General features: G+C 43.0%; 9 protein-coding genes and 2 long non-coding RNA genes across 29 annotated transcripts in view; 5 read left to right on the top strand and 6 right to left on the bottom strand.

Moving 5' to 3' along the window:
* LOC115106348 (protocadherin-15-like) overlaps window positions 1-106,479 on the top strand; it is a 193,059-nt gene extending 86,580 nt beyond the window's left edge. The window contains exons 21-39 of the mRNA XM_065008380.1: window positions 4,974-5,282; window positions 6,435-6,659; window positions 27,380-27,496; window positions 30,970-31,110; window positions 31,217-31,329; window positions 63,120-63,229; window positions 68,838-68,978; window positions 71,239-71,366; window positions 78,077-78,295; window positions 79,081-79,169; window positions 80,672-80,848; window positions 81,655-81,873; window positions 84,057-84,167; window positions 91,028-91,049; window positions 91,486-91,524; window positions 97,443-97,516; window positions 100,637-100,769; window positions 100,925-101,149; window positions 105,160-106,479. Coding sequence (XP_064864452.1) covers window positions 4,974-5,282; window positions 6,435-6,659; window positions 27,380-27,496; window positions 30,970-31,110; window positions 31,217-31,329; window positions 63,120-63,229; window positions 68,838-68,978; window positions 71,239-71,366; window positions 78,077-78,295; window positions 79,081-79,169; window positions 80,672-80,848; window positions 81,655-81,873; window positions 84,057-84,167; window positions 91,028-91,049; window positions 91,486-91,524; window positions 97,443-97,516; window positions 100,637-100,769; window positions 100,925-101,149; window positions 105,160-105,729 — 3,162 coding nt within the window. The 3' untranslated portion in view covers window positions 105,730-106,479. The remainder of the gene's footprint in view (window positions 1-4,973; window positions 5,283-6,434; window positions 6,660-27,379; window positions 27,497-30,969; window positions 31,111-31,216; window positions 31,330-63,119; window positions 63,230-68,837; window positions 68,979-71,238; window positions 71,367-78,076; window positions 78,296-79,080; window positions 79,170-80,671; window positions 80,849-81,654; window positions 81,874-84,056; window positions 84,168-91,027; window positions 91,050-91,485; window positions 91,525-97,442; window positions 97,517-100,636; window positions 100,770-100,924; window positions 101,150-105,159) is intronic.
* Window positions 106,480-150,772: 44,293 nt separating this feature from the next.
* Window positions 150,773-153,691, bottom strand: LOC115106154 (dickkopf-related protein 1-like). The gene is made up of 4 exons (XM_029628712.2): window positions 153,316-153,691; window positions 152,952-153,093; window positions 152,602-152,733; window positions 150,773-152,492 (listed from the first exon to the last, which is right to left on the bottom strand). The coding sequence occupies exons 1-4, from the start codon at window positions 153,523-153,525 to the stop codon at window positions 152,239-152,241; spliced, it is 738 nt and encodes a 245-aa protein (XP_029484572.1). The 5' UTR covers window positions 153,526-153,691; the 3' UTR covers window positions 150,773-152,238.
* A 2,042-nt stretch (window positions 153,692-155,733) lies between these two features.
* LOC115106350 (cGMP-dependent protein kinase 1-like) lies at window positions 155,734-379,580 on the bottom strand. 4 transcript variants are annotated; one of them, XM_029628986.2, is made up of 17 exons: window positions 378,863-379,580; window positions 355,213-355,379; window positions 313,065-313,178; window positions 262,212-262,317; window positions 254,322-254,385; window positions 237,556-237,633; window positions 237,156-237,250; window positions 201,857-201,922; window positions 173,590-173,664; window positions 161,247-161,343; window positions 159,326-159,465; window positions 158,491-158,580; window positions 158,240-158,381; window positions 157,942-158,105; window positions 157,600-157,785; window positions 157,451-157,517; window positions 155,734-157,341 (listed from the first exon to the last, which is right to left on the bottom strand). In XM_029628986.2, exons 1-17 carry the CDS (start codon window positions 379,126-379,128, stop codon window positions 157,243-157,245), a joined length of 2,016 nt encoding a protein of 671 aa, XP_029484846.1. In that variant the 5' UTR covers window positions 379,129-379,580; the 3' UTR covers window positions 155,734-157,242. The 4 variants fall into 4 exon arrangements, with proteins under 4 accessions (XP_029484846.1, XP_029484845.1, XP_029484843.1 ...); XM_029628985.2 differs by having other exon boundaries at window positions 161,229-161,343; XM_029628983.2 differs by lacking the exon at window positions 378,863-379,580 and adding an exon at window positions 371,548-372,035 and having other exon boundaries at window positions 161,229-161,343.
* A 14,040-nt stretch (window positions 379,581-393,620) lies between these two features.
* LOC115106351 (APOBEC1 complementation factor-like) lies at window positions 393,621-404,796 on the top strand. 4 transcript variants are annotated; one of them, XM_029628988.2, is made up of 12 exons: window positions 393,621-393,709; window positions 396,664-396,807; window positions 397,361-397,495; window positions 397,585-397,715; window positions 397,928-398,166; window positions 398,379-398,543; window positions 398,661-398,758; window positions 399,113-399,392; window positions 400,523-400,734; window positions 401,002-401,138; window positions 401,852-401,988; window positions 402,260-404,796. In XM_029628988.2, exons 2-12 carry the CDS (start codon window positions 396,709-396,711, stop codon window positions 402,409-402,411), a joined length of 1,785 nt encoding a protein of 594 aa, XP_029484848.1. In that variant the 5' UTR covers window positions 393,621-393,709; window positions 396,664-396,708; the 3' UTR covers window positions 402,412-404,796. The 4 variants fall into 4 exon arrangements, with proteins under 4 accessions (XP_029484848.1, XP_029484850.1, XP_064863977.1 ...); XM_029628990.2 differs by having other exon boundaries at window positions 400,547-400,734; XM_029628989.2 differs by lacking the exon at window positions 393,621-393,709 and adding an exon at window positions 393,733-393,916.
* Window positions 394,977-398,065, bottom strand: LOC135563941 (uncharacterized). Its single transcript, XR_010460661.1, has 2 exons — window positions 397,339-398,065; window positions 394,977-395,914 (listed from the first exon to the last, which is right to left on the bottom strand). It is a non-coding gene; the product is annotated as an uncharacterized LOC135563941 (long non-coding RNA).
* Window positions 404,255-407,782, bottom strand: LOC135563940 (uncharacterized). Of its 2 annotated transcripts, XR_010460660.1 has the most exons (5): window positions 407,164-407,782; window positions 406,890-406,917; window positions 406,669-406,766; window positions 406,438-406,582; window positions 404,255-405,626 (listed from the first exon to the last, which is right to left on the bottom strand). It is a non-coding gene; the product is annotated as an uncharacterized LOC135563940 (long non-coding RNA). The 2 variants fall into 2 exon arrangements; XR_010460659.1 differs by having other exon boundaries at window positions 406,669-406,917.
* Window positions 407,783-422,160: 14,378 nt separating this feature from the next.
* LOC115106352 (phosphatidylcholine:ceramide cholinephosphotransferase 1-like) lies at window positions 422,161-462,102 on the bottom strand. 5 transcript variants are annotated; one of them, XM_029628994.2, is made up of 6 exons: window positions 461,981-462,102; window positions 426,200-427,037; window positions 425,919-426,036; window positions 424,135-424,288; window positions 423,784-423,950; window positions 422,161-423,644 (listed from the first exon to the last, which is right to left on the bottom strand). In XM_029628994.2, exons 2-6 carry the CDS (start codon window positions 426,808-426,810, stop codon window positions 423,465-423,467), a joined length of 1,230 nt encoding a protein of 409 aa, XP_029484854.1. In that variant the 5' UTR covers window positions 426,811-427,037; window positions 461,981-462,102; the 3' UTR covers window positions 422,161-423,464. The 5 variants fall into 5 exon arrangements, with proteins under 5 accessions (XP_029484854.1, XP_029484853.1, XP_029484855.1 ...); XM_029628993.2 differs by lacking the exon at window positions 461,981-462,102 and adding an exon at window positions 461,181-461,409; XM_029628995.2 differs by lacking the exon at window positions 461,981-462,102 and adding an exon at window positions 457,212-457,290.
* A 776-nt stretch (window positions 462,103-462,878) lies between these two features.
* Window positions 462,879-471,025, top strand: LOC115106353 (multiple inositol polyphosphate phosphatase 1). Of its 3 annotated transcripts, XM_029628997.2 has the most exons (6): window positions 462,879-462,972; window positions 463,310-463,366; window positions 464,478-464,672; window positions 464,798-464,895; window positions 465,007-465,137; window positions 467,889-471,025. In XM_029628997.2, exons 2-6 carry the CDS (start codon window positions 463,336-463,338, stop codon window positions 468,250-468,252), a joined length of 819 nt encoding a protein of 272 aa, XP_029484857.1. In that variant the 5' UTR covers window positions 462,879-462,972; window positions 463,310-463,335; the 3' UTR covers window positions 468,253-471,025. The 3 variants fall into 3 exon arrangements, with proteins under 3 accessions (XP_029484857.1, XP_064863980.1, XP_064863981.1); XM_065007908.1 differs by lacking the exons at window positions 462,879-462,972; window positions 463,310-463,366 and adding an exon at window positions 463,476-464,285 and having other exon boundaries at window positions 464,475-464,672; XM_065007909.1 differs by lacking the exons at window positions 462,879-462,972; window positions 463,310-463,366 and having other exon boundaries at window positions 464,345-464,672.
* Window positions 471,026-471,107: 82 nt separating this feature from the next.
* Window positions 471,108-482,155, top strand: papss2b (3'-phosphoadenosine 5'-phosphosulfate synthase 2b). 2 transcript variants are annotated; one of them, XM_029628998.2, is made up of 12 exons: window positions 471,108-471,325; window positions 473,011-473,125; window positions 473,230-473,465; window positions 473,724-473,862; window positions 474,902-475,020; window positions 475,168-475,281; window positions 475,404-475,515; window positions 475,752-475,957; window positions 476,067-476,202; window positions 476,360-476,628; window positions 481,125-481,354; window positions 481,506-482,155. In XM_029628998.2, the coding sequence occupies exons 1-12, from the start codon at window positions 471,299-471,301 to the stop codon at window positions 481,645-481,647; spliced, it is 1,845 nt and encodes a 614-aa protein (XP_029484858.1). In that variant the 5' UTR covers window positions 471,108-471,298; the 3' UTR covers window positions 481,648-482,155. The 2 variants fall into 2 exon arrangements, with proteins under 2 accessions (XP_029484858.1, XP_064863979.1); XM_065007907.1 differs by lacking the exon at window positions 471,108-471,325 and having other exon boundaries at window positions 472,660-473,125.
* LOC115106355 (outer mitochondrial transmembrane helix translocase-like) lies at window positions 482,153-491,493 on the bottom strand. Of its 2 annotated transcripts, none has more exons than XM_029629001.2 (10): window positions 491,399-491,493; window positions 490,495-490,677; window positions 490,257-490,355; window positions 487,846-487,966; window positions 487,507-487,707; window positions 487,268-487,374; window positions 486,940-487,029; window positions 483,781-483,831; window positions 483,565-483,701; window positions 482,153-483,389 (listed from the first exon to the last, which is right to left on the bottom strand). In XM_029629001.2, the coding sequence occupies exons 2-10, from the start codon at window positions 490,666-490,668 to the stop codon at window positions 483,272-483,274; spliced, it is 1,098 nt and encodes a 365-aa protein (XP_029484861.1). In that variant the 5' UTR covers window positions 490,669-490,677; window positions 491,399-491,493; the 3' UTR covers window positions 482,153-483,271. The 2 variants fall into 2 exon arrangements, with proteins under 2 accessions (XP_029484861.1, XP_029484862.1); XM_029629002.2 differs by lacking the exon at window positions 491,399-491,493 and adding an exon at window positions 491,081-491,193.
* Window positions 491,494-492,679: 1,186 nt separating this feature from the next.
* LOC115106356 (phosphatidylinositol 3,4,5-trisphosphate 3-phosphatase and dual-specificity protein phosphatase PTEN-like) lies at window positions 492,680-509,632 on the top strand. Of its 4 annotated transcripts, none has more exons than XM_029629003.2 (10): window positions 492,682-493,441; window positions 495,923-496,007; window positions 497,311-497,355; window positions 498,119-498,162; window positions 498,285-498,523; window positions 499,099-499,240; window positions 504,169-504,237; window positions 504,650-504,816; window positions 504,981-505,241; window positions 505,606-509,632. In XM_029629003.2, exons 1-10 carry the CDS (start codon window positions 493,363-493,365, stop codon window positions 505,789-505,791), a joined length of 1,317 nt encoding a protein of 438 aa, XP_029484863.1. In that variant the 5' UTR covers window positions 492,682-493,362; the 3' UTR covers window positions 505,792-509,632. The 4 variants fall into 4 exon arrangements, with proteins under 4 accessions (XP_029484865.1, XP_029484863.1, XP_029484866.1 ...); XM_029629004.2 differs by having other exon boundaries at window positions 492,687-493,441; window positions 504,981-505,232; XM_029629005.2 differs by lacking the exon at window positions 504,169-504,237 and having other exon boundaries at window positions 492,680-493,441.
* Window positions 509,633-547,223: the final 37,591 nt, after the last annotated feature.

Raw genomic sequence — 547,223 nt, forward strand, 5'->3', positions numbered from 1 at the left:
CTAACTCTCCCGCCAAACTGAAATATTTGATCAAATAAGCTCTCAGATATGATCAATTACTGCAATAACATCTCGGAATGTGCAATTGATCGGCAAGTCGCTCGTACTGGCTCAGCATATGATAAGACAAGTGGGATTTGTGTAGCTACAGAGGCTACAGTATGCACATCGAAATGAGCAAGCCTTTATGGAACACTAAGCACTCAACCATCTGCCCTTCCTCAATCTGCCAACGCATGGATGTTACAGTTTTTTTATGATTGCTTAGGCACTATCTTATAACTATATAACTATAGGCTATTTTTGCAAAGCTCTACACACCGACCACAAAACCTTACACCAAACCAGCAAAACATTATACACCTCTTGCAAAAGCAAACAATTCTTGTAAAAACTCTTCAAACTCTTTAAAAAATGTTTACTGTCTACAGTACACACAAACCATCATTTAAATGAGCACACTAAGCACCAACTACCTGCTGATGGTACAAATTAAAAACTTTTGGCTTTTGCTTTTTCTGTTTGCAGGGCATAGCAGTTTGAAATAAAGTTTTGTCATACATGTATTAAACACACATACACACAGGTATCCAAATGTTTTCTCAATATGTTCTAACACTCCTCAAACAACAAAAGCGCAGTAGAAGAAAACTAAAACATTTATTTTAGAACAAAAAGAACATAAACAAATGTGGCTCCATCTCACCTTCTTTGTGGGTCTGGTCATAAGACTTCATCCACATCACATGTTGTCTTCAGCTGGGCAGCATGGAAAGTATCGTCTGGAGTGCCGTATTCAGTCCTGGCATGACCCCTGATCCATCTCTCCACAAGCCTCCTCTATTGCCTGCAGAAGGGGTATGTGTTGGTGGGGCTGGTGATCATACACCTTCCAACCACATGCAGAGAAGAATTCTCCAATAGGATTCAAGAACGGAGAGTATGGGGGAGATTGAGTACGATGAAAGTGGGTGACCTGTGAACCAATTGCGGACACAGCAGCCCGGTGGAAACTAACATTGTCCCAGATGATAACGTACCTGGGTTGTTCTGGCCCCTGGTCATTAGGGATTAGTCTGTTGTTGAGGGTGTCCAGAAATATGATCATGTGTGCAGTATTGTATGGGCCTAGAATTGCATGATGGTGAAGGATGCTGTTTTGACTAATAGCCGCACACATTGTTATGTTGCCACCACGTTGTCCCGGGACGTTGATGAAGGCACGGTGTTCGATGATATTTCAGCCGCGGCCCCTTGTTTTTGCAACGATGAAACCTGTCTCGTCCACATATATTAGCTCATGATGCACTGCATCTGCTTCTAGCTCCATGACTCTCTGAAAGAGTCAAGACAAGACAATGTAGCACAGTAGGAAAAGACAGGGATCAGTCAATATGATGTAGCACCATACACTTCCAGATCCAGTACCAATGATAGGACAGTATAGCTTACCTGCACATATTCATATCTCACTTGATTTACACGGTCTGAGATTCTTTCGGAAGGGACTCTGTAGACGTTGTAGACGTTTCAGTAGACGAGACAGTGCAGAGAGACTCACTCTGTTGACGTTTTGGAATATGGTGTTATCTCATTATGTGGTCCTGCAGTTCTCGGAGTCTGATGCAGTTATTTGCAATTACCATATTTACAATGTGGGTCTCCTGCTCTGGGGTGAACAGTCAACCTCCTCTACCAGATAGTTTTATTTGCACTTCTGTAAAAGCATTTGAATGGTTTTAGTGATAGATCCTTCTCATTATGAAAGTACAGTACATATTACTGTACCAGTAAGACTACAGCCCTTACAGTTACTTACTGGTTCTCATTTTGAAATATCCAGGTGAAACCTACAACAGTTTAGCGGCTCAGATTTGATTGAACCCGTTGCCCAGCCTCCCTCATGCTCATCCCATGATTGACAACATGGTCAACCACAGTCGCTCTGATTTCATCAGTTATTGTGTTCCTGACTACCCTTCCTCTTCCCCATCCTCTCCTTCCCCACGTCCTTCTCCTCCTCTTCCTCCTCCTCTTCCTCCTATAGTTCTCACCCCTCTTACTCTCTGTCCAATATAGGCCTCCATTGTTGTCCCAACCAAATGTTTACCTGTGGACTATTTATAGTGCTCAAGCACTGATATGTGAACTCATTATATAAAAGTGTTTTCACATTTGTCAATGTGGAAAGGCAATTGGCGAAATAGTGTAGCATTGTAGAGACCAATGTTTCCAGTTTTTCTAGAAGTGTGTTATTACATTGCAAACTGGGTGTAAAGCAGTGAGTTGTGTTTACAGTTTTGCAAAAAGTGTGTTATAAAATTACACACTGAGTGTAAAGGAGAGAACGTGCATTCAGTTTGGCACACTTGGTAAATGCATTGGCTACAAGTGTAAATGGTTTCATCAAGAATCACTGTTAGTGTTTAAGCATTCAGAAAAAACTGTAGTACCGACGGTGGGCAACCTTGTGTGGGGTGGTATTATTTATAAACTGGGTGGTTCGAGCCCTGAATGCTGATTGGCTGACAGCCGTGGTATATCAGACCGTATACCACAGGTATGACAAAACATGTGTTTTTACTGCTCTAATTACGATGGTAACCAGTTCATAATAGCAATAAGGCACCTCGGGGGTTTGTGGTATAATGTTGATCGAAGTGATCCAAGGTACTGTCTGCAAGACAAATGAGTTTGAATATGTGTCAGCGACGGGATGAAAATTGTTGCCTGATTGGAATTGATGTCTAAGACTTGTCTAGTTTGCTTCTATTATCTTGTTGATAGCACTATCAGCCCATCTCCAATGTTTTACTTGGCACATTCTGCCTGCTACTGAGCGGCATTTTGCTCTGTTTATCAAGCCAGCAAGACCCATTACTGCATTCACTTTACGAGAGAGAGCAGGCAGCAAGACAAGTGAAGCAGAAATCACTGTTCTCTCTCTGGCTCGGCGTGCAGTCTCTTCCTCACTAGATAATGACACTATTCCCAAATTGTGGTATTTACCGGTTGGGTCTGGGGTGATGCACGGTGTTAGACATATCTATGCTTCTCTTCCATACAGGTTTTAATGAACTTTTAATTGATTTTCTGAGAAAATGTATGCTTTCAATACCAGGCCCTGGTTCCTTTAGAAGGTAATAAAAAGGTATTGAATTAATTCCATCACTGACTGGATACTGTATCTATCGTCATGCTTTTGGCCTGGCTGTTGTGCTTTCAGACTACAGTCGAGCCAACATGTTCTTTGTTATTTTTCATGGTAGGATGTTGCACACCAGACATTAACAGCAGGAACATCATTTGGGTATTTTATTCTACTTTTTGCACCCCATTGCAAGGCAATTTTCGTTTTTATGCGTATGAAAATTTAAATCCAATCCTGTCTCATTATCTCTGGTCGGAAAGAAACCTTTTCCAAAGTAAATTATCACTCATCTTTTAGTAGAATAAGTTTCATTTTCAAGATCGTGTATCTTTTCATCTATCAATGACTTCTAGCTCCCAATCCCGAGGTGAGATGTTATGTCTTGATCCTCCTTTATTCAATGGGATCATGGCGTCTCATTCCTACAAAGACCTCCCAGTACAGATGTAGGATCTTCATTTCATCACCCTGTTGCAGGAGAATGTTCCTGTACATTGGTGGTTTAAAAGGCTTCTGAGATATGTAATTTCTTCTTTGCATGAGCTATATGTTCCGTTACCTCATTAGTGGTTTGGAAAACTTCCTCCACTGTTCTCAACCTCGATCAAATCCTGAAGAGAAATGGAGGGATTAATGCGGAGTACAATACAAGGCTTACAGTATACAGACAGCGCTGCTTAACTTGCACACTTCATTTGCATTACAGAGGACACAGTTTGGAGAGTGTGTTAAACTGTAACACTGTACCTGTTTAAGGCTGTCAGCTTGGGGCCTGTGTACTGCTCTCTCCCTGCTGTTGAAACAGGTGTCTCGTCGTGTGTGTGTTCCTCCCTATTGGTTTATGCATGATGCTTACCATATGGATGGTCTAACTCCCCCTGTGTCTCCCTCATCATCCATCCCTCCATCTATCTATCCATCCATCCATCCCTCCATCCATCCCTCCATCTATCTATCCATCCATCCATCCTTCCATATTTCCATCCATCCCTCCATCTATCTATCCATCCCTCCATCTATCCATCCTTCCATATTTCCATCCCTCCATCTATCCATCCATCCATCCATCATCTATCCGTCTATCTACCCATCCATCCATCCATCCATCTACTGATCTATTCATCAATCCCTCCATTTATCCATCCATCCCTTCATTTATCTATCTATCCATCCATCCATCCATCCCTCCATCTATCTATCCATCCATCCATCCCTCCATCTATCCATCCTTCCATATTTCCATCCCTCCATCTATCCATCCCTCCATCTATCTTTCCATCCCTCCATCCATCCATCCCTCCATCTATCCATCCTTCCATATTTCCATCCCTCCATCTATCCATCCCTCCATCTATCTATCCACCCCTCCATCCATCCATCCCTCCATCTATCCATCCTTCCATATTTCCATCCCTCCATCTATCTATCCATCCATCCATCCATCCATCCATCCATCCATCCATCCATCCATCCATCCATCCATCCATCCATCCATCTATCCATCCTTCCATATTTCCATCCCTCCATCTATCTATCCATCCCTCCATCTATCTATCCATCCCTCCATCCATCCATCCATCATCTATCCGTCTATCTACCCATCCATCCATCCATCTACTCATCTATCCATCAATCCCTCCATTTATCCATACATCCCTCCATTTATCCATCTATCTATCCATCCCTCCATCAATCCCTCCATCCCTCCATCAATCCCTCCATTTATCCATCCATCCCTCCATTTATCCATCCATCTATCCATCCCTCCATTTATCCATCTATCCATTCCTCCATCTATCCATCCATCCATCTATCCATCCAGGCCACAGATCCAGACACGGGGGTTAATGGCCAGGTGTGCTACCGACTGGTCAATCACGCCGACCTCTTCAGGATCAACTCCAACGGCACCATCTCCACCGCAGTGCCTCTGGACCGAGAGGTCAGGGGTCAGTATGACCTCATTGTGGAGGCGGAGGACGGAGCGGTGGAGGACCCCAGGAGGACCACGCTGACTCTGTCGGTGACTGTGCTGAATGTGGATGATAACAGTCCAGTGTTCTCACAACCATCCTATACGGTCAATCTGCCGGAGAATAGTCCTAAGAACACAGTCATCCTGCAGTTTACCGTGAGTTTTCGTGTGTGTGTGTGTGTGTGTGTGTGTGTGCGTGTCCAAGAGTGCACAGCATGCTCCATACACACTCAGCAGCAGGGGTATATACTACTTCAAACACTCCACAGTCCAAATGCATCCTCTTGTACATCAAAGCACACAAAGCCAGGAGGTACATGGTTAGCCTAGAGCATATTGACAGAGGATATCAAAACCTCAGACATGGCCTCGCTATTCAGTCACATGCTGCCAGGAAAGGGCAAACAGGAGCTTCAGATTCCCGCACAGCGGTCGCTGCCTTTTGTTACATCAAATTACACCAAGTATCTATACCAACCAACCAACCATACAAACAAACAAACAAACAGAACATGACTCTCTGAGTGGAATAGAAACCGAAAAAGACAAACCACCCAATTTTTCCCCCATTATTTTTCAAGATCCTGTTTCTATTTGTGTTTAACAAGAACCTTTCCTTTTAGAATTGTGATTCTAAAGTTGAGCCTGGACTAACTAGGTTATTTGTTGTTGGCCAGCCCAGAGAATATTTTTTTATGAGACCAGTCATGTCTCCCTTTGTTGGGCTAATCATGGAACATTTCAGGTCGGGTTGGTTGATTGACAGTTGCCATGACAATGACTGTCTGGTCCAAGTACACTGATCCCTCTGCAGTGACAAACCTATCAACACCTTCCGTCGCTCCCCACGCCACACCGAACCTGCTGATACGCTGATATTTTGGGCAAATTAGTGGGGCCACTGATGACTGAGCTAGCACGGTAGGGGGTTTATCTGTGTATAGGCCCAAAGATATTCTCCCCCAATACACACTCCATGTTAACACACTCACCTCCACCTGAAAATACTCCACAGACAGGTATGAATCCATTAATAGTGGCCTCCCTCCTGACAATGGATTTGAGTAGTTATTACTGCAGATCACTGTGATTTGTCTGACGAGTTGCCATTCTGTAGAAACTAGAATTGCTTGTCGCCTGAATAAGGGACTCAGGTTGAAATAAAGGTTGCAAAATGCTGTATAATTCGTATCATTTTCTGGCTGTTGAGACCGACTAATAGGGGACACTTAACCATTACCGACAGTATTCCTTCCTCCTCCACCTCCACCTCCTCCTTCATACCTCCTTCTCCTCCACCTCCTCCAGGCCAAAGATGCTGACCTGGATTCCAACATCACCTTCCGTATCCGGACGCAGGAGGCCAGACAACTTTTTGCCGTCAACCCAGTGACTGGAGAGCTCTCTGTGCTGCAGACGCTAGACTTTGAGACCCTGGCAGCCTCGGACCATACCTACACCTTCGTGGTGGAAGCTCTGGACAATGAAGAGAGCATGCCCCCAGGCCTGGCCACTGTCACTGTAAAGATAATGGTAAGGAAACAACCTTCCCTCTGCCTACCTCCATAACAGAGGCCCATCAGTTAAGCCACTAGCCATCAGTTAAGCCATCATTCAAAGGAGAAAATGCAGAGGTGTGGCAGCAGACATTTTTTGTTGTTGTTCATAGATACATGCACAGCAAATTCTCCAGTGTTAAAATAATTATAATTGTTCACAAACATAGATATGAAAACAAACAATGAAGGGGACGTGTATGAGTTTCAGGCCCCTCAATTAGGGTAAACATAGGCCCTCAAAATAAGGCCTTAAGAAATACATATGGTATTGTGTAATAAAATAAATATATACTGTACAGTTGAAGTCGGAAGTTTACATACACTTGGAGTCATTAAAACTCGTTTTTCATCCACTCCACAAATTTCTATAGTTTTGGCAAGTCGGTTAGGACATTTACTTTGTGCATGACACAAGTAATTTTTCCAACAATTGTTTACAGACAGATTATTTCACTTATAATTCACTATATCACAATTCCAGTGGGTCAGAAGTTTACATACACTAAGTTGACTGTGCCTTTAAACAGCTTGGAAAATTCCAGAAAATTATGTCATGGCTTTAGAAGCTTCTGATAGGCTAATTGACATCATTTGAGTAAATTGGAGGTGTACCTGTGGATGTATTTCAAGGCCTACCTTCAAACTCAGTGCCTCTTTGCTTGATATCATGGGAAAATCAAAAGAAATCAGCCAAGACCTCAGAAATAAATTGTAGACCTCCACAAGTCTGGTTTTTATTTTATTTTACCTTTATTTTACTAGGCAAGTCAGTTAAGAACAAATTCTTATTTTCAATGACGGCCTAGGAACAGTGGGTTAACTGCCTGTTCATTCTTGGGAGCAATTTCCAAACGCCTGAAGGTACTACGTTCATCTGTACAAACAACAGTACACAAGTATAAACACCATGGGACCACGCAGCTGTCATACCACTCAGGAAGGAGACGCGTTCTGTCTCCTAGAGATGAACATAGTTTGGTGTGAAAAGTGCATATCAATCCCAGAACAACAGCAAAGGACCTTGTGACGATGCTGGAGGAAACAGGTACAAAAGTATCTATATCCACAGTAAAACAAATCCTATATCGACATAACCTGAAAGGCCACTCAGCAAGGAAGAAGCCACTGCTCCAAAACCACCATAAAAAAGCCAGACTACAGTTTGCAACTGCACATGGGGACAAAGATCGTACTTTTTGGAGAAATATCCTCTGGTGTGATGAAACAAAAATAGAACTGTTTGACCTCCCGGGTGGCGCAGTGGTCTAAGGCACTGCATCGCACACACACTTACGCATCGCTAGATGTGCCACCAGAGACTCTGGTTTCGAGCCCAGGCTCTGTCGCAGCCGGCCGCGACCGGGAGGTCCATGGGGCGACACACTAGCATCGTCCGGGTTAGGGAGGGTTTGGCCGGTAGGGATATCCTTGTCTCATAGCGAATCCTGTGGCGGGCTGGAGGCAGTGCACACTGACCAGGTCGCTAGGGGCACGGTGTTTCCTCCGACACTTTGGTTCGGCTGGCTTCTGGATTGGATTTGCTGTGTTAATGAAGCTGTGCGGCTTGGTTGGGTTGTGTTTCGGAGGACGCGTTACTCTCAACCTTCGTCTCTCCCGAGCCCGTACGGGAGTTGTAGAGATGAGACAAGATAGTAATTACTAAAAGCAATTGGATACTATGAAATTGGGGCAAAAAAAGGGGGTAAAATTTTTAAAAACAATTTTTTAAAACTGTTTGGCCATAATGACCATCGTTATGTTTGGAGGAAAAAGGGGGAGGCTTGCAAGCCGAAGAACACCATCCCAACCGTGAGTGGCAGCATCGTGTTGTGGGGGTGCTTTGCTGCAGGAGGGACTGGTGCATTTCACAAAATAGATGGCAGCATGAGGAAGGAACATTATGTGGATATATTGAAGCAAGACATCAGTCAGGAAGTTAAATATTGGTTGCAAATGGGTCTTCCAAATGGACATTGACCCCAGGCATACTTCCTAAGTTGTGGCAAAATAGCTTAAGGACAACAAAGCCCTGACCTCAATCCTATAGAACATTTGTGGGCAGAACTGAAAAAGCATGTGCGAGCAAGGAGGCCTACAAACCTGACTCAGTTACACCACCACTGTCAGGAGGAATGGGCCAAAATTCACCCTACTTATTGTGGGAATCTTGTGGAAGGCTACCCGAAACGTTTGACCCAAGTTAAACAATTCAAAGGCAATGCTACCAAATACTAATTGAGTGTATGTAAACTTCTGACCCACTGGGAATGTGATGAAAGAAATAAAAGCTGAAATAAATCATTATCTCTACTATTATTATGCCATTTCACATTCTTAAAATAAAGTGGTGATCCTAACTGACCTAAGACATTTTTACTAGAATGAAATGTCAGGAATTGTGAAAAACTGAGTTTAAATGTATTTGGCTAAGGTGTATGTAAACTTCCGACTTCAACTGCATATTGCTAACATATTCGCTTAGGATCTCCATAGGACCGAAAATGGATGAAAGCAACAACCATGTCTCTGTCACCAACAAATAAAGTCATGGGTGCTAACTCTACAATTTACTCAAAAGGCAAGGCACTCTGGGAAATATTTGAATAGGGCTTTATACTTTACACAGCAGTGGTGGAAGAAGTCCCCAATTGTCATTCTTGAGTAAACATATAGATACCTTAATAGAACGATACTGATGTAAAAGTGAAGGTCACCCAGTAAAATAGTACTTGAAAGTCCAAAAGTATTTGGTTTAAGTATCAAAGTAAATGTAATTGCTAAAATATACTTAAGTATCAAAAGTAGAAGTAAAAGTATACATTTTCAAATTCCTTATATTAAGCAAAGCAGACAGCACAATTTTCTTGTTTAAAAAATGTATGGATAGCCAGGGGCACACTCCAACACTCAGACATTATTTACAAAAGATGCATTTGTGTTTAGTGAGTCTGCCAGACCATAGGCAGTAGGGATGACCAGGGATGTTCTCTTGATTAGTGTGTGAATTATACCATTTTCAGTCCTGCTAAGCATTCAAAATGTAACAAGTTCTTTTGAGTGTTAATGTATGGAGTAAAAAGCACAGTATTTTCTTTGGAATGTAGTGACGTAAAAGTACCACAAAAACTACTTAAGTAGTACTTTAAGGTATTTTTACTTAAGTATTTTCCACCACTGCTAAGCAGTGTGTTAATATAACACTGTCCCGTTTTCTATATGAATCCACAGACTTCACCATGTTGATTTGCCATGTGACTCTTTCTCTCTGTCTCGCTCTCTCGCTCTCTCACTCTCCCATCTTTCTCTCTGGTCTGAAACCACTAGCCACCCTCATCACCACGGAGCTAAAGAGAGATAAATGATCCTCCAGCTACCTCTCATTTCTCCTGGCCTGACAAAAGACAAGCTGACAGATTGATACTGTAGTACAGTGCTGTGGTATTTGATGTCTTGATGGTCATTAGGTTTTTGAGGGCTCTATTTTGTCAGTGGCCATCAGATTTATTATGTTTCAGAAGATTAACCACCAGACACTTGCTGAATGGAGATTAGCCTGCCGTTGGCCTCGGAATGACGCTCAGTAGTACAGTAGTACAGTATTATAATGGTACAGTAGAACAGTAGTACAGTATTATAGTAGAACGGTACAACAGTAGTACAGTAGAACAGTATTATAGTAGTACAGTAGAACAGTAGTACAGTAGAACAGTGTTATAATGGTACAGTAGAACAGTAGTACAGTAGTACAGTATTATAATGGTACAGTAGTACAGTAGTACAGTATTATAGTAGAACAGTAGAACAGTAGTACAGTATTATAGTAGAACAGTAGTACAGTAGAACAGTAGTACAGTATTATAGTAGAACGGTACAACAGTAGTACAGTAGTACAGTATTATAGTAGAACAGTAGTACAGTAGAACAGTATTATAATGGTACAGTAGAACAGTAGTACAGTATTATAGTAGAACGGTACAACAGTAGTACAGTAGTACAGTATTATAGTAGAACAGTAGTACAGTAGAACAGTATTATAGTAGTACAGTAGAACAGTAGTACAGTAGAACAGTGTTATAGTAGTACAGTAGAATAGTATTATAGTAGTACAGTAGAACAGTAGTACAGTAGAACAGTATTATAGTAGAACAGTAGTACATTAGAACAGTATTATAGTAGTACAGTAGAGCAGTAGAACAGTATTATAGTAGTACAGTAGAACAATAGAACAGTATTATAGTAGAACAGTATTATAGTAGTACAGTAGAACATTAGAACAGTATTATAGTAGAACAGTATTATAGTAGTACAGTAGAACATTAGAACAGTATTATAGTAGAACAGTATTATAGTAGTACAGTAGAGCAGTAGAACATTAGAACAGTATTATAGTAGTACAGTAGACCATTATTATGGTAGTACAGTACTACAGTATTATAGTAGTACAGTAGAACAGTATTATAGTAGTACAGTAGAGCAGTAGAACATTAGAACAGCATTATAGTAGTACAGTATACCATTATTATGGTAGTACAGTACTACAGTAGTATAGTAGTACAGTATAGCAGTGATACAGTAGTACAGTAGAACAGTATTATAGTAGTACAGTAGAACAGCATTATAGTGGTACAGTAGAACAGTAGACCATTATTATGGTAGTACAGTAGTACAGTAGTATAGTAGTACAGTAGACCATTATTATGGTAGTATAGTAGTACAGTAGAACAGTATTATAGTAGTACAGAAGAGCAGTAGAACATTAGAACAGTATTATAGTAGTACAGAAGAGCAGTAGAACATTAGAACAGTATTATAGTAGTACAGTATACCATTATTATGGTAGTACAGTACCACAGTAGTATAGTAGTACAGTAGAGCAGTAATACAGTAGTACAGTAGAACAGTAGTATAGTAGTACAGTAGAACAGTATTATAGTAGTACTGTATAACAGCATTATAGTAGTACAGTAGAACAGTAGTACAGTATTATAGTAGTACAGTAGACCAGTATTATGGTAGTACAGTAGTACAGTAGTATAGTAGTACAGTAGAGCAGTAGAACAGTATTATAGTAGTACAGTAGAACATTAGAGCAGCATTGTATTAGAACAGTAAACCAGTAGTACAGTAGTACAGTTCCTCATGTCCCACATCTTCTAATGCGACTAATGATGTCACCATTGTCCTTGATTCTATAAGCAATATTGTGCTGCTATTTTTATTGACTTGGCCAAAGCTTTTGATACAGTAGACCATTCCATTATTGTGGGTCGGCTTAGGAGTATTGGTGTCACTGAGTGGTCTTTGGGCTGGTTTGCTAACTATCTCTCTCAAAGAGTGCAGTGTATAAAGTCAGAAAATCTGCTCTCAGCCACTGCCTGTCACCAAGGGAGTACCCCAAGGCTCGATCCTAGGTCCCACGCTCTTCTCAATTTACATCAACAACATAGCTCAGGCAGTAGGAAGCTCTCATCTATTGATATGTAGATGATACAGTCTCAGCTGGCCCCTCCCCGGATTTTGTGTTAAATGCTCTACAACAAAGCTTTCTTAGTGTCCAACAAGCTTTCTCTGCCCTTAACCTTGTTCTGAACACCTCCCAAACAAGGTCATGTGGTTTGGTAAGAAGAATGCCCCTCTTCCCACCGGTGTGATTACTACCTCTGAGGGTTTAGAGCTTGAGGTAGTCACCTCATACAAGTACTTGGGAGTATGGCTGGGCGGTGCACTGTCCTTCTCTCAGCACATATTAAAGATGCAGGCTAAAGTTAAATCTAGACTTGGTTTCCTCTATTGCAATCGCTCCTCTTTCACCCAAGCTGCCAAACTAACCCTGATTCAGATTACCTTCCTACCCATGCTAGAGTACGGAAACATAATTTATAGATCGGCAGGTAAGGGTGCTCTCGAGTGGCTAGATGTTCTTTACCATTCAGCCATCAGATTTGCCACCAAAGCTCCTTATAGGACACATCAATGCACTCTATACTCCTCTGTAAACTGGTCATCTCTGTATACACATCACAAGACCCACTGGTTGATGCTTATTTATAAAACCCTCATAGGCCTCACTCCCCCCTATCTGAGATATCTACTGGAGCCCTCATCCTCCACATACAACACGCATTCTGCCAGTCACATTGTGTTAAAGGTCCCCAAAGCACACACATCCCTGGGTCCCTCCTCTTTTCAGTTCGCTGCAACTAGCGACTGGAACGAGCTGCAACAAACACTCAAACTGGACAGTTTTATCCCAATCTCTTCTTTCAAAGACTCAATCATGGACACTTACTGACAGTTGTGGCTGCTTTGTGTGATGTATTGTTGTCTCTACCTAATTGCCCTTTGTGTTGTTGTCCTTGCCCAATAATGTTTGTACCATGTTTTGTGCTGCTACCATGTTGTGTTGCTACCGTGCTGTGTTCACATGTGTTTCTGCCTTGCTATGTTGTTGTTTTAGGTCTCTCTTTATGTTCTGTTGTGTAGTCTCTATTGTTGTGTGTGTTTTGTCCTATATTTATATTGTGTTTATTTTTGATCCCAGCCCCGTCCCCGCAGGAGGCCTTTTGGTAGGACGTCATTGTAAATAACAATGTGTTCTTCTTTGACTTGTAGAGTTAAATAAAGGTAAAATAAAATGAATAAATAAACAGTAGAACAGTATTATAGTAGAACAGTTGTACATTAGAACAGTATTATAGTAGCACAGTAGTACAATAGAACAGTATTATAGTAGCACAGTAGTACAATAGAACAGTAGTATAGTAGCACAGTAGTACAATAGAACAGTAGTATAGTAGCACAGTAGTACAATAGAACAGTATTATAGTAGCACAGTAGTACAATAGAACAGTATTATAGTAGCATAGTAGTACAATAGAACAGTAGAGCTGTTTTACAGTAGTGTAGTAGTACAGTAGACCAGTATTACAGTAGAACAGTATTATAGTACTCCAGTAGAACAGTGAACTGCAGAACAGTAGCACAGTGGAACAGTAGTACATCAGTAGCACATCAGAACAGTACTACAGTAGTACAGCTGTACATAGTCTATCGGTAAATAGCCCACCCAATTTTATCTACTATCTGTTTATATTTATTTACTTTTCTGCTTTTTTGCACACCAATATCTCTACCTGTACATGACCATCTGATCATTTATCACTCCAGTGTTAATCTGCAAAATTGTAATTATTCGCCTACCTCCTCATGCCTTTTGCACACAATGTATATAGACTCTCTTTTTTTCTACTGTGTTATTGACTTGTTAATTGTTTACTTCATGTGTATCTCTGTGTTGTTGTCTGTTCACACTGCTATGCTTTATCTTGGCCAGGTCGCAGTTGCAAATGAGAACTTGTTCTCAACTAGCCTACCTGGTTAAATAAAGGTGAAATAAAAATAAAATAAAATTTATTGTAATACAGTAGAGCAGTTTTGTTGTGGAACAGTATTATAGTAGTACAGTAATATAGTAGTATAGTAGAACAGTATTATAGTGGTACAGTAGAACAGTATCATAGTAGTACTTTAGAACAGTAGAATAGTACTACAGTAGTACGATAGTACTGTAGTACATTATTATAATAGAACAGTAGTACAGTCGTACAGTATTACAGTATTGCAGTAGTACAGTAGAACAGTATTATAGTAGTACAGTAGAACAGTACTACAGTATTATAGTAGAACAGTATAACAATATTATAGTAGTACAGTAGTACAGGATTATAGTAGTACAGTAGAACAGTATTATTGTAGTACAGTAGAACAGTATTGTAGTAGAACAGTAGAGACATATTATCGTAGTACAGTAGTACAGTATTATAGTAGTACAGTAGAACAGTATTATAGTACAGTTGAACAGTACTACAGTAGTATAGTAGTACAGTATTATAGTAGTACAGTAGAACAGTATTGTAGTAGAACAGTAGAAAAGTATTGTAGTAGTATAGTAGTACAGTTGAACATTATTATAGTAGTACATTTGAACAGTAGAACAGTATTACAGTAGAACAGTATTATTGTAGTACAGTAGAACAGTATTGTAGTAGAACAGTAGAGACATATTATCGTAGTACAGTAGTACAGTATTATAGTAGTACAGTAGAACAGTATTATAGTACAGTTGAACAGTACTACAGTAGTATAGTAGTACAGTATTATAGTAGTACAGTAGAACAGTATTGTAGTAGAACAGTAGAAAAGTATTGTAGTAGTATAGTAGTACAGTTGAACATTATTATAGTAGTACATTTGAACAGTAGAACAGTATTACAGTAGAACAGTATTATAATGGTACAGTATTATGGTAGAACAGTATAACAGTTTTATAGTAGTACATTAGAACAATAGAACAGTATTATAGTAGAACATTATTAAAGTAGTTCAGTGGAACAGTAGAACATTAGAACAGTATTATCGTAGTACAGTAGAACTGTAGTACAGTAGTACAATAGTATAGTAGTACAGTGTTATAGTAGAACAGTATTAAAGTAGTACAGTAGAACAGTATCATGGTAGAACAGTAGTACAGTAGAAGAGTACAGTAGTACAGTAGAACACTATTATGGTAGAACAGTATTATAGTAGTACAGTAGAACAGTATTATGGTAGAACAGTATTATAGTAGTACAGTAGAACAGTAGTACATTGAAACAGTAGAATATTACTTCAGTAGTATAGTAGTACAGTTTTATAGTAGAACATTAGTACAGTAGTGCAATATCATAATAAAACAATATAATAATAGAAAAGTATTACAGTAGTACTGTAGATACGTAGAACAGTAATATAGTGGTACAGTAAAACAGTATTATGGTAGTACAGTAGAACAGTATTATAGTAGTACATTTGAACACTATTATAGTAGAACAGTAGAATATTATTGCAGTAGTACAGTAGAACATTGAACAGTATTATAGTAGAACAGTAGAACAGTAGAACAGTATCATAGTAGTACAGTAGTACAGTATTATGGTAGAACAGTACTACAGTATTATAGTAGAACAGTAGAACAGTATCATAGTAGAACAGTAGTATATTATTATGGTAGAACAGTACTACAGTATTATAGTAGAACAGTAGAACAGTATTGTAGTAGGACAGTAGAACATTGAACAGTATTATGGTAGTACAGTAGGACAGTAGAACAGTAGTACAGTATTATAGTGGTAGAGTAGAACATTGTTATAGTAGTACAGTAGAACAGTATTATAGTAGTACAGTAGAACAGTATTATAGTAGTACAGTAGAACAGTAGTACAGTATTATAGTAGTACAGTAGAACAGTATTATAGTAGTACAGTAGAACAGTAGTACAGTATTATGGTGAACAGTACTACAGTATTATAGTAGAACAGTATTATAGTAGAACAGTAGTACAGTAGTACAGTAGAACAGTATTATAGTAGTACAGTAGAACAGTAGTACAGTATTATGGTAGAACAGTACTACAGTATTATAGTAGAACAGTATTATAGTAGTACAGTAGGACAGTAGAACAGTAGTACAGTATTATAGTGGTACAGTAGAACATTATTATAGTAGTACAGTAGAACAGTAGTACAGTAGAACAGTATTATAGTAGTACAGTAGTACAGTAGAACAGTATTATAGTAGTACAGTAGAACAGTAGTACAGTATTATGGTAGAACAGTACTACAGTATTATAGTAGAACAGTAGTACAGTAGTACAGTAGAACAGTATTATAGTAGTACAGTAGAACAGCGGAACAGTATTATAGTAGTACAGTTGAATAGTAGTACATTGGAACAGTAGATCAGTATTATAGTAGCACAGTAGAACAGTAGAACATTATTATAGTAGTACAGTAGAACAGTAGTACAGTAGAACAGTAGTACAGTAGAACAGTATTACAGTAGTACAGTAGTACAGTAGATCAGTATTATAGTAATACAGTAGTACAATATTACAGTAGAAGAGTATTATAGTAGTACAGTAGAACAGTAGTACAGTAGAACAATAGTACAGTAGAACAGTATTATAGTAGAACAGTAGAACAGTATTTTATTAGAAGAGTAGAACATTATTACAGTAGTTCAGTAGAACATTAGAACAGTATTAGTTGTACAGTATTGTGGTAGAACAGTATTATCGTAGAACAGTAGAACAATATTACAGTAGTATATCAGTACAGTAGAACTGTATGATTGTAGTACAGTATAATAGTTGTACAGTAGTACAGTATTATAGTATTATAGTAGTACAGTAGAACAGTAGTACCGTAGAACAGTACTAGACAGTATTATTGTAGAACAGTACTAGATAGTACAGTATTATAGTAGAACAGTAGACCAGTAGTATGGTAGTACAGTAGAACAGTGTTTTAGTAGTGCAGTAGTACAGTAGAAATGTAGTACAGTAGAACATTAGAACATTCGTACAGTATAACAGTGGAACAGTAGTACAGTGGAACAGTATTTTAGTATTATCATAGTACAGTAGAACAGTATTATTGTAGAACAGTACTAAGTAGTACAGTATTATAGTAGAACAGTTGACCAGTATTATGGTAGTACAGTAGTATAGTATTACAGTATTATATTATAACAGTAGAACAGTAGTACAGCAGAACAGTATTATAGTAGTACATTGGAACAGTTGAGCAGTAGTATATTAGCACAGTAGAATAGTAGAACAGTATTGTAGTAGTACAGTAGAACATGATCATAGTTAAACAGTAGTACAGTATAACAGTATTATTGTAGTATAGTAGTACAGTAGTATAATAGAACATTAGTACAGTAACAGTATTATGGTAGAACAGTAGAAGATTATTATAGTAGTACAGTATAACAATTATGGTAGAACAGTATTATTGTAGAACAGTACTACAGTAGTACAGTATTATAGTAGAACACTATTATAATAGTACAGTAGTATAGTATAATAGTATTACATTAGAACAGTTGAATAGTAGTACATTAGAACAGTAGAACAGTTTTATACTAGAACAGTATTATAGTAGTACAGTAGTACAATATTACAGTAGAGTATTATGGTAGTACAGTAGAACAATATTATAGTAGAACAGTATTATATTAGAAGATTAGGACATTATTACAGTAGTTCAGTAGAACATTAGAACAGTATTATAGTTGTACAGTAGTACAGTAGAACAGTCCTACAGTAGTACAGTATTATTGTAGAACAGTATTACAGTAGAACAGTATTATGGTAGAACCATATTATAGTAGAACAGTATTACAGTACAGTATTGTAGTAGTACAGTAGAACAGGATCATAGTTGAACAGTAATACAGTAGTACAGTAGTATAGTAGTATAGTAGAACAGTATAGTAGAACAGTTGAGCAGTAGTATATTAGTACAGTAGAACAGTATTGTAGTAGTACAGTAGAACAGGATCATAGTTGTACAGTAGAACAGTATTATAGTAGTACAGTAGTATAGTAGTACAGTAGAACAGTTTAACAGTATTATAGTACAACAGTAGAACAGTATTATAGTAGTACAGTAGAACAGTATTTTAGTAGTGCAGTATTACATTATAACATTAGTACAGTAGAACAGTATTATAGTAGTACAGTAGAACAGTATTATAGTAGTACTGTGGTACAGTAGAACGGTAGAACAGTAGAAAAGTAGCCACTAAAATAGATCAGGATGGTGATGTGGTATTACACTGCACTTAAACAAGACTGTAGTACTCAGCCGGTGTCCTTGAGTAGAATTATTTCGATCTAGCTGCTACATAGATATGTTACTCATGAAAAAAGGATACAGTTAAAGAGGGACACTGGAGGACGACACCTTTGAAGCTGTGTTAGGGTTTAGCATTCTCTCTCCCTCATTCCTAACGCCTCACTCCCTCACTCGTCACCAATACGATGACCTGTGTGTTTTACCAGCCAAACAACATGGGAAAAGGAATGAAAAGTACAAATGAGGTGTATCCATCCTCCTTCCTGTATCTAAAGGGCAGGGAAACAGATAGTGTACCTTTCCGTCTGACGATGCTAATCGATGATTATTTGCTGTTGAGACAGAACAGTGCGGCGCGGGTAGGATGGTAATGTAACGTGATGCCTGGTCCGTGGAGACTAGAGGGAGAGCGGAGTGATTAAGCTGTGAGATCGCTTCTATGGGTTGTATAGACTTGATGAGGAAACCATCCATAGAAACACAATAACACAGTTGAGATTCTTTGCCGCAGCATTTTCCACTCTGCCAGAGCAAAACTCACTCAGAGAACCGCTAGGTTTTATTAACAAGCCGAGGTACTGTACCAAGGATGTTTTTGTATAAATTCTGTGAGCACGAGGAGGCCAGGGAAGGATGTGTAATTTGGATACATGAACTAGCCTGGCCTCATCTTGGACTTTGTGAGGCGACATACTCTATTGAATGCAGCTCTGTTTTAATGATGAATAGTTGAGCAGCCACTGGACAGATTCTAGATGTTTTCTGTTCTGATCCAAGCTATCCAAGTAGCAGCACTCATTATAGGGCCTCTTCAGTCGTCAGACACAGTGTCTTCGGAAAGTAAGACTTATTTAGTACTGATGTCCTCTACCAGTGACTATGGGTTTGGCATAGCTCCACCTAAAGCTGTTGCTTTTGTGGTTCACACACACGGTCTAATGATCTCTCCCAAGCCTGAAGTTAAACCAGTCCCTCCGCTGTACGCCCCGCTGTGTCAGCCATAATGAAGTCTCATGGTCTGCTATTGAGTGTACAGCTGCCTCAGAAAGTATTCACACCCCTTGACTTTTTCCACATTTTGTTGTGTTACAGCCTGAATTTAAAGTTGCCTAAATTGAGATTTTGTGTCACTAATCTACACACAATACCCCATAATGTTAAAGTGGAATTTTGTTTGTTGAACATTTTGGAAATGAATAAACATTTTAATGCTGAAATGTCTTGAGTCAATAAGTATTCAACCCCTTTGTTATGGGAAGCCTAAATATGTTCAGGAGTAAAAATGTGCTTAACAAATCGCATAAGTTGCTTGGACTCATTCTGTGTTCAATAAAAACACAATTTTTGAATGACTACACCATCTCTGTACCCCACACATACATGTATCTGTAAGGTCACTCAATCAAGAAGTGGATTTGAAGCACAGACTCAGCCACAAAGACCAGGGAGGTTTTTCAATGCCTCGCAAATAAGGGCACCGATTGGTAGATGTGTGAAAAAAAAAAAAAAGCAGACCATGACTATCCCTTTGAGCATGGAGAAGTTATTAATTATACTTTGGAAGGTGTATTGATACACCCAGTCACTACAAAGATACAGGTTTCCTTCCTAACTCAGTTGCTGGAGAGGGGGGAAACTGCTTAGGGATTTCACCATCATGCCAATGGTGATTTTAAAACAGTTACAGAGTTTATTGGTTGTGATATAAGAAAACTTAAGATGGATCAACAACATTGTGGTTACTCTACAATACTAACCTAAATGACAGAGTGAAAAGAAGGAAGGCTGTACAGAATACAAATATTCTAAAACATTCATCCTGTTTGCAACAAGGCACTTAAGTAATAGTGGTAATAACTTTTTGTCCTGAATACAAAGTGTAATGTTTGGGGCAAATCCAACACAACACATCACTGAGTACCACTCTTCATATTTTCAAGCATGGTGGTGGCTGCATCATGTTATGGGTATGCTTGTCATCTGCAAGGACTAGGGAGCTTATTATGATAAAAAATAAAGCAATAAGCACAAGCAAAATCCTAGAGGAAAACCTGGTTCAGTCTGCTTTCCAACAGATACTGGGAGACTAATTCACCTTTCAGTAGGACAATAACCTAAAACACAAGGCCAAATCTACACTGGCAAGACCAAATCTTCACTGAAATTGCTTACCAAGATGACATTGAATGTTCTTGAGTGGCCTAGTTACAGTTTTGACTTTAATCTGCTTGAAAATGTCTCTCTAGCAATGATCAACAATTAACTTGACAGAGCTTGAAACATGTTTTCTAATAATAATGGGCAAATATTATACAATCCAGGTGTTCAAAGCTCTTAGAGACTTATCGCCTCCAAATGTGTTTCTACAAAATATTGACTCGGGTGTTAATAATTACGTAAATGAGATATTTCTGTATGACATTTTGGTTTAGTACTCTGCCTAAGTGCTAATGGGAGACTCTCTCGGCCAGGCTGACAGTTGTGAAGGCCGCCGAACGATGAGCAGGGGGAAATGGTTTGCCATGTCCAGCAGCAGTGACAGTGATGGTGCTAGCTACTTCACTAACTCACAAAAATATTGGAATCAATCCAACACTCTGAAGATGCAGCATGTTAATGGAGGGTATCTGTTTACAAACTCATGTATACACAGACATGCTTCTCATGCTGAGCATCTAACTGTGAGGGGTATCTCTCTTATTGTAGTAGTTCTCATTTTGACAACTGGAAGCATCCACATGTGAGGGGTATCTTTATTATTGTTATTATAGCATAGTAGTAGTAGTAGGAGCGGTATGAGCAGTAGCAATAGTACTAGTAGCAGTAGTAGTAGCAGCAGTATGAGTAGTAGTAGTAGTAATGGTAACATGGCCTATCTCAAGGCCATCAGACTATTAAATAGCGGCTACGACCGGTTAAACACAACCCTGCACCTTAGAGGCTGCTGCCCTCTGTTCAGAGACCTGGAACACTATTCAGCGGTTACTCAACCCTGCACCTTAGAGGCTGCTGCCCTCTGTTCAGAGACCTGGAACACTATTCAGCGGTTACTCAACCCTGCACCTTAGAGGCTGCTGCCTCTGTTCAGAGACCTGGAACACTATTCAGCGGTTACTCAAACCCGCACCTTAGAGGCTGCTGCCCTCTGTTCAGAGACCTGGAACACTATTCAGCGGTTACTCAAACCCGCACCTTAGAGGCTGCTGCCCTCTGTTCAGAGACCTGGAACACTATTCAGCGGTTACTCAACCCTGCACCTTAGAGGCTGCTGCCTCTGTTCAGAGACCTGGAACACCATTCACTTTAATAATGTTTACATTCAGTTTTACTAATTTCAAATGTATATACTGTATTCCACTGTATTTTAGTCAATGCCACTCTGACATGGCTCGTCCTAATATTTATATATTTCTTAATTCCATTCTTTTACTTTTAGATGTGTATGTATTGTTAGATAATACTGCACTGTTGGAGCTAGGAACACAAGCATTTAGTTAGATACTACTGCACTGTTGGAGCTAGGAACACAAGCATTTAGTTAGATATTACTGCACTGTTGGAGCTAGGAACACAAGCATTTAGTTAGATACTACTGCACTGTTGGAGCTAGGAACACAAGCATTTAGTTAGATACTACTGCACTGTTGGAGCTAGGAACACAAGCATTTAGTTAGATACTACTGCACTGTTGGAGCTAGGAACACAAGCATTTAGTTAGATACTACTGCACTGTTGGAGCTAGGAACACAAGCATTTAGTTAGATACTACTGTACTGTTGGAGCTAGGAACACAAGCATTTAGTTAGATACTACTGCACTGTTGGAGCTAGGAACACAAGCATTTAGTTAGATACTACTGCACTGTTGGAGCTAGGAACACAAGCATTTAGTTAGATACTACTGCACTGTTGGAGCTAGGAACACAAGCATTTAGTTAGATACTACTGCACTGTTGGAGCTAGGAACACAAGCATTTAGTTAGATACTACTGCACTGTTGGAGCTAGGAACACAAGCATTTAGTTAGATACTACTGCACTGTTGGAGCTAGGAACACAAGCATTTAGCTAGATATTACTGCACTGTTGGAGCTAGGAACACAAGCATTTAGTTAGATACTACTGCACTGTTGGAGCTAGGAACACAAGCATTTAGTTAGATACTACTGCACTGTTGGAGCTAGGAACACAAGCATTTAGTTAGATAATACTGCACTGTTGGAGCTAGGAACACAAGCATTTAGTTAGATACTACTGCACTGTTGGAGCTAGGAACACAAGCATTTAGTTAGATACTACTGCACTGTTGGAGCTAGGAACACAAGCATTTAGTTAGATACTACTGCACTGTTGGAGCTAGGAACACAAGCATTTAGTTAGATACTACTGCACTGTTGGAGCTAGGAACACAAGCATTTAGTTAGATAATACTGCACTGTTGGAGCTAGGAACACAAGCATTTAGTTAGATACTACTGCACTGTTGGAGCTAGGAACACAAGCATTTAGTTAGATAATACTGCACTGTTGGAGCTAGGAACACAAGCATTTAGTTAGATACTACTGCACTGTTGGAGCTAGGAACACAAGCATTTAGTTAGATATTACTGCACTGTTGGAGCTAGGAACACAAGCATTTAGTTAGATACTACTGCACCGTTGGAGGTAGGAACACAAGCATTTAGTTAGATACTACTGCACTGTTGGAGCTAGGAACACAAGCATTTAGTTAGATATTACTGCACTGTTGGAGCTAGGAACACAAGCATTTAGTTAGATACTACTGCACTGTTGGAGCTAGGAACACAAGCATTTAGTTAGATATTACTGCACTGTTGGAGCTAGGAACACAAGCATTTCGCTACATTCCAAATAACATCTGGTAAATATGTTTGTGACCAGTAAATTTGATTTTAGCAGTAGTAGTACTTGTAGTAATAGTAGTCGTACTAGTAGCAGTATTATCAGTAGTAGCAGAAGCAGTTGTATCAGTGTTAGTAATAGTAGTAATATTAATGATAGTAATAGTAGCAATAGTAGTACTTATAGCAGTATTAGTAGCATTATCAGTAGTAGTAGTTGTAGCAATAGTATTTGGAGTAGTATCAGTAGTAGTAGCAATAGGAGTAGTAGTCGTAGTAGTAGTGGTAGTAGTAGCAGTAGTAGTCGTAGCAGTAGATTTTAGTAGTAGTAGCAGCAGCAGTAGCAGTAGTTGGTAGTAATAGCAGTAGTTTTAGTAGTACTAGTAGTAGTTGTAGTAGAAGTAGTCGTAGCAGTAGTAGCAGCAGTAGCAGTAGTTTGGAGTAGCAGTAGTATAAGTTGTATCGGTATTAGTAGCATTAGCAGTAGAAGTAGTTGGGGTGGCAGCAGTAGTAGTAGTTGCTGTAGTTGCAATAGTAGTAGTAGTAATAGCAGCAGTAGTTTATAGTAGTAGTTGTAGTGGTAGTAGTAGTAGCAGTAGTTTTTAGTAGCAGTAGTAGAGGTTGTGTCAGTATTAGTAGCAGTAGTAGTAGTTGTAGTAGCAGCAGTATTAATTGTAGTAGCAGCAGTAACAGTAGTTTGTAGTAGTAGTTATAGTGGTAGTAGCAGTGGCAGTAGTTTTTAGTAGCAGTAGTAGAAGTTGTGTCAGTATTAGTAGCATTAGCAGTAGTAGTAGCAGTAGCTGTAGTAGCAGTAGCAGTAGTTTGTAGTAATAGTTGTGGTAGTAGCAATAGTCATAGCAGTAGTAGAAGTAGCAGTAATATCAGTGTTAGTATTATTAGTAGTAGCAGTAGCAATAGTAGCAGTAGGAGTAGTGGTAGGAGTAGTAGTTGTTGGTATTAGTTGCAGTAGTTTGTAGCACTAGTCTGTAGTAGTAGCAGTAGTTTGTAGTAGTAGCAGTAGTTTGTAGTAGTAGCAGTAGTTTTAGTAGTAGTAGTAGCAGTAGTTTGTAGTAGTAGCAGTAGTTTGTAGTTGTAGTAGTAGCAGTAGTTTGTAGTAGTAGCAGTAGTTTTTAGTAGTAGTAGTAGCAGTAGTTTGTAGTAGTAGCAGTAGTTTGTAGTAGCAGTAGTAGTAGCAGTAGTTTGTAGTTGTAGTAGTAGCAGTAGTTTGTAGTAGTAGCAGTAGTAGTAGCAGTAGTTTTTAGTAGTAGTAGTAGCAGTAGTTTGTAGTAGTAGCAGTCGTTTTTAGTAGTAGTAGTAGCAGTAGTTTGTAGTAGTAGCAGTAGTTTGTAGTAGCAGTAGTAGTAGCAGTAGTTTGTAGTTGTAGTAGTAGCAGTAGTTTGTAGTAGCAGTAGTAGTAGCAGTAGTTTGTAGTTGTAGTAGTAGCAGTAGTTTGTAGTAGCAGTAGTAGTAGCACTAGTTTGTAGTTGTAGTAGTAGCAGTAGTTTGTAGTTGTAGTAGTAGCAGTAGTTTGTAGTTGTAGCAGTAGTTTGTAGTAGCAGTAGTAGTAGCAGTAGTTTGTAGTTGTAGTAGTAGCAGTAGTTTGTAGTTGTAGTAGTAGCAGTAGTTTGTAGTAGTAGCAGTAGTTTGTAGTAGCAGTAGTAGTAGCAGTAGTTTGTAGTTGTAGCAGTAGTTTGTAGTTGTAGCAGTAGTTTGTAGTAGTAGCAGTAGTTTGTAGTAGCAGTAGTAGTAGCAGTAGTTTGTAGTTGTAGTAGTAGCAGTAGTTTGTAGTAGCAGTAGTAGTAGCAGTAGTTTGTAGTTGTAGCAGTAGCAGTAGTTTGTAGTAGCAGTAGTAGTTTGTAGTAGTAGCAGTAGTAGTAGCAGTAGTTTGTAGTTGTAGTAGTAGCAGTAGTTTGTAGTAGCAGTAGTAGTAGCAGTAGTTTGTAGTAGTAGCAGTAGTTTGTAGTAGTAGTAGTAGCAGTAGTTTGTAGTTGTAGTTTGTAGTTGCAGTAGTTTGTAGTTGTAGTAGTAGCAGTAGTTTGTAGTTGTAGTAGTAGCAGTAGTTTGTAGTTGTAGTAGTAGTAGCAGTAGTTTGTAGTAACAGTAGTAGTAGCAGTAGTTTGTAGTTGTAGTAGTAGCAGTAGTTTGTAGTAGTAGCAGTAGTTTGTAGTAGCAGTAGTAGTAGCAGTAGTTTGTAGTTGTAGTAGTAGCAGTAGTTTGTAGTTGTAGTAGTAGCAGTAGTTTGTAGTAGTAGCAGTAGTTTGTAGTAGCAGTAGTAGTAGCAGTAGTTTGTAGTTGTAGTAGTAGCAGTAGTTTGTAGTAGCAGTAGTAGTAGCAGTAGTTTGTAGTAGCAGTAGTAGTAGCAGTAGTTTGTAGTTGTAGTAGCAGTAGTAGTAGCAGTAGTTTGTAGTTGTAGCAGTAGTTTGTAGTAGCAGTAGTAGTTTGTAGTAGTAGCAGTAGTAGTAGCAGTAGTTTGTAGTTGTAGCAGTAGTTTGTAGTAGCAGTAGTTTGTAGCAGTAGTTTGTAGTAGTAGCAGTAGTAGTAGCAGTAGTTTGTAGTTGTAGTAGTAGAAGTAGCAGTAATATCAGTGTTAGTAGCATTATTAGTAGTAGCAGTAGCAATAGTAGCAGTAGGAGTAGTATCAGTATTAGTAGCATTAGCGGTGGTAGTAGCAGTAGTAGCAGTAGCAGTAGTGGTAGGAGTAGTAGTTGTTGGTATTAGTTGCAGTAGTTTGTAGCACTAGTCTGTAGTAGTAGCAGTAGTTTTTAGTAGTAGCAGTAGTTTGTAGCAGTAGTTTTTAGTAGTAGCAGTAGTTTGTAGTAGTAGCAGTAGTAGTAGCAGTAGTTTGTAGTTGTAGTAGTAGCAGTAGTTTGTAGTAGTAGCAGTAGTAGTAGCAGTAGTTTGTAGTTGTAGCAGTAGTTTGTAGTAGTAGCAGTAGTTTTTAGTAGTAGTAGTAGCAGTAGTTTGTAGTAGTAGCAGTAGTTTGTAGTAGCAGTAGTAGTAGCAGTAGTTTGTAGTTGTAGTAGTAGCAGTAGTTTGTAGTAGTAGCAGTAGTAGTAGCAGTAGTTTTTAGTAGTAGTAGTAGCAGTAGTTTGTAGTAGTAGCAGTAGTTTTTAGTAGTAGTAGTAGCAGTAGTTTGTAGTAGTAGCAGTAGTTTGTAGTAGCAGTAGTAGTAGCAGTAGTTTGTAGTTGTAGTAGTAGCAGTAGTTTGTAGTAGTAGTAGTAGCAGTAGTTTGTAGTTGTAGTTTGTAGTAGCAGTAGTAGTAGCAGTAGTTTGTAGTTGTAGTAGTAGCAGTAGTTTGTAGTAGCAGTAGTAGTAGCAGTAGTTTGTAGTTGTAGCAGTAGTTTGTAGTTGTAGCAGTAGTTTGTAGTTGTAGCAGTAGTTTGTAGTTGTAGCAGTAGTTTGTAGTAGCAGTAGTAGTAGCAGTACTTTGTAGTTGTAGCAGTAGTTTGTAGTTGTAGTAGTAGCAGTAGTTTGTAGTAGTAGCAGTAGTTTGTAGTAGCAGTAGTAGTAGCAGTAGTTTGTAGTTGTAGTAGTAGCAGTAGTTTGTAGTTGTAGTAGTAGCAGTAGTTTGTAGTAGTAGCAGTAGTTTGTAGTAGCAGTAGTAGTAGCAGTAGTTTGTAGTTGTAGTAGTAGCAGTAGTTTGTAGTAGCAGTAGTAGTAGCAGTAGTTTGTAGTTGTAGCAGTAGTTTGTAGTAGCATTAGTAGTTTGTAGTAGTAGCAGTAGTAGTAGTAGCAGTAGTTTGTAGTTGTAGTAGTAGCAGTAGTTTGTAGTAGTAGCAGTAGTAGTAGCAGTAGTTTGTAGTTGTAGTAGTAGCAGTAGTTTGTAGTAGTAGCAGTAGTAGTAGCAGTAGTTTGTAGTTGTAGCAGTAGTTTGTAGTTGTAGTAGTAGTAGCAGTAGTTTGTAGTTGTAGTAGTAGCAGTAGTTTGTAGTAGCAGCGGTAGTAGTAGTAATAGAGGCAGTAGTAGAAGCAGTAGCAGAAATAGCAGTAGTTTGCAGTAGTAGTTGTAGTAGTAGTATTAGCAGTACTAGTAGCAGATATAGCAGTAGTTTGTAGTAGTCGTTGCAGTAGTAGGTTTTTACAGTCAAAAGAGCTGTTGATTCAGACACTTATCTCACTAATTGCATGGTTGTGTTTCTCTTGTTCTTCTCCAGGATATGAATGACTACTCTCCAGTGTTCAGCCAGATGGTGTACAGGGGCATGGTAGCTCCCAACGCAGTCAAGGGGACCGTGGTCGCCACGGTACAGGCAGAGGACCTAGACCCTCCTGTGAGTAGACAACAATGTGACGGCTCTGTGCTCTGTGCTTGATTGTAACTTTACAACATGGCTGCCAGGTTTCTGCTCCCATGGCGATGCCGGTGAGACAGTGATTGACTCAGCTCTGTCCAAGCCAGCGATTTAGAGGAGAAAAGGTTACTGTGCCCGTTCATTGTAGTTGTGTTTGCATGACGTGTTTCTAATTAATAAGCATGGTCCACAGAGGATGGTGTCCTATTGTTGGAATGGTTATTGATTTAGATACACTACATGCCCAAAAGTATGTGGACACCCCTTCAAATTAGTGGATTTAGCTATTTCAGCTACACCTGTTGCTGACAGGTTTATAAAATCTAGCACACAGCCATGGAATCTCTATAGACAAAAATTGGCAGTAGAATGGTCCGTACTGAAGAGCTCAATGACTTTCAACGTGGCACTATCATAGGATGCTACCTTTCGAAAAAGTCAATCGTCAAATTTCTGCCCTGCTACATCTGCCCCGGTCAACTGTAATGTCTAGGAGCAACAACGGCTCAGCCGCGAAGTGGTAGGCCACACAAGCTCACAGAATGGGACCGTCAAGTGCTGAATCGCATAGCGCGTACAAATTGTCTGTCCTGGGTTGCAACACTCACTACCGAGTTCCAAACTGCCTCTGGAAGCAACGTCAGCACAAGGACTGCTCATCTGGAGCTTCATGAAATGGGTTTCCATGGCCGAGCAGCCGCACGCACACAAGCCTAAGATAACCATGCGCAATCCCAAGCGTCAGCTGGAGTGGTGTAAAGCTCGCCGCCATTGGACTCTGGAGAAGTGTAAACACATTCTCTGGACTGCTGAATCACGCTTCACCATCTGGCAGTCCAACAGACAAATCTGGGTTGGCAGATGCCAGAAGAATGCTACCTGCCTGAATGCATAGTACCAACTGTAAAGTTTGGTGAAAGAGGATCAGGCTCCTTAGTTCCTGTGAAGGGAAATCTTAACGCTACAGCATACAATGACATTCTAGACAATTCTGCCCTTCCAACTTTGTGGCAACAGTTTGGGGAAGGCCTTTTCCTGTTTCAGTATGACAATGCCCCCATGCACAAAGCGAGGTTCATAAAGAAATGGTTTTTCAAGATCGGTGTGGAAGAACTTGACTGGGATGCACAGAGCCCTGACCTGAACCCCATCGAACACCATTGGGATGAATTGGAATGCCTACTGCGATCCAGGCCTAATTGCCCAACATCATCAGTGCCTGACCTCACTATTGTTCTTATGTCTGAATGGAAGCAAGTCCCCCTCTCAGAAATGTTCCAACATCTAGTGGAAAGCCTTTCAAGAAGAGCACATTTTGGGCTTTCATTTATTCATAATGTCTTGTGTTGGTGGATTTGTTCATTCATACATGAGTTATAGATGGTTATTCATGACAGAGGTTGATATCACTACATGTTCTTACATCTTATAGCCATGGGTGGACCTTCAGGCAGAAAGCAATCTGCCTTCTGCATGTCGTATAGGAGCATATTCCTCATGCTTACTGTGTTTCATTGGCCCGTGGCCTGAAAAAAATAATACCAGTGTTACCAAGCCGACGTCTCAAGGCGTGGAGAATTATCCATGCCTCGGCAACAAGCTCCTGAATATACAATGGTATTAAACGCTTGATTTCACAAATTCACCCGTCACATTGGTAGATGACTTACGATCTCTCAGAACAAATAACGCACAGAGCAATTCAGTTTTTCATGAATGATAACAGTCAAATGATATGCAGTGGAAATAGTCTAAGGCATTTCTCAAACGCATAGATAATATTCCATATGTAGCTAGTGCATAGTGGTACAGTAGGACAGAGCTTACTGTATAGAGACAGTTTCCTCTTTAACTTACCTGTCCTGTTACAGGTCAAGTTATTCCAAAGAATTGTGTTATTGGTCACAGCAGTCGGTAGTAGAGGAGGGAAGAAAACAGGACAGAAAAACAAAAGAGAGCAGAGGAAAGGAAGAGTAGAGAGCCCCATCGGAGGTCCAGGCTTGCCCCGCTGGAGACCACTTCTGCCTGGCAGGCTTGGCAGGCTGAGCTGAGCCCCTGTGATATCTCTCTGCATGGGTGGGAGGCCCTGGCTGGGCTGGGACTGGTGCTGCCAGCGCCCCACTCCGCATCACTTCTCTCTCTCTTCTTGTATGTAAAGCAGTTCTGAGATGACAGGAAAGGCAGGTTCTCAAGCTGAGCTGCGAGATGAATCACTGAAAGAGATGGGGAGGGAGATGGAGACGCCACAGAGCCTTCCTGGCACCTAGCCTGACGAGAGCCTCAAAGCAGGCCAGCCCCCCAGTCTCACACACAGGTCACTCCTGGTCATGAATTCAGGCGAAGAGACAGAGCAGAGAACCTCCCTCCCTCTTGTTTCACTCTCTCTTTCGGCTACTTCCCATCCTCTCCCCTCTCTCGCTCTTTCTCTACCACTCTCTGCCTCTCTCGCTCTCTTTCTTTCTTTCTCTCCATCCAAGTTTGTTGACAGATAAGCTGTGGAGGGTGGGAGTCTGAGAATGCTGGTCTACAATGCAGATTTTATGTGACGATGTCACTGTTCCCTCCACTGTCCTCGGCATCTCAGAGACAATGGTCTGCCTTTTAATATGAGCTTTTGTAGCATAATCTATCCTATGTCCAAGTTGGTCCTCAAAGAGATGATACTTTTTGAAACTCAAGTAAAAGCTGGATGAGACTCAAGTCTCTTTGGTTCTGTTCTGTTGTTTTATCGAACATCTCACAAGTGAATTCAGTGTGCTGTGCAAGCTGTTCAATGTTTTCTCCCAACTGTTCAGTATTCATGCAGGGAGGGAATGTTTGGTGTCACAATAGAGAAGATCAGTTGTTAATGAGAGAAAGGTAATCACACTCTGTTGGGCTTCTGATATCAGGAGTTCAATTACTCCTCTCATTTCCCATCTTGTCTAACACTGTTTTATATGCGATACGCAATTAACACGATCCTATGAACAAGCTACACAATCAGCATTCATTATACTGGTATTATTTAATACCCCACCCCAGAGTGAACCCCTCCCCCTTTAATCAATCTGATAAGCAGAGTAGTTGCTTTGTCACTAAATGTTATGATCACACACTGTCAAAGTGTAGCTTTCTCTCGATTCAAACAAAGGAAGACACTGCAAGCCTGCTCATGACTGGCTATTGACTGGGAAGACTAATCTCCTTGTTCTTTGCTGCCAGCCAAGCTACTGGGCACAAGCAGGGTCTTAGCATCTCAAGAAGCTATTTTATCATGGAAAATCAACTAGGATAAAAAAAAAAATTGAGAGAGAGAGATATGTTTTCTCCCCCTGGAGGCTCTCATTCCCCCTCACTTCACCGCCCAAAATGATCTAGACACCCAACCGAGTTCCTGCCTTAGAGCTTTGGGTAGATAGTCTTGTCATTGCAGATAAATGAACAGGAGGTGTGTGTTTTCCTGTTCACAGGGCACCCCTGCCAGCCGTGTGCGTTACAGACTGGACCTGAATGAGGAACCTTACAGTGGCAGCATCTTTGACGTGGATGAAGTCACAGGCAGCGTCATCACACGAGTCAACCTCAATGAAGAGCCCAATCTAGTGTTTAGCGTGAGTACATACCCATTTACAATTACTGATTTGAGGGGGGGCTTTTGAGTGACACCCCATGTTCCACTTCATCTATTCATCAAATTGATTTTATTTCCCTCTTCAGCTGGTTATTGTTGCCTATGACGACGGGGAGCCAATGAAAGTCAACAAGACCCTGGTGGTTATCACTGTCCTGCAACCCTCCATCATACCAGTTTTCACCCAGGAGGAATACAGGTACTCTACATGGACAGGACTGTCATGTAGACTATTATTTGATCAATGTGGAGCCGTGGACACTGGTGGAAATGACAAATGATGTAGCCTATGACAGTGCTCTGTGCTTTTATGAGGTCATATGGTCAGAGCACAGGCTTTCCTGTTTTATGAGGTCATATGGTCAGAGCACAGGTTTTCCTCTTTTATGAGGTCATATGGTCAGAGCACAGGCTTTCCTCTTTTACGAGGTCATATGGTCAGAGCACAGGTTTTCCTCTTTTATGAGGTCATATGGTCAGAGCACAGGTTTTCCTCTTTTATGAGGTCATATGGTCAGAGCACAGGCTTTCCTCTTTTATGAGGTCATATGGTCAGAGCACAGGCTTTCCTCTTTTATGAGGTCATATGGTCTTTTATGAGGTCATATGGCTTTCCTCTTTTATGAGGTCATATGGTCAGAGCACAGGCTTTCCTCTTTTATGAGGTCATATGGTCAGATGGCACAGGCTTTCCTCTTTTATGAGGTCATATGGTCAGAGCACAGGCTTTCCTCTTTTATGAGGTCATATGGTCAGAGCACAGGCTTTCCTCTTTTATGAGGTCATATGGTCAGAGCACAGGCTTTCCTCTTTTATGAGGTCATATGGTCAGAGCACAGGCTTTCCTCTTTTATGAGGTCATATGGTCAGAGCACAGGCTTTCCTCTTTTATGAGGTCATATGGTCAGAGCACAGGTTTTCCTCTTTTATGAGGTCATATGGTCAGAGCACAGGCTTTCCTCTTTTATGAGGTCATATGGTCAGAGCACAGGCTTTCCTCTTTTATGAGGTCATATGGTCAGAGCACAGGCTTTCCTCTTTTATGAGGTCATATGGTCAGAGCACAGGCTTTCCTCTTTTATGAGGTCATATGGTCAGAGCACAGGCAGGTCATAGTCAGAGCACAGGCTTTCCTCTTTTATGAGGTCATATGGTCAGAGCACAGGCTTTCCTCTTTTATGAGGTCATATGGTCAGAGCACAGGCTTTCCTCTTTTATGAGGTCATATGGTCAGAGCACAGGCTTTCCTCTTTTATGAGGTCATATGGTCAGAGCACAGGCTTTCCTCTTTTATGAGGTCATATGGTCAGAGCACAGGCTTTCCTCTTTTGAGGTCATATGGTCAGAGCACAGGCTTTCCTCTTTTATGAGGTCATATGGTCAGAGCACAGGCTTTCCTCTTTTATGAGGTCATATGGTCAGAGCACAGGCTTTCCTCTTTTATGAGGTCATATGGTCAGAGCACAGGTCTTTTATGGTCAGAGCACAGGCTTTCCTCTTTTATGAGGTCATATGGTCAGAGCACAGGCTTTCCTCTTTTATGAGGTTATGGTGCACAGGTCATATGGTCAGAGCACAGGCTTTCCTCTTTTATGAGGTCATATGGTCAGAGCACAGGCTTTCCTCTTTTATGAGGTCATATGGTCAGAGCACAGGCTTTCCTCTTTTATGAGGTCATATGGTCAGAGCACAGGCTTTCCTCTTTTATGAGGTCATATGGTCAGAGCATAGCTTTTCCTCTTTTATGAGGTCATATGGTCAGAGCACTGTATAGACTGTATAGATTTCCAGCTTTTTTAGTTACAATGTACAGTAAATTTGAAAAAATGCTGAAAAAACAATGTTAAATACTCTTCGTTAATGCCTCTTTTTGGAGATGTTAAGGTATTTAAGAGAATGCTAAACTGTTGATGTATTTTCTGAAGGGGTTAGAGGCGATATGGAAAATGTCAGTTAAGCTTTCATTGCTAGTGTTTAATGAATATTCATTATAGCTCACAGCTAGAGTGTGTAGCGCAGCAAATGTACTGTACCACTACACACTTTTGTTTCCTCAAAGGGTAAAGTGCACTTGCTCTGCATGAAATATAGCACTTTTATTGAATTAAGTATTGTACATATATGACATAAGGGGCTAATTAATTCAGCTCCCCTGGCATTGACTCGAGATGGATCAGCATGCTGGAGCTTTGGCTTACTAAATTGCTATTATTGATTTCCATAAAGAAAAGAAAAAGATCATGAGTGCATTGCATGCTAAAAACAAGTGGTTCTATATAGTGGCAAATAAGGGTTATTTTGGCTTGTAACCACAGTGGGCCCCTTTTTGGTGCTAGCCCACTTTGAGGTTTTATGAATAACCAAACTCATAAGGTTCTAAATGGTTCTATTAACAGTGGTCACCAACCAGTCGATTTCTGCAGGAAAGCCAATGATAAAGGCTTGTGTTTTTTGTGTGTGTTGCACTGTTGGTGGTAGGTGCAGTTGATTCAAAAGCTCTGCGTACTCGGCAAAGTGTTCCCATTTTTTAAATTTTTTAAATAAATACAAATCGACCCTTTTTTCTCCCCAATTTCGAGGTATCCAATTGGTAGTAGTTACAGTCTTGTCTCATCGCTGCAACTCCCGTACTTACTCGGGAGAGGCGAAGGTCGAGAGCCTTGCGTCCTCCGAAACACAACCCAACCAAGCCGCACTGCTTCTTGACACAATGCCCATCCAACCCGGAAGCCAGCCGCACCAATGTGTCGGAGGAAACACCGTACACCTGGCGACCGTGTCAGCGTGCACTGCGCCCGGGCCACCACAGGAGTCGCTAGTGCACAATGAGACAAGGATATCCCTGCCGGCCAAACCCTCCCTAACCCGGACGACGCTGGGCCAATTGTGCGCCGCCCCATGTGCCTGTATCGATAGCCCTGCATTTGTATTATTAATAGTGTTGTGTCTATTTTAATATCGAGGAATATTTCACAATCTCTGATCATAGGAACAACATGAATTGGTGCAAGAGGCAGGTGCGGTGCGACTCGAGTTCCGCCATCAGGTGGAGACAGTGTCCCCTCAGTCTCAAGGGAGGAAAGGAAGGAGAGAGCAGGGACCATGAGGCGGACCCTCTGCTGCTCTCTCCCTCCCTCCGCTGAGACTAATGCCGTGCTCAAAACAACTGGGAACTCAGAAATCTCTGACTTCTGACTTCAGTGCGTTCAAGACAACTGGGAACTCGAAAAAAACGAGTTCCCATTTGCTTTGAACAGTCATCAAACTGTTCAAAGTCGGTCATCAGACTCGGAAACTCTTTCTAGAGCTCCGACTTTCCGACCTGAAGATCACTGACGTCATGATTTCCCAGTTGTCTTCAAAGCACAATGACCAAAAATAAAAAAGCGAATTATTTGCAAATCATTTCAATTTATGCTCAGCTGTGCCTTGCAAGTGCTACACCAACTGATCTATTTTGTTATCAAAGCTCAAGATTTGAAATATAACATGGTCTGAGAAGAGCAATATAGGCATGTCAGGCATATAGCCAATATGCTGTGGAAATGTATTATTAGGCCTGCCTACTGCACAAACCTCATCCACACAAAACTGTTTTTATTAGCTTCATGTTAAGTCATGTTAAAAAATACATCTGAGCGGTAGATCTCGGATTGCTTTTTGAATGTGAAAGGGATCTTGACTCAGAAAAGGTTAGTGACCACTTTTCTATAAAGAACCATTAAAAAAAGGTTAGATGTAGCACCAAAAAATAATTCCGTTACGGTCACAACCCTTTCAGGGGCTATATAGAACCTTTATAGAGAATGGTTCTGTAAAGAACATTTCTCAATCTCAAAGGTTCTTTGTGGAACCATACAGGTTTTTATTTGAGTTTAATAGCGTTATTATATTATTACAATTCCACAGGTTTTATTAGCAAGTTGAATCAGTTGTGTTGGCTCTGGAATGGCTGGGGTCCCTGAGTAGAGAACTGGGAACTACTAAGGCCATACATGAGTCTGCCACGAGACACCATCATTGGTCATATTCATATATAATATGTAATGACATAACACAACACACTAGATAAACTGGAATGACACTCTCACCCTCGGTTGCACAAAAAGAGCTGTGAGCAAAACACACCCCAAAATATTCTAATGAGCCACCTCCCCTACATTTGAATTACCACTAACAGAGAACCATCACCCTTACCAAAGAACCTTGAGGGGCCCTCATTTTTGTGTGTGTGCGAAAGCCATTTGTGCAACAATGATTTTTCACCCCCACCACATCGAATCATTTTCAATACCGAATATCAAGTGTATTTGATACCCATGAAGTCCATGTAAAGTTCTCAACATCCCGACATGCTTTATATATACAGTATGTTGTGTGCACACTCCCAAACCATGTAGGTCTCTTAACTTAGTCCAGTTCCCTGTTGCCAGGGGAGTAGAGCTGTGTTGTAATCTGGTGGGAGGGATGTGTGTGTAAACCAGCTCTTTAACAAGCCTCCCTTATCTGTTGATTGATCAAGGCTACAGAGCCAGAAACATGGCCAATGAAAAGCCTTGGATGAGGGATTAAATGGATGCCTTGTCCTACACAGCGGTAGAAGGTCACCGGTGATATAGGCTCTTTGGCAGGCGGGGGAATAACGGTGGCTCTTGGTAACAGGCCACCACGCAGGCAGCACTGCCTGGGTCAGATGTTAATTAGAGCCTGTGGAGACATTAGCCAGGTGTTTGGTCTCTCTCCACAGCCAGGTCTCCACAATCTGCTCCCCTAGTCTCTTTCTCTCCATCCATCCCTATATCCCTCCCGCCTTCTACTCCCTTATATAAATCCATTATTGCATGGAACTCCCTTCCATCTTATATTACTCAAATGAACAGCAAAGCTGGTTTCAAAAAACAGAGAAAGCAACACCTCACGGCACAACGCCTCTCCCATATTTCACCTAGATAGTTTGTGTGTATGTATTGTGTGTATGTATTGATAAACTCAACAAAAAAATAAACGTCCTCTCACTGTCAATTGCGTTTATTTTCAGCAAACTTAACATGTGTAAATATTTGTATGAACATAAGATTCAACAACTAAGACATAAACTGAACAAGTTCCACAGACAAGTGACTAACAGAAATGTAATAATGTTCCCCTGAACAAAGAGAGGGTCAAAATCAAAAGTAACAGTCCGTATCTGGTGTGGTCACCAGCTGCATTAAGTACTGCAGTGCATCTCCTTCTCATGGACTGCACCAGATTTGCCCGTTCTTGCTGTGAGATGTTACCCCACTCTTCCACCAAGGCACCTGCAAGTTCCCGGACATTTCTGTGGGGAATGGCCCTAGCCCTCACCCTCCGATCCAACAGGTCCCAGCTCAATGGGATTGAGATCCGGGCTCTTCGCTGGCCTTGGCAGAACACTTGCAGGAAATCATGCACAGAACGAGCAGTATGGCTGGTGGCATTGTCATGCTGGAGGGTCGTGTCAGGATGAGCCTGCAGGAAGGGTACCACATGAGGGAGGAGGATGTCTTCCCTGTAACGCACAGCGTTGAGATTGCCTGCAATGACAACAAGCTCAGTCCGATGATGCTGTGACACACCGCCCCAGACCACGGCGGACCCTCCACCTCCAAATCGATCCCGCTCCAGAGTACAGGCCTCGGTGTAACGCTCATTCCTTCGACGATAAACGCGAATCCGACCATCACCTTTGGTGAGACAAAAACACGACTCGTCAGTGAAGAGCACTTTTTGCAGTGACAGTGGGTTTGTGCAAATTGTCGACGTTGTTGCCGGTGATGTCTTCGTGAGGACCTGCCTTACAACAGGCCTACAAGCCCTCAATCCAGCCCCTCTCAGTCTTTTACGGACAGTCTTGCTTCCTTGTGTAACTCGGGCAGTTGTTGTTTCCATCCTGTACCTGTCCCGCAGGTGTGATGTTCGGATGTACCAATCCTGTGCAGGTGTTGTTACACGTGGTCTGCCACTGCGAGGACGATCAGCTGTCCGTTCTGTCTCCCTGTAGCGCTGTCTTAGCCGTCTCTCAGTACGAACATTGCAATTTATTTCCCTGGCCACATGTGCAGTCCTTATGCCTCCTTGCAGCATGCCTAAGGCATGTTCACGCAGATGAGCAGAGTCCCTGGGCATCTTTCTTTTGGTGTTTTTCAGAGTCAATAGAAAGTGTCCTAAGTTTTCATAAATGTGACCTTAATTGCCTACCGTCTGTGCCCTGTTAGTGTCTTATAAACCGTCCCACAGGTGCACGTTCATTAATTGTTTATGGATCATTGAACAAGCATGGGAAACAGTGTTTAAACCCTTAACAATGACGATCTGTGAAGTTATTTGGATTTTTACGAATTATCTTTGAAAGACAGGGTCCTGAAAAAGGTCCGTTTCTTCTATTGCTGAGTTTATCAGGACTATGTGGGCTGTTTTTTACATTTTTTAATTGATGTAGTTCTGTCCTTGAGCTGTTCTTGTCTAGTCATGTTCTGTATTATGTTATGTTTCATGTTTTGTGTGGACCCCAGGAAGAGTAGCTGCTGCTTTCACAACAGCTAATGGGGATCTTAATAAACGCCACATACTAGTCAACTTACAGTCCACAGAATAATGCCCCCCCCCTCCCTACTCCATCTGTGGGCCTCTCAGGAACTAATGACCCATTTAACTCAGGTCCTTGTGCTATGCCAATCAATCAGTGTACATCAATAATTCATTGTTCTGTTACACTGTCCATTTCAACCAATCTATGTATTGCAGACATTTTGATGTAATATTCAGCATTTTATCAACTGTTCAGCTATGAACGCGGCATATAATGTAGCCTAATGTATAATGACGTCACAATGTACGAGTGTGGAATCCTTGAGCTGGGGTGAAAGGTTATTGGATCACCTGATTGGATAATAGAAACGTTTGTCTTGTATCTGAAGCGCCGTCTTTAAACTTCTAAGACAAGAACATTTGGAATCTGAGGAGATTTTAATAAAGTGTATGAGGTGGGTTGATTCTGAACATCAATGACCATGAATTTGCATAGGGCTGATGAAGAGCTTGATATAATAGAGGACATTTATTTCGTGTGCTTAAAGTGACGTGAGGTTGGCTGGCTGGCAGAAGCGCTGTCTGGCAAGTGACACCAGTGGATTCCCCCTCCGAGTGGAACTAACTGGGAAGATGCCCACCAAAACCTGCCGCCTGTGTGTTTTCCTTCCGCGCCGCTTATCTCATAAAAACACTTAATGAAGCTGCAGTGATTTTCACTAAATCAACCACCAGCGTAACCACATCTGAGTTTGTCATTTTGACGATCACAGCAACCACTGTCTCGTTTTCTGCTTACCTCCGTGGATGTGAGAATTCACTTTTTTGATCTGCCCCTCCTGAGTAAGACTAGTGCATGAAAAATCATGAGGCAAACGCAGCATCCAAGGCAAGATGGGCTTTTACACCATGTCTGTGAAGTAAGCAGCCCTGTGCCCTGCAAGCAATTGAAAGCGGAAAAACCCTGCGTTCGATTGTTTATTCGTTATTACACAGTACACACACAAGGCTATTGCATAGAAACAACATGTCAGCCATTTGATTACTTTTACACCGTGTACCTTTGAGGATAAATGCCTGTTGAAGAAGAGAAGTCTAACAATAGAAATGAGAACAAGAACAGCTGCAGATTTGCATGCCAGTACCTGTCAATCATGGTCATCGGATTACCTGTGGAGGTAGACGATTAAAAGATCCTAATAGGATGACTTAACGAACGTGAACATTGTGCCACAGCCTGCCTGCTAAGCAGTGGTCATGCTATGTCAAGGCAATCGCCGTGCTCTGTCCCTGGCATACAGGTTAGTGGAGCAGGACGGGGAAAAGGAAGTGTAACTAGGTACTAGATGTGCTGTGATATTCATGACATGAGTCACAGTTAAATAGTGGGGAAGCTCCATCTTCTCCATGACCCTCATTGGATTGGAGCAGAGAGGGGAGACAAGAGGGGAGCAAGAGGGGAGACAGAGTGCTGCCTGCCTAGCTGTGTGTGTCCCAGGCAGGCATGGATGGAAGGATGGGTTGTACCGGCCTAACCCCCTGGAGCGCATCACAGCCGTGTGATTAGTCTCTCTGTGGAAAAATAATGGGCAAGGCCAGATTAATGAGCCCACCACACACACACATAGAACACACACACACATAGAACACGCACACACGTGGACACACACATGGAACACACACACACATGGAACACACACACACACGTGGACACACTGTAAAATATGTCCTATTGTTTTTACAATAATTACTGGCAGCACAGAAGCCATTGCAATAAAATCACAGCAATTGCTAACAGTGAATAGTAATTATATATTACAGCATACCAATTAATATTTGTAATTCACTTGCACTTCTAGAGGCTTAAAAAAGGCTTCTAAACTGGCAGTGACTACAGGGCAAAAGGACATGGCTAAAAACTCAACCATTAAAGAGTTGAGACTTGCTGCCACTCTGATTTGTCCATGATATACATTCAGTTGTTATGGAACTACTGCCACATTTCAGTTAAATGAGTACAGCACTCACTAACAGCAGCAACAAATATAGCCTCTTACAACACACGCCTCAAAATATGTTCATGAGCCAGAAAAAGAAAAACATGTACCCACTAGTGTTCAAATGCTTTTTGGCACACCAAAAAATACAGTATGCTACTGTATTCTGTGTGGTGGAACCGAATTACAGTAAATTACTGGCAGCACAGTAGCTAGTAAATTACTGTAGATTTAGAGGTAAATGTTTTTAGTTTTCAAAAATATGGTATGGTACTGTATTCTGTTGGGTACAGCATTTACACTAACAGGTGAAACAAATAAAGCCTCTTAAGAGGCTCGCCTCAAAATATGATAAATGAGCCAGAGATTATTTAGCCACCCACAACATTTTCCCACAATGCACCATAATTCAAATTATGCTGCTGTAAAAAATACAGCAAAACAGGTAATACAGTACCTTACTGTAAAAAAGGTGTCAAATAATTTTACAGCAGAGTGCCCTTAATGCTTTGCTCTTTACAGTATCTAACTGTAAATGTTTATCTGTAAATTTACAGTGGCACGCACCACTTTGAAGTCACTCCTGGAGTATTTTGAGTTTGTTGATACTCTGTTTGGCATTGCTGCATTTAACTGGATGAAAAGTGTAACACCCTTGAATATGAGTGTTTAGAGTCGTAGAGAGGCGTGGCCTCGCAGCCACCAGCCTATTTTATGATAAGGAGTGTCTATGCTACAGACGGGGTTGTGCAACGTTACACTGCTGTGGTGCGTTGTTTAAATGTCATCTGTCATGGGTGTGTGCATTCCTAATGGTCAGGTCCAATTAACAAGCTGGCAGAGTCCTGCTGTTTAGTCCACCCTATTCTCCTCCTCCTCCTCCTGCACCCACCCGCCCTCTCTTTCCACCCACCCTCTCTTTCCACCCACCCACCCTCTCTCCAACCTCCTTCCCTACTGCATCTCTCCTCCACCCTCTCTCTCTTATGATTAGGGAAGTGGACTCCCTGCAATATTAGCATGCAGCTGTCTGCAGTCCCCACGCATCGCTACCAGCATGGAGGTCAGGCAAACAAACACAATATTAGCAAAACATAGCTTATTAACATGTCCTAATGCTAGCAGCTGAGTTAGCCACCGTGCACTGTCAAACAGATGTGGTGTGATGGGCGACGGCCTTGTTAATTAACGTAATTACGTTTGTTGAAAGCGAGATGAGATGACACTTAACGGAATGTATAGGTGTACTTGCCTCTTCAGGGCCACCAGTTGTTTCATATTGAATGTGACTGCCATCTGGTACATGTTCGTTGTTTGCTAAATAGTCCGATGTTTTTTAAATAATAATCCTACACCCGTCTGTCCTCCATACTCAAGTTCCTTTTCTTTTGACTGAATGTTTTTATGACTTTTATGAAGTTTATTATGATGTGACTCAGCTATTCAACTGTTTGCATCCTCTAACAAACACATGACTCACAGAAGCTCTAAATTATTAACAATGATATAAATGCGCAGTCGTAAAATGTGCCCGAAAAAAAATAACCCCAGCTATTTACGACCAAGGTTACCATCGCTACTGCATCACGGAGTGCTATAGGCAAAATTGTGTGTTGATCGCACTGAAATAAATTGTTGTTTTATTTATAGCTGGTGTTAGCAGCCTGGTATCGTAGAGGCAATGACACTGAAACAAACATGAATATCTCGCAACAATAGACATCACGATTAACATGGTGATTTGATACACGTCATTAAGAAGTCACCTGTGTGCATTGCAAACATTGATGGCATATCAGTGGGATTATTGGATCATTACTGGGCTCATGTGTGTGAGTGTGAGCGCACATGTGCAGGTGTCTGTCTGTCTGTGTGCGTGTGTATGTGTGCGTGCGAGTTTCCTGTGTCTCTAGTTGGATAGATGGATTAACAGTTTTGCCGTATCGCCTAAAAAAATCATTGTTGTTCTCAATAGAACCCCATTACTTTTATCCCACAATGTCTTAATTAAACAGCCCTCATCTGCTCTCTTACAACAAGGGCCCATCGTTTAAATATTGATTGTGCTTTTAAATTATTTATCACGTATCGGTTTATCTTATTTTAAAACTCTCCTGAGCATGGTTGGAAAATGTGAGGCTGCGCTATGGGTAAATCATGCAAATGTATTTTGGATGACACAGCCTCTGGGTTTAATGTGTTAGCTACCAGTCTTGACATTAAGGGTTAGACAGCTAGCAAGCATCAAAGGAGAATGTGTAGAAACAATAAAGGTGTTATTTTATGTTTTATGACTAAATAGTCGATTTAAGGGCAACTTTAAAGGATACTTAAAGGTTTCCTTGATGCTCTTCTCTTTTGCTTCCCGTTTTCTCATTAGCCATTTTGACTCACATACTCATTGTATTATTGTGTATCCCAAGTGTTGAACAGAAAGCTGCTCAAATAGTTAGCTACTGAAGTGCTCATGCTAGATTTGTAGCTCACTCTAATATAAGGTGCATTCAGGACACCGTTCAGACCCCTTCCGTTTTTCCACATTGTGTTACGTTACAGCCTTGTTCTGAAATTAATTCAATCATTTTTTTTGTGTGTGTGTGGGGGGGGGGGGGGTCTCATCAATCTACACAATAACTAACAATAACAAAGCGAAAACAGGGTTTTATAAATAAAAAAAATAGAACTCAGGTGCATCTTGTTTCCATTGATCATCCTTGAGATGTTTTTACAACTTGATTGGAGTCCATCTGTGGTAAATTTAACTGATTGAACATGATTTCGAAAGGCACACACCTGTCTATATCAGGTCCCACAGTTGACAGTGCAAAACCCAAGCCATCATTTTGATGGAATTGTCCATAGAGCTCCGAGATAGGATTGTGTCGAGTCACAGGCTTGGGGAAGGGTACCAAAATATTTCTGCAGCATTGAAGGTCCCCAAGAACACAGTGGCCTACATCATTCTTAAATGGAAGAAGTTTGGAACCACCAATGCTGGCCGCCCAACCAAACTGAGAAATCGGGGGAGAATGGCCTTGGTCAAGGAGGTGACAAAGGTCCAGAGTTCCTCTGTAGAGATAGTAGAACGTTCCAGAAGGACAACCATCTCTGCAGCACTCCACCAATCAGGCCTTTATGGTAGAAGGGCCAGACGGAAAACAATCCTCAGTAAAGGCACATAAAAGCTTGCTTGAAGTTTGCAAAAAAGGCACTTAAAGGACTCTCAGACCATGAGAAACAATATTCTCTGGTCTGATGAAACCAAGATTGAACTCTTTGGCCTGAATGCCAAGCGTCACGTCTGGAGGAAACCTGGCATCATCCCTACGGTGAAGTATGGTGATGGCAGCATCATGGTGTGGGGATGTTTTTCAGCGGCAGGGACTGGGAGACTAGTCAGGATCGAGGAAAATATAAACGGAGCAAAGTACAGAGAGATCCTTGATGTAAACCTGCTTGAGAGCGTTCAGGACCTCAGACTGGGGCGAAGGTTCACCTTCTAACAGGACAACGACCCTAAGCACACAGCCAAGACAATGCATGAGTGACTTCGGCCAAGTCTCTGAATGTCCTTGAGTGGCCCAGCCAGAGCCTGAACTTGAACCAGAACTAACATCTCCGACCTGAATATAGCTGTGCAGCAACGCTCCCCGTCCAACCTGATAGCGCTTGAGAGGATCTGCAGAGAAGAATGGGAGAAACTCCCCAAATAAAGAAACTCCCCAAGCTGGTAGCATCATACCCAAAAAGAGTTGAGGCTGTAATCACTGCCAAAGGTGCTTCAACAAAGTACTGTGTAGCTGGATGAGAAAAATAAAACAATTTAATACATTTTAGAATAAGGCTGTAACGTTAAAATAAAAGTGGAAAATGTCAAGGGGTCTGAATACTTCCCGACGGCAGTGTATCTACTGCTGTACCTATCATTCTTAGTATATATATTGTAAATTCCCCCGGTGTAGATATGTATAGATTGCATTTTGATACATCTACAGTGCTATTTTGGGTTGTTAATTGAATTCGTCCCACCATTGTTGACTTCTTCCCTTTTTTTGTTGTATTTTTTCTTTACATTTTAGCCGTTTGACATTTGACTGCATTGTTAGGAGCTAGTAACGTCAGTATTTCACTGCTATAACACCTGCTGAACTGTGTACGCAACCAGTACACTTTGATTTGATTCATTGTCACAACAGGTTTTTAGTTTGCAACATTACACACACATACACCCATGATCCATTATGCTTCCTATTGATGTTTTCCATCTGGACGGGAAGGTATCACTTTGTTTTCAACGGCTTAAGATAAGTTCACAGGTCTGAGAGTTGACCTTTACCTCTTGTTTGCAAAAGGACAGCCTCCGTATGCCAACTGGTTTCTAACTGCACCGATCCTAATCTTTTTGAAAAGGTCAGTGTCTAATACTCAAGCTAGCAAAACAGTTGCTCCCCCAAAACATCTTAAGGCTCTTTGTCGATTAGGCCCAGTCTGAAAAAAAAAGCCAAATAGCCAACATGGATGCTTTTTAAATTTCACTTGGCGTCGTTGAGAGTTCAAAACTTTCGGAGTTAGCTTTTCCCGTTGTGTGCAGTGAAAGAAGCCATAGTGTCTAGTGGCCGAGTCAGCTGTTTTCTGGGAGGATTGATGCTGTGTATAATCCATATCAGACCGCATGCTTTCCTTAGATCGCACACGGTCTGCTAGAGGGCTCAGCATGGGTAACATGAGCATTTGTCTCTCACGCCAACGCAGAAGAGAAGCAGGTTTCATGACCTTACACAAACACATAACTCGGATCGAAGTCAATTTGTTTCCCTGCCAGTTATAGTAAGTACAACGCTGTATAGTGTTGATTTAAAACAGGACTGTGCCAATTTATTTTGTATTCAAGTGGATTATTATGGTTATCCTTAATAACAAGTGGATTATTGTGGTTATCCTTAATAGCAAGTGGATTATTATGGTTATCCTTAATAACAAGTGGATTATTGTGGTTATCCTTAATAGCAAGTGGATTATTATGGTTATCCTTAATAGCAAGTGGATTATTGTGGTTATCCTTAATAACAAGTGGATTATTATGGTTATCCTTAATAGCAAGTGGATTATTGTGGTTATCCTTAATAACAAGTGGATTATTATGGTTATCCTTAATAGCAAGTGGATTATTGTGGTTATCCTTAATAGCAAGTGGATTATTATGGTTATCCTTAATAACAAGTGGATTATTATGGTTATCCTTAATAGCAAGTGGATTATTGTGGTTATCCTTAATAGCAAGTGGATTATTATGGTTATCCTTAAAAACAAGTGGATTATTATGGTTATCCTTAATAGCAAGTGGATTATTATGGTTATCCTTAATAACAAGTGGATTATTGTGGTTATCCTTAATAGCAAGTGGATTATTGTGGTTATCCTTAATAGCAAGTGGATTATTATGGTTATCCTTAAAAACAAGTGACATGCTTTAGTCAAGACCTGGATTAAATGTGGCTCTTATCATTAATTTAATATTTTCTGTGGGTTTTGGCAATTTTTCATATCAGTGTTGCAGACTGCTTCCCTCCCTGGCGTTATCTTCCAATTACACTTCAGAAGATGAAAGGATGTGATATAATACGAAGATCAAGTGAAGAGATGTGAATTGGATTTCATCGTGAAGTTGAATTGTCATCTAAAAAAATAAATAATAATTTTTGTTGCATTTTTAGAAGAGTCAGTCCCAGTGACATCATGTATGAACCAAAACTAGCCTATTTTTTTTTGTTTTTTTGTGATGCAGATTTTTACTTCACTATTACACATTTCCTAGACTGACTACCAACACAGGGGGAAAAGGAAAAAAGACAAACATTCCATTACTATTCGTCAAGAAAGATATATACTGTAAATGATACTGTGAGGCTTAGCTATGTTTCCTACAGTTATTACGAGGTGCTGTAGCCTGCACTCCATGCTCCAGATTCTACGTACACCACGGCGATACAGAGAGACATTGCTCGGTGGACATCACTCATCTCTCACACTTAACCGTCTGTCTATGTGGAGCGGCCATTACAGCCGTGTCAGAGCCAGGGGAATGGATGAGCGTCCTCTGTGTTATCCCTGCAAACAGCAGCGCTCGCCACTCACTTGGCAGCGAGGAGGGTCTGATTGTGAAATGTCAGGGGGGATTACTGGGGTAGAATGAGCTACTGAGAGCCCGCTTGGGGTTTGTGTTATGCATGGTCTTGCATGGTGTGTGTGTGTCGTCTAAGTGCAACTCGTTTCGCACACTGCCACCCTAGGAATCCAATTTCCTCATAACGGGAGGAGAAAAGGCATTACAGCTCAACTCTCTGTAATATCCTCCTTCCTTCAGAGAGAGGCTGGGGCTGTGGGGATGATAACCTCCTCTCTTCAGAGCGAGGCTGGGGCTGTGGGGAGGATATCCTCCATCCTTCAGAGAGAGGCTGGGGCTGTGGGGATGATAACCTCCTCTCTTCAGAGAGAGGCTGGGGCTGTGGGGATGATAACCTCCTCTCTTCAGAGCGAGGCTGGGGCTGTGGGGAGGATATCCTCCTTCCTTCAGAGAGAGGCTGGGGCTGTGGGGAGGATATCCTCCTTCCTTCAGAGAGAGGCTGGGGCTGTGGGGATGATAACCTCCTCTCTTCAGAGCGAGGCTGGGGCTGTGGGGAGGATATCCTCCTTCCTTCAGAGAGAGGCTGGGGCTGTTGGGATGATAACCTCCTCTCTTCAGAGAGAGGCTGGGGCTGTGGGGATGATAACCTCCTCTCTTCAGAGAGAGGCTGGGGCTGTGGGGATGATAACCTCCTCTCTTCAGAGAGAGGCTGGGGCTGTGGGGAGGATATCCTCCTTCCTTCAGAGAGAGGCTGGGGCTGTGGGGAGGATATCCTCCTTCCTTCAGAGAGAGGCTGGGGCTGTGGGGAGGATATCCTCCATCCTTCAGAGAGAGGCTGGGGCTGTGGGGAGGATATCCTCCTTCCTTCAGAGAGAGGCTGGGGCTGTGGGGAGGATATCCTCCATCCTTCAGAGAGAGGCTGGGGCTGTGGGGATGATAACCTCCTCTCTTCAGAGAGAGGCTGGTGCTGTGGGGATGATAACCTCCTCTCTTCAGAGCGAGGCTGGGGCTGTGGGGAGGATATCCTCCTTCCTTCAGAGAGGCTGGGGCTGTGGGGAGGATATCCTCCTTCCTTCAGAGAGAGGCTGGGGCTGTGGGGATGATAACCTCCTCTCTTCAGAGCGAGGCTGGGGCTGTGGGGAGGATATCCTCCTTCCTTCAGAAAGAGGCTGGGGCTGTGGGGATGATAACCTCCTCTCTTCAGAGAGAGGCTGGGGCTGTGGGGATGTTATCCTTCCTTCAGAGAGAGGCTGGGGCTGTGGGGATGATAACCTCCTCTCTTCAGAGAGAGGCTGGGGCTGTGGGGAGGATATCCTCCTTCCTTCAGAGAGGCTGGGGCTGTGGGGATGATAACCTCCTCTCTTCAGAGAGAGGCTGGGGCTGTGGGGATGTTATCCTTCCTTCAGAGAGAGGCTGGGGCTGTGGGATGATAACCTCCTCTCTTCAGAGAGAGGCTGGGGCTGTGGGGATGATATCCTCCCTTCAGAGAGAGGCTGGCTGTGGGGATGTTATCCTTGCTGTGGGGATGATATCCTTCCTTCAGAGAGAGGCTGGGGCTGTGGGGAGGATATCCTCCTTCCTTCAGAGAGAGGCTGGGGCTGTGGGGATGATAACCTCCTCTCTTCAGAGCGAGGCTGGGGCTGTGGGGAGGATATCCTCCTTCCTTCAGAGAGAGGCTGGGGCTGTTGGGATGATAACCTCCTCTCTTCAGAGAGAGGCTGGGGCTGTGGGGATGATAACCTCCTCTCTTCAGAGAGAGGCTGGGGCTGTGGGGATGTTATCCTTCCTTCAGAGAGAGGCTGGGGCTGTGGGGATGATAACCTCCTCTCTTCAGAGAGAGGCTGGGGCTGTGGGGAGGATATCCTCCTTCCTTCAGAGAGAGGCTGGGGCTGTGGGGAGGATATCCTCCATCCTTCAGAGAGAGGCTGGGGCTGTGGGGATGATAACCTCCTCTCTTCAGAGAGAGGCTGGTGCTGTGGGGATGATAACCTCCTCTCTTCAGAGCGAGGCTGGGGCTGTGGGGAGGATATCCTCCATCCTTCAGAGAGAGGCTGGGGCTGTGGGGATGATAACCTCCTCTCTTCAGAGAGAGGCTGGGGCTGTGGGGATGATAACCTCCTCTCTTCAGAGTGAGGCTGGGGCTGTGGGGAGGATATCCTCCTTCCTTCAGAGAGAGGCTGGGGCTGTGGGGAGGATATCCTCCTTCCTTCAGAGAGAGGCTGGGGCTGTGGGGAGGATATCCTCCTTCCTTCAGAGAGAGGCTGGGGCTGTGGGGATGATAACCTCCTCTCTTCAGAGCGAGGCTGGGGCTGTGGGGAGGATATCCTCCTTCCTTCAGAGAGAGGCTGGGGCTGTTGGGATGATAACCTCCTCTCTTCAGAGAGAGGCTGGGGCTGTGGGGATGATAACCTCCTCTCTTCAGAGAGAGGCTGGGGCTGTGGGGATGTTATCCTTCCTTCAGAGAGAGGCTGGGGCTGTGGGGATGATAACCTCCTCTCTTCAGAGAGAGGCTGGGGCTGTGGGAAGGATATCCTCCTTCCTTCAGAGAGAGGCTGGGGCTGTGGGGAGGATATCCTCCATCCTTCAGAGAGAGGCTGGGGCTGTGGGGAGGATATCCTCCTTCCTTCAGAGAGAGGCTGGGGCTGTGGGGATGTTATCCTTCCTTCAGAGAGAGGCTGGGGCTGTGGGGATGATAACCTCCTCTCTTCAGAGAGAGGCTGGGGCTGTGGGGAGGATATCCTCCTTCCTTCAGAGAGAGGCTGGGGCTGTGGGGATGATAACCTCCTCTCTTCAGAGAGAGGCTGGGGCTGTGGGGATGTTATCCTTCCTTCAGAGAGAGGCTGGGGCTGTGGGGATGATAACCTCCTCTCTTCAGAGAGAGGCTGGGGCTGTGGGGAGGATATCCTCCTTCCTTCAGAGAGAGGCTGGGGCTGTGGGGATGATAACCTCCTCTCTTCAGAGAGAGGCTGGGGCTGTGGGGATGATATCCTCCCTTCAGAGAGAGGCTGGTGCTGTGGGGATGATATCCTTCCTTCAGAGAGAGGCTGGGGCTGTGGGGATGATAACCTCCTCTCTTCAGAGCGAGGCTGGGGCTGTGGGGAGGATATCCTCCTTCCTTCAGAGAGAGGCTGGGGCTGTGGGGATGATATCCTCCCTTCAGAGAGGCTGGGGCTGTGGGGATGATATCCTCCCTTCAGAGAGAGGCTGGGGCTGTGGGGATGATATCCTCCCCTTCAGAGAGAGGCTGGGGCTGTGGGGATGTTATCCTTCCTTCAGAGAGAGGCTGGGGCTGTGGGGATGATAACCTCCTCTCTTCAGAGAGAGGCTGGGGCTGTGGGGAGGATATCCTCCTTCCTTCAGAGAGAGGCTGGGGCTGTGGGGATGATATCCTCCCTTCAGAGAGAGGCTGGGGCTGTGGGGATGATATCCTCCCTTCAGAGAGAGGCTGGGGCTGTGGGGATGTTATCCTTCCTTCAGAGAGAGGCTGGGGCTGTGGGGATGATAACCTCCTCTCTTCAGAGAGAGGCTGGGGCTGTGGGGAGGATATCCTCCTTCCTTCAGAGAGAGGCTGGGGCTGTGGGGAGGATATCCTCCATCCTTCAGAGAGAGGCTGGGGCTGTGGGGAGGATATCCTCCTTCCTTCAGAGAGAGGCTGGTGCTGTGGGGAGGATATCCTCCATCCTTCAGAGAGAGGCTGGGGCTGTGGGGATGATAACCTCCTCTCTTCAGAGAGAGGCTGGTGCTGTGGGGATGATAACCTCCTCTCTTCAGAGCGAGGCTGGGGCTGTGGGGAGGATATCCTCCTTCCTTCAGAGAGAGGCTGGGGCTGTGGGGAGGATATCCTCCTTACTTCAGAGAGAGGCTGGGGCTGTGGGGATGATAACCTCCTCTCTTCAGAGCGAGGCTGGGGCTGTGGGGAGGATATCCTCCTTCCTTCAGAAAGAGGCTGGGGCTGTGGGGATGATAACCTCCTCTCTTCAGAGAGAGGCTGGGGCTGTGGGGATGTTATCCTTCCTTCAGAGAGAGGCTGGGGCTGTGGGGATGATAACCTCCTCTCTTCAGAGAGAGGCTGGGGCTGTGGGGAGGATATCCTCCTTCCTTCGGAGAGAGGCTGGGGCTGTGGGGATGATAACCTCCTCTCTTCAGAGAGAGGCTGGGGCTGTGGGGATGTTATCCTTCCTTCAGAGAGAGGCTGGGGCTGTGGGGATGATAACCTCCTCTCTTCAGAGAGAGGCTGGGGCTGTGGGGAGGATATCCTCCTTCCTTCAGAGAGAGGCTGGGGCTGTGGGGATGATAACCTCCTCTCTTCAGAGAGAGGCTGGGGCTGTGGGGATGATATCCTCCCTTCAGAGAGAGGCTGGTGCTGTGGGGATGATATCCTTCCTTCAGAGAGAGGCTGGGGCTGTGGGGAGGATATCCTCCTTCCTTCAGAGAGAGGCTGGGGCTGTGGGGATGATAACCTCCTCTCTTCAGAGCGAGGCTGGGGCTGTGGGGAGGATATCCTCCTTCCTTCAGAGAGAGGCTGGGGCTGTTAGGATGATAACCTCCTCTCTTCAGAGAGAGGCTGGGGCTGTGGGGATGATAACCTCCTCTCTTCAGAGAGAGGCTGGGGCTGTGGGGATGTTATCCTTCCTTCAGAGAGAGGCTGGGGCTGTGGGGATGATAACCTCCTCTCTTCAGAGAGAGGCTGGGGCTGTGGGGAGGATATCCTCCTTCCTTCAGAGAGAGGCTGGGGCTGTGGGGAGGATATCCTCCATCCTTCAGAGAGAGGCTGGGGCTGTGGGGATGATAACCTCCTCTCTTCAGAGAGAGGCTGGGGCTGTGGGGATGTTATCCTTCCTTCAGAGAGAGGCTGGGGCTGTGGGGATGTTAACCTCCTCTCTTCAGAGAGAGGCTGGGGCTGTGGGGAGGATATCCTCCTTCCTTCAGAGAGAGGCTGGGGCTGTGGGGAGGATATCCTCCATCCTTCAGAGAGAGGCTGGGGCTGTGGGGATGATAACCTCCTCTCTTCAGAGAGAGGCTGGTGCTGTGGGGATGATAACCTCCTCTCTTCAGAGCGAGGCTGGGGCTGTGGGGAGGATATCCTCCTTCCTTCAGAGAGAGGCTGGGGCTGTGGGGAGGATATCCTCCTTCCTTCAGAGAGAGGCTGGGGCTGTGGGGATTATAACCTCCTCTCTTCAGAGCGAGGCTGGGGCTGTGGGGAGGATATCCTCCATCCTTCAGAGAGAGGCTGGGGCTGTGGGGATGATAACCTCCTCTCTTCAGAGAGAGGCTGGGGCTGTGGGGATGATAACCTCCTCTCTTCAGAGTGAGGCTGGGGCTGTGGGGAGGATATCCTCCTTCCTTCAGAGAGAGGCTGGGGCTGTGGGGAGGATATCCTCCTTCCTTCAGAGAGAGGCTGGGGCTGTGGGGAGGATATCCTCCTTCCTTCAGAGAGAGGCTGGGGCTGTGGGGATGATAACCTCCTCTCTTCAGAGCGAGGCTGGGGCTGTGGGGAGGATATCCTCCTTTCTTCAGAGAGAGGCTGGGGCTGTTGGGATGATAACCTCCTCTCTTCAGAGAGAGGCTGGGGCTGTGGGGATGATAACCTCCTCTCTTCAGAGAGAGGCTGGGGCTGTGGGGATGTTATCCTTCCTTCAGAGAGAGGCTGGGGCTGTGGGGAGGATATCCTCCATCCTTCAGAGAGAGGCTGGGGCTGTGGGGAGGATATCCTCCTTCCTTCAGAGAGAGGCTGGGGCTGTGGGGAGGATATCCTCCATCCTTCAGAGAGAGGCTGGGGCTGTGGGGATGATAACCTCCTCTCTTCAGAGAGAGGCTGGTGCTGTGGGGATGATAACCTCCTCTCTTCAGAGCGAGGCTGGGGCTGTGGGGAGGATATCCTCCTTCCTTCAGAGAGAGGCTGGGGCTGTGGGGAGGATATCCTCCTTCCTTCAGAGAGAGGCTGGGGCTGTGGGGATGATAACCTCCTCTCTTCAGAGCGAGGCTGGGGCTGTGGGGAGGATATCCTCCTTCCTTCAGAAAGAGGCTGGGGCTGTGGGGATGATAACCTCCTCTCTTCAGAGAGAGGCTGGGGCTGTGGGGATGTTATCCTTCCTTCAGAGAGAGGCTGGGGCTGTGGGGATGATAACCTCCTCTCTTCAGAGAGAGGCTGGGGCTGTGGGGAGGATATCCTCCTTCCTTCAGAGAGAGGCTGGGGCTGTGGGGATGATAACCTCCTCTCTTCAGAGAGGCTGGGGCTGTGGGGATGTTATCCTTCCTTCAGAGAGAGGCTGGGGCTGTGGGGATGATAACCTCCTCTCTTCAGAGAGAGGCTGGGGCTGTGGGGAGGATATCCTCCTTCCTTCAGAGAGAGGCTGGGGCTGTGGGGATGATAACCTCCTCTCTTCAGAGAGAGGCTGGGGCTGTGGGGATGATATCCTCCCTTCAGAGAGAGGCTGGTGCTGTGGGGATGATATCCTTCCTTCAGAGAGGCTGGGGCTGTGGGGAGGATATCCTCCTTCCTTCAGAGAGATGGGGCTGTGGGGATGATAACCTCCTCTCTTCAGAGCGAGGCTGGGGCTGTGGGAGGATATCCTCCTTCCTTCAGAGAGAGGCTGGGGCTGTTGGGATGATAACCTCCTCTCTTCAGAGAGGCTGGGGCTGTGGGGATGATAACCTCCTCTCTTCAGAGAGAGGCTGGGGCTGTGGGGATGTTATCCTTCCTTCAGAGAGAGGCTGGGGCTGTGGGGATGATAACCTCCTCTCTTCAGAGAGAGGCTGGGGCTGTGGGGAGGATATCCTCCTTCCTTCAGAGAGAGGCTGGGGCTGTGGGGAGGATATCCTCCATCCTTCAGAGAGAGGCTGGGGCTGTGGGGAGGATATCCTCCATCCTTCAGAGAGAGGCTGGGGCTGTGGGGATGATAACCTCCTCTCTTCAGAGAGACGCTGGTGCTGTGGGGATGATAACCTCCTCTCTTCAGAGCGAGGCTGGGGCTGTGGGGAGGATATCCTCCTTCCTTCAGAGAGAGGCTGGGGCTGTGGGGAGGATATCCTCCTTCCTTCAGAGAGAGGCTGGGGCTGTGGGGATGATAACCTCCTCTCTTCAGAGCGAGGCTGGGGCTGTGGGGAGGATATCCTCCATCCTTCAGAGAGAGGCTGGGGCTGTGGGGATGATAACCTCCTCTCTTCAGAGAGAGGCTGGGGCTGTGGGGAGGATATCCTCCTTCCTTCAGAGAGAGGCTGGGGCTGTGGGGAGGATATCCTCCTTCCTTCAGAGAGAGGCTGGGGCTGTGGGGAGGATATCCTCCTTCCTTCAGAGAGAGGCTGGGGCTGTGGGGATGATAACCTCCTCTCTTCAGAGCGAGGCTGGGGCTGTGGGGAGGATATCCTCTTTCCTTCAGAGAGAGGCTGGGGCTGTTGGGATGATAACCTCCTCTCTTCAGAGAGAGGCTGGGGCTGTGGGGAGGATATCCTCCATCCTTCAGAGAGAGGCTGGGGCTGTGGGGATGATAACCTCCTCTCTTCAGAGAGAGGCTGGGGCTGTGGGGATGATAACCTCCTCTCTTCAGAGTGAGGCTGGGGCTGTGGGGAGGATATCCTCCTTCCTTCAGAGAGAGGCTGGGGCTGTGGGGAGGATATCCTCCTTCCTTCAGAGAGAGGCTGGGGCTGTGGGGAGGATATCCTCCTTCCTTCAGAGAGAGGCTGGGGCTGTGGGGATGATAACCTCCTCTCTTCAGAGCGAGGCTGGGGCTGTGGGGAGGATATCCTCTTTCCTTCAGAGAGAGGCTGGGGCTGTTGGGATGATAACCTCCTCTCTTCAGAGAGAGGCTGGGGCTGTGGGGATGATAACCTCCTCTCTTCAGAGAGAGGCTGGGGCTGTGGGGATGTTATCCTTCCTTCAGAGAGAGGCTGGGGCTGTGGGGATGATAACCTCCTCTCTTCAGAGAGAGGCTGGGGCTGTGGGAAGGATATCCTCCTTCCTTCAGAGAGAGGCTGGGGCTGTGGGGAGGATATCCTCCATCCTTCAGAGAGAGGCTGGGGCTGTGGGGAGGATATCCTCCTTCCTTCAGAGAGAGGCTGGGGCTGTGGGGAGGATATCCTCCATCCTTCAGAGAGAGGCTGGGGCTGTGGGGATGATAACCTCCTCTCTTCAGAGAGAGGCTGGTGCTGTGGGGATGATAACCTCCTCTCTTCAGAGCGAGGCTGGGGCTGTGGGGAGGATATCCTCCTTCCTTCAGAGAGAGGCTGGGGCTGTGGGGAGGATATCCTCCTTCCTTCAGAGAGGCTGGGGCTGTGGGGATGATAACCTCCTCTCTTCAGAGCGAGGCTGGGGCTGTGGGGAGGATATCCTCCTTCCTTCAGAAAGAGGCTGGGGCTGTGGGGATGATAACCTCCTCTCTTCAGAGAGAGGCTGGGGCTGTGGGGATGTTATCCTTCCTTCAGAGAGAGGCTGGGGCTGTGGGGATGATAACCTCCTCTCTTCAGAGAGAGGCTGGGGCTGTGGGGAGGATATCCTCCTTCCTTCAGAGAGAGGCTGGGGCTGTGGGGATGATAACCTCCTCTCTTCAGAGAGAGGCTGGGGCTGTGGGGATGTTATCCTTCCTTCAGAGAGAGGCTGGGGCTGTGGGGATGATAACCTCCTCTCTTCAGAGAGAGGCTGGGGCTGTGGGGAGGATATCCTCCTTCCTTCAGAGAGAGGCTGGGGCTGTGGGGATGATAACCTCCTCTCTTCAGAGAGAGGCTGGGGCTGTGGGGATGATATCCTCCCTTCAGAGAGAGGCTGGTGCTGTGGGGATGATATCCTTCCTTCAGAGAGAGGCTGGGGCTGTGGGGATGATAACCTCCTCTCTTCAGAGCGAGGCTGGGGCTGTGGGGAGGATATCCTCCTTCCTTCAGAGAGAGGCTGGGGCTGTGGGGAGGATATCCTCCCTTCAGAGAGAGGCTGGGGCTGTGGGGAGGATATCCTCCCTTCAGAGAGAGGCTGGGGCTGTGGGGATGATATCCTTCTTTCAGAGAGAGGCTGGTGCTGTGGGGATGTGGTAGGTGGAACGCTCCCTCCATGCGTGCTGGAGGGTGTGCGTGTGTGTGTGTGTGTGTGTGTGCGGAGGGTAGAGTTGTGTGTATGTGTGTCATGGGGAGGGTTGGTGTTTGTGACATGCACACCGTGTCATGAAATATGTGGTAGACAGCTCACATGTTATCGTGGAGACCTTGAGGGAGGGAGGCAGACACGGGAAGGTGTGAGGAAGGGGACAGGTGGGGACTAGAGATGAGGCAGTATAACTGTGAACCTACCGTCAGCTACCAAAGTTAAGAACAACAACCCATCCTCCTCAGAATTACAATCTCAGCTCCTGACTATAGAAAGGTATTGGGTAGCATGCAGGTCAAAGCAATATCATTCAGCCCAGCCGTATTACCATGCCACAGGTGTAGGTGTTCCTCTGACGCATTGGTACTGTTGGCATGTAGCTCATGGCTAGCAAACAGACCAGAGGAACAGAACATACTTGTTTATGAAGTACTAGATGGCCTAATTGTCACTCTGCCATTGATGACATTCGCAACCTTGACGACAGTATTCAGATTTAAAGAATAGTAATCTCATTTACCAATAAAGAATGACATAAATATAGTGACAAACTGTCCTTGTTTTAACTACTATCTAGTAACAAAGCCATATGTTGTTTGGGTCACCAGGCGCTAGGAATGCATAGCATTTTTTTCATTTCCATATTCTAATGCCATTTTTGATTTTGCTTGTGAAAAGATTACACGTTGATGCAAGTCAAACAAATGATGTATGTGTCATTAGTTCACACCAGTCCCTCTGTAAGACTCTCTATGTCCCATTTGACTAAATCTCCCAACCGTTTCATATCTAACACACTGCAGGCTCATAGACAACATTATTTCTCATTCTCTGACCGTCTGGGGGAGTGCTTCCCTGCATCCCAGCTGTTTCATATTTTACTGATCACCTTATGACTGCGGAATCTGCCACACAGTTGCTTTCAAATCAAATGAAATAAAATCACATTTTATTGGTCGCATACACATATTTAGCAGATGTTATTGTGGTTGTAGCGAAATGCTTGTGTTCCTTGCTAAGAAATATATAAATATTAAGACAACCAATGTTGGAGTCCGGAGTATAAAAATATATACACTGTATATATTCATATGTATATATGATGGGATGTATAGACATTATGGACAGTATGTGGATAGAATATGTAGTACATCTGTAGAATACATAGAATAGAATAGTATATAGTTGAATAGGATGGCCTTGACTAGAATACAGTATGTAAATATTATTAAAGTGACCAGTGGTTCCATGTCTATGTACATAGGGCACCTCTAAGGTGCAGGGTTGAGTGACTGTGACTAAGTTCAGGGCAGGGTACTGGGCGGTAGCCAGCTAGTGGTGACTGTTTAACAGTCTGATGTCCTTGAGGTAGAAGCTGTTTTTCTGTCTCTCAGTCCCAGCTTTGATGCACCAGTACTGACCTCGCCTTCTGGATGAAAGCGGGGTGAACAGGCCGTGGCATGGTTGGCTAAGGTCCTTTATGATACTTCTGGCCTTCCTGTGCTGTACGTGTCCTGGAGGGCAGGCAGTTTGCCCCGGTGATGCGTTGGGCTGACCGCACCACCCTCTGGGGAGTTGACGTACCAGGTGGTGATACAGCCCAGCAGAATGATCTTGATGGTGCATCTGTAAAAGTTTGTGAGGGTTTTAGGTGTTAAGACAAATTTATTCAGCCTCCTGAGGTTGAAGAGGCGCCGTTGCGCCTTCTTCGCCACACTTTGGTGAAGAAATGGTGGACTATTTCATATTGTCAGTGATTTGTACACTGAGGAACTTGAAGCTTTTCACCTTCTCCACTGCGGTCCTGTCACTGTGGATGGGGGCGTGCTCCCTCTGCTGTCTTCTGATGTCCACGATCAGCTCCTTCGTTGTGTTGACGCTTTGTTGATGTTTTGTTGACTTTGAGAGAGAGGTTATTTCCCTGGCACCACTCCGCCATGGCTCGTCATTGTTGGTAATCAGGCCTATTACTGTTGTGTCGTCTACAATCTTGATGGTTGAGTTGGAGGCGTGCATGGCCACGCAGTCATGGGTGAACAGGGAGTACAGGAGGGGGCTGAGCACGCACCCTTATGGGGCATCCACATGCTGTTTGTGATTTGATTCACATCAACTGAGCTTTTATGAAATTATGATAAACTTACCTGGTTAATTGCCCATGTTTTTGAGGTGAACCAAATGTAATCGGAGACCAAATGAATCGAGTGTATTTAATTAAATGAGGTTTCACTGTGCCAAATAGGAGTTAATCAAGCTATCTGGCACGGCGACTAATGTCTCTCTGCCAGTGTTCCCGTTAATGGTGTAATTTCACCATATCGCACAGAAATGATTTGTATCCAAACAAGGTTGTTCCACAGTCAGTCATATCCTGGGTTAAGAGGACACATCTCTGTGTTAAAATAAGTGGGTAGTTTGTCTGCTTTTCTTCTGTCTATTCTAACTCCTCCGTCTATTCTATCTCCTTAGTTGTCACGCCCTGACTGTAGAGAGCTTTTTATGTCTCCATTTTGGTTTGGTCAGGGTGTGATTTGGGTGGGCATGGCCGGGTATGGTTCTCAATCAGGGACAGCTGTCTATCGTTTTCTCTGATTGGGAACCATACTTAGGTAGATTTTCCCACATGGGTTTTGTGGGTAGTTATTATCTGTTTAGTGTTTGCACCTTACGGGACTGTTTCGGTTTAATTTATTCTCTTTAATAAACAAACATGAACACTTACCACGCTGCGCTTTGGTCCGACTACTCTCATCCGACGACGAAAGCAGTTACAGAACTACTCACCACAAACGGACCAAGCAGCGTGGTAACAGGGAGCAGAGGGTTCAGGACTCCTGGACATGGGAGGAGATATTGGACTGACAGGGACCGTGGAGACAGGTTGGGGAATATCGCCGCCCGCAAGAAGAACTGGAGGCAGCTAAAGCTGAGAGGCGTCGATATGAGGCAAGGCAGCGCAGCAGGCACGAGAGGCAGCCCCCCCATCAATTGGGGGGGGGGACACGGGGAGATTGGCGGAGTCAGGTGAGAGTCCTGAGCCAACTCCCCGTGCTTACCGGAAGCAGCGTAGTACTGGTCAGGAACTGCGTTATGCGGTGAAGCGCACGGAGTCTCCAGTGTACGCTCATAGCCCGGAGCGCTACATGCCAGCCCCCTGCAAGTGCCATGCGAGAGTGGGCATCCAGCCAGGGTGAATTGTGCCAGCTCAGCGCGTTTTGTCTCCAGTGCGCCGTTTCGGCCCAGGGTATCCTGCGCCGGCTCTGCGTACTGTGTCTCCGGGGCGCTGGGAGGGTTCAGTTCGCTCTACGCCTGTGCTCTGCCCGTGCCGGGTGAAAGTGCGCATTGAGCCTAAGAGAGAGGTGCGAGTGTTAAGCACCAGATCTCCAGTGCTCCCCCACAGCCCGGTTCGACCTGTGCCTGCACTCTGGAGGGGCCGGGCTAAAGTGGGCATTCAGCCTGGAGGAGTGGTGCCAAGGCTGCGCAACAGAGCTCCAGTGCTCCCCACAGCCCGGTTCATCCGGTGCCTCCTCCAACCACCAGGCTGTCTCTGCGTCTCCTCCCTCCAGAGTCACCCTTCAGTCAGGAGCCTCTAGTGTCGCCCTTCAGTCCGGAGCGTCCAGAGGCGCCCTTCAGTCCGGAGCGTCCAGAGGCGCCCTTCAGTCCGGAGCGTCCAGAGGCGCCCTTCAGTCCGGAGCGTCCAGAGGCGCCCTTCAGTCCGGAGCGTCCAGAGGCGCTCTTCAGTCCAGAGGCGCCCTTCAGTCCAGAGCGTCCAGAGGTGCCCTTCAGTCCAGAGGCGCCCTTCAGTCCGGAGCGTCCAGAGGTGCCCTTCAGTCCAGAGGCGTCCTCCAGTCCGGGGCTCTTTACGTGGGTCCTCAGTCCGGGCTCGGTGGCGAGGGTTCCCCCTCTAGAGGCGCCACCTAAGTGGGCCGAGCCAGAGGTGGAGCGAGGTCTACGTCCCTCACCATAGCCGCCACCGCGGAGAAATGCCCACCCAGACTCTCCCCTACAGGTTCAGGTTTTGCGGCCGGAGTCCGCACCTTTGGGGGTGTACTGTCACGCCCTGACCGTAGAGAGCTTTTTATGCCTCTATTTTAGTTTGGTCAGGGTGTGATTTGGGTGGGCAATCTATGTCCTTTTTCTATGTTTTGTATTTCTTTGTTTTGGCAGGGTATGGTTCTCAATCAGGGACAGCTGTCTATTATTGTCTCTTATTGGGACCCATACTTAGGTCGATTTTTCCCACATGGGTTTTGTGGGTAGTTAGTTTAGTGTTTGCACCTTATGGGACTGTTTCGGTTTCATTTATTCTCTGGTTATTTTGTATTAGTGTTCAGTTCAATAAACAAACATGAACACTTACCACACTGCGCTTTGGTCTGACTACTCTTCCTCCTCCGACGACGAAAGCCGTTATATCAGTCTATTCTAACTCCTCAGTCTATTCTAACTCCTCAGTCTATTCTAACTCCTCTGTCTATTCTAACTCCCCAGTCTATTCTAACTCCCCAGTCTATTCTAACTCCTCTGTCTATTCTAACTCCCCAGTCTATTATTCTAACTCCCCAGTCTATTCTAACTCCTCAGTCTATTCTTCTAACTCCCCAGTCTATTCTTCTAACTCCCCAGTCTATTCTAACTCCCCAGTCTATTCTAACTCCCCAGTCTATACTTCTAACTCCCCAGTCTATTCTTCTAACTCCACAGTCTATTCTTCTAACTCCCCAGTCTATTCTTCTAACTCCCCAGTCTATTCTAACTCCACCAGTCTATTCTTCTAACTCCCCAGTCTATTCTTCTAACTCCCCAGTCTATTCTTCTAACTCCCCAGTCTATTCTTCTAACTCCCCAGTCTATTCTTCTAACTCCCCAGTCTATTCTTCTAACTCCCCAGTCTATTCTAACTCCCCAGTCTATTCTTCTAACTCCCCAGTCTATTCTTCTAACTCCCCAGTCTATTCTTCTAACTCCCCAGTCTATTCTTCTAACTCCCCAGTCTATTCTTCTAACTCCCCAGTCTATTCTTCTAACTCCTCCGTCTATTCTTCTAACTCCTCCGTCTATTCTTCTAACTCCTCCGTCTATTCTTCTAACTCCTCAATCTATTCTTCTAACTCCTCAATCTATTCTTCTAACTCCTCCGTCTATTCTTCTAACTCCTCAATCTATTCTTCTAACTCCTCCGTCTATTCTTCTAACTCCTCCGTCTATTCTTCTAACTCCTCCGTCTATTCTTCTAACTCCTCCGTCTATTCTTCTAACTCCTCCGTCTATTCTTCTAACTCCTCCGTCTATTCTTCTAACTCCTCCGTCTATTCTTCTAACTCCCCAGTCTATTCTAACTCCCCAGTCTATTCTAACTCCCCAGTCTATTCTAACTCCCCAGTCTATTCTAACTCCCCAGTCTATTCTAACTCCTCCATCTATTCTAACTCCCCAGTCTATTCTAACTCCCCAGTCTATTCCAACTCCCCATTCTATTCTAACTCCCCAGTCTATTCTTCTAACTCCTCCGTCTATTCGAACTCCCCAGTCTATACTAACTCCCCAGTCTATACTAACTCCCCACTAACTCCCCAGTCTATACTAACTCCCCAGTCTATACTAACTCCCCAGTCTATACTAACTCCCCAGTCTATACTAACTCCCCAGTCTATTCTAACTCCCCAGTCTATACTAACTCCCCAGTCTATTCTAACTCCCCAGTCTATTCTAACTCCCCAGTCTATTCTAACTCCCCAGTCTATTCTAACTCCCCAGTCTATTCTAACTCCCCCGTCTATTCTAACTCCCCAGTCTATTCTAACTCCCCAGTCTATTCTAACTCCCCAGTCTATTCTAACTCCCCAGTCTATTCTAACTCCTCCGTCTATTCTAACTCCCCAGTCTATTCTAACTCCCCAGTCTATTCTAACTCCCCAGTCTATTCTTCTAACTCCTCCGTCTATTCGAACTCCCCAGTCTATACTAACTCCCCAGTCTATACTAACTCCCCACTAACTCCCCAGTCTATACTAACTCCCCAGTCTATACTAACTCCCCAGTCTATACTAACTCCCCAGTCTATACTAACTCCCCAGTCTATTCTAACTCCCCAGTCTATACTAACTCCCCAGTCTATACTAACTCCCCAGTCTATTCTAACTCCCCAGTCTATTCTAACTCCCCAGTCTATTCTAACTCCCCAGTCTATTCTAACTCCCCAGTCTATTCTAACTCCCCCGTCTATTCTAACTCCCCAGTCTATTCTAACTCCCCAGTCTATTCTAACTCCCCAGTCTATTCTAACTCCCCAGTCTATTCTAACTCCCCAGTCTATTCTAACTCCTCCGTCTATTCTAACTCCCCAGTCTATTCTAACTCCCCAGTCTATTCTAACTCCCCAGTCTATTCTAACTCCTCAGTCTATTCTTCTAACTCCCCCGTCTATTCTAACTCCCCCGTCTATTCTAACTCCCCCGTCTATTCTAACTCCCCAGTCTATTCTAACTCCACCAGTCTATTCTTCTAACTCCCCAGTCTATTCTTCTAACTCCCCAGTCTATTCTTCTAACTCCCCAGTCTATTCTTCTAACTCCCCAGTCTATTCTTCTAACTCCCCAGTCTATTCTTCTAACTCCCCAGTCTATTCTTCTAACTCCCCAGTCTATTCTTCTAACTCCCCAGTCTATTCTTCTAACTCCCCAGTCTATTCTTCTAACTCCCCAGTCTATTATTCTAACTCCCCAGTCTATTCTTCTAACTCCCCAGTCTATTATTCTAACTCCCCAGTCTATTCTTCTAACTCCCCAGTCTATTCTTCTAACTCCCCAGTCTATTCTTCTAACTCCCCAGTCTATTCTTCTAACTCCCCAGTCTATTCTTCTAACTCCCCAGTCTATTCTTCTAACTCCCCAGTCTATTCTTCTAACTCCCCAGTCTATTCTTCTAACTCCCCAGTCTATTCTTCTAACTCCCCAGTTTATTCTTCTAACTCCCCAGTCTATTCTAACTCCCCAGTCTATTCTTCTAACTCCCCAGTCTATTCTTCTAACTCCCCAGTCTATTCTTCTAACTCCCCAGTCTATTCTTCTAACTCCCCAGTCTATTCTTCTAACTCCCCAGTCTATTCTTCTAACTCTATTCTTCTAACTCCCCAGTCTATTCTTCTAACTCCCCAGTCTATTCTTCTAACTCCCCAGTCTATTCTAACTCCCCAGTCTATTCTTCTAACTCTATTCTTCTAACTCCCCAGTCTATTCTTCTAACTCCCCAGTCTATTCTAACTCTATTCTTCTAACTCCCCAGTCTATTCTTCTAACTCCCCAGTCTATTCTTCTAACTCCCCAGTCTATTCTTCTAACTCCCCAGTCTATTCTAACTCCCCAGTCTATTCTTCTAACTCCCCAGTCTATTCTTCTAACTCCCCAGTCTATTCTAACTCCTCAGTCTATTCTTCTAACTCCCCAGTCTATTCTAACTCCCCAGTCTATTCTAACTCCCCAGTCTATTCTTCTTATTTTCTGTTCCAACTACAGTACATCAAATTAAATATTATTGGTTGCATTACTCACTTACACATATATCAGATAGCGCTTTAAGTCTGAGAAAAGCATAATAAAACTCTGTTCCTCAAGGACCACAGTCCTGCTGTTGATTACTCCCCTCTCTCTCTCTCTCTCTGTTGATTCTAATGGTTTTGAATTAGCCAAAAAGTTCACACATCTGTTTTCCCAAGATGAAGCGAGTTGCTGATGAAATGGCAAAATATGAAAACACAGTGTTTGTGGCCCTCAAGGACCTCAAGAGATTGTGCACCCTTTCCCTCTGTGGTATTAGTATGATCAGCACCGTGGTATTGGAATGTGGATTATACTGCAGTCTATATAGAGCTGGGAGAGATCATTAGCTAGCATGTGGCTTGGGAGAATGTGGTAAAAAATATATATATATATTGGTGCACCAGTCAGTAGGTCTCCATTAGTGTGTGTGTGTGTATGTCTCATCTATGTGTCGTGTGTGTGTCTCATCGGTGTGTCTCATCTACTCTGTGTGTGTGTCGTGTGTGTCTCATCTGTGTATCTCATCTATGTGTCATGTGTGTGTCTCATCGTTGTGTCTCATCTATGTGTTGTGTGTGTGTGTCTCATCGATGTGTCTCATATGTGTCTCTCATCTATGTGTCATGTGTGTCTCATCGGTGTGTCTCATCTATGTGTTGTGTGTGTGTGTCATCGATGTGTCTCATATACTGTGTGTGTGTTTTCTTCCAGATTTCCCCCTGTGAGTGAGAAGGCTAAGGTGGGGAAGCTGGTCGGTGTCATATTGGCTGCAGCTGTCAATCAAACGATCGTCTATTCCATAGCGGAGGGCAACGAGGGAGGTGAGTAGTAACAGACTAACCTACACTGTGCCTTTGACCTAGTTCCAGAGGTCATGTTGTAATTCTATACAGTGATAGTCCCAGTCTTTTATTCGGACACACTATAAACAACATGAAGTAGTAAGGACCCTCAGAGGTCACTCACAGAGCCATACATACAGCTCTATATGGCTCTATATACCTCTATACAGCTCTATACGCCTCTTTACACCTCTATATGCAGTCTACATAGAGCTGGGAGAGATCATTAGCTAGCATGTGGCTTGGGAGAATGTATATACCTCTTTACACCTCTATACGCCTCTATACGGCTCTATACGGCTCTATATACATCTATACGGCTCTATATACCTCTATACGGCTCTATATACCTCTATACGGCTCTATATATGGCTCTATATACCTCTATATATTTTTTTTACCTTTATTTAACTTAACAAATTCTTATTTTCAATGACGGCCTAGGAACAGTGGGTTAACTGCCTGTTCAGGGGCAGAACGACAGATTTGTACCTTGTCAGCTCGGGGGTTTGAACTTGCAACCTTCCGGTTACTAGTCCAACGCTCTAACCACTAGGCTACCCTGCCGCCCCATATACATCTATATGGCTCTATATTTAAGTCATTTAGCAGACGCTCTTATCCAGAGCGACTTACAAATTGGTGCTTTCACCTTATGACATCCAGTGGAACAGCCACTTTACAATAGTGCATCTAGGTCTTTTAAGGGGGGGAGAAGGATTACTTTATCCTATCCTAGGTATTCCTTAAAGAGGTGGGGTTTCAGGTGTCTCCGGAAGGTGGTGATTGACTCCGCTGTCCTGGCGTCGTGAGGGAGTTTGTTCCACCATTGGGGGGCCAGAGCAGCGAACAGTTTTGACTGGGCTGAGCGGGAACTGTACTTCCTCAGTGGTAGGGAGGCGAGCAGGCCAGAGGTGGATGAACGCAGTGCCCTTGTTTGGGTGTAGGGCCTGATCAGAGCCTGGAGGTAGTGAGGTGCCGTTCCCCTCACAGCTCCGTAGGCAAGCACCATGGTCTTGTAGCGGATGCGAGCTTCAACTGGAAGCCAGTGGAGAGAGCGGAGGAGCGGGGTGACGTGAGAGAACTTGGGAAGGTTGAACACCAGACGGGCTGCGGCGTTCTGGATGAGTTGTAGGGGTTTAATGGCACAGGCAGGGAGCCCAGCCAACAGCGAGTTGCAGTAATCCAGACGGGAGATGACAAGTGCCTGGATTAGGACCTGCGCCGCTTCCTGTGTGAGGCAGGGTCGTACTCTGCGGATGTTGTAGAGCATGAACCTACAGGAACGGGCCACCGCCTTGATGTTATTTGAGAACGACAGGGTGTTGTCCAGGATCACGCCAAGGTTCTTAGCGCTCTGGGACGAGGACACAATGGAGTTGTCAACCGTGATGGCGAGATCATGGAACGGGCAGTCCTTCCCGGGAGGAAGAGCAGCTCCGTCTTGCCGAGGTTCAGCTTGAGGTGATGATCCGTCATCCACACTGATATGTCTGCCAGACATGCAGAGATGCGATTCGCCACCTGGTCGTCAGAAGGGGAAAGGAGAAGATTAATTGTGTGTCGTCTGCATAGCAATGATAGGAGAGACCATGTGAGGTTATGACAGAGCCAAGTGACTTGGTGTATAGCGAGAATAGGAGAGGGCCTAGAACAGAGCCCTGGGGACACCAGTGGTGAGAGCGCGTGGTGAGGAGACGGATTCTCGCCACGCCACCTGGTAGGAGCGACCTGTCAGGTAGGACGCAATCCAAGCGTGGGCCGCGCCGGAGATGCCCAACTCGGAGAGGGTGGAGAGGAGGATCTGATGGTTCACAGTATCGAAGGCAGCCGATAGGTCTAGAAGGATGAGAGCAGAGGAGAGAGAGTTAGCTTTAGCAGTGCGGAGCGCCTCCGTGATACAGAGAAGAGCAGTCTCAGTTGAATGACTAGTCTTGAAACCTGACTGATTTGGATCAAGAAGGTCATTCTGAGAGAGATAGCGGGAGAGCTGGCCAAGGACGGCACGTTCAAGAGTTTTGGAGAGAAAAGAAAGAAGGGATACTGGTCTGTAGTTGTTGACATCGGAGGGATCGAGTGTAGGTTTTTTCAGAAGGGGTGCAACTCTCGCTCTCTTGAAGACGGGAGGGACGTAGCCAGCGGTCAGGGATGAGTTGATGAGCGAGGTGAGGTAAGGGAGAAGGTCACCGGAGATGGTCTGGAGAAGAGAGGAGGGGATAGGGTCAAGCGGGCAGGTTGTTGGGCGGCCGGCTGTCACAAGACGTGAGATGTCATCTGGAGAGAGAGGGAGAAAGAGGTCAGAGCACAGGGTAGGGCAGTGTGAGCAGAACCAGCGGTGTCGTTTGACTTAGCAAACGAGGATCGGATGTCGTCGACCTTCTTTTCAAAATGGTTGACGAAGTCATCTGCAGAGAGGGAGGAGGGGGGGGGGAGGAGGATTCAAGAGGGAGGAGAAGGTGGCAAAGAGCTTCCTAGGGTTAGAGGCAGATGCTTGGAATTTAGAGTGGTAGAAAGTGGCTTTAGCAGCAGAGACAGAGGAGGAAAATGTAGAGAGGAGGGAGTGAAAGGATGCCAGGTCTGCAGGGAGGCGAGTTTTCCTCCATTTCCGCTCGGCTGCCCGGAGCCCTGTTCTGTGAGCTCGCAATGAGTCGTTGAGCCACGGAGCGGGAGGGGAGGACCGAGCCGGCCTGGAGGATAGGGGACATAGAGAGTCAAAGGATGCAGAAAGGGAGGAGAGGAGGGTTGAGGAGGCAGAATCAGGAGATAGGTTGGAGAAGGTTTGAGCAGAGGGAAGAGATGATAGGATGGAAGAGGAGAGAGTAGCGGGGAGAGAGAGCGAAGGTTGGGACGGCGCGATACCATCCGAGTAGGGGCAGTGTGGGAAGTGTTGGATGAGAGCGAGAGGGAAAAGGATACAAGGTAGTGGTCGGAGACTTGGAGGGGAGTTGCAGTGAGGTTAGTGGAGGAACAGCATCTAGTAAAGATGAGGTCGAGCGTATTGCCTGCCTTGTGAGTAGGGGGAAGGTGAGAGGGTGAGGTCAAAAGAGGAGAGGAGTGGAAAAGGAGGCAGAGAGGAATGAGTCAAAGGTAGACGTGGGGAGGTTAAAGTCGCCCAGAACTGTGAGAGGTGAGCCGTCCTCAGGAAAGGAGCTTATCAAGGCATCAAGCTCATTGATGAACTCTCCGAGGAACCTGGAGGGCGATAAATGATAAGGATGTTAAGCTTGAAAGGGCTGGTAACTGTGACAGCATGGAATTCAAAGGAGGCGATAGACAGATGGGTAAGGGGAGAAAGAGAGAATGACCACTTGGGAGAGATGAGGATCCCGGTGCCACCACCCCGCTGACCAGAAGCTCTCGGGGTGTGCGAGAGCACGTGGGCGGACGAAGAGAGAGCAGTAGGAGTAGCGGTGTTGTCTGTGGTGATCCATGTTTCCGTCAGAGCCAAGAAGTCGAGGGACTGGAGGGAGACATAGGCTGAGATGAACTCTGCCTTGTTGGCCGCAGATCGGCAGTTCCAGAGGCTACCGGAGACCTGGAACTCCACGTGGGTCGTGCGCGCTGGGACCACCAGATTAGGGTGGCTGCGGCCATGCGGTGTGGAGCGTTTGTATGGTCTGTGCAGAGAGGAGAGAACAGGGATAGACAGACACATAGTTGACAGGCTAGAGAAGAGGCTACGCTAATGCAGAGGAGATTGGAATGACAAGTGGACTACACGTCTCGAATGTTCAGAAAGTTAAGCTTACGTAGCAAGAATCTAATTGACTAAAATGATTAAAATGATAGAGTACTGCTGGGGTAGGCTAGCTGCGTTGTTGACACTACCCTAATCAAGTCGTACCGTTGAGTGTGAAGTTTCTACAATGCTGCTTATCGGGAGCTAGCTGGCTAGCTAGCAGTGTTGGTTACGTTACGTTGCGTAGGAGAACGACAATAGCTGGCTAGCTAACCTAGAAAATCGCTCGAGACTACACAATTATCTTTGAAACAAAGACGGCTATGTAGCTAGCTATGTAGCTAGCTACGATCAAACAAATCACACCGTTGGGACTGTAATGAAATGAAGTGAAAAAGTGATACTACCTGTGGAGCGACGCGGAATGCGACCGGAATGCGAAAGTTCTATTCAGTAGACGTTGGCTGGCTATTGGCTAGCTAGGAGTGTCTCCTACGTTAAGGACGACAAAATAGCTGGCTAGCTAACCTCGGTGAATTAAGATAATCACTCTAAGACTACACACTCTAAACTACACAATTATCTTGGATACGAAGACAGCAAAGACAACTATGTAGCTATCTAATACTACACTAATCAAGTCGTTCGGTTGAGTGTGATAGTTACTACAGTGCTACGGTAGCCGGTGAACGTATGCTAGCTGCTAGGCAGATAGGAGGGCGACGAAATACAATAATAACGCAATTATCACTCTAAGACTCCACACTCTAAGCTACACAATTATCTTGGATACGAAGACAGCAAAGACAACTATGTAGCTAGCTAAGTAGCTAGCTAACACTACACTAATCAAGACGTTCAGTTGAGTGTGATAGTACTACAGTGCTACGGTAGACGGTGAACGTGTTGGACAGATAGGAGACGACGAAATACGATAATTACGCAATTATCTTTGATACAACGACGACTATGTAGCTAGCTAAGAGGAAATTGCTAAGATTAGACAAATCAGACCGTTGTACTATAATGAAATGTAATGAAAAAGTTATACAACCTGCAGACCGAAGCGCGGATGCGACCAGATCGAGGGCTGAGAGTACAGTCTATGACTGGGGTGGCTCGAGTCGACAATTTAGGCTCTATGCGCCTCTATATACCTCTATACGCCTCTATATACCGCTATACACCTCTATATACATCTATATTGCTCTATACGCCTCTCTACGGCTCTAAGCAGTTCTATATGGCTATATACGGCTCTGTACAGCTCTATATACCTCTATATGGCTCTAGTCAGTCATCTGCCCACAGAGAGGCAGCACCCAAAGTGTGTGTGTGTATGTGTGCATGCCCCCGGTCATGACAGACTTACTGCCATGTAAAAGCACCCTGAGGGATGATTAGACCCGTCCATCCTCCCATCGTCCCTCACTGTGATTAAAACCTGGGCTCATGCCTCTCAGAGTGTGAAAAGATGAAATTGCATCCCCATACTGAGCCTCGCATTCAACTACATCTGAAGCATTTAGTCATTTGGAAACAAAGGGAATTGGCTTCACTTTTAACTCTCATTAGATTCAATGAAGAAGCACCAGGAAGATTCATTGTTGTTAAATTCAAGGTTCATGGCGTACTGGGAGGACTTAATTGTACGTCTGAAAATAAAGGGGAGCGAGATGAGTTCTAGCTATGCTCTTCGGTGCATTCCTGCTGTGCATGTGCATCAATTATGCCTTACACAAAATCAATGAGTGACTAAGTGATTCTCCAGTCTAGTGTCATTTCTTTCTGGTGTCGTGCCTCAACACGTGATGCCACACACAGTGGGATTTGGGGAGGTGAATAGACTTGTCATTCTACCCAGGGACGGATACAGTATTAAATGACTATGTTTTCATCGTCTTCTAGGTGTGTTCAGGCTCAACAACGACACCGGGGTGATCTCAACGGCCAAGCCCCTGGACTATGAGGCCAACGGCAGCTACAGCCTCAGAGTGGAGGCTGACTCCATGGGGTTGGCCGAGTCCAACCTCCGAGCGCCCTCCAAGAGTACGCCTGCCTATCATGCTTTTCAAAAAAAAATGCTTTTTACAACCTTAATTTGAGAAAGAGTAATTGAAATTCAAATGTTTGTTTCTGCTGTCTCTCTGTTTCTCTCACTTGTAACATAAATGTTTGTCTGGCATTTGCCTGTAAATTATTTCCCATCTTAGCTTTTTCCAAAATACTTAAAAGCACGCCTCATCCTTTCACGATATTTAGTTTAATCAAATTCATGCTGAGTTGCTGCGGAGGATGAGACATTTTGATTTAACAGTTACTGTTAAATGTGACAGATTTAAAAAATAATAAAATAAAATAAAAAACATTCCTTTCTGGACAATCTCATCATGTCTCCGCAATATGCAGAAGCAATCACTCAAATCAATTTGATTACAAGCGCGCTGTCATCCACTTATATCTAAATGCCAACTTCGTGGATTCTAGAATAAAAGGCTTGTAGAGATTTGGTCACTGCTGTATGTTCTTCCCAGATGAGAATTAGATTCAGCATGTTTTTCTCTATTCAACTAGATTGACTAATATACTGTACCCAGGCCACTCACTGTGTGTCATTCAAGCTGAGAGGGGGCTGAGAGGGCTGAGAGGGGCCTGAGAGGGGCCTGAGAGGGGGCTGCAGAAAACATGACGAAGACACCCACTAGCAATAGATTAAGTCCTCGTTCCATTGAAGCAGGCCTGGCAGCTATATTTGAGATGTGGTGGAAGTTTCATCATGGGGGGGTTGGGGGGGCTATTGATGTTGTTTGATTCATTCCGCTGGAGGAGGTAGCATGGTAAATGGCTGCAGAGAGTGGATGGGTACTCCCCACTGTGTTTGGCTATGGAGGTGACATCATCACTGTAATAGGAGACCCTTGGTTGAATTGATTCGAGCCACAGCACTGATTATGCAGGGGGGAGGGGGACAAGCATGCAAAAAGGTTTTTTTATTTTTTAAAGTAGGCCATTACCTACTTAAGAATAATACATATTTTAGACCTTGCCAATGCATTTGCAGTCATATTATTATTATTACATTGTAAAATATGTGATTTGTGTGTCCATGAAAACTGTTTCACCCCATATGCACGAAATGTTAAGTAGATACACTGCGTTTCTGAGATCTCTACACAAAAAAAACTGTCCGACAGCTAGATCCAGGATTCTTACAGGGTTCAAATTCAATGTCTAATTTAACTGATTAATGCTTAATATATGATAGAACAACAACTTACACTGCCATTAATGCAAGGCCCGAAAATGACATTTTATGTCACATGATTTTGGACAAACCCATCAAGACACCAACCATGAGAACAGTGGAGGCTGCTGAACAGAGCACATGGGAATGACATCAAACACCTGGAAACCATGTGATGTATTCCATTCCACTGATTCCGCTCCAGTTATTATCCTCACTGCTATCCTAGTTTATAGAAATACCCAGGTGTGTGTTGCAATGCAGCAAGCAGTAAGTACTCTCCTGCTGTTGCTCGTTTAGTGTTGTCATCCGCTGTAACTTTGGAAATTCTGGCAGGGATAAACGAGAAAGGTGCTGACTCTACTGTCGTCCTAGTCAGTCCCCCTGGTCTGTCCCCATGGTCTGTACTCCTGGTCTGTCCCCATGGTCTGTACTCCTGGCTTGTCGCCCTGGTCTGTCCCCATGCTCTGTACTCCTGGTCTGTCCCCCTGGCCTGTCCCCATGGTCTGTACTCCTGGCCTGTCGCCCTGGCCTGTCGCCCTGGTCTGTCCCCTGGCCTGTCCCCATGGTCTGTCCCCTGGCCTGTCCCCATGGTCTGTACTCCTAGTCTGTCCCCATGGTCTGTACTCCTAGTCTGTCCCCCTGGTCTGTCCCCATGGTCTGTACTCCTGGCCTGTCGCTCTGGTCTGTCTTCCTGGTCTGTCCCAGAGCATTTTGTCAGATGATGAGTTGAGCAGGGTCTGTGTTTTGTTTACCTCTGAATCAGAAGACTGACTATACCGGCACACTTTACAGTGACAAAACAAGGGTTATGACACACATGTTATTTGGTGGGTCCCTCTGTGTATTTGTAGCCCTTCAGGAGTGACATTTTACTATGAGAAATGACAAACCGCAATGCAGTGCTGTAGTATTTTAGTCAAACATCTAAATCATTGTATTGACAGGGAAATGGATATGATGCACATTTGACTGTTTCGAGTTCTCATTTTCTATTCAATCCAAATGATATTCAGATTAGCCTTTGGGGTTATTTTTTATAATTTTTTTCTTTCTCCTCTGCAGCTAACACAGCGAGGGTGTTCATAGATGTTCTGGATGAGAATGATCACTCTCCTGTCTTTACCAAACCCTTGTACCTGGGAGGAGTGGCCGAGGACGCCAAGACATTCACTTCCGTACTACAAGTCCAGGTACCCCAAGCTCCTTTCTAACACAAAGTGGACAACTTCTAAATAGTGCGATTGGTGTCGAAAGAGGACAATTCATTATTTTTTTTAAATGTACATTTTCTATCAAACTGCGATCACTCCTCCTCACGATTGCAACCAGCCAAAATGTGTCCGGTTAAACGATTATCTGTGTTTGCATTTGAAATGGTGATAATGCATGACCAGCTGGAGGATCAACCATCTCTTTCAGACACCTCTGACAATACTTAGAATGCCCAGGCCGTAGAGACTCTCATATAAAATCTCTGACAATACTTAGAATGCCCAGGCCGTAGAGACTCTCATATAAAATCTCTGACAATACTTAGAATGCCCAGGCCGTAGAGGCTCTCATATAAAATCTCTGACAATACTTAGAATGCCCAGGCCGTAGAGGCTCTCATATAAAATCTCTGACAATACTTAGAATGCCCAGGCCGTAGAGACTCTCACATAAAATCTCTGACAATACTTAGAATGCCCAGGCCGTAGAGGCTCTCATATAAAATCTCTGACAATACTTAGAAATAGAGGCTCTCATATAAAATCTCTGACAATACTTAGAATGAGGCTCTCATATAAAATCTCTGACAATACTTAGAATGCCCAGGCCGTAGAGACTCTCACATAAAATCTCTGACAATACTTAGAATGCCCAGGCCGTAGAGACTCTCATATAAAATCTCTGACAATACTTAGAATGCCCAGGCCGTAGAGACTCTCACATAAAATCTCTGACAATACTTAGAATGCCCAGGCCGTAGAGACTCTCACATAAAATCTCTGACAATACTTAGAATGTCCAGGCCGTAGAGACTCTCACATAAAATCTCTGACAATACTTAGAATGTCCAGGCCGTAGAGGCTCTCATATAAAATCTCTGACAATACTTAGAATGCCCAGGCCGTAGAGGCTCTCACATAAAATCTCTGACAATACTTAGAATGCCCAGGCCGTAGAGACTCTCACATAAAATCTCGGACAATACTTAGAATGCCCAGGCCGTAGAGACTCTCATATAAAATCTCTGACAATACTTAGAATGCCCAGGCCGTAGAGACTCTCACATAAAATCTCTGACAATACTTAGAATGCCCAGGCCGTAGAGACTCTCACATAAAATCTCTGACAATACTTAGAATGTCCAGGCCGTAGAGACTCTCACATAAAATCTCTGACAATACTTAGAATGTCCAGGCCGTAGAGGCTCTCATATAAAATCTCTGACAATACTTAGAATGCCCAGGCCGTAGAGGCTCTCACATAAAATCTCTGACAATACTTAGAATGCCCAGGCCGTAGAGACTCTCACATAAAATCTCGGACAATACTTAGAATGCCCAGGCCATAGAGGCTCTCATATAAAATCTCTGACAATACTTAGAATGCCCAGGCCGTAGAGGCTCTCACATAAAATCTCTGACAATACTTAGAATGCCCAGGCCGTAGAGGCTCTCACATAAAATCTCTGACAATAATTAGAATGCCCAGGCCGTAGAGGCTCTCACATAAAATCTCTGACAATACTTAGAATGCCCAGGCCGTAGAGGCTCTCACATAAAATCTCTGACAATACTTAGAATGCCCAGGCCGTAGAGACTCTCACATAAAATCTCTGACAATACTTAGAATGCCCAGGCTGTAGAGGCTCTCACATAAAATCTCCACACATCTGTCAATAGCATGCTGCAAAGTCCTGTGTGAAAGGGAATTATCCCCTGTGTGCACCAGGGCGTGTTGTTGTTAGTTTTTCGCACCATTGTTGCTAAAGCCACTGTGACACCTGTTGGGCGTGTGCTCAGACTGAGACTGAGACTGAGTGTGTGTGTGTGTGTGTGTGTGTGTGTGTGTGTGTGTGTGTGTGTGTGTGTGTGTGTGTGTGTGTGTGTGTGTGTGTGTGTGTGTGTGTGTGTGTGTGTGTGTGTGTGTGTGTGTCATTTGCATCGTTGTTTCAGAATGATGAGCCGTAGCAAGACTACTTTTTATTCAGATATGCATGCTGTTTTCTCTGGTGTTTGTCTGATGTTTGTGTCTCCCTGCCGGTCTTTCTCCCTGTTTGTCTATATGCCTGTCTCCCTGCCTGTTTCCCTGCTGGTCTTTCTCCCTGCCTGTCTTTCTGCCTGTCGGTCTGTCTCCCTGCTGGTCTGTCTCATGGTCTGTCTACCTGCCTGTATCCTTGTATGTCTCCCTGCCGGCCTGTCTCCCTGCCGGCCTGTCTACCTGTCTGTCTACCTGCCTGTCTTCCTGTCACCCTGTCTGTGTATTTGTCTGTCTCCCTGCCTGCCTACCTTCATCTTTCCATCTGTCTGCGTCTGAGTATGCACCTACCATGTCTGTGTGCAGGTGAAGTGGGCATCATTTGAAATTTGAGTAATTTAGCAGACGCTCTTATCTAGAGCCACTTACAGTTAGTGCATTCATCTTAACATAGCTAGGTGGGACAACCACATATCACAGGTATAGTAAGTACACTTTTCCTCAATAAAGTAGCTATCGAGGGGGGGGTGTCAAGTGCAAGTGTTGGTTCAGGAGTGAGGAGGGGGGTTGTTGCTCCATTCGACTGTTGTTGCTCCATTCGACTGTTGTTGCTCCCTTCGACTGTTGTTGCTCCCTTCGACTGTTTTTGCTCCCTTTGACTGTTGTTGCTCCATTCGACTGTTGTTTCTCCCTTCGACTGTTGTGGCTCCAATCGACTGTTGTTGCTCCACTTGACTGTTGTTGCTCCCTTCGACTGTTTTTGCTCCCTTCGACTGTTTTTGCTCCATTCGACTGTTGTCGCTCCATTCGACTGTTGTCACTCCATTTGACTGTTGTCGCTCCCTTCGACTGTTGTTGCGCTATTCGACTGTTGTTGCCCTATTCGACTGTTTTTGCTCCATTTGACTGTTGTTGCTCCCTTCGACTGTTGTTGCGCTATTCGACTGTTGTTGCGCTATTCGACTGATGTTGCGCTATTCGACTGTTGTTGCTCCCTTTGACTGTTTTTGCTCCATTTGACTGTTGTTGCTCCCTTCGACTGTTGTTGCTCCCTTCGACTGTTGTTGCTCCCTTCGACTGTTGTTGCTCCCTTCGACTGTTGTTGCTCCCTTCGACTGTTGTTGCTCCATTCGACTGTTGTTGCTCCCTTCGACTGTTGTTGCTCCCTTCGACTGTTGTTGCGCTATTCGACTGATGTTGCGCTATTCGACTGTTGTTGCTCCCTTTGACTGTTTTTGCTCCATTTGACTGTTGTTGCTCCCTTCGACTGTTGTTGCTCCCTTCGACTGTTGTTACTCCCTTCGACTGTTGTTGCTCCCTTCGACTGTTGTTGCTCCCTTCGACTGTTGTTGCTCCCTTCGACTGTTGTTGCTCCATTCGACTGTTGTTGCTCCACTCGACTGTTGTTGCGCCATTCGACTGTTGTTGCGCCATTCGACTGTTGTTTCTCCACTCGACTGTTGTTGCTCCATTCGACTGTTGTCGCTCCATTCGACTGTTGTCGCTCCCTTCGACTGTTGTTGCTCCCTTCGACTGTTGTTGCGCTATTCGACTGTTGTTGTGCTATTCGACTGTTGTTGCTCTCTTTGACTGTTTTTGCTCCATTTGACTGTTGTTGCTCCCTTCGACTGTTTTCGCGCTATTCGACTGTTGTTGCTCCCTTCGACTGTTTTTGCGCTATTCGACTGTTGTTGCGCTATTCGACTGTTGTTTCTCCACTCGACTGTTGTTGCTCCATTCGACTGTTTTTGCTCCATTTGACTGTTGTTGCTCCCTTCGACTGTTTTTGCGCTATTCGACTGTTGTTTCTCCACTCGACTGTTGTTGCTCCATTCGACTGTTTTTGCTCCATTTGACTGTTGTTGCTCCCTTCGACTGTTGTTGCGCTATTCGACTGTTGTTGCTCCCTTTGACTGTTGTTGCTCCCTTTGACTGTTGTTGCTCCACTCGACTGTTGTTGCTCCACTCGACTGTTGTTGCTCCACTCGATTGTTGTTGCGCCATTCGACTGTTGTTGCTCCCTTTGACTGTTTTTGCTCCATTTGACTGTTGTTGCTCCCTTCGACTGTTGTTGCTCCCTTTGACTGTTGTTACTCCCTTCAACTGTTGTTGCTCCCTTCGACTGTTGTTGCTCCCTTCGACTGTTGTTGCTCCATTCGACTGTTGTTGCTCCCTTCGACTGTTGTTGCTCCCTTCGACTGTTGTTGCTCCATTCGACTGTTGTTTCTCCCTTCGACTGTTGTCGCTCCATTCGACTGTTGTCGCTCCATTCGACTGCTGTCGCTCCATTTGACTGTTGTTGCTCCCTTCGACTGTTGTTGCTCCCTTCGACTGTTGTTGCTCCATTCGACTGTTGTTGCTCCCTTCGACTGTTGTTGCTCCCTTCGACTGTTGTTGCTCCCTTCGACTGTTGTTGCTCCATTCGACTGTTGTTTCTCCCTTCGACTGTTGTCGCTCCATTCGACTGTTGTCGCTCCATTCGACTGTTGTTTCTCCATTTGACTGTTGTCGCTCCCTTCGACTGTTGTCGCTCCATTCGACTGTTGTTGCTCCATTTGACTGTTTTTGCTCCATTTGACTGTTGTTGCTCCACTCGACTGTTGTTGCTCCACTCGACTGTTGTTGCGCCATTCGACTGTTGTTGCGCCATTCGACTGTTGTTTCTCCACTCGACTGTTGTTGCTCCATTTGACTGTTGTCACTCCATTTGACTGTTGTCGCTCCCTTCGACTGTTGTTGCGCTATTCGACTGTTGTTGTGCTATTCGACTGTTGTTGCTCCCTTTGACTGTTTTTGCGCTATTTGACTGTTGTTGCGCTATTCGACTGTTGTTTCTCCACTCGACTGTTGTTGCTCCATTCGACTGTTTTTGCTCCATTCGACTGTTTTTGCTCCATTTGACTGTTGTTGCTCCCTTCGACTCTTTTTGCGCTATTCGACTGTTGTTTCTCCACTCGACTGTTGTTGCTCCATTCGACTGTTTTTGCTCCATTTGACTGTTGTTGCTCCCTTCGACTGTTGTTGCGCTATTCGACTGTTGTTGCGCTATTCGACTGTTGTTGCTCCCTTTGACTGTTGTTGCTCCCTTTGACTGTTGTTGCTCCACTCGACTGTTGTTGCTCTACTCGACTGTTGTTGCTCTCTTCGACTGTTGTTGCTCCCTTCGACTGTTGTTACTCCACTCGACTGTTGTTGCGCCATTCGACTGTTGTTGCGCCATTCGACTGTTGTTTCTCCACTCGACTGTTGTTGATCCACTCGACTGTTGTTGCTCTCTTCGACTCTTGTTGCTCCCTTCGGCTGTTGTTGCTCCCTTCGGCTGTTGTTGCTCCACTCGACTGTTGTTGCTCCACTCGACTGTTGTGGCTCCAATCGACTGTTGTGGCTCCAATCGACTGTTGCTCCCTTCGACTGTTGTTGCTGGCTAGTGTAGAACACAGTCAGGCTAGTGTAGAACACAGTCATGAACGGGTTTGTCAGGAGCCTCAAAAGAGATCCTTTAGACCAGGAAGTAATGGAATTACTGGGTCAAAGAGCTCCTGAACTGACATACTGTACCCACTGGTTCCAACTCCTAATGGTAACATTCAACCTCCCAGGTGTTTCACACACAGTCAGGGTCAGTATCTTCGTCTTTAGTATTCATACCTATTCCCTGTTGCTTTACTAATAGGACATTCATAGCAGATCTGAATATGGATCTCTGTAAAAGCTGCTAGGCATCCCCAAGATTAGACTAATCTACTTTTAAATCCTTCTTTAAATAGTTTTGTGAGAAAGAGGGAATTTAAACCCTGATGGAGTGGTGGCCAAACCTGAAGAAAGGGTAGAATGGAGGGAGGGAGGGACAGAAGTGATGTTTGCTACTCTGTCACACAGGAGAGTTGCCACTGCAGAAATAAATAATAACTTGTCTTCTGAGTGACACACGTTGTCTGTGATTGATCTCATAATTAGTATATTTGAACACAAAACAAGTCACTCTTGACGGAATGTGTTTGTGTTCCTGTACAGATAGGAAAACAAAGAGGAATCTCTGCAAAGAACAAATCCAATTTCGCAGCAAATCAGCCTCAAATCAGAACCACAGTTTCTAACAAGTCAGGGTTGCTTTCATAACACAGTCAAATGGTGTCCTCTCTCTCTGCTTGCTTGGTGCAGTCTTTGTGCCACATTTTCACACTGCATTCATACACTGGTATCTTTTTTCCTGGTCTGGTCTCACCATTAACTAACCCAGGGGGTGGATTATTTTATCAGTGAACCTTTACCTATACAGTATACGGTATAGTATAGTGTGAGATACAAATGAGTTGCAGAATATTGAAAATATCTCATTAGTGTGAATGACTCCAGCTGGGCAGGGCACAGCGCTGTCTCTGCTCCTTAACACTCAGTCTCAGTCGTAAAAAACAAAAGAGGTCTAATAAATCAACTTCACTGCAGAGCAACAAGGCAACCGGTGAAGTCAGCTGTGTCCCTGTTAAAGAGAGAGTGGCTCGCGGCTCGAAGACTCCACCTACAGCAAGAATGGAGAACTACAACCACTTCAAAACAATAAAACAAATATGTGCCCTTTGTATTTTCAAGGGATGAGCTGATTGGGATCTTGATGTTGAATTGTTGTTGTGGTTGTTGACGCTGCTGTGTTTGAACCTCTTGAATGCTTTTGTGTGTGTCTGTGTCTGTGTCTGCGTCTGTGTGTGTGTCTCAGGCCCTGGACAAGGACACAGGGAATTACAGCTCCATGCAGTACAGGCTCGTTATCCCTCCCACCACCAACGGCAAGGACGGCTTTGTCATCGAGCCCTACACCGGTGTCATCAAGACTGCCATTATGTACAGGAACATGCGCCGGTCTTACTTCAAGTTCGAAGTGGTCGCCACTGACAATTACGGCCAGGGGGGACTGAGCAACAAGGCAGAGGTGGTGGTGAGTGTGTCCTGTTCCCGTAGAATGAAATGGAGATTCCCATTCTAGTAACTGTAGTTCTATGTGCTGTGCGTTTCCCTCCGTGAAAAGCCATTGGTCTGGTCTCTGAGTCTTTTGTTCAATGCTAAGTTCAAGTTCAATCAGTCCTGCCTAGTTTTCCATACATTCTAGCTTATGGACCTTTAAGTATGTCAATATCCACAATACTTCCACTCCCCAGGTTTACACTGGCGGTACATACCCCTCCTCTCCTCCCAAAATACACATTCAAAGCTTCCCATAGGAATTGCATTTGTAAAAAGACACAGTAGTGATACTCCAGCTAATCAATGATCTGTGTCTGGTGGCATCCTTGTGGTAGATAGTATAGGCTAGCTATCCCTGAGAGAGTAGATGAATGTGTGTTCTTTCCGTGCTGGCTGCTTCCCAGTTTGTTGCAAATTGAACTGTCCCAGGGCATATGGGGACCATTGATTATACATTACAGCCTTGTGCTGCCTATTCCTCCCTTTGCCCTTAATGAAATAAGGGGCTGGCTGGGTCAGAGCCTTGCCTGAACGAGAGGAGCCACGCTGGGGCTAAATTAATCTCATTCCAACGGGAAGCTTCATTTCATGGGGACTGTATAAAGGGACCTTCCTGCCAAACTACAGGGCGAGTTCCTGTTGTGGTTTAGCCTGCTGTCTAAAATGAAAGCTCATTTTGTAGAAGTTAGGGAGGGGAGGGGAATAGATACTGGTTTTGTGTCTGCCGCATTGATCATCTGATTGAACCCTGTTTCCCAGGTATCCGTGGTGAATCTGCTGGATATGCAGGTGGTGGTGTCCAACGTTGCTCCTACAGTGGTGGAACAGAACAAGGACAAGCTCCTCGGGTAACGTAGAAGATATCTAATCTATTGTAATTCACTTAAGAAGGATATTGCGTCCGTCTTTTAACATTCGAGTCGCGACTATGCTCATAGTCTCCTAAACTTCATATGCAAGTGACTCATTTTAGCAACACTTGCATTTGGCCCTTTCCCAGGCGTGCAGGTGTTTGAGGGGGCTGCATGATTCAGAGTTGATTTGATCGTCGCCTTCTACCGAGATGAAAAGGTGTCCCACTGTGTGACGGCTGCTCAAATTAAAGTGTCAGGCAACGCGAGCCTTCCTTCAGTTTCCATTCGAGGCTCTCCCTACCTGCCTCCTCAGGTCTATCGGAGCTCTGTCATACACTTCAGACAGCCACTCCCCAATGGTTCCCTTCTTGTCTTGAGCTTACTTCTTAGCCATTGGCATTGTTATCATCAGTAGGAGTGTAACTTCTCTCTGAATCTAAATTGCAAAAGAGGAAAAGTGCCAGTGGCTCTATAGCTGTCTCCTGTTCCTCTGAGGTGGGGGCGTGTGTGTGCGTGTGTGTGTGTGTGTGAATTCCGGCATATGTGTGTGACCTTGCGTGTATTAGCTGTGCTGCTACTATACACCTGTCCGTCACCCAACGTATCCTCCTACTGACAATCAACCAGTATCAGTCCTCCTGATGGACTTCCTCTGACTGGGTGTCATCCTAAGTTGTCTCCACCTTCTCTCCCAGGGCTACGGCCCCAGCTGTGGAGCCACCTAGTTCATCAGTGTTTTCCCACTCCCAAGGGGAGAGACATCCATCTGGTCTCAGTGCTGTCATGCCGTCCTCTTTGGCGTTTCCCAGGTAATTGGCTCAACACCTACTGTGTCTTTCCTCCGAGCTCAGAGGGCTGCAGAGGCCCATCGCCAGATAAGGGTTGTGTCTGAAAGGGAACACTATTTCTACTTTTGACCAGAACCCTATTCGGGTATAGGGCGTGGTGCACTTTATTGTGAACAGGGTACCATTTCAGATGCACACAAGGATATTTTCTTTGAACTGATACTATTGTAGACACTTCGATTTTGGAGACGGAGCACCATGTTTGGCTTTGCATTGCAATCCAAAACCAGTCTTGATACACACTGTTGAGCGTGAAAAACCCAGCAGCGTTGCCGTTCTTGACACACTTAACCGGTGCGCCCGGAACCTACTACCATACCCCATTCAAAGGCACTTAAATCTTTTGTCTTGTCTATTCACCCTCTGAATGGCACACATACACAGTCCATGTCTCAATTGTCTCGAGAATTAGAAATCCTCCTTTAACCCGTCTCCTCCCCTTCATCTACACTGATTGAAGTAGATTTACTAAGTGACACCAATAAGGGATCACAGCTTTCACCTGGATTCACCTGGCCATTCTATGTCATGGAAAGAGCATAACGTTTTGCACCCAGTGTAAATCACCATTGAACATTTCCCCCTAGATCCTGCTATCACCTCGTTTCTCTACAAATCCACTGATGCTTGCTTCCTCTTCCTCTGCAGGGTCCTGGAGCGCTATGTGCAGGACCAGATTCCAGGGGCCAAAGTGGTGGTGGAGTCCATAGGACCGCGGCGGTTTGGCGACGGCTTCGAGCAAGAGGACTACTCCAAGTCCGACCTGATGGTGTATGCTGTTGACCCTCTGACCAACAGGGCCATTTCACGCCAAGAGCTGTTCAAGTGAGAAGAAAGTCACTACGGTGGCCCTGAGGGACAAAACAGTGTATAACTAAAGTGATTGCCCCTTAGGGCCACCCTCTGTCGTATCTAGATACGCCATCCCTGTGGAGCAGGTTTTTACCCAGTGACAGACAGAGGGGGGATGTCACCACTCACCAGAGTTGTTTTGTTCCCTGTCACCCTGCAGTCAGGCCCTCATTAGAGAGCCAAACGCATGCCCTCGTACGACAGCAGCCCCGGTTCTGCCATTCAACTGGCTGACAACCGGCTGAGCCACCGCTCTGTACTGCTCCCTACATACTCTGCACAGCAGGCTCAGTGGTCATCTAACCGCCCTCTGCCTCTTTCAGCTCCACAGAGTGACAAATGGACCTAGTGAACAATGGCAACGTAATTGTGAAGCAGTGTGTACCCACACCTGTCATTTATGCTTCCGGCCATTACAGGGAGTAGAGTGTTGCACTGTTTGCTCTTAGATGTAACTGATGGATATATCATAATGATTTTCTCATGCACATAATTGGTATATGACTGGAGACATTTGTTTTTTCCTGAACACTTAACTATAACTAAGGCCTGGTCAGGTGATCAGGGAAAAACTCCAGGCCCTCTGACTGATGGTGATGATGATGATGGTGGTGATGATGATGATGATGATGATTATAATGATGATGGTGGTGATGATGATGGTGATGATAATGATGGTGGTGGTAATGATAATGATGTAATAGTGATGATGATGATGATGATGATGACCATGTGTGTGTGTAACTATACTGCATGTAATCTGTCTGTTTCCATCCAAGGTTTCTGGACGGGAAGCTGCTGGACATCAACAAGGAGTTCCAGCCGTACCTGGGCCGAGGAGGGAGGATCCTGGAGATACGCTCCCCTGACGTGGTGACCAGCGTGAAGAAGGCCATGCAGACCGTGGGCTACACAGAGGGGGCGCTGCTCGCCCTCGCCGTCATCATCATCCTCTGCTGCATCCCCGCCATCCTCATCGTCATCATCACCTACAGGCAGTGTGTAGAAAAAACAGTTCAAAGTTCAAATGCTGTATTGGAAGTACATTTTGGGTCAAATGGGAATTGGTCTTGGGGAATGTGAGTATGAATAGGCCACAAGGCACAAGTACTGGTGCAGACAGACACAAGTGTGTAGACAGGCACAGAGGTGCAGACAGACACAGAGGTGCAGACAGACACATTTACATTTACATTTAAGTCATTTAGCAGACGCTCTTATCCAGAGCGACTTACAAATTGGACACAGAGGTGCCAGACAGACACAGAGGTGCCAGACAGACACAGAGGTGCCAGACAGACACAGAGGTGCCAGACAGACACAGAGGTGCCAGACAGACACAGAGGTGCAGACAGACACAGAGGTGCCAGACAGACACAGAGGTGCCAGACAGACACAGAGGTGCCAGACAGACACAGAGGTGCCAGACAGACACAGAGGTGCCAGACAGACACAGAGGTGCAGACAGACACAGAGGTGCCAGACAGACACAGAGGTGCCAGACAGACACAGAGGTGCCAGACAGACACAGAGGTGCCAGACAGACACAGAGGTGCCAGACAGACACAGGGGTGCCAGACAGACACAGAGGTGTAGACAGGCACAGAGGTGCAGACAGCACATTACCTGCTTTCCAGCCCTCAGAAGCTGTCCCTAATGCCCATCGTTTTAGGAGGAAGCAAGCTTTCTCTCCGCAATTCACCATGGAAACGCCTTTGAGAGCCGGCATAATCGTCTATTTATACAGCGTGAAAGCACATTAATTAATGTCAGAGCAGATAAACACTGCAGACTGATTGTTGCGGTTTGGGGGAGATTTTCTCCCTCTGCTCTGAGCCTGCGAACCAAACCGAGCAGCAAATGGCTAGACTGATAGCCATCGCGATTTCAGGGCTAGACTGATAGCCATCGCGATTTCAGGGCTAGAGTGATAGCCATCGCGATTTCAGGGCTAGAGTGACAGCCATCGCGATTTCAGGGCTAGACTGACAGCCATCACGATTTCAGAGCTAGACTGACAGCCGTCACGATTTCAGGGCTAGACTGACAGCCGTCACGATTTCAGAGCTAGACTGACAGCCGTCACGATTTCAGGGCTAGACTGACAGCCGTCACGATTTCGGGGCTAGACTGACAGCCGTCACGATTTCAGGGCTAGACTGACAGCCGTCACGATTTCAGGGCTAGACTGACAGCCGTGACGATTTCAGGGCTAGACTGACAGCCGTCACGATTTCAGGGCTAGACTGACAGCCGTCACGATTTCAGGGCTAGACTGACAGCCGTCACGATTTCAGGGCTAGACTGACAGCCGTCACGATTTCAGGGCTAGACTGACAGCCGTCACGATTTCAGGGCTAGACATGAAACAGATGAGAAAATAATTGTGTGTCATCTTCATCAGTGACTCAGCTTCAGGAAAGTGGCTTAATCTACAGAGAATTCTTTCAATCTCTCTCTTTTTGTATTAAAATACAATGATTGTAAGAAGCATTGTGTCTGTAATTTGCCCCTCGCTATTACCAACATCCTTCTCTTTCTTTCTCCTTTTTCTTCCATTGTCAACAGATTCAAAGAGTGAGTATTAAAATCATCAAATCCAATTTTATTGGTCGCATATACATATTTAGCAGATGTTATCGCGGGTGTAGCTAAATGCTAATGTTCCTAGCTGCAACAGTGCAGTAATATCTAACAATACACACAAATCCCAAATATAGAAATATTAGAAGGAGCAACCTCCCACACACCCCCGCTGTGCACGCCACGTGTTTCCATGGGCACAAACACTGTTCACTCCCCTCTGGTTGGCAGAGAGAAAATGTTGCAGGTTTAAAGCTTATTTTTGTGCAATTCTACCCATTTGTCCATGTCTAATGTGTATTCATGTGATATTTGAGTGGCTCGAACATGTTTTCAAAGCCAATGATTGGGATCAGGGAAGTCAACGAAATCTAAAACAAATGAAGAGTGCATAACCTGTTTTTATACACTGCAGTCGGAGACAATAAATAAGAAATGTGCCGGCAACAATTGGTTTCTTTGAGTATATTGGGGTGCCACTGTGTGCCAAGATATTTATTTATGTGTGCATTTATAATGTAGCAGTGTCCTCTTCGAATTTGCTGACGCTGTAATTTATCGTAACTTGGTTGAATTTCTCTCCATGGTACTACTAAAGGAGACAGGCGGAGTGTGCTAAAACTGCCCGGATACAAATGACCCTCCCTACTGGCAAATCAGTGGTTGCTGCCACCAACAACCTGTATGAAGAGCTGGGGGACAACACCATGTAAGTTTTAGAATATATCCTATCTTATCCCATTATGTGGGTCCTTGCAAAATCTCTGTTTAATTTAGAATTGGAGCAATTTTCCTGGGCGTGATTGGGTTCCTTGGTCAAACATATGCTACTGTAGACATTGTTTTAAGTTTATCTGTGGAGGTTAAATCATGCTGTGCTTCAGTGTAGTTCTTCACTGGGGAAACTGAACAAAGCTGTTATCACCATTCCATGGATCAGCAGTTTCCTGCCTTCTAGATATGCACGCTTCCATAAACTTAATAGAATTTCATATGCAAGGAAAATACCATCTGGAATATGATTCTTATTTTATTCTTTACTGTTCAAGATGGAGTACGATTGACTTCAAAACAGACTGGCCAGCTCTCTGAAAACAAGGGGGAAATTCATGTCAATTGAAGATAATTGAAATACTTATTCAAGTGCCGTGGCGAAACACAATTTATTTTATCGATAAGGTTGTTGAGTGGCTCAGTCATTGAGCAGTACAGCGTGTGGCTTCATGTGCTGCTGCAAAGCCATAAGATATGTCCTGATCACATAGAGAACAGACCTAGGCTTACATTAGAATGAACTGGTCAACCGCTCTGCTGATCAAGGAGCCCTTAGTGCTCACTTGTAGCTTCCTCCTTCTCTGATCAAAAACAATGCAATGGTAAAGCGAATCGTTTTTTCAATTGTCAGCCATCAACCAGGCGGTGGACATTCAGAGAATGAAATCTGCCATTACCGGCAGTCAAGTGTGTAGCATTTCTGTGATTCGCCCTGCTTTTCCTGCTATACTCATCTGTCTATCTTATTGCCTCATTTCTCTTCCTTGGCCTCCAGAGTGAAGTGAGTACTTGTGTTGTAGCGCTAGGTTGTAACTGTTGCTCATTAGAGTTTTCCTTTAGTCTCTGCTTCTTGTCTGTTGTTGTTTATTATTCAAGTAGCAGGCCCTTAAATTGTATGTAGATCAGTGGAGGCTGGTGGGAAGAGCTATAGGAGGGCTGGCTCATTGTAATGGCTGGAATGGAATAAATGGAATTGTATCAGACACATCACACATATAGAAACCACACATTTGACTCCCTTCCATTGATTCCATTCCGGCCATTACAATGAGCCCATTCAGTCTGGCAGTTGCGGTCTTATTTCGCCTTGCAACGTTTTAGGAGAGGAGATAGGTCGCTAAGCTTATTTGGTGGTAGTAAGGTGTAAATGGTCAACTTGTTCTTTGGAAGTTATCTCTCTCATCACAGTTTTCCTCCTTCTATCGTTTCAAGTCTTTTTCTCCTCTGCCGTCTCCATAAAAGCACACAAGCTTTCCAGTGCCAATGGGATCCTCCTCAACAACATGTCCAAGTCCGAGAGTAACATCACGTTATTCTCAGACGAGAACCCCTTAACCACCAAGAACCCCCTGTTTGACGAAGGCACGGGCACTCTCAGCAGCCCAGAGATCCTGGGGCAGCAACAGAGGACGATGGAACTCCTGGGGACCTCAGAGAGGGCCCCTTCCTGAATTTCAACTGTGGGGGCTCGGGCCACTCCTGGACCCTACCCTCCAGGCTCCACAGGCAGGAGATGTGTGATGCTCTGAGGAGACAGGTGGTGATGGACCCGGTGCAGTGGGAGCTGGACCTGCTGAAGACTGAGCTGAAGGACAGTAAGTACATGCTAGACGGCCTGGACTGGGGAAACCTGGACGGCCTGGACTGGGGAAACCTGGGGCGCAGCACCTACATGGAGCCCAAGCCCATGTCTGTGAAGGAGCAGACCAGGCAGTTTGAGCAGCATGCCAAGAGGGAGATGAAGAAGAGGCAGAGCCGTGAGTCCCAGGGGTCTCTCTATGCTGACTTCCTGATGGGGTTGGAGAGGCCTGGCACGGATGCACTGGGCTGCATCCTGGGTAGAGGACTGCCATCTGGGACAAGAAAGAGAGGGCCCACCCTGCGTCATTAATACCCAGAGCAATGGTAGTCCACCCCCCAGCCACAAGCCCACTCTTCCCATCCTGCGCAGCCTCAGCTTCTCCAGCTACAACTCAGCCTCCACCGAACCCTACGAGGTCATCCCTGAACCCCCAGACGTGCCCCCTTCTCCTCCCCCACCCAGCTTCCCTCCACCTCCCCCCTCCATGCCTCCTCCCAATTCCCCCTCCACCCTTAACTACGGCAAAAACCTTTTCCCTGCCTCTCCCTCCTCCCATGTCCCCTCCCCTCAATCGTCCATCTGCGTTTGTGCTCCCCCTCACCCGCTGTGACCACCCTGAGACCTGTGTCCCTGCACCCTCCCCATCGACCCCGAGCTCCCCATGAAGGAGCTGAAGGGGATCCTGAAGAACGTACAGAACATCGCCGACATCGAGAAATCTGTTTCCAACATGTGCAATCAAATAGACAAGAAAAACGATGCTTCAAGGAGCGTCCTGAAGCCACAAGGGTCTGTTGATTCTGTGGACTCCTTCTACGATGAACTAGACATTGCAGAGACTGTAGTCCCCACCACAGCAGAGGTGGAGGCTGATGCTCCGTTTGGAGAACAGTACAAACAGGTACACGTCCAGCCAAACATCAAAATGAACTCCTTAGTGGAAGAGCTGGAGAAACGCTTCCCCTCTCAGTCCACTGCAATGTGACTCTCTCCTTCTATTTCTGTTCAGTGACTGTTTCTTCTTTTCCTTCTTCATTTTGTGTTCTTTTGCAATTCCATTCTTCATTCATTCTTGTGTTTTCATTTTTTGTCATTTATTGTTGTCATGTATTTTTTTCAAGGGAGTTGTTTTCATTCTGAAATGTTGATTGATATTTATTTATATATGAATGCATGGCTAGTCTTGTTCCGTGTCATAACTTAGCCTGTAATTGTAAGGTTTTATGGTCACCTAAAGATGAAGATAATCTAGAGAATTTTACCTATCCATTTCATTAAAAGAAAAAACATATTCATTTCTCTCAAGTAATTTCAACCAAGTTCAATTGTAAAACCGCATAAGAAATTTCAGAGGACCTGAGCCCTAGCTATGCCTCAGGACTACCTGGCCTGATGACTCCTTGCTGTCCCCAGTCCACCTGCTGCTGCTCCAGTTTCAACTGTTCTGCCTGCGGCTATGGAACCCTGACCGGTTCACAGGACATGTTACCTTGTCCCGGACCTGCTGTTTTCGAATCTCTCTCTCTACCGCACCTGCGGTCTCGACCTCTGAATGCTCGGCTATGAAAAGCCAACTGACATTTACTCCTGAGGTGCTGACCTGTTGCACCCACTACAACCACTGTGATTATTATTATTTGACCCTGCTGGTCATCTATGAATGTTTGCTGGTCATCTATGAACGAAGGCCAGCATTCCTGGAAATGCCTCATCGCTGTTGACGTTGAGACTGATGTTTTGCGGGTACTATTTAATGAAGCTACCAGTTGAGGCATCTGTTTCTCAAACTAGACACTCTAATGTACTTGTCCTCTTGTTCCGTTGTGCACCGGGGCCTCCCACTCCTCTTTCTATTAGAGCCAGTTAGGGCCAGTTTGCGCTGTTCTGTGAAGGGACTAGTACACAGCGTTGTATGAGATCTTCACTTTCTTGGCAATTTCTCGCATGGAATAGCCTTAATTTCTCAAAACAAGAATAGACTGTCGAGTTTCGGAAGAAAGTTCTTTGTTTCTGGCCATTTTGAGCCTGTAATCGAGCATACAAATGCTGACGCTCCAGATACTCAACTAGTCTAAAGAAGGCCAGTTTAATTGCTTCTTTAATCAGAACAGTTTTCAGCTGTGCTAACATTATTGCAAAAGGGTTTTCTAATGATCAATTAGCCTTTTAAAATTATAAACTTGGATTTGCTAACACAACGTGCCATTGGAATACAGGAGTTATGGTTGCTGATAATGGGCCTCTGTACGCCTATGTAGATATTCCATAAAAAATCTGCCATTTCCAGCTACAATAGTCATTTACGACATTAACAATGTCTATACTGTATTTCCGATCAATTTTATGTTATTTTAATGGACCAAAAATGTGCTTTTCTTTCAAAAACCAGGACATTTCTAAGTGACCCCAAACCTTTGAACGGTAGTGTATGTTTGGTGGAAACATACCACTCGTGGGAAAATGCGCATAGTTTCTTTATGCGGATTCTAGAGTAGCGCACAGTATTGTGCTAACAAGTGTATACTTAAAGAGCGATCTCATTTTAAGGAATATGTAATGAAGGAATTCAACTTGCAAACTTTACAGATGTATTACACAGTCACATACTGTATGTATTCGGAGAGTATTCAGAGCCCTTAACATTTTCCACATTTTGTTATGTTACATTATTCTAAAATGTATATATATTTTTTTTTATCAATCTCCAAACAAAACGCCATAATGACAAAGACAATCAACCAGTATCAGGTTGATAGAAAGTTTTGCAAAAATACATTTAAAAATTTAATTTCACCTTTACATAAGCATTCAGACCCTTTACTCAGTACTTTGTTGAAGCACATTTGGCAGCGATTACAGCCTCGAGTCTTCTTGGGTATGACACTAAAAGCTTGGCAAATATGTATTTGGGGAGTTTCTCTGCAGAGTTTCTTTGGATGGGGAACATCGCTGCAAAGCTATTTTCAGGTCTCCCCAGAGATGTTTGATCCGGTTCAAGTCCGGGCTCCGGCAGGGCCACTCAAGGACATTCAGAGACTTATCCCTAAGCCACTCCTGAGTGGTCTTGGCTGTGTGCTTAGCATTGTTGTCCTGTTGGAAGGTGAACCTTCGCCCCACACTGAGGTCCTGAGCGCTCTGGAGCAGGTTTTCATCAAGGATCTCTCTGTACTTTGCTCCTTTCATTTTTCCCTCGATCCTGGCTAGTCTTCCAGTCCCTGCCGCTGAATAACATCCCCACCATCATGTTTCACCGTAGGGATGGTTTCAGGTTTCCTCCAGACGTGACGCTTGGCATTCAGGCCAAAGAGTTCAATCAGACCAGAGTATCTTGGTCTGTGTGTGTGTGTGTGTGTGTGTGTGTGTGTGTGTGTGTGTGTGTGTGTGTGTGTGTGTGTGTGTGTGTGTGTGTGTGTGTGTGTGTGTGTGTGTGTGTGTGTTCGTGTGTGTGAGAGTCAAATCTAAAAAGAACATGAAGAAAATGTACAACAATGACAAATGGTTTGATGAAGAATGCAAAAACCTAAGAAAGATTTTGAGAAACCTGTCCAACCAAAAACATAGAGACCCAGAAAACCTGAGGTTATGCCTTCACTATGGTGAATCCCTAAAACAATACAGAAATACATTACGGAAAAAGAAGGAACAGCACGTCAAAAATCAGTTCAATGTAATTGAAGAATCCATAGACAGAACAAAGAATTATCTATCCAAAACAGAGATGTATGGGTAAACCACTTCTCCACTTTTTGGCTCTATAACAAAGAACAAACAGCAAAAACATGTACATGATCAAATACAAATGTTTAGAATCCACTATTGAAGACTTCAACAACCCACTGGATTATCCAATTACCTTGAATGAACTACAGGACAAAATAAAAACCCTCCAACCCAAAAAGGCCTGTGGTGTTGGTATCCTCAATGAAATGGTAAAATATACAGACAACAAATTCCAACTGGCTATACTTAAACTCTTTGACATTTGACTTCAGATTCTAGTTGGTTGAGGCCTGGTGCTGCAGACTGTTCTAGTGCCCTCGCCAATGTGATGATATTTATGTTGAAGAGGGCCCTGTGGAAAGAATTTGGTTTTGTCAGTTTAAACTGTACACTTGTTGTTTGTGTTCATAGATTTTATAATGTCGTATGTTTTTCCCCCAACACCACTTTCCATCAATTTGTATAGCAGACCCTCATGCCAAATTGAGTCGAAAGCTTTTTTTAAATCAACGAAGCATGACAAAGACTTTGCCTTTGATTTGGTTTCTTTGTTTGTTTGTTTGTCAATTCGGGTCTGCAAGGTGAATACGTGGTCTGTCTTACGGTAATTTGGTAAAAAGCCAATTTGACATTTGCTCAGTACATTGTTTTCATTGAGGAAATGTATGAGTCTGCTATTAATGATAATGCAGAGGATTTTCCCAAGGTTGCTGTTGACACCTATCCCACGGTAGTTATTGGGGTCAAATCTGTCTCCACTTTTGTTTATTGTGGTGATTAGTCCTTGGTTCCAAATATTGGGGAATATGCCAGAGCTGAGGATGATGTTAAAGAGTTTAAGTATAGCCAATTGGAATGTGTGGTCTGTATATTTGATCATTTCATTGAGGATACCATCAACACCACAGGCCTTTTTGGGTTGGAAGGTTTGTATTTTGACCTGTAGTTCGTTCAATGCAATTGGAGAATCCAGTGGGTTCTGGTAGTTTTTAATAGTTGATTCTAGGATTTGTCTTTGATCATGTACATTTTTGCTGTTTGTTCTTTGTTATAGAGCCAAAAAGATTGGAGATGTGGTTTATCCATACATCTCCATTTTGGATAGATAACTCTTTGTTTTGTTGTTTGTTTTAGAGTTTTCCAATTTTCACAGAAGTGGTTAGATTCTATGGATTATTACATTTCCCTCTGTCCCCCTCTCTTTCCCTCTCTCTCTCTCTCTTAGTGAGGGGTAGGGGTAGAATATATTTAAGAGCCCTGAATAATTCATATTATTGCCTTCCAAAAGGAGGCAATTCTTTACAATTCTCATGTACTTGAAACTGAAAAATTAGCAAAGGGAGACCACTCTCTGCTTTTGATTTAAGCAGCCAATTACTGCTACAGTAAGTAATACAAGCTCAAGCAATCTTTATCTTGACAATCTTTATTTTTGACAATCTTTATCTTGACAATCTGGTTTACTGATTTCCACAATGTTTCTTCCTCTACAGGCGCGGGTATGGACATCATGAGGTACGTTGGCGTTTCCATTCCTCTGAAATTGGCGTTGCTGCTTTTGAATGGGGAACCTACTTGTCAGTTTATTTAACATTGTTATCTGTAGACACAGCGTTGATAGAAGGACCAAAACTAAATATGGAAATGAACTTCCAATGCACCGCCCACCTTATATTTGGCACAGATATTGGAGAGGTTTGGCTGATGGCGGAAGCTGTCATCCCTTCGTATTAAATGCCTTGGGTTTTGGTTATGAAATTCTCTTATTATACTTCATTGACACAGGCTGTTTCTTCTATCTATTTCCCATGAAACTCCCCCTGACCTCGCTTGCTACCCCTTCCCCATCCATATTTGCATTGATCCACTATCTGTTTAATGAAACCTACCTCTTATCTATTTCCCCTTTGACTGTCTTTTCCTCCTCAACTGTCCACTCTCTCTCCGGCAGCAACATCAGTTGCTCAGGCCCTCTCTTCTGAGACCGGAGGTACAGAATACTCTCTATCTATCTCTCTCAATTCAATTCAGTTCAATTCAAAGGCTTTATTGGCATGGGAAACATATGTTAACATTTCAAAAGCAAGTGAAATAGATAATACACAAAAGTTAAATGAACAATTAAAAAATAAGGGCCTCCCGGGTGGTGCAGTGGTTAAGGGTGCAACGCCAGCTGTGCCACCAGAGACTCTGGGTTCGCGCCCAGGCTCTGTCGTAACCGGCCGCGACCGGGAGGTCCGTGGGGCGACGCACAATCGGCCTAGCGTCGTCCGGGTTAGGGAGGGCTTGGCCGGTAGGGAAATCCTTGTCTCAACGCGAACCAGCGACTACTGTGGCGGGCCAGGCGCAGAACCTTCGTTTCTCCCGAGCGATGAGACAAGATAGTAGCTACTAAATACAGTTGGATACCACAAAATTGGGGGGAAAAAGGGGTAAAATTCAACAAATATAAATAAAAAAATAAAAAAATTACAGTAAAACATTACACTCACAGAATTTCCGAATTTCAAATGTCTTATTATGTCTATATACAGTGTTATAGCAATGTGCAAATAGTTCAAGTACAAAAGGGAAAATAAATAAACATAAATATGGATTGTATTTACAATGGTATTTGTTCTTCACTGGTTGCCCTTTTCTTGTAGCAACAGGTCACAAATCTTGCTGCTGTGATGGCACACTGTGGAATTTCACCCAGTGGATATAAGAGTTTATCAAAATGTGGTTTGTGTTCAAATTCTTTGTGGATCTGTGTAATCTGAGGGAAATATGTGTCTCTAATATGGTCATACTTTTGGCAGGAGTTTAGGAAGTGCAGCTCCATTTTGTGGGTAGTGTGCACATAGCTTGTCTTCTCTTGAGAGCCAGGTCTGCCTACGGCGACCTTTCTCATTAGCAAGGCTATGGTCACTGAGTCTGTACATAGACAAAGATTTCCTTAATTTTGGGTCAGTCACAGTGGTCAGGTATTCTGCCACTGAATACTCTATGTTTAGGGCTGAATAGCATTCTAGTTTGCGCTGTTCTTTTTGTAAATTCTTTCCAATATGTCAAGTAGTTATCTTTTAGTTTTCTCATGATTTGGTTGGGTCTAATTGTGTTGCTGTCCTGGGGCTCTGTGGGGTCTGTTTGTGTTTGTGAACAGAGCCCCAGGATAAACTTGCTTAAGGGGCTCTTCTCCAGGTTAATCTCTCTGTAGGTGATGGCTTTGTTATGGAAGGTTTGGGAATCGCTTCCTTTTAGGTGGCTGTAGAATTTTACAGCTCTTTTCTGGATTAAAAACGCGTGCTATCATTAGCAGGTATCTGCTCTGCATGCATTATTTGGTGTTTTACGTTGTACACAGAGGATATTTTTGCAGAATTCTGCATGCCGAGTCTCAATTGGTGTTTGTCCCATTTTGTGAACACTTGGTTGGTGAGCGGACCCCAGACCTCTCAACCATAAAGGGCAATGGGTTCTATAACTGATTCAAGTCTTTTTACCCAGTTACCTGTGGCGCTGATGTTTAGGCCAAGGTACAGTATGTATAGTTTTTTTGTGTGCTCAAGGGTAACGGTGTCTGGATGGAATTTGTACTCTTGGTCCTGGCAACTGGACCCTTTTTGAAACACCATTATTCATGTCTTACTGAGTTTTACTGTCAGGGCCAAGGTCTGACAGAATCTGGGCAGAAGTTCTAGGTGCTGCTCTACGCACTCCTTGGTTGGGGAGAGAAGTCACCAGATCATTAACAAACAGTAGACATTTTACTTCCGATTCTAGTAGGGTGAGGCCGGGTGCTGAAAACTGTGCTAGTGCCCTCACCAATTTGTTGATATATATGTTGAAGAGGGTGGGGGCTTAAGCTGCATCCCTGTCTCACCCCCCGGCCCTGTGGAAAGAAAGGTGACTCACCAACTGGATTCTGGAATTTCTGTTTTTTTACATCGGATAAAAGTAAAGACTCTACAAAATGGTATATCATACACTGCATTTGAGGAAACAATGGGAAAGTAATTCTGTTTCGAAAGTTGATCAACTTGTAAACTCACTTTTGAGAAAACCATCTTTCAGTGTTTTGGTACTACTATTGGAGAGCCCTTCTTTGTCTACACCCATTCAGCATTGTTCACATCCTATTAAGCCGGTTGATCCGAGCGTTCTGTACTAACTTGCCAGCTACTTCCAGACTTCTTAGAGAGAGAGAGAGAGAGAGAGAGAACAGCTCACTGAACATTTTTCACCCTAGCAGAGCTGGTTATGTTATCCAGCGCATTGGTGTCCAGATACCAACTGTGCTGTCAGACTGTCCGTTCGTAAATTCAGAGTGTTTCACGTTCAGAGCATACACTGGGCGCTCTGGTCAATAAGTAGGGTTGTTCCGAAAGCTCTGACCTCACAATAACAGTCAAGCACCCAAGCTAACTGGCTAACATTGGCTAGCTACTTCCAGACATATAATAAGAGAACACCCCACCCCACCATTTTACTCCCCCTAGCAGACCTGGTTAGGCAGTTTTCATGTTATCCAAAGCGTTTTTGATTGTAACTGTGCTGCTGGCAACAATTGGATTATGCTTTGTTGCCGACGTTTACTGACACCAGACATATTCAACGGGTGTTGAGCGTTAAAAAATGTATCAGTTATTCTGCGCTCTGGCACACTAAGATGAGAGTCTTTTCTTAAGAAATGTGGCTAGATAGCTAGCTAGGTAAACAATTAATCTAACGCATGACGTAACATTAGTTAGCGAGCCAGCCAGCTAACGTTAGCTAGCTAGATAACAGTACACTAACTTGAAATGAAAATACTTTGTCAAAATTAGAGTAGAGTCTTTTGTTAAGACATGTAGCTAGCTAGCTAGCAAAACAATGGACAATAATCACAACTCATTATGTTACTACCCTGCATGAATCTGCAAGTAGGTAACCAACCAGGTTCTATGGCTATAACTAGCCAAGCAAATGTATCTGAGATACGAAGAATAAGATCATACACAACGGTAGCTAGCGACCCAGCCAGCTAACGTTAGCTAGCTAACAGTACACTTGAAATTAAACCACTTTCTGCTTAAATTTTACCTTGTAAGCAGGAATCGGGAGGATAGAATTATGGTCAGATTTGCCAAACGGAGGGTGAGGGAGAACTTTGCACCAGTCTCAACGTCAACAGTGAAGAGGCGACTCTGGGATGCTGGCCTTCTAGGCAGAGTTCCTCTGTCCAGTGTCTGTCTTCTTTTGCCCATCTTCATCTTTTATTTTTATTGTCCAGTCTGAGATATGGCTTTTTCTTTGCAACTCTGCTTAGAAGGCCAGTACACTCTAATGTGCTTGTCCTCTTGTTCCGTTGTGCACCGGGGCCTCCCACTCCTCTTCTATTCTGGTTAGAGACAGTTTGCGCTGTTCTGTTAAGGGACTAGTACACAGCGTTGTACGAGATCTTCAGTTTCTTGGCAATTTCTCCCATGGAATTTTCTCAGAACAAGAATATACTGACAAGTTTCATAAGAAAGTTATTTGTTTCTGGCCTTTTTGAGCCTGTAACCGAACCCACAAATACTAACGCTCCAGATACTCAACGAGTCTAAAGTTGTTTTATTGCTTCTTTAATCAGGACAACAGTTTTCATCTATGCTAACATAATTGCAAAAGGGTTTTCTAATGATCAAATCAGCCTTTCAAAATGATAAACTTGGATTAGCTAACTAGAGGTTGACCGATGAATCGGTATGGCCGATTAATTAGGGCCGATTTCAAGTTTTCATAACAATCAGTCATTTGCATTTTTGTGTTTGCCAGCAGCTCTTAGCAATGCTTGAATCACAGTGCTGTTTATGACTTCAAGCCTATCAACTCCTGAGATTAGGCTGGCAATACTAAAGTGCCTATAAAACATGCAATAGTCAAATGTATATGAAATACAAATGGTATAGAGAGAAATAGTCAATGTCTCATAATTCCTATAATAACTACAACCTTAAACTTCTTAACTGGGAATATTGAAGAACTGGGAATATTGAACCACCAGCTTTCATATGTTCTGAGCAAGGAACTGAAACATTAGCTTTTTTACATGGCACATATTGGACTTTTACTTTCTTCTCCAATTGAGCATATTTCATTATTTATTTGAGACTAAATTGATTTAATTTCTGTATTATATTATTTATTTAGTATTGTTTTAATTGTCATTATTACAAATATATATATATATATATATAAATAGTCTGATTAATCAGTATCGGCTTTTTGTGGTCCTCCAATAATCGGTATCAGTATCGGCATTGAAAAATCATAATTGGTCGACCTCTATAGCTAACACAACGTGTCATTGGAACACAGGAGTGATGGTTGCTGATAATGGGCCTCTGTAGATATTCCATTAAAAATCAGCAGTTTCCAGCTACAATAGTCATTTACAACATTAACAATGTCTACATTGTATTTCTGATCAATTTGATGTTATTTTAATGGATAATTTCCTTTTCTTTCAAAAACAAGGACATTTACAAGTGACTATTACAGTGAAACATTTTGTCCAGGAAATTGTCTAGAAGGGATTGAATTTGTTGTTGCCTAAACTTTTTGGGGGAGATTTCCAAAATACTTTCCTTCCATCTATAGCATTTCTTAATATTATTCTGTTCTTTTGACTTTGATGGCTCCTGATTTAGCATAGCTCTGTTCAAATAGAGTGTGATTTTTCTGTGATCTGATAGGGGTATCAGTGGACTGACTGTGAACGCTCTGAGAGACTCTGGGTTCAGGTCAATGATAAAGTAGTCTACAGTACAACTGCCAAGAGATGAGCTATAGGTGTACATACCAAAGAAGTCCCCTCGAACCCTACCAGTGACTATGTACATACCCAGCATCCAACAGAAGTTGTTGCAGGAGTTGCTGCAGGAGTTGTTACCCATTTCTGTTGGTTATGTTGCCGTAGTTGTTTCTAGGGGTGAATATGGGGGAGGGAATGCTGTCACCTCCAGGTAGATGTTTGTCCCCCTGTGTGCTGAGGGTGTCAGGTTCTTGTCCAGTTCTGGCATTTAGGTAGCCACAGACTAGTACATGTCCCTGGGCCTGGAAATTGTTGATCTCCCCTCTAGGATGGAGAAGACGTCATCGTTAAAGTATGGCGATTCTATTGGTGTGATACAGTAGGTAGCACCAATGAGGACATTTTTCTCTGTTGATATCATATCCTTATTAATTTCTAGCTAGATGTAAAATTGTCCTGTTTTGGCTAATTCAATAGAGTGGGTTAGGTCTGCTCTATACCAAATTAGCATACCCCCTGAGTCTCTTCCCTGTTTCACACCTGGTAGTTTGGTGGATGGGACTACCAGTTCTCTGTAACCTAGAGGGCAGCCAGTGGGTCCATCTCCTTTATACCATGGTTCTTGTAGAATGACAATGTCTGTATTTCCAATGTCTTTCATGAAGTCTGGGTTCCTGCTCTTTAGGCCAAAGGCAGATGATCTCAGGCCTTTTATATTCCAGAATGAGATAGTAAACCCTTTTATTTCCATAGTGTCTAGTGTTGTTTTTGTGTGGTTTAGACTGTCTGTCTGTCTGTCTGTCTGTCTGTCTGTCTGTCTGTCTGTCTGTCTGTCTGTCTGTCTGTCTGTCTGTCTGTCACTCTGTCTGTCTGTCTGTCTGTCTGTCTGTCTGTCTGTCTGTCTGTCTGTCTGTCTGTCTGTCTGTCTGTCTGTCTGTCTGTCTGTCTGTCTGTCTGTCACTCTGTCTGTCACTCTGTCTGTCTCTCTGTCTGTCTCTCTGTCTCTTCTCTGTCTCTTCTCTGTCTCTCTCTCTTTGCTATCCAAAGTAGTGAAGAATCCTCCTTTAATAAAGCCTGTTTGATGGTCTTCTCTTGTTTTCCTTCAAATTCATTGTCTTTAACTAATACCTCTACTTTACCCACAACAGGAGCTCTCTATTGAGTCTGGTATCGATCCTGGCCAGGACTATTACACCCAGGATTATTATAATTGTGACCATGGGTAAGGGAATGTGGGTGTGTGTGTGCATGTTTTCTTGCATGCATGGCTGTGCACGGTGTGTCTCTGCACAGTGTGTGTTTGTGTGTGTTTTTGTTCCTGAGGCCTCACTGATCCTGTGAGTGCCGACAGTTCACCTCACACCAGGGAAACTCAGTCGGTCTGCAGAGTCCAGAAACTCATTTAGAGTTAAATACCCGTCCATAACAAACAGCTCTCGACACAACAGGCCTCCAGACTGAAAAATCGGAAGTAGTTTCCGAACAGCCTTGAAGTGAAGCATTCAGGTCAGAATACATAATGATAGCTTCAGACGAAATAATTCAAATTGTCATTTGTTGCCACCTGTGATGAATTCCATAATTTTCATTTTAAGACACTAGAGACCCCATTTAGGTCTCCTGGCACAATGATAGCCAGGCTAATCACTCACTTAGCACGTTACATTGAGCATCGTCCACATGTTATCTCACAACAGGAGAACAACAAGGAGTGTTGATGCAGTTGGAATGTTGTGGAATTAAGCTCTTACGATGTAGCCCCTCCAGCACCCAAGTGAGAGGATGATAGTTATAGAGCACGTGTGTCAAACTCATTCTACGGATGGCCGAGTGTCTGCAGGTTTTCACTCTTCCCCTGTACTTGATTGATGAATTAAGGTTACTAATTAGCAAGGAACTCCCCACACCTGGTTTTCTAGAGCTTAATTGAAAGGAAAAAACTAAAACTTGCAGACACTAGGCCCTCCATGGAATGAGTTTGACACCCCGGATGTAGACGGAACGATTTGGATTTAAATATGTTGTAGCAGCAGATACATTTACCTCTCACTGTCTCTGCGTGTCTCTCTCTCCTCTCTCTTTCTTCTCTCTCCTCTCTCTCTCTCTCTCTCTTCAATCTCTCTCTCTCCTCTCTTTCTTCTCTCTCCTCTCTCTCCTCACTCTCCTCAATCTCTCTCCTCTCTCTCCTCAATCTCTCTCCTCTCTCTCCTCAATCTCTCTCCTCTCTCTCCTCACTCTCTCTCTCCTCTTTCCCCTCTCTCTCCTTTCTCTCCTCACTGTCTCCTCTCTCCTCACTCCCTCTCTCTCCTCAGTCTCTCTCCTCACTCTCTCTCCTCTCTCTCCTCACTCTCTCTCTCCTCTTTCCCCTCTCTCTCCTTTCTCTCCTCACTGTCTCCTCTCTCCTCACTCCCTCTCTCTTCTCTCTCTCCTGTCGCTCTTCACTCTCTCTCTCCTGTCTCTCCTCTCTCTCCTCACTCTCTCTCTCCTCTTTCCCCTCTCTCTCCTTTCTCTCCTCACTGTCTCCTCTCTCCTCACTCCCTCTCTCTTCTCTCTCTCCTGTCGCTCTTCACTCTCTCTCCTGTCTCTCCTCTCTCTCCTCACTCTCTCTCTCCTCTTTCCCCTCTCTCTCCTTTCTCTCCTCACTGTCTCCTCACTCCCTCTCTCTTCTCTCTCTCCTGTCGCTCTTCACTCTCTCTCCTGTCTCTCCTCTCTCTCCTCACGCGCTCTCTCTATACGCAGCTTTTCACCTTTTAATGACAACGTCCAGCCTCTGACTTCAGCCACACCGCTGTGATATTTTTCTCTCTGCTATGTAGCGGGTCTCTCAAAATGCTAATGTTTCGCTTCACACCGACCACTATGAATAAAATTTGAGTTTGGCTCATGTTTGGGTTGAGATGTGGGGAATAGTCTTCTGGCTGGAGGCTTGAGCCTTTTAACCATTTGGCCTCTACTGACACCGTGTACTGTACACTCTTGGAATTAGTGGTGACTCGAGGAAACCTTGGAGATCCTCAAGAAACCATTGCTAGTCAATGGTTCATATTTTCATCTTCGTTTACTTGAGTGGTTCTTGAAGGAACCTTTATTGGTTCAATGTAGCAACGTGTTCCTGGAGGAATCCTGGAGCAAAGGCTTGGCTTATTAGGGGCGTGGCTTGCGGATCAGTATTTTTTTGTGCCACCCATTAAAGTAAATGGCATTCTTGTTCATCTGTTGTATTGTCTTCCAATGTTAAGGTTGAACGCTGACAGTTTGTAGCTTCAGTTCCCCAAGAGCTTATGTGAATCCTGAAGTTGGAGTAGTTAACACTTTATTACAGTATGTCAGCAATGTTCATATTATACTAGAATATGTAATAAGCATAGATATTCATGGAACATTTCAATTGTAGTGTACAAACTTAACGTGATGAACAGTAATGACATTTACGCTAACGGGGGACCAAAAATAACTATCATAAAGCCACACCTCCAATAAGCCACACCTCCAATCTGATAGGCTGCTACCTATAAAAAAAGGTTTTAAAAAATGGAACCCTTCCAATCACAGAAGTGGTCCTGTTTGAACCTTTACACAGAGGTTCCTCAAATACCTTTTTCAACTGGAAAGGTTCCGCCTGTGTGGCCACCAAAAAGGTTCTTCCAGGCTCCTTTACTTCTTAAGAGTATAAGTTAAAGGTCACCACACCCTGTGTCCAGACAGTCACAGTCAGCCCTGTTAAGCTGATGGTCTGTTTCTCCCTAGGAGCACTCAGTCTTTAACCTGGGTTCATAGGGAAGTGACTTCTACGCTCTGTAGTGAGTGGGCCCTGGATCTTATTCTATCCCTTTCTGCCCCCCTCTGGCACGAAAGACAGGCTGAACAAAGACAGAGAAGAAAAAAAGGAATAGCCTGTCTTGGGGTAATGACGGTAACATACCCAAAGGAGCCTCCTTTACTGCCCTCCTCTCACTCTTTCTGTTATCCAGGAGCCACTGGAGACCCGGGCCCAATCACATGTTCTGTTTCACACTCGCTTCTGAAAAACGAATGGCAGAATTATACTGATAAATGTGTATGGACAGAGGTTGAATAAATTATGTTATGGCTGCGAGTGTGTGTGTGCGCGTGCATGCGTGCATGTGTGTGTGCGTGCTGTGTGTGTGTGTGTGTGTGTGTGTGTGTGCTGTCTGTCTGTCTGTCTGTCTGTCTGTCTGTCTGTCTGTCTGTGTATGTGTGTCTGTCTGTGTATGTGTGTCTGTCTGTCTATGTGTGTCTGTCTGTGTATGTGTGTCTGTCTGTCTGTCTGTGTATGTGTGTCAGTCAGTACAGTGTGTAACTGAACCGTGTCTCCCTACAGGTATGAGCTGCCTCAGTATGGCAGTCGCAGGAAGTTGATATCTCCGACAGGCTTGTATGATGAGTACGGAGAGGTGATTGTGGAAGACGATGGGAGCTACTACTATTGCAGTCCACAGGAGTCGGATGGAGAGGTAGCAGATTTGTATGATTCAAAATGATGCACCTTTGAATTTAATAAAAAGTATGTCCCTGGAGGAACCCCTGCTTGGTTCAGTAATGGGTCAGTAATGGTTAATGGTCAACAGTGGATTTAACGGTAGCTTGGGCTGATGTGACTGTAACATAGGTGGCCATGCGTGGTGGGAGGAGGCCATCTAGGTGGGGCAGAGGACCACCCCGAAGCCCCCTCAGTGGCCCCCCCAACAGGTACTTGGAGATCTGCAGTCCCCCCGTCCCAGGCCAGTGCAGGAACCACCACCAGCACTGCTGCTACTGCAGACTCCCTTGGCCCCACCACTCCTCTACGGCTGCTCAGAAACTAAAGACAGTCATGAAACTCTGCAATTTCCTGGTGAGCCCCCCTCACTCCACCCTCTGTGTAACAAAGCCAGGATATTCCCCTTGAATTTCTTCTCCAATGATCGGAGGAGATGGTGGGGACTTCCCTGAACTAATTAAGGCCTAGTGCTCCGACAGCATGCTGAGGATGAGCAGCGATAGATGGTCATAGATGGTAGCTACTTCCAGGCCTGGGACGAGGCCAAGCCCTCGGTGAAACAGTGGTTGGTGAAGGTGCCAAGACGTACAGTTGAAGTTGGAAGTTTAAATACACCATAGCCAAATACATTTAAACTCCGTTTTTCACAATTCCTGACATTTAATCCTAGTACAAATTTCCTGTCTTAGGTCAGTTAGGATCACCACTTCATTTTAAGAATGTAAAATGTCAGAATAAGAGTAGAGAGAATTATTTATTTCAGCTTTTATTTCTTTCATCACATTCCCAGTGGGTCAGACGTTTACATACACTCAATTATTATTTGGTAGCATTGCCTTTAAATTGTTTAAGTTGAGTCAAACGTTTCGGGTAGCCTTCCACAAGCTTCCCACAATAGGTTGGGTGAATTTTGGTCCATTCCTTCTGACAGAGCTGGTGTAACGAAGTCAGGTTTTGTAGGCCTCCTTGCTCGCACATGCTTTTTCACTTCTGCCCACAAATGTTCTATAGGATTGAGGTCAGGGCTTTGTGATGGCCACTCCAATACCTTGACTTTGTTGTCCTTAAGCCATTTTGCCACAACTTTGGAAGTATGCATTGTCCATTTGGAAGACTCATTTGCGACCAAGCTTTAACTTCCTGACTGATGTCTTGAGATGTTGCTTCAATATATCCACATAATTTTCCTCCTTCATGATGCCATCTATTTTGTGAAGTGCACCAGTCCCTCCTGCAGCAAAGCACCCCCACAACATGATGCTGCCACCCCCGTGCTTCACGGTTGTGATGGTGTTCTTCAGCTTGCAAGCCTCCCCCTTTTTCCTCCAAACATGACGATGGTCATTCTGGCCAAACAGTTCTATTTTTGTTTCATCAGACCAGAGGACATTTCTCCAAAAAGTACGATCTTTGTCCCCATGTGCAGTTGCATACCGTAGTCTGGATTTTTTATGGCGGTTTGGGAGCAGTGGCTTCTTCCTGGCTGAGTGGCCTTTCAGGTTATGTCGATATGGGACTCGTTTTACTGTGGATATAGATACTTCAGTACCTGTTTCCTCCAGCATCTTCACAAGGTCCTTTGCTGTTGTTCTGGGATTGATTTTCCCTTTTCGCACCTAAGTGCGTTCATCTCTAGGAGACAGAACGTGTCTCCTTCCTGAACAGTATGACGGCTGCGTAGTCCCATGGTGTTTATACTTGCGTACTATTGTTTATACAGATGAACGCGGTACCTTCAAGCGTTTGGAAATTGCTCCTAAGGATGAACCAGACTTGTAGAGATCTACAATTTTTTCTGGGGTCTTTTGATTTTCCCATGATTTCAAGCAAAGAGGCACTGAGTTTGAAGGTAGGCCTTGAACTACATCCACAGGTAAACCTCCAATTGACTCAAATGATGTCAATTAGCCTATCAGAAGCTTCTAAAGCCATGACATACGTTTCTGGATGTAACGGTTTTCTGTATGTGAAGGAGAGTCAGACCAAAATGCGGCGTGGCTATTGCGATCCATGTTTAATGAAACAAAGTAAACACGAATCAAATACAAAAACAATAAACGTAACACGAAAACCGAAACAGCCTAATACTGGTGCAAAGTAACACCGAGACAGTAACAAGGACAATCACCCACAAAACCCAACACCAAACAGGCTACCTAAATATGGTTCCCAATCAGAGACAATGACGAACACCTGCCTCTGATTGAGAACCATATCAGGCCAAACATAGAACTAGACAAACTAGACATGTAACATAGAATGCCCACTCAGCTCACACCCTGACCAACCAAAACATAGAAACATACAAAGCAGACTATGGTCAGGGTGTGACACTGGAATTGTCCAAGCTGTTTAAAGGCACAGTCAACTTAGTGTATGTAAACTTTTGTGGAATTGTGATACAGTGAATTATAAGTGAAATAATCTGTCTGTGAACAATTGTTGGAAAAATGACTTGTGTCATGCACAAAGTAGATGTCCTAACCGACTTGCCAAAACTATAGTTTGTTAACAAGAAATTGTGGAGTGGTTGAAAAACTAGTTTTAATGACTCCAACCTAAGTGTATGTAAACTTCCGACTTCAACTGTATAAACATATCAAGCAGGCTCTTCAAGAGAGGAGGATATATTCAGTATGAGCTCTGTAGCTGAGCAGAGAATGTATGGTTCCAGGTCCCAATGCTCCAGTGACTCTGAGAGGGAATAGAGGTGGCAGGCCTCCCTGGCGGTGGACAGTCGTGAACAGGACTGCAGCAGCTCTGAGGCAGGGTCCCAGGGGATGCCTTCTCAAACAGAAGGAGTATGAGCAGCACTGCTTCATCCTCCACAACGGATTGCAGGGGTTACTCTGGAGGAGACTTGGGAGGAGAGGAGGCCCAGGAAAGGGCTGTGGATTCAGACCCAGATCAGGGGGAGAGCCAGGGAGATTCTGAGGAGGAGAAGAGGAGGTCAAAGTCAGATGGGGATTCTGAGGAGTAGTCTGAGAGAGGAGGAGTCCCAGACAGAGAGAGAGGCTGGGGATTCTGAGGAGAAAGTCCGATAAAGGTCAGGATCAGAGACTGAGGAACACAAGAGGAGTGTGACGTCTGCAGAGGCGGACACAGAGCCAGGGACACGGTCACAGACCCGTGTCCAGCAGAGGAGAGCAAGGAAGAGGAGGAGTCCTCGGGGGAGGAGGAAGAGGAGGCTGAGAGCGGAGAGTCGTCCGAGGAGTGAAGGGTCATCATCCAAGAAGTCCAGTGGGAGCCTTACAATGGTCTCAACAGGAAAGAGACGAGGCTCGACAGAGGTCAGCCTCAGATGACCCTTTCCCCCTACCCCTGAGGATGATGAGGAGGGAGCCACGACGGCGAGACCGTCCAGCGGTAGTTATGGAAACAGCTTGGAGCATAGCACAGAGGAAGAAGAGGAAGATGAAGCCATAACATCTTGATTCAATTGAATTCCGATCCCATTAAGTAAGATCTCCGAATGCCTTGATTGCGTTTGCAATTATTTGTGTGGAATGTATTATTGTAATAGAAGCCATTTTAGCCAATTACAGAGTCCAAACCGCATGGCCTCTCTTCCGCTCTTCTCTTTTTAGCTGCTGCCTTTTCATTCATGAATAGTGGAAGCAATGTCCTTTTGATGTGATAATCCCATTCCTTCTTCTAAAGCTCTTAGTAAATGGCTAATGATTGCTTCTCATCTGTCTGTGTGAAGAAGCACAAAAGATGGTGGTTAATTCACCTCAGAAGATGTAGTCATTTCCTCCAACAGCTCCTTCTTCAGCGTGACAATGTGCACTCAGTGTCTTTAATAAGGTCTTGATGTTAAGCTTCATGTCTCTCATACACGGAGTGTACAAAACATTAAGAACACCTGCTCTTTCAATGATATAGACTGACCAGGTGAATCCAGGTGAAAGCAATGATCCCTTATTGATGTCACTTGTTAAATCCACTTAAAATCTTTGTAGATGAAGGGGAGGTGACAGGTTAAAGAAGGATTTTAAAGCCTTGAGGCAATTGAGACATGGAATGTGTATGTGCCATTCAGAGGGTGAATGGGAAAGACAAAAGATTTCAGTGCCATTAAACGTGGGTGTGGTAGTAGGTGCCAGGCCTACCGGTTTGTGTCAAGAACTGCAATGCTGCTGGGTTTTTCATGCTCAACAGTTTCCCGTGTGTATCAAGAATGGTCCACCACCCAAAGGACATCCAGCCAACTTGACACAACTGTGGGAAGCATTGGAGTCAACATGGGCCAGCATCCCTGTGGAACGCTTTCAATACCTTGTAGAGTCCGGGGGGAGGGGGGGAGGTGTTCCTAATGTTTTGTACACTCACTGTATTTCTGTCTGCTTGTTGTTGTTGTTCAGTACGGGAGGAAGAAGCGGATCAAGCTGGTGGTGGACAGGGAGTATGAGACCAGTTCCACGGGGGAGGACAGTGCTCCGGAGCCCCAAAGGAACCGGCTGTCCAATCTGACCAACCACAGCCACGTCAACGGCAGCGTGTACCTGGCACAGAACGGCTCGGTCATACGCACCCGCCGGGCCGCCCACTCAAACAACATAAAGGTCAACTCCCCAGTGCGCCTGGGCAAGCACTTTAAGAAACTAGACAAACTGGCGGTGACTCACGAGGAGAGACTGCCGCTCAACAGCCCCGTGGCGACCACGTCCTCGGCCGACAAGAACCTAAACACCCAGCCCTCCAGCGGCTCCCTGGCCTCCAGCACCACGGGAGCCGAGAGCATTGCGTCCAAGTCCAACATCGCCAAGGCCAGGAACGAGAGAACGTGGGACGCGGAAGAGCAGGAGTCAACAGTGGACAATGAGGACGTGAGAGAACCTTTAGAATCTCAGAGCGATCGCACGTATTCCGATGAGGAGGAGCTATGGATGGGGCCCTGGAACAATCTGCACATACCAATGACAAAACTGTGACTTTTGTATTTTCACTTGTGACAAAATGAACTTTTTAGTATTGTCCCCAATGACTTAATTCATGGCATAAATCTCAATTGAATTGCGCTTTATTTCAGCATTATATTTGCATTTATTTATCAGTAACCCACTGGTTTCTTGTTAAGTGTTGCAAACGAAAGCAACATCGCAATTAATTGGCTTCATCTTAAAAATGGTCTTCTCTCTATTAAGCTACTGTACATTCATCCAAAAGTTTCTGCAACCAGTAAGCTATTAGTTTTCCTTTAAATACAGAATACTAACCATTTTGAGTTTACTTAGGATAAAACATGCTCTTTTCCCAATATTGTCACTTGTAGAATGTTCTTTCCTAAGAGGAGTTTATGAAAATGTCTCGGCGACACAGAGGTGTCTTGATCAGGGATGCACTTGCTGTCCACGTAGGCCTTTTCCTGTGCCCCAATCATAAAAGTCACTCAGACCCGAATACAGTGTTATTTTTGTCATTTTTATACAGATTGCTACATTTTTGAGGGATATTTGAAATACTATCCTGTTTGCTGCATACTGCATATTTGCCATGTCTTGAAATAACAATTCTGGTTGTGGTCTGGTTTTGAATCAATATTCGTAATGGCCGTGTGATGTTTATAAGCACATGAAAAACCAATGCAGTAATCTTTGTTCAAGTGCTGCCTTCACAAATATATCAAATATGTCTTCAACCTAATGATGGAAACAGAAATAAACATTTCTCATCAAACTGTTGCTACTTCTATTCATCTAGTCCTTTTTCCCTCTCCGAAATGGTTAAAAATCCCTTTCTTTGCAGAGAGAAGTATGCCAAATCCAAAAACCCCAGTCTATGCTATGCCCAGGTCAAATTGACATTAGAGTCAGTTCAATTTCCATGTGTTTGCTTCTGCTCTGAGAATCAGCATTATGATATTGATGAACTTCAGGAGACGGTGTTCATTTTTAATGGATCTAGAAGGACATCCATTTGATTGATTTAACTAAGTTGCCTGATTTATAGTGATTCCAGTGTACACACAGTACAGTCATCTGGGCTTATTAACCAGAGGATGGAGTTAGCCCAGTTATTTCTGAATACAGAGGGTGATTGCATGTACGAAGATTACATCTTCAGAGGAAAGGAGGATAATTATAAGAGCTGAGAAGTAGTGTGCTCTGACCCTGGAATCATATCGACATGTCCACAGACTCAAAGCTTATCTACTTGTCAACTTCTAATTTCTTCAAGTCTGCCCAAGGCTCACACTCCTTGTCACAGATCAATAATGCCAACATTTCGAAACATGTTATACAATTTATTTGATTTTGTACCATTGATTCATTTAAAGATAAGTGTAATCATTAGCTAATAGCGCCACAGAAATATCCAGTCACAGTATTGGTTGAAAGTGGCAAACGTGTGAAATGTGTAGTCTGAATGTACAGCCGCTTTAACTCAATAGTGTGAGATCAGTATCACAGCTCTTTGCTACCGCAGGTGGCTGATGCTCATGAAGCACTTCTCCCGCAAGGCAAAGCTTTCTGGGAGACGGAGTTCTTTAAAAAGAGGGAGAGAAAATAGAGCTGAAAAACCCCCCCAAAACAATCAAAGTCTCCAACAGCTCTTTGCTCTGGCACCACAAGCACTTCTCTCTTTCTCTGGCTCGTTGTCAAAGGAGTTTCCTTTCACAACCAGAGAGGCTTTCAGAGCCACTCCATTTAAACCGATCATAATTCTCCTGGGCCTGAGAAATGCCTATATAGGGGAGAATCACCATAGCTTAGTGGTAAGTATTCTGTTAACACTTGTTTGTTCAATACAAGTCACTTTTTACTTTAGGCTTATTATGTAATATTTATGCAAATGTTTCATAAACTCAATCTATTATGATTTCCTTAAAATATTGTGTTGACACCTAACATGAAACGTCAAACCTCTTATTTGAATGTAAAACCATTGGACAGTTTACACTGTTTAAACTATTTCAGGCTTTGTAAAAGAAACAGATGTGCCACTAGATGGCATCTGACACCATATATTGTATCTGTAGTGTGGAGAGCCCGGAGAGAGAAAGAACTGATGTGTGGTCTTGATTGCTGTAGTAACTACTGTTCACCAGTAGATGGAGGTGATGAAGTTTACATTACATCAACCCCTGGTATCAAATTCAATTGTTTTGATTACAGGCAGTTAAAGTAACTGTCCAGTGTTTCCAGATTTCTATGAAATAAGACCTATAATTAATTACGATATGAGCTAAATATCTTTCCTTACAAAAAACGGTAAATAAGTATGTTAAAAACAGCTTTTCTGTGTTGGAATGGATTGGGCATACCCCAACAATAGAATGGTGTGGGCATACCCCAACAACAGAATGGTGTGGGCATACCCCAACAACAGAATGGTGTGGGCATACCCCAACAACAGAATGGTGTGTGTGTACCCCAACAACAGAATGGTGTGGGTGTACCCCAACAACAGAATGGTGTGGGCATACCCCAACAACAGAATGGTGTGTGCGTACCCCAACAACAAAATGGTGTGTGCGTACCCCAACAACAGAATGGTGTGGGTGTAACCCAACAACAGAATGGTGTAGGTGTAACCCAACAACAGAATGGGGTGGGCATACCCCAACAACAGAATGGTGTGTACCCCAACAACAGAATGGTGTGGATGTACCCCAACAACAGAATGGTGTGGATGTACCCCAACAACAGAATGGTGTGGATGTACCCCAACAACAGAATGGTGTGGATGTACCCCAACAACAGAATGGTGTGGACGTACCCCAACAACAGAATGGTGTGGGCGTACCCCAACAACAGAATGGTGTGGACGTACCCCAACAACAGAATGGTGTGGGCGTACCCCAACAACAGAATGGTGTGGGTGTACCCCAACAACAGAATGGTGTGGGCGTACCCCAACAACAGAATGGTGTGGATGTACCCCAACAACAAAATGGTGTGGGTGTAACCCAACAACAGAATGGTGTGGGCGTACCCCAACAACAGAATGGTGTGGATGTACCCCAACAACAGAATGGTGTGGATGTACCCCAACAACAGAATGGTGTGGATGTACCCCAACAACAGAATGGTGTGGATGTACCCCAACAACAGAATGGTGTGGGCGTACCCCAACAACAGAATGGTGTGGATGTACCCCAACAACAGAATGGTGTGGATGTACCCCAACAACAGAATGGTGTGGGCGTACCCCAACAACAGAATGGCGTGGGTGTATACCAGCCATAAAACATATTAACGCATATAGACCGCTGATCGGCCAGCTCAGTAAATGAGCCAACATGACATCATGTTTCATGAGAAAATAGCAAGCTTTTTTGAAACGGTCTGTTTGAGGTAGGGTTTCTGGAAAAAAATTCTCAAATGTATGCTTAGGCCACAAATAATATAGATTATTTTATTATTGGAGTCAACAACATTATTTGCGTATGAGTTAACAGAATATGAACTTTCAAATGTGAGATTTTCACTAGACAGTTACTTTAACATGTTTAATTAAGTGCCAATTATATCAATTGTTTTTAATTGCACAAGGTGTATAATGATAGTCACTTGGCCTGCAAAACAAACTCTTCACTTCTGCACAGAGATGACTACGGGTAGACCCTTGTTTATGACCCATTTAACTACACAGGCAGAGCACCGTACTGTTCCACCCTTAATAATATATTCTAAACATGTCCAGAGCAACTCTAAGTGGACTTTTCACCAGCAGGCAGCGTCACACCGACAAAGCACTCTAAAGTCAGTGGTTTATCTCCACATTAAGTGGTCATGTTAGTAAACAAGTGAATTACACTGCTCTTGAACACCCGCCAAGAGAGAGAGAGAGAGATAATAACTTACGAGGAGAGGCACTCTAATTAACAATCAAATAATTACGACAAGATTACCTGTACCTTGTGACCGGGCTGTGATGACATTATCCCCTTTGATCTGCACACGATGGATTCCCATTGAAATATATCAAACAAACCCCCAAAATACATAATTAAGTTAATAATTACAATCCGGCAGGTTTGTTATTATGCCGCAGCAGCCGAGCATCATGGTCCCTTTACATTCTATAGAACCTGAAGCTAATACAGCCCAATGCGGAGTAAACACAAAACCCATGCAAGTAAGTGTGTGTGCACACACACGGCACACATATACCACGCAACAGTATCATCAGAGATGTTGACTGCAGGTGGGTAATAACTCTGTGGTCATATTTGTACAGCGTTTAGAGATGGACCACATCTAACAGAACACAGCCCAGGATATTTTTTTTCCCTTAAAGAAACTGAAGTTGACTTTGTCCATTGGACAGTCACTGACTTTCTGACATTGTTTATATATTTTTCAAATTTTATACCAATTTCTGTCACACTGTATAATGGCAGGACTGGGTGAAATGTGAAACCCGTAATACAGCCGTTTTCCTGAACCATGTATAGATTTTTGAAGTATTTCTGGTTTTCTAAACTATATGTTGTAGATTCTGGGTGCTTTATAATTGATGTAGTGTGCATGCAGTCGAAGGTAGCATTTTGAGAGATGTTCTTGATCTCCCTTCACACACAAACATACACAGAGTAAATAATGTTGATGGCATCCCACCCAAGCGTTTTATTATTTCTCAAAACGCAGGGCCTATAGAAAAATAGAAGCTTGGCACAGTCGGGCCCAGTTAATGAGGGGGTGCTTTATACATGTCTCCTGCTCAGACATTAGAAGACATACATTTGCCACCATGGCACCAGAACCAGCTGTAAGAAAACATGAATTGGGTTGCAGGCAGCATGTCATCGTCTCCAGAAGGGGAGTACCTGTATGGTCATGTTGTGGAGATATTCTCCTCAAAATTACACTCATTGGGTCAAATAATGTCATCTTTAAACAAAGTAAGTATTGTTTTATACATATTGTTTTCCACAGGTGAAAATCTTGTAGACTTCCAGACTTCACCACACCCAACAGAGAACAGGAAGTAACAGTCACAGCTACTACAAAATGGGGATCTGTGAGATCTTCAAGCATCTTCCATGGTTAAATGACGAAAATAATGTTGGAGGCAATCATGTCACACATTTTACTTTGGATCATAATTGTATTGTTCTAGGCATGCATGAGGCATCATAATATATAAATCAATCCATTAACAAATCAATCAATCATTGTGAATAAATGATGATATACCATGGACTCACAGCAATGGGCTGCTTCAGGCTCAGTACTTCCTCTGATACTTTAGCTGTAGCCAGCAGAGCATTTGGCCAGCCATCCAACAGGCTCCAAATGTGGAATGGAGACCCAGCGGGGAATCTTGTTAAAACCAAATTAGACGAGACAATCAAAAAATTCCATGGTCTGAGTCTTACTGGTGGACCCGGCACTAAAGACAGATTTTTAAATTAGAATTTGACCGTCTGTTCTCATTATAACAGCTGTTATGGCTTGATGTGATGCGAGTCCGACCACAGCGTCTGGCATCCTCGATCCACCCAACTCACTGCACACTCAGGGAAACTAAAGATAACTCCCCTGTGCTCGTAGAGACACCGTGGGTGTTGATTTGCCCAAGTGTTTTAGATAAGCAGGATTTCTTTTAGTATCTTTGAGTAGCAATGCCAATAACTTCAACTGACTCCCTGAATAGGAGCCATCATTCTATTGTTTTCATTTGGTTGAACCCATTTACGTTTGGCTCCAGCTGCTGAGTCGTTCTTCATCTAGAAGAGTGTGAGAATGCATTTGACAACAATCCAACAAGCAGAAGACTTGTAACTGCTAAATATATCGAGGTAGAAGCCTTAAGGACATCGACCTCAATGACTATTCTATTCACAGTGTTGGATTATCGTCCACCTATTGTTCAGTTGTAGATGAATGTGTTTGAACCCAGTTCCCATTGTTGATAGGCCTACTAGACGATTCAAGCTTGGACCCTGTTATTTAACAGCCTAGCCAGGCATTAGGTTGAGGTTGAGGTTGCTATGGTATCACAAACACAGGATTTGTTTTAGGTCTTTTCTTCAAGTCTTCCCTTTAGTATTTCTACCCAACATCAAACAACACTATGGAACTATAATGACACGTTAGCGTTTTGTATTTTGTCAACTTGTCTAATTTGATGCAATTAAACCCCTGCCTTGAATGACACAATCCCAGTATTGTTATCTTACCAAACACTGCTTGTAAATGGATCTGTATGTTCCCTCCAACCAGGCCTGAACAGAGGTATGCACACACTTCATACTGCTGGTAAATGGATCTGTATGTTCCCTCCAACCAGGCCTGAACGGACATATGCACACACCTCATACTGCTAGTAAATGGATCTGTATGTTCCCTCCAACCAGGCCTGAACAGAGGTATGCACACACCTCATACTGCTGGTAAATGGATCTGTATGTTCCCTCCAACCAGGCCTGAAAGGAGGTATGCACACACCTCATACTGCTGGTAAATGGATCTGTATGTTCCCTCCAACCAGGCCTGAAAGGAGGTATGCACACACCTCATACTGCTGGTAAATGGATCTGTATGTTCCCTCCAACCAGGCCTGAATGGAGGTATGCACACACCTCATACTGCTGGTAAATGGATCTGTATGTTCCCTCCAACCATTTTTACATTTACATTTAAGTCATTTAGCAGACGCTCTTATCCAGAGCGACTTACAAATTGGTGCATTCACCTTATGACATCCAGTGGAACAGTAGTGCATCTAAATCTTTTAAGGGGGGGGTGAGAGGGATTACTTTATCCTATCCTAGGTATTCCTTAAAGAGGTGGGGTTTCAGGTGTCTCCGGAAGGTGGTGATTGACTCCGCTGTCCTGGCGTCGTGAGGGAGTTTGTTCCACCATTGGGGGGACAGAGCAGCGAACAGTTTTGACTGGGCTGAGCGGGAACTGTACTTCCTCAGTGGTAGGGAGGCGAGCAGGCCAGAGGTGGATGAACGCAGTGCCCTTGTTTGGGTGTAGGGCCTGATCAGAGCCTGGAGGTACTGAGGTGCCGTTCCCCTCACAGCTCCGTAGGCAAGCACCATGGTCTTGTAGCGGATGCGAGCTTCAACTGGAAGCCAGTGGAGAGAGCGGAGGAGCGGGGTGACGTGAGAGAACTTGGGAAGGTTGAACACCAGACGGGCTGCGGCGTTCTGGATGAGTTGTAGGGGTTTAATGGCACAGGCAGGGAGCCCAGCCAACAGCGAGTTGCAGTAATCCAGACGGGAGATGACAAGTGCCTGGATTAGGACCTGCGCCGCTTCCTGTGTGAGGCAGGGTCGTACTCTGCGGATGTTGTAGAGCATGAACCTACAGGAACGGGCCACCGCCACAGGCCTGAACGGACATATGCACACACCTCATACTGCTAGTAAATGGATCTGTATGTTCCCTCCAACCAGGCCTGAATGGAGGTATGCACACACTTCATACTGCTGGTAAATGGATCTGTATGTTCCCTCCAACCAGGCCTGAATGGAGGTATGCACACACCTCATACTGCTAGTAAATGGATCTGTATGTTCGCTCCAACCAGGCCTGAACAGAGGTATGCACACACCTCATACTGCTGGTAAATGGAACTGTATGTTCCCTCCAACCAGGCCTGAACAGAGGTATGCACACACCTCATACTGCTGGTAAATGGAACTGTATGTTCCCTCCAACCAGGCCTGAACAGAGGTATGCACACTCCTCATACTGCTGGTAAATGGATCTGTATGTTCCCTCCAACCAGGCCTGAACAGAGGTATGCACACACCTCATACTGCTGGTAAATGGATCTGTATGTTCCCTCCAACCAGGCCTGAACAGAGGTATGCACACACCTCATACTGCTGGTAAATGGAACTGTATGTTCCCTCCAACCAGGCCTGAACGGAGGTATGCACACACCTCAAACTGCTGGTAAATGGAACTGTATGTTCCCTCCAACCAGGCCTGAATGTAGGTATGCACACACCTCATACTGCTAGTAAATGGATCTGTATGTTCCCTCCAACCAGGCCTGAACGGAGGTATGCACACACCTCATACTGCTGGTAAATTATGTGTCCCCTATGCACAGTAAGCACAGCTGTATTTGGTGTGCAGCCTCATCATCCCAGAGTCATTCAGTCTGTCACCGCTACGCTACTTACACTAAGAAATAGGACCTTGGTATGAAAACAAGTAGCAGTCTAATGGTATGAAAACAAGTAGCAGTCTAATGGTATGAAAGACAAGTAGCAATCTAATGGTATGAAAGACAAGTAACAGACTAATGGTATGAAAACAAGTAGGGGTCTAATGGTATGAAAGACAAGTAACAGTCTAATGGTATGAAAACAAGTCACAGTCTAATGGTATGAAAGACAAGTAACAGTCTAATGGTATGAAAACAAGTCACAGTCTAATGGTATGAAAGACAAGTAACAGTCTAATGGTATGAAAGACAAGTAACAGTCTAATGGTATGAAAACAAGTAACAGTCTAATGGTATGAAAACAAGTCACAGTCTAATGGTATGAAAACAAGTCACAGTCTAATGGTAGGAAAACAAGTAACAGTCTAATGGTATGAAAACAAGTAACATTGTAATGGTATGAAAACAAGTAGGGGTCTAATGGTATGAAAACAAGTAACATTGTAATGGTAGGAAAACAAGTAGGGGTCTAATGGCATGAAAGACAAGTAGTAAATTGAATGGTATGAAAGACAAGTAATAGTCTAATGGTATGAAAACAAGAAACAATCTAATGGTATGAAAACAAGTAGCAGTCTAATGGTATGAAAGACAAGAAACAGTATAATGTTATGAAGACAGAAGTATAGTGGTATGAAAAACAAGTAGAAGTCTAATGTTATGAAGACAAGTAGCAGTCAAATGGTATGAAAGACAAGTAGCAGATTAATAGTTTGAAAACAACAATCAGTCTAGTGTCTAGCAGTCTAGTGTTTATGCAATGAAATCATGATGATCTGGTTGATGGTATAGAGATCTTGTGTTATTAATGTGATTCCTTCAGAATTATACACTCATTTACAGTGGGGCAAAAAGTATTTAGTCAGCCACCAATTGTGCAAGTTCTCCCACTTAAAAAGATGAGAGAGCCCTGTAATTTTCATCATAGGTACACTTCAACTACGACAGACAAAATGAGAAGAAAAAAAATCCAGAAAATCACATTGTAAGATTTTTTAATTGATTTGCTAATTATGGTGGAAAATAAGTATTTGGTCACCTACAAACAAGATTTCTGGCTCTCACAGACCTGTAACTTCTTCTTTAAGAGGCTCCTCTGTCCTCCACTCGTTACCTGTATTAATGGCACCTGTTTGAACTTGTTATCAGTATAAAATATACCTGTCCACAACCTCAAACAGTCACACTCCAAACTCCACTATGGCTAAGACAAAAGAGCTGTCAAAGGACACCAGAAACCAAATTGTTGTAACGGCTTTCTTCTGTCGAAGGAGAGGAGGACCAAAATGCAGCGTTGTTAGAGTTCATGGTTTTTAATAAGAGAAACTAAACATGAACAGAAATACAAAACAATAAACGTGGCAAAACCCGAAACAGTCCTATCTGGTGCAGAGGACAGGAAACAACCACCCACAAAACCCAACACAAAACAAGCTACCTAAATATGGTTCCCAATCAGAGACAATGACTAACACCTGCCTCTGATTGAGAACCATATCAGGCCATACATAGAAACGGACAAACTAGACACACAACATAGAATGCCCACCCAGCTCACGTCCTGACCAACACTAAAACAAGGAAAACACAAAAGAACTATGGTCAGAATGTGACAATTGTAGACCTGCACCAGGTTGGGAAGACTGAATCTGCAATAGGCAAGCAGCTTGGTTTGAAGAAATCAACTGTGGGAGCAATTATTAGGAAATGGAAGACATACAAGACCACTGATAATCTCCCTCGAGCTGGGGCTCCACACAAGATCTCATCCCGTGGGGTCAAAATGATCACAAGAACGGTGAGCAAAAATCCCATAACCACATAGGGGGACCTGATGAATGACCTGCAGAGAGCTGGGACCAAAGTAACAAAGCCTACCATCAGTCACACACTACGCCACCAGGGACTCAAATCCTGCAGTGCCAGACGTGTCCCCCTGCTTAAGCCAGTACATGTCCAGGCTCGTCTGAAGTTTGCTAGAGAGCATTTGGATGATCAAGAAGAAGATTGGGAGAATGTCACATGGTCAGATGAAACCAAAATATAACTTTTTGGTAAAAACTCAACTTGTCGTGTTTGGAGGACAAAGAATGATGATGAATGAGATGCATCCAAAGAACACCATACCTACTGTGAAGCATGGGGGTGGAAACATCATGCTTTGGGGCTGTTTTTCTGCAAAGGGACCAGGACGACTGATCCGTGTAAAGGAAAGAATGAATGGGGCCATGTATCGCTAGATTTTGAATGAAAACCTCCTTCCATCAGCAAGGGCATTGAAGATGAAACATGGAGGAATACATGGAAGAATGGGCCAAAATACCAGCAACAGTGTGTGAAAACCTTGTGAAGACTTACAGAAAACGTTTGACCTCTGTCATTGCCAACAAAGGGTATATAACAAAGTATCGAGATAAACTTTTGTTATTGACCAAATACTTATTTTCCACCATAATTTGCAAATAAATTAATAAAAAATCCTACAATGTGATTTTCTCTTTTCTTTTCCTATGATGAAAATTACAGGCCTCTCTCATCTTTTTAAGTGGGAGAACTTGCACAATTGGTGGCTGACTAAATACTGTACTTTTTTTGCCCCACTGTAAATGATGCATGAATAGAAGTGAGGAGGATGCACATACAAACCAGCCATGGAATGTTGTTTTCATTCCCTCACATATCAATGATGTCTTGTGTGGTAAGGGAATAGTGTGAGATGTATCACGTCTACCCACGTGACTATAATAGCTTTTGTCCAGGTTCAAATGGCTGCAGACATTCTGTAGACATAGTAATTTACACTATTGATTGGATGACCCCATGTATTTCACCAACCCTGTGGTTTATACAGAATGAATGCCAGGCAACCCCTAGGAAGAAAAAAAACATGTATTTCACCAACCCTGTGGTTTATACAGAATGAATGCCAGGCAACACCTAGGAAGAAAAAAAAACATGTATTTCACCAACCCTGTGGTTTATACAGAATGAATGCCAGGCAACACCTAGGAAGAAAAAAAACATGTATTTCACCAACCCTGTGGTTTATACAGAATGAATGCCAGGCAACACCTAGGAAGAAAAAAAACATGTATTTCACCAACCCTGTGGTTTATACAGAATGAATGCCAGGCAACACCTAGGAAGAAAAAAAACATGTATTTCACCAACCCTGTGGTTTATACAGAATGAATGCCAGGCAACACCTAGGAAGAAAAAAAACATGTATTTCACCAACCCTGTGGTTTATACAGAATGAATGCCAGGCAACCCCTAGGAAGAAAAAAAAAAACATGTATTTCACCAACCCTGTGGTTTATACAGAATGAATGCCAGGCAACACCTAGGAAGAAAAAAACATGTATTTCACCAACCCTGTGGTTTATACAGAATGAATGCCAGGCAACACCTAGGAAGAAAAAAAACATGTATTTCACCAACCCTGTGGTTTATACAGAATGAATGCCAGGCAACCCCTAGGAAGAAAAAAAAACATTTTTTTTTATTTATTTCACCTTTATTTAACCAGGTAGGCTAGTTGAGAACAAGTTCTCATTTGCAACTGCGACCTGGCCAAGATAAAGCATAGCAGTGTGAACAGACAACACAGAGTTACACATGGAGTAACAAGTCAATAACACAGTAGAAAAAAAATGGGCAGTCTATATATATGTGCAAAAGGCATGAGGAGGTAGGCGAATAATACAATTTTGCAGATTAACACTGGGGTGATAAATGATCAGATGGTCATGTACAGGTAGAGATATTGGTGTGCAAAAGAGCAGAAAAGTAAATAAATAAATAAAAAAATAAAAAAAACAGTATAAAAACAGTATGGGAATGAGGTAGGTGAAAATGGGTGGGCTATTTACCAATAGACTATGTACAGCTGCAGCGATCGGTTAGCTGCTCGGATAGCTGATGTTTGAAGTTGGTGAGGGAGATAAAAGTCTCCAACTTCAGCGATTTTTGCAGTTCGTTCCAGTCATAGGCAGCAGAGTACTGGAACGAAAGGCGGCCAAATGAGGTGTTGGCTTTAGGGATGATCAGTGAGATACACCTGCTGGAGCGTGTGCTACGGATGGGTGTTGCCATCGTGACCAGTGAACTGAGATAAGGCGGAGCTTTACCTAGCATGGACTTGTAGATGACCTGGAGCCAGTGGGTCTGGCGACGAATATGTAGCGAGGGCCAGCCGACTAGAGCATACAAGTCGCAGTGGTGGGTGGTATAAGGTGCTTTGGTGACAAAACGGATGGCACTATGATAGACTGCATCCAGTTTGCTGAGTAGAGTGTTGGAAGCCATTTTGTAGATGACATCGCGAAATCGAGGATCGGTAGGATAGTCAGTTTTACTAGGGTAAGCTTGGCGGCGTGAGTGAAGGAGGCTTTGTTGCGGAATAGAAAGCCGACTCTTGATTTGATTTTCGATTGGAGATGTTTGATGTGAGTCTGGAAGGAGAGTTTGCAGTCTAGCCAGACACCTAGGTACTTATAGATGTCCACATATTCAAGGTCGGAACCATCCAGGGTGGTGATGCTAGTCGGGCATGCGGGTGCAGGCAGCGATCGGTTGAAAAGCATGCATTTGGTTTTACTCGCGTTTAAGAGCAGTTGGAGGCCACGGAAGGAGTGCTGTATGGCATTGAAGCTCGTTTGGAGGTTAGATAGCACAGTGTCCAATGACGGGCCGAAAGTATATAGAATGGTGTCGTCTGCGTAGAGGTGGATCAGGGAATCACCCGCAGCAAGAGCAACATCATTGATATATACAGAGAAAAGAGTCGGCCCGAGAATTGAACCCTGTGGCACCCCCATAGAGACTGCCAGAGGACCGGACAGCATGCCCTCCGATTTGACATACTGAACTCTGTCTGCAAAGTAATTGGTGAACCAGGCAAGGCAGTCATCCGAGAAACCGAGGCTATTGAGTCTGCCGATCAGAATATGGTGATTGACAGAGTCGAAAGCCTTGGCGAGGTCGATGAAGACGGCTGCACAGTACTGTCTTTTATTGATGGCGGTTATGATATCGTTTAGTACCTTGAGCGTGGCTGAGGTGCACCCGTGACCGGCTCGGAAACCAGATTGCACAGCGGAGAAGGTACGGTGGGATTCGAGATGGTCAGTGACCTGTTTTGTTGACTTGGCTTTCGAAGAACTTAGATAGGCAGGGCAGGATGGATATAGGTCTATAGCAGTTTGGGTCCAGGGTGTCTCCCCCTTTGAAGAGGGGGATGACTGCGGCAGCTTTCCAATCCTTGGGGATCTCAGACGATATGAAAGAGAGGTTGAACAGGCTGGTAATAGGGGTTGCGACAATGGCGGCAGATAGTTTCAGAAATAGAGGGTCCAGATTGTCAAGCCCAGCTGATTTGTATGGGTCTAGGTTTTGCAGCTCTTTCAGAACATCTGCTATCTGGATTTGGGTAAAGGAGAACCTGGAGAGGCTTGGGCGAGGAGCTGCGGGGGGCGGAGCTGTTGGCCGAGGTTGAGTAGCCAGGCGGAAGGCATGGCCAGCCGTTGAGAAGTGCTTATTGAAGCTTTCGATAATCGTGGATTTATCGGTGGAGACCGTGTTACCTAGCCTCAGTGCAGTGGGCAGCTGGGAGGAGGTGCTCTTGTTCTCCATGGACTTCACAGTGTCCCAGAACTTTTTGGAGTTGGAGCTACAGGATGCAAACTTCTGCCTGAAGAAGCTGGCCTTAGCTTTTCTGACTGACTGCGTGTATTGGTTCCTGACTTCCCTGAACAGTTGCATATCACGGGGGCTATTCGATGCTATTGCAGTCCGCCACAGGATGTTTTTGTGCTGGTCGAGGGCAGTCAGGTCTAGAGTGAACCAAGGGCTGTATCTGTTCTTGGTTCTGCATTTTTTGAACGGAGCATGCTTATCTAAAATGGTGAGGAAGTTACTTTTAAAGAATGACCAGGCATCCTCAACTGACGGGATGAGGTCAATGTCCTTCCAGGATACCCGGGCCAGGTCGATTAGAAAGGCCTGCTCACAGGAGTGTTTTAGGGAGCGTTTGACAGTGATGAGGGGTGGTCGTTTGACTGCGGCTCCGTGGCGGATACAGGCAATGAGGCAGTGATCGCTGAGATCCTGGTTGAAGACAGCGGAGGTGTATTTGGAGGGCCAGTTGGTCAGGATGACGTCTATGAGGGTGCCCTTGTTTACAGAGTTAGGGTTGTACCTGGTGGGTTCCTTGATGATTTGAGTGAGATTGAGGGCATCTAGCTTACATTGTAGGACTGCCGGGGTGTTAAGCATATCCCAGTTTAGGTCACCTAACAGAACAAACTCTGAAGCTAGATGGGGGCGATCAATTCACAAATGGTGTCCAGGGCACAGCTGGGAGCTGAGGGTGGCCGGTAGCAGGCGGCAACAGTGAGAGACTTATTTCTGGAGAGGGTAATTTTCAAAATTAGTAGTTCGAACTGTTTGGGTATGGACCTGGAAAGTATGACATTACTTTGCAGGCTATCTCTGCAGTAGACTGCAACTCCGCCCCCTTTGGTAGTTCTATCTTGACGGAAGATGTTATAGTTGGGTATGGAAATCTCTGAATTTTTGGTGGCCTTCCTGAGCCAGGATTCAGACACGGCAAGGACATCAGGGTTAGCAGAGTGTGCTAAAGCAGTGAGTAAAACAAACTTAGGGAGGAGGCTTCTGATGTTGACATGCATAAAACCAAGGCTTTTTCGATCACAGAAGTCAACAAATGAGGGTACCTGGGGACATGCAGGGCCTGGATTTACCTCCACATCACCCGCAGAACAGAGAAGGAGTAGTATGAGGGTGCGGCTAAAGGCTATCAAAACTGGTCGCCTAGAGCGTTGGGGGCAGAGGATAAGAGGAGCAGGTTTCTGGGCATGGTAGAATATATTCAGGGCATAATGCGCAGACAGGGGTATGGTGGGGTGCGGGTACAGCGGAGGTAAGCCCAGGCACTGGGTGATGATGAGACAGGTTGTATCTCTGGACATGCTGGTTGTAATGGGTGAGGTCACCGCATGTGTGGGAGGTGGGACAAAGGAGGTAACAGGGGTATGCAGAGTGGGTCTAGGGGCTCCATTGTGAACTAAAACAATTATAACTAACCTGAACAACAGTATACAAGGCATATTGACATCTGAGAGAGACATACAGCGTGATGGAGGCATACAGTAATCACAGGTGTTGAGTTTGGAAAGCTAGCTAAAAACAGTAGGCGAGGCTAATCCGCTAGCACAACAAACAGCAGGTAAAATGGCGTTGACTAGGCAACGGGCCGACAGGTAAGACAAACAAGCAGAAAGGAGTACCGTGATTAATGGACAGTCCAGCGTGCATCAGCTATGTAGCCAAGAGATCAGTGTCCAGGGGGCAGCGGTGGATGGGCAGGGGGGCTGGGCTGGCGAGTGTTATCCAGGTTTTTAAAAACTAACAATGACTAACTAGCTTGTAGCTAGTTAGCTGGTTAGCGTATTTCTGGAGGTTCTTGAGTGTGTCATAAAAATAAAAATAAGAGTAAAAGTAATAGCGATTCCGTATCACATTGGGTGAGGCAGGTTTCCGGAAGGTATAAACAAATTAAAAATCAAAAAGAGATAGAAAGTAAATGGGGTCAGAGAGTGATTGGGACGCGGTGGTTCAGACGGTTAGCAGGCCTGTGCTAACAAGCTAACAGTTCGTAGGCCCGAGCTAGACAAGGTAGCAGTTAGCGGACCGGAGCTTGACAAGCTAGCCGTTAGCAGGCCGAATTAGCAAGCAGGGAGATAGCGAGGGCTAGAGAGTTAACCTTTGGGGGACGCCAGGCGATGGGGTGAGTCTGTTTATTCCTCTTCATGCGGTGAGCTGAGATACAGCGATTCAGAAAGCTCAGGGCCTTGGCCAGCAGATGGATCTTTGGCAATGTCGCAGCGGAAAAGCCTGTTGAAACCCCTCGGACGAATTATGTCAGGCTAGGGACCAGTCGTGATGGATCGGCGGGGCTCCGTGTCGGCAATAGAGGGTCAGTAGAGGGTCCAGGCCAATTGGCAAATTAGGTATTTTTGGACCTCTTCGGCTAGTCGGGAGATGGGCTTAGCTCGAGGCTAGCTCCAGGCTAACTGGTGCTTGCTCTGGGACAGAGACGTTAGCCAGGAGTAGCCACTAGGAAGAAAAAAACGGATTGCAGCCAAGATATTTACGATGATCCGGTATAAAGGTTCAGAGCCTGTGGTAGGAATCCGGAGATGTGGTAGAGAAAAAGCAGTCTGATATGCTTTGGGTAGATGTCGCGCTGGTGTCCTAGTTAGCGTTGAAGACCGCTAGCAGTGGCTAGCTAGTAGCTAGTTAGCGGCTAGCTTCTGATGAGGGTTCCGATTCTAAAGTATAGAAAAAGCAGATCCGTACCACATTGGGTGATGCGGGTTGCAGGAGAGTATATTCAGCCAGTAGTTGGAAAGTGAGATTAAAATATGTACGAAATATATACAGAGGAAAAACTATATTTACACTATACAGGACGGGACAAGACAAAACACACGTCCGACTGCTACGCCATCTTGGATCATCTGAATTTCACCAACCCTGTGTACATGATCACATGTATTTCACCAACCCTGTGGTTTATACAGAATGAATGCCAGGCAACACCTAGGAAGAAAAAAAACATGTATTTCACCAACCCTGTGGTTTATACAGAATGAATGCCAGGCAACACCTAGGAAGAAAAAAAACATGTATTTCACCAACCCTGTGGTTTATACAGAATGAATGCCAGGCAACACCTAGGAAGAAAAAAAACATGTATTTCACCAACCCTGTGGTTTATACAGAATGAATGCCAGGCAACACCTAGGAAGAAAAAAACATGTATTTCACCAACCCTGTGGTTTATACAGAATGAATGCCAGGCAACCCCTAGGAAGAAAAAAACATGTATTTCACCACCAACCCTGTGGTTTATACAGAATGAATGCCAGGCAACACCTAGGAAGAAAAAAACATGTATTTCACCAACCCTGTGGTTTATACAGAATGAATGCCAGGCAACACCTAGGAAGAAAAAAACATGTATTTCACCAACCCTGTGGTTTATACAGAATGAATGCCAGGCAACACCTAGGAAGAAAAAAAACATGTATTTCACCAACCCTGTGGTTTATACAGAATGAATGCCAGGCAACACCTAGGAAGAAAAAAAACATGTATTTCACCAACCCTGTGGTTTATACAGAATGAATGCCAGGCAACACCTAGGAAGAAAAAAAACATGTATTTCACCAACCCTGTGGTTTATACAGAATGAATGCCAGGCAACACCTAGGAAGAAAAAACATGTATTTCACCAACCCTGTGGTTTATACTAGGAAGAATGAATGCCAGGCAACACCTAGGAAGAAAAAAACATGTATTTCACCAACCCTGTGGTTTATACAGAATGAATGCCAGGCAACACCTAGGAAGAAAAAAAACATGTATTTCACCAACCCTGTGGTTTATACAGAATGAATGCCAGGCAACACCTAGGAAGAAAAAAAACATGTATTTCAAACCCTGTGGTTTAACAGAATGAATGCCAGGCAACACCTAGGAAGAAAAAAAAACATGTATTTCACCAACCCCTGAATGGTTTATTTCACAGTTTATACAGAATGAATGCCAGGCAACACCTAGGAAGAAAAAACATGTATTTCACCAACCCTGTGGTTTATACAGAATGAATGCCAGGCAACACCTAGGAAGAAAAAAACATGTATTTCACCAACCCTGTGGTTTATACAGAATGAATGCCAGGCAACACCTAGGAAGAAAAAAACAATTTCACCAACCCTGTGGTTTATACAGAATGAATGCCAGGCAACACCTAGGAAGAAAAAAAACATGTATTTCACCAACCCTGTGGTTTATACAGAATGAATGCCAGGCAACACCTAGGAAGAAAAAAAACATGTATTTCACCAACCCTGTGGTTTATACAGAATGAATGCCAGGCAACACCTAGGAAGAAAAAAAAAAAAACTAGAAGAAAAAACCCTGTGGTTTATACAGAATGAATGCCAGGCAACACCTAGGAAGAAAAAAACATGTATTTCACCAACCCTGTGGTTTATAGGAACAGAATGAATGCCAGGCAACACCTAGGAAGAAAAAAACATTTCCCAACCCTGTGGTTTATACAGAATGAATGCCAGGCAAAACATGTATTTCACCAACCCTGTGGTTTATACAGAATGAATGCCAGGCAACACCTAGGAAGAAAAAAACATGTATTTCACCAACCCTGTGGTTTATACAGAATGAATGCCAGGCAACACCTAGGAAGAAAAAAACATGTATTTCACCAACCCTGCAACACCTAGGAAGAAAAAAAACATGTTTATGCCAGGCAACACCTAGGAAGAAAAAAACAGAATGAATGCCAGGCAACACCTAGGAAGAAAAAAAAAAAACATGTTTATACAGAATGAATCAGAATGAATGCCAGGCAACACCTAGGAAGAAAAAAACATGTATTTCACCAACCCTGTGGTTTATACAGAATGAATGCCTAGGAAGAAAAAAAAACAACAACCTGTGGTTTATACAGAATGAATGCCAGGCAACACCTAGGAAGAAAAAACATGTATTTCACCAACCCTGTGGTTTTACAGAATGAATGCCAGAATGAAAAAAACATGTATTTCACCAAGGCAGAATGAATGCCAGGCAACACCTAGGAAGAAAAAAACATGTATTTCACCAACCCTGTGGTTTATACAGAATGAATGCCAGGCAACACCTAGGAAGAAAAAAACATGTATTTCACCAACCCTGTGGTTTATACAGAATGAATGCCAGGCAACACCTAGGAAGAAAAAAACATGTATTTCACCAACCCTGTGGTTTATACAGAATGAATGCAACACCAGGAAAAAACAACAACCCTGTGGTTTATACAGAATGAATGCCAGGCAACAAGAAGAAAAAAACATGTATTTCACCAACCCTGTGGTTTATACAGAATGAATGCAACACCTAGAAGAAAAAAACATGTATTTCACCAACCCTGTGGTTTATACAGAATGAATAGGAAAAAAACATGTATTTCACCAACCCTGTGGTTTATACAGAATGAATGCCAGGCAACACCTAGGAAGAAAAAAACATGTATTTCACCAACCCTGTGGTTTATACAGAATGAATGCCAGGCAACACCTAGGAAGAAAAAAACATGTATTTCACCAACCCTGTGGTTTATTGAATGCCAGGCAACACCTAGGAAGAAAAAAACATGTATTTCACCAACGTGGTTTATACAGAATGAATGCCAGGCAACACCTAGGAAGAAAAAAAAACATGTATTTCACCAACCCTGTGGTTTATACAGAATGAATGCCAGGCAACACCTAGGAAGAAAAAAAACATGTATTTCACCAACCCTGTGGTTTATACAGAATGAATGCCAGGCAACACCTAGGAAGAAAAAAAAACATGTATTTCACCAACCCTGTGGTTTATACAGAATGAATGCCAGGCAACACCTAGGAAGAAAAAAAACATGTATTTCACAAACCCTGTGGTTTATACAGAATGAATGCCAGGCAACACCTAGGAAGAAAAAAAACATGTATTTCACCAACCCTGTGGTTTATACAGAATGAATGCCAGGCAACACCTAGGAAGAAAAAAAACATGTATTTCACATGATCTCGTGTGATGACGTGATTTCATGTGAAGCAACGTGACAACGTGTGATAACGTAAAACTTACACGTGACAACATTTTGAACACGTGAAAGCCGAGATGTCAAATGTAATTTAGAATTCTTTACGGTATTGATGGTATAAATTGAGTTCATGTCAATTATGCCTTTTAAATAATGGAACACTAGTCACTTTAATAATGTTTACATACTGCTTGACTAATTTTGTATGTATATACTGTATTCTATTCTACTGCATTTTAGTCAATGCCACTCCAACATTACTCGTCCGGATATTTATATATTTCTTAATTCCATTCTTTTACTTTTAGACTTGTGTAATGTTGTGAATTGTTAGATACTACTGCACTGTTGGAGCCAGGAACACAAGCATTTCGCTAAACCTGCAATAGCATCAGCTAAATAAGTGTATGTGACCAATACAATTTGATTTTCCCCTGCAGGTTTTGTCTAGTTCACGGTTTGTTCCAGGGACATCCCAACAACATTTTTAGGACATTCTCAGAACATGGTGTAATCGTCCCCTGGAGGAAAATAAACATTAACTTCCTGTGAACCAGCTGCCCATGAAGATTTTGGATGAGGCACAGTAACTTCTTAACAGGGCCACTCTTAATTACCACACGTTCTTACAAAGATGGCAGAACTGACCATGTCAAAGATATGCTCAACCTTTATCAACATAGATTATCTGCACATGTACCCTAAAAAGTAATGACCAGCAGTGTTGTGTTCAAGACCACCTAAAGCAAGACCGATTCAAGACCAAGACAGGAGCAAATCGAGTCCGAGTCAAGACCGAGACCAGAAAAAGTCCAATTCAAGACCATGATTGTAATTTTGTCAAATCACCACAATAATAAGAGTTAAAAAATGTCCAGTATTTCTGTGTTCATATTTTTAAACAACATATCGATTCTTTAGACATTCAGAATAGTGAAAAAATGCATGCTGAGGGAAAATAGAGCCACTAACCCAAACAAGGTGAGGAACAATGGGCCTTCTATGCCTTCAGAGAAGGGCTAAGGATTTATAAAATAATTATATTATTATTTTCAATGACATCCTTATTTAATCTCTTCAGGTTGTGTTAGAAAGGAAAGGGTTAACATTGAGCAGGAAAAAAGATTCAATCATGATTTTTATTTGCTGTTCTCTGAGTAGATAAATCTATCTATCTAGGTCAGTCAATTGGCTAGGCCATCAGATGCTATAGTAGATAAGAGCTTCTGCCATTCAACTGTATTAGGGCAACATTTTGGACCGCCTTCTTGAAGGCCAACTGGTCACTGTAGTAGTTTCCCAACGGTCTAGGTAGCTAGCTTTTGTTGTTGGCTAGTTTGCCGCAGGTGTTATCAATGAGGATGATGTCGCTAATTTATTAGCTTCTCCCTTTTCAAGAATTGCTTTCAACGAGAAGTTAAATTTCAAATGATCATCATCTGGTAAGTGGAACTGTGTTTCTGTATTGCAGCACGCTTGCTGTTGTTGCCATCTCTTTGAAAATAACTTGCGTGTGAAACATTGTTGCATTTAAAATGGAACTGACAGCATTTTAGAAACATGACATCTTGTTCAAATCTCTTCATATGCACCCCCAGGAAGAATATGACACTTAGATGTGGTCATTTTAATGTTTTCATAAATTCTTAGAATGTTTGGGAAAGATGTATACAAAGGCCTTTGTGAAATATCTACAGCAATATAGAGAGGGAAAGCGACAGAGCGTTTGGACAATTAATAGACACTGCAGTAAATAAAACAGAATAAAAACATCTGTCTTGTCCCGGACCGGAGTCTACACAGACCGATGCGCTATAGCCAATCAGAGCTACAGTAGGCCTTTACAAACAAGCCATTTGCCCCATGGGCCTGCCATCATTCACTTTGAACTGGACTGTGTGTTTACAGGCAGTTGTAACAGCACTACTTTCATTAGAATATATTCACCAAAAGCCACAAAATACATGGATTTCTGCAAATATGTCAACACCACGGGAGTCCTCTTACATTTGTGAACTTTACAGTCCTATTTTGAGGGAGCGCGCGATTGGCATGCTGACTGGAGGAATGTCCACCAGAGCTGTTGCCTCCAAAGTCGTTTTAGATCATTTGGCAGGACATCCAACCGGCAGACCACGTGTTACCACGCCAGCCACGCAGATGTCTGAGTATCTGTCTGTAATAAAGCCCTTTTGTGGGGAAAAACTAATTCTGATTGGCTGGGCCTTGCTCCCCAGTGGGTGGGCCTAGGCCCATGGCTGCGCCACTGCCAAGTCATCTGAAATCCATAGATTAGGGCCTAATGAATTCATTTCAATTGACTGATTTCCTTATGAACTGTAAATCAGTAAAATCGTTGAAATTGTTGCAAGTTGCATTTATATGTTTGTTATATACACTGCTCAAAAAAATAGAGGGAACACTAAAATAACACATCCTAGATCTGAATGAATGAAATATTCTTATTAAATACTTTTTCTTTACATAGTTGAATGTGCTGACAACAAAATCACACAAAAATGATCAATGGAAATCAAATTTATCAACCCATGGAGGTCTGGATTTGGAATCACACTCAAAATTAAAGTGGAAAACGACACTACAGGCTGATCCAACTTTAATGTAATGTCCTTTAAACAAGTCAAAATTAGGCTCAATAGTGTGTGTGGACTCAACGTGCTTGTATGACCTCCCTACAACGCCTGGGCATGCCCCTGATGAGGTGGCGGATGGTCTCCTGAGGGATCTCCTCTCAGACCTGGACTAAAGCATGAGACATGATGTCCCAGATGTGCTCAATTGGATTCAGGTCTGGGGAACGGGCGGGCCAGTCCATAGCATCAATGCCTTCCTCTTGCAGGAACTGCTGACACACTCCAGCCACATGAGGTCTAGCATTGTCTTGCATTAGGAGGAATCCAGGGCCAACCGCACCAGCATATGGTCTCACAAGGGGTCTGAGGATCTCATCTCGGTACCTAATGGCAGTCAGGCTACCTCTGGCGAGCACATGGAGGGCTGTGTGGCTCCCCCCAAAGAAATGCCACCACACACCATGACTGACCCACCGCCAAACCGGTCATGCTGGAGGATGTTGCAGGCAGCAGAACGTTCTCCACGGCTTCTCCAGACTCTGTCACGTCTGTCACGTGCTCAGTGTGAACCTGCTTTCATCTGTGAAGAGCACAGGGCGCCAGTGGCGAATTTGCCAATCTTGGTGTTCTCTGGCAAATGCCAAACATCCTGCACGGTGTTGGGCTGTAAGCACAACCCCCACCTGTGGACGTCGGGACCTCATACCACCCTCAAGGAGTCTGTTTCTGACCGTTTGATCAGACACATGCACATTTGTGGCCTGCTGGAGGTCATTTTGCAGGGCTCTGGCAGTGCTCCTCCTGCTCCTCCTTGCACAAAGGCAGAGGTAGCGGTCCTGCTGCTGGGTTGTTGCCCTCCTACGGCCTCCTCCACGTCTCCTGATGTACTGGCCTGTCTCCTGGTAGTGCCTCCATGCTCTGAACACTACGCTGACAGACACAGCAAACCTTCTTGCCACAGCTCGCATTGATGTGCCATCCTGGATGAGCTGCACTACCTGAGCCACTTGTGTGGGTTGTAGACTCCGTCTCATGCTACCACTAGAGTGAAAGCACCGCCAGCATTCAAAAGTGACCAAAACATCAGCCAGGAAGCAGAGGAACTGAGAAGTGGTCTGTGGTCACCACCTGCAGAACCACTCCTTTATTGGGGGTGTCTTGCTAATTGCCTATAATTTCCACCTGTTGTCTATTCCATTTGCACAACAGCATGTGAAATTTATTGTCAATCAGTGTTGCTTCCTAAGTGGACAGTTTGATTTCACAGAAGTGTGATTGACTTGGAGTTACATTGTGTTGTTTAAGTGTTCCCTTTATTTTTTTGAGCAGTGTATATATACCAGTTGTATTCGGCACACGTTTATTTGATGTTTTTGCTGGTAAGAGTCAGCCGTGTGACTTCAGAGGAATCTCTTCTTGCCATTTGTGTTGATGACTGTACCACTTGTTAATTCCACTCTGATTCCAAGATACTGAACCATGAATGAGTGCCAATATTCCCTCTATTTCCCATGCATCAATCTGAATTGACTCAAACACCTTCAGAGTCGGTGTAGACTTTTAGATATAAGTGGGCCTCTTTCAGAGCCGGTGTCACAGAAAAGTCAAGAAAATCATCAAGGACCTCAGCCACCCGAGCCACAGCCTGTTCACCTCGCTACCATCTAGATGGAGGAGACAGTACAGATGCATCAAAGCTGGGACCGAGAGACTTCAGCTTCTATCTCCAGGCCATCAGACTGTTAAATAGTCACCACTAGCCGGCCTCCGCATAGTACCCTGCCTTGAACTTAGTCACTGTTAGTACAGTAGTCGGCTACCGCACGGTACTCTACCCTGCTCCTTAGAGACTGCTGCCCTATGCACATAGCCATTGAGCACTAGTCACTAATGTTGACATACAATTTTACTCACTTTATATGTACAGTGCCTTCAAATGGTAGTCATACTCCTTCCGTTCTTGGTCACCTCCCTGACCAAGGTCCTTCAATACATTTGCAAACATTTCTAAAAACATGTTTTCTCTTTGTCATTATGGGGTATTGTGTGTAGATTTGTGAAAAATATATTTCATCCATTTTGACTTCAGGCTGTAACACAACAAAAAAGTCAACGGGTATGAATAATGTATTCTAGTCAAGGCTCATCCTATATAACTACTGCTGTACACGCCTTTCCTAATCATATACTGTCTATACAGTACACACCATCATATGCGTACACATAGTGGCCAGTTTATTAGGTTCACCCCGTTCACGGAAATGGTTCACTCCTATAGACATGAGTCACGTGGCCATGGCTTGCTGTATAAAGCAAGCTAACAGGCATTGAGGCATTCAATTACTATTCAATTGAACATTAGAATGGGCAAAACAAGTGACCTAAGCGACTTTAAGCGTGGTATGATCGTCAGTGTCCGGCACACCGGTTCCAGTATCTCAGAAACAGCCGGGCTCATGGGCTTTTTAACCAAGACAGTGTCTAAGGTTTACCCAGAATATTGCCACAAACAAACATCCAATCACCTGCAGTCCTGTGGGTGAAAATAGCTCATTGATGAGAGGTCGAAGGAGAATGGCAAGAATCGTACAAGCTAACTGGCAAATAATGGCGCTGTACAATAGTGGTGTGCAGAGTGGCCTCTCGGAATGCACAACTTGTCGGTTCTTGTCACAGATGGGCTATTGCAGCAGACGACCACACCGGGTTCCACTCCTATCAGCTAAAAACAAGAAGAAGCGGCTCCAATGGGCATGCACCAAGACTGGACAATTGAGGAGTGGAAAAACATTGCCTGGTCCGACTAGTCCCACTTCCTGTTGCGTCATGCTGATGGCAGAGTCAGGATTTGGCGTAAGCAGTATGAGTCCAAGGCCCCGTCCTGCCTGGTGTCAACCGTACAAGATGGTGGCGGTGGCGTAATGTTTTCCTGGCACACGTTTGGTCCCTTGATACCAAATGAGCAACGTTTACATGACCGAAAGAATTCAAGCAGTTCAGTATGCAACCGGGTCTGACCTGGTACTATATGATAAATATGATTTATTTCAGCTTTTATTTCTTTCATCACATTCCAAGTGGGTCAGAAGTTTACATACACTCAATTAGTATTTGGTAGCATTGGACTTAAATTGTTTAACTTGGGTCAAATGTTTTGGGTAGCCTTCCACAAGCTTCCCACAATAGGTTGGGTGAATTTTGGCCCATTCCTCCTGACAGAGCTGGTGTAACTGAGTCAGGTTTGTACGCCTCCTTGCTCGCACACACTTTTTCAGTTCTGTCCACACATTTTCTATGGGATTGAGGTCAGGGCATTGTGATGGCCACTCCAGTACCTTGACTTTGTTGTCCTTAAGCCATTTTGTCACAACTTTGGAAGTATGCTTGGGGTCATTGTCCATTTGGATGACCCATTTGCGACCAAGCTGTAACTTCCTGACTGATGTCTTGAGATGTTGCTTCAATATATCCACATAATTTTCCTGCCTCATGCTGCCATCTATTTTGTGAAGTGCACCAGTCCCTTCTGCAGCAAAGCACCCCCACAACATGATGCTGCCACTCACGTGCTTCACGGTTGGGATGGTGTTCTTCGGCTTGCAAGCCTCCCCCTTTTCCTCCAAACATAACGATGGTCATTCTGGCCAAACAGTTCTATTTTTGTTTCATCAGACCAGAGGACATTTCTCCAAAAAGTACAATCTTTGTCCCCATGTGCAGTTGCAAACCATAGTCCGGCTTTTTTATGGCGGTTTTGGAGCAGTGGCTTCTTCCTTGCAGAGCGGCCTTTCAGGTTATGTCAATATAGGACTCGTTTTACTGTGGATATAGATACTTTTGCACGTGTTTCCTCCAGCATCTTCACAAGGTCCTTTGCTGTTGTTCTGGGATTGATTTACACTCTCGCACCAAAGTACGTTCATCTCTAGGAGACAGAACGTGTCTCCTTCCTGAGCGGTATGATGGCTGCGTAGCACCATGGTGTTTATACTTGCGTGCTATTGTTTGTACAGATGAACGTGGTACCTTCAGGCATTTGGAAATTGCTCCCAAGGATGAACCAGACTTGTGGAGGACCACAAATTTTTTTCCTGAGGTCTTGGCTGATTTCTTTTGATTTTCCCATGATGTCAAGCAAAGTTTGAAGGTAGGCCTTGAAATACATCCACAGGTAAACCTCCAATTGACTCAAATGATGTCAATTAGCCTATCAGAAGCTTTTAAAGCCATGACGTCATTTTCCCAGCTGTTTAAAGGCACAGTCAACTTAGTGTATGTAAACTTCTGACCCACTGGAATTGTGACACAGGGAGATATAAGTGAAGTAATCTGTCTGAAAACAATTGTTGGAAAAATTGCTTGTGTCATGCACAAAGTAGATGTCCTAACTGACTTACCAAGTGGTTGAAAAACTAGTTTTAATTACTCAAACATAAGTGTATGTAAACTTCCGACTTCAACTGCAGGCATTTAGCTCCACCTGTGATAACATCTGCAAAATATTTATATGCGACCAATAACATTTGATTTGATTTAGATGCAATATACTGTACACAATATAAGCCTACTATATATGGCCCTGGTCAGTTTCACTCCTATACTACAGTATTACAGTACTCCACCCTCTGGTCAGCGCTCCCTCTGGCCAGCGCTCCCTCTGGCCAGCTCCACTGTCTGGGCTCAGACACAGGTCGGCATTGCGACAGCAGGAGATTGGCAGACCTTAGCGGTAGTGTCTTTCATGTGTGTATAGTGGCTCTGCATGCTCTCTCTCTCTGTTTGTCTGCCTCTCTCCCTCTCCTTCTTTCTCTTTCTCTCTGTTTGCCTCTCTTTCTGTCTCTTTCTCTCTCTTTCTCTTTCATCTTTTTCCCTCTCACTGTTTGTCTGTCTCTCTCTTTCTCCCTCTCTCTGTATCTGTTTGTCTATTTCTCTCTCTGTTTCATATCTTTCCCTCTCTCTGTTTGTCTGTCCGTCTGCCCCCCCCCCCCCCCATCTACCAGTCCACTGCAGCTCAATGCAGTGCGGGCGGTTTGACAGGCCAAGCTGGGCCAGGCTGGGTCCGGGCGGCTGGGGCTGTTCCCAGGGCTGCAGACAGACTGCAGAGGTGAGGGTGTCTGTGAGATCAAACAGGTGGCTCTGACAGTGGTGAGAAGCCAGGAAAATTGGGAGAGAGCTGAGCAGATCTATTACTGGAGAGAGGCAAGACAGCGTGTATAGTGTCTGCTGCCTGCCTGCCTCCCTCCCTGCCTCCCTGCCTCCCTGCCCGCTTGCCTGCTGCAACAACAACAAAAAGAAAAGGAAGACTGCCTTTTAACTCCACTGACTGAGGCCAGGATAAGTAACCTTGTTTTGGTGTGTTGGCTCGGGCTTGGTGCTATATAGAACCTTTATTAATGGTTCTTTGTAGAACCTTAGGAAAATGTTCTTTATACCACCATGACGATTCCATTCAGAACCTTATGAGCATGGTTCTTTATAAAACCTTCAAATAAGGGTTCTATATAGCACCAAAAAGGAATGCACTGTGGTTACAAGCCAAATAACCCTTATTGGGCACTATATAGAGCCTTTTTGTGGTGTGTAGGCCTTGACTACTGAGAGGAGACCTCAACTACTGAGAGGAGTCCTTAAACCAGGGGAAATAAGAATACACAATTGAGGGTCCTGGTTGGCTCCACTGATGAAACAGTAATTTAACCTATTCTTTGATGTTTTCTTCATTCATTACCTTGGCCATAGTTGAACTGACTGACTGAAGTATCTGAGGCCATATTTTTGTGTTGTTGTCTAATTAACTGTAATTGCTTATTTTGTACCCGGGCTTGTATGCACTGCATCGCCTTGTAATAAGATAAATTGTATGGATGGTCTGAGGACTAGTGACGCCAGGGAGAAGACACTCCCGCTGTCACTCCCAACCATAGAGTGTACATCTGTCGGCAGGAGCCTTGTTATTACACCCTCAGCTCATTACTGGGGGACCCACTCCCTTTGAGGAAGATGAAGTCATTTTACAGGAAGGAATTTGGTCTCCACGCTGTCAGGCTGAAATATTTCAGAATTGTTTTGTTGACATGTTTGCTATGTAGACTACAGTTTGCTTTGAGGTTCTTGGTCCTGGTAATAATAAGGTTTCTTCGTACAGTTATACGTTTAAACACAGTCTTGACATATATGTTTGATAAAGATTCGATTTAAAGTTAATATTCATAACTGACCATATCCTGAGTGACACACTGTGTATCACACTGATGGTAAAGTTTTAGTTGACGTCATGGTTTAACACATTTCGTTCTCCAGTGACTTACCTCAGAGCTTACCATTCCATCACCATGAAATATTTCAACCTTTAACCATCCAACATATTCTCCTGGAATTCCTTGAATGGCCCTCTGTCAGACACCTCAGTGGGTTGTGGTGGATGGCAAGGAGCCTCTGACGCAGGGCCAAAGACAGATCTCTCTGGGAGAGGAGAGTAAATTACAGGCCACTGCAGGCCCTAATGAGGCCCGGGGAGACTGGGTGACCCCCAGCCAGGCTTAAGGTGTATCGCTAGTACTCCATCTTCTGCCAGGGCCGTGCAACACAGCGCCGCTCTGCTGGGTAATTCATCATACAGCTGATCTGGAGTCAGCCACTCTAATGACAGGCCTCCCCTCCAGCGCTGTTAGCATCTTCTCTCTCCACGCTGCCTGGTGCCAGTAGGTCTACACCTCTGAACACTGGCTCCGGATCAGGTTTCAGCCCAATGGGAGACACATACTGACACTGCTACTGTAACCTGAGACTGGTAGTCCACCACAGACTGATCAATATGGGACACTACTAAGGGACCTATAAAGGCATTGTGCTTGGGATGCAGTAGGGAGTCCGTACATAATAACTGAAAATGTATTGGTCAGAAGAGGGTTATACCATATGAAAGATGAAGTATTGGCTGCCATGGTACTCTATTCTATATATAATGCACTACTTTTGACCAAAGCCCTCTGGCCCTTAGTCAGGATAACACATAAACTAACATACCATTCTGATTCGGTCACGCTATTTCAGTCCAACTGACAGTTACTTATAACCTCTCAGATGTATTATGAGAAAAGTTACTTTCCATGTAATATTTCAAGTTGCACATACACCAATCATTTTGTCCAAAAAAGTGGCCTAAATTGTATATGTATTAGTGAAGCCCTAATCCTCTTGTCCAGAGCCATGTCATTATCTAGCAATGAATCTCCATCTTGTCTCCTCAAACACTTGAGGATGTCTGCTCTGCTTCCAACATTCCTGGAGTGGCTACTGCAGTAAAGAGTCATCGAATTACTCCACAAAGGTGGCTGTATTTCAGTATGGCTGGATTGTCGAAGATAACACACACTTTAGATTTCCATGGAACTTGGACGGTCATTTCACCACTGTCAAACTGACAGGATCTCTTGAATATGGATGACTTAACCTAAATATGAATACAAATGTTTACTTTACATAAAACAAATGTTACTCTATAAAGGCCTATGGGTCCGACTCAATTAAAGTGTCCTGTCAAGTCCCTAGACGGACCAGGGTTTGGGGCCAGTCTGAGCCGCCTTAGAGAGGATTAAAAGAAAGCCTCACCTTGTTGTATTTCCCCTCTCCAGTCCTCCTCAGGATTCCTCTTGTATTCATCAGAAGAGGGCTTGAGAAACCCTGGCTTTACAGGCAGCCAAGAGTGGAGCCAGCAGGCCTAGTCTGCTGAGGTCACATCCACACTAAGCTTCATGACATTTCATTAGTTGTCCCATCCACACATCCTAATCCCCATTTATCAGAGAGGTTCTCCGGAGCTGAGCGGAGAACCCTGCAAATTAGCAAGAGGCACCAACGAGGAAGTGCACTGGCAGACTGGAGGTCCAGCCTGGTCTCATAGACTAGACGTAACATAGTAAATGTAAATCCAGGACACTCAAATTAGTATGATCTGTTAAGTTTGGTACGGTTACTTAAGAGATGAAAACGAAAGTAGGTTGGTTGGTCGGTGTGGAAGAGTAGGCATATAACTCAAACGTGTTTGAATCTCATCACTGACAACTTTAGCATTTTAGCTAATTAGAAACTTTGCAACTACTTCCTACTTTTTAGCTACTTTGAAACTACTTAACATGTTAGCTAACCCTTCCCCTAACCTTAACCCTTTAACCAAACTCACAACCCAACCTTAACCCTTAACCCCTAGCCTAGCTAACGTTAGCCTCCTAGCTAAGGTTAGCGTTAGTGTTGACGACAACATATTGTAATTCATAACATATCATACGAATTGTCATTTGTAACATATCATGCAAAATGGATGATAGATGTCCACAAATGAATACATACCAATACGAAAGATAACATATCATATTAATGAGAGAGTCCCAGATTTACATTTACTATCCTGGATTTCCATCTACCCCTGAGTTCAGGTTGGGAGGTCAGGAGACTAGAGTATGGATTCTTTCCTCTAAGCTCCTGTCTTTGTCCTCTGATAGGGTAACATGTGATATCAATTATCATTACCATTGTAGGGTTTTTTGTCGGGAGCCCTGTTTTAGATCCTTACATTATCATCCTCTTGCTGTGTCTTTTAAGTATCACAGATTGCCTCCTCGGCCATCAGACGTGCAGTCATTGTTATCTTTCAAAGGAAGAGCTTTTCTCCTCTGAGTGAATCCAGTTGTCTCTCGCAGCAGTATTACTGCTAGTGTAGACTAGGAGGTTCATTGAAGGTTTAAAGGCATCAGTGACTTCCTCTTCGCAATCCTTTAAAAGGCCATTGAAGACCAATTTTTACCCCTTTTTTTTCCTGAAAGTATTTTTTTTGCCTCGTCCTACATATCAAGCTGCTCCAAACATGGTTATATGACTGGTCATGAACAATTTGTTAAGATGAACTTTCTTCCTCAAATTCTGCTTTTGCACTTTGGTTTCAGAACAAGAGTGCATTTTGTTTTATTTTGTACCAATTTGAAAATAATTGGCATTTTATTAGCATGGAAAAAAAAGTTTGTCATCGGCTGCATGTGAGTCAGCATTTGTTGTACGCAAATATGTGAACAGAAGTTCATACACTGGGGGAATGGGGGGGTGTTGTAATGTTGTAATGAAGGAATAGTCTGGAGACCTTGGTCAACAGGGTCCAGTGCCCAGTTGAAAACCTCATTTAGATGTCAGGTTTAATAAACAAACAGAAATGTTCGCACTAAATGAATGTCAGAATGTACGTTTACACAGGTGGATGTTTGATGAAAACTGACAACCAGCCATTTTTACATGAGTGTTTTCAGCTTAGGGGTAACAAAGAACAGCCTTCATCTCTGCTGCTGAGGACACTGTGCCAATTCAAATCAATCCACCTTTATTTAAACAGGTACGTTAAAAGACACACACACACACACACACACAAACACTGACAGACTGCCAGTGGATGCCATAGTGACCACAAGCTGCTGAGTAAGTGTGCAAATATCATTGGTTGGGTGGCTGGGGTGGCTTTGTGGTCTGTGGATGGTGTGTTCTCCCTGTGGCTGGTGTGATCCTCCCCTCTTCTAGTCCTCCCAAGAGTCTCTGAAACCTCTCTATGGCCCTCTTATTGCCACTTAAGCACTATTCTTTTATTACCCAGAGGCTTGTATACTGGACGGATGATGAAGTGATGATGGGGGATGGCTCAAACCAGAGGGAATGTGTCTAGAGTTTCCTTGGCACGCCGCGCATGGAAAGTTGAGGTGATTTGTTTGAGAAACCTCTTCATCAATCACGTTTATAATGACCCATTGCAATCCAAGTGTGAAGACGTGGTGAAAAAAACTCAAGGTGTTTATGTCATGTGTTTAACTCTAGGTGACTTCAAAGCTTTTTTGCTTCTATAATGTGAATCCCTTTTAAGCCAAGTGGCTCATTGCTGGAGTCTGGGCTACTGATGTGCCTGGAATTACATTGTCAGTCAGCCATGGAAACAGGTACGGCTCAGAAGGTATTGTATAGAAAGGCGCTCCACTCCAGGCATTGGTTTAGTCACTGTGCTATACAGGATGGTAGAGAATACTTTGCGAAGTGGTACATCTTTTGACCATCTGGATCACGGAATGCTAACAGTAGTCAGTATATCAGTTGGCGAACGATGTCCCACACTTATCGCTCTCTCTGGATAAAATAGCAAACAAAATGCTGATGTTTGTGGTCTTCAACTCAGAATAATCGCTGTAGATAGCTTTGGCATTTGTAATTGTCTGTCTTTGGACTGTAACTTCTCAGAAATGTCTATGTAAAAGAAATGGCCCAATTACTAACTTGGCTCTGCACTGTTGTTCACAATGGACATTTTCTGGTGTTTCTTGTCTTCATCCCTCTGTAAGTAAGAAACCTCTTAGTAAACATGTTTGTTTGAATGGGGAAGCACATGGGCCAGGGATGGCGATTAGGAGCCGTCTCAGACTCCAAAGGCGGTTGTTTTTACCTGATAGGTAAATGCTCTGTGTTATTAAGAGGGCTTCCTTCACCTGCACGCAGGCTCCACTCAACATGTCAACACCGCACAGCCCGGCTAGCCATTCCTGTCAAGTTAATCAGTAGGGTCTACTCTACTTTCCAAGGGTTGTCATTGACACGGTCTAGCGCTGCACCTCTTACCATAGAGGCTGGGGGGACAAAACAACACACAAAACATTCTTCCACACATTCTTTTACTGAACACATTATTTGGTTTCTGCCCTCTCTGTGAAAATATGTGTATGTGTGCCCTATCAAAATAAAATAACGTATGGTTGTGTGCTATGCGTGGTTTTCAACAAAATCGCTCTCATGCTTTTGGTGAACTTTCTGAGCTGTGGCAAACCACACAACTAAGGCTAAGCTCCCACAAGCGGAGCTGAAACCAAGGTATTGGCAGGAGAGCATATTTGTAATTGCGCAAAGAAAAAAGACTGTCACTTAGCGTCACAGCAGTTAGGCTTTTTTTGCGTATATCATCAGTGACAGTAAGGGTTGCTGGCTCATGACATTCTTCCTTCAGAGATGTATTTCTATATGGCCTTTGCAATGTAATGAGTCTTGTATGAGGAGACCACAGGCACAGTTTGTCCGGTTTTTATGCGCAGGAAGAACATACATCATACTCGGCAGTTGTGTGTCTGCGGTAGTAATGTCACTATTTATCCCTATTAAGGTGTCATCTTTATGCAACTTCAATGAATTAAGACAGTCAGCTCCAGGATACATGGTTATTTGATTATTTACTCAAGGCTTCTGTCTTTATATCCAGCTCCACCATATAGTGGTCAAATGTAGCTCAGTTGGTAGAGCATTTGTCGGTGCTTACAAGGTCACGATATTGGGTTTGATTCCCGGGACCACCCACAGATAGAAGTGTCTGCTATATGGAATATTATTGCATATTAGAGCCTCTGACTGCATTTGTGACCGAGGTTACTTCTTCGTAATACTGACAAGTTCACGTCTGTCTGACAAGTGTTTCCATATGAAGAGTTGAAACAGCACATTCCTGTGAGAATGAAAGCCACTTCTTTAATCTCTGAGACTTAATCAATACACGATCCCAAAATAAATCCTGCAGTGGTGTGCCAGAGATGGATAGGCAGATCGCACCAGAATCGGTCAAATACACAGTAGTCTCTGGTCAAGTTGTCCTGTTTTTTTTCCTAGAAAATCATTTATATATTTGGAACTTTGGCCAGAATTCGAAATCATTGTTATTTTACAGTTGATACAGTAAAAGTGTCTATATTATTACATTTTAAATGTCTTTATTATTTTGGAACTGTTGTGAGTGTAATGATTCCTGTTCATTTTTTACATTTGATTTAACTAGGCAAGTCAGTTAAGAACAAATTCTTATTTGCAATGACAGCCTACCCCGGGCCAATTGTGCACCGCCCTATAGGGCTCCCAAACATAGCCAGATGTGAACCAGGGACCTCTTGCACTAAGATGCAGTGCCTTAGACTGCTGCTCCACTCGGGAGCCCTTTGCTCTAGTAATGTAAACATATGTTTCCCATGCCAATAAAGCCCCTTGAATTGAGAGAGAGAGAGAGAGAGAGAGAGAGAGAGAGAGAGAGAGAGAGAGAGAGAGAGAGAGAGAGAGAGAGAGAGAGAGAGAGAGAGAGAGAGAGAGAGAGAGAGAGAACGAGAACTGCAGAGTAATATGTTTTCAGGATAAGTGTGTGTGGGTCGATGCATCTTAATTATGGCCTTGGTGTCAGGCAGATATCCCAAGGAGATGTGAAGCTGCAGCTGAGAGTGTTTTCACAGCCCACAGAACCACCGTGTTGAATCAGCAGCACCCTCTTGGCCTGCGCCCTGCAGCTAGTTTGATGTCAAAGAGGGATTTGCTGAACCTTTTCTGATGAAGGCAACAGCCACATAGGGCCAAAGATGATCATTAACTTTCCAAGGAGAACACAGTAGAATGCCCATACTGCTGGGGTGTTTGGAAACGTTGGCAAACAATGAATTTTCACCACTAAACATCTCCTGTAAATCTTACTGGCAGTAATTGACCAGCAAGTTACTGTAAGTTTACAGTGCAGCTACTGTAATCCATTTGACAGTAATCCAGTAGTCTCTGGTCAACCTAAAAAAATCATTTATATATTTGGAACTTTGTCCAGAATTCGAAATCATTGTTATTTTGCAGTTGATAAAGAAAAATAGGCTATATTACAAAAATATCAGAGAGAGAGTGAGAGAGGGGACTCCCCCAGAAGAAGTTGTCTCCACCATTTCAATTTAATTTCCTAGAGATGAAATGCACGTTTAGGTTCCACCTATGAAGAATGACGAAGGCTACTTATACATATTGGGTGTGGGAATTTCCACGTAGAGATGATTAATATTAACACATAGGGCACTGATGTCAGTGTAGCTAGCTAGCTATCTTGATAACCTTATCTAGTTAGCTAATGTTATCTGTTGTTGCAGTGTTTCTTTTACTACACCATGTTTAAAAGATAAGCCAGCTGGCTCTATGGCTGGTTCTGGAGCTGGATTTCTCCTAAACATTGATTTAGGGAAAACTTCGCCACAGATGGAAACCACATTCTTTGCCATCTATTGCTATATCCAAAGTTTTGGCATTTTCCATAAATTGTGGCCGCAAATCTGTCATAGAAATAGTTAGCAAGAATAATGTGTAACTTGGGTAATATGGATAACCATTGAAAGATGGCTGATATGCGTTTCTCTACTTTGTAATGGACACGGTGCAACCTTTGGTGTGCTGCTGGCAGGATTTCTGACTTCAAGCCTTAAATCGTGGGGCAACATCATGGGTAAGCTCTGGCCGTAGTCTTTCAACAACAAAAAACTGTGGATTTCTACTCCTGTGGGTGTTTAGAACTTGTAGTATATTTGAGGTTTCAAAAGGCTTCTTGAGTTTGTAATTTCACCTTTGAAATGTCAGACTTCATTTTCTCTTACAAAAAATGTATCAACCCCTCCAAAAATGTCCATGAAATATAATCACATAATAATTCACATTTCCTGTTCCTGCAGGATTATTTTCCTGCTGTAGCAAACTGTCTCAAATGAAGATCCTACATCTGTATCTGATGAAAAGGGAGGATCAAAACATTACAAGGCGGAACAATCAACGTGTTGGTGAGGACACTGTGAAAGGAAAGATCTTTCAACTTAATTAATGGAGGCAATGAAACCTCATTTTACTTCTGGGCGGCAGGTAGCCTAGTGGTCACAAGCATTGGGACAGTAACCAAAAGGTTCCTGATTTGAATCCCTGAGCCGATTAGGTGAAAAATACATCGATGTGCCCTTGAGCAAGGCACTTAACCATAGTTTCTCTGGATAAGTGTGTCTACTAAAACAGTTTGATCTATAATGGTTTACTTATTCACATCTGTAGTATTCTTATTCTAGTTTGACAGAGAATTAGAGGCAATCATTGATGAAAACATTGGACTATTTAGATTTCTGATGTAATTCAAATGCTAAACCTTGAGGTTGTGACTGTTTTTACAGCAGGCCCTGTGCTTTCTGTGTTAATAGTATCTTATCATTAGAGTTGCTGTGTGAAAGTGAGTATTTTCTCACAGCTTACCAGACTGTAAAACTGGGGGTTAATTGATATTGCCTTTGGGTGAAAGGGTCACTTCAAAACATATCCTTTTTGGCAGTTTCAAGTTCTCAGAGATTTGTTTTCTCTTTTAGAGGAAACGGGTAAGTATCCTCAGGTAACGGTGAATGATTTTGCCCCAAGTCTTTTCACATGAATAGGCACCTTGAACATAACCACACTACCTTAGCTGTTGGGGCAGAGACACTCTTTGAAGTCTTGTAATGTGCACCAACCCCTCCCTCTGCTTTATTTATGGTATTTGTTTCAAGCACAGATGAGAAGGAACCCCCGTTTTTTTTAGTTCATTCATATTTTGAGAGACAATGATTGTAAAAGAAAAAAACATTTATATTTGTTAAAAGGGTAAAGAAATGGCTGAACTGAGCTGGGCGGAGGAAGTATAGAGCTGTTCTCTCAGCTCTTCCAGTCCTTTCTTCCGTTCCCCATCTTGTTCGTCTTTGTCACTAGACACCAAAGTGCTAAATGTTGTTTGTCTTCAGATAGTGGCGGACCTGGGAAGGCCCTCCTTTTTGAAGTGTGTCATCAAACTTTAAAGGCTACCTACTGTTCCTGTTGGCAGACGAAGATAATCTCAGAGCATCTGCTTTAGTTCTACCCATTGACACATATTGTATTCCCCGTTTGAAACACCTTGTGCAAATGAGCCGACACAAGAGATAGTCATGTGGAAGTACTGTGCCTCTATTAGATCCAACATTGTATCACCCAACGGCTCACACCACCGGACAACAGCCACTGACAACAGAAAACCCAACACATTTACACCTCTGCGAGATCAAAGATTTCCCCTCTTTTCTTGTGAATGTGATCACTTAAGCAAATGAGATTGCGTGTAGCCCTCTCTTAGTCTAGTCATTCTTTTGTGTAAAACAAATGGGGGCATTATGTATTTCACGGTGGAAGAGGTGGTATCAAAGGTCAGCGGCCCCAATCCTATTAAGCCCTTTAAACTGTACAAGGCACAATGGAGACAATTGAAAACACACAGTAAATAGGCTTCGGCCGCTTTGGCGGCTTCCCTCTATAGAGCCATGAGGAGAAATAGATGTGACACAATTGGCCTTAATATTGAACATCAGAAGATTGAGTGATCCGGAGGAATGGCATTGTCCCTTTCATTCTCGGGGCAGGAGATAGAGAAAGGGCTTTTGTACCAAAGTATTTGCTTAACCTCCAGAACTATTTTGAGACATGGGGCTACAGTATGCAATGTTATCTCACTTCAACTCCCTTTGACCTTCATGGGTTCAAACCAAGGGAAATACTGTCTGAGGGCCTCTTGCAATGCAATGTTGACAGAATTGGCCATCTTCACTCAAAGACATGCTAACAAATTATTCAATTAGCTTGAAATGAATTTATGACTTGAAGTGAGTTATTTATGGCCCATTACACATTGGCTGAATTAATGTGAGAGTCTTACAGAGAGAAATGGCTGAATTTGTGTTTCTTTCCACTTTCTAAGAAGCATCAGATTTATATACTCCGAAGATGTGCAGTGTGGTCACTTGGAAAGGGCCCTTAAAATTGTCTTGATTAAGATACATTCACTTTTTCAGTGTCAAATACACAGGGAATCATATTTCACTCATATTTTGTTTGTTAGTGTGAGTCAGCAGAGCGATTTACGTGATACATGTTGTATACATGTGATTCATGTGGAATGCAAAACAAAATGCTCTTAACAGAGTTGCAAGAATTAAAGACTTTTCAAAGAGAAATGAGACCAACATTTCTTCCCAAAGAAAATCTGGGCCAATCTGAAATGCAGCCCAAGGGGATTTATTTATCTTGTTTCATTTTGTCTGGCACTAAAGCTAGACATAACGTTGTGTTGTTTTTTACTGTGTGCTCGGGAACTGAAAGAATCTATCTAGAATGGTATGTCGGGGTGTCCAGAAGGCCCAGTCTGAAGCATAGCCTGTCTGAATCAGATCTTTCTGCAGCTGTAGAGGCCTGGAACACTCAATTATAGTCTTTGAAATAGGCCTATAACAGAAAATAATGAAATCTAATGCTAGCCTAATCAGTGTTTCCCAAACTTGGTCCTCATTTAGATTTTTTCCCTGAGTACAACCCTGCTGATTCAAATAATCAACCAATCATAAAGCTTTGATCATTTGAATCAGATGTGTAGTGTTAGGGCAAAAAACAAAACAGAGTTTGGGAAACGTGATTGGTGAAATTTAGTGTACGATTATGCCAGGTTGTGTGGTTCTTTGCAACCAGCAAGCATACAGAGGTAGGGCTAAAGTAGTTGGAGGTATGCAAGTTGTTAGGCTTCATAATGACCTGTTTTGTATAAAATTATTTACAAAATGTGTCAGAACCCTTTGGTGACACCGACTTTGGCAGTTTGTTACATTATAAATCTTTTTTTTTTTATGGTGCTTGTAAAAAAAGCCTGCGGACATATTCTTGTTGTTTCTGGACATGAGGAATATGCAAATGATGTTGGAGTCTTGTTGATGTTGTTGAAAAAGGTTGGCAGTCGAAGAGGACCGTGGACTCTTTTTCTAACTTTTTACTCAGTCAAACAAATAATGCTATATATAAAAATATGGTTTGTTTAGACTCTAGGTTGCATTAATATTTGCCATTGTAGGTAAAGTTGAGATCACATTTCTAGTAGTTGACTTGAGGCTACACCAAACCATGTTTTTAAACCACATTAGATTGAGACACTGCAATTTGTTGAATCTCTAATTTGCCACGACATTTACCTGAGGGCTTCATCTGGACACAACTTTAAGGTGGTTGTGTGTTTGCTTGGATAGCAGACTACCGCTAGTTGAAATTGACAGGATATGTCTGTACATATGAATTTCCACCAGACATTAAATCATTATAGCGAAAGTACTTTCCATTCTTTAATTAATTTAATATAATCTGTTTCAGTGACACAAGCGCCACATGAAGTCCTGCTGTCATGTTAAATCAACATGTGTCTGAGACAAGCAGAGATTCACCATATCAAAGGACTATCTCTGTGACTGAGTGGCAGAAGTAACCTGTGGTTAATGCTAGGATAATATTTTGGAACATACAGTATCACAGTCCTGTGTTTGTATGAATCATCAGCGCTTTCAAGCCAGCAAAACACAGTGTCGCGTTTTAGCTTGAAGAGTCTGAATCAAAGCATCTATTTACCTTCTCTGGGTTATGAGGCTGTAGTTTAGGTTAGGTTAGCTATGGTTTCTACCCCAGCACACAGACACACGCACACACACAGCTGGTTACAGTCCTGTGCAGCAGGCTGACCTTGTTTTCCCTTTCCCCAGACCACTTTACTGTAACTCAGAGGCTGCATTTAGGACAGGGGGCCAGTCACGTATTTCCTCATCACTTTCCTCTCTCTCTCTCTTTCTCTATCTCTCTCTACCAGATCTCTCTCTCCAGTATGTTACTATAGGGTATTCAGCAGGACAGTTATTGCCTTTTCATGTCCACCTTATTCTTTTTTGTGTGTTGGAACACCAGGGCTGCCTAGTAACCTTATGACAGTCATTTCCTCGGCACAGAGAGATTCCACCTGCCTGATGCAGATGTAGCCTGGAGACATCATCCTGCAGGAAAACCTTTTGGATGAAGGGATTTATTCAATCCGCATGGTGGGAAGTTCAGCGTTACAGCGTGATTGAGAAATTTATAGGCAATTTTCAAGTCTTAGCGGAGACCGCATTCACGGTAAACGCTGCATGATGTTCCATCAGAAATCCCCTTTACATTTCTATGTAACTCTTCAGGGATCCAGATTGAATAGAGCCTGAAGCTCTATTGGAATACATTGGAAAGGATTGGAAGGAGGGAGTAGAAGCAGACAGAGTGTATTGATACAGACAGCATACTGAGTATCCTTGTCATTAAGGATGTGGCCAGCTTCATAGAGCCAGATGACAAATCCATCGCATATTTGTGGTTGGCTATATCAATGTCTGTCTGGCAGAGAAGCAGAAATCCAACAAGGATGCAACATGTTATGCTTCTGGCAGAGATAAAGACCTTTGGTTGGATAATACAGAGGTAAATGTGAATATAGTCTGTCTATAATATACTAAACAAAAATATAAACGCAACATGTAAAGTGCTCGCCCCATGTTTCAGGAGCTGAAATAAAAGATCCCAGAAAGTCTCCACATGCACAAAAAGCTTATTTCTCTCAAATGTTGTGCACAAATGTGTTTGCATCCCTGTTAGTGAACATTTCTACTTTGTCAAGATAATCCATCCACCTGACATGTGTGGCATATCAAGAAGCTGATTAAACAGCATGATCATTACACAGGTGCACATTGTGCAGTGTAATGCCACAAATGTCAGAAGTTTTGAGGGAGCATGCAATTGGCATGCTGACTGCAGGAATGTCCACCATAGCTGTTGCCAGAGAATGGAATGTTCATATCTCTACCATAATCCGCCTCCAACGTCGTTTTAGACAACATGGCAGTAACTGGCCTCACAACAGCAGACCATGTGTAACCACACCAGCCCAGGACCTCCACATCTGGCTTCTTCACCTGAGGGATCATCTGAAATCAGCCGCCTGGACAGCTGATGAAACCGAGGATTATTTCTGTCTGTAATTAAAGCCCTTTTGTGGAGAAAAACTCATTCCAATTGGCTGGGCCTGGCTCTCCAGTGGGTTGGCCTATGCCCTCCCAGGCTTTCCCATGGCTGCGCCCCTATCCAGTCATGTGAAATCCATAGATTAATGCCTAATGAATGTATTTCAATTGATTCATTTCCTTATATGAATTGTAACTCAGTAAAAAAAAATGAAATTGTTGCATGTTGCATTTATATTTTTGTTCAGTATACGGTACATCTGCAGGTCCCAGGCAATGTGGTAAACCGTCTTGTGAGCAATGTCTTGGTAATGAACACAATCATTACTCCATATAAATTGCAATAGATACTGATGCTTAAGGTAATGCCTTCAGCTAGCTTTTACTTGAAGATGTACATTTACATGTTAGTCATTAAGCAGACGTTCTTATCCAGAGCAATTTACAGGAGCAATTATGGTTAAGTGCCTTGCTCAAGGGCACATAAACAGATTTTTCACCTAAATCCTTTATGTCTCTGACGGTCTGACCTGTAAGTCTTTGGGTAAACCTGCGACGTTAAAGGTGTTTGACTGTTCCTTTCTGTTTGTGTACTGACCCACCAGACAAGCGCCTGCTCTTTAGAAGTTCGCTTCTCTGTGAGCTCCTATGTGTGATGCCTGACATCATTACTGTTGGAATTTCACGTCTGTAATATTCAAACAAGGCAGTCAGGCTGCTAGTAAAAAGTACAGCCGCTAGTACTGGGTCATCTATCTTAGTGCTAAGAAACAGCTTTTGCTGTGTCACTGACCCCCCCCCAAAAAAAAACAATTAAAATTGTTATGAACTTATTGTACACTCTTAGAAAAAAAGGTGCTATCTAAAACCTAACATGGTTATTCGGCTGTCCCCATAGGAGTACGCTTTGAAGAACCTTTTTGGTTCCAGGTAGAACCCTTTTGGGTTCCATGTAAAACCATTCCTGCAGAGCATTCTACAAGGAACCAAAAAGGGTTCTGCCTGGATCCAAAAATGTTTTTCCTATGGGAACAGCTGAAACTCCCTTTTGAACCCCTTTTTTTCTAATAGTGTACAGTATATGTGTCAAAATCATGCTTTTTTAAAAATCATACTTATCAACTTCTTACATGATGCTTACATTGTGAAGTCACACAACCAAAATCTGGTTCGAGCAAAACCAAAGACTTGTAGAAGTGGCAACTCCCGGAAGTCACCACAGTTCATTTGCATCTTCTTAAGACATGTCAGGGCACATTTATTGGTAGATCCGATTCGGTCATATCAAGGAGAGTCAAGAGGAGGTTGTTGTGCCACTCCTTGTCCAATAAGGTTATAGCCTCCAGATCTGCACTGTAGTGTTCACAGGAAGGATAACATAATTATTGTCACCCACACTAATGGGCAGTGGGGAGGCGGAAGGGCAGGTTTAATTACTAATCACCTGTATCCTGTTTTCCCATCAAACCAGCATCGTTAGTCCTTTGATGCCGACATCAGAGGGCCATAGATAGCAGTGCATCCACAGGTTGTGGGCAACAATCTCCCTTCCTCGCCTCACCAGTTATTATCTTCATCGTTTAAATGAAAGAGATCCACGGTGACGTCCCTATTCATGCAGTCGGTTATACTACATCCACTTATATTTACTTACAATTCTTGGAAAATAACAGCCCACCAACATCCTCATTCAGATATGAATATACAGTATTAGAGTAAACTCTGACCCTAATATCTATTTTACAGCTGCTTTGGGTGCAACCAACTGGAGTAATTATAGACTGCGGGGCTCACTTAAAGAGATGTGGGATCCAGTTCAACATTAAAAACATTAGAAGAAGACCAAAGGTTTCATCAGGAAGAAGGGTTATCGGTTAGCAGGTGGACTCTGCTGATGGTTATCGTTAAGTTTCGTAGATGTTTAAAGATCTGTATTACAGTTGCCTGTGTGTGCGATCACAGATCCAAAATCAGTTTTGTGATTTAACATTATGACGATCTTCTGATTGGTTCTCTTTTTTATTTTTCTCAAATTAATTTTAAAGCCTACATTTACATTTTTAGCAGAATCAAATTGCTTAAATATATGAATAAAATAATGACACAAAAATGTAGAGCTCTATTCAATCTTTAAAGCTGAAGTGTGACTGATTCCACGCGATAGAAATGTGAAGGTCATTTCTGCTTAAGCCGACACGTGGCGTTCACCGTGAACACAGTCTCCGCTAAAGTGGGAACGTTGCCTTTACATTTCAAACCTGCTGTAAAGCTGAACTTCCGCGATGCGGATTGAACAGAGCCCTTAATGAAGAAAAAACACACAGTACACAGTATATAGGACAAATAGTCTTGACCTCTACATCCAGATCAACAAAACACGCAGGTTCGAACGTGTGTGTTTATTAGCACATACTTGACCAAACACAATGCCCATTTCACATGAATGTGTTTGAGTTTTTCTAACTCTGTTTGTTTGCAAGTCTCTAGTTACACAACTACTCACAACTTCAAAGATGAGGGGGCTTTGAGGTACTCTGTAAAACATTCACACTGCCCTGTTCAGTAGAGGTGAATTGCTGTTTTATTGTATCGGACAGCAAAGAGGGGATCCGTTATTTTACACCGAATGTTGGCTGATTATTAATGAATGAGTACCAGGCAGCAACCTGTACTTAATTAAAAGAGTACCCTTTCCCTTCAAGGGTGTAGATAAAAAAAAAGTATGATCCTTGCTTTGGAGTTTTAAAGGTCCACCCCGCCGCCGACAGAAAGCTGGGGGAAGCACATGTATGGGTAGAGGACAACTGAAAACTGTATATCCCATGCTTTGAAATGCCTACCCCCCCCTCCCCTGCTTTGTCTCGCTTGACAGCTTGACGTAAAGACGAACTCAACAGTTTCTCGTTAAGCCGGGGGAACGCAAAGGAAGTTGAACGCTACGTCCAGAAAGAAAAAGTACTTTAAAGTGATGGATGTTTGTGCACTGGGGATGTATTGGGGATACAGAAGTGTGTCCGTTTGATACATTGCTTCCCTTTCGAATTACATTCATTTGTTGTAGAAGCAGATGAATTCAATTCATTTGTTTTTGTACCCACGGTACGCTAGTGATCTCAAATCCAATCAAACTTTATTTGTCACATGAGCCGAATACAACAAGTGTAGACTTTACTGTGAAATGCTTACTTACAAGCCCTTGAGCACGATCTGGGACAAGCATGACAACACTATCGCCACGCAGCATTCATACCTCCCTGCAAGTTCAGAGTTCAACATCGGAGTTCCACTTTGTTATCTGAGTAAACTGGGAGTTACCATCATGCCTCTATATCATCGCTGTCTGATGAAAACTGATCTCTAAATATGAACTTTTCAGGAAATTGAAAAAAAGGACAATTTTCTTCCCCATTAACGAACAGACAATTATGAAACTTCAGAAGCTATGCTGAATACATTTTGCTGGTCCTAGAGTCATGAAATGCTCAGAGTACATTGAGGAGAGTTTTCAATCAATTTAAAAAAAGATATATATAAAAAAGTATGGCATAATGGACTTACAAGGTTTTTCATCATTTAATGATGATATTTTAGTTAGATCCTATGGTTCTTCTGCTCAGGATTAACAGGTCAGAGGGAGTGTGGTGAGCCACTAGCTCCCCTATAAGTCACCGTAAAACAGCCATATGGATGGCAGCAGTAACAGAGGGAAAGGTCCTACCTACACTGTGCATCACATTCAATCAGCAGTAGATGTTTCAGGTTAGGATTGCTGCAATAGAGGGTAGTAATCACAGTGATTCTTATAGCCTAATAGGTTATTACCATAATAGGTGGAGTTTTGAAATCAAATCAAACTTTATTTGTCACATGCGCTGAATACAACAAGTGTAGACTTTACAGTGAAATGCTTACTTACAAGCCCTTAACCAACAGTGCAGTTCAAGAAGAAAATAGTTACCAAGTAGACTAAAATAAAAAGTAATAATAAAAAGTAACACATTATGAATAACAATAACGAGGCTATATACAGGGGGTACCGGTACCGAGTCAGTGTGGAGGCTATATACAGGGGGTACCGGTACCGAGTCAGTGTGGAGGCTATATACAGGGGTACCGGTACCGAGTCAGTGTGGAGGCTATATACAGGGGGTACCGGTACCGAGTCAGTGTGGAGGCTATATACAGGGGGTACCGGTACCGAGTCAGTGTGGAGGCTATATACAGGGGGTACCGGTACTGAGTCAGTGTGGAGGCTATATACAGGGGGTACCGGTACCGAGTCAGTGTGGAGGCTATATACAGGGGGTACCGGTACCGAGTCAGTGTGCGGGGGTACAGGCTAGTTGAGGTAATCTGTACATGTAGGTGGGGGTGAAGTGACTATGCGTAGGTAGCAAACAAACAGCGAGTAGCAGCAGTGTACAAAAGGGAGGGGGGGTCAATGTAAAATTTGATTAGTTGTTCAGCAGACTTATGGCTTGGGGGTAGAAGCTGTTAAGGAGCCTTTTGGTCCTAGACTTGGCGCTCCGGTACCGGTGTCGTGCGGTAGCAGAGAAAACAAGTCTATAACTTGGGTGACTGGAGTCTCTGACAATTTTATGGTCTTTCTCCAACACCACCTATTGTATAGGTCCTGGATGGCAGGAAGCTTGGCACCAGTGATGTACTGGGCCGTTCGCACTACCCTCTGTAGCGCCTTACGGTCAGATGCCGAGCAGTTGCCACACCAGGCGGTGATGCAACCGGTCAGGATGTTTTAGAACTGAAGCAGAGTACATCAATAGTTATAACGGTTGTATACCTTCTAATAAATAGGTCATGTTTGGAATTGGTCGGACTAAGCCAATATGGACTCCTTTGACAGCATCAATTCATTTCCCCTTTCCCTTGGTAGTTCTCTAAACAAGTGAATTATTACATGCAGTAATGTGCAAATTATTTCGTAAGACGTTTAAATATCGTCACACTCTTTATTTCAAATAAAAAATATAGACATTTATATCAGAATCTATATAAACTCGTATAAATCAGAGTTGATACATGTAAATAGAGCACCTTCTTCGAATAGTTGTGACTACAAATAATTAAGTGCCATCATCTATCTATATGTTATGTACAATACAGTAATTTACTGTAAAAATCCTATCTCAAGTTCCATAGAGAAACAATCACAACTACTCTTGTCATTTTTGAAGAACAAAATCTGAAAAACCACACAAAAACAGTCCCAATAGAAAACTCCTTCCTCTCCACTTCGCTTGTCGGAAATCACACCCGTCCTTTAGTTTTTGAATTTACGAAAAGCTATGGAAATCCGTGGATTGCTGCTGACAGTTCGTTGATTCAATGTCTTTGGCAAGTGTGCAGACTTCGAGATGCCTTGCTGTTGTGCTCCCCTCTCTGTGTTCTGCAGGACAAGCCGCCTCCACAGTCACACCGTTGAAATATCTCCAAACCGTGTGTGCCTTTCCTTTGGTGTTTGGTGCAGACCTGACCTTCTTGCACCACTGGCTTGCAGATCTTGGACCAGAAATGGCGCGCACAGCAAAGTCCCTCTGTGCAATCCGAAGACCTCAGGCAGTTCTCACCTTCCAGACCTGAACAAATAAGTTTAATGAGTATATTGTAGGCTTTGTTTATTCCAAGACATAGATCGCCCTGAGTCCATTTTCAATAGTACATTTCATAGCTGATTCGTTTACATACCTTTTGGGATTTGTGAAAGATCTTGTGTGGGCAACTTGGAGTGCAGTTCCACTGTAGAGTTCTCCTCGTGTGTATTGAAGATTGGCATTTCGATGTGCTGAACGATCTCAGGATTGCTGGGCAAACACAGGCCTAGGAAGAAAACAAGAAGATCAAACATGAGATGATGTGCTTGAAATTACACTAGCTCCTTCAAAAAAGTGTGTAGAATTACTCAAATTCAACTACACTTCTCTTCAAAAGATCAAAGCAGTGAGGAATGGCATTAGACAACATATTCTAAATGCACGATAAAACATATTAGATTGTGTAATTTAACATGAACGTGTTGGGACTTGTCGGCAAATCACCATTACTGCACTGGTTGCCAGGGCAGCACACAGCGTCCCGGATACAGCGCTTCCTGCGCTTCTTGCATGGGAGACAGGCACCTCGGGACTCCAAGCAGAAACCATGGTCACCGCACTCCTCATCGGCAGAGCAACTCAAAGACTGAAAGAAGAAAGTCAGATGATTCATTTTATGAATTCAACTTTTTAGAATACTTGCCAATTTAAATAGTATGCTATGTATATTGCTGATGGTAAACTGCTCAATGTAACTATGAGGGAAACTACGGTCCATTTTAAAACCTCAAAATTAAACACAATGGATAGTCTACTTTGATCAATATAAAATTGCCCAGTCTTATGATTTATGGGATGCTGAGTTTACCTGTACGGTATCAATTGCCAGGTTTTGGGTCCCGATGTCAAATGTAAATTCGTCAGGGCTTGCGCTGACCGGGTGACTCGGACCCGCCACTCCAGGTATGTTCTTGATGGCATTTGAGTTGAGAAACACTGATCCAGCGCATGCAGAATGAAAGTATCCGACCATCATGTAAAAGGCAGCGGAAAAAACGAATGGCAGGATAATTGTCATTGTAGAAATGGTTATTTTGTGGCGAAATGGTTCCAATTTCAATAAGCAATAGTAGCCTATATAGACCGAGGGCAGGTAGGAGCGCACTAGTAAAGCGGAGTAGGGCTACCTCTGTAATCCGATGATTCCGATGATGTGCGATTTATACATGTGGAGTTGTTTGCATTCCCGCCCCCAGCTATGTGTAACAAAGGAGTGGATGACATTTCAAAGGGTTCGAGCTCATGACGCATCCCACAGCAAGTAAGGCTACCCACCCATTGGCCGGGAATCCTAATCCCAAAACGTCTCGCAATGTTTGTGTCCAATTATCAATGACTCTTCGCGAGATGACATCAAACAGACACCGACACATTCTTTTCTTGGACACGTTACCAGCATTTGAAGCGAGATAATATACATAGGCATATCACCAAGACGCAGCTACAATGTATAAACGATGGAATAGGATAGGCCTACATTTTACTCATCATTTTTGGCAGTTTATCAACATTTATTGAGAAATGTGCAGCCTCTTTTATCCCACAAAGGTGCCACTTGTACTTCTAGTCAAATATTTCGATAGGATGAAAATACTAACGGGGTGTATGGTACATCGTTTTTCGTTGTAAACCTAGACTACTGTTTATAAATCAGTTAGAACTTTATAACTATAGTTGCTTTCGTTGACCACAGACGACGCATTGGGTGATTATTCAAGACATATCCTCCCCATTATGAACAGCATTTGATCGGTAATTGTAAGGAGAGAACTTTGAAATGCACTTGATTAAACAAGGCGGCGAGGATCAAAGAGAAATATGCAAATCTCAGAGTGAAAAGTTTACCGAATAAATTACCATTCAGGCTAACTGCTTAAAAAATATGAGTTGATGATTAGCACCCCGCGATAAGGAATTCACATCGGTCTCTCTGAACCTTAATCTGTAGCCTGTAAAACAATTAGACACACAAGTATTCCCTTCCCCTCAGATAAAGATAAAGCCTAACCTCTAAAGCACCTCTTGTGTTGATGTAATGTAGTCTGTTGTGCCAATTCCAACAATACTGAGAAAGTAGAGGCATAGGCCTGCTAACCAATAGGTCTGTGACAGCTATTTGACAATCAAACGTTTAAATTAATAATTATTTGAATAATTCTAGAGAGAATTCTAACTGTTGCTTAATATCAGGTTATGAAAGACAGTCTGTCTGGTTGGAAAAACATGTCGGGTCTTAAATCAGGAATAGTGGTTTAAGAAAACGGTATATAAAAAAAAGGTTAGCCTATAAAATAGAAATACAAACCCAAAACATCTCATTTGAGAAGTTTAAAAAGTGGAAAATGAATAAAATCTTTAGAAGACTATAGGGAATTGCATCATGACTGAATAAAATACAAAAAAGAACATTTATATTTTAAAGTGATTAAAATATTTTCCAAATTTGAACCATAGCCTAAATAACTGAACCAGCTCCTTGAGAGAAGTATGCAGGAACAAAATATGATTTAACAGTTTCAAAGTGCACGTCTGCCAAATACTTTGGGAAAGCCTTCCTAATAAAGGGCTTTGATGTTGTTGACAGAGGTTAGTTAGGCTATACACTTCATTAAACGTGAATTGGCCGCCTTCATCCCAATTCTTTGGTCTGTAGGCTTTGTTTTAATTGTACATCCAAAGCCTACAGTGGTGTAAAATGAAGCTTGTGTAAAGGCCCCTTTGATGAGGACAGATCAAACAGCCCTGAACCCCCATGCCTTAATCAGACTACAGCAGACATGGCGTTTTTACAAACAGTCCGTTTGCTCGGCTTTTAGCGGGTTTTACCAGACATTGTACTCAGCCAATTCATTTGGTTGGATGCCAGGTAATCCTGTTTGGAAATGCCTGGTTGCGGCTAATCCATTCATCCTACAATAGACCCGCCCTAAAGTGTTAAATAAACATACAATCAGTTTATGTTGGATTGAAATAATAAAGCGCCAGACAATTCACTTCCTAGTTTAGCAAGATAATAAGGCTATCTATCGCCCGGAGGGTCAGGTGTTCAGAAAGCTCCCTCCCGTGGTGAGAAAGAGTGACCATCAGACGAAGTAATAACAGTTTACTTATCATGTAATTCGCTCAAATGCGCTGCCTTGTAGTTACAGGCCCAGTACAAAAGACCAGTAAAGATCAGGGAGAAGCCAGAGAACAGCTTCACCAAATAAAAAAAGCAGCATTCATATTGATTGAAAGTAACATTTTATTGTAAGAAAAAAGGCATACAAATAGCTGGACTATAAAAAAGCAACGAGCCAAATAACGACGACAGTTTAAGTTGTCTGACCTTGTCATGCAGCATTAAAACAAATATTGAAGATATATTTTGGATGCCATCGAGTTAAGGCACTTTCAATAATGCCAAAAAGCCATGTAATGATGCTCAGTACTGGGGTGAGCGACTTCATAGTCATTCAGTGGATGATGGCGATAACATGAAAAGATAATTCAAGTTTGAGGAAATATGTCACGATATTTCACTTGACAAAACATTCAAACACAAATATTCAAATTAAATAATGATTTTCATAAGTATATCCTACTCATATACATATCACAAAAATATCAGCACTACATATTTATGTACAGAAATATTTACTTCTGGTCCTACAATAAATAATATTCATAGTGTTTTGAAAGTCAGTATAAACATTTGAAATTATGATAATGTATTTGGGGCCTGTAGAAGGGCAGTCATCTTGTCATGTATTTAGAAATGATCATATTGTAAAGGTCCATGTTGATGGGAAATTAATCGTGTGAATTGTAGAATAATCTCTATATGACAGACTGACTGTATTTTGCCATGTATCAAAGTCCACTTGCTATCGCCCAAAATTCCCAGTGTTTGACATCACCTCCTGTGTCCCTGTTTTTATAAGCCTGTTTTTGTATCGGTACCAATTTGCCCTCTAGTGGCAAACAATGTTCTTGGCTGTTTCTCCACTCGATGGCTCGATCATCACTTTACTTAATAAATAACTAAATGGTAATACACTGAAAGTCAAATATGTCCTTGCAACTCAATTTGGCAAAATAGTTTTATCAATCAAACAACTTTGCTATAAACAGTGTAATTACACGTGTTCAATTGTGTGTATGCTTGTGTGCGTTTTCGAATGGAATACAGTACGCATTATATACAATATATAACCTTTATGTGCTGTCATCGTAAGTGTAATATGTTACAAAGGAACTTGTAAAAAATAACATTTTGATTATTGATGACAAGCGCTTAGAAGAGTGTCAACTCCCCTGTTGGAATCGTGGTCCTGAAGACGCTACAACAGACAGCTGGTATCTCCCTCTCAGTCCCACTCGACTCCGTATCACAAGTAATCACTGAAAACACTGGTAAGTGCTAACAGCCACAACATAAACCTAAATATACAAATATGTGACAACAAAAAAAACTCTCCATGAGGCGATCCATGGTTGATGGTGATGTTGGGAGACTGAAGGGGACTTCTGTCAGCTAGACCATTAGTCCCAATGTCATCTCAGAGGAGAGTGGAGCAACATCGGCGAAGGCATCTCGGTGACCCAGAGCGGTAGGACTGCCCCCTTCACTGTCACTGTCGGTTCACAGCATCATCAACTGTCTGTCTGTCTGTCTATCTGTGCTCTGCAGCCAAACCCTTGAAGGGCTTCCCCAGGAAAGGGGGAGTGGCCAGAGAGGCTACTACACATGGATTTAAAAATCTGTGTCCCAGCCAGACATGTCATCTGGAGGAGGGTCATCGTTGTCCTCTGGGAAACTGTCAAAGTTGCTTGTGTCAGTTGATGACGAGACCTGATGGAGAAGAGGAGGAGGGGCTGGATTAATGGCATGTCACGCTATAATATTGAAAATTAAGCCTACACTGGCCTGCTATTTTAAAATTATGCATATTTTCACTTACATCAGGGATGATTGGAGGAGTCAGGGTTCCTTTCCTCAACCCCTCCCAGTTAAAGCCTTCAAACCATCTGAGATTCAAACAGAAAAAAAACTAAGCTGTTGTTTTTTTGGTCTGCAGTGCAATCATGGCCATTAGCTTACTTGACTTACTTGTGCTTTTGGATATCTTTGACTCCATTTTTTAAGTTTCCAAGTCTTTCCGAAGGATTGTCCCTGCATAGTTTCTTTATCAAATTGGCAGCATTTTTGGTGATCTTCTTTGGAAATTCAATCATGTCGATTCCTCTCAGGATAATATTATATGTCTTCATTGGATCTGGCCCTGAAAATGGCGGGCTGAAAAAGAAACAGGAGCATTAATTTAAAAACAAATAGGTGGTCACAGGTATGGGAGACAGTGCAGGCATTCCTTCTGATCCCAGGCACTTATTCTATAGAAGATATACAATAAGATAACCTATGGACAGCCATATCCACAATCGTCCTCCTTACCTTCCAGTCAGGAGTTCGTACATGAGGATCCCCAACGACCAGTAGTCAGCGGAGATGTCATGCCCCTTGTTCAGGATGATCTCAGGTGCCACGTACTCCGGGGTCCCGCAGAAAGTCCATGTCTTCTTCCCAAACCCAATCTTCTTGGCAAAGCCAAAGTCCACCTACGAAAAGACAGAAGAGCCAATGACATCCATTGAATGGACACCCTTTCCAGCAGGTCCTTTGGGTCTTGAGCCATATTCTTATACTGCAGGTGTGGAGGTGTCTTCAGGACTTTGTGGCTCTGTCCACTCACCAGCTTGGCATAGCCTCTGTGATCCAGGATGAGGTTCTCGGGTTTGAGATCTCTGTAGATGATCCCTTTGGAATGCAGGTAAGCGAAGGCCTCCACCACACAGGCTGTGTAGAACCGTGTGGTCGAGTCTTCAAATGAACCTCTGCAATGATGAAAACAGTATTCATACATATTAAAGTGATGGCGCCAGAGGAAAGCAAGGCGACATGGTGTCATTTGAAAGTGAGTTGGTTGAGTTTTATTTCCCATACCTGTCCCTAAGTATGGTCCAGAGCTCTCCCCCAAGGCAAGCCTCCATCAACATGTAGAGATATTTGGCATCTTTGAATGTCCTATATAGCCTGAAACACAAAGAATATGTAAAAAAAAAAGAAGTGTAAACTGTAAATTACATCCTTTTCTTGAGGATAATGAACAATGGTGTAAAGTACTAAGTAACATACTTTAAAGTACTTCTTAAGTATTGGGGGGGTATCTGTATTTTACTATTTATATTTTTGGCAACTTGTACTTCACTGCATGTACTTTTTATTACATACATTTTCCCTGACACTCAAAAGTACTCATTACATTTTGAATGCTTAGCAGGACAGGAAAATGGTCCAATTCACACACTTATCAAGAGAACATCCCTGCTCATCTCTACTGCCTCTGATCTGGCAGACTTACTAAACACAAATGCTTTGTTTGTAAATTTTGTCTGAGGGTGGAGTGTGCCCAACAAAAAAAAACATCTAAAATTGGGTCATCTGGTTTGCTTAATATCAGGAATTTGAAACTATTTATACTTTTACTTTCGATACTTAAGCACATTTTAACAATTCCATTTACTTTTGACAATTAAGTATATTTAAAACCAAATATTTTTATACTTTTACTCAAGTAGTATTTTACAGGGTGACTTTCACTTTTACTTTAATAATTTTCTATTAAGGTATCTTTACTTTTACTCAAGTATAACAATTGAGTACTTTTCCCACCACTGATAATGAAGCAGTCTATGGGTAAAGATACCAGGAGAGATACCTGGCTGAGATTACGCAACCTCTCTACATCTAGCTAGTATCTGACTTAATCTATAGTGACCTGACAATGAAGTCCGAGTGGGCCTCCTGCATGATCTGCTTCTCGGAGCGGATGTGCTCCTGTTGCCGCGTGTCCACGATGTGCCTCTTCTTCAGGATCTTCATCGCAAACGTTTTGATCGCGTCACTTTTGAGCTGCACCTGTAGAAGGACACAGAAGATGCAAGGTAATTGAGCATCTCAAGGTCAACGACCACTAAAAGCAAATTGAACAACATCTGCGTTGTAAACAAGTACTGGCTGTGAAGAGCAAGTCTTAGTTCAGCCATTTTAACACTTGTTCTATAGGGGCCCAGTAATAGCAGATGCGTCATGGGTCTATTCGTGACGCCTGACGACTTGGAAATAGTTTAACCGGGAACAGACATTCTTCACATTGCGTATCTCAGGGAGCACCTACATGTCCGGAATCATTCAATACCCGGGCTGTCATTCAATCCCAGGGCTGTCATTCAATCCCAGGGCAGTGAACACGATGCCTGGGGGCAGGAGAAAGGCCACTTGATTTTACTGAGGTTGCCGCATTGCCTAAAATAGGGCAGGGGATTCCTCTTTAGGAAAAGCTGGGCTTTTCCTTTGCCTTAACTCTCTGAGACCCCGCTGGTCCACATTGTGCCATGCTAGCGCTCACCTGATCTCTCCCTCTCAACTTTTCTCTGTCTGTTTACATGCTTTCATGTGTATGGTTTAAAATCAGATTTTATTACTGTGGCTGTGGCAGCTGTTTAAGTTTATTAAAATTTTTACTGACAAAATGATGATTGTGCATTTCATTCAAACTATATTAATATTCATTCAAAATATAAATTGTGTGTATTTTTTGTGTGTAATTATAAACTGGGTGGTTTGAGCCCTGATTGCTGATTGTCTGACAGCCATGGTATATTGGCCATATACCACACCTCCTCGGGGCTTATTGCTTAATTATAAGCCAATCAATGTTACAACTAGACATAATTGATGTCTTGGTCCACATTTGGTGTTAGTAAACATCACAAATATATTATGCCCATACTACATATTCAAGCAGGCTGAAGTTGGAATGTTTTTGAGAACTCATTTGCTATGTGACACTGTGGGTCATGCAGGTTGGCATTTATTGGGATGATTCTTGTTCTGAAGGCAGAGCTGAGCGATTTCCACTAATGTGCAAGCTGCAAAGTCAAAATTGTCTGAATCGTAAAAATGCATAAAAATACAATTTGCTTTTTGGTCTTAATTTAAGGTTAGAGTTATGCATAAGGTTAACCCTGTAGTTAAGGTTAAGGTTAGAGTTGGGTTTAAAATCAGAATTTATGACTTTGTGGCTGTGCCAGCTAGTGACTACCCTGCAGAGCTGCCTCCAGTACATGAGTCATCCCAATAAATGCCATCCTGCATGGGTCACAAGGCAGGGCTCCATTACCTCTTCTGCCCTTATAGTGGAAAGTTACTTTGAATAGACATTCTGGACCTGAGCTGGCTGAGACTGCTCCATTATAGAACAAGAAGAACCACTGGTCCTTCCTATGCTATCTGATGTCACTCAATTACATTCAAACTTCCCTCTTTATTCCCTGCCAATGGTTTAAAATGAAATAGGACATGTGTCTCAGGCACGGTCTGGAAATGTAGAGCTCCACAAATCAGGCCTTCGATAGATTCAACAAGGTGTCTGCACCGAATGACGTTCCCTTGAAATTAAATCATTGGCAGTAATCGTGTTTACCCTTCAGAACATCCTAGCAGTTTTACCATCGTGGAAAAAGTAACATTATCATCGATGAGCAACCGTGTCTATTCAGTCTACCCAGTTGACACTGTAGGACAAGACATTGGAAGTGTAACAGCGTACAAAGAGAGAAAGGGAGGGAGAGAGAGAGAGAGAGACAGAGAGAGAGAGAGACATTATAGACAATACATACTTTATTTAAACATCCTACCAGCTCCACGCGTCCGAAACCTCCGACCCCCAACGTGTCAATGATGTTGAAGTCCACCAGCTTCAGGTTACAGAAGAAGGCGTTCTCCGCTTCGTATCTGAATTTTTTGAAGTGGAAAAAGGGAAACTTCTTAGAAGTCTGGATGGAGTAGGAGGTGATTGGGAATGACAGTGGCGGGGATGGAGCCGGGAGACTGTTCTTGCGCTCCCTCTCTTTCCGCACTGGGAAAGGTATCATCAACTCACGCATCTTGTCCTCACTTTGGTCTGACCAAGTAAAGTACTGAAAAACAATGAATTGGACCCCTCTGACAAAAGTCAACGATATGGTCAATAGAAAGAAATGATCTGCCTTGCAGGACAAAGATGTTATGTTGCTTCACGAACACGTTCTACACAGCATCTGTATGAGTTCTTTCTCGAAAGTGGAGTTAAGGTGCCATTTCCAGTTCACATTTCGAGGGTTCGAATATAGCTTTATCTGTATGTGGAAGATTGGTGTATTGGCCAGGTCTTCAGATTCTGTCTGCATGTATCTCAGTCTGTCTAGGCTTCCTCAGTCATCTGGGTGTTGATTTCAGAGTCCAACAATTACAACCTTCAAGGTAGACATCCGTACTTTGAAGTAACAACCAGGAGTATTGCAAACAAAACAAAGGAAATAGACAGACATAGACTTCTGGTAGAGGTATCCCTCTAAAAGTTCAATCCAAGAAAGTTGAATCCAACACTGAAAAAACGTGTGCTCTGCAGACGGGCAATGAACGTTACAGTACACCTTCTTAGACCACAAGGTAAGAAGAGACTAAAGCCTTGAAACCAGACTGCAGGACAGCGAGCGACTAAGGTGTGTGTCCATGCCAAAACAAAAAGCCAAATGTTCTCAGCTCCATGTACCAGTGACTACTAATACTGCCTGGCTGATCCCACTGGTATTTTTAGCACGTGGACATTGCTTGAGGTTTACCCAGTTACCAAGGCTCTCACACCTTTCCCTGCTGCCAAACTGAGCCTCCATCATCTGCACGGCCTTACACTTCACTAATAAACTTCAGCTGCTGATCACATCTCCATAGAAAACCACTATGGACAGGATTTGGTCCCTCACTGATCTGATGTGGAGAGAGTCATTTTCCTGATTTCCCGATTAGTTTGAACCAACTTGGTTGTTAATGACAATCATGTAGGACGGTCTTCAATTCAGCTAATTGGTGAATGAGTGATTAATCAATTATTCACTCCTTCACTCTTAGTAAAAAAAGGTGCTATCTAGAACCTAAAATGGTTCTTTGGCTGTCCACATAGGAGTTCCCTTTGAATAACCCTATTTGGTTCCAGGTAGAACCCTTTTGGTTTGGGTTCCATGTAGAACCCTTTCCACAGAGGGAACATGGAACCCAAAAGGGTTCTACCTGGAACTCCTATGGGGATAGCCGAATAACCCTTTGGGAATCCTTTTTCCTAATCGTGTATAATAATCTTCTGTGGTTGTATGGAAAATCTACCAGATATACATGCCTGGAAGAAGGCCTGAACATATCCTGTGAACAGGGGCTATCAGGTTGTTTCCCTGCAGTGAACAGACATCTGAGCTCCTGAGTGATCCCCAGGATCTGTTGGGAATGTGACTAAGTGTCGGCTTCAATTGTCCCATTTTATGCTGGGAATTATCTCCCATCTTCAATGTGAGTTTGAAGTGATCAAAACAGGGATTACCCATGTCATTTTAGTAGTATAACCTCAACACACACCCACTGTATCACATGATGCTGGTGGTAAGTGAGTCCCAAGAGACAGGGGAAGAGTGGAGTGGTTACTGGCTACTAGCCACTTCTGTGACAAGCTTCTAGGAAAGTGATGACATCTTCGCACTCCCTGGCAGTGTGTAGAACCTGACACCAGCCAATAAGAGAGGAACATGATGGGGGGCCTGGGAGGGGGCTGCATCGAGGGATGAATCACACCATCCACACACCAACACATCAACCTGGGTTGGCCCTCAGTCTTCACACAACAAGTGCCACTTAGCTTTTTATGAGCTATTGGAATCAGAAATGGAAAAAGTCTTGCATCTCAACACGGGTTGGGTGCCTTGCCAGATGTAAGCCGTTACTGAGGCCAATGTCAACCAAACGCACATGGGCTGACCGCTCATTGGAATGGTGACCCACTACTGAAACACTACTCTTTATGCCGAACAATAGGTTCAGGGCTTATAGGTCGACTCTCAACTGAGGCTGTGTAGACGGTATAAAGGCCTTACCGAAGGCCACCCAATAATTTCAAACTTTTACAGGACCAAATATCTAGTCAATGTCTAATTAAATGCTCAACTCATGCAAATTGTATTTTTATAGTTCTAATAGAATGTGTCGTATTTCAAATCTGTGTGAATCCTAGGGTTTTTCTTTTCTGTTTATATAGTAACGTCCCCCCCCCCCCCCCCCCAAATGTGGCCACCTGACTTGTTGTGGAGTCCATTCCGCCACTCAACTCTCTCGAGGCCTTAACTGGTAAAAGGTTACGGGTGGGGTGTCACATGATGTAATTGGTGGGCTGCTGACAGAAGCTATGCTGAGTGATGTCTTCGGTGGACAGGACTGAGAGGGGCCTCAGCGGTGTGGTGATTCTCCACAACCTAGTCAGTCAGTCACATTCTTCTGTCCCAGGGTAGCCCATGACTTTGATAAAGCTGTGATGAGGTTTAGGTGAACAGTGATCTTCTCTTAAATCAAGACGGTGAACGTAGACACAAGATTGAATTCTAGACTCTCAAACCGTATGGATATTTTTTCACTGCCCTTATGGGGCACTTGAAGCCTACTGACCTAAGACGACCCTTTACACAATGCCATATAGACTACAATCCTTTCCGGGTGCTAGAAAAGACATGTCTTCAAACCACAACATTTCATCATATGGATACTAAAGCCACACAATGTCCTGTTATGAGACATGAATACTTGTTTTTTATTTTTATTTTTAAATCCTTCCTATCCAATTCAATTTATCTAGGCTACTGCCCCCTTGCCCCTCAAAATACCTGACCTGCTGCTGAAAAGTGTGATCACAACACAACAGTCGCATTCCTCCATTCTGACATGTTCACTACACTATTGCTGCCGTGGCAGCTGTCAAAATATACGCTAAGTCCGAACCTGTGGCCGGATGAGGCCGCTCACCTCAGGGGTCAATGCACAACTAAGACCGACCCATAGGGGTTTGACCCCCACATGGTTCACAATAAAGCAACCACATGGGCAGAGACGACAAAAAAAAACATCCTTATTGAAACCAGCTGCCAGGTGTGAATGTACAATGCAGCATTTTGACCCGATTACGCCCCCTTGATCTGCGGACCTGACAACTCAAGCCTGGGTCAGTTCAACACAGTGTTATCCTTGTCACATTGTGTTTCGTTCATTCAGGCTACCTTGTATCTTGTATTGTAAGTAATGCACGTGTTGATCAATCGTGCAGCCTTTGATGTTGTTGACTTTTGATGATCTCAAACTATTTGACTCCCACCATGTACTCGTAATTGTAGCTTGAATTGAATTTAGCTACTGCCCTATTTTCTATTAAACTTCTATTGAACTGTTGGTTGAATACACTAGTACAGCTGCTATACAGCTCCATATTTGTGCAGCTGTGTTGTGATCGTGTAGCCGTAAATGTCATGGCCTTGTATTTGGGATGTTCCTGGTTCCTGACTCCATTCTCAGAGCCAAGCACTAGGTCTAACAATCAAACAGAAATGCTCTACTACAGTGCTGAGCTGCCACCGATCTCAGCTTTTTTCCCTGCAATGGCATATGGCACCTGGTGATCTACCCTAAGCTTAACCTTTACCCTAACCCTAACCTTAACCCTTACCTAACCCTAACGCTACACTCTTAGGGAAAAAAGGTGCTATCTAAAGTGGAAAATGGTTAAGGTAAGGGTTAAGGTTACACTCTGAGGAAAAAAGGTGCTATCTAAAGTGGAAAATGGTTAAGGTAAGGGTTAAGGTTACACTCTGAGGAAAAAAGGTGCTATCTAAAGTGGAAAATGGTTAAGGTAAGGGTTAAGGTTACACTCTGAGGAAATAAGGGTTCCAAAAAAGGGTTCTTTGGCCGGCCCCATAGGAGAACCCTTTAAGGAATCCTTTTTGGTTCCAGATAGAACTCTTTTGGTTCTAGGTAGAGCCCTTTTGGGTTCCATGTAGAACACTTTCCACAGAGGGGCACAGCCCATGGGCACAGCTGAAAAACCCTTTTTCCTAAGACTGAAGCTTTAACCCTTACCTTAACTATTTTAAAACTTTAAATAGGGTTGGGACGTACCAAGGATCCCAGACAGCAAGGATCGTGATCTATGGGAGGGATCGCCTCACATAACTCATGTCCACAAAAACAGGGGTTACATTCAAGTCTGAGTTACCCATAATATCTCATGTCAGGATTTTACCACATGACTCCACTGCACTGGCACTATTCAAAGAGACATTGCCTAGGCTGGGACTAAAGGCCAAATACAAAAATAAACTCCTCTTTCATAAGTGTCTTTCAAGATTCTTTCAAGATTTCAAGATTGTATGTCAGTAGTCAACAGGTAACATGCTCTCTTGATTTACCAATAGCATTACAGATAATGTCAATGACTTGATCAAGAATTTGAAATGTGACTTTATGAAGAAAAAATCAAATCAACGTTTATTCGTCATGTGCACCGAATACAACAGGTGAAACAGTGAAATGCTTACTTACAGTCCCTAACCAACAGTGCAATTTTTAAGTACCTCTCTCTTAAATAATGTGATTATGAAATAAGTTCAGCGCTTCTGGCCGGGCTTCCCTGTTGCCACATATAGAAGCTGTTTATACCCCTACCACTGAATCGCCTCAGAAAACCATAAACATTAAGAGACAGTAGAAAACACCTCTACAACAAAACGGGGAGACTGAATTGAGTTCAAGAGCTCTCTATCACACACGTGAAAACCGCAAGGTCAGAAAACCGCAAGGTCAGCGCTTCTGGCCGGGATTCCCTGTTGCCACATATAGAAGCTGTTTATACCCCTACTACTGAATCGCCTCAGAAAACCAAGACGTATTTAGAACACAGGTGGCTGGTGACACCTTAATCTGGGAGGACGGGCTAATAGTAATGCTGCAACGAATTAAATAGAATGGTATCAAACACATCAAACACATGGTTTCCATGTGTTTGATACCATTCCATTCACTCCATTGCAGAAATGATTATAAGCCTGTCCTCCCCTCACCAGCCTCCAGTACTTTAGAGGAACCGAGTTGAAACAGCTGTCCCAGAGCACTCCCACTCTCGAATGTTTACAAATATAGAACCTATTCCACCTGGGGAGGCAGAAAAAGGAGAGCCCGGGGAGGGTACAGCCAGGGAACATAGGGAACCTTAGGGACACAGAGGAGGGAGGTAGGGGGGCAGAGTATACCAGCCTGAACCCTGCAAGATTTTCCATACCCCCCCCCCCCCCCCCCCCTGCCACTGTGTGGTGTCACCTTTGGCGTGAGAGACCCTTATGGTGGTGGACGCAACCTGCCCTCTGCATAGAGCAGGCCCTTCTGGCTAAGGGTCGAGAGAGAGAGAGAGAGAGAGAGAGAGAGAGAGAGAGAGAGAGAGAGAGAGAGAGAGAGAGAGAGAGAGAGAGAGAGAGAGAAAGCCAGGTACACAGAGCCAGTAGAAGGCTTGGGACCCTGATCAACGGGCTGATTGATGGGAGAAAGCCAGGGACACAGAGCCAGCCGAAGGCTTGGGACCCTGATCAATGGGCTGATTGATGGGAGAAAGCCATGGACACAGAGCCAGCAGAAGGCTTGGGACCCTGATCAACGGGTTGATTGATGGGAAAAAGCCAGGGACACAGAGCAAGCAGAAGGCTTGGGACCCTGATCAACAGACTGATTGATGGGAGAAAGCCAGGGACACAGAGCCAGCAGAAGGCTTGGGACCCTGATCAACAGACTGATTGATGGGAGAAAGCCAGGGACACAGAGCCAGAAGAAGGCTTGGTACCCTGATCAACAGACTGATTGATGGGACTGCTGGAATTGTAGTAGCAGCCGCCTGTATTACTATACAATTCTACTGTAGTTGTCGATGTTACCAAGAAAACGTAACACAACATTTTTTTATTTTATTTTTTTATTTCACCTTTATTTAACCAGGTAGGCAAGTTGAGAACAGGTTCTCATTTACAACTGCGACCTGGCCAAGATAAAGCAAAGCAGTTCGACACATATAACAACACAGAGTTACACATGGAATAAACAAAACATAGTCAATAATACAGTAGAAAAATAAGTCTATATACAATGTGAGCAAATGAGGTGAGATAAGGGAGGTAAAGTTAATAAATAGGCCATGGTGGCGAATTAAATACAATATAGCAATTAAAACACTGGAATGGAAGATTTGACAGTAGATGAGTGTGCAAAGTAGAAATACTGGGGTGCAAAGGAGCAAAATAAATAAATAAATACAGTAGGGGATGGGGTAGTTGTTTGGGCTATTTATAGATGGGCTATGTACAGGTGCAGTGATCTGTGAGCTGCTCTGACAGCTGGTGCTTAAAGCTAGTGAGAGAGATAAGTGTTTCCAGTTTCAGAGATGTTTGTAGTTCGCTCCAGTCATTGGCAGTAGAGAACTGGAAGGAGAGGCGGCCAAATTGGCTTTGGGGGTGACAAGTGAGATATACCTGCTGGAACGCGTGCCACGAGTGGGTGCAGCTATGGTGACCAGCGAGCAGAGATAAGGCGGGACTTTACCTAGCAGGGTCTTTTAGATGACCTGGAGCCAGTGGGTTTGGCGGCGAGTATGAAGCGAGGGCCAGCCAACGAGAGAGTACAGGTCGCAGTGGTGGGTAGTATATAGGGCTTTGGTGACACTGTGATGGCACTGTGATAGACTGCATCCAATTTGTTGAGTAGGGTGTTGGAGGCTATTTTGTAAATGACATCGCCGAAGTCGAGGATCGGTAGGATGGTCAGTTTTACGAGGGTATGTTTGACAGCATGAGTGAAGGATGATTTGTTGCGAAATAGGAAGCCTTTAACTTTGGAGTGGAGAGGTTTTATACGAGTCTGGAAGGAGAGTTTACAGTCTAACCAGACACCTAGGTATTTGTAGTTGTCCACATATTCTAAGTCAGAACCGTCCAGAGTGTTGATGCTGGATGGGCGGGCAGGTGCAGGCAGTGATCGGTTCAAGAGCATGCATTTAGTTTTACTTGTATTTAAGAGCAGTTGGAGGCTACGGAAGGAGAGTGGTATGGCATTGAAGCTCGTCTGGAGGGTTGTTAATTAACACAATGTCCAAAGAAGGGCCAGAAGTATACAAAATGGTGTCGTCTGCATAGAGGTGAATCAGAGACTCACCAGCAGCAAGAGCGACATCATTAATATATACAGAGAAGAGAGTCGGCCCAAGAATTTAACCCTGTGGCACCCCCATAGAGACTGCCAGAGGACCGGACAACAGGCCCTCAGATTTAGAACACTGAACTCTGTTGGAGAAGTAGTTGGTGAACCAGGCGAGGCAATCATTTGAGAAACCAAGGCTGTTGAGTCTGCCGATGAGGATGTGGTGATTGACAGAGTCGAAAGCCTTGGCCAGGTCAATGAATACAGCTGCACAGTATTGTTTCTTATCGATGGCGGTTAAGATATCGTTTAGAACCTTGAGCGTGGCTGAGGTACACCCATGACCAGCTCTGAAACCAGATTCATAGCGGAGAAGGTACTGTGGGATTCAAAATGGTCGGTGATATGTGTGTTGACTTGGCTTTCGAAAACCTTAGAAAGGCAGGGTAGGATAGATATAGGTCTGTAGCAGTTTGGGTCAAGAGTGTGTCCCCCTTTGAAGAGGGGGATGACCGCAGCTGCTTTCCAATCTTTGGGAATCTCAGACGACACGAAAGAGAGGTTGAACAGGCTAGTAATAGGGGTTGCAACAATTTCGGCAGATCATTTTAGAAAGAAAGGGTCCAGATTGTCTAGCCCGGCTGATTTGTGGGATTTGTGAGTAGGAGAAATGGGGAATTATTAAGAATTAAGAATTGGGCTAATTCAACATGGGAAATACTAGCTAGCACCACTGCAAATTGGATATATTTGTGGAAATAAATCATAACTTTATTTCCAAAAAGAGTGACAATTATATCTTTCCTTTCCTGTTTGTATTTCCTTTCAGATAATGCTTATTTTTCACGTGTAGATCAGAAAACCTAAAATAGAGTTTGTTTTCCCAGAAACACCACAAAGCCCATTTTAACAACTAGGCCTACAGGTATCTTACTAACTAATGCATGTTATTAGACACCATGGACACAAATGGAGTCTGGTCTGTTTACTTAGTCATTGCAGACACCTTATTGCGGGAGCTGTATATTTAATTGACCCAACCGCATACTCAAATGATGTGTTCTCTATACTCCATCCCATGACTGATGAAGTTATGAGAGTCATGTCTGTCTCTATAGAGCTCGCCAGCTTGTAGTCCTAAAAATCAGGAAATGACTTACCTCTGGTTCGTTCATCCATTCCTATAGGGGAAAATTAATGGGGAACGAATGGGGTTTTGGGATAAATGCTGAAAATAAGGTCTGTGGTAAACAAAGGCTTATGAGATCTGATACGTTATATGTTCTATAAGATAATACCAGTGGCCTTTATGTGGCCTTTATGTGTTTTATGTACATGATTACATACAGTGCATTCGGAAAGTATTAAAACCCCTTGACTTTTCCCACATTTTGTTACGTTACAGCCTTATTCTAAAATGGATTTACTCATCAATCTACACACAACACTCAATAATGACAAAGCGCAAACAGGTTTTTAGACATTTTTTCAAAATTATTTTAAACAAAAACCAGAAATACCTTATTTACATAAGTATTCAGACCCTTTGCTATGAGACTCGAAATTAATCTCAGGTGCATCCTGTTTCCATTGATCATCCTTGAGAGTCCACCTGTGGTAAATTCAATTGATTGGACATAATTTGGAAAGGCACAAGCCTGTCTATATAAGGTCCCACAGTAGATAGTGCATGTCAGAGCAAAATCCAAGCCATGAGGTCGAAGGAATTGTCCGTAGAGCTCCAAGACAGGGTTGTGTCAAGGCACAGATCTGGGGAAGGGTACCAAAACATTTCTGCAGCATTGAAGGCTCCCAAGAACACAGTGGCATCCATCATTCTTAAATGAAAGACATTTGGAACCACCAAGTCTCTTTATAGAGCTGGCTGCTGGCCAAATTGAGCAATTGGGGGAGAAGGGTCTTTGTCAAGGAGGTGAACAAGAACCCAATGGTCACTGACAGAGCTCCAGAGTTCCTGTGTGGAGATGGGATAACATTCCAGAAGGACAACCATCTTTGCAGCATTCCACCAATCAGGCCTTTATAGTAGAATGGCCAGGTGGAAGTCACTCCTCAGTAAAAGGCACATGACAGCCCGCTTGGAGTTTGCCAACAGGCACCTAAAGACTCTCAGACCATGAGAAACAAGATTCCCTGTTCTGATGAAGCCAAGATTAAACTATTTTTGGCCTGAATGCCAAGCGTCAAATTCTGGAGGAAACCTGGCTCCATCCCCATGGTGAAGCATGGTAGTGGAAACATCATGCTGTGGGGGTGTTATTCAACGGCAGGGACTGGGAGACTAATCAGGATCGAGGCAAAGATGAACGGAGCAAAGTACAGAGAGATCCTTGATGAAAACCTGCTCCAGAGCGCTCAGAGCCTCAGACTGGGGCAAAGGTTCACCTTCCAACAGGACAATGACCCTAAGCACACAGCCAAGACAACGCAGGAGTGGCTTCGGGACAAGTCTCTGAATGTCCTTGAGTGGCCTAGCCAGAGCCTGGACTTGAACCCGATCGAACATCTGTGCAGCAACGCTCCCCATTCAACCTGACAGAGCTTGAGAGGATCTGCAGAGAAGAGTCTGAGAAACCCAAATACAGGTGTCCCAAGCTTGTCGCGTCATACCCAAGAAGACTCGAGGCTGTAATTGCTACCAAAGGTGCTTGAACAAAGTACTGAGTAAAGGGTCTGAATACTTATGTAAATGTAATTTTTTTTTAAATCAATTAGCAAAAATGTTTAAATGTTTATTTGTTATTATGGGGTATTGTGTGTAGAGTGATAAGGGGAGAAACACAATTTAATACATTTTAGAATAAGGCTGTAACATAACAAAATGTGGAAAAATTAAAGAGGGTCTGAATACTTTCCAAAGGCACTGTATAAATGCTTAAAAAATCACCAGAATTAATGTAATCTGATGAAGATTATCTCATAGAACAAAACCTATAAGACCTATAAGACCTAAACCTGTGTTTACCACAGACCTTATTTACGGTGTTCATCCAACCCCCCCAAAAAAACATGCATTTCCTCATAGGCTTTGGCACAACACTTACGATAGCATGACAACAACAGTTGTTAGAGATGATGGAGGACCCACAAAAGTATTTTGAGGGGTGAGCACACAGGTCTACGGCCTGTTTCATTACCAATAATAATATATCTCAATGTAGGACTTGGCCATTTGTGACTGTGAACAGCTGGCTCTGACGTCAATTAATCAGCTCCTGTACTAAGGATCACTGACCACTAGAGGGGGTACTTGCATCATTTTCAAATGATATAAAGCAGTATTGAAAGAGCTTCACAATGCAAATTCATTGTACCCATCATAGTGAGTCATGTCTCTATGTTATGCAGAAGAAGGCGTGGGAATAATACACTAGGGATTGTAGTACACCAACATAAAAGACAGCCAAATGAAATGCTATCTGAGACACACACACCAGGCCCCCTGACAATGGAGGACACTGCTGCATATATGGCTAGTGACAGATGGGCTCCTCATGGCTCTAGGGACAGATGTCCTCTTCATGGCTCTAGGCTAGGGACAGATGTCCTCTTCATGGCTCTTGGCTAGGGACAGGTGGGCTCTTCATGGCTCTAGGGACAGATGTCCTCTTCATGGCTCTAGGCTAGGGACAGATGTCCTCCTCATGCCTCTAGGGACAGATGTCCTCCTCATGCCTCTAGGGAAAAATGTCCTCCTCATGGCTCTAGGGACAGATGTCCTCCTCATGACTCTAGGGACAGATGGACTTCCTCATGACTCTAGGGACAGATGGCCTTTCCTCATGGCTCTAGGGACAGATGTCCTCTTCATGGCTCTAGGCTAGGGACAGATGTCCTCCTCATGCCTCTAGGGAAAGATGTCCTCCTCATGGCTCTAGGGAAAGATGTCCTCCTCATGCCTCTAGGGACAGATGTCCTCCTCATGGCTCTAGGGAAAGATGTCCTCCTCATGCCTCTAGGGACAGATGTCCTCCTCATGACTCTAGGGACAGATGGACTTCCTCATGACTCTAGGGACAGATGTCCTTTCCGCTGTACGTTTGTGAGTGAGCCCCCTCATACAGACAGTTATTACCCACGTCAATGACAAACATGGGATTTAATTGCACGCCATTTAACATAGGAGTTGTTCAATACCTATCTGCTTTGAGTTGATGAAAACAATGGTTAATATTATCTCAAAGAACATGCAGTTTGTTGCTTGACATATTTCAGCAGCAAAAACAGGAGAGCGGAGTGTTTCCAAACTCTGTTATGAGAACAATATGTGCCCGTGACACAAATCAGTTTTCAAGAGCAGCATGTATCGTTAGCCTGCGTACTAACCAACTACAATATGTTCTAAGTTCAGCGAAATACAAAACCCAATGTGTCTTCTCTAATTAAAATGACAAGCTGAAGACAAGACCACTATCAAATGAATCACTATTATTGGTTGGATGCCTCATATTCCTCATTTTCCCACCAATCAGGAAATCAAGAAAGCATTCTAAACTCCAGAGCTCAACAATTGTAGCAGGGACTGGGGTAGGATTCACATGTAACTAAAGCCGTTGGGCTGGATGAAGTTTTTCTTTATGGAAAGCCGGTGCAGCAGAGATAATTATATCCAGGAAGAGGTCAGAGGAACGGCAAGACAGATGAAACGAGACTAATTAACTCCAAGCATCGACTACAACCTCATCTGGTTTTGCAATGGCTAGGGGAGTTTAGTGTTAATGAGGTGTGTGTTTGGGGCTGAAGGGTATTGTTGTAATGAGGTGTGCTTGAGGGGTGTTAGTTACATGTATATATGTATACAGTATCTAGTGTATATGTATGTGTGGGTGTATAAGGAAACGGGAATATGTTTGACGCTAATGATGCCCTGTATGTAGACGATGCACAATTTTGGACATCGGATGCATGTAGGGAACTGTATGTGAAGAGTGAGATACTTACTTGGCTTTGGCCCCTACATCCTCATAGCCTTTGTTTGAGACATCCTCGAGGCCCCCGATCAAGTGCTTAAATGAACTGAAAGTGAAGACAGAGTCACATTAATCATTGACTACCTAAAACACATAGGTTACAATAACTTGTGGTTGTATCTCAACGATCTCTCCTAAAACACCTAGGATACAATAACTTATGGTTGTATCTCAATGATCTCTCCTAAAACACCTAGGTTACAATAACTTATGGTTGTATCTCAATGATCTCTCCTAAAACACCTAGGTTACAATAACTTATGGTTGTATCTCAATGATCTCTCCTAAAACACCTAGGTTACAATAACTTATGGTTGTATCTCAAAGATCTCTCCTAAAACACCTAGGTTACAGTAACTTATGGTTGTATCTCAATGATCTCTCCTAAAACACCTAGGTTACAATAACTTATGGTTGTATCTCAAAGATCTCTCCTAAAACACCTAGGTTACAATAACTTATGGTTGTATCTCAAAGATCTCTCCTAAAACACCTAGGTTACAGTAACTTATGGTTGTATCTCAATGATCTCTCCTAAAACACCTAGGTTACAATAACTTATGGTTGTATCCCAATGATCTCTCCGAAAACACCTAGGTTACAATAACTTATGGTTGTATCTCAACGATCTCTCCTAAAACACATAGGTTACAATAACGTATGGTTGTATCTCAATGATCTCTCCTAAAACACCTAGGTTACAATAACTTATGGTTGTATCTCAATGATCTCTCCAAAAACACCCAGGTTACATTAACTTATGGTTGTATCCCAATGATCTCTCCTAAAACACAAATGACGGAAAACAGCCCATGCCTACGCCAATCCAATGCTTTTACATTTGTGGGGAGCAGTCAACGAGTGCACACTTCAGGAGGAAGGAGAGATTATTGGGACGTAGCCATGCTGCTATTGTTACAAATGTTCACTGAGTTCAGCATTATTAATACATGAGACACAGGAGGGCAGCAAATCACCACTAATCTGTCACAAAAATCTATCTCGGAAAAAGCTTTGAGCAGAGTGAGACAATTTGATGAATTTGAGACAATGTTTGAATAACAGCAAACATAATCCCCTGTTCATTTTGTGCTGGTTGAGCCACAGCATTGTAATTGAGCAAAGCAGAAGCGTGATATCTCCCATTTTGGTTCCAAATGAATCACACTAAGTAGGTTTTCTGTACCATGTTAAAAATAGGTTAAAAGATGGCTTCCGCTACTAGGACAAAACTGTCTTTGAATAGTACTTCACCCTCCCCAAACACCTTCAGTGTTAACGTGACATCCATCTCAGAGTACTCACTCTATAGAATAGATTGTTATTATTATGAATCTATACATAGTCTATTCATGCTTTAGAGGTTTGAATCATTCTGATGAAATCTCTCACAATAGTGCGACGCATGGGAGGAGAGCAGACATGCTTGTCTCAGTTTGACGGAGGAAATGCTTTAGAACAATCAAAAGATCTGATTGTCCAAAAGTAATATAGTAGTTTGAATGAAAGGTTTATATCGGTTCTTTTGGAAGGCAACAATATAATGTCTGCCGGCCCAACCTTTGAACATTCAAAAGGCAATCTTCAGTTTTCTGTCACAGACGAGATATGATAGATGTTAGCTGTTCCGAAGGGTATATATACTTATCAAGGATACTGTCAAGGTAAACAAGGATGACAGGATGTCTGAAATGTAATTTATTTACCTGACAAGGCATGGTAAATCATAGTGTTTTTTTTTATTTTTAAAGATGCGATCTTCCATGGTTTCCCTGAGTTAGTATTTAAACCCTACACTTAATTACACTTTATCAGGGAGTTGGCAACTGTTAAAATGTCATAATATAATACATTTAAAGATTAAAGAAATAATAAATGACTGACAGCTAAACCTTGAAATCCTATCTGAGGCCTCCTCTTATCTCAGAGTAGTAGACAAATATCTGGATAGAAAAAAATAACCAGATTATGATGACTAATCATTATTTCCCTTAAAATGTGTAATCTTTCCCTTTTAGGGTGAGCAGGTTTTTATCATTAAGTGTCCTTCTGTGCTGTTTTTATCCATCTGTTTCCGAAGCGCCTGAAACCATCCAAGGGGTGAAGAGGGGTCTGATTACCACACAGCATTTCAGTGAGAGGTGGCAGGTTGGAAGAACAGACATTTAAATGTGACACATCTGAGCCCTATATGAGGAGTGATGAATCTGGGGCTTTTCCCTCCCAGCAGGCAACAGTGCTGAAAAGCATTTGTCTGGGCCATTTGGGTGCTGAGATGAGGTGAGGCGGACTAGTATTCCAAAACAGAATACTCACTCTCCCATGTGCCCCCCATTTCCTGTCCACTGCCCTCCCTTTCTACCACACAACTCATTACCTTCCCTTCCAGCTCCTACCAGTAATTCAACATTATATTGATGGTGAAATATCGACTCATTGCTGGTAAATGTTTCACCAGAGCATGACTTGGCATCCCTTGACTCTCCTAATAGTCATTCATGTGAACCCATGGTTATGAGGCCATGGCTATAATCACCACAGATATAGATAGACAGTTATGTCTGAAGTTTATGAGTCTGCTCTCGCAAGTGTTAGATTCAAGTGTCAGACCGTTAAGAATTTTGACAAGGATCTTTAAAAAAAATAGTTTTGAGAAATAGTAATCACACAATCAACATTACTTAAGGTAAGTGTGAGAGAATATCTGATCTCGGATGAGGTTAGGCTAGAACTGTCACATCTCCCTGACAGTTATGAACTCATTATGTGAAATTTATGTCTAGACTGTAGGAGTTTATTATCATTTCCTGACTTGGCCGCTGCAAAAAGATTCCGATATCATCCAGGAATAATGACCCATGATAGGCAATAAAGGGTATTTGAAGTGAGAACTGCTTTGCTCTAAATATAGACCCACATGCTGACCCATTTAAAGTTGTATTCTTAGTGTGCCTCTTCTATAAAAGCCCGTATACAAGCTGTCCACTCCCACTGGATAAGGTCGAGTTGCCATATAAATGAGATTGATATTAGTGATGCACAAGACTTCAGAAGTTCATATTACCCAGAGCAGGGCTGCCCAAACTCGGCTCAACTCAGCTTATCATTGCTATATCTTCCTGACCACACTGTTCGTCTCCCTGTCCGAGCGTATGTTTGGTACCAAATCTACACCAAAATGGCACTCTATTCCCTATATAGTGCACTACCCCATGGACCCTGGTCAAAAGTAATGCACTATATAGGGATTTATTTTATTAGGATCCCCATTAGCCGACGCCAATGGCGATAGCAAGTCTAACTGGGGTCCGAAACATAACGAAGAAGACGTTACAGACAAAATACTTTACAACTGACATACATTTAAAAACCTGAACATGTAGTGTGTGCATCTATCAGTTACACACATACTGTACATTCCAGTACACCATCACAACAAGAAGGTCACATGGGGGAGAGGCGTTGTGCCGTGAAGTGTTGCACTATTTGTTTATTGAACCATGTTTGCAGTTCCCTAGTGCTATATGAGGTGGAAGGTGTTCCATGCAATCATGGCTAGGACTGTGGCGGTCATGGCTTTTTTTCAGCCGGTGATTGTCAAGCAAATAACTGCCGGTCTCACGGTAATTGACTGTTAATTCACATGAACACATTTAGCATCTCTTGGCTTCCACACATCGATGCAGACCTTTGGAACATCTACATTTTAAAAAGTTGAATAAATCCATGTAATATAGTCTACATCATCACAATAAAGCCATGATTTATTTTATACAGGTCTAAAGAAACATGTAGTCTATTTCAGAAGAACAAAATATTATACTCTGAGTTGTCCTTCATAGGCCCTGATCTGGCTATGCAATATGGCAGGCAAGATTTAGCAGACAAGATTTAACAAACACGATTCGCTTAGAATTCCATGGCATTATTTGATATTATTTTATAGTTTGAATAATACAATTGACCATAGCTGAATAAAATAGAAAGGATATTTTCTCCAAACGGTTTGAGAGATTGCACACATCCGGCTATTCTGTGTTGAGCGGTTAACAAAGAAACAGGTATCGTATCCTTTCTAGGGCAGGCATTCCGCTAGCGGAACCCCTCGACAACATTCAGCTGAAAAGGCAGCACGCAAAATTCCAAAATATTTTTTAGAAATATGTAACTTTCACACATTAACAACTCCAATACAGCAAATGAAAGATAAACTTCTTGTTAATCTACCTATCGTGTCTGATTTCAAAAATTAATTACAGCGAAAGCACAACATATGATTATGTCAGATCATCGCCAAGTCAAAAAAACACAGCCATTTTTCCATCCAAAGATAGGAGTCACATAAAGCAGAAATATAGATCAAATTAATCACTAACCTTTGATGATCTTGATCAGATGACACTCATAGGACATCCTGTTACACAATACATGTATGTTTTGTTCGATAATGTGCATATTTATATCCAAAAATCTCAGTTTACATTGGTGCGTTACGTGCAGTAATGTTTTGATTCCAAAACATCAGATGATTTTGCAGAAATACTCATAATAAACATTGATAAAAGATACAATTGTTATTCACAGAATTAAAGATAGACTTCTCCTTAATGCAACTGCTGTGTCAGATTTCAAAAATACTTTACGGAAAAAGCATAATCTGAGAACGGGGCTCAGAGCCCAAACCAGCCAGAGAAATATCTGCCATTTTGGAGTCAACAGAAGTTAGAAATAACACGATAAATATTCACTTACCTTTGATGACCTTCATCAGAAGGCACTCCCAGGAATCCCAGTTCGACAATAAATGACTGATTTTTTACATAAAGTTCCATAAAGTTCATCATTTATGTCCAAATATCTACTTATTGTTAGTGTGTTCAGCCCAGTAATCCATCTTCATGAGGCGCAAGCACTTCGTCCAGACAAAAACTCGAAAGGTTCCGTTACAGGTCGTAGAAACAAGTCAAACGATGTATGGAATCAATCTTTAGGATGTTTTTAACATAAAACATCAATAAGCTTCCAACCGGAGAATTCCTATGTCTAAAGAAAAGCACTGGAACGAGAGGTAATTCTGTCGGGAGCGCGCGTCACGAGCGTGAGTCACTGCCAGACCACTGACTCAAACAGGTCTCATGAGCCCCTCCTTTATAGTAGAATCCTCATTCAAGTTTCTAAAGACGGTTGACATCTAGTGGAAGCTGTAGGAAGTGCAACTTTATCCATATCCAACTGTGTATTCGGCTTTGAAAAACTACAAACCTCAGATTTCCCACTTCCTGGTTGGATTTTTCTCAGGTTTTCGCCTGCCATATGAGTTTTGTTATACTCACAGACATCATTCAAACAGTTTTAGAAACTTCAGAGTGTTTTCTATCCAATACCAATAATAATATGCATATATTAGCATCTGGAACAGAGTAGGAGGCAGTTCACTCTGGGCACGCTATTCATCCAAAAGTGAAAATGCTGCCCCCTATCCCAAAAGAGTTTTAATTAAGCTTAAGTTATTTATGTAACTTTAGTTCTGATACAATGGTTGCGCTAAATGTTTTGATTTTTAATACATTCTAAGGCTGTATGATACGACTAATGATGATCTGAAAAAAGTTGCATGAAAGGCAAGCTCTGCTTAGTTTGTTTTTGTGCAGGCTGTACACACTTCATCAGTCTCTCATTCACAAATTGACAAGCACTTGATAATGCCTTGAATTTCCCAGCTGCATCCCGTGAGTGTGGCCGTAATGCCCCCTAAAAGAATCCATGCCTTTAGCGGACAATGGCTGCAATAATTATAATCCCCTTTTCACGGCTGCGTGCTGAAGCATCTCTTACTCACATGGCTCTCCATCAGGTGATCAGGTCTTTTCTCACAGGCTACAAGTGAAGACAGACACATCAGGGACGCAACTGCGCGAGTCTGTATCCAATTCCGAGGCGCATATTGAAGATATTGGAATAAATGTCCACATTTACTTTTCGTTAGCCAACAAGATGAGCAGGCCTAACGAACAGCAAAAGCACTAGCCTATGTCAATTTACTATCCCCCATAGTACAAAGGTTGACCTATTCTATTCTGTGCAATAAATAAATATTACAAACATAGCCTGGGACAGTTATGGGATGCGATAGATCCCAAATGAATACAACCACAAGCATTAAAAAAATCTGTTTTAAGCAATGAGGCTGACGTAACAAATGAGAATGTTTAAATTAAAATGTTAATAAACTATTAGGTTATTTCTTCACATTATAAACGCAGCAATGCGCACACGGTTAGTAGGCTATAAGCGTGAATGTTCCATTAGCAGGAAAACACCTTTATCAAAAGTGACCGCAAATGCGATTATACATGTAATGCTTTTATTATAAAGGTGCATTTTTATGGTGATAATGTACTTGAAACTCACATGCTGCTTATGTATGCCAGTTAGGCTCTACACCTGTTGTAAAGTGGATTAATGTGCTTCATTTTAAAAAGTTATTTGGCCACTTTAGTTGAGATACAGACCTTATCAAAACATGTAGGTCTATGGGCAAGGCTACATGAGGTGTGCGACTCTGATTTGAAAAAAGTAGTAAAAAAAGCATGCACTATTTCTTGCCTTAATAAGCTGGGCATCATAGGATAATATTGTCACCCATCACACTATTCTTGATTTAATCTAGTCTTTACTTAATATTAAATAATATATGTGTGAAATTCATTTTTATTTAGAACCATTATCATGCACCTGTCTAAAAAACCAGGACCATTATCATGCACCTGTCTAAAAAACCAGGACCATTATCATGCACCTGTCTAAAAAACCAGGACCATTATCATGCACCTGTCTAAAAAACCAGGACCATTATCATGCACCTGTCTAAAAAAACAGGACCATTATCATGCATCTGTCTAAAAACAGGGGCAGCAGAAAGAAATACATGTAATCTTTGCACCTAAATTGCAAATGGAGGATGCTTTTCCCATGGTTCATTTTCATGCCAGCCAGGTAGGCTATACTCCTGTTGTAAAGAAAAGCAATGTTCTTAATATTATGAAAGGTTAGGAAAAAATATAGTAGGCCTAGAATATAGAAAGCTGAGGGGACCTCCTATTTTTAGAAGAGGCCATCAACCCGTTTCTCACGCAATTGCATAGCCTATAGGAATGTTGTGGAACATGAGCTCATGGGCTCTCATGAAGTGTTTGATTACATTTTTGATTACATTTGCATTGACAAGAGAGTGTGGAATTTGGAATTTGACTGCTGTCATGACCTGTGACCGCCGGTGTGGCGGTAATACGGTCAAGGTAGCAGCCCTTGCAGCCCTAATCATGGCTCTGTATAATACTGTACATTTGCAATCTTCTGGTTGCTAGTCCACCGCTCTAACTACTAGGCTACCCTGCCTTGAAGGTTTACAATCTAAGGTTAAACTAAGTAATTGAGTCTCCTCAACTTATCCAACAGCCACACCATTAATTACCAGATTCAGCTGAGGTCTAGAACTTAGGGAGATTTGTACCAAATACATTGCTCTTAGTTGTAGAGAGTACAGGACCAGTTTATTATTGGTCACCCATTATAAAACTGACTGCAACTATTTGTTTAGGGTTGCAGTGATTTCACTAGCTGTGGTTGCTGACACTTATTGGGTGTTGAATCATCAGTATACATGGACACAGGCTTGGTAAAAAAAAAAAAGGTGACAGGTCATTGGTAAAAATAGAAAAGAGTAGAGGGCCAAGAGAGCTGCCCTGCAGTACACCACACTTCACATGTTTAACATTAGAGAATCTTCCATTAAATAAAACCCTCTGTGTTCTATTGGATAGATTGCCATATCATGGATTCAGAGCTGAGGTTGAAAAGCTACAAGACAATTTTTTCAACAACAGGTTATGGTCAATAAAATCAAAGGCAGCACTAAAATCTAACACTACAGGTACCGCAATCTTGTTATTATCAATTTCTTTTAACCAATCATCAGTAATGTGTGCCAGTTGACTGCCCTTCTCTATAAGCATGCTGAAAGGCTGTTGTTAATTTGTGTACAGAGAAATAGCATTGTATTTGGTCAAACACAATTTCTTCCAACAGTTTGCTAAGATCTGGCAGCAAGCTGATAGGTCAGCTGTTAGAACCAGTAAAGGCCTGAAGAAAAAAAAATCCTCTATACTCATATTAAAGACATGACATATAGGAGAGGGTTTTTAGACTCAGAGTCTACCCTCCTCACTAGCTTTCCATGTAAGTTGTCAACGCCAGGAGGTTTGTCATTATTGATTGATAACAATACTTGTCCACCTCTTCCAAACTCATTTTACAAAATTCAAACTTACAATGCTTTTCTTTCATTATTTTTCATGGTTTTATGCATGAATACGATGGCTCACTGTTCGATGCTGGCATGTCCTGCCTAAGTTTGCCCACCAATCATTAAAATAATTGGCAACATGAAATAGTTAAGTGAAGAATAAGCCATCTGATTGGATGAAATACGGAGTGGAATTGGTCTTTCTGCCCATCATTTCATATGAAGTACTATTTCCATCGTTCTGCCCATCATTTCATATGAAGTACTATTTCCATCGTTCTGTCCATCATTTCATATGAAGTACTATTTCCATCGTTCTGTCCATCATTTCATATGAAGTACTATTTCCATCGTTCTGCCCATCATTTCATATGAAGTACTATTTCCATCGTTCTGTCCATCATTGATCTTGGCTTCATAATACAGTTCCTTCTTTTTTTTGGAATAGGGTGTTATTTCAGACACGCTCCAGGAATCCCACCACACCACAGCGATCACATCATTATGTGCACGACAACGGCATGACGACAGAGGGAGCACAGTGTGGCAGCCAAAACAAGCCCTCTCTAATGGCCTTGGCCATAAAGCTTTCACCTGTCCAACGTGATAAAATGAATGGTGGCTTTCCTGCAGAGAGAAAGGTGAATGGTCCACTCTTTTCTCCAGTGTTTGTCTGCTGTTCTGGGATTGCCTTCTTTTAGCCTTGCTTCTGGCTATGAGCTACACAGACCGAGACAGAGACACACAGAGACCCAGACCACACACAGCGAGTGCTGCTGGGTCTGTGAGGAGGTACAGGCTCAGGCTACCATGCTGTGCACAGCACTCCATCCCCAGTCCCACTGTTTTACAAAGCTGGGTGTCATTCAAAACAGGAACCTTTTCAGTGTCCTTTATATGATGTTTTAATTGTATAGGTGAAGCCACCTTTTCAATGTGGTGAAGGTATTTGTTCTGATTAGGAATAACTGGCATAGTATTGATCAGTGATTAATTATCTGTAACCAATGATATGGATCAATAATCTTCCTAAAAGATACTGATCCTATAGTCACGCTACTGTTAACCATTAATCAGTATGATGAGGTAATGCTCTGCAATACATTGTTTATTTCATGGCAGTAAAGGGTTAATCAACAACCCGCGCACAGGCTACTACTCTACAGGCTACTACTCTACAGGCTACTACCCTACAGGCTACTACTCTACAGGCTACTACTCTACAGGCTACTACTCTACAGGCTACTACCCTACAGGCTACTACTCTACAGGCTACTACTCTACAGGCTACTACTCTACAGGCTCCTACGCTACAGGCTACTACTTTACTGTCTACTACTCTACAGGCTACTACTCTACAGGCTACTACTCTACAGGCTACTACTCTACAGGCTACTACTCTACAGGCTACTACTCTACAGGCTACTACTCTACTGTCTACTACCCTACAGGCTACTACTCTACAGGCTACTACCCTACAGGCTACTACTCTACAGGCTACTACCCTACAGGCTACTACTCTACTGTCTACTACTCTACAGGCTACTACTCTACTGTCTACTACTCTACAGGCTACTACTCTACAGGCTACTACTCTACAGGCTACTACTCTACTGTCTACTACTCTACTGTCTACTACTCTACAGGCTACTACTCTACAGGCTACTACTCTACAGGCTACTACTCTACAGGCTACTACCCTACAGGCTACTACTCTACAGGCTACTACTCTACAGGCTACTACTCTACAGGCTACTACTCTACAGGCTCCTACGCTACAGGCTACTACTCTACTGTCTACTACTCTACAGGCTACTACTCTACAGGCTACTACTCTACAGGCTACTACTCTACTGTCTACTACCCTACAGGCTACTACTCTACAGGCTACTACCCTACAGGCTACTACTCTACAGGCTACTACCCTACAGGCTACTACTCTACTGTCTACTACTCTACAGGCTACTACTCTACTGTCTACTACTCTACAGGCTACTACTCTACAGGCTACTACTCTACAGGCTACTACTCTACTGTCTACTACTCTACTGTCTACTACTCTACAGGCTACTACTCTACAGGCTACTACTCTACAGGCTACTACTCTACAGGCTCCTACGCTACAGGCTACTACTCTCCTGTCTACTACTCTACAGGCTACTACTCTACAGGCTACTACTCTACAGGCTACTACTCTACAGGCTACTACCCTACAGGCTACTACTCTACAGGCTACTACTCTACAGGCTACTACTCTACTGTCTACTACCCTACGGGCTCCAACTCTACAGGCTACTACTCTACAGGCTACTACTCTACAGGCTCCTACTCTACAGGCTCCTACTCTACAGGCTACTACTCTACAGGCTACTACTCTACAGGCTACTACTCTACAGGCTACTACTCTACTGTCTACTACCCTACGGGCTCCAACTCTACAGGCTACTACTCTACAGGCTACTACTCTACAGGCTCCTACTCTACAGGCTACTACTCTACAGGCTACTACCCTACAGGCTACTACTCTACAGGCTACTACTCTACAGTCTACTACTCTACAGGCTACTACTCTACAGGCTACTACTCTACAGGCTACTACTCTACAGTCTACTACTCTACAGGCTACTACTCTACAGTCTACTACTCTACAGGCTACTACTCTACAGGCTACTACTCTACAGTCTACTACCCTACAGGCTACTACTCTACAGGCTACTACTCTACAGGCTACTACTCTACAGGCTACTACTCTACAGGCTGCTACTCTACAGTCTACTACCCTACAGGCTACTACTCTACAGGCTACTACTCTACAGGCTACTACTCTACAGTCTACTACCCTACAGGCTACTACTCTACAGGCTACTACTCTACAGGCTACTACTCTACTGTCTACTACTCTACAGGCTACTACTCTACAGGCTACTACTCTACAGGCTACTACTCTACAGGCTACTACCCTACGGACTCCAACTCTACAGGCTACTACTCTACAGGCTACTACTCTACAGGCTACTACTCTACAGGCTACTACTCTACAGGCTACTACTCTACTGTCTACTACTCTACAGGCTACTACTCTACGGGCTACTACCCTACGGGCTACTACTCTACAGCCTACTACTCTACAGGCTACTACTCTACAGTCTACTACCCTACAGGCTACTACTCTACAGGCTACTACTCTACAGGCTACTACTCTACAGTCTACTACCCTACAGGCTACTACTCTACAGGCTACTACTCTACAGGCTACTACTCTACAGGCTACTACTCTACTGTCTACTACTCTACAGGCTACTACTTTACAGGCTACTACTCTACTGTCTACTACCCTACTGTCTACTACCCTACTGTCTACTACTCTACAGGCTACTACTCTACAGGCTCCTACTCTACTGTCTACTACTCTACAGGCTACTACTCTACTGTCTACTATCCTACTGTCTACTACTCTACAGGCTACTACTCTACAGGCTACTACTCTACTGTCTACTACTCTACAGGCTACTACTCTACAGGCTACTACTCTACAGGCTACTACTCTACTGTCTACTACTCTACAGGCTACTACTCTACTGTCTACTACTCTACTGTCTACTACCCTACGGGCTCCAACTCTACAGGCTACTACTCTACTGTCTACTACCCTACGGGCTCCAACTCTACAGGCTACTACTCTACAGTCTACTACCCTACGGGCTCCTACTCTACAGGCTACTACTCTACTGTCTACTACCCTACGGGCTCCAACTCTACAGGCTACTACTCTACTGTCTACTACTCTACAGGCTACTACTCTACAGGCTACTACTCTACAGGCTACTACTCTACTGTCTACTACCCTACAGGCTCCAACTCTACAGGCTACTACTCTACTGTCTACTACCCTACGGGCTCCAACTCTACAGGCTACTACTCTACTGTCTACTACCCTACGGGCTCCAACTCTACAGGCTACTACTCTACTGTCTACTACTCTACAGGCTACTACTCTACAGGCTACTACTCTATAGGCTACTACTCTACTGTCTACTACCCTACGGGCTCCAACTCTACAGGCTACTACTCTACTGTCTACTACTCTACAGGCTACTACTCTACAGGCTACTACTCTACAGGCTACTACTCTACAGGCTACTACTCTACTGTCTACTACTCTACAGGCTACTACTCTACAGGCTACTACTCTACAGGCTACTACTCTACTGGCTACTACTCTACAGGCTACTACTCTACTGTCTACTACCCTACTGGCTACTACTCTACAGGCTACTACTCTACTGTCTACTACCCTACTGGCTACTACTCTACAGGCTACTACTCTACTGTCTACTACCCTACTGTCTACTACCCTACGGGCTCCAACTCTACAGGCTCCAACTCTACAGGCTACTACTCTACTGTCTACTACTCTACAGGCTACTACTCTACAGGCTACTACTCTACAGGCTACTACTCTACTGGCTACTACTCTACAGGCTACTACTCTACTGTCTACTACCCTACTGGCTACTACTCTACAGGCTACTACTCTACTGTCTACTACCCTACTGGCTACTACTCTACAGGCTACTACTCTACTGTCTACTACCCTACTGGCTACTACTCTACAGGCTACTACTCTACTGTCTACTACCCTACTGGCTACTACTCTACAGGCTACTACTCTACTGTCTACTACCCTACTGTCTACTACCCTACGGGCTCCAAATCTACAGGCTCCAACTCTACAGGCTACTACTCTACAGTCTACTACCCTACGGACTCCAACTCTATCTACAGGCTACTACTCTACTGTCTACCACCCTACGGGCTCCAACTCTACAGGCTCCTACTCTACAGGCTACTACTCTACAGTCTACTACCCTACGGACTCCAACTCTATCTACAGGCTACTACTCTACAGTCTACTACCCTACGGGCTCCAACTCTATCTACAGGCTACTATACAGTCTACTACCCTACGGGCTCCAACTCTATCTACAGGCTCCTACTCTACAGGCTCCTACTCTACAGGCTACTATCCTACAGGCTACACGTCTACAGGCTATTACCCTACAGTCTACTAGTCTTTGGGCTACTACTACTACCATTTAGGCTACTACTACTACCCTACAGGCTACTACCCTACAGGCTACTACCCTACAGGCTACTACTCTACAGGCTGCTACTCTACAGGCTACTACCCTACAGGCTACTACTCTACAGGCTGCTACCCTACAGGCTACTACCCTACAGGCTACTACTCTACAGGCTGCTACTCTACAGGCTACTACCCTACAGGCTACTACTCTACAGGCTGCTACCCTACAGGCTACTACCCTACAGGCTACTACTCTACAGGCTCCTACCCAACAGGCTACTACCCTACAGGCTACTACTCTACAGGCTGCTACCCTACAGGCTACTACTCTACAGACTACTACCCTACAGGCTACTACTCTACAGGCTCCTACCCAACAGGCTACTACCCTAAAGGCTACTACTCTACAGGCTGCTACCCTACAGGCTACTACTACTACCCTACAGAAAAACCCTATCGTAAGATCCAAGATGGCAGCATGTCAAGTTGTTTGTCTGTGACTAGTAGATTTTAACCGACTAATAACCTATTAATTTATGGTGGAGCAAATCCATAATTTCCTTGCTGTGTAGTACAAACTATTTTGTTTTTCTGGTGTAAAGATCGTGGGTCTCCCTCAACTCATATTTTTTCCGCTATTTGCACCTCTTTACTTGAAGTTTACCAAAGTAACCCTCTCTCTGGATGGCCTGGGTTCTAGAGGCAGCTCAACAATCCCCAACACGTTCTCTCGATCGACCCCCACACCCAATCTACTCACACGTGCATACACTCATACATTCACACAGTCCTGCTCTCCCCTTACCTTTCCTTGGCCTCTATTTCTTACATCTCTCAGAGAAAATGTCAATTTTCATGGTATTGCTTTGTTCACTGACTTTACTGAACTCTGGAGAAAATGAACATTGTCGCTGTGGCTGTGTGAGTACATCGGACAATGTGCTCTCCCATCTATTAGACATTTTGTCTGCGGTAACTCGCTCTTTTCCACACAGTCCACTTGTCCAAGTGCCGATGCATTTGTGATTTTATTTATCCTTTATTTAACTAGGCAAGTCAGTTACGAACAAATTCTTATTTACAATGACGGCCTACCGGGGAACAGGTGGGTTAACTGCCTTGTTCAGGGGCAGAATGACGGAATTTTACCTTGTCAGATCAGGGATTCGATCCACTAGGCTATCTGCCGCCCCAGATCTATGATGATGTGTACAGTACGAACTAGTGTCACTAACAAAGTCTAATGGTTTCAAATGACTGTTTTGTATTGTCTGGAAACTCACTTGTAGAATTTGCTTGCAGTAGGTCTCTTAAAAAAGAGAATCTGTGCAAAGGTTATTAAACAGAGGTACCTACTTATTCTTCTTTTGTTGATATTTTTTATTTGTTATTTAACCTTTAATTTAATGTTGATATCATGGTAAAGTGCAACCTAAAACCCTGGCCCTGATGTGCAATGTCTCCAACCCCCCTCTGATTTTAAATCTAGATCTGGCTTTAGTAAGTAGCCTGTTGTCAAAAATTGATGGGGTTAGGACTTGGGCTAAATACACTGATGCTGATGTAATTGTGTTTTCTGAAACCTGACTCAGCAAGTCTGTTCTTGATAAGAATATTTCTATAAATGGTTACAATGTGTATTGCACTGATCGAGTTAAGAAAGGTGGAGGTGTGGCTATGTATGTAAAGACTACATTCCTTGTAAGTGTGGCAAAGTCTGTAACTATTTGTAAACAGTTGAAATTTTTTGCTTTGAATCTTGAGGTTTCAAAGGGTCTCTCTATAACTGTGATTGGCTGTTATAGACCCCCCTCTGCTCTCTATAACTGTGATTGGCTGTTATAGACCCCCCCTCTGCTCTCTATAACTGTGATTGGCTGTTATAGACCCCCCTCTGCTCTCTATAACTGTGATTGGCTGTTATAGACCCCCTCTGCTCTCTATAACTGTGATTGGCTGTTATAGACCCCCTCTGCTCTCTATAACTGTGATTGGCTGTTATAGACCCCCCTCTGCTCTCTATAACTGTGATTGGCTGTTATAGACCCCCCCTCTGCTCTCTATAACTGTGATTGGCTGTTATAGACCCCCCTCTGCTCTCTATAACTGTGATTGGCTGTTATAGACCCCCTCTGCTCTCTATAACTGTGATTGGCTGTTATAGACCCCCTCTGCTCTCTATAACTGTGATTGGCTGTTATAGACCCCCTCTGCTCTCTATAACTGTGATTGGCTGTTATAGACCCCCTCTGCTCTCTATAACTGTGATTGGCTGTTACAGACCCCCTCTGCTCTCTATAACTGTGATTGGCTGTTACAGACCCCCTCTGCTCTCTATAACTGTGATTGGCTGTTATAGACCCCCTCTGCTCTCTATAACTGTGGTTGGCTGTTATAGACCCCCTCTGCTCTCTATAACTGTGATTGGCTGTTATAGACCCCCTCTGCTCTCTATAACTGTGATTGGCTGTTATAGACCCCCTCTGCTCTCTATAACTGTGATTGGCTGTTATAGACCCCCTCTGCTCTCTATAACTGTGATTGGCTGTTACAGACCCCCTCTGCTCTCTATAACTGTGATTGGCTGTTATAGACCCCCTCTGCTCTCTCAGATTGGCTGTTATAACTGTGATTGGCTGTTACAGACCCCCTCTGCTCTCTATAACTGTGATTGGCTGTTATAGACCCCCTCTGCTCTCTATAACTGTGATTGGCTGTTATAGACCCCCTCTGCTCTCTATAACTGTGATTGGCTGTTACAGACCCCCTCTGCTCTCTATAACTGTGATTGGCTGTTATAGACCCCCTCTGCTCTCTATAACTGTGATTGGCTGTTATAGACCCCCTCTGCTCTCTATAACTGTGATTGGCTTGTATAGACCCCCTCTGCTCTCTATAACTGTGATTGGCTGTTATAGACCCCCTCTGCTCTCTATAACTGTGATTGGCTGTTATAGACCCCCCTCTGCTCTCTATAACTGTGATTGGCTGTTACAGACCCCCCTCTGCTCTCTATAACTGTGATTGGCTGTTATAGACCCCCCTCTGCTCTCGGTGATGCATTTTCTTCTCTGATGCACCTTATGTCTAAACTTCTTTACAGTGAAATGATCTTGATTGGTGAACTCAACTGGTGTTGGTTGAAGCCGAAGTCTGATGATTTTAAAATGTTTTGTAACTCTATGAATCTTACCCAGTTGATTAACTCACCCTCTCGCCCAAATCTTAAATGTCCAGAGAAATCTACCCTGATTGAATTTATATTGACAAATGTATCACATAAATATTCTGGTGTTTTTTGTAATGATTTAAGTGACCATTGCGCTGTTGTTGCTGTTAGAAATACTAAGGTTCCTAAGACAAACCCACGCTTTATTCATAGGAGGAGTTTTAAGAGTTTTAATGAGCAGGCTTTCTTTCATGATTTGTTTTATTTTGACTGGAGCAGATTGAGTTTATTCCCGATGTGGAAACTGCCTGGAAATTCTTTCATTATGTTTTTTTTCCAAACAGTAAACAAACATGCCCCTTTCCACAGGTTCAGAGTTAAAGGGAGAGATAATCCATGGTTTTCGTCTGAGCTGTTTTGTATTATTCACAAACGTTGTCTAGCCTGGGCTAAAGCAAGGAAATTATGTTTTGATGCTGATTGGCTTATTTTTTAGGCAGTTCCAAAAACAAGTGTTAATCTTTTCTCAGGAAGGCCAAGTCTGAATATTTTATGTCTGTTACCACTGATAACCTGAATGACCATAGAACGTTTTGGAAGGCTATTAAGTCTATGTCTGGTAACAGTAATGTTAATGAATTTACCGTCATGTGTATTGAAGGACTCTGTTGCTGTATATGACAAAACTGAAATGCTGAATTGTTTCAATGAGCACTTTGTATCATCTGGTAGAATGTTTGAGTCAGTGTTCTCTGTCTCTGTACAGCTCTGTGTGGATGAACCAGTGAGAGCTGGTCAAACATGTAGCTTTTTGTCATTCTCAGTGCAAGAGGTACATAAAGCCCTGAAATCCTTAGATCAGAGAAAGCCTGCAGGTCCTGATCTTCTTGATCCCTGCTTTTTAAAACTGGCAGCTGATTCCACAGCTGAACCACTTACATCTCTGTTCAATCTAATCCTGGAATGTAATGAAATTCCAAAGATCTGGAAATCAGCATTTGTCCTACCACTTTTAAAAGGGCACTTTGAAAAGGGGAGATCCAACTCTTTTAAATAATTATAGGCCAATCTCAAAGCTGTCACCCCTGGCAAAAATACTTGAAACCCTTGAAAAAAGTTTTATATAGTAACTATTTTTTCAATGTACCAATCGGACTTCAGGTAGAAGCATAGCACAATTACAGCAGCCATGAAGGTTTTAACTGATATCACTGAATCCCTTGACAAAAAAACAGCACTGTGTCTCACTTTTTATTGATCTCTCTAAGGCTTTTGATACATTTGATCATGCTATACTGAGGCAGAGATTGTCGAGCGTAGGTCTTTCAGGGCATACAGTTGCATGGTTTGCTAACTATCTGTCTGATAGAACTCAATGCACTCAATTTTATGGGCTCGTGTCTGTTAAATTGTCAGTCTGTAATGGTGTGCCCCAGGGCTCTGTACTTGGTCCCATCTTATTCACTATTTATATGAATAATTTAGACAAAAATGTGCAAAATGTACAACGTCACTTTCATGTTGATGATACGGTTTTTTATTGTTGTGTCTCGTCTCTCACAAAAGCTTTCCAGAACTTGCAAACGGCTTTTTATACTGTTCAACATACCTTGTGTCAATGGAAGCTTAACCTCAATACTGACTAAACTAAAATAATGGTGTTTTCTAAAGCAAGAAATAGACCTCTGAACCTTTCACCTATTACTACCCGTCAGGGCAATGAGATTGACACTGTAATCTCATATAAATATCTTGGAATTTTAATTGATGACAACCTCTCTTTTAAATTGCATATTCAACAATTTACAAAAAAATTGAAGCTGAAATTGGGATTTTATTTTAGGAATAAGGCCTGTTTTTCTTTTGATGCCAGAAGGAGGCTAGTAATCAGCTACATTTATGCCTTTACTAGACTATGGGGATATTTTATATATGAATGCTTCAGCTCAGTGTTTGATATTAATTGACACCCTTTACCATGGAGCATTGAGATGTATTTTAAACTGCAAAACCCTTAAGCATCACTGCACTTTATATACCTGGGTTGTCTGGTAAATAAAGTGCACTTGTAGGCTCAGTCACTGGGATTCTTCTATTTACAATGCCATTTTGTGTTTACTACCATTTTTGGGGGCATTTTTATTGTTCAGAAATGTGGTGGGTACTCTCTTCATTTGCAGGACTTTATCGTGCTAACTGTTCCAAATGTCCGGACTGAATTTGACGAAAGGGCTTTGTTGTACTCTGCGCCATCGGCTTGGAACGCCTTACAAAATAATTTTAAACTGGAAGAACTTGTCCCGATTGGTGTTTTTAAATCATTGATGAAGGATTTTAAGGCTGATTCCCTGACCTGTCAATGTTTTTAATTTGCTGTTTAAGGATTTTGTTATACTCTTGTGAATTCTCTGTTTTTGTATTAGATTGCCTGTAGTTTTTAATCTTGTCTGTCTATAATTGTGTAATGACTTGGTGCAGACTATCTTGACCAGGAAGCTTGAGAAAAACAGATTTCAAATCTCAATGAGCCCTTCCTGGTTAAATGAGGGGAAATAAAATAAAAATTCAGGCCACTACCCTACAGGCTACTACTACTACGCTACAGATACAACTACTACCCTACAGGATCCTAATCCACAGGCTACTACTCTACAGGCTACTACTACTACTCTACAGGCTACTACTCTGCTAGCTTCAACTAACCTGCAGGCTACTACTCTACAGGCTACTACTCCACAGGCTACTACCCTACAGGCTACTACTACTACTACCCTACAGGCTACTACACTACAGGCTTCTACTACTACGCTACAGGCTACTAATACTACTCTACAGGCTACTACCCTACAGGAAACAGCTCTACAGACTACAACTCTACAGGTCACTACTACTACCATACAGGCTACAACTTTACAGGCTACTACCCTACAGTCTAATATTACTACTCTACAGGCTACCACTACTACCCCAAAGGCTACAACTCTACAAGATAATACAACTACTCTACATGCTACTACTCTAATGGCTACTACTCAACAGAATACTACTACTACTCTACAGGCTACTAACACTACTCCACAGGCTACTAACCTACAGGCTACAACTCTACAGGCCACTACTACGACCATAAAGGATACAACTCTACAGGCTACTACCCTGACAGGCTACAACTCTACAGACTACTACTCTACAGGCTACAACTCTACAGACTACTACTCTACAGGTCATTACTACGTCCATAAAGGACTCTACAGGCTACTACCCTGACAGGCTACAGGCTACTACCCTGACAGGCTACAACTCTACAGACTACTACTCTACAGGCCACTACTACGACCATAAAGGATACAACTCTACAGGCTACTACTCTACAGGTCACTACTACGACCATAAAGGATACAACTCTACAGGCTACTACCCTGACAGGCTAATATTACTACCCGACAGACTACTACACCACAGTCTGCTATTACTAGTCTACAAGCTACTACTACTACTACTCTACAGGCTACTACTCTACAGACTACTACTCTACAGGATAATACTACTACCCGACAGACTACTACCCCACAGTTTACTATTACTACTCTACAGGCTACTACTACTACTCTACAGGCTACTACTCTACAGGATAATACTCAACAGGCTAATACTCTACAGAATACAACTACTACTCTACTACTCCATAAGCTACTACTCCACAGGCTACTACCCTACAGGCTACCACTCTACAGGCTACTACTCTACAGACTACTACTCTACAGGCCACTACTACGACCATAAATGATACAACTCTACAGGCTACTACCCTGACAGGCTACAACTCTACAGACTACTACTCTACAGGCTACAACTCTACAGACTACTACTCTACAGGTCATTACTACGTCCATAAAGGATACAACTCTACAGGCTACTACCCTGACAGGCTACAACTCTACAGACTACTACTCTACAGGCCACTACTACGACCATAAAGGATACAACTCTACAGGCTACTACTCTACAGGTCACTACTACGACCATAAAGGATACAACTCTACAGGCTACTACCCTGACAGGCTAATATTACTACCCGACAGACTACTACACCACAGTCTGCTATTACTAGTCTACAAGCTACTACTACTACTACTCTACAGGCTACTACTCTACAGACTACTACTCTACAGGATAATACTACTACCCGACAGACTACTACCCCACAGTTTACTATTACTACTCTACAGGCTACTACTACTACTCTACAGGCTACTACTCTACAGGATAATACTCAACAGGCTAATACTCTACAGAATACAACTACTACTCTACTACTCCATAAGCTACTACTCCACAGGCTACTACCCTACAGGCTACCACTCTACAGGCTACTACTCTACAGACTACTACTCTACAGGCCACTACTACGACCATAAATGATACAACTCTACAGGCTACTACCCTACAGGCTACCACTCTACAGGCTACTACCCTACAGGCTACAACTCTACAGACTACTACTCTACAGGCTACAACTCTACAGACTACAACTCTACAGGTCACTACTACGACCATAAAGGATACAACTCTACAGGCTACAACTCTATAGACTACAACTCTACAGGTCACTACTACGACCATAAAGGATACAACACTACAGACTACTACCCTGACAGGCTAATATTCCTACACCACAGTCTGCTATTACTAGTCTACAAGCTACTACTACTACTACTCTACAGGCTACTACTCTACAGGCTACTACTACTAATCTACAGGCTACTACTCTACAGTCTACTACTACTACTCTACAGGCTGCTACTCTACATGCTACTACTACAACTCTACAGGCAACTACTTTACAGGCTACTACTCTACAGGCTACTACTACTACTACACTACAGGCCACTACTCTACAGGCTACTACTCTACAGGCTACCACTACTACTCTACCGGCTACTACTCTACAAGCTACTACTACCACTCTACAGGCAACTATTTTACAGGCTACTACTCTACAGGCTACTACTACTACACTACAGGCCACTACTCTACAGGCTACTACTCTACAGGCTACCACTACTACTCTACCGGCTACTACTCTATAAGGTACTACTACTACTACTCTACAGGCTATTACAACTACTCTACAGGTTACTACTCCACAGGCTACTACTCTACAGGCTACTAATAATACCTTACAGGCCAATACTCTACAGGCTACTACTACTACACTACAGGCCACTATTCTACAGGCTACTACTCTACAGGCTACCACTACTACTCTACCGGCTACTACTCTATAAGGTACTACTACTACTCTACAGGCTATTACAACTACTCTACTGGCAACTACTCTACAGGCTACTACTACAACTCTACAGGCGACTACTCTAAAGGCTACTACTACTATTCTACAGGATACTACCACTACTACTTTACAAGCTACTACTACTACCCTACAGGCTACTACTCTACAGGCTACTACTACTACTCTACAGGCTACAACTCTACAGGCTACTTCTCCACCGGATACTACTACTACTCTACAGGCTACAACTCTACAGGATACTACTCCACCGGATACTACTACCACTCTATAGGCTACTAATCTACAGGCTACTACTACTACTTTACAGGCTACTACTACTACTCTACAGGCAACAACTCTACAGGCTACTTCTCCACAGGATACTACTACCACTCTACAGGCTACTACTCTACAGGCTACTACTACTACTCTACAGGCTACTACTCTACAGAATGACTAGAACCCCAAAATTTGATCATATTACTCCAGTGCTAGCCTACCCACACTGGCTTCCTGTTAAGTCAAGGGCTGATTTCAAGGTTTTACTGCTAACCTACAAAGCATTACATGGGCTTGCTCCTACCTATCTTTCCGATTTGGTCCTGCCGTACATACCTACATGTACGCTACGGTCACAAGACGCAGGCTTCCTAATTGTCCCTAAAATTTCTAAGCAAACAGCTGAAGGCAGGGCTTTCTCCTATAGAGCTACATTTTTATGGAATGGTCTGCCTACCCATGTGAGAGACGCAGACTAGGTCTCAACCTTTAAGTCTTTACTGAAGACTCATCTCTTCAGTGGGTCATATGATTGAGTGTAGTCTGGCCCAGGAGTGTGAAGGTGAAAGGCTCTGGAGCAACGAAACGCCCTTGCTGTCTCTGCCTGGCCAGTTCCTCTCTCTCCACTGGGATTCTTTGCCTCTAACCCTTTTACAGGGGCTGAGTCACTGGCTTACTGGTGCTCTTTCATGCCATCCCTAGGAGGGGTGAGTCACTTGAGTGGGTTGAGTCACTGACGTGATCTTCCAGTCTGGGTTGGCGTCCCCCCTTGGGTTGTGCCGTGGCGGAGATCTTTGTGGGCTATACTCGGCCTTGTCTCAGGATGGTAAGTTAGTGGTTGAAGATATCCCTCTAGTGGTGTGGGGGCTGTGCTTTTACAAAGTGGGTGGGATTATATCCTTCCTGTTAGGCCCTGTCCGGGGGTATCATCGGATGGGGCCACAGTGTCTCTTGACCCCCCCCGTGTCAGCCTCCAGTATTTATGCTGCAGTAGATTATGTGTCGGGGGGCTAGGGTCAGTTTGTTATATATATATATATATATATATATATATACTTAATACTTAAATACAAGTAAAACTAAATGCATGCTCTTCAACCGATCGCTACCTGCACCTACCCGCCTGTCCAACATCACTACTCTGGACGGCTCTGACTTAGAATACGTGGACAACTACAAATACTTAGGTGTCTGGTTAGACTGTAAACTCTCCTTCCAGACCCATATCAAACATCTCCAATCCAAAGTTAAATCTAGAATTGGCTTCCTATTTCGCAAAAAAGCATCCTTCACTCATGCTGCCAAACATACCCTTGTAAAATTGACCATCCTACCAATCCTCGACTTTGGCGATGTCATTTACAAAATAGCCTCCAATACCCTACTCAACAAATTGGATGCAGTCTATCACAGTGCAATCCGTTTTGTCACCAAAGCCCCATATACTACCCACCATTGCGACCTGTACGCTCTCGTTGGCTGGCCCTCGCTTCATACTCGTCGCCAAACCCACTGGCTCCATGTCATCTACAAGACCCTGCTAGGTAAAGTCCCCCTTATCTCAGCTCGCTGGTCACCATAGCATCTCCCACCTGTAGCACACGCTCCAGCAGGTATATCTCTCTAGTCACCCCAAAACCAATTCTTTCTTTGGCCGCCTCTCCTTCCAGTTCTCTGCTGCCAATGACTGGAACGAACTACAAAAATCTCTTAAATTGGAAACACTTATCTCCCTCACTAGCTTTAAGCACCAACTGTCAGAGCATCTTACAGATTACTGCACCTGTACATAGCCCACCTATAATTTAGCCCAAACAACTACCTCTTTCCCAACTGTATTTAATTTATTTATTTATTTTGCTCCTTTGCACCCCATTATTTTTATTTCTACTTTGCACATTCTTCCATTGCAAAACTACCATTCCAGTGTTTTACTTGCTATATTGTATTTACTTTGCCACCATGGCCTTTTTTGCCTTTACCTCCCTTCTCACCTAATTTGCTCACATTGTATATAGACTTGTTTATTTTACTGTATTATTGACTGTATGTTTGTTTTACTCCATGTGTAACTCTGTGTCGTTGTATGTGTCGAACTGCTTTGCTTTATCTTGGCCAGGTCGCAATTGTAAATGAGAACTTGTTCTCAACTTGCCTACCTGGTTAAATAAAGGTGAAATAAAAATAAAAAATAAATAAATAAAAAATATCTGGAGTACTTCTCCTGCTTTATCTGGTGTCCTGTGTGAATTTAAGTATGCTCTCTCTAATTCTCTCTTTCTTTCTCTCTTTCTTTCTCTCTCTTGGAGGACCCAAGCCCTAGGACCACGCCTTAGGACTACCTGGCATGATGACTCCTTGCTGTCCCCAGTCCACCTGGCCTTGCTACTGCTCCAGTTTCAACTGTTCTGCCTGAGGCTATGGAACTCTGACCTGTTCACCGGACGTGCTACCTGTCCCAGACCTGCTGTTTTCAACTCTCTAGAGATAGCAGGAGCGGTAGAGATACTCTTAATGATCTGCTATGAAAAGCCAACTGACATTTACTCCTGAGGTGCTGACTTGCTGCACCCTCGACAACTACTGTGATTATTATTATTTGAACATGCTGGACATTTATGAACATTTGAACATCTTGGCCATGTTCTGTTATAATCTCCACCCGGCACAGCCAGAAGAGGACTGGCCACCCCTCATAGCCTGGCTCCTCTCTAGGTTTCTTCCAAGGTTTTGTCCTTTCTAGGGAGTTTTTCCTAGCCACGGTGCTTCTACACCTGCATTGCTTGTTGTTTGGGGTTTCAGGCTGGGTTTCTGTACAGCACTTTGAGACATCAGCTGATGTAAGAGGGGCTATATAAATACATGTGATCTGATGATACTATTCTACAGGCTACTACTACTATTCTACAGGCTACTACTACTATTCTACAGGCTACTACTACTATTCTACAGGCTACTACTACTATTCTACAGGCTACTACTACTATTCTACAGGCTACTACTACTATTCTACAGGCTACTACTACTATTCTACAGGCTACTACTACTATTCTACAGGCTACTACTACTACTCTACAGGCTAATACTCAAAAGGCTACTACTCTACAGGCCACTACTACACTACAGGCCACTACTCTACAGGCTACTACTACTACCCTACAGGCTACAACTCTACATGCTACTACTACTGTTCTATGGGCTACTACTACTACTCTACAAGCTACTACTCTACAGGCTTCTATCACTATTCTACAGACTACTACTACTACTACTCTACAGGCTCCTACTACTACTTTACAGGCTACTACTCTACAGGATACTACTCTACAGGCTACTACTACTCTACAGGCTGCTACTACTCTAAAGGCTACTACTCCACAGGCTAGTACTCTACAGGCTACTAATAAAACCTTACAGGCCACTCCTCTACAGGCAACTACTCTACAGGCTACTACTCTAAAGCCTACTGCTCTATAGGCTACTACTACAACTCTATAGGCTACTACTCTACAAGCTACTACTACTACTCTATAGGCTACTTCTCTAAAGGCTACTTCTCTACAGGCTACTACTATCCTACAGGCCACTACTCCACAGGCCACTACCACTAATCTACAGGCTACAACTCTACAGGCTACTATTCTACAGGCTACTACTCTACAGGCCGCTACTCTACAGGCTACTACTACTACTCTACAGGCTACTATTCTACAGGCTACTACTACAACCCTACAGGCCACTACTCTATACGCTACTACCCTACAGGCTACTATTCTACAGGCTACCACTATACAGGCTACCGCTGCTACTTTACAGGATACTATTCTACAGGCTACTACAACTACTCTACAGGCTACTACTCTACAGGCTACTACTACTATTTCACAGGCTACTACCATACAGGCTACTACTACTATTCTACAGGCTACTACTCTACCCTACAGGCTACAACTCTACAGTCAATTACTACTCTACAGGCTTCTACCACTATTCTATAGGCTACTACTACTACTACTCTACAAGCTACTACTACTACTCTACAGGTTAATTATACTACTCTACAGGCTACTACTACTATTTCACAGGCTACTACCATACAGGCTACTACTACTATTCTACAGGCTACTACTCTACCCTACAGGCTACAACTCTACAGTCAATTACTACCCTACAGGCTACTACGCTACAGGCTACTACGTTACATGCTACTGCTCTACAGGCTACTACTACTACTCTACAGGCTACTACTGCTACTATACAGGCTACAACTCTACAGGCTACTACTCCACCGGATACTACTACCAATCTACAGGCTACTACTACTCTACAGGCTACTACTCTACAGGCTACCACTACTACCCAACAGGCCACTACTCTACAGGCTACTACACTACAGGGTAATACTGCCACTCTACAGGCTACTACGCTACATGCTACTACTCTAAAGGCTACTACTACTACTCTACAGGTTAATTATACTATTCTACAGGCTACTACTACTACTCTACAAGCTACTACTACTACCCTACAGACTACTACTCTACAGGCTACTATTACTACCCTACAGGCTACTACTCTACAGGCTACTACTCTACAGGCTACTACCCTACAGGCTACTACTCTAAAGACTAATACTACTACTCTACAGGCTACTACTACTCTACAGGCTACTACTACTACACTACAGGCTACTGCTCTATTTAGATATTCAATACTGCACTGTTGGGAATGGATGCAAAGCTTTCAGTAATTTACCAAAGTTACCAGAATCTTCAGTGATTAACAGAAAATCTATGCCAATCTGTTTATATCTCTAGTAATTTATACTTGAATAACTTTTTTTTTTAAATCGTATTGTCCATATTGTACATTAGTTTCTAGAGAAAATAGCCTTATTAACTTCTTCGAGATAGGGGGCGCTCTTTTAATTTTTGGATAAAAAACGTTCCCGTTTTAAACAAGATATTTTTTCATGAAAAGATGCTCGACTATGCATGTAATTGACAGCTTTGGAAAGAAAAAACTCTGACGTTTCCAAAACTGCAAAGATATTATCTGTGAGTGCCCCAGAACTAATGCTACAGGCGAAACCAAGATGAAATTTCATACAGGAAATGGTCCAGATTTTGAATGCCCTGTGTTCCAATGTCTCCTTATATGGCTGTGAATGCGCCAGGAATGAGCCTGCACTTTCTGTCGTTTCCCCAAGGTGTCTGCAGCATTGTGACCTATTTGTAGGCATATCATTGGAAGATTGACCATAAGAGACTACATTTACCAGGTGTCCGCCCGGTGTCCTCCGTCGAAATTATTGCGTAATCTCCAGCTCCATGCGCGTTCCATTTTCTTCAGAGGAGAAAGTCAACTGCCACGAATGATTTATCATCGATAGATATGTGAAAAACACCTTGAGGATTGATTCTAAACAACGTTTGCCATGTTTCTGTCGATATTATGGAGTTAATTTGGAAAAAAGTTTGCGTTGTAATGACTTAATTTTCGGGTTTTTTCTTCCCCAAACGTGATGAACAAAACGGAGCGATTTGTCCTCCACAAATAATATTTTTGGAAAAACTGAACATTTGCTATCTAACTGAGAGTCTCCTTATTGAAAACATCTGAAGTTCTTCAAAGGTAAATGATTTTATTTGAATGCTTTTCTTGTTTTTGTGAAAATGTTTGCATGCTGAATGCTAGGCTTAATGCTATGCTAGCTATCAATACTCTTACACAAATGCTTGTTTAGCTATGGTTCAAAAGCCTATTTTGAAAATCTGAGATGACAGTGTTGTTAACAAAAGGCTAAGCTTGAGAGCTAATATATTTATTTAATTTCATTTGCGATTTTCATGAATAGTTAACGTTGCGTTATGGTAATGAGCTTGAGGCTATAAATAAGATCCCGGATACGGGATTGCTCGTCGCAACAGGTTAATGAAAAAGATAATCTAAGATACCAAAATGCTGGTAGTTTATTGGTAATCTTTACTTGTAAAGTTTCCAGTAACAAACCTCCCTTTACGACCCTACTGTTGGGAAGGGCATGTAAGTAAAGCGTTTCACTTTACTTGTGTGAGTGTAACAAATAAATCTTGAAACTACTTACTCTCTGTCAATGACCAGGCAGGTGACAGCTTCAGCAGCGATCACATTAGCCGTCCTGATGTCCTCGCTGTGGGGACACAAAGTGACAACACATCAGTCTAAGGTATACCCACGTTCCTCACTCTTGGACATAAGTCACTGTTCATTCAAAAAGTAATATTCATGTTAAATTCTAGTTAGATTTAGCCTTAAGGGAATAATGTTTTCGAAAAATGTGAATACGGATTTGCAAACATAGCATTCAACACATCCTATAAATTGTAATGATCGTAATCTCTACAGTTATCTATGCTGTCATTGGAATCCCCTTCACCGTAACCTGAAGAAGTCTTCCCCCAATCACTTTAATCTGTGTCAGTGGTATCTATAATGACCTGCGATCCACCTGTGAAAACATCCACACACTCTCTTAAACGCGCACGCACGCACGCACGCACGCACGCACGCACGCACACACGCACACACACGCACACACGCACGCACGCACACACACACACGCACGCACGCACACACACACACACACACACACACACTCCAGTCTGGCACTAGCTCAACTGATATTAGTCTGAGGGACAGAGAGGGTCTTCTCCTAAATGATGCTTGTGAAAGGTCACATCCAGCAGCTGTGCAGCATGATAATTACAGTGAGGTGAAAGGGTTAATAACACACTGTCCATCAACACAGAGGGGATGGTACTTTAGAGCTACAACACATTGCTGAAAGAGGCTATCTATTGTAGGTTTTCCTGAGCCTAGAGTACCAGTAAATTGTTATCCCTAAAGAGCATCAACTGCAAGATATCAGTAAGAGACAACTATACCATGAGACCACTTCCGAAGACTATTAGACTAAGTTCTTATTGGTGGATGCATGTAACTGCATGTAGTGTATATCGCATCACTGAATGGGGGATGCCCAGATGATCTCATAACGAACCAAAAATAACACCTTGCTAGTAATACCATACAACATTAATTGACATGAATTCAATAGGGTTACTTATACCATGGCATTGTTGAATACTTGCTTGTGATTGGCTTGAGTGGCATTCTAGAACATGCATTATGAACTCATTTCTAATGGCAAATGAACACATTTCTAGCAGCAAATCTGTTAAATTATAGACATGGAAGAAACATTCCTCCATGTGTCATAGGATACCCAGACACCCCCATCTGATACCCCATCGTCCATGCAATCAGCTGGCTGCCCTGAGCTGTCCAGTCCAAACTGTCTCCATGGACCATACCAGTGAGACCAGGTGTATTCTTCTAGGGGATTTGACAGAACTATCTGGTGACAGAGGGGAAAAGGAAGAGGGAGAGAGGGAAGAATGAGAGGGGAATATCCAGCCCAGTGTAACAAATGAGCCCTCTAATAGACAGACCAGGGAGAACAGCTGTGATTTCCCCCACTGCTCATGGACGAGGCAACAATTCCCTGGACTTCCCAAGAACATGCTGGGATTCAAAAGGCTCAGGCTGAGGTGGCCATTTCACACAGAATACATCACAGTTGTTGCTAGCCGACCACCCACCTAGCCTTACACATTCATTTCAATGCTTCAGTACACAGCTGATATGTGTAAGGCGCTACCTCCCAACGAGGGAGCAGGATGCCATTCTTCAAGCCAATTAGCACGTATCATGGCAGGGAGATGGAAACATCTACAGTACACTATAGACCACAGCTGCTATATCCCCAGATACCTCCCAGTGAAATGAGAGGAGAGCTTTCTAGAGATAGGATGCCACATATCATGGCAGGGAGAGAGAAACATATCCCACATCGAACATTTTATAACTACTATGAGCTTCGAGGGAGGGTACTAGACAGGGAAATATATGTTTTTATTTAACATCGGCAAGTCAGTTAAGAACAAATTCTTATTTACAATGACGGCCTACACCGGGCAAACCCGGACGACGCTGGGCCAATTGCCCTATGGGACTCCTGATCATGGCCGGTTGTGATACAGCCTGGAATTGAACAAGGGTGTCTGTCGGAAGCCTCTAGCACTGAGATGCATTGCCTTAGAGAGAGAGACAGAGAGACAGAGACAGAGAGAGACAGAGAGAGAGAGAGAAACATAGACAGAGGCAGTGAAAGTGGGCATTGATGCCGGCTAGATTGAGCCCGGCACAGCCATGCTCCAGAGATCAATTTGAGCCTTAGTAGACCGAGCCTTCACCGACGCCAATCAACAACCAGTGAGAGAGCAGCCCGGAGGAAAGGTTATGGTTGTCAATCTCACCGGAAATGTCTGCACAGAACAAAGACTAGGGGGAAATATAAATGCCATAGGCATTTAAGGCCTCAGTTTATCACAACCCAGCCAAGAAATTCCACAGATTAGGAGAGATGCCAGGAAAAACAAAGGCTTTGTAAAGTAGCTTTAGAGCTGGTCAGACTGCTCATGCCAACTGCCAAACTAGCTCCGGCGAAATTAGACATTCACTCTGCTGACCAGTCTGCTCTCTTTGGCTCAGTAGCTGGAAGGCTCTGGCGATGAATTGAGCACTGATTGGTGCTAAAGATTCTTGGGCAAAGTCCAGGCAGGTACTGTATGTGTGGCTGAGAAGGAAAAAGAAAGATGTGTGTGTTTGTGTGCGTCCTGTGTGTTTTGAGAGAGAGAGAGAGAGAGAGAGAGAGAGAGAGGAGTCCTGACATCTCCCGTATAGCCAATAATTAGCCTTAATGTGAGGGACATGGTGTGTTGTTTAAAGCAGATGTGAAAGTCCACTTAGCATACAACCTCCTCCACATCAAAGCCTGTAATCCACTTAAAACCATTTAACCACAAGGACTATAGTGCTGTCCTGTCTGTAGTCAACTCCTCACGACTCACTCCCCTCCTCCCCCAAGGCTGATCTAGCATGCACATATCGCTAAAGATCAATGTCAGCGTCTTGGGTAAACAGCACGGCCCCTTTCTCAAGCACTGATTGATTTGCTAAACACAGTAATAATGGAGAAGACTGTGTGCTAATTAAGACAAAGGAGAGATCAAAGGGAGAGAGGCCGATTTGGAGATATAGCGTCTTTCAAAGTCTAACTAATACACCACCCTAGCTCATTATGTCCTAGCTGTTCAGGGCTGTGACTGCTACTCTGGTGAACATCGAAGCAGCGTAGAACAAGATATCCTTGTCTTTGTTTGTTGTGGGAAAAAAAACAAGAATTGTAATGCCTATTAACTAACGAGAGGAAACCCCAGTGAGATACAATACATTTATTGCGTTTTCCAATTATATGGACAAAATTTCAATGGTGTATTCAGTCTAGCAACAAAACACATACAGTTGAAGTCGGAAGATTACATACACTTATGTTGGAGTCATTAAAACTAGTTTTTCAACCACTCCACAAATTTCTTGTTAATTAACAAACTATAGTTTTGGCAAGTCGGTTAGGACATCTACTTTGTGCATGACAAGTAATTTTTCCAACAATTGTTAACAGACAGATTATTTCACTTAAATTCACTGTATCACAATTCCAGTGGGGCAGAAGTTTACATGCACTAAGTTGACTGTCCCTTTAAACAGCTTGGAAAATTCCAGAAACCTATGTCATGGCTTTAGAAGCTTCTGACAGGCTAATTGACATCATTTGAGTCAATTGGAGGTGTACCTGTGGATGTACTTCAAGGCCTACCTTCAAACTCAGTGCCTCTTTGCTTGACATCATGAGAAAATCAAAGAAATCAGCCAAGACTTCAGAAAATACAATGTAGACCTCCACAAGTCTGGTTCATGCTTGGGAGCAATTTCCAAACGCCTGAAGGTACCACGTTCATCTGTACAAACAATAGTACGCAAGTATAAACACCATGGGACCACGCAGCCGCCATACCGTTCAGGAAGGAGACGCGTTCTGTCTCCTATAGATGAACGTACTTTGGTGAGAAAAGTGCAAATGAATCCCAGAACAACAGCAAAGGACCTTGTGAGGATGCTGGAGGAAACAGGTACAAAAGTATCTATATCCACAGTAAAACAAGTCCTATATCGACATAACCTGAAAGGCCGCTCAGCAAGGATAAAGCCACGGCTCCAAAACCACCATAAAAAAGCCAGACTACGGTTTGCAACTGCACATGGGGATAAAGATCGTACTTTTTGAAGAAATGTCCTCTGGTCTGATGAAACAAAAATAGATGTAACAATCGTCGCCATGAGAAGGAGAAGAGGACCAAAGCGCAGCGTGGTACGTATTCATAATCATTTTAATAAAGATGAATACTGAACAAAAACAACAAACCGACAAACGAACAGTTCTGTAAGGTGCAACAAAAACACTAAACAGAAAATAACTACCCACAACCCATAGTGGGAAAACAGGCTGCCTAAGTATGGTTCTCAATCAGAGACAACGATTGACAGCTGCCTCTGATTGGGAACCATACCAGGCCAAACATCGAAATACAACAACATAGATCAAAACATAGAATGCCCACCCCAACTCACGCCCTGACCAAACTAAAATAGAGACATAAAAAAGGAACTAAGGTCAGGACGTGACAATAGAACTGTTTGGCCATAATGACCATCGTTATGTTTGGAGGAAAAACGGCTTGCAAGCCGAAGAACATCATCCCAACCTTGAAGCACGGGGGTGGCAGCATCATGTTTTGGGAGTGCTTTGTTGTAGGAGGGACTGGTGCACTTCACAAAAATAGATGGCTTCATGAGGAAGGAAAATTATGTGGATATATTGAAGCAACATCTCAAGACATCAGTCAGGAAGTTAAAGCTTGGTTGCAAATGGGTCTTCTAAATGGACAATGACCCCAAGCATACTTCCAAAGTTGTGGCAAAATGGCTTACGGACAACAAAGTTAAGGTATTGGAGTGGCCATCATAAATCCCTGACCTCAATCTTATAGAAAATGTGTATGCAGAACAGAAAAAGCTGAACCAGCTCTGTCAGGAGGAATGGGCCAAAATTCACCCAACTTATTGTGGGAAGCTTGTGGAAGGCTACACGAATCGTTTGACCCAAGTTAAACAATTTAAAGGCAATGCTACCAAATACTAATTGAGTGTATGTAGACTTCTGACCCACTACGAATGTGATGAAAGAAATAAAAGCTGAAATAAATCATTCTCTCTACTATTATTCTGACATTTTACATTCTTAAAATGAAGTGTTGATCCTAACTGACCTAAGACAGGGAATTTTTACTCGGATTGAATGTCAGGAATTGTGAAAAACGGAGTTTAAATATACATGGCTAAGGTGTATGTAAACTTCCGACTTCAACTGTACAATCTATAAAAACAAATTCTGTTCTCATTCTTATGCCTTAATGTGATTCATAATTGTATTATCTACATTATTCAGTATAACCATATTCAACTGTCTGTTTACACCTTCAGGTTTCAGATTGAATTACTATACTTGATCTGTTCAAGCTTTCATGTACTATTCTTTCTGAAGAACAACAGAAGCTATATAAAACGTTTAAGTTGCAGCTCTTTGAAAATGTCTACGTTGGTCAGTCCAAAATGGCTGTTTAATTCTGTTATGGAAATAATTGTATTTCCTAATTATCAAGTCATTTCTGGTTTCTATGCATTTAGTTTTCAATGTGGGCCAATTTATTGGTGAATTCTGAAAAGCTATTCAAGGATTGTTCCATAGGGGTGTTTTTAGAGAGTGATATTGGTCCTTGTAGGATCCGTTTCACTTTCTTCCATGTCATAATGTTAACTATGAAGTTGTTATAGTGTTCTTAACTATGGAGTTGTTATAGTGTTCTTAACTATGAAGTTGTTAGAGTGTTCTTAACTATGAATTTGTTATAGTGTTCTTAACTATGAAGTTGTTATAGTGCTCTTAACTATGAAGTTGTTTTAGTGTTCTTAACTATGAAGTTGTTATAGTGTTCTTAACTATGAAGTTGTTATAGTGTTCTTAACTATGAAGTTGTTATAGTGTTCTTAACTATGAAGTTGTTATAGTGTTCTTAACTATGAAGTTGTTATAGTGTTCTTAACTATGAAGTTGTTATAGTGTTCTTAACTATGAAGTTGTTATTGTGTTCTTAACTATGAAGTTGTTATTGTGTTCTTAACTATGAAGTTGTTATAGTGTTCTTAACTATGAAGTTGTTATTGTGTTCTTAACTATGAAGTTGTTATAGTGTTCTTAACTATGAAGTTGTTATAGGGTTCTTAACTATGAAGTTGTTATAGTGTTCTTAACTATGAAGTTGTTATAGTGTTCTTAACTATGAAGTTGTTATAGTGTTCTTAACTATGAAGTTGTTATAGTGTTCTTAACTATGAAGTTGTTATAGTGTTCTTAACTATGAAGTTGTTATTGTGTTCTTAACTATTAAGTTGTTATAGTGTTCTTAACTATGAAGTTGTTATAGTGTTCTTAACTATGAAGTTGTTATAGTGTTCTTAACTATGAAGTTGTTATAGGGTTCTTAACTATGAAGTTGTTATTGTTATAGTGTTCTTAACTATGAAGTTGTTATAGTGTTCTTAACTATGAAGTTGTTATAGTGTTCTTAACTATGAAGTTGTTATAGTGTTCTTAACTATGAAGTTGTTATTGTGTTCTTAACTATGAAGTTGTTATAGTGTTCTTAACTATGAAGTTGTTATTGTGTTCTTAACTATGAAGTTGTTATAGTGTTCTTAACTATGAAGTTGTTATTGTGTTCTTAACTATGAAGTTGTTATAGTGTTCTTAACTATGAAGTTGTTATAGGGTTCTTAACTATGAAGTTGTTATAGTGTTCTTAACTATGAGGTTGTTATTGTGTTCTTAACTATGAAGTTGTTATAGTGTTCTTAACTATGAAGTTGTTATAGGGTTCTTAACTATGAAGTTGTTATAGTGTTCTTAACTTTGAAGTTGATATATTGTTCTTAACTATGAAGTTGTTATAGTGTTCTTAACTATGAAGTTGTTATAGTGTTCTTAACTATGAAGTTGTTATAGTGTTCTTAACTATGAAGTTGTTATAGTGTTCTTAACTATAGTTGTTATATGAAGTTGTTATAGTGTTCTTAACTATGAAGTTGTTATAGTGTTCTTAACTATGAAGTTGTTATAGTGTTCTTAACTATGAAGTTGTTATAGTGTTCTTAACTATGAAGTTGTTATAGTGTTCTTAACTATGAAGTTGTTATAGTGTTCTTAACTATGAAGTTGTTATAGTGTTCTTAACTATGAAGTTGTTATAGTGTTCTTAACTATGAAGTTGTTATAGTGTTCTTAACTATGAAGTTGTTATAGTGTTCTTAACTATGAAGTTGTTATTGTGTTCTTAACTATGAAGTTGTTATAGTGTTCTTAACTATGAAGTTGTTATAGTGTTCTTAACTATGAAGTTGGTATAGTGTTCTTAACTATGAAGTTGTTATTGTGTTCTTAACTATGAAGTTGTTATAGTGTTCTTAACTATGAAGTTGTTATAGTGTTCTTAACTATGAAGTTGTTATAGTGTTCTTAACTATGAAGTTGTTATAGTGTTCTTGTTATAGTGTTCTTAACTATGAAGTTGTTATAGTGTTCTTAACTATGAAGTTGTTATAGTGTTCTTAACTATGAAGTTGTTATAGTGTTCTTAACTATGAGGTTGTTATTGTGTTCTTAACTATGAAGTTGTTATAGTGTTCTTAACTATGAAGTTGTTATAGGGTTCTTAACTATGAAGTTGTTATAGTGTTCTTAACTTTGAAGTTGATATATTGTTCTTAACTATGAAGTTGTTATAGTGTTCTTAACTATGAAGTTGTTATAGTGTTCTTAACTATGAAGTTGTTATAGTGTTCTTAACTATGAAGTTGTTATAGTGTTCTTAACTATGAAGTTGTTATAGTGTTCTTAACTATGAAGTTGTTATAGTGTTCTTAACTATGAAGTTGTTATAGTGTTCTTAACTATGAAGTTGTTATAGTGTTCTTAACTATGAAGTTGTTATAGTGTTCTTAACTATGAAGTTGTTATAGTGTTCTTATGAAGTTGTTATAGTGTTCTTAACTATGAAGTTGTTATAGTGTTCTTAACTATGAAGTTGTTATAGTGTTCTTAACTATGAAGTTGTTATAGTGTTCTTAACTATGAAGTTGTTATTGTGTTCTTAACTATGAAGTTGTTATAGTGTTCTTAACTATGAAGTTGTTATAGTGTTCTTAACTATGAAGTTGGTATAGTGTTCTTAACTATGAAGTTGTTATTGTGTTCTTAACTATGAAGTTGTTATAGTGTTCTTAACTATGAAGTTGTTATAGTGTTCTTAACTATGAAGTTGTTATAGTGTTCTTAACTATGAAGTTGTTATAGTGTTCTTAACTATGAAGTTGTTATAGTGTTCTTGTTATAGTGTTCTTAACTATGAAGTTGTTATAGTGTTCTTAACTATGAAGTTGTTATAGTGTTCTTAACTATGAAGTTGTTATAGTGTTCTTAACTATGAAGTTGTTATAGTGTTCTTAACTATGAAGTTGTTATAGTGTTCTTGTTATAGTGTTCTTAACTATGAAGTTGTTATAGTGTTCTTAACTATGAAGTTGTTATAGTGTTCTTAACTATGAAGTTGTTATAGTGTTCTTAACTATGAAGTTGTTATAGTGTTCTTAACTATGAAGTTGTTATAGTGTTCTTAACTATGAAGTTGTTATAGTGTTCTTAACTATGAAGTTGTTATAGTGTTCTTAACTATGAAGTTGTTATAGTGTTCTTAACTATGAAGTTGTTATAGTGTTCTTAACTATGAAGTTGTTATAGTGTTCTTAACTATGAAGTTGTTATAGGGTTCTTAACCACCACTGAAGCCACCATAGCCACCTGAGGGCTGACATAGCTCGAGGGAACACCAGGAGGCACTGTCTCATTCAATCACAGTTTGACACTGGATATAATAATCCCTCCTGATACTTTCACCTCTCTCCTCTCTCTCGTCTCCTCGCTTCTAATCCGAGCTGGGAGCAGGTCACTGTGCCACAAAACCACTGTGCCTATCTCTCACTGCCTCCAGTCAGCCAATCAAAACAGCCTGTAGACTCCTAACGGACTACTGAATGATATAATGCGTGGTTAAGGACTACTTCTCGGCTTTATGTCAAAAACAAATTACCATTCTAAGCACTCGCTTTCAGGAAAATAGTTTAATGTCAAATGAGGTGACAAGAAATGATTTGGTTTGAATATGTTTACTTCCCCTTTGTACTTATTATACATGAAATATCTGAATGCATATTCTGCTGCAGCATTAAAACATCCTGTTCAAAAGTGATCAGGTTAACACCTCATGTCAGAATCTGAGCCTTCTCTTGCCCCGGAGATGATTAAAAGCCGAGACGTGAGCTTTTCTAAATCTCACCGTTCACTTTCTACTGGCCTGAGGAGAACGATTCACCTTCCGTGATGCCTGTGAGAGCTTCCAGTCCATTTCCTCTCTAATAAAGACAGCTTAACCTGCCTTAACCCTGACTACTTCCTTTGTTAACACTTCTCTCCCCACTGGTCGTCACGACTCCTGGAATCAATAAAGCTCCTTCAGAGGTCGTGGCCTCCTGTAAACCCATCATATAGTTGAATCCCTCCTTTATAATGGTCCTCACGCCACACTGACTCAAAGACTGTCTGTCTGACTGTGTGAAAGAGGGAGCCCCAGGTCTTCATTCATTGACTTTACCAGTCAGTGTGATAGCTGCTCCTTTCTACACCTCAGGACCAATGACCTGAATAACATTGTTCCACAGCTATACCAGGACAGAGAAGAATGGCTGAACTTCAGGTAGATATCATGTCAAGGGAAGAGCTTTTGTTAGGTTAACACTGTGACATGAAACCATTAAAAACAAAGAGTATTAATGTAATTGGAGCCGATTTGCAGAAAACCTTTTTTCTGTCACATTCACTTTTATCATTCATCTGTACTGTACTGCACATAAAGTAGGCTTGCATGTATAACTTTACATTGTAATGCAGTACTTCATCATACACCCCAACTGATCGACAGATTGTACTGTTCCACAATACTACCTCTCTTCCACTATACAACCTCTCTTCCACGATACTACCTATCTTCCACGATACTACCTCTCTTCCACTATACAACCTCTCTTCCACTATACAACCTCTCTTCCACGATACTACCTCTCTTCCACTATACTACCTCTCTTCCACAATACTACCTCTCTTCCACTATACAACCTCTCTTCCACTATACAACCTATCTTCCACGATACTACCTCTCTTCCACTATACAATCTCTCTTCCACGATACTACCTCTCTTCCACTATACAACCTCTCTTCCACGATACTACCTCTCTTCCACGATACTACCTCTCTTCCACTATACAACCTCTCTTCCACTATACTACCTCTCTTCCACGATACAACCTCTCTTCCACTATACAACCTCTCTTCCACGATACTACCTCTCTTCCACTATACAACCTCTCTTCCACTATACTACCTCTCTTCCACTATACAACCTCTTCCACGACACTACCTCTCTTCCACAATACTACGACTCTCTTCGACTATACAACCTCTCTTCCATGACACTACCTCTCTTCCACGATACTACCTCTCTTCCACGATACTACCTCTCTTCCACTATACAACCTCTCTTCCATGACACTACCTCTCTTCCACGATACTACCTCTCTTCCATGACACTACCTCTCTTCCACTATAACCTCTCTTCCACAATACAACCTCTCTTCCACGATACTACCTCTCTTCCACTATACTACCTCTCTTCCACGACAGAATCTATCTTCCACGATACTACCTCTCTTCCACTATACAATCTCTCTTCCACGATACTACCTCTCTTCCACTATACAACCTCTCTTCCACGATACTACCTCTCTTCCACTATACAACCTCTCTTCCACGATACTACCTCTCTTCCACTATACAACCTCTCTTCCACGACACTACCTCTCTTCCACAATACTACCTCTCTTCCACTATACAACCTCTCTTCCACGATACTACCTCTCTTCCACTATACAACCTATCTTCCACGATACTACCTCTCTTCCACAATACAACCTCTCTTCCACAATACTACCTCTCTTCCACAATACTACCTCTCTTCCACAATACTACCTCTCTTCCACGACAGAACCTATCTTCCACGATACTATCTCTCTTCCACTATACTACCTCTCTTCCACAATACTACCTCTCTTCCACAATACTACCTCTCTTCCACAATACTACCTCTCTTCCACGACAGAACCTCTCTTCCACGACATAACCTCTCTTCCACGACATAACCTCTCTTCGACTATACAACCTCTCTTCCATGACACTACCTCTCTTCCACGATACTACCTCTCTTCCACGATACTACCTCTCTTCCACTATACAACCTCTCTTCCATGACACTACCTCTCTTCCACGATACTACCTCTCTTCCATGACATAACCTCTCTTCCACGACATAACCTCTCTTCCACGACAGAACCTCTCTTCCACGACAGAACCTCTCTTCCACGACAGAACCTCTCTTCCACGACATAACCTCTCTTCCACGACAGAACCTCTTCTTTCACAACATAACCTCTCTTCCACGACAGAACCTCTCTTCCACAATACTACCTCTCTTCCACTATACAACCTCTCTTCCACTATACAACCTATCTTCCACGATACTACCTCTCTTCCACTATACAACCTCTCTTCCACAATACTACCTCTCTTCCACTATACAACCTCTCTTCCACGATACTACCTATCTTCCACGATACTACCTCTCTTCCACTATACAACTCTCTTCCACAATACTACCTCTCTTCCACTATACAACCTCTCTTCCACTATACAACCTATCTTCCACGATACTAACTCTCTTCCACTATACAACCTCTCTTCCACGATACTACCTCTCTTCCACTATACAACCTATCTTCCACGATACTAACTCTCTTCCACTATACAATCTCTCTTCCACGATACTACCTCTCTTCCACTATACAACCTCTCTTCCACGATACTACCTCTCTTCCACTATACAACCTCTCTTCCACAATACTACCTCTCTTCCACTATACAACCTCTCTTCCACGACACTACCTCTCTTCCACAATACTACCTCTCTTCCACTATACAACCTCTCTTCCATGACACTACCTCTCTTCCACGATACTACCTCTCTTCCACGATACTACCTCTCTTCCACTATACAACCTCTCTTCCATGACACTACCTCTCTTCCACGATACTACCTCTCTTCCACTATACAACCTGTCTTCCACAATACAATCTCTCTTCCACGATACTACCTCTCTTCCACTATACAACCTGTCTTCCACAATACAACCTCTCTTCCACGACACTACCTCTCTTCCACAATACTAACTCTCTTCGACTATACAACCTCTCTTCCATGACACTACCTCTCTTCCACGATACTACCTCTCTTCCACGATACTACCTCTCTTCCACTATACAACCTCTCTTCCATGACACTACCTCTCTTCCACGATACTACCTCTCTTCCATGACACTACCTCTCTTCCACTATACAACCTCTCTTCCACAATACAACCTCTCTTCCACGATACTACCTCTCTTCCACTATACTACCTCTCTTCCACGACAGAATCTATCTTCCACGATACTACCTCTCTTCCACTATACAACCTCTCTTCCACAATACTACCTCTCTTCCACAATACAACCTCTCTTCCACAATACTACCTCTCTTCCACTATACTACCTCTCTTCCACAATACTACCTCTCTTCCACTATACTACCTCTCTTCCACAACACTTTCTCTCTTCCACTATACAACCTATCTTCCACAATACAACCTCTCTTCCACAATACTACCTCTCTTCCACTATACTACCTCTCTTCCACAATACTACCTCTCTTCCACAATACAACCTCTCTTCCACAATACTATCTCTCTTCCATACAGAACCTCTCTTCCACAATACTACCTCTCTTCCACAATACTACCTCTCTTCCACAATACTACCTCTCCACGACAGAACCTCTCTTCCACGATACTACTCTCTCTTCCACTATACAACCTCTCTTCCACAATACTACCTCTCTTCCACGATACTACCTCTCTTCCACTATACTACCTCTTCCACAACACTACCTCTCTTCCACTATACAACCTCTCTTCCATACACTCTCCTCTCTTCCACTATACAACCTCTCTTCCACAACAGAATCCATACTTCTCAATACTACCTCTCTTCCACAATACTACCTCTTCCACAATACTACCTCTCTTCCACAATACTACCTCTCTTCCACTATACTACCTCTCTTCCACAATACTACCTCTCTTCCACAATACTACCTCTCTTCCACAATACTATCTCTCTTCCATGACAGAACCTCTCTTCCACGATACAACCTCTCTTCCACGATACTACCTCTCTTCCACGATACAACCTCTCTTCCACGACAGAACCTCTCTTCCACGATACTACCTCTCTTCCACGACAGATACTACCTCTCTTCCACGACATAACTTCCACGACAGAACCTCTCTTCCACGACAGAACCTCTCTTCCACGACCTCTCTTCCACTAGAACCTCTCTTCCACGATAGAACCTCTCTTCCACCCTTCCATGACATAACCTCTCTTCCACGACAGAACCTCTCTTCCACAAGAACCTCTTAACTACCTCTCTTCCACTATACAACCTCTCTTCCATGATACTACCTCTCTTCCACGATAGAACCTCTCTTCCACGATACTACCTCTCTTCCACTATACAACCTCTCTTCCATACACAACCTCTCTTCCACGATACTACCTCTCTTCCATGACAGAACTCTCTTCCACAATACTACCTCTCTTCCACTATACAACCTCTCTTCCACTATACTACCTCTCTTCCACGATACTACCTCTCTTCCACGACCTCTCTTCCAGAATACTACTCTCTTCCACGATACTACCTCTCTTCCACTATACTACCTCTCTTCCACTAAACTTCTCTCTTCCACAATACTACCTCTCTTCCACTATACTACCTCTCTTCCACAATACTACCTCTCTTCCACAATACTACCTCTCTTCCACAATACTACCTCTCTTCCACAATACTACCTCTCTTCCACTATACTACCTCTCTTCCACAATACTACCTCTCTTCCACAATACTACCTCTCTTCCACTATACTACCTCTCTTCCACAACAGAACCTCTCTTCCACTATACAACCTCTCTTCCACAATACAACCTCTCTTCCACAATACTACCTCTCTTCCACTATACAACCTCTCTTCCATCTACCTCTCTTCCACGATACTACCTCTCTTCCACAATACTATCTCTCTTCCATGACATACCTCTCTTCCACTATACAACCTCTCTTCCATGACACTACCTCTCTTCCACGATACTACCTCTCTTCCACTATACTCTCTCCTCTCTTCCACGATACTAACCTCTCTTCCACGAATACTACCTCTCTTCCACGAATAACTCTCTTCTCTTCTTCCACATAACCTCTCTTCCACAAGACTACCTCTCTTCCACAATACTACCTCTCTTCCACACAGAATCTCTTCCATGACAGAACCTCTCTTCCACGACAACTCTCTTCCACGACACTACCTCTCTTCCACGAGACTACCTCTCTTCCACGACAGAACTCTCTCTTCCACGACATAACCTCTCTTCCACGACAGAACCTCTCTTCCACGACATAACCTCTCTTCCACTACAGAACCTCTCTTCCACTATACAACCTCTCTTCCACGATACTACCTCTCTTCCACTATACAACCTCTCTTCCACGATACTACCTCTCTTCCACTATACAACCTCTCTTCCACGATACTACCTCTCTTCCACTATACAACCTCTCTTCCAGAACTCTCTTCCACAATACTACCTCTCTTCCACTATACAACCTCTCTTCCATGACACAACCTCTCTTCCACGATACTACTCTCTTCCACGATACTACCTCTCTTCCACTATACAACCTCTCTTCCATGACACCGACAGAACAATACAACCTCTCTTCCACAATACTTCCACGATACTACTCTCTCTTCCACATACAATCTCTCTTCCACCTCTCTTCCACTATACTACCTCTCTTCCACAATACTACCTCTCTTCCACTATACAACCTCTCTTCCACAATACACCTCTCTTCCACTATACAACCTCTCTTCCACTATACAACCTCTCTTCCACAATACTACCTCTCTTCCACAATACTACTCTCTTCCACAATACTACCTCTCTTCCACAATACAACCTCTCTTCCACGATACTACCTCTCTTCCACAATACAACCTCTCTTCCACAATACTACCTCTCTTCCACAATACTACCTCTCTTCCACAATACTACCTCTCTTCCACGACAGAACCTATCTTCCACGATACTATCTCTCTTCCACTATACTACCTCTCTTCCACAATACTACCTCTCTTCCACAATACTACCTCTCTTCCACAATACTACCTCTCTTCCACGACAGAACCTCTCTTCCACGACATAACCTCTCTTCCACGACATAACCTCTCTTCGACTATACAACCTCTCTTCCATGACACTACCTCTCTTCCACGATACTACCTCTCTTCCACGATACTACCTCTCTTCCACTATACAACCTCTCTTCCATGACACTACCTCTCTTCCACGATACTACCTCTCTTCCACTATACTACCCTCTTCCACGACAGAATCTATCTTCCACGATACTACCTCTTCCACTATACTACCTCTCTTCCACAATACTACCTATCTTCCACGATACTATCTCTCTTCCACTATACTACCTCTCTTCCACAATACTACCTCTCTTCCACAATACTACCTCTCTTCCACAATACTACCTCTCTTCCACGACAGAACTCTCTTCCACGACATAACCTCTCTTCCATAACCTCTCTTCGACTATACAACCTCTCTTCCATGACACTACCTCTCTTCCACGATACTACCTCTCTTCCACGATACTACCTCTCTTCCACTATACTACCTCTCTTCCACGACAGAATCTATCTTCCACGATACTACCTCTCTTCCACTATACTACCTCTCTTCCACAATACTACCTCTCTCTTCCACAATACTACCTCTCTTCCACAATACTACTCTCTTCCACTATACTACCTCTCTTCCACAATACTACCTCTCTTCCACAATACTACTCTCTTCCACCATCTCTCTTCCATGACAGAACCTCTCTTCCACGATACAACCTCTCTTCCACTATACACTACCTCTCTTCCACGATACTACCTCTCTTCCACGACAGAACCTCTCTTCACGATATAACCTCTCTTCCACGACAGAACCTCTCTTCCACGACATAACCTCTCTTCCACGACAGAACCTCTCTTCCACGACAGAACCTCTCTTCCACGATACTACCTCTCTTCCACTATACAACCTCTCTTCCACGATACTACCTCTCTTCCACTATACAACCTCTCTTCCACGATACTACCTCTCTTCCACTATACAACCTCTCTTCCACGACACTACCTCTCTTCCACAATACTACCTCTCTTCCACTATACAACCTCTCTTCCATGACACTACCTCTCTTCCACGATACTACCTCTCTTCCACGATACTACCTCTCTTCCACTATACAACCTCTCTTCCATGACACTACCTCTCTTCCACGATACTACCTCTCTTCCACTATACAACCTGTCTTCCACAATACAATCTCTCTTCCACGATACTACCTCTCTTCCACTATACAACCTCTCTTCCACAATACTACCTCTCTTCCACAAAACTACTTCTCTTCCACAATACTACCTCTCTTCCACTATACAACCTCTCTTCCACAATACAACCTCTCTTCCACGATACTACCTCTCTTCCACTATACAACCTCTCTTCCACAATACTACCTCTCTTCCACAATACTACTTCTCTTCCACAATACTACCTCTCTTCCACTATACAACCTATCTTCCACGATACTACCTCTCTTCCACAATACAACCTCTCTTCCACAATACTACCTCTCTTCCACAATACTACCTCTCTTCCACAATACTACCTCTCTTCCACGACAGAACCTATCTTCCACGATACTATCTCTCTTCCACTATACTACCTCTCTTCCACAATACTACCTCTCTTCCACAATACTACCTCTCTTCCACAATACTACTCTCTTCCACAGACAGAACCTCTCTTCCACGACATAACCTCTCTTCCAGGACATAACCTCTCTTCGACTATACAACCTCTCTTCCATGACACTACCTCTTCCACGATACTACCTCTCTTCCACGATACTACCTCTCTTCCACTATACAACCTCTCTTCCATGACACTACCTCTCTTCCACGATACTACCTCTCTTCCATGACACTACCTCTCTTCCACTATACAACCTCTCTTCCATGACACTACCTCTCTTCCACGATACTACCTCTCTTCCACTATACTACCTCTCTTCCACGACAGAATCTATCTTCCACGATACTACCTCTCTTCCACTATACTACCTCTCTTCCACAATACTACCTCTCTTCCACAATACTACCTCTCTTCCACAATACTACCTCTCTTCCACTATACTACCTCTCTTCCACAATACTACCTCTCTTCCACAATACTACCTCTCTTCCACAATACTATCTCTCTTCCATGACAGAACCTCTCTTCCACGATACAACCTCTCTTCCACGACACTACCTCTCTTCCACGATACTACCTCTCTTCCACAGAACCTCTCTTCCACGATACCTCTCTTCCACGACAGAACCTCTCTTCCACGACATAACCTCTCTTCCACGACATAACCTCTCTTCCACGACAGAACTCTTCCACGACAGAACCTCTCTTCCACGACAGAACCTCTCTTCCACGACATAACTCTCTTCCACGACAGAACCTCTTCTTTCACAACATAACCTCTCTTCCACGACAGAACCTCTCTTCCACAATACTACCTCTCTTCCACTATACAACCTCTCTTCCACTATACAACCTATCTTCCACGATACTACCTCTCTTCCACTATACAACCTCTCTTCCACAATACTACCTCTCTTCCACTATACAACTCTCTTCCACGATACTACCTATCTTCCACGATACTACCTCTCTTCCACTATACAACTCTCTTCCACAATACTACCTCTCTTCCACTATACAACCTCTCTTCCACTATACAACCTATCTTCCACGATACTAACTCTCTTCCACTATACAACCTCTCTTCCACGATACTACCTCTCTTCCACTATACAACCTCTCTTCCACGATACTACCTCTCTTCCACTATACAACCTATCTTCCACGATACTAACTCTCTTCCACTATACAATCTCTTCCACGATACTACCTCTCTTCCACTATACAACCTCTCTTCCACGATACTACCTCTCTTCCACTATACAACCTCTCTTCCACAATACTACCTCTCTTCCACTATACAACCTCTCTTCCACGACACTACCTCTCTTCCACAATACTACCTCTCTTCCACTATACAACCTCTCTTCCATGACACTACCTCTCTTCCACGATAACCTCTCTTCCACGATACTACCTCTCTTCCACTATACAACCTCTCTTCCATGACACTACTCTCTTCCACGACACTACCTCTCTTCCACTATACAACCTGTCTTCCACAATACAATCTCTCTTCCACGACAGAACCTCTTCTTTCACAACATAACCTCTCTTCCACTACAGAACCTCTCTTCCACAATACTACCTCTCTTCCACTATACAACCTCTCTTCCACTATACAACCTATCTTCCACGATACTACCTCTCTTCCACTATACAACCTCTCTTCCACAATACTACCTCTCTTCCACTATACAACCTCTCTTCCACGATACTACCTATCTTCCACGATACTACCTCTCTTCCACTATACAACTCTCTTCCACAATACTACCTCTCTTCCACTATACAACTCTCTTCCACTATACAACCTATCTTCCACGATACTAACTCTCTTCCACTATACAACCTCTCTTCCACGATACTACCTCTCTTCCACTATACAACCTCTCTTCCACGATACTACCTCTCTTCCACTATACAACCTATCTTCCACGATACTAACTCTCTTCCACTATACAATCTCTCTTCCACGATACTACCTCTCTTCCACTATACAACCTCTCTTCCACGATACTACCTCTCTTCCACTATACAACCTCTCTTCCACAATACTACCTCTCTTCCACTATACAACCTCTCTTCCACGACACTACCTCTCTTCCACAATACTACCTCTCTTCCACTATACAACCTCTCTTCCATGACACTACCTCTCTTCCACGATACTACCTCTCTTCCACGATACTACTCTCTTCCACTATACAACCTCTCTTCCATGACACTACCTCTCTTCCACGATACTACCTCTCTTCCACTATACAACCTGTCTTCCACAATACAATCTCTCTTCCACGATACTACCTCTCTTCCACTATACAACCTGTCTTCCACAATACAACCTCTCTTCCATTTACACTACCTCTCTTCCACAATACTAACTCTCTTCGACTATACAACCTCTCTTCCATGACACTACCTCTCTTCCACGATACTACCTCTCTTCCACGATACTACCTCTCTTCCACTATACAACCTCTCTTCCATGACACTACCTCTCTTCCACGATACTACCTCTCTTCCATGACACTACCTCTCTTCCACTATACAACCTCTCTTCCACAATACAACCTCTCTTCCACGATACTACCTCTCTTCCACTATACTACCTCTCTTCCACGACATAATCTATCTTCCACGATACTACCTCTCTTCCACTATACTACCTCTCTTCCACAATACTACCTCTCTTCCACAATACTACCTCTCTTCCACAATACTACCTCTCTTCCACTATACTACCTCTCTTCCACAATACTACCTCTCTTCCACTATACTACCTCTCTTCCACAACACTTTCTCTCTTCCACTATACAACCTATCTTCCACAATACAACCTCTCTTCCACAATACTACCTCTCTTCCACTATACTACCTCTCTTCCACAATACTACCTCTCTTCCACAATACTATCTCTCTTCCATGACAGAACCTCTCTTCCACGATACAACCTCTCTTCCACGACACTACCTCTCTTCCACGATACTACCTCTCTTCCACGACAGAACCTCTCTTCCACGACATAACCTCTCTTCCACGACATAACCTCTCTTCGACTATACAACCTCTCTTCCATGACACTACCTCTCTTCCACGATACTACCTCTCTTCCACGATACTACCTCTCTTCCACTATACAACCTCTCTTCCATGACACTACCTCTCTTCCACGATACTACCTCTCTTCCATGACACTACCTCTCTTCCACTATACAACCTCTCTTCCATGACACTACCTCTCTTCCACGATACTACCTCTCTTCCACTATACTACCTCTCTTCCACGACAGAATCTATCTTCCACGATACTACCTCTCTTCCACTATACTACCTCTCTTCCACAATACTACCTCTCTTCCACAATACAATCTCTCTTCCACGATACTACCTCTCTTCCACTATACAACCTCTCTTCCACAATACTACCTCTCTTCCACAATACTACTTCTCTTCCACAATACTACCTCTCTTCCACTATACAACCTCTCTTCCACAATACAACCTCTCTTCCACGATACTACCTCTCTTCCACTATACAACCTCTCTTCCACAATACTACCTCTCTTCCACAATACTACTTCTCTTCCACAATACTACCTCTCTTCCACTATACAACCTATCTTCCACGATACTACCTCTTCCACAATACAACCTCTCTTCCACAATACTACCTCTCTTCCACAATACTACCTCTTCCACAATACTACCTCTCTTCCACGACAGAACCTATCTTCCACGATACTATCTCTCTTCCACTATACTACCTCTCTTCCACAATACTACCTCTCTTCCACAATACTACCTCTCTTCCACAATACTACCTCTCTTCCACGACAGAACCTCTCTTCCACGACATAACCTCTCTTCCACGACATAACCTCTCTTCGACTATACAACCTCTCTTCCATGACACTACTCTCTTCCACGATACTACCTCTCTTCCACGATACTACCTCTCTTCCACTATACAACCTCTCTTCCATGACACTACCTCTCTTCCACGATACTACCTCTCTTCCATGACACTACCTCTCTTCCACTATACAACCTCTCTTTCACTACCTCTCTTCCACGATACTACCTCTCTTCCACTATACTACCTCTCTTCCACGACAGAATCTATCTTCCACGATACTACCTCTCTTCCACTATACTATCTCTCTTCCACAATACTACCTCTCTTCCACAATACTACCTCTCTTCCACAATACTACCTCTCTTCCACTATACTACCTCTCTTCCACAATACTACCTCTCTTCCACAATACTACCTCTCTTCCACAATACTATCTCTCTTCCATGACAGAACCTCTCTTCCACGATACAACCTCTCTTCCACCACTACCTCTCTTCCACACTACCTCTCTTCCACGACAGAACCTCTCTTCCACGATATAACCTCTCTTCCACGACAGAACCTCTCTTCCACGACATAACCTCTCTTCCACGACATAACCTCTCTTCCACGACAGAACCTCTTCCACCAGAACCTCTCTTCCACGACAGAACCTCTCTTCCACGACATAACTTCTCTTCCACGACAGAACCTCTTCTTTCACAACATAACCTCTCTTCCACGACAGAACCTCTCTTCCACAATACTACCTCTCTTCCACTATACAACCTCTCTTCCACTATACAACCTATCTTCCACGATACTACCTCTCTTCCACTATACAACCTCTCTTCCACAATACTACCTCTCTTCCACTATACAACCTCTCTTCCACGATACTACCTATCTTCCACGATACTACCTCTCTTCCACTATACAACTCTCTTCCACAATACTACCTCTCTTCCACTATACAACCTCTCTTCCACTATACAACCTATCTTCCACGATACTAACTCTCTTCCACTATACAACCTCTCTTCCACGATACTACCTCTCTTCCACTATACAACCTCTCTTCCACGATACTACCTCTCTTCCACTATACAATACAACCTCTCTTCCACGATACTACCTCTCTTCCACTATACTACCTCTCTTCCACGACAGAATCTATCTTCCACGATACTACCTCTCTTCCACTATACAATCTCTTCCACGATACTACCTCTCTTCCACTATACAACCTCTCTTCCACGATACTACCTCTCTTCCACTATACAACCTCTCTTCCACGATACTACCTCTCTTCCACTATACAACCTCTCTTCCACGACACCTCTCTTCCACAATACTACCTCTCTTCCACTATACAACCTCTCTTCCATGACACTAACTCTCTTCCACTATACAACCATCTTCCACGATACTACTCTCTCTTCCACTATACAACCTCTCTTCCACGACACTACCTCTCTTCCACAATACTACCTCTCTTCCACTATACAACCTCTCTTCCACGATACTACCTCTTCCACTATACAACCTATCTTCCACGATACTACCTCTCTTCCACAATACAACCTCTCTTCCACAATACTACCTCTCTTCCACAATACTACCTCTCTTCCACAATACTACCTCTCTTCCACGACAGAACCTATCTTCCACTACTATCTCTCTTCCACTATACTACCTCTCTTCCACAATACTACTCTCTTCCACAATACTACCTCTCTTCCACAATACTACCTCTCTTCCACGACAGAACCTCTCTTCCACGACATAACCTCTCTTCCACGACATAACCTCTCTTCGACTATACAACCTCTCTTCCATGACACTACCTCTCTTCCACGATACTACCTCTCTTCCACGATACTACCTCTCTTCCACTATACAACCTCTCTTCCACGACATAACCTCTCTTCCACGACAGAACCTCTTCTTTCACAACATAACCTCTCTTCCACGACAGAACCTCTCTTCCACGATACTACCTCTCTTCCACTATACAACCTCTCTTCCACAATACTACCTCTCTTCCACTATACAACCTCTCTTCCACGATACTACCTATCTTCCACGATACTACCTCTCTTCCACTATACAACTCTCTTCCACAATACTACCTCTCTTCCACTATACAACCTCTCTTCCACAATACTACCTCTCTTCCACTATACAACCTCTCTTCCACGACACTACCTCTCTTCCACAATACTACCTCTCTTCCACTATACAACCTCTCTTCCATGACACTACCTCTCTTCCACGATACTACCTCTCTTCCACGATACTACCTCTCTTCCACTATACAACCTCTCTTCCATGACACTACCTCTCTTCCACGATACTACCTCTCTTCCACTATACAACCTGTCTTCCACAATACAATCTCTCTTCCACGATACTACCTCTCTTCCACTATACAACCTGTCTTCCACAATACAACCTCTCTTCCACGACACTACTCTCTTCCACAATACTAACTCTCTTCGACTATACAACCTCTCTTCCATGACACTACCTCTCTTCCACGATACTACCTCTCTTCCACGATACTACCTCTCTTCCACTATACAACCTCTCTTCCATGACACTACCTCTCTTCCACGATACTACCTCTCTTCCATGACACTACCTCTCTTCCACTATACAACCTCTCTTCCACAATACAACCTCTCTTCCACGATACTACCTCTCTTCCACTATACTACCCTCTTCCACAATACTACCTCTCTTCCACAATACTACTCTCTTCCACGACAGAACCTATCTTCACGATACTATCTCTCTTCCACTATACTACCTCTCTTCCACAATACTACCTCTTCCACAATACTACCTCTCTTCCACAATACTACCTCTCTTCCACGACAGAACCTCTCTTCCACGACATAACCTCTCTTCCACGACATAACCTCTCTTCGACTATACAACCTCTCTTCCATGACACTATCTCTCTTCCACTATACTACCTCTTCCACAATACTACCTCTCTTCCACAATACTACCTCTCTTCCACAATACTACCTCTCTTCCACGACAGAACCTCTCTTCCACGACATAACCTCTCTTCCACGACATAACCTCTCTTCGACTATACAACCTCTCTTCCATGACACTACCTCTCTTCCACGATACTACCTCTCTTCCACGATACTACCTCTCTTCCACTATACAACCTCTCTTCCATGACACTACCTCTCTTCCACGATACTACCTCTCTTCCATGACACTACCTCTCTTCCACTATACAACCTCTCTTCCATGACACTACCTCTCTTCCACGATACTACCTCTCTTCCACTATACTACCTCTCTTCCACGACAGAATCTATCTTCCACGATACTACCTCTCTTCCACTATACTACCTCTCTTCCACAATACTACCTCTCTTCCACAATACTACCTCTCTTCCACAATACTACCTCTCTTCCACTATACTACCTCTCTTCCACAATACTACCTCTCTTCCACAATACTACCTCTCTTCCACAATACTATCTCTTCCATGACAGAACCTCTCTTCCACGATACAACCTCTCTTCCACGACACTACCTCTCTTCCACGATACTACCTCTCTTCCACGACAGAACCTCTCTTCCACGATATAACCTCTCTTCCACGACAGAACCTCTCTTCCACGACATAACCTCTCTTCCACGACATAACCTCTCTTCCACGACAGAACCTCTCTTCCACGACAGAACCTCTCTTCCACGACAGAACCTCTCTTCCACGACAGAACCTCTCTTCCACGACATAACCTCTCTTCCACGACAGAACCTCTTCTTTCACAACATAACCTCTCTTCCACGACAGAACCTCTCTTCCACAATACTACCTCTCTTCCACTATACAACCTCTCTTCCACTATACAACCTATCTTCCACGATACTACCTCTCTTCCACTATACAACCTCTCTTCCACAATACTACCTCTCTTCCACTATACAACCTCTCTTCCACGATACTACCTATCTTCCACGATACTACCTCTCTTCCACTATACAACTCTCTTCCACAATACTACCTCTCTTCCACTATACAACCTCTCTTCCACTATACAACCTATCTTCCACGATACTAACTCTCTCTTCCACTATACAACCTCTCTTCACATACTACCTCTCTTCCACTATACAACCTCTCTTCCACGATACTACCTCTCTTCCACTATACAACCTATCTTCCACGATACTAACTCTCTTCCACTATACAATCTCTCTTCCACGATACTACCTCTCTTCCACTATACAACCTCTCTTCCACGATACTACCTCTCTTCCACTATACAACCTCTCTTCCACAATACTACCTCTCTTCCACTATACAACCTCTCTTCCACGACACTACCTCTCTTCCACAATACTACCTCTCTTCCACTATACAACCTCTCTTCCATGACACTACCTCTCTTCCACGATACTACCTCTCTTCCACGATACTACCTCTCTTCCACTATACAACCTCTCTTCCATGACACTACCTCTCTTCCACGATACTACCTCTCTTCCACTATACAACCTGTCTTCCACAATACAATCTCTCTTCCACGATACTACCTCTCTTCCACTATACAACCTGTCTTCCACAATACAACTCTCTTCACTACCTCTCTTCCACAATACTAACTCTCTTGACTATACAACCTCTCTTCCATGACACTACTCTCTTCCACGATACTACCTCTCTTCCACGATACTACCTCTCTTCCACTATACAACCTCTCTTCCATGACACTACCTCTCTTCACGATACTACCTCTCTTCCATGACACTACCTCTCTTCCACTATACAACCTCTCTTCCACAATACAACCTCTCTTCCACGATACTACCTCTCTTCCACTATACTACCTCTCTTCCACGACAGAATCTATCTTCCACAACTACCTCTCTTCCACTATACTACCTCTCTTCCACAATACTACCTCTCTTCCACAATACTACCTCTCTTCCACAATACTACCTCTCTTCCACTATACTACCTCTCTTCAACAATACTACCTCTCTTCCACTATACTACCTCTCTTCCACAACACTTTCTCTCTTCCACTATACAACCTATCTTCCACAATACAACCTCTCTTCCACAATACTACCTCTCTTCCACTATACTACCTCTCTTCCACAATACTACCTCTCTTCCACAATACTACCTCTCTTTACTATCTCTCTTCCATGACAGAACCTCTCTTCCACGATACAACCTCTCTTGACACTACCTCTCTTCCACGATACTACCTCTCTTCCACGACAGAACCTCTCTTCCACGACATAACCTCTCTTCCACGACATAACCTCTCTTCGACTATACAACCTCTCTTCCATGACACTACCTCTCTTCCACGATACTACCTCTCTTCCACGATACTACCTCTCTTCCATGACACTACCTCTCTTCCACTATACAACCTCTCTTCCATGACACTACCTCTCTTCCACGATACTACCTCTCTTCCACTATACTACCTCTCTTCCACGACAGAATCTATCTTCCACGATACTACCTCTCTTCCACTATACTACCTCTCTTCCACAATACTACCTCTCTTCCACAATACTACCTCTCTTCCACTATACTACCTCTCTTCCACAATACTACCTCTCTTCCACAATACTACCTCTCTTCCACAATACTATCTCTCTTCCATGACAGAACTCTCTTCCACGATACAACCTCTCTTCCACGACACTACCTCTCTTCCACGATACCTCTCTTCCACGACATGAACCTCTCTTCCACGATATAACCTCTCTTCCACGACAGAATCTCTCTTCCACGACATAACCTCTCTTCCACGAGCATAACCTCTCTTGGAACCTCTCTTCCGATAGAACCTCTCTTGACATAACCTCTCTTCCACGACAGAACCTCTTCTTTCACAACATAACCTCTATTCCACGACAGAACCTCTCTTCCAGAGAACCTCTCTTCCACGACAGAACCTCTCTTGATACTACCTCTCTTCCACTATACAACCTCTCTTCCACTATACAACCTATCTTCCACGATACTACCTCTCTTCCACTATACAACCTCTCTTCCACAATACTACCTCTCTTCACTATACAACCTCTCTTCACGATACTACCTCTCTTCCACGACAGAATCTATCTTCCACGATACTACCTCTCTTCCACTATACTACCTCTCTTCCACAATAACCTCTCTTCCACAATACTACCTCTCTTCCACAATACTACCTCTCTTCCACTATACTACCTCTCTTCCACAATACTACCTCTCTTCCACTATACTACCTCTCTTCCACAACACTTTCTCTTCCACTATACAACCTATCTTCCACAATACAACCTCTCTTCCACAATACTACCTCTCTTCCACTATACTACCTCTCTCTTCCACAATACTACCTCTCTTCCACAATACTACCTCTCTTCCACAATACTATCTCTCTTCCATGACAGAACCTCTCTTCCACGATACAACCTCTCTTCCACGACACTGATCTTCCACGATACTACCTCTCTTCCACGACAGAACCTCTCTTCCACGACATAACCTTTCTTCCACGACATAACCTCTCTTCACTATACAACCTCTCTTCCATGACACTACCTCTCTTCCACGATACTACCTCTCTTCCACGATACTACCTCTCTTCCATGACACTACCTCTCTTCCACTATACAACCTCTTCCATGACACTACCTCTCTTCCACGATACTACCTCTCTTCCACTATACTACCTCTCTTCCACGACAGAATCTATCTTCACGATACTACCTCTCTTCCACTATACTACCTCTCTTCCACAATACTACCTCTCTTCCACAATACTACTCTCTTCCACAATACTACCTCTCTTCCACAATACTACTCTCTTCCACAATACTACCTCTCTTCCACAATACTATCTCTCTTCCATGACAGAACCTCTCTTCCACGATACAACCTCTCTTCCGACACTTGCTCTCTTCCACGTACTACCTCTCTTCCACGACAGAACCTCTCTTCCACGATATAACCTCTCTTCCACGACAGAACCTCTCTTCCACGACATAACCTCTCTTCCACGACATAACCTCTCTTCCACGACAGAACCTCTCTTCACGACAGAACCTCTCTTCCACGATACTACCTCTCTTCCACTATACAACCTCTCTTCCACGATACTACCTCTCTTCCACTATAACCTCTCTTCCACGATACTACCTCTCTTCCACTATACAACCTCTCTTCCACGACACTACCTCTCTTCCACAATACTACCTCTCTTCACTATACAACCTCTCTTCCATGACACTACCTCTCTTCCACGATACTACCTCTCTTCCACGATACTACCTCTCTTCCACCTACAACCTCTCTTCCATGACACTACCTCTCTTCCACGATACTACCTCTCTTCACTATACAACCTGTCTTCCACAATACAATCTCTCTTCCACGATACTACCTCTCTTCCACTATACAACCTCTCTTCCACAATACTACCTCTCTTCCACAATACTACTTCTCTTCCACAATACTACCTCTCTTCCACTATACAACCTCTCTTCCACTATACACCTCTCTTCCACGATACTACCTCTCTTCCACTATGGGTCTTCCACAATACTACCTCTCTTCCACAATACTACTTCTCTTCCACAATACTACTCTCTTCCACTATACAACCTATCTTCCACGATACTACCTCTCTTCCACAATACAACCTCTCTTCCACAATACTACCTCTCTTCCACAATACTACCTCTCTTCCACAATACTACCTCTCTTCCACGACAGAACCTATCTTCCACGATACTATCTCTCTTCCACTATACTACCTCTCTTCCACAATACTACCTCTCTTCCACAATACTACCTCTCTTCCACAATACTACCTCTCTTCCACGACAGAACCTCTCTTCCACGTCATAACCTCTCTTCCACGACATAACCTCTCTTGACTATACAACCTCTCTTCCATGACACTACCTCTCTTCCAGATACTACCTCTCTTCCACGATACTACCTCTCTTCCACTATACAACCTCTCTTCCATGACACTACCTCTCTTCCACGATACTACCTCTCTTCCATGACACTACCTCTCTTCCACTATACAACCTCTCTTCCATGACACTACCTCTCTTCCACGATACTACCTCTCTTCCACTATACTACCTCTCTTCCACGACAGAATCTATCTTCCACGATACTACCTCTCTTCCACTATACTACCTCTCTTCCACAATACTACCTCTCTTCCACAATACTACTCTCTTCCACAATACTACCTCTCTTCCACTATACTACCTCTCTTCCACAATACTACCTCTCTTCCACAATACTACCTCTCTTCCACAATACTATCTCTCTTCCATGACAGAACCTCTCTTCCACGATACAACCTCTCTTCCACGACACTACCTCTCTTCCACGACTACCTCTCTTCCACGACAGAACCTCTCTTCCACGATATAACCTCTCTTCCACGACAGAACCTCTCTTCCACGACATAACCTCTCTTCCACGACATAACCTCTCTTCCACGACAGAACCTCTCTTCCACGACAGCACCTCTCTTCCACGACAGAACCTCTCTTCCACGACATAACTTCTCTTCCACGACAGAACCTCTTCTTTCACAACATAACCTCTCTTCCCGACAGAACCTCTCTTCCACAATACCTCTCTTCCACTGATACAACCTCTCTTCCACTATACAACCTATCTTCCACGATACTACCTCTCTTCCACTATACAACCTCTCTTCCACAATACTACCTCTCTTCCACTATACAACCTCTCTTCCACGATACTACCTATCTTCCACGATACTACCTCTCTTCCACTATACAACTCTCTCTTCCACAATACTACCTCTCTTCCACTATACAACCTCTCTTCCACTATACAACCTATCTTCCACGATACTAACTCTCTTCCACTATACAACCTCTCTTCCACGATACTACCTCTCTTCCACTATACAACCTCTCTTCCACGATACTACCTCTCTTCCACTATACAACCTATCTTCCACGATACTAACTCTCTTCCACTATACAATCTCTCTTCCACGATACTACCTCTCTTCCACTATACAACCTCTCTTCCACGATACTACCTCTCTTCCACTATACAACCTCTCTTCCACAATACTACCTCTCTTCCACTATACAACCTCTCTTCCACGACACTACCTCTCTTCCACAATACTACCTCTCTTCCACTATACAACCTCTCTTCCATGACACTACCTCTCTTCCACGATACTACCTCTCTTCCACGATACTACCTCTCTTCCACTATACAACCTCTCTTCCATGACACTACCTCTCTTCACGATACTACCTCTCTTCCACTATACAACCTGTCTTCCACAATACAATCTCTCTTCCACGATACTACCTCTCTTCCACTATACAACCTGTCTTCCACAATACAACCTCTCTTCCACGACACTACCTCTCTTCCACAATACTAACTCTCTTCGACTATACAACCTCTCTTCCATGACACTACCTCTCTTCCACGATACTACCTCTCGACGATACTACCTCTCTTCCACTATACAACCTCTCTTCCATGACACTACCTCTCTTCCACGATACTACCTCTCTTCCATGACACTACCTCAGTCTTCCACTATACAACCTCTCTTCCACAATACAACCTCTCTTCCACGATACTACCTCTCTTCCACTATACTTTCTTCCACGACATAATCTATCTTCCACGATACTACCTCTCTTCCACTATACTAGCTCTCTTCCACAATACTACCTCTCTTCCACAATACTACCTCTCTCTTCCACAATACTACCTCTCTTCCACTAGAGCTACCTCTCTTCCACAATACTACCTCTCTTCCACTATACTACCTCTCTTCTGGACACTTTCTCTCTTCCACTATACAACCTATCTTCCACAATACAACCTCTCTTCCACAATACTACCTCTCTTCCACTATACTACCTCTCTTCCACAATACTACCTCTCTTCCACAATACTACCTCTCTTCCACAATACTACCTCTCTTCCACGACAGAACCTCTCTTCCACGACATAACCTCTCTTCCAGGACATAACCTCTCTTCGACTATACAACCTCTCTTCCATGACACTACCTCTCTTCCTGGATACTACCTCTCTTCCAGGATACTACCTCTCTTCCACTATACAACCTCTCTTCCATGACACTACCTCTCTTCCACGATACTACCTCTCTTCCATGACACTACCTCTCTTCCACTATACAACCTCTCTTCCATGACACTACCTCTCTTCCACGATACTACCTCTCTTCCACTATACTACCTCTCTTCCAGACAGAATCTATCTTCCACGATACTACCTCTCTTCCACTATACTACCTCTCTTCCACAATACTACCTCTCTTCCACAATACTACCTCTCTTCCACAATACTACCTCTCTTCCACTATACTACCTCTCTTCCACAATACTACCTCTCTTCCACAATACTACCTCTCTTCCACAATACTATCTCTCTTCCATGACAGAACCTCTCTTCCACGATACAACTCTCTTCCACGACACTACCTCTCTTCCACGACCTGGTACTACGACCTCTCTTCCACGACAGAACCTCTCTTCCACGATATAACCTCTCTTCCACGACAGAACCTCTCTTCCACGACATAACCTCTCTTCACGACATAACCTCTCTTCCACGACAGAACCTCTCTTCCACGACAGAACCTCTCTTCCACGACAGAACCTCTCTTCCACGACATAACTCTCTTCCACGACAGAACCTCTTCTTTCACAACATAACCTCTCTTCCACGACAGAACCTCTCTTCCACAATACTACCTCTCTTCCACTATACAACCTCTCTTCCACTATACAACCTATCTTCCACGATACTACCTCTCTTCCACTATACAACCTCTCTTCCACAATACTACTCTCTTCCACTATACAACCTCTCTTCCACGATACTACCTATCTTCACGATACTACCTCTCTTCCACTATACAACTCTCTTCCACAATACTACCTCTCTTCCACTATACAACCTCTCTTCCACTATACAACCTATCTTCCACGATACTAACTCTCTTCCACTATACAACTCTCTTCCACGATACTACCTCTCTTCCACTATACAACCTCTCTTCCACGATACTACCTCTCTTCCACTATACAACCTATCTTCCACGATACTAACTCTCTTCCACTATACAATCTCTCTTCCACGATACTACCTCTCTTCCACTATACAACCTCTCTTCCACGATACTACCTCTCTTCCACTATACAACCTCTCTTCCACAATACTACCTCTCTTCCACTATACAACCTCTCTTCCACGACACTACCTCTCTTCCACAATACTACCTCTCTTCCACTATACAACCTCTCTTCCATGACACTACCTCTCTTCCACGATACTACCTCTCTTCCACGATACTACCTCTCTTCCACTATACAACCTCTCTTCCATGACACTACCTCTCTTCCACGATACTACCTCTCTTCCACTATACAACCTGTCTTCCACAATACAATCTCTCTTCCACGATACTACCTCTCTTCCACTATACAACCTGTCTTCCACAATACAACCTCTCTTCCACGACACTACCTCTCTTCCACAATACTAACTCTCTTACTATACAACCTCTCTTCCATGACACTACCTCTCTTCCACGATACTAGAGGATACTACCTCTCTTCCACTATACAACCTCTCTTCCATGACACTACCTCTCTTCCACGATACTACCTCTCTTCCATGACACTACCTCTCTTCCACTATACAACCTCTCTTCCACAATACAACCTCTCTTCCACGATACTACCTCTCTTCCACTATACTACCTCTCTTCCACGACATAATCTATCTTCCACGATACTACCTCTCTTCCACTATACTACCTCTCTTCCACAATACTACCTCTCTTCCACAATACTACCTCTCTTCCACAATACTACCTCTCTTCCACTATACTACCTCTCTTCCACAATACTACCTCTCTTCCACTATACTACCTCTCTTCCACAACACTTTCTCTCTTCCACTATACAACCTATCTTCCACAATACAACCTCTCTTCCACAATACTACCTCTCTTCCACTATACTACCTCTCTTCCACAATACTACCTCTCTTCCACAATACTACCTCTCTTCCACAATACTATCTCTCTTCCATGACAGAACCTCTCTTCCACGATACAACCTCTCTTCCACGACACTACCTCTCTTCCACGATACTACCTCTCTTCCACGACAGAACCTCTCTTCCACGACATAACCTCTCTTCCACGACATAACCTCTCTTCGACTATACAACCTCTCTTCCATGACACTACCTCTCTTCCACGATACTACCTCTCTTCCACGATACTACCTCTCTTCCACTATACAACCTCTCTTCCATGACACTACCTCTCTTCCACGATACTACCTCTCTTCCATGACACTACCTCTCTTCCACTATACAACCTCTCTTCCATGACACTACCTCTCTTCCACGATACTACCTCTCTTCCACTATACTACCTCTCTTCCACTATACACTACCTCTCTTCCACAATACTACCTCTCTTCCACAATACTACCTCTCTTCCACTATACTACCTCTCTTCCACAATACTACCTCTCTTCCACAATACTACCTCTCTTCCACAATACTATCTCTCTTCCATGACAGAACCTCTCTTCCACGATACAACCTCTCTTCCACGACACTACCTCTCTTCCACGATACTACCTCTCTTCCACGACAGAACCTCTCTTCCACGATATAACCTCTCTTCCACGACAGAACCTCTCTTCCACGACATAACCTCTCTTCCACGACATAACCTCTCTTCCACGACAGAACCTCTCTTCCACGACAGAACCTCTCTTCCACGACAGAACCTCTCTTCCACGACATAACCTCTCTTCCACGACAGAACCTCTTCTTTCACAACATAACCTCTCTTCCACGACAGAACCTCTCTTCCACGACAGAACCTCTCTTCCACGACAGAACCTCTCTTCCACAATACTACCTCTCTTCCACTATACAACCTCTCTTCCACTATACAACCTATCTTCCACGATACTACCTCTCTTCCACTATACAACCTCTCTTCCACAATACTACCTCTCTTCCACTATACAACCTCTCTTCCACGATACTACCTATCTTCCACGATACTACCTCTCTTCCACTATACAACTCTCTTCCACAATACTACCTCTCTTCCACTATACAACCTCTCTTCCACTATACAACCTATCTTCCACGATACTAACTCTCTTCCACTATACAACCTCTCTTCCACGATACTACCTCTCTTCCACTATACAACCTCTCTTCCACGATACTACCTCTCTTCCACTATACAACCTATCTTCCACGATACTAACTCTCTTCCACTATACAATCTCTCTTCCACGATACTACCTCTCTTCCACAATACTACCTCTCTTCCACAACACTATCTCTCTTCCACTATACAACCTATCTTCCACAATACAACCTCTCTTCCACAATACTACCTCTCTTCCACAATACTACCTCTCTTCCACAATACTACCTCTCTTCCACAATACTACCTCTCTTCCATGACAGAACCTCTCTTCCACGACACTACCTCTCTTCCACGATACTACCTCTCTTCCACGACAGAACCTCTCTTCCACGACATAACCTCTCTTCTACTACATAAGCTCTCTTCCACGACAGAACCTCTCTTCCACGACATAACCTCTCTTCCACGACAGAACCTCTCTTCCACGACATAACCTCTCTTCCACGACATAACCTCTCTTCCACGACAGAACCTCTCTTCCACGACATAACCTCTCTTCCACGACAGAACCTCTCTTCCACGACAGAACCAACATAACCTCTCTTCCACGACATAACCTCTCTTCCACGACAGAACCTCTCTTCCACGACAGAACCTCTCTTCCACAATACCACCTCTCTTCCACGATACAATCTTCTTGCGCAATAGTGCCTCTTTTCTACCAGGTCAACAACATACAGCAGCGGGAGGAATTGGAATCTGTGAACATCTGAACTTTAGGATGACTTTGCCTTAAGTGGTATGCAGTGATGAGAGGGATCTGAGAGAGGCTGCTGACTGTTCTGACACGGTGGGGCTCTTCAGACACACACTGAGGTGGCCTAAAGAGAGCACCTTTCCATCAGAGAAATACACCTGTTCACTCTCCCTCCATCACCCTATCTTTACCTCTCTATTTTCCTCTCAGTCCTGGTGAAGTGATATTGGTGTGTCATACTAATCATGTTACATATTCCACCAACTTTCATACTCTTGTACTGGAGGAGATTAGAAAGAAGTCGTTTCCCCTTCAGTATTGCAAATCTTCATATTATGGACCTTTCCACAGACAAGACTAACCAACTTACCCCTGCAGGGCTTTCTCCCCAAACCAGTCTCCTTTGCCCAGGCCTCGCAGGTACACAGGCATGTCATTGGAAGAATCCTCCCTGGTGACGTTCACCTGTAAGGAAAGGGATCAGCAGTCATTCATTGCTCTAATATTGGAGCCTCCTTCCGACCCCCCCACCACCACCACCCCCGTGGCAGGGGGAAGGACGCTAGACCAGTAAGCCTGTTATAAAATGACGCTATAACAGCAAGGAGTTCCATCACAAATTGATGATATACCCTCAGGAGGATGAGGTTACGACTTTCTGACATTGAGCTAACCTCTACCGTAATCACCGTAGTAGACAGGCCTTGGCTAGCCCCACTGACGCCGTGCACCATTAATACGTGCACCTCTATTATCAAACGGTTGGTCACCTTTCCCTTGCTGATGATGAAGAAGGTGTCCCCTCTGGCTCCCTGTCTGATGATGTACTCCCCGTCCCCGTAGTGCGTCTGAAGAGAGAGGAAGAGAAGTGTCACTCAGCACTGTCATGAACGGTCCGAAGAGACCTGACAAGAGTCCTTAGCGTCAGGCACGCAACCACCATGTTGAATCTACACCAGTCCTCCGACGTAGAACGGCCTTTAGGAAAATAGGACCACTGTGTGCACAGACCATGTACTGTCAGATATCAGTTGCGATGTTGAAAATGATACATTATATTTTTCCTGAGTGAAACATCCTGCATTTAGTCAGAGTGTGACCATCACTCAGTGAGGGAAGAGAGTGAGAGAGTAGGGGGGTGTGAGCGGGATGGGAGGGGGGACAGAGAAATAGGGCTGCTGCTTCATGTCCATCCTTGGCAGCAGGGATCAATATGTGAAGTGTTTCCAATAATTACCGCAATAATGATCCCCTTTTTTACTAATAATGTAGAACTTTGTTCTAAAGCTGTATCGGTACCCATTGGGCGCAGTGATCGCAATATGTTGGTTATATCCAGGAAAGCCAAAGTTCCAAAAGCTGGGCCTAAAATAGTGTATAAGCGATCCTACAAAAGATTTAGCTGTGACTCTTATGTGGATGATGTAAAAAATATTTGTTGGTCTGATGTGATTAATAAGTAGCATCCAGATGTTGCATTTGCTACATTTATGAAATTGCTTCTTCCAATTATTGACAGACTGTTAAGAAACTGACTGTTGGAACTGTTAAGGCTCCATGGATTGATGAGGAATTGAACAACTGTATGGTTGAAGGAGATGGGGTAAAAGGAGTGGCTAATAAGTCTGGCTGCACATCTTACTGCAAATTGAGAAATGATGTGACTAAACTCAACAAAAAGAAGAAACCTTAAAAAAAAATGTTTTTAACCTTTATTTAACTAGGCAAGTCAGTTAAGAACACATTTTTATTAACAATGACGGCCTACCCTGGCCAAACCCTAACCCAGATGATGCTGGGCCAATTGTTTGCCGCCCTATGGGAATCAAACCAGGGTCTGTAGTGAGATGCAGTACCCAATTTGCTAACTACCATCAGGTCCTAATGGCCTGCTACTCATGGCTCTATTGTCCCTCTGACCATCAATGTCAATGAAATCGAAAATCACATCAAAATCACAGTAGTTCTAAAACTCGCCTCACTGTGATGCTCAATCTGAAGAAAGAAGTTCAACAGCAGGTTGAAACAGTGTAAAACATGGATGTTGTGGATATTGTTTCAAAGCCTAACATGCTGACCACACCACTCGCGTTGCAAAATAAATGTACATATACATGTTATTCAATCATGGCATCCACACTGCTCACGCAGCCAACGAGAGTCTGCGTTGCCAAGCTCCAAAATAGAAGTCAGTTCTATTTGTGACAAGGAACGCGGTTATGCCCACGTGGCTGACTGAAATATGAACTGAGGTCGGTCGGTCGGTCGGTCAGTTGGGTTAATACACCTTATTATGAAAGTTAGATGCCAATCGCCATATAAAGTCCAAAGACGATAAAGCCTAGAAGAAGGAGAGATGACTAGAAACGATTCGGTTAACAGTTTTATGTGAGGATTTATTGTCGGAGTAGAGGACCTTGTGCATTTCAGGTAAAATAACAATTCAACATTTATATATCAGGACAAATTAGCTAGCAACAGCAAGCTAGCTAAATAAGACAAATTAGCTAGCAACTGCAAGCTAGCGAGCTAAATTGCCATAACTGTTTAATGCTTTTCGACCTGTCCCCAAATTAATATAATTGGTTCAGAGTTTGTGTTGATATTTCAACCTGGGGGCATGATCGTGTTTGGTGTGGCGGGACAAAATCAATTTGCGCATGGTGGCGCACGCGGACATACGCGTGAGTCCGGTTTGGGCATGGTGTTACACAATGAAATGGACAGTGCTTTCTAACATGCTGAGCACACTGCTCGTGTCCGGTGAGCGAGCGTTGCTAAAAAATGTACACATACAAGTTATTAAATTATTGCACCCACACTGCTCGCACGCGCCAACGAGCGTCTGCGTTGCCAAGTGTTAAAATAGAAGTCAGTTCTATTTGTGACGCTGAACGCTGAACATGGTGCAAGTCCTGCCTCTCCCATCTCCTCATTGGTTTATAGAAGCATATACGTGCCATCTCCTCATTGGTTGTACCCATGTGGATGATTTAAAGATGAACTGAGGTCGGTCGGTTGGTTGTGGTAATACACCTTATTATGAAAGTTACATGTCAATAGCCATATAAAGTCCAAAGAAGAAAAAGCCTGGGAGGAGAGATGACTGGAAACGATTCGGTTAACAGTTTTATGTGTGGACTACTTGTCGGAGTAGAGGACCTTGTGCATTTCAGGTAAAATAACATCTCAACGTTTATATCCCAGGACAAATTCAGCTCGCAACAGCAAGCTAGATAACTAAATGCACAGGGCGGGGTTCAGACCCAGGGTCGAGCTTAATGGTGAGCTTGGATGGTACAATGGTGTTGAAGGCTGAGCTTTAGTCCATGAACAGCATTCTTACATAGGTATTCCTCTTGTCCAGATGGGATAGGGCAGTGTGCATTGCGACGGCGATTGCATTGTCTGTGGCTCTATTGGGGCGGTATGCAAATTGAAGTGGGTCTAGGGTGTCAGGTAAGGAAGAGGTGATATGATCCTTAACTAGCCTCTCAAAGCACTTCATGATGACAGAAGTGAGTGCTATGGGGCGATAGTAATTTAGTTCAGTTACCTTTGCTTTCTTTGGTACAGGAACAATAGTGGACATCTTGAAGCAAGTGGGGACAGCAGACTGGGATAGTGAGAGAATGAATATGTCCGTAAACACTCCAGCCAGCTGGTCTGTGCATGCTCTGAGGATGCGGCTAGGGATGCCGTCTGGTCCGACGGCCTTGCGAGGATTAACATGCTTAAATGTCTTACGTCGGCCACATAGAAGAAGACCCCACAGTCCTTGGTAGCGGGCCTCGTCGGTGGCACTGTGTTATCCTAAAAACTGGTGAAGAAGGTGTTTAGCTTATCCGGAAGCAAGACGTCGGTGTCCGCGACGTGACTGGTTTTCCCTTTGTAATCCGTGATTGTCTGTAGACCCTTCAACATACGTCTCGTGTCTGACCCGTTGATTTGCGACTCCACTTTGTCTCTGTACTGACATTGTGCCTGTTTGATTGACTTACGGAGGGAATAACTACAGTGTTTGTTTTCGTCCATATTCACGGTGTCCTTGCCATGGTTAAATGCAGTGGTTTGAGGGCCTCCCGGGTGGTGCAGTGGTTAAGGGCGCTGTACTGCAGCGCCAGCTGTGCCACCAGAGACTCTGGGTTCGCGCCCAGGCTCTGTCGTAAACCGGCCGTGACCGGGAGGTCCGTGGGGCGACGCACAATTGGCCTAGCGTTGTCCGGGTTAGGGAGGGCTTGGCCGGTAGGGATATCCTTGTCTCATCGCACACCAGCGACTCCTGTGGCGGGCCAGGCGCAGTGCACATTAACCAATGTTGCCAGGTGCACTGTGTTTCCTCCGACACATTGGTGCGGCTGGTTGGATGCGCGCTGTGTTAAGAAGCAGCGAGGCTTGGTTGGGTTGTGTATCGGAGGACGCATGACTTTCAACCTTCGTCTCTCCCGTCACGGGAGTTGTAGCAATGAGGAAAGTTTTTTTTTTTTAAAGCACTTTCAGTTGTGCCAAGTAGCGTCGAGGCTGTGATTACTGTCAAAGGTGCTTCAACAATGTACTGAGTAAAGGGTCTGAATCCTAAACACGTAAATGTGTTATTTCTGTTTTTTATCTGTAATATAGTTCCAAAAATAAAATAAAAAACAGTTTGTCATTATGTGTAGAAAAAACTATTTAGTCCATTTTAGAATAAGGCTGTAATGTAACAAAATGTGGAAAAAGTCAAGGGGTAACAAAACAAAAAGAACTCAGAGGGTTTTCTTAAATGGAAGCTTCTCTAATGTCATATATGTAAAGTGTGGTGTACCGCAGGGCAGTTCTCTAGGCCCTCTACTCTTTTCTATTTTTACCAATGACCTACCACTGGCATTAAACAAAGCATGTGTGTCCATGTATGCTGATGACTCAACCATATACGCATCAGCAACCACAGCTAATGAATTCACTGAAACGCTTAACAAAGAGTTGCAGTCTGTTTTGGAATGGGTAGCTAATAATAAACTGGTCCTGAACATATCTAAAACTAAGCGCATTGTATTTGGTACAAATCATTCCCTAAGTTCTAGACCTGAGCTGAATCTGGTAATGGTGTGGCTGTTGACCAAGTTGAGAAGACTAAATTACTTGGTGCTACCTTAGATTGTAAACTGTCATGGTCAAAACATATAGATTCAATGGTTGTAAAGATGGGGAGCAGTCTGTCCATATTAAAGAGGTTTGCATAGTCAACTTACACACAGCACTAACACGCACACTTCCCCCACCAGACATGCCACCAGGGGTCTTTTCACAGTCCCCAGGTCCAGAACAAACTCTAGGAAACAGTATTATACAGAGCCATGAGTTCACGGAACTCCCTTCCATCTTATATACAGTATTATACAGAGCCATGAGTTCATGGAACTCCCTTCCATCTTATATACAGTATTATACAGAGCTATGAGTGCATGGAACTCCCTTCCATCTTATATACAGTATTATACAGAGCCATGAGTTCATGGAACTCCCTTCCGTCTTATATACAGTATTATACAGAGACATGAGTTCATGGAACTCCCTTCCATCTTATATACAGTATTATACAGAGACATGAGTTCATGGAACTCCCTTCCATCTTATATACAGTATTATACAGAGCCATGAGTTCATGGAACTCCCTTCCATCTTATATACAGTATTATACAGAGCCATGAGTTCATGGAACTCCCTTCCATCTTATATACAGTATTATACAGAGCCATGAGTTCATGGAACTCCCTTCCATCTTATATACAGTATTATACAGAGCCATGAGTTCATGGAACTCCCTTCCATCTTATATACAGTATTATACAGAGCCATGAGTTCATGGAACTCCCTTCCATCTTATATACAGTATTATACAGAGCCATGAGTTCATGGAACTCCCTTCCATCTTATATACAGTATTATACAGAGCCATGAGTTCATGGAACTCCCTTCCATCTTATATACAGTATTATACAGAGCCATGAGTTCATGGAACTCCCTTCCATCTTATATACAGTATTATACAGAGCCATGAGTTCATGGAACTCCCTTCCATCTTATATACAGTATTATACAGAGCTATGAGTGCATGGAACTCCCTTCCATCTTATATAGTGCAAATGAACACCAACCTGGTCTCAATAAACAAATAAAATAACACCTCACAGCACAACGCCTCTCCCTCATGTGACCTTCTTGTTGTTTGTGTGTACTGACACGTATGTGTAACTGATAGATGCACACGCACTACATGTTAATGTTTTTAAATGTATGGAAATTGTAAAGTCTTTTGTCTGTAATGTATTTTTCATTTTGTGTCAGACCCCAGTAAGACTAGATGTCGCTAATGGCGATCTTAATAAATCAAATCATATCCCTCCCTCCAACTGCTCAGATGTGGTCAGAGAGAAAGAGGGCGAGCGATTTTGACATCTGGTGCTGGGGAATGAGTAAATAAACTTGAAGCCTTTTAATTTCATGTTGTGCTAATTTAATAATAATATAATATTACTATATTACATATTCTACATGTCATTTATGTTGTCATTCATTCTCCCCTGACCGCTACCCCCTATTGTGTAGCAGTGAGCTGTTCTAAAGGACCAATCAGGGGCGACCCTCACAGGATCCCATCCTGCCACTTCACTGAGCAGCAGCAGCCCAGGTTCAGGTCCGTCAGGTTTCAGTGTTCCAGCCACAACGTATCAAATTACCTGCTTTTATTCCCCACTGTTTGGTTTTCAGAGTGGCAGGAAGGCAACCGAACCTCTGTGCAGGCGGCACTACATTAACATTAGCTCCACCAAACTTGGACTTTGGTGGAGGGAGTAATGAAACACAATAGGGATGTTTTTTAAATTAAAAAGTACTAAAGTACATTAGCCATGATAAATAGGTCTGATGTAAAAGTAGATGTATATAATACGTCACAGATCAATAGTACCAGGTTTTTATTGAATGATGGCAGCTGACAGCTTTTGACTTTCATGTCAAAGTTGGGTACATCAAGAAGACAGAGATCAACATGAGCTGGAAGCCTGGCCCCCAGATTCACTTAAAATAGACAGCAGAACCATTTCAATAAAGATGGAGCGAAGCAGAGGGTCATGAATCGGAAATGAGATTCCATGGTATAATGGGCAGGCTTATCAAGGGGAAATTACGGCCTGTACTGTACTGTATGTAGCATCGCTATGCATCAAATCATAAATAAATAAATGGTATTCAAAGAGTAAATCCTATTTCTAATAATCTATAATCAACGATGATTGACAGGTTGCGGGAAAAAATCTTTTTTCATTCCTCTCACTCTCTCAGCCTGAGACTATCGATTGGTAATAGCTGCTTAATTCTCCTCCTTCTTCTTCCATATTTGAGGACACAGCAGCTGAGGATCGCAGAACACGACGGGGAGTCGAGACAAGTCGTCCCACACATTAACGCAACCCTCACACATCAGCTGGAAAACAGTGAACTCTTGACATGCTCTGCTCCGTATGGGCCAGAACAGACAGTGTGGGAACGGGGAACGTCTGGAATTAAAAATAAACCTCTACTCCCAACCCAACCGCTGCCTGCCTAGTCACACATCCATAGTAGGATCTTGTAGGTTTGATACCACCATGATTAATACCGGCAATGCTTACATTCTTTATTCTTTACCAGGACTGTATGTTCCTCCTGCTCTGGAATGACTGTAAGTGACACTAAAAAAACACAGCTCACCAATTGACTTTTAGAGAGTAAAGAGTGTTTATGCGAGTCAGTATTTATTTACCTGACAGGCTGGTCAGGGAGGAACAGTCATCATCAGTAACTAAGTTGAGCTATCTTTCAACAGCTCTTTCAAAGTTTCTTCCTGTGCTTTAGTTTATTTTTAGGCCTGGGAGAAAATGTCACTGTTATTCATTGAAGCTGCATGGGGAAAAAAAATCCATTAAGATGGAGAAGAAAGAAAGAAATGGCAAAATTTAAAGGGAAAATTTTGGGCTGACACAGACTTCGTTTTTTCTTTCTCCCAAATTGAAACATACCACCTGTGTCATGAGCGGTTTCTGCCAAGGAATGGGCATTTACAATGAGTAGAAGACAGATATGTGTCCCTATAAACTACACAGCATGAATACTGCATATAACTGCATAACATCATAACACCTTTTTAATCTCACTTTAAAGATGAATTGAGCATTGATGAAAGTTGTCAGACAATTCTTAAGTTCATTTATGAAAGGTGGCTAGAACTTCAAACAGTAATCGTGGAGTTGTAATGGGTATTTCTCACGATGTATTTGGCAAATCAGTAAAGGAAAGGAAAGGCATGGTTGAAGTACGATGATGAAAAGGTGCCCCCACAGACGCAGAAAATTCTGCTACACAACACTGAATTACTTCTTTACTTCGTGGCATTAATTATCTACCACTTTGTTTTACACTAATCAGTTCCTTTCTTACATGGGGCACCCCTATCTCCTTTGGTTTCCATGTGGAAAGAGAACCCAAGACCTACTCTTCTGTTCTGTTATACAGAGACTGTTAGCTGATATGGGTGGTGAGTTTGGTACCCTGCCCAGCAGTGCTTGACTTGGGAAGGAGCACACTGGAGTAGAGTACCAGCACCTCAGAATGTTTTACTGCTTAAGCTCCTGGACCTGTAATTGTCACGGTTCATGAATCCACTGCCTCCTTTTCCTTTTCTCTCTCTCTCTCTCTCTCTCTCTCCCGTGTTTGTGTGGGCGTGGTTCCCAATCTCGGCCTGATTGTCTGCGCCAGCTGGAATCACTTATCTTCCCTTTATATGTTCTGTAACCAGTGTTTCTTGTTGTCAGATCGTTGTTACTTCCCTGAGGTTGTGTCGTGTGTCCGTGCTCATCTCTCGCCGCCCTTGTGTGGATTATCTGCTGTGCTCCTTCCTACCCATCCGGACACTCTCCCCTGGGTTTCTCAGCACGCTCTCATAGGAGGATGCGCCCTAGTCCCTGGGTCGGATTCCGTCTGAGTACAGTCTGTCTGTCCTGTTGCTGCTGTAACCTGTATTCATTAAACCATCGTTGCTTGCATCTTGCATCCGCCTCTGTATTGTTACAGAACGATCTGACCAGACCATGGATGCAGCGAGTTCAACGAGTCTGACCGAATTCATTTCCCGTAGTATCACGAGAATGGATCAACAAGAGGAGAACATCTCCAGCACAGGTCGGGAAGTACAAGCCATTGCAACGCAGGTATCCCAGCTGACCCAACAATTACAACATCTGAGGGGTCTCGCTGCGCCACCTACACCGGCAGTTCAACCCGCCCCGCCAGAGCCGGATTCCCAGCTAGAGCCACGGCTACCGACACCAGAGGGTTATTCAGGTGATCCTGACTATTGCAGAGCTTTTCTTACGAGATGTTCCATGCATTTCTCGTTGCAGCCACGGACCTTCAACCGTGAACAGTCTAAGGTAGCATTCGTACTCACACTGCTATCAGGCAAAGCGGCTCTTTGGGGAACGGCGGTGTGGGCGAACCAGGACCCATGCTGCACCTCTTTCCAGACACTCTCCGAGGAGATGAGAAGGGTCTTCGATCGGGCCGTGGCGGGTAGGGAGGCGGCCAGACTACTCGCTGACCTTCGCCAAGGAGACCGTTCAGTATCGGAATACTCCATCCAATTCCGCACTCTGGCCGCAGAGTGTCAGTGGAACGAGGAGGCGCAGTGGGACATGTTCCTGCATGGGCTGGAGGACCGGATCCAGAAGGAGATTTATGTTCTGGACCTTCCCAGGAGTTTAAATGGACTAGTGGAACTAGCCTTGAGGGTCGACGCTCGTCTGAGTCGTGTTGGCCGCCGAGCATGCCCTAACAGACCGTATAACGACTCGGAGGGCTGGCATGCCAGCGGCGGGAACACGGCCAGTTCAGCCTCCGCTCACGAACCCATGCAGCTGGGGAGAGCTCGCCTCTCCCGGGAAGAGAGGGAGAGGCGGAGATCCCAAGGACTCTGTCTCTACTGTGGTAGAGCGGGCCACTTTATCCACTCCTGCCCGGTAAAAGATTAGGCCCGGTAGTAAGCATGAGGCTACTATCGGGTGGTGTCACCACAGAGAAGACCTCATCATCTACTCTCCTCCCGGTAAGACTAAGATGGGCCAACCACACGCACGACACCCAAGCCTTACTGGACTCAGGAGCAGAGGGTAATTTCATGGACTTCAAGTTCGCTCACAAACTCCAGATTCCTATCACATCACTCACGCACAAGATATCCGTCAACGCTCTCAATGGTCAAGAACTACCCAACATTTCTCACACCACTGAACCTATCACACTCATCACTTCTGGCAATCACACTGAGACACTATCATTTCTACTCATGGACTCACCCCTTGCACCATTAGTTCTCGGCCACCCTTGGCTCACCCAACACAACCCCAGAGTTGACTGGGGTCATAATTCTATATCCATGTGGAGTAACAAATGTCTTGAGTCCTGTTTAGTGTCTGCTTGTTCGTCTGTGTCTGATTCTGTGTTTCTAGAGGAGGCGGTGGATTTGTCTAACGTGCCCGTTGAATACCTCGACCTGAAGGAGGTGTTCAGTAAGTCCCGTGCTGCTTCTCTTCCTCCGCATCGTCCCTATGACTGTGCAATAGAATTATTGCCAGGTGAGTCTCCGCCTAAAGGCAAGTTATATTCTCTCTGTTCCTGAGAGGGAGGCTATGGAGAGATACATCTCTGGTTCTCTGGCATCTGGATTCATTCGTCCTTCCTCTTCTCCAGCGGGGCGGGGTTCTTCTTTGTGGAGAAGAAGGACGGATCTCTGCGTCCTTGCATTGATTACCGTGGGTTGAATAACATCACAGTGAAAATACCTATCCCTTACCGTTGATGTCCTCAGCCTTTGAAAGGTTACAGGGAGCATCCGTGTTCACTAAGTTGGATTTACGTAATGCATATCATTTGGTTCGCATAAGGGGGGACGAATGGAAGACCGCGTTTAACACCCCAGAGGGCACTTAGAATATTTGGTCATGCCTTTTGGGCTATCCAACTCCCAGCGGTTTTCCAGGCACTCGTAAATGACGTGCTGAGAGATATGATTGATCAGTTCATATATGTTTACCTGGATGACATACTGATTTTTTCTTCTCTCCAGGAACACGTTCAGCACGTCAGACGAGTGCTTCAGAGGTTGTTGGAGAATGGACTTTTGTCAAGGCGGAGAAATGCATTTTCATGCACAATCCGTTCCATTCCTAGGTTACATCGTCTCGACTGAAGGTATTCGCATGGATCCTGACAAGGTTAAGGCTGTGGTGGATTGGCCAAGCCCAGATTCCCGTAAGGCCCTACAGAGGTTTCTGGGATTCGCCAATTTCTACCGGCGTTTCGTTCGCAACTTTAGCCAGATAGTCGCTCCTCTTACCGCCTTAACCTCCCCAGAGTGACGTTCAGGTGGTCCGATACAGCCGAGGCTGCATTCGTCAAACTCAAGAGCCGCTTTGTTTCGGCTCCCATCCTCATAGCTCCCGATCCCTTGCGTCAGTTCGTGGTGGAGGTGGACGCTTCAGAGGTGGGGGTAGGTGCGGTACTTTCCCAACGTTCCTCTTCTGACGACAAGATGCACCCTTGCGCGTTCCTTTCCCATCGGTTATCACCTGCGGAACGCAACTACGACATTGGCAACAGAGAGTTGTTGGCAGTGAAGTTAGCACTGGAGGAGTGGCGCCATTGGTTAGAGGGTTCGGGGTACCTTTTATAGTTTGGACCGATCACAAAAATTTGGAATATATCAGAACCGCCAAGCGACTCAACTCCAGGCAGGCGCGGTGGGCACTCTTTTTCGGACGTTTTGACTTCTCTCTCTCGTATCGCCCGGGTTCAAGAATGTCAAACCCGATTCCCTTTCTCGCATTTTTGACCATTCGAACGCCCATCCACTCCCGAGTGCATCCTACCCGGGACCCTAGTGGTCTCCACACTCACATGGGAGGTTGAATCGAGGTCAAAACGGCCTTAGAAGGGGTAACGCCTCCGCCCGGTTGCCCGCCTAATCGGTTGTTTGTGCCGGAGGGGTGTCGGTCCGATGTTATTCGGTGGGGGCATTGCTCCAACGTAGCGTGTCATCCAGGAGTCAGTCGCACTAGCTTTTTGGTTAAGCAACGCTTTTGGTGGCCACTGATGGCTCGTGACATTCACAGTTTTGTCTTGGCTTGCTCGGTTTGTGCCACTGGGAAGACTTCTAATCGACCCCCAGATGGGTTACTCCAACCGCTGTCGGTCCCTTCGAGACCCTGGTCCCACATCGCGCTAGATTTTGTTACCGACATCCCGCCCTCCCAGGGCAAGACGGTTGTTTTGACCGTGGTGGACCGGTTCTCGAAGGCGGCTCATTTTATTCCCTTGCCTAAATTACCATCTGCCAAGGAGACAGCGGTAACTGTCGTGGATCACGTCTTTCGCTTACATGGTCTGCCGATGGACGTAGTTTCTGACAGGGGGCCCCAATTTGTGTCCAAGTTTTGGCAAGAGTTTTGTAGGTTACTGGGAGCGAGTGTCAGCCTGTCTTCAGGGTTTCATCCCCAGAGCAACGGTCAAGCGGAGAGGGCCAACCAAGATTTGGAGAGAGTGTTGCGATGTTTGGTTTCTAAGAATCCCTCTTCCTGGAGTCAACAACTCTCTATGGTTGAGTACGCTCACAATTCGTTGCCAGTGGCAGCCACGGGTCTCTCTCCGTTTGAGTGTAGTTTAGGTTACCAGCCACCTATCTTTCCCAGTACGGAGTCCGAGGTGTCTGTTCCCTCCGCTCACGCTTTCATCCAGAGGTGCCGTCACGCATGGAGCAGAGCCCGTGAGACTCTTCTCCGGGTGGGCGCGCACCAAGACTAAGGCCGATCGCCACCGGTCGAAGCCTCCGGTATACGTCGTTGGCCAAAGAGTGTGGCTTTCTACTAAGAACATTCCACTCCGATCCGTTTCGAACAAGCTTGCCCCCAAATTTATCGGCCCGTTCAAAGTCACCAGGATCATTAGTCCGGTGGCGGTCCGGCTCCAGCTTCCTCCGGCGTATAGGAGAATTCATCCTAACTTTCATGTGTCTAAAATAAAACCTGTGTTTCAGGCACGCATTAACCCACCGGTCCCGGTTCCCCCGCCGCCACGACTTGTTGATGGGGAACCCACCTTTTCTGTCAATCGTATTTTGGACTCTAGAAGGAGGGGACGCGGATTCCAGTACCTGGTGGACTGGGAGGGTTACGGCCCGGAGGAGAGAAGTTGGGTACCTGCTAGGGACATTCTGGATCACTCCCTTATCGATGATTTCAATCGACAGGTAAATTCGCCTGGAAACGCCAAGAGGCGTTCCTAGGGGGGGGGGGTATTGTCACGGTTCATGAATCCACTGCTTCCTTTTCTCTCTCTCTCTCTCTCTCTCTCTCCCGTGTTTGTGTGGGCGTGGTTCCCAATCTCGGCCTGATTGTCTGCGCCAGCTGGAATCACTTATCTTCCCTTTATATGTTCTGTAACCAGTGTTTCTTGTTGTCAGATCGTTGTTACTTCCCTGAGGTTGTGTCCGTGCTCATCTCTCGCCGCCCTTGTGTGGATTATCTGCTGTGCTCCTTCCTACCCATCCGGACACTCTCCCCTGGGTTTCTCAGCACGCTCTCATAGGAGGATGCGCCCTAGTCCCTGGGTCGGATTCCGTCTGAGTACAGTCTGTCTGTCCTGTTGCTGCTGTAACCTGTATTCATTAAACCATCGTTGCTTGCATCTTGCATCCGCCTCTGTATTGTTACAGTAATAGGACGTACACTGTATTCAGAAAGTATTCAGACCAATTGACTATTTCCACATTTTGTAGCCTTATTCTAAAATGGATCATCTCATCAATCTACACACAATACCCCACAATGACAAAACAAAAACTGTTTTTTTATGTTTGCAAATGTAAAAAAAAAACATATATATATATATATATATTTTTAAAAAAATAATATATACATAAGTATTCAGACCCTTTACTCAGTACTTTTGTTGAAGCACCTTTGGCAGCAATTACAGCATCGAGTCTTCTTGGGTATGATGGTACAAGCTTTTCACACCTGTATCTGTGGAGTTTCTCCCATTCTTCTCTGCAGATCCTCTCAAGCTCTGTCAGGTTGGATGGGGAGTGTCACTGCACAGCTATTTTCACATCTCTCCAGAGATGTTTGATCGGGTTCAAGTTCGGGCTCTGGCTGGTTTGTTACTATGGGATATTGTGCGTAGATTAATGAGGAATTGTTTTTATTTAACCCATTTTAGAATAAGGCTGTAACGTAACAAGATGTGGAAAAAGTCAAGGGGTCTGAATACTTACCGAATGCACTGTACATAAACTCAAAAGTACGGTGGAGCTCCTGTATCTAAATATAAACACCACCGACAACCAAAATGAGTACCGGCACCTATTTCAGTCCAAGTCAAACACTGATGCCCAGTCATCCGTTGCCATAGAAACCACGCCGCAGGGTTCTGTCAAAGTTTTTTTTTATTGTGTCTGTCACCACACTATGCTGTTATTTTACACTGACTAAAGCGTGAAGACAAAGTAAGAAACAAACTGATGCCATTTGAAAAAAAATCTATATGTGAGCATATACTGGCCAGAAACCACACCGTAATAATAATTATAATGCTACATGGGACTTATATATCGCTTTTCAAGTCACTTTACAATTGTAGAAACGAAACAAACAGATGAAAACAAGACTACAACAGGAAGAAACACAACATGAAACAAAGAAACGGGGAGGGACTTAAGAAGGTAAAAGAGTGGGATGTTCTAGTGTATGAATCAGCAAGCAGGTGTGTGTGGGTGTGTGAGAGAGAGAGAGAGAGTGTGGGAGAGAGGGGTGTGTGTGTGTGTGTGGGGGGGGGGGTCCAGAACTTTGGAGGAATACCATGAGACTCCAGTGTTTTAAAGTAGATTCTCCTGTAATCATGGAGGAAAGCCTGAGTGTTCTACCTATAGATATCTCACAGGAGTCCTTATCCCACACTGCAAGGCTGTAGGAGATTGTTCCATAATCCAGCCACTTGAGAAGCCTCCATGGCACGTCCTTCGAGGAAAACATTACTACTTGAATGCATAAGTATTAGTCGTATGCACCGACTACACACACACAGTCCTTTGTATGCAAACATCTTCACTGCTTTTGACCTGATATGATGACTGACAGTAGTAATGAGATAAATCTCTCTGAGGTTTAAAGGAAATGCCATGTGTCACAGATGTTGTTGTAAAGTTGGGTTTTGCTGAGCTTCCTAATGTTCTCGTCCGTGACCTGCACTACTGGGTTTCCTCATTCAAATCATGTTAGTGCAGTAGTTGTTTATTATTTTAGGGTACACTGAAGCTAAACACTACTGTAGTTAGTCAGAGGCAAAAAAACACAGAAAATCACTGCACAGTTACAAATGGTAAGAAATGGACTAATGGCTATTTGTGAGAAAAGGGGTGACATTTGGGTGAGGAGATTGTCTGTGTTGTGTCGTTCCATGGTGAGGCTGCATAAAGTCTGATCGATTCCAGCGTCCTCTGGCGATGTATACAGGTAGGTACACACATAATCACACACACGCACGACTGCACGCACACACACACACGAATGCACGCACACACACACGCACGAATGCACGCACACACACGCACGACTGCACGCACACACACACACGAATGCACGCACACACACGCACGACTGCACACACACACACGCACGACTGCACGCACACACACACGAATGCACGCACACACACACGCACGACTGCACGCACACACAACACACGAGAACAACATGCAAAGACACATCGGCAGTGATCTCACCTACACCACACTGAATGGCAGCATATTTATCGTCAGCCCCCTTTGGAGCACCCTTCAACTGTTTGAACATTCTGTGTTTTCCCTCATGTTTTATTTCAGTCATTCAGCGAACAGATCCAGACTGATAGTGTCTTGGTAGTCAGTGGGGCATTCTGGGTCTGAACATAGAAATAAAACACGAGTTCTAGTTTTATTCATCTGAAACTATACGGCACTGTGGATTGGATTTGGTGTGATGAGACCAAATACTGTTTCATCAGATGAATCATAACTAAGACGTATGTTTTCCCTTTGCATGTTATTCTATTATTACTCTGTAAGGGGTTAAAGAAGTCAGGTTGACTCAGAAGCAGCAGTTGGAGCCAATGAAAACTGAGGCCAACGCATTAAAAAACAAAACATGGTTTGATATATAGGCTGGTTGAGGAATAAGGATGTGTGTTCTTAAAAATGGAGCTAATCCTCTATTGATCCAATAGATTAAAATAACCATGAAATAATGTATTTGATTCCTTTGTGATTTTTTTGTGGTCATACTTAACTTGACCACGAAGGAGAAAGTCTGCCGCAAATGATATTGTTCTCGTTTTAATGACCAAATGTTCTTTGGAAACCAGTTATACTGGAGGTCAAGTCATCTAGTTAACTTGGAACAGCAGAGAGATTCTTGCTGGAAATAAACAAGCATAAAGATTTAGAAGGTGAAGGACTGTAGAGACTTGATGTAATATGTCCGCGTTTCTCAAGTGATCCTAAGGACCCCCGTACCACCGTTTTGGGAAACATCTGCATGCCAATGAATAGTAAGATGATTAGTCAATCTGCTCTGAGGATGTGAATCCACCTGGAATTGCTCCCTCTCACTAATGAACCACAAAGCAGACACTGTTTATTGTAATATTCTGATCAGGGCCAGAATGGTTTTCCTGACCATGTGGCGAGACTAGGAATACTTCTGGGCGCTGGTTATAGTCTAGTTTACAGTTATTCTCGGTCATGTCATGTGGTCATGAAAATCTCTCGAGTCTTGCCTCGGAGGCAGAACTGAGAGATTTCCGCTAGATCGGCCAACTGCAAAGTCCAAATTGGCTATAAAATGTATGGACTTAATTTAAGGTTAGGGTTAGGCATTAGGGTTAGCAATGTGGTTAAGGTTAAGGTTATGGTTAGGTTTAAAATCAGATTGTATGACTTTGTGACTGTGCCAGATAGTGACCACTCTGCAGAGCTGCCTTCAGAACAAGATGCATGACGAAAAAAAACGCCAATTCTGAGACTGTATTGCAGGCAGAGTTAGCTCAGACGTTGTCGCAGTGAGTTTTACCTCAGGTTGTGTCTGGTGAGTTATTGACTACAGATAAGAACTCAAATCAATTAAAATGGCTCTGTCAGACCAGGACAGGAGACCTGAAATGCACTTCCACTACTATGAAGAATGCAATGACTACAAATTGCAGCTTAGTTACATTTCCAGAGAAACCTATTTTAAAATGTGAATACCCACAGTATAATAATCATTACGATTTATCAAGGCAATCAACTCTTCATCATGTAATGATATGGTTCATAATTTAGGGAAATGTAAAAGTCAATGAAACAGACGTAAACTCATCAGCACCCATTGCCACAACCCTTTTAAATCGAGGTAACTTCGCTAAGTTCCACCAGGACACGTAGGAAACTCACCTCTTCCATCACGTCAGCAAGCTTGCTTAGTATTTCTTCTGAAAGGCCTTGGAATGTTGGAACACTGTTGGGGAGAGGTAGAGAGTGAGAGTTAGCTGTTTTGGAGCCTTCAGACACCAAGGCGAAGCCAACAGTTCATGCTGTTCCTGGCTGGTTGACAGTACTAGGTACTGCGGAGCTTCATAACTTGCAAAGCATCGCCCACCACAGCGATAAACACTGTTTATTCACATAAATCACACATCGTCAATATTCTCTCTGTTTTCTGTCGTTCTGCTATCTATCTCAGTAAGTAAGCCAAAATACACAATGCACTAGCAGAGCAGGTATGCAGCATTTATGTCAAAGACAGCAAGTTGCATGACAGAGTGGAGTCTGTATGACTGATTACAGGGAGGGAGAAAAAAAACGACCAGGGAAAACCACATAATGTACGTACATAGACAAGGCTGTGGCAGCACCCTTATGGAAAAACCACATCCCATTTCACGTGATCACATATGATCTTGTGTGATCACATGTGATCACGTAACAACATATACAGCAACATGTGAAGCAACATGTGCTAACATAAAACTCCACATATGATTACACGTGAGAGCACATGTGAGAACATGATCTCATGGGAAATTAACGTGAAATAAAAATGACAACATGGGGATGCAGCATTTGAACACGTGATAACATGAAATTACATTTGAGCACATGTGAAAGCCGAGTTATAAAATGTTCTTTAGAATACTTTACTTTAAAAAGCAACTATTTACATTAATTCAATTTAAACAGTCGTGGTCCCCTTCAGGTTTTGTCTACTTCCCAGTTGGTTCCAGGGATATTTTTAGTTGTTCTCAGAATGTTTAGCTTTGGTGAAAACACAGTAAATGTACAACTAACTACTGTATTTCTACAGCTAAACAAAGGTGTTAATGGACAACATGCTGAATACTTTGGATTCAACCTCAATTGGGATTTGAACTCATAACCTCTTAATTTCTAGCAACCTGAAGTTCTTGCCAAACCACCAGGTCTATGGACATCGTGGAGATTGGCTATATATTTATTGTCAAGAACACATTTCTGCACTTTGCCTAAAGTTGCAGTAAAAATCAGGTAAATATATACAACAACTTGAAGGTGTTATTTCTATAAAATGACAGTTACGGTAAAATCTTGTATAGTAAATAACATTTTGATGGGATTGAACTAATAACCCCTGGCTCACTACCAACCTGTAATGTCCTGTTACAGTGCAGCTACACCACCAGATCCGTGAGTGGAAAAGAGATATGGCCACAGACTTATTGGCAAGAGCGGATCTGCACTTTGGTCAAAGCTGCCCAGAATCAAGTAAATAACTGTACAATTGTCACCACCAATGTAACAACGTAAAACTAGCAGTGCCCAAAGACACTTGATTTAAAGTATACAATAATTATTTGGGGTTAGAATTTGCAACCACTTGGTTAGGAGAGCATCAATGTTGCTGCAGCACATCCAGGTTCAAACTAATTGCTTGGAACTATATGGAAAATGTCTGGGATATTTTATTTCAGCTCATGAAACATGGGACCAACACTTTACATGTTGCCTTTATATTTTTGTAGCACACTCTTAAAAAATAAAGAGTATGGTTGGGGTACAGTGTTGTTCCCTGGGGTACAAAATTGTCAAAGGTACACTAAACAGCTACACATATAAACTCACATGGTTCAGTTCAGTACCTGTAGATATAGGAGATTTTTCTACACAATATTTTAAATATAAGGTACGATCATCACTGCATTTTAAAATATACAGTGCCTTTAGAAAGTATTCAAACCCCTTGACTTTTTGCACTTTGTTCCATTTCAGCCTTATTCTAGAATGTATTAAATCGTTTTTTTCCTCATCAATCTTCTCACAATACGCGATAATAACAAAGCAAAAACAGGTTTTCAGAAATGTTTGCCAATTACTGTGAAATGCACTAAAACCCACTTGCAACCAGTTGATAGACAGTTATTGGCAGTTAAACATTAACTTCTTGTGAACCAGCTCCCATTAAGCTTTTGGAATATGCACAAAAACCTCTAAACAGTGCAGCTCTTGCGTGTCACAACTGCTTACTAAAATTGCAAAACTGACAGTGTCAAAATAGATGCTCAACCTTCTTTAACATAACCATAAAAGCACTTAAACGTGTTCAACATTTCCAATGACAGTTTTAGACCATGCCCCAAAATATGCTAATGAGTCCCCGCCAGCACATTTTTAAAATTTATTTTATTTTATTTCACCTTTATTTAACCAGGTAGGCAAGTTGAGAACAAGTTCTCATTTACAATTGCGACCTGGCCAAGATAAAGCAAAGCAGTTGGACAGATACAACGACACAGAGTTACACATGGAGTAAAACAAACATACAGTCAATAATACAGTATAAACAAGTCTATATACAATGTGAGCAAATGAGGTGAGAAGGGAGGTAAAGGCAAAAAAAGGCCATGGTGGCAAAGTAAATACAATATAGCAAGTAAAACACTGGAATGGTAGTTTTGCAATGGAAGAATGTGCAAAGTAGAAATAAAAATAATGGGGTGCAAAGGAGCAAAATAAATAAATAAATTAAATACAGTTTGGAAAGAGGTAGTTGTTTGGGCTAAATTATAGGTGGGCTATGTACAGGTGCAGTAATCTGTGAGCTGCTCTGACAGCTGGTGCTTAAAGCTAGTGAGGGAGATAAGTGTTTCCAGTTTCAGAGATTTTTGTAGTTCGTTCCAGTCATTGGCAGCAGAGAACTGGAAGGAGAGGCGGCCAAAGAAAGAATTGGTTTTGGGGTGACTAGAGAGATATACCTGCTGGAGCATGTGCTACAGGTGGGAGATGCTATGGTGACCAGCGAGCTGAGATAAGGGGGGACTTTACCCAGCAGGGTCTTGTAGATGACATGGAGCCAGTGGGTTTGGCGACGAGTATGAAGCGAGGGCCAGCCAACGAGAGCGTACAGGTTGCAATGGTGGGTAGTATATGGGGCTTTGGTGACAAAACGGATTGCACTGTGATAGACTGCATCCAATTTGTTGAGTAGGGTATTGGAGGCTGTTTTGTAAATTGCCTCCACCTACATTTCAAAGTGCAGTAATGATACCTAATCCTGCATTCGTAACCAAGTGGGGAGTGGGATTTTACCACATACGCCTGGGAAAAATCCACTTGAACGGCCCTCCAGCTGGTAATTAATAGTGGGGAATGCATCTATCATCCCTGAGCTCCGACTTCTCCCATATGCTGACCTCTGACACCACCTATTAAGGAAATTACCTCGATAACAGCATTTTCGGCAGTTAAATGTAATAACAAAACATTATTTATGAAAAGCAATCTATTAATGTGGTTTTTGAACTCCGCCCTGTGTTTATGGTTGACGCAGCTTGTTGGCCATTAGCCAATTGGCGTTTCTCAACGAGTTCAAAGTACATGCAGTAAACGCAAGTGGTATTTACGACTTCACAACTGCTACATTTCCACCTCCCACATGGTTACGAACGCAGCATTATATGTATATTGGGTAGAAAAATGTACCATTATAATAGATTATGGGCACATGTACCCTAAAAGGTATTGATGTGAGTTCCTATGTGTAACTCTGAAGGTTCCTTACCTGTACCTTTGACCTTTTTGTACACCAGGAAACAAAACTGTCCAACAGTGTGCACTATTTTGCACATAACAAAAGAGTGCCATCTGCACTGCTATTTTAGTTATCAGTTATTCTGACTATTCTAAATCCCAGATAAGGACATGTTGAATAATAATTACTGCATAAATAAACCACAATGTAAGCATATAGGTCAAAGTGTGTCAAATATGTGAGTTGAAGAAAAAATAAGTTGAAGACTCATTTTTGTTTGCAGGGCATTACCTGTGAAATCTCATGTGAAAAATTGAATCCACATGTAAAAGCTTATAATTTCACATGTGCAAAACGTGTAATTCAACATTCAAAAGGCACTCGCACATCTGAGCTATCTTTTTTGCAGGTGCATCGTAACATGTACAAAACGTGGATATTAACCAATTATTGTCTGTCTTAAACCCCCTCTCTAACATCAGCATCATCTGAAGTGGGAAAGTGTGTGCAGTAGTCAGTATTAAACCAGTATTAAACCAGTATTAAACCAGTAGTAAGTCAGTATTAAACCAGTAGTAAGTCAGTATTAAACCACTAGTAAACAATAGTAAGTCTACTGACTTAGTAAACATGTAGTAAGTCAGTATTAAACCAGTAGTAAACAGTAGGAAGTCAGTAATAAACCAGTAGTAAACCAGTAGTAAGTCAGTATTAAACCACTAGTAAACAGTAGTAAGTCAGTAATAAACCAGTAGTAAACAGTAGTAAGTCAGTAATAAACCAGTAGTAAACCAGTAGTAAGTCAGTATTAAACCAGTAGTAAGTCAGTATTAAACCAGTATTAAACCAGTAGTAAACCAGTAGTACGTCAGTATTAAACCAGTAGTACGTATTAAACCAGTAGTAAACCAGTAGTAAGTCAGTATTAAACCAGTAGTAAGTAAGTATTAAACCAGTAGTAAACCAGTAGTAAGTCAGTATTAAACCAGTATTAAACCAGTAGTAAACCAGTAGTAAGTTATTATTAAACTAGTAGTAAACCAGTAGTAAACCAGTAGTAAGTCAGTAGTAAACCAGTAGTAAACCAGTAGTAAGTCAGTAGTAAACCAGTAGTAAACCAGTAGTAAGTCAGTAGTAAACCTGTAGTAAGTCAGTAATAAACCAGTAGTAAACAGTAGTAAGTCAGTAATAAACCAGTCGTAAACCAGTAGTAAACCAGTAGTAAGTCAGTAATAAACCAGTAGTAAACAGTAGTAAGGCAGTAATAAACCAGTCGTAAACAAGTAGTAAGGCAGTATTAAAACCAGTAGTAAGTCAGTAATATACCAGTAGTAAACAGCAGTAAATCAGGATTAAACCAGTAGTAAACCAGTAGTAAGTCAGTAATAAACCAGTAGTAAACCAGTAGTAAGTCAGTATTAAACCAGTAGTAAACCAGTAGTAAGTCAGTAGTAAACCTGTAGTAAGTCAGTAATAAACCAGTAGTAAACAGTAGTCAGTATTAAACCAGTAGTAAACCAGTAGAAAGTCAGTAATAAACCAGTAGTAAACCAGTAGTAAGTCAGTATTAAACCAGTAGTAAACAGTAGTAAACAGTATTAAGTCAGTAAGAAACCAGCAGTAAACCAATAGTAAGTCAGTATTAAACCAGTAGTAAACAGTAGTAAGTCAGTAATAAACCAGTAGTAAACCAGTAGTAAGTCAGTATTAAGTCAGTAATAAACCAGTAGTAAACAGTAGTAAGGCAGTAATAAACCAGTCGTAAACAAGTAGTAAGGCAGTATTAAAACCAGTAGTAAGTCAGTAATATACCAGTAGTAAACAGCAGTAAATCAGGATTAAACCAGTAGTAAACCAGTAGTAAGTCAGTAATAAACCAGTAGTAAACCAGTAGTAAGTCAGTATTAAACCAGTAGTAAACCAGTAGTAAGTCAGTAGTAAACCTGTAGTAAGTCAGTAAGAAACCAGCAGTAAACCAATAGTAAGTCAGTATTAAACCAGTAGTAAACAGTAGTAAGTCAGTAATAAACCAGTAGTAAACCAGTAGTAAGTCAGTATTAAGTCAGTATTATAAACCAGTATTAAACCAGTAGTAAGCCAGTATTAAACCAGTAGTACGTCAGTATTAAGTCAGTATTATAAACCAGTATTAAACCAGTAGTAAGCCAGTATTAAACCAGTAGTAAGTCAATAGTAAGTCATTATTAAACCAGTATTAAACCAGTAGTAAAATAGTAGTAAACCAGTATTAAACCAGTAGTAAGCCAGTAGTAAGTTAATAGTATGCCAGTAGCAAGTCAGTAGTAAGCCAGTAGTAAGCCAGTAGCAAGCCATGGCTCAGGGTTTGAATTTAAGGTTGGGCCTTAGAGCAGCTGCCAATCATACTAAGCGTTTCAGGAAGGAGATGTTTACATACCTCTGGCATGCTCTCTCCTCAGTGAGAGAGGCTTCATTCACACACACATTCACGGAAACGCACACACACGAACATGCAGGAACACACACACACACACAAAATCTGGCAGTTTGACAACATCCAAGTCTCTTTGCTACTATGGAACCACTGTAGCTTGTTACCAGGGGAACAACTCCTTCAGAAATATAATTGATGTGTTTGATATTTGACATTCTGTATTGAAGATAAGAACTGTCAGAAGCTACTTCTCAAATATTATGACATAAAAGCCATGAACACTTGAGCAAGGCACTAAACCCTAAGTGCTCTTGTTAGTCGCTCTGGTTAAAAGCGTCTGCTAAATTACTCAAATGTAAACGTGCACCAGCTGGCTGTAGCTGCCAATGCATGGGGAGAAAGGCATCTTACGCTAACACTAAAAGCTGACTTCATCCAAATCAATTTCATCATTTCCTGCATGTGACATCATCGGGTCCTTGCAATAAAGGGCAACAGCAGGGCCTCCGGGAGGAGAGGTGCTGTCAATGCAACATTCTCCTCGGTCTTCCTCGATGATCTATATCAGTAGTGGAGACTGGAGGAAAGTCCAGTTCCAACCACTTACACAGTCAATTGAGAAATCACAGAAGGCATGCTAAAGGCTCTGTGTATGCAGATCAGTACTGTACTTGAGGACGTGTGTTGAATGAGTATTTGTGGTCAAACAGATGTTGTGGACTTTCCATCTGAATCACTACAGTTGATCACGGGGTGGGAAATCTTCAATCGGGGGATGACGATGTCCTTTGTTGTTGTTGCGGCATCCTAAGGGTTTACCTGCTCAGAACGGGGGAATTTAATCATGATCCAACCTTCTCTGGAGGAGGCTACTGTATTTCAACATTACCTTCTAGTCAGAGTACACACAAATGGCTCTTATAAGTGTAAATCTATATGGTCTGGCTCATATAAGTGTAAATCTATTGGTCTGGCTCTTATAAGAGTAAATATATTGGTCTGGCTCATATAAGTGTAATTCTATTGGTCTGGCTCATATAAGAGTAAATATATTGGTCTGGCTCATATACGTGTAAATATATTGGTCTGGCTCATATAATAGTACATCTATTGGCCTGGCTCATATAAGTGTAAATATATTGGTCTGGCTCATATAATAGTACATCTATTGGCCTGGCTCATATACGTGTAAATCTATTGGCCTGGCTCATATAAGTGTAAATCTATTGGTCTGGCTCATATAAGTGTAAATCTATTGGTCTGGCTCATATAAGTGTAAATCTATTGGTCTGGCTGATATAAGTGTAAATCTATTGGTCTGGCTCATATAAGAGTAAATCTATTGGTCTGGCTCATATAAGAGTAAATATATTGGTCTGGCTCATATAAGTGTAAATCTATTGGTCTGGGACGTCAAACGTTTGTTGGCTTTAGAGCAGAAAACCCACTAGTGAACCTACAGTATTATACTGTATATTAAACACATAAAACAGGTTTTAAGATAGAAATCATCAGGTCTGAAGCTGAAAAAAGAAAAGCTGGATTACACTCAGCTGTGTAAACAGAAAGAGGGCATAGTGTGATGATGATCAATAAACTGGTGCTTTAATATCACCAAGTGGTAATACATTAATTTAGTGTAAAATACCTGAAGAGTCCAATCACCTGGTCCTCATTTGAACATGCATCCAGCAAGTGTCTTTGTTGACATCAGGGACAGGAAAAGGGAAGAGGGGGAAGGTGATTCTGTGACTGTCAGAGACTGTCACTCAAACCACAGCCCTCGCTCGAATGGCATCTTAAGGGAGGTGGAGGACAGAGAGAGAGAGAGAGAAAGAGGGAGAGATAGAGAGAGAGAGGAGCCCACCTCTTTAGAAACTCCATGTATTCGGCATGTTTGATGAGGCCTGTCCTCATCATAATGGTCTGGAAACACTGGCGGTCGATGGCCCATAACTTCACATTAGTGAGGGCTGAGGAAGAGACAACAAAATATACATTAGACCGAGAAAATAACGACTTTTAGATCACAGGATGTAACAGTCTTATATAATGACAGAATATCAAGAAACGGACAATATAACATTTAATCAATAACATTTTGAAATGTAAATCTAATTAAAACCCTGTGCTGTACACTCATACACTCTTAGAAATAAGGGGGAATCTAAAAGAGTTATTTGGCTGACCCCATGTACTGTAGAAGCCTTTCCACAGAGGATTCTACCTGGAACCCAAAAGGGTTATTCTACGGGGACAGCCCAAGAACCCTTTTGGAACCCTTTTTCTAAGAGTGTATCATTGTATCACCGAAACTGCTATGCAGATCATCAGTCATACAGTATCCATGGCAACTTCTGTGGTTAAATCCAAGTCAAGTCATTTGGAACCGGATCAATAATCCTTCATACCACCATCACCGATGTCTACACAGGATTACCATTCATACCACAACCACCAATGTCTACCCATGATTACCATTCATACCACCACCACTGATGTCTACCCATGATTACCATTCATACCACCACCACCAATGTCTACCCATGATTACCATTCATACCACCACCACTGATGTCTACCCATGATTACCATTCATACCACCACCACCAATGTCTACCCATGATTACCATTCATACCACTACCACTGATGTCTACCCATGATTACCACCACCACTGATGTCTACCCATGATTACCATTCATACCTCCACCACTGCTGTCTACCCATGATTACCATTCATACCACCACCACTGATGTCTACCCATGATTACCATTCATACCACTACCACTGATGTCTACCCATGATTACCATTCATACCACCACCACCACTGATGTCTACCCATGATTACCATTCATACCACCACCACCAATGTCTACCCATGATTACCATTCATACCACTACCACTGATGTCTACCCATGATTACCACCACCACTGATGTCTACCCATGATTACCATTCATACCACCACCACTGATGTCTACCCATGATTACCATTCATACCACCACCACCAATGTCTACCCATGATTACCATTCATACCACCACCACTGATGTCTACCATGATTACCATTCATACCACCACCACCAATGTCTACCCATGATTACCATTCATACCACTACCACTGATGTCTACCCATGATTACCACCACCACTGATGTCTACCCATGATTACCATTCATACCTCCACCACTGCTGTCTACCCATGATTACCATTCATACCACCACCACTGATGTCTACCCATGATTACCATTCATACCACTACCACCAATGTCTACCCATGATTACCATTCATACCACTACCACTGATGTCTACCCATGATTACCATTCATACCACTACCACTGATGTCTACCCATGATTACCATTCATACCACCACCACCACTGATGTCTACCCATGATTACCATTCATACCACCACCACCAATGTCTACCCATGATTACCATTCATACCACTACCACTGATGTCTACCCATGATTACCACCACCACTGATGTCTACCCATGATTACCATTCATACCACCACCACTGATGTCTACCCATGATTACCATTCATACCACCACCACCAATGTCTACCCATGATTACCATTCATACCACCACCACTGATGTCTACCCATGATTACCATTCATACCACCACCACCAATGTCTACCCATGATTACCATTCATACCACCACCACTGATGTCTACCCATGATTACCATTCATACCACCACCACCAATGTCTACCCATGATTACAATTCATACCACTACCACTGATGTCTACCCATGATTACCACCACCACTGATGTCTACCCATGATTACCATTCATACCTCCACCACTGCTGTCTACCCATGATTACCATTCATACCACCACCACTGATGTCTACCCATGATTACCATTCATACCACTACCACCAATGTCTACCCATGATTACCATTCATACCACTACCACTGATGTCTACCCATGATTACCATTCATACCACTACCACTGATGTCTACCCATGATTACCACCACCACCGATGTCTACCCATGATTACCATTCATACCACCACCACTGATGTCTACCCATGATTACCATTCATACCACCACCACTGATGTTTACCCATGATTACCATTCATACCACCACCACCACTGATGTCTACCCATGATTACCATTCATACCACCACCACCACTGATGTCTACCCATGATTACCACCACTGATGTCTACCCATGATTACCATTCATACCACCACCACCAATGTCTACCTATGATTACCATTCATACCACCACCACTGATGTCTACCCATGATTACCATTCATACCACCACCACTGATGTCTACCCATGATTACCACCACCACTGATGTCTACCTATGATTACCATTCATACCACCACCACTGATGTCTACCCATGATTACCATTCATACCACCACCACCACTGATGTCTACCTATGATTACCACCACTGATGTTTACCCATGATTACCATTCATACCACCACCACCAATGTCTACCCATGATTACCATTCATACCACCACCACCAATGTCTACCCATGATTACCATTCATACCACCACCACCAATGTCTACCCATGATTACCACCACTGATGTCTACCCATGATTACCATTCATACCACCACCACCACTGATGTCTACCCATGATTACCACCACTGATGTCTACCCATGATTACCATTCATACCACCACCACTGATGTCTACCCATGATTACCATTCATACCACCACCACCAATGTCTACCTCTGATTACCATTCATACCACCACCACCAATGTCTACCCATGATTACCATTCATACCACCACCACCAATGTCTACCTATGATTACCATTCCCCTGTACGTTTTCCATGGCAGAGCATCAGTCAGCAAGTTTGAAAAAATATACTTTTCTTAAAGGGTATACTCTCAAATCATCATCATTATTTAACACAGCGAGTGCAAAGAGAGATACTAAACTCCTACACACCCACAATGACTGCTGTTTTGGATCTTGTCAGTGAACCGGGAATTTTTACTAGGATTAAATGTCAGGAATTGTGAAAAACTGAGTTTAAATGTATTTGGCTAAGGTGTATGTACACTTCTGACTTCAACTGTATATCTGAGAATCTAATATAAGCCAAATTATACGTAAAATATATCACCACCCATAATAAGACTATACAAGCATCCTATTAAAACGTCTGACTCCATAAAGACGATTTAGCAATATCCAAGAGATTATTTTTGAGTTACAGGATTTATCTCGTTATTAATGATTAGATCAAAAAAAGGCATGAAAGGCATCACATTTGATTCCACTAGGGTTGGAATTCTTCAGTACTGGCAATATATTGGCACGCATGAGAAACAAATCCAAGATGATGTTAATTCTGGAGCTCGCTGTGTTTTTAATTGCACATAGTAAACCAACGATGAACATGCTCGATACCAACTGTAAAGTCCCAGACGAGATCAGAGCACAAAATAGAGCAGTTGCAGTCAGAACTTCAAGCAAAAAAAAAGAGCACGGTCTGACTAGGTCACGTATACATGACACACAGAGACATTTGTTGGAGCAGAGCCCAAATAGGCCCCAAAGTGACATATCTGACTCGGATACAGATAGCAGGATGGACACACAGTCCACGTTGCTCTCTATTGTACGAGTGGGCCAAGCTACTAAAATAGCCTCAGTTGCAGCTATTGGGACGTGCACAGAGGCTAATCTCAAACAACCCACAAAGCATTGTTGTGATTTCTGTAAAAATGCAGCCTGCCTGCCCACAGAGCAGAAGGACCTATTCTGTTAGATGTTGTCACTGTTGTCACCGAAGAGTTCATACGATGCAGAAATGTTGGGATTTAAAGAGGGGTCGACCACTTCCATTCTATTTACAGCATAGGGTATATTTGGAGCTTTCTCCTAAAATGTTGGATGTTAATTATTTTGACGATGATGTGTTAATCATTTCATCCTTTGTAACTCAATATATTCCTACGTATATATATACTATATTCCTTTGTCATCATTGCTTTGCACAAAAAGGGCTTGACAGGCAAGGAAATTGCTGCCAGTAAGATTGCACCTAAATCAACCATTTATCTGATCATCATGAACTTCCAGGAGAGCAGTTCAATTGTTATGAAGAAGGCTTCAGGGCGCCCAAGAAAGTCCAGCAAGCGCCAGGACCGTCTCCTAAATTTGATTCAGCTGCGGGATCGGGGCACCACCAGTACAGAGCTTGCTCAGGAATGGCAGCAGGCAGGTGTGAGTGCATCTGCACGCACAGTGAGGCGAAGAATTTTGGAGGATGCCCTGGTGTCAAGAAGGGCAGCAAAGAAGCCACTTCTCTCCAGGAAAAACATCAGGGACAGACTGATCTTCTGCAAACATTTCTCTGATGAATCCCCTTTCCGATTGTTTGCGGTATCCGGAAAAAAGCTTGTCTGGAGAAGACAAGGTGAGCACTACAATCAGTCCTGTGTCATGCCAACAGTAAAGCATCCTGAGACCATTCATGTGTGGGGTTGCTTCTCAGCCAAGGGAGTGGGCTCACTCACAATTTTGCCTAAGAATACAGCCATGAATAAAGAATGGTAACAACACATCCTCCGAGAGCAACTTCTCCCAACCATCCAGGAACAGTTTGGTGACGAACAATGCCTTTTCCAGCATGATGGAACACCTTGCCATAAGGCAAAAGTGATAACTAAGTGGATCGGGGGAACAAAACAACAATACTTTGGGTCCATGGCCAGGAAACTCCCCAGACCTTAATCCCATTGAGAACGTGTGGTCTTTCCTATAGAGGTGGGTGGACAAACAAAAACCCACAAATTCTGACTAACTCCAAGCATTGATTATGCAAGAATGGGCTTCCATCAGTCAGGATGTGGCCCAGAATTTAATTTGTCACCAGAAGTTAATTTGGATTGCAAAGGTCTTGAAAAAGAAGGGTCAACACTGCAAATATTGACTCTTTGCATCAACTTCATGTAATTGTCAATAAAAGCCTTTGACACTTATGAAATGCTTGTAATTATACTTCAGTGTTCCATAGTAACGTCTGACAAAAAATATCTAAAGACACTGAAGCAACACACTTTGTGTGTATGTATGTATTTGTATGTATAGATCTGCTACGAAAAGTGATTGCCTTGTTTCTCACAAAATGGCCGTAGAACCTTCATCATTGGTATGCTAATATTTGGTGCTGTAAACAAAGATGCTACATGTCATTTTCAAATTGCTTGTGAACCAGTTGCTTGAATTGTTTAACTTAAATTCATGAATTGTTCTTGATTATTTCATAATTCTGGCTATTTTGTTATTTTCTAGGCAAATCAATGTTCTCTCAAAGGGATGAGAGTTTGTGAGAGTTTTATTTCAAATATACTGTTTTTATGATGCAGTGATCTCTGATCATCTTTTATATTCATCGGACTGATTTGATAAAACCACATATGAAGTTGCTATTTACAAATCCAATTAGATGAACAGACTATTTTATGTTAATTGAAATATGAATTGATCTGTGTTGTCTTGGTTTACCTTCAGTACTGTGTTTTTCTCGCACAAGAAGAATGGAGCATTCCTTTCTAGCAGGGAAGGTAGGGAAGGTGTGCCTAAGGACATTTGCCTGTCTAAAGAATGACAATGCTACCCGCAGAAAAGACACTCCTGAAATGATGCTGCTAGGACCATGACCTGCCGGACTGGCGATTGTCTACAGTGACTAAAGTGCTGTCCGTCTGGTTTGGAACACTTCTGTCTGATCCCGAATCAGATGTGTTCAGGGAAGGATTATGTAGTGTGGCCCAGCCCCCGAAGTGACTCTTATCAACTGTAAGCAAAGTTTCCTCTGTGTTGTCATAGGAACGCTGCATTATCTCTCCAACCCCCTCTTATCTGGGAAGCAGAGGTTCAGTTGTCTTGACATCTTGTTGGTCTGATATCTGATTGGAGGTTAACTTCACAGGAATACTATTGGTCAACTCAGATTTTTTTAATCCAAATAACTCAGATGTTATAAAAAGGGTCTCAGATTCATTGTCTCTTTCTCTTTGTTCCTAACCAACAGTGGTGAAATTCTCTTTCTCCCTCTACTCCAGGGACTGTCAGGCTATGATTTCTCTTTCTTTCTCCCTCTTTGATCATGACTAGAATAATGTATTTTAACGAAACGTATTGTCTTGTAACTTAAGCTTCATTACTTGTATAATGTTATCATTCATTTTACAATGATATTAAATATCTGCCTTTGATGTAGACAATTCTTATTCCTTTATTGACTTTCCAATTCCTGTAACTCAGCTATAGTCTCTTGGATATTGCTAAATCATCTTTATCAAATCAAACTTTATTTGTCACATGCGCCGAATACAACAAGTGTAGACCTTACCGTGAAATGCTAACTTACAAGCTCTTAACCAACAGTGCAGTTCAAGAAGACTAAAGAAAATATTTACCAAATAAGCTAAAGTAAAAAATGATAAAAAGTAACACAATAACATGACAATAACGAAGCTATATACAAGGGGTACCGGTACCGAGTCAGTGTGCGGAGGTGCAGGTTAGAGGTAATTTGTACATGTAGGTAGGGGTGAAGTGACTATGCATAGACAATTAACAGCGAGTAGCAGCAGTGTACAAAACAAATGGGGGTCAATGTAATAGTCCGGTGGCCATTTGATTAGTTGTTCAGCAGTCTTATGGCTTGGGGATAGAAGCTGTTAAGGATCCTTTTGGTCCTAGACTTGGCGCTCCGGCACCGCTTGCCATGTGGTAGCAGAGAAAACAGTCTATGACTTGGGTGACTGGAGTCTCTGACAATATTATGGGCTTTTCCTATGACACCCATGTGAAGACACTTGCCAGTTGGTATGGCCTTTAGCTCGATGCGGATGTTGACTGTAATCCATGGCTTCTGGTTGGGATATGTACATACGGTCACTGTGGGGACGATGTCGTCGATGCACTTATGGATGAAGCCGATGACTGATGTGGTAAACTCCTCAATGCCATTGGATGAATCTCGGAACATATTCCAGTCTGTGCTAGCAAAGAAGTCCTGTAGCGTAGCATCCGCATCATCTGACCACTTCCGTATTGAGCGAGTCACTGGTACTTCCTGCTTTAGTTTTGGCTTGTAAGCAGGAATCAGGAGGATAGAATTATGGTCAGAGGGCGGGGGAGAGCTTTGTATGCATCTCTGTGTGTGGACAAAAGGTGGTCTAGTGCTTTTTTTCCTCTGGCTGCACATGTGACATGCTGGTAAAAATGTGGTAAATCTGATTTAAATTTGCCTGCATTAAAGTCCCCGGCCACTAGAAGCGCCGCTTCTGGATGAGCATTTTCTTGTTTGCTTATGGCCTTATAGAGTTGGTTGAGTGCGGTCTTAGTGCCAGCATTGGTCTGTGATGGTAAATAGACGGCTACGAATAATATAGATGAGAAGTCTCTTGGTAGATAGTGTGGTGTACAGCTTATCATAAGGTACTCTACCTCAGGTGAGTCAGATAAACATGTCAATAGGTTAATTAGTCTTTGTATGGGTCGCATGTGAGGTGTCTAGAATAGTCATATACACTACCATTCAAAAGTTTGGGGTCACTTATAAATGTCCTTGTTTTTTAAAGAAAATCTAAAAATGTTATCCATTAAAATAATATCAAATTGATCAGAAATGTTGTAAATGACTATTGTAGCTGGAAATGGCTGATTTTTATGGAATATCTACGCACAGAGGCCCATTATCAGCAACCATCACTCCTGTGTTCCAATGGCACGTTGTGTTAATTAATCCAAGTTTATCATTTTAAAAGGCTAATTACCCTTTTGCAATTATGTTAGCACAGCTGAAAACTGTTGTCCTAATTAAAGAGGCCATAAAACTGGCCTTCTTTAGACCAGTTGAGTATCTGGAGCATCAGCATTTGTGGGTTCGATTACAGGCTCAAAATGGCCAGAAACAAAGAACTTTCTCTGAAACTCGTCAGTCTATTCTTGTTCTGAGAAATTAAGGCTAACAGACACCTCACAAGTCCTGGCAGCTTCATTAAATAGTACCCGCAAAACACCAGTCTCAACGTCAAAAGAGGTGACTCGGGATGCTGGCCTTCTAGACAGAGTTGCAAAGAAAAAGCCATAAGCATTCAGACCCTTTGCTCAGCACTTTGTTGAAGCACCTTTTGCAGCGATTACAGCCTTGAGTCTTCTTGGGTATGATGCTACAACACCTGTATTTGGAGAGTTTCTCCCATTTTTCACTGCAGATCCTCTCAAGCTCTGTCAGGTTGGTTGAGGAGCGTTGCTGCACACCTATTTTCAGGTCTCTCCAGAGATGTTTGATCGGGTTCAAGTCCGGGCTCTGGCTCGGCCACTCAAGGCCATTCAGAGACTTGTCCCAATGCCACTCCTGTGTTGTCTTGGCTGTGTGCTTAGGGTGTTGTCCTGTTGTAAGGTGAACCTTTGCCTCAGTCGGAGGTCCTGAGCGCTCTGGAGCAGGTTTTCATCAAGGATCACTCTGTACTTGCCTCCGTTCATCTTTCCCTAGATCCTGACTAGTCCCCCAGTCCCTGCCACTTAAAAGGATCCCCACAGCATGATGCTGCCACCACCATGCTTTACCACAGGGATGGTGCCAGGTTTCCTCCAGACGTGACACTTGGCATTCAGGCCAAAGAGTTCAATCTTGGTTTCAGGACTCTCAGCCTTCTTGTTTCTCATGGTCTGAGAGTCTTTTAAGTGCCTTTTGGCAAACTCCAAGTGGGCTGTCATGTGCATTTTACTGATGAGTGGCTTCTGTCTGACCACTCTACCATAAAGGCCTGATTGGTGGAGTGCTGCAGAGATGGTTGTCCTTCTGGAAGGTTCTCCCATCTCCACAGAGGAACTCTGGTGGTCTGTCAGAATGACCATTGGGCTCTTGGTCACCTCCCTGACCAAGGACCTTCTCCCCCGATTTCTCAGTTTGGCCCGGGCGGCCAGCACTAGGAAGAGTCTTAGTAGTTCCAAACTTCTTCCATTTAAGGATGATATAGGCCACTGTGTTCTTGGGTACCTTCAATCCTGCAGAAATGTTTTGGTACCGTTCCCCAGATCTGTGCCTCGACACAATCCTGTCTCGGAGCTGTACGGACAATTAATTCGACCTCAGGGCTTGGTTTTTGCTCTGACATACCCTTTAAAATCTGGGACCTTATATAGGCAGGTGTGTGCCTTTCCAAATCATGTCCAATCAATTGAATTTACCACAGGTGGACTCCAATCAAATTCTTGAAACATCTCAAGGATGATACATGGAAACAGGATGCACCTGAGCTCCATTTCGAGTCTCATAGCAAATGTTCTGAATACCCATGTAAATAAGCTATTTCTGTTTTTATTTTATTAAATGATCAAACATGTCTAAAAACTTGTTTTTGCTTTGTCATTATAGGGTGTTGTAGATTGATGAGGATTTTTTTAAAAGAAGGTTGAGAGCCATGCATCCTCCAAAACACGGCCCTGCCAAGTCGCACAGCTTCTTGACACTCTGCTCGCTTAATCCGGAATCCAGTCACACCAATGTGTCGGAGGAAACACCATACAACTGGCGACCGAAGTCAGTGTGCATGGGCCCTGCCCGGAATCACTAGAGCGCAATGGGACAAGGACATCCCTGCAGGCAAACCTTCCCCTAACCCAGACAACGCTGGGCCAATTGTGTGCCGCCTCGTGGGTCTCGCGGCCAGCTGTGACACAGCCTGGGATTGAACCCGGGTCTGTAGCGACGCCTCTAACACTGTGCTGAAGTGCCTTTGTCCGCTGCGCCACTCGGGAGCCCAAGCCAGCTATTTTTTATGAACTTTGCTAGCTAATGGCAACATTGCCATTTCTCTAAAATACATTTGACGACGCATTATGATGACAAAGTTGTTTCCTACTAATAATTTGCCTACTTCTCATCGTATTTCCAGGCCGTTCAGAATGACTGGGCATCAGTCGAAGCCAGCAAATTGTCACAAGTTACCACGCGGTTCACTCTTATCTGTAATTTCACTTAAGTTTTCAGCCATTAAAGAGCTGTGGAGTTCTGAGGTGCACAAACCAACCCTGACAGAGCCAATTAATAAATTGTCCAATCAGCATGCACCAAATAGCACAAAAACCCAGCTAAATAATTCAAAATATCAGGATGTTATTGAAATACACCTTAAATAGACACACGATCAGCCTCCAGTGCAAAGTGAAAACTGGACCCTGTTGTTAGAGTGGTGTTTAATCTTCAGGGAAGATCAATGACTTACTCTGTCAACACCTATTTCACTCCATCCTTCCCCTCCTCCTATTCTCTCTTTCTCCTATTATCTCACTCTCTCTACAAGGTCTCTGTCAGGGATTGACCCACATCCTCACCTTTCATTCCTCTGCTCTGCTTCATCCAGCTCCTCTGCCACAAACGAGACGAGGTCACAGTTAAATCTAAAAGCTGCTTTTCAATTATAGTGTCGTCCTTGAGTCAGCCCTCACTACAATTTGTAAAAGATGAAAGAATAGGAAATCCTGCTATTAAAGGAGCAGATGAAAAAAAAGATTGGAACCAATGTGTAACAAAAGATTTGGTCATGTGGAATATTACAATGATTATGGAAAATGATTTGCTAATGGATGATAATCACTATGGGCCATAGGGTCTTATTCAAAACATTTGTTTGAATTCTCTCGAAACTATAAAATGATAGTGTTGTTTGACTTGTATTCATGTTGGGAAGTCACTCACTTGAGAAAAGGTGATAATAAATTGATAGTCCCTTTTCCAGTCCTAGCTGCCTCCCAGACACTATTCCCCTTACGGGGAAACCACATGAATTTCTCTTGATCTTATGTGAAGTTAATGTGATAACATGTGTCAACATGTAAAAGCAACATGTGATAACATGAAACATATGGTTTCACACCTGAACAACTGACCTGACATTTTTTCACAAGTGAAACTGCAAATTTCACATGCTTTTAGGTAAGGGCGGTAATTCAATGGTATGGGGATTTTAAGTTAAGTGGTACGCTGTTCAGATAAAACATATTTCATCAGTGACAATATGCCTACATTTTACATTATCACTTAACAATGACTTTTCAATATAACCTCACCTGGGATTTAAACTCGCAACCTTGGAGTACGCTGATCTTTATACTATGCCACAAAGTCTGTAGTATTCTCAGAAGTCCTCTACACATTCATTACCTATAATATATCTCTGCACTAAACACAAGAGTGCCATCTGCACTGCTATTTTAATTATCAGTTAATTGGACTATTCTCTCATGGATTTAATTATCAGTCAATGGAGTGGTTTTTGTATCGTCTAATGTTGGTAGGGCACATTATTGTGTTTTAATGTTACTCCCGAATCACTATGATAAATATAATAATTTTTCTTGAGTGTTTTAACAAAGCTGAAATTGGAGGAATACAGGTGAAATCAGTCATTTACTACAGTGCCTTGTGAAAGTATTCACCCCCTTGGCATTTTTCCTATTTTGTTGCCTTACAACCTGGAATTAAAACAGATTTTTGGGGCGTTTGTATCCTTTGATTTACACAACATGCCTACCACTTTGAAGATGCAAAATATTTTTTATTGTGAAACAAGCAAGAAATAAGACCAAAAAAAACAGACAACTTGAGCGTGCATAACTATTCACCCCCCCAAAGTCAATACTTTGTAGAGCCACCTTTTGCAGAAATTACAGCTGCAAGTCTCTTGGGGTATGTCTCTATAAGCTTGGCACATTGAGCCACTGGGATTTTTGCCCATTCTTCAAGACAAAACTGCTCCAGCTCCTTCAAGTTGGATGGGTTCCGCTGGTGTACAGCAATCTTTAAGTCATACCATAGATTCTCAATTGGATTGAGGTCTGGGCTTTGACTAGGCCATTCCAAGACATTTAAATGTTTCCCCTTAAACCACTCAAGTGTTGCTTTAGCAGTATGCTTAGGGACATTGTCCTGATGGAAGGTGGACCTCCGTCCCAGTCTCAAATCTCTGGAAGACTGAGACAGTGTCACGTTCTGACCTTAGTTTCTTTTTTATGTCTTTGTGTTAGGTTGGTCAGGGCATAAGTTGGGGTGGGTTGTCTATGTTCTTTTTCTATGTTATATTATCTCCGTGTTTGGCCTAGTATGGTTCTCAATCAGAGGCAGGTGTCGTTCGTTGTCTCTGATCAAGAATCATACTTAGGCAGCCTTTTCCCACCTGTGTTTTGTGGGTGATTATTTTCTGTTTAGTGTTTTCTGCACCTTACAAGACTGTTTTTTTTTCACATCATTATTTTGTATTTCAGTGTTCAGTAAATAAAACATCATGAACACGTACCACTTGGCAGGTTTGTTGTGGTGCCATACTCTTTCCATTTTTTAGTAATGGACTTAATGGTGCTCCATGGGATGTTCAAAGTTTCTGATATTTTTTATAACCCAACCCTGATCTGTACTTCTCCACAACTTTGTCCCTGACCTGTTTGGAGAGCTCCTTGGTCTTCATGGTGCCGCTTGCTTGGTGGTGTTGCAGACTCTGTGGCCTTTCAGAACAGGTATATATATACTGAGAACATGTGACATTTAGACTGCACACAGGTGGACTTTATTTAACTAATTATGTGACTGCTGAAGGTAATTGGTTGCACCAGATCTTATTTAGGGGCTTCATAGCAAAGGGGGTGAATACATATGCACGTACCACTTTTCAGTTTTTTATTTGTTGAAACAAGTAATTTTTTTCATTTCACTTCACCAATTTGGACTATTATGTGTAGGTGCATTACATGAAATCCAAATAAAAATAAATTCAAATGACTTTTTGCTGATTGGAAATCAAAAGTAATTAGATTGGATCGTATGGGATTTCGATAAGATCATTTTGTCACCCCAATCAGAACCCTATTTTTTTCTTAATTTAACCCATTAAATGATATGGTAATGGCTGGAGTGGAATAGGTGGGATGGTATCAAATACATCAACCAAATGGTTTCCGTGTTTTTGGTGACATTCCATTCATGTCACGCCCTGACCTTAGTTATCTTTGTTTTCTTTATTATTTTGGTTAGGTCAGGGTGTGACTAGGGTGGGTATGTTAGTTTTTGTATTGTCTAGGGTTTTTTGTATATCTCTGGTTTTTTGTAAGTCTAGGTATTTGTATGTCTATGGTGGCCTGAATTGGCTCCCAATCAGAGGCAGCTGTTTATCGTTGTCTCTGATTGGGGACCATATTTAGATAGCCATATTCCCTTGGGTATTTTGTGGGTTCTTGTCTATGTGTAGTTGCCCGTTAGCACTCGTGATTAGCGTCACGGTTTGTTCGGTTGTTTGTTATTTTGTTTCAGTGTTCATTTGTTTAATATATTAAGAATGTACGCCTACCACTCTGCGCCTTTGTCGCCTCCTTACGACGGAAGTGACAGAAAAACCCACCATGAAAGGATCGAGCAGCGTGGCCAGGATGAGCAGACTTCATGGACATGGGAAGAGATTCTGGATGGAGCAGGACCCTGGACGCAGGCGGGGGAGTATCGCCGTCCTAAGGAGGAGATGGAGGCAGCGAAAGCGGAACAGTGATACTACGAGGAGAAGTACCGAGGGGACAAGACTCTGCCATGGAAGCAGGTGGAAACAGCGCAGGAGGAATGGCGATGATACGAGGGGACACGGCTAGCACGGAAGCCTGAGAAGACCAATTTGGGGGCACACAAGGAGATTGGCTGAGTCAGGTTCTATTCCATTTTTAAAAGTGTAATCCTAAAGGATTTTTTGAGTAGGTTGGTTTCACATAATTTCATGTGGAACATTTTATTATATGTTACATTTTACATGTGCAAAATTAGGAAATTTCACATGAAATCATATTGTTTTGCTGTAAGGGTCTCTTCTCTCTACCCAGCTATTGGAGAAGGGGCCTTCATTCTGAGTTTTTTTTATTATTAAACTAAGAAATATGTTCCTCGGCAAACAGCATGTAATTGTCTTCACCTGGTTTGTTTGTTTGGAAGTTGGCAGCTTATTATCCGCACTACAAAACCGGGCCCCTTACAAACAAAACAAACTCAAGTGAATAATGCAAGCACACAATGTAGCTTTAGTGCCCTCATTTTGAATACAGAAATGAGGCAAAATAAAAACAAAATGATTGTTGAATATAATACCACTCTTCCAGGACATTTACGCCAAAGATGGGAATTCCAAAGACATTTGGAACAAAGAAGAAAGAAAACATTTCAAATGAGGCACACAAGCAGCAGTAGCAAGCAAAATTGGTATCTCGGCAGGACTGTCTGCATGATAGGAGCCAAAAACCATCCAAGGCTGGCGGTCCACCTCACTGCAGTAGCACCAGCCAACCCAATTACAGCTCAGGGTTCAACTCTATTCTCTGGCTGAGTACAGAGACATCAGCTTTTTAACCACTCATAGGTTCTGCCAGGATGTCCAATCATTCTCCTGCCACCACTGTCAGGCCTGGGATAGGGAGCTAGGGAGATCTACTACAGCGGCTCGAGCATTGTCCCCTGAACCCTCCCGACTTGGCGTTTGAACTGTGTCTTTGCCCCATGATGTCAAATAGGAAGGAGGGAGAAGAGGGAGCAGAGAAGGGTCAATGACTCCCGCCTGGACGTCATGGGCTGCTCTTAGAACACTAGGAGAACTCTCAGAAGAACTCTCAGAACAGCATCTGCTCCATGGGGGAATGTTTGGAAACTCTCACAGTTTTCCATGCAGTCTTGTCCTGGGAAGACTGTTTCTGAGTGGGGGTGCTCTTTTCAAACAGTAGTTAAGGGAATGGATGTGGTGATGGGGCTGCAGGGCCTTCCAAATAGCCCCAGAGGAGGGTAGGCTAGTCCCTCTGGCTGGTCCACTACATACAGAGGGACCAGAAACACTCTATTATTGCCTAGCCGTTAGCTACAATGAAGTTGTATTCTTGGGAATAGTTAAATGGTTGAAAAACTACAATAGCCTATGCATGCTCATCAAATTGAATGACAAACATCAACATTGCATAACACAATCCAACAATCTAACCAGCGGTAATTAATATTCAGCCAATTCCTCAAGGAGAGAATGATGATTGACATTGACTCATGTTAGTGTAAATAAAATAAGCCTTGTGTACATTTTCCTGTTATACTGTCAAATCCCCATACGTCTCAACATTCTCCCAGATGACGGGTGATGACGATGATGATTATGCGAGAGCAGGGTGGGTGTGTCCCTGTTTTCAGAGAGAGGAAGGTTTTCAATCTGGAGGTAAATACAACCGTCTCATAAGAGTTACAATGGCACTTCCTACTGTGATAAACACACTCTCTACCACAATAAAGCTGTTGGCTCAGAGCCAGCATGGAGCAGATGTTCGCACATCTATCATCCTCTGTGCTGATCCAGGGTCATGAATATTCAACAGGTGGTGATCATAAAGGCTGAAGTAAACTTGTAGATTTTTTTTGCATCCCGAAAAAAGAAAAAATGACAGCAACCCCCAATCAGTCATCTTTTGGTGTTGCTGATTGCTGATATTTTGTTTTTTTGTAAGGCTAGAAAACTACAGTGTTGGTATTTTTTGGAAGGCTAGAGAACTACAATGTTGACCTTTTTTTGGAAGGCTAGAGAACTACAATGTTGACCTTTTTTTGGAAGGCTAGAGAACTACAATGTTGACCTTTTTTTGGAAGGCTAGAGAACTACAATGTTGACCTTTTTTTGGAAGGCTAGAGAACTACAATGTTGACCTTTTTTTGGAAGGCTAGAGAACTACAACGTTTACCCAGATAAGCACCACATACCCATAGAAACCAGTAGTAGTGCCAGCATACCTACTGTACATACTTCATTAACTTACATACCTCAACCAGTATAGCTCATTATGGATCGTCTCCATACTCCTCCCCTATGACGTGTACCTCATACTTGCAGAGAGCAGTAGATAACACTAAATCATTCAACTGCCTTAACATTAGAGCTCCTCATTTCACCTGTTCTCAAACCATCCCTCTATCGATTCTTCCTCTGGTGATGTTATTCTTGGCTGAATGGAGCGGATTACTGTAGGACCCCTGGCAGCCAGTTATCTTACCCTTAATCCTTATGAAATAGGATGTCAATTCAACCTTCAGCATTTCACTACCTGGATTTTTCTATTAGCAGTTTCTATTAGGTGACCAATGTTTATGAAAACAATTAGCTCACGCCCCTCGTGTGTAACAATCAAAGCAGTCTGAATGAAATGGGACTCAACAATCAAAAGCTGTGAGGATGAACGAGACGTGGCGCATACGATACACGAAGGTCCAGAACACACCTTCTACCCCTATGCTGTAGAGCAACACGTGACATTGTCTTAGGACTGGGATATGTATCCGCCAGTCAGAGAGGAACGTCAAAGTGAGAGTCACAGCGGCAACTCTCCGCTGACATCTGGAACAGTTGGTTTACTGTCACTCAGGGACCACGGGCACAACAACCTGGGATGTCTCTGGTAGATAGGGGCACTCTACTGTCTCATCCTCACAGTGGTCTCAAAGTTAATTGTCAAAGCTTAAACGGACGGATGGATGAACAGACACACACAGAAAGACAGACACACAGATATTGAAATGCTTGGAGAAGCTTGTGATGGGTTCACCTTATGAAACCTCAATAGGAAAAATGTACCTTAATAGATGAAGGTATGATTGCTTTGGAAAGGGAACCCGACCAATCATGACTGTACATTGACACTAAAACGTACTGTGGCAAAAGGTAGAGGGCTTCACATAAACCTCACATTAGCACATTAGCAAAGCACATTAGCAAAGCGCAGATGTCGAAAAGAAGCTTCCATTTAGTCTTGCAATCATATCAGATCAATATCTCCTTTTCACAGAGCTGCAGAATATTAGAACATGTCAAAGTGGCTTTTTCATTCCCTTCACCTTCTAATGGATGCTATTTTTCAATTAAAAAGAGAAAACCAGACCAACTTCCTCAGCACAGATTAAAGCTATCACTTGAGAGCAGGTGGTGCAGAACAGAGAGACAGAGGGAGAGAGAGACAGAGGGAGAGAGAATTGAGGGAGAGAGAATTGAGGGAGAGAGAGACAGAGGGAGAGAGAGACAGAGAGAGAGAGAGAGAGACTCAGTTCCATTAGATGAACTGGGGATTCAATTCAGAGGGAATTATTCTTCCCCAACAACAGATGGTGCTTCTGTGGGTGACGTGCTCCTCGTCTCTGAACACAAGTAAACAGGTGAGACAGACTTGGAAGAAGACTTCTTACACAAAACACATTTTCTTCAAAAACTAAAACATGAAAATAATTTATAAGGAAAAACCCCAACATAGAATTGCAGAGTATAGACCTACGAACTGTCTGGATTGCCTGACATACTATATCTATGGAAGTCCTGTATGATAGAACATATAGTGCATTCGGAAAGTATTCAGACCACTTGACATTTTGTTACGTTACTGCCTTATTCTGAAATGGATAAAATAGTTTTTTTTGCCCATCAATCTACACACAATACCCCATAACAACAAAACAAAACATGTTTTTAGATTTTTTTTTCAAATATATAAAAAACCTGAAATATAACATTTACATAAGTATTCAGACCCTTTGTTAGGTACTTTGTTGAAGCACCTTTGGCAGCGATTACAGCCTTGAGTCTTCTTGGGTGTGACGCTACAAGCTTGGCACACCTGTATTTGGTGAGTTTCTCCCATTCTTCTCTGCAGATCCTCTCAAGCTCTGTCAGGTTGGATGGGAAGCGTCGCTGCACAGCTATTTTCAGGTATCTTCAGAGATGCTCGATCGGGTTCAAGTCCGGGCTCTAGCTGGACCACTCAAGGACATTCAGAGACTTGTCCTGAAGCCACTCCTGCATTGTCTTGGCTGTGTGTTTAGGGTCGTTGTCCTGTTGGAAGATGAAACTTTGCCACAGCTGCTGAAAAATATCCTCACAGCATGATGCTGCCACCACCATGCTTCACTGTAAGGATGGTGCCAGGTTTCCTCCAGACGTGATGCTTGGCAATCTCACCAAAGAGTTCAATTTTGGTTTCATCAGACCAGAGAATCTTGTTTCTCATGGTCAGAGAGTCCTTTAGGTGCCTTTTGGCAAACTCCAAGCGGGCTGTCATGTGCCTTTACTGAGGAGTGGCTTCCGTCTGGCCGCTCTACCATAAATGCCTGATTGGTGGAGCGCTGCAGAGATGGTTGTCCTTCTGGAAGGTTCTCTCATTTCCACAGACGAACTCTGGAGCTTTGTCAGAGTGACCATCGGGTTCTTGGTCACCTCCCTGACCAAGGCCTTTCTCTCCCGATTGCTCAGTTTAGCCTGGGGTGGCCATCTCTAGGAAGAGTCTTAGTGGTTCTAAACTACTTCAATTTAAGAATGATGGAGGCCACTGTTTTGGGGGGCCTTAAACGCTGCTTAAATGTTTTTGTACCCTTCGCCAGGCCTGTGCCTCGACACAATCCTGTCTCAGTACTCTATGGACAATTCCTTGACCCTAACGACTTGGTTTTTGCTCGAACATGCACTGTCAAATGTGGGACCTTTATTTCGACAGGTGTGTGCCTTTCCAAATCATGTCCAATCAATTGAATTTACATCTCAAGTGTGATCAATGGAAACAAGACGCACCTGAGCTCAATTTCGAGTCCCATAGCAAAGTTTCTGATTACTTACGTAAATAAGGTATTTCTGTTTTTTATTTTTAATAAATGTGAGAAAAAAAATGTATAAAAACCATTTTTTCGCTTTGTTATTATGGGGTATTCTGTGTAGATTGATGAGCAAAAATAATAATTTAATCAATTTTAGAATAAGGCTCTAATGTAACAAAATGTGGGATGCACTGTATAAGGCTACTGTATTGTAACTGAAGGAAATAGAGGTTCGTAAAGGACTCTGTAAAGGATTCTGTAAAGGACTCTGTAAAGGACGCTGTAAAGGACTATGTAAATGATTCTGTAAAGGACTCTGTAAAGGATTCTGTAAAGGACTCTGTAAAGGACTCTGTAAAGGACTCTGTAAAGGACTCTGTAAAGGATTCTGTAAAGGACTCTGTAAAGGACTCTGTAAAGGACTCTGTAACGGATTCTGTAAAGGACTCTGTAAAGGACTCTGTAAAGGACTCTGTAAAGGATTCTGTAAAGGATTCTGTAAAGGACGCTGTAAAGGACTCTGTAAAGGACTCTGTAAAGGATTCTGTAAAGGACTCTGTAAAGGACTCTGTAAAGGACTCTGTAAAGGATTCTGTAAAGGACTCTGTAAAGGACTCTGTAAAGGACTCTGTAACGGATTCTGTAAAGGACTCTGTAAAGGACTCTGTAAAGGACTCTGTAAAGGATTCTGTAAAGGACGCTGTAAAGGACTCTGTAAAGGACTCTGTAAAGGACTCTGTAAAGGATTCTGTAAAGGACTCTGTAAAGGATTCTGTAAAGGACTCTGTAAATGATTCTGTAAAGGACTCTGTAAAGGATTCTGTAAAGGACTCTGTAAAGGATTCTGTAAAGGATTCTGTAAAGGATTTTGTAAAGGACTGTAAAGGATTTTGTAAAGGACTCTGTAAAGGATTCTGTAAAGGACTCTGTAAAGGACTCTGTAAAGGATTCTGTAAAGGACTCTGTAAAGGACTCTGTAAAGGACTCTGTAAAGGATTCTGTAAAGGATTCTGTAAAGGACGCTGTAAAGGACTCTGTAAAGGACTCTGTAAAGGACTCTGTAAAGGATTCTGTAAAGGATTCTGTAAAGGACTCTGTAAAGGACTCTGTAAAGGACTCTGTAAAGGACTCTGTAAAGGATTCTGTAAAGGACTCTGTAAAGGACTCTGTAAAGGACTCTGTAAAGGATTCTGTAAAGGACTCTGTAAAGGATTCTGTAAAGGACTCTGTAAATGATTCTGTAAAGGACTCTGTAAAGGATTCTGTAAAGGATTCTGTAAAGGATTTTGTAAAGGACTGTAAAGGATTTTGTAAAGGACTCTGTAAAGGATTCTGTAAAGGATTTTGTAAAGGACTCTGTAAAGGATTTTGTAAAGGACTCTGTAAAGGATTCTGTAAAGGATTCTGTAAAGGACTCTGTAAAGGACTCTGTAAAGGACTTTATAAATGTGTTAAATGACGAGGTGTGAATGGGAAGGAGTGTGTACACACTCGTTTTTAAGGACAACAAAGGCCCTCTCTCCTGTGCTGAACATTACACATTTCCTTGCTTTGGAAGAATATACTGAAAAGCTTTGGGAAAATGTGTTATGACAAGTGTGAGAATAAGATGCTCTTTCATCAAATGGTCACTGGTCAGGGTGGACGTCTCTTGAAAAGGTCAGTGATGACTAGGTGAAGCTAAGGTACTTATATGAAAGAAACATGCAAACGGCTGAGTACTAAGCGACAAAATTTCCTTACATAACAGGACTGGCTTTTTAACAAATTCCTTACCTTCCCCCAGGCCTGTATTCCTTTCTTCTATAAGCAAAGTCAAAGACATTCTCTTAATTACTAAAAAGACATCTAATTTGCATAGGCCAACCACATACCACCGACAAATCTCTTTGGCAGCAACATCAGTCGCTTGCCTTGGCTAGACAAGAGTTCATGCTTCTATGCCAGGGGTCTGTAGTGTTAATTATACTGTGGTGTGCAGCAATATAGCATTGGTTAATTAGCTCAGATCATTACTCAAGAGGTGAGGTGACTGACTTTATTAATAATCCAACTAGCATACTGTGAATATACTTTACAGCACATTTTTCAACCCTGTCACATACTTCATACTTTTTCCAACCTATTCTCTCAGTTTGTCTATCTTGCACTCTGTCTTTCTTCTTAATGAGTTCTGTTCCTAACACAGGTGTGAGTGAGTGCACGCACTCGCACTCGCACACACACACACACACACACACACACACACACACACACACACACACAATCTGATAGACAACACGACTACATCAACTAAACCCAAGTCGAGACCAGATTTGCGACTCCAACCCAAATTAGGGACTGTCAGTCTTCTCAGACAGAGGCATCGGCTCGGCAGGTTTAAATACTTCCCCTGTGAATCCCCTACTTATTTTCAGGCAGGAACTCTTACTGAATTGTGAAGGCACCAAGTGATGAGTGCTGCCTTACAGCTCTGCTCTGACTGTGAGAAAACTCATCTCACTGAGGTTATTCTAATCAAGACGAGGATCCAGGTGAGAAAAAATAAATCATCCATAGAATAAGGTTTTTAATAAGGGAGAAATGACTCACCGGAGATTATAGTTCCACAGGAGATAACACACATCCCGGGATTTTTTATTAAAAGTGACAGGCCAATGAAAATAAATATTCAAATAATTTCCGATATTTCGAAGTAAAAAATTAAAATCCCTTATGGAAAAACCACATGATTTACAAATGTTTTGCTCTTGTGAGATCATCTGAAACCATGTGTTTTTAGAACACTTCACAGTCAGTGATATTTCACATGAAGTTTTACAGTATGCTAGATACACAGTGCTTTTAACATACAGCTTTTTAAATGTACATATTTGACACACATTACTATATTGTGTTTGATTAATTATACAGTTATTACTATTCAACATGTTCTTAACTGGTATTTGAACTCACAACCTTTTGGACAATGAAATCAATGAGAATAGTCAGTATAACTGATAACTAAAACAGCAGTACAGGTGGCCCTCTGCTAAGTGCAGAGATGTATTACAGGTAATGAATGTTTAGGGGAATGATACAGACTTTGTGGTTCAGCATATCTCAAATATTTTAGCTTAACAGATATAACACACGGAATTACACATTTGAAAATGTGATCCCATGTGAAGTGTTCCAAAAACACTTGTTTTTCACGTGTGAAATGTCACTTGTGAAGTATTCCCAAAACAGGTATTCACAGGAAATCACATGCGTTTTTTGGAACACTTCACATGACATCACATGATTTTACATGTGAAATGTCACGTTTCAGGTGTGAAATCGTGATTTTCCACATGTGAATCATGAAGTTCATCATGTGATAACATGAAACTACAGTGTTAACCATTGTTACATTTTACAGCACATTTCTACAGTAATAGGACATTGTATTTATGTTTTGCTATGTATTTACTGTCATTCTCAATGCACATGGGTATTTTTTGACATATCCTGCAAATTAACTTGGCTTGACTCACTTGGTCAGTACCTTTTAGGGTATACGTGCAGATTATCTGATAAATGTAACATTTTTCAACCCAGTATATGAAATATAAACCTGTATTCGTAACCTTGTGGGAGGTGGAAATTTAGCAGTTATGAAGTCATAAATACCAGTTGGAGGCATTCACTTGCTTTGAAATTTGTGGGAAACGCTGATTGGCTAAAGGCCAACAAGATGCGTCAACCACAAACTAAAAGTACAGCTATCATGCTTGTCAACAAATTATAGAGTTCAAAACCCATGTTACCAGATTGCTTTTCATAAATAGTGTTTTGTTGTTACATTTAACAGCTGAAAATGCTGTTATTGAAATTTAATTTCCTTAGTAGGCTACATCAGAGGTCAGCATGGGGCGGCAGTGGTTGGAGCATTGGACTAGTAACCGAAAGGTTGCAAGTTCAAATCCCAGAGCTGACAAGGTACAAAATCTGTCGTTCTGCCCCTGAACAGGCAGTTAACCCACTGTTCCTAGGCCGTCACTGAAAATAAGAATTTGTTCTTAACTGACTTGCCTAGTAAAATAAAGGTAAAATAAAATAAATAAAAATGTGGGAGGCGTCAGAGCTCAGATATGATAGACAAGTATCCCAATCGTAATTGCCAGTTGGAGGGGCTTTCAAGTGCATTCTTCCCAGTCATATGTGGTAAATTCCCACTTCCCACTTGGTTACAAACGCTACATTAGGTATAATCATTACTGCACTTTGAAATGTACACTGAACAAATATATAAACACCAACATGCAACAATTTCATTGAATTTACTGAGTTAGAGTTCATAATAGGAATTCAGTCAATTAAAATAAATTCATTAGGCCAGTATCTATGGATTTCACATATCTTGGAATACAGATATGCCTCTGTTGGTCACAGATACCTTAAAAAAAAGTAGGGACGTGGATCAGAAAACCAGTCAGTATCTGGTGTGACCGCCATTTGCCTCATGCAGCACGACACATCTCCTTCACATAGAGTTGATTAGGCTGTTGACTGTGGCCTGTGGAATGTTGTCCCACTCCTCTTCAATGGCTGTGAAAAGTCACTGGACAGTGGCGGGAACTGGAACACGCTGTCATACACGTCGATCCAGATTATCTCAAACATGCTCAATGGGTGACATGTCTGGTGAGTATGCAGGCCATGGAAGAACTGAGATATTGTGAGGACAGATGCTTGGAAACGAGAAGTAAGTACAGGGAGTGAACAATTAATAAACACAGACAGTAGACAGCACTCGAGCGCCAGATAGGGGGAGCGGGAGCAGGCGTTACAGATATTTTAAGCTTCCAGGAGTTGTGTACAGATCCGTGCGACATGCCGAACTGCTGTGAGGTCAAGACCCTGGTGAGGACGACGAGCATGTAGATGATCTTTCCTGAGACGGTTTCTGACAGTTTGTGCAGAAATTCTTTGGTTGTGCAAACCCAGTTTCATCAGTTGTCCGGGTGGCTGGTCTCAGTTGGAGTTCCTGGGATGGCGCTTTTACACGAGGTCTGTGGTCGTGAGGCCGGTTGGACGCACTGCCTAATTTTCTAAAATGACATTGGAGGCGGCTTATGGTAGAGAAATTAACATTCAATTCTCTGGAATTTGACATTCCTGCAGTCAGCATGCCAACTGACTGTAGGGTGTCAGCAAATATAATTTAGAGTTTACCCTATTTATCTATGGCAAAGACACATATGTTTCCCCTTTAATCTGTGTCTAGCTAGGTCTTCATCTGTGTCTGGTGTTAGCTAGTTACTGTCTAGCTTGTTCTTCATCTGTGTCTGGTGTTAGCTAGTTACTGGCTAGCTTGTTCTTCATCTGTGTCTGGTGTTAGCTAGTTACTGTCTAGCTAGGTCTTCATCTGTGTCTGGTGTTAGCTAGTTACTGGCTAGCTAGGTCTTCAGCCAGCATGGAACAAAACGCTGACATAGTTGTCCAGTCATAACATCCCTCAGTGCTGCTGTGAACTAGAGATGCTAAGTTTGATACCGGAGTTCCGAGGCATGCTTCAAACTGGCTAAACCGTTTACTTTAAAGCCGTGTGCCAGTGCCTGCATTACTTTGTCAGAAGCATGTGATCAATGACGTCCAACACTTTGTTTCATCGAATAGCCACCTGATTGTTTTTTTATAGACTAAAAAACGGTGCAACAGCGTGTGGTACGTCATCTATAATGTTTTGTCTGCTTTAAATTCCTTTGAAAAGCAGGTGTCCCTAGTGTGCACTGTGTTGATCGAAGCCTTGAGTAATGAAGTTATTTTCAACACAATTTGCTGGAAAGCCTCAATGCTTCAGGAAGATTTGTTTCCCCATCCCTACTATGAAGCACATCACAAGAAACATGCCGTAAGGGTGATGTATAAAATAATATATATCATTGATGCAATTTCAATTAGCTTGAGATGATTTTACTGCCACACTGTTCACTGCATCCAAGTTGGTTGACACAGGTGTTTCATAGAGCTGTCAGTCAAGACGAGCTCATGAATTTAAGCTCATCCTTGAGATGATTCTACCAATTGATTGAGAGAAGGGCCTGGTCAGGTCTGGCCACTCATGGTAGAGTGAAGCCAATCCTCAGTGAAAGGCACAAGACAGCCCACTTGAGGTTTGCCAAAAGTCACCTAAAGGCCTCTCAGACCATGAGAAACAAGATTCTCTGGTATGATGAAAACAAGATTGAACTCTTTGGTGTGAAAGCCAAGCATCACATTTGGAGGAAACTTGGCGCCATCCCTACGGTGAAGCATGGTGGTGGCAGCATCCTGCTTTGGAGGTTTTTCAGCAGCAGGGACTGGGAGACCAGTCAGGATTGAGGGAAAGATGACCAGAGCAAAGTACAGATATAACCTTGATGAAAACCTACTCCAGAGCACTCAGAACCTCAGACTGGGGTGAAGGTTCCTCTTCCAACAGGACAACGACCCTAAGCATACAGCCAAGACAACGCAGGAGTGGATTGGGGACAAGTCTCTGAATGTCCTTGAGTGGCCCAGCCAGAGCCTGGATGAAGATCTTTGGAGAAACCTGAAAATAGCTTTGCGTCATACCCAAGAAGACTCTAGGCTGCAATTGCTGCCGAAGGTGCTTCAACAAAGTAATGCGTAAATGGTCTGAATACTTATGTAAATGTGATATTTATTTTATTTATGTTTTCTAAGTATGCAAAGAAATCTCAAAACCTGTTTTTGCTTTGTCACTATGGGGTATTGTGCGTAGATTGATGAATAGAATAAGGCTGTAACGTAACAAAATGTGGAAAAGGTAAAGGGGTCTGAATACTTTCTGAATGCACTGTATATCTCATAATTTGCAACAATTTGTTACCCTAAAAGTTAGTCATCTTGCCTCTGATAAGGTGCTGACATAAACGTTCCTCAGAGTACAGACCATTCTGCCAGAAGGACTGAAGCCATAATAATAATAATTGATGAGCATTCAGTGTATCAAAGCACTCCGTTACCAGGTAACCCCTTCAAAAAGCAAAGGGAAATTAAAGCTATAAACCCTCTTCTCTTCATGTTAAAGAGACATTTCTATCTGATCTCATCACTCACTACTCCACAACCACATCATTATGACAAAACATAAGCCTTTAACCATTACAAACAATAACCTGGCTTTACATGAACGCTTGAGAGGGTTCCTCTCCAGAGTGGTAAGGGATAATAACACGCATCCACACATCCATCCGTATATCCTACCATCACCATGCAAAACACGTCACAGCTTTCCCCCTCAACCGACACAAGCATCCAAGGTGTCAAGAGACATAGCATAATGATCCTTGCCTTTCCTTGGCATAGCACCTGTTGCCTGGAGAGTCAGCCTGAATAACCAACAACCACTGTTTATTTATTAGCTGGGAATGGTGCCTGTTCTTATCTGTGGTTAAAAGGAACCTGAGGGAGTCTTTGACTGTGTGTACTGTGTGTGTAATGCAGGGAGCTGGTATTGTTAGTCCCTTAGCCTGCGGCTAAGGGGCCATCTCAGCGGTGGTGTGTGTGGCTTTATGTGTGTGTGACTTTGTGTGTAATGCAGGAGCTGTGACTGCGTTACTCCCAAGCCCGTGGGTAAAGGACCGCCTCAGCGGAGGTGTGTGTGCTGAAAGTCAGCGTGAGCTCCATCTTCTGCTTGTCTACCTCAACCCTTTCATCCCAACCGAACACACCAAGTGTGCTGTGGAGCCTTCCACAGTGTCACCATGGCAACTAATTGAAATAAGAGTTTTTATTTTTTTAGTTTAACCACTCTTTAGTCTCTTGTTACTGGAGAGGAAAAGAGGAGGATCTATTCACGAATGTTTGATTCTGGTAAAGAGCTCTTTAACGGATAAATACAGGCATGTGGCTAAAAAGGACTAGTGTTGCGAGGAAAGAAGAAAAATACAATGAGATACAAAGACTCGAGGGAAATCATCAGCGAATGTATGAGCCTTCAGGGTGTACTAGCTAATGTACGAACTTTAAGCATTCACAGTGATGTGGTACACTGTATGATGCTAAAGCCAGTTAGCCAGATGGATACATGAACAGTAGCATTTCTAAGAAAACATTCAACCTTCTTACACCGGGAGAGAAAGTAAGCTAACCGAAGTGGGGGAGAGTAGAACACATAAGCCCATATGTCACCTCTGACCTTCCATGCAGGCAGTAGCACAGTATGTTCTGAAGAGGTCCATTGCGTGAGCTAAACCAGGCATGTGTCATTCAACCACAGATAAACTCAGCAAAAAAAGAAACGGCCCCTTTTCAGGATCCTGTCTTTCAAAGATAATTTGGAAAAATCCAAATAGCTTCACAGATCTACATTGTAAAGGGTTTAAACCCTGTTTCCCATGTTTGTTCAATGAACCATAAACAATTCATGAACATGCACCTGTGGAACGGTCGTTAAGACACTAACAGCTTACAGACGGTAGGCAATTAAGGTCACAGTTATGAAAACTTAGGACAGTAAAGAGGCCTTTCTACTGACTCTGAAAAACACCAAAAGAAAGATGTCCAGGGTCCCTGCTCATCTGCAGGAACATGCCTTAGGCATGCTGCAAGGAGGCATGAGGACTGCAGATGTGGCCAGGGGAATAAATTGCGATGTCTGTACTGTGAGATGCCTAAGACAGCGCCACTGGGAGACAAAACGGACAGCTGATCATCCTCGCAGTGGCAGACCACGTGTAACAACACCTGCACAGGATCAGTACATCCGAACATCACACCTGCGGGACAGGTACAGGATGGCAACAACAACTGCCCGAGTTACACAAGGAAGCACAATCCCTCCATCAGTGCTCAGACTGTCCGTAAAAGACTGAGAGGGGCTGGACTGAGGGCTTGTAGGCCTGTTGTAAGGCAGGTCCTCACCAGACATTACCGGCAACAACGTCGCCTATGGGCACAAACCCACCATCGCAGGACCAGACAGGACTGGCAAAAAGTGCTCTTCACTGACGAGTCACGGTTTTGTCTCACCAGGGGTGATGGTCGGATTCGCGTTTATCGTCGAAGGAATGAGCGTTACACCAAGGCCTGTACTCTGGATTGGGATCGATTTGGAGGTGGAGGGTCCTTCATGGTCTGGGGCGATGTGTCACAGCATCATCAGACTGAGCTTGTTGTCATTGCAGGCAATCTCAATGTTGTGCATTACATGGAATACATCGTCCTCCCTCATCTGGTACCCTTCCTGCAGGCTCATCCTGACACGACCCTCCGGCATGACAATGCCACCAGCCATACTGCTCATTCTGTGCGCGATTTCCTGCAAGACAGGAATGTCCGTTTTCTGCCATGGCCAGCGAAGAGCCCGGATCGCAATCCCATTGAGCACGTCTGGGACCTGTTGGATCGGAGGGTGAGGGATAGGGCCATTCCCCCGAAATGTCCGGGAACTTGCAAGTGCCTTGGTGGAAGAGTGGGGTAACATCTCACAGCAAGAACTGGCAAATCTGGTGCAGTCCATGAGGAGGAGATGCACTGCAGTACAATTCAGCTGGTGGCCACACCACATACTGACTGTTACTTTTGATTTTGACCCCCTCCCCTTTGTTCAGGGACACATTATTCAATTTCTGTTAGTCACATGTCTGTGGAACCTGTTCAGTTTATGTCTCAGTTATTGAATCTTGTTATGGTCATACAAATATGTGCACGTTAAGTTTGCTGAAAATAAACGCAGTTGACAGTGAGAGGACGTTTGTGCTCTAATTACACACCAGTGTCCGTTCAACTGTCTTCAGCCGTGTGAAAAATGATCCATAAAGGTTCTATAAAGAACCATAAAAAAAGGATTCTATATAGTCCCCAAAAGGGTTGTAACCATAGCGGAACCCTTTTTTTTGTGCTGTATAGAGCCTTTTTTAATGGTTCTTTATAGAACCTTAGGAAAGTGTTCTCTATAGCACCATACGGGTTCCATTTAGGACCTAATGAGCATGGTTCTTTATAGAACCTTCAAAAAAAGGTTCCAGATAGCACCAAAAAGTGTTCCGTTCTCTAACAGAAGCGTGCCTGACTAAACCCTGAAAACAAATGGTTCTAATATTCCATAGGTTTTATTATTGTGTTTAGTAACACATTGAATCAGGTGTGCTAGCTCTAGAACAGCTGGGGGTCCCTGAGGAGACAACTGACAACTTTACCAAATCAAAAGCAAGTTTCAATTGGGACAAGAGCTTACATGAGTGAATCTTACACAATATACTGATGCTGGCCATAGTCAAATTTGACATTTAATGGCATAACACAACCTATTAGATACACTGTAATGACACTCTCACTCATGGTTGCACAAAAGAGCTGTGAGCAAACCCAGTCCCAAAATATTCTAATGAGCCGCCGCCCCTACATTTTAATTATCAGTCAAAGAGCAAACAACCCTTTTTTGAACTGCAAAGAACCATTGGAGAGCTAAATGGGTTATTTGGATCAGTATGGTTCTATATAGAACCATCACCCTTCCCAAAGAACCATTGAAAAACGTATTTTATGTGTACAGGTACACCTGTAATGAGCATTCGCTCTGCGCTAGCGGCTGTCTCTGCAGAGAGTTACACAAACACCATTACTGTGTTTTTCTAAGATACATTCAAATATGAATTAAACAATGAATTACTGTCAAAGGTAGACAGCTGCATTATCATTTAGTTTGTTGACTGTGTTTTCCAATTAATCAACTCAAGGATGAATGCACACTGTCGGCACTGGCTTTTGCTCAGCTTCCTGCTTTATCATTCAGTGGTTAAGGTAATAGAGGTAGTACTTCAAAATGATTGAAGCAATGTAATGGGGAGTAACAATTTTGATGTCTATAGTGTGTTCTTTCTTGGATAAATCTATAGCTGCAGTTTGTGAGCTGAAAAGGATTTAGAATGATAGTAACTCACGAAAAGATCACCGTCCTTCACGGTAACAGACAGTTGTCATCGATGTCTTGGGAAATATGGCACAAATCCGATACAGCTTCAAAGAAGAATACAAAGTTTGATTGTATGTGACTGAAAAGAGCTGCTATCGGAGTAAGGGCTTTCTGTTCTTTCAAAGCTGGACTGACCAGAGCCTGGAACAAGTTGCCTTGAAGGTCCAGAAAGAAGAATCTCTCTACTCTCCTCTAATGTATCAGCCAGCTGTTACTATACATTTATTTAGTCTTTCATGGGATTTTTGTCATGTGCCTCTTAAGTGCACACGGTAATGTATTTCACAGTATCAGGACACTTATGGATATTGGCAGCCAGTTCACAAAGTTTTTCACCAGGTGACAAGTCAGGGACATGGCAGCAGATTTGAGGTTTTTCACCAGGCGACAAGTCAGGGACATGGCAGCAGATTTGAGGTTTTTCACCAGGCGACAAGTCAGGGACATGGCAGCAGATTTGAGGTTTTTCACCAGCGACAAGTCAGGGACATGGCAGCAGATTTGAGGTTTTTCACCAGGTGACAAGTCAGGGACATGGCAGCCAGTTCACAAAGTTTTTCACCAGGTGACAAGTCAGGGACATGGCAGCAGATTTGAGGTTTTTCACCAGGCGACAAGTCAGGGACATGGCAGCAGATTTGAGGTTTTCACCAGCGACAAGTCAGGGACATGGCAGCAGATTTGAGGTTTTCACCAGCGACAAGTCAGGGACATGGCAGCAGATTTGAGGTTTTCACCAGTCTACAAGTCAGTGACATGGCAGCAGATTTGAGGTTTTCAGCAGGCGACAAGTCAGGGACATGGCAGCAGATTTGAGGTTTTCACGAGGCGACAAGTCAGGGACATGGCAGCAGATTTGAGGTTTTTCACCAGTCTACAAGTCAGTGACATGGCAGCAGATTTGAGGTTTTTCACCAGGTGACAAGTCAGGGACATGGCAGCAGATTTGAGATTTTCACGAGGCGACAAGTCAGGGACATGGCAGCAGATTTGAGGTTTTTCACCAGTCTACAAGTCAGTGACATGGCAGCAGATTTGAGGTTTTCACCAGGGGACAAGTCAGGGACATGGCAGCAGATTTGAGGTTTTCACCAGGGGACAAGTCAGGGACATGGCAGCAGATTTGAGGTTTTCACCAGGCGACAAGTCAGTGACATGGCAGCAGATTTGTGGTTTTTCACGAGGCGACAAGTCAGTGACATGGCAGCAGATTTGAGGTTTTTCACCAGGTGACAAGTCAGGGACATGGCAGCAGATTTGAGATTTTCACGAGGCGACAAGTCAGGGACATGGCAGCAGATTTGAGGTTTTTCACCAGTCTACAAGTCAGTGACATGGCAGCAGATTTGAGGTTTTCACCAGGGGACAAGTCAGGGACATGGCAGCAGATTTGAGGTTTTCACCAGGCGACAAGTCAGTGACATGGCAGCAGATTTGTGGTTTTTCACCAGTCTACAAGTCAGTGACATGGCAGCAGATTTGAGGTTTTCACCAGGGGACAAGTCAGGGACATGGCAGCAGATTTGAGGTTTTCACCAGGCGACAAGTCAGTGACATGGCAGCAGATTTGAGGTTTTCACCAGGCGACAAGTCAGGGACATGGCAGCAGATTTGAGGTTTTCACCAGGGGACAAGTCAGGGACATGGCAGCAGATTTGAGGTTTTCACCAGCGACAAGTCAGGGACATGGCAGCAGATTTGAGGTTTTTCACCAGCGACAAGTCAGGGACATGGCAGCAGATTTGAGGTTTTCACCAGGCGACAAGTCAGTGACATGGCAGCAGATTTGAAGTTTTCACCAGGCGACAAGTCAGGGACATGGCAGCAGATTTGAGGTTTTCAGCAGGCGACAAGTCAGGGACATGGCAGCAGATTTGAGGTTTTCACGAGGCGACAAGTCAGGGACATGGCAGCAGATTTGAGGTTTTTCACCAGTCTACAAGTCAGTGACATGGCAGCAGATTTGAGGTTTTCACCAGGGACAAGTCAGGGACATGGCAGCAGATTTGAGGTTTTCACCAGGCGACAAGTCAGTGACATGGCAGCAGATTTGAGGTTTTCACCAGGCGACAAGTCAGGGACATGGCAGCAGATTTGAGGTTTTCACCAGGGGACAAGTCAGGGACATGGCAGCAGATTTGAGGTTTTTCACCAGGCGACAAGTCAGGGACATGGCAGCAGATTTGAGGTTTTTCACCAGGCGACAAGTCAGTGACATGGCAGCAGATTTGAGGTTTTCACCAGGTGACAAGTCAGTGACATGGCAGCAGATTTGAGGTTTTTCACCAGGCGACAAGTCAGTGACATGGCAGCAGATTTGAGGTTTTCACGAGGCGACAAGTCAGGGACATGGCAGCAGATTTGAGGTTTTTCACCAGTCTACAAGTCAGTGACATGGCAGCAGATTTGAGGTTTTTCACCAGGTGACAAGTCAGGGACATGGCAGCAGATTTGAGATTTTCACGAGGCGACAAGTCAGGGACATGGCAGCAGATTTGAGGTTTTTCACCAGTCTACAAGTCAGTGACATGGCAGCAGATTTGAGGTTTTCACCAGGGGACAAGTCAGGGACATGGCAGCAGATTTGAGGTTTTCACCAGGGGACAAGTCAGGGACATGGCAGCAGATTTGAGGTTTTCACCAGGCGACAAGTCAGTGACATGGCAGCAGATTTGTGGTTTTTCACGAGGCGACAAGTCAGTGACATGGCAGCAGATTTGAGGTTTTTCACCAGGTGACAAGTCAGGGACATGGCAGCAGATTTGAGATTTTCACGAGGCGACAAGTCAGGGACATGGCAGCAGATTTGAGGTTTTTCACCAGTCTACAAGTCAGTGACATGGCAGCAGATTTGAGGTTTTCACCAGGGGACAAGTCAGGGACATGGCAGCAGATTTGAGGTTTTCACCAGGCGACAAGTCAGTGACATGGCAGCAGATTTGTGGTTTTTCACCAGTCTACAAGTCAGTGACATGGCAGCAGATTTGAGGTTTTCACCAGGGGACAAGTCAGGGACATGGCAGCAGATTTGAGGTTTTCACCAGGCGACAAGTCAGTGACATGGCAGCAGATTTGAGGTTTTCACCAGGCGACAAGTCAGGGACATGGCAGCAGATTTGAGGTTTTCACCAGGGGACAAGTCAGGGACATGGCAGCAGATTTGAGGTTTTCACCAGCGACAAGTCAGGGACATGGCAGCAGATTTGAGGTTTTTCACCAGCGACAAGTCAGGGACATGGCAGCAGATTTGAGGTTTTCACCAGGCGACAAGTCAGTGACATGGCAGCAGATTTGAAGTTTTCACCAGGCGACAAGTCAGGGACATGGCAGCAGATTTGAGGTTTTCAGCAGGCGACAAGTCAGGGACATGGCAGCAGATTTGAGGTTTTCACGAGGCGACAAGTCAGGGACATGGCAGCAGATTTGAGGTTTTCACCAGTCTACAAGTCAGTGACATGGCAGCAGATTTGAGGTTTTCACCAGGGGACAAGTCAGGGACATGGCAGCAGATTTGAGGTTTTCACCAGGCGACAAGTCAGTGACATGGCAGCAGATTTGAGGTTTTCACCAGGCGACAAGTCAGGGACATGGCAGCAGATTTGAGGTTTTCACCAGGGGACAAGTCAGGGACATGGCAGCAGATTTGAGGTTTTTCACCAGGCGACAAGTCAGGGACATGGCAGCAGATTTGAGGTTTTTCACCAGGCGACAAGTCAGTGACATGGCAGCAGATTTGAGGTTTTCACCAGGTGACAAGTCAGTGACATGGCAGCAGATTTGAGGTTTTTCACCAGGCGACAAGTCAGTGACATGGCAGCAGATTTGAGGTTTTCACGAGGCGACAAGTCAGGGACATGGCAGCAGATTTGAGGTTTTTCACCAGTCTACAAGTCAGTGACATGGCAGCAGATTTGAGGTTTTTCACCAGGTGACAAGTCAGGGACATGGCAGCAGATTTGAGATTTTCACGAGGCGACAAGTCAGGGACATGGCAGCAGATTTGAGGTTTTTCACCAGTCTACAAGTCAGTGACATGGCAGCAGATTTGAGGTTTTCACCAGGGGACAAGTCAGGGACATGGCAGCAGATTTGAGGTTTTCACCAGGGACAAGTCAGGGACATGGCAGCAGATTTGAGGTTTTCACCAGGCGACAAGTCAGTGACATGGCAGCAGATTTGTGGTTTTTCACGAGGCGACAAGTCAGTGACATGGCAGCAGATTTGAGGTTTTTCACCAGGTGACAAGTCAGGGACATGGCAGCAGATTTGAGATTTTCACGAGGCGACAAGTCAGGGACATGGCAGCAGATTTGAGGTTTTTCACCAGTCTACAAGTCAGTGACATGGCAGCAGATTTGAGGTTTTCACCAGGGACAAGTCAGGGACATGGCAGCAGATTTGAGGTTTTCACCAGGCGACAAGTCAGTGACATGGCAGCAGATTTGTGGTTTTTCACCAGTCTACAAGTCAGTGACATGGCAGCAGATTTGAGGTTTTCACCAGGGGACAAGTCAGGGACATGGCAGCAGATTTGAGGTTTTCACCAGGCGACAAGTCAGTGACATGGCAGCAGATTTGAGGTTTTCACCAGGCGACAAGTCAGGGACATGGCAGCAGATTTGAGGTTTTCACCAGGGGACAAGTCAGGGACATGGCAGCAGATTTGAGGTTTTCACCAGCGACAAGTCAGGGACATGGCAGCAGATTTGAGGTTTTTCACCAGCGACAAGTCAGGGACATGGCAGCAGATTTGAGGTTTTCACCAGGCGACAAGTCAGTGACATGGCAGCAGATTTGAAGTTTTCACCAGGCGACAAGTCAGGGACATGGCAGCAGATTTGAGGTTTTCAGCAGGCGACAAGTCAGGGACATGGCAGCAGATTTGAGGTTTTCACGAGGCGACAAGTCAGGGACATGGCAGCAGATTTGAGGTTTTTCACCAGTCTACAAGTCAGTGACATGGCAGCAGATTTGAGGTTTTCACCAGGGGACAAGTCAGGGACATGGCAGCAGATTTGAGGTTTTCACCAGGCGACAAGTCAGTGACATGGCAGCAGATTTGAGGTTTTCACCAGGCGACAAGTCAGGGACATGGCAGCAGATTTGAGGTTTTCACCAGGGGACAAGTCAGGGACATGGCAGCAGATTTGAGGTTTTTCACCAGGCGACAAGTCAGGGACATGGCAGCAGATTTGAGGTTTTTCACCAGGCGACAAGTCAGTGACATGGCAGCAGATTTGAGGTTTTCACCAGGTGACAAGTCAGTGACATGGCAGCAGATTTGAGGTTTTTCACCAGGCGACAAGTCAGTGACATGGCAGCAGATTTGAGGTTTTTCACCAGGTGACAAGTCAGTGACATGGCAGCAGATTTGAGGTTTTTCACCAGGTGACAAGTCAGTGACATGGCAGCAGATTTGAGGTTTTCACCAGGTGACAAGTCAGTGACATGGCAGCAGATTTGAGGTTTTTCGTCAGTCCATTATCTTCTGCTGTGTAATTGAAGTCACATGGGCTGGTGAGGGGAGGTTGGCTCATAATAATGCCTGGAATAGAGTGAATGGAATGGCTAACAGATGGAAACCATTCCATTCATTTGATATATGTTTGATACAATTCCTCTCACTCTCTCTCTCTCTGTGTGTCTGCTATTTATTTTCACACATAAACTCATGAACAATATTAAGAGGGGCTGTCTGTTTTTAGGAGGGTGTTGTATTTGTAATTTTTTACCCTTATTTTATGAATGAATGAGCCAAATGGATGAATGAGCCGAATGGAAACGGTAGATGATTAGGTGGCCAGTTTTGGAATTTAGCCAGGACACTGGGGTTAACACCCCTACTCTTACGACAAGTGCCATGGGATCTTTAGTGACCACAGAGAGTCAGGACACCCATTTAACATCCCATCCAAAATGCGGTGCTTTACACAGGGCAATGTCCCCAGTTACTGCCCTGGGGATTTTTTTTAGACAAGAGGAAAGAGTGCCTCCTAATGCCCCTGGCATTTTCATTCAGGTGTTATGTTGGCTGAATAGCTTGTTGCTATAGAGACGTCTCCACCCTGACTATTTTTACTTAGTCCCGGGAGAAAATGCGTTTCACCCACTCGTATGCCACTAATGCCTGCAAAGAGCAGGCACAACCAATCATATTGCTTCATTTGAACTCTCGTAAGGGTCCTGCCTGTAACTCAAGGTAAATGGTTGCTTCAGGGAAATATGGTAAACAAATCATCTGATGCTTCGTATTTTTTGAAGGCGTTGACCTTTCGGCATTGAAGGTTGATGGAGTCTCTATCTGCGTTCGTGATGTTGCCATGGTTTAGATGTACTTCAGTGGATTGTTTTGCTTTGCAGAATGCCTGTGGACATAGTGGGCTTAGTATTGGCTTTCTGCTGTCTTGTGGGACTCTGGCATAAAGTCTACTGTTTTATTGTATCATTGGTAAACAGTCGCCTAGGGCGTGAAACTTGCTCAAGATGTTCCCCGTGCATTACCAAACTTTTAGGGAAAGACTTGGCAACAGCAAGGCCAAACTATTCCATGCACGACTCTGTAAGTCGAAAATATTTTATCATGTGACAAGATTGGTCTCGAATGTAAAATGGTATTATGCAAATAGTCATGAAACTGATATTCATGCCTCATGTTTTGTCTCTGCATTGCAAGGTTGCAGTGAATATGCCACATTGTTTAATGGGACTGTACTTCACCTGGTAGATGTGTCTCTGGGAACAGTCACAGTGACAGTGGCTTCCTAATGGTCAGCAGCGTGAGCTGTGGTCACTGACTAGTGTTGTGTAACTCAACTGACGTGGAGTAACGGTAAGGATGTTTTACTGTCATCGCCACGCTCCTTTTCAGAGTCAATGGACTGATTGAAGTCTCGACTGAACATAAGTAATCATTGTATACAAGAGTCTGAAATCACTTGTTGGCATGCTGTTTATCTTTCTTTTGATTGTCAAGGGCCATTTGACCAATGAGACACTCACATTGTTGGTTGCATAGCTATTTCCGTCACACAATGTTTCCGCATTCCGTCTCCTGTAAAGTAAAACCCTAGCCATCGTATCAAGATAGTTATTGATTTAAAACCTACAAACCATTCACGTCAAGACCAAGTTCATCTAAATGTATTGTCATTTTTAGCCTGTTTCAAATTCAAGGAATCAATAAGGAATCAATAATCACTTTCCAATTGTCAAACATATTAAGAGAGAAAACACTAAACAGTTGTATGTGGTTACAGCTTAGCTAAACTGAAAATAATCTGATTGAATCTGAAGACGCTGATTGGCTGTGTATGTTCCCTAATGAACACAATGAATGGTCACAGGTAAAAGGGGCCGGTGTGGCTTTTGGCTAAATTGAATGAGATTTACAGCACCACTCAGTCACTACGCTCCACAGTGGAGAGACCGACACTCTAACAGCTGGAGTCTGTCAATAAAAGAATGAGATCCTGTAGCTGATTAAGATGTGCTGCTTCTGGGGAAGGAAGAAGAAGGGAAATATCAATACAAGTCTTTTGACGCTTCACCATGCTGGAGCCACTGCTGTGTTAAATGTAAATACACGTCCGTCCGTCCGTCCGTCCGTCCGTCCGTCCGTCCGTCCGTCCGTCCGTCCGTCTGTCTGTCTGTCTCTCTCTCATATTATGTCTATATACAATGTTGTAATGATGTGCAAATAGTTGAAGTACAATAGGTTGTATTTACAATGGTTGTGGTTCTTCACTGGTTGACCTTTTCTTGTAGCAACAGGTCACAAATGTTGCTGCTGTGATTGAACGCTGTGGTAATTTACCCAATAGATATGGGAGTTAATCAAAATTAGGTTTGTTTTCAAATTCTTTGTGGGTCTGTGTGGTCTGAGGGAAATATGTGTCTCTAATATGGTCATACGTTTGGCAGGAGGTTAGGAAGCAGCTCAGTTTCCACTTAATTTTGTGGACAGTGTGCACATAGCCTGTCTTCTCTTGAGAGCCAGGTCGGCCTTCGGCTGCCTTTCTCAATAGCAAGGCTATGCTCACTAAGTCTGTACATAGTCATGATTTGGTTGTGTCTAATTGTGTTGCTGTCCTGGGCCTCTCTGTTTGTGTTTGTGAACAGAGCCCCAGGATCAGCTTGCTTAGGGAGCTCTTCTCCAGGTTCATCTCTCTGTAGGTGATGGCTTTGCTATGGAAGGTTTGGGAATCGTTTCCTTTTAGGTGGTTGTCAAATTTAACGGCTCTTTTCTGGATTTTGATCATTAGCGGGTATCGGCCTAATTCTGCTCTGTATGCATTATTTGGTGTTTTACGTTGTACACTGAGAATATTTTAGCAGAATTCTGCATGCCGAGTCTCAATTTGGTGTTTGTCCCATTTTGTGAATTCTTGGTTGGTGAGTGGACCCCAGACATTACAAAATCAAATCAAATCAAATGTATTTGTCACATACACATGGTTAGCAGATGTTAATGCGAGTGTAGCGAAATGCTTGTGCTTCTAGTTCCGACAATGCAGTAATAACCAACGAGTAATCTAACTAACAACTCCAAAACTACTACCTTATACACACAAGTGTAAAGGGATAAAGAATATGTACATAAAGATATATGAATGAGTGATGGTACAGAGCGGCATAGGCAAGATGCAGTAGATGGTATCGAGTACAGTATATACATATGAGATGAGTAATGTAGGGTATGTAAACAAAGTGGCATAGTTTAAGCAGTTGCCGTACCAGTTGCCCGACAGGATGCGCTCGATTGTGCATCTGTAGAAGTTTGTGAGTGCTTTTGGTGACAAGCCAAATTTCTTCAGCTTCCTGAGGTTGAAGAGGCGCTGCTGCGCCTTCTTCACGATGCTGTCTGTGTGGGTGGACCAATTCAGTTTGTCTGTGATGTGTACGCCGAGGAACTTAAAACTTACTACCCTCTCCACTACTGTCCCATCGATGTGGATAGGGGGGTGTTCCCTCTGCTGTTTCCTGAAGTCCATAATCAAAATAGTTTTATTGACGTTGAGTGTGAGGTTATTTTCCTGACACCACACTCCGAGGGCCCTCACCTCCTCCCTGTAGGCCGTCTCGTCGTTGTTGGTAATCAAGCCTACCACTGTAGTGTCGTCTGCAAACTTGATGATTGAGTTGGAGGTGTGCGTGGCCATGCAGTCATGGGTGAACAGGGAGTACAGGAGAGGGCTCAGAATGCACCCTTGTGGGGCCCCAGTGTTGAGGATCAGCGGGGTGGAGATGTTGCTACCTACCCTCACCACCTGGGGGCGGCCCGTCAGGAAGTCCAGTACCCAGTTGTACAGGGCGGGGTCGAGACCCAGGGTCTCGAGCTTGATGACGAGTTTGGAGGGTACTATGGTGTTAAATGCTGAGCTGTAGTCGATGAACAGCATTCTCACATAGGTATTCCTCTTGTCCAGATGGGTTAGGGCAGTGTGCAGTGTGGTTGCGATTGCATCGTCAGTGGACCTATTTGGGCGGTAAGCAAATTGGAGTGGGTCTAGGGTTTCAGGTAGGGTGGAGGTGATATGGTCCTTGACTAGTCTCTCAAAGCACTTCATGATGACGGAAGTGAGTGCTACGGGGCGGTAGTCGTTTAGCTCAGTTACCTTAGCTTTCTTGGGGACAGGAACAATGGTGGCCCTCTTGAAGCATGTGGGAACAGCAGACAGGGCAATGTGTTCTATATCTGATTCAAGTATTTTTTTGCCAGATCCTAACTGGTATGTCAAATTTTATGTTCCCTTTGATGGCATAGAAGACCCTTCTTTCCTTGTCTCTTTGCAATAAAATGCTAATTAATTACTTAAAAATCATACAATGTGATTTTCTGGATTTTTGTTTTAGATTCCGTCTCTCACAGTTGAACTGTACCTATGATAAAATATGATAAATATGATAAAATTACAGACCTCTACATTGCTTTGTGAATAGGAAAACCTGCAAAATCGGTAGTGTATCAAATACTTGTTCTCCCCACTGTATGTATGTACAGTATATATATGTGTATATATATACATATATGTGTATGTATATATGTGTATATATATAAATATACACAAATATACATATACACACTCCAGCCATTACTATGAGCCCATCTTACCCAATTAAGGTGCTGACATAAGGCTGTTCTGGGAAGGGGGAAAGGGGGTGCAAGTCAATATTAGGAAGGTGTTCCTAATGTTTTGTAAACTCTGTGTATTTTACCTTTATTTTACTAGGCAAGTCAGTTAAGAACAAATTCTTTTTTTCAATGACGGCCAAGGAACAGTGGGTTAACTGCCTGTTCAGGGGCAGAACGTATACTGTGTCTCTGTTTCTCGCTCTTTCTCCTCCCTCTCTCCCTTTCCCTCTCTTCCTTCTCTCCTTCCCTCCTGTCAAACTAGACACACAAACCAGAACTCCACGTCACCTCCTTAACCTGCCAGGCCCATATGAAATCAGACTGTGGGAGAATCTCAATTGCATACTCCTCACGTCCTCTCTTCTCGCCTCTTTTCAAAGACCAATGGAGGAGAACGTCGGCGGGGAGGGACCTCTGACTTTTTAATCCAATGGGTTTTGAAAAGGAGAGAGGACATGAGGAGTATACACATTAGATCTTCCCAGTGTTATATGGAGGATAAAAGATGGTCTCCTTTACCCTTCCCAAGCTTCATCTCCATTAATCATTTCCCTGGAAGACCTTAACCAGTACGACAGACAAATAGCGCTTTACCATGGTCCTCATTCTAAAGGAAAACATTGGCCTGATACATTCTTGGCTAGTTGGTCTGGATGGAGCTACCAGCTACCCATCTCTCAGTACCTCCATTCAGGAGGAATGTCCTGTCTCCAAGGTTACAGGTACACTGAACAAAATGTTCCATAGGCACAAAAAATATTACTTATCTCAGATTTTGTGCACAAATTTGTTTACATCCCTGTTAGTGAGCATTTCTCCTTTGACAAGATAATCCATCCACTTGACAGGTTTGGGACATCAAGAAGCTGATTAAACAGCATGATCATTACATAGGTTCACCTTATGCTGGGGACAATAAAAGGCCTCTGTAAAATGTGCAGTTTTGTTACACAACACAATTCCACAGATGTATCAGGTTTTGAGGTAGCGTGCAATTGCCATGCTGACTGTAGGAATGTCCACCAAACCTGTTGCCGGAGAATTTAATGTTCATTTCTCTAACTTTAGACAGTAAAACAATGTTGTTTTAGAGAATTTGGCAGTACGTCGAACCGGCCTCACAACCACAGACCACATGTAACCACGCCATCCCAGTACCTCCACATCCTGCTTCAGCCACCCAGACAGCTGATGAAACTGTGGGTTTGCTGTGGGAAGCTCATCTGCATGCTCGTTGTCCTCACTGGGGTCTTGACTTGACTGCAGTTCGATGTCGTAACCGACTTCAGTGGGCAAATGCTCACCTTCGATGGCTCACCTTCTGGAGAAGTGTGCTCCTCACAAATAAATCCCGGTTTCAACTGTACTGAGTAGATGGCAGACAGTGTGTATGGCCAGTGGTTTGTTGATGTCAACGTAGTGAACAGATTGTTCCATGGTGGCGGTGGGGTTATGGTATGGGCAGTCATAAGCTACAGACAACGAACACAATTGCATTTTATTGATGGCAAAGTGAATTCTCAGTGATACCCGACAAGATCCTGAGGCCCATTGTTGTGCCATTCATCCGCCGCCATCACCTCATGTTTCAGCATGATAATGCCTGGACCCATGTCGTAAGGATCTGCACACAATTCCTGGAAGCTGAAAATGTCCCAATTTTTGGCCTGCATACTCACCAGACATGTCACCAATTTAGCATATTTGGGATGCTCTGGATCGACGTGTACGACAGCTTGTTCCAGTTCCTGCCAATATCCAGCAATTTTGCACAGCCATTGAAGAGGGACAACATTTTCCTGGTCACAGTCAACAGCCTGATCAACTCTATGCGAAGGAGATGTGTTGTGCTGCATGAATCAAATGGTGGTCACACCAGATACTGACTGGTTTTCTGATCCACGCCCCAACCTTTTTTTTAAGGTACCGGTGACCAACAGATGCATATCTGTATTCCCATTCATGTGGAATCCATAGACTCGGGCCTAATTAATTTATTTCAATTGACTCATTTCCTTATATGAACTGTAACTCAGTAAAATCTTTGAAATTGTTGCATTTGTATTTTTGTTTAGTGTAGATAAGTTTATATACTACTGCCTGTCTTGGGTTGACTGCAGCTCAGGTTCCCTCTGTCCATGTAATGTTATGAAATGTTATCTTAAGGGCAATTGATCCTTGATCAGCACTCCTACTCTGAAATGATTTATGAATATGGGCCCAGGCACTTTTTGAAATAATAGGGTCCGGAATGTCTTTTTTTTGTGATTTTGTGAACATGATCTGCCCGCTTCAAAGGGAGTGTCAGGTGGTGTCTACATTTGTCACGGCTCATACAAATAAAGGAATTCAACAGCAAATATATGTACACCTGGAGCTCCATCTTAACGAGTGAAACACACAACGCCATCTGCAAGATTGAGTCATAAGATACAGCCATCTGTTTTTCCTTGACGATTTTATATACACAAACAACATAATGGCCATATGCTGCCAGGCCCCATTAAAAGGAGATGAATGTCTTACTTCCAAAGTAATACACTGAAGCCTTATAACTAATAAAACGGCTATATAATCTAAAATTGGAACACTCCGTAACACTTTTTGCTGAAAAGCTCCCTGTCCCCAAAAGTGACATTTCTCATTGAAGAGCTTTGAAAGCTTTTTTGTCTCTTGCTGAGTAATATCTGCAGAACCTAGCTGTAATAACCTGCCTGGTCTGCATGAACGAACAAAACAGATTGCACTTAATACTGTCACCCCCTTACAAATACTCCATCTATTTAACAGACCATTGCCATTTCCCTGACTAAACATATACTGGGTTGTCACATCACACATCAAACCCGCTGTTCCCCCAAACAACACCTGAGTGATGACGTCCTCTGCATTTATGCAGAATACAAAAATGTAACAGTATTTGAAAAAATAACGAACCTAAAGAGGGATGGACTGTGTGTGGAATGTCACCCACTGGAGTTAACTACTGGACTGTGATGCAAATGAGGCAAATGAAGTGGGATTTGGCATAAGGTTGGTAGGGGGAGAGTGGGGTAAATTGAGTTACTTTTTACATTCAGATTCACTCCGTCAAGGGAAAAATTGTAGTCTAACAAAGATATCTACATATATTTCAGGATGTGGTGTAACCCTGGAAATAATTAGGATTCATGTCAACATTACAGTTTTGAAAAAACAGTTTGTCCAAAAAAAGTGGTCTATTGACACGAATGACCCTGGGTATGGGATAAGTTGATTCAAGGGACAGGGTAGGTTAAGCCACCTACACATTTCTGTACTGAATGAAACATTGCCAATACCTTTTTAAAACCAAGCCTATCTTTATTTAACATAGTCCAGGCCCTGTTGTTATGTAATATCCCAGAGATAATGCCTTGCATTACGCCTGGGAAGAAAACACGTCAATTTGCTCAGCTTGCCATTGGCTCAACCATCGACCCCCACGGCAAGCATTTTGACTGGATTAGCGCACACAGCTACAATTATGTACTTTCAGGCTAAGTTTAGGAACTAATATTGAAGCTTACTGTAAGGGTTTAGTAGTAGTAGGAAGGATCGGAGGACCAATGCGCAGCGTGGTAATTGTTCTTTATATTTATTTATAAATCAGAACACTAAATAAATAAAACAACAAAGAGAACGAAATCAAACCGAAACAGTCCTGTACGGTGCATACATAAAACACAGAACAGAAAATAATCACCCACGAAACACAATAGAAAACAGGCTCCCTAAATATGGTTCTCAATCAGGGACAACGATTGACAGCTGCCTCTGATTGAGAACCATACCAGGCCAAATACAAAAATAGCAAATCATAGAAAAATTAACATAGACAACCCACCCAACTCACGCCTTGACCATACTAAAACAAAGACATAACAAAAGAACTAAGGTCAGAACGTGACACTTAGAGACCCAAACTGATATATCAAACAATCATAAAATTATATAATTTGGTTGAGATACAAGCATCATGAAACTTCTAACACAATAAATTAATTTGAAAATCTTTATTTTATTTTTTTACCTAACTTGCTTACCACTTTTTCCATGTGGTTTCTTCCTTCACAGACCCCATGAAATGATGACCATACATTTTCTGTATGGTTTCCTAGAAACAAGGGCGGCTCAACTTACCCCACTCTCCCCTGATACCCTTTGTAAAACCCAAGACTCAAGAGATATTCCTTGGATAGGAAATGGTCCCAGCATTCCTCAGACACAACCAACCAATGGAAGCTGACTATGCTGTATAGCCCTATTGCTCTATTGGAAATACAATGCTTTTCTGTGGTATGTGTTGTTTTACTGCCAGGGGCAATTTAATTACATACTGATGAAGTCAAACAAATCAAACTGCCAGTAGTTGGAGACAGGAATGATTGTAAGTGTGGAAATGTCACTCTTTGGATGTAATGTGTTTTTATTGTGCTTCCAGATGTCGTCTTTCCAGTGGCTGCTGGCTGCCTCATTCATTATAATGTAACCTATGTATGTGAAGGAATGTCTATTCATTCAGTGATGAATACAAACAAGTTAAACAAATGAACTCATAAGTACTGTATCACACGGTGGAGAGAGATCTCCATGATAGTATGATAGCAGGTAGGCATACAGAGAAACAGCAAGTCCCTTCATCCCACAAGCAGGGTGTAACCTACTTCCTGTAATGCTTGTCCAAAATAATTGATAGGGATTCGTATAGGTAACCCAGAAATATACGCCATTTCTAAGATCTTTGCCATGCACCAAATTTTTGGACGGAATAGCAGCGACTGCAAGTATAAGTCAATGAATATTTCCTTTTGTCAGTGGATAGGACAGTTCATTGTGACACCCATATCCCATTACTTATCAATGTGTTATTTCCTTTGCACAGTAGTTTTCAAAAGTGTTGAGGATTACAATAGCCACTATTCAGTTCCATGATACATTACTGATATTGATGTAGTAAAAACACAGCTGGAAAGTTCATTGTGTGAAATATCATGACCTTACCTTCAGGCCTGTTTTTCTCTACTGTGCTGTGGCAAAATTGTACCCTATTCCCTATATAGTTCTCTTTTTTTGGACCAGGACCTATATGGCTCTGGTCAACAGTAGTGCACTACGTATGTAGGGAATATGGTGCTATTTGGGACTCTACCCTGGTCAAAAGTAATGCACTATGTAGGGAATATGGTGCAATTTTGGGCTAACTGGAGCCCTGTTTCTAAGGTACAAGTAGAGCCACCATCAGAGGGTGGAACTAAGGGCAGTTGTACTGAACTGATTCTGTTCTATAAATGTGTTAATCTTCTGCATCTAGACATTTACAACCTAGAAACATGTTGTGGATGGAAATGAGACTGAAGGAAGAGAAAAAAAACGTATTTATTTTGTCCCAACAGAGAAAACAATATATGTGCCAAACTATTTCAGAGTTCAGCGGTTTGAAGTGAGTACACCGGGATGGTGCCAACACAATGAACCTTTATCTGTAGACTGATCTTCTCAGAGGTCACAAACTGAGACATTGTGAATTAGACTGATTGATTAGAATTATGTGTCACTTAGTGGTCGAACACCTACATTCTACAAACTGATGGACTGTCTGAAATCCATTCATGTGTGTGTTTGTGTGTGCATGGTGTGTGTGTCCACAGTTTTGTTTTTCCCTCTTTAATGTCACAGTCAAACTTCACTTAGCAAAATTACATTATTAAGATTCAGAGCAACACTTTCCCCCATGTCTGGTAAATATTTTGGAGACATCCCTCAAACCTGTTCTGACCTCTAGCTGCTTGAATGCATAATGATCATCAAGTCACATTATCTGCCTGATTACTTTGATTCCCCCTTTTTTTAGATTAATAAAATACTGTTATGATGCAGAATGGAAATGTAGAGGTGCTCCACAGTAGAGAATTAAGAAAAGACTAATCGATGTCTGAATCATCTGAAAACATTTAGATTGTGCCATAACAATAGAATACATAAACACAACAGACTATGGTTCAGACATAACAATAGAATACATAAACACAACAGACTATGGTTCAGACATAACAATAGAATACATAAACACAACAGACTATGGTTCAGACATAACAATAGAATACATAAACACAACAGACTATGGTTCAGACATAACAATTAAGTTAGAGGTCAACACTTCACTGGTGAATTTTATATGTCCAACAAACAGTACCACATTCGCTTCTGCTATCGCTGCCACCCACCCAGTCGATGGCCCCCCAGCTGGCGACCACCTGAGGTCATGACCTGATGGTCAGGGTAAAGGCTTTTTAGTGTCCAGTGAAATATAAACTTTAATTAATAAAATATTAAAAGCTGAAATGTCTTCAGTCAATAAGTATTCAAACCCTTTGTTACGGCAAGACTTAAGTTCAGGAGTAAACATTTTCTTAAGTCACAAGATGCATGGACTCCGTGTGTGCAATAGTGTTTAACATAATTTTTGAATGACTACCTCATCTCTACCCAACACGTACAATTATCGGTAAAGTCCCTCAGTTGAGCAGTGAATTTCAACCACAAAGAACAGGGAGGTTTACTAATGCCCCAAATGTCACCTATTGGTAGATGGGTAAAAGACATTGAATATCCCATTGAGCATGATGAAGTAATTAATTGCTTTGGATGGCGTATCAATACACCCAGTCACTACAAAGAAACAGGTGTCCTTCCTAACTCAGTTGCCGGAGAGGAAGGAAACCGCTCAGAGATTTCACCAAGAGGCCAATGGTGACTTTAAAACAGTTAGAGTTTAATGGCTGTGGTAGGAGAAAACTGTGGATGGATCAACAACTTTGTAGTTACTCCACAATTCTAACCTAAACGACAGAGTGAAAAGAACGAAGCCTATACAGAATAAAAGTATTCAAGAACATGCATACTGTCTGTAACAAGGCACTAAAGTAACACTGCAAAAAATGTGGCAAAGCAATTCACTTTTTGTCCTGAATACAATGTGTAATGTTTGGGGCAAATCCAATACATTACATAGTACCACTCTTTATATTTTCAAGCTTAGTGGTGGCTGCATCCTGTTATGGGTATGCTTGCTGGTGAGTTTATCAGGAAAAAAGAAACATAGCGTAGCTAAGCACAGCAAAATCCCATGGGAAAACCTGGTTCAGTCTGCCTTCCACCAGACACTGTGAGATGAATTGTCCTTTCAGCAGGACAGTGAATGTTCCTGAGTGGCCAAGTTACAGTTTTGACTTAAATCTGCTTGAAAATCTATGGCAAGACTCGAAAATGGTGGTCTAGCAATGATCATCAACCAATTTGACAGAGCTTGAAGAATTCCGAAAAGAATAATGGGCATATATTGCACAATCCAGGTGTGGAAAACTCTTAGAGACTTACCCAGAAAAAAAAACTCACAGCTGTAATCGCTGCCAAAAGGTGATTCTAACATGTATTGGCTCAGGGAGTTGAATACTTATGTAATGTTAGTTTAATTTTTCATATTTTATTTTACAAATGTTAGAATTTTTCTTCCATTTTGACATTATAGAATACTTTGTGTAGATCGGTGACAAAAAAATGACAATGAAATCCATTTTAATCCGACTCTGTAACACAACAACATGGGGGTGTGAATACTTTCTTAAGGCACTGTAATTTATAAATGTAGGAATTACTAAGCATTACTAAGAAAATGTATAGCTAACGTATTTAGGGCACCTATCCAATGTCAGATTTGTAAATGTGTATTCTTAAAAGGGTTTTGTACTTGTATAATGACTTTGTATGTTACAGGTGTTTCTCAGCAGTTTCTCATTCGTCACAATGTTTGTTAACAAAATTGCTATGGACGAGCTACAGGGTTATGCAGGATTTTTCATTCAAGCCCAGTGCTACCACACCTGATTATACTACTTAGCTGTTCACCAAGACCTCAGCTGTTCATCAAGACCTCAGCTGTTCATCAAGACATCAGCTGTTCATCAAGACCTCAGCTGTTCACCAAGACCTCAGCTGTTCACCAAGACCTCAGCTGTTCACCAAGACATCAGCTGTTCATCAAGACATCAGCTGTTCATCAAGACCTCAGCTGTTCATCAAGACCTCAGCTGTTCACCAAGACCTCAGCTGTTCACCAAGACATCAGCTGTTCATCAAGACATCAGCTGTTCATCAAGACATCAGCTGTTCATCAAGACATCAGCTGTTCATCAAGACCTTGAATAGTAGAATCAGATGCAGTTGAACTGGACTTGAACAAGAAAGCCTGCATAACCCTGTAGCTCTCAATTGTGGCCATCCCTGAATTTACATTTAATGTAGTACTAAGCCATTCTACAGTAAACTTTAAAGTACATTTTCATGTAAATAGTTGTTGATTATTTGTGTATTTTTCAGGAGCTTTCTCAATTGTCTTGTTAAAAGAGATCAGGGAAGTTTAGTCTAGTTTTGTCCAGTTGTCCATATTGACTTAAATGGGTTTCTGTTTTTTTGCTTCCCTCTAGAAAATCAGCTGTTAATATTAAATAAATACTAATAACTACATTATTTATTTTTCCATTTGTCGTTATTGTGTACTTTTTATTGCTTTGTTTCACTGTATTATAATTAAGCAATAAGGCCAGAGAGAGTGTGGTATCTGGCCAATATACCAAAACTAAGGGCTGTTCTTGGGCACGACGCAACGCGGAGTGCCTGGATACAGCCCTTAGCCATGGTATATTGGCCATATATCACAAACTCCACGAGGTGCCTTATTGCTATTGTAAACTTGTTACCAACACAATTAGAGCTGTTAAAATAAATGTTTTGTCGTACCCGTGGTATACGCTCTGATACACCACGGCTGTCAGCCAATCAGCATTCAGGGCTCAAACCACCCAGTTTACAATGTTGTATAATCACCTTCCGGTGTAAAAACAATGTAAATTAAAAACATAAAACTAAGTGAGAAGTAGGCATTAGTCTGAAGCTGAAAAAGAAAGAAAATTCACTTAAGCACCACAATGTGTACACCACCCACATTCTACCAAGGTTTTCCAGGACACAGCTTTGACCTACTACAGTAACTATGTTGGTCTATTGTACTTCCAACAATGTTTGCTTAGAATTCAAAATGTAGTTTTTTGTTATTAATATTGTTAAAATTTCATATGTTTTATTATTGTGTTTACTAATAAGTATGTTACCTTTGATACCGGAGCTCCAGGGCATGTGTCGAAATCGCTAAGCAGTTTACTTTGAAGCAGTGTGCCGATGCCTGTATCACTTTATCGAGAGGCACGTGATCAATGACGTCCAAAGCTTTATTTTGTCGAACAACCACCTGATTGGTTTGGTAGAAGACAAAAAGTCTACTCTGCGCACGTGCCACAGCGTGTGGGACGTCATCTATAATAATTTGGCCGTTCTAAATTATTTTGACCAGCAGGTGCCAATAGTGTACACTGTGTTGATCTAAGCCTCCATTGATGAAGCTATTTTCAACACAACTGGCTGGAATGCCTCAATGCTTCAGGAAACGTTGTTTCCCTATCACTACTAACAAGTTGAATCTGGAACTGTTGGAGATCCCTGAGGGGGGAATTGAGAACTAATGACTTAGACAACAATTGACACAAGGTCATTTTATTTAGCTTTTCCAAGGCCATACATGATTCTTTCACAAAACACTGTCATAGGACACAGTCATACATAACTTTTAATGGCATAACACAACAGATTAGATAAACTTGAATGACACTCTCACTCACGGTTGCACAAGAAAAATGTGCGCAAACCCCGCGCCTATAAATATTCAAACACCCTGCCGCCCCTACATTTTAATTGTCCCTCAACGAGGAAACAACACTTTTTTTACTGCAAAAAAAACCCATTGAAGGGCTTAAAGGGTTCTTTGGGTCAGTATGGTTCCTCATAGAACCATAACCATTCCCAAAGAACCCTTGAGGAACCCTACATTTTGGGGATGTAGACTGACTCATTAACCTATTAACACAATAAAATCATATTTACTCTCGAAAGCACGAACAATGTATGAAAACATTGAAATAATAATTCTAGAATAATAATCTGTGTGACGATTGTGTGTGTCCGTGCATGTGGGTGGGTTGTGTGGTTACACAGACCTAAATTGATATGTGGGAGTGTTTGAGTGGGTGTATTTGCTATGCTCTAAGACTTCCCTGAAAACTATATTGGGATATATGAAAACAATTTAAATGGATGCTGTGCATGAAATAGCCAAATCAGATATTTATTCAGCAACAGCTGCTACTCTTACCATTATATTAAGGAACTATATGGCCATGATAAGATAATGCTTTCGGTTATGTTTACATACCAATCTGACTGTACATATATATGTCAAAAGACATTTTGTTAAAAGCAATTGCCCAACAGGAATTCCAGGTACCCATTCATTATTCAATGATTCATCACAGGGAAATGGTTGAAAGAGTATTTCCTCAGGATATAGATGTTATTCTGTGTGTGTGAGCTCAAGTTCTCTCTCTTTGTACTTGACAAAAGCAGGAAAGTAACCATCGAAAGCACAGGAAATTATTCAGAGGCTGTCATCAGTATCTGGGAGGGAGACTTAAACAAATTGTCTACCGTGTTTACCTGGAATGACTTTATAAAAGAGGGAATTATCTGTCTGATTCCATGTTGGGTGAATATAATTCAAATGGACTCAAACAAAGCTCAGAGAATGATCATTTGTTCTTTACACGTTATCCACCTCAGCTCATCTCACTGCTGTTGAAAGGCCAGTCATTCTGATTTACTAAGCTTGGATAAGGATAAGTATTTTAGTATTTTATTATCTTCTGAAAATAACAGGTGCAAATGCTTAGTAAATCAGGTTGAGGGAGTATATGGCTGATTGTGGACAGTTAGGCCCAAGCTTATAATTAAACTCAACTGTGGTGTTCAGTGCATGGGCAACCCACTGCCTCACTTATACTGGTCAAACTTACTCTTGACGGTGGCCGTCCTGGTGCAGTTGTAAAGGATGGCCAGCTCTCCAAACACCTTCCCAGGTCCCATGGTGCACAGCTTCATGCTCTCCTTGGTCACCTCCACCTTCCCATCTGCAAGGGAAAAAACGATAGAGCAGAGCACACTCTTTCATTTCCCGCGCTGATATACGGCCCGTGAAAGTGAGCATGACAGGCTGTAAATGTGACCGTGCTGCTCAGCACCGCTGTAGCCCAGATTGGGGAGTCGTGGCTAATGCATTAGAATAAAAGTCTAAATTCATTACTTAACAGGCACATGAGCACCGGGTGTAGAGATGACAGTAGAATGGTATGCAGACTACAATAATGGGTTCAGAGGAGAAATAGAACACCAGCTGAAAGGAAACACGAGGGAAAGGTATTAGCAAAAACAGACATTCGTTTTAGATCATTACGAAGCAAATCCATGTGGGGATTGAAAGCATTGCTGGAATGTGAGGGACTAAATGTCGCTGAATGTCCAGCAGACATCGGCAGGCTCCAAAATCCCCATCTCTGTAGTCTGATTCTGGCAAACTGGTGATTCACCAAGCAGCAACAGGTCCCAGTTTACAGACTGGCACCAGATGAAAGGACTGGCATTCTCTAATCAGAACAGGCTGGCCATTCTCCTGGGCTGGGTTTCCCGACAGTGATTGAACTCAAACCTACGAGCGTTTTAACGACACATTGTTCTAGCTGCTTAAAAGGTGTAACATGCGTTTACCAAAACACCACGTAGAGAGAATGTTCACTAAGTGTGTTGTTGGAGCATTCTGTCGTTACTGAGAGGATGGCAAGAAGGCAGTCCAGCTTTCGGATCAGCTTTACCTATTTACATCCTTACATTAACTACACAATACTGACAAATGATCAGCTGCTAGAGAGATTATTATCACTTATGGCTGCAAATACTGAGGCGGCTTAGCCTATAAATCACAGTTGGCACATCAATGCTCACATGTTGTACACATTGTGTTATCCTACAATTGGCTAAATAACTTAATTGATTTAACATGAAAGTGATTTCTATATGTTTTATATTTCTTATAATGCAGTCATCTCGGCAAAAAAAAATATGTTGTTGCTTTGCTTGTTTGTAACATTGCAAACTTTGTATTTGTATTCAACTACGATGTTATTGGCGGTCACAGATAAACGTTTTGATTCTGTATTGAGGGCCAAAAGTCATCTTACGACGCACTTAGCTGTTCTACGAGGGGTCTAAGACAGTCGTTACGAGTGCTTTCAAGTGTAACGTTAGTAACCATGGTTTTGGGAAACACCTCGGAGATTTAATGATGCTCATTCGATGGTTCTAACAATGAACTTCATCTTAAGATGCTTCTGGGAAACCGAGCCCTGGTCCGTTCCCTGAGCAGCAGGGAGGATTAGATGTAAACCTCTGCCATCCCTCCAGCAGGACAATCAAGACTTAGATGCCTTAAGATAAATATTTCCTTACCTCTTCCCTCTCTGTCTCTAGTTTTTACACCATCTTCTTCATTTTTCTTTTTATGTGAATTTCATAATCAGGGCTGCGTTGTGTTCCCTGAACATCATATGTTTGCCAAATAACTGGAGCATTTCCTCCCAAAAACACCTCTGGCCAGGGCAGAGATTAAAAGACAAAACTATGTTGATCTGGTTTTGACGGTACCTGCGGTGTGGTTCACCGATTACAGCTTTGTGGAATTCATCCAAATGGTGACAGCACCAACAGCCTCTCTTCCATCTAAGGCTTCTGGAGGGGGAATTCTTCGCCAGCACTGTTGGCAGCACCTTTATCAGCTGGAAAATTAAATATGGACACATATCTCCTCCCTTCAAACTGTTCCGTAAATTCATCCTAAAAAACAAAATGTGAAAATGGACCGAAGGAATATGCTGTGGTTTTAAATCAAATCAAATTGTACAACAAGTGTAGACTTTACCGTTGATGGGTTCTGACTTATAAACTTGAAATATCCTTAATCAAGTCACCAAGGAAGAGAGGGGAATGCAGACCATTTACATTCTGTCAGAACATGTTCTTGTTAGACATCAGGTATCCTATGGAAAGGAGAAGGGCCACAGTCTGGTACAAGTCAACAGGACAGCCACGAGTTGGGGAGGAGTAAGGCCGAGGTCAGGTCAGATGAAGTGAGAAAGAACAGACTTCACCAAAGTCCTGTCGAGCAACAGAGATGTATCAGCTGTTCAGATGTTTAAGGAGGAGACTCAGCATAGGAGGAAGGTTTAAATACCAGTGCTTGTGTGAATATGTCTTTGTCTGTTCAGCTGTCTGACCCATTGGGTGAATAAATCTGGTTTGAGCTTTTCCTAGTTGTCCGTTAGTTTTTACTCTGTTTATTTAGAATCTAACACAGTGAAATGCTTACTTACGAGCCCTTTCCCAAAAATGCAGTTAATAAGTAAGAAAATTAACAAATAGATAATAAGAAAATAGTAACACAATAAAATAACAATAACAAGGATATATACAGACTATACATACACATACATATATACAAGGAGTACCGGTACCACAAGGAGTACCGGTACCGAGTCTGTGTACTGGGGTACGAGGTAGTTGGGGTGATTGAGGTAATATGTACATGTAGGTTTGGTTAGGTGATGTATTGAAGTACTATGTACATGTAGGTAGAGGGTGAAAAGCAGAACTTCCAGGTAGCCGTTTAATGAACTGTTCAGCAGTCTTACGGCTTTGGGGTGGAAGCTGTTCAGAAGCCTTTTGGTCCCAGACTACTCGCTCCGGTACCGCTTGTCTTGCGGTAGCAGAGAGAACAGACTGGTACTTGGGTGGCTGGAGTCTGTGACTATTTTAGGGCCTTCCTCTGACACAGCCTGGTATAGAGGTCCTGGATTGCAGGGAACTCCGCCCCAGAGATGTACTTGGCGCCAGTTACCATACCGAGTGATGAAAGCTGTAAAAAATAATAGTCTTCACACACAGAGCGAGTTATTTCGCTGTGTCCTCCCTCCTTCCTTCCTAACACATTTATCCCTCCCTCCTTCCTTCCCAACGCGTCTATTAGATATCCATCATCGCCTGACAGCTTTATCTGTGATGGAGTGACAGCAAAATAAGGGAGAAAAGGGAGGGAGAACACGGAGGACAATAGGATACAGCGTTTATCTCAGAGTCACGTTATCTCAGAGTCACGTTATCTCAGAGTCACGTCCATGGAGCATGGTACCAGGGCATCATGATGCTCTGTATCAGTCATCATTGTATTTCCTGGCTGAAAAGCATGCAATTATTTTACATCTCAGGGGAGGCTGTTTAATTGTTTAATATCCTGAAAGGCCCTGGCATTCATAAAATAAGAACAGACACAATCTGCCTCTACTAGATAATATCCAGACGGACCAGATTGGTCTTTTAATCAAACTGGTCTTCTGTCACTAAATCCTCCTAATAATACACCCTGATGAATTAATCACTGCTACACTAGAGGGGACAACTGGCATAATAACCTCATAGGTATAGAAAGACGTATTTACAATGGGTTCAATAGGTGTTAGTTGTACAGTATTTCTTTAAAAGGAGCTTGTTGAGATCTGTCTCCCTTATGGAAAAAACACATGATAACATGTGAAGCAATGTGAAGCAACATGTGATAACATTAAACTACACGTGAGCATGTGAGAACATGATCTCCAATTAAATTAATGTTCCTGTTCCTAGGCCGTCATTGGAAATAAGAATTTGTTCTTAACTGACTTGCCTAGTTAAATAAAGGTAAAATAAAATGAAAAATAAATAAATAAAATGTGAAATAAATGTGACAACATGGGGAAGCGAAATTTCAACATGTGATAACGTGACCACGTGAGCCCAGTTGCTAAATTTGAATACCATTTTCAATATTTTACTTTGGAAGGCATAATTGGCATTAACTCAATTTAAACAGTCATGGTCCCCTGCAGGTTTAGTCTACTTCCGGGTTGGTTCCAGGGATGTCCACAAGGATGTTTTTAGGATGTGGTCCCCTGGAGGTATTTGTCTAGTTGTGGTGAAAATACTATACATCTACTACTAGTTACTGTATTTTCATAACTAAAGTAAGGTGTTAATGGACAGTATGCTGATTACTCCAGACTCACTTGGGATTTGAACTCATAACCTCTTGGGTCCCAGATACCTAAAGTTCCTGCTGCACCACCAGGTTTGTGGACACAACGGAGATTGGTGAGAATACATTCTGCCCTTTGCCTAATGCTGCAGTAAAAATTAAATAAACATTAACAAACAACCTGAAGGTATTATTTTTTAAATAAAATGACAGTATGCTGCTGCATTCAGATTTCAATTACTGTAAAATCTTGTACTGTGACGACAAGTACTGGCAAGAACGCATTTCTGCACTTTGCTAAAACCAAAATCAAGAAAATAATTGTCCAATTATCACCACCAACATCAAACTAGCAGTACTCAAGTACACTTGACGTAAAGTGCACATGAACTCTTTGGGGATTTGAACTTGCTACCTTGCTACCTTGGAGTGGATCACTGTGTCTGCAGTGCCACCATGTTAATACTAATTGCTTTGAACATAGAGTATATTAACACACTCATAAAATAAGGGTATGGTTAGTGTACACTAAAGTGGTGTTTGCTTGGGGTACAACAAGTTTAAAGGTACACATATGAACTCACATGGCTCAGTTCGGTACCTTGTAGACATAAATGGGACATTTTTCTACCCAATATTTTAATCTAAAGTACAATCATCACTGCTCTTTGATTGGTGGGGACAATGTACTGGTTGTGCACATTAGCATATTTGGGGGGCGTGGAAACGTACATGTGTATTTGCTCCAACTGTCAGTGGAGGTCAGTTTAAGTGTTTGATGGTTATTCCTATGCAAATCAAGCACCTCATTTGACACTGTACGTTCAGAAAAGTATTTAAAATAATGTGTCAGTCATAAGCAGCACTGTGAAGTAGTGCTGGGAAACGGAGGCTTTCTGAAGGCTTTGGAACGTTCACAAAATTGTGCTGAAAAACTGTTAATTAATTGTTGAGTTTCATTATCAGTTCACAATGCTCATTAGTGGCATCTGCTGGTCAGCAATAAATAGCACTGTGTGATTATCAGATGTTTTTTTTCTTTACTGTTTTCATCAAAACTCTGGTGGGCGGTAGGTTGTTGGCTTTAGTAGCTTAGAATCAGTTGGAATACCAGGTTCACATATTACATCATGATTCCCTTTTTGCCTTCAAGTTTACTATGGCATTATTTAGGATGCTTAAGACAGAAGCTTATACTATACTAAATAAAACAAATGATTTGAACAGTGCAGAAAGTGTGGTTTCACATAAAAACAACTTTGAAAATAGTGTCTTCAACAGGATCTGATCTCACATCCTCATGTCCCCGACTCTACCTACTAAGCTACTCATCAGCTGAAACTGCATGTAAAAGATCCTAACTAAAGTGCCTTCGGTAAGTATTCAGACCCCTTGACTTTATCCACATTTTGTTACATTACAGCCTTATTCTAAAATGTAGTAAATAGATTTTGTTCCTCATCAATCTACACACAATACCCCATAATGACAAAGCAGAAACAGGTTTTTATATTTTTTTGCTAATTTATAAAAAATAAAGGTTATAATATCACATATACATAAGTATTCAGACCCTTTACTAAGAAGTTTGTTGAAGCGCCTTTGGCAGCAATTACAGCATCGAGTCTTCTTGGTTATGAAGCTACAAGCTTGGCACACCTGCATTTGGGGAGTTTCTCCCATTCTTCTCTGCAGATCCTCTGAAGCTCTGTCAGGTTGGATGGGGAGTGTTGCTGTACAGCTATTTTCAGGCCTCTCTGGAGATTTTGATCAGGTTGAAGTCTGGGCTCATCACTCCTGTGTTGTCTTGGCTGTGGGATTAGGGTCGTTGTCCTGTTGGAAGGTGAACCTTCACCCCAGTCGGAGTTCCTGAGTGCTCTGAAGACAGTTTTCATCAAAGATCTCTCTCTGTACTTGCTCTGTTCATCATTCCCTCGATCCTGACTCGTCTGACTCGTCAAACCTGACAGTCCCTGCTCTGCAAAAACATCCCCACAGCATGCTGCCACCACCATGCTTCACTGTGTGGATGATGCCAGGTTTCCTCCAGACGTGACGCTTGGCATTCAGGCCAAAGAGTTCAATCTTGGTTTAATCAGACCAGAGAATCTTGTTTCTCATGGTCTAAGAGTCCTTTAGGTGTCTTTTGGCAAACTCCAAGCAGGCTGTCATGTGCCTTTTACTGAGGAGTGGATTCCGTCTAGCCACCCTACCATAAACGCCTGATTGCGGACTGCTGCAGAATTCTATGGCACGTTGCTAATTGTCAGTCACTGTTGCCATTAATGCCTGTTAGTCTTCAATATTGGCTGTACTACAGAATTTAAAACCTTTTTTGTAAGAACATAATATATGGGATTGATTTGAACAAATGTAGCTTAATTAATTGGATTAATATAATGGTGTTTCTATTCCAAGAAAAACTAAACCCTCAGGCTTTCCGTTAGGAAAATATGGTGCAGTACAGTACTAAGAGCATAACATTTCCACACCATAATTGTAGTTTGACCAACACCAGAATGGAGAAAATAAACATCTCTGATTTATCAAGACCAGTCCCCATGCTTGTCTCAGAGCAGAGCGGTGCTGAAATAGTTGACCACACGCGGGTAGACTATTGCTTCAAATCTTATTTATTCGAACTTCAATATGATTTTAAAATAAATAAGACCTAAACCACTTTTGACAGCACATTACCCAACACTAGTGAGACTCATGTCACCTATGTTAGATGACGTGACTCTCCGCCAATAATTACATTTAGAGGATTGGAGGATTTTTTTCATTTGGGCAAATCTGATTAGTGACCATATCTAAGGGGCTTTTATATCATTCTAAATTCCAAATTAATAAATAGTAATAATCACATTGTTTAAAAAGTAATGATGTTTTGTAGATTATTTCATTTTCAAATTAACCGAAAGCGAGCGATTGTAATCTGAATAAAGGCCAAAATATTTTTTATGTAGTCCAAAATATTTATTTCTGTTTTTAGAGGGAGAAAAACCAAAAAGCCCACTATTTGGACCAGGACATCCCGGCCGGCCAAACCCTCCCCTAACCCAGACGACGCTGGGCCAATTGTGCACCGCCCAATCACGGTCAGATGTGATAAAGCCTTGATTCAAACCAGGGACTGTAGTGACGCCTCTTGCACTGAAATGCATTGCTTTAGACCACTCCGTCACTCAGGAGCCATGACCAATATGACCAATATATACTGTCCTGCTAATAGCCCATCCACTGACGTTTGGTACAAATACAACATATTTTAGACCATGCCCCCAAATATGCTAATGAGCCTCCAACAGCACATTGCCCCCACCTACATTTCAAAGTACAGTAATAATTGTGCCGAATGCTTCGTTCGTAACCAGTGGAAGTGGGAATGTATCATATACGGCTGATAAAAATTCACTTGAGCGGCCTTCCAACTACTAATTACTAGTGGGAAACTCATCTATTGGTGCTTTCAAGACAACTGGGAACTCGGGGAGAAAAAAGGGCAAATCATCATTTTGTGCCATATGCGCATCTGTTTAAATGCAATTGCAAGTGAGGCCTGCCAAGTTCATTTGCAGGACAGGCCAAAAAGTATCCAAGTGCATTGCAATTGACAGTAAATAAATAGCAAAACACTAATACCGTATCCCATTACTTCACATGACATTTTGCATGTGGAATCATGTGAAAACATGTGCCGACTCTTGTCCATGATCACTGATGGGATTCATACTGCACCGATAGCACAGTACTGCCATAACTCTACTGTAGGTTCAAGAACACTGAAAAGCATCAAGCATAGTGAGCCATGAACAACCCTGGCAGCAGTCTCAGAGCTCTAGTCTGGTTGCACACGAAAAGCAGGCGCCTGAGAAGAGTCTGGAGATGCTTTCACACACAGGGGGAGAGACCGCTCAGAGCATCCCACAGCGCTGCACACAGCCCTGCATGAGAGGATCCCCAGAGACATGTCTACCTACTATACGTGGAGAGAGTTCATCTAGGAGCAACCATCGGATCAATGGTCCAGCCACTCATACTGTCAGTGTGCAGTCAGATATGCTGTACATCTCCCGCTCCTCACTCTCCCATTCGCCAACACTAGATTTCTAGACGATATAGACCAATCCCAGAGGATATACTGGTGGGTAGGTTATGGGGGGAACACATTCTATTACCCCACAATGCAATGCATCTTGAAGGATTTTACTATCAGGAAGGAATGGAGCCATGGAGGTTGGAAAAGGAAATGCCTCTGTGTTGAGATGTGTTAGTGTGCCGTCCGTGGTGGCTGAGTTTATAGCCTATGTATTTGGGAAAGTTAACTATGAGATGCCCCACTCCAATCTGATTGGGACATTAGTCACTGTGGGTGGTAAGGCTGTACTGTAGCAGCTTGTTCTAATAGTTTTATCCACCAAGCAAAGTCTCACATCTACCAAGCAGGAAACAGTCATGCACCATTTAATGTTCTCAGACACTTAAAAAAAAAATGAGATCCCAAATATAGGAAGTACGACAAGAACAAAAATACGAGTAACGAAGATGAACCCTAAAATGTATCAGAATATGCAAACCTGCATGAGTTTGTCTATATCCTGTATCCTGTATCCTCTTTGACACATTGTTGAGGTATTGTGTGAAACAGGAAGTGGAAAGTGGAAAATACACAACATAGTGTGATACGATCTGGATCTGCAGGCATGGAAATCGCATCCAGCCCTATTCAAATGACGAACTCTTCCACAACGACGACCTACACATAGTATACTCTTTCTATGACGTAGACTGACCCGGTGAATCCAGGTGAAAGCTGGGATCCCTTATTGATGTCACTTGTTAAATCCATTTCAATCAGTCTAGATGAAGGGGAGGAGACAGGTTAAAGAAGGATTTTTTTTAAAGCCTTGAGACAATTGAGACATGGATTGTGTATGTGTGCCATTCAGAGGGTGAATGGGCAAGACAAAACCTTTCAGTGCCTTTGAACAGGGTATGGTAGTAGGTGTCAGGCACACCGGTTTGTGTCAAGAGCTGCAACGGGGGTTTCACGCTCAAGTTTCCCGTGTGTATCAAGAATAGTCCACCACCCTAAGGACATCTACTGTAGTCAACTTGAAACAACTGTGGGAAGCAATTGAGTCAACAATGGTCAGCATCCCTGTGGAACGCATTCGACACCTTGTAGAGTCCATGCCCAGATTAATTGAGGCTGTTACTAGGGAAAAAGGGGATTGGGGTGCAACTCAATAATAGGAAGATGTTCCTAATGTTTGGTATTCTCAGTGTCATGACGTGGCCCTTTTTGGTAAAGCTAGTGGCTTCCCCTCTCTCTCACCTATACCCAGGTTCTGTTATCCCAGGTCGTAAATTCCTGGAGGAGACTCTCTCCCCCTGGCCATGCAGAAAGAGACACATAGAGAGAACATAGGATTTCACATGGCGAACTCCTAAATCCCCAAAATAAGGATTTGATACAAAATGTCCACTTGTGAGAATGGGCCGTGGAAACTTAAGGGATGGGTATGACAAGTGTGTTTCATTTGGTGACCTCAGAGAGGACAGGGAACACACATGACTATATCTCTGAATATGTACATTTCTCAATTATGGGGTTTGCATCTAATTCTTGTATAAAATGAATGAGCAAAGATGAAACTCTTTGTGAAATGATGTAAGGTGATGTTAAACCTTTAATGAAAGATAATTGAATTCCCTTTAAAGTTGAACTAAGTCATTGGTCTGCCCCCGAGAGCACAGACATGATCTGGCATCATGGAACAGCCCTTTTCTACTGTTACGAATAAAAAACCCTCCTGAGGAAATCCTCTTCAGACCACGCATACCTGGATGGACACCGAGAGGGCGCAGGTTGAGTTGAGACCACAAAAACCTCAGTATAAGCTAAGGTTGTAATGGTTGTTGAATTCCTAACCATACTACGTGGAGCATTGGCTACAACCTCTTTGGGCTAGGGGGCAGTATTTTGACATCCGGATGAAAAGCACGCCCAAAGTAAACAAGCCCAGAAGCTAGGATATGCATATAATTGGTATATTTGGATATAAAACACCCTAAAGTTTCTAGAACTGCTAAGATAATGTCTGTGAGTATAACAGAACTGATATGGCAGGTGAAACCCCGAGGACAAACCATCCAACAACAACAAAAAATTCAGCCTACCACTGTTTCCAATGGCTGTCATGTTTATTTGAGGCGAAATCCTCCCAAGTTGCAGTTCCTAGGGCTTCCACTAGATGTCAACAGTCTTTAGAAAGAGTTTCAGAATTGTTTTTGGAAAAATGATTTAGAATTTGTAGTTTTTCTAAGTGGCTCCCATTTTGGCTGTAGTGTTTTCATGTGCATGGATGAGAGCGCGTTCTTTGTTGTTTATCCTCTCTAGGGTAGGTGGGACACCAGCATCCGGTGAAATTGCAGAGCGCTAAATTCAAAAATACTAAATTCAAATATTTAACATTGTTGAAAACATTTCTGAATGGTACTCTGAAGTATCCATTCTAACCACAAAAGTCTTCAGGGAAGCAGAGAGAGAGAGACGCTCGGCTGAACTTTCCAACAGAGAGACGGACGATTCCAACACAGATCACGACACACTGTGCGTAAACATATATTGATTGCAATTATTCCCGAATGAGTAAGCGATCTTTGTCCACCAAGCTGTCATTTCGGTTTAGCCCACTAGGGAACCTCCAATATTATTTCCTTGTAACCATATCTACTGTGTTGTTTGTTTATGCATTTCTGTGATTATTTAGTTAGCTAGTAAATAAATGATTAAGACAATTGGTGTATGGATGATTCATAGTAAAGACTGGGTTTGTGCAGATAACCAACAGTTTACGACGTTTGGAATGAGACTAACGTGAGGAGAAGAATAATTCATTAATTGGAAGACTAATTGATCAGAAACTAAAATATCTCTAGAGTTATATTAGGAAAATTAGAACTTTGTAATTTTTATTTTATTTTATTTTTATTTCACCTTTATTTAACCAGGTAGGCTAGTTGAGAACAAGTTCTCATTTGCAACTGCGACCTGGCCAAGATAAAGCATAGCAGTGTGAACAGACAACACAGAGTTACACATGGAGTAAACAATTAACAAGTCAATAACACAGTAGAAAAAAAAATGGGCAGTCTATATACAATGTGTGCAAAAGGCATGAGGAGGTAGGCGAATAATACAATTTTGCAGATTAACACTAGGGTGATAAATGATCAGATGGTCATGTACAGGTAGAGATATTGGTGTGCAAAAGAGCAGAAAAGTAAATAAATAAATAAAAAAAACAGTATAAAAACAGTATGGGAATGAGGTAGGTGAAAATGGGTGGGCTATTTACCAATAGACTATGTACAGCTGCAGCGATCGGTTAGCTGCTCGGATAGCTGATGTTTGAAGTTGGTGAGGGAGATAAAAGTCTCCAACTTCAGCGATTTTTGCAGTTCGTTCCAGTCACAGGCAGCAGAGTACTGGAACGAAAGGCGGCCAAATGAGGTGTTGGCTTTAGGGATGATCAGTGAGATACACCTGCTGGAGCGTGTGCTACGGATGGGTGTTGCCATCGTGACCAGTGAACTGAGATAAGGCGGAGCTTTACCTAGCATGGACTTGTAGATGACCTGTAGCCAGTGGGTCTGGCGACGAATATGTAGCGAGGGCCAGCCGACTAGAGCATACAAGTCGCAGTGGTGGGTGGTATAAGGTGCTTTGGTGACAAAACGGATGGCACTGTGATAGACTGCATCCAGTTTGCTGAGTAGAGTGTTGGAAGCCATTTTGTAGATGACATCGCCGAAATCGAGGATCGGTAGGATAGTCAGTTTTACTAGGGTAAGCTTGGCGGCGTGAGTGAATGAGGCTTTGTTGCGGAATAGAAAGCCGACTCTTGATTTGATTTTCGATTGGAGATGTTTGATGAGTCTGGAAGGAGAGTTTGCAGTCTAGCCAGACACCTAGGTACTTATAGATGTCCACATATTCAAGGTCGGAACCATCCAAGGTGGTGATGCTAGTCGGGCATGCGGGTGCAGGCAGCGATCGGTTGAAAAGCATGCATTTGGTTTTACTCGCGTTTAAGAGCAGTTGGAGGCCACGGAAGGAGTGCTGTATGGCATTGAAGCTCGTTTGGAGGTTAGATAGCACAGTGTCCAATGACGGGCCGAAAGTATATAGAATGGTGTCGTCTGCGTAGAGGTGGATCAGGGAATCGCCCGCAGCAAGAGCAACATCATTGATATATACAGAGAAAAGAGTCGGCCCGAGAATTGAACCCTGTGGCACCCCATAGAGACTGCCAGAGGACCGGACAGCATGCCCTCCGATTTGACACACTGAACTCTGTCTGCAAAGTAATTGGTGAACCAGGCAAGGCAGTCATCCGAGAAACCGAGGCTATTGAGTCTGCCGATAAGAATATGGTGATTGACAGAGTCGAAAGCCTTGGCGAGGTCGATGAAGACGGCTGCACAGTACTGTCTTTTATCAATGGCGGTTATGATATCGTTTAGTACCTTGAGCGTGGCTGAGGTGCACCGTGACCGGCTCGGAAACCAGATTGCACAGCGGAGAAGGTACGGTGGGATTCGAGATGGTCAGTGACCTGTTTGTTGACTTGGCTTTCGAAGACCTTAGATAGGCAGGGCAGGATGGATATAGGTCTATAGCAGTTTGGGTCCAGGGTGTCTCCCCCTTTGAAGAGGGGGATGACTGCGGCAGCTTTCCAATCCTTGGGGATCTCAGACGATATGAAAGAGAGGTTGAACAGGCTGGTAATAGGGGTTGCGACAATGGCGGCAGATAGTTTCAGAAATAGAGGGTCCAGATTGTCAAGCCCAGCTGATTTGTACGGGTCTAGGTTTTGCAGCTCTTTCAGAACATCTGCTATCTGGATTTGGGTAAAGGAGAACCTGGAGAGGCTTGGGCGAGGAGCTGCGGGGGTGGAGCTGTTGGCCGAGGTTGGAGTAGCCAGGCGGAAGGCATGGCCAGCCGTTGAGAAGTGCTTATTGAAGCTTTCGATAATCGTGGATTTATCGGTGGAGACCGTGTTACCTAGCCTCAGTGCAGTGGGCAGCTGGGAGGAGGTGCTCTTGTTCTCCATGGACTTCACAGTGTCCCAGAACTTTTTGGAGTTGGAGCTACAGGATGCCTTAGCTTTCCTGACTGACTGCGTGTATTGGTTCCTGACTTCCCTGAACAGTTGCATATCACGGGGGCTATTCGATGCTATTGCAGTCTGCCACAGGATGTTTTTGTGCTGGTCGAGGGCAGTCAGGTCTGGAGTGAACCAAGGGCTGTATCTGTTCTTGGTTCTGCATTTTTTGAATTTTTTGAACGGAGCATGCTTATCTAAAATGGTGAGGAAGTTACTTTTAAAGAATGACCAGGCATCCTCAACTGACGGGATGAGGTCAATGTCCTTCCAGGATACCCGGGCCAGGTCGATTAGAAAGGCCTGCTCACAGAAGTGTTTTAGGGAGCGTTTGACAGTGATGAGGGGTGGTCGTTTGACTGCGGCTCCGTGGCGGATACAGGCAATGAGGCAGTGATCGCTGAGATCCTGGTTGAAGACAGCGGAGGTGTATTTGGAGGGCCAGTTGGTCAGGATGACGTCTATGAGGGTGCCCTTGTTTACAGAGTTAGGGTTGTACCTGGTGGGTTCCTTGATGATTTGAGTGAGATTGAGGGCATCTAGCTTACATTGTAGGACTGCCGGGGTGTTAAGCATATCCCAGTTTAGGTCACCTAACAGAACAAACTCTGAAGCTAGATGGGGGCGATCAATTCACAAATGGTGTCCAGGGCACAGCTGGGAGCTGAGGGTGGCCGGTAGCAGGCGGCAACAGTGAGAGACTTATTTCTGGAGAGGGTAATTTTCAAAATTAGTAGTTCGAACTGTTTGGGTATGGACCTGGAAAGTATGACATTACTTTGCAGGCTATCTCTGCAGTAGACTGCAACTCCGCCCCCTTTGGTAGTTCTATCTTGACGGAAGATGTTATAGTTGGGTATGGAAATCTCTGAATTTTTGGTGGCCTTCCTGAGCCAGGATTCAGACACGGCAAGGACATCAGGGTTAGCAGAGTGTGCTAAAGCAGTGAATAAAACAAACTTAGAGAGGAGGCTTCTGATGTTGACATGCATAAAACCAAGTCTTTTTCGATCACAGAAGTCAACAAATGAGGGTACCTGGGGACATGCAGGGCCTGGGTTTACCTCCACATCACCCGCGGAACAGAGAAGGAGTAGTATGAGGGTGCGGCTAAAGGCTATCAAAACTGGTCGCCTAGAGCGTTGGGGGCAGAGGATAAGAGGAGCAGGTTTCTGGGCATGGTAGAATATATTCAGGGCATAATGCGCAGACAGGGGTATGGTGGGATGCGGGTACAGCGGAGGTAGGCCCAGGCACTGGGTGATGATGAGAGAGGTTGTATCTCTGGACATGCTGGTTGTAATGGGTGAGGTCACCGCATGTGTGGGAGGTGGGACAAAGGAGGTAACAGGGGTATGCAGAGTGGGTCTAGGGGCTCCATTGTGAACTAAAACAATGATAACTAACCTGAACAACAGTATACAAGGCATATTGACATCTGAGAGAGACATACAGCGAGGCATACAGTAATCACAGGTGTTGAATTTGGAAAGCTAGCTAAAAACAGTAGGCGAGGCTAATCCGCTAGCACAACAAACAGCAGGTAAAATGGCGTTGACTAGGCAACGGGGCCGACAGGTAAGACAAACAAGCAGAAAGGAGTACCATGATTAATGGACAGTCCAGCGTGCGTCAGCTATGTAGCCAAGAGATCAGTGTCCAGGGGGCAGCGGTGGATGGGCAGGGTGGATGGGCAGGGGGGCTGGGCTGGCGAGTGTTATCCAGGTTTTTTAAAAACTAACAATGACTAACTAGCTTGTAGCTAGTTAGCTGGTTAGCGTCTGGAGGTTCTTGAGTGTGTCATAAAAATAAAAATAAGAGTAAAAGTAATAGCGATTCCGTATCACATTGGGTGAGGCAGGTTTCCGGAAGGTATAAACAAATTAAAATCAAAAACAGATAGAAAGTAAATGGGGTCAGAGAGTGATTGGGACGCGGTGGTTCAGACGGTTAGCAGGCCTGTGCTAACAAGCTAACAGTTCGTAGGCCCGAGCTAGACAAGGTAGCAGTTAGCGGACCGGAGCTTGACAAGCTAGCCGTTAGCAGGCCGAATTAGCAAGCAGGGAGATAGCGAGGGCTAGAGAGTTAACCTTTGGGGGACGTCGCGATGGGGTGAGTCTGTTTATTCCTCTTCATGCGGTGAGCTGGAGATACAGCGATTCAGAAAGCTCGCGGGCCTTGGCCAGCAGATGGATCTTTGGCGATGTCGCAGCGGAAAAGCCTGTTGAAACCCCTCGGACGATTATGTCGGCGGACCAGTCGTGATGGATCGGCGGGGCTCCGTGTCGGCAGTAGAGGGTCCAGGCCAATTGGCAAATTAGGTATTTTTGGACCTCTTCGGCTAGTCGGGAGATGGGCTTAGCTCAAGGCTAGCTCCAGGCTAACTGGTGCTTGCTCTGGGACAGAGACGTTAGCCAGGAGTAGCCACTCGGATTGCAGCTAGCTATTTACGATGATCCGGTATAAAGGTTCAGAGCTTGCGGTAGGAATCCGGAGATGTGGTAGAGAAAAAGCAGTCTGATATGCTTTGGGTAGATGTCGCGCTGGTGTCCTAGTTAGCGTTGAAGACCGCTAGCAGTGGCTAGCTACTAGCTAGTAGCTAGTTAGCTGGCTAGCTTCTGATGAGGGTTCCGATTCTAAAGTATAGAAAAAGCAGATCCGTACCTCATTGGGTGATGCGGGTTGCAGGAGAGTATATTCAGCCTGTAGTTGGAAAGTGAGATTAAAATATGTACGAAATATATACAGAAAAAAACGAGGAAAAACTATATTTACACTATACAGGACGGGACAAGACAAAACACACGTCCGACTGCTAAAATCTGTAGATTTTCCTTGGTGCCCCGACTTCCTAGTTAATTACATTTACATGATTAGTTTAATCACGTAATAATAATGACAGAGAATTGATTTGATAAAATAACAGTCTTCACTTTAATGATGCCAAAGACACGACATCAGTGTAGTTCAAAAGAAACAGCTACTGTATATAGCCGACGTCCAACAACCCTGCTGAATGGGGCCAGTCTCCTGCCTGCAGCTCAGTGACTGCCAGGTGTCATGATACACATTGGCAGCACTACACACCAGATGTACTGTCAGACCTCTGCCAGCCGGTGCCATTCTCGCGTGTCACCATGCCAGGCCCTGGCAGTCATGTCAACGGTGTGTCCACTGTCTTATTTAATTCAGTTCAATAAACTTTACATTACTATGCAATTATAAGCCAGCTTCCATGTGCCCTCTAACCTCTGTTTATACCAATCAGCTCAGCGTAAGATCTTTAATCAACCATGGGTCACACTTTATTTAGATAGTTTGATCATCTGTAGATCATCTATATGGGAATATCTGTTGATAGCAACCGCTTGCTAAGGTTAGGGTTTAGAATAAGGGTTTAGGTTAAGTTTAGGGTAAGGATTAAGGTTAGGGCTAGGGTTAAGGTTAAGTTTAGGGTTAGGTTAAGTTTAAGGTTAGGTTTAAGGTTAAGATTAGGGTTAAGTTTATGGTAAGGGTTAAAGTTAGGGTTAAGGTTAAGTTTAGTGTTCGGTTTAAGGTTAAGATTAGGGTTAAGGTTAGGACTAGGGTTAGGGTTAAGTTTAGGGTCAAAGTTAGGCATTGGGTTAGGGCTAAGGTTAAGGTTAGGCTTAGGATTAAGGTTAATATTAGAGTTTAGTTTAGTTTAGGGTAAGGGTTAGGGTTAAGTTTATGGTTAAGTTTAGGATAAGGGTTAAAGTTAGGGCTAGGGTTAAGGTTAAGTTTAGTGTTCAGTTTAAGGTTAAGATTAGGGTTAAGTTTAAGGTTAGGACTAGGGTTAGGGTTAAGTTTACGGAAAGGGTTAAGGTTAAGTTTAGGGAAAGGGTTGGGGTTACGGTTGGTGGATGGTTAGTTGAACTGTTGTTACCTGCATGAAAATAGTAAACAAAAAGCTGTTTGAAAGGGGGTCATATAAAATTGCCTTGTATATTTTTTTACAGGTCATATACCACATATTTTGTCTGAAATGTGTATTTTTGAACATCAACAGAACAGCTAGAAACCATCTACTTATCAAAATAAAGTGTTACCCAACCATGTAATAACCACTATGGCACTATGCTCATGTCTGATACCTAACCTTTGACCTTTCAACAGGATTATTCTACTATCGGCTGATTAACTTGCTGTATGGGGTTGTAAATACATCGTATTGATTGATTTGCGGCATCCTCCATGCTTTCTTTCATCTGTTGAATCAATCCACATAATAGACTGTTTGTGTTGAAAAACCAACAAATCAACTGGAGAACGATCATGTTGTTGAGGCGAGACACAGAGCGATGGTGTATCGGGGATATCACCTGCATTAAGTCCTATGTGAGTAATGCCACCAGAATTGCTTAGTCAGTCACTGCTGCTGCCTCAAACTCTCACATCTATCGTTTTTCTCTGGTCATTTCCATTGCAAGACCTTCATAGATATTGGCAGTGAAATGTAATCTGCATATTCACTGCCATTGGTGCAATATCTGCCAATAATCTGCCAATGGCGTAAGTGTATGGACTTGTAATTAATACATTTCATTACAGCATAATTCCCTTAACAGAAAAGAGGATAGTTATAGTGTTCTTTCTCCTTCAGAAAATAAAATACACAACTTGGGAGGAATATGGCAGCCTACAACTCTGTTTTGTGATCAAGGTTTACAGTATATGCCAGATGTTCAAATGTCAAACATCTGAAATGTCGCATTCATCTCTCATTGTGAATGAGCCAAGTCAATAGTAAATGATCTTTGATGATAATTGATTATATTCAAGCATAAATAAGCACCGGCAGGGGGGGGAGAGTTAAGGCTTTGTGATGCCATAGAGTTCAATTCTGGACAATTGGGTGTTTGCACAAAGAAGCTAGAATGAAATAAATTTACTGAGCTCCCTCTCTGCAGCCAATAGGCTATTAAATTCATTCTCGAAGCCTCTGTCATGATGTTGGCCTGGGGGGTAGGTTTATGACAGTCATAAATACCTCTTCCCCCCCTTTTTCCTCTCTCTACCCTACTGAGGTTACATTTAAAAAACCCTTGGTTAACATAGAGATTCTGGGAACATCAGAAGGTGGGGGGAAATGAACTATATTCTGGTAATCCGACCAATGGAACATATGCGGTGGTACTTAATGAATATGATGTCAGTTCGGAAGATCTTGTACGTCTACAAACAGGACATTATCTCTACATGGGTAGGGTACTTGGGCTAACGTATAAGTCTTGACCCTCTCTGCTTTGCCAACCATTCAAAAGGATACAGTGTAGTAGACCAATGCCAAATTACTGGCTTGAAGGAAACAGGGGCTAGAGAAAAGACACATACAAGATCTTCCTGACCAGGGTCGGGTAGGTTACTTTCTATAAACGTAATCTGTTACAGTTATTAGCTACCTTTCCAACATTGTAAAAGACAAAGAGGATCCATCAAAAGCATTTGGTGAGTCATCACAGTGGTCTCTGACTTTTGGCCAGATTCGCTCAGGTGGAACTAACTTAAACTTGCACCTTTTGTGCTGATTTGAATGTCATTGAGAAAACAGAAAGTTGTCAAGTTTTTCCCCCCCTCGTAAACATCCTTTCTGAATTTAAAAGTAATACAAGAAGTAATCTAGTTTTTCAAAAGTATCTGTAATCCGATTACAATATTTTTGCTGGTAACGTAACTATTTACTGGTAAAAAAAAATACAAAATGGGGGGGTTAATGAGATTACATGCGATCTGTTACTTCCCAACCCTCCTCCTAACATACAGTAGCTCTCTCTTTCTCTCTCAATGGGCTCTTTGTAAGCATGTCTCAGTCACAGCCAGCAACATGTTAAATGTATCAACGACTGAATAGTAACAGCTGCAAATACTGTACATTTAACTCAGCATTCATTTTACATATGGTGCCTAGAAGGAGAAAAGCAGAATTGAGGACAGACGTGCGGTCATTACTTATCTACTGATGACTGTAGCCTCAGTCTCAACATACAACATGGCGTTTAGTCATTAAACACCTGCCAGAGGAAAGTAGATTACAAAAATATAAAAATGAAAAACAAATCATATCCTGCAGGCTAGGATCATTATCTGTAATTACTCATTTATCTAACGGTATGCCAATTGATGAACTACTTTGGCGTATGTCAAACATACTTGAATATTCAATATGACAACGCTGTAAAAATAAAGACTTACAATTCTAGGCAACCAGTTACAATAGTTTGCTCAACAAAATTGTTGAAAAAACTCCCAATCCTAGAACACCTGGTTTGTCACGTTCTGACCTTTATTTCCTTTGTTTTGTCTTTATTTAGTATGGTCAGGGCGTGAGTTGGGGTGGGCAGTCTATGTTTGTTTTTCTATGTTTGGTTTCTGTTTCGGCCTAGTATGGTTCTCAATCAGAGGCAGGTGTCGTTAGTTGTCTCTGATTGAGAATCATACTTAGGTAGCCTGGGTTTCACTGTTGGTTTGTGGGTGTTTGTTTCCGTGTCAGTGTTTGTCGCCACACGGTACTGTTTCGGTTTCGTTTCTTTACGTTTCTTTTGTTATTTTTGTATTCAGTGTTCAGTGCTTTCTTTGACTAAAGTTATGGACACTTACCACGCTGCATCTTGGTCCAATTTTCAGACGAAGAGGAGATCTACCGTCACATGGTTACCTTATAATTGATTGTATGTTTAATATCGATTTTTTTTTTACAGTGAATGTATGATTTCTCAATTATATTCTGAGTTGAGAGTACACAGTAAAGTTGCAAGAGTAAATTCAACTCCTAAGGAATCAAATGTGACACTATTTTGGGATTTTATGGGCCCAACCCCATGTTCTGTTAGAACTACTCTGGTCATGGAGTTGATATTGGCATTAAAACAGCACTAAATATCCAACTTAAGAGAGTTGCTTAAATTTAACTGCAATTGCGAACTTGCATTTAGAATACTTGTCAGAATAGGAAAGAAAATACAGTACATGAAGACTACAGACCAAGTAAACTGGAACAACCATCTCAATAATGGCAGCTATAAATTCAACCACTTACAGATTGGATTAGAAAAATGTACACAGATATTGAAAGAAACATTTTTTTATCAACATGCAACAGAGCATTCTGGGAAATATTGACAATGAGGCCCCTTCCACATCTGTGGATCGCTCCATAGATTTTAACGCCCTGTCTCTGGTTACTCTCAATGGAATTAAAAGTACTCTGTCCTAGTCAATTCCATTTATCACCACTAACTCCAAGGAGCTTATCATTCAGGGTTCAGATAACTCCCAGTAGAGTCAATTTAACCCTCAAAACACTGATTTCAACTATCTTTGATTTACTGTGTAAGAGAAAACAAATCTGCTACATCTGTTATTGAAAGTGTTGATATCAATGCAGCTCTTTTTAGTCACACAAATTGGAACAGCGTGTGTTAATTGCAAAGCCAGTGCCAGCACAATAGTATAATGGAGATAAATATATGATAAAGTGGTGCAGTTGATCGTTAAAGAGCTCCTACACAAGGAAAAAGTTGGATGTGGCAGCGGAATTACACTAAAAGCTTTTTTATCTACTTCTCAGTCTGCTGTGGGATGGAAGGGCAAAAGATTTAATGCTACTGAAGACTATTTAGATTCTTTAATCTCGTTATTTCTGTCACGATCGTCTAAATAACATTCGGACCAAGGCGCAGCGTTGTATAGGTTCCACATCTTTTTATTTGTGAAACGCACAAAACAATAAAAAAAAATATACGTGAAGCTATGGAGTGCTCACAGGCAACTACACATAAACAAGATCCCACAAAAAAACAGTGGGGAAATGGCTGCCTAAATATGATTCCCAATCAGAGACAACGCTAAACAGCTGCCTCTGATTGGGAACCATACCAGGCCAACATAGAAATAAAACAACCTAGATTACCCACACTAGTCACACCCCGACCTAACCAAAATAGAGAACATAAAGGCTCTCTATGGTCAGGGTGTGACAGTACCACCCCAAAAGGTGCGGTCCGGGTGGGCATCTAGCGTCGGTGGCGGCTCTGGTGCGGGACGAAGAACCCACTCATCCCGCGGATCCAGCATCGGTGGCGGCTCTGGTGCGGGACTTTGCCCCCGCCCAGACCACGGGTCCGGCCTTGGAGCCGGGTAGAACGCCGTGCCCGGACTGGGCCTCGGCGCAGAGGAGGGCCCCGGCCATGGAGCTGGGTTAAACGCCGCACCCGGACTGGGCACCGGCGCCGAGGAAGGCTCCGGCCATGGAGCTGAGTTGGCCGCCGTGCCTGGTCTGGGCGCAGAGGAAGGCTCCTGCCATGGAGCGGGACTGGAAGCCGTGCCTGGACCGGGCACCGGTACAGAGGAAGACACACACTTCAGGGCAAGTGTGAGGAGGAGACACAGGACGTACCTGACTGGGGAGGTGCACTGGAGGCCAGAGACGTGGAGCCGGCCCAGGTTTCACCGGACTCATGACACATTCCTCCAAATGCCTGCGGTGCCGCATACTCCTAGCCAACTCCATTCTCCGGTATCTCTCCTCACACTGTTCCAACGAATCCCAGGCGGGCTCTGGTACTATCCTTGGGTCGAGCGACCACCTCTCTATCTCCTCCCAGGTGGTCCCTGGTTCCCTTCTCGGCTCCGCCGACCACCCTGTGTGCCAACCCCCAAAAATGTTTGGGAGTGACATTTGGGCTTCCGTTGTGGTCGCGAACCCTGGCGTCGGCGCTGTCCTCTCTTCTCTCCTTGCGTCTGCCGCCAAGGAAGGAGATCCTGTCCAGCCAGGATTTCCTCCCAAGTCCAGGATCCCTTCCCATCCAAGATGTCCTCCCAAGTCCAGGATACCTTCTCCTCCTAGGCACGCTGCTTGGTCCTGGTGGGGTGGGATCTTGTGTCACGATCGTCAAAATAACATTCGGACCAAGGCGCAGCGTGGTATAGGTTCCACATATTTTTATTCGTGAAACGCACAAAACAATAAAAAACGATACGTGAAGCTATGGAGTGCTCACAGGCAACTACACATAAACAAGATCCCACAAAAAAACTGTGGGGAAATGGCTGCCTAAATATGATCCCCAATCAGAGACAACGCTAAACAGCTGCCTCTCATTGGGAACCATACCAGGCCAACATAGAAATAAAACAAACTAGATTACCCACCCTAGTCACACCCCGACCTAACCAAAATAGAGAATAAAAGTCTCTCTAAGGTCAGGGTGTGTTTGCAGATTAATTACACACGATTAAGACTAAAAAACAAATATTGTCTTGAACTTGGCTAAATGACAAATGGACGATGCAAAGCAAATTTGTTGATGAATGCCTTGGCACTAGCTACCATTATCTTCCCAGACACTATACTTTCTCTCTCTCTGTTCTTCCAGGCATGCTACTGTTTAAATACTGTCCTCCAATGTGGTTTTCTACCCGAAGGTGAAAGTTTAGGATACTTAACGTGGACCTCAATACTTGACCTGGGTTTCAGAAGTCTAAGTGGACAGTGTTTTGAAATATTGCATTCATTAGAAAGTCTAAACCCGCCTGGGTACGTTTCCCAATCACACCAATAGACAAGTTGGCTGACAACCTCACAAAAATGATGAGCGCGCATCGATGTGGCCGAAAGTCGTGCTTTGTTCGGATTTTGAATGGTCAGATAGCTAGCAACAATGACAAGAAGCTGCCATGTGGGAAATCGTAGTTGGCTAATTTTAGCAAGTTTTATCTTGTTCTTGATACCATGTCTTGTTGAGGTGTTTTGACTGATTTCATGTCAGTGCTATGGCTAAACCTGTTTTCACTTGGTCATTATGAGGTATTGTGTGTAGATTGATGAGGATGTTTTATTTATTTAATACATTTTAGAATAAGGCTGTAACATAACAAAATGTGGAAAAGGTCAAGGGTTCTGAATACTTTCTGAATGCACTGTATACGTACGTACAAGATCTTCGTAACAAACAGTACTGTAGCTCTCTCTTTCTCTCTCAATGGGCTCTTTGTAAGCTTGTCTCAGTCACAGCCAGCAACATGTTAAGTGTATCAACAACTGAATAGTAACAGCTGCAAATACTGTACATTTAATTCAGCATTCATGTACATATGGTGCCTAGAAGGAGAAAAGCAGAATTGAAGACAGACGTGAGGTCATTACTTATCTACTGATAACTGATGACTGTGGCCTCAGTTTCAACATACAACATGGCGTTCAGTCATTTAACACCTGCCAGAGAAAAGTAGATTACAAAAAATATATAATTAAAAACACAAATCATATCCTGCAGGCTAGGATCATTATCTGTAATTACTCATTTATGTAACTGTATGACTACTGATTAACTCCTTTTGTATCTGTCAAACAGACTTGTAAATCTTATATGACACTGCTGTAAAAAAAAATACATACAAATTTAAATTCAACGTACAATTGTAAGGCAACCAGCTGCAATAGGATTGTGAGTATGCTCAACAACATATTCACGCAAACTTTTTGTTGCGAGTTTGCTGAACAACTTTTTTGTTACTATAGCTTACAATCCTATTGTATGTTGAATCAACATCTTTATTTTTACAGTGAATAAATTATACTCCCATCATATTCTGAGTTGAGAGTACACATTCATTCTCTTGAGGTTTAAGATAACTCCCAGTAGTCAATTTAACCCCCCCCCCCCCCCCCCCCCCCAAAAAAAATGTTAACACTGTGATTTCAACTATCCTTGATTTACTGTGTAAGAGAAAACAAATCTGCTTCATCTGTTATGAAAGTGTTGATAACGATTCAGCTCTTTGGGTCAGACAAATTGGAACAGCATGTGTTAATTGCGAAGCCAGTGCCAGCACAATAGTATAATGGAGATAAATATATGATAAAGTGGTGTAGTTGATCATTAGAGAGCTCCTACACAAGGAAAAAGTTGGATGTGGCAGCAGAATTACACTAAAAACTTTTTATCTACTTCTCAGTCTGCTGTGGGATGTCAAGGCAACATATTTAATGCTACTGAAGACTATTTAGATTCTTTAATCTCTTTATTTCAGCAGAAGTGTTTGCAGATTAATTACACACGATTAAGACTAAAAAACAAATATTGTCTTGAACTTGGCTAAATGACAAATGGACGATGGAAAACAACTTTGTTGATGAATGCCTTGGCATTAGCTACCATTATCTTTCCAGACACTATACTTTCTCTCTCTCTGTTCTTCCTGGCATGCTATTTTTTAAATACTTTCCTCCAATGTCTTCCAATGTGGTTTTCCACCCAAAGGTCCAAGCATAGGATACTTAGCATGGACCTCAATACATTAGCTGGGTTTCAGAAATCTGAATGGAGAAGTATATTTACATGCACACTAATAATTTCCTGTTAAACTGATATGGCTGAGTAAGCTGAGTATGGCATTAGTCATGTAAACACTACTCTGCTTATCTTAATCGGTGTAAGGTAATAATCGAAACATACGCCAGTTAAAACACCTGTTTTATCAATCTTTCTAATTATTAGGACATGTAAATGCCTTAGTTACAGCGCTGTATTTGGTCTAGCACAAGCAGCGCGAGCTTCCTTCTTTGCGTGAAATACGTGGGTTCGGAAAAACTGAAAGTATGCATCTTAGAAACAGTTTTAACTGACAAACTTTATATGTCCTAACTCAGAATCAAATTGTTTTAAAAAAATAACATGGTCGCTGTGGTAGAATGGACCTGGTGTATCAAAGCTGGTACTGAGGGAATGATAAACAGCTTCTATCTCAAGGCCATCAAACTTCTAAGCAGCTATCACGAGCTCAGAGAGGCTGCTGCCTACATTGAGACCAAATCACTGGCAACTTAAATAAATGAATCACTAGTCACTTTAAATAATGCCACTTTAATAATGTTAAAATATCTTACATTACTCATATCATATGTACAGTTGAAGTCGGAAGTTTACATACACCTTAGCCAAATACATTTAAACTCTGTTTTTCACAATTCCTGACATTTAATCCTAGTAAAAATTCCCTGTCTTAGGTCAGTTAGGGTCACCACTTTATTTTAAGAATGTGAAATGTCCGAATAATAGTAGAGAGAATGATTTATTTCAGCTTTTATTTCTTTCATCACATTTCCCAGTGGGTCAGAAGTTTACATACACTCAATTAGAATTTGGTAGCATTGCCTTTAAATTGTTTAACTTGGGTCAAACGTTTCACGAAGCCTTCCACAAGCTTCCCACAATACATTGGGTGAATTTTGGCCCATTCCTCCTCACAGAGCAGATGTAACTGAGTCAGGTTTGTTGGCCTCCTCGCTCACACAAGCTTTTTCAGTTCTGCCCACAAATGTTCTTGAGGGCTTTGTGATGGCCACTCCAATACCTTGACTTTGTTGTCCTTAAGCCATTTTGCCACAACATTAGAAGCATGCTTGGTGTCATTGTCCATTTGGAAGACCCAATTGTGACCAAGCTTTACCTTCCTGACTGATGTCTTGAGATGTTGCTTCAATATATCCACATAATTTTCCTGCCTCATGATGCCATCTATTTTGTGAAGTGCACCAGTCCCTCCTGGAGCAAAGCACCCACCACAACATGATGCTGCCACCCATGTGCTTCATAGTTGGGATGGTGTTCTTCGGCTTGCAAGCTTCCCCCTTTTTCCTCCAAACATAACGATGCTCATTATTGCCAAACAGTTCTATTTTTGTTTCATCAGACCAGAGGACATTTCTCCAAAAAGTACGATCTTTGTCCCCATGTACAGTTGCAAACCTTAGTCTTGCTTTTTTATGGCGGGTTTGGAGCAGTGGCTTCTTCCTTGCTGAGCGGCCTTTCAGGTTATGGGGATATAGGACTCGTTTTACTGTGGATATAGATACTTTTGTACCTGTTTCCTCCAGCATCTTCACAAGGTCCTTTGCTATTGTTCTAGGATTGATTTGCACTTTTGCACCAAGGTACATTAATGTCTAGGAGACAGAACGGGTCTCCTTCCTGAGCGGTATGACGGCTGCGTGGTCCAATGGTGTTTATACTTGCATGAACGTGGTACCTTCAGGCATTTGGAAATTGCTCCCAAGGGTGAACCAGACTTGTGGAGGTCTACAATTTTTTTCTGAGATCTTCGCTGATTTCTTTTGATTTTCCCATGATGTCAAGCAAAGGGCACTGAGTTTGAAGGTAGGCCTTGAAATACATCCACAGGTACACCTCCAATTGACTCAAATTATGTCTATCAGGAGCTTCTAAAGCCATTACATAATTTTCTGGAATTTTCCAAGCTGTTTAAAGGCACAGTCATCTTAGTGTATGTAAACTTCTGACCCACTGGAATTATGGTACAGTGAATTATACATTAAATGATCTGTCTGTAAGCAATTGTTGGAAAAATATGTTGCGTCAAAGTAGATGTCCAAAACGACTTATCATAACTATAGTTTGTGAACAAGAAATGTGTGGAGTGTTTGAAAAACGAGTTTAATGACTCCAACATAAGTGTATATTAACCTCCGACTTCAACTGTATACTGTATTTTATACCATCTATTGCACCTTGCCTATGCCGCTCGGCCGTCGCTCATCCATATATTTACATGTGCGTACTCTCATTCACCCCTTTAGATTAATGTGTATTGGTTGTTGCTGGGAAATGTTAGATTTCTTGTTAGATATTACTGCACTGTCAGAACTAGAAGCACAAGCATTTCGCTACACTCGCATTAACATCTGCTAACCATGTGTATGTGACCAATAAAATGTGATGTTTATTTTGAGTGCTGATTTTCTGCATGTATCATCAAAGTCCCATCAGGTAGCCTGATTTCAGATGTCCATGTAAACAGGATAATTACGGAAATCGTTCTTCTTATAAAGCGTGTAAACATTTTAATTCAATCTATGATATGAATCTGACTATTCACATGAATTGCATTATTGCGTGTATGTAACCGTGGTTTTGAAACATAGCATTAATGAGAACGTCTTAACCTGTCTGGGCACGTCTCCCAATCAGGATGGTCGTAACCATCTATGTATTTGGACTCAATCTCTACATGAGCGCTGTTGCCTGCAGTTGACCAGGTCCACTTAATTGACACTTGAGTGTGGAATAATGGGCCAGACACTGTGGACATGCCAATTAAGATGGTGCCTCAGAGCTTACAGGAACTAGCAGCAGGCTGGCTAGGATCCAGGGGGGTTAAACAGCTAGCATTCCAACGCTCCTACACTTACAATCACCAGAAGCAAAACACAGCCCAGATTGTTTAAATAATATTTACGTTTAAAACAAGGCTCAGAGTGAAACATCTGGGGTGCATTCATTGAAATGGACCCAATTAACATTGGATGTGGCAACTTGGTATAGAACATGATCCCATTCGATCATAATGCAGGCATGTGGAATACACAAATGTATCATATTTCAATATTTAACAAACAAACTATCCCTTTCATAATCCCATCTAGCTAACCACCTATCAGAATATTAGAGAAGGAATAGTGAGACCAATCTCAGTGGTATTTGAGGCCCTAGGTAAGTTCTCATTCCATGTTACATTTGTACACTACCTCCTATCAGCCACTGCCAGGCCTTGTGGTGTTCCTGTTTGACAGCAGAATTCTCTATCTAGTTTCTATTTTAAACTCTTTATATCCTGTTCCCAGGTGAGTCAAGACACTCACTGTGCCTATAGATCCAGACCTTGATATTTCAATGACCATTAAACTGAAATCCATTGGGTTACACTAGCTATAGTACAGTATTGGCCGTCCCATAATAACACATTTCTATTGCAGGATACATTAGAATTTGCTAGCTAGTTGTACTGTCTTGGCATGGTTTAGTTGGTCAGCTTGTACACCTGAGAGAGCAGGTGTTATGAAGGAACAATATATTCATATCCTTACACAATTAACTTGTTTGCTTTGCCTACTTACGTGCTTTCTTATACAATTGTATTTTTATTTATCCTTTAGTTAACTAGGGAAGTGTGGGGAGAGATTTGTTCAGCTGAATATTGGGTCCTTTATAGGACAAATATTTTCGTATTTCTTTTTCTAAATGGAGAATATGCATGGACTAATACTGTATAATATGCATTATAATCTCTGCTCACTCTCCCATACATTTCTGCTTTCTCATAGTTATTCTTAGCACTCAGCTACATATTCACCCCACAGCTTCTGTTTACAGTTACTCATCCAGAGAAAGTCCCTATAGAGACGTTCTCCTTCCTTCAAATGTCTACATCAGCTTTCCGCCAGCTCTGCAGGTTGTCTCTAACACTATTTCACGTATTGAGATCCTGGAGATGATGGAAGATGGAAAATTGAATAACGTGGCAATCTAAATGTTCAAATTGTAGAACCAACGTACAGGAACAACATTCAATAAACACTCGAGTGTCTAAATGAAAGAGTCATTTCCATGCCAGCTGAGACGATGACGGGCGTATATTCATTAACTGAGCTGTTCACATCTGTGTACGTAACACGTGCAGTCTTTTTTTCCAGTCCAGAGTTAATTTGCACGTAGAATAAAATGTATTCTATCTTGTTTGCATTGGTACAGTGTGAGGCGTGTTATAACGCAACGTTCACATTTATATGTCTCTATTTGCCACTTAGGCAAGGATGGAATCCTTTGCCTCCATTGAAAAATTCCATTCACTGTATTACAGGCCAGGGAATCAGGGTGTTTTCATCCATAGCATCTTTCTAAGTAATTCAAGGTCACATGTTGTCTATGTGAAGCTGATCAAGTAAGATGGATGTTCCCTTTGATGTGTATATCACCTGTTGCTAATATGACGGTGCTCCCAACGTCATGCTTTTGTGACAGGCCCCTTTTTGGGATTCAACACACATCGATCAAGCCATCATCATTCTGAAAAGTCCACCTACAGGAGCTGCTCCCTACTTCAGGAAACGAGACAAAGGACAGACATCTAAGACAAGAAACCCAGCATGATCCTTATCAGACAGTCAAAGCAGCATATAATGAAGACTGGAGAGGAGAGGGAGTTAGAAGGGACAAGGGGGTGAAGGTAGTAACTGGATAGAGTGGAGGCTAAGGTAGCGAAGGGGTAGAGTGGGGGCTAAGGTAGTGAAGGGGTAGAGTGGAGGCTAAGGTAGTGAAGGGGTAGAGTGGAGGCTAAGGTAGTGAAGGGGTAGAGTGGAGGCTAAGGTAGTGAAGGGGTAGAGTGGAGGCTAAGGTAGTGAAGGGGTAGAGTGGAGGCTAAGGTAGCGAAGGGGTAGAGTGGAGGCTAAGGTAGTGAAGGGGTAGAGTGGAGGCTAAGGTGGAGGGTAGAGTGGAGGCTAAGGTAGCGAAGGGGTAGAGTGGAGGCTAAGGTAGTGGAGGGGTAGAGTGGAGGCTAAGGTAGTGGAGGGGTAGAGTGGAGGGTAGAGTGGAGGGTAAGGTAGCAAAGGGGTAGAGTGGAGGCTAAGGTAGTGAAGGGGTAGAGTGGAGGCTAAGGTAGTGAAGTGGTAGAGTGGAGGGTAAGGTATTGAAGAGGCAGAGTGAAGGGGTAGAGTGGAGGCTAAAGTAATGAAGGGGTAGAGTGGATGTTAAGATAGTAAAGGGGTAGAGTGGAGGGTAGAGTGGAGGCTATGGTAGTGAACGGGTAGAGTGGAGCTAAGGTAGTGAAGGGGTAGAGTGGAGGGTAAGGTAGTGAAGGGGTAGAGTGGAGGCCAAGGTAGTGAAGGGGTAGAGTGGAGGGTAAGGTAGTGAAGGGGTAGAGTGGAGGCTAAGGTAGTGAAGGGGTAGAGTGGAGGGTAGAGTTTAGGCTTGGGTAATGAAGGGGAAGAGTGGAGGTTAAGGTAGCGAAGGGGTAGAGTGGAGGCTAAGGTAGTGGAGGGGTAGAGTGGAGGTTAAGGTAGGGAAGGGGTAGAGTGGAGGCTAAGTTAGTGAAGAGGCAGAGTGGAAGCTAAAGTAGTGAAGGGGTAGAGTGGAGGCCAAGGTAGTGAAGGGGTAGAGTGGAGGGTAAGGTAGTGAAGGAGTAGAGTGGATGTTAAGATAGTGAAGGGGTAGAGTGGAGGCTAAGGTAGTGAAGGGGTAGAGTGGAGGGTAGAGTTTAGGCTTGGGTAATGAAGGGGTAGAGTGGAGGTTAAGGTAGCGAAGGGGTAGAGTGGAGGCTAAGTTAGTGAAGAGGTAGAATGGAGGGTAAGGTAGTGAAGGGGTAGAGCGGAGGCTAAGATAGTGCTGACAAGGTACAAATCTGTCGTTCTGCCCCTGAACAGGCAGTTAACCCACTGTTCCTAGGCCGTCATTGAAAATAAGAATTTGTTCTTAACTGATCTTGCCTAGTTAAATAAAGGTAAAAAAATATATATATATATAGAAAAGTGTAGGGGTAGGGCGGAGGGTAGAGTGGACCCAGTAAGGTTCGAAGGGGTCAGTGGGGGCTAAGAAGGTAGTGAAGGGGTAGATTGGAGGCTAAGTAAGTGAAGGGGTAAAAGTGGAGGCTAAGTTAGTGAAGGGGTAGAGTGGAGACTAAGGTAGTGAAGGGGTAGAGTGGAGGCTAAGGTAGTGAAGGGGTATAGTGGAGGCTAAGGTAGTGAAGGGGTAGAGTGGAGGCTAAGGTAGTGAATGGGTAGAGTGGAGGCTAAGGTAGTGGAGGGGTAGAGTGGAGGTTAAGGTAGGGAAGGGGTAGAGTGGAGGTTAAGGTAGTGGAGGGGTAGAGTGGAGGTTAAGGTAGGGAAGGGGTAGAGTGGAGGGTAAGGTATTGAAGAGGCAGAGTGGAGGTTAAGATAGTAAAGGGGTAGAGTGGAGGCTAGGGTAGTGAACGGGTAGAGTGGAACTAAGGTAGTAAAGGGGTAGAGTGGAGGGTAAGGTAGTGTAGAGGCCGAGTGGAGAGTAAGGTAGTGAAGGGGTAGAGTGGATGTTAAGATAGTAAAGGGGTAGAGTGGAGGGTAGAGTGGAAGCTAAAGTAGTGAAGGGGTAGAGTGGAGGCCAATGTAGTGAAGAGGCAGAGTGGAGGGTAGGCTAGTGAAGGGGTAGAGTGGAGGGTAAGGTAGTGAAGGGGTAGAGTGGAGGGTAAGGTATTGAAGAGGCAGAGTGGAGGGTAAGCTAGTGAAGGGGTAGAGTGACAAAATATATTTCTCTCCGGCTTACATTGCATTGCAAGTCTCACACGTCTGCTCCAATGCCAATTATTTATGAAGGGTAGCAAGCTGCTTTTGTCAGATGACAAGCTGACAAACTGCAGTTGAAGAGTTTCATTCCAAAACGCTATCCAGAAATGTTGGTAAATTAGCTTTAATTGTTTAAAGAAATTATGAAAGAGACTGCTGTGGTTTTTCACTATCTAATCCTGGCATGGGGTTGTTCAATGCAGACATGTATTTGTTTCAAATCTATCACTTGGTTTCATTGCAGAGACAACAAAAAAATTGTAACTTGAACATTTTATTAATCAAAATGCGTTTTGGGGCAGCAATGCCTTCTGGAACATGTGAACTTTCTTGTGCCATAATAACACATTTGGATACCATATGTAAATGCAAATAAAATGGTTAAATTACGAGTCTTGTTGGTTTAGCCATGGAAAAAGTCAGTTACCTTCCCGGTAGAAATGATTGGCTAAGATAATATAATGGCTGGGCTGGACATGCCGAGAGATGAGTTCAGATTGTTCTGCCATGTAGCACCCTTCTGTCTATAACATGAGCTGGTCAGTATGTGTAAGTAATCCTTTCTATCGTAGCTTTTTGGAAAGAGATCACATAGTAGAACTGCAAAAGTGCTGATCCCCACTTTCTGGAGGACCAAGTTTTGAAATCAGTGGAATGCCCTGTGGAATTAGAGTGTGATGGCTAAAGAGATGGAGAAATTCTGGTGTTTGATTGCAAATATTCAGTCGGAAAAAGAACAAACAGAAGGCTGTTGTTGAATAAAACACCTGTTTCTGGATTACATCTTCAAACTAAGGGCAGCCATGGCATCTGTGACAGAGAGGGAGAAGCGTCCAACCATGTATATGGGTAAGAGAGTCTAGCTAGCTACATTTTCAGATATTATATACGTTTCTAATTTAGTCATAAAATCATTTTCATTTTAAGTTAAAGCGTCGTGTTAGCTAGGGGCTAAGGCATAAGAGGGTGTAAATGATGCTGAATGGGTATAGACCAGTGGTTCCCAAACTTTGTATAGTCCCGTACCCTTTCAAACTTTCAACCTCCATCTGCGTACCCCCTCTAGCACCAGGGTCAGCGCACTCTCAAATATGTTTTTGCAATCATTGTAAGCCTACCACACACACACTACACAATACATTTATTACATAAGAATGAGTGTGAGTTCTTGTCACAACCCGGCTCGTGGGAAGTGACAAAGAGATTTTATAGAACCAGGGCACAAAATATAATACAATACTAATCAATAGATTTGCTCTTTATTTAAACATCGAACAAAAAAATGTATTTGTTCATCAAAAATTGTGAATAACTCATCACAGGTTAACGAGAAGGGACCTTAGAGATCCTTATTATTCTCTGTGTTTGGTTAGGTCAGGGTGTGACTTGGGTGGGAAAGTCTACGTTTTCTATTTCTTTGTTTTTGGCCGAGTGTGGTTTCCAATCAGAGGCAGCTGTCTATCGTTGTCTCTGACTGGGGTTCATATATACAGTGGGGAGAACAAGTATTTGATACACTGACGATTTTGCAGGTGTTCCTACTTACAAAGCATGTAGAGGTCTGTAATCTTTATCATAGGTAAATCAAATCAAATGTATTTATATAGCCCTTCGTACATCAACTGATATTTCAAAGTGCTGTACAGAAACCCAGCCTAAAACCCCAAACAGCAAGCAATGCAGGTGTTGAAGCACGTTGGCTAGGAAAAACTCCCTAGAAAGGCCAAAACCTAAGAAGAAACTTAGAGAGGAACCAGGCTATTAGGGGTGGCCAGTCCTCTTCTGGCTGTGCCGGGTGGAGATTATAACAGAACATGGACAAGATGTTCAAATGTTCATAAATGACCAGCATGGTCAAATAATAGGTCTGGAAAAGGTAGCACGTCTGGTGAACAGGTCAGGATTCCATAGCCGCAGGCAGAACAGTTTAAACTGGAGGAGCAGCACGGCCAGGTTGACTGGGGACCTCAAGGAGACATCATGCCAGGTAGTCCTGAGGCATGGTCCTAGGGCTCAGGTCAGGCAGAACAGTTCAACTGTGAGAGACGGAATCTAAAACAAAAATCCAGAAAATCACATTGTATGATTTTTAAATAATTAATTTGCATTTTATTGCATGACATAAGTATTTGATCACCTACCAACCAGTAAGAATTCCGGCTCTCACAGACCAGTTAGTTTTTCTTTAAGAAGTCCTCCTGTTCTCAACTCATTACCTGTATTAACAGCACCGGTTTGAACTCGTTACCTGTATAAAAGACACCTGTCCACACACTCAATCAAACAGACTCCAACCTCTCCACAATGGCCAAGACCAGAGAGCTGTGTAAGGACATCAGCGATAAAATTGTAGACCTGCACAAGGCTGGGATGGGCTACAGGACAATAGGCAAGCAGCTTGGTGAGAAGGCAACAACTGTTGGTGCAATTATTAGAAAATGGAAGAAGGTCAAGATGACGGTCAATCACCTTCGGTCTGGGGCTCCATGCAAGATCTCACCTCATGGGGCATCAATGATCATGAGGAAGGTGAGGGATCAGCCCAGAACTACACGGCAGGACCTGGTCAATGACCTGAAGAGAGCTGGGACCACAGTCTCAAAGAAAACCATTAGTAATACACTACGCTGTCATGGATTAAAATCCTGCAGCGCACGCAAGGTCCCCCTGCTCAAGCCAGCGCATGTCCAGGCATGTCTGAAGTTTGCCGATGACCATCTGGATGATCCAGAGGAGGAATGGGAGAAGGTCATGTGGTCTGATGAGACAAAAATAGCGCTTTTTGGTTTAAACTCCACTCGCCGTGTTTGGAGTGAAGAAGAAGGATGAGTACAACCCCAAGAACACCATCCCAACCGTGAAGCATGGAGGTGGAAACATCATTCTTTGGGGGGATGCTTTTCAGCAAAGTGGACAGGACGACTGCACCGTGCTGAGGGGAGGATGGGTGGGGCCATGTATCGCAAGATCTTGGCCAACAACCTCCTTCCTTCATTAAGAGCATTGAAGACAGGTTGTGGCTGGGTCTTCCAGCATGACAACGACCTGAAACACACAGCCAGGGCAACTAAGGAGTGGCTCCGTAAGAAGCATCTCAAGGTCCTGGAGTGGCCTAGCCAGTCTCCGGACCTGAACCCAATAGAAAATCTTTGGAGGGAGCTGAAAATCCGTATTGCCCAGTGACAGCCCCGAAACCTGAAGGATCTGGAGAAGATATGTATGGAGGAGTGGGCCAAAATCCCTGCTGCAGTGTGTGCAAACCTGGTCATGAACTACAGGAAACGTATGATCTCTGTAATTGCAAACAAAGGTTTCTGTACCAAATATTAAGTTCTGCTTTTCTGATGTATCAAATACTTATGTCATGCAATAAAATGCAAATTAATTATTTAAAAACCATACAATGTGATTTTTTAAATATTTAGTCTCTCACAGTTGAAGTGTACCTATGATAAAAAAATTACATGTTTTGTAAGTAGGAAAACCTGCAAAATCGGCAGTGAATCAAATACTCCCCGCTGTACATTGTCATTTTCCTTTTGGGTTTTGTGGGATCTTGTTTTCTGTTTAGTTTCTTAGCCTTACAGAACTGTGCGCTTTCGTTTTTTTGTCTTTATTATTACGTTTTGGTGTCATCAATAAAAAGACGATGTACTCCTACCACGCTGCGCCTTGGTCTAGTCTTCCTTCTACAAACGAGAGCCGTTACAGCAATGTTGTATTGGAGAGCGTCTCAGTCTTAAATAATTTTCCAGACACAGTCTGTGCCTGTATTTAGTTTTCATGATAGTGAGGGCCGAGCATCAGTGTCTTAACAGCGCGGTTTGTCAAGGCAGAAAACTTTGAGCGCAGCCCAATCCAGAAATCTGTCAGTGGCTTCTGATTAAATTAAATTTTCAGCCTCCCGGGTGGCGCAGTGGTTAAGGGCGCTGTACTGCAGCGCCAGCTGTGCCACCAGAGACTTTGGGTTCGCGCCCAGGCTCTGTTGCAACTGGCCGCGACCGGGAGGTCCGTGGGGCTACGCACAATTGGCCTAGCGTCGTCCGGGTTAGGGAGGGCTTGGCCGGTAGGGATATCCTTGTCTCATCAAGGCAGCGACTCCTGTGGCGGGCCGGGCGCAGTGCACGCTAACCAAGGTTACCAGGTGCACAGTGTTTTTTCCGACACATTGGTGCGGCTGGCTTCCGGGTTGGCTTCCGGGTTGGATCCGAGCAGTGTGGCTTGGTTGGGTTGTGTATCGGAGGACGCATGACTTTCAACCTTCGTCTCTCCCGAGCCCGTACGGGAGTTGTAGCGATGAGACAAGATAGTAGCTAATAAAACAATTGGATACCACGAAATTGGGGAGAAAACCTATATTCACCCCCAAAAAATGAATGAAAGGGATAATGAATCCAGTTGTTTGTGTTATCCATTTCTGGAATGTACCTGCGAATCGCGCACTCAACTCACTCAGGTGCTTCGCTATATCACATTTGACATTGAACATTGAGTTCATTTGCATAGAAAAATCATACAATGTTGGAAAGACCTGTGTGTTGTCCTTATTAATGCAGACAGAGATGAGCTCCAACTTCTTAATCATAGCCCCAATTTTGTACAGCGCATTGAATATAGTTGCAGAGACTCCCTGTAATCCTAGATTCAGATCATTCAAGTAAGAAAAAGCATCACCCAGATAGGCCAGTTGTGTGAGACTCGTCATCATGCAAGCGGTCAGACAAGTGAAAATTATGGTCAGTAAAAAAAACTTTAAGCTCGTCTCTCAATTAAAAATAATGTGTCAATACTTCGCCTCTTGATTACCAACGCACTTCTGTATGTTGTAAAAGAGTTACATGGTCGCTGCCCATATCATTGCATAGTGCAGAAAATACACAAGTGTTCAGGGGCCTTGCTTTAACAAAAATCCTTCTTTAACTCCACACCTTCATCTACACTGATTGAAGTGGATTTAACAGGGAACATAGCGTTCACCTGGATTCACCTGGTCAGTCTATGTAATGGAAAGAGCAGGTGTCCTTAATGTTTTGTACACTGTGTATAAATTATACATTTTTGACATCAATATTTTAAAAAAATAATAATAATTCAATACAGTAATATGAGATCTTGACTTTGTCACTTAGCAGATGCTCTTATCCAGAGCGACATACAGTAAGTGCATTCATCTTAAGATAGCTAGGTGAGACAACCACATAACACAGTCAAATATAGCTTCCATTCCAGCTAAACAAAGATTACATAGTGTTTTGCTAAAAAATAAATAATAATCATACACATCTAAAAATCTATTAATTAAAATCTGAGAACAGTCATATTTTACACGCACATGAATATACCCACAAGCAATAAAAATAGGGTTTTGGAAATAAACTCTTCATTTCTCACGCAGTGCATCTTTATCAGCTAGCTGCCAAAACATTGTTGGTTGTAACTTTTAATTAATCATTTGCATTGGAGCAGAAGTGCATTGCACCTGACAAATTCAGGTGTGTGTTTTCCTCAGTATAGAAAATGACATCACCTGGCTGCTGTCCAAGTAGGCTATGACTTGAGTTCTCTTATAGCAAATACTTTACATACAGTATATTCATCCATTACATTAGCCTAAATTGTTTACTTCAAACCCTCTCAGTCCATTGGATATACTGTAGCATAAAACTCCAGGTCTCGGTTCAGCTGGGCTTTTGCATATTAATGTGGATGTTAATAAACAACATTGCCAAAGGATGAGGATCCAGCACGTTGCTATGCAACCAAATCCATGTTGAGACAGCTTGGCTGCATTTAGTTTATGACTGTAAAGTGTAACTTGTTGGCTGAGAGAGCAAATATCCACTACATTCTGTGCCCATTATGAAAACAGAATTGATGAGTTTTTCACGGTGGTATCCTATTTAAAAATCACCCAAGTATAGCGCCTTATCATCATCAGAATCTCTTTCGGGTCATTTCCTCTTCCTGTTTACATCTCACATTATATTTGGAGTCCATCTGTGGGTTTAACAGGCCAATAAAAAAAGACTGGGAAAAGGCTGAGGATGTTTATTCCTGTCTGGGGCACAGAAAACCCAAAGTGTCAAACACTCACGCACAAAAATGTTCTCTATTTCCATTTTGTTCTTCAGTGAGGCGAACACTTCATTAGCTAGCTGTGCTGTGTTAGAATATCAATGGGTTTCTACTTGTCATTTATTTGTGTCCAACGCTAGATAGCTGTTCTCGGGAGAGCAGGCGCATTAGCCAGGATATTTCTTCCAATTAACGTCCAGTAATAGTGACGAGGCCATTATTTAATTGACAGTTGCAGTGAGACTACTTATTCTTCTCTGTTCCATAGAGTCTAATGGAGAGGCCCCGTCTGCTAAACCTTGATCCTTTTCGTGTCTAGAAAGATCTATCCACAGCGTATAGAGACGCATGTCAGAGGTGTCGTGTGTTCATGGTAAATACATCATTAATCAAGGATCTACGTGATAGATTTAGTATTCAGGGAAAACATTCAATCCCACTTCATTTATACAACATGAACCTCATTAATGAGTTTAAAGCAGCAATATGTAACTTTTCGGCGACCCGATCAAATTCTCTTAGAAATGTGTGTTATAGATCTGTGATTCTCGTTGAAAGAAAGTCTAAGAAGTGGTAGATCTGTTCTAGGTGAGCTATTTCTATGCTTCTCGTTTTTAAGTTGAGTTTTTTAGTCTTTTACGTTCGGTTTTATATATCAGCTTCAAAAAGCTGAAAATACTATCTTTTTGGTTATGGAAAATATATTTCACAGTGGTATAGAGGGGGAAAAGGATTGTCTACACCATGATTGCTTGTTTTGTCACAAACTGAAATTAGGCAAACAATTAGAATTTTAACAAACATGAAATGGAGGAGTGATTTCTGCATAGTGCACATTTAATACATTATCAAAAGCAAAATAGGGTTTTGACATTATACACGTCAATGAGACCAATGCATTTCTAGTGTTGTAGGCTCTGGACCAGTCTGAACCCCCCTGGATGTGACCCTCCTCCATTTAATCTCCAAACTGCCTCTAAACTAGCCTTCCTCCTGATGCTGACTGCTCAAAGCCATAATAAACTACCCTGCCTGCCATGATCTTCTACATGTTTAGGTTTGTCAGAATTACATGTTTTATAAGCACTTAAAGCACTTTGTAATGAAAAGCTTTGTCATAAAAGTTTAATTCATTATTATTATTATTATTATCTGTTATTTTAATGGAGGAACAGAAGCAGTAAGACAAATCAAATTTGGAACTGCCAGAGGACAGACAGATACTGTGGTCTGTTTCCTTGCCCAGAAGGCTCAGTTAGGCTATGAATCTGTTGCTAATTGAAAAGCTCTGTTTATTTTAGCTGACCCATTTTGTGTCTGGTGCCCGTAGTCAACGCCGCACTGAGCAAGATGCCCTGCTGATTAAAAAAAGTAAAAATGTCCAAACGTTGAAAAGCTCTGCCTGTGGATTAATATAGTTCAACACAGGTGTACAAATAAATACGGCACAGCTGGGTGTGCTTGGAGAAAGTAGCTCAAAGGGAAGTCTACTTCATGGGGTTTGTCCATACACTCTAAAGAAGTCAATGACCTACAATGAACCCCCAAAATAAATTCATTATTCCTCAAATTAGTTTTTATCATTTTCATTTCACAAGAAATTCACTTTTTTTCTGATAACTTTTCCTCGGGTGTTACCATTGTGTTAGCCTCGTCGAGAACCAGGCTTGGGAGGCGTGCCAATGACGTGATGTTGGAGGTATAGTAGCGCTGAGGAGCACATTCAAGGTGAATCCCATCAGACAGGAGAATAACTTCTCTAAGAATCCATTTTCTTCCCATTAGCAAATCCACTGGTCCCTCATGGCTCCATCGACGGGGACACATTGAACCGCATCAAGGCAGCTTCCCTCCCTGCTCAACTCTGCTCGGCCGTAGTGGGCGCCTTTGCTTAGATTAAGGTATTTGTCTTGATTACTCGTAATCAATGGCAGAGTGTGGCACAATGACAGCTTAAGCCAAGTAAGTAAGCATACTTATACAGAATAACAGAGGGACTAAGAACCACTCATGGCATTCAGTAGACTTGGAGAAGGATTTTCTCTGTCATTTCTGTCAAGTACATAAAGCATGTTATCAGAGTGCTCCTTGTGGTATCAAGATAGGAAACAAAGAAACTAAAAGGAGCTGGGAAGAAGAAACTGGTGTAAAGAGGCTTTTTAAGTCTTCTTTTCAACAGCAATGTCTGTGCCAAAAAATCACCCAGTTCCTCTGAGAACAGGATCTTTCAGTAAAGTTCCCCATAATGGTATGTAACAACTGAACCATTTAATATTGGGACAAAAGCTATTTGGAACAAAAATAGCCACATACTGGTTATGACTCCTTAACCCTTTACAGTTGTGGGAATTGGCCTCTATGGACAGGTCTAAATTTAAACGTTTCTTACAGTAGACATATGAAAATCATATGAATAACCATGGTAGCAATTGAAAGGGAACAGTTTGGATATAATGGGGAAATGATTAGACCAAAGGTGAGTACACAACAGTTCACCTGGCTTAAGACTGAATCCAAACATTACACTGTTGATTTCATGTGCATTTTACATTTACTGTACTTTTCGCCGCATTTGTTGATAACAAAATCTGAAAATATTCTGGCTACATTAGTAACATGAGAAGATTCCTGGTAAATGTGAATTGACTTTAACATTCATCTAAAGACTGTTATTCATCGTACCAATGATTGTCCGGGATGTGAGTTTATCGTCTCCAGCACATGTTGAGATTCAAAGTTCAAACCATTTTAAACGCGCAGCTGCAGCTTCACACATTTCTGGTCTGCTTTGGGTTTTTTCTTAACGCTTCGTTTTAACCTCTTGCTCGAATGTTCCGGCTGTTTTGACCTCACTCCAGGGAGGTGATTACTCACTGTGCAAAGTTATGGAAAATAATGATCTCTTATAGCTTCTCAAATCATATCCCTCTCTTAACAAAAACACTTTCATAATTTCCCATAATATGGAAACTTCATCCACGTAGTGGGTATACTTTCCGAGTTGCAGTATTTCCTTTATAACATTTTTAGTGACATCACAAAATAACAAACAAAATTACATTAGTGTCCTATAGATTGCCTCTAACCATTCCCCACGTTCTACATTAGAAATATTGTTCCAGTATTCGCTTTTGAACGTGTTAGAGTTTCAGTGGGAAAAAGAATGTTGAGACAAAACACATTACTTTTGGTGAATTTGGAGAGCACAGGCCTGGATCTTCTCTATTGATTTACAACAGGACGTGAGTTGTTAATCCCCACTAGTTCTATCCTACCCTCTCTACGGGTGAAAAGGGGTCTGATTGAAGTTAGTCATTGCAAACCTGATCTGACCTATTTGGATTCTCATGGTCGGTCATGACATGGGGTAGGTGCAACATAAGACAAAACATTTACAAGAGTTTGAGTGAGAGGACTAACTTCTCCAGAGTGTGCACAGTTCCTAAGTCATTTCAATGCACTTTTATAGTCTTCAACTATGAGGTGCTTATTTGGGCACATTGTGCCGTTGAGGAACTACAGCAAGCACACTTGCAGTTGTTTTGTTTGGAACACAACCCTGCATCCCCGCCATCACACAATTATTTGATTCACAGTAGACAAACATAGGCTCATTCTGTTCAGAACAACCCAGGCTATGACGCTATGTCATCTTATCTTTTAGCTGTACATAAACATAATGATCATAAGTGTTGACACTTTATATGACATGAGTTTTATGATATGGAAATGTGAAGTGCACAGTTGGACTCATTGGTGTTCGGCTGTATTTATAATCCTCAACCTCTCATCTTTCAAACTACATCGAGTCCTCATAATCTACAGCATTTCCCTCATTCAGACAACAACAAAAAATCGCAAAAGTTGCCCAGTTAGCAGGAGGGATCTAGCAACTTCTTGTCTTGTGAGGTCGTTACATTCAGAATAGCTTTCAGTCAAAACCCATACAACGCAGTGAAGTGCACACCTTACAAATCCCACTTAATTATAAATGTTTTGCTCTGGCTCTGCTGAATGAACATGACATAAGAAATCATGACATTTCAGTGGTTACGAAACTGTGTCGCAAACAAACCTGAAACGGTTGACATGAATCATGGCTAATGCTAGCTACGCTATCCCCTCTGGCCTTGATGGATTCACGCCATTCCTTCATTAATGGCTGATTTCTCACAGGTGGACAAACTGGTGAATTTACAGCCCAGCAGAGGACCGTTCATTCACTTCCTGGAAATGCATCTTTACTGTAGGTCATTGTTTCTAGATCTAAACTGGTGATGAATAACAGGGATGTGAACAGAAGGTCTTAACCATGAAAGTCCCACAGTAGATACAGTTCACTCTTAGTGGTGACTTGAGGAACCCCTGGAGTTCCTCAAGGACCCATTGTTAGTCAATTAACTTAACATGAACAGGAATGACATTTACTGTAACAGGTGGCCAAAAGTAACTATCTGAAAGCCACGCCTCCAATCTGATAGGCTGCCACCTCTACAATATATTATTAGAAAGGTTTAAAAATGTAACCACTCCCATCACAAAAAAGTTTCTAGTTTGAACCTTTACAAATGTGTTCCTCAATGTCCTTTTCAGAGGGGTTCCTCTAAGAACTGGAAAGTTCAAAAAGGCGAAGGGAAGTTAACATGGCTGACTTTTTGCACAATGCTTACCTTCCATCACATACACCAATGAGCCCACATCCCCTTCTTTGATGATGCAGCTGTCTGTGGCATATTCAACTGGGTACATGCAGTCAACGATCTCTTGGATCTGAGAAAGCTCAAGGTTCTTCATGAAGTCGTTGTCAAGAATGGCCTCCTTGATTAAGCCCTTGGACCTGTGAATTGAATGAAAAGAGAGTAACGTTCTGTTCCTGAAGCTAAAGTGCAGAAAAAGTCACTAAATTGAGAACAATTAGCAAATGAAACAGTTGATGTGAATAAGAATCTGCAGTGTGGCTCAACATCTGTTTTGCTTTGACAGACTGCTTTGACAAAAAAATACAAAAAAACGTCACTTTCCTCTATAAGTAAAGCTATTTATGAGCATCCAGTCAACAGTTTGGAAATGACATGCGCTTGAAGGCCCATATTGGAGAGAAGTGCCCCATAACCAGTAATTTGAGACAGAAATCACTGTACTGCATCTCCCCGCCTTAGAGCATGTGAATAGAATCAGTTCTTATCTCTACACCAGCACTCTTGTATAGGCTGGAGGGAAGATAAGGCATTTCACTACCCTGCATTTTACCTCAGACGCCTTGCTATGAATGACTACCCACAAGTACCTCATCCAGCAATTTGCCTCAAAAGACCAGCTTCAGAAGTACTCTGGCTTCACCTTATCATAAATCGAGAGTGTGGGCACTTTAAAAATCATATGGACTTATTCTTTGGGAATTAATATTATGTTGTCTCATGGTAGTAGGGTTAACGGAATCTACAGTAATTTTGGTAATTAAGAGAAAATCCATGGCAATTTATCGTAACTAGTCATTTATACTTGAAAACTTTTTTTTATTGACTGATATATAGTATATATGTTTTTTTTAATCTGTGTCCATATTGTACATGAGTTTCCAGTGGATAAGTCATATGGTTCAAGAGAAAATAGCCAAACTAATGAAAAAAGCATCTAATCAACAATGGTATTATTTTTTTATTAACTCTGCAACTCTCTTCCAACTTTTCACAACTGCCACAAAGTTTGACGCCAAAACATGTCATTCTATTTTTTTATTCGAAAATCATCTTATTTAATTATTTAATATATTTTTCATTAAGGCCACACAGAGGGCCAGAGATAATTACAGACACCTGTGATAATCTGAAGTACCCAATAGGGCCACTAGATGTCTTGTGATAGAATACCAAAAGTTTTCAGCTATATACCCTCTCTTTGCAATCCTATGGGGGAGGATGTTTCGCGATGGGAGATCTGTTCCAGCAAATCCTAGCTGAGCTGGTAGATTGGTGCTGCTGCCCTTCGGAGGTACGGAGAACTGAGAGATGACACTCAGACACAAAGCATTAGTTCTGCTCTGCCGGCACCACTTAAACACTGGTATTGTGTGTTAATGTCCTAGGAGTCAAGATAACCCTGTGCTCACAATGATGTAATAAAGCCAGTTCTGAATTCATATTCCACTTCTGATAGCTTTGTTTTCCCCGAAGTCCCAAAAACACACAGTGAGACACTGTCAGATGGGTCATTCAGGGCGCTGCAACTTTAAATTAGTTTGAATTTGAGTTAGAGTTGTCACTGAGCTTTTTTTCTTTTTCTTCAAGACTTCTCCACAAACCAGATAAAATATTTATTTGGCAATGCTACCTTTCAAGACAGTTTTTCAATAGACCACAGTATTTCAAAGTATATTATTTGCCTTTACCTAGTCTCTTTTTTCTGTTTTTGAACAGGCGATCAGATGTATTGTAGAATGCAGAGATTTCAGCTGGAAGCAGGGCTGGGGGGGATGGTGGTGGGTGATGGTGGACACCAACATCTGCCTAGCTCTCTACCTGTAACATTTGGCTCTAAACCATCACAGTAACCTTGGGGAAAGGAACCTGAGGTTGAAGAGAAAGAGGCAAGAGATCTCCTTTGGGACCTGTACTTAATAAACCTGCCCATTTCCCCCAGCACTACTGCCCTCCTTACAGACAACGGCACAGTAATCAACTGTTTGCAGTGTCTGTCCATACGGCTTGTGTTTGTGCAGAGATGCGTGGGAGTGCTAAATGAATTCTGAATCTCTCCTTATCAAAAACCCATTCTGATTAAAGGTTGAATAGAGAGCAAGATGTGATTCTGGCACAGTGGGACATGTGTGATTTGGTAAAAAGCAATCTCACTTTGATGACCGGTGATTGTCACTTGTGTATTACAGTGCTGCCTGGCAACATGGGTGCTTAGCAGTGACTACAGCTGTGTAACTGTCACAGCCTTATCCAGAGGCTTGGCAGAAGTGAAGAGTTTCAGTAAAGCAACAAGGAAGAGCAGACACAGATGGGCTCCTTGAGTAATGAGTGAATCTGAAATTAAATCAGATAGGGCATCGCAGACAATGACAAAATCAAATGTTCTGCCTTTTTGTGAAGAAATAAATCCGCATGAATAGCTTATCATCTCTTTTTGCGTGGGGACCCCTTAACACTTTGTTCTTCTGAGAAACCGCTCTGTTCTATACACTGCAAGTTCAAGGCATTTCAATAACTGTTTTTCAATATTAGAACATTCAAAAAAGTATCTAAATAACATCTCTCTGTGATTTAACTGAAGGTCACAAGTTCCATCAAGACACATTCTATACTGAAGTTATAATGCAAGCTTATTTTCAGTCGACTAAATTGCTAAACTATTCAGCTGAGAATTAAAATATAGTAATGTACCCAGTATGAAACACTGCAACACTCATCTGCTGTGATTAGATTTAGCTGGCACTCCAGTCTTGCCCATTACAGTGTAGCAAAATTCTGGTATAACATTTACATTTTTTCTTATTTTCTCACTGCTTCATTGCCTGTATCCGCTACGGGTCCGCGGTCAAATGACCACCCCTCATCACTGTCAAACGCTCCCTAAAACACTTCTGCGAGCAGGCCTTTCTAATCGACCTGGCCCGGGTATCCTGGAAGGATATTGACCTCATCCCGTCAGTTGAGGAGGCCTGGTCATTCTTTAAAAGTAACTTCCTCACCATCTTAGACAAGCATGCTCCGTTCAAAAAATGCACAACTAAGAACAGATACAGCCCCTGGTTCACTCGAGACTTGACTGCCCTCGACCAGCACAAAAACATCCTGTGGCGGACTGCAATAGCATCGAATAGTCCCCGCGATATGCAACTGTTGATGGAAGTCAGGAACCAATACACCCAGTCAGTCAGGAAAGCAGGAAAGGCCAGCTTTTTCAACAAAAATTTGCATCCTGTAGCTCTAACTTCAAAAAGTTCTGGGACACTGTAAAGTCCATGGAGAACAAGAGCACCTCCTCCCAGCTGCCCACTGCACTGAGGCTAGGTAACACGGTCACCACCGATAAATCCGTGATAATCGAAAACTTCAACAAGGTTTTCTCAACGGCTGGCCATGCCTTCCTCCTGGCTACTCCAACCTCGGCCAACAGCTCAGCTCCCCCCCCCACAGCTACTCGCCCAAGCCTCTCCAGCTTCTCCTTTATCCAAATCCAGATAACAGATGTTCCGAAAGAGCTGCAAAACCTGGACCCATACAAATCAGCTGGGCTTGACAATCTGGACCCTCTATTTCTGAAACTGTCCTCCGCCATTGTCGCAACCCCTATTACCAGCCTGTTCAACCTCTCCTTCGTATCATCTGAGATCCCCAAGGATTGGAAAGCTGCCGCGGTCATCCCCCTCTTCAAAGGGGGAGACACCCTGGAACCAAACTGTTACAGACCTATATACATCCTGCCCTGCCTATCTAAGGTCTTCGAAAGCCATGTCAACAAACAGATCACTGACCATCTCGAATCCCACCGTACCTTCTCCGCTGTGTAATCCGGTTTCCGAGCCGGTCACGGGTGCACCTCAGCGACGCTCAAGGTACTAAACGATATCATAACCGCCATCGATAAAAGACAGTACTGTGCAGCCGTCTTCATCGACCTAGCCAAGGCTTTCGACTCTGTCAATCACCATATTCTTATCGACAGACTCAGTAGCTTCGGTTTTTCTGATGACTGCCTTGCCTGGTTCACCAACTACTTTGCAGACAGAGTTCAGTGTGTCAAATTGGAGGTCATGTTGTCCGGTCCTCTGGCAGTCTCTATGGGGCTACCACAGGGTTCAATTCTCGGGCCGACTCTTTTCTCTGTATATATCAATGATGTTGCTCTTGCTGCGGGCGATTCCCTGATCCACCTCCTTGGACACTGTGCTATCTAACCTCCAAATGAGCTTCAATGCCATACAACACTCCTTCCGTGGCCTCCAACTGCTCTTAAACGCTAGTAAAACCAAATGCATGCTTTTCAACCGTTCGCTGCCTGCACCCGCATGCCCGACTTGCATCACCAACCTGGATGGTTCCGATCTAGAAAATGTGGACATCTATAAGTACCTAAGTGTCTGGCTAGACTGCAAACTCTCCTTCCAGACTCATATCAAACATCTCCAATCCAAAATCAAATCTAGAGTCGGCTTTCTATTTCACAACAAAGCCTCCTTCACTCACGCCGTAAAACTTACCCTAGTAAAACGGACTATCCTACCGATCCTCGACTTCTGCGATGTCATCTACAAAATAGCTTCCAATACTCTACTCAGCAGACTGGATGCAGTTTATCACAGTGCCATCCGTTTTGTTACTAAAGCACCTTATACCACCCACCACTGCGACCTGTATGCTCTAGTCGGCTGGTCCTCGCAACATGTTCGTCGCCAGACCCACTGGCTCTAGGTCATCTACAAGTCTATGCTAGGTAAATCTCCGCCTTATCTCAATTCACTGGTCAAGATGGCAACACCCACCTGTAGCACGCGCTCCAGCAGGTGTATCTCACTGATCATCCCTTAAGCCAAAACCTCATTTGGCCGCCTTTCCTTCCAGTTCTCTGCTGCCTGCGACTGGAATGAATTGCAAAAATCTCTGAAGTTGGAGACTTTTATCTCCCTCACCAAGTTTAAACATCTGCTATCTGAGCAGCTAACCGATCGCTGCAGCTGTACATAGTCCATCGGTATATAGCCCACCTAATTTACCTACCTCATCCCCATACTGTTTTTATTTTATTTACTTTTCTGCTCTTTTGCATACCAGTATCTCTACCTGCACATGTTCATCTGATCATTTATCACTCCAGTGACAATCTGCTAAATTGTAATTATTCACTCCTATGGCCTATTTATTGCCTACCTCCTCATGCCTTTTGCACACAATGTATATACCGTAGATTCTTTTTTTCTACTATGTTATTGACTTGTTTATTGTTTATAGTTTACTCCATGTGTAACTCTGTGTTGTTGTCTGTTCACACTGCTATGCTTTATCTTGGCCAGGTCGCAGTTGCAAATGAGAACTTGTTCTCAACTAGCCTACCTGGTTAAATAAAGGTGAAATAAAATTTAAGTAAATTGCTGTGGGGACTTGATTAAATTCAGCCACAAGTGCATTAGTGATGTCAGGCACTGATGTTTGGCCATTAGGACTGGGTCACAGTCGGTGTTCCAATTCATCCCAAAGGTGTTTGATTGGGTTGAGGTCAGGGCTCTGTCCAGGCCAGTCAGGGCTCTGTCCAAGTTCTTCCACACCGATCGACAAATAATTTCTGTATGGACCTTGCTTGATATACGGAGGCATTGTCATGCTGAAACAGGAAGGGGCCTTCTCCAAACAGTTGCCACAAAGTTAGAAGCACCTAGAAGGCCATAGCATTAATATTTCCCTTCACTGGAACTAAGGGGCTTAACCCGAACCATAAAAAACAGCCGCAGACCATTATTCCTCCTCCACTAAACTTTACAGTTTGCACTATGCATTGGGGCAGGTAGCATTCAGGTAGTCCGTCAGACTGCCAGATGGTAAAGCGTGATAAAGCATCACTCCAGAGAACACATTTCCACTGCTCCAGAGTCCAATGGTGGCGAGCTTTGCGCTGCTCGGCCATAGATACCCACTTCATGAAGCTCCCGACAAACAGATATTGTGCTGACGTTTGGAACTCGGTAGTGAGTGTTGCAACCGAGGACAGATGATTTATACGTGCTTCAGCACTTGGCGGTCCCATTCTGTGAGCTTGTGTGGCCTACCATGTCACGGCTGAGTTGTTGTTGCTCCTAGATGTTTCAACTTCACAATAACAGCACTTACAGGTGACCGGGGCATCTCTAGCAGGGCAGAAATTTGACGAACTGACTTGTTGGAAAGATGACATCCAATTACGGTGCCACATTGAAAGTCACCGAGCTCTTCAGTAAGGCCATTCTACAGCCAATGTTTGTCTATGGTGATTGCATGGCTGTGTGCTCGATTTTATACACCTGTCAGCAATGGGTGCAGCTGAAATAGCCAAATCCACTAATTTGAAGGGGTGTCCACATACTTTTGGTGATGTGGAGTATTATAACAGAGAGAACAGACTTTTATCATTTAGATTGCTTCCGTTAATGAAATGCTTCCTTTACAATTACATTATAGAGTCATTGTGATAGAACATTTACAGTTCAAAACATTTATAAACGCTTATAGAATGTCACTGTGGTTACAGCAGCAGCAGAAGGGATATTTCTGGATGGAACATGTCTGAAAGACAAGCCAGATCAATGTTTGAAAGGCCATAGTGTCTCTCCAAACAGTCTCAGTGAAAGATCGTCAATTCATCAAGGCTAAGTCTCTATTACAATTTTATGAACAAAATCAACGGTGAGTAAAGCAAAATGTTTCATTAAAATAACTGTCCAGTGTTTCCAGATTTCTATCAAATATGACCTAAACTGAGTGTACAAAACATTAAGGATACCTTCCTACTACTTTTTTAATTAAGTAGCTGTTTTCTGTGTTGAAATGGTGTGGGTGTACCCCAACATAGTCCAGTAGACACTATAAAACGTCTCTATTTGATATAGAAGTGTGAAAATTGGCACACTTGCGTAGTTTTTCATGCTGAACAAAACCTGATTTAGTGCGACTTGAGCAAAGCCCCAGGTCGACATGTAGCGCCCCCTAAAGGTCAATGGTGAAAATGCATTTACCTGTATCGACGTTTTGGGTAATGGCTTCCCCTGTGTTGGGTCTACATAGCCCCAAAATAGCTAAACATGTTTGGATTGGTTTGGGGTACTCATTCAATCAACAACCAAAACCATATGGCATTTGTTTTGTCCTTTATGATCGATGATTAAAAACCATTAAATCGCAGTAAAATGTGTATATTTTCACTTTCAAAGTGGTGTATTAAATACAAAGTTACCTTTGACACTCTCCAAAAGTGATATCTGTTCCCTGAAGTCTACCGATTACAATGATAAATAATATGATATTGTACACTGTGTCACTTATAATAAATGTGCCAGGAAACCTGCCCAGTGCAGGTCACTCTATGAGAAATCCAATAGGAATGCATTATGTCCAGTAGGGACAAAGGTAACCCATTTGAACAAAATCGCTTTATGATGACGCCACAAAACTAAATAAAGCTATAGTGCCATTGCAGATTTTCCCTGTTGCACTCTAGGGAAGCAGTTTTCCAAAATGGCCACCAACCAGCTCCATAGGGCCAAATAGGACTGGTTTGACATGGCAGTATTTCAATAAATAATTGCTACATAATGCCCAATGATGGCTTGAAATGTTTGAGTTGGTGTTGGGAATAAAAGGGCCCAAATATGTCATATACAGTACCAGTCAGAAGTTTGGACAAACCTTCTCATTCAAGGGTTTTTCTTTATTTGTACTATTTTCTACATTGTCGAATAATAGTGAAGACATCAAAACTATGAAATAACAGATATGGAATCATGTAGCAACCACAAAAGTCTTAAACAAATCGAAATATATTTGAGATTCTTCAAAGTAGCCACCATTTGCCTAGACAGCTTTGCACACTCTTGGCAGCTTTGCACACTCTTGGCATTCTCTCAACCAGCTTCACCTGGAAGGCTTTTCCAACAGTCTTGAAGTAGTTCGTACATATGCTGAGAACTTGTTGGCTGCTTTTCCTTCACTCTGCGGTCCAACTCATCCCAAACCATCTCAATTGGGTTGAGGTCGGGTGATTGTTGAGGCCAGGTCATCTGATGCAGCACACCATCACTCTCCTTCTTGGTCTAATAGCCCTTACACAGCCTGGAGGTGTGTTGGGTCATTGTCCTGTTGAAAAACAAATGATAGTCCCACTAAGCCCACACCAAATGGGATGGCGTATCGCTGCAGAATGCTGTGGTAGCCATGCTGGTTACATGTGCCTTGAATTCTAAATAAATCACTGACAGTGTCACCAGCAAACCACACCATGACTCCTCCTCCTCCATGCTTCACGGTGGGAACCACACATGCAGAGATCATCCGTTCACCTACTCTGTGTCTCACAAAGACATGGTGGTTGAAACCAAAAATCTCAAATTTGGACTCATCAGACCAAAGGACAGATTTCCACCGGTCTAATGTCCATTGTTCGTGTTTCTTGGCCCAAGCAAGTCTCTTATTATTATTGGTGTCCTTTATTAGTGGTTTCTATACAGCAATTAGACCATGAAGGCCTGATTCACGCAGTCTCCTCTGAACAATTGATGTTGAGATGTGTCTATTACTTGGGCATTTATTTGGGCTGAAATATGAGGTGCAGTTAATTGCCGATTTCTGAGGCTGGTAACTCTAATGAACTTATCCTTTGCAGCAGAGGTAACTCTGGGTTTTCCTTTCCTGTGGCGGTCCTCATGAGAGCCAGTTTCATCATAGTGCTGGATGGTTTTTGCGACTACACTTGAAAAAACTTTAAAAGTTCTTCAAATTTTCTGGATTGACTGATGATGGACTGTTATTTCTCTTTGCTTATTTGAACGGTTCTTGCCATAATATGGACTTGGTCTTTTACCAAATAGGGCTATCTTCTGTAAACCACACCTACCTTGTCACAACACATCTCAAATGCATTAAGAAGGGAATAAAATCCACAAATTAACTTTTAACAAAGCACACCTGTTAATTGAAATGCATTCCAGGTGACTACATCATAAAACTGATTGAGAGAATGCCAAGAAAGATGACATCATCCTCTATGAGGAAATAGCAAGCATTGTTTAAATGGTCTGTTTGAGATACAAGTTTGAGGTAGGTTTTATTCTCCAAGTGTTTTTTTCTCCAACTATGCAGAAATACGGGTTTAATATAGGATGAGTCAACAACATTACTTGGGTATGAGTTAACAGAACATTAACTTAAAGGTGAGATTATTACTGGGCAGTTACATTAAGAAAACAAATATACCCATCAAATCCCTGCAGTATATTCGTTTCAGCTACACTAACCAGGTTTCCATCCAAACTTTTTCTGCAAGTAAAGTACATGTCGGATAAAAAAATGTCATGACAGGCCTGATGGAGACAGAATATCTGTTGGTTAACTTTACAAATGTAGACAAAGCAAGATACGCTAGACAAGGTGGGATCTTTCTGTGTCAGTAAAATCTATTATTATGCAAGAAATGTCAGTGGAAATGCTTCTATTCAGAAATATTGATATAATAATCATCATATCTAGTAAACTTGGAATCATGCAATGACATGTTTTGTGGTCCTCCCACTATGACTTGACTATGCAGTTTATTAGGCTACAGATGAAATAAGTTATGCTAAACTTCACAGGGTGGTGAAAGTGCAAGGTGATGAGATTGATGCTCCTTTCCAGTAAATATGTGCACTACGTCATTACGCACAGCCTTTTATCTGAAAAAAGTCCATTTGATGGAAGGACATCAAACATATTAGAATATTCTCATGAAAATTTGTCGCGAACTGGTGGGAAACCTAATGACTCATCTGACTCAAAAATATTCAGAGAAAAAGCACAAAAGGGGAGAACGGAGCCATTAGTCATTTTGGAGGCACTGAACTCCAGCTGGTGGCTAGTGTCAGAAGACCGACCCCCTTGGTGTCCCGCCAACCACTCCCTTTGAAGAGGGTTTGAGGACAATGGACAGAAATGCCACTGCTCATCAGGCTGCTCCAAATTAATCAGATCCTTTTATATTCAGCATTAACTGGGTGTCCTGGAAGGCTTTTCAGGGGAATTACTACACATGGCCAGGTGAAGACTGGTGAGAAGCTTTGGTTGCAGTCTATTGAATAACATGACTGAGATCGACTTGGATGGATTGACATTGCAGAACTATGGTATAGTGTGTCACAGTTATACAGTATGTTAACTGATAGTTGACTAGACTCCAGCTTGGCCCCTGTTCTGTTTTCGTGTCGCGTTTCCTTTCCTTCGCTTCAGAAAGCGCGTCCCTGTCAAAGCCCAGAGATAAACACAGAGCGGTTCCCTTAAAAGGAGAAAGTATGCTGCTTTAGAGAACAGCCGGATGGATAGACAGCATTCCTACAGACTTTATAGGACCCTTGGACTGAAGGTGCAAGAATCAAACTCTTTCCCTCAATGCCCTGACCATACCTTCCAATCTAAGAAGCCTGAGAAAGGTTGTGATCGTTTACAACCTACACAGTTTCAGAAATAGAGTTGCAAAGGCATGAATTGTAAAGGAAATAACGTCACATCAGTGCACATATGTAGGGGCTCCCGAGTGGCGCCGCGGTCTAAGACACTGCTTCTCAGTACTAGAGGCATCACTACAGACCCTGGTTTGATTCCAGGCTGTATCACAACCGGACGTGATTGAGAGTCCCATATGGCGGCGCACAATTGGCACAGCGTCATCCGGGTTTGGCCAGGGTAGGCTGTCAGTGTAAATAAAAATAAATATGTGGTATTAGTTTGGTAGTAGTTCATAACAATTATAATTGTATTGCTGCTGTGGGGTGAGTCCACGCCAGAATGGGCAAAAAATATTTTTTGTTTGTCAGATTGTTCTGGAAATTATCACGTTTGATATGCTTTTTACATTTGTATCACAATCCTGGACTGTAAACTGTCATGGTCAAAACATATTGCTACAACAGTAGCCAAGATGGGGAGAAGTCTGTCCTTAATAACAACACTATCAACAAGGCAGGTCCTACAGGCCCTAGTTTTGTCGCACCTGGACTACTGTTCAGTCGTGTGGTCAGGTGCCACAAAAAATGGACTTGGGAAAATTGCAATTGGCTCAGAACAGGGCAGCACGGCTGGCCCTTGGATGTACACAGAGAGCTAACATTAATAATATGCATGTCAAACTCTCCTGGCTCAAAGTGGAGCAGAGATTGACTTCATCACTACTTGTATTTGTGAGAGGTATTGACATGTTGAATTCACAGAGCTGTATGTCTGAACAACTGGCACACAGCTCAGACACCCATGCATACCCCACAAGACATGCCAGAGGTCTCTTCACTGTCTCCAAGTCCAGAACAGACAATGGGAGGCGCATAGTACGACGTAGAGCCATAACTACATGACACTCTATTCCACATCAAGTAACTCATGCAAGCAGTAAAATCTCATTTTAAAGAACAGATAAAAATGCACATTATAGAACAGCGGGGACTGTGAAGAGACACATACAGAGGCACAGACACATGCATACAAAGACACGATAACATACGCACTATACACACACGTACACATGGATTTTGTATTGTAGATATGTGGTAGAAGTATAGTGGCCTGAGGGCACACACTTAATGGGTTGTGAAATGTGTTGTGAATGTATTTTTATGTTTTTAAAATTGTATAACTGCCTTAAAACCTCTTAAGGCTAGGGGGCAGTATTATGACATCCGGATGATAAGTGTGCCCAACGTAAACTGCCTGCTAATCAGCTGGGATATGCATATAATTGGTAGATTTGGATAGGAAACACTCTAAAGTTTCTAAAACTGTTAAAATAATGCCTGTGAGTATAACAGAACTGATTTGGCAGGCGAAACCCAGAGGACAAACCATCCAGGGGAAGAAAATTGAGGTCATAGGATTTTCCAATGGGATTTCTATGGGAAACCCTGTTAATTAGGAACCTAGTTGCAGTTCTTATGGCTTCCACTGGATGTCAACAGACTTTAGAAATTGGTCGATGTTTTTCTTTTGAGAAATGAAGAAGTAGTGCTGTTCTTTGTACGTGTCACTCTGAAGGTCCCTAGTCTTTTGTTGCGCGTGAACAGGAGCGCGGCCCGTGTTATTTTTCTTCGGTATTGGAAACAGATTATCCCGTCTTAAATTCTATCGATTATTTACATTTTAGGATATCTGAGGTTGGATTAGGAAAGTTGCTTGAAATGTTTGGACCAAGTTTACAGGTAACTTATTAGATACTTTGTAGTCATGTTGGGCGAGTTGGAACGGGTGTGTTTCTGAATCAAACCCGCCAAATAAATTGACATTTTGGGGATATAAAGAAGGAATTTATCCAAAAAAAAGATCATTCATTGTGTCACTGAGACATTTGGGATTGCAAAAAGAAGATCTTCAAAGGTAAGGTATTTATTATATCGTTATTTCAGACTTTTGTGTCGCACCTGCCTGGTTGAAAAAGGATTTTCATGTGTGTGTATGCGTGGCGCTGTCCTCAGATAATCGCATGGTGTGCTTTCTCCGTAAAGCCTTTTTCAAATCTGACAGAGCAGCTGGATTAACAAGAAGTTAAGTTTATTTTGATGTATCACACTTATATTTTCATGAATGTTGAATATTGATATTTCTGTAGTTTGAATGTGGCGCCCTGCAATTTCACAGGATGTTGTCAAATCTATCCCGTTAACGGGATTTGGCGCATTAAGGGATCACTAATTGCTGGAATTTAGGAAGTGTAGCTGCTGCATGAGGATCCATCATCAATACAAATATAAATATTGTTTTTGAAAATCATGATGAAAGTGGCCATTTTAGGCCACTTTTAGGCCTATACATGCCTCTTGTAAGACCCCATGTCTGCGAACCGTACATGATATGTTACAGACATCTTGCTGTCATTATACTCCTAATAGTGTCCTCTAAAGTATGGACTAAGTCTACATTCTCAAAATAACCTTTTTTAGTTTGTTACATTTTAAACATGTTGTTTAAAACAATATTGTCACGTTCGTCATAACGAGGAGACCAAGGCACAGCGTGATTGGAATACATTCTTCTTTTATTTAACGAAGACCACTTAAACAAACGTGACGCTATAAACAACTAGTGCTGACATGCAACTACACATAGACAATAACCCATAAAACCTAAATGGAAAATGGCAACCTAAATAGGATCCCCAATCAGAGACAACGATAAACAGCTGCCAGCTGCCTAGACAAACCAAAACCCCATAGATATACAAAAAACCCTAGACAAGGTTAACACACATACCACCCTCATCACACCCAGACCTAACCAAAATAATAAAGAAAACAAAGATAACTAAGGTCAGGGTGTGACAAATATACTCAAGAAAATAAAATATTCAGACTGACTCTAATGCTACTTTTAATATTATGATGCATTTTATGAGCAGCATCAACACAGGGAATTGGAAAATGGATTCAAAGGGGACTCTCTCTCTGCTGGTGATTTGCTGAAAGTTCAATCCTACAGGAGGGTTGTGATTGTTTAATTACCTATAATGTCAATTTCCATGTATAAAAATTATAATTTCTTGAAAATTAGCAGAGAGCCCACTCTGGAAATTGTACTTATTTGAAGAGTATATTGTTCCAAACAATATGTCTAAAAAAAGGGGGAATCAAAAAGTGTACTTTTAGATACACTACCGGTCAAAGTTTTAGAACATCTAATCATTCAAGGGTTTTTCTTTACTTTTACATTGTAGAATAATAGTGAAGACATCAAAACTATGAAATGACAGATATGGAATCATGTAGTAATAAAAAAAAAAAAGTGTTAAACAAATCAAAATATATTTGAGATTCTTCAGCTTTGCACATGCTTGGCATTCTCTCAACCAGCTTCACCTGGAATACTTTTCCAGCAGTCTTGAAGGAGTTCCCACATATGCTGAGCACTAATTGGCTGCTTTTCCTTCACTCTGCAGGCCGACTCATCCCAAACCATCTCAATTTGGTTGAGGTCGAGAGGTTGTGGAGGCCAGGTCATCTGAAGTAACACTCCATCACTCTCCTTCTTGGTAAAATTGCCCTTACACAGCCTGCATGTGTATTAAGTCATTGTCCTGTTGAAAAACAAATTATAGTCCCACTAAGCCCAAACCTGATGGGATGCGTATCGCTGCAGAATGCTGTGGTAGCCATGCTGGTTAAGTGTGCCTTGAATTCTAAATAAATCACAGACAGCGTCACCAGCAAACCCCCATAACACCTCCATGCTTTATAGTGGGAAATACACATGCGGAGATCATCCGTTCACCCACACCACGTCTCACAAAGACATGGCAGTTGGAACCAAAAATCTCAAATTTGGACTGATCAGACCAAAGAACAAATTTCCACCGGTCTAATGTCCATTGCTCGTGTTTCTTGGCCCAAGCAAGTCTCTTCTTATTATTGGTGTCCTTTAGTAGTGGATTCTTTGCAGCAATTCGACTATGAAGGCCTGATTCACGCAGTCTCCTCTGAACAGTTGATGTTGAGATGTGTCTGTTACTTGAACTCTGTGAAGCATTTATTTGGGCTTCAATTTCTTAGGCTTGTAACTCTAATGAACTTATCCTCTGCAGCGGAGGTAACTCTGGGTCTTCCAATCCTGTGGCGGTCCTCATGAGAGCTAGTTTCATCATAGAGCTTGATGGTTTTTGCAACTGCACAATTTTCCAGATTCACTGACCTTCATGTCTTAAAGTAATGATGGACTGTCATTTCTCTTTGCTGATTTGAGCTGTTCTTGTCCTAATATGGACTTGGTCTTTTACCAAAAGCTCTGTATACCAACCCTGTCTTGTCACAACACAACTGATTGGCTCAAACGCTTTAATAAGAAGGAAAGAAATTCCACAGAATAACTTAACAAGGCACACCTGTTAATTGAAATGCATTCCAGGTGACTACCGCATGAAGCTGGTTGAGAGAATGCCAAGCATGTGCAAAGCTGTCATGAAGACAAAGGGTGGCTACTTTGAAGAATCTCAAATATAAAATATATTTAGATTTGTTTAACACTTTTTTGTTAATTACATGATTCCATGTGTTATTTCATAGTTTTGATGTCTTCACTATTATCCTACAATGTAGACAATAGTAAAAAATAAAATAAAGAAAAACCCTGTAATGAGTAGGTGTTCTAAAACATGTACTGGTACTGTAAATAATATTTGTATATTTAATAAATTAATGTGATTTTTTTTATTTCACCTTTAGGAGTATAACGATACCAATACGTTATCTGTACCATGTACGGATTATAGGGTTTTAACAGAGGCATGTATTTACCAGAGGCATGTGTTTTCAGGCCATGCTGCTGTGGAATCAACCTGTGCTCGTAGTGTTGTGGAAAAGTATGAAACTAGAAACATTAGTGAGATATATATACATACACACACAAACAATATTTGGAAGAGGGAGAGAACCTATTCGTTTTTCCCTAACGAACGGTCTATCTTGACAGTGGATTACATGATTTACTGACTCCACATAAGAAAATGTTCTTCTCTGCCTTTCTCCTTTGTCTGGACTTTGACAAAACAACCTACTGTAATAGAACGTTCTGTTGTGTACTCTTAAGGCATTTAGATATACAAATTCATTTTTATAATGCTCAAATTCCCAACCTAATGTTTTCCCTTTATGCAGATATTGTATCTCTTACATGGAAATTGCTATCTGTCCAGGTGCGCTATGTTCCTTTATGACTATACGTATCTTTAGAAGGTAGATGTTGATTTGGCTAGTCAAACAACATTTGAGAGCAGTATCAGGGCTTGAGCAACAAGTGAATTAGAAATGTTAGCTCTATGCTTTCAGAGGCTGACTTTTACTTGAATGTGTTCATTGCATGTGCATTATGGGGGTTTCCTGACTCTGCATAGCATAGTGTCTGTAGATTTGACTGTGTTTGCAATTGCAGTTGAGGTAAGTTGTGTGTTTTAAAACAAATGTTTCTGTAGAGACTTGTGTTATTAAGGCTAGTTTTATCATGTATACTCAGCCAGGTGTATGCACACACCATACTGTCACTACACAACTAGCATGCATTATGCAAATATGGTTGCTGCATGATATCATGTTTCCATAACACACACACACACACACAACGTACTTCATTGCAAATGCAAACACAGCCACAACTAAAGCCAACATTTTGCCATTCAATTAGCCTACAGTGTTGCTGTGATGGGATTCACTTTTGGTACCACTCATACTCTAATAGGGACATGTGATATACAATAGATGAACAGCAGTCAGCACACAGGTAAGACACAATGACCAAAGACGGACATATGAAACCTACTGTGGGCTCTTGGGGTAGAATGGAAGAGTGACATGACTGAGTTCATGAATGTCAAAGGCGGTGGGCTCTCCTGATATCGCCTGTCTCTTGGTCCTGTGCTGCTCCTGTAGTGCGCTTGCCTTGTGGACTTGTTGCGTCGCCGGTTTGATTACGGATCGGTATTTATCCAGTTCATTCTGAAGCTTTTGAATCAATTCGTCCTTTTGATCTAATTCCAGCTCCAGTTCGTCAATAAGTGCGTCTCGTTGTCGCAACTCCTCAATCTTCTCCTGTAATGCGTATTGGAGATCGCGTAAGGTCCCCATAGTTTTCAGAGAAATCAGGATCACCAGAGCGCAGCAAACTTTGCGAGTGACTCGAATGATGCTCAGATTTGGAAGGCAACCTCCTCGTTCACTGCCACTACACAAATTGAATACTTGCGGGGAGAACGACTCATGCGCTTGATTTGAAACTCAGGTGAGTAGCCTTTCAAATGAAAGGTTGGCCAAATGTGACGAACAATACGCTTCATTGTATTGCTTACATACGTCAGTATCCAGAGTGAGCGTCAGCGCTCGCAGGATGCCGAAGCACAATCATTGATCCCCCCACCAGTGCAACAAATTGGTTGCTTTCCTCAATACTATGATCAGCCAATCAGGTATCAGGTAATACACACACCTATGCTCTATAATATTCGTGTAGATGCACCCTACCTGTCAGAGATTATATATTATATATGCACCATACTTCAGTCGTAGTGATTGTAATGTGATACTAATGTGCAGAAATTGCAGAGACATATGCACTATAATGTAAATTTAACTGTATGATGCTAACCACTTGTAATTTATAATAAGGCAGGATCACAATGATGATGGCACTCACCCCTTTGAAGCCACATGTTTTGACCCCGAATAAGCATGACACAACGCGGAGTGCCTGGACACAGCCCTTAGCTGTGGTATATTGGCCATATACCACAAACCCCCGAGGTGCCTTATTGCTACTGTAAACTGGTTACCAACATAATTAGAGCAGTAAAAATACATGTTTTGTCATACCCGGGGGGTACGCTCTGATATACCATGGCCTTCAGCCAATCAGCATTCAGGCCTCAACCCACCCAGTTTATAGTAGGTATTATAAACTGGGTGGTTCGAGCCCTGAATGCTGATTGGCTGATAGCCGTGGTATAACAGGCCGTACGTATACCATGGGTATGACAAAACATTTAGTTTTACTGCTTTGCGCCGTGCATAAGAACAACCCTTAGCAGTGGTATATTGGCCAATTGGCCATATACCACACCCCCTCTGATCTTAATGTTTAACCCTACCTTATCCACAGACTTGATATAGTAGAAGTGATGCCGAATAAGGACACCAGGCCTGATAAGGGTCTATAGCTCCCTCCTATGGCCACCTCATGTCATATACATTGCCCATAATCCCATTAAATAATAAACCCATGTACATTGCAAAGCCAGGCAGGTAGCACTCCAGTTGACACTTATATCCAGCCTTGAAACAAGGCAATATAAACAGTTGTCTAACTTCTAACGTCTGTGTGGATACATATTTCAGAGCATTCAGCGGAACGCAGTTTGAGCCTCGGATCATTTTACATCATCTGTGACAGACACAGCTGTCCAATTAAGATAATTAAATGAGTGTGGGTACCTATGTGTGGTGTGTGTGTGTGTAAGTGTTTGTGTGTGTGCGTGCCTGCGTGTGTCTTGTGAGAGGATTTAAGACATCATCCTCAGTGCACATTAAAGTGTCTGAGAAAGCCGGGTTGAGGAGGAGGGATGCAGAGTGTAGAGCCTCGGTTCTAGATACCAGGCCATTGGTAACCTCAGGCAGGCCACTGGTAACCTCAGGCAGGCCACTGGTAACCTCAGGCAGGCCACTGGTAACCCCAGGCAGGCCACTGCTAGCTGGTAACCCCAGACAGGCCACTGGTAACCTCAGGCAGGCCACTGATAGCTGGTAACCCCAGGCAGGCCACTGGTAACCCAAGGCAGGCCACTGGTAACCCCAGGCAGGCCACTGGTAACCCCAGGCAGGCCACTGGTAACCATAGGCAGGCCACTGATAGCTGGTAACCCCAGGCAGGCCACTGGTAACCCTAGGCAGGCCACTGCTAGCTGGTAACCCCAGGCAGGCCACTGGTAACCCTAGGCAGACCACTGGTAACCCTAGGCAGGCCACTGCTAGCTGGTAACCCCAGGCAGGCCACTGGTAACCCTAGGCAGGCCACTGCTAGCTGGTAACCCCAGGCAGGCCACTGGTAACCCCAGGCAGGCCACTGGTAACCCCAGGCAGGCCACTGGTAACCCCAGGCAGGCCACTGGTAACCCCAGGCAGGCCACTGGTAACCCCAGGCAGGCCACTGGTAACCCCAGGCAGGCCACTGGTAACCTCAGGCAGGCCACTGGTAACCAGGCCACTGGTAACCCCAGGCAGGCCACTGGTAACCTCAGGCAGGCCACTGGTAACCTCAGGCAGGCCACTGGTAACCCCAGGCAGGCCACTGGTAACCAGGCAGGCCACTGGTAACCCCAGGCAGGCCACTGGTAACCCCAGGCAGGCCACTGGTAACCCCAGGCAGGCCACTGGTAACCCCAGGCAGGCCACTGGTAACCCCAGGCAGGCCACTGGTAACCCCAGGCAGGCCACTGGTAACCCCAGGCAGACCACTGGTAACCCCAGGCAGGCCACTGGTAACCCCAGGCAGGCCACTGGTAACCCCAGGCAGACCACTGGTAACCCCAGGCAGACCACTGGTAACCCCAGGCAGACCACTGGTAACCTCAGGCAGACCACTTGTAACCCCAGGCAGACCACTGGTAACCCCAGGCAGGCCACTGGTAACCCCAGGCAGGCCACTGGTAACCCCAGGCAGACCACTGGTAACCCCAGGCAGGCCACTGGTAACCCAGGCAGGCCACTGGTAACCTCAGGCAGGCCACTCAGGCAGGGTAACCCCAGGCAGACCACTGGTAACCTCAGGCAGGCCACTGGTAACCCCAGGCAGGCCACTGGTAACCCCAGGCAGACCACTGGTAACCCCAGGCAGACCACTGGTAGCCCCAGGCAGACCACTGGTAACCCCAGGCAGACCACTGGTAACCCCAGGCAGACCACTGGTAACCCCAGGCAGGCCACTGGTAACCCCAGGCAGACCACTGGTAACCCCAGGCAGACCACTGGTAACCCCAGGCAGGCCACTGGTAACCCCAGGCCCACTGGTAACCCCCAGGCAGGCCACTGGTAACCCCAGGCAGGCCACTGGTAACCCCAGGCAGGCCACTGGTAACCTCAGGCAGGCCACTGGTAACCTCAGGCAGACCACTGGTAACCCCAGGCAGGCCACTGGTAACCTCAGGCAGGCCACTGGTAACCTCAGGCAGGCCACTGGTAACCTCAGGCAGGCCACTGGTAATCTCAGGCAGGCCACTGGTAACCTCAGGCAGGCCACTGGTAACCTCAGGCAGGCCACTGGTAACCCCAGGCAGACCACTGGTAACCTCAGGCAGGCCACTGGTAACCCCAGGCAGACCACTGGTAACCCCAGGCAGACCACTGGTAACCTCAGGCAGGCCACTGGTAACCCCAGGCAGGCCACTGGTAACCATAGGCAGACCACTGGTAACCTCAGGCAGGCCACTGGTAACCTCAGGCAGGCCACTGGTAACCCCAGGCAGACCACTGGTAACCTCAGGCAGGCCACTGGTAACCCCAGGCAGGCCACTGCTAACCCCAGGCAGACCACTGGTAACCCCAGGCAGACCACTGGTAGCCCCAGGCAGACCACTGGTAACCCCAGGCAGACCACTGGTAACCCCAGGCAGACCACTGGTAACCCCAGGCAGGCCACTGGTAACCCCAGGCAGACCACTGGTAACCCCAGGCAGACCACTGGTAACCCCAGGCAGGCCACTGGTAACCCCAGGCAGGCCACTGGTAACCCCAGGCAGGCCACTGGTAACCTCAGGCAGGCCACTGGTAACCTCAGGCAGGCCACTGGTAACCTCAGGCAGGCCACTGGTAACCTCAGGCAGACCACTGGTAACCCCAGGCAGGCCACTGGTAACCTCAGGCAGGCCACTGGTAACCTCAGGCAGGCCACTGGTAACCTCAGGCAGGCCACTGGTAATCTCAGGCAGGCCACTGGTAACCTCAGGCAGGCCACTGGTAACCTCAGGCAGGCCACTGGTAACCCCAGGCAGACCACTGGTAACCTCAGGCAGGCCACTGGTAACCCCAGGCAGACCACTGGTAACCCCAGGCAGACCACTGGTAACCTCAGGCAGGCCACTGGTAACCCCAGGCAGGCCACTGGTAACCATAGGCAGACCACTGGTAACCTCAGGCAGACCACTGGTAACCTCAGGCAGGCCACTGGTAACCTCAGGCAGGCCAAGCTGAAAAAAGAGCACTAGTAATATGACTGCCTGTCTGCCTCCTGCTTATGCTTGCAATGATATCATCTTCCAAAACATTCCTAGACAGCAGCATGTAAAAGCATTAAATCACTACTTAAGACTGCCTGTCTGTCCTGCTTGTGTTTACTGTAGTACTGCAATTTTATATTTATTTAACCAGGCAATTTAGTTAAGAACAAATTCTTATTTTCAATGACGGCCTAGGAACAGTGGGTTAACTGCCTGTTCAGGGGCAGAACGACAGATTTGTACCATGTCAGCTCGAGGGTATTGAACTTGCAACCTTCCGGTTACTAGTCCAACGCTCTAACCACTAGGCTACCCTGCCGCAATGTCATTATAGTTGCAACAGACGAAGATGTTTGTACAAAATGTCGATCATGTCGTTTATTATAGTTACAAGAGAAGTTTGTAGGCTACAACATGTCAATGTTATAGTTACACCAGACAAATAAGTGTGTACAACAAACCTTTCATCGTAAAGGAGCACATGCACAGAAAGTACAGATTTTTTTACGATCAGGAATAATCCTCCAGAGAATCAGGTCACACAGCCACCTCAGGTTCACAAACAGATCCTAACCACGAAGAAGCATTTTGCTCCCATCTTGTGGCAATTGTTATTAGCTGCATATCTAGAGGAGAATATCTGGGACAGTGGTCACTTTCTGTTATGTCTGTGGAGAAACAGCCGTGGGGCTGTGTTTATAATACTGGCACACGGCTCACAGTGCACACTGAGATCTTTGAGAGTTGCAAAGTGTTAACACTTTCAATGAGACTTGAGTATAACTGTAGGTGTGTCACATACGCAAATATGTGTATGTGACCAAAAACATTTGGATTTGATTTATTTACTGTGTAATTAAAGGGTATGGCATGAGTCGGACCTCAATTCAAATCATCACATTTTATTTGTCACGTATGCCAAATACCATGGGTGTAGACCTTACTGTGAAATGCTTACTTACAAGCCCTTATTAACCAACAATGCAGTTTCAAGAAAAATAAGAGTTAAGAAAATATTTATTGAATAAACTAAAGTTTTTTTTTTAAACAACACACACAAAAAAATGAGGCTATATACAGGGGGTACAGTGTGTGGGGGGTACAGATTAGTCGAGGTAATTGAGATAATATGTACATGTAGGTAGAGAGACAGAGTGACAGAATGAGAGACAGAGGGGGGAGACCGAGAAGGGGAGAGAGACAGAGACACAGAGTGACAGAGCGAGAGACAGAGAGGGGGAGAGACAGAGGGGGGAGACCAAGAAGGGGAGAGAGACAGAGACTCAGAGACACAGAGCGACAGAGCGAGAGACAGAGAGGGGGAGAGACAGAAGGGGGAACGATGTCATAGATTCAACTTATTAAAACTGTGAATCAAGCTCCTCTGTGACAAGGCAGTGACATCTCCCAATCAAGTGAAATTAGTGCATCAGTATCAGTATCGCCAGGAGACCAAAACATGGCACTTTCTGAGCCAACAGTAAGCACACATACAATTTTACTATCTGTACAGTCCAGTGGAGGTTCATAATAAGGAGGGGAGGACGGCTCATAATAATGGCTGGAATGGAGTGGAATAGAGTGAAACCAGTCCATTTACTCCATTCCAGACATTATTATGAGCCGTTCTCCCCTCAGCAGCCAGAGTCGTATCAGCACCGATGCACACTCATAACAAGTATACTCTGAGTCAGGGCACTCAATACTGTAGTGAAGTGTATAAGTACCCAACAGTGATCTCGTAATGTCAATCAGCGATAAAAATACACTTTCACAAGAGTCAGTGGATTGTAAATATCAGTGGAATGGGACCACTCTCAGTCAGTGCACTCAATGCAGGCCTGTGTGTGAGGGTCAGCGCACAGTGATCAAAAAGTGACTTCAGTTCCACAAAGCTTGTTTACAACTTTAGACGATGCCTTGGGTGCTCATTAGCAGTACGTCGGGATTCGGTAATCAATGGTGCCCAAACAACACAAGCTGAGAGGACATTATGTCATAGCAACTAAACAACAAGGCAATGTGTCTAAACTGTTCCAATTTATTTCTAGAGCACGTTCTATGAGTAAACCAATCACAGGGGCCACTCGTCATTGCACAACAGTTAGGTGAATATGTCTAATGAATAAGTTACTCATCACAACAGACATAACATTGTCCCCTCACTTCTCTTCTCTCCAGGTTACATCACCATGGTGACTGTCGGCATAAAATTACCACAGCTTTTAGCTGAACAGCCCTGAATGGGGCCCACAGTAACGGGCTATTAGAAGCACCCTGTTGAAATTGCTCTGAAACATTTGAGGGACATGTAAAGTGAAATCTGAAAAGCAACACACAGATTTGTTTTTTAATGGAGTAGGCCTACTGTATTTGGTTAAAGACACATAAATACTGTAGGTCGATACATTGGACGTTTGCATAAAATCATATTTGCATAAAAAGCCTGGTGGTGTTATGGACTTTAATGCCCCCTAAGAGTTTGAAGATGGAGCCAATCAATTAAAATCACCAGACTGCTGTCCTTCTCTCTAAAAGTTGTCGCATTCCTCCCAGATTAAATTACTAATCGATTTATGAGCACATCCTTAATTTAGTGTTGTCTGGTTTATTGACCTCTCCTCTCATCCAGGATATATACACAATATAAAAAGAGTTAAATGCATTATTTGTAAGGCTAAGTGTAATGGACAAAATGTGTTCGGGAAAAGGAACAGGAAAGATATTACCCACTGGACACAAACGTCAATTCAACGTCTATTCCACGTTGGTTCAACTTAATTTCAGTGAAATTATGTGGAAACAACGTTGATTCAACCAGTGTGTGCCCTGTAGGCAATTATGGTGAAGTAGCAATAATAAACTATGTGGTACCTGTCAGACTTGGAATGTTTCCGAAATGCTTCACTGTTTAACTCCTGGAAGGTTCGGTAAGCTTGAGGTTCCGCCGAGATGCCTTGGGCGCGCCTGGTTCTAGGTCCAATTATCTGCGCGCTGGGCAGAACGGATTGACATTTGTGCAGTTTTCGTTTTAATTCGTGGATCTCTTCTTCCTTTTCGGCGAGACGCATCTCCATGTCCTTAATTCTCTCCTCTTTTATCAAAATAATATTTTTGAAGTCTTCTTCTAAATCACTCATGTTGGAACCTGAACAAACTTTCTCCAGGCGGGAACAAAAGATGCTATAGGATCCAATGCGATCCGCTACTAAAACTCAAAAATTCGGAGGTAGAAATATGGAGATCAAATCGTCCAAAAGGTTCAGCTCACTGTAGGGAGGACAGTTGAGTAACGGTGACAGGGAATGCTGAGTGCTGCTTTTCCTCAGTCCCACGCGTGGTGGACTGACTAATGGTTATATCGCAATGAGAAACCAATTATGTCTCCTGCTTTCAAGCACAATGCGTGCAGAGACTGCCGTTCAACGTTGAACAACAGAAACTAAACATAGGACAGCATTTCCAAAATCATTCTACCCTAAACTATATTCCTGAAATAGCATAAATGACCATATGAGCCAGTGGATGACGTAGTTTTATGTAATTTGATCCAGCACTTCCATGTGAAATTGTCTGAGCTATCTCTCACTGTCTGCCTGACTGCTCATCAATGAAACCCTTGAGCTAATGTAAGTAGCCCCCAATGAGAGAGAGAGAGGGGGGGGGCTCTCCATTGGATCAGTGTACATTATTGTTCAAATTCTATTTGCTGAAATGTTTTAATCGTTCTCTCTCTCTCTTTAAAATGCACTTCTATGTAATATATTCCATATACTGTGGACCCTAAATGTTTTACAAAATGTAAGGAGGTGTCATGTGATGTGAATGGTGAGTCACCCAGCTGTGTTAACAGCTGTGTTGGTCCATATTTTCTGTCAGTTATCAACTTGTGTCGTTTATCAAAGGACATAAATATGTGACTATTTCCTGTAAAATTGCATCACCAGACGATTTCACTTAGAGACACCTTCTGAATAGGCAGGAATCTCCAGTAACAACTCAACATGACCACAAGTTAATGTTTGTTGAGCAAAACAACAGATGCAGAACCTGTAGCAGTTTGCAACACAGCTAGTGACCCATAATATTTTGTATAGGCCTACTGCTACAGTAGCTACAACTAGAGAAAGATGTGTGCATGCGCACACAAACGCACGCACATATGCATACACACAAACACAGAAACACACACACACACCTGACCTGGGTTCAAATACTATTTAGGGTCTTTCAATTCTTTTAAAATATATTTCGAAGTAAGTATTTTGATATTGTTTCTTTGAAAATACAAGTGGTTGAATATTGGCAAGTATTTGGAAATACACTTGGAATGTATTGAAATACTGAAATACACAGACACGTGTATTTTTAAATACAAATACACTGTATTTAAATACCATGCAATTGAAGCCAGGTCTGTTTGGTCCTAGGGGTATTTGAAATAATCTATTTGGGTGCAAGTATTATTTGAAAATAGTTTCAAATAGTAGGCAATATATAGGAAATTATTTGAAAATACTTTCAAATACTTCATATAGAAGTAGTAGGTTTTGCTAAATTATTTGAAAATACTCAAATACACAGAAAATAAGTATTTCAAATCTAAATATTTAAATACACATGTATTTGAACCCAGGTCTGGCACATATTCTCCCCAACATTGCTCAAATGTAAAAATTCACTGCTAGTGTCTTCACCCTTTCATTCAGTCAAATGACCAAATCACCCTCTAGTAGTCTCATGGGTGGAATGTTATTAATATCTCAGAATTATTTCATAATAACTTTTTTTTTTTACGCTGAAAATCCAGGTATTTCTATGTCAAACCGTTTTGTTATATTTCAGTCTTCTGTGATTTATATAAAGTGTAATATTGGAATGCAAACTGACAATTAAATACATTTCAACTCCATAACAGACATGGTCTAGGTGTCTTTTTTTTAAAGAGCATAACCATGTGTCTGAGGTGTATACTTCTGTTTCAAAGTAGATTTGTTTAAGACTACCAAGATGCTGATTTAGCCCACTGCAGAAAAAGGTTCATCTGACTTTGTCATTCAGGACATCTACAATGGGGATCCTGCTTTGATTGGCATTTGAGCACAAGGCACAATAGATCTTCTGGCCCATCCTTATCTCCACTTCGGGTATTGAGTTTCAGAGGAGGCAGGCAGGGCAGACATTAGTCACCTCTTTCCTGTAATGCATACATATTCTCTCATCGAAACCAGAGACAGTATCTAAGTGAACACAGGATGTTTCAAAATCAATATTGTTTACCTCATTCGCCTGGCCGGCAGAAATGATCTGTGAGGACGGATGGACTGCAGAGTAGAACAGAGCACTCACGGCATGGCCCCGTAAACACAAAATGAGGAACCACAGCTTTTAGCTGAGCAGCCCTGAATGGGCCCACAGTAACGGGCTATTAGAAGCACCCAGTTGCATTTGCTCTGAAGCATTTGAGGGACATGTAAAGTGAAATCTGAAAAGCAACGCACAGATTTGTTTTTTAATGGAGTAGGCCTACTGTATTTGGTTAAAGACACATAAATACTGTAGGTCGATACATTGGACGTTTGCATAAAATCATATTTGCATAAAAAGCCTGGTGGTGTTATGGACTTTAATGCCCCCTAAGAGTTTGAAGATGGTGCCAATCAATTAAAATCACCAGACTGCTGTCCTTCTCTCTAAAAGTTGCCGCATTCCTCCCAGATGAAATTACTAATCGATTCATGAGCACATCCTTAATTTAGTGTTGTCTGGTTTATTGACCTCTCCTCTCATCCAGGATATATACACAATATAAAAAGAGTTAAATGCATTATTTGTAAGGCTAAGTGTAATGGACAAAATGTGTTCGGGAAGAGGAAAGAAAAGAAACAGGAAAGACATTACCCACTGGACACAAACGTCAATTCAATGTCTATTCCACGTTGGTTCAACTTAATTTCGGTGAAATTAACACTCTGAATCTGTTGGACAGACAAAGGTGTAGGGTGTTACGGTTATAGGTGTGGTAGAGGTAAGTTGTTCTGAGGGATGCAATAGACAGGACACAAATACAGTACATACACAGGCAAAGTGCACTGCAATAGACACATATTATTGGTACAGCTAGTGACTGGAACGAACTGCAACAAACACTCAGACTGGACAGTTTTATCTCAATCTCTTCACTCAAAGACTCAATCATGGACACTCTTACTGACAGTTGTGGCTACTTTGCATGATGTATTGCTGTCTCTAACTTCTTGCTCTTTGTGCTGTTGTCTGTGCCCAATAATGTTTGTACCATGTTTTGTGGGCTCCTGAGTGGCACAGCGGTCTAAGACACTGCATCTCAGTGCTCGAGGCGTCACTACAGACACCCTGGTTTGAATCCAGGCTATATCACAACCCGACGTGATTGGGAGTCCCATAGGGCGGTGCACATTTGGCCAAGAGTCGTCCGGTGTAGGCTATCATGATGTAGTTAAATTAAGGTTACATTTAAAAATGTAAAAAAACATTGTGCTGCTACCATGTTGTGTTGCTACCATGCTGTGTTGTCATGTGTTGCTGCCTTGCTATGTTGTTGTCTTAGGTCTCTCTTTATGTAGTGTTGTCAAATCAAATCAAACTTTATTTGTCACATGCGCCGACTACAACAAGTGTAGACTTTACAGTGAAATGCTTACTTACAGGCCCTTAACCAACAGTGCAGTTCAAGAAGAAGAAAATATTTACCAAGTAGGCTAAAATAAAAAGTAATACAATAAGAATAACAATAATGAGGCTATATACAGGGGGTACCGGTACCGAGTCAGTGTGCGCGGGTACAGCCTAGTTGAGGTAATCTCTCTTGTCTCTCTTGTCTCTCTTGTTGTGATGTGTGTTTTGTCCTATATTTTTATTTTTTATTATGTATTTATTTAATCCCAACCCACATCCCCACAGGAGGCATTTTGCCTTTTGGTAGGCCGTCATTGTAAATAATAATTTGTTCTTAACTGACTTGCCTAGTTAAATAAAGGTTAAATAAAATTAAATAAAAATACACAATCCACTTTACACATTTTGAGGTAATTGGACTTGTCAGAGGTTATTGGAAGGTGTTTATTTTTAGGACAGTTCTCTCACTTTGTTCTTTGAGATTTAACAGATTTTCCTGCTATAATTACCAGGGGATGAAACAGATGCCTCTTCATCACAGCTCCCCATACTGCTAAAGCTCTCAAAAAACTTGATGTTATTCATCCCTGGATGTCTGCTATTCTCACAAGGCTTTGAAGAGAGTGGAGACCTAAGCCTGGAGATTTAAAGCTACAGCCAGACATTTTACAGATCACTGAAATGTGGCTCTAATGCCTTTTTAACTAACACTGGCATACATTACTATACATTTTTCTAAGCGTATAAAGCATAACTGTTAGAGTAGCTTGATCTTCTTTGGCTTATGAGAGGAATTTGTCTCTGCCAGCGCTGTGCACGAATGGGCACTTTCCCAGATGGTCACTGAAGCAGATCTCTCAAGGCAAATGCTTAAGACAACAAACTGTGCCTGAAACCGTAAGCGACCTACCCCGATGATTGGTTTTTGTATAAAATGAGATACTCCCTCCCTTAGTTCTCCAGCTCCATCTCTCGTGTCTCTATAGCTCTCCCTCCCTTCCTCTCTCTCCATTTATTGCTGTCTTTTTGCCTCAATTTCTCTATTACATTCCCATTTTAATTTAATGGGCTTTATTGGCATGGGAAACATATGTTTACATTGCCAAAGCAAGTGAAATAGATAATAAACAACCGTGATTTTAAAATAAAAAAGGGAGAATAAATCAACATATGGTTTGTATTTACATTGGTGTTTGTTCTTCACTGGTTGCCCTTTTCCTGTGGCAACAGGTTACACATCTTGCGGCTGTGATTGAACACTGTGGGATTTCACCCAGTAGATGTGGGAGTCTATCAAAATTGGATTTGTTTTTGAATTCTTTGTGGGTCTCTATCTCCCTTTGTTTTATTTCTCTCTCTCTCTCTTTCCTTCCGTCTTTCTTTTGTGTGTCCTCTCTCCTCTCTCTCTCTCTCTCTCTCTCTCTCTCTCTCTCTGTCTCTGTCTCTGTCTCTCTCTCTCTCTGTCTCTCTCTCTCTGTCTCTCTCTGTCTCTCTCTGTCTCTCTCTCTCTGTCTCTCTCTCTCTCTCTCTGTCTCTCTCTCTCTGTCTCTCTCTCTCTGTCTCTCTCTCTCTCTCTCTCTCTCTCTCTCTGTCTCTCTCTCTCTCTGTCTCTCTCTCTCTCTCTCTCTCTCTCTCTCTCCCTCTCTCTCTCTCCCTCTCTCTCTCTCTGTCTCTCTCTCTCTGTCTCTCTCTCTCCTCTCTCTCTCTCCGTCTCTCTCTCTCTGTCTCTCTCTCTCCTCTCTCTCTCTCTCTCTCTCTCTCTCTCTCTCTCTGTCTCTCTCTCTGTCTCTCTCTCTCTCTCTCTCTGTCTCTGTCTCTCTCTCTCTCTCTCTCTCTGTCTCTCTCTCTCTCTCTCTCTCTCTCTGTCTCTCTGTCTCTCTCTCTCTCTCTCTCTCTGTCTCTCTCTCTGTCTCTCTCTCTCTCTCTGTCTCTCTCTCTCTCTCTCTCTCTCTGTCTGCATGTAAGGAGTGGGGCTCAGCTGAAAAGGTCAGAGCACTTGTATTATATTATTTTTGACGTGGTAATAATAAACTGTCAGGGACGATAAGCTGTTCTCTAGAAGAGATGGGAGCCTGTGAATAAAATAACAACGTTGGGCAGGCAGCCATGAAACTTAACATGACTTTGCCTTTGAAGGGGCAACCTGTGATCGTTACATACATTTTTGGACTTTTAAATTCATGGTATATACCCATTGATACTGGAAGAATATAAATACATTCCCATGAGCTTAGTTCAATTGTCGTACCGCATCAGAATCCAAATTAAAAGCTTGTTTTACGCCTTTGTTGGAGAACAATGGAATTCTTAACTAACACTGTATAGTCTCCAAAAAGGGTTAAAATTATCATTTTGGTATCATGGGTGGTCAATCCTTGCATCAATAGCTCTGTCTATGAATTTGAGAGTGGTTACATTTATCTTGGAACGCGCAATGTCGTCGGGGTTACGCCAAATAAAAATGTGATTCACATTTTTTATATATAATAATAATAATAAAAATATATATTTTTTTATAAAATGTATTCACATTTTCAAACAGTCCATTTAGATTTTCCAATGGGGCTATGCATTTGGGTGCGTTTTTTTTCTCACCTGAGTAGCCTCGTTTCACTGCGAAAAATAAAATTAAACCATCTGCATTCAGTGAAATAACAACACAATGTCAAATACAGGTAGCCTAGTCAAATAATTAACATCCAATCACATTAACCGTTATTCTCTCGCGGGAATTCCCCTAATGGTCCGTATGTAGCCAAACGTAGCTGCTGCTCATTCCGTTTGCTCAAAAATGGATTAATGGTAATAACAGTAAGGCCAGCGTCCATACCAGCTCTATTGGTAGTACTGCTGCTACCAGCAGTACTACACCTGCACCTGTCAACGACACAAGTTGTTCTGCTTCCATGAGCACATCCAATACCAGCATCAGTAATCCTAAATGTTGTGTTAGCCCAGCTAGCATGGACACTGACAGTTGTGAATCTGGTGCAGTCGAAGAGCTACTGCCCCCTTACCCAGGAATGCACCGAACAACAGACAGAGATGTTGGACCATCGAAGAGGCGCAAATATGATGAGAACTACATTGATCTGGGGTTCACTTATATTGGAAGTAGTATCTTTCCTCAGCCACACAGTGTGTTATATGTGCAAAAGTACTATCTCACAACTCAATGAAACCTTCACATTTAGAAACAAAACATGCCAATTAGAAAAATAAGCCACATGAGTTTTTTGATCGAGAATTAAGGTGACTTTTGAGTAGTAAAATATGTATAAAAGCAACATATACCATTAATAGGAAGGGGCTAGAAGCATCTTATATGGTGAGCTACCAAGTGACTAGGACAGGCAAGACCCATACTATTGTGGAGGACTTAATTCTTCTTGCTGCTGTGGATATGGCTGGGACAATGCTGGGGGAAAAGGCCAACAAAACAATGCCTTCATCAAACAACACCGCTTCATGAGGCATCAGTGACATGGTAGGAGATGTTTTGAAACAATTACTGCTTCACATACAAGCCAGTGAACTCTATGTGTTACCGCTGGATGAGTCAACAGACGTGGTGGGCCTGGCACAACTTCAGCCTAATGTCCGTTACGTTTATGGGGGGTCAATTAATGAGGACATCCTCTTCTGCAAACCACTGGAAACCAGGACAAAAGGAGAGGATATTTTTAAACTACGGGACAGCTTTGTGACATCAAATGGACTTTGGTTGACAAGATGTGTTGGTATCTGTACTGATGGCGCAAAAGCCATGGCAGGGAGACGTAGTGTAGTGGTAATGCGTGTGCAAGCAGTTGCTCCCGACGCTACTTGGGTACACTGCTGCATCCACTGAGAGGCTCTTGCTGCCAAGGGAATGCCTGACAGCTAGAAAGACGTTTTAGACACTACAGTGAAAATGTTTAACTTTGTTAAAGCAAGGCCCCTGAACTCTCCTGTATTTTCTGCATTATGCAATGATATGGGCAGCGACCATGTAACGCTTTTACAACATACAGAAATGCGCTGGTTATCAAGGGGCAAAGTATTGACAGGTTTTTTTAAATTGAGAGACGAGCTTAAAGATTTCTTTACTGGACATAATTTTCACTTGTCTGACCGTTTGCGTGATGATGAGTTTCTCAAACGACTGGCCTATCTGGGTGATGTTTTTCTCAACTGAATGATCTGAATCTAGGATTACAGCGACTCTCCAACTATTTTCAATGTGCTGGATAAAATTGAGGCTATGATTAAGAAGTTGGAGCTCTTCTTTGTCTCCATTAACAAGGACAACACACAGGTCTTTCCATCATTGTATGATTTCTTGTGTGCAAATGAACTCAAACTTACGGACAACGTCAAATGTGATAAAGCGAAGCACCTGAGTGAGTTGGGTGCGCAATTACGCAGGTACTGTCACGCCCTGACCATAGAGAGCCCTCGGAGTTCTCTATGGTGTTTTAGGTCAGGGCGTGACTAGGGGCATTTCTAGTTATTATATTTCTATGTTGGTGTGTGTGTATGGTTCCCAATTGGAGGCAGCTGATGATCGTTACCTCTAATTGGGGATCATACTTAGTGTCCTTTTTCCCACCTGCGATGTGGGATATTGTCTTGTATGAGTGTCTCTATGCGCTATGTATTTCACGATCATTATATCTTTGTTGTTTTGGAAGTTTCACTATCATTAAAATGGAACTCTACTCACACTGCGCCTTGGTCCAATTATTCATACGACGGTCGTGACAGGTACTTTCCCGAAGCAGATGACACAAACAACTGGATTTGTTATCCATTTCATGTCCTGCCTCCAGTCCACTTACTGATATCTGAACAAGACAGCCTCATCGAAATTGCAACAAGCGGCTCTGTGAAAATTGAATTTTATCAGAAGCTACTGACAGATTTATGGATTGGGCTGCGCTCAGAGTATCCTGCCTTGGCAAATTGTGCTGTTAAGAGACTGATGCCCTTTGCAACCACGTACCTATGTGAGAGTGGTTTCTCGGCCCTCACTAGCATGAAAACTAAATACAGGCACAGACTGTGTGTGGAAAATGATTTAAGACTGAGACTCTCTCCAATACAACCCAACATTGCAGAGTTATGTGCATCCTTTCATGCACACCCTTCTCATTAACTTGTGCTGAGTTATTCAGTTTCTGATGAACAAATAAGGTTTTATATGTAAGATGGCTAAATAAAGAGCAAAATTATTGATTATTATATTATTATGTGTGCCCTGTTCCTATAAGAGCTCTTTGTCACTTTCCACAAGCCGGGTTGTGACAAACTCCCACTCATTCTTATGTTTAATAAATGTATCGTATGGTAGGCTTACAATGATGTAAAAAAATAAAAAATATTTGAGAGTGCGCTGACCCTGGTGCTAGAGGGGGTACAGCTGGAGGTTGAATGTTTGAAGGGGTACGGGACTATAAAAAGTTTGGGAACCACTGCTCTTGACCCATCCCTCAGCTATTTACCAAATTAGTGGCGGGTTGGCAGCTTTGTTATTGTATTAATTTGCAGACAGTCTCTTTAAGCAGAGGGATAAAAGATGATCTCTTAAAAAAGAGAGAACTGTTCTTGGAGCAGCTGCTGAATCGAGAGAGTTTTCAGTTTTTTAAAATAATATACCAAATTTGCATATTGAATTGTTTACAGGGGTTGCTGATATCCTTGATGATTCATGTAATAAATATGTATTATGCTTAGTCATGTTTCTCCTTTCATAATTGCTTGCATTATTATTATTCTGACTTCGATTTGGCCATCCACCAACCCTATAAAGTCTGTCCTCTATTATGTATTATGTAAGACGTCACTGTTGAGTTATTAATGGGAAGACATGCAACACAGAAATGAAGCAATATGGGCGTTGTGCACGTAAGTGCATTGTTACCTACAGTAATGTATCTTGTCCATCAGTGTGTGCTAAAGAAAGCTGTGACAGTCCAGACTCACATCACAGTGGTCAGTCAGTCAGAGCTCAGTAATAGAGCCTCTGTCTCTCCTTCCAGCCTGGTCTCATAGACTAGACGTAACATAGTACATGTAAATCCAGGACCCCCAAAGTAGGAAAGGAAAGGGAAAGTGGGATACCTAGTCAGTTGTCCGACTGAATGTATTCAGCTGAAATGTGTCATCCGCATTTAACCCAACCCCTCTGAATCAGAGAGGTGCGGCGGGCTGCCTTAGTATGATATGTTACATTTGGTATGGTTGCATAAGACAGATGGTTACTTGAGGAAAAAAATTAAGTAGGATGGTTGGCCAGGTTGGGTGGGTAGCTGAAAATGTGAATGTCTAGCAACTCAAGTGTTGCAAGTTTGAATCTCATGGACAATATTAGCTAATTAGCAACCCTCCCCTAACCGTAACATTAACCCTTTCCCCAATCTTAACCTTAAGCATTTTAGCTAACCATTCTCCTATCCCCAACCCTAACCATAACCCTTTAACCTAACTCATCAACGTAACCCTAATCTTAGCCTAGCTAATGTTAGCCAGCTAGCTAATGTTAGCCACCTAGCTAGAATTTGTAACATCATAAGTTTTGCAAAATAATAACGTGTAGTACGTTTAGCAAATTCACAACATATTATATGTTTAGCAAATTCTTTACATATGATACGAATTGGAATTCATAACATATCATTCAAAAAGTAACACAGGCTTGTGGAGTGTTTTGGATTTATGTACAGAATAATACAAAATGCTCTGAGATCAGGTTGCTCCTTTCTGTAATGTACTCTACTCTACACAGGCTTCATTGATATGAAGGGCTGGGCGGCCTGCCATGTGATCTATTCCACTATACTGCCCATTCGACAGTGTTGCGGCTACTCTGAAGCCATTAGGAACAGAAAGATGAATGAATTATTATCTACTCAGGCTACAATTGACATTTGTCTGAGAAGTGCATCAAGAAAGAACACGCTTATAGTTTGTAGTGCACTTAGGAAGGCTTTTTTGAAGAGAGATACTCAACACTTTTCTCAGACTAGTTTGCTCTGTATATGTTGAACGTGCTGCTTTTTTCAATCTTGGTGATCGGAGTTTTTAACTGCATTGATAGGTTCTCAGTCCAAAATATTCCAGTGTTTGTAGATAATATCTGATGATTAGATCATTAGATCGAACAACCATTATAAGGATAAGTAGCAGCCAGTCATTATGTCATGTCATGTATAATTGATTTACTTAAATGACAGCCCTTCTGGTGTGCAATGTACTGACACGCTATCACCTATGAACCATTAATTCCCATGTCGTTTTACTGCAGTAATCGAGGTGGAATTACTTGCTCAAGGGTTCAGAGTCCTATCCGCTATTGGAACCAACAGACCTGACAACCAGATTTGTAGTGCAATTAACAACCATCCTCTCTTTTGCTACTGCTTTGACTTCTCAGCAGTGAGCTACTGCCTGAGGAATCAAAATAATTTCATCATCCCCCTATTTCACCGACTAACTCGGAGGGGCAGGCATATGATATGAGGTCTCCTTTGGCCGATTCATCCCAATAAATCCCAAAAGTGGTTTTGTATTGAATCTTACAGTATGCTTGTCTCCTCATTCTCAGAAGCTGGAGAAGAGAGAGAGAGAGAGAGAGGGAAAGAGACAGATAACAGTTTCCTTCACTACAGAGGTCTCCTCCAGTCGATAAACATCACATTAAAAAACAGTGCCTGTTTAGGAGAGCACATTAATATTCAGAGACGCCTCAAGGAGCAGAAATAGAAAGATGTGGAGGAAGATCAACCAGGAAGCTACCTCAACCAGGAAGCTACCTCAACCAGGAAGCTACCTCACTGTCCCTATATTGCTCAGCAAAGTGGGTTACCAATGGGTTGCTGACCCTTTTAAACAAGCTGTTGCAACGATGCCTTGAACCTAAGCTTGAAGCACTGTACCTAGCATTACACGCGGAGTCATTTTGAATACAATTATAATTGCTTTGTAGGCGTAATGTAACACAAGTAGGTAGCAAGATTATAATGCTGGCCCATGAGGTTGAAACTGTATGCAACATTGATGTCGAGAAATAATTGTCAGCCTTGATTATATCTGCCTACCTTTTTGGGTTGAAACTACTGTCACTGCCTGAAACTAACTTCGTTATTCCACAAAATTACAATAAAGATGCTCCACCATATCATAGCAATTGTTGTTCATCCTATATTGTTATCTAACCCGAAGTCCTCAGTTTGTTCCACACGGCATGGCCTCGTTTTAAAAAAATATATATATTTTTTAAACAACTCAGAAAACAAGCCGTCTTGACCAAAGAGGAGCTGACTGAGAGAATGTGGCAAATTGCTCCACTCGGCCACAGTGGATTCCTCCATGTTAGTGTTTTAGTGCCACGTTGTCATTCCTGCTGTCACCCAGAGCAGCTGAGACCAGCCAGGGGGACGCCCTCCAACATCCCCATCAGATGGGACAAAACACATTGACACATTTTGCGTTTATTAGCAAAATGTCCAAATGCATTTAACTGTTGCACAAAGTGTGGCGCATTGAATGCTAACATGTTAAGGCTTTCGTGATGTTTTGGAACAACACGGCAGTGCTTTATGTTGCGAGGTAAGTGATGAATGATCGTGAAAAAGCTATGGAGTGATCATATGCTGGACACACCTCATTAAATGCACCACAACTTGGTTTGTCCCAGTGTGACCTGTGTGCCTCGCACCCTAAATCAGATGACAGTAGAGATTAGGTGTCCGTCAGATAAGCGACTGGCTATCATGGTCAGAGCCAAACTGCGTTGTACTGTGTTGTATCTGTTTTGTTCATATGCAGGAAAACATTTTCCAAAGTAGGGACATTTCGGGAATGATGGGATTGGTTTCTTTTTCATTTCCTGTGTGTCAGAGCCGATATGCCCAGTAGATTTGCTTGACTGGGACATGCAGTGTTCTGTACTGTGACATGGGGACCAACCATCTGTCACACAGTACCTTAATAAACAGGAAGGTGTCATATAACATCCTGTTGACTTCCTCCAAAACCACTTTCTTTGATATCAGCTCTCTGTTCTGTGATGGATGGCTACATGTTGTTATATCTGACACATCAAACAGAAGATGATTGAAACACACAAGGCAGAAATGGAATACAAGGCCTTGTCTTTTAATCCATTCACAATGACTGTATTACGGAATTCGCAGTATCTCACAATTTTGAAGTTTTCCTGAGTGTATGACAAAGTTAATTAGCAATGCCAGGTCAGGGATGCCCTTCTGGTGGTTTTCTGTTTGAATGAGCATGGCACCAGGGGAGGTAACCGAGAATAATAATGGCAGAAGTGGAAAACCTCAGACACACAAAAGGACAGATGGGATCTGGGATGTACAGACGGAGCAGAATTTCTTGCAAGGCTGCCTCATTGTTACGTGATACAGATGCTATTATTAATTATGTAATGCTAAGGAAACGTTCAGGCCAGCTTTCCCACTTTTTGGTTCAAGTGAGCTACCGGTAAAGGTACCACCACTCACTGCTTATGGGATTATCTGTTCAACCACACAGGGGCGCTAGAGAGTCAATAAGACTTGTCAGACAGGCTGCTGGATGTCTGGACAAACTATGTGACACCCAGTGTTTCCCTCGTTGACAGGATAACACTGCCTTTCCCGCATCAGTAATGGCATGAGCCACAGCTTTGCGAAACACAAAACAATTACTTGTGTGGAAATTAAACATCTGCCAATGGAAAGAAATTGGCAAAAGCAATTATGCACAAAACCTAGATTAAAGGCACTGCCAATGTTTCATGAAATGTTATTTTGTTTAAGCTAAATATGGTTTCTCACTAATGATATGTCTCTTATAATGACATATTGTTTACCAAAACCAGGTCTACGTGACATGACACCTCTTATTGAGCAGCAGTCTAAGGCATTGCACCTCAGCGTAAGAGGCATCATTGCAGTTCCTGGTTCAAATCCAGGCTGCATCACATCCAGCTGTGATTGGGAGTCCCATAGGGTGGTGCACAATTGGCCCAGTTGTCTGGGTTTGGCTGAGGTAGGCCATCATTGTAAATAAGAATGTGTTCTTAATGTTCTTAACTGACTTGCCATGTTAAATTTAAAATTTAAAAAAAAATATTCACCCCAACTAGGTGGTGTTGATGTGAACAGCTGGTGAAAGCCCTGAGAGGGTGAAAGTGTACCAAGCAGGGAGACTGTGGCTGCCTGTGTATTCTAAGTGTATTATAGGGTGGCAGGTGGCCTAGTGGTTAGCACGCTAGGCCAATAACTGAAAGGTTGCTGGTTAGAATACCTGAACCAACAACGTAACAAATCTGTCAATGTGCTCTTGAGCTCATTTTCTCTCTTACTACTGTAAAAACAGCACATTTCACTGCATCTGTCCCGTGTATGTGACAATAAATCATTTTTTAAAAATCTATCCTGCTCAAACGAAACAGCAAACACTTTGGCTTGTTTACCTTCAGGTATATCACTGAGAAATGGAGGATACTGGGTCACTATGCCTTTGGTCTTATTATTTTGGATGACACAAGCAATAAAACTCGAGGGTGTGTGGTATATGGCCAATATACCACGGCTGTCAGCCAATCAGCATTCAGGGCTCAAACCACCCAGTTTGTAATAACTGAATAAATAGCTGTTGTCATCAGAGTACTACACGGTCATTTCATTTACTGTACACCCATGTTATTGTGGCCCTATTTCTTACATAGAAAAACACATTCTTGAGTGAAAAGTTTAAGGTGATGCACTATTGTTCAAAAGTAGAAGTCTTGAGAGTGTACAGTAAATTGCTATGTTTAGTTAACAGAGCAGTGTCTGGCTGAGAGCACCGTGATCTTGTTATCCCTGGTCAAAAGGTTCCTCTCTCTGCAGGCAGAGAGGCAGAGAGAGATAGGGCTGGTTAAAGTTTAACCCAGCAGGCTCATAAAGCAGCTCCAGGACAGTGAACCTTTGGAGTTTGATATGATGTAATTACCGAATCACCCCAGTGACACGTTTCAAAATCACTAGAATGAAGGACTGAGTCTTCCGGGTGGTGATCTCTGAAATTGCTCAGGTAAGCTTAGCTCACTAACTCTTCCTTGTTATCTCTCTGCTGCTTTAGAGGCTTGTAAGAAATCTCCCCTTTGGAGATCTGCTCTCTTCCAGCATGCTGAGTCTCATTGAACTCACTGGGGATGTTTTTCGTGTGACTGATCTAACTGATCAACTGTGGTCAAGTGTTGTGTTGGGTGACTTGTAAGGTACTGAGGACACAGTCAAGGTAAGAACCTAGAGGGAGGGGGACATGATTAGAAGGTTTCATATAGATGGTTGGTTGTCATTTTCTGTTAATTGTGTTGATGTTGCAGGCGTCACATGTGTGACATGTCTGATGGGGAAGAGCCTTGTTTGACATAGTCATATTGTTCACTAGTTTATCATTTTGTAGCATTTGTATGTGCCAATTGTCGATTCCATTATAGTCAGCATGTAGTATTCACAATAGTGTGCTTACAGTTTCATATAAGTCGAACTGATTAACAGTAGTTATTTTTGGTATGTATGTCAGATGCCAATAAACATAGCTCCTTTTGAACTTTGAAGTCCTGTGGTAAAAGTACACTCTTACGGGGGAAAAGGTGGTATCTAGAACCTAAAAGGGATCTTTGGCCGTCCCCATAGGACAATCTTTTGAAGAACCCTTTTTGGTTTTAGGTGGAAACCTTTTGGGTTCCATGTAGAGGGTTCTACATGGAACCCAAAAGGGTTCTACTTGGAACCAAATAGGGTTCTCCTATGGGGATGGCCAAAGAACCCTTCCGGAACCCTTTTTCGAAGAGTGTATTAATAAAAGCAAGTAAACTGAAGAGACTACTCAAAATATGTATTTGATATGATTTCCATTCTAAATCTTTTTGGACCTGTTTTTCCAGCAGCAAACACGGCCAACACAGTGGCATTTCAGCCATGTGTGTATTTAGCTTCAGTCAACAAAACTCCAAAAAGCAGCTACTGATCACTGCCAGACAAGGCTCCATCTAGTTATCTTGTTTACGCAAACGGTAACCAGGCTATCGTGAAGAAAGCCCCAGACACACACACACACACACACACACACAGAGAGAGACGAGAGAGAGAGACGAGAGAGAGAGAGAGAGAGAGAGAGACAGAGACAGAGACAGAGAGAGAGAGAGAGACGAGAGAGAGAGAGAGAGAGAGAGAGAGAGAGAGAGAGACGAGAGAGAGAGAGAGAGAGAGACGAGAGAGAGACGAGAGAGAGAGCGAACATTGCTTTGACAATGTAAACATGTTTCCAAAGCCAATAAAGACATTAAATTGAATTGAGAGGGTATTATTTATTTCACTTTTGTATGTTATCTACTTCACTTGCTTGGCAATGTAATATATGTTACCCATGCCAATAAAGCCCCTTGAATTGAAATGAATTGAGTTGAGTTGAATTGAATTCAGTAATGGAGTCCTGTAGTAGTAGTACATCCACTCAAGGCCTAGAGCCTCATAATGACATCTTCTCTCCAAGCCACCCAGAACAGAAATAGAACCTAAAGACCGTTTCCCTCCCCAGGTGTTAGCCTAGGCTCAAAGTGGCAACGGAACCTCGAATACCTCGTCTTTGACTGTAGAGATTAATTTCGTGTTTTTCTTGGTCAGGGAATAGTGCCGTTGCCATGGTTGGCTGCCCACGCCAATGTTCTGCAAGTGAATGATGCCGAAATAACTCATCTCTCTAGACACAGGCCTGGAGAGTATCGTAATGGCAGCTAATATTGAATTCACAGATTAAAATATGCGACCTGGGTCCCAGTATTGTTACTGATGATATTGTGAAATCAATCTGAAATCTTAAATGAGAGTGAGAAACCATGCCCCCTCTGGCTTGACTGTGGTAAATGATGGGGCTCGACCTGAGAGCAGGTCAACTCCAGTATTTATTTATATTGCCTGGCGTCTTGACATTTTCAACAAAGTCTTCCGGGGAGCCGTCGAAGAGAGTGGTGAGGAGTGAACAGTGAAAACAAAGCCATCTTGTGTGTGTTGGGAGAATTCATTGTCTTGAAGGAGAAATTGGTTTGACTATATTTGGGGGAAGAAGGTGTGTGTATGACATCATTTCTGTCATGATTGGCACTTGAGACCATTTGAAGATGGTTTGTGTGGCCGTCACGTACCCTGTGACCCCCTCTCTCTCCCTCGTTCCCCATCCCTCTGATCTGGAGGAGTGGAGACTTGTCATCACCAGCAGGACCTCTCTCTTTCTCTTTGATCCATATGTGGGGGAAGAAACAAAGAGAGGCCTCTCAATCAGGATGGAAATTCTTGCAACACTCAGAGTGACCTGTTTACTGTATCTTCCCTACTGATTTAATCAACCTCTCACCAACTAAAGAGATTATCTTGAAGTGGACTATAGTTCGCGAGCGTTGGGCATCTTGCTGTGTCTTGTGATTGGCCATTGAGAATCAAAGGATTGATTAAGGGGCCCTTATTCAAAGCTGTTGCTTAAGGACTTCCTGTATGTCACAGTACATGAGTGGGAGAGTGTGGGGAAGATGTGTATGGTGGTGGTGGGTGGAATAGATTGAGAGAAAGGGGCCTCAGTGGTTGTCTGCTGTTTGGGTTGAGTTGCGTTAATAATTACAGAGCTGTCTTTGACCTGGAACTGAATGAAATACGCTTCTCTCTACGTCATCATAAGATGGTGCATAACAGCTGAGTACCTGCTGGGGGCGCCATTTAGCCAAAATCATACCTGATCATTCTGTAAAGGTTTTTGAGACCAAATGAGTCTCTAAAGGAACTTACAATACATAGCGCATTTGATTTACTATATGTAGATTAATGCGTGATAGAGTACTGAAGTTCTGAAACAGTTTAAGAGTTTATGCCTAAAAAGTTCAAATAGTAGCAAAAGAAGGCTACAGTGTGATTTGATGACACATTGGGCTCTAGTTATGGGTTGTTTAGGATGTTCTCTCTGATGTGTTCTGAACTGTGATTTGATTTCAGTGAGCACCCCTAATTTCTCTGATTTACTGCTGACAATCGCTCACAATGGAATCTAATCAAAAATCTGGGGATGGACTGACGGGCATGCAGAAAGAGGCCGCGCTGCGTGCGCTCATTCAGCGCACAGGATACCAATTACTGCAGGTAGGAGCCATATCCAAAGCATGTAGGGCTTTCACCTAATCTATGACCAAATCTATGAGTGTTATCATAAGGCCTCCACACAAGTTATCCTTCCTAATGGAGTTTATGTGTACTGTGGAGAAGTGGAGCTCTGATAAAATCAGAGGTCTCTCCATCAGTTTCAAAGCTATTCACGTGCCAGTGAGCTCTTTCCCTTGGCCTTCATTACAATTATTGATAATGGGGCGCCACCCTCTGGTGAAAGACACAAATGACTGGATCCCTCTGTCTTACTGCTGAAGTCTAGTCCACGTCAAATTCATTTGGTTGGAGATTCTACAGCTCGTATTGCATTGTTATGAGGATTGTCTGGGCAATTTGTCATCAAAGGTCATCAAAGATAACAAGGATTTCTGGGAGATTTCTATATGAATGCTCAAATCTCTCATTCGGAATGAACCCTGCGTTACAAAGGACATTTCAGGTGGATCTCCTTACAAACCCTGTACTCCTTTCAAACCCTGTACTCCTTTCAAACCCCTGGTTACTCACCATCAGTCCGTTGTGTCTACAGGAGAATGGTCAGAGGAGGTACGGCGGGCCCCCTCCAGGCTGGAAAGGCCCTCCCCCAGAGAGGGGCAGTGAGATCTTTGTGGGGAAGCTGCCAAGAGACCTCTTTGAGGATGAGCTGGTCCCCCACTGTGAGAAAGTAAGATAGGTTTGCCAGTTAAATCAGTTCCCAAAGTCTAACCTATTGTGTGTCCTTGGTTTTCAAACGCATCCCCTTTCAATTCACAGTTTGGGAAAATCTTTGAGGTTCGGATGATGATGGACTTCAACGGCAATAATAGAGGATATTCCTTCGTTACCTTTTACAACAAAAATGAAGCCAAGACCGCCATGAAACAGCTCAATAACTATGAAATCAGGTAAGCAATCACATGACACAATGGAATGAAATGGGGGAAAAGCCCTGTGTAGCCTAATGGTTAGCCAGCACAAACATACGCACGAGTCATGGAAAACTGAATGCAGGACTACCAACACTCACCCGACAGTAACAATATTGGGTTTCATTGTGTGCATTGTTGACAAAAAATCAATCAATCTTTCCATTCAATCCAATCTGTTTATTCTCCAGGAACGGAAGGCTCCTGGGAGTGTGTGCCAGTGTGGACAACTGTCGTCTGTTTGTGGGGGGCATCCCCAAATCCAAGAAGAGAGAGGAGATCCTGATGGAGATGAAGAAAGTAACAGATGGGGTGTTGGAGGTGATTGTTTACCCCAGTGCTGCGGACAAGACCAAGAACAGGGGCTTCGCCTTTGTGGAGTACAACAGTCACCGCGCTGCAGCCATGGCCAGGAGGAAACTACTGCCAGGTGCTAAACCCATATTATATACTATTAACAGTCATAGTACTGAGAATCCCAGTCAGTCAAGAAACAACACCGTTGTAGCATAACCCTATGGAAGGACACAGTAAATCATACTGAACCATGGTAACTTTGAGGCTTTGAAAAGAAGCGTGTACCTTATTACTTTGGGTGGGCTAATTGGCTGAAGTGTTGAACTTCCTGATCTCCTTCCCCAGGGAGGATCCTGCTGTGGGGGCACGCCATCGCCGTGGACTGGGCGGAGCCTGAAGTGGAAGTGGACGAGGACACCATGGCAACGGTGAAGATTCTCTACGTGAGGAACTTAATGCTGGCCACTACAGAAGAGACCATCGAGAAGGAGTTCAACAGTATCAAACCAGGCAGGTTCAATTACAGCTCAGTCGCATAGTGGGTCCCGTTTGGGGTCAACAACGAATTTCCGTATGTGACTGTGTTATGATGGGGTTAGTAAGCAGATGTATGCTGATGATCTACAGGTGCTGTAGAGAGAGTGAAGAAGATCAGAGACTATGCCTTTGTCCATTTCACCCAGAGAGAAGACGCGATAAGCGCCATGGACGCACTGAATGGAAAGGTATAATCTCTCTCACCGGCCTCTTTCTCTCACTGGTCTCTCTCTCTCACTGGTCTCTCTCTCTCACTGGTCTCTCTCTCTCTCTCTCTCACTGGCCTCTCTCCCTCACTGGTCTCTCTCTCACCGGCCTATCCCAGGACATGTAATGTCATGGTGACACATGCTTTTATCTAAGTGACTCACAGTTAGCACATATTCAACATATTCAGTTCATGTGGGAATCAAAGTCTCATCCCTACCAGGCTCCAGCTGAACAATAAGCCATCAGAACCAAGCAATGTCATACAACAATGCATTATCCAGCCACAACCTGCCTCTACACGGAATAGATCCAAATGTCAACTTCTCCCCTAGCTGGTGGATGGCTCTCCCGTGGAGGTGACCCTGGCTAAGCCGGTGGATAAGGACAACTACGTGCGCTACACCCGGGGTACAGGTGGTCGCGGTGGGGCCGTGCTCCAGGGGGAGTACACCTACACACTGGGCCAGGTGTATGACCCCTCAGCAGCCTACCTGGGTGCCCCCGTGTTCTACACCCCCCAGATATATGCTGCTATTCCTGATCAGTTCCGCTTCCCCATTGCCAAGGGGCTTGTGGGGGGCCGTGGCCTGGTGCGCACGCCCTCAGTCAGAGGTGGGTACCCTCTCTCTGATTCCTCTCCACAGCTAATCAGTGAGACAGACACACATATATATATATATATATATATAGATATATATGGCATTTATCTACCAATCTGTGTCTTTGAGTAGCTGATAAGGCCAATTGAATCTGCTATAATCACTTGAGATATCCAAATCCAATGCAAACCAGCCTCAAAGAGTAGTTTCAGGATTCAACTGAAATTGTTTTTTTTGTTTGAATCAGAGAAAGCCATAAAGTACTTAATTCAGTCTGGAAATCAAATCAACATTTTGCAATGATATACTGTATGTTCTTTCATTAATGTTTGATCTCCTGGGCCTCCCGGGTGGCGCAGTGGTTAAGGGCGCTGTACTGCAGCGCCAGCTGTGCCATCAGAGTCCCTGGGCTCTGTCGTAACCGGCCGCGACCGGGAGGTCCGTGGGGCGACGCACAATTGGCCTAGCGTCGTCCGGGTTAGGGAGGGCTTGGTCGGTAGGGATGTCCTTGTCTCATCGCGCACCAGCGACTCCTGTGGCGGGCCGGGCGCAGTGAGCACTAACCAAGGTTGCCAGGTGCACGGTGTACACTCCGACACATTGGTGCGGCTGGCTTCCGGGTTGGATGCGCGCTGTGTTAAGAAGCAGTATGGCTGGTTGGGTTGTGTATCGGAGGACGCATGACTTTCAACCTTCGTCTCTCCCGAGCCCGTACGGGAGTTGTAGCGATGAGACAAGATAGTAGCTACTACAACAATTGGATACCACGAAAATTGGGGAGAAAAAAAGGGGTAAAATTTTAAATTTTAAAAATAAAAAAGTTTGATCTCCTAATAGAGATAACGTACATTCATACATTGAGCACTATGAATAATGCTGTACTGCTTTATTTTTAGCAGTAAGAGATTTAGGATGCCTGACTGTCATTCAAAATTTGCTCTCCATGGCTGCATATTACAATCTAGTATGACAAGTACGATCATTCAATCAAGTTGGATTTGGGGGGAAATTTAACATGTCAAAAATGGAATCGCTGTACTGTGCTGGCCTGGATGACCTATGATCAGTCTTTACAAGGTATTGATTGCCTCCCAGGTGATTTCTGGTGATTTGATTCGATATAATGCCTTCTTGCATTCCTAGAAATTTACATGAATGTACCTGTAGGGGCAGCGGGCATACGCGGGATGGGTGGTCGCGGATACCTCGCCTACGCAGGTTTAGGCCGAGGCTGTGCCACCTACCAGCTAAAGACAGACAAGCACCCCGAGGACAAGCTCTTTGACCTGCTGCCAGGCATGGAACTCACGCCCATGAACCCTGTGAAGCCTCCCGGTATCAAACACACACCACAGGTACACACACACACCACAGGTACACACACACCACAGGCACACACACACACACACACACACACACACGTCCAGACCTGATGAGAACTGACGGGACAACAAACACATACGCACTTGAATACTTATTAGCCGTAAATAAGGTATTCAGCATTCTGCTCACACGCAATTAATTACTTATAAGCCATAAATAAGGTATTCAGCATTCTGCTGACACAATAATTGAAATGTTTCAGAAAAACACATCTATTGATGTTTCATGTCTTCTTCCAGATCTTGGAGGATGTGTGTCAGAAGAACAACTGGGGGCAGCCAGTTTATCAGCTTCACTCTGCCATCGGACCTGATCAAAGCCAACTGTTCCTCTACAAAGTCACCATTCCGGCTCTGTCCACCCAATACCCTAATGTGTAAGAAACACAGCCACCTAATAGCCACATCTAATGTGTTTCAGTAGTGGCTTCCTATATCAAAGGATAATATAACCCTGTAACTGTCACGCCCTGACCATAGAGAAACTTTTATTTCTCTATTTTGGTTAGGTCAGGGTGTGACTAGGGTGAGTAGTCTAGTTTTTCCTTTTCTATGTTGGTCTTGTATGGTTCCCAATCAGAGGCAGCTGTCTATTGTTGTCTCTGATTTGGGATCATATTTAGGCAGCCTTTTCCCACCTGTTGTTTGTGGGATCTTGAGTTTGTATTGTTGCTTTTCAGCCCTACAAAGCTGCACGTTCGGTTGTTACTCTTTCTTGGTTTTTTTGCCGGTTATCGTAAATAAAAAATGATGAACCTACTTGGTCCGACCATACCTCCAACAACGATCGTTACAGTAACCTTCTCCTCTAGCATTGCAATCATTTAGCAGACACTTTAATCCACAGTGATTTACAGAAGCAATTAGGTTGAAGTGCCTTGCTCTAGGGCACCCTGGCAAATTTTCACCTGCTTGGCTTGGGGATTCAAACCAGCAACTTTCGGTTACTGGCCCAACGCTCTTAACCACTAGTCAACCTGCCGGCTTCCTCTATCCAAGGATCCCTTGGATAATATAACCCTTTAACCTTCTCTCTCTCTGTCTCTCTCTCTCTCCCTTCCTTCCTTCCTTCGTCCCTCCCTCCCTCCAGGCATCCGTTCACCCCAGCCAAGCTGTGTACATCTGTGGATGAGGCCAAGGTTCATGCTGCGGAGCACGCCCTGCATACCCTGGGTCTGCAGACAGAAGGAGCTGACGCCTCCTCTGCAGCCGTTGCTGCATTCCCAGGTATGTTGTGAATGTCCGTAAGACTAACCATCATACCACCCTCTCTCTAGAGTAGATTGGTTAGAACCACATGACGGTATACACTACAAATACAAACCAAACCAAAGGCCATTCATGAATTACATATGCTGGCAAGTGAAAGTTTGTGATAAAAAAACGTGTTCAAACTGAACATCATACAGACTCCACAATAACGACAAGATATGAGCTTGAACAACTGAAATGCAATTTGAATAGCTATCAAACCCATGTCCTGTCTCCTGATCTGCAGGTTACACAATAGCGAACACCTCAGCCTCAGTAGCTGCCTCCCAGCTCAAACAGGCCGTCTCCCTGCACCAGGACATGGCAGCATACACTACCTACGAAGGCTATCCCGCCTTCACCGTGGCAACCCGTGGAGACGGTTATGGGGTGTTCTAGGGCCATCCTGGAACGTCATCCCATTTACCAGCATTCATTCGTAGTTCAGACTATATAAAACTACACTGAACAAAAATATAAATTCAACATGTAAAATATCCCAGAAATGTTTCATACACACAACATGTGTTCACATCCCTGTTAGTGAGCATTTCTCCTTTGCCAAAATAATCCATCCACCTGACAGGTGTGGCATATCAAGAAGCTGATTAAACAGCATGATCATTACACAGATGCATCTTGTGCTGGGTGCAATAAAAGGTCACTCTAAAATGTGCAGTTTTGTCATGCGAAACAATGCCACAGATGTCTCAAGTTTTGAGGGAGCGTGCAATTGGCATGCTGACCGCAGAAATGTCCACCAAAGCTGTTGCCAGAGAACTGAATGTTCACTTCTCTATTATAAGCCACCTTCAACGTCATTTTAGAGTATGACCGGCCACAAAACCAAAGACCATGTGTAATGACGCCAGCCCAGGACCTCCACATCTGGCTTCTTAACCTACGGGATCTTCTGAGACCAGCCAACCAGACAGCTAATGAAACTGTGGGTTTGCACAACCAAAGATGTATGGAGTGGTGTGTTCGAGCGGTTTGCTGATGTCAACGTTGTGAACAGAGTGCCCCATGGTGGAGGTGGGGTTATGGTATGGGCAGGGATAAGCTACAGACAATGAACATAATTGCATTTTATAACGTGACGAGATCCTGAGACCCATTGACGTGCCATTCATCCACCTCCATCGCCTCATGTTTCAGCATGATAATGCACAGCCCCATGTCACAAGGATCTGTACACAATTCCTGAGGCTGAAAATGTCCCAGTTCTTCCATAGCTTGCATACTCACCTGACATGTCACCCATCGAGCATGTTTGGGATGCTCTGGATCGAGATGTACGACAACGTGTTCGAGTTCCCACCAATATCCAGCAACTTCGCACAGCCATTGGAGAGGAGTGGGACAACATTCCACCGGCCACAATCAACAGCCTGATCAACTCTATGTGAAGGAGAAGTGTCATACTGCATGAGGCAAATGGCAGTCACACCAGAGACTGACTGGTTTTCTGATCCACGTCCCTACTTTTTTAAAGTATCTGTGACAAACCGATGCATATCTATATTCCCAGTCATGTGAAATCCATAGATTATGGCACAATTAACCCACTGATTTCCTTATTTGAACTGTAACTCAGTAAAATGATCGCATGTTGCGTTTATATTTTTGTTCAGTGTACGTAGTATCCATTATGTGTTTTCATTTGATTGTGTGGATCTATTTAGTTGTAGAGGAGGGCCCTAATTGGATGTTGTAGAGTCAGCAAATTGTCAGAGATCGTTTTGATTGGTTCTTATGTACTTTATCATTATTTTGACAGCCATTACTTTTTTTATACTCCTTGTCTATTTTATGACACAGCTGCTGGTTCATAGTGACGGACTAGTGGTCTCCTTTGACCCAATAGTGTAGAAGTTGAAGTTTCCCCATTTAAGTTTATTAAATTAGCCCTAAAAGTCTCATTTAGATTCCTTCATAAATCATCTATAGAAAAAAAGTTTTTAAATGTCAGGGATTTCTAGTTTCAAGCTTTTACTTTCTACCTAAATGCGCTGCAAATACCTTTTGATGTTGTTGCACGGTTGTACATTGTTAGACTAAAAACACTGGCGTGGTTCAGTCACTTTTGATAGTGAGGGGTTTCTTTTGTGCTATTTGTGTCTCAGTATTTACAAATGCAAACACAGAATTTGTTTCCCTCTCTTTTCCGATGTTATAGTGTGCGAAAAGGAAATCCATCCAAAGCTGCTGTGAAACTGAACTGCCTATTTTTAGATGCCTATTTTAAGATGTTAAGCGTTTGTCGTCTACGGAAAAGTGTTTGAGTCACGGTATATTTATTGTTCAAAAATGTATTGTTTTACGTTGGAGTAATATGTCTGGAGTGTTAGCTAAGGACAATCATCTTGACAAAGATCTGTTTCATTCTATTTAGCTCATTTCCCTTATTGCCTTACACCCAACCTAGGCCTGCGAACATGGACATAGGAAGTGATAACACCCTTCTCAGCGTACAAAACGACACTCTGATAAGCATAAATGCCTAAGCAGTGACAGTATTAAAGTGTGTATAGCACTTCCAACTTGTTTTTTTATACCAGAAATCCGACAATATTTGTATGGTTATATTGTTTTTGGATATTTCAAATTCTTTGTGCCTCAATAATTGATCTAAGAAAAATCACAAAGGAGAGAAATAAATACACATCTGAAATGTAAGGAGAAATGGGAACCCTTTTGTGAAACAACGTGTCGTGCAGTTTGGTAATTCTAACGTTTCATAATCTGTAATTGCCTGTGATAAATGAACCAATTGCATTTTGAGACTAGCTTTCTTCACTTTATTCCTTCTACATAAAACTAAGAAGTGTGCCAGAATATTTAAATCATTTCATTCTATTCAAAATAAGCACTGTACATAATTACACACACACACACACAAAACGTGACTCAACTGATCATAAACAAATGATTTTCATTTCCATGGGAGATGAGCTATGGAATGGCACTGAAGCTGCCCTACATTCAAAACATATTTCCGCCGTCATCCTGTTGAGCACATTCAGCATAATGGCTTGTTGCCCGTCAATCCAAAGGCCGGTTGCGTATTGAAGCACTGGTCCGCCCCGGGCGGCAGGGTAGCCTAGTGGTTAGAGCGTTGGACTAGTAGCTGAAAGGTTGCAAGTTCATATCCCCGAGCCGACAAGGTACAAATCTGTCGTTCTGCCCCTGAACAGGCACTTAACCCACTGTTCCTAGGCCATCATTGAAAATAAGAATTTGTTCTTAACTGGCTTGCCCAGTTAAGTAAAGGTAAAATAAATAGATTTAGTGCTTCAATGCTGTACATACATTGAACTGCATTGAAATAGAGAACATAAATACATCATCAAATGTGGGTCACTAGAAGTGTACACTACAATGTGCCCTATTTGGTCTTACTCAGTGACCAGCGGTTATTAGTAATACGTTCTTTTGGAGACTCCGAAGAGCTCTGACACACCCCCATTCACTGGAATCACAAGATCTGTGATCCCCTTCCTCTGTTTGTAGTGTCCAAAGTGTCTGATCTGGTAGGAGAAAGTCTGGGCTGACAGGAGGATGTGCCACTCAATCACTCATTACTCTCTGCTCCATTCTTTACCCAGTTAAACCTATTGTGAGAGGAGACGAGAGAAGAGAGAGAATAGGAAAGAAAAGACAAGAAATAGAGACAAGAACACTAAAGACATGAGGGCTCAGTGTCACCTTCCATTCACCCCCCACCTCTACCTCTGATGTTGTCAGGCTGATGTTGACTGAGCTGATCAAAGAGTCTGTGACCTCGTTACTGTCACACAGAGAGACATCAGGCTGTTGGCACAGGAGAGTTCTGATCTTTAGAACACACTCACCATGACCACACCATGGAGGTTAACAGTAGACCAAAAGTGACCTCATTGGACAGGGCTAAATCTAACCCTAATTGGGCAAAACAAGCTCTAAAGACCACCCATTAGCAAACATCTGGCCCAACCTGCCTCTGCTTTTCTCAAAAATACTTATGCTTGCAATTAATTAAGACACCCCCCCCCCCCACTCAGACCTCCCCAGAAGCTATTTTTGTTTCTTTTTTGACCATTTTAATTGAAAACAATCACAGTAAAGTCTGTAATTAATTGTTACCCAGAAATGATTTGATATTGAGATAGAAACCGCTGCATTGGATCTTTAAGCTGTGTGGTGATAATCAGCTATAAAACTGACAATTTTATCAATAAGATGTCCTTGAGAAATAAGGCCCGGTGTGAATGACGCTAAATAAGCCAAGTAATCAAACCAAGCAGATAGTTCCAGGCGCTACTAGCTATTTATTTATTCATTTACAGCAGCCATTAAAAGGATATCACTTCCTTCTAAAATGGATCGTGTCTGATATACAGCGCACATGAAATGACGACGTTGAATAAACAGGAAGTACCCTACCTTGTCTCCCAAGATGCATCTGTGCAAACATTGTCCCAGTTTCCTGTGCAGTATGTGGTCCTCACCTCTGCAATGGCCTCAACACTTCTGGATATATGCAGAGATAGTGGATGCTCCTTTGCAATGTTGGATCTTCGAGAAATAACTGTAATAAGTGATTGTCAGCTATTTTGCGATCTAAACTGGAGCAGCGATCTGATACCACTCAAAATCTCACTTCTTCTCTCTCACCTGGTACTCCTCATTGGTGGTAAGGAAATGAGTAGATGCTACACAGGCCAGCGACGACCACCTCTGCATTACTGAACGTTCGCTGAGCCTCCAAGTTCCTTATCAACAAACAAAGGTCATCTGTATAACACATTCAAATGTAATACCAAAAAATGCAAACAGAATATTTGCCTTAATGAGTGGGTGTGTATGTATGTGTGTGTGTGATATTTGATTCTCACGTGCTTGACGGCCTCCCCTGACATGGTGCTGCAAAACACGAGTAAAGTAAACAGAATTCAACCAACATGTCCTTCAACGCGTCAGCTAAACAAACACTACGGCCTGTCTGTTCCCTTCAAAACAACATGACCTGCGAGTCACAACCTATTCCATCTCAAGTCCAACACATCTGTTCCCTAATCACATTTTCCATGACAGCATTGGAAGGAAAATCAAACGAGGGTTTGTTAAGTTCAACCACTCACACACGTTCACACTGTAGTGGAAACTCACGTCATTTCTCCAGGGACAGCCACAATGGCCACAGGTCCTGTGGTGATCATCTGGACGCCCACAATGTTTGGGTGACACGGGAGGGGCCAGGTCAGCTAGGCCAGAGAGAACAGCACGGCCACATCTCCATGGTGACATCATGTTAAAGTACACTGACACACAGTCCTAGCTTTGGAAACACAATTCCCCTAGGGTAACACCACAGTTTAAGCCATTGGAAAGTGTTAGGCTGCGCTGGGGCTACAATGGAAAAAGGCTGAAAAAGAACCGTGCTCACACCTCTCCAGTGCTGAAGAGAACAGGTTTGGGGGGGTGGCAGTCCTGTGTCTCATTGGAGGGAGCTCCAAACAGTGTATCTCTAATGCCTTGCCAAAATGGGTCACCCTCAAAAAGCCCCCGTTTCAGAACAATTCATTACATTGAAGAGGGGTTATCTACATGACAATGATCTAAATATAGTACAATGAAAAGCGGAGAAGGGTTGCTAACCTTGAAATTGAGATCTCCTCCGCTTATAGTTTCTGCGGTGAAGCTGTGGCCCAGAGCTGGTTAACAGGTCCTGCTGGGTCAGAATCGCAAAATCACAGAATCCCACACCTCCTGACTGGCCTTACCATGCAGTTCCTGTAGGGGGCAGACACAGCAATACAGCAGTCATAAGACAATGGTAGATGTGGATGATGTCTTGGAGAAAAGAACAAACATCTGTCCACGTAACTGGTTCCACAGATCATCTCACTCCTAGTGACTGGTAACCTTTGCAATTTTGTAAATGTTCTCTCCTATGATGCAAGTGGTGTCAAACATGTCAGATCCTGCTGGACAGCGCAACACTTTTGATGGAAAGCATCAGAGAGGTGATGTACACATGTTGGTGCAGGCAGTATTTTTTTGTTGCTATGGACTCTCTGCTATAACGTACACTTTTGAATTTGCATAGGAGTTCCATGTATTCCTACAGTTTTGTCCCTCCAATAGGACAAGAGCTGTTGCGGTATTCACAGGGGAGTCCAGTGTTTGCCCAGACCCTCAGGTGTCTGGGCAAAGGCTGCCCCTGGAACAAGACACAGTGTCACACATACGGCCCCTGGAATAAGACACAGTATCACACATACGGCCCCTGGAACAAGACGCATTGTCACACATACGGCCCCTGGAATAAGACACAGTGTCACACATACGGCCCCTGGAACAAGACGCATTGTCACACATACGGCCCCTGGAACAAGACACAGTGTCACACATACGGCCCCTGGAACAAGACACAGTGTCACACATACGGCCCCTGGAACAAGACACAGTATCACACATACGGCCCCTGGAACAAGACACAGTGTCACACATACGGCCCCTGGAACAAGACACAGTGTCACACATACGGCCCCTGGAACAAGACACAGTGTCACAACGGCCCCTGGAACAAGACACAGTGTCACACATACGGCCCCTGGAACAAGACGCATTGTCACACATACGGCCCCTGGAACAAGACAGAGTATCACACATACGGCCCCTGGAATAAGACACAGTGTCACACATACGGCCCCTGGAACAAGACACAGTGTCGCACATACGGCCCCTGGAACAAGACGCATTGTCACACATACGGCCCCTGGAACAAGACACAGGGTCACACATACGGCCCCTGGAGACAAGTCACACATTGTCACACATACGGCCCCTGGAACAAGACACAGTGTCACACATACGGCCCCTGGAATAAGACACAGTGTCACACATACGGCCCCTGGAACAAGACACAGTGTCACACATACGGCCCCTGGAACAAGACACAGTGTCACACATACGGCCCCTGGAACAAGACACAGTGTCACACATACGGCCCCTGGAACAAGACACAGTGTCACACATACGGCCCCTGGAACAAGACACAGTGTCACACATCACACGGCCCCTGGAACAAGACACAGTGAATGGAACAAGACACAGTGTCACACATACGGCCCCTGGAACAAGGAACAAGACACAGTGTCACACATATGGCCCCTGGAACAAGACACAGTGTCACACATACGGCCCCTGGAACAAGACACAGTATCACACATACGGCCCCTGGAACAAGACACAGTGTCACACATACGGCCCCTGGAACAAGACACAGTGTCACACATACGGCCCCTGGAACAAGACGCATTGTCACACATACGGCCCCTGGAACAAGACAGAGTATCACACATACGGCCCCGAACAAGCCCCTGGAATAAGACACAGTGTCACACATACGGCCCCTGGAACAAGACACAGTGGCCCTGGAATAAGACACAGTATCACACATACGGCCCCTGGAACACATACGGCCCCTGGAACAAGACGCATTGTCACACATACGGCCCCTGGAACAAGACACAGTGTCACACATACGGCCCCTGGAACAAGACACAGGGTCACACATACGGCCCCTGGAACAAGACACATTGTCACACATACGGCCCCTGGAACAAGACACAGTGTCACACATACGGCCCCTGGAATAAGACACAGTATCACACATACGGCCCCTGGAACAAGACACAGTGTCACACATACGGCCCCTGGAACAAGACACATACGGCCCCTGGAACAAGACACAGTGTCACCCATACGGCCCCTGGAACAAGACACAGTGTCACACATACGGCCCCTGGAACAAGACACAGTGTCACACATATGGCCCCTGGAACAAGACACAGTATCACACATACGGCCCCTGGAACAAGACACAGTATCACACATACGGCCCCTGGAACAAGACACAGTGTCACACATACGGCCCCTGGAACAAGACACAGTGTCACACATACGGCCCCTGGAACAAGACGCATTGTCACACATACGGCCCCTGGAACAAGACAGAGTATCACACATACGGCCCCTGGAATAAAACACAGTGTCACACATACGGCCCCTGGAACAAGACACAGTGTCGCACATACGGCCCCTGGAACAAGACGCATTGTCACACATACGGCCCCTGGAACAAGACAGAGTATCACACATACGGCCCCTGGAATAAAACACAGTGTCACACATACGGCCCCTGGAACAAGACACAGTGTCACATACGGCGCACATACGGCCCCTGGAACAAGACGCATTGTCACACATACGGCCCCTGGAACAAGACACAGGGTCACACATACGGCCCCTGGAACAAGACACATTGTCACACATACGGCCCCTGGAACAAGACACAGTGTCACACACGGCCCCTGGAACAAGACACGGCCCCTGGAATAAGACACAGTATCACACATACGGCCCCTGGAACAAGACACAGTGTCACACATACGGCCCCTGGAACAAGACACAGTATCACACATACGGCCCCGAACAAGCCCCTGGAACAAGACACAGTGTCACACATACGGCCCCTGGAATAAGACACAGTGTCACACATACGGCCCCTGGAACAAGACACAGTGTCACACATATAGCCCCTGGAACAAGACACAGTATAACACATACGGCCCCTGGAACAAGACACAGTATCACACATACGGCCCCTGGAACAAGACACAGTGTCACACATACGGCCCCTGGAACAAGACACAGTATCACACATACGGCCCCTGGAACAAGACACCCCTGGAACAAGACACAGTATCACACATACGGCCCCTGGAACAAGACACAGTGTCACACATACGGCCCCTGGAACAAGACACAGTGTCACACATACGGCCCCTGGAACAAGACACAGTGTCACACATACGGCCCCTGGAATAAGACACAGTGTCACACATACGGCCCCTGGAACAAGACGCATTGTCACACATACGGCCCCTGGAACAAGACAGAGTATCACACATACGGCCCCTGGAATAAGACACAGTGTCACACATACGGCCCCTGGAACAAGACACAGTGTCGCACATACGGCCCCTGGAACAAGACGCATTGTCACACATACGGCCCCTGGAACAAGACACAGGGTCACACATACGGCCCCTGGAACAAGACACATTGTCACACATACGGCCCCTGGAACAAGACACAGTGTCACACATACGGCCCCTGGAATAAGACACAGTGTCACACATACGGCCCCTGGAACAAGACACAGTGTCACACATACGGCCCCTGGAACAAGACACAGTGTCACACATACGGCCCCTGGAACAAGACACAGTGTCACACATACGGCCCCTGGAACAAGACACAGTGTCACACATACGGCCCCTGGAACAAGACACAGTGTCACACATACGGCCCCTGGAATAAGACACAGTGTCACACATACGGCCCCTGGAACAAGACACAGTGTCAGTGTCACATATGGCCCCTGGAACAAGACACAGTGTCACACATACGGCCCCTGGAACAAGACACAGTATCACACATACGGCCCCGGAATAAAACACAGTGTCCCTGGAACAAGACACAGTGTCACACATACGGCCCCTGGAACAAGACAAGACACAGTGTCACACATACGGCCCCTGGAACAAGACTGGAATAAGACACATTGTCACACATACGGCCCCTGGAACAAGACAGACACAGTATCACACATACGGCCCCTGGAATAAGACACAGTGTCACACATACGGCCCCTGGAACAAGACACAGTGTCACACGCCCCACACACAGTATAACACATACGGCCCCTGGAACAAGCGGCCCCTGGAACAAGACGCATTGTCACACATACGGCCCCTGGAACAAGACACAGTGTCACACATACGGCCCCTGGAACAAGACACAGGGTCACACATACGGCCCCTGGAACAAGACACATTGTCACACATACGGCCCCTGGAACAAGACACAGTGTCACACATACGGCCCCTGGAATAAGACACAGTATCACACAGTGGAACAAGACACAGTGTCACACATACGGCCCCTGGAACAAGACACAGTGTCACACATACGGCCCCTGGAACAAGACACAGTGTCATATGGCCCCCAGTGTCACACACGGCCCCTGGAACAAGACACAGTGGCCCCCTGGAACAAGACACATCACACATACGGCCCCTGGAACAAACAAGACACAGTGTCAGTGTCACACATGGCCCCTGGAACAAGACACAGTGTATACGGCCCCTGGAACACATCACACACGGCCCCTGGAACAAGACACAGTGTCACACATACGGCCCCTGGAACAAGACACAGTGTCACACATACGGCCCCTGGAACAAGACAGTGTCACACATACGGCCCCTTGTCACACATACGGCCCCTGGAACAAGACACAGGGTCACACATACGGCCCCTGGAACAAGACACATTGTCACACATACGGCCCCTGGAACAAGACACAGTGTCACACATACGGCCCCTGGAATAAGACACAGTATCACACATACGGCCCCTGGAACAAGACACAGTGTCACACATACGGCCCCTGGAACAAGACACAGTATCACACATACGGCCCCTGGAACAAGACAACAGTGTCACACATACGGCCCCTGGAATAAGACACAGTGTCACACATACGGCCCCTGGAACAAGACACAGTGTCACACATATAGCCCCTGGAACAAGACACAGTATCACACATACGGCCCCTGGAACAAGACACAGTATCACACATACGGCCCCTGGAACAAGACACAGTGTCACACATACGGCCCCTGGAACAAGACACAGTATCACACATACGGCCCCTGGAACAAGACACAGTATCACACATACGGCCCCTGGAACAAGACACAGTGCCCCTGGAACAAGACACATACGGCCCCTGGAACAAGACACAGTGTCACACATACGGCCCCTGGAACAAGACACAGTGTCACACATACGGCCCCTGGAATAAGACACAGTGTCACACACATATCGGCCCCTGAACAAGACACACGGTCACCCCCCTGGAACAAGACAAGCACAGTGTCACACATACGGCCCCTGGAACAAGACAGAGTATCACACATACGGCCCCTGGAATAAGACACAGTGTCACACATACGGCCCCTGGAACAAGACACAGTGTCGCACATACGGCCCCTGGAACAACATACGGCCCCTGGAACAAGACGCATTGTCACACATACGGCCCCTGGAACAAGACACAGGGTCACACATACGGCCCCTGGAGACAAGACACATTGTCACACATACAAGGCCCCTGGAACAAGACACAGTGTCACACATACGGCCCCTGGAATAAGACACAGTGTCACACATGGAACAAGACACAGGCCCCTGGAACAAGACACAGTGTCACACATACGGCCCCTGGAACAAGACACAGTGTCACACACGGCCCCTACGGCCCCTGGAACAAGACACAGTGTCACACATACGGCCCCTGGAACAAGACACAGTGTCACACATACGGCCCCTGGAACAAGACACAGTGTCACACATACGGCCCCTGGAATAAGACACAGTGTCACACATACGGCCCCTGGAACAAGACACAGTGTCACACATATGGCCCCTGGAACAAGACACAGTGTCACACATACGGCCCCTGGAACAAGACACAGTATCACACATACGGCCCCTGGAACAAGACACAGTGTCACACATGGAATAAGACACAGTGGCCCCTGGAACAAGACACAGTGTCACACATACGGCCCCTGGAACAAGACGCATTGTCACACATACGGCCCCTGGAACAAGACAGAGTATCACACATACGGCCCCTGGAATAAGACACAGTGTCACACATACGGCCCCTGGAACAAGACACAGTGCCCCTGGAACAAGACACAGTGCACATACGGCCCCTGGAACAAGACAGTGTCACACATACGGCCCCTGTCACACATCACACACGGCCCCTGGAACAAGACACAGTGTCACACATACGGCCCCTGGAACAAGACACAGGGTCACACATACGGCCCCTGGAACAAGACACATTGTCACACATACGGCCCCTGGAACAAGACACAGTGTCACACATACGGCCCCTGGAATAAGACACAGTATCACACATACGGCCCCTGGAACAAGACACAGTGTCACACATACGGCCCCTGGAGACAAGACACAGTGTCACCCAGTGTACGGCCCCTGGAACAAGACACAGTGTCACACATACGGCCCCTGGAACAAGACACAGTGTCACACATCACACTGAATACTGGCCCCTGGAACAAGACACAGTATCACACATACGGCCCCTGGAACAAGACACAGTATCACACATACGGCCCCGAACAAGCCCCTGGAACAAGACACAGTGTCACACATACGGCCCCTGGAACAAGACACAGTGTCACACATACGGCCCCTGGAACAAGACGCATTGTCACACATACGGCCCCTGGAACAAGACAGAGTATCACACATACGGCCCCTGGAATAAAACACAGTGTCACACATACGGCCCCTGGAACAAGACACAGTGAACAAGACACGCACATACGGCCCCTGGAACAAGACGCATTGTCACACATACGGCCCCTGGAACAAGACAGAGTATCACACATACGGCCCCTGGAATAAAACACAGTGTCACACATACGGCCCCTGGAACAAGACACAGTGTCGCACATACGGCCCCTGGAACAAGACGCATTGTCACACATACGGCCCCTGGAACAAGACACAGGGTCACACATACGGCCCCTGGAACAAGACACATTGTCACACATACGGCCCCTGGAACAAGACACAGTGTCACACATACGGCCCCTGGAATAAGACACAGTATCACACATACGGCCCCTGGAACAAGACACAGTGTCACACATACGGCCCCTGGAACAAGACACAGTATCACACATACGGCCCCTGGAACAAGACACAGTGTCACACATACGGCCCCTGGAATAAGACACAGTGTCACACATACGGCCCCTGGAACAAGACACAGTGTCACACATATAGCCCCTGGAACAAGACACAGTATAACACATACGGCCCCTGGAACAAGACACAGTATCACACATACGGCCCCTGGAACAAGACACAGTGTCACACATACGGCCCCTGGAACAAGACACAGTATCACACATACGGCCCCTGGAACAAGACACAGTATCACACATACGGCCCCTGGAACAAGACACAGTGTCACACATACGGCCCCTGGAACAAGACACAGTGTCACACATACGGCCCCTGGAACAAGACACAGTATCACACATACGGCCCCTGGAACAAGACACAGTATCACACATATGGCCCCCGGAACAAGACACCGTGTCTGAAAAAGAGCGCCACCATGTGGTGGTGGACTTTGATTGAGGTGGTGCTTTACATATGGATGCAACTGTCCCGGCGTCCCGGTTAGAGAACGTAAATGACCAGCGTCGTCCGGGTTTGGCCGGGGTAGGCCGCCATTGTAAATAAGAATTTGTTCTTAATTGACTTGCCTAGTTAAATAAAGGTTAGATTAAATAAATTACAAATACAATCCACACTTTATTACCACACACCGGACACACACACACACCAAACAGAAACACACACCAAACAGTCACACACACACCAAACAGTCACACACACACCAAACAGTCACACACACACAGCAAACAGGAATAGAGGAGGGAACTAGTGGAAGTGGTACTAGTGGTTGTGGTTTGTAGGTCAGCGATGCACGAACACTAGTGTGAGTTGGGAGAGTCCAGGGAGGACTGCAGGGGAAATGGTCTTTTGGAGTGCTGACGGACGATTGCCACTCACCAGGGGGACATCTCCAGGGGGTCTGGTACAGTCTGCTCTGCTCACCCAACATAATATCATAGGAAAACGTCATCCTGGCAAGTTTCTCGCAAAAAAGGTCAAATATCACATTATCTGACGTTTTTCTTGATACATTGCAGTCAATGGGAAACGATGAGTGTCACAGGGCTGACGTTTTTGTCACACTTCTCACACTAACCTCCTCTTTACCCCCCCTCATTCTCTTCTCTCCCCGTTCCTTCACCCTCTCCATCCCGCCATCACTCTATACCTTCTCTCCCTCCTCCTCCCTCCATTCTCTCTCGCTCCTTCTTTCCCTCCCTTGACCTCCTCTCATCTCTCTCCTCTCTCTCCCTCCTTCACCCTCTCCCTCTCTCTTGTCCCTTCTCTCTTCCCTTCTCATCCCCTCCCTCCCTCTCTCTCACTTCTTGCTCAGTCACGTCAACCCTGTGACACTCATCTTTTCCCATTGAATGCAATGTATTGAGAAAAACATCAGCTACTGTGACACGTGCCCTTTTTTCCAAAACGTGCCAGGATGAAGTTTTCAAACTGATAATGGGCTGTTTACTGTGGTCCTGCTGTAGGACTGACCGTAGGCACTGGTTCCTCTGAAGTCCCAAAAAATATTACACATCAGTTGTTAACACTATCAAAAAATAAACCCGTTTTTATGAATTAGACTATTATAAATAAACTGAATGAAGATTTTATTCTTGGCCATCATGTGTGAATGAACGTTACTCGTATTCATAAATGAACCCCATGACAAACCCCTGCTATCTCGCACTAAAAAAAAACTACAAAGTTACCCACGAGCAAAATGAGACAAACATAGATAAACTCTTACGTGATCTGTCTTCCCAGTGAATAGCCATGACTGAGATGAACCATGACTGAGATTCACTCCGAGCCATGGCACAACGCTACGCGTAACCAACATGGTGTTAATACTGTTAATAAAAACACTTCCTGGGCATGTGAGAAGTGCTTCATGAATGCAAGTCATTCAGCTTAAACCTTGACTGATGCACACCTGACTGATGCACACCCGCAATAACATCTGCTAAATATGTGTATTTCATTTGATTTGAAATGATAAGCTGTATTAGTCAATTACAGCAAATAGAAGAAAGAGCTGGTTCTTGAAACACATACACCCTTATTTAAAAATATATATATATATATTTAACCTTTCTTTAAGCAGGGAGTCACCATTGAGACCAGGGTCTCTTTGACGAGGGAGCCCCGCTTGAGGTAATTCAATGAAATAACGATTCCATTATGCTTTTGCATGGACGCAATCAAATGGTAAAGGATCAGTATCAGCTGAGTGAATACTTCACCTAGCTCACACTCTGTCTAATATTCAATGACATTTCAAGATAGCAACAGTCAAAAGCAGAATCATTTCTATTATAACCTGGATGGTTCGAGCCCTGAATGCTGATTGGCTGACAGCCGTGGTATATCAGACCATATACCACGGGTCTGACAAAACATTTATTTGTACTGCTCTAATTACATTGGTAACCAGTTTATAATAGCAATAAGGTACGAGGGTGTGTGGTATATGACCAATATACCACGGTATTGCGTAGTGCCTAAGAACAGTCCTTAGCCGTGGTATATTGGCCCTATACCAGCCCCCCCCCCCCCCTGCCTTATTGCTTAAGTATGGTACTGAATGACATACAGTGCTTTCAGAAAGTTTTTAAACTACTTAACGTATTCCACATATTGTTGTGTTACAGGCTGAAATCAAGAGGTATTGAATATCTTTTTTTTCTCACCCATCTACACACAATGACCCATTATGACAGTGAAAACATGTTTAGACATTTTAGCAAATTTATTGCATATGATATACAGGAATATCAAATGTACATAAGTATTTAAACACGTGAGTCAATACTTTGTAGAAGCACCTTTGGCTGCGATTACAGCTTTGAATTGTCTTCGGTATGTCTATCAGCATTGCACATCTGAATTTGGGAATTTCTCCCATTCAGATTGATTTTGTCAAAGCTCTGTTAAGTTATATGGGGAGCAGTGGTGAACAGCAATCTTCAAGTCTTTCCACAGATTTTCAATGGGATTCAAGTCTGGGCTTTGGCTGGGCCACTCAAGGACTTTCACATTCTTGCTCTGAAGCCATTCCAGCGTTGCTTTGGCTGTATGCTTGGGATCATTGTCCTGTTAGAACTGATATCTTCACCTCAGTCTAAGGTCGTTGGCACTCTGAAGCAGGTTCTCGTTAAGGATTTGCCTGTATTTGGCTCCATTCATTGTTTCCTCTATCCTTACCAGTCTCCCAGTCCATTCTGCTGAAAAGCATCCCCATAGCATGATGCTGCCACCACCATGCTTCATGGTAGAGATGGTTAGACGGGTGATGAGCTGTGACGGGTTCTCTCCAGACATAGCGTTTTGCATTCAGGCAAAAGAGTTTCATTTTTGTCTCATCAGACCATAGAATATTTTGCCTTATGCTCTGATTCTTTCACATGCCTTTTGTCAAACTCCAGGCGTGCTGTCATGTGCCTTTTTCTCAGGAGTGGCTTCCATCTGGCCATTCTCCCATAAAGCCCAGATTGGTGAAGTGCTTCAAAGACTGTTGTCCTTCAGGCAGTTTCTCCCATCTCAGCCAAGGAACTGTGTAGTTCTGTCCGAGTGGTCATTGGGTTCTTGGTCACCTCCCTGATCAAGGTCATTTTTGCCCGGTTGCTCAGTTTGGTCAGCTCTAGTCAGAGTCTGGGTAGTTCCATATTTTTTACATTTCCCAATGATGGAGTCCACTATGCTTTTGGAAACTTTCAACACTCAAGAAATTGTTTTATACTCTTCCCCAAATATATGACTCATCACAATTCTATCTTGGAGATCTACAGACAGTTCCTTGTACTTCATGCTATAGTTTCTGCCCTGACATGCAGTGTCAACTGTGGGAGCTTATATAGACAGGTATGATTCTTTCTAAATCATGTCCAAACAATTTTTTCTTGCACCATTGGTTAGAGCCTGTAAGTAAGCATTTCACTGTTAAATAGCTGTTGTATTCGGCGCACGTGACAAATAAACTTTGATTTGAAGGAGTTCCCACATATGCTGAGCACTTGTTGGCTGCTTTTCCTTCACTCTATAGTTCGACTCATCCCAAACCATCTCAAATTGGTTGAGGTCAGGGGATTGTGGAGGCCAGGTCATCTGATGCAGCACTCCATCACTCTCCTTCTTGGTAAAATAGCCCTTACACAGCCTGGAGCTGTGTTGGGTCATGGTACTGTTGAAAAAACTAATGATAGTCCCACTAAGCCAAACCAGAAGGGATGGAGTATAGCTGCAGAATGCTGTGGTAGCCATGCTGGTTAAGTGTGCCTTGAATTATAAATTCATCACAGACAGTGTCACCAGCAAAGTACCCCCACACCATCACACCTCCTCCTCCATGATTTACGGTGGGAAATACACATGTTGAGATCATCCGTTCACCCACAACGCGTCTCACAAAGACATGGCAGTTGGAACCAAAAATATCAAATTTGGACTCCAGACCAAAGGACAGATTTCCACCGGTCTAATGTCCGTCCATTGCTCGTGTTCTTGTCCCAAGCAAGTCTCTTCTTATTGGTGTCCTTTAGTAGTGGTTTCTTTGCAGCAATTCCACCATGAAGGCCTGATTCACAGTCTCCTCTGGACAGTTGATGTTGAGATTTGTCAGTTAGTTGAACTGTGAAGCATTTATTTGGGCTGCAATTTCTGAAGCTGGTGACTAACTTATCCTCTGCAGCAGAGGTAACTCTGGGTCTTCCATTCCTGTGGTGGTCCTCATAAGAGCCAGTTTAGTCATAGCGCTTGATGTTTTTTGCAACTGCACTTGAAGAAACTTTCGAAGTTCTTAAAATGTTCCGTATTGACTGCCCTTCATGTCTTAAAGTAATGATGGACTGTCGTTTCGCTTTGCTTATTTGAGTTGTTCTTGCCATAATATGGACTTGGTCTTTTTCCAAATAGTCATATCTTCTGTATCTTCTTCTACCTTGTCACAACACAACCGATTGGCTCAAATGCACTAAGAAGGAAAGAAATTCCACAATTTAAGGCCCACCTGTTAATTGAAATTACAACCTCATGAAGCTGGTTGAGCTAACGCTAAGAGTGTGTGAATCTGTCATCAAGGTAAAGGGTGGCTATTTGAAGAATCGGTTTGAAGTTTTGGTTCCTACATGATTCCATGTGTTATTTCATAGTTTTGATGTCCTCACTATTATTCTACAAGGTAGAAAAAAAGTCTAAATAAAAACCCTTGAACGAGTAGGTGTTCTAAAACTTTTGACCAGTACTGTATGTAAATGAGATATTTTTGTATTTCATCTTCAATAAATATGCAAACATTTCTAAAAACATGTTTTCACATGTCATTATGGCAGTATTGTATGTGCAGGTGGGTGAGAGGTTAATTTAATTCATTTTGAATTCAGGCTGAAACAACAAAATGGGGAATAAGTCAAGGGGTGTGAATACTTTCTGAAGACACGAACTGCAGAGCATAATGGTTGGTGGACATGGAGTTGGAAACACCATTACCCATACAGGTGAAGGATCTTACATTTGATCACCATGTTGCAGGAGAACTTCCAATGCAGGAAGTGAAAAACTTGTAGCGTATGAGGTTTAAAAAAGCTTCAGAAGTTTGTCATTTCCACTGAAATTTCAGACTTGATTTTCCCCTCACGAAAAATGTACTGTATCAACCTCAACAAAAATGTCTAATTATAATCCACATTTCATGTTGCTGCAGGATTATTTTAGACTGACTAGGTTATAGTGTACAGTCCTGGAACAAAGGCAACATGACTTGATCAGATATTGTTTTACAGCCTGTATTAAAAACAAACCAGCAGTACCATAAAATAAACCTCAGTCTTGTCCAATGGTGGCTGTTAAGTTGCACAACTTTCAGATATCACTTGGAAGTCATTTTCACTCCAAAGGTCATAGATATACAGTACGAGTCAAAAGTTTGGACACACCTACTCATTGAAGGGTTTTTCTTTATTTTTACTATGTTTTACATTGTAGAATAAAACAGTGAAGACATCAAAACTATGAAATTAAACATATGGAATCATGTAACCAAAAATTGTTTAAAAAAAACATTTATTTTATAGTTTAGATTCTTCAAAGTAGCCACCCTTTGCCTTGAAGACAGCTTTGCACACTTTTGGCATTTTCTCAACCAGCTTTACCTGGAATGCTTTTCCAACAGTCTTGAAGGAGTTCCCACATATGCTGAGCACTTTGATGGCTGCTTTCCCTTTGCGCTGCGATCCAACTCATCCCAAACCATCTCAATTGGGTTGAGGTCAGGTGATTGTGGAGGCAGATCATCTGATGCAGCACTCCACTCAGTCAAATAGCCATTACACAGCCTGGAAGTGTGTTGGTCATTGTCCTTTTGAAAAACAACTGATAGTGGGATTAAGTGCAACCCGATGGAATGGCGTAACGCTGCAGAATGCTGTGGTAGGCATGCTGGTTAAGTGTGCCTGGAATTCTAAATAAATCACTGACAGTGTCACCAGCAAAGCACCCCCACACCTCCTCCATGCTTCATGGTGGGAACCACACATGCAGAGATCCTTCATTCACCTACTCTGCGTCTCACAAAGACACAGCAGTTGGAACCCCAAAAAATCTCAAATTTCGACTCATCAGATCAAAAGGACAGATTTCCGTCGGTCTAATGTCCATTGCTCGTGTTTCTAGGCCCAAGCAAGTCTCTTCTTCTCATTGGTGTCCTTTAATAGTGGTTTCTTTGCAGCAATTCAACCATGAAAACCTGATTCACACAGTCTCCTCTGAACAGTTGATGTTGAGATATGTCGGTTACTTGAACTCTGAAGCATTTATTTTGGCAGCAATCTGAGGTGAAGTGAACTCTGCTGCAGAGCTTATCCTCTGCAGCAGAGGGAACTCTGGGTCTTCCTTTCCTGTGGTGGTCCTCATGAGAGCCAGTTTATCATAGCGCTTGATGGATTTTGCGACTGCACTTGAAACTTTAAAAGTTCTTGAAGTGTTCTGCATCGACTGACCTTCATGTCTTAAAGTAATGGACTTTCGTTTCGCTTTGCTTATTTGAGCTTTTCTTGCCATAATATGAATTTAGCCCATATTCTGTATTCCAACCCTACCGTGTCACAACACAAATGATTATCTCAAACGCATTAATAAGGGAAGAAATTCCACAATTTAACTTTTAACAAGGCACACCTGTTACTTGAAATGACTACCTCACGAAGCTGGTTGAGAGAACACCAAGACTGTGCAAAGCTGTCATGACCAAATTGTGTAGAGAAAGATCACTTCTCCAGTACATAAATAAAACAAAAGAATCGCAGATTAAGGTGTGCTAAATATTATTTATTTCCTTTTGGATTAATTTCTTCCATGGTTACACCATAATCAGCTCTTCTCATTGGTTGGTTAACACGACACTTCTGAGGTATACATATACATTGAGGAGAGGGGCATTTGGGTCAGTCATCATCAGTAAGCTGAGAAATTGTCAGGACCACTCAATAAAACCTTGCTTTTAACCTCCCTCTCCATCACACTGACCTAATCTTTGGGTCAAAGGACAGCCCAAACAATGCAGCTATTTGGCATAATAGGCAAGAAATAACATGGGAATCCAATATCCCAAGCAAAAACACAAGAAATTATCGATGTAATAAATAAATCAATGGAAAATAAGAAATGTCCTTTTTTTTTTAAGCAAACATGACTGACTTGGAAAGACACTAACATGGTTAAAAGAATTTCATGATTCTTTACATTCAGAAACAGGGAGAAAATGTAATGGAGTCGTAATTGCTCAACTGTCTATGCTGTAATCGGTGATCAGCATCAGGTTCATTTAAACACCCTCCTATCTGTTAAAGTGTAAATACTGATGTAGCACTTTAAAAACGGTCATTCAAGTCAACATTAATGAGGACACTGATACACTTACTGTACAATCACAACAAGAAAGGCACTGAGGAATATTGTTACTAATTTATTTTCTCCTTTTTGCTATAGTCTCCTAACTGTAAAAATCTAAAGCATTAATTTGAATAATAAACCTGTTATATGCTTAGAAAATAGTTTACACCTTGGCCAAGCTTATTTTAGACAACTACAAAAATATAAGTCACTACAAAAAACGCCTCCTGCTTCACGACAGGTCAGTTCTCAAAGCTATTTTGAACCAAAACTTGGTAAAACATCTGAGCATGATAACACCAAACTTTTGGAACAGCCCAATCGCTGTGACAAACATGTTTATTTAATAACATTTCAGTAACCGGTTACAGAGGGAGATATTAGCCTTTAACTATAGATTTCCTGTTGCGAGCTGAAATAGATCTGGACCCACTTTTGAAATGCTTGCGATCCACCCACTGGAAACCATTACTTTCAGAGTAGCCTCGAGAGGATAGAATGATTGTTTTCCAATGTGAAATGTTTTGGCTGAAACGATGGTTGTCACAGTACTAGCCAGTTGGACTGGAGTGTGTTACAGGAGAGCATTAAAGGGAGATGGAGCAGCATCAAAGTTCGACAGATAGGGCATCTTCTTGTGATTAGATGGGGCACTTTAAAGAGTGTTGTTAAGAGACCCACCATCATGTCCTCCTGGGGGGGGGGGTCACTCCCTGCTGTCACGGGCACTGTGTGTCAATACGGCTGTACTTCACTAGACTCCATTGGGTCGGTGGCCATGACAGCGGCATCTGGTAGTTCCGAGGGACGATGCCTGTGACATTCTGTTCCAGGTACTGGAAAATTCGGTACCACCACACCCTTGAGAAAAAGTTGCTCTGCGATGATTCCTTCAGCACCTGTGAAACAAGTTAAATGTTCATGAACAACACCATGCCTTAATTGTTGATACACGTTGAACATGCAGGTAATACTAGTCTATTACAGGGTAATTACATTGGTTATTCCACTGGTAAGTGTGACCAAATATAGACTTACTTGCTGGTTGGCCATGGTGTGGTACCACCAGAATAGGCGTGTGGTGATGAAGTAAGCCACCACCACATCTATGGAGTAGTGGTCATGAGCCAAGAGAATGCAGAATAGGCCTACAGCACATAGCAACCAGCAGATCAAATGGTACCACCAGAACCGTTTTGGAGAGTCTGCGAGAAACACAGAAAATACCTTTCAGTCAATGTGACCAATCAGATGTATGCCTGTTGAGAGAACATGCATCAGCTCCAACAGCTCGTACAGTCTACCACAGACTGTCTCCTCCACTCCAAAAATAAACATCACAGACTTCACTAAGAGAGACTATGCCGTAGTGTTGTGTAGCCTACTTACATTCTTTAATGAAGAGATAGCTGAGTGTCAGCATGACTGTGTGGCCACTGTAAAGGTAGTCCCCACACATGTGGTGCGAGCCAGTGATGGTGAGGCCTCCTCCTGCAATCATCTTCATGACTCGCCGCATTTGGGACTCCCAGTCACCAAACAGCTACAACAGAATAAAAAAAATAAAACACCACAAAAGTATGTCAAGTTAGTGTGCTCCAGAAAGGCATAAAAACATCAAATCAGATTTACAGTAACAACCTGTGTGTCTGTGAAAGGGGATGTGTTAGCCTACTATTAGGAGCTTGAACAGTACTAACCCTGTTCGCCAGTTAGAAGCTGATCATACATGATCAGACTAACTTGGAACAAGGCCTCCAGTCAGAAACGCTGGCCCACAGCCAACTGCTTTCAACAGTTGGAAAGCTATCACTAATTTGGTTAATTCAGTTAGATTAAATAGGAAATGTGGAATTGTCAGAAATAGATGAGCCGGCAAATTTGGACTGATAACGAATGGTTTCCTCTAAGGGGATATCCTGGCCTGTGGTGTGCTGAGGGGATGCAGATCTTGGCCTTGTTCACTAGTTCTCTACTGTATGCCTCCTACTAACGTGAGGGCAGGAACACTCAAGAGGAACTGTAACGCCACACCCCTGCTTCATGACTGAACAGACCTGCTAAAAGTAGGGAGCATTGAGAAAAGTGGTTGTCACAGTAGGTGAACAAAGTGGTCATACGCAGTCAAATAAATGTTCACAGCCATTGAGTCTTAAGACCATATAAAATGTTGGCTACAGATAAAAAACACATCAACTTAATGTGAGGGAATATATCAGCTTTTACTATAGCATGGCTGAAACTGCTGATGACATGGGTCTAAATCAAATTGACAAATGCCATCTACTATCCTTAAAAACATGTCTAACATGCCACAAATAAAAAAGAAACCTTCAAAGAGGCAAAAATCATCTGTTGTCATTTACCGTGAGAACATCTCCAGTTCTTTCTTTTTTTTTTAATCTGCCTTTTAAAATCCTGCCTGCATTGGAAAATTGGGACCATAGGGGGTCAACAGCTGGAAAATAATTTTGGTTTTCTCATCATCCACATAAAAAATGCTATTCTCAGAGCCTTCTCACTCAGCACTTTCAACATCGACCTCTGAGGTTCACAGACATGTTAAGACAAGCTACTAACTACACAGTCATTTCACTTAGTATGCTACAGGTAACTGCCAAAATAATGGAAACACTTGAGTAATTGAGGGATACAAAGTATATTGAAAGCAGGTGCGTCCACACAAGTCTGGTTCCTGAGTTAATAAAGCAATTAACATCCCATGATTAGGGTCATGTATAAACATGCTTGGCAGGTCCTTGTTTTTGCTACCATAGCTATGTGGTCCACTGGGTACGAGTGGTCACTGAATGGTTTGATGAGCATGAAAACGATGTAAACCATATGGCCATCATCTCAACCCAATTGAACACTTATGGGAGATTCTGGAGAGGGGCTTGAGACAGCATTTTCCACCACCATCAACAACAAAAAATAACAAATTATGGAATTTAGTGGACCAATGGTGTTGCACCCATCCAATAGAGTTCCAGACACTAGCAGGATATATGCCAAGGCGCACTGAAGCTGTTCTGGCTCGTGGAGGCCCAACGCCCCATTAAGAAACTATGTTGGCATTTTCTTTATTTTGGCAGTTACCTGTATGTTTTTGCATAATTAAATAATGCAACAAAAAGTCTATATTTCTCAGCCCAGGGAGAAGTGGCAAGTACCTTAGGAGAGCACTTGAAATGCATTCCTGGCACAGGGAGTGTGGTTATGTACATGGTGATACACCTGTATAGGTACAGTGTGCCAACGATGAAGAAGAAACGTCGACCAACGATGGACCTGAGGACGAGAAAGTAGTACATACAGAATCAAGACTTGCTGGAGTGCTTAATCAGCACATGGCAAAACATACTTTAACATGGACTGGATCCTTCAATACGTTCCGGATGTTAGAATTCAAGTCGTTATCAAATGATTGTAACTTTTTATCTTGTTCATTTACCTATATTTTAACAGTGTCAACTGTAGAAGCCACAGGCCGACCAGTATCATGCCGTTGATTTCGCATATGGAAAAAGCCCAGTCTACTCGGTCAAAAAAGTCAAAGAACTTGTCTGGCAGGGGCGGAGTAGCCTCTTTGGGAGGCACGCGTTCGTGGACCACAGAGATAATGATGGTGGTGCAGACGAAGCAGACCATGGCGTAGATGCAAGCCACGCCAGTCTTCCCCCACTCTTCAGGGAACGGAGAGCGGTTGATCTCAGGCATGTGGATCTGAACCCGTTCCTTGTGAAACCCATTGATCAGACCGTTACTCTTGGGCTTGTTCCCATTTACCTCATTGATGACGGTCAAGATGGAGTGTCCGTTGGCCTGCCCATTTTTATGTGCTTCAATGTGGTGCTCTATTCTGAGAGTCTCCAACTTGTCCAAAAGCTGTCTGCCTCTGTCCGAGGTGACAAGGACCAGAGGGGCCGTCTGGAAGTCCGCCTTGGAGAGCTGCAGGAGGCCCTGGCCGTCCAGGTGGAGGAAGGCCTCAGAGTATTCCTGCATTCCCTCATTGGTCAGCCACTGGCGTACGTCCTCCGTTGACCACTGGGCCACTTTCTTCATGTCAGTCCCCGTGCCGTACGAGTGGCAAACGGCGGGAGAAACTTGGGTGGAAGAGTCCAGAAGTGTTAGCGGTTCGGTCTAACAAACCCAGAGTCCTCCTCAGGTCACACTCATCATGTAGAAAGGACATTGGGTGCTGCCGACACCTGGAGTGTCCAGTCAGGCAAATCTAGAGGTTAATCCATCCTACCAAGGTTTGGGATTGAACTTGCTGTGACAATTTTGTCCTAAAATGGGAGAGAAAAAAATCTTAAAACAATTCAAAACACATTTACAAGCATTCACACATTACTTTGACAAACTTTGTGTTAGAAAGCCTATTATATAATGTATGTAATCTATTGAATCGTGTGATGACAAAGCAGATGTATTAATTGTAGAATAAAAAAATGATCCATCTATAAATGGTAAAAGTCCAATATTCATAATGTAGAGTGCATTAAAAAAATCACAAGTTTTGTTTCTGGCCAATTTGAGCCTGTAATCGAACCCACAAATGCTGATTCTCCTAATACTCAACTAGTCTTAAGGCCAGTTTTATTGCTTTTTTAAATCAGAACAACAGTTTTCAGCTAACATAATTGCAAAAGGGTTTTCCAATGATCAATTAGCCTTTTGAAATTATAATCACGCCATTGGAACACAGGAGTGATGATTGCTGATAAATGGACCTCTGTATGCCAATGTTGATAATCCTTATCATTTAAAAAAAAAAAATCAGCAACAATGTCTGCACTTTATTTCTGATCAATTGATGTTATTTTAATGAACAAAAAAAATGATTTTCTTTCAAAAAAACGTTTTAATGGTAGCGTACACGCGCAAACACGTAAAGTACTCAAGTCAAATTTCTTTAGAGTCATACTTAAGTAGTTTTTGGGGGCATCTGTACTTTACTATTTATATTTTTTACTTCACTACATTTATAAAGAAAATTATGTACTTTTTACTCCATACATTATTCCCGACATCAAAAAGTACTCATTACATTTGGAATGCTTAGCAGGAGAGGAAAATGGTCCAACTCCTACACATCAAGGGAACATACCAGGTCATTCCCACTGCCTTTGATCTGGCAGACACACTAAACACACGAGTCATTTGTAAATTATGCCTGAGTGTCGGAGCGTGCCCCTGGCTATCCGTAAATAAAAAATAAAAACAACAGTTCCGTGTAGTTCGCTTAATATAAGGAATTTCAAACTTTTACTTTTGATACTTAAGTACCCTTAAAACCAAATAATTTTAGACTTTTACTCAAGTAGTATTTTACTGGGTGACTCAATGGAACATGGCTCAAGTAAAAGTAAAGTAGCTTTCCTTTTACTCAAATATGACAATAGGGTACTTTTTCCCCAACACTGTATACATACACACACATAATATTGCACACACACAGGACCGCAGAATTTCGACACAAGCAAGCGCGCTCTCGTTCAGGATACGAGACTGCTAATTTTAGGAAACAAAGCCTCAACTATCCGTTCAAATGCCAGCGAAAAGTGCTTTCAGGTGAGGAATTAGCCCACAGCTCAGTAAAACTGTTATTTCATAAAACACACCGCGTCTACGACTTTGTAAGCATTTTGTTATTGCCGTATCAATACAGTATAATGGAGAAAGCAAATTCCGTGTTGAGAGTCGTATTCTTTTAAAATGTGTAGACTACATAATTGACAACAAAACGTGTTACCTTGTTGCTGCTGTGTCGCGGAATGAACAAATCCGGTTTGACATTAAGCTACTCCTCATAAGCAATTCACCAACAGCAAGTTGAGGCAACGTATGTGAAGCGCGGGTATGGGGAAACATCGAACATTCCAACAGTTTGCTCACAGGGTGGGGCACTGTTTACAAATCGGTCTTTGAGGGAGGGGGATGGTTGTTTATATTAGCAAAAGATGAATAAAAAGGTCATAATTGTGCCATTTCTCCAGAAAATTACATCAGAAAAGAAAAGAAGCCTCACTTATTTTATGTGGATGGGATGACACCCATATGGTCACACGTTATCTGTGATTTGTATTTATTTAACTAGGTAAGTCAGTTAAGAACAAATTCTTATTTTCAATGACGGCCTAGTTAACTGCCTGTTCAGGGGCAAATCGATAGATTTGATCGATAAATCAGCTCGGGGATTTGAACTTGCAACCTTTCGGTTACAAGTCCAACACTCTAACCACTAGGCTACCCTGCCGTCCCACACAATAGCTCTGATAAAAACTGACAGTAACAGAAAGTGAGCGCTAAGGTGCCGCCCATAATCAATTAACCCCTCAATTACAATGATAGACCCGATTGTGTTCTGAGCCAAATGTAACAGCATCATCTGAATATGTGTGGAACAAAAGTTCATTCACCTTCTGCTACCATTTCTGTCAAGCCGTGTTCACACAGTTTGACGCACACGTTCGATAAATCCAACATATGCACCACACATAACGCACTGCTTCAATGCAGCAAGTCAAACGCAGCGTTCCATTGTAAATTAATACAATTCGGGTGTAGAAAACTGCATAAACACTGTCGGTGGTGTGATCGAGGCATAACGATGCGTTCTATGGAAAGTAGCGCGTCGTGGAACACACCTTCCACAGAGTTGCATTATTTTCGAGAGAACGCATAGAGTTGATTATGGCTATAATTTAACACATTTGCCCGAGATAAAAATGTGTTCATTTGCCGGTGTTGTGCCGAAAAAAAATCAAATCTCCTCCTACCAGAATCCCCCCCGCGTTTTTCTTTGCTGCGACTTGCTTGCTAGTTGAAATTTCTGCTCTTCACGCAGTTGTCAGTTTAGCCTACATTTCACTGATCCCAGTTCCGTACCAATGTGCCCAACCGCAGACATTCAAATGAGGCTACAAAGAAAACTAAATGGGACTGTAGCTACTGTGTTGACTTTAAAATCAGGGGTGTGGACTATGTTTCTATTCAAGCGTTGATCGACATGGTAATGGCTCTATAGTATTGGAGAAAAGTTGAAAAAACGGACCCTCAGTTAACATCTAGAGTGGCATGTCTTAACGTACAGTACAGCACGCATAAAGCAACTACTTCTGTCTTACAATCTCTCTCCACCAGGTGTAGCACTTCTCTCATCCTTTAAAAACAAGAAATGGACAGTGACGGGGGATACCTAGTCATTTTTTGCGTCATCTTTGTATGCGATCATCATTCTCAAAGACACCGTTTACTTCTAAGATCACTTTATTACCGCCCTAAAAACCCGATTCAAATAGGTATGTAATGACACATTATATAAACTCTTTATAGTGTTTTATTTACATTTTAGAGGCGATAAGGTGATAAATTGGACAGATTGAGTGAAAAAAAGCAATTTTCCCACACGGACATCTCTCCTTCTCACTATCACGCATTAGTTTCGCTTTGCCACCCGCCATTTTTAAAAAGACCAGACGGGGCTCATTGCCTGCTTGAATTATGCAGAAACGGGCAGTGTTTAGGTCATGTAATTGATTCTGTTGGAAAGGGGAGAAATTGTGCTTTACAATGGTATTGACATTACAGTTGATCTGGAAGTATTACGTTTTTGGGGCGCTAAAATAAGGGCAATTGTACAGACCAAGGCGATGTACGAGTTTACGTTAGCTAGCCAACGTTAACTTAGCTAGGTGAGACGTAGATAACATTAGCTTGGGTTAGGTTGTCACTTGGTTCTCTGTCTATGTGCACCTGTTTTGTGTACCTTATTAGAAATCATAATTTTATAGATTTTTTAAATCACACAAAAAAAAACCTGGGTAAAAAAAGAGTCACATTCAACCATCTGGCTAGCTAGCCTGATTGATATGGAGGACAGTGTTGAAGTAGGCTAATGTTATGTGGTGCAGTGAGTTTTTTCTTGTGAAAATTGTAGGGAAATTAATTACTCAGAGATAAGACATTAGCTCCTAGCTAACCTGTTGATAGGTACACATTCTAATGAACAACAATCACAGGTAGATTATGTAACGTTATAGGCACCACAGATGTTTGCAAACGGAATAATACATAAGACACTAAATGCATTCATTATGGCCTTGGAATATGGTCTTGTAGGTCAAGTATAGGGTCTTACGAGTCATGATCCAGGCTGCGAATGAGTGCCTCTGAACTCTTACTAGGACTCATTCTAGCATAGTCATGGTTCCCCTTTTTACAAAGCAACATGCCATTTTTTTTTAAAGAACAGTCTGCAAACTGTGTTTGCATTATGACTGAATCTACAGTGATGTAGATCTATTTTACTGGATGTTTACACAGCAAACTGTCTTTGGGGTTGGGCTCGTGGAAGCAAGCGGAATTGCCAGATATAAAAATGGTACAAATAAATGAATGTGTTTAATTACATAGATATGCTGAGGATAACTCCTCAACAAAAAACCCTTTGTAGTGAATGTGTAATTCCATACCTCAAATTCTGTAGGGAATGAGTCTTCCCCAAGTGTCACATGTGAATGTCTGACTTTTTACATTTTATTTTGAAATGCCTGCTGCATAAGTAGTGACACTGCCATTTCTCATTCCTGGGAATCTAAAACATACTTTTGGTCATGTAGTGTAAGTGGATACTTGCTCATCGAACATCTCATTCCAAAGTCATGGCCATTAATATGGAGTTGGTCCCCCCTTTGTTGCTACAACAGCATCCACCCTTCTGGGAAGGCTTTCCACTATGATTCCATTCAGCCACAAGAGCATTAGTGAGGTTGGGCATGGATGTTGGGCAATTAGGCCTGGCTTGCGGTCTGCGTTCCAATTCATCCCAAAGGTGTTCGATGGGGATGAGGACAGGGCAAGGTGCATGCCAGTCAAGTTTTTCCACACTGATTGACAAATCATTTCTGTACAGACCTCACTTTGTGCACAGGGACATTGTCATGCTTAAACAGGAAAGGGCCTGGCCCAAACTGTTGCCAAACAGTTGGAAGCACAGAAACGTCAAGACTATCATTATATGCTGTAGCGTTAAGATTCCCCGTCACTGGAACTAAGGGGCCTAGCCTGAACCATGAAATCCAGCCCCAGACCATTATTCCTCCTCCACCAAACTTTAGTTGGCACTATGCATCCGGGCAGGTAGCGTTATCCTGGCATCCGCCAAACACAGGTTTGGCCATCGGACTGCCAGATGGTGAAGCGTGATTCATCACTCCAGAGTGCGTTTCCCCTGCTCCAGAGTCAAATGGCGGCGAGATTTACACCACTCCAGCCGACGCTTGGCATTGCACATGGTGATCTTAGGCTTGTGTACAGCTGCTCGGCCATGGAAACCCATTTCATGAAGCTCCCGACGAACAGTTATGTTGCTGACGTTTCTTCCAAAGGCTGTTTGAAACACAGTAGTGAATGTTGCACCGAGGACAGACGGTTTTCACACGCTACGCACTTCAGCAGTCACGTTCTGTGAGCTTGTGTGGCCTACCATTTCGTGGCTGAGCCGTTGACTCATTCCCTACAGAATTTGAGGCAGAGTTCATCTCAGCCTATGCCTCCCTCCAGTCCCTCGACTTCTTGGCACTGACGGAAACATGGATCACCACAGACAACACTGCTACTCCTACTGCTCTCTCTTCGTCTGCCCACGTGTTCTCGCACACCCAGAGAGCTTCTGGTCAGCGGGGTGGTGGCACCGGGATCCTCATCTCTCCCAAGTGGTCATTCTCTCTTTCTCCCCTTACCCATCTGTCTATCGCCTCCTTTGAATTCCATGCTGTCACAGTTACCAGCCCTTTCAAGCTTAACATCCTTATCATTTATCGCCCTCCAGGTTCCCTCGGAGAGTTCATCAATGAGCTTGATGCCTTGATAAGCTCCTTTCCTGAGGACGGCTCACCTCTCACAGTTCTGGGCGACTTTAACCTCCCCACGTCTACCTTTGACTCATTCCTCTCTGCCTCCTTCTTTCCACTCCTCTCCTCTTTTGACCTCACCCTCTCACCTTCCCCCCCTACTCACAAGGCAGGAAATACGCTCGACCTCATCTTTACTAGATGCTGTTCTTCCACTAACCTCATTGCAACTCCCTCCAAGTCTCCGACCACTACCTTGTATCCTTTTCCTCTCGCTCTCATCCAACACTTCCCACACTGCCCCTACTCGGATGGTATCGCGCCGTCCCAACCTTCGCTCTCTCTCCCCCGCTACTCTCTCCTCTTCCATCCTATCATCTCTTCCCTCTGCTCAAACCTATCTCCTGATTCTGCCTCCTCAACCCTCCTCTCCTCCCTTTCTGCATCCTTTGACTCTCTATGTCCCCTATCCTCCAGGCCGGCTCGGTCCTCCCCTCCCGCTCCGTGGCTCGACGACTCATTGCGAGCTCACAGAACAGGGCTCCGGGCAGCCGAGCGGAAATGGAGGAAAACTCGCCTCCCTGCGGACCTGACATCCTTTCACTCCCTCCTCTCTACATTTTCCTCTTCTCTCTCTGCTGCTAAAGCCACTTTCTACCACTCTAAATTCCAAGCATCTGCCTCTAACCCTAGGAAGCTCTTTGCAACCTTCTCCTCCCTCCTGAATCCTCCTCCCCCTCCTCCCTCTCTGCAGATGACTTCGTCAACCATTTTGAAAAGAAGGTCGACGACATCCGATCCTCGTTTGCTAAGTCAAACGACACCGCTGGTTCTGCTCACACTGCCCTACCCTGTGCTCTGACCTCTTTCTCCCCTCTCTCTCCAGATGAAATCTCGCGTCTTGTGACGGCCGGCCGCCCAACAACCTGCCCGCTTGACCCTATCCCCTCCTCTCTTCTCCAGACCATTTCCGGAGACCTTCTCCCTTACCTCACCCCGCTCATCAACTCATCCCTGACCGCTGGCTATGTCCCTTCCGTCTTCAAGAGAGCGAGAGTTGCACCCCTTCTGAAAAAACCTACACTCGATCCCTCCGATGTCAACAACTACAGACCAGTATCCCTTCTTTCTTTTCTCTCCAAAACTCTTGAACGTGCCGTCCTTGGCCAGCTCTCCCGCTATCTCTCTCAGAATGACCTTCTTGATCCAAATCAGTCAGGTTTCAAGACTAGTCATTCAACTGAGACTGCTCTTCTCTGTATCACGGAGGCGCTCCGCACTGCTAAAGCTAACTCTCTCTCCTCTGCTCTCATCCTTCTAGACCTATCGGCTGCCTTCGATACTGTGAACCATCAGATCCTCCTCTCCACCCTCTCCGAGTTGGGCATCTCCGGCGCGGCCCACGCTTGGATTGCGTCCTACCTGACAGGTCGCTCCTACCAGGTGGCGTGGCGAGAATCCGTCTCCACACCACGTGCTCTCACCACTGGTGTCCCCAGGGCTCTGTTCTAGGCCCTCTCCTATTCTCGCTATACACCAAGTCACTTGGCTCTGTCATAACCTCACATGGTCTCTCCTATCATTGCTATGCAGACGACACACAATTAATCTTCTCCTTTCCCCCTTCTGATGACCAGGTGGTGAATCGCATCTCTGCATGTCTGGCAGACATATCAGTGTGGATGACGGATCACCACCTCAAGCTGAACCTCGGCAAGACGGAGCTGCTCTTCCTCCCGGGGAAGGACTGCCCGTTCCATGATCTCGCCATCACGGTTGACAACTCCATTGTGTCCTCCTCCCAGAGCGCTAAGAACCTTGGCGTGATCCTGGACAACACCCTGTCGTTCTCAACTAACATCAAGGCGGTGGCCCGTTCCTGTAGGTTCATGCTCTACAACATCCGCAGAGTACGACCCTGCCTCACACAGGAAGCGGCGCAGGTCCTAATCCAGGCACTTGTCATCTCCCGTCTGGATTACTGCAACTCGCTGTTGGCTGGGCTCCCTGCCTGTGCCATTAACCCCCTACAACTCATCCAGAATGCCGCAGCCCGTCTAGTGTTCAACCTTCCCAAGTTCTCTCACGTCACCCCGCTCCTCCGCTCTCTCCACTGGCTTCCAGTTGAAGCTCGCATCCGCTACAAGACCATGGTGCTTGCCTACGGAGCTGTGAGGGAACGGCACCTCAGTACCTCCAGGCTCTGATCAGGCCCTACACCCAAACAAGGGCACTGCGTTCATCCACCTCTGGCCTGCTCGCCTCCCTACCACTGAGGAAGTACAGTTCCCGCTCAGCCCAGTCAAAACTGTTCGCTGCTCTGGCCCCCCAATGGTGGAACAAACTCCCTCACGACGCCAGGACAGCGGAGTCAATCACCACCTTCCGGAGACACCTGAAACCCCACCTCTTTAAGGAATACCTAGGATAGGATAAAGTAATCCCTCTCACCCCCCTTAAAAGATTTAGATGCACTACTGTTCCACTGGATGTCATAAGGTGAATGCACCAATTTGTAAGTCGCTCTGGATAAGAGCGTCTGCTAAATGACTTAAATGTAATGTAAATGTAATGTTGTTGCTCATAGACGTTTCAACTTCACAATAACAGCACTTAGTTGACCGGGGCAGCTCTAGCAGGGCAGAAATTTGACAAACAGACTTGTTGGAAAGGTGGCAATCTATGACAGTGCCATATTTAAAGTCACTGAGCTCTTCAGTAAGGCCATTCTACTGTCAATGTTTGTCTATGGAGATTGCATGGCTGGGTGCTTGATTTTAATACACCTGTCAGCAACAAGTTTGGCTGAAAAAGCCAAATCCTCTCATTTGAAGGGGTGTCCACATACTTTTGGTGATGTAGCGTGTATGTTTCATAATAAACATATTTAATTTCATTTTAATGTGCCTTCAGTTTTGATTAGGAATGTATGTGTTAAATGAATACAATCTCATTCGAGTTCTGTGATGTTACAACTAATGAACACTAATTCAAAGTTTTATACCTATGGAAGATAATTATTAGAATTTACCTCCACTCCTCCGGTTACTTTGTGGCAGTCAGTAAAGGCACATGCACAGGGAATGTATTCACCCTTTTTATTGCGATCCTCATGAAAAAAAAAGTATTAATTCATTGCATGCATCTGGCATTACAGTGCAGAAAGTATGCTATAATCAATGCCATTCTTTACCATTAGAGGGCACTCTAATACAACAAGTTCAAACTTGATTTATTAGATTTTTTTTTAACTCTACGTGACACAGGCGAACTCTAAAATCATAAAATGACAGGCTGTCACTGTCCAAAAGTATCTAGTTGGCTAGGTCGTTGGCTACAGTACAGTTATAGTGCAGAAGACTGAAAAACATTTCCTTTAGAAAGTTATCCAATGTTGTCACGGTGAGTAAAGATCTACAGATTGCATGATTTATTTAACCATGCTGGCTATCTTACCTGCTCAGCTAGCTATGTTTTTAGCATTGAGCTTGCTAAATCAATGACCCGATCAGCTAGCCATCTAGTCTGCAAACTCTTTTCAAAGTCGTCAGCCCATTTTAATAAAACTTTTATTCTACTTTATTTAACAAGCCATTTCCAATTCATGTCGTCCAAGACTCGGAAGCCTGGTAACCGTGGCAATCTTGCGTCACAATACCAGGTCCGCCATTGCACGTATCCATGAGAATACCAGTTAGACTGACAGGTTTAGAGGTTCCAAGCCCAGTCTAGTCATTCTTATTAGAGCCAGATATTTCACAGGAAGTATAAATGTGACGCATCCAGTTGGAGTTTCCACTCACTACCAAACTTGCTTTCAAAAGCAGCTCAAACATAGAACATGTAAGAATGAACTATAGCCATTTAATTCTACCGTGCTGATATACCATGCGTTATTTAAGCAATAAGGCCCGAGTGGGTGTGATATATGGCCAATATACCACAGCTAAGGGCTGTTCTTATGCCCAATGCAATGCCAGGCAATGTTACCACCATAACAGGAAATACATTGTTTTAAGTGTGAGTAACTCGGGGTAGAGCTTAGTCTAAATACACAGTGAGCTAGAGAGGCTGGTGTTTGCAAGACGAGTTAAAGCTTGCCAAGAGCATGAATCAACAACTGCGAGCTGTTGGTCTCAAATGTTGTTGTTTTTTAAACTAAATTTAGATAGTCATTAAATGCAGAATATAAATTGTGGGCATATTGTCACCTTGACATGCGGTCTGTTAAATTGTACGTGCCACAAACGTGACGATTAAAGTGCCCTCAAATCAGTGTGAATGACAAGCCACAGAGAGGAGCCGTGGGAAAGAAACCTGAATGCCAAAAAAAGGGTCAGACTTGGCTGTGTCCACCTCCATTGAGATCAGTAATAACATATAGGCCTACAGCAGGGAGAGTAGTTATCGTTCTAAAAATAAGGGGTGGCCCAAATGGACCGATTTTAAGCCTTCAACCCTGTAGGCCTCATTGGTCCAGTGTACTGGCCTTACAACACAGGAGGATATAAAATAATGAAGTTATACCCCTTGTTGAATAGTTATGTGAGGCTAAATTGATTTAGGATATCTAAGATAGTTATTATATTAAGTTGCTAGAATTATCAGTCTGAGTTACTGTCCCTATTGAAAATCTAAAAAAAAGAGTTCACATGATCAGGCAGTTTCGCAACATAATTCATGATAATTCCACTGGGTGAATCCATGTCATTTCAAACAAAAACATAAATGTGAGGACTTTGAATCAACGTGAAAAAATACTTTTTGCAAATCCAATCAGTTTAACTCAAATCCAATGACATGGTGACATTTTTTGTTGATTTCAATTTAGTTGACATCTCAACCAAATGTAAATCAAAACTAGACATTGAACTGCCGTCAGCGCCCAGTGGGATATTATGAGCACCGATTGCTTCATAGGATGAATCAGTTGTTACTGGAAGCCTACGCCTAATAGTACAAACTAGCCTTAGTACAAAGTTGAAGTAGTAGCCTCTGCAAACTTCAGTTTATTTCCTACTCAGGTCTCTTCAAACCATGTAAGGAAAATAAAACCACTGAACATGTGCATTGCCTACACCAGAGGAGGCTGGTGGGAAGGATTATAGGAGGACGAGCTCATTGTAATGGCTGGAATGAATGGAACAGAGTCAGACATGTGGGCTCCATATGTTTGTGTTTGATACCGTTCCATTCCAGCCATTACAAAGATCCTTCCTCCTATAGCTCCTCCCACCAGCCTCCTCTGGCACACACATTATTCCCAGTGACCTTACATGGAGACAACTAGTTGACAGAATCTCAGTTGGGAACCTATCCTTATTAATAAAAACAGTGTGTGTGTGAAAAAGTTTAAGAAATAAAAAATAAAAAACACCCAGCCTTGCAGAAGTATTCATCCCCCTTTGGCATTTTTCCTATTTTGTTGCATTACAACCTGTAATTTGAATGGATTTTTATTTGGATTTCATGTAAATGGACATACAAAATAGTCAAAATTGGTGAAGTGGAAAAAATTGTTTCAATAAATTCGAAAAAAAGAAGAAAAAAACAGGAAAGGTGGTGTGTGCATATGTATTCACCTCCTTTACTATGATGCCCCTAAATAAGATCTGGTGCAACCAATTACCTTCAGAAGTTGCAGAATTAGTTAAATAAAGCCCACCTGTGTGCAATATAAGTGTCACATGATCTCAGTACACACACACACACACACACCCTGTTCTGAAAGGCCTCAGTCTGCAACACTACTAAGCAGGGTGCACCACCAAGACCAAGGAGCTCTCCAAGCAGGTCAGGGACAAAGTTGTGGAGAAGTACAGATCAGGGTTGGGTTATAAAAAAAAATATCAGAAACTTTGAACATCCCATGGAGCGCCATTAAATCCATTATTAAAAGATGGAAAGAATATGGCACCACAACAAACCTGCCAAGTGAGGGCTAACCACCTAAACAAAGAGACCAAAGATGGAGCTGCAAAGCTCCACAGTGGAGATTGGAGTATCTGTCCATAGGACCACTAAGCCGTACACTACACAGAGCTGGGCTTTACGGAAGAGTGTCCAGAAAAAAAGAAATTTCTTAAAAATAAGCAAACACGTTTGGTGTTCGCCGAAAGGCATGTGGGAGACTCCCCAAACCTATGGAAGAAGGTACTCTGGTCAGATGAGACTAAAATTGAGCTTTTTAGCCATCAAGGAAAATGCTATGTCTGGCGCAAACCCAACACCTCCCATCAACCCGAGAACACAATCCCCACAGTGAAGCATGATGGTGGCAGCATCGTGCTGTGGGGGTGCTTTTCCATCGGCAGGGACTGGGAAACTGGTCAGAATTGAAGGAATGATGGATGGTGCTAAATACAGGGAAATTCTTGAAGGCAACCTGTTTCAATCTTCCAGAGATTTGAGACTGGGACGGAGGTTCACCTTCCAGGAGGACAATTTCTTCGATTTTTTTTCACCTTTATCTAACCAATGACGCTAAGCATACTGCTAAAGCAACACTTGAGTGGTTTAAGGGGAAACATTTAAATGTCTTGGAATGGCCTAGTCAAAGCCTAGACCTCAATCCAATTGAGGATCTGTGGTATGACTTAAAGATTGCTGTACACCAGCATAACCCATCCAACTTGAAGGAGCTGGAGCAGTTTTGCCTTGAAGAATGGACAAAAATCCCAGTGGCTAGATGTGCCAAGCTTATAGAGACATACCCCAAGAGACTTGCAGCTGTAATTGCTGCAAAAGGTGGCTCTACAAAGTATTGACTTTAGGGGGGTGAATAGTTATGCACGCTCAAGTTTTGTTTTTGTCTTATTTCTTGCTTGTTTCACAATAAAAATTATTTTACATCTTCGAAGTGGTAGGCATGTGTAAATCAAATGATACAAACCCCTAAAAAAAATATTTAAAAAAATATATACAAATTTCAGGTTATAAAAGGAAACAAAATAGGAAAAATGCCAGGGGGGGTGAATACTTTCGCAAGCCACTGTACCTGTGATATTTAGAGTTTGTGCTGCCTGCCGTGGTCTTCCTTTTCCCAGTCAGAGGCGCTACAATACAACAACAAAAAAGCTCTGAGAAAAAGCTGCCCCAACCAGACAGAAAATGTTAATCACTCAACTCCTCAGAATTTCCCCCTGGCTGCGTTGGGCAGTGACACTAAGCTCAGACCTTCAGTGACTCCCACCCATCCGTTGCTGAACAGTCATTCGGGAAACACTCAGTTGGTGTAAGCATCCCCGGCTGGCCAGCTCACAGCCCAGGCAGCGCATTTCTACTTTCATAAGAATCGTGAAGGCATGTAGGGGAAGCGGTTAAGCTCTGTTAGCGAGTTGCCTGGTTACGCCTTGCATAATCAGTAACCACACAGAAAGTGATCTTTTAATATTAACTATGCCCCAAAGTCAGGATGTGCTTTCTCAGGGTTAAGTGTAGTGCACATTCTGTTTGCTCTGCAGTAACTCTATACTGCTTTGTTGAGCTCACTGTTTATCATCCAGATTAAACTCTGTTACCCAGAAGTCAAATTCTTGCGAAAGTTGTTACGTCCCATTTAATGTTAACCTTCAAATCTGTCCGTGAGATTCTGGATGATAACACAGTGGATATTTCGTGACAATCAAGTGTCAATGAATCAATTAGGAATGACGGCTGATATGGAATTCTAAAAGAATAGGGGACAGGGTGATTTAACCCATTGATACCCTGAACAAAGTCAAACATTTTCTCAAGCCAAAATGAGTTCGTAGTGGTGGTACCTTTAGTTCAATCAGATAAAGGATTCCTACAGCAGTCAAAATGTATTCCTAGCCAAGTGCTTGGCCACAGGAAAGTCACACCCACTTTCAATCAGTCTTCAGATTTCTTATTCCCTGTGGAATTGTTTACAAAAGGGGTTCTCTGTTACAGAAATGAGATGAAGCTAACAAAAAGTATCTTGCATTGAGCACAAGTATACATACTACTCTCATCTGTATTGAATTTCACATGTCTCCGTACTCACCTATGCTTACAAAGCAGTTGCTTATTGCACATTGTAAGGATGAAATAGGCCTACAATCACAAGACCCAGAAACAAAGCAGCAATATGACACGTAGGCTTTAGGTGTTCAACCCTTCTCTCACGTTCAATGGAAATAGACCTAGCTTACCAGTATGTACATTCAAAGCATTCGCCTCCAGCCACCTAACAGGTGACATTTACTCACTTGGCCCTTCGGCAGTGGTACCGGGGCACCAAAACACTAGCTTTAAAGAATTTGAATATAAGGAACATTCCTTTAAGTGTATGACACAGAAGTAGACGTTCTAAACCAATGAACACTTCAGGACAGATAAGCTAATACCTAGAAGAAAATTCTTGACAATGTTCAATAAGACATTGAAGAGGAAAAATTCAGCAGCCATAAAAATCATTTAGTCACTTCACGAGGCCTACAACGTTATCTGCACCGTCTCTCTGATAAAAGTACAGTACTAACGTTGGGATTGAAGTATGCTGAGAGATAAAAAAAAGTGGGGAACTTTGCCAGCTTATTCGCCTGTCTCTGCAATGACCTTTCCAGTCGAACGGCGGAGGACTATTACATACTTTTCAGACAGTATGGATAACTGCCCATGCACTTCACACAGGCATTTATGTGGGAGCGAGCAACTGAATGTTTGACTTCGGTCCACACTTGTCTCAGTTATGACCCCTGGGGTTTCAGGCCATAAATGAGTCATGACATTACTGCAACCCAAATGGCTGAATTCAAATTTCTCTACATTCCTTCAACAAACCGTGGTGCTGAAGGCACTACTGTGGCACAGACGGAAATTAAACAACTGCTCCAAGGTAAACTGATTTCCATCCACTTTACAAGTACATTTGTTTTGCGGGCCAACAGGACAGCTCCTGGTAGTGCGATTCATAGGGTAAACTGCCAACAGACACAGGGTTTGTGTTTAGGGAATTTGTTCAGTCAATTCCCCCATACTATTTGAACTAACCTGTGCTTCTTTACCAACAAAAGCAGCTAGCCAAGATCAAAACTCAAAGATTGGAGACATTGTGAGAGCCTGAAAAGTGCAGTGCATGACCTTTGATTATCTAAAACCGGCAAGCAAGTTTTATCAGCGCTCATGTTGTCACAACAATCTTGACACCACAGCAGTGTGTCCTTTGACCATGAAACTAAATTTGCTGAATGAATGAATCTCCATCTCAAACCACTTCCATCTGGTGGTTAGGAAAGTTGAAGTTAAACATAAAATCGAGCTTGTCTGGTTAAATTATACAGTACGCTAACACATGAAAAGGCCAGGCCACTTTCAGACAATGGAAGGAAGGAATTCAGATTTTGTTACTGATGCCATTGTAAGCCATGCACAGCTACAAACAAATCAAAACCTCACCGTCTACAGCCTTACATTCAAAGAATAGTAGACTACCTACCAAACAAAGGCATTGTCCTTCAGCCAGTCTCCTAGTAGTGTAGGCATCCGATGAGAAAAACAAATCACAGAACAGCCACAAGTAATGATAAACTCCTTGACCCATGAGTGTAGTTTACTCACCACAACACAGGGATCAATTATAATCATTCATTACCTCACTTTGTCTCAGTGGCCCCGAGGTCCTTCCTAACAAGGTCCAAGGACAGTGAATAATGCCGGAACACAATGGGAACTTACATCAGAGACAGAGACAGACACCACCTCTATTTACAGAGCATCTGTACCAAACCAGGGACATCAAGCTCAACCCTCACTGTCATGCAAGTCTTGTGTTTATCCATCTGTCAAGCCTAAAATAACCAATGGTGGTTCTACGTGTTGACACAGAAATACATTAGGCCCTAGTTCTACTCTACTTTACAGACACAGTAGATATAATTCACCCATTCAAAGTAGGATTAACCATCCAAAATTATAGTTAGGCCTGAGCCTACCTGGCCTAATTCTGTTTCCGTTTTAACAACCAAGGTAAAACACCATGTTGCAAAGCATTTTTCTGTGAATAATCTGATCCATTGTAGCACAACAAAGGTTAATTATTAATCCAGAGATGGGTTCTATGACAATCTCTGGCATTCTAGTAATGCTGAGAAGTTCTGTCTCACCATAAACATTCTAGTGATTATCAACAGCAGACTTTGGTCAGGCAACAATTTGAGAATAATGATCCCTTCTCATTGACCTGGGTCCTAGACATTTTTAGTTTCCGGTTATAATGATTCTCTGGATCATTGTGAGAGTTTAGGGCTGACCCCAATCAGTCCACTGGTCGATTGTTTGGTCGTAGGCTGTTGGTTGAACGACATTGTGTTACTGCTCGACTAAAACACAACTCATCCCAAACCATCTCAATTGGGTTGAAGTCAGGTGATTGTGGAGGCCAGGTCATCTTATGCAGCACTCTATCACTCTCCTTCTTGGTCAAATAGCCCGTACACAGCCTGGAGGTGTGTTGTGTCATTGTCCTTTTGAAAAACAAATTATAGTCCTACTACACGCAAACCAGATTGGGTGGCGTATAGCTGCGGAATGCTGTGGTAACCATGCATACTCAGTGCAGACGTGTTTTGTTCGTCCTCTCGTGTATTGTGTTTTTTGTGTTTTGTCTTTTTTGTATACATTTCAATTTTTATTCTCTCATGTCAATATATATATAAAAAGGTCTGGTATCTCAATATATATATATATTTTTTAAAACTTTTTTTGGCCTGGATAATACTCGCCGGCCTACCAGTAACGGACTGTCTCTCCACTACAACGCCGGATCCCTGCCGTAATCCCTGGACCATGACTCCTGATCTTCACAACCTAGCTAGCACCCACCGAGTTACCCAGTACCGAAGCTATCCCTGAGGCCCACCTCCCGGCCTACTGAGTTGTTCACCCGGACTCCACCCAAACACGGCTAGAACACACTACTCCACCGGATCCTTGCCGTAAGGTCTGGACCTTGGCACCAGATCACCGCTGCTACGGAGTTGCTAACGCCTCTGCCCCGAAGCTAGCACCAGTTAGCCGTGAGCCAGGTGCATCTCCCAGCTAGAAAACTAAATTACTACAACTACAATACCTCTTTCGGCATCTGGCTTGGATTCTTAGTCGACACGGCACCCCGCCGCACCACCACGACTGGTCTGCCGACGAATACTCCATCCGCTGTGCCTTCAACCAGCCTCCGTCGGAGCGGGCGCTTCTACTAGCCACGGGCTACTAACTTTAAACGCTGTGTCGCCTGCGTGCTAGCGACTACTCCGCAGCTTCCCTGTTCCATTTATTGCTGCCCCCTGGACCCTATGATCACTTGGCTACATAGCTGATGCCTGCTGGATTGTCCATTATTCTGTTTATTTTTTTATCTGTCAGCCCCAGCCGCGAACTCAGGCCCTGTGTGTAGTTAACCGAGCCTCTCTGCCCATTCATCGCCATTTTACCGGTTGTTGTTTTAGCTGACTAGCTGTTGTTGTCTCACCTGTTGTTGTCTTAGCTAGCTCTCCAAATCAACACCTGTGATTACTTTATGCCTCGCTGTATGTCTCTCTCATGTCAATATGCCTTGTATACTGTTGTTTAGTTTAGTTATCATTGTTTTAGTTTACAATGGAGCCCCTAGTTCCACTCTTCATACCTCTGATACCTCCTTTGTCCCACCTCCCACACATGCGGTGACCTCACCCATTATAACCAGCTTATCCAGAGATACAACTCTTATCGTCACTCAGTGCCTGGGCTTACCTCCGCTGTACCCGCACCCCACCATACCCCTGTCTGCACATTATGCCCTGAATCTATTCTACCACGCCCAGAAATCTGCTCCTTTTATTCTTTGTCCCAAACGCTCTAGGCGACCAGTTTTGATAGCCTTTAGCCGTACCCTCATTCTACTCCTCCTCTGTTCCTCGGGTGATGTGGGGGTAAACCCAGGCCCCGTGTGTCCCCAGGCACCCTCATTTGTTGACTTCTGTGATCGAAAAAGCCTTGGTTTCATGCATGTCAACATCAGAAGCCTCCTCCCTAAGTTTGTTTTACTCACTGCTTTAGCACACTCCGCCAACCCTGATGTCCTTGGTGTGTCTGAATCCTGGCTTAGGAAGGCCACCAACAATTGAGGTTTCCATACCCAACTACAAAATTTTCTGTCAAGATAGAACTGCCAAAGGGGGAGGAGTTGCAATCTACTGCAGAGATAGAACTTTGCAGGCTTTCCAGGTCTATACCCAAACAGTTTGAACTTCTAATTACAAAAATGAACCTATCCAGAAATAAGTCTCTCACTGTTGCCGCCTGCTATCGACCCCCCTCCACTCCCAGCTGTGCCCTGGACACCATTTGTGAATTGATCACCCCCCCATCTAGCTTCAGAGTTCGTTCTGTTAGGTGACCTAAACTGGGATATGCTTAACACCCCGGCAGTCCTACAATCAAAGCTAGATGCCCTCAATCTCACACAAATCATCAAGGAACCCACCAGGCACAACCCTAAATCCGTAAACATGGGCACCCTCATAGACATTATCCTGACCAACTTGCCCTCCAAATACACCTCCACTGTTTTCAATCAGGATCTCAGCCTCATTGCCTGACCATTTTGAATCCCACTGTACCTTCTCCGCTGTGCAATCCGGTTTCCGAGCCGGTCACGGGTGCACCTCAGCCACGCTTCAAGGTACTAAACGATGTCATAACCACCATCGATAAAAGACAGTATTGAGCAGCAGTCTTCATCGACCTGGCCAAGGCTTTCGACTCTGTCAATCACCGTATTCTTATCGGCAGACTCAATAGCCTTGGTTTTTCTAATGACTGCCTCGCCTGGTTAACCAACTACTTTGCAGACAGAGTTCAGTGTGTCAAATCGGAGGGCATGTTGTCCGGATCTCTGGCAGTCTATGGGGGTACCACAGGGTTCAATTCTCGGGCCGACTCTTTTCTCTGTATATATCAATGATGTCGCTCTTGCTGCGGGCGATTCCCTGATCCACCTCTACGCAGACGACACCATTCTGTATACTTACGGCCCTTCCTTGGACACTGTGCTAACTAACCTCCAAATGAGCTTCAATGCCATACAACACTCCTTCCATAGCCTCCAACTGCTCTTAAACGCTAGTAAAACCAAATGCATGCTTTTCAACCGTTTGCTGCCCGCACCCGCCCGACTAGCATCACCACCCTGGATGGTTCAGACCTAGAATAAGTGGACAACTATAAATACCTAGGTGTCTGGCTAGACTTTAAACTCTCCTTCCAGACTCATATTAAACATCTCCAATCCAAAATCAAATCTAGATTCGGCTTTCTATTTCGCAACAAAGCCTCCTACACTCACGCCGCCAAACTTACCCTAGTAAAACTGACTATCCTACACGATGTCATCTACAAAATAGCTTCCAATACTCTACTCAGCAAACTGGATGCAGTCTATCACAGTGCCATCAGTTTTGTTACCAAATCACCTTATACCACCCACCACTGCGACCTGTATGCTCTAGGTGGCTGGCCCTCGCTACATATTCATCGCCAGACCCACTAGCTCCAGGTCATCTATAAGTCTATGCTAGGTAAAGCTCCGCCTTATCTCAGTTCACTGGTCACAATAACACACGTTCCAGCAGGTATATCTCACTGATCATCCCCAAAGCCAACACCTCATTTGGCCGCCTTACCTTCCAGTTCTCTGCAGCAAGTGACTGGAACGAATTACAAAAATCACTGAAGTTGGAGACTTATTTCCCTCACAAACTTTAAACATCAACTATATGAGCAGCTAACCGATCGCTGCAGCGGTACATAGTCCATCAGTAAATCTACCGAACTCTTCCCCATACTGTTTTTATTTCATTTACTTTTCTGCTCTTTTGCACATCATCATCTGCTCATTTATCACTCCAGTGTTAATCTGCTAAATTGTATCATATGGCCTATTTATTGCCTACCTCCTCATGCCTTTTGCACACATTGTATATAGACTTTCTTTTTTCTACTGTGTCATTGACTTGTTTGTTATCGGCTTGTTTATTGTTTACTCCATGTGTAACTCTGTGTTGTTGTCTGTGTCACACTGCTTTGCTTCATCTTTGACAGGTCGCAGTTAAAAATGAGAACTTGTTCTCAACTAGCCTACCTGGTTAAATAAAGTTGGGGGGGGGTGCCTTGAATTCTAAATAAATCATAGACAATGTCACCAGCAAAGCACCCCCACACCAACATCTCCTCCATGCTTCACAGGGTGAACCACACATGCAGAGATCATCTGTTCGCCGACTCGTCTCAAAGACAATGGTTGGAACCAAATAGCTCAAATTTCAGACGAATAGGACAGATTTCCACCAGTCTAATGTCCATTACTTGTGTTTCTTAGCCCAAGCAAGTCCCTTCTTATTGGTGTCCTTTAGTAGTGGTTTCTTTGCAGCAATTCAACCATGAAGATCTGATTCACGCAGTCTCCTCTGAACAGTTGATGCAGAGATGTCTGTTACTTGAAATTTGAAGCATTTATTTGAGCTGCAATCTGAGGTGCAGTTAACGCTAATGAACTTATCCTGGGTCTTCCTTTCCTGTGGCGGTCCTCATGAGAGCCAGTTTCATCCTAGCGTTTGGTTTTTGGGACTGTACTTGAGGAAACTTCTTGTTCTTGAAATGTTGCATATTGACTGACCTTCATGTCTTAAAGTAACAGACTGTATTTTCTCTTTGCTTATTTGAGCTGTTCTTGCCACAATATGGACTTGGTCTTTTACCAAATAGGGCTATCTTATGTATACCCACCCTACCTACCTTTATGCCAGCAGCATACCACTGCTGGCATGCTTCTGAAGCTAAGCAGGGTTGGTCCTGGTCAGTCCCTGGATGGGAGACCAGATGTTGCTGGAAGTGGTGTTGGAGGGCCAGTAAGAGGCACTCTTTCCTCTGGTCTAAAAAATATCCCAATGCCCTGTGTAGGGTGCAGTCTTTCGGATGGGACTTTAAACGGGTGTCCTGACTCAGAGGTCATTAAAGATCCCATGGCACTTATCGTAAGAGTAGAAGTGTTAACCCCGGTGTCCTGGCTAAATTCCCAATCTGTCCCTCAAACCATCACAGTCACCTAATAATCCCCAGTTTACAATTGGCTCATTCATCCCCCTCCTATTCCCCAGGTCGTTGCTGTAAATGAGAATGTGTTCTCAGTCAAGTTATTTATCCGTTATTTTACCAGGTAAGTTATCACAACAAAACTGATTGGCTCAAATGCATCAAGGAAGGACATTTCACAAATTAACTTTAAGGCACACCTGTTAATTGAAATGCATTCCAGGTGACTACCTCATGAAGCTGGTTGAGAGAATGCCAAGAGTGTGCAAAGCTGTCAAAGCAAAGGGTGGCTATTTGAAGAATCTCAAATATATTTTGATTTGTTTACCACTTTTTTGGTTACAACATTATTCCATGTGTTATTTCATAGTTTTGATGTCTTCACTATTATTCTACAATGTAGAAAATATAGTAAAAATAAAATCCCTTGAAACTTTTAACTGGTACTGTATGTATGTACACACACAAACTAATCCATTGTGGAGGCCTAGAACTAAAAGCCAATCTATGCTTGATCTGAAAATGAGGTCAGAGGCTCCATTTGGAGGGTTTGACGCAATTGCGGAGGCAAAATTGAGCTCCATACCGTATTGCCTTGTGCCTCCCAAATTTTGTAACAATGCAGAAAGCTATGTATAGGTCTGCATTGACATGATTGGTTGACGGTAGGTGGGAGCGGTACATCCTGTATAAACACAAACTCACTTCCTTGACAACTCTGCACTGCTCCACAAGTATGAATGCATTGACTTCCGCTGAGACCAAATCACCATGAAAGTCAGATTGATCATGCACAATTCACTTCTCTCTCCAGAATGTGCTCTCTCCCACCACTTTTTGCACATTCAATGTTTCATAGCTTCATTGTGTGAGTTGTTTGTGTTTGATTGTTAGTGTATATCAATTCCCCATTACATACAGTGCCGTCTGAAAGTATTCAAACCCCTTGACTTTTTCCACTTTAGAATAAGGCTGTAATGTATCAAATAAACAAAAACCCTGAATTTACACACACACACACACACAAATACCCCATAATAACAAAGTGAAAACAGATTTTAGAAATTATTGCAAATTTATTAAAAATAAAGACAGAAATACCTTATTTATGTAAGTATTCTGGCACTTTGCTATGAGACTGGAAATTGAGATCAGGTGCATCCTGTTTCCGTTGATCATCCTTGAGATTTTTCTACAACTTGATTAGAGTCCAACTGTGGTAAATTAAATTAATTGGACATGATTTGGAAAGGCACACCTGTCTATATAAAGGTCCCATAGTTGACAGTGTATGTCAGAGCAAAAACCAAGCCACGAGGTTGAAGGAATTGTCCATAGAGCTCCGAAATAGGATTGCGTCGAGGCACAGATCTGGGGAAGGGTACCAAAAAAAATGTCTGCCGCATTGAAGGTCCAACAACACAGCGGGCTCCATCATTCTTAAATGGAAGAAGTTTGGAACCACCAAGACTCTTCCTAGAGCTGGCTGCCCGGCCAAAATGAGCAATCGGGGGAGAAGGACCTTGGTCAGGGAGGTGACCAAGAATCCTAGTTCCTCTGTGAAGATGTGAGAACCTTCCAGAAGGACAACCATCTCTGCAGCACTCCACCAATCAGGCCTTTATGGTAGAGAGACCAGACGGAAGCCACTCAGTAAAAGGCACATGACAGAGTTTGACAAAGGCACCGAAAGACTCAAGACCATGAGAAACAAGATTCTCTAGTCCAAGATTAAACTCTTTGACCAGAATGCAAAGCGTCATGTCTGGAGGACACCTGGCACCATCCCTACGGTGAAGCATGGTGGTGGCAGCATCATGCTGTGGGGATGTTTTTCAGCGGCAGGGACTGGGAAACTAGTCAGGGTCGAGGCAAAGATGAACGGAGCAAAGGGGGCTCCCAAGTGGCGCAGCGGTCTAAGGCACTGCATCTCAGTGCTAGAGGTGTCACTACAGACCCAGGTTCGATCCTGGGATGTATCACGACTGGCCGTGATCGGGAGTCCCATAGGGTGGCGCACAACTGGCCCAGCGTCGTCCGGGTTAGGGGAGGGTTTGGCTGTCTTTGTAAAATAAGAATTTGTTCTTAACCAACTTGACTAGTTAATTTTTTAAAAAGAGATCCTTGATGAAAACCTGCTCCAGAGTGCTCAGGACCTCAAACTGGGGTGAAGGTTCACCGTCCAACAGGACAATGACCCTAAGCACACAGCCAAGACACAGGTGTGGCTTCTGGACAAGTCTCTGAATGTCCTTGAGTGGCCCAGCCCGAACATATCTGGAGAGATTTAAAAGTAGCTGTGCAGCAATGCTCCCCATCCAACCTGACAGAGCTTGAGGATCTGCATAGAAGAATGAGAAACTCCAAATATAGGTGTGCCAAGCGTTTAGCATCATACCCAAGAAGACTTGAGGCTGTAATCACTGCCAAAGTTGCTTCAAAGTATTGAGTACATTTTTACTTATGTAAATGTGATATCATATTTAACAAATGTTTCATAAAAAACTATTTTTGCTTTGTGTGTAGATTGAAGAGGGGGAAAATGTACGTTTTAGAATAAGGCTAACTTAACAAAATATGGAAAAAGTCATCAAGGGGTCTGAATACTTTCCAAAGGCACAGTACAGTTGAAGTGAGAAGTTTACGTGCACTTAGGTTGGAGTCATTAAAACTTGTTTTTCAACCACTCCACACGTCTTGTTAACAAACTATAGTTTTGAAAAGTCAGTTAGGGCATCTACTTTGTGCATGACACAAGTAATTTTTCCAACAATTGTTTACAGACAGATTATTTAACTTATAACTCATTGTATCACAATTCCAGTGGGTCAGAAGTTTACATACACTAAGTTGACTGTGCCTTTAAACAGCTTGGAAAATTCCAGAAAATGGTGTCACGTTTTAGAAGCTTCTGGCTAATTGACATCATTTGAATCAATTGGAGGTGTACCTGTGGATGTATTTCAAGGCCTACCTTCAAACTCGGTGCCACTTTGCTTGACATCATGGGAAAATCAAAAGTAATTAAATTGTAGACCTCAAGTCTGTTTCATCCTAGGGAGCCATTTTCAAACGCCTGAAGGTACCACGTTCATCTGTACAAACAATAGTACGCAAGTATAAACACCATGGGACCACGCAGCTGTCATACCGCTCAGGAAGGAGACGCGGTCGGGCAAAGGACCTTGTGAAGATGCTGGAGGAAACAGGTACAAAAGTATCTATATCCACAGTAAAACGAGTCCTATGTCCACAACCTGAAAAGCCACTCAGCAAGGAAGAAGCCACTGCTCCAAACCCCCATAAAAAAGTCAGACTACCGTTTGCAACTGCACATGGGGACAAAGATCGTACTTTTTGGAGAAACATCCTCTAGTCTGATGAAACAAAAATAGAACTGTTTTTCCATAATGACCATTGTTATGTTTAGAAGAAAAAGGGGGGAGGCTTGCAACCCGAAGAACAACATCCCAACCGTGAAGCACGGGGGTGGCAGCATCATGCTTTGGGGGTGCTTTGCTGCAGGTTGGACTGGTGCGCTTCACAAAAGATGGCATCATTCAGAATGAAAATTATGTGGATATATTGAAGCAACATCAAGACATCAGTCAGGAAGTTAAAGCTTGGTCGCAAATGGGTCTTCCGGATGGACAATGACCCCAAGCATACTTCTAAAGTTGTGGAAAAATGGCTTAAGGACAACAAAGTCAAGGTATTGGAGTGTGATGAAAGAAATAAAAGCTGAAATAAATCATCCTCTACTATTATTCTGACATTTCAAATTCTTAAAATAAAGTGGTGATCCTAACTGACCTAAGACGGAATTTTTACTCTGATTAAATGTCAGGAAGTGCGAAACACTGAGTTGAAATGTACTTGGCTAAGATGTATGTAAACTTCTGACTTCAACTTTATATCACAAGTAGTGTATTTACTGTTAATTCCTATCATTTCTAATGTACAATGTTTTAATTTGGTTATGGTCATTTATTTTCATGCATTCAATATTATTATTCCAGTCTTCCTGTTCTCATTGTCTGTAGAGTGCACAACCTACGCAACCCTTCTGAGAAACAAGTATTGGTTTATTTCATTCAATTTACGAGTTGTCAATTCAGTCATTGTCTTTTGTTTGGAGTGCTCCTGACAATGTTAAGGACACACACACATAGAAATAGGCTTATGGGGGGGGCGCTGGTGAGCAGCAACATGTGAACATGCGTTTGATACGCTCTGATGCAGGGCGAACAATTTACTATTAATACTTGAACAACAACTCCCCCCACTGTGTTAATTTTGTAACATTTAATTTGGAATCGAAAACCAATTTACTAATCTGTCTTTTTTGCAGAAATGTTTGGCCTTTTATTCGTAAAATGTTGAGACAACAGCTGCGGGCCACAAAGGAGCAGGTCTCTGCTGAAGCCTCGGCTCATCTGACACGATTTCTGATCCCCCCCCGACCTAGCCATGGTAATGGCGGCTATCATTAAATCTGAACAGACTGTGCTGGCTAAGGTGGAGTCACTATCCACTGACCTAAATCGGCACTAATAGCTATTCTCGCCACCGAGGTCAACATAAAGATCAACTCCGTTAAAGACTTGGCGAGACATGACACTCGTCTGAATAGCCTGGAAGTTGGCGCAAATATTTACTCCGACAATGTGGCGACACTGGAAGAGCAAGTCACCCAGCTATCATCCGATGTCGTCAGATTCACTTCCAAGGTTGAGGACTTTGAGAACAGACAGCGCCGGGGGAACGGTCACATTTTTCGGTGCGAGAGGGACTCGAGACCATAGGCGGAATGCGGCTTACCCGGTCTATAGCTAAACTGCTACAGGAAAATCTAGGTCTATCATTGGCGACATAATACCAGCTAGCCATTGTGAGCTCATCCTATGACCCTGCACTAGCCGTGCTAATGCGACCAAGGACCAACTAGTGAATTCATATCTTGATTAGAAATGTGCCTCCACCCTGCTCCTAAAAAAAGACAATTATTCAACATATACATATACCTCATTGTTTTACTATCCTTCAAATATGCATATTGCATGAGATACCTTACATAACTGAAGTGGTTCCCTCCAGAATCCCTTCCCTAGGTGTAAACTTGATTATGTTGGCCCTGGATAGAGCTCTACTGAGGTTCAGTTTAATGTGGTAGCATTTTGCTCTTGTCTAGGAGAGGTAGATGCAGTCATCCAACTGGGGGAAGGCCAGCATAGGGGTCCAAGGTTCTGGTTATTTTTTATTTTTATTTAATATTTTATTACTCAGACCCTTCAGCACACTGGCCATGTGATCGTACTAACAAATTTCTGATTACTATGACTATGCCTAATTCACGTACTCTAGGCTCCACATGCTTTATCAGCTGGGATGTGAAAGGAATTAACCAGGTGGTCAAGCGTAGCCGAGTGTATGCTCATCTTAAGTCTGGACATTGTTTTTCTCCAAGAGACCCATCTCCGGTCCAGCAACCATGATAAACTTAAGAGAGGATGGGTAGACCAACTATTTCACACCTACTTTGGTGCTAAGGCCAGAGGAACAGCCATCCTCTGGCCTTAGCAGAGGATGGCACCCTGTTTGTCTCCTCCAAAGTCATTTCAGATACTAATGGAAGATCTATTAGTGATGGGGAAATTGTTTAGCAGACAGGTTATTCTGGCTAACCTCTATGGTCCTAATTGGGATGAAGCTCAATTTCTCTGACATCACGACACTTCCTGACCTTAACTCTGATCATTTGATATTGGGCGGAGATTTCAATTGTGTATTGCATCCAAGTCTAGACCGATCCAGACCGAAGCCCAACAATGTAATTTAAAAATCAGGCACAGTAATCAACTCATTTCTAGAATCCTACAATTTCCCTGATCCATGGAGGAGGAGCAATCCCAATGCTAAACAGTAATCCTTTTTTCCCCCTCCAGTCCACCACTCATATTCTTTTCTGCCAAAGTCAATGTTCAAACATCTGGACAGCTACATTTCCAACTTCATTTGGAATATAAATCCACGAATGAGAAAGGTATATCTAGAGAGACCTAAGCCTGCAGGCTTAATATATCTAAATGTGTTTATTGGGTTTCTATATTTGAAAACAAGGATGGCCCATCACGGAGTTAGTCAAGCCTTCCAACTTCTCCAGTCTCGCTCCTGTGCTCCCCAATGCCCATGAACCTTGGCACCCATGTTTTGAACCCCATTGTTAAGAACTCCCTATTCCAAAGTCACTTTAGCCTTTAACAAGCAAGCGGCTTCTCTCCATTAACATCCAATAATCTCTTCTCAGCGTCACAGATTGACACGGCATTCCAGTTCTGGCATAGGAACGGTCTGGTGTTTTTTTGTGACCTATTCATTGATAACTCATTTGATACGGAGGGTTGACCATAATATTTCCAATACCCACTTTTTTTAAAGATACCTGCAAACTCACAGCTTTGCCAAAAATGGTTTCCCTTCCTTTCCACTGGAGCCTACTAAGTGTCCAGTCGAGAGGTGCATAGATCATAACCCTTATCTGAAGGGCACAATCTCCAGATTATACGACATAATACAGAACAGTAAAACCGCCTTCCTTTGCAAATACAAGACATAGGTGGAGAGCTACTCGATGATATATGGCAAGAAATGTATTGAGCGTATCCACACTAAAGGTCGACCGATTAATCGGAATGGCCCTCCTGTTCTCCACTCAGTACCTGTATTAACTGCACCTGTTTGAACTCGTTACCTGTATAAAAGACACCTGTCCACACACTCAATCAAACAGACTCCAACCTCTCCAAAATGGTCAAGACCAGAGAGCTGTGTAAGGACATCAGGGATAAAATTGTAGACCTGCACAAGGCTGGGATGGGCTACAGGACAATAGGCAAGCAGCGTGGTGAGAAGGCAACAACTGTTGGCGCAATTATTAGAAAATGGAAGAAGTTCAAGGTGACGGTCAATCACCCTCGGTCTGGGGCTCCATGCAAGATCTCACCTCGTGGGGCATCAATGATCACGAGGAAGGTGAGGGATCAGCCCAGAACAACACTGCAGGGACCACAGTCTCAAAGAAAACCATTAGTAACACACTACGCCGTCATGGATTAAAATCCTGCAGCGCACGCAAGGTCCCCCTGCTCAAGCCAGCGCATGTCCAGGCATGTCTGAAGTTTGCCGATGACCATCTGGATGATCCAGAGGAGGAATGGGAGAAAGTCATGTGGTCTGATGAGACAAAAATAGAGCTTTTTGGTCTAAACTCCACTCGCCGTGTTTGAAGGAAGAAGAAGGATGAGTACAACCCCAAGAACACCATCCCAACCGTGAAGCGTGGAAACCTCATTCTTTGGGGATGCTTTTCAGCAAAGTGGACAGGACGACTGCACCGTATTGAGGGGAGGATGGATGGGGCCATGTATCGCGAGATCTTGGCCAACAACCTCCTTCCCTCAGTAAATACACAGCCAGGGCAACTAAGGAGTGGCTCCGTAAGAAGCATCTCAAGGTCCTGGAGTGGCCTAGCCAGTCTCCAGGCCTGAGCCCAATAGAAAATCTTTGGAGGGAGCTGAAAGTCCGTATTGCCCAGCGACAGCCCCGAAACCTGAAGGATCTGGAGAAGGTCTGTATGGAGGAGTGGGCCAAAATCCCTCCTGCAGTGTGTGCAAACCTGGTCAAGAACTACAGGAAACATATGATCTCTGTAATTGCAAACAAAGGTTTCTGTACCAAATATTAAGTTCTGCTTTTCTGATGTATCAAATACTTGTCATGCAATAAAATGCAAATTAATTACTTAAAATCATGTGATTTTCTGTATTTTTGTTTTAGATTCCATCTCTCACAGTTGAAGTGTACCTATGATTAAAAAAAATACAGACCACTACATGCTTTGTAAGTAGGAAACACTGCCGATTTTGCAGGTTATCAAATAGTTGTTCTCCCCACTGTACATAAAAACATTTAAATTATTATTATTTTAAAATCGGCCGATTATTCGGTATTCGCTATTTTTGTCCTCCAATAATCGGTATCAGTATCCGCGTTGAAAAATCATAATCGGTCGACCTCTAATCCACACATCATTTTGCATAAGGCATGGGCTTATTCAGTTTAAGGTTTTGCATCGTCTCCATTACTCAAATGACAGCTGGGTATATTTTTGCCAATATGTTGACCAAGTGTTTGAGATGCCATCATCTTTGAGAGTCCAGCGACTGACTTATTTTCCACCATAATTTGCAAATAAATTCATTAAAAATCCTACAATGTGATTTTCTCACATTTTTTTCTCATTTTGTCTGTCATAGTTGAAGTGTACCTATGATGAAAATTACAGGCCTCATCTTTTTAAGTGGGAGAACTTGCACAATTTGTGGCTGACTAAATACTTTTTTGCCCCACTGTAGTTGATTTCATTAAGACACATAGGGTGTGTCATATATAAATATATATATATAAATAGAGAGAGAGAGAAAAAAAAACTCAAAAGAAGATGATTTTCGGTCGACCTAGATTTTCTTTAGGTCGGGACAGCCCTATGTGAGACCAATCATATTGGCATCGTGTCATTGTTCTGCCACATGGATGTCAACTCAATTTGAAACTGGCCAGAGGGAAAAATCAAAGGACACTTTGACATTTTCTCAATTTGCCTATTCTATTACCATTTCCTAAGAACACAATGAAATGCTGCAATCTAGACTCAGGGGTAGACGTAACATAGTAAATGAAAATATGGGACACTCAAATTAGTATGATGTGTTATGTTTCGTATGTATTAAATTTGTGGATGTCCATCATCCATTTCTTATGATAGGTTACAGATTACTATTTGTATGATATCGTACAAATTGCAAATCATACAATATGTTAAATTTGCAATACATATAGGTTACAAATTCCAATTTGTAATTTTTTTTTTCCAACATTAGCTAGGTGGCTAACATTAGCTAGGCATTAGGGGTTAATGTTAGGGTTAGCTAACATGCTAAGTAGTTGCAAAGTACCTAAAAAGTAGTATAAAAGTTTCTAACTAGCCAAAATGCTAAAGTTGTCTGTAATGAGATTCTAACAAGCAACCTTTGGGTTGCTCGACGTTCACGTTTTTGCCTTAATTAACCTTCTGTAACACATTCATTTGAGTGTCCCAGATTTTTTCATTTACTATGTTACGTCTAGTCTATGAGACCAGCCTGGAAATTGACACCAAATTTCGTAATACATGGCATGGTATTATTCCATCCAGATGAAAGACAAGAGCAGGCCAACAGCCCTATTGTCCAAAATAGCACCCGACCTTGTAGAATAGAATACATGTTCTCTGTTCTGCATGTTTATATGGTAATAGCTAATTAGACATCATTGTAGATCCAATCACAACCTTTCCCCTGCTGGATCCTTAAGTTAATTAAGATGGTGCAGAAGCAGTAGGCCAAGAAGACCGGCAGGAACTTCAGAAAGAGTCTGCTCAAGGCCAACAACATGAAGCCGCAGAATGAACTACTATACTAGTTAAGCCTATACCATTTCAAACTTTGAAGGTGCAAGTCAATCTGCATCCAAGAGCCCAGGGGCACCGGGGCCTGTCCAAGTTTAATTAATCCTAACGGGAGAGAGAGAAAATAATCAGGGATGTGAAGACAGAAGACGGCAGGGCTGAATCTCTAATTTAATTCAAGCTTAAGAGGCACGTTATTGTTGCAGCTTCTGTCCTGAGTGCTCATTCATATCCTCAGCAACCATGTGATGGTGGAAACTCATGCACGCTGGAAATCTAGGCCTAACTAGCTACATGATCAAAGTTTTGATTGAGAAGAAATTAAATGCTCACAGAATATATGCTAATCATTATCTGTTTGGCAACAGTGGTTGGTCTTACTGGCAAAACCAACACCATCTGTCTTCATTGTTTTACCCTACAGCCTTTTGAAATACAATGTTAACATGATCTAGATTCTAGGCTATAGGCAGACACTCACTGTTTACATTACATAACAAGTAGGCCTAAATCCTGGGCATGCATAAACATTCCACCCCCTGAATGTCACAGTGTGTTTTTACAAGACTCACATGACAGGATATAGAATTAACACATCATATACAGTAGCAAGAAAAAGTATGTGAACCCTTTGAATTACCTGGATTTCTGCATGAATTGGTCATAACAATATTCTTCCAAGTCACAACAATAGACAAAAACAGTCTGTTTAAACTAATAACAAACAACTATACGTGCTCATGTCTTTATTGAACACACTGTGTAAACATTCACGGTGCAAAAAGTATGTGAACCCTTGGCTTTAATAACTAGTTGACCATCTTTTTGGCAGCAATAACATCAAGCAAACATTTTCTGTAGTTGGAGGATCAGACCAGCTCAACGGTCAGGAGGAATTTTGGACCATTCCGCTTTACAAAACTGTTCCAGTTCAGCAATATTCTTGGGATGTCTGGTGTGAACCACTCGAGGTCATGCCACAGCATCTCAAGTCAGGTTGAGGTCAGGACTCTGATTTGGCCACTCCAGAAGGCGCATTTTCTTCTGTTGAAGCCATTCCGTTGTTGATTTAATTCTGTGTTTTGGGTAGTTGTCCTGTTGCATCACCCAACTTCTGTTGACCTTCAAACTCGTAGAAAGCCTTACATTCTCCTGCAAAATGTCTTGATTGATAGAAAAATGAATTCCCCAGTCTATGATAGCAAGCTGTCCAGGCCCTGGGCAGCCCCAAACCATGATGCTCCCTCCACAATACTTTACAGTTGGGATGAGGTTAGTGTACTGGGCCTTTTTTCCCCCTCCAGTGTTGCGTGTTCCTTCCAAACAACTCAACTTTAATCTGTCCACAGAATACATCCAGGTCCTCTTTTACGAACTTCAGACATGCAGCAATGTTTTTTTTTTTTTGGACAGCAGTGGCTTCTTCCATGGTGTTCTCCCATGAGCACCATTCTTGTTTAGTGTTTTACGTATTGTAGACTCATCAACAGAGATGTTAACATCTTCCAGAGATTTCTGTAAGTCTTTAGCTGACACTCTAGGATTCTTTTAACCTCCCTGAGCACTCTGCGGGGTGCTCTTGCAGTCATCTTTGCAGGACAGCCACTGCTAGGGAGAGTAGCAACAGTGCTGAAACTACTCCATTTCTACACAATTTATCTTACCATGGACTGACTTTTAGAGATACGTTTAACCCTTTCCAGCTTTATGCATGTCAACAATTCTTAATCTTAGGTCTTCTGAGATCTATTTTGTTCGAGGCATGGTTCACATCAAGCAATGCTTCTTGTGAATGGCAAACTCAAATTGTGAGTGTTTTTTATGGGGCAAGGCAGCTCTAACCAACATCTATCTCGTGTCATTGATTGGACTCCAGGTTAGCTGACTCCTGACGCCAATTAGCTTTTGGAGAAGTAATTAGCCTAGGGGTTCACATACTTTCCCCAACCTACTCTGAATGTTTAAACTTTGCACTCAATAGACAAAAAGATACAATAATTTGTGTGTTATTAGCTTAAGCACACTGCGTTTGCCTATTGTTGTGACTTAGATGAAGATTAGATCAAATGTTATGACCAATTCATGCAGAAATCCAGGTAATTCCAAAAGGGTTCATACTTTTTCTTGCCACTGTAAGGTACGTGCTATATGGATCCCTGGAACGTCCCTACCCTGCTGAATTAATTGTTTTAAATGTAAGGGTTGTAATTAAAGTTAGTATAGGGATGTCTCAAGGGTCCCAAATAGCAATGGCCCATCATATATGAAATGGTTTTCTGCTGATCTGTCATTGAAATGTGATGGTATAGTAGGCTACCTTGATTTTGGATAGTAATTAAATGTTAGCCTTCTTCAAGAGGGTCATTATCATTGTAAACCTCATGCTTCCCGTGTATGTGCTCTGCAAGCAGGTAAGCAATGTGTAGAATCATTGAAAGCAGTGTTTCCTGGTATGGCTAATGTTCGGAGTGTTCAGTTGCTTGTCATGGGCGGCAGGTAGCCAAGTGGTTAAGAGCGTTGAGCCAGTAACCGAAAAGTAGCTGGTTCAAATCCCCAACCGACTAGGTGAAAAATGTACCCTTGAGCAAGGTACTTAACCTTAATTGCTCCTGTAAGTTGCTCTGGATAAGAGCGTCTGCTGAATGACTCAATTGTAAATGCTTACCACGTGTAGACAAAACATGCTCCAAGTCACCTATCCTCTGTGCTCTGGTTGAGTTATAACATTTGAAAAACATTTATTTAAATCTTGGCACAGCTGCAGACCCATACAAATCATACAATGGATCTATTCCTCCAAGGACAGTTTATTCCTCACAGGCCTTGAGTGTCTCACTTTTTCCACACACAAAAGCCAAAGCTCTCAATGACCATGTTTAAACAAACCGCAAGGAGACCACACAAGGGGCTATGGTATCTCATTCTAGATGGCTAAAGGAGGCAAAAGTTGCCTTGGAAATTAATACCTCCCCCTGTTTTAAAGCCCAAGTATGCTGCTAAACATCCACTTAGGCTACAATTTGGAATAGTTTATTGCCTGCCCAATGAACATTTATCTGTGATATGTCTTTCATGTTTTTGAACAAAAACATTTTAAAAAGACAATGAAAGTATTTTATATCTATACACTTCTGATGATCAACTAGATTCAGCAACAGGACGATTTTTTCATGAGGAGAATAACTTGTAGACTGCAAATTGACCACAAGAAGCCAAACTGACATTATATTGGACAAAAATATAATGTCAAGCCTTGCTTACATTTGTATACAATCACGTCTCTTATGCAGTGGGAATACTTGGGAACAGATTGCCAAAATTAAAATAACTTTGAGCTGACTTCCTGGTGTTTTTAGTCTTATGTCCAACAAAAATTCAAAACAAGTTTTTTTTTTTGTGGATGAAAACGTGGGGGCCAAATAATACCGCCCACCAGTTGGGGTACCGTGCTATACACCTTTATCGTGTAAAGAAAATCTATATCATGTGATATGTTTAACATTGCAGGATTCATTCTTTATAAACAATAAAAGATTCCTTCCATAATCCTATATTTCACTGCACTGGTGTCACTTATCTCTGGAGATGGCTCCGGCTGCACCCATTTCTGTTGCCTGGGAAACGAAGGTAAGGAGTGGTTGATGAAAGGTGTCCTCCACTAAATACACCTTGGTGATTTCTAATGAGACATGGATAGCCACACACTCCTGGCATAATGCTAACGGAAAATGCCTCTTCGCCATCAGCCACCAGACCAAACAACTGTATTTACAGTCACGTTGATTGCACTGACTGAATATTAATGTCATTGGCAGAATTAGCTATGTAGTTGGCAAAAATATCGAAAAATCACTGCCACGGGCGCGCCGAGTGAAGACATATTAATCGAGTCAAATCCCCTACCTTTATGCACTCGCAGCGCCTACTCTCGTTAAACTAGCGATCCAGCAAAAGTTTATGCATGAAAGCTGTTTGGCATCTCATTTCATCCTCACCTTGACCTGAAATGCATCAGGTGTGCAGTCAGAAGCTCCCCGAGACACGAAACCTGTCAAATAGACCCAGAAAAAGATTGTGTGGCGTACGATAGAAGAGTCCTTGCCTCCGATAAATGGAGAAAATGTAAAGGCACCCTATATTCCTACAGCAGTTTCACTAATGCACAGCCCAGTTCTCGTTTTTACTGAGCTACTAATCACGAACAGCGACGTAACTGTAAAATCCTGGAAATGTGCAAATCTCGGTGCATGAGAGAAAATGTGCCCCATGCTCAGTGCTATTTTTATATTGTATGGCCCTCTGGTGGAGAGAAGCGGTATTGTCCTGATAGAAACCATATGGCGGGGAGCAAAAAAAAATACAAATACATTTTAAATAATGTTCGTTGTTGGACATAAACGACTGTAAAAATCACCAGGTAATCAGTTCAAAGTGATATTAAGTTAGGAAATATTTTCTCAAGTATTCCCACGCATAAATAGAAAGGCATATGTGAGCGTATCCCATTGTAATCAAGGTTTGAAATGATTCTGTTTTTGCCAAACTATATCCATTTGATATTATTGCGGTCAATTTGCAGTGTACGAATGATGTATAACTATGTTCCGAACCCCGAACATTCACCCAAGGAAAAATCTGCCCACTGCTGAATTTAAATTGGGGGCCATAGCGGGTAATCTTGCCTGTGAAACAGATGGTGAATTTCTAAATACACCGTTTGGAACATGACAGTGTTTGATTCTGGAAATGGTCATTTACAAGCCGGGATGTTGAATACAATTATATTTTAACTTACTCTGCCGATTGTCTGTAGTTTTGGTCCTTCAGCTGGTCGAAAGTTGAGAGAAAATATCCACAGGAAAGTATTGTTTACCCGACCTTTAAGAGCGCCAGTACTGAAGTTGAAATTTCTATCACCTGGCACATGCGCAAAATCATGTAAACACCTTCAAGACATCGTATACTAAGAATGGCTCATGTGCAAGAGCAAAACACATAATGATTGCCACACACATAGGCTGTGTTTAGACAGGCTGCACAATTCTGATCTTTTTTCTACAAATTGGTATTTTGACCAATAACATGTTTTAACATCTTTTCTGGGGGCTGATCGGATTGGTCAAAAGGCCAATTAATGAAAAACAAAGAGATCAGAATTGGGCTGGCTGTCTAAAAGCAGCCTATGTGTAGACCTGTGTTTTGAAGTTGGTTTAATAATAATTTCCTGTGTAATTTCAACCAGCTGAGGGACCAACTGGCTGAGTAAGAGTAAATATATTTTTATTCTACGTTCTGACAGACCAGGGATATTTAGGGTTTTTCTATGTAAATGTATATTACATTGTCTACATCATTTGAAGACTGGGGGTAATCACCTCAATGACATTCAATCCACTAAGGTATAGACCCCTTTCTGTGTTTACAAACATTTCCAAACCAGGGCGATGCACGAAAGTTGGTGGCAGAACAAGTGGGAGTTCTTATAGAACGCCAGCAAAAAAAAAAACTATAATTACATGTTGTTTGTGATTGCATTTCACAATACTTTTGGATTATAATTGTATTTTAAGGCTCGTATGAATGTCTTACTCAATATAATGTTCGTCATCGCAAATCGACTGCATACCTCAACCAGTAAAATGGCTCTTTGGCTAGCTTTTGCTACAGCCTATTTCAACGAGCGTAAGCATTCTAGCTAACAACCGCTGCATCCAAAATAGTTATTTTGCAAAGATCACAACCAAATATAATCTTAGCGACTGTCCAAACAAGAATCCAAACATACTTGTAAGTATATGAGAACCACAAAAAAACAGTATTTTGTTTAGAAGTACTAAAAACAGACTATATTTATGTTGAATGGACGCAGATGGCTTTCTTACTGCAGCCAAGAGTCGTGTGTATAACGGCAGTGTGTCATGTACTGGAAAAGGGTCTATATGGTTGAGTTGTATGACATAAACTCTTAAAGAATGATGTTGAAACCACAGGGCTGTTTTTTGAATATTGTTTTTATTTCCTACATCCCTGAACAACTTTTGTTTAATAATCTTGATATCTGTCCAATTTCTAAAAAGGTCATTGATCCAGGGTTTTAGCAAATATTTTTTTTATAACTCAACAGAGACCTGTTGTTTCCAATGGGACAAGATGAATCATCGTGGGCAGGACAAGCAAGGAGGTAGGCAGAGCCAAGCACGAGTCTTCTCCCAATGCCGGCCACTGGGCTTCCTCTCATCACCATATTTGGTCGTGGGTAACAAACGCCAAACGGATGCATCAGATGTATACATCTGGTTCAACATTGTGGTTTTAGTGTGGGCCTCGTAGCACACGAAAACGCAGCGATATATTACGGTTGGCCTGCTGGTGGAGCTCCGTTTTTTGTGTTCAAAGTTTGCAGCGAAACAACAACAACAACAAAGCGGGAAGCTATCCAATAGCTTAGCTAACTTAGTTTAGTAGTTAAATAATAAATTGTTCCTACCTCAACTAATTTGACGAAATGACAACTGCGTTATCTAAACAAAGTTTGTTGTTCATTACATTTAGTCTTGCTTTGACCAGGTTTTCATACTGCTCAGTTGCAAATGCTAACGTCAATTCAAACATACCTGCGATTGCAAATCATTTTGGAACGAAAGGCAGATATGAGGAGGTTAACCGTTATCTCATTAATGACATTCTCTCGGTAAACAAAAACAAATCCATTTTAAAACCAGGATGTACCAATAGCACGGCTATTCATGTGACCGCCATTATTCGGCATGGTACACGATATCCGTCGACCAAAAATATAAAAATGATGCAACGGCTTTACGACCTTGTTCTAAACGAGGCAATGAATACTGATAAATGGCTGAAGGATATCAAAACCAAGTGGGAAATGTGGTACACCGACGACATGGATGGCAAGCTTGTGGAGAAGGGGCGAGATGACCATAGGCATCTGGCTGTCAGGTTGGCAACATTGTTTCCATCTCTGATATCCGAGGAAAACCTCAGAGCCCACCGTATCCGTTTCATCACTAGCTCTAAACACAGATGCGTGGACAGCATTGTAGCATTTCAAGAGGGCCTGCTCAACCTTTGGAACGTGACAGGGGAGTTTGTTTGTACAGCAAAGCTAGCTAGTTTTGTCGTTTTGATATTCCTTGAATGATATGCCTGAACCGATCACTCACTCTCACACTGATTACTATTGTTACAACTGAGAGGGATTTGTTGGGGGTGAGATCTGAGACAATGTACAATGTTTGGACTTAATGTATTCTCTTTCTGTCTTGTTGCAGAAGTTGGACCCAGCCACAAAATCAACGATGGGTTGATGAGGTTCTTTGACCAGTGTCAGAAATTTGTTGAGGACGTAGAGAACAACCAAACTGCCCTGGAAGAGGTCCACCTCTTCAAGGCCTCAGCAGAGATGAAAAGAGTGCAGATGAAGATGGCTGACCAGCTGCAAGTGCCATACAATCACATCACACCAGGTTGTTTGGTTCCAAATCTTTGCCACTTTGTGTAGTGAAGGGAGTTAATCATGTTAAGGCTGAAACTTACTATCCTATTGTGCCAGTTACATTTGTTCACTAATCCTCCTTTTTCTTGTCACCAGATCTGGTGGAGGCTGCATTCTTCCTGTGCTCATATGAGTTTGCCATCAAATCTTTGAACTCCGCCTGGTGCAACCTGTTTGATGAGACTGACGCCCAAGTATGTACACAACATCATGGGAGAGCTATTGCCTCTGCCACAAACAATGAAGAACTCAGTTCTGTCATAAAGATCAAATGTTCATTAATGCAATCACCTGTAACTTTTCAGGTGCTGGAGTACAAAAATGACCTGAAACAGTACTGGAAGAGGGGCTATGGTCATGATATCAACCGCAAGTCCAGTTGCAATCTCTTTCATGACCTGTTCAATCGTCTTGATCAGGCTGCTCGTGAGATCAGGTGAGTTGGTTGTAAAGTTAAACCACAGTCCACATTAATTGTATTGTCCACCATAATCATATAACTTGGACACAAGTTCTTATAGTGCCTTCAGAATGTATTGACACCCCTTGACTTTTTCCACGTTTTGTTGTTACAAAGTGGGATTCAAATGGATTTCATTGTCAATGGTCTACACAAAGTACTCTGTCAAAGAGGAAGAACAATTTGAACGTTTGTAAAAAATAAATGTATATATCTATATCATGGTTACATAACTATTCAACCCCCTGAGCCAATACATGTTAGAATCACCTTTGCCAGTGATTACAGTGGTGTGTATTTCTGGATAAGTCTTAAGAGCTTTGCTCACCTGGATTGTACAAAATGTGCACATTATAAAATTCTTCAAGCTCTCAAGTTGGTTGTTGATCATTGCAAGACAGTCTTGCCATAGATTTTTAAAGCCAATTTTAAGTCAAAACTGTAACTTGGCCACACAGGAACATTCAATGTTGTCTTGGTAAGCAACTCCAGTGTACAGTCGTGGCCAAAAGTTTTGAGAATGACACAAACATTCATTTTCACAAAGTTTGCTGCTTCAGTGTCTTTAGATATTTTTGTCAGATGTTACTATGGAATACTGAAGTATAATTACAAGCATTTCACAAGTGTCAAAGGCTTTTATTGAAAATTACATGAAGTTGATGCAGAGTCAATATTTGCAGTGTTGACCCTTCTTTTTCAAGACCTCTGCAATCCGCCCTGGCATGCTGTCAATTAACTTCTGGGCCACATCCTGACTGATGGAAGCCCATTCTTGCATAATCAATGCTTTGAGTTTGTCAGAATTTGTGGGTTTTTGTTTGTCCACCCGCCTCTTGGGGATTGACCACAAGTTCACAATGGGATTAAGGTCTGGGGAGTTTCCTGGCCATGGACCCAAAATGTTGATGTTTTGTTCCCTGAGCCACTTAGTTATCACTTTTGCCTTATGGCAAGGTGCTCCATCATGCTGGAAAAGGCATTGTTTGTCACCAAACTGTTTCTGGATGGTTGGGAGAAGTTGCTCTCAGAGGAGGTGTTCGTACCATTCTTTATTCATGGATGTGTTCTGAGGCAAAATTATAAGTGAGCCCACTCCCTTGGCTGAGAAGCAACCCTACACATGAATGGTCACAGGATGCTTTACTGTTGGCATGACACAGGACTGGTGGTAGCGCTCACCTGGTCTTCTACGGACAAGCTTTTTTCCGGATGCCCCAAACAATCAGAAAGGGGATTAATCAGAGAACATGATGTTTTTCCTGGAGAGAAGTGGCTTCTTTGCTGCCCTTCTTGACATCAAGCATCCTCAAAGTCTTCGCCTCACTGCTGCCATTCCTGAGCAAGCTCTGTATTAGTGGTGCACCGATCCCGCAGCTGAATCAACTTTAGGAGACAATCCTGGAACTTGCTGGACTTTCTTGGGCGCCGTGAAGCCTTCTTCACAACTATTGATCCGCTCTCCTTGAAGTTATTGATGATCTGATAAATGGTTGTTTTAGGTGCAATCTCTGCTGGCAGCAATATCCTTGCCTGTGAAGCCCTTTTTGTGCAAAGCAATGATGACGGCACGTGTTTCCTTGCAGGTAACCATGGTTGACAGAGAGAGAACAATGATTCCAAGCACCACCCTCTTTTTGAAGCTTCCAGTCTGTTATTCGAACTCCATCAGCATGACAGAGTGATCTCCAGCCTTGTCCTCGTCAACACTCACACCTGTGTTAACGAGAGAATCACTGACATGTCAGCTGGTCCTTTTGTGGCAGGGCTGAAATGCAGTGTAAATGTTTTTTGGGGATTCAGTTCATTTGTATGGCAAATAGAGACTTTGCAATTAATTGCAATTCATCTGATCACTCTTCATAACATTCTGGAGTATATGCAAATTGCCATCATACAAACTGAGGCAGCAGACTTTGAAAATTCATATTTGTGTCATTCTCTCAACTTTTGGCCACGACTGTATATTTGGCCTTGTTTTAGGTTATTGTTTTGCTGAAAGTTGAATTTGTTTTCCCGTTTCTGTTGGAAAGCAGACTGAACCAGGATTTCTATAGGATTTTGCCTGTGCTTAGCTCTATTCCATTTATTTTTATTCCCAAAAAACTCCTTAGTCCTTGCCGATGACAAGAATACCCATTACATGATGCAGCCACCACCATGCTTTAAAATAGGAAGTGGTACTCCGTGACATTGTGTTGGAATTCCACTTTTACATTATGGGGTATTGTGTGTAGGTCAGTGACACAATCTCAATGTAATCCATTTTAAATTCAGTCTAGCACAACGTGGAAAAACTAGAGGTGTGAATACTTTCTGAAGACAGTCCCCTTGCTTGTTGTTGAAAAACTATTGGGACCCTGAGAGTATATACAACACTTCCTCCCATGGATTGTGTTACACCTGTTTTCAATGGGGAATGTCATTGAATAGATTGTTTCTCCCTCTGATGCATTTCACATCATTTCCCTTAGTACTTTTTTATTTAACTAGGCAAGTCAGTTAAGAACAAATTCTTATTTACAATGATGGCCAAATCCGGACAACGCTGTGCCAATTGTGCGCCAATCGAGGCCGGATGTGATTCAGCCTGGATTCAAACCAGGGACTGTAGTGTCACCTCTTGCACTGAGACACAGTGCCTTAGACCCCTGCGCTACTTGGGAGCCCGTGTGGCTGGTTATCACCATGATTTTTGAACTGTGGATTGTCAATTGTTTCGTTCAGGTTTGGGCATGTATCTGAGGCTGTGACCATCCAGGTGGGTCATGCCGAGACCCTCCTGCCCCTGTTGGCCCTCATGGGCTTCTTCAGAGACGAGACGGCCCTGACTGCTGACAACTTTGACGTGCAAAATGGCCGCACCTTCCGTACCAGCCGCATTGTGCCTTATGCAGCCAACCTGCTCTTTGTGCTATATGATTGCAGCGAAGGACTCCGGCTACAGTTCCTCCTCAACGAGACACCTCAGAACTTCCCCGACATAATGCACCAGGCTCCACTCTACGATACGGTCAGAGAGACCTACAGAGAGCTGCTGCACGGCTGCAATTTTGAAAAAGAGTGCGAGCTGCCCCGACCCAACTCCTGAGTTGTGAGCTTGGGGCATGTGAACGTAAAGGGGTCTCTACAGGGGTTGGAGGATTTCAAATGTCTGTGTCATGCAAGAGAGGGGTTTTGGCCAAAGCAGTTACTTTATTAATGGTCTAGCTTTTTTGAAGTAATTCAAGTCAGAGGTTTTACAGATATACAGGTTTCACAGATAGCGTTTACAGGTACACACTTTTTTTTAGGTGTTACTTTTTTTCCCTTTACCTTTTATTTAGGCAAGTCAGTTAAGAACAAATTATTACTTTCAATGACTGTCTAGGAACTGCCTTGTTCAGGGGCAGAACGACAGATTTTTACCTTGTCAGCTCGGGGATTCGATCTTCCAACCTTTCAGTTACTAGTCCAACGCTCTAACCACTAGGCTACCTGCCTTTAGCATATGAGTTATGATTGCTTTCTTTTCCAGGGTCTCTTTTTAGAGGCGTGGGAGCGTTATATTTATGTAATTTCACGATTTTCTATTGATTTATATTATAACATATATATATTTTTTTTATGCATACTGCCTTTGTTTGCAGTATGCATTTTCCAAAAGCAGAAAGAAACACCTTGTAAAATGGTATGTCTGCCACTGGATACAGTGAGCTATTCAAGTATTAGGACATTGACATTTTTGTTGTTTTGTCTCTGTTCTCCAGCACTTTGGATTTGAACTCATACAATGATTGAGGTTAAAGTGTAGACTGTTAGCTTTAATTTGACAGTATTTTCATCCATATCAGGTGAAGTGTTTAGAAATTACAGCACTTTTTTGGGGTGGGGGGGGGGCTCTGTACATCATTTTGGATTTGAAGTGATTCAATGACTGAGGTTTGTGTGGACTGTCAGATTTTAATTAGGGTATTTTCATCCATATCAGGTGAACCATTTTAGAAATTGTTCATAAACACTTCTACAAATGATAACCTCCCCTGTTTATTGTAATGGTGAGGTTAGCATGTCTTTGGTATGATATTTGTGCTTCTGTCTCACTCATTGTTTTTCAAGATTCATTCAGGACTATCCATTGTCATGGTAGCATCCACATTCATGTGGAAGTGTTTACAAACATATTCTAATCTTATTTACAATAAGTGTCTCCAAATTCAAACAATACAAAATGTACCATTCATTTCTATTGGGCACAAAATAGTCTGAAACACAACCAAACAGAAAATGCATTCAACAGGTTTGTAGAGTCACAAGCTTGATGTAATCATTGCACAAGCAATTTGCTACACTTGCAATAACATCTGCTAACCATGTGTATGTGACCAATAAAATTTGATTTGATCATTGCATGCTTGGAATATGAGACCAAATACTAAACCTTTGACTACTTTAATACGCATAAGTGAATTTGTGCTAATACTTTTGGTCTCCTAAAATGGGGGGGGGCTAAGTTTAAAAAATAAAATAAAAATGTAAGTGCTGTAATTTCTAAATGGTTCACCAGATATGGATGAAAAAATACCCTGAAAATTAAAAATCTCCACTTTAACCTCACAGTCATTTTATCAAAACGTGTCACTAACCAGGTTTCCATCCAACCTTTTTATGCAAGTAAAGTACATGTCGGATAAAACATGTAATGACAGGCCTGATGGAGACAGCATGTTTAGGTAAACTTAACAAATGTCGACCAAACAAAATACCCTAGACAAGGTGGGATATTTTTGTGCCGGTAAAATTATTTATACGAGAAAAGTCGGTGGAAAACCTTTTGTGCGCAAATATTGATATAATAACCATATCGAAGTTAACTTGGGAGTCACGCGACGACGTTGTGTGGTCCTCCCACTAAGACTACGGTAAAGCATGCAGTTTATTAGGCTACAGATGAATACATTATGGACTTCACTGGGTGACGAAAATGCAAGGCAATGAGCTTGATGCACCTTTCCAATAAATGTCGAGGGTCTTATTCTGGTGACATAATCTATTCTCTACTGTTGTTTGACAAATACAAAATGATCTATTTTGTTAATAATAGTACTCTCAACATGTGTGCTATAGTGCGTTCTAGCCAACACCGTGAAGCACGTGCCAATACTGGGTACACTCGCATTGTTTTGGTAAGAACCACCAGTAGAGTTGAAAATGCGACGGTAACCCATTTAACGTATTTTTTTTATTTGGTACGTGGCAATTTAACGCAAAATGTATTTTATGTGCACTACGTCATCACGCACAGGCATTTATCTGTAACAAGTCAATTTGATAAACACATCTGGAGGGAAAAGGCGTTTATTTGTTTTTATGTGGATTTTAGAATATTCTCGTAATCTGTCGTCAATTGGATGGAAACCTTGCTACTGTCCCATGCACTGTATATGCATTGGGTTGGGTTTCCTTGCTGAAAATGACCCTTTGCAATGTTGTTGTTTTTTTTGCTCAATAATATGAGTATTTGTGTGGGCTGATTTATATTTATACTCATTTTTTGAAACATTTATTCCAAAATTTCCCTTTTTTTTCAAACATTATTGGGACTGCTTTGTGAACAATACGTTTTTAAATTAGGGGTTACTTTACCGGAGTTATTTGACTTGATTATTTTCTACATTGTCATATGATTTGCGTTGAAATATTTAAGATGAAAGTAAATGCCTTGAGTTTTTCTTTTGTTTTCTTTTGACATGTTTTATTCTGCATCAAATACAAATTTAGCAAACAATTTCAAAATCAGTAAATTGTCTACTAACGTTCAAATGTTCCATGACAAACAGTGATTATTTGTATATTAAAATAAAATTATAAATCTTCAAATGCCATTAATGCTTTCTCCGATTTCATGGTTTTGCAGTTTCTTTAGCTCAACCCAGTGTAATGTCGTGGCTCTGACGTTCTGTGAGATTGAGTGGGTACGAAAAAGGCAGGGCTATGAATATGCTACGTGTCGGATTAGAAATCTTCATTGGACGTCTCCCGTCAGATTTATTTCCGATAAATCACACAAACTCATTTTTTTAGAAGGGAATATAGCTTAATCATTACCAACATAAATTATTAGGTCACCAAACTAAAACGTTTCAGAAGAAGCAGCGATGTCTGGGATTAAAAAACAAAGAACGGTAGGCTATGTCATTATGTTTGACTTTTGAAATGTTACGTTACTTATTTCATTCGGATCTGTGCTTGTTGGGTGGGGGGCAGACAGTGTATCAAATTGGATAACTTTTTTTCTATCTAAACATGTAGGCTTCGTATGTTGAGCACCGAAAGAGATACATTGGAGCAGAGTCGAAAGTTATTCTATAGCTAGCATTATTTCTAAACTGAAAGTTCTGTAGGAATGTTCTATGTTAAACACAATTACCTTCCTTCCCCCTTTTCACCAGCTGTGTATTGAAAAATAAAGCATAGAATCATTCTTACCTGTTTTTAATTAGTGGTCTACACAAGAAAGTGATCCAGTCAGTTTCAGCCACAAATCAGCGTTGGGGGTTCAGTAGACCTGTGGATTGACTGACCACTTCTCGGGAAATCACTGCAATGCAAAACTGATTCTTGGCTAATAAATTCCTTTTCGAGTTATAACAATAGGTAGATTATACGGCCACATTATATAATATTCCACCGATGTTATATACAGTATTTGCATTTTATAGCCAACAGATATTGTATAATAACATGTTGTTTATTGTATAGAATGTATTGTAAGTCGTACTATATGATAGTGTATGATGTGCTTCCCTATTTCAAATAGCTGAGATGTTATTAAGGCTTGTGACATATTTAGTGATGGTATCTAGGCTATACATTTGGATCTGTCTTATGGCCTCTCTAAACAGTGAACCAAGTTGTTCCAGATGGACTGGTTTTAATTAAGTTTATCCATGTCCCTAACAACAAGGGCTCATTGAGGAGTTATGTCTGCTGGAGCGAGGCTACAGTAACAGTGAGCCACTATGAGAGTCACTAATGAATGAAGCTCAGATATCACGTGTCTGGGCAGGCCTGGGAGAGGCACAGCCTGGCCTTTGAGGGGTTCCAGCTAGCATGCATTGGGCCTGACTGCCACACTGCAGGACTGTATGAATGAATAGGCCTGTTTGTTTCCCCCTGTCCCTCTGCAGCCCCCACCAACCTGGTCCGCCTACACAGCACACAGTATGGGAAGCCACAAAGATGCAATTAGGCAGGCTGGACAAACACTTATTAGAAGAGGCTAGAGTGACATGAGTATACCTTGTTGTATCTAGATAATCTGTACAATTAAAGCTTCCCTGGGTTAGGGTTTATATCTTTCTAATGTCTGTATGTGCCTGATCAGTAGTCAAATCCCTTTTACACAGGGCTCTTCAATGTCAGTCCTGGAGAGCTAAAACACTTCGGGTTTTCATCCTCTCCTTCTAATCAGGGATTGGTTCAGACCCAGGACACCAGGTGAGTGCAATTAACTACCAGGTAGAAACCAAAACCAGAAGTGTTTAGACTCTCCAGGAACAGAATTGAACAGCCCTGCGGTTTTACTTCTAACGATGACCCGATGAGCTGTAAACTGAGAGGAATGGCTTTCAGACAGATTGTTCTGCTTGGCATTCCAATAAATGGGAAAGTATACATGTCTTGCAGAGGACTTAAGGCACTCATTATCAAGCTATCACTACAAATTACAGCACAGTTCAGTGTTTCTCAGCTGACTAAAATACTGTGTTCAGTTGCAAACACCTAAGGCAGCATTTCTTTGTCCTGTGCTAATAGCTCAATCAGGAATGTGCAGATGTGCAATGGTGCAGTCTCTCTGTGGTTTCAGGACCTTCAGAGGGCCACTAATGTCGTGTACCAGGCTCACCATGTGAGCCGGTCCAAACGAGGCCAAGTGGTGGGCACCAGAGAGGGCTTCAGAGGTTGCACGGTCTGGCTCACTGGTAAGCAAATGCCCTCTCTCTTTATCTCTCCATTACTAGACCAGAGTTTCACATAAGCCATGTTGGATAATGGATGTATTGTAAACTGTCACTGTGTACTAAAGGTTTGTCAGGTGCCGGAAAGACGACCGTCGGCTTTGCCCTGGAGGAGTACTTGGTGTTCCATGGTATTCCCTGCTACTCCCTGGATGGGGATAACATCAGACAGGGGCTGAACAGGAACCTTGGCTTCACCTCTGTGGACAGGGAGGAGAACATCAGGCGCATCGCTGAGGTGGCCAAGCTGTTTGCAGACGCAGGATTGGTCTGCATCGCCAGCTTCATTTCTCCATTCACTAAGGTGAGTGAGTGACAGTTAAAAAGACACTGTTCAAATTCTACTTGATATGAAATAATCAATTGGAAAATTGTCAAAGGAGCATCACTGTCATTCATTGTGATTGATCCGAGCTCTTGCCTGTATAGCTGCTATACTGTGTCTGATTGCATTCACTTCCGTTGGTATTTGGTTTTGAGAACCTCTTTTTGTTATGGAAGTAAAATCAAGATGGCAAACATGTTGATTTTTGCTACCCCAGTCTCTTTCTCCTGTGCATAGGACCGGCAAGAAGCCAAAAAGATCCATGTACAATCTGGGCTGCCGTTCTTTGAGGTGTTCGTCGACGCTCCCCTGGAGGTGTGTGAGAGCAGGGATGTCAAAGGCCTCTACAAGAAGGCCCGTGCTGGAGAGATTAAAGGTACTGATCAGACTGACTCTGCCCTCCAGCGTTCCAGTTCTCTGTTCCAGTACATTACACACAGCTACATTTACAAGTATATATCACATGGCTTCAAAGTCTACTACTTAACATGCTGTTGAACAAGCAAAAAGAGTGGGGTTATATAATGTACAGCCAAAGCACTCAAATCAAATCAAATGTATTTATATAGCCCTTCGTACATCAGCTGATATCTCAAAGTGCTGTACAGAAACCCAGCCTAAAACCCCAAACAGCAAGCAATGCAGGTGTAGAAGCACTGTGGCTAGGAAAAACTCTCTAGAAAGGACAAAACCTAGGAAGAAACCTAGAGAGGAACCAGGCTATGTGGGGTGGCCAGTCCTCTTCTGGCTGTGCCGGGTGGAGATTATAACAGAACATGGCCAAGATGTTCAAATGTTCATAAATGACCAGCATGGTCCAATAATAATAAGGCAGAACAGTTGAAACTGGAGCAGCAGCACGGCCAGGTGGACTGGGGACAGCAAGGAGCCATCATGTCAGGTAGTCCTGAGGCATGGTCCTAGGGCTCAGGTCCTCCGAGAAAGAAAGAGAGAATTAGAAAGAGCACACTTACATTCACACAGGACACCAAATAGGACAGGAGAAGTACTCCAGATAAAAGATTTAGATGCACTATTGTAAAGTGGCTGCTCCACTGGATGTCATAAGGTGAATGCACCAATTTGTAAGTCGCTCTGGATAAGAGCGTCTGCTAAATGACTTAAATGTAAATGTAAATATAACAAACTGACGCTAGCCCCCCGACACATAAACTACTGCAGCATAAATACTGGAGGCTGAGACAGGAGGGGTCAGGAGACACTGTGGCCCCATCCGAGGACACCCCCGGAGAGGGCCAAACAGGAAGGATATAACCCCACCCACTTTGCCAAAGCACAGCCCCCACACCACTAGAGGGATGTGTATTGCAGAGTGGCACTATATTGACTCCGCACTAAAGTAGTGTAAATTATTGACAAAGTCCTTAACAGGTATCCTGACCCCCTCCCCTTAGGCTTTACGGGCATTGATTCGCCTTTTGAGAAGCCTGAGTCACCTGATCTTGTGCTGAAGACTGGAGAGATCTCAGCGACTGAGTGCATCCAGCAGGTGGTCGAGCTGCTTAAGGAACAGGTGAGTCTATCTATGGTCCCTGAGACCTCGCTGGGCCTCGCCTGTCTGTGGTGTATTCATCATTGTATCTCTACCGTGAGGAAAATGTTCTAGTCATTCAAAATTAACTTGTTAATGTGCTATCACAGTGATCCTTTTGTTTTGTAGAATATTGTACCCACTGGTGTGACAGAGGAAGTGACTGAGCTCTTTGTGCCAGAGAACAAGCTGGACTTGGCACTGAGCGACGCCAAGACACTGCCTACCGTCAACATCACCAAGGTAACAAATCATTCTTATATGCACATTTTGGAGTTTGACACACACAATCTGACCCTTTATGTTGAGTGGTATCACCTGATGGGACCACACCCTACTGACGTTTTGTTCTGTATTTCCTGTAGCTGGACCTCCAGTGGGTGCAGGTGCTGGCGGAGGGCTGGGCCAGCCCCCTCAAGGGCTTCATGAGGGAGAGGGAGTTCCTGCAGGTTCTGCACTTCGACACTCTTCTGGATGGTAATACTGGTATTTTATAACTTCATAGACGACACACTTTAATGTAGCGTATGCTCATATCAATTGAATGGATTGTTCTTAATAGGGCCCATGTTTGTCTGTAATATCATGTGCTATTGACATGTTATGCACATGTAACAACACCTACCTCACATAAAGTCAATAGCGCTCACAATGAGCCAACAGAGGTCTGTTGACTTTTCTGTCAGTGACATAGAATGACATGTGGTTGGCAGGTGGAAACATCAACCTCTCTGTGCCGATCGTCCTGCCCATTTCCAAAGAGAGCAAAGAGAAGCTGGACGGCTGCGCAGCGTTCGCCCTTGAGTTCAAAGGTTGCAGAGTGGCAATTCTCCGCAACCCTGAGTTTTATGAACATCGGAAGGAAGAGCGTTGTGCCAGGCAGTGGGGAACCACATGTCCTCAGCATCCTTACATCAAGGTTAGAATTGCCTTTTAGAACTGTCCCTGTTAATATCATGAACTTGCTTGTCAACAGAACATACTTCAATGAGAAATCAGAAATGTAAAAAATATATATAATCTCACAGATGGTTATGGAGGGTGGTGATTGGCTGGTTGGTGGAGATTTGGAGGTGCTAGAGCAAATCAAATGGAACGATGGTCTGGACCAATACCGCTTCACTCCAAGAGAACTGAAGCAAAAGTTCAAGGAAATGAAAGCAGGTGAATAGCTTATTATATTCTGTTTAATTCGCACTTCCTGTCTGCTGTCTCTCTTAGTGCTGCATTGTGTATGCTAATGTCTACTTAAAGCAAACGCTGAAAAAACACAGTGATGATGAAGAAGACTTAAGGAACCTCCTTTTTTGCGTTCCCCCAGACGCCGTCTTCGCCTTCCAGCTTCGCAACCCGGTCCACAACGGCCACGCCCTCCTGATGCAAGACACGAAGCGGCGGCTGCTGGAGCGAGGCTACAAGAACCCTGTCCTGCTGCTCCACCCGCTGGGAGGCTGGACCAAAGACGATGACGTGCCTCTGGACTGGCGTATAAAACAGCATGCTGCCGTACTGGAGGAGGGGGTACTGGACCCAGCCAGCACTATCATGGCCATATTCCCCTCTCCCATGATGTATGCTGGACCCACTGAGGTAGGGCTATGGTTTCCCCTTGGTCTCTACATCTTAGATAGTTCAAACAGTGTAAGTGAAATCTAACTGGATACAAGTGGCGGTTTTATCATGTGAATCTTTATTTATTTTTTTTTTAAATTTGGACTCAACGTTGTGCTTTGCTCACTTGAACAGGAAGGTGGTGCGGCGGTCCTTCAAGTTTTGTCCTGGAACTTTATCATCAATGTCTGGCATTCTCTGGATTTATGGTGCTTTCAAGACAACTGGGAACTCAGAAAAAACAAGGTTGAATAATAACGTCAGTGATCTTCAGGTCGTAGCTCTAGAAAAAGGCCTGAGTTCCCAACTTGAAATTCCGAGTTGGATGATCGTTCAAAACTTATTTTCCCAGTCAGAGCTCATCGTTTCCCCTCCAGAGTTCCCAGTTGTCTTGAACTCACTGAAGTGTGAGATTTCCCAGTTCCGAGTTCCAGTTGTTTTGAATGCGACAGAATTCATGCTGGCTTGACAGCATGGCCAATGTATTCAAACTTTTATGTTTATCCTTTAAAGCTTGGAAAAGAGTCTCTTAAACGCAGACTTGGACCACACACCCTCTCCGCCGAATAGCAGGCAGGGGAAGCAACATAGTGATTGCTTTGCAACGCTTGCAGTTATCCACGGATTCTTTCCAAACAACTCATGGATAAATTTGCAATTTCCAACTTGTTGTGTAATGTTTATGTCCAATGAGCACCTATATGTTTTATTTCTCTTCATATGACAAGGATTGAAAAGGTTTTGTCAACGTGATTCATGATGATGACTTGTCTAGTTTGCTAGCTAAGCTATGGTAGATGTCACGTGATTTGACGTAATTTTATCTGTGATTAATGACCTTGAGCCTTCTTGGATGGGCACTTCTAATGTAAATCTATGGCAGCACCCAAGGGAGCTTGAACTTTCTATCTCTCCCTGAAGATTTTGCGACAACATAGTGTCCCAATGAATAACAGAACACTGAGCCAATCACTACGCACCTAGAGAAGATTACCAACCCCTGAGCTCTGCAAGGTCTCTGACTTCCTCCCTACAGGCTGTCTCATTGTTGTCAGTGATCAGGCTTACTACCTTTGTGTCGTTGGCAAACGTAATTATGGTGTTGGAGTCGTCCTTGACCAAGCAGTCATGGTCAACAATGAGTACAGGAAGGGACTAAGCACGCACCCCTGAGGGGCCCCGTGTTGAGGATCAGCGTGGCAGATGGGTTGTTGCCTACCCTTACCACCTGGGGGCGGCCCATCAGGAAGTCCAGGATCCAGTTGCAGAGGGAGGTGTTTAGTCCCAGGGTCCTTAGCTTAGTGATGAGCTTTGAGGGCAATATGATGTTGAACACTGAGCTGTAGTCAATGAACAGCAGTCTGATGTTGGTGTTCCTTTTGTCCAGGTGGGAAAGGGAAGTGTGAAGTGCAGTAGAGATTGCGTCATCTGTGGATCCGTTGGGGCGGTATGGAAATTGGAGTGGGTCTAGGGTTTATGGGATGATGGTGTTGATGTGAGCTATGACCAGCCATTCAAAGCACTTCATGGCTACAGACCTGAGTGCTATGGGTTGGTAGTCATTTAGGTAGGTTAGGTGTTCTTGGGCACAGGGACTATGGTGGTCTGCTTGAAACATGTAGGTATTACAGACTCGGGCCAAGGTCAGGTTGAAAATGTCAGTGACGACACTTGCCAGTTAGTCAGCGCATTACCAGTACACGTCCTGGTAATCCGTCTTGCCCTGCAGCTTTGTGAATTTTGACCTGTTTAAAGATCATACTCACGTCGGCTACGGAGAGCGTGATCACACAGTCGTCCGGAACAGCTGATGCTCTCATACATGCTTCAGTGTTTCTTGCCTCAAAAGGCACGTAGAAGTAATTTAGCTCGTCTGGTAGGCTTGTGTCACTGGGCAGCTCGCGACTGGCTTCCCTTTGTAGTCCCTAATAGTTTGCAAGCCCCGCCACATCCGACGAGCGTCGGAGCCGGTTTAGTAAGATTCAAGCTTAGTCCTGTATTGACACTTAGTCCTGTTTGATGGTTTGTCAGAGGGCATAGTGGGATTTTAATTTTAATTTAATTTTACCCCCTTTTTCTCCCCAATTTCGTGATTACGATCTTGTCTCAACGCTGCATCCCACCAACGGGCTCGGAGAGGCAAAGGTCTAGTCATACATCCTCCGAAACATGACACGCCAAGCCGTGCTTCTTAACATCCGCTCAATTAACGCGGAAGCCAGCTGCACCAATGTGACGGAGGAAACACCATTCAACTGACAACCGAATTCGGCCTGCAGGCGCACCCACTAGAGCGTGATGAGCCAAGTAAACCCCCTGATGTAGTATACTCCTCAATGCCATCGGATGCGTCCCAGGAACATATTCCAGTCTGTGCTAGCAAAACAGTCCTGTAGCTTAGCATCTGACCACTTCCGTATTGAGCGATTCACTGGTACTTCCTGCTTTAGTTTTTGCTTGTAAGCAAGAATCAGGAGGATATAATTATGGTCAGATTTGACAAATGGAGGGCGGGGGAGAGCTTTGTATGCATCTCTGTGTGTGGAGTAAAGGTGGTCTAGACATTTTTTTCCCTCTGGTTGCACATGTAAAATGCTGGTAGAAATTAGGTCAAATGGATTTAAGTTTCCCTGCATTAGTCTTCAGCGACTAGGAGCACCGCCTCTGTATGAGCATTTTCTAGTTTGCTTATGGCTGTATACAACTCGTTGAGTGCAATCTTAGTGCCAGCATCGGTTTGTGGTGGTAAATAGATGGCTACGAAAAATATAGATAACTCTTGGTAAATAGTGCGGTCTACAGCTAATCACGAGATACTCTAACCCAGGCGACCAAAACCTTGAGACTTCCTTATAATATTAGATTTTGTACACCAGATGTTATTGGCGAATAGACACAGACCGCCACCCCTTGTCTTACCAGAGGCAGCTGTTCTGTCTCGCCGATGTACGAAAAACCAACTGTATATTATCCATGTCATCGTTCAGCCACGACACTATGTTTGTATGCGGGTTTATAAACTCAATCATATATTATTTTACATTGTTTGCAAACTGATATGTGACACGTATTAATGCCAAAATAACATACAAAAAAGGCACAAAAAATATATATATTTACAGTACCCTTCAAAAGTTTGGATACCTATTCATTTAAGGGTTTTTCTTTATTTTGACTATTTTCTATATTGTAGAATAATAGTGAAGACATCAAAACTATGAAATAACACATATGGAATCATGTAGTCACCAAAAAAGTGCTAAACAAATGTAAATATATTTTAGATTCTTCAAAGTAGTCACCCTTTGCCAGCTTTGCACACTCTTTGCATTCTCTCAACCAGCTTCACTTGGAATGCTTTTCCAACAGTCTTGAAAGAGTTCCCACATATGCTGAGCGCTTTTCCTTCACTCTGCGGTCCAACTCATCCCAAACCATCTCAATTGGGTTGAGGTCAGGTGATTATGGAGGCCAGGTCATCTTACGCAGCACTCCATCACTCTTGTTCTTGATCAAATAGCCCTTACACAGACTGGAGGTGTGTTGGGTCATTGTCCTGTTGAAAAACAAATGATAGTCCCACTAAGCGCAAACCAGATGGGATGGCGTATCACTGCAGAATGCTGTGGTAGCCATGCTAGTTAAGTGTGCCTTGAATTCTAAATAAATGTGTAAATGTTACTTGAACTCTGTGAAGCATTTATTTGGGCTGCAATTTCTGAGGCTGGTAACTATAATGAGCTTATCCTCTGCAGCAGAGGTAACTCTGGGTCTTCCTTTCCTGTGGCGGTCCTCATGAGAGCCAGTGTCATCATAGGGCATGATGGTTTTTGCGACTGCACTTGAAGAAACTTTCAATGTTTAAAAAAATAAATAATTATGTTCCCCATTGACTGACCTTAATGTCTTAAAGTAATGATGGACTGTCGTTTCTCTTTGCTTATTTGAGCTGTTCTTGCCATAATATGGACTTGGTCTTTTACCAACCTTCTGTATACGACCCATACCTTGTCACAACACAACTGATTTGCGCAAACACGTTAATAAGGAAATAAATCCCACAAATGTAACTTTTAACAAGGCACACCTGTTATTTGAAACGCATTCCAGGTGACTCATGAAGCTGGTTGAGAGAATCCCAAGAGTGTGCAAAGCTGGCAAGACAAAGGGTGGCTACTTTGAATAACTTTTTTTGGTTACTACACGATTCCTTATGTATTATTTCATGGTTTTGATGTCTTCACTATTATTCTATAATGTAGAAAATAGTAAAAAATAAAGAACAAATCTTGAATGATTAGGTGTGTCGAAACTTTTGACTGGTACTGTATATTATTATTATATATTGCCCCAACTGCCCTGAATGACAGGTTGCCACTGCTGGACACTAATCTCTGTATAAAATATTGTTTTATTCAGTAGAATCAGATCATATCTGTAGTCACTAGACAGGTGTTTGTCTTTCCACCCGTTAGGTACAGTGGCACTGCCGGGCACGAATGATAGCTGGTGCCAACTTCTACATCGTTGGTCGTGACCCTGCGGGCATGCCTCACCCCGAGACCAAGCAGAGCCTGTATGAGCCCACCCACGGGGCCAAGGTCCTCACCATGGCCCCTGGTCTCCCCTCTGTAGAGATCATCCCCTTCAGAGTGGCTGCCTACAACAAGACTAAAAGATCTATGGACTTCTACGATAAGGAGAGGTACATTGACAGCTAATATTTTGGCCCATACGTTTTTCCGGGCTCTAGTTGTAAGCAATAACTAAGGCTCAGGAAAACCTTTCCTACAATGTCAAAAAGTAACTGAGAGATTGAATCAAGCTACTTCACTCTGTCTTACCTTCCTTTCCAGACACCAGGAATTTGAGTTCATATCTGGGACCAAGATGAGGAGGATGGCACGCAGCGGAGAGAACCCTCCAGATGGTTTCATGGCCAATAAGGCCTGGAAGGTCCTCACAGAGTACTACAGCTCCCTGCAGAAGGACGAATGAACACACACACACACACCTTACTTTTAAGCTTCTCTATTTTATATTTTCATTTTAAATCAAGTACTGTAGACATCTAGGCATTAATGAAATACATGCCTGAGCCTTTTTTTACTAAATTGAATATCATATAAACTGGAAATTATCTAGTTTGATGTGAGGGTCAAAATAAATCTGTAAGCGGTGTAAAAGATGGAAATCAGAGTTGTGAAGAAATCAATATGAATGTTTTAACAGATCACTTTTGTTACCTATGTCTTTACTGCATCTGTACTTCCAAGCTAGTAACTTAAAATGTATGTTTTAGAAGCTGTGAGAAGACTGTAATTCTGTAGTTGAGTGACAAGAGTGGAAGGGGTTTTAACTATCCCTGTGTAATGAATGAAACTATATTTATCAAGTGATGCCATTGTACCTAATTTCTACATGTTCTTATACTGCATCTAGCCTTTTTATATCATTACTTTTCAGGAAGTTTCAAACAAATAAATGATTACATGACAACGAACAATATTGGTGTAATTTATTTTAGCAGACACCAGAATTCAGGGTAAAACAAATTCTAAAAATGTGTCAATATAAAAAGCAAAGCAAGCATTTTACCTAAACCAAAGTTCAATAATTAAAATTTCCACCAATCCCCCCCCCCCCCCCAAAAACAAAATGTCCATAGAAAACTTGTCATTCAAGTCAACTGAATTGGCAATCACACATGTGGTAGATACGGGAAGTTTGTCATGTAGAAATAATCAACCAACCATTTAAGCATCCTGGTCATCACAAGGGATAAACAGAAACTATAAGACATGACGATCACCACAAGCAGTTATTAGATTCTACTGTAAATGATCCCTGGGCTGAAGACCAAGGCATAAAAGCACAATGCAGGTTTCCTGATATATTGAAGTTTGAAAAAGGCCATGTCTCTGCATCTGGTACCATGCTCTCTTCACAACATCCAGTGATAATTCACTTTCAAATAGGCGTTGAATTGTTCTGAGAAATATTTTATCATGCATGATAACTTCTGATCTAATTTGTAATTCTGAGAACCACTCAATTGTACGACTAGCTAATAGTTGAACAATGACAGTGCCAACTATAAGTGGCAAATTTTATTACCGATGTTACACTATTTCGATAAACTGCTTTCCTAGATAAAAAAAAAAAAACATACAGTACCAAAAGAAGCAACATGTGATGTTCAGATAAAAGCCCAAGGCTAAGTCAATATTGCTGTGTGTCATAAGTAATAGGGAGGCAATTATGTACTATCACACCTGAAAGGATCCATGGCTGTGCCCATATTTTGCAGTCTCAAGAGCCAGTTTCAGTGAGACCTTGGTTGGCCAGATACATAAGACACTAATGCCAACATAAGTATCACGTAACGCCTAACTTCCACATAACAAATAGAATTTTGACAGAAATATTTCATGTCAATGCATTGAACTAAATGTTCTTAAAATAGCAAATGAGCTAAGACATTACAAAGTGATGTTATGATAGACATTACACTTATGTATATCTCTTCAAGTTCTCTCCACCAGTAAGTACTCTACATACATAGAAAATAATAAGAAAAGCATATCCAGGCGCTTAATAGTTCTCCTTTGCATGTCAAGACTCAATCCAGAGTAGAATGAATCAGAACAGTCTGTCCGTCTGCCGACTTCGACTTCCTCATCTTCTGCCTGGCAGTCTGCATGTCGTCCTGATTGATGGACCGGATTTGATCCTGGATCCTGGAGACAAAGACAAGGTCAGTATCTTGCTGGTAACTACAGAAGGCACTCTTAATAGTGTGAAAATCACTACTAATGCTCATATGAAAAGCCAATGTAAAGACATTGGTATTGGGAGATCACGTTAGGTCTCAAGAAGTACGTATTTATATGGCCAGTCAGAGGGGTGTGGTACCTTTCATCGGCATGGGGGTTATGGACAAAATCCCGCACGCATAACAGAGCAGCATCCCGACACATCTCTCGGAGATCACTTCCTGAGAATCCGTCAGTCTCCTTCGCCATGTCAACAAAGTCAACAGCGGGATCCACCTGGGAAATGCATGGGGAAGTTTAGTGGAAACACAGACAAATGTGTAATTGTGTAATTTAATTACCATGTAAAACTTACATTTTCATTTTTCAATATGAGTTTCAAGATTTCTTCCCTCTGCATGCGATTCTGCAAGACAATAATAGTTTTTAGCAGGAATGTAATACATTTCAGGTAATCTCATATAGTACTGCATAAATAACCATAGTTAGGGCTGGCTCAATTACCAAATAACCGTGCTACTGACAGTTCTGGATGAAGACAGTCATGAAAAGTAAATAACCGTCATAATATCTATATATTTTTGGGGAGGCCAGGGCGAACAGCTGACTGAAGACAGGACGGCTGGCATTCGTACGGTTGAGTCCATTTCTGCGATAACAACATGATGAAACTGTGTTGCCCCTTGCTGAAACAAGCAAGGTGTTGTAGCAAACGATGAATAGAATGGGCTTGGCACCTCTAACCATGGCAATCGAACTGGTAAACTCACGGGTAGGGCTGTTGTGGTGACTGTATTACCACCACATATATTATTTAGTTTATGTAAAAACAAGATTAAATCAAGAATACTCTGACGGGTGACAATATTAGCCTATCACTTGTGAATTATATATTATCACTATTCCCAGCAATAGAAACAATGCCTTTTTTGTGACCATTTCAAATCATAGTCACACACCTCATGTAGCCTAGCCCATAGGCCTATACATTTTAACAGGTTTGTATCACAACTGAAGGAGCCAAATAACTTTTAAAATTAAGCACATTACTCCGCTTAACAAGGGGTGTAGAGCCAAACTGGCATACATCTTTGTAACACTGCAAAAATCTGAAACATTTTGTCCAAAAATTATGCAGAAAAACGAATCCATGCTTTTGTCACTACTGCAATGCTCTACTTTCTAGCTACCCGGAGAAAGCACTAAATAAACTTCAGTTAGTGCTAAACACGGCTGCTAGAATCTTGACTAGAACCAAAAGATGTGATATTACTCCAGTGCTTGCCTCTAGTTTCCTGTTAAGGCTAGGGCTGATTTCAAGGTTTTACTCCTACCCATCTCTCCGATTTGGTCATGTCCCTAAAATGTCTAAGCAAACAGCTGGTGGCAGGGCTTTCTTCTATAGAGCTCCATTTTTATGGAATGGTCTGCCTATCCATGTGAGAGACGCAGACACGGTCTCAACCTGTCTTTATTGAAGACTCATCTCTTCAGTAGGTTCTATGATTGAGTGTAGTCTGGACCAGGGGTGCGAATGTGAACGGCAAGGGCGGTTTGCCTCCTCTTCTCTCCACTGGGATTCTCTGCCTCTGACCCTTTTACAGGGGCTGAGTCACTGTCTTAACTGGTGCTCTTCCATGTCGTCCCTAAGAGTGGTGCATCACTTGAGTGGTTGAGTCACTGACGTGATCTTCCAGTCCGGGTTGGCACACCCATAGGTTTGTGCCATGGGAGAGATCTTTGTGAGCTATACTCAGCCTTGTCTCAGGGTAGTAAGTTGGTGGTTTATAGATATCCCTCTAGTGGTGTGGGGCTGTTTGCCCTGTATCGTCGGACGGGGCCACAGTGTCTTCCGACCCCTCGTCACAGCCTCCAGTATCTATGCTGCAATAGTTTGTGTGTCGGGGGGCTAGGGTCAGTCTGTTAAATCTGGTGTAATTATCCTGTCTTATCCGGTATCCTGTGTGAATTTAAGTATGCTCCCTCTAATTCTCTCTCCCCCCTCCTGGAGGACCTGAGCCCATGCCTTAGGACTACCTGGCCTCCTTGCTGTCCCCAGTCCACCTGGTCGTGCTGCTGCTCCAGTTTCAACTATTCTGCCTGCGGCTATGGAATCCTGACCTGTTCACCGGACGTAAAAATACCATAAAAAAATCACCTTAAAAATGCACCTTTATTATAGAACCATTACATGCATAATCGCATTTGCGGTCACTTTTGATAATGATGTTTTCCACTAATGGAACATTCGCGCTTCTAGCCTACTGCAGTGTGCACATTACAGAGCTTATGTGAAGAAATTGTTTATCAACATTAAGCTAAACTTTCTGATCTGTTGAATCAGCCACATTGCGTAAAAACATTTTTTTTTTTATCCTAGTGGTTGTATTAATTTGGGATCTATTGCATCCCACAACTGTCCCAGACTGTTTGGAATATTTATTTCTCGTACAGAATAGGTCGACTTCTGTACTATGGGGGATAGTAGATTAACATAGGCTAGTGCTTTCGCTGTTCGTTAGGCCTACATGTTGTTGGTTGCGTCCCCGATGTGTCGGTCTTCACTTGTAGCCTGTGAGAAAGACCCAATCACGTGATGGAGCGCGCAGCACTCAGGGAGAAGGGCACAACGGCCACTGGCCTCAAAAGGCATTCATTTTTTTAGAGTGCATTACGGCCACACAAACGGGATGCCGCCGTGAAATTCTAGGCATTATCAAGTGCTTGTCAAACTGTGAATGAGTGACTGATGGGAGTGTTCACAGCCTGCACAAAAAAAACAAAGCAGAGCTCATGCCTTTCAAGCAACTTTTTACAAATCATTAGTCATTAGAGCCTTACAATGTATTAAAAATCAAAACATATTGCCCAATGTTTGTAGATCTACTAAAGTTACATGAATAACTCTAAATTAAACATATAGGAATACCCATTTCTTTGATAACCGCTCAACACAGAATAGCCGCATGTGCGCACTCCCTCAAAACGTTTGGAGAAAATATCCTTAACATTTTATTTAGCTTGTTCAATTGTATTCTTCATACTATAAAATAATGCCACAGAATTCTAAGCAAATCTTGTCTGCTAAATGAACTAGTGTAGCCCAGAGCCATAGCCGATCTGGACCTAACAAGACAAGAGTATGCTATTTTGTTCTTCTGAAATAAGACTACATTTTCTTCATATCATATCTGTAGACTTGTCTAAAATAAATAATGGATTTATTTTTAAGGTGTAGGCTATATTACATGGATTTATTAGACTTTTTAAAAAGGGAACTGTTCCAAAAGGTCTGCATCAGTGGCTTGTAGGCTGTGTGTGGAAGCCAGGAGATGCTAAATGTGTTTGTTAATTCATGCAGCCAAGACCAGATTTTGCTATTTGAATGGTTATTACGGAGAAAGTGGTCTTTGTCTGGCCAATTACAATCATCCAAAATTCCAGGACCGTCACAGCCCTGTTCATAGTACTGTGTATATACTGATAAACGTGTACAGTTTGTGAATAGACTCACAGGCTGATTTATGTGAAATCTTGTGGGCATTCTCCTCAGAATGGCGGAGTCGAGATCCTGTGGACGGTTAGTGGCCCCCATAATGATGACCTACATGAGGAAAAGGTGAGAGGCAGTTGAGAGAGACTCAACCAGACAGGAGTCACATGATGATCACTGTATTTAATTAACAACACAACAAAGGCTGCAAAACCGAAACGTCTGTGTACGCTCTCCCTGATGCAGTGAAAATAATAAAAACAAATACAAAATTAAGTAAGCTTTACGTGACATCTTTCGGAGTGCGGACCTGTCGCACCTTTTTGCTTATCCTTCATAATGGACCCACCTGGCAGTTGTAGTCCGTCTCAAGCCCATCCCACAAGCTCATGAACTGAGCCTTCATCATGGCTGTGGCCTCGTGGTCAGAGCTGGAACGGCTTCTCAGGAAAGAGTCTGTAACAGAACATTACAGGATCGACAGGAGCCGGGGATGATGACAACATAACTGGCTTAGCTGAAGTACCCAAACAAGATTTAAAGTATTGTATAGCATCTGTGAAAGATAATGGTAAAATAAGCATTTACCAATCTCATCTATGAAGATGATTGAAGGCTGGAGTTTAATGGCTAAAGAGAAGACTGCAGAAGCCAGTTTCTGGGACTCTCCATACCACTTGTCTGTGAGGGTGGAAGGCTGCAGGTTGATGAAGCGGAAACCAGCATCTTTGGCAGTTGCTTTGGCGATCAGTGTCTTCCCACAGCCAGGTGGTCCATACAGCAGCACACCTGTTATCATAATGAAAGGGGTAAGAGGAGTGGCTAAAGACTGAAGGCGGTCCTGTTGAACCTTTATATGCATTGTGTCTATCTAGGCTTGTGCATCGATCTCAATAAGCAAATCTTGTATGAAAACAAGAGACTCACCTTTTGGTGGCTGAAGCAGTCTGGATCCCTTGAACAGGTGTCTCATCTGGATGGGAAGTATGACAGTGTCTTTCAGCTCAGTGATGACTTCATCTAGGCCAGCAATATCACTCCATGTGATCTGTAGAGGGAGTATCACATCAGTTAGTTATAGGGAAGAGACATACAGGTGACTGCCAAAATAAAAGGAAACACTTGAGTAAATGAGGGATGAAGTATATTGAACGCAGGTGCTTCCACATACAGTGCATTTGGAAAGTATTCAGACCCTTTTACTTTTTACACATTTTGTTACGTTACAGCCTTATTCTAAAATGGATTAAATTTTTTTTTATCAATCTACACACAAATGAAAGCAAATTTATTAAAAAAAATAGTATTCAAACCCTTTGCTATGAGACTTGAAATTGAGCTCAGGCGGCATGCTGTTTCCATTGATCATCCTTGAGATGTTCCTACAACTTGATTGGAGTCCATCTGTGGTACATTTAACCGATTGAACATGATTTGGAAAGGCACACACCTGTCGATATCAGGTCCCACAGTTCATGTCAGAGCAAAAACCAAGCCATGAGGTCGAAGAGTTGTCCGTAGAGCTCCGAGACAGGATTGCGTTGAGGCACAGATCTGGAGAAGGGTACCAAAACATTTCTGCAGCATTGAAGGTCCCCAAGGCCTCCATCATTCTTAAATGGAAGTTTGGAACCATTAAGACTCTTCCTAGAGCTGGATGCCCGGCCGAACTGAGCAATCGGGGGAAGGGCCTTGGTGACCAAGAACCCAATGGGCACTCTGACAGAGCTCCAGAGTTCCTCTGTGGAGATGCGAGAACCTTCCAGAAGGACAACCATCTGTGCAGCACTACACCAATCAGGCCTTTTTATGGTAGAGTGACCAGACGGAAGCCACTCCTCTGGAAAAGGCACATGACAGCCCGCTTGGAGTTTGCCAAAAGGAACCTGAAGACTCTCAGACCATGAGAAACAAGATTCTCTGGTCTGATGAAACCAAGATTAAACTCTTTGGCCTGAATGCCAAGCGTCATGTCTGGAGGAAACCTGGCACCATCCCCACAGTGGTGGCAGCATCATGCTGTGGGGATGTTTTTCCAGCGTTAGGGACTAGGAGACTAGTCAGGATCGAGGGAAAGATGAGTGGAGCAAAGTACAGAGAGAGATCCTTGATGAAAACCTGCTCCAGAGCGCTCAGGACCTCAGACTGGGCGAAGGTTCCCCTTCCAACAGGACAACAAACCTAAGCACACAGCCAAGACAATGCAGGAGTGGCTTCGGGACAATACATTTGCTGAAATTTCTAAAAACCCAGTTTTGCTTTGTCATTATAGGGTAGTGTGTAGATTGGGTGGGGGGTGGGTGTACCATTTTTTAATACAGCTGTAATAACAATGTGGGAAAGGGGTCTGAATACTTTCCAAATGCACTGTAGATGTGGATCCTGAGTTAATAGGGTCAAGTATAAAAATGCCCAGTTGCCCATTATTCTGGCTACCATGGCTAGAAGAGATCTCAGTGACTTTGAAAGAGGGGTCTCAAAGGCACACAGGGGTTTAAAGTGTGTGTGTGTGCGTCAGTCACAGACCTCAAACCAATTCAAACACTTAAGGGAGATTATGGAGCAGCGCCTCAGACAGTGTTTTCCACCACCATTAACAAAACACCAACAAAAAAGTCATTTCTTGTGGAAGAATGTTGTCGTATCCCTCCAATAGCATTCCAGACACTTGTAGAATATATTCCAAGGCACATTGAAGCTGTTCCAACAACCTTAAGACACTTTATGTAGTGCTTCCTTCATTATTTGTTTATGTTGGAATGTTGTTACCCAGCAAGACACCTAAAATTGTAACTCAAACAGAAGGGGGAACTAACAAAGAGTTACTGACAACCAAAACGAAACAGGTGGGGTTCTAGGAATGGTTCTCAAAGACACTCGTCACGTTGTCCACTGAAAGTTGACTAACAACAACAACTGGGACCTAAAAGACACCCACCATGAGCGGCCACTAAATTTGCCCAAGAGGCAAACAAAATTAAACCCACCCCAAACTTAGACAGGAATCAAACCTGAAGGTGGAGCAAAACTACCAGGGAAGAACAGATAAAGGATACTTTATTAGAAATCATAGCGGGAGCGCCAACTAAAGGTGTTAACCCTCCACATCTCTCAAGGTAACTGGAGCACCCGCTCTCAAATATCCCCTGTACCAGCAGATGAAACGCCTTCTGACTAACGAGAAGCCATGCCAGCACAGGTTCAACACATACAGACTAACGAGGTGACACCAATCGATGCACCCAATGTGCTTATGTCCAACCTCAAAATATAAATGGAAAAACCAACGCTTGTAACAGTTGGGTTTAAGCAATGGTGTATTGAAGCAGCTCTCTTACCTGCATGGTCAATGGGTCCACCAGATGTGCTGCAATGCTCATCTCATACTCTGAGAGCTTGACATTCTGCACACCGATCTGCTTCATGAGTTTCTCTGCCTGAAAAAACCCACCTGTCAATAGCCATCTACCTAGCTTTGTACATTCCAATACAGTCCCAACAAACATGATAGATATCCACAGAAAACGCTCAGAAGCAAACATTTCAAACTTGGCTACTGTACATTGAAAACTTCACCTGTTTCTGTGCTTCCATTTTCTGTTTCCTTGTGGGATCAATGGCATCAACCATCCACTTTATGGTGAAGTAAGTGACTGCACCAAATATGGTCAGTCGGAAAAGTAAACCAAAGACTTCATTCCGGCCCAAGGGCTGGGAAATACTTTCAGTTGGAATCTCCTTCAACACCATCTTAGATGACTGGGGGATGGAAAACAAAATGACAGTCTCCAAACTTCATCAGTTGAAAGTGAACAAAATAGCTTAGTTGCTATACAAGTGCTGTACTCTTTATCCAACAAGAACAATGTGTGAATTCCACTTAAATTCAGAAAACCCTAATTGAAAATAGGCTTAAACATTAGCTGAGAAATTACATCAATTCTTAAAAATGTACACTCAATCCTGTTTAGCTAGCTAAGATCACATGTTCATGTCCATCCTACAAATATTGTTAGCAGTTAGCTAACATGATGACATATGGCTGTCACAACACTGGCAAGCTAACAATGCCGGCTAGAAATCTCTGTACTGTTGCGTCCTGCTTGACACGACAGCATTTGACAGTTGTTAGCTAGCTAGTAATATGATATGACCTACATACCTGATGATGGAATTGGTGTTATTTTAAGTCTATATCTAAAAATGTTTGACAATAATCGAAACTGTGAAAAGACTAGCTAGATAGTTTCACTTTGCATGTTACAAAACCGAAACCTTAATTTTGATAGCTTTGACCTCCAGTTAGCATGCAGCCTCGTGCCTGAACTTACAGTCGTTACTTTGTAGAAAAAAAAATCCCACTAGCAGGACACCATGTGAAATGTGTTGTATTGACCCATGTATTTGTAATTAGAACTTTTAAATGATTTACAAAAACAAATTAACCATCACAGTTTGCTGGACTGGTCGTGACACTCACCTAGCGCTTCCACTCTTGCTCTTGTCCCTTTCAGCGTGAAGCTCGGCGCAATTTGCTTGACAGATGCCCCCTACCGTTTTGGAATAGAAACAGTCAAATAATTTCCTCAATATTTCTGTGGCATGGGACAGCATTGAACGAAGATTCTTCAAGGTAAAGAACAACACATGTAAAACTATGGATTTAATGATGTGGCTACAACCAATATGGTACAAAATAAACTAATCCCCTATCCTAAAACGTAACTTTTTTTGATACTCAATGTGTAGGTCAGGATTCTGTGCTTCATGTTCCAAGCAAATCTGACAGGTGGAGCCCTAACACAACTAACGTTAGTCCAGTGACCACAACTACTGGCTCACAAGCTCCTGTCCGGTTAAAAAGTTAGAAAAAGTCAAGGTACCAAGACAGACACTGCATAATGTGCAACAACTGTGTATATTTCTGTTTCCTAGTCTATATGCATAGTGAAAACGCTGCGACACACTGCATAATGTGCAACAACTTTGAAGTTGTCAAGTATCGAAACATTGAAATGATGATAAGCGCAATGCATAGTGTCAGGTACTGTTTATTTATTTATCATTCTTGTTTTATAGTCTATACGCAAAGTGAAAAGGCAACAATGTATTGATTCCTCATCAAGGCGGTTGCGGCAGGTAGCCTAGTGGTTAGAGCGTTGGACCAGTAACCGAAAGGTTGCAAGATTGAATTCCCGAGCTGACAAGGTAAAAATCTGTCGTTCTGTTCCTGAACAAGGCAGTTAACCCACTGCTCCTAGGCTGTAATTGAAAATGAGAATTTGTTTTTAAGATCTTAATTAAGGTAAAAAAAAAAAAAAAATACACCTGCAATTTGATCCACTGCATCCAGCTTATGCAATGCCATGAGACAATGGAAATGACTTGTTTAAAATGGATACATCAAATGCATCAGGCACACCGCACCGAGTGTATTACACAACGCAAATTCTCTGATTTGATTATATACATGTCAATGTCATGATTCCTAAATTAAATATTGGAAACTTCCCTAATTATAGAAACACGTGACTATAATAGAGAAGCTAGTTCCCTGTTCAGTGCCCATGTCCTTCCGCACCGACGAAAATAATTTCTTATAAATGCAATTATACAATGAAAGATACATATTTCATGATATAATGTATTGCTTTGTCAATTTATTCTGGACTATTTTACGTGTTGTCCTAATCGCGTTTCCCCGGATAGATGTTTTTGAAGAACTATTTTACACTGCGGCATAACATTTACGTCCAATCGTAGCCTTTCTCATTTGGAGCGGAAGCCATCATGGAAGTTTGCGAGAGCAGCGAGTCAGTAGGGAAAGGGACGTGTCAGGGAAGAAGTGCGGGCGAGTAATATAATTACACAGATTTGTTAGCTATGTTTAAGGTGGAGGCTGTCAATTTTCCTGTCATATTTTTTTAGTTCCGACGACGTGGATCGTTTTGTCGGATAAGTTCTTTTTTTGTTGTTGAAGAATTGACATGCTAACTAGATACGCTAGCCATATCTAGCTACGTGTGTGCAGAGATCGAGTGTGTGTGTCACAGTCACTATTCTGGGCAAGGAACGTCGGGGAGATTTCTCTCCGCTTTTCTGGCATAATCACGGCGCCTTTGGCCAAATCAGATACTTGGTACGCTCTTAAAATACAACGGTTCGAGGGCTGGATAATTAATCACCTATTCATCTGGAGGATTTTGTGTCAAATTGTGGGATCTGGGAAGCCGGGCCTGTGGTGGAACGGAGAGAGGCCCTCCTTTATGACCCAGCAGCAGCAGAAGCTATTCTAGCTAGCACGGCTAGCTTAGCTAACTCACGTTAGCTGTCAACGTTTGACACCAACGGGATTGCGAGGGAGAAATATTGGCAGCATTTCATACAAAGGCAACAACAATACTTTCTCTTAATATAAAAACGTTAAAGACTCCTGTGACAGATATGGCTGCAATCATAAAAGAAATTGTCAGTCGAAACAAAAGGAGATACCAGGAGGATGGGTTTGACTTGGACTTGACTTGTATCCTTTTTGTTGAATGGCCGTAATATTAGCTGGCTAGTTTGTCTGACTATGTTCATCTGTCTCTATTAACGTTACCTTGCTAACTAGCTATAATACCTAGATTGATAACTTAACCTTTCTGCAAAATATGATTAGCTAGTTAACGTGAACTAATGTTAGTCAGAAGTCAGTGAGCATTAATTTTAAAAATATATATATATAGTTAGCAAGCTGTGAAAAGCTAATGACAGAACGTCTGGTTGGTTGGTTCGCTCCCTCGTCACTGGTTGGTCAACTAGCTGACTACCTAGCTAGGTCAATTAGCAACCAGGTTATATGCTAACCTACTCTGCTAAATTGCTACAGTATTTGACAACGGTGTGTGTGACCTGTGAAACTAAACGCAAGAGTCTTGATAACTAGATAAATCTCATAGCTTGCATAACGTTAGCTTCGCTAGCTAGTAGTTTGCACGTCCATCATCATGATAACTGAGCGAGAGATTCAACATCATGGATAACGTAGCTGGCTAATGTAGTGGTAGTAAACGTTATATCTAGCAAATTGATCTTGATAAGTTGTCTTAATTATTTGGTTGATGTCAACTGAATATGTCACCGGTTAGTTGGCTAATATATAGTTAGCTTCCCCTGGATGGGGAACAAAGAGATCAACCTTTTTGCGACGCATTATTAAGGTCCTCTGGCCTACATAATAATGTAACAAGCTATAATGGATTAGATTCACATTATATTCTCAATCAGTCCTCCTTCTAGCCAGACAAAGACCTAAAAGCATTGAGTCATTATCAGAGTGAGAGGAAATGGTCGCTTATTAATACGATTTATAATAGCGCTATCTAGTTAGTGGAATGTGCCAATTTCAATGTGCTTAAATGAACATAATTATTGGTTTGGTCGTCTTGAGATATTTTTAACTTTTTTCGTCTAGCTTAATGAGCTCAGCATGTTTGTATTGATTTGAGGTATTGTTGGAGATTGTGTTTAGTGACAAATGACAGGAAAAGACAATTATCAAAATTACTGTTCAGAAGTTAGCTATGTCTGAAATGCGTCACCTAACCTTGCAAGGTATGCAATCAAATGGTGAAAGTGTAGGTGCATGTATAATGCATAGATTAAAAGCCAGTTAAAGGTTATGAGCATAATTGGAGGGAGGAAGTGTGGCTTAGTACTGTTGTACAATATTAGCATGTTTAGTTGTAATGTATTGCACTTCAATTGGTAAACTACTCTTTGCTGTGGCTATGACCCTTTGATTGAGGTTCAGTGATCTCAGGAAGCGCTGTGCATTTTATTTTATACAAATAAAAAACCGAACTGGGTTTGCCTAACGTAAGTATTTTTTGAGTTAGATCATGTATGAGCGAAACATGGGATTAATAGCTAAATCACCTTGTTCCATCAAACATATTTAGATGTGAGAGAACTATTGTGCCAGTCATTGTGTCGGTCATTGTGGCAGTGTTCGGGAAGGCAGTGTAGCCATGGTTGTTCCTGTTATGTAATGATTCCTCTCCAGTTCTAGGGTTTGGTTTTAAAATAGTGATGAGATTTCACATCTGCAACAATGCCTCTCCACCAGCTCTTAAAACTGTGCTATTACGAATATGAAAATTATTCTCCTAAATGGTGTTGCTGGAAATGGCAGGCTTATTTTATTTAACCTTTTACCTAGGTTCGTCTCATTGAGATAACATCTAATTTTCAAGAGAGACCTGGTCCAACCAAGAGAGAACTATGTTCTGTGAAAATTGAATTGATCCCATTCAGTCCATTGATTTATTTATTTGATTGGAACAGTGAGGCTCTGCTCATGCTGACCAGTGCATTTGTCATTGCAGTAGTCTCGGGTACTTTTGGAGCATGACGTCATAGTGTATTTTACATTTGAACTGGCATAAAATCACAATCAGGATACGTAAGTGTGTGACAAGACGGCCTGGGTTTCAGTAAATGAACAGTAAACATGGAAGAATAATTTAGAGATCGTGTTTTGTATGCATTTCATATAGTAGTAACCAATTCTGATGAATTATTTGACCAAATAGGGATTCTTTGTATGCTTAAATAAAAAAATGTGTGCTTGGATATATTTCCCAAGTGAAAAGGCATGCGCAAATTAGAGCAACTTGAGCTTTGTTTATACCTGTATTGATGATGTGAGTGATGTAATGCTTTTTCTTTCGAAGAGGTGATGATGATGGGTGGGGGGGGGGGTCTGGTCTATATTACCCAGGCTCTGTCCTGTTGTCCATACTTCTCTGCCGTGATTGATCTGTCACGATAAGCAATGCATGTCTGATGTAAGCTATGATATAAGCCATCTGTGTTTGGGCATATCAAAGAGCTGTTTGTTTGCATTGTACACCAATTGTATGTGGGTTGTTGTATTGGCCTAGGTGTGTGTGTAATTCCTTTCTTTAGTCTCTGACCTTTAAGCAGCCAACCTCCTGGTTTCCTTGACTCCTGCGCTCAGATATTTATCCGAACATAATTGCTATGGGCTTTCCTGCTGAAAGACTTGAGGGTGTCTACAGAAACAACATTGATGATGTAGTACGGTAAGTACTTCTCCTAAATGTGCATGTCGACGTCCCTGTCAAAAATAAACAAGGGGTTTCTTAGAACGTAAAGGAATGGGGGGAAAAGGTAAACAATGAAAACAGCAGGTAGTTAACCTGTCCTAACTACCTTAACCAAACCCTGTGGGAGCAGTTGGCGAGGCTGAACATTTTAGAGGGCCCTGTAATGTAAGCCAATTTCCAACAAATCTCAGAATTTCTCCAGGGAGCTGAGTTATATTTTAGCATTTTAAAAGCAAATTTCCAGGGATTCTGCCATGGCATGTTAGTTCTCAAAGACTTTATTTAAAGTTATAATTCAATTCATTTTTTCTAAATACTTTATCTGGTTTTAGTTGTTTAAGTTTACACTGAAAATACCCCCCTCATTAATATTATTATAAATGTTTTACAGTTTGGAATCCCTGATCCTTTCTCACTATTTATCATTATATGGGCGACAGAGGTCGGACTGAATATAATGTTTGAAATGCATGCTGTTGTGCCAGCTTCAGAGGCTTGCCTGATGTGTCAACTGAAACCAAAGCAGTGACCTGCAAGCCACCTGTGAACTTAACCTGACCCTACTTATTTTATTGCGCACCAATTTCCTTCAATTTACGCAGGCCCTAAAAATTGTCAGACTCCAGCCACCCATGTCATAGACTGTTCTTTCAGCTATCGTATGGCAAGCGGTACCGGAGCATCAAGTTTAGGTCCAAAAGGCTCCTTAACAGCGTCTTGCTGTTTATTATCTATGCATAGTCACTTTACCCCTACCTACATGTACATATTACCTCCATTACCTCGGACTAACCGGTATCCCCGCACATTGACTCGGTATTGTAACTTTTTTCACTTTTAGTTTATATAGTAAATATTTTCTTTACTCTTATTTTCTTAACTGCGTTGTTGGGTAAGGTCTATCTATACTTGTTGTATTTGGCGCATGTGACAAATAAAAAAATAAAAAATTGAGGATGTAGAATCATAGGTGAGGCTTTTGGAAAAGTTAAAGGGAGAAAAAAAAAAAGTGTTTTTCATTTCCCAGAAGCTGTTGTTTTTAGATATGTGAGCCAACCTGAACGACCAACACCCTGCTGATAGTCAATGTTGTAACACTGTATTATTTAGCTTGTCTGAGAGGCCGTTAGTCTGCCCCCCTGTCTGTGCCATTCTGGCATTATGCTCTGTTTTAAGAAGGTGATTTAGAGGGCCGTTTAGTGTTGGAAGGTAAGTTGGATCAGAATTAGCTAAAAATGTGTTCTGGATGGAAAAGTAATTCTCCTCTTCTCTCTCTCAGGTTTCTGGACTCTAAGCACAAAAATCATTACAAGATCTATAATCTGTGAGTACCCTGGTATCTGTCTATTTTGCCTGTGCATATGCAGTATGGTCAGCAGTGGTTGCTGTGCTGCAAAGATGTCTGATGTAATGCAGAAAATGTCTGTGGAATATAGCCCTGGAGGAGGAAAAGCCTTTCTGTTTTAGAATGTAAACCACAGTAGCTCTTATTTGCCTTAAGTCATCAGGGCCCAGTTGTCTATCCGGATTCCGCCTATCGTATAGGATTAAATGCATAGAAATTGAGTGAATAGAACGGGAGTCCCCATTCAAGCAATGATTTGTCTATTCTATTTCTATTTGTCTAATCCTATCGGATAGGCAAAATCCAGATAATTTTTTTAATACAAGGCCCAGTGGTTCTTGGTGGATAGGCCCAGTCATTGTGATGACATTTCAGAACAATCATATCATGGTTACCGTTTGGTATAGTTTTGCCCTGGGAAAGGAATTTACAACCATGTTTTCCTCACTCAGTTTGAAGTCGTTACCTAGTAAACTGGCACTGACGGACTTAACTGTGAGCTACAAAGATACTAAGGATCACAGGTTTCTCATTGATAACAATCATCTTAACTATTGAGAGAAGTAGAGAGCTCAGTAAACACAATGGATATATTATTCAACAGTTGGCTGAATCTGTGTGGAATTCATGAGGTTGCAGTCGTTGAAATAATCTGTATGCTGACAGATCGATTGTACAAATGAAAGAATGCTCCCGTTTGTAGTCCACTACTACAGCAACATTTTTGTTTGTCCCTTTATAGGTGCGCTGAGCGACATTATGACGCATCCAAATTCAATTGCAGAGGTGAGACATTACAGTGAAAACATCACTTTCATTCAGGCTGTCATTGAATGAATCAATCTTTAACTAAAAACTCTCGTGTGACATTATCTAACTGAGCTCAGTCTCTCTCCGTCTGTCTCCAGTTGCACAATATCCGTTTGAGGATCATAATCCCCCCCAGCTGGAGCTGATTAAACCGTTCTGCGAAGATCTTGACCAGTGGTTAAGTGAGGATGACAATCACGTGGCGGCGATTCACTGTAAAGCTGGAAAGGGACGTACGGGTGTCATGATCTGTGCATACCTGTTACACCGGGGCAAGTTCCTCAAAGCACAAGAAGCTCTGGACTTCTATGGAGAAGTCAGGACCAGAGATAAGAAGGTACATTTTATTGTTCCACTCTGGCCCTCTAAGGCTGTGTTTACACAGGCAGCCCAATTATGATATTTGTCCTCTAAATGGTCTTTTGACCAATCAGATCAACTCTGAAAAAGATCTGATGTGAAAAGATCTGACGTGATTGGTCAACAGACCAATTGTTCAGTGGCAAAAAATATCAGAATTGGGCTGCATGTGTAAAAACGCAGCCATACTGTCTTGGAAACGGATCATCCCCATTATCCATTTGAATCATTCAACCCTCTTCCCCAGGCCATTTTCAACGTACCTCACTCGTAACATAAGGGTTAAATGGAGGATTATGATAATAGTCGTCAACTCCACACCATAGGCCTGGTCGTCGTGGTTGATTCTAGTACATCTCTAATCATTATCTTAATTGAAGGATACATTACGAATAGTTGCTTGAGTTAACGCTGATCTTCCTGACTTGAACATTTGTCAGGCTCCTATAAAGGCTTGTCGTCATGATTTGATATTTCAAATTGTAAATGTCCTCTTTACAGACGGAGAAAAAAAACTTCAGTTTCTCTAAGTGTATCTCTCTTCCCATTCAGGGAGTGACAATCCCCAGTCAGAGGCGCTATGTCTATTACTATAGCCACCTTCTCAAGAACCAGCTGGATTACAAACCAGTGGCTCTGCTCTTCCACAAGATGGTGTTCGAGACGGTGCCCATGTTCAGTGGCGGAACGTGTCGTAAGTGATTTCCTCGTCATTGGTCTCAATCCTGTTTCTTTCCTGTATCCTCCTGACCTTGGGCTTGTATGCTACTGGCTTTCACACTTTCACAATGTGAGCTTCAGTTCATTGTCCTGCCTCCGTCCTCTGCTTTGCACAGCTTTGCTTCTTGATGTTGCATGATCTTTTGCCCTTTTCTCCATGCAAAGCTGACATTAACCACAGTGGAACGGACCGTTTTGTAATGACGGTTATGCTCGTCAGAATTGTGTGGTTTCCCTACTATTATTTTGCTTGGCTCACTGGTCATTTGACTTGGCTGTATAATCAGAGAATAAGGGGTTTTATTTGTGCGTTCAAGACAGCTGGGAAGTTGGGGGGGGGGCGGACAAGGTCAAATCATGACGTCCGTGATCTTCAGGTCAGAAAGTCGGAGCTCTAGAAAGTTTCCGAAGACTGCTAAAAAAGGTTTTTCCCAGTCTGAGCTCTTTTTTTAAATGTATTATTATTATTTTGATTTTTTTTACCCGAGTTCCCAGTTGTCATTTACACATGGACATTTCAGAGTTCCCAGTTGTCATTTACACATGGACATTTCAGAGTTCCCAGTTGTTTGAAGGCAGCCTACACAGTTGAAGTTGGAAGTTTACATACACTTAGATTAGACTCATTAACTCTTTTTTTCAACCACTCCACAGATTTCTTGTTAACAAATTGTAGTTTTGGCAAGTCAGGTAGGACATCTACTTTGTGCATGACATGGAATTTTTCCAACAATTGTTTACAGACAGATTATTTCACTTATAATTCACTATATCACAATTCCAGTTGGTCAGAAGTTTACATACACGAAGTTGACTGTGCCTTTAAACAGCTTGGAAATTTCCAGAAAATTGTCATGGCTTTAGAAGCTTCTGATAGGCTAATTGACATCATTTGAGTCAATTGGAGGTGTTCCTGTGGATGTATTTCAAGGCCTACCTTCAAACTCAGTGCCTCTCTTCTTGACATCATGGGAAAATCAAAAGAAATCAGCCAAGAACTCATAAGAGAAAAAAAATGACCTCCAAGTCTGGTTCATCCTTGGGAGCAATTTCCAAATGCCTGAAGGTATCACGTTCATCTGTACAAACAATAGTACGCAAGTATAAACACCATGGGACCACGCAGCCGTCATACCGCTCAAGAAGGAGACGCGTTCTGTCTCTTAGAGATGAATGTACTTTGGTGCGAAAAGTGCAAATCAATCCCAGAATAACCGCAAAGGACCTTGGGAAGATGCTGAAGGAAACTGGCACAAAAGTATCTACATAACCTGAAAGGCCGCTCAGCAAGGAAGAAGCCACTGCTCCTTCCTTGCTTCGCAAAATAAATGACCGCATGAAGAAGGAAAATTATGTGGATATATTGAAGCAACATCTCAAGACATCAGTCAGGAAGTTAAAGCTTGGTCGCAAATGGGTCTTCCAAATGGGCAATGACCCCAAGCATACTTGCAAAGTTGTGGCACAATGGCTTAAGAACAACATCGTCAAGGTGTTGGAGTGGCCATCACAAAGCTCTGACCTTAACCCTACAGAAAATTAGTGGGCAGAACTGAAAAGGACATGTCCTCTGGTCTGATGAAACAAAAATAGAACTGTTTGGCCATAATGACCATCGTTATGTTTGGAGGAAAAGGGGGGGGGGCTTGCAAGCCAAAGAACACCATCCCAATCAAGAAGCACGGGGTGACACATGTGTGGGCAGAACTGAAAAGGCGTGTGTGAGCAAGGAGGCCTACAAACCTGACTCAGTTACACCAGCTCTGTCAGTAGGAATAGGCCAAAATTCACCCAACTTATTGTGGGAAGCTTGTGGAAGGCTACACGAAACGTTTGACCCAAGTCAAACAATTTAAAGGCAATGCTACCAAATACCAATTGAGTGTATGTAAACTTCTGACCCACTGGGAATATGATGAAAGAAATATAAGCTAAAATAAATAATTCTCTCTACTATTATTCTAACATTTCACATTCTTAAAATAAAGTGGTGATCCTATTGGACCTAAGACGGAATTTTTACGACGATTAAATGTCAGGAATTGTGGAAAAACTGAGTTTAAATGTATTTGGCTAAGGTGTATGTAAACTTCAGACTTTAACTGTACCTCGCTGGATTGCCAGAAGACTTCAAATAGTGATGAGGGTAAAAAAAAAACAATACATTACATTTCACAAAATTATTTAGTAATTATACTCAAAATATAAATCCAACATGTAAAGTGCTGGTCCCATGTTTCATGGGATCTTAAAATATTCCAGAAATGTTCGATACACACAAAAAGCTTATTTCTCATGTTGTGCACAAATTAGTTTACATTCCTGTTAGTGAGCATGACACATTTGCCAAGATAATCTGTCCACCTGACAGGTGTGGTATGTCAAGAAGCTGATTAAACAGCATGCTCATTACACAGGTGCACCTTGTGCTGTGGAAAAAAGGCCACTCTAAAATGTGCAGTTTTGTTTCACAACACAATGCTGCAGATGTCTCAAGTGTTGAGGGAGCGTGCAATTGGCATGCTGACTGCAGGAATGTCTACCACAGCTGTTGCCAGAATTGAATGTTAATTCCTCTACCATAAGCCAACATCGTTTTAGAGAATTTGGCAGTATGTCCAACCGGCCTCACAATCGCAAACCGCGTGTAACCACACCAGCCCAGGACCTCCACATCCGACTTATTCGCCTGCGGGATAGAATGAGACCAGCCACTGGGACAGCTGATGAAAATGAAGTGTATTTCTGTCTGTAATAAAAACCCTTTTGTGGGTGAAAACTCATTATCATTGGCTTGGCCTGGCTCCCCAGTGGGTGGGCTTATGCCCTCCCAGGCCCACCCATGGCTGAGCCCCTGCCCAGTCATGTTAAATCCATAGATTATGGGCTAATTCATTTATTTCAATTGACTGGTTTCCTCATATGAACTGTAACTTGTTTTTTTGTTCAGTGTATATTATATTGATACTTTGACTCCAATAATTATACATTTTTTGTTAGCTATCTCTAGTTCGCTGTACCTGCGGCAACAAGTGTTTCCCATAGAATTGCTTCCAGCAGCGGTGGCAAAGTTGGCGTGGTAGTGGGCATGGCCAATGGCGCTGTCTCCGACCCAATATTTTAGAGGTCCTCCACTTGGCCACAGATTCTACACATTTTGCTATGTTGTGCTAACTGAGTCATGTATGTATGTATGTATATATATATATTATATATAATATATATTTTATTTTTTTACCCCACACCATGACATTTTTTGAATTTGAGATTTTCCCTGACTAGATTTTTATTTTGGTGGTTCTTAAAGATGATCTGATTTTAAAATATTATACTACATTATCTTTTCTAGATACTTTATATCTGGCTTTTAGTCGTCTTTTAAATTTATATTGAACGTTTTACCATATTGTTTTGGAGTGAAGGCAACGACTTAGCATCAGCAGCCCTCCGCTGCTAAATAAATCTGGGGAAACACTGGGCAAAAGTCCATTTTTAATTGTATCCTATAGCTTGTTCTCCATCTTTTTAAATAGTGAGCCAACATGTTTTCGGCACTTTTATTACCTCTGATCAAAACAAATGTTCTCATGGTCTCATCTCTCTGCAGCAGAGATATAGTGAGCAATATGTTTGGAACATCAAATCGCAGTATTGAATCGCAATACATATAGAACTGTGGTATTATCGTATTTCGAGGTCCCTGGCAGTTTCAAGCCCTACTTTGCTATAACAACCCCCACTCTGTGTGATTGTCATCAGTGGCTGCTCTTTTGTGTTTGTATTTATTATGGATCTCCATTAGCTGCTGCCAAAGCAGAAGCTACTTTTCCTGGGGTCCAGAAACATAAGAACGTTACATACAGTTTAAAATAATACATTACATTTCATAACACCTTACCAAACACATTCAGTGTGTTCCCCTCAGGCCACCACTCCACCACCACCATATTTACAATACAACAGCCATGTGCACGTGGGTGTCTTGTCAGCTGTGTCTGGAATTGAACCTCTTCACTTCATTAATCCATATTTCTGTCGGTTGACCTATTGCCTGGGGCAAGTGAACTGAGCAGCCTTCTGAGGTTGGCCTATTGGGCAGGTGATTTAAAAAAAAAAAACAGGTGAAAACATCCAACCTGAAAAGAATGCCTGTAGTGTGGCTCATCTTTCTGTTTCCACCCCATTGTTAAAGTGAAAGATGGACCATTTATGGCAGTCTGTAGAGCAAGTAGAGCCTGCACTGAGATGAATAAAAAAAAACTGATAACAGGCAAAATTCAAAGAATTCCAGTACTGGTCTTTTCTGATTCTTCCCTTATGTGTAGGTGTTAGGCAGGCAAAATATGGTACTTCTGCTTGTAAAATGGCTAATTTACATTTTCGGGCAACCAAAAAATACTCTTGACTTGCCGATTGGCAAGTGTCTTTTTGGCTTTAATGTCAAATCCCTGTTATTTTATCCCTATTCTGAACACACAAACCACTATGTGGTGTGTTCCCATTGCACAACACAAAGTATTGAAGTGGTTTTCATTTCAACGCCAAAGCCCCTCAAATGATTATTAGTAGATGACAAATTTTGTTTTCTGTCGGTTTTCTATTTTTTGAAGGAAAATGTTAGTTGATGCTTATAAAGGCCTGTATGTTAGGAAATGCATTACTATAAATATTATGATTGCATAAAGGGACGTTCCATAATTGTTCTACTGGTTAAGGTCCTAATAACTTGACAATGGGAAGTTGCTGTCCGCATGTTGAAATGGTAAGTTAGAATCTGTTTATGAATGGTTGTAAACATGTATATGCTACAGTATTTGTACATAGCCTTGATAACCCAGCTCTACCCAAGCCCAGGCAGGGCTGCTGCAGGACTCTGTGTTAATCTCCTTTTCTCTTTCTAAGGGGACACTTCCGTTAAAAACAAGAGCGAGCAGATTCCACATGGTTTCAGGAAAGGGAATTGGCACTGGGGTAATAATAATGATCAGCTTTTCATCCAATGTTTCCCTGTTGACTAGGAGGTTGTTGTAGATGAAGGTGGTGTTGTTGAACTAGGTTGTAGATTGTTGGTGGTGTTAAACTTCGTAAGGTAACTATCAATTCCCCCTCCATCTCAGTGGACTGATCCTAGACCAGAAGTACTCCCTCAAATGAGCTTGGTTTTGGTCAACTCTTCTCTTCTTAGGGCCCTTTATAGCATGTTACTGTAACCGTCTTTTCTATAATTAATATTCCTGGCAGTGGTACTATGTAATTCTGGCCCTTTTTCTTTTCTGTCCTCCATTCCTAATTTACAGAGATGTAAATAATATGTACTTGGTTGTTGTCACTGTCTCTCTACCCACCAGGAGAGTGACTGGTGTTCACTTGTGCTCCCCCACAGATCCTCAGTTTGTGGTGTACCAGCTCAAGGTAAAGATCCACACGTCCAACCCGGTGAACACGCGGAAGGAGGAGAAGTATGTGTTCTTCGAGTTCCCCCAGCCGCTGCCCGTGTGCGGAGACATCAAGGTGGAGTTCTTCCACAAACAGAATAAAATGATGAAGAAGGTAATGAGCCTTGTGGTTCTTGATTTTTATATGCGAGATTTAACTTAAACACGAGTTCTGATTGGAGTATAGCCTGTGTCGCGGTTGAGATGCTGTAACTTTGTAACTGAGTTATGATTAAGTTAGCCTTTTATTCACCCCCCCTGCATCTATTTTTCCATCAGGACAAGATGTTTCACTTTTGGGTGAATACCTTCTTTGTCCCTGGACCAGAGGAGAACTTTGAGAAGGTTGAGAACGGGACGTTACCAACGGAGACGTTACCAACGGCGACGTTACCAAAGGAGCAGGCAGGAAACCAAACGGGAGGAACGGGGGACAACGACAAGGATTACCTGATCCTCTCACTGACAAAGAACGACCTGGACAAGGCCAACAAGGATAAAGCAAACCGATACTTCTCCCCCAACTTCAAGGTCAGTCAGGTGAATGAGACTTTCTTTGATTGGGGTTTGGGGGAAAATACCTTTTTTATGAATGTTTGGTGAAATATTTGACTGTTTTGTGCCAAGATGAATGCGTGGTACCACTTTATTTGAATAGTCCATCTATAGATGCTCTACAGTCTATCTACTAAACCTAAACTTTATTCTAAACCTAACTGTAACATCAGCAAGCAGTTGCTTATCAACACATGGTCATACTATCTGTAGAGCATCTACAGATGGATTATCCAAATAGTGTGACCAAATGCTCTCGCCGCTTCGTTCAGATGAAATGTTTCCCCGTTGTATAGATCCATTGGCGTGTTTCAGTTTGTGGATAATAACGTTTTCTCTGGAACTCCAGGTGAAGCTGTACTTTACCAAGACCGTGGAGGACATCTTCAACTCTGAGGCCAGCACTTCCACCTCGCTAACGCCAGACGTTAGTGACAACGAGGCGGACCATTACCGATACTCTGACACCACAGACTCTGACCCGGAGAACGAACCGTTTGACGAAGATCAACACACGCAAATAACGAAAGTGTGAGATTTTTATGGGAAGTAAAAAAAATAAAAATAAATACCTTTCAGAGGGGAAAAGAGGAACTTGAATATAAACTGAAAAGCAAGTACCTTTTTCCCCACCAACCTACAGCAGCAGGACATTTGCGTCACGGAATATGCCACCAATTTTAGGAACAATGCTGACCAAGTTTTCTTTGTTCTTTTGAAATGTTTTGCCCCTCCCCCGCTCGTTCATCCGGAAAGTATTGACACCGTTGTTGAGTGGGAAAAGGTTCAGTAGCTGTAGTGTTATACCTTTTTGTGTCAAAGACCTATAGAAGAAGATTTCCGCTATCAGGAGATGTGAGATCCGGTATTGGAAAGGCTTATTGGAAATCATAAATTTCACTGCTCCATCTCCTGTGGAAACCAAGGCCAGTGCTTCTGTCACTTTCTCCCACTTCATTCGTTGCCCTACCACCCCACTTACCACCCCTTCCATCCTGTCTACTGTGAATGCTTCTTGTGCTTTTTGCAGGTGGTCTCACATGAGTTTGTGCAGTGTAAACTGCATGTTAGAATTTCTCCAGTTGGCTTATGATTATTATTGTGATCATTATTATAATTATTAAGCTACATGACATCTAACCAATGTCCATACCTTCTATCATGTCTGTTCAAGGTATGCAGAAACCCAGTGTCCCATGTATTGTTGATGTTTTTATGTTAAGGTAAATGGAACACAAAACGGCAGGGAAGCCAGTGTTGCAATAACGTGAACACTATAGTTAAACGACAAACGGTGTGCATGTTATTGGAATCGTTGTTTAATAAATTGTATACCATGTTTTTCAACAACAAAATAGATTTCTAAAGCTGATTTTATTTATAGCCAGGAGGTCAAAAATGGCATCCTTTATTTTCATGGTATCTGCAGGTATAACTTCAGTCTTTTGGCAAGCCATTTAGAATGGCCTTGTGTTTTATGATACAGTACATGGCGTCGCCCCCCCCCTTTTTAACAGTAACCGGATACAGTTTTGGCCATCATCACAGTGGACAATGTTATCATGTTTTGCATTCATTTTCAGTGTGTAATGTGCTTATAGAGGGGTAATCTGTTCCAAATGTGTACGTTATGACATGCCGTACTACAGCATGTCTCCAAACCTGCATTAGTGCGTCTGGGTCGATGTCCCCTCAGTCTCTAGAAAGTTTTTCGACACACTGCACTTTTTGTCATCTTAGTCTGTGCATGGACGCACCAGAAGTGGTGATGCTGACCTAGTCTTGACACATGTTCAGTAAGGCCAATAGAGGTGACGCTTGGTAAGAGACCGAGGCGACAGAGTGGGATTGAATGTACAGCTTTGTCTGAACCGATCCAGGGGTGTTTAATGCAGGTTTTGATCAACCCAGGAGTGGATAATATGTGAACCTAGGTGCTCTATAGGTTGTTGTTTTTCCTCTTGAGACATCAGATCTTTTACTCCTTGAATGACTTGTTTTGCAGCCTTATCGTATTTGGCCCAATGAGATCCGGCTCACTTGTACATCCAACAAAAGGTGCTTAAACTGCCAAGCTGCATGCTTACGATCCAACAACAACGGAGCCAAGAATCTGTACCTATCCTATGGTGCGAGTAGCTTCAGTGGCATACACTACTTCTGTGTGAGAACGTTTTAATGTGCACCCCCACGTGCATTTTTCTGCAGTTGCTGTCCCTAACTGGTTGGGGTTATTTCCCTTTTCGTTGCGTTTTTCCTTCTCCTTTTCAAAAACAGGTTTCATTCCGTTGGGGAATGAAATTAGCGCAGCTACAGATTTTTACAAAGTCTTGTGCTTGCTTATGAAATATAAAGAGCCCTATATATGCGAATATTTAAATATGTATCATTTATTTTCAGCATGCCAAATTTTTTGTAACACCTGGCCTCTGTGGCATGCCACGGGCCAGACCCAGGAATCTGCACTGAGGGTAGTGATGTAAGCTGCCTTTTCCTGTACTCTTTGACATGAAGGCTTCCCTCTTTTCAACAATCCATCGCACATGCCGTTTCATCTCGCCTTGTTTTTAGACTACTTTCCTTAGGTGTCTCTGTTTCTCTTCATCGTAAAGTGTACCCTAGCCAACCCAGGAACACTTCATCTAGAATACTTCTTTTTGTTTACATTTTATGACATCACTGAAAACCTGCCAAAAGTAAGCTTGATAATTATTTCTTTTTGTTTTTTTTTCTTTGTTCTTTAAGGTGGGGCCTATGGGAGATGTTCTTTGCCTTACTTGAAGTTGACACAGCTTTCTCTGCTATTGCTTTGAAATCTACCATTCTGCCCAAGCACTGACTTGATAGTTAAAGTACTTATTTAAAGCTACTATTAATAGAGCAATAGACTTTTGCACTGTTACAGGGTTTTGCAGGGTCTCAGTCAGTGAATCACAGTCTCCTCACCCGTTGTTCCTCTTAGTAAAACAAAGCCTTGCGATCAGTGAAGGACGGTGGATTAAAATGGCTAGGTGTACCTTAATCTTGTATTCATGCATCCCCCATAGAAACAACAATTTGTTACTTTGACTGAAAATGTCCTGACCCTTTTTTTTTTTTTTTTAAAGAAAATACATTTTTTAAAAATGAGAAAATGGAACTAACTATTTGACGATATTCGTGTTTTCTGGTAAAGACTGCAGGTAAACTATCGGGCAAAAAAATATACTATCTGGATCCATTTGCTTCTGGATGTTCAGCAGCTGAAATGTCAATCTATTCAATGGCCTCAATATTAAGGAGCGTATGTTTAAGAGACATTTCTGAATGTTTCATATTCGTCTCCAGCACCACCCCAACATCAACACGTGAATCGCTTCCATGTTTAGTAGTATAAAAAAAATGTTTTTCTAATGACAACACCGGGTTGCATCGTTTTTTTTTTTTTTGAGTAGGGTTGTCTAATTGGTTGATGTCGTTGGAAAGCTTAGAGGAAGGTGAGTTTCCAATGACATCAACCAATTAGCAGGCAATGCCTAGTCATAATTGGTTAAAGTCACATGATGCACACTGATGTCATTGGAAACACTTATTGTCCTCTTTTTTTTTTTTTGCTGCAAAACATAGAAACATGCAATTTTCACATGATGTTGGGTTGGTGCTGGATTTAAGGCCACAGGCCATCCCCTAGACATCTCTAGCCCCAATTCTCAAAACATGTTACCACAGTACCTTAAAATACAAATTCCTAGGGGAACCTTTTGGCATGGGCTAAAACTTGTGGAGTTCACAGGCAGCAGACACAAGATTCAGCTTAAAGACAAAGTAAAATAATTTTAACGGTGCCAGTGTGTAGGTTAAGTTTTATGTCACTAGTTTTTAGCTGATTTGTGCAATATGTTATGATGCCTGTGGTTGCCACATATTGCCTCTCATTTACAGTTGAGGGGGGGGGGGAATGAAATCTTGTTAAATACTGTTCTAGAACATGTCATGCATTCAGATGGAAGGGGTGCAATAAATCAAGAGGTGTTACCTGCAGAAGTGGGCGGGGCTACCTCCCTCCCGCCACTCCATTGTTTTGTTTGGGTTTTTTCTCCCTGGGATTAATTTTGTGCAGAGGTATGTTGGCTATAACTCATTCTATTTTCAATCTTTAAAAAAAAAAAAACTTTAAAAAAAAACAGCCTTATTCCATTTCAGCCTGTTCGGATACTATTGTGCTGTTCAACAGTTGCTCTGTGTGTAATGCTATGCACTGAGAATACACAACCCACGATGTAAAATAGAAATACATGTACAGGTTATAATTATGCTCATACAAATTAGATGTCTGTTTGTTATTGTATGTGTAAACTGCCCTTTATCTTAGTGTTATAAACTTCACATAAATCCAATCAAGTCTCATTCTTGTCTCTGTGTGAGATACCTGATTTGTGATCGACCTTCATATTTTACGATGACAATGACCAGTATAACAAGAATTCTTAATGTTTTTGATGTATATTAATGCTTTCTGATTTCAAGTTGAAATAGATCATGAACAGTGCTAGCTATGGAAAAGAGGGTTGAGTCGGGATGACCCTGTGAGTGTGAGCTGGTGTGCAAAGCCTCTAGGTCATTATGGTTTTCTCCACGTCGGGAAATGTTTACTGATGTGTGTAAATAAGCTTGCTTTTAAGATGCCAGAAGTTTGAGAAAACCATGTCAATGGTCTCGCTTAGGCGACCTATGAGTGGGATAATGAAGTGGTTGTATACACTAACTACAAGCCCTGTACATTTGACTGACCTCTGTTTTGGAAACATTAAGCCGTGTTCTCCAAAAATAATGGTGCCATTGCTGTTCAGTGTGAGTATGATCAGATACTTTCAAGGGCAGTGCTGTGCTATTGAGCGTATTCATTACTTGGGGATCTGTGCATCAAATGTCCTTCACTGATTCTTTAACACAGGAAACTGAGGCGTTTTCTTTGTCTGCTAATACTATCCAGTGTTCCTGTTGCCAGTGTTGAAGGGATCACCATTTTCTATCTCTACTGCCTTCGTTGTTCTAGGAGGTGGCCGGCAACAACTGGAATGTGTTTTGCCCACAAAAAAACAGCAATTCACGTGGCCTGGTCTTTTGAAATGATAGGAAAGACCTATTTAATGCAATTGTTCTTTGTGACATTTCCGTAGAAACAGGGATTGTGAATACCAAGTATATGAAGAAGTGTGTGTGCTGCCTGCTATCGCGTACATAAACCCCCAAATGATGATAAAATGACATTGATACAGAGGACAGTTAGTCCTAGATGAACGTTCTGTATAACCGACTGCTCTACATTGTTTGTCGTTACAAAACACCACCACATCCCCGGTGGAATCTGATATTTTCAGCGGATGAAAAAGGAGAAGCGAGAATTGAACATTGAGGCGTGCCTCTTCAGTCTCGTGCTCGTTAATATCTCTCTAGCCTGTTGATAATCAAATTCCCCATGCGGCGCCCCTCAACTCAACTGCACCATTTCAGCTCGTTGGTTCCCGTTTCCTTGTTGCCTTCTCTCCAAAGCATTTTAGCAATGGTATCAAGGGTGGTAGCAACCAATGATTAATCTTCGTGTGAGTTATGGGTTTTTGCTTCTGTGGTTATATTCAAAGGGACTCTTCTGTGATTTGACAACTGCTAGCATCAGATATGTATTTACAATCCGTATGAACTGAATGTAAATGAAGTATTGGCAGTAGATTGTGTATTAATGTCTGTTGGTTTGAGTACACACAGGATCTGATCATGTTTCATCCCTGGTGTTTAATGCAGACAGAACCCATAAAGTTGTGTAATAGGTCTGGTGAGCTCAACATGTCTTACATGGATGACCCGAGAGACTGAAAATTGGGTCCCTCACTATCTCTTTGACAAATGGTCAAACATCCTTCAGTCAGTCCTTTCATACAGGTTTAGAATGTGAAAGAATAACGAGACAAATGGACCTCCTCAACTTGAATTGGTTCCAGTGAATGGTGCAATACAACCACAATATACGACTTGAGCTCGTAAAAACGATCCGGGCCTGATGTTTTGTCCCCACAACGCTTCTAACGTCACAGCAGAAGTCACAGACCAGTGTCTTTGTGTCTGGGTTTCTGGCGACTGCCTGAGACACCCTACGTCACCCTCATGTTGCCCTTTTAACCATCATTTGTCTGAGGAGGATAAAAGGATTCTCATTGGCTGAGGGAAAGACAAATGGAAGCCACTAGTACCACAGGAGGTTGGTGGACCCTTAATTAGGGGGGACGGGTTCGTGGTATTGGCTGGAGTGGAATGGTATCAAATACATCACAAGGTTTCCATGTGTTTGATGCCATTCCATTCACTCCGTTCCAGCCATTATTATGAGCCAGCCTCCACTGACTGGTACACAGGGACAACCGCATGTCTACTGCAGTACACACGTCCCCATGACACGGCACATTAGCTTTCAATTAACCTAACCCTCCATGGAATCTGGCTGGTAATGTTGTCTCCCCTATCTATGGTCTACAAAGTTCAAAACAGAGAAGGGTGTGTATATGGGTTTTGTGGGGGGGGTTCTGCTCTGCAGCCTCAGTCAGATACATCTGATGAATAAAGAGTGGCCTGCTTGCCTACCGGTTCAGTCAGGCATGTTTGTTTTGTGAGGCTGTGACTGACTGAGGCTAAGTCACCCAACTAAGCACAGCAGCAGCAGCAGCACCACTAGGGAAACACCCTGAGAGGCCTGTGACATAACTTACATTTATTGTCATGAATCTTGTCCTGGAGGCAGGAGTGAGCGATTTCCTCTATATGAAAATATAAATAAATTGTCATTTAAGCCCAGCTAACACACTTGGTTCCTTGGAAGTTGTGGGAACATGTTTTTGGTTTCAATTTGTGGGAACAAAGCCATATGTTTCCTGACCGGTAAAACAGAATGTTTTTTTTAAACGTTCTGAGAACAGGAGAGAACGTTTTATTCTGGTTCCTTTAAAGTTTTCCTAGGAGAAATTATAGGTTACTTTGAGGTTTTTGAGTAACTTCCTTAAAATGTCCACCGAAAGACTTGAAAACACTGCCAGCTTATTTTGGATAAACTTTCTTGAACTCTAAGCACAGATAGGACACATGGAAATAAATTTTCTTAGACATTAATCGTGCAAACACATTACTGTTTTATTGAGACACAGCATCAGTGAGGTTTGAACCGATGATCTTCTGGTCTTTATTCATAGAATTAGTCCACTGCGCCATCAGGACGGAGTTACCATGCCATGTTTTTTTTTACTCATACAAAGCTGTTCATTTTAGTCTTCTAAACAGACCCCATTTCAATGGAAACAATCACTAATTAAGATCAGGTGTGGCCAATTAGTGGGCGTGGCCAACACACCTGAACACACTCAACAAGAGAGGGTAGAGGGAGTTTTGTTGACGCTGAGAACAGAATGTATATGTTTTTAAATAACATTATTAGAATGTTCTCTGAACTTTACGAAAGTTCCGTTTTTATGGAAAGTTTTAACATTCTCTGAACAATAAGAACAAATTTAAATAGAACCATGAGGAAACCTGTAGGAAACGTTATGCTTAAGTAATCCAATACGCACAGAAGAATGTTGTTTTTTAATGGTCTCTGAACTTTGTGAACCGTCCCAATGTCAAAATCAAATCAAATGTTATTTGTCATATACACATGGTTAGCAGATGTTAATGTGAGTGTAGCGAATGCTTGTGCTTCTAGTTCTGACCATGCAGTAATATCTAACAAGTAATCTAACAATTTCACAACAACTACCTTATACACACAAGTGTAAAGAAATGAATAAGAATATGTACATAAAAAATATGGGTGAGTGATGGCCGAACGGCATAGGCAAGACGCAGTAGATGGTATGGAGTACAGTATATACATATGAGATGAGTAATGTAGGTTATGTAACCATTATATAAAGTGGCTAGAGATTTGAGTCAGTATGTTGGCAGCAGCCACTCAGTGTTAGTGATGGCTGTTTAACAGTCTGATGGCCTTGAGATAGAAGCTGTTTTTCAGTCTCTCGGTCCCAGCTTTGATGCACCTGTACTGACCTCGCCTTCTGGATGATAGCGGGGTGAACAGGCAGTGGCTCGGGTGGTTGTTGTCCTTGATGATCTTTTTGGCCTTCCTGTGACATAAGGGTGGTGTAGGTGTCCTGGAGGGCAGGTAGTTTGCCTCTGGTGATGCATTGTGCAGACCTCACTACCCTCTGGAGAACCTTACGATTGTGGGCGGAGCAGTTGCCGTACCAGGCGGTGATACAGCCCGACAGGGTGCTTTCGATTGTGCATCTGTAAAAGTTTGTGAGTGTTTTTGGTGACAAGACAAATTTCTTCAGCCTCCTGAGGTTGAAGAGGCGCTGCTGCGCCTTCTTCCCCACGCTGTCTGTGGACCATTTCAGTGTGTCCGTGAACTTAAAACTTTCCACCTTCTCCACTACTGTCCTGTCGTGGTGGATAGAGGGCTGCTCTGCTGTTTCCTGAAGTCCACGATAATCTCCTTTGTTTTGTTGACATTGAGTGTGAGCACACTCCGAGGGCCCTCACCTCATCCCTGTAGGCCATCTCGTTGTTGTTGGTAATCAAGCCTACCACTGTAGTGTCGTCTGCAAACTTGATGATTGAGTTGGAGGCGTGCATGGCCACGCAGTCGTGGGTGAACAGGGAGTACAGGAGAGGGCTGAGAACGCACCCTTGTGGGGCCCCAGTGTTGAGGATCAGTGGGGTGGAGATGTTGTTTCTTACCCTCACCACCTGGGGGCGGCCCGTCAGGAAGTCCAGGACCCAGTTGCACAGGGCGGGGTTGAGACCCAGGGTCTCGAGCTTAATGACGAGTTTGGAGGGTACTATGGTGTTAAATGCTGAGCTGTAGTCGATGAACAGCATTCTTACATAGGTATTCCTCTTGTCCAGATGGGTTAGGGCAGTGTGATTGCAATTGCATTGTCAAACCAGATGGAGAATGTTCCTAGAACATTACCAAAATGTAAATGAAATGTAACTATGTTTGAACTTTTAGGAAATGTTGTGTCAAAGTAATGAAATACCAAGCAAAAAGATTTAGTCAACTTCCTTAAAAGTACTGAGAATTTTCCAAAGCCAAGCAACTATCCTGCAACATTCACAGAAAGTTGTGGAAAGGTTGTACGCAAAATAACCATAGGAAAATCACGCATTCAACTAGCGCTAAAAAACATATGTTTCTCAGAATGTTATGTGCTTACTGGCAGGTTAGGATTAGCAGTGTGGTCAAAATTATGTTTCAAATCTGATTTGATAACTTTGGTGCTGTTGCAAGCTAGTGACCACTCTGCAGAGCTGCCTCCAGTACATGATTCATCCCAATAAATTCCAACCTGCTGCCGGTGCAGTCAGGCATGTTTGTTTTGTGAGGCTGTGACTGAGTGAGGCTAGGCTGAGTTACCTAACCAAACACAGCAGCGGCAGCACCACCACTAGGGAAACTCCCTGAGAGGCCTGTGACATAACTCACTCCCACACGCCTAGCTCGATCCAGCATCCCAGCCTTCCCCTCCACAGGCTTAGAGAGAGAGCGGGAGAGATACAGCAAGATATATACAGTGCATTCAGGAAAGTATTCAGACCGCTTTACTTTTTACACATTTTATTACGTTACAGCCTTGTTCTAAAATGGATTCAATTGTTTTTTCCCCTCATCTACATGCAATACCTCACAATGACAAAGTAAAAAGTATTTTTGGACATTTTTGCAAATTTATAAAAAATTAACTGAAAAATCATATTTACATAAATATTCAGACCCTTTACTCAGTACTTTGTTGAAGCACCTTTGGCGGCGATTACTTGAGTCTTCTTGGGTATGATGCTACAAACATGGCACAGCTGTATTTGGGGAGTTTCTCCCATTCTTCTCGACAGATCCCCTCAAGCTCTGTCAGGTTGGATGGGGAGTGTCGCAACACAGCTATTTTCAGGTCTCTCCAGAGAGTTTGACTGGGTTCAAGTCCAGGCTCTGGCTGAGCCACTCAAGGACATTGAGACTTGTCCAGAAGCTACTCCTGCATTGTCTTCGCTGTGTGCTATGGCTGCAAACTTTCTACTATTAAACTCGGACAAAACAGAGATGCTTGTTCTAGGTCCCAAGAAACAAAGAGATCTTCTGTTGAATCTGACAATTAATCTTAATGGTTGTACAGTCGTCTCAAATAAAACTGTGAAGGATCTCGGCGTTACTCTGGACCCTGATCTCTCTTTTGAAGAACATATCAAGACCATTTCGAGGACAGCTTTTTTCCATCTACGTAACATTGCAAAAATCAGAAACTTTCTGTCCAAAAATGATGCAGAAAAATTAATCCATGCTTTTGTCACTTCTAGGTTAGACTACTGCAATGCTCTATTTTCCGGCTACCCGGATAAAGCACTAAATAAACTTCAGTTAGTGCTAAATACGGCTGCTAGAATCCTGACTAGAACCAAAAAATTGGATCATATTACTCCAGTGCTAGCCTCTCTACACTGGCTTCCTTTCAAAGCAAGGGCTGATTTCAAGGTTTTACTGCTAACCTACAAAGCATTACATGGGCTTGCTCCTACCTATCTCTCTGATTTGGTCCTGCCGTACATACCTACACGTACGCTACGGTCACAAGACGCAGGCCTCCTAATTGTCCCTAGAATTTCTAAGCAAACAGCTGGAGGCAGGGCTTTCTCCTATAGAGCTCCATTTTTATGGAACGGTCTGCCTACCCATGTCAGAGACGCAAACTCGGTCTCAACCTTTAAGTCTTTACTGAAGACTCATCTCTTCAGTGGGTCATATGATTGAGTGTAGTCTGGCCCAGGAGTGGGAAGGTGAACGGAAAGGCTCTGGAGCAACGAACCGCCCTTGCTGTCTCTGCCTGGCCGGTTCCCCTCTTTCCACTGGGATTCTCTGCCTCTAACCCTATTACAGGGGCTGAGTCACCGGCTTACTGGGGCTCTCTCATGCCGTCCCTGGGGGGTGCGTCACCTGAGTGGGTTGATTCACTGTTGTGGCCATCCTGTCTGGGTTGGCCCCCCTTGGGTTGTGCCGTGGCGGAGATCTTTGTGGGCTATACTCAGCCTTGTCTCAGGATGGTAAGTTGGTGGTTGAAGATATCCCTCTAGTGGTGTGGGGGCTGTGCTTTGGCAAAGTGGGTGGGGTTATATCCTTCCTGTTTGGCCCTGTCCGGGATGTCCTCGGATGGGGCCACAGTGTCTCCTGACCCCTCCTGTCTCAGCCTCCAGTATTTATGCTGCAGTAGTTTATGTGTCGGGGGGCTGGGGTCAGTTTGTTATATCTGGAGTACTTCTCCTGTCCTATTCGGTGTCCTGTGTGAATCTAAGTGTGCGTTCTCTAATTCTCTCCTTCTCTCTTTCTTTCTCTCTCTCGGAGGACCTGAGCCCTAGGACCATGCCCCAGGACTACCTGACATGATGACTCCTTGCTGTCCCCAGTCCACCTGGCCATGCTGCTGTTCCAGTTTCAACTGACCTGAGCCCTAGGACCATGCCCCAGGACTACCTGACATGATGACTCCTTGCTGTCCCCAGTCCACCTGGCCATGCTGCTGCTCCAGTTTCAACTTCCACCTGACTGTGCTGCTGCTCCAGTTTCAACTGTTCTGCCTTATTATTATTCGACCATGCTGGTCATTTATGAACATTTGAACATCTTGGCCATGTTCTGTTATAATCTCCACCCGGCACAGCCAGAAGAGGACTGGCCACCCCACATAGCCTGGTTCCTCTCTAGGTTTCTTCCTAGGTTTTGGCCTTTTCTAGGGAGTTTTTCCTAGCCACCGTGCTTCTACACCTGCATTGCTTGCTGTTTGGGGTTTTAGGCTGGGTTTCTGTACAGCACTTTGAGATATCAGCTGATGTACGAAGGGCTATATAAATCAATTTGATTTGATTTGGTTTGATTTGCTAGGTTTGTTGTCCTGTTGGAAGGTGAACCTTCGCGCCACAGTCTGAGGTCCTGAGTGCTCTGGGGCTGGTTTTCATCAAGGATCTCTCTGTACTTGGCTCCATTCATCTTTCCCTTGATCCTGACTAGTCTCCAGTCCCAGCAGATGAAAAATATCCCTACAACATGATGCTGCCACCACCATGCTTCACGGTAGGGATTTTGCCAGGTTTCCTCCAGACGTGACACGTGGCATTCAGGCCAAAGAGTTGAATCTTTGCTTCATCAGACCAGAGAATCTTGTTTCTCATAGTCTGAGAGTTCTTTAGGTGCCTTTTGGCAAACTCCAAGCAGCCTGTCATGTGCCTTTTACTGAGGAGTGTATTTCGTCTGGCCACTCTACCATAAAGGCCTGATTGGTGTAGTGCTGCAGAGATGGTTATCCTTCTGGAAGGTTCTCCCATCTCCACAGAGGAACTCTGGAGCTCTGTCAGAGTGACCATTGGGTTCTTGGTCACCTCGCAGACCAAGGCCCTTCTCCCCTGATTGCTCAGTTTGGCCAGGAAGCCAGCTCTAGGAAGAGTCTTGGTGGTTCCATTTAAGAATGATGGAGGACCTTCAATGCTGCAGAAGTGTTTTGGTACCCTCCCCCAGATCTGTGCCTCGACACAATCTTGTCTCGGAGCTCTACGGACAATTCCTTCGACCTCATGGCTTAGTTTTTGCTCTGACATGCACTGTCAACTGTGGGACCTGATATAGACAGGTGTGTGCCTTTCCAAATCATGTCCAACCAATTGAATTTACCACATGTGGATTCCAATCAAGTTGTAGAGCAGCTCAAGGATGATCAATGGAAACAGGATGCAGTCTGAGCTAAATTTTATGTATTTTTTTATTCATTTGCTAAAATGTTTTTTAAAAAACTGTTCTTTCTTTGTCATTATGGGGTATTGTGTGTAGATTGACGAGGGAAAAATGTACTGTATTTTATCAATTTTAGAATAAGGCTGTAATGTAACAAAATGTGGAGAAAGGGAAGGGGTCTGAATACTTTCTGAATGCACTGTATACAGAGAGAAAAGAGGGGATAGTTAAAGGTGAGAATAGAGGGGGGAGAGAGGGAGAACATGTAGAAGCCTAGATCCAGAGAGCCTGCTAAAGCCATCTGCTGCGTGTGGACCTGATTCTCCCAGCATCTGCTGAGATCCATTGTAGCAACTGTCAACGAAACGTGTAGCCTACAGTACAGTATGTACGGTATGGGCTCCATTTGAGAATGAAGATTCAGTGATGGGCAGGGTTGTCCTTCTTATTCTTATTGAGTTTGATGCTCCCCCCATGTTATTAGGAGGATATATAGGATACTAATGAAGAGGCAAACAAATGCAGGGATTTTGACTGGGGGGGGAAAATGGATTAAACGTCTTTGTGTGTGCATGCACGACTACACGTCTCTGACTGTGTGTGTGTGTTTGCGCACGTCTGTGACTGGGAGTGTTTTTTAATCTCTCACCTATGTATTGTCAACACTCCTGCATCCCCTAGCCTGGCTGGCCAGGTTTAATGTGTTATGGATGAACCTGGCAGAGGGGCGGGTCAGGTGCCCGCCCGGCCACACACAGGTAGGTCACTGTTCCCCTATACCGCTGTCGGAGGAACATTGCCGAGTCAGCGTGCCCGACTGCCAGCATGGCGGAAGTCTGGGAGGGAGCCCGGCGTCTGTGCCACTCTATACACACTGCTAACTGCTTGCAGGGGCCTTGGCAACACACACACAGAAACAGACACAAACACACACACAGCTGTTCTACACACAACTCAGGGGTTCTGGTACTACACTTAAGAGACTGTCTCCTGTCTCATTATCAGTGGAGGCTGGTGAGGGGAGGATGGCTCATAATAATGGCTGGAACAGAGCGAATGGAATGGATGATTTGATACATTCCATCAATTCTGCTCCGGCCATTACCACAAGCACGTCCTCCCCAATTAAGGTGCCACCAACCTCCTGTGGTCTTTATGTACTGGCTCTCGTATGTTTTCTTAAGTCGTCTCACTCTGTAGTATTTACAAAACAACATTTCTATACAGAGTTGAAAGGCTTTAGATGAACTGTATATGCTGACCCTGACTGGAGAGCATGAGTTTAGGTTTCAGCTTAAAGGTTCAACGCAGCTGTTTCTGTCTCAATAGCAAATCCTTTCCGGGTAGCAATTAAGTACCTTACCATAAAGTGTTTTTGATTAAAATGGTCAAAAAGAAACAAAAATAGCTTCTTAGCAAAGAGCAATTTCTCAAGAAAGAATTTTGCTAAGACTGTCTGGGAGGGGTCTGAGTGGGGAGGGGAAGACTGAAAACTAGCAGTTATTGGCAGAGATGTTCGGAACTCTATAAACTAATGTTTGGTTGGACTGTCCCCCCCCCCACACACATACACACACACACACTGGGATGCTGGCTCATGTTGACTTCAATGCATCCCACTGTTGTGTCAAGTTGGCTGGATATCCTTTGGGTGGTGGACCACTCTTGATACACACAGGAAACTGCAGCGTTGCAGTTCTTCACACAAACCGGTGTGCCTGGCACCTACTACCATACCCCAACGGCATTTACCCCAGTTTGGGAGTACCTGATCTAGACTGATTGAAGTGGATTTAACAAGTGACATTAATAAGGGATCATAGCTTTCACCTGGATTCACCTAGTCAGTCTATGTCATGGAAAGAGCAGGTGTTCTTAATGTTTTGTATACTCAGTGTATATAATGACAGAAAAATCTCATTTTTTACTGCACTGGGCCTTTAAGATCACTTTATACGCCACATACACATCCTAGTGAGATCAATTCTGTCTGGCAGCTTTGTTGAGGAGAAGCCTGCCATGATCGGGTATGGATTGTGGGAGGCGTATGCCCCTGGGCGCTATTGACTGTCCTGACTGGCCCAATCGTTGCGCCTCATGAGCAGAGGGGAGCTCGATGCACTAAATTGACAGACGAGGAACGTCAAAGTCAATTCCTGATCATGACTCTGCCTCAATGAATCTAATTTACTTCACAATAAGAGCGCAGACAGGCAAGCACCGATGTGACTCACTGCTGAAGTTCACCATGTCTGTTTATCCACAATTCTTCATCAGGCACAATGGCCATTTGATTATTGCACATTGATTGTTACATTCTGTAACCCTCCTGATCCGCTTTCCACGGGTGATTGTACAGTCAGATTTTGTAAATATACATAAAGGAACACACAGAGTCTGTGCCTGTATTTAGTTTTCATGCTAGTGAGGGCCAAGAATCCACTCTCACATAGGTACGTGGTTGCAAAGGGCATCAGTGTCTTAACAGCGCGATTTGCCAAGGCAGGATACTCTGAGTGCAGCCCAATCCAGAAATCTGGCTGTGGTTTCTGATTAAATAAAAATTTCACAGAACCGCTTGTTGCAATTTCGATGAGGCTCTCTTGTTCAGATATCACATTTGACAGAGTTAATTTGCATAGAAAAAAATCATACAATGATGGAAAGACCTGTGTGTTGTCCTTGTTAATGCAGACAGAGAAGAGCTCCAATTTCTTAATCTTAGCCTCAATTTTGTCCAGCACATTGAATATAGTTGCAGAGAGTCCCTGTAATCCTAGATTCAGATCATTCAGTCAAGAAAAAACATCACCCAGATAGGCCAGTTGTGTGAGAAACTCTTCATCATGCAAGTGGTCAGACAAATGAAAATGATGGTCAGTAAAGAAAACTTTAAGCTCGTCTCTCAATTCAAAAAAACATACAGAAGTGCACTTGATAACCAGCGCACTTCTGTATGTTGTAAAAGCGTTACATTGTCACTGCCCATATCATTGCATAATGCAAATCAAATCAAATTGATTTATAAAGTTGTTCTTACATCAGCTGATGTCACAAAGTGCTGTACAGAAACCCAGCCTAAAACCCCAAACAGCAAGCAATGCAGGTGTAGAAGCACGGTGGCTATAAAAAAAACTCCATAGAAAGGCCAGAACCTAGGAAGAAACCTTGAGAGGAACCAGGCTATGCCTCACAAGTCCTCAACTGTTATCTTCATTGAATAGTACCCGCAAAACACCGGTCTCAACGTCAACAGTGAAGAGATGACTCCGGGATGCTGGCCTTCTAGGCAGAGTTCCACTGTCCAGTCTTAAGTTTTGCCCGTCTTAAGTTTTTATTTTTATTGGCCAGTCTGAGATATGGCTTTTTCTTTGCAACTCTGCCTAGAAGGCCAGCATCCCGGAGTCGTCTCTTCACTGTTGATGTTGAGACTGGTGTTTTGCAGGTACTATTTAATGAAGATAACAGTTGAGGACTTTGAGTCGTCTGTTTCTCAAATGAGACACTCTAAAGTACTTGTCCTCTTGCTCAGATGTGCACCCGGTCCTCCCACTCCTCTTTCTATTCTGGTTAGGGCCAGTTTGCTCTGTTCTGCGAAGGGAGTAGTGCACAGCGTTGTACAAGATCTTCAGTTTCTTGGCAATTTCTCGCATGGAATAGTCTTCATTTCTCAAAACAAGAAAAGACTGACAAGTTTCAGAAGAAAGGTCTTTGTTTCTTGCCATTTTGAGCCTGTAATCGAACCCACAAATGCTGATGCTCCAGATACTCAACTAGTCTAAAGAAAGACAGTTTTATTGCTTCTTTAATCAGGACAACAGTTTTCAGCCCTGCAAACATAATTGCAAAAGGCTTTTCTAATGATCAATTAGCCTTTTAAAATTATAAACTTGGATTAGCTAACACAACGTGCCACTTGAACACAGGAGTGATGGTTGCTGATAATGGGCCTCTGTACGCCTATGTAGATATTCCATAAAAAAATCTGCTGTTTCCAGCTACAACAGTCATTTACATCATTAACAAATGTCTACACTGTATTTCTGATCAATTTGATATTATTTTAAGGGACTAAAAATTTGCTTTTCTTTCAGAAACAAGGACATTTCTAAGTGACCCCAAACTTTTTAATTGTAGTGTATATCTCTCAATTATACATGGGACTACTTTGGAACAGATTTACAAAATTAAAATCACTTAGAGCTAATTTCCTGGTGTTTTTACAGTATTTTATGTCCCCAAAACATGTACATTAAAAAAAGTATAACTCTGGGGGCCAAATAAAAATGACCAGTAGACCAAATTGGGAATTTGGGGAATCTGGTTGGAGAATCCTGTTGGGGAATCCTTTTAGGGAATCCTGCTCTAGGCTCCCAGTAAAGCTACTTGACAAATCCTTGTAACTGACCATGAGGACCATACGGACCTGCTTGCCTCTAGTTGCCCAGGAGCTGTGAAGCTGTGAGCTCAGGAGTCCCCATCCAGAACATGAACATCTGCTGTAGGCCAGGCCATGGCCCAGTAGGCTGGATTCCTCTGTAGGCATCTATCAGTGTGATGGGACCCGAGGTCCGGGGAGGCCCCTGAGAGATAGATGTCCTGTCTGGCCAAAGCTCCACCAGGCCCCAGTCTTAGCAGCCCAAGTAACCTTGAACCCCCTGACCTCACCCAAGGAAGAAGCTGAGGTGAGGAGTGGGTCTGCCACCAGCCGGCCTCCTTGGCTGCAGCCAATGGAGGGCAGGAGGATCCCTCTAGGGAGTCCTACAGCAGTACTTTTAACTTCTCAGCAAGAGACGATTTCTCTTGGATTTTTTTCTGTAAAGGCATGCTATGAATAGAAAACATGAATAGGGAAAAGGGGGGAAATTGTGAGTTAGTGTTTTTTTTGTTTTCCACTACTCTTTATCGTCATTTGTTGTTGTACATGTGTATGGCCTTGTTAGCGCAGTGGATCAAAAGCTCTGTGAGAGACGGAACAGAGAGCAACAGACAGGGGGCTTGTATTTCAAGTATAAATGTGTTTGTCACTTAACATTTTAAGGAGTCAATTGTTCTCTGTGCCTTTAAGACATGATCACATTTCAGAACATTATTTTCTGTATGTCCCTGGTCATATATTTTCGCTCCACTGGTTTCTGTGGAATTGGCTGAGAGAACATTGATGTTAGCGAGGAAACATTCACAGCATGGAGAATGTTTTTAAAAAATTATTCCCAACAAATTGGATTGGTTCGTTTCAAGATCCTCTATCCACTCAATTAAACATTTCTTTCAGAATATAGTTAAGTTTATGTGAAATGAGACAGATGATAACCCCTAAAATATAAATACTGTATTGCTTTTAGATCACAAAATGATTTCACATCAGTGCCCCCTAAATATTTAAGACCCCTGTAGCCTAGACTGTCCTGAGAGTCCAGTGAATCAGTCTTGTGGGCCATTCAGTCAGCCTACATTTGGTGAGTGAGCAGTACAAAACCCTTAGGCCCTTAGCTCTAACCTGGTGAGTGTTTGCGGCACGACCTGTATCAATACACTGCTGTGCACGATTCTCTACCACTGGTACTGTGAGTGCTGCTCCTCTCACTACGACTCCCTGGCTGGTTCCCACAATCTGTTAAAGCAGTTGAAAAGTGCTTCTCGGCCCAGCGTCCCCCATGACGGCCTGCCTCCGCCCTCCTCTTCCTACCCCTCCCCGCCGACTCAATGCACAGCTGTCTTGCATTTGGATTAAGACAAGAACAAAGCAGGAAGTGGAAATTAAACAAGGGTCTGAAAAAAACTGGTCCTGTAAGTTATCAAAGGTGTAGGAACCTGTCTTCTGACAGCTCGCGGAAAAGTCTATTTCCACAAGGCCAATACACCGTGCATTCTTTTTTTTAAATACAGAGAAGAGAGAGGTGCAATCAAGCAGTCCTACCGTAGCCTCAGCCGCGGTACATTCATTTCCATTATTTATTCATCTGGGGGAGTGTTCCAGGATGATTGTCTAGCCTGGAAAAGCAGCCCGTCATTTGTTTAAAGCCCGGAGAGAGCTATACATCATAAACCGGCAGATTAAAGAACAATTACAGGTTTGCAGCAGCTGTCAGATATTACTGGTCCCTGTTGCTCTAGGCATTACCTTCATCTCAGCACTCTGAAAATGCATCAACAGCATAGGTCTTTGGGCCAAGTCCGGCTCATTGTTCAACCCTGGGTCCCACGTTGACCCAAAATGGACACATGTCCCGTTTTGTATCTCATCAATCCTCACTGCCGAAAGACTGTTTTGCTTTGTCACTGGCACACTGGGACTTGACTAGGCATTTGCCCCAGCATGGAAGCCCCTCTACTGGAGCTCTTGATCCAAACCAGAGGGATTGTGAGAAAGATGAGAGGAGGGGGGTTGTACTATACGTATCCCACAGCCAAATACAACGACACGTGTATTGACACTGCGTTACTACCGCCTCTCCAAATGTGCACATTACGGCACCCTGTATGACGTTAAATGTTAATAGCCCTTAAGCTACTTCCTGCTCCTGCATCTTCCTGCATTGTGTCCTGCTTATGTAGTTACTACACTACATGGTTCAGCACTTTGACATTAATCCCATAGGTCCAGGGGGAGATTGAAATGATGTTGAGCTGCCAAATGAGTTATTTGGGATTAGAGGCCAGCGCTCTGTGCTTCTGACATATGTGGGAGTGGGGAGGACATGATGATCCAATGGAAGATGTGATGGCAGCCATACAACAGACTTTAACTCCCAATATCTCATTGGACATAATGTGCCTTTTATCAGTACAAGCTCGACGTAGGGATTACACCCCTAAGTGCCAACGTGTTGTCATCGTTACTGTAAAAGACCAGTGATAACTCTCTCCTCACAAGAGAAATATCTAACATTTGACGTAAAAGTGAATCTTTCCTAACATTAAATTACTCCAGTGAGCATTATGAGACAAATGACTGTGATTTCTGCTGTATAGCCTTCATTGTAGGCGGCAGGTAGCCTGGTGGTTAAGAGCGTTGGGCCAGTAACTGAAAGGTCACTGGTTTCGAATCCCCTGAGCCAACTAGGTGAACAATCTGTCCATGTGCCCTTGAGCAAGGCACTTAATCCTAATTGCCCTGGATAAGAGTGTCTGCTAAAATGTATTTGTAGACTTGTCTGCTGGCCTCTTTTCTGGCTTCCTCTGCTCTCTCGTACATAGCTCTGTGTGGTCTATTGTTCTGATCCTATTCAGAGTATCAGTTAGAGTTGGAAGGAATTGCTCCCTGTTCGTTTCCTTAGTTGCTGTAAGACAAGCAAATATATTCTTCTGTTAGGCAGGTCGGTTGTGGGTTAGCAACATTGCTCGGCTTGTTCTTTGTGTATGACTGTGTTACTCTGGCTTCAGAGGAGACAGACACATGGAGGCCGTTTGGCAACGACTGACCCTCTTCACGGGGGATGATGCAAGTACAACTGTGGTCAGGAAGGGCGCATGTGTGCTTCTGTGTTTTGAACGTGGCGGTTAATCGAAAGCATGCCGTTTTAATAGCATGTGGACCAGTGGAGGCTGGTGGGAGGAGCTATAGGAGGCGGGCTCATAATAATGGCTGGAATGGAATAAATGGAGCAGAGTTTCCATATGTTTGCTGTGTTTGATACCGTTCCATTTATTCCATTCCAGACACAAGAGACCCTGCGTAGTTGTTCCCGGTTCTTCAGACAGGGGCTGAGGTCACTCAAGAATCATGGGAGTTTTACTCTTCTTCATCAAGATCATGTCAGTCCAGGCCACAAGGATGTCAATCTGGGCATTTTAGTTTCAGAATAGCCGTCTCTCAGCATGTAATATATATTGTATTTACTGAAATACTACCTATGACATTTGAGGTTTGTGGGTCACCATTGGTGTTAGGGTGTGTAAGGCAGGGTGTCATTTAGCGAGACATTGATAAAGCATAACCCTAGGGCTGGGTGTCTTTGGCCAGCTGACCCCACTAACACAAGATGCCCTCTCTGCCATGGCTGAACTGAGTGAACTCCAAACCCAGTGAACTTCCAACCCAGCACTCCTCAGGGAATGCCGCCCATCTCCCGCCTCCACAGTTTAGAAAAAGTGTGTGTGTGTGTGTGTGTGTGTGTGTGTGTGTGTGTGTGTGTGTGTGTGTGTGTGTGTGTGTGTGTGTGTGTGTGTGTGTGTGTGTGTGTGTGTGTGTGTGTGTGTGTGTGTGTGTGTGTGTGTGTGTGTGTGTGTGTGTGTGTGTTGCAATTCTGTGGATAAGTGTGCAACAGAGACCATTCACCAACAAGATTCCTACCGAAACCTCATTGAGGTTTTCTTAAGACAACCTCATTGTCTTTCCAAACACGAAGACAATAAAAAATGTCCCTCTGAAGATCTAAGATCTGTAGCTGTCCATATTTCATCTTCTTTAGACATTTATGAGTAAACCACCCAAAATGATGAAGTTAAAAAGGACTATCGCATCAAGGGCAAAACTGTCCTTTTATCTTCCTGTTAAAGTGATGCTCCAAAGCTTTTGTATAATTTCAGCCAGTGGTTTTGAAAGTCGTGCTCTCTCATCAAAACGGGTCAATGAAAATTGTTCACAATTGTGTACTACGTCATCCAATTTGTATTATATGTTACGAATTCCAATCGTACAATATGTTAGGAATTTGTAAGTGCTTAAAATCCCGGACTGCAACTTTAATAGTTCAAGTTCTAAGAATGTCAAGGACTCAAGTTTCACTGGAAGTGTACTGAACTATTCTACTTAAATAGAAGTGCTGTTACTTTAATTACATTTTACTCAAGTAGAAGTGCTGTTACTTCAATTACATTTTACTCAATAAGAAGTCAAATTACTGGTGTGAAAAAAACTTAAGTAAAAGAAAAAAGTAGCTCATTTTAAAAAGTACGCTGAACGACGTGCAAGTCCTGCCTCTCCCATCTCCTCTTTGGTTTATAGAAGCAGATACCCACATGGTTATACCCATGTGGGTGATTGAAAGATGAACTGAGGTCGGTCGGTCATCGTGGTAACTATGAAAGTTAGTTGCCAATCACCTTATAAAGTCCAAAGAAGAAAAAGGAGCCTGGAAGGAGGAGAGATGAGTAGAAACGATTCGGTTGACCATTTTTTTGTGTGGATTCATTGTCAGAGTATAGGACCTTCTGCATTTCAGGTCAATGTCTATGTCCCAGGACAAATTAGCTACCAATAGCAAGCTACCTAGCTAAATAGGACATATTAGCTAGCAACTACAAGCTAGCTAGCTAAATTGCCATAAATGTTTAATGCTTTTTGACCTGTCCCCAAATTAATATAATTAGTTCAGAGTTTGTTTTAATATTTCAACCTGCATGTCGTGATTGCGTTTGGTGTAGGGGGACAAAATCAATTGGGCATGGTGTTAGACTGCTTTGCCACTCGGGAGCCCACAATATCATATGTTGTCTCAGAAGAAGATGGGCCCTTTATACAATGAACATATGTCTGTGTGTGAGACCAAGCAAGAATCATCGCTATCTGCCTAGTGTCTAGGACAAAGTAAAGACTCCCTTCTCACCGATTCACCCCTCCTCTCCCCCCTATTCCTTAAGTCCCCCATTCCATCAATACTGGCTGTCTGGCTGGCTGACCTCCCCTCATTATTCTGGAGCCATTATCTCGTCACAAGGTCACAGCCATGCTACAGGGTCTGCTATATTTCGGCCCCTATTCTCTTTTGACAGACCCATATATGTTACAGCGGGGCCAGCGCTTTCATTCTGCCACCGAATCCCCTTTCACTCTGTCCTGATTGGCTGTCTGACATACCACAACTGAATGCATGGTATTACATATCTGGCCTGATCCCTCTCGACCCTGGCCATGACCACACTCTCCGGGGGTGTCTCGGGGTTAGTGCAAAAAACACATTTCCATTTCACACATTCATTTAATACACACTTGAACATGTGTGAAATAGGACAAATATAAGCACCCACCAAATTATTATTATTATTATTATTATTATTATATAAATATGTACAGTATGTCCTGGGTTATATTAATTCCAGTAATATGTAAAGAAGATAACATAAATACTGTAAACATTCAAAAAATGTATCTTGTGTACATGTGATACAAACACATGCAATCGCACACATGCAGTCACACGCACACGCACACACACACACACACACACACACACACACACACACACACACACACACACACACACACACACACACACACACACACACACACACACACACACACACACACACACACACGCGCACGCGCACACCCACGCGCACACACACCCACACACACGCGCACACACACACACACACACACACGCACACACACACACACACACACACACACACACGCGCACACACACACTAATAAATAAAAAAAATCACACGGATGCTGGAATTCCAACCCTTATGGGAAAAATCCACTCAACCTATATTTTGGTATTTTTTTCAGTAGTCCACTGTTGATACAGTCCCAAAATGTCTTGCATGTCAGTAGTCAAGTTTTCAAGATATTGGACTTCCAAGAAGCAAAGTGTCACTTGCCACATCATCATAAAAAATATACCACAAGATAGTTTGTGGGTGGATTATTCCTTTAAATCACATTAGAAAGACTGGATGGTAAATGAGAGAGCTGGTCGGACCTCAGTGAGAACAAAAAGAGTTAAAAGGCTTTCATCAGACAAGCCAAACCCGGCTTAACTGCCTTTAGTACAATAAACCGGATTGACATCAGATAACCCACATTAACAGCGGCGGAGATAGAGAGTTTTAGTCCAACAACAGAGTAATAAGTATTTTTACAACCAGCCTATTATTAAATGCCATCTGGTCTTCCTGCGTGAGTTGACCACGGTCGCCTGCCCTGGCTGAAGGGACCATGTCGTTTCAGACTGGCCTGTTTTTCCTATGTGTTCCAGTTCCACACTGGTCAGCTGTTACATAAAACAACGACGCACAGCGCTCTGGGCATGTGTTCAGAGGATATGTTAAAGTATACCACTGATAATGGAGTCACTGGGGGAAAAGGATGTCTTTATATGGTCACAAAGAGCGAGTCCCAGTCACTAGTCCATTACTACAGGTCTGAGAACAGACGGCTCTCTCAGGCCGGGGACAAGAGGGGAACAATGTATGCATTTAGCCCTCTGCCCCCTCATGTGTCCTCTCTCTCCTCTCTGCTGTTGAGTGGATAGAGGAGGCTACACACTGCTAGTAGTACCAGTGATGTTGTGGGGACAACACAGACACTAACCCTCCCTCTACAGGAGAAAGGGTAAGGGAAGGAGGGAGCATGGGGGCTGGGGTGCGTGGAGTCACGTGACCTGTGCTCCAAATCCAGGAGTCCTGAGGGAAGGACTCCTCCCTACTGTTCAGGGACAGAGAGTCTTAATAAAGAGTCACAGTCACCTCTTTCTACTGTCATCTCGTACAAACACCAAGTAAGTGGAGCTGATTATTATAATATTTTAAAATCATTGTAATTGTCTAAATGACAACAACAAAAAATCACTGTATAAGGGTTTCAGAGTAAGCAAAGAAATGTTGGTGTGTGTGTGTCCCTGTGTGGCATGCACATGTGTGTATGTGTGTATGTATCTGTGTGTATGCGCGCCCATGTGTGTGTGTGTGTGTGTGTACTTGCGTAGGGGGATGGAGTCTCCTCGTGCTGCCTGGCTGGCTGCAGCTGGGGGTTAACCCACTTTTCCAGGCACCCCATGGCTACCTCTTCTCTCTCTACCCCCCTTCCCCCATCACACTCCACCCCCCGCACTGGCAGTTTAGCATCCCTAATCCCTGTCTGCATCACTCCAACTGCAGCCGCCGACCCCCTCCTCCACCCGTCCCCAAAAAACAACTCTCGCTTTCAGGTAGCTCTCACTCCTCCCATCAGACGTTGTGGATATTATGAGGATTCTGTGTTATGCACTATAGCCCGTTACCATATATGTGATTGAATATTATCAACTCTAACAATATCGGAGAGGAAACTTGGACGAACTGCTGGGGGTGGAGGGGAGGGATAGCATTTGGTTGCAGTGAGGATGAATATCTGTGGAACATCTGTGGAACAGCTAAAGGAGATGCGTTGCTCGTTTTCTCATGAGCCCTGGGCAGAACAAGGCTAAGCACAGTTCCTCTCCCCATCTCAGCTCTCTCTCCTCAATGGCTGGTGTTTGTCTAAATTCTTAAGGGTCTTTGGACCAGCCCACACCAGCCCTGACACACAGGACAAGAGCAGGAAGTCAGCCCGGAGGTTTCATGTGTGATCAAAGCTAGCCCTGATAAGCCTCATATTTGTACCAAACCCCAGCTTTTTCAAATGGCTTTCATTCCAGCTAGGTAAATAATGTCTCAGTGTTCCCCCAGTACTTCCAACCCGTCCATCCCCCCCTCACACTTTCCCCGTTTACATCAATAGAGGAAAAGGGAAAGTTGAGAATCTAGATTTCTCCACAGGATAATTAATTTGCTGGGTATTAATGCTGATTTCAAAGGAGTGTATGTTATAATATTAATGCTCTCAGGGGGCCTTACATCAAAACCTCAAATACTTCATTCATGATGACAAGAAAGTCAGCCACATGGAGGGAGTGAGGGAGCTTCGCTCTTTGATTCTCCCTCTTTCCATGTTACTGTCCAGTAACAACATTGTTATTCTGGACTTGTCTCTTTGTAAATGAGATTTCCGGTCTACTAAAAGCCATGTTCTTCTTGTCATGTCTTATGAAACCCAACACCTTTTCCCTTTTCCATAAGAAGGCTGTGAGATCAAGTGGCCAAGAGTCCCTCTTTATCCCGAGTGGCGCAGCAGCCAAAGGCACTGCATCTCAGTGCAAGAGGCGTCATTACAGTCCCTGGTTCGAATCCAGGCTGCATCACCTCTGGCCGAGATTGGCAGTCCCATAGGGCGTCGCACAATTGGCCCAGCATTGCCGGGGTAGGCCGTCATTGTAAATACACATTTGTTCTTAACTGACTTGACTAGTTAAATACAGGTTAAATCAAATAAATAAAAATCCCATTATTACGACATGTCCACACTATGAGAAGGAAACCGTACAGGCTTTTCTCATATAAAATATACTGAAGAAAAATATAAGCGCAAAATGTAAAGTGTTGATCCCATGTTTCATGAGCTGAAATAAAAGATACCAGAAATGTTCCATACCCACAAAAAGCTTATTTCTGTCAAATATTGTGCACAAATGTGTTTACATCCCTGTTAGTTGAATTTGTCCTTTGCTAAGATAATCCATCCACCTGACGGGTTTGGCATATCAAGAAGCTGATTAAACAGCATGAACGTTGCACAGGTGTGCCACTCTAAAATGTACAGTTTTGTCACACAACACAATGCCACAGATGTCTTAAGTTTTGAGGGAGCGTGCAATTGGCATACTGACTGCAGGAATGTCCACCAGAGATGTTACCAGATCATTTTATGTTAATTTGTTTACCATAAGCCACCTACAAAGTCATTTTAGAGAATTTAGCAGTAAATCCAACTGGTCTCACAACCGCAGGCCACGTGTAACCACGCCAGTCCAGGACCTCCAGATCAGGCTACTTTACCTGCAGGATTGTCTGAAACAAGCCACCCGGAATGCTGATGAAACTGAGGAGTATTTATTTCTGTAATAAAGCCCTTTTGTGGGGGCAGACTCATTCTGATTGGCTGGGCCTGGCTCCCCAATGGGTGTCCTCTGGTCTGATTAAACAAAAATAGAACTCTTTGGCCATTATGACCATTGTTATGTTTGGAGGAAAAAGGGGGAGGCTTGCAAGCCGAAGAACACCATCCCAACCGTGACGCATGGCAGCATCATGTTGTGGGGGTGATTTGCTGCAGAAGGGACTGGTGCACTTCCCAAAATAGATAGCATCGTGAGGAAGGAAAATTATGTGGATATATTGAAGCAACATCTCAAGACATCAAGTCAGGAAGTTAAAGCTTGGTCGCAAATGGCTCTTCCAATTGGACAATGACCCCAAGCATACTTCCAAAGTTGTGACAAAATGGCTTAAGGACAACAAAGTCAAGGTATTGGAGTTGCCATCAAAAAGGCCTGACCTCAATCCTATAAAACATTTGTGGAGAGAACTGAAAAAGCGTGTGAGAGCAAGGAGGCCTACAAACCCGACTCAGTTACACCAGCTCTGTCAGGAGGAATGGGCCAAAATTCACCCAACTTATTGTGGGAAGCTTGTGGAAGGCTACCCGAAACGTTTGACCCAAGTTAACAATTTAAAGGCAATGCTACCAAATACTAATTCAGTGTATGTAAACTTCTGACCCACTGGGAATATGATGAAAGAAATATAAGCTGAAATAAATACTTCTCTCTACTATTATTCTAACATTTCACATTCTTAAAATAAAGTGTTGATCCTAACTGATCTATGACAGGGGATTTTTACCCAGGATTAAATGTCAGGAATTGTGAAAAACTGAGTTTAAGTGTACTTGGCTAAGGTGTATGTAAACTTCTGACTTAAACTGTAAGTCTACACACATCCAGCTCTCCTCCAGTTCTGACAGAAATGTTTGGGAGATAATGGAGATTGCATATTCTCCCCGGACCGCCGAGGACCTACACAGTGGGAGGACGATAACAGTAAACAAGGCGAGGCTGAAAAAATAATATGCTGAAATCTGTTAGAGAAAAACTGGTCGGTCTGACGCAATTCGGTGACCTCTGTGCCTTTCCCACAGCCGTAAAACCCCCAGAGTCTAAAGGCCGGAGAAGGCCACTGTGGTGGGCAGACAGAATGCTCTCGCGCTCTCTCTCCATCACTAGCTTATACTTTCACTCTCTGTCTCTGTCTATATCTTTGTCTCTCGCTCCTTCTCTCTCTCTCTCTATCTCTGTGTCACTTCCTCAATCTCTTTCCCTCTGTATCTCTGTCTTGCTCTCTCCATCAATTGATTGTTCTGTTTTGTTCTCTCTTTCTCCTTCTATCACTCTTTCTTCCTTTAGCTAGTTCCACAACTGCAAAACCAAAACCGACACTTCACGGCAAGGAATATGACCCAACAAACCCTGAAGCATAACTGATGCCTTTACGCATGGTGACCAATCAATCTCATTCAGGCTTCGATGGTAATGTACCAAAGTGCCTGATTGGTCTAGTGAGTAATAATGATTAATAATAATAATGTATTACATTTGTAAAGCATTATCATTATACAGAATAATCTCAAAGTGCATAAGATAAAAAACAAGGGACAAGGACACCAAGAATCCCAGCTATCAACAGAAAGTCTTCCTAAAGAGAAATAACTTTAGGCCTATTTTAAAAGAGCCCAGAGGCTGTGGTGCCTTCAGAGGGTCCGGGAGGGTATTCTAGAGGCTGTTGGCAGTCGAGCTGAAAGCTGAGAGTTTAGTCCTGGGTGCGTGGAGGAGCAGGCTATCGCTTGACTTGAGGGTGCGGGTGGGTGGGTGTCGAGATGAGATGTGTCTCTCACCAGGTGCTGGGAGCACCAGGGGGGGGGGTAATTCATATAGTTTGCATGCTAGACTGAGCGTTTCAGATGGTTTCAGACAGTTTCAGACATCATATCGAGCTAGACCAGCCCACGCCGTACTGCAGCTTACGACAAAACACTCGTGATCAGCAAGGGATAGGCCTACTACAGAGAGCAAGGGATAGGCCTACTACAGAGAGCAAGGGATAGGCCTACTACAGAGAGCAAGGGATAGGCCTACTACAGAGAGCAAGGGATAGGCCTACTACAGAGAGCAAGGGATAGGCCTACTACAGAGAGCAAGGGATAGGCCTACTACAGAGAGCAAGGGATAGGCCTACTACAGAGAGCAAGGGATAGGCCTACTACAGAGAGCAAAAAGAGAAGATCTTGTTCTGACGTTTGTAGCGAAGAGAAATGGAAAGAATCAGACAAGAGGCAGAAGGGAGGCAGGAACTAAGGGAGAGAATAAGAGAGAGAGAGTTTATTGTATCAACAGCACTGTATCAAACTATTTGCATCAGCAAAGCTCTTGAAATGTTCTTTTCCGTTTGTGACTCGCTAGCTTGTCTACGCAAACATTCTACCTATAAAGTAGTTTTACACCCTAAGTGCATGTATACTTTATGTCCCAGATATGGACCAAAAATATAGCAATTAATGTGTATATATGAAATGTGTGTATATATATATATATATATATTTATAGATGAGAATTCTTCAGTGATCTTTACGATATCCCAAGCTGTTTCACATGCTTTAAGGGTTAAACTCGTCACAGGTTTGACCTTTCACTTTCTCACCTCAGAATAGAGATTGTGGCCGAACATGAACACATGCCAGATGACACAGAAAGAGTTTCCTGTCTTTGTGGGAAGATGGCAAGTGAGTGTGTGTGTATGTGCATGTGTGCATGCACGTCTTAATGTGGGTGTGTGCAAGAGAGAAGGAGAGGGGAAAACTGTGAAGTCAAAGGACTAAATCATTCTTCATAGCTGTGAAACATGCTTATTCTCATGGACTCACAAACATGCTTGTTAGAGTTGCTGTAAAATCAGTTTGAAACAGTCTGGCATTCAAACCACATTTGACCGATCACATATCCCAATTTTTCATTGGAGTCACAAACCATGTGATAAAATGGAAGGTTGAGAATTTCCTGTCAGCTTTAGAGGAAGTATAGCTTGCATTGTCTGTGTTGAGATGAACTAGTGAACAAAATGTTCCCGTACACGTTCAGTTTGTGTATCAACAACTCTAATTATTTGCAAAGATTAGATTCAGAGTCCTTGACCCATCGTTGTCACTTTTCCACCACAAAGGCCAGATTGTAAATTGATGTGCTGATGCCAACTTGAGCAACCAGAGCTGCCAAAAGTGCATAATAACAAACTCAAGACAACACGCTGAATTTACAAGTCTGTAAACTGATGGTGTTCTTCTCAATAGAATAGTAGCAAAGTACCTACAGTTGAAGTTGGAAGTTTACATGCACTTAGGTTGGAGTCAATAAAATTTGTTTTCAACCACCACACAAATTTCTTGCTAACAAACTGTAGTTTTGGGAAGTCGGGTAGGACATCTACTTTGTGCATGACACAAGTCATTTTTCCAACAATGGTTAACAGACAGATTATTTCACTTATAATTCACTGGATCACAATTCCAGTGGGTCAGAAGTTTACATACACAAAGTTGACTGTGCCTTTAAACAGCTTGGAAAATTCCAGAAAATGATGTCATGGCTTTAGAAGCTTCTGATAGGCTAATTGACATCATTTGAGTCAATTGGAGGTGTACCTGTGGATGTATTTCAAGGCCTACCTTCAAACTCAGTGCCTCTTTGCTTGACATCATGGGAAAATCAAAAGAAATCAGCCAAGACCTCATCATTTTTTTTGTAGACCTCCACAAGTCTGGTTCATCCGTGGGAGCAATTTCCAAATGCCTGAAGATACCACGTTCATCTGTACAAACAAAAGTACGCAAGTATAAACACCATGGGACCACGCAGCCGTCATACCGCTCAGGAAGGAGACACGTTCTGTCTCCTAGAGATGAACGTACTTTGGTGGAAAAGCGCAACTCAATCCCAGAACAACAGCAAAGGACCTTGTGAAGATGTTGGAGGAAACAGGTACAAAAGTATCTATGTCCACAGTAAAACGAGTCCTATATCGACATAACCTGAAAGGCCGCTCAGCTAGGAAGAACCCTCTGCTCCAAAACCACCATAAAAAAGCCAGACTACGGTTTACAACTGCACATGGGGACAAAGATCGTACTTTTGGAGAAATGTCCTCTGGCCCGATGAAACAAAAATAGAACTGTTTGGCCATAATGACCATCGTTATGTTTGGAGGAAAAAGGGGGAGGCTTGCAATCCGAAGAACACCATCCCAACTGTGAAGCACTGGGGTGGTAGCATCATGTTGTGGGGATCTTACTGGTGCGCCCAACATATGGAGTCTTAATGAGTTAAGATTAGATGAAACAGGGATAAATTATTAAGGTATTAAATATATTATTAATGAAGTAGGAATATTAATGCTGCAATTAAAAAAGTCACAATAATTCCAAAAAGTGTCCCAGTCAGAAGTAATGAGTGACTAGACTGGACTGAGTAGCTAGCAGCTCTATGCACTCTCCCCTCCCCCACTCCTCTGTAATCAAATGTCAATGCAGGGCAGTTTTCACAGATTTTGTTCTCTTTCTCCCAAAGTCTAAAGTTCAAAGCTGTTACAGATGCATAACTGGGGAAGGCTGTTGTGGGTGTAGTATTCGCCGTGCAAGTTTAATCTGTGCTGAAAGGCTTAGCATCACAACAGACTACCCTGGCCTGCGAGCCCTGTCAGCGGCTAGGCCAGACCAGTGTGTGTGTGCCTGTGTGTGTGTATAAGGCGCTGTCAGGTCAGGGGCCGCTTTTATCAAGCCCCCTGATTAATTATCTGACCCACTCTGTTGGCACAGCTGAGGGAGATCCAATAACAATGTAGGGCTAAGAGCATTTCATCCACAAGCAGCTAGGATGAGAGGGAATACTGATACAGTGCACTTTAATACTAAAGTACACAATAATACTACAGTACATTATAATACTAGACTACACTATAATATTATACTACAGTACGCTATAATTTCTAGAATGCACTAATACTACCAGAGTACACTAAAATACTATTCTACAGTACACTGTAATACAATTCTACAGTTCACAATAATACTACAGTACACTATAATACTAGAGTACACTATAATATTATACTACAGTACAATATAATACTATGCCACAGTTAACTATAATACAACAGTACACTATAATACTACAGTACACTATGCTAGTATACTATGGTACACTATAATACCAGAGTACACTATACTACCAAAGTACACTATAATACTATACTACAGTATACTATAATATTACAGCACACTATAATACTACAGTACACTATATTACTATACTACAGTACAAAATAATACTAGAGTACACTACTACTACAGTATACTATAATACTATACTACAGTACACTATAATACTGCAGTACACTATAATGCTAGAGCACACTGTACCACTATAGTACACTATACTACTATACTACAGTACACTATACTACTACAGTACACTTGAATACACAGTACACTAAATAATATAAATTAATATTATAGTACACTACAAAACTACAGTACAATAGAATACTATGCTACAGAACACTATACCACTATAGCACACTATACTGCTAGAGTACACTATACAACTAGAGTACACTATAATACTACAGTACACTGTACTACGATACTACAGTACACTATAATACTACAGCACAATATACTACAATATTACAGTACATTACAATACTACAGTACACTATAATAGCACAGCTTACTATAATACTACAGCACACTTTAAAACTACAGCCCATTATAATACTACAGTGCACTATAATACCAGAGTATTCTATACTACTACAGTACACTATAATAGTAGAGTATACTATAATATTACATTACACTATAATACCACAGTCCAATATAATACTACAGTGTACTATAATACTACAATATACTATAATAGTACAGTCCACTGTACTACTACAGTACATTATACTAATACAGTGCACTATAATACTATGGTCCACTATAAAACTACTGTATACTACAACACTACAGTAAATTATATTACTGCAGTACACAATACTATTATACTATGGTACGCTATAATACTAGAGTATACTATACTACCAAAGTACACTATAATACCACAGTACACTGCAATGCCACAGTACAATTTAATACTTCAGTACACCAGTAATACTATACTACAGTACACTATAATACTATAGTACACTATACTACTAGAGTACACTATAAAACTACAGTGCACTATACTATAGTACACTACACTACAGTACACTAGAATACTATGCTACAGTACACTATACTACTATAGCACACTATACTACTAGAGAACACTATAAAACTAAAGTACATTATATTATAATACACTATTCTACAGTACACTACAATAATATACTACACTGTACTACTACACTACAGTACACTATAATACTACTGTACACTATAATACAATATTACAGTACACTACAATACTACAGTACACTATAATAGCACAGTATACTATAATACTGCAGTACACTTTAAAACTACAGTCCATTATAATACTACAGTCCACTGTAATACCAGAGTATTCTATACTACTACAGTACACTATAATACTAGAGTATACTATAATACTACATTACACTATAATACCATAGTCCAATATAACACTACAGTGTGCTATAATACTACAGTATACTATAATACTACAGTCCGGTGTAATACTAGAGTATACTGAAATACTACATTACACTATAATACAGTACATTATACTACTACAGGGCACTATATACAACGGTCCACTATAATACTACTGTATACTACAATGCCACAGTACACTATAATACTACAGTACACTATACTAGTATACTATGGTACACTCCAATACTACGGTACACTTTAATACTTCAGTACACTAGTAATACTATACTACAGTACACTACTACTACAGTACACCACAATACTATACTACAGTACACTATACTACAGTACACTATAATACTATAGTACACTATGATGCTAGATTACACTGTACTACTATACTACAGTACACTATACAACCACAGTACACTTGAATTCTACAATACACTAAATAGTATACTACATTACACTAATATTACAGTACACTAAAATACTACAGTACACTATACTACTATAGCACACTATACTACTAGAGTACACTATACAACTACAGTACACTATACTATAGTACACTATGCTACAGTACACTATAATACTACACTACACTATGATAATATAGTACACTATAATACTACAGCACACTATAATACAATATTACAGTACACTACAATACTACAGTACACTATAATAGCACGGTATACTATAATACTACAGTACACTTTAAAACTACAGCCCATTATACTACTACAGTCCACTATAATACCAGAATATTCTATACTACTACAGTACACTATAATACTAGAGTATACTATAATACCACATTACACTATAATACCACAGTCCAATATAATACTACAGTCCACTGTAATACTACAGGCCACTATAATACTACAGTACACTTTAATACTACAGTACACTATATTTCTACAGTTCACTATAATACCACAGTACACTAATACTAAAGTATACTGTGTGTATCTGAGACTGGGCAAAAAGAAAAGCGACAGTCACAGAGATATGCCACAAAAAGACTTGAATGACAAAATTATATAAAAGAGTGTAATACATCAGCCTCGACTATATTTTTTTTAATGATTTTTATTTTACCTTTATTTAACTAGCCAAGTCAGTTAAGAACAAATTCTTATTTTCAATGACGGCCTAGGAACAGTGGGTTAACTGCCTGTTCAGGGGCAGAACAACAGATTTGTACCTTATCAGCTCGGGGGTTTGAACTCACAACCTTCCGGTTGCTAGTCCAACGCTCTAACCACTAGGCTATAACTAATACAGTAAAACTTTGTAATATCAACAGTGCAGTTCAAGAAGAGTTAAGAAAATAAACGAAAGTAAACAATAATACATTAAAATAACAATAAAGAGGCTATATACAGGGGGTATCGGTACCGAATCAGTGTGCGGGGGTACATGTAGGTGGGGGTGAAGTGACTATGCATAGATAATAAACAGCGAGTAGAAGCAGTGTACAAAACAAATGAGGGTGGGGGTATCAATGTAAATAGTCCGGTGGCCATTTGATGAATTGTTCAGCAGTCTTATGGCTTGGAGGTAGAAGCTGTTAGCGGAGCCTTTTGGTCCTAGACTTGTCGCTCTGGTACCGCTTGCGTGCGGTAGCAGAGAAAACAGTCTATGACTTAGGTGACTGGAGTCGCTGAACATTTTTGGGGCTTTCATCTGACACTGCCTAGATGGCAGGAAGCTTGGCCCCAGTGATATACTGGGCCGTATGCACTACCCTCTGCAGCGCCTTACGGTCAGATGCCGAGCAGTTGCCATACCAGGTGGTGATGCAACTGGTCAGGATGCTCGCCAAGGTGCAACTGTAGAACTTTTTGAGAATTCGGGGACCCATTACACATCTTTTCAGTCTCCTGAGGGGGAAAAGGTGTTGTCATGATGTCTTCACGACTGTCTTGGTGTGTTTGCACCATGATAGTTTGAAACTTGAAACTCTCGACCCGCTCCACTACAGCCCCGTCGATGTTAATGGGGGCCTGTCCGGCCCAACGTTTCCTGTAGTCCACGATCAGCTCCTTTGTCTTGCTCACATTGAGGGAGAGGTTGTTGTCCTGGCACCACACTGCCAGGTCTCTGACCTCCTCCCTATAGGCTGTCTCATCGTTGTCGGTGATCAGGACTACCACTGTTGTGTTGTAAGCAACTTAATGATGGTGTTGGAGTCGTGCTGAGGATCAGCGTGGCAGACTTGTTGTCGCCTACCCTTACCACCTGGGGGCGGCCCGTAAGGAAGAGGGAGGTGTTTAGTCCCAGGGACCTTAGCTTAGTGATGAGCTTCGTGGGCACTATGGTGTTGAACGCTGAGCTGTAGTCAATGAACAGCATTCCCACATAGGTGTTTCTTTTGTCCAGGTGGGAAAGGGCAGTGTGGAGTGCGACTGAGATTGTTTCATCTGTGGATCTGTTGGGGCGGTATGTGAATTGGAGTGGGTCTAAGGTATCCGGGAGGATGCAAAGTATAACTTTGTAATAATTAAGGACTATTGGTTTGTGTGTGTGTGTTGTGTTAATGGAGGTCTGTAAGTACAATATGGCTATAAATGGGAGTAGGTAGAGGTGGTCCCTAACCACTGATCTAGGATCAAATAGGTGTCACCCCTTTAATGGATAACCACGATCTGCCTCTAGTTAACTTCTAAAAGGAAAGTGTTACTACAGTACATTCAACATTTCCTTCTGGTTTGGGAACCTCTTACTCAAGAGCAGAGATGTTTTGGTGATATTCTACTCTCGTGTGTTTCGTGTCTTGTGTTTTGTGTTTTTATAAACAATAATGAACAACTTAGGTTATAGTGAACACAAGGACAATGCGATAGATGTAATGCATTTTATTTTCAATAACAAGCACACGCAAAGAAATAAATGCAACAGCATGCAATGGAAGGTAGTTGAAATCAGTAGTCTTGCAGTTGAGTTGATGCTAATCAGGCCCTCTGTCTCTTCTGATCGGTTCCCTCAGGCTCTGAACTTCATGGGCAAAGGGCTGATTCCCGTGTCATTTTCCAGGTGACCCTGGTCACACTTAAGGCAAGGACACAGTCACTGTCCTTATCTGACCAAATCTTTTATTTTATTTGACCTTTATTTAAAAATATAAATAATGCACTTAATTTCAAGCACTTTATTCAAGTCACCCAAGTACACTTGTACATAGGAGAGAGTATACAAAAGCAAGAAAATGACAGCTTAAAAAATAGAGCAAAACAGAATATATACAGAATAGTTTCTTCCAGAATGTGCTTGAAGGTGGCACTGCCTCGTTCTCTTCCAGGGGACCCATGGTGGCACCATAGGGATGATTCTGTGGTTCTCTGCTGAGAGAACCTTGGAACAATAGAGGTGTTCTCTGGTGAGTTTTCTGGCTGGGGACTGCCTGGTCAGGATACTGCTGTGGCTGACTCCCCGTTCATTGGCACCACCACAGGGACAATAAGGACACAGTCAGGCCCTCTGGTCAGACACATAGCCACATTTGTAGTCAGACTCGTCATTTAGGCTCGGGTCATTTAAGGTCATTTAGGGAGTACTAAATATCCTCTTCATAAAATCCCATTCTTTCAGGTTGGATATATTTAACCGTCATGTCTTTGGCATCGCTACTAAACCGATCAGTCTGCCCCTCTCTCCCTCCCCTTGTCCTGGCCCCGGATTTAACAGCAATGATTGTAGGAGGCCCCTCCTCTCCTCTTGTCTGAAGCTGAACCACTCTCTTATCAGTTCCTGAGGGCCCCGGGGCCTCTAATCACAATCCTCACATCACTGACCACTTGCACACAGCTCAATGACAACCCTTCTCCCCCTCCCTCACATTGCAGCGGAGTTTGGGTGTCTACACACACACGTAACCAATTCAACTGAATGATGAGAACTGATCTACGATGTTGCAATCAAAAGCTGCATGTTATGCAAAAAAACACATTCTTCAGTATTATTCATGTGCAGCACGACATGTTTTAGGAGGATTGTTGTCTTTCGGCCAATTGGGGGAGAGAGAGAGAGCAGTAAGAAGACAGGAAGTGCTGTGTGACTCGGTGTCGGGCCTGACAGGAAGCAGTGTGTAGTTTGTGGCGTGGCGTCAGTTCACCATTCCCGCTGCGGATGGCATGGCCCAGAGCCTGATAACGTCACACACGGCAGGAGACAGACAGGGCTGTCCTTCACTGTCTGTCTACTCTCAAAAAACAATTCCTGCAAAGCGGGAGGCCTACACTGGTCAGACGAGTTAGGCTTGACTCACCTTGGCAGCCCTGCAGATTCCAGGTATTGAGTAGCTTGCTCGGCTGGCTGTGGCGCAGCACAGTAATGACAGCCAGCAGTAGCTCTACAATCACTGGAACTGGCTGAGGAATCGACACACCATTAGGCGCATGTCATTTTCTTGCTGCTGTAGACAGTACACCACCTCCTGGGCTTTACTGTAGTGTTAATACCTCTGGGCTTTACTGCAGTGTTAATACCTCTGGGATTTAGTGTTAATACCTCTGGGATTTAGTGTTAATACCTCTGGGATTTAGTGTTAATAGCTCTGGGATTTAGTGTTAATACCTCTGGGATTTAGTGTTAATACCTCTGGGATTTATTGTTAATAGCTCTGGGATTTAGTGTTAATAGCTCTGGGATGTAGTGTTAATACCTCTGGGATTTAGTGTTAATACCTCTGGGATGTAGTGTTAATACCTCTGGGATTTAGTGTTAATACCTCTGGGATTTAGTGTTAATACCTCTGGGATGTAGTGTTAATACCTCTGGGATGTAGTGTTAATGCCTCTGGGATTTAGTGTTAATACCTCTGGGATTTAGTGTTAATACCTCTGGGATGTAGTGTTAATACCTCTGGGATGTAGTGTTAATGCCTCTGGGATGTAGTGTTAATACCTCTGGGATGTAGTGTTAATGCCTCGGGGATTTAGTGTTAATACCTCTGGGATGTAGTGTTAATGCCTCTGGGATTTAGTGTTAATACCTCTGGGATTTAGTGTTAATACCTCTGGGATGTAGTGTTAATACCTCTGGGATGTAGTGTTAATACCTCTGGGATGTAGTGTTAATGCCTCTGGGATTTAGTGTTAATACCTCTGGGATTTAGTGTTAATACCTCTGGGATTTAGTGTTAATACCTCTGGGATTTAGTGTTAATACCTCTGGGATTTAGTGTTAATACCTCTGGGATTTAGTGTTAATACCTCTGGGATGTAGTGTTAATACCTCTGGGATGTAGTGTTAATACCTCTGGGATGTAGTGTTAATGCCTCTGGGATTTAGTGTTAATAGCTCTGGGATTTAGTGTTAATACCTCTGGGATTTAGTGTTAATAGCTCTGGGATTTAGTGTTAATACCTCTGGGATTTAGTGTTAATACCTCTGGGATTTAGTGTTAATACCTCTGGGATGTAGTGTTAATACCTCTGGGATTTAGTGTTAATACCTCTGGGATTTAGTGTTAATACCTCTGGGATGTAGTGTTAATACCTCTGGGATTTAGTGTTAATACCTCTGGGATTTAGTGTTAATAGCTCTGGGATTTAGTGTTAATAGCTCTGGGATTTAGTGTTAATACCTCTGGGATTTAGTGTTAATACCTCTGGGATTTAGTGTTAATAGCTCTGGGATTTAGTGTTAATAGCTCTGGGATGTAGTGTTAATACCTCTGGGATTTAGTGTTAATAGCTCTGGGATTTAGTGTTAATAGCTCTGGGATTTAGTGTTAATACCTCTGGGATTTAGTGTTAATAGCTCTGGGATTTAGTGTTAATACCTCTGGGATGTAGTGTTAATACCTCTGGGATGTAGTGTTAATACCTCTGGGATGTAGTGTTAATATGATGCATTATATTATAGCAGTGATGTAATAGTCACTGCTTACTCTTGCGACACAGGATTTGAACGGCACCTCCAGAAAGCAGTAATGATGAAGGGTTGGGCATGGGAATAGTAACCCCATTCGTAAAATCCTTGTGCTCATGAAACATCAACAGATAGAGGTGATGCTACTGATGTGGCTGTATAGTGGAGGTGCTGAGGTAATGTGTTGGAGCTCTTTAGTAGAACAAGTCTGTCTGTATGTTTCTGACTGACTGTCCCTCCCTCCCGGATCAATAGTGAGCTCTTAGGCGATCCACTGACTGTGCTCAGAGGGCTGTGCCTGCCTGCCTGTTTCTCAGCTCTGCCACAGAGAGAGAGAGAGAGAGAGAGAGAAAGAAAGAGAGAGACGGCTGCTATGGTGACGTCACCTCCCACGGGGAAGCGCACCGCCTCTCTCCTTATCCAAGCCTGGGCGCTCTGGGGTGTTGAGGAGGAGTCTTAACATCCTAATCTACTGTCTGGCACACACACACACGATTGTATACGCGTGCACATGCACACATATCCATGCATGCACACACATACATTGTTGTATGCCTGTGCACATGCACGTATGCACACACAAACTTTTATGAATGTGCACTCACACAAGGGGCCACAGAGTGGACTCACTTTTCCTAAAAACCCAAACCCATTTTCCCTCATGTCCTCCCTGAAGACATATTTTCCCCTGGGCAGATAGCCTTCCACCAGCAGAGTAATCTTATTAAGAAATGCTCTTGGATCCGAACAACCCCTCCCCCTCCATCCCCAGTGGGAACAGAGTAGAGTGATCGCTCTGAGACTTTTCATCCCAATCCGGGGGAGTCACATGACAAGCCATGACCTGAATCCTGCCCTTGTTGCCCCAGACGGAGGGCTAGGGGGGTGGAGGTAGAGGAGGGTGGAGCTCAGGAAGTTGGTGGCATCTTAATTGGGGAGGACGGGCTCGTGGTAACATGGGGGGGCGTGAAGGTAGAGGGGGGTGGAGGTAGAGTGGGGGAGGGTGGAGGTAGAGTGGGTTGGGGTGTAGGTAGGGGGGTGTAGGTAGAGTGGGGAGTGGCTGTAGGGGGATGGAGGTGGGGAGGGGGTGGAGGTAGGGGGTAGCTACTACCTCCTCTACCTCTGGTGCCATCTGCCAGTGACTTTGCAAAAATGCAAATCGGCTACCCACAGTGCACAGCAGACGCGCAGCGCGCTCCATCGGAATAGCCTACAAAAATAGGTCAGATCCACCATGAGCCTAGTGTCTTGGGCAGCATGCTTTAATGCTTTGTGTAACGGGGGGGGTGGGGGAACTCTTCACAGAGAGAGACAGAGACAGAGAGACAGAGACAGAGAGAGAGAGAGAGAGAGAGAGAGAGAGAGAGAGAGAGAAGGGGTGGATAAAAGTGAAAAGGAGTCGGGGGAACATTTTAAATGAGTGCTGGCAGTGAAACAAAGGCTTCGCTTGACTTTGTCATTTACCAAGCACTCTGCCAGCCAGCCAGTGAGAGTGGCACAGTGCCTGCAGCTCTTCTCACTGCTCCAAACGCAACGCTGCTCTGTTCTGTCTCTCGTCCTGCCGAACAATCACACAGCAGTAACCATCCAACCAGCCACACACAAGCCCATCGGCAGACCCAGGTTTACTCTAACAACACCGTCCTCCACAACCCAAATCCCCGGAATTCTTCTCCCCTCCGCCGCCTAACTCTTCATCCATAACCAATTCTTTCTTATCGGATGCTAAAAAAAGATCAAAGACCCCCAGCTGGGGATGGGTGTGTTAATGAGAGTCAGACAGGCAAGCAGGAAGAGAGGCTGGCAGGCAGAGCAGAGGCAGGCAGAGCAGAGGCAGGCAGAGGCAGGCAGGCAGAGAAGCAGGCAGGCAGAGAGGCATGCAGAGGAAGGCAGAGCAGAGGCAGGCAGAGAGGCAGGCAGAGCAGAGGCAGGCAGGCAGAGAGGCAGGCAGGCAGAGAGGCATGCAGAGGCAGGCAGAGCAGAGGCAGGCAGAGCAGAGGCAGGCAGGCAGGCAGAGAGGCATGCAGAGGCAGGCAGAGAGGCAGGCAGAGCAGAGGCAGGCAGGCAGAGAAGCAGGCAGGCAGGCAGAGAGGCATGCAGAGGCAGGCAGAGCAGAGGCAGGCAGAGCAGAGGCAGGCAGGCAGAGAGGCAGGCAGGCAGAGAGGCAGGCAGGCAGAGGCAGGCAGAGCAGAGGCAGGCAGAGAGGCAGGCAGCTGATGCAACGTTGTGGCAAGGCTAGTGCAATCCAGGCAGCTGACTTATTTTTCTTGCAGGATGACTCTGATGAATTATGCATCCCCTTGGAGCAAAAAGCTTCCCTCTCGCCTGCCCCCCCCCCCCTCTTGCCTGCTGCAGTTCTGCTCTGTTCCACCCAGTCTCTGGATGAGCATTAGCATGTCATCTGAGCAGCTTCCATCTCTCTCCTCCTGCCCCTCACGTGAAGCTTGATGTGGCACGAGGGATACAGTGACTGATGTACTCTGTGTGCTTAGTCAATGTCTTGCGTTGTGCGACTTGCTGAGTGAAAATGTTACAGGAGATCACACACACACATGCAGTTCAAGTCGGAAGTTTACATGCACTTAGGTTGGAGTCATTAAAACTCGTTTTTCAACAACTCCACAAATTTCTTGTTAATTTTTAGTTTTGGCAAGTCAGTTAGGACATCTACTTTGTGCATGACACAAGTAATTTTTCAACAATTGTTTACAGACAGATGATTTCACTTAATTCACTGTATCACAATTCCAGTGGGTCAGAAGTTTACATACACTAAGTTGACTGTGCCTTTAAACAGCTTGAAAAATTCCAGAAAATGATGTCATGGCTTTAGAAGCTTCTCATAGGCTAATTGACATCATTTGAGTCAATTGGATGTATACCAGTGGATGTATTTCAAGGCCTACCTTCAAACTCAGTGCCTCTTTGCTTGGCATCATGGGAATTTTTTTTATTTTTAAATTGTAGACCTCCACAAGTCTGGTTCATCCTTGGGAGCAATTTGCAAACGCCTGAAGGTACCATGTTCATCTGCACAAACAATACTATG

Source organism: Oncorhynchus nerka, linkage group LG23 (genome assembly GCF_034236695.1).
Source record: "Oncorhynchus nerka isolate Pitt River linkage group LG23, Oner_Uvic_2.0, whole genome shotgun sequence".
Lineage (NCBI taxonomy): Eukaryota > Metazoa > Chordata > Actinopteri > Salmoniformes > Salmonidae > Oncorhynchus > Oncorhynchus nerka.

Excerpts from the sequence above, each read along its gene's own strand:
- LOC115106356 (XM_029629003.2), top strand. The coding sequence starts at position 493,363 with ATGGCTGCAATCATAAAAGAAATTGTCAGTCGAAACAAAAGGAGATAC. Across the intron at positions 493,442-495,922 it reads GTTTGACTTGGACTTGACTT|ATATTTATCCGAACATAATT; the intron begins GTATCCTTTTTG and ends TCCTGCGCTCAG. Across the intron at positions 504,238-504,649 it reads GAAAGGGAATTGGCACTGGG|ATCCTCAGTTTGTGGTGTAC; the intron begins GTAATAATAATG and ends GCTCCCCCACAG.
- LOC115106352 (XM_029628994.2), bottom strand. The coding sequence starts at position 426,810 with ATGAAGAAAGTGGCCCAGTGGTCAACGGAGGACGTACGCCAGTGGCTG. Across the intron at positions 423,951-424,134 it reads CTATCTCTTCATTAAAGAAT|ACTCTCCAAAACGGTTCTGG; the intron begins GTAAGTAGGCTA and ends TGTTTCTCGCAG. Across the intron at positions 423,645-423,783 it reads ACACCATGGCCAACCAGCAA|GTGCTGAAGGAATCATCGCA; the intron begins GTAAGTCTATAT and ends CTTGTTTCACAG.
- papss2b (XM_065007907.1), top strand. The coding sequence starts at position 472,978 with ATGTGCAATGGTGCAGTCTCTCTGTGGTTTCAGGACCTTCAGAGGGCC. Across the intron at positions 473,126-473,229 it reads TTGCACGGTCTGGCTCACTG|GTTTGTCAGGTGCCGGAAAG; the intron begins GTAAGCAAATGC and ends TGTGTACTAAAG. Across the intron at positions 473,863-474,901 it reads CCGTGCTGGAGAGATTAAAG|GCTTTACGGGCATTGATTCG; the intron begins GTACTGATCAGA and ends CCCTCCCCTTAG.
- LOC115106351 (XM_029628988.2), top strand. The coding sequence starts at position 396,709 with ATGGAATCTAATCAAAAATCTGGGGATGGACTGACGGGCATGCAGAAA. Across the intron at positions 399,393-400,522 it reads GCGCACGCCCTCAGTCAGAG|AAATTTACATGAATGTACCT; the intron begins GTGGGTACCCTC and ends TTGCATTCCTAG. Across the intron at positions 401,989-402,259 it reads AGCCGTTGCTGCATTCCCAG|GTTACACAATAGCGAACACC; the intron begins GTATGTTGTGAA and ends CCTGATCTGCAG.
- LOC115106350 (XM_029628983.2), bottom strand. The coding sequence starts at position 371,852 with ATGGGGACCTTACGCGATCTCCAATACGCATTACAGGAGAAGATTGAG. Across the intron at positions 313,179-355,212 it reads ATTGGTGTATGTGATGGAAG|ATGGGAAGGTGGAGGTGACC; the intron begins GTAAGCATTGTG and ends TTTCCCTTGCAG. Across the intron at positions 161,344-173,589 it reads GATGTAGGGGCCAAAGCCAA|ATACGAAGCGGAGAACGCCT; the intron begins GTAAGTATCTCA and ends CAAAAAATTCAG.
- LOC115106154 (XM_029628712.2), bottom strand. The coding sequence starts at position 153,525 with ATGACAATTATCCTGCCATTCGTTTTTTCCGCTGCCTTTTACATGATG. Across the intron at positions 153,094-153,315 it reads TGGCAATTGATACCGTACAG|TCTTTGAGTTGCTCTGCCGA; the intron begins GTAAACTCAGCA and ends TTCTTCTTTCAG. Across the intron at positions 152,734-152,951 it reads TGGCAACCAGTGCAGTAATG|GCCTGTGTTTGCCCAGCAAT; the intron begins GTGATTTGCCGA and ends TTTTCTTCCTAG.
- LOC115106355 (XM_029629001.2), bottom strand. The coding sequence starts at position 490,668 with ATGGTGTTGAAGGAGATTCCAACTGAAAGTATTTCCCAGCCCTTGGGC. Across the intron at positions 490,356-490,494 it reads AAATGGAAGCACAGAAACAG|GCAGAGAAACTCATGAAGCA; the intron begins GTGAAGTTTTCA and ends GGGTTTTTTCAG. Across the intron at positions 483,390-483,564 it reads AACCCCCATGCCGATGAAAG|GATCCAGGATCAAATCCGGT; the intron begins GTACCACACCCC and ends CTTTGTCTCCAG.
- LOC115106353 (XM_065007908.1), top strand. The coding sequence starts at position 463,691 with ATGACAACTGCGTTATCTAAACAAAGTTTGTTGTTCATTACATTTAGT. Across the intron at positions 464,286-464,474 it reads GCTCAACCTTTGGAACGTGA|CAGAAGTTGGACCCAGCCAC; the intron begins CAGGGGAGTTTG and ends TCTGTCTTGTTG. Across the intron at positions 465,138-467,888 it reads CAGGCTGCTCGTGAGATCAG|GTTTGGGCATGTATCTGAGG; the intron begins GTGAGTTGGTTG and ends TGTTTCGTTCAG.